Source organism: Pleurodeles waltl, chromosome 9, assembly GCF_031143425.1.
Source record: "Pleurodeles waltl isolate 20211129_DDA chromosome 9, aPleWal1.hap1.20221129, whole genome shotgun sequence".
Taxonomy (NCBI): domain Eukaryota; kingdom Metazoa; phylum Chordata; class Amphibia; order Caudata; family Salamandridae; genus Pleurodeles; species Pleurodeles waltl.
Window position 1 is genome coordinate 24114220 of NC_090448.1, and position 576716 is coordinate 24690935.

The 576716-nt window shown below is 46.4% G+C and overlaps 1 protein-coding gene across 2 annotated transcripts; it reads left to right on the forward strand.

Annotated features, from left to right (window-relative positions):
* The first annotated feature begins 217005 nt into the window (after positions 1–217005).
* Positions 217006–482174, forward strand: CIMIP7 (ciliary microtubule inner protein 7). 2 transcript variants are annotated; one of them, XM_069206169.1, is made up of 4 exons: positions 217006–217097; positions 303450–303563; positions 394898–394975; positions 479749–482174. In XM_069206169.1, exons 1-4 carry the CDS (start codon positions 217071–217073, stop codon positions 480784–480786), a joined length of 1257 nt encoding a protein of 418 aa, XP_069062270.1. In that variant the 5' UTR covers positions 217006–217070; the 3' UTR covers positions 480787–482174. The 2 variants fall into 2 exon arrangements, with proteins under 2 accessions (XP_069062270.1, XP_069062269.1); XM_069206168.1 differs by lacking the exon at positions 217006–217097 and adding an exon at positions 300769–300989.
* The last annotated feature ends 94542 nt before the right edge of the window (positions 482175–576716 follow it).

The following is a 576716-nucleotide window of genomic DNA, read 5'->3' on the forward strand; positions in this document are numbered from 1 at the left end:
AGGACAATGCATATCTACGGCATATGCTATGGTTCTGCCTCGCTCTACAAACCTACTGGCAAGGTATACATATCACATTGCACGAAGTCATCAAACTCACTTTCAGGGAAGTTTGTGCCCTAGGTATTTTTAAATGTAGGAAAAGGCACATTGTCCGCAATGCTTTGCTAGCCTGATTCTGCTAATGAGCAAGGAAATACCTACATTACATTGGACGGCCTCTACTGCTCCATCCTTGGAGGCATGGCAGGGCACAGTACGTAAATGAGGAGCTGCAGAGGGTACAGATCTCCGATATGAGGAGGCAGGTTCCATCCACAGATGCCCAATCTCCCCTGAATGGGACACGCTGTTGTCATAGTTTGTGTATCTAAGAACACCGGACGACCCTCACCCTTGACTCCACTATTCTGACATCTTGTTTTGAGACTCTACTATATATGTCATCCCCTAATCTATTTGGGTCCCTACGATCCCCTGAATGTAGTACCCTCCAGGTTCCTTTACCTTGGACCACATTATCTCACCACCCGATGGTTGTCCCATTATACCTCATCTTCGCATCTCCAATATGTTGTGTCCGACCTCCTGCCCTCCATCCCTAACCCCTCACATTTTGTGCTGCACTTGCCTCCAGCCCCAATCCACACCCTAGTTATCGATCCGTTCTTCCTACACTGTTACTGTTGCTTGTCATCTTCCATTAGCGGGAGTCAGGCTGTCGATTGTAATGATTGCAGCTCATGCCATATCTTGGAGTCTTTTCTATTGCCTGTCTCTGCATATGAGTATTTTATGCTTTAAAAAAAAAAAAAAAAGATTCTTGCGAAAAACCCACAAAAACATTTTTTTTAAATTAGCAGGAGTTAGGGTGCTTTTCCGTGGTCTTAATGAGCTGTCATATGGTCAAAGGTTATTATTGTTTTCTATGGCTGATTGATATGTTTCTAACTACTTAAAGGTACTCAACGACAAAGAACGATTCAAGCACATGAAAGATCCTATATTTAAGAGAAAATAGTAATATTACTGTATTGCATGGTAAGTACATAAGTGAACAAGGATAAGTTACTTACCTGTAAATCCTAGTTCTCTTCCAGGGGTATCCTCATCAAAGTCATAAACATTGAATATTCCCGCCCTTGTGCGGGGACCCCGGAGCATATATTAAATACACACATATAAAGTATGAAATATGCACGAAAAATATATATAGCATTTTTAGTAGACACATTTTCATACTAAACTCATAAATACATGTGTAAAACAGCAATGCAGGCTATAATCATAAACAGGCTCAAATGCTTTATTTCTATGGAGTTTTTTTTGTTTTTTGTTTTTTTATATCTTTCCAAAATTACAATAAGAGAAAAAAATATCTACCAAAGCCCCACAACAGGGCCTAGGGAAATAAGCAGTAGTAATCATCAGAGAAAAAGAGAAAAAACTACATTGAAAAACAATGGAGCATTCTTAGCCAATAGGCTGCATGCAGGTTAACACAGGAGAACCATAAAAACTTTGGCACCGTGCCTTTAAGACCCTGAGCACCTCCAGTATCCCACCATGCCTCAGGGGTGAAGGAGAGGAGACAGTTGGTTCACAGTTAGGTCAGTACTTTTTTACGGTGACAAGCTGTGTAGCCGATTCGAAAGATAGTCTGTCCTGCACTTCTAGGAGACGTGCGTCCGGGGAGGAGGGTGGGTTGTTTATGACTTTGATGAGGATACCCCTGGAAGAGAACTAGGATTTACAGGTAAGTAAATTATCCTTCTCTTCCAGGGGATCCTCATCAATAGTCATAAACATTGAATAGATTAGCAAGCCCATCCCTTGACTCTGCGGACTGTCTAATAGAAGTGCAGGAATAGATATGTATCATGCAAACAAATTTCTCAGAGAGGCTTGCCCCACTTGGGCGTCTGCTCTTGCATCTGAGTCCAAACAGTAATGTCTAGTAAATGTATGTACAGACTTCCATGTAGCAGCCTTACAAATTTCAGATATTGGAACATTGTTAAGGAGGGCAGCAGTAGCGGCTTTTCCTCTTGTGGAATGCGCTTTAGGTCTAGCAAGTAGTTGTTTGTTAGCCAACTGGTAAGCATTAACAATACAAGAAACTATCCATCTTGATATGGTTTGTTTAGATGCTGCCTCTCCTGTTCTTAAATGACCATAATTTACAAACAAGTGGTTGGAATGTCTAATCAACTTTGTTTTATCCAAATAAAATTTTAGCACTCTTTTCAGATCTAGGGAGTGCAACGCTTTCTCCGCCGGAGTCTCCGGATTGGGGAAGAAAGTTGGTAGAGAAATAGTCTGATTGATGTGGAATTCTGACACCACCTTCGGTAGGGATGATGGGTGAGTTCGCAGAACTCCTCTATTGTCGTGAAAGACTGTGTACGGTTCTTTGGAGGACAAAGCCTGAATTTCACTGGCCCTCCTTGCGGAAGTAATGGCTACCAAAAAAGCCGTCTTCCACGTAAGGTGTTGCAAAGAGGCTTTGTGTATAGGTTCGAAAGGAGGGCCCATAAGTTTTGACAGTACTATGTTCAGCTCCCATGGAGGGGAGGGTTTCCGAATGGGCGGAAATACCTTTTTCAAACCTTCTAAGAAATCCTTGACTACTGGTTTCGTAAAGAAGGATTCCTGAGAAGGTGACTTACGATAGGCTGTAATGGCAGATAAATGTACCTTAATAGATGATACCTGCAGGCTGGATTTTGCTAGATGGAGTAAGTAAGACAGTATGATCTCCTCCTGAGCCCGTATGGGATTGTGACCTTGCTGACAGCACCATATGTAGAGCCTCTTCCACTTAAACGCGTAAGAACGCCGCGTGGAAGGTCGTCTGGACTCCTTCAAGATGTTCATGCACTCCTGCGAGAGCCCCAGGTGCCCATACTGCAGGAATTCAGGAGCCATGCTGTCAAGCTCAGAGAGGTTAGGTTGTGTCATGACCACACAAACTTGCCAAGTCAAATCAAAGAAGTGCATGAGAAAAGCAAAGAGATATCCTCAGTGGAGACAGCAAAGCCCAAACTGGAAGAAGGTTTGCAGAGTAATCTTGTGCTTATTTCAAAGGAAGAATCAAGAAGAGAAGATCCAAGATGGCCGCTGTGAGTCCTGAAGGTTAGTTACAGTTCTAGTCTTGCAATCGGTTGGTTGCTAGGTTACGAGCTCTCCAGCTGGAAGCCTTGCACTTCAACTGAGGTCTGACAGGAATCAGCTGTGTGGAGAGAGAGCGTGCTTCTGAACAGAAACTCCTGTGAGGTAAAATTACATTTGAAGATTATATTACAGAAAACGGATAAATATTGTCAAGGTTTATTCGAAGAGTTTGATAGTAGACCGTTCCCGTGGAAGTCGGCAAGGCTACAGAGTTAATGTATGAATTAACCTTATGTTTACAAGGTTCTTGTTTAAGATATTGAAGTTAAAGAAAAAACGAACTTTAAAAGAGCAAGTATCTACAAATGTCAAGGTTATAAACAAAGGCCAAGTTTAAAGGAGAAACGAACTGTTAACAAATAAGCATTTACAAATTCAATGGTAATAAACCAAAATAGAGTTTAAAAGAGAAACGAACTTAAATAAATAAGCATTTACAACTACAAGTTATCGACAGATGTCGAAGTAAGGAAGGAGAAACTAACTGTAATAAACAAGCATTTACAAATACAAGTTATCAACAAATGTCGAAGTAAGAAAGGAGAAACGAACTTTAATAAGCAAGCATTTACAAATACAAGTATTGACAGAAGTCACAATAAGACAGGAGAAATTAAATAACATCAGCTGATTTGAAGAACGTATTATCACCAACTATATATATATATATATATATATATAGCAACATAAAACCAATCTCTAACAAAGGTTGAGAAGTTCTTCCAGAATCAGTAATAAGCATTTTTTTAAGAAGAGCTATCATTTATAGAGAGAAGCAAGGCTACAGAGAACTCAGGGTGAGTGAAGAAATAATAGAATTAAAGAGAATTAAGTGTTGAGAGTAGGAAGTGAAAAACTGATGTTGTATGTCCCTAGTAATTGCGACTGTGACTCTTGCAGGTGCTGTATCCAATCTTAAATGTGAAGAGGCAGACTGAGTACTGGCGTTCATCATCTCTGTGGCAGTCTCTCTACCATCCCATTCCCCTTTCCCCCTCCGGGGTACTCAGCACGAAGGATTAATATTCGTTGTGAGTAGCTCGGGTCGGGACTGAGGAGTTATCTTCTGCTTCTGAGGAAATCGAATTGAAGTATCCTGACAGGTTGGGGTGTAATACCCTGCCCTCCATCCTGCTCAGAAGATCCGGTCTGCACGGCAGCCTCCTGTGAGGTTGTTCCGGCAGGTTGAGGAGATCTGTGTACCAGAACTGACGGGGCCATTGCGGAGCTATGAGAATCATTCTGGTGCTGGATCTGTAAAGTTTGTTGATCACTGCCGGTATGAGGGGGATCGGTGGAAAAGCGTAGAGAAATATCCCTGACCAGTCGATCAACAGGGCATTCCCTCGAGATCCCGGACGGTAGAACCTGGACGCGAAGTCTTGGCATTTCCTGTTTACCTCGTCTGCGAAGAGATCCAATTGAGGCTGACCCCATTGAGCGAAGATGTCTTCGACGATTTCGCCGTGTAGGACCCAATCGTGGGCGTCCTCTAGGTGTCTGCTCAGGAAATCTGCTTCCACGTTTTGTTGACCTGGTAGGTGAACCGCTGTAAGCCACATTCCTCTGGCCAGGAGCCAATGCCAGATTGTTTGGGACTCCCGAGAAAGGGGTAGGGATCTCGTTCCCCCTTGTCTGTTTAAATAATACATTGTGGTTGTATTGTCCGTTTGTATTAGGAGAGATTTCCCCTGAATCGATGGAGCAAAAGACTTGAGAGCCAGATGGACCCCTCTGAGCTCCAGCAGATTGATGTGGTACTTCCTTTCGTTGTCGAACCACAGGCCCTGAGCTTGAAGGGGACCTAGATGAGCCCCCCATCCCTGAAGAGACGCATCCGTTACCAGAGTGTCGGATGGAATTACCTGGTGAAACGGAGCCCCTACTGACAGGTGAGGTCTGTGCATCCACCATTGCAATGACTGACGTGCTGCTATCGGCAGCCGTACTCTGTCCTCCCAGCGACCTGTCCGTTGGCTCCAGTTGTTTTCCAACGCCTCTTGGAGAGGCCTCATATGTAGCCTGGCATTCGGGACAATGAAAATGCATGATGCCATGGAGCCCAGCAGAGATGTCACCTGACGGGCCGTAGGTGCGTCGGATTTTAACAGGTCTTGACACTTTTTCTCTATTGATAATAGTCGTTCCTCCGAAGGATACACTCTTTGGAGCTCTGTGTCTAGTATTGCTCCCAGGTAGTGGAGGTTCTGCGTTGGAATCAAGTTGGACTTTTGGTAGTTGACTTGAAGTCCTAGAGACTCGAAAACCTTGAGCACAATGTCCCGATGGGTTCTCGCCTGCTCCGGAGAGGAGGCTTTCAGTAGCCAGTCGTCTAGGTATGGGTAAATGAAGATTTTTTGTTTTCGTAGATGTGCCGCTACCACTGCCACGCATTTCGAAAAAACTCGGGGGGCAGATTTCAGGCCGAACGGCAGTACCTTGAACTGATAGTGCTGTGAGGCTATCTGCAAGCGCAGGAATTTCTGATGTTTGGGAACTATCGGGATGTGAAAGTATGCATCCTGCAGGTCGATGGAGCACATCCAGTCTCCCTGATGTAGCTGAGGGAAAATCTGGTGAAGAGCCAGCATCCTGAACGTTTGCTTTTTTATGTACTTGTTCAGTAGCCGTAAGTCCAGAATTGGTCTGAAAACGCCCTCTCGGCCTTTTTTCGCCACTAGAAAATAACGGGAGTAAACCCCCTTCCCTCTGTGCATGAGTGGAACTCTCTCTATTGCCTTCTTTCGTAACAGGGCGAGAGCCTCTTTGCGCAATAGGCTGATGTGAGACGGATTGCATTTGGCTGGTGGCAAGTGCGGTGGAGGTTGCAGGAAAAGAAGAGAGTAGCCATTCTCGACAATGTTGAGCACCAGAATGAAGTCTGTGATACTTCCCCCCACCGGAGTGGTGCACAGTGTTAAGGGAAGCAAGTCCTCATTGTTTAGCCAGCGCTTTGGGTGTGGACTGTTGTGGTCTACTTGACCCTCGTTCCCTCGTGGTCTTACGAGCCTGAAAAAGCGGGCGTCCCTGCCTTTGCTGTGGCCTCTGGGACCAGTGAGGTGTTTGAACCCTGTGCTGGAAAGGGCGCCTGTCATAAGGCCTATACCTTCGCCTGAAGTCTTTTTTCCTCTCCAGGCCTACTGCCCTCATGGTGTCCACTTCTGTCTTCATGCGGGCCATTTCTTCGTCCGTATGGGTACCAAACAGCGAATCGCCGTTGAATGGAAGATTCAGGATACGCTGTTGTGCTTCCTGTTTTAATCCAGTTAGTCTCAACCAGGAAGACCTTCTGGCACAAATCCCATGTGCGTATCCATGTGCAGCTAAGTCTGCCCCATCTGCCGCTGCGCTGATGACCTGGTTGGAGACCAGACATCCCTCTTGAAGGATCTCTTGGAAGTCCTGCCTGTCCTCTCTAGGTAATTTTTCTGTGAACCTGTTCAGAGAGTCCCACAGTGAACGGTTATATCTGCCTAGGAGTGCAGACGCGCTGGAGATCTTCATCATAGATGCCGCCGTGCCGCACATTTTTCTCCCCAGAGAGTCTAGATGTCTGCTCTCTTTGTCCGGTGGAACCGTGGAGGATGATGCCACTGAGTTTTTCGGGTTGCGGCCAATATGACTGAGTCCAGCGGCGGATCTGTTCTGAGAAATAAAGGATCTTGTTCAGGCGCTTTATATTTTTTCAAAATCCTAGCCGGAGCCGATTTGAGGGTGGCTGGCGCTAAAAAGGTGTCTATGGTTGGCTGCAACAGACCAGGCACTAGCGGCAGTAGCTTTTTCGAAACCGCTATATGCTGTAGAGTCTCAAAAATGACTGATGAGGAGGTTGATGGTTCTGCAACCTCTATGTTAAGCTTCTGTGCTGCCCTGACCAGCACCTCATTAAAAGTAGTGATGTCGTCCACCGGTGAAACCCTAGTTGGTGGAGGATCTGTTAAGGTGGGGGAGTATCGTCTGACGGATGACCCTGACGATGACCAAGAGGGTGACCTTCTGTGTTTCGATCGTGACCTAGATCGTCGCTGGGAACGTGATCTGCTGCGAGACTCTGTAGCAGGGCGCCCAGGCCTCGTGGTCGGCTGGCGAGAAGCAGAACGAGCCCGTCCTGCCTGCGCTGTCGGTGATGGTGTTCTCGGGAGAGAGGCAGTAGGAAAGTACATCCTTGAATACTGCGAATCCGGGGAGGCAGTTGGTCTGCTAAGGCTCTCCAACCATCTTGGTGACAAATTGATGGGTGAGACATGCCCGACGATGCCGCTCTCGACCGTGATGAACCACTTCTTATGGAGACCACTGGAGACGGAGTGGTCTTATCTGCTGGCGGAAGCCGATGTTCTGCTCCCTACAAGACAGGTAAAACCTGTGTCGACGTCGACAGCCGTAACGACGTCGAAGGGAGCGCCGCCGGTTGTTCCTGCCTCGACGTTGAGTGCCTCGACGTTGAGTGTCTTGACGTCGAACGGCGATCTCTGGACCGCGACCTGCTCACCGTCGTGTGTCTCGACGTCGAGTGGTGGGCAGCCGACGGCGGATGTCCTCGCTCTCGCCGCTGGGGCGATTTTGACATTGCCTTTCTTGACGTCGAGGGGCGCGAGGCCTTTGGCGGCGAATGGGCACGCCGGTGATGGATCGACGTCGATCGGCGGGTTGCCGTTGACGGAGATATGCCCCTGCGGTGGCCATGTTCTCTCGACGCTGTATCCTTCGACGCCGGTCTGGTCGCCGTCGACGACGATCTATGGCGGTGAGATGGTGGCAGCGACGACGTCGACGGGGAACAAACAGGTATCTTCCTACCTGCTGACGTCGATCTAACCTGTCTCTCCTGAGATTGGCTTGTTGGCTGCCTGGGAAGCGAAGAGGATGATGTTTTCTGCCTCTCGTGAAGCTCATGAAGCCTGATCTTTTCCCTATCCTTCAGGGTCCTCTTTGACATGTTCTTGCAGTGTTTGCAAGTGTCAGTGCAGTGACTCTGAAGGCAAGCACACAATACAAAGAGTGTGTGGATCTGACTGGGCCTTCTTCTTCCCAAAGGAAGGGCATTTCACAAAAAGTGAAGGCATTTTTCTGTCAGGAAAAAACTTCCAAACTCAGACAATGATGTTAGATGTCGAGTAAAGTAGGAAAAACGCTGTTCTAAAGTATTTTTCTGAGAAAAACTCAGAAAAACTGAGAGCTCAATGCTCCAGGATCTCTCAGAAGAAGCCGGAAAAAAGAACTGACCTAACTGTGAACCAACTGTCACCTCTCCTTCACCCCTGAGGCATGGTGGGATACTGGAGGTGCTCAGGGTCTTAAAGGCACGGTGCCAAAGTTTTTATGGTTCTCCTGTGTTAACCTGCACGCAGCCTATTGGCTAAGAATGCTCCATTGTTTTTCAATGTCGTTTTTTCTCTTTTTCTCTGATGATTACTACTGCTTATTTCCCTAGGCCCAGTTGTGGGGCTTTGGTAGATTTTTTTTCTCTTATTGTAATTTTGGAAAGATATTAAAAAATAAAAATAAAAAATAAAAACTCCATAGAAATAAAGCATTTTAGCCTGTTTATGATTATAGCCTGCATTGCTGTTTTACACATGTATTTATGAGTTTAGTATGAAAATCTGTCTACTAAAAATGCTATATATATTTTTCGTGCATATTTCATACTTTATATGTGTGTATTTTATATATGCTCCGGGGTCCCCGCACAAGGGCGGGAATATTCAATGTTTATGACTATTGATGAGGATCCCCTGGAAGAGAAACATATGTTGAATACCTCAGTTAGAGACATCAGACTAAATATTGTTCTATCCATATGATAGAATGTCAAACTAAATATATGCTTAAAAACCTTCTGATCCATTTAAAAGTCAATGTAGTGGTATCATCAAGAAGGGAGTTTAGGGTAGCATTCATAATTGTGTTGCATACAATTGACATCATTCATCAGTGATTGTCTAGACTGGGATAGGTGTGACAGTGGGCAACTGAAGGTTAATCAATAACTAGCTTAATGTAATATCTCCAGTCCAAGTTGTGTGTAATGCCTGATACTTAAACAGGAATTACACAAAATTGGGACAACTAAAATCCTTATTTTACCTCTTCCGAGCATTTTTCTAGGCCTAATAATGTTCTCCCCTCAAGCAAAATGGACCAAATATAGCTTGCAAATTGGGAGCATTACTGCTGATTTCCCCAAAATAACCCATTTCATAGAGGCCCCTTGGGATAAGGAAGCAATACTTACATGTAATTCGATTTCTCTGTCATGGGAATCTTCATGGAATTACAAAAAAATTGAATTCCTTCATCCATGTAAGGGATCTTGCAGCACCTTTCATGAGAAAAATATTTTTTGATTTCATAAGAAAAGCCAATTTACTAATGTTGCATTTCAAGTGTAATAAAGAACCTTAACCCGGTGAGCTGTCAAGAAACAGAATTTACCTTTGTTATTTTGCCAGGTCAGGCTCACTTTATTTTTCCAACACCAGCAAATAAAACTGAAATATAACTTTTCCCAATAACCCTTGGGAAAACATGTAGTTTCAATAGTCCAATGACAGCAGGCCTGATATATGACTATTGGTAACCACCATCACTCCTCCTCTTCCGTCACTACTTCCTAAACAGTTAAGTACCTCCTTGTTACTCATCTGGGGTAATGTTTACATATGATAGCTAACTGAGGTTTTATTGAATCTTGGGAGTGTTTTGGTGAGCGCTTAGTTTATTTCTTCTTGTCTCAGTTCAGAATGCTGCAACACGGTGGACTGTCTGCCGCGGTGCGGTCTACCAACTGCCTGGGGAAACCAAAGACCTCCTGCATACCACTGACTGCTCCGCACTGTGACAGGCTCCTCATCCAGCCATCAGGGGATTTCTCTATCCATGCCCAGAACGCAAAACTGGCAGCAGAACCTCAGAGCAGCGGAGTGGCCTGTGCCCACACCCATAGTCTGGTAGGATAGAAGAATCACAATTGTTTAGGCATTTTGCCTTAGGGGCTGCACTGGAAGGCCGAACCCTTTACCACAGAGTTTTTTGCCCCCACAATAATCAAAATTAGTACAATTTGACCGCATTAGCAATTTTTTTCTTGGGCGAAGGCATAGATCTGGTTTGGGGTGCCAAGGGAGAATTGTGGCTCTACTGCTTGAGCCCTTGAACCGTGAGGGGCTTGTGGCAAGATGTATGCCAAGATAAAAGCCAGAAGAGAGGGCAGCGTTTTGGAAACAATGCCTTTGCTAGATTAAAAAAGGCCTTCAAGGGTTGGTCTGAGTCCGCCAAGAATGTACCAGGCTGCAAGAATTAGCCGCCAGGATGCCCTACTGGTTCCTACCACTCCTCAAGCCCCTAACATCTTCTAAGATGTGGAGACTGATGACAACTCACAAGGTGATATGGGAGAAGTCGATGGAAACAAACCAGGAAGTATACTGGCCAGGTGGTTGGCTACCAACAACATCTGATGATTCTGCGCCTAGGATCAGAGCAGCAGAGCTTCCCAGCAGAGAAAATGTGACTCTACGCCCTCCTGCTTTTTGATGTCCAACATCACAGTTGCACTGTCCGCCAGATCTGGACAGACACTCCACAAAGGGATGGCAGGAAGGACCTGATCACCAGCTATAGCACCCGTAACGTCAGTAGAACGAGATGCAACATCTGCTCCTTTGGAGACCAGAGGCCTCTCATTTCCAAATCCTCCAGCTGACCTCCCCACCCTTGAGTGGAAGCCTCTGTGATGACTATTGTCCCGGATGGGCATTACCAGTTCAGGGTCGTGCCCTTTGGCCCCAAGAATGCCCCCAACACCTTTCAGAGGCTAGTGGACCAGGTCTTTGCTGGTATGGAGGCCTTCTCAGATCCTTATCTTAATGATATCCCAGTCTTCAGTAACAGTTGGGAGGATCATCTCTTTTACCTCCAGGACTTCCTCCAGGTCCTACAGCAAGGAGGCCTCACTATCAAGGCCAGTACATGCCAGATAGGGCAAGAGTCAGTGGTCTACATGGGACACTGAGTGGGCCAGGGTAAAGTGAAACCCATTCAGGCTAAGATTGAGGCCATCCTAGTCTGGGACACCCCATGACCCAAACGGCATCAAAGCCTTTCTGGGCCTCACTGGTTACAAGTGGCAGTTGCCACTAAACAGGGGTGGCGGGGCGGGACGGATGGGTCAGAATGGGATGGGTTTAAAACAAAAAACTTAAAAAACAAAACACTTACCTTCTCCTTTGGGAGACACGGTTCGTCTCCACTCGGCTGTGCAATACAGCCGGGTAGAAAACATGCAAAGGGCGCATGTCTGTTTGGCCAGCCCAATACTGCTGGCCAAACAGACATCTGTACTTTATGGTGCGCATACCCCTCCTCCAGCCCTCTCCAGCCAGGCCCCGCCCTCTTACTTCCAGAAAAAATAAAAAGCAAGAATCCAGTGGGGTGACGCTCCTCCGCCTAAGCAGACAAGCCACCGCTGCTGGGAACTACCAGAGATTTATCAAGGGATATGGCACTTTTGTGACTCTCTTGATGGAGCGGACCTCAAAGAAGCAGTCTAGAAAGGTGATATGGACTGAGGCTTGTCAAACTCCATTTGACTCCCTCAAGCAGGCCACATGCACAGCTCCTGTGCTTCAGGCCCCCCTACTACTTGAGGAAATTCATTGTTCAGGCGGACACCTTAGAACATGGTATCAGGCAGTATTATCTCAGCTGAACGGGGAGGGCACAGACCAGCTGGTAGCCTTCCTCTCCCAGAGCTTGCTCCCCCGGGATCGGAGGTGAAGCGTGATCAAAAGAAAAGCTTTCTCGGTCGTCCGGGCCCTGAAGAACTTGAGGCCATATTTATTTGGCACTCACTTCCTGGTTCAAACGGACCACAGACCCCCCAGGTGGCTGATGTAGATGACGGGCAAGAATCCAAAACTGTTGAGGTGGTCCATTTCCTTGCTGGGGATGGACTTTAGAGTGGAGCACCTCCCATGGGTAAACCACTCCAATGCGGGCGGTCTACCTATGCCTTTCCGCCTTAGTGAGGAGGACGACCTAGAAGTTGGGTAGAACCCCACCACTTTTGGCTGGGGGAAGGGGCACGTGTTAGACCCGACATGTTAAGGTAGTTTTTCCTCAAACTTTTTTGCTTTTTCCCCCTAGGTTTTGCTGATTCTCTTTTATGACCTTAGGTCACCACACACGTTCTCACTGTCAGTACAACATGAAAGCACGCACGCCTTTCCTACATATGCAAGGGAGTGGCACTAGCCAGTGTGAGCACACTTGCACAAGGATGTTTTAATAGGTACTGAGCCTGCCACTGTAGGCCAGTGTGTGCGCATTTACCCAATGGTGGTTTAACATGTGCTGAGCCTGCCACTGAAGGAGAGAGTGTGCGCTCTTGCACAATGATGTTTTAATATTAATCTATATGGAGCCTGTCACTGCAGGCCTGTGTGGGCGCACTTGCACCTTTGAGTGTTTGTTAACTTGTGTCCAGGCTGCCCCTGCAGGCTTGTGTGTACGTCAGGGCACATGTGCCCTGGGAGTGAAGAATGCAAGTGTATTTTCATTTCCAATGAGGACTACTCTGCCCATAGGTTAACATGGGGACAGTTTTCTATTACTTCTAACTGCAATAGTGGGTTGCAGTGGAGCAGCCTCATAATGTTTCCTATCATTGAAATCGTCCTAACAAACCCCTTCCTATGGTAAAGGTGTTTTTTGTCAATAATCAGTGGCCATTTCTGTGCCTTTTTAATTCAACTCTATTCCACATTGAAGGCTGGGGAGCACATATACGCATTTCCTAGTGACAGCTGTAAACCTTGGAGGCCCAACTAGAAGGACAGAACATTTGAGGGCCTGGCTAGATATGTTAGAGGGAAAGGTTTTGACACTTGGCCTCTCAGGGCCAGATCATGGCCCCACTAAATATTACAATCTGCATTCCACAGTCCCATGGCAGACAGGACTAAAATTTAGGGAAGACAACTGTGGTTCAAGGAGAACCCTTAGAACTACCCCAAACTTCAAAGGCACACTACAGTATAACTACTGGTGCCCCACAGCAACAAACCAGCGATACACTTGCAGGGACTTGGGACCAGACCACATGGTGCACACTGCCAGAGGAATCTGTTGTGCACAGGAGTATTTAATGCTCTTGGAAGGGACCGCACACCCTTACTGCATCGTGGCTGGCGTGGGCAGATTGCTTGCTGCGGTGTGACACTCTTAAGTGTGGTCACAAAGGGCTTGTAGGTTTGCCCCCCTGTTCTCGGTGGAGGTTTCAGGGACAACAAAGATGTCCTGCGAGGGACCTACACCTTCTACCTATTTCATCTTGAGAGTGGTGCCCTCCTAAATGCCTACATCATCTGCTGGATTCCACCTGGTAGCAGTGGTGTAAGAGGGGAACTAAATACTGTGCCTAGATACCTGGTTGCCTGATGTTGAGCCTTCAAAGTACTGCCTGTTTACAAATCATTGAGTGGCTTACAGAAGTTTCACAATCACTTCCACTTAGAAAGACTACTTTTCCCCACTCCACTGTATAAAACTCCCCCTTCATCGTGGGATCACAACACGCATAAGCATCTGGTTGGCTGTGAGTGGATTCACCAGCTGCGGGACCTGGCGTGGTCTGCTTTGTCGATCGTGCCGCATTTCTCTCATGCAACAGGTCAACTGCACGCTCACTGCATGCAGTGTCTGATTTACAGGTTAGGACCCTCGGAGGTGGGGACATACCTGGAGCTATTTTGCATGCTACCTGGTGCGGCACCGCTGAACTTAAGGCTTTTAAGTGTGGCTGGAACTGTCTGGTGAGACTCAAGTCATCGTGCACTAGAGGTTGTGCCTCATTCCAGGGATGTACGTAAATTAGAATTCTTCATGCATTTTGGAAATTGTCTGGTGCAACTCAAGTCATTGTACACCAGATGTTGTGCCTCATTCCAGGGATGTACAGAAGTTGGTAACTCTTTGTGTGTTTGAAATTGTCTGGTGTGACTCAAGTCATCGTGCACCAGATGTTGTGCCTCATTCCAAGGAAGCACAGAAGTTGGTAACTCTTCGTATGCCATCCGGATTCTTTGGTTCTACTCAAGTCATCACGCCCTAGACGCTGTGCCTCATTCCCGAGAGGTACAGCATTGGTCACTTTTCGTGTGCAATCTTCTTGTGCGACTCAAACCATTGTGCACCAGATGTTGTGCCTCATTCCAGGGAGGTGCAGGTGGTAACTATCTATGTACTGGAGTGCCTGGCCTGGTTAGGCACTACTATGATCAGTGTGTGCTCTACAGTGACCCTCTCCTTGTGCTTTGCAGACCTGGTCCTGCATCGGAAGGCACTGTGTGGAGGCCTTTGAATAAACTTCCACAGTGGTGTCTAAACCTCCATTATCAACTGCTGCCTGATCAGCCTGTTATTTTTCCTTACCCCCACTTTTCCCTGGAGCCCTGAATAAGTCTGACTCCAGCCATGACTGGCCTAGTACCTGGGGAAAGGTTTCTTTCATCTCCAGCCCGTGGGGCAGGGTAGTAGGGGTTGGTCAAAGGGTGGAGGGAGGTTTGGGCCCATGGGGTCTGTCAGCACATTGACAACTGCCCTGACGGATATCCTGAATATCAGTGCACCGCATTAGGGTGCTAAAAGCGAGTGTGTACAATTGCGTACTTGTTGAGTCTGCCTGACATCCGTGGTGCTGCATAGCGTTGCGGAGTGAGTGTGGGAATGACTGCCTGTGACAGACTACATCGCACAGCCCTGTTGCCGTATACATTGTTTTCTTGCCAAAACACTATCACGAATCACAATGTTTTTTTACTTGTGTGGCCTAGGCTGCAGGGCTTTATGAAAGTGCTGCAATTATCTGTATGTACACATTACTGCTAACGCTGTGAACCAGCATGCACCCTATAACTGTGTGATACTGAACTGGGATACTTGCTGGGGTGGGCCTTGTGCTGACATTTTGCACCGCATCAGGGTGCTGGAAGGGAACGCATCACTTTTCTCAAGTGTTCATACTGCTAATACTGTTGTTAACATAGTTGGGCCTAGTACTGCCAGTGATATTTCTAAATGTGATTTATGCCCAGGTTTTTATGATGTTCATGTCATGTTAACCAATGTGTGTGTTGAATACAAACTTTTTGCACATACAACTCGTGTGAAGTCTCTTTTGTGACACTCAGTGGATTTACTGTGCAGGAGTGCTGTGCCAGTGCTTTACATATTGCCCCTGAGATAAGCCTGATTGCTCAGTGCCTTGCTACCCAAGGGGGAGCGCAGGTTATACAGTGGATGTAATCACCCACCCAACCCGGATGGGAGTAGCAGATTCTACCTGACTAGGGCCCCGCATCAGCCAACCAGAACATGCTAACTCCAACAAATTGTCCATGCTGTCAGTGGTAATGGAATCCAAGAGGAATCCTACATCTGCAGAAAACATAACTACCAAAGTCTCAGTGAGTAAACACAGCACCTCCTTGGAGTAGCAGCATTCTGTGTTTTGCCCACAAATGCTGAGCCTTACGAAAAGACTCCAGGAACTATAGCAGCCATTTCCATGTGCGATAGCTCATAAAAGGCATCTTGAAGCAACCTTAGTCGCATGGGACAACTCTGGAAATGAGCCCTCAGCGAGAACATTACTAGGTCTATGTCCATAGATAGTGCCAAATGTTGTGCAAGACACATCCAGTGTGCACTCGAAAGAGCACCAAAGACAGCAGAACACCCTTTGCACGCAGCAGAATCATAATCATTGAAAGGACAAGGAGCAGTTGTCATTTAGTTTCTCCAACAAAGATATGTCAAAGTGCTGTCCCATACGTTCACGACACAGCTCGGAGTGCAGTAGTTCCACCACCATTCGGCTTTGATATGTGATATCCCTTGCGGAACAAAAACAGAATTAGCTAAATTCTGCCAGTTAACACCAATACAAACACTCAAAAACAAGGATTGTATAAAGGATGGAATTACTCCAAAAACAGTCTGGAAAGTGCTGACAAAACCAGACCTAATTGCCTATAAAAAGTGTACAACACTGGCGGAGTCGGAAACATAAAAAATGTGACTCACAAGTTCACTGAAGAGTCTTGGAAAGTATTTAAAAGCGACTCTATCTCTGCAAATGACCTCACCACTTGCAATTAAAAGTTTTCACCAGCAGATGTAAGTGCTACATTTTTTTGAAACAATAGTGCTTTTAGTTGGCTCACCTTGTCAATGTTAACATTAAAGGTATGAATCTAAGGCCACAAACTAGCTAACCTAATCTCATGCATAGGGGGAACAGTACGTTACCACAGCAGGTCACTACTTGAGAAACACAAATCCCATAAGAGACACCTGCTTTTATTCCACAACAGCCTTGATCACTCAAAATCAAATCACTTCTGTTTGAAAGCAACTGAAACATTGCGTGAATCAAGGAGATGGGTACTTCCTTCAAGAAACATGCTAAGTTTGCCACTGACGTGTTACATATACCATGCAATGCCACCTGCTTACAAATCATTGAGTGGCTTACAGAAGTTTCATAATCACTTCCACTAAGGAAGACTTACTTTCCCCCACTCCACGCCGACCGGAAAATGTTTGAAACATGATGTGAACTGAAACGTGAACATCGGCATGGAGATAACTCCATGTACTAACCACAATGCTGATGCAGTCTCAGCGACTATGAAAGGCAACTTTTCTAACTTTTCTATGTTAAGTATTGTGTATGTTGCATCTTTCTTTGCCATTATCTGTTGTTTGCATGTTAAACTGAAGGGCAAGAATAACTTTTTCAAGTTCACTTGCGTCCAGGATATGTGGTTTTATTTTAGAACTTGTGATGTCCAACTCAACTGCATTATAGATCTAAGTTGACTCTGTCCATGTTGTAGAAAAGACATGACATTTTGTACTATATGAATTGCAGACGATGCAATGCTGTTACATGCGTAAACACAAGTGGACAATATGGGGGTCATTACGACCCTGGCGGTCAGAGACCGCCAGGGCTAAAGTGGCGTCCGTACCGCCAACAGGCTGGTGGTACGGAGACCCATATTATGACCGCGGCAGTAGCGCGGCGGTCGCACCGCCGGGGCTGGCGGTTTCCCGCAGTTTTAGCCCCGGCAGCATAGCAGACAGTGAAAAGCGCGACGGGTGCTACTGCACCCGTCGCACGGCCGCAACCCCCCCGGCTCCATTAGGTTTGCGCCCGCCGGCCCACCGGGGATGTTGTAATGGGGACCGCGGGAGTGCGGCCGCATTGGCGGTTACAATGACCCCCTAAATTCAATCTATTATCAACACCAGCCAATGCCTTATCTATGTGCCTTAAACAAGCAGCAGTTTCCAATTGGGAAATCTTCCATATTTCATTTGAAATTACATACAAGAATCTTTTGAAGCACGGTGATCTAGGACCTAACAAGAAATCCTGCAAATCCATGTCATCAGAGAGGAGAGAGAGGTGCTCTTTTACAGCTGACAAAGTGGAATGTTGTAACTATTACTGACATAACTTCCCTATGCTTTAAGTGGTGACAAATACCTGCATGTTGTGTCTCGATTTAACAAATGTCCGGTCTGCTTGCTTTAAAACCCTGCGAAGAGTTTATAAAACATGCATGACAATCATTTATGCCCACTGGCCACAATAGCCATCCATTGGGACCTGAAAGAATTGAATTAAATGTGCATTTCTGACCATACCATCAAGCTGACCTTCTGTGCCAACTGTCAAATTTTGCAACTGAGGAAACACTGGGCACATTCATGTCTTTAATTTTTGCTAGACCTTGGGAAGTTGTCTGTTAAATAGTACTATTCAGAAACATTATATGTAACAGACTCAGACATGCTTTAAATAAGGCATCTATGCCTTGCACTTGCCAATTTGTTGTTCCACAAACTGATTTTATATCAATTGTTTCTTTCCAATACTCATAGACCTTGATTGCTAGTTGGAAATGAATGAATTTGAAAAGAATTATTTAGTAGCAGTCCTCAAGATGATATGAGAAGAATAATGCACAGCTACACCAAGGGTTCCCGTGGTATCCCTCTATGCTTTGGATGCAAAGGCAGCACCTGGTCTTTGTGGAATGCACCTGCTGCATATATATTTCCAGGCACAGACTTGCAAATCTTTAATAATAGTGCGGCCATCAGCTGATCTTTGTGCCCACACCCAAAGGAATATGGAACAAGAATCTACAGGAAGTAGGATATGTATGATGCACCATCTAAACTCTAAGTGCCACAATGGCCTCGGTATACACACTGCGGAGGTTTGTTGGAAACTAAGAGAGGTGTCTGCGGTGGCTGCTTAATGGTTGAACCTTTAATTTGTTGGAAAAATGTCACAGCTAAGGACATACTGCTTTGTCTAATTGTACAGACCATGCTACAGTAATGTTTCTGTAGCAAGATAACTGTAGCCACCACACAAGCATTGGCAGAAGCAACCCCTCATATTCTGCTTGAATTAATTCTAGCCTGCGGCCTTGGTTGGGGATCACCTGATCAGCCACCCCGTGAATGGTTACATAAGGAATAGTTTGGGCATTTAAGTGGTAGGAATATTTTGCTGGATATTCTTTTGGTGAAGGTGCGCCATTAGCCAAAGTGTACACAGCAGCCAGTATTTAAAAATCCACCCTCGTATGGGGACAAGTAATCACAGCTACAGTTGCAGTAATGACTGCAGGTTTGTCTCCTTCATTAGCCAGTGAATTCCCTGCAACATGTATTCCAACACGTTGAAGACCCAATGTATGCATTATATGAGCTCATGGCAGTTTGTCTTTGGGTTATGCCACCTTTTCTCAAAGCAATTTATTCTTGAAAGTGTTTCTCTCAGAGTCTCTGAATCCATTGAGGCACCAGTAATGAAAATTTGAATTGAAAGGCTGGACACAACAGCACAGATCACACACATTAAGTGTTAGGAATTCAGGATCAGTATGCTTCACTGCCAAAATCAATGCTTTTAGTTCAACTAGCTGTGCAGTGCAGTCCCAAAGGGACTGCAAAAACATTTGTTGAGGGTGGAACTTTCCATCCTTCGTCCCTCTATAAACAGCTGCGCAAGCCATTGTGATGCTTTGTACCTACAGCAGGTTGAGCTGAACCATTAGTGTAAATAATATAGTAATACTGATAAGAGGCAAAATGTTAGTGGGCATGGGGTAATCCAGTTCATACTGGAGAAACTCTTCAGTTTGCAATACAGGGCAAAAAACATAGGGCCTGATTTATATCTTGGCAGATGGGGTTAATCTGTCACAAACGTGACAAATAGCCCATCCATCGTATTACAATCCAATAAAATCATAAGGAAATTGTAATATGGCAGATGGAATAAACATCTGTGACAGAGTAACCCGTCCCCAAGATCTAAATCACGCCTATAGTCTGCATCAGTGGCTGTAAAGGAAGTGGCCCACTGTATCCATGTAGGATGTAAGGCTTTTGAATTTGGAATGTTAGCCTTTGTGACAACCTCGTTTTACATGATCCAGTATTCTTTCCATAATGAGAGCCATCTGAACTGCAGCTAGTATTTTGTCAGTGGATGCTAAAAACATTTCAGCATTGGAATATAAATGTGATTTATATGCAATAGGCACTGTGTTAACTTCACATGTCATATGTCACATATGACATAGGTACATCCAATGGCATCCGAATTATCCAGATGGTTAAGTTTCTTTTGTTGACATGTATGTAGATGTTTTTCCTCACGCATGTCAGTCTGTTGTGATCTGTATGTTTATGCATGTTCTGGTGACCAGTGTTTACTGGAAAAATCTGGACAAATTAGATTGTGATTTTATGCGATGTGCATAATCTGGAATGTAGATTCTGCCAAAATTGAAAAATCTTAACACTTAACACTGACTAACTTTTTTAATGGTGTTTAGTGGCTGTAATTGTGCACACTTCTCAAGGAAATGTGGTGCCAGGTTGTCTCCCTCATTTGATAGCTTGTTTCCCAAGAACAGGACAGTGAGAAAGGCATTTCTTTTAATAAAAATTGAATTTGTACATATGTTCAGCAAATCCCAAAACAATGTGATCTACTCTGGCTGAGTGTGTATCGGTCAGATATATGCCATCAATGTAGGACAATGCTTCTGACTCAATGTCAAGAAATATTGATGTTGCATGGGCAGAGAACAGCTCTGAACTGTTCTTATATCTTTGGGGGAGTTAGCAAAAATGGTGCTGCGAGCCGAGCATAGAAAAAGCTGTTAGATCCTTGCTTTCAGGTGCTGCTTTGGCAGAAAAATCCATTGGAAATATCCAAAGTTATTTTGTATGATTTGCAGACAATATTTTTGAATTGCAAATGTGCACGTGTGGCTATTTAAATGTATGTATTTTAAGGCTATTCTGTAGGAGTGATCCGGCTTAGCTACTGTGAACAAGGAGTTGTTCATATGGGATACACAGGGTTCGATTACTCCCTGGTACTCGAGCTGTGAGAGAATCTCCCTCACAGGGAGTTTTGCTTTATTTTTAATGGAGTATTGTTGTGGCACTTGCGGGCTGCACCTTATGGGTATTACATGATAAGGAGAGTCCCTACCCCAACCCACATAGCTGTGGTATAGTGGAGCAAGTTTTGCAACAGCCCATTCTACAGCGTACATTTGCTTTACTTGCTGTGGAACTAGGACTGGGAAAGACGATAATCAAATCTTTTCCTTGTGAGAGTGTTCTAACAAACTCCTGCGGCAAATGTTTTTCAGCCAAGAGAATGTCATAGCTGAGTGTTAGTGTGTCCCAGAAAATTACTTTAATTGTGTACATTATGTCTCCTTCAATCTGTATGTTTAAGTTATAGACTTGGTCTAGGGGGTGACCCGCCTGTCTGGGCTTTTAATTCTATGTGGATGTTAATTGCTATCACATCCAGAAACTCTTGAGGATTCTGGCAAACTATTGTGACCTCTGTCACACTGTCTAGCAGAGTTACTGTCCACGTCCTTTCCCACAGTAATGTTATCGGTATGTGTGGAGTATTTCGCCAAAATTTCAACAACCTTCTTCTTTTTGAATTGGGGTTTTCGTTGAGGAAGTTTCTCTTCCTACTTTACTATAACGTAAGGCGAGAGTTGTGAGCCCTTTTTCAGTTTCCCATACTCATCTGTGCTGTGACCGCCACTCTCTCTGAACATTTGTCAGTTGAGTCATGAAAGGACCAAAAAGGGCACTTGTCAGTATACTAATACCTGTCAGGCTGTTCCACAATATTATAGTTATGTAAATTATAACCTTTTTCACAGTTTTCCGGTTGCTGAGATTCTCCACATGATTTTATTTTATCTTTATTTGCTTTTTGTTTGTCCCCGCATTTTTTTATAAGACTCCTGTACTTGCTTGGTATTATTTTTTCAGGATTACCTTTAAGATTTGGCTTATTTGGTCTGGCCCCCAAATTATCACGACCTATGTATGTTTAAGTCTCAGCAATTATTTTTGGTAACTTAAGCTATTAAGGGAATTTGAGCAAGACGTTGGTGAACTGCCAATGCTGCTACTTTCCCTTTTATATTTCCTAAAATAATTGAGGACACTGTGGCAAATTTGCCAATTAATTTCAGCCCCAAATCCAGGGAAGGGACAGCCTGTATTCATTTTTATCTGTTTTAACACCTCTGGTAAAACAGCACAAGATGGCGTACCATGTGTTATGGTATATATTGCAGCACAAACTCTGCCCTAACTGAAACAGTCATCAATAGAGGGTACCATCCCAAGTGGCAAGCACATTGTGAGAATTCTGTGTTTATCCTGGAGTCCCATATGGGGGAACTCCTCTAGCTGATTTGTTTTTAGAGCAATGCCACCAGTGTGATAGGTATTTTAGCATTAATGGTCATTGGGTTAATAGCAGGAGTAGCCAATTATTGTTGGACAGCTGGTGCAGCCCTTGCTGGGGCAGTGTTAAGGGTAAGCATAACAAATTGTGTTAAGCGTCTATAAAGTCTAACTAGGTTAGTATATAATGGGCGCAGATTGGCTGCTGGTAAATTGTTTTTGCTTGCATATGGTATGTATGCAGCTAAAACTGGACATGTGGCCCCATCACTACTGAGGGGAACCAATCTAATGTGTTCAACAACGTGTGGTAGGGCACCTTGGATTTTAATGTTCCTGCTATGTCAAGGAAATTTCTAAATAGAAGTATACTCTGTACTGTTGTGGATTGTTGGCTACTGTGTATGCATGAAAGGTATTTGCATTGGCTTTGACTGAAGGAAAGCTGACCCATTAGTAAGACAACAAGTTACTTACCTGTAACTACAGTTATCCAGTATTGGTATCTTTAATAAATTCACATGCTTGAATCATCCCCGTCGTCGAAGTGGGAGTCCCACAGTACATAAAATAGCAATAATTAACAAATATTTTTTTTTGCCATAGGCTATAATGGAAATACCAGTCACTTATATAGCCTATCCAGGTCCTTTTGTGAAAAGGACCCAAACTTGCCTGCTGGCCAATCAGGTACCAGCACCCTCTAGAACACTCTCCAGAGAAGCTCCTTCCCTCAGATTTTTCAGCACGAGAGTGAAAGATTATAACCTGAGAGGAAATGCGAGCGTCCAAGGGGAGGAGGGTGGCTCGCATGTGAATTTATGAAAGATACCAATTCTGGATAACTGTAGGTACAGGTAAGTAACTTGTTTTCTTATCCAGTATTGGATCTTTCATAAATTCACATGCTTGAATCTGAATAGCCAGAAGTACTGTTGATAAACATTATACTTGCAGTGGATGGAGGGTGCGAGCATGGAAATCCTTTACAACCTATATGACATAGTTAGCTCATAAATCTTGCATTATGAACTTCAAACAAATATAGATAATTCTAAGTACATATACACATATACTGAACATCCATGTATATATATATATATATATATATATAACCACATACATACTTATATAGAAGCATGTCAAAGTATATTGGATAGAAATCATGGCTATTTGCATATCAAACCGTTTCTATATAACCAAGGAAAGGTCTCTCCATAATGAAAGAGATGACGTAGAACAGCTTGTCCAACTAGAGTCAGTTCTCTGCGAGGACTCCAAACAATAGTGCTGCGTAAAGGAGTGCGCAGTTTTCCATGTTGCAGCTTGACATATCTTATCCAGGGCAATACCCTGAAACAAAGCAGCCGATGTGGAGACTGCTCTCGTGGAGTGGGCTTTCGGGCGCCTAGTCAACAGTTTTTCTGCTTTGGTGTGACAGAACTAAATTGTAGAGGAAATCCACTGGGCTATAGTGGCTTTGGTGACCCCTGTTCCTTGTCGTCCAAGAGAATAAGATACCAAGAGTTGATCTGATTTCCTGATTTGTTTGGTACTTTGAAGGTAAAATTTGAGGCATCGTTTGATGTCCAAAGAATGTAGAGTTTTTTCTGCGATTGTAGTTGGATTTGGAAAAAAGGTTTGTAGTATCACGGGCTCATTGAGATGGAATGAAGATGGCACCTTGGAAATGTATCTGGGGTTGGTCCTGAACATAACAACGTCATCAGAATAAAACAGAAAAGGTTCTTTAGTAGTAAAAGGCTGTATATCACTGACTCTCCTGGTGGAAGTGAGAGCAAGCAGGGTTGCCACTTTCCATGTGATGTACTTGAGTTCCGCCCTGTGAATAGGTTCAAAAGGAGCTTTCATGAGCTGAGACAGGACTATATTGAGGTGCCACTCTGGCGGAGGTAGCCGCACCGGAGGGAAAGTGCGGAAGTCCTTTCATAAACTGCTTAATGATTCTGGATGAGCTGATTCAGGGCATCTCAGCTGATCGCCTATAGGAGGCTATAGCTGCTAGGTGAATCTTGACTGATGCATGGCAAAGACCAGCGTTAGAGAGTGTGAGAAGGTACGAAAGAATTTGTTCAGGCTTAATTTGTAGCGGGTGGAAATTGTTCTGAGAGCACCAAACACAAAATATCTTCCACTTGAGTTTGTACGTCTTATTTGTGCTCTCTGCTCGTGCCCTAGATAATATCAGTCTGCATTCTTGATCAATGTTCATACCGTGAAACTCTGTACTCAGGAGCCAAGCATGCAATTGCAGAGAAGTTGGATCGGGATGAAAGATAAGACCCTGATTCTTCGTGAGAAGGTCGTGGTTGCAAGGAAGGCGGACTGGATTGGCCACAGACCGGTGTAGGAGCTCCGTGTACCAGTACTGTCTGAGCCATCTGGGGGCTATGAGAATGATCTTGCAGCATTCGGACTTCATTTTCTTGAGGAGCCTGGGTATCAACGGGATGGGGGGAAAAGCCTAGGCAAAGATCCTGGACCATCTCATCAAAAAAATAGCATTTCCCCACGACCCCGGGAGTGGGTATCGACTTGCGTAGAACTGGCATTTGGCGTTCAGGTTGGTGGCAAACAAGTCTAGGATCGGCTGACCACATCGTTGGAAGATGCCGTCGAGTATGTTCTGGTTGAGTTCCCACTCGTGGCAGTTGTCGTCCGTCCTGCTGAGAGAATCCGCTAGGGCGTTGTTGACGCCTGGCAGGTGCTCCACCCTGAGGCGAATATTGTGCAGTGTGAGCCAGTCCCAAAGAGACTGAGCTTCCCTTGAGAGGGAGAGGGATCTTGTTCCTCCCTGCTTGTTGATGTAAAACATACTTGTTGTGTTGTGCGTCTTGACCAACACTGAGGACCCTGCGATGCGTGGAAGAAAAGCCTTGAGCGTGAGATGGATCGCCTTCAGTTCTAGCAGGTTTATGTGCATTCCTTTCTGGAGATTGGACCATCTTCCCTGAATGCGCATGTCTTGCAAATGGCCTCCCCAGCCTTCCAAGGAAGCGTCTGTGGTGATGACAAAGTCTGTTATTGGTGTTAGAAACGTAAGACCTTGGGAGAGGTGGTTGGTCTGAGACCACCATTTCAATGCCTGCCAAATTTCTGGTGTGACAGTTATTAAGTCGTTGAAGGACCCTTGCGACTGGGTCCATTGGAGTTGTAGTTCTTCTTGTAACGGTCTAATTCTCAGCCTTGCCATTCAAACTAGGACGATGGCTGAGGAAATCATGCCCAGAAGCGACTTGAACAGTTGCACTGAAACTAACTCTTTTGTGGAAATTCTGACAGCTAAGTTGGTTAGCTTCTGCTGCCGTGCTGGAGTGAGATATGCTTTGTTCTGGATGGTGTCAAGACTCTTCTGCATGAGGGAAGTGTGACCGACTTCTGTAGATTTACTGTTAGCCCCAAACTGTGGAATAATTTCAAGCAAGCGTTTGTCGCTTTGGAGGCTAGTAGCGGAGACGGAGCTTTTATGAGCCAGTCGTCCAGGTATGGAAACACCTGGAAGCCCTTGCTGCGGAGGAAATCTGCGACTGGGGCAAGGCATTTTGTGAAGATTCTTGGAGCTGACCTCAGCCCAAATGGTAGAACTTTGAACTGATAATGGGCACCGGCTACAGTAAAGCGGAGATATTTGCGATGTTTCTGATGTATTGGTATGTGGAAATAAGCATCCTGGAGATCCAATGTTGTCATAAAATCTCCAGGATTGAGAAGGTGCAGGATATCCGACAGTGTGATAATCTGAAAAGATTGCTTCCGAAGGAACTTGTTGAGTTTCCTGAGATCTAGTATCGGACGCCATTCCCCTGACCTTTTCTTTATTAAGAAGAAACAGGAGTAGAATTCTAGACCTTGTTGCTGAACTGGAACTCTTTCTATAGCTCCCTTGGCAAGCATAATGAATACCTCTTGTTGAAGCAGACGAAGATGGATCGGTTCGCCTGTTCTTGGTGGATGATGCAGTGGTTTTTGTATGATTTACAGGGTATGACCTCTTGTCACTATATCCAGCACCCATTTGTCTGATGTTATTTTTTTCCACTCCTGGATGTAGTTGGAGATGTTTGCTCCTATTTGTTGATGGTGTGAACATTGGGGAAGCATAGCCGGTACCTGGAGAAGATCATTGCTTTCTGGGTTGATCTCTGTTTTGTGAACCCTGTCTTCTCTTTCCTCCCTGTCTGGCGTAGGAAGCCGTAGATGGTTGCCTATACTGTTGTTGATAGAACAGCCTATATTGGGGTTGCTGGTACTGCCTGTGAAAGGATCCTCGAAATGAGGTAAAGCCTCTTCCTCTAGCACCCCGAAAGGGCTGTTTCCGGTACTGTAGGGTACCTAGGGACTTGGCGGTGTCTGTGTCAGTCTTAGTGGCCTGGAGCGCGTCATCTACATGCTTGCCAAAGAGAGATTCGCCATCGTAGGGCATGTCAAGGATTCTGGACTGCACTTCCGGCCTGAAAGATGTGGCTTTGAGCCAACCTTGGAGGCGTAAGACCGCGGCACCAGCTAGCTGACGAAAGCCGGTGGAGGCTATATCTAGAGCGCAGTCGATTATCTCCTCCGACGTACGCTCACCTTCTTGGAGGATCTTCCGTGCCTCTGCTTGCTTGCTTTCAGGGATGAGATCAATGAAAGGTTGCATATCCGACCACATTTGCCGGTCATAATGACCCAGGATTGCCAATTAATTTTCTGCTCGGACAGTGATTGCTGACATGGAGGAGAATCTTTTGCCCACATTATCCAATCTCCTTCCTTCTCTGTCTGAAGGAGTAGAGATAGGTGTTGATGGGTTCTTAAAACGCCTTTGAGCTGCTTGTGAAATAACCGAGTCAGGCTTTGGATGGCCATTGAGGCATGCCGGAGAGTCTTGGGTTGCCTTGTATTTCTTGTCAAATTTTTGAGGGCACTGGTGGGACTGCTGCCGGGTTGCGCATAATCTTTGTACCCTCGCTCCATATAAAGTCAATAATGGGAATGGACCGTACAGACTTCCTTGACTGCTCCTTAAAATCATGCAGGAAACATTTGATTGTGGAAACCACCTATATACTCGGGTGGAGAATCAGAAGGGCGAGGAGGTGGTGGAGAAGGAGTGGGGGCTAAGTAGTCATCCCATTCCTCAGTGGGATGTTGCAGGGTAGAAATCTCTCCTTCTTCCTCTTCTTCCCCTGAAGTGGAACCTTCATCTCCAGGGGGTGCAGCTAAAACAGAGTGAGGTGTCATCCTAGGAGTAGCTGGAGGTGGAGGGACATTTCTTGGTGTAGCAGGAGAAGCTGGCGGTGGTGGCTGATCTTGTGCTGCAACTGGGAACCTCCTCCTATAATCCTGTAGCATTGATTGTAAGTCCTGGATTAAGGAGGAAGGAATCTGTATAGAGTCTCTTGGCTGAGGCTCTCTTGGTTGGTAATAGTGTTCTTGATGTGAATAATATGGTTGGTATTGGTCATACTCATCATCGTCGTCCTCTTCCTGGTATTTAACGTGGAGCTGTGATGGGCTGTGTGCATCTCCGAATGGACCCTCATCAGATTCCTCCCAGTCAAGTAGATGACTGGGTACTAAAGTTGACACCTTGCTTGGAGACGTGTCTGTGGGATAAATCTCTGATCTGGGCGGAGATGTGATCATGACCATAGCTCGAAGATCCGGAGACCTGGAAGAGGTAGGAGTAGCCTCTATCTGTCTGACAGGCACCATTGACGTAGTAGATGGTGTAAAAGTTGAAGATGCCGTCGACAGTACTGTGACCAGGGATGATTTTTCCATCGTCGACGGTCTCGTCGACGATGGTGTCGACGATGGTATCGTCAACGGTGGTCTCATTGACGACGGCTTCTTCGACGGTGTCCTCGTCGACGGTGAGACAGACGATGCTGCTGTCGTTGGTGATGTTATAGTCGACGGGGCTTTCGTCGACGGTGTTATCAGCGACAATGTTGTTGTCGTCGATGATGTTAACAACGCACTCCGTTCTGGAATCCTCGTAGACGGAGGTTTGATTGAGGGGATAGGAGCCCTTACCGTTGACGTCAATGTAGTCGTCGCCGACGATGGTCTCGTCGACGAGGTAGTGGAGACGGTAGCTGTAAACACCGTCGTCACGGTCGTTGACGGTGGTGTCGTCGTCGACTTAATTTTAATGGTTACCTTTCTAGAGGTAGAAGTCTCTGAGGAAGGAGAAAGATGGTAGGACTCCTTCTTTTAAAGAGGAGATGATGGCTCAGAGGAAATGTTGTAATTTCTGCCTCTTTCTAGATTTTTCTGTCTGGCCCAGGTCCTCAGATTTGGACCTTTTGTGTGTCCTCTCTGACCCACTCTCCTCACCTGAAGTACAGGATTTTGCCTGTAACCATGTCAGGAGTCTACCCTCACGGTCTCTGAGGGTTTTTGTGGAGAAAGTACAACATATCTTGCAGTCCTTCACCTGGTGTTGTGGGTAGAGGCAATACAAGCAGTCTTTATGTGGATCATCCACATGGAGCCTTTTCTTTCCACAGGTCTTGCAAGGGCAGAAAAGGCCTTTTGTAGAAGAATCCGAATTTTTTTAAGTTCTCTGAGAGAAAAAAGCTTCTGAAGAAGTAGAAAACTGAGCAGAGCTCAGGGAGACTCCCTTCACGTGCGGCAGAAAATCTGAGGGAAGAAGCTTCTCTGCAGAGTGTTCTAGAGGGTGCTGGTGCCTGATTGGGCAGCAGGCAAGTTTGGGTCCTTTTCACAAAAGGACCTGGATAGGCTATATAAGTGAATGGTATTTCCATTATAGCCTAAGGCAAAAAAAAGAAATGTGTTAATTATTGCTATTTTATGTACCGTGGGACTCCCACTTCGACGACGGGGATGATTCAAGCATGTGAATTTATGAAAGATCCAATACTGGATAAAAACATTTTAGTTCTGGACGCTTCATGTGCCTCAACCACAAACAAATTCTGCACCCCCCCCCCCCCACTGACAAGCCCATTTTGAAGTAAATGTTGTGTGACATGTCTACAATTTACTGGAATAACAACTGGATTCGCATTTTAAAAAGCAGAATTCAGACAAGGAAATACTAAGGGCCTGATTTAGATCTTGGCAGTAACGGTAGCCCCACCTGTTTTTTGTTGGAAAATCCACTTGCCACCTTGGAGGGCCGCCCGTCCCAATTTAGATGTTGCCGTCCCACAGACGTAAGACTGCCCAAGTCCCGCCGACTCAGCCAGAAATCTCCAGCTACGTCAACAGAGGGATTGGAGATAGGGGCTGGTGGCGGGACTTCAGCCACCTTTACCTCCGAGCACATTAAAATGTACCTTCCCGCCAAGCCAACTGTGGCGATGTTCCCTCCACACCTGGGTTGGCTGATTGGAGGGGAAAGAACCACAAAACATACCTTTTCCCACATATCTGCTTCCATTTTGGACTGCACCTGACTGGACATCACCTGCCGTCGCTGCTGCCACTGGACCCCAAAAACACACAACTCCACCGTCGTCAGACAGGAAGGTAGGGATTCTGCATGAACTGTGTACGTTGTGTGGTCACTGCACATGAGCTCAGGACCTTTGCAGACATAATACATGTCACAGTTATTTAAAAATACCTGTGACATGCATATGTTGGGAACACATTTGTGACAGAGATTGATGGGGGCACACTGGTACAGGGCACATATTGCACACATACACAATTGTTATTGTGGTGTCAGTGTTCATTGCCAAATCACAATAACAACGGCATCACACTTGTCACCATGTCCAAGTGTGAACACTGCATGGGAACCAGCAACTGTGATATTGTGACTGCAGTTGTGCATGTGAGTCAGTACGTTTGTGTGTGTATGACATTAGATTGGTTGGTCGAGGTGGAGTGGGTAAAGTGGTTGTATCAGTATGTGTGCCACGAGCATGTGGTTCTGATGTCTGTTGTGTACGCTGGGTTGTATACAACATTCAGGTTAGTGCTGCTGTGTGGTAGTCGTTGTCATGATGTGTGCAAATGTGCTTTTGTGTACATCTTTGTGTAGATAAGTGTGTCCTTGTGTTGGTTGTTGTGGTTGTGTTGTATGTGTGTACAGTATCAATGGTGTGTGTATGTTGTGTAATAGATGCACAACAATGTGTTTTTCTGGCATGTACATGTTGTGTTGTGGTGGAATGGCAAAGTATAATAGTGTGTATGTAGTGTGTTGTGCAGGTGGACATACATGGCTAACGTACAGTGTATATGTGCTACTTACCTCTATGCGATAGCCAATGCCATTGTACCCTGTCCAATGGCTCCTGCAATGGTCTCCCACTGTCAGAAATCCGCCACCAGAACACCATCTGCAAGACTATAACATCTAAATATCGTCGGTGGGATCCCGTCAGCCTGATGGCTAGGCAGAGCACTTGGTCGTGGAAATCAGAGGTTCAACCGCAATACATCTAAATATGGTTGGCTAAAGACTGTTGACCTTGGTGGATCACTTAGGACCACGTGGGACAGCAGTATTACCGTCAAGATTGAAATCAGGCCCTAAGTTGGGTATCCTTTGAAACGTTCAAGGTTGAACAAACTACAGACAAATCTAGGTTGTACCTATACTGCTGAGAAAGATGTTTCCTTAACACCTCAGACGTCTCCGTATAAAAGGTGAATAGGGCACCTTAGGCACACAGGAGAATACTGTTCAGGAGAGCAGTTAAATAAGTACCTGACTGTAATCCGTTAGTGGCCGCATGTTATAAGATTCCTACTTAGGTAATAGGACTGCATATTTAGGACAGCAGAACTACAGAATTTTGGAGACTGAGTCTACCCACATCATCAGTAACTATCGGCCGAATTCCTGGCTAGGTCACAGTGCCTCACCCGACTCCTAAACCTATTGGGTGGAAGGTGATTATGGCAACCTGAACATGACACCCTGACTACCAAGGGAAGTCGTGGAAACAGACCTTACCCTTTTGTGTTATTACTCATGCATGCCAGAGTGAAACACAAAGAGATGTGAGACAAGTTTTCAGTACATTTATTGAAAGAATCCAATCTGGCATATAGAGAGTGAGCAGTGATAATTAGACAGATGAAACCAAGCAATCAGTATTACATACATGGTAAAGAAGATAAAAAATACAACCATGGTGAATGTGATTCTAGATGTTTTAAAGGTTCTTACTTACCCAAAATCTATGCTGAGATCATAACATATGTACCCTTCTGCCTGGCTCGATCTAAGGGATTAGCCCCAACCTCATGCCTGAGCGCCGGTAAGCTGCATGTCGCACAGCATTCGTCCCAAGACAGTCATGGCTGAAATGCCCTCTGCCCCTTCCAGATCAGTGCACCATTTATATAATAAAGCCATACTACGGAAAGCACAGTTCTGATGTAATGCTGTGTCTAGGTCTTAGAAGATGTCTTCTGAACAGGCAACTAAGAACTATGATATCATGTACAATGTTCCTATTCTTGAACAGAAAATATGGATTGCATATCAAAGGCTAACCAAACAAGCAATTTGTACCACAGATTCCTAGAAAACTATCATGCAAGAAATGTGTGTAAATGTCATTGTGAAAAGCAGCTTTGCTAAAAAGAACAAAACACGAAAATATAAAATTAAGTTTAAAACAGGGGTGACAAACTATGGTCCAAGAGGTCCTCTACTTAGAAAGAGGCTGAGTTGTGTAGATCTATAATGGCCATCCACTCATTTGAGGTTTTTATTGTTTATAAGGAAGTACCTGGAACAAATTCAGAGATGGAAATTTACTAGGAGAAGCATGCTCTGGTCGTAAAAAAAGTCATGTATAAAGAAGCCATTGATGGTAGAATCATCAACAGTGATGTCATCAACAGAGGTGTCATCAACAGTGGTTGTACCATCGATGGGGATGTCATCAACAGATCAGTCATCAACAATCTCGTCGACAGGTTAGTCAATGGTGTTTTCTTCAGTGATGACTCCGCCCATATTTTCCTCATTGACAGTGTTGTTGACAAAGGGGGTCATTCTGACCCCGCCGGCGGCGGAAGCCGCCCGCCTGGCGGGAACCGCCAGAAAACCGTACCGCGGTCAAAAGACCGCGGCGGTCATTCTGACTTTCCCGCTGGGCTGGCGGGCGACCGCCAAAAGGCCGCCCGCCCGCCTAGCGGGAAAGCACCAGCAACGAGGAAGCCGGCTCCGAATGGAGCCGGCGGAGTTGCTGGTGTGCGACGGGTGCAGTTGCACCCGTCGCGATTTTCAGTGTCTGCTAGGCAGACACTGAAAATCAATGTGGGGCCCTGTTAGGGGGCCCCACGACACCGTTCCCGCCAGCCTGGTTCTGGCGGTGAAAACCGCCAGAACCAGGCTGGCGGGAAGGGGGTCGGAATTCCCATGGCGGCGCTGCTTGCAGCGCCGCCGTGGAGGATTCACAGGGGCAGGGGAAAACCGGCGGGAAACCGCTGGTTTCCCTTTTCTGACCGCGGCTTTACCGCCGCGGTCAGAATTGCCCTTGATGCACCGCCAGCCTGTTGGCGGTGCATCCTCCAACCCCGGCCCTGGCGGTCCATGACCGCCAGGGTCGGAATGACCCCCAAAGTCTTTTCAGGCGACAGTCTACAAGGTGCTTATCAGTTGTTTTCTCACCTTTAGTGGCCTCAACGAAGGCTCATCAACAGTCATCATGGCTAAGGTTTTCGGACGGCTTACCACCCACGGTGGGGTAGTCTTCATTTTGTTAGTCAGCGGAGACAACAGAGGCATAGATAGCAGAGAATACTTCTTTTTATGTTCCTTCCCTAGAGAATCTGTGCCTGCTGACTTCTTTAGAGCCTTTTTGTGTCTGGTTTCCTCAGGGTCACCTGAAGAAGATTCCTTAGGCCTACTTTTTCCTTTAGCTGATTCAGCTGCATCAGACTTTATTTTTTTCTATTTGTCCACCAGTTTTATTGAAGCTGGCCTCAGATTCATACACTGAAGAAGGGTGTTCAGTTGCCCTACCTTTCTAAACCCATTGTAGAAGACTCCACTCGTGATCATTGAGGGTCTTCACGGAGAATGTACCACAGATCTCAAAGTCCTTGGCTTTGTGATATAGGTAGAAAAGTAAATGCATTGTTTGCGAGGATCATCTGAGAAAATACTAATTTCCCTAAAAGAATCACAAGCTTTAAAAAAGCTTCACTTTGATTTTTCAATTGTTGCAATTTTTCAGAGGCATAGTGTCAAATGTAACCCTAAAGCTCAAAGACAGGATTTAGTTCCCTTATCTGACAAAAAACAAAGCTTTGGGACTTTTCACCACAATGTGCAGAAGAAACCGGAGGTGTGAAGGCCTCTGGGAGAGATGAAGCAAAGCACACTTTTACCTCATTGGATGATGTTTGTTTCCTTTAGAATGAAGTGGATGTGTTAATAAAGTGGGCATTATGTAAGGCCGTTTTAAGCTGTTGGGCCTTGTACCTGTATATGTTCCTGTAGGTCTGGTTATCGCCAAAAGTACAGCAGGAGGAAGATCCTTCTCCTACCTAGCAGCCCGGACATGGAATACACTTCCCCTCAAGCTCAGACAGACTGCATCACTGAAGCAGTTCAGGAAGGACCTCAAGACCTGGCTCTTCGACTGAGCAGCAAGCCTACATTCAGCGCCCCGAGACCCTATGGGTGATTAGCTGCACTTTACAAATGATTGATTGATTGATATATTTAAGTTACAGTATGACTTCCACTTCAATGGCATGGAATGATTCAAGCATGTGAATCCATGAAAGATCCAATGCAGCAGAACACAGATGCAAGGGTTGTGAATTGGTAGTGCTCTTCCCATCCATGGATTTCCACTACAATTGTATGGCACCCTTGAATAGAGATGTTCAAACAGTATTCTGATGGTGTAGGAAAGCCATCCAGTATTAGTTCTGAAGTGCGTGAAAGATCCACTAGAAAGGGACCATCTTGAATTTCTGCTTTCTAACCATTGTTGATGAATTATGGTTTTAACACGAGCCATACTTGTCTTCATTTATTTAGCACTCTGTGAAATGGTAGCACACCCCCTCTCTCAGTCAAGGAAGGTAGCTCATGGAAACTTTGTATGGTTTGTGAGAAAAAAGAGCTTGGATCTTGTTAACCCTGCGAGCTGATGTTGCTGCTATAAAGAAAGCTGATCATCATTGGTGTGGCTTTCGAATACAAAGAATGGGAAATTTAAAATCCTCTTTTGAGCCTCTGGTGTGAGTGAGATAAGGCAGAGCCAAGAATGCTTTTGGAGAGCGATCCTGTGGTATTATTCATGTCCTGCAAGGAGAGAGGAAACAGCAGCGGCATTAATGATTTGACTGGAGACAAATAACCCCTCATTGAGGATTTCCTGGAAATCTTCTTGTTTGTCTCGTGGGAGATGGTCAATAAATTGTTGCATGGAGTCTCATAAAGCCCTGTCGTGTCTGCCTAAAAGGGCTTGTCGCATTCATTGTGGTTGCAGCTGTGCTGCAAAGTTTGCAACCCACTGAGTCAATCCCCTAACTTTTCTTATCAGGAGGAACCATGAAAGTGCGAATAGTGGCATGATGTTTTTTGGCTGCCACTACAATGACAGAGTCCAGTAATGAGTCAGTTCATAGAAATGCAGGGTCCTGCTCCAGAAGGCGGTACTTCTTCTGAAGCCTGGATGGAGCTAGCTTGACAGAGGCTGGTGTTAATAGATCCAGAGCAGGTTCTAAAGGCCTGGCACTAATGGAAGCAAAGTCCTCAATGCCGATCTGTGTTGTAGGGTCTCAAATATTAGTGAAGTAGACAGTGTTGGAGTTGATATTGTGATATTAAGCTTTGCAGCTCCTCTCACCAAGAGTTCCTGAAAATGGTGATGTCAACCACAAGTGATATACGTGGCTGTGGGGAGTGTGATAGTATTGGTTAGTAACATCCAGTAGTGGAGGATGAAAGTGTTAAAGGTGTGTCTTGATCGATATCTACTAGAAAGGTGGTAATGGCGTGAGTGCCTAGTTAATGGAGATGAGCGCCTTGAGCTGTAGTGTCTGGAAAGATGGTGTGATCTAGAACAAGTTGTGGACCTTGCCAGAGGAGGAGGCGTGGCAGAGGTTGAGGTGGTGGAGGAGGCAGAGGAGGAAGCAGAAGAGGTGGTTGAGGAGATGACGTTGGCAAAAGAGAGCCAGGTTGAACTCTTGAATGGGAGTACGTTCTCGAATACTCCAAATCTGGAGAGGCATAAATGTGCCTCCGCTTTCTTCTTGCCTCATGTAGTCTTGAGGAGAGGGGGAAACTCCTCAACGTTGACCGGTTTCTATGCCCCGACGTCGACCGGCTTGTCGACAATGATAGATGTCGACGCCTCGAAGTCGGTATGGATCTCGACGTCTATTTCCTGTGGAGTCTTGATGGTGATCTTGACCTCAACAGTGACTGTCAAAGTGGCGTCGGACTCCTCGACAACAACACAGGTCTCCTAGTCGACTGCTTTCTTTTTGATGTTGACTTCCCATGCCTTGACGGTGACCGGTGGCCTTCCCTCGGACGGATAGCGAACAGGTAGAGGCTGTCAATGTCAATGATCTCGACGTCAATCTGGACCTATGTTGTTTTTCTGTTTTCTGTCTGGGATGCTCACCAGAGACAGATGAAAGGGCCCTAGTAGAGGTTTAATCCTCTCTTCACTGAGGTCCCTCCTTCAGACTGCATCTGTTGTTTTCTTCTTTCTTCTGTTCCATGGAGGCAAATTTTTCTCTGTCCTTCAGGGTGCATCTGGAAAAGGTCCTGCAGTGTTGACACAAATCCGGAATACGAGTCTCAGGAAGACAGAGAATACACATTTCCTGAGGGTCTGTCTTTGTGTTCTTCTTCCCACAGGATGGACGTATATAAAAAAGAGAGGGCATTTTCTGTGAAAATACCTCTAAATTCCTGTCAGAAAAAGGCAGAACAAGCTTGGTAATGACCAAAATTCAGTACAGAATTTTGAAGAAAAAAAACCAAATTCGGCCGAGCTTAATGCTCCAGGGTCCGGTCAGCAGGAGACGATAAAAAGAACGGAAGCAACTGCTACCTACCCAGCATGATGGAATACTGGTGGCCTCTGGCTTCTTAAAGGTACAGTCTCTAATTTCACTCTTATAATGGCAGTCTATGGGGCTATACTACCCGAGTAGACGTCATCTCTCTGCCAAAAAGGGTTTGTGAAAGACATTTATGCTGTTGTTTTTTAACCCCTTCTCTGCCAGGCTTTTCCCCCCTCAGGTGCCAAGCCTTTTTTTTGCTATTTGGGGCAGTTTGCGCTTAGGCCCTCATAACTTTTTGTCCACATAAGTTACCCAAGACAAATTTGCATCCTTTTTTCCAACATCCTAGGTATTCTAGAGACACCCCGACTTTGTGGGTTCCGCTGAAGGAGACCGAGAAATTAGCCAAAATACAGCGAAATTTAAAAAAAAGAAAAAAAGGGCTACAACAAAGGGGTTACGGTGTTAAAATCACCATCTTCCCAGCTTTCAGGAACAGGCAGACTTGAATCAGAAAACCCCATTTTTCAACACAATTTTGGCATTTTACTGGGACATACCCCATTTTTACTACTTTTTGTGCTTTCAGCCTGCTTCTAGTTAGTGACAGAAATGGGTGTGAAACCAATGCTGGGTCCCAGAAAGCTAAACATTTCTGAAAGAAAGACAAACTTCTGAGTTCAGCAAGGGGTAATTTGTGTAGATCCTACAAGTGTTTCCTACAGAAAATTACAGCTGAACTAAAAAAATATTAAAATTGAGGGGGAACAAAAAATCCATTTTTCTCCATGTTTTACTCTGTAACTTTTTCCTGCGATGTCAGATTTTTTAAAACAATATACGGTTACATCTGCTGGACTCTTCTGGTTGTGAGGATATATAGGGCTTGTAGGTTCATCAAGGAACCTAAATACCCAGAGCCAATAAATGAGCTGCATCTTGCAATGGGTTTTCATTCTATACCGGGTATACAGCAATTCATTTGCTGAAATATAAAAAGTCAAAAATAGGTATCAAGAACACCTTTGTATTTCCAAAATCGGCACAAGATAAGGTGATAAGAAGCAGTGGTTATTTGCACATCTCTGAATTCCGGGGTGCCCATACTAGCATGTGAATTACAGGCTATTTCTCAAATAAACGTCTTTTTTACACCCTGTCTTATATTTGGAAGGAAAAAATGTAGAGAAAGACAAGGGGCAATAACACTTGTTTTGCTATTCTGTGTTCCCCCAAGTCTCCCGATAAAAATTGTACCTCACTTACGTGGGTAGGCCTAATGCTTGCGACAGGAACCACAACATGGACACATCAAATTTTTACATTGAAATCTGACATGTTTTATGCAAAGTGCCTAGCTGTAGATTGTGGCCTCTAGCACAGCCGGCACCTAGGGAAACCTACCAAACCAGCACATTTTTAAAAACTAGACACCCAGGGGAATCCAAGATGGGGTGACTTGTGGGTCTCTGACCAGGTTCTGTTACCCAGAATCCTTTGTAAACTTCAGAATTGGGTAAAAAAAACACTTTTTCCTCTCATTTCGGTGACAGAAAGTTCTGGAATCTGGGAGGAACTACAAATTTCCTTCCACCCAGTATTCCCCCAAATCTCCCTATAAAAATGGTTCCTCACTTGTGTGGGTACGCCCATCGCCCGCGACAGGAAATGCCCCAAAACACAACGTGGACACATCACATTTCCCAAAGAAAAGAGAGCTGTTTTTTTGCAAAGTGCCTAGCTGTGGATTTTGGCCTCTAGCTCAGCCGGCACCTAGGGAAACTTAGCAAACCTGCGCATATTTGAAAACTAGACACCTAGGGGAATCCAAGATGCGGTGACTTGTGGGGCTCTGACCAGGCTCTGTTACTCAGAATCCTTTGCAAACCTCACAATTGGGCCAAAAAAACACTTTTTCCTCTCATTTCGGTGACAGAAAGTTCTGGAATCTGAGAGCAGCCACAAATTTCCTTCCACCCAGCGTTTCCGCAAGTCCCCCTATAAAAATGGTACCTCACTTGTGTGGGTAGGCCTACTGCCCGCAACAGGCAATGCCCCAAAACACAATGTGGACACATCACATTTTCCTAAAGAAAACAGAGGTGTTTTTTGCAAAGTGCCTAGCTGTGGATTTTGGCCTTTAGCTCAGCCGGAACCTAGGGACACCTAGCAAACTTGCGCATTTTTAAAAACTAGACACCTAGGGGAATCCAGGAAGGGGTGACTTGTGGGGCTCTGACCAGGTTCTGTTACCCAGAATCCTTTGCAAACCTCACAATTTGACTAAAAAACACTTTTTCCTCTCACTTGTGTAGGTGGGCCAAGTGCCTGTGACAGGGAAGAGCCAAAAGCATGTTGAAATTGAGTGAGAACCAAAGCGGGTCCAAAAGGGAAGTTTGAAAAAAAAACATTTTTAGGCTGACAAATGCAGCAGAATATTTATCGGTATAGCTGAGATGGGTGGTAGGAATTTTGTGGATTCCTGCAGATTCCGGAAGGTTCTATCACAAAAAATGTGGGGAGAATGTGTGATTTCCAGCAAAGCTGGAGGTTTGCAGGGCATTGTGGGTAAGAAAATGGTGCGGGGTGCATGTGAAGCACACCACCCTGGAATCAACCAGATGTTTAGTTTCCAGATGTGTCTAGGATTTTTCTACATGGCATTTATTAAATTCTATGGCATCTAGTAGACTTTCTGCTCCCGGGGTGTGGACCGGGGGTGACTGCTCCATCTGCCCACTGGTTGGCAGAACAACTTTGGCCCCATTTATTTGGGGTGGGGGTATAGCCATACCCCCACCCTCTTATTTTGAAAAACAAATCTTCCCTGGTCTCTGGTGGGCTTTCTGCCCCCCTTGGGGGCAGATGGGCCTTCCAAGAATAGGCTGATCTGCCCCCAAGGGGGGCAGATATGGCCAATAGTAATGTGCCCTCATGGGAAGTGACCCTTGCCCAAGGGGCTGCACCCCCCAAACATAACACACACATACACACACACCAATCCCTGGTGTCTAGTGGTTTCTGCCCCCATTCGGGGCAGATTGGCCTAACAAAAATAAATGTCCTAAACACAATTTACTCCCCCTGGGGAGCGACCCTTGCCTAACTGGTCGCACCCCATACATAAAAACATGAAGTAAATAAAATTATATATATATCCCTGGTGTCCAGAGGTTTCTGCCTCCCCTCACCCCCCCCCCGGAGGCAGATTGGATTATATTAGGCCGATCTGCCTCCAGCGGGGGCAGAAAAGGACTAAAAATATTTTGACCCCCACTGGGGAGCCGCCCTTGCCCAAGGGGCCACTTTCCTTATGCGTTAGTATATATATATAAAAAAAAATCCCTGGTGTCTAGTGGCTTCTGCCCCCCCCCCCGGGACAGATCGGCCTAATGGAATCAGCCCGATCTGCCCTGGGGGGGGGTTGAGGGGGGGGGGGGGGGGTGACGTCATCAGACACCAGTGGAGTGGTGGGGGGGTCGGGGTGGAAGCGGAAGCGATTCCCCTTCCAACCCTGAACTCGGCCCTCGGGGGAAGCGCTAGGCCGGTACATGGATGTAATGGCTACGTTTGTGGCGCCTAAGAGGCGCTACCACGGAGGTAACCATTACGTATGTGGCGTACACAGGGTTAACAAAACACCATCAAATTATTTACATATATAATCTCCTGGCCCATTTTTTAAAATTGAAGATGAAGAATTTGGCCATTGTAGCCTGTTCCTATAGGCTGCATAAGAATGTTCTCTGTTAAGTGATTCTGCAGGCCTCCCCAAAGAAAGGAGAGCATCTGCATTCAAGAAAATATATTGTGAAAAATTGCTCCGGGGTCCCCTATTCAGTGTTTATGACTATAAATGGAAATCCCCTAAGGGAGAACAAGCTACTTACCTTCAGTAAAGTAAATCCGTTCCTGGTGGATATTCTAACTTCGGATACCTCATCTTTTCAATCCTATCAGTCACAGACTAGAACTAGAAATTATTTCTGAAGTATGTCCCATGCGCCAGCAGATGTCCTAATCGGACATTAAGGATTTGTACCATCTCCGGAAGTGATTGCACATACCGGTGCCATCCCTGCGTGCCAACGTAAAATTACTAGACATTAACCCACACTCAGATGCAGAGTGACTGAAAAACTGCAATGTCAGAGTGTGATCTCTAAATTAGAACCTTATGATCTAACAGAATTCCCCTCAACAGAATGGGGAGCGGAACGAGTGGCGAGGAATCTGCGATTATATGCAGTGTGCACTAGAAAGAGCATTACTGAATGTAAGTAACTTCTTTTAATGAATACTTCTAAATGCAAGTTCCTCACTATTTGAATCAACAGGAAAGTAGTATCCTGCAAAGGTGGTAGGTATGAGAAGTGCTTGGGGGCAGAGTCAGTCAGAGCTCCCACCCCGTAAATGTGGACTGCAGTGCAGTTGCGCAGGCATCAGCACATTGCTCTTTGTGTTTACCTACTACCTCTTTTTAGCATGCACTTTGTCACTTTTGCACTGTGCATCTTCTCTTCTGCAGAAATTGCTGTTTTTACCTCCACTGTTAGCAGGGGTGGCTTTGCTTTGAGACGTGCTAGTGTCTGTTCGGAATGGATGTGGGCAACCAATTGTGTGGTTGGTGATGGAGTCACTCAGAGCTCCAACCCTGTAAATGTGGACTGCAGTGTGGTTGCGCTGGCACCAGCACCAGCAAATTGCTCTTTCTGCTTTCCTACCACCTCTTTTTAGCGTGCACCACGTCACTTTTGCACTCTACATCTGCTCTTCTGCAGATATTGCTGTTTTTACCTGAACTGTTAGCAGGGCTGGCTTTGCTTTGTGACTTGCTAGTCTCTGTTCTGAATAGCTGGGGGTAACCAACTGTGTGCTTGGTGGCGGAGTCATTCAGAGCTCCTACCCCGTAAATGTGAACTGCAGCGCGGTCACGCTGGTATTAACAAACTGCCCTTTGTGCTTACCTACCACCTCTCTTTAGCGTGCTCTTTGTCACTTTTACACTCTGCATCTGCTCTGTTGCAGATATTGCTGTTTTTTCCTGAATTTGTTAGCAGGGGTGGCTATGCTTTGAGACGTGCTAGTCTTTGTCCTGATTGGCTAGGGGAAATAAATTGTGTGCCTGGGGGCAGAGTCAGTCAGAGCCCTGACCCCGTAAATGTGGACTGCAGCATTTTTCGCGCAGGCCGGCACGCAGCAGACACGTCAGTGATGCACCAAAGGCACGCCTAAGGCAAACCCGTCTGCTCCCATCCGTGGCCAGCTGGGGCTGCGCCTTTTCTAGGCACCAACAACATTGGTTCACCTTTTTGTGTGAACACAACCCTGATGCCCTTGTTCTTGACAGATATCTGGTTACTCAAGGGCTCTCTTCCTGATGTGTTTGCTGCTCTCCCTGCTCCCAACTATACAATTGCTATGAGGGACAGAGCGGACATGACGGGTAGAGGGCTTGCTGTTGTTTTTAAAAAGATCTATAAATGTAAGATAGAAGAACTTCATTTGCCTGCTTGCGAGGCTTTGTTTTTTTTGATTGTCCTTATCCCCAAATTCACTATGTCTGGTGCCTTGTTTTACCGACCACTGAATTATACTGGGAAATGGTGTGCCACAATCCCAGATTTATTGGCCCCATACATTTTGAAATCAGCTAACTTCACATTGCATGGGGATTTGAATATCCAGCTGAAAGACCTGAAGTGTAGTTTTGGATCAGGGCTCATTGAGGATTTAGGAATTCTGAGTCTGGCCCTGTGTAGTTTGGCTCCAGCCCATGAGGCTGGTCATCTCTCAGACCCAATGTTTTCAAATATGAAAGAGCTGAGCACAGAATCTCCAACACCTTTAGTATAGCCAATCATTTAGTTGTTCCTTTAGCTAATTGGATTCCAGGTAGCCCTCTGACAGAGTTGAAGAAATCAGTCACCAAATCCAAGCTCTGGCCTAAATTGGTTGTCCTGGCTTTAAATTTGCAGCTTCTGCATTCTAAAACTGTTTTGACACAGAATGCTGATCTAGAGCAGGGACTTATAGATAGCTGGATTGCTAAATCTTTGGATGTTGTTCTGCCATCTTCCTCACCTCATTCACACAGATCTCTTCTGCCAGCTCCTGATTTAATGAGTCCCTTCTTCTAGAAAAAAGTGATGCAAACGCTTAGAAAGACTTTGAAGAAAGTTGTATGAAGAGGAGTCCAAAACGAATTACAGATTAGTGATAAAAAACTATCACAGACTTTGGAGAGTAGCCTGTGCATCATTCTATTCTCTTAAAATCACTAATGCCACAACTGACCTTTTTACGGTGGTTAAAGAACTTCCTGATCCTGCCAATGTGTCCCCTGCTCCCTCACTTGCTCACAGTCAATGCGAGGAGCTTGCCCAGTTTTTTTATTCAAAAGGTGGAAGAAATCCATTTGCATATGTCTAAGGATGTTCCGTGCAGCCAATTATCTAGGGACACAGTCGCTTCAAGCCACCCTCTGGATAGTGCAAGGAGATATGATGGTATTTCTGTTGTGTCATATTGGCCCTCCTTAGACGTTCCTACTTTCACCGCCATTTTACAGTCCATCAAATCAGGCTCCCCATTGGACCCACTACCACCTTCTAAGGTTTGTTTGTTGGATCTGGCACTATTACAGGTGGTTATGAATTTCTTGAGCACCTCTCTCTGCGAGGGATATGTACCATGGTGCTATAAGCATGCAATGTTTCTTCCGCTCTTAAAAAAACATAGGGGGTCATTCCGACCCCGGTGGTCAAGGACCGCCGGGGCCGGGGATGCGGGAGCACCGCCAACAGGCTGGCGGTGCCCCGCAGGGCATTCTGACCGCGGCGGTTTGGCCACGGTCAGACAAGGAAAACCGGCGGTCTCCCGTCGGTTTTCCGCCCTGGGATTCTGACACCCCATACCGCCATCCTGTTCCTGGCGGGTCGCCCGCCAGGAACAGGATGGCGGTATGGGGTGTTGTGGGGCCCCTGGCACTGCTTTGCAGACACTGAAATACGCGACGGGTGCTACTGCACCCGTCGCACACACCCACTCCGCCGGCTCCATTCGGTGCCGGCTTCCTCGTGGGGAGGGGTTTCCCGCTGGGCTGGCGGGCGGCCTTCTGGCGGTCGCCCGCCAACCCAGCGGGAAAGCCAGAATGGCCTCCGCGGTCTTTCGACCGCAGAGCGGCCATATGGCGGCTCCCTCCACGCGGGCGGCGACCGCCGCCCGCGGGGGTCAGAATGACCCCCATAATCTTGATCCATCAATCTGCTCGAATTTTTGACCAACTTCTTTGCTACCTGGGCTTTCCAAAGTTTTGGAGAAGCATGTGAATGCTCTACTTAAAGCCTATGTAGATGTTTAAGAGTTCTTCCATCCCGCACAGTCGGGTTTTAGGACCAGACACAATACTGAATCTGCCCTTCTAGGAGTCATTGAACATCTTAGACGCCTCTTGGAAGGAGGGGGTACTGCTGCGCTCATTTTACTAGATCTTAGCACAGCCTTTGAAATTGTGTCTCAAGCCATTCTGCTCAAACGGTTGTCTTCTTTGGGTCAGGGTCTTGGCCTGATTAGCATCCTTCCTAAAGGACTGCATATTTCTAGTCTTTTCAGCCAATGTTAGATCTGAAACACTGGCCTTAACCTCCAGAGTCCCGCAGGACTCTGTGTTAAGACCCCTGTTATTTAAAATCTACATCTGTCCACTGGCAGACACAGTGGAGTGTTGTGGCTTACCCTTTTTCTTATGCAGATGATGATCTTCTCTTTGTCATCTGTATGGGATCAGGGACCATCCAATCCTAACTGGGGCTTGAGTCGAGTAGCTATTTGGATCAATGCTCTCTCAAGCTCAACAGTGACAAGACGGAGGTCATGGTCCTGGGTATTCGTACTCAAACCTGGGGCCCCCAACACTGGCCAGAATCCTTAGGACCTCTTCCCAAACTGCCTCCTAAGGTTAAGAACTTAGGTTTTGCTCTCGAAGAAAAAGTGTTGATGAAAGCGCAATTGAATAAGGTTTCCTCTACCTGCTTTGCTGCACTGAAATGAGTGAAGAAAATCATCTGGAAGATCCCCCAAACAGCCCAAAGGACCATGATGTGATTCAAGTCTAATCTTATCCAGACTGGATTATGGTAACATCTTAAATTTGGGAATAGACTAGGCATTTGCAGATGGTTCAGAAAGCAGCGGCCAGACTGCTGTTCTAGCTGCCTAAGCACGCTGAAGTCTCACATCTCTTCCTTGAGCTGCACTGGCTTACGGTCACTAAACGCATTCAATTTAATGCCCTTTGTTACATGCTGAACGCCAAAGCTAAGATTGGTACACGCTATATTCAAGACCTAGTGATACCATATATCTCCACTTGCTCTTTGAGATCTTCAAACCTGGCCTTTTGTACTGTACCCAAATTTTACCTGACTCAGATGGGAGGACGCTTTTTCGCAGTGATGGATCAAAGACTGTAGAACTCCCTTCCTAAATTCCGTAGAGACTGCTTTGCTCTGCTTGCTTTTCGTAAAGGCTCAAAGACGTGGCTATATTAAGTTGCTAGTTTGTTGTCTTGCTTTGTCTAGCACTGGGAAACTCTTTTGGGTAGCAGAGTGCTTGATAAGATTATAAATAAATAAATAAATAAATAAATAAGAACGCCTCAGCTAAGGTGTATTCAGCTTTTTGCCCTGATGAAATGAGCATTAAGGCCCGGATGTTGTCAATTCTGGAGCAGCTTAACTGACCAACTACATTGCTTCCATTATAATGTCTCATTTATCAGTTGCCCAGGCCACGCAGCTGCACCAGTGAGTAAACAGTGAGTCAACATTGCCGAACAAAATCTACAGAGCCTTCCAGAAGCAAGTTAAGAGGTTAATAATGATGAATCAATGAGAAGGACTCGCAATCAGAAATACTAAAACAGTAACAAACTTTTATAACTGAATCTGCATTTTTTTCTCTTCTTTCCCTGTTGTACCGCAAACGTATCAGGATTTTCCATTTATTTTGATGGAAAGCCATTAGCTGACAATTGGACATAATTACCCATGAAAAGCACTTCAAATTCACAATGCAATTGTTTGAAGTATGACATTTTGAAAACTGACATCTGCCTTCTGCTCCAGAGAGGTCTAACAGTTTTGTCCTTAAGATACCTAAAGTTATACTAACAAATGCTTTGCTTTGTTTTAAGTAATCAGTACAATGGTAAATGAGCATTACTAATAAATTCGCGCCCATTCACACATTATGGATTACACACAAAATATTCTGTTTATCTACATATTTTGGTTATCTAACATAGTAACATCAATAGCTTGCAAATCGTCCTTACCTGTCATGCTTCTCTTTTGCTTTTTTTCTATCCTCTTCAAACTGATCCAAGATCCCTTTGGATTTTGTGGCACCAAAATGTACTGTCCCCTTATCTTTCCCATCTCCACAAAATAGATATGGCTTTGACTGATATTTGAGAAAAACGCTGGGATCACTCTGTTGTACACAAAATGTCAAGCAAATGAGCAAGAAATATTGCAGTGATACTGCTGACTGCTTATTAATTATGAGGAGTTTGCTCAGGAGACATATTGCATTTTTTCACTATGTGGATTTTTTCTCATAAAAGTCTAAAACACCTTCTGTTAAATAATTAGGTTATGACATGTAGGTATTTGATAAAAGGCACATGTGTCATCAAATTAGGAAGTTCTCCTTGTATTTGGCATCACTGTACGAAGATAATACGACAACAAGATACTTTGTCATCTTTGTTAATACTGTAGAAGGTACTCTACTATAATACTACATCTCCATCATGACTATTCTCTCTAGATCCATAAACAGTAGAATATTTCTGCTCTTGTATGGGATCCTCAGAACACAGTTTACAATGCGCTTTTCAATTTTTAAAATGTATTTTGAATAAAGAAAACAAAGCACAAATAACCATAAATTATATTTAATTAAGAACATTATGGGAGAGGAATTCATTTTTATAAACTGAAGTACAAAGTAGAAATATAGCCTCTTGTACAGGCTATAAATAGCTCAACAGCTGCCATTGCTCCTTTAAGAACCGCTTAAGCTGCAGTGTCCCATTAGCCATGCAGTTCTTTTTCAAGAAGAAGAAGAAAAAGAATCTGAAATAATAAATACCTTAATCATGCCTTTAATCTACAGAAAGGTGGATGGGTCTTTATGAATTTATGAATTTAAAGAGAATACCTATGATGTTTAATAAGGTTTGCAGGTACGTACATTTCATTTCTATAACATGGAATTTTTGTGATATGCACAGGCTACAAATCACTGCCAGGGGTGAAGGGGACTAAGAACATAGAGACTATTGTACAAATTCCAGAGTTGTCAACGGAAACAGTTTCTGTACAGTGATAGGTTTGTAATCAAGGGCTTTTTTGCATTACAGCCCATTTACTGATCTGTTACAGCACAATCTGAACTTTCAGTAGAACCTGCAAAACATGCCATCAACATTAGTCAGGACTGTGTTTGGAAATCCAACCAAAAGGGTTGGGAATGCAAAGGACAGCACAAGCCTACTAGGAACAGGAGACTTTCACCCTGCTTTCAAAATCATAAAAACACATGTTCTTTTGAAAGCAGAACCTTATAGACTCAGGCTTTAATCATCCAAATATTAGCATGATTTAAAGAGCAGTTGGGTGGGGCTTACAGTAGCCTTCTGGACCTTTGTATGCTCCCCCAATGTTCACATCCCACCTTTATAAAGCAGAAGATGTACCTCACCAAGAGTTTCCACTTTGAAATTGATACTACTCCCTTTAGGGGTTCTTATCAAATCAATGGTTTGTAATTGTAAGAAAATTAGTTACTTACCTGTAACTGCAGTTCTCCAGTATTGGTATCTTTCATAGATTCACATGCTTGAATTATCCAGTCGTCGAGGTGGGAGCCTCACGGTAAACTTAAATACATAAAGCAGTAAGTCAGTAAAAGTAAAACCAGTAGGCCCCAGTAGGCCTCATAGGGTATTGTACAGTCTATCCCCTTTGTTTTGTGAAAAAGACCCAAACTTCCGTATCAACCAATCAGGATTCAGCCCCTCCCAAACACTCCCAACAGAGGCTGAATTCCCTCAGATTTTCTAGTAGGAGTGTGAAGTTTAATATCTGTATAATAGGGGAGCCTCTGAGGGGAGGAGGGTGGGTCGCATGTGAATCTATGAAAGATACCAATACTGGAGAACTGCAGTTACAGGTAAGTAACTAATTTTCTTCTCCAGTATTGGATCTTTCATAGATTCACATGCTTGAATCGGAATAACGAGCAGTAATGTCTTCTTAATTAGTGAATTACATTGACTGTAATTTTATCGTAATTTTATAAGTGATGTGAGTCACATTAGTTCAGCTTTATACATCCACGTATATATCTATCTATATATATATTTATATATATATATATATATATATATATGTATATCCATAGATATCTCAATAGAAGAGCAATAGAAAAGATGCGTGGCAGAAAGTTTTGACACAATCTGTTTTGTCATTATTTTGAGGTCTAGGACATGTTAACACAATATAACAAGCGAATAATCTGAAGCACATCATTAGAGTAAGACACACTGTGAGATAAAATTAGATATTAACTAGAGTAAGAACCAATATTGAACATACCTTGAGTGTGGTGGTGGGATGTGTACGAGGCTCACCTTAACGAAATAGATGCCTCAGCACTGCCTGTCCCACTGCTGTATCGACGTTGTTAGTTTCCTCGAGGCAGTAATGCCTCGTAAATGTATGTTGGCTGGACCATGTTGCTGCTCTACAGATGGTATGTAGTGGTACACCTGCAAAGAGTGCAGCCGAAGTGGCTACTGATCTTGTAGAGTGGGCTCTCACCTTGGTGTGGAGCGGTTTTCCTGCTTTTGAATGGCAGAATTTAATTGCCAGGCCAATCCATCTTGCTATAGTCTGTTTGGACACCGCATGCCCCTTTCTTGTTCCGCCAAATGCTATAAATAATTGATCAGGCTGGCGGATGGCTTGAGTTTTCTGTAGATAAAATTTTAAACATCTTTTAATATCAAGGGAATGTAGCGTCTTTTCGGCTACTGTTTGCGGATTTGGAAAAAAGGTTTTTAGGATGACTGGTTCATTCAAGTGAAACATTGAGGGAACTTTCGGGATGAATTTAGGATTTGTTCGCAGGATCACACCTGAGTTTGTGAATTGGAGGAAAGGCTGTTTGACAGTGAAAGCCTGAATGTCGCTGACTCTTTTGGCTGAAGTAAGAGCTAGCAGTAACGCTGTTTTCCAGGAAATGAATTTTAGATCAGCTTTGTGGATCGGCTCAAAAGGAGCTTTCATGAGCTGCATCAACACAACATTCAGGGACCATAATGGCGGAGGTTTTCTAACTGGCGGGAAGACCCAAAAAAGGCCCTTCATGAATTGCTTGACAATTCTTGTGGAACACAATGAGACTCTGTGTGGTGATCTGCGGTATCTGGAGATTGCTGCCAATGTACCCGAATGGAGGAATATGCAAGTCCTGATTTTGCCAGGAGCAGGAGATATGGAAGTACCTGTTCTGGAGGAGAGGACAAAGGATGTATATCTTCTGCTGCACACCATATACAAAAACGTTTCCATTTAAGTTTATAGGTTTTGTTGGTAGTGTCAGCTCTAGCTTTTGCCAAGATATCTCTACACTCCGGGGAAATGTTGAGATTCAAGTATTCATTGTATTCAGGAACCAAGCCGACAAATGAAGAGACGACGGATCTGAGTGTCTGACTTGTCCCTGGTGCATCTTTAAAAGAGTCGGACTCTGTCTGAGTCGTAGATGTGGCCGTTCGGAAAGCATGAGGAGCTCCGTGTACCAGACTTGCCTGGGCCATCTGGGAGCTATGAACAGAAGGCGACACCCCTCTGACTTCAGTTTGTTGATGACTCTCGGGATGAGCGGGATCGGAGGAAAAGCGTAGGCATAAACTCTGGACCATCTCATGGAAAACGCATTCCCCCACGAATCTTTTTGGGGAAGCCAACTTGCGTAGAACTGCCATTTCTTGTTCTCGAGAGTGGCAAATAGGTCTAGGTTCGGTTTGCCCCATAATAGAAAAAGGCTGTTGAGAGTTTTTTGGTCTAGCTCCCACTCGTGATAAGGAATCACTGTCCTGCTCAGGGTGTCTGCTAAAACATTGGTTTGTCCTGGCACATGCTCCGCTTTGAGTGAAATATTGTGCTTGATGGCCCATGTCCAGATTTGATGTGCTAGCTGCGAGAGTTGTAGGGATCTCGTTCCTCCTTGCTTGTTTAGATAAAACATGCTGGTTGTGTTGTCTGTCCTGATTAAGACGCTTGATTTTTGTATTTTTGGCAAGAAAGCTTTTAGAGCTAAGTGTATTGCCTTGAGTTCTAGGTAATTGATGTGGAGCTGACCCTCTTTCGCATTCCAGGTTCCGCTGATTTGCAGGTCCTGGCAGTGTGCACCCCATCCTTCGAGAGAGGCATCCGTTGTTACTATGTAACCTGGTGTTTGAAGAAGGAATGACAGTCCGTTTGACAAATTGGTTAGAGTCGCCCACCACCTCATGGTGTTCTTCATTAGAGGCGTTATGCGAATCTTGTCTTCGAAGGAACCGTTGATCTGGGTCCATTGTATGTCCAATTGCTCTTGCAGGGGTCGCATATGGAGCCTGCAATCTGGGACTAGCGGAATGCATGATGATATCATCCCGAGCAATGATTTGTAGATGTGGACTGAAACAAACTTTTTTCTGGAGAGCCTGTCTGCCAAGGAGGTTAACTTATGTTTCCTCTCGTGAGCTGGGTACGCTTTGTTGCGGACTGTGTCTAGTATTGCTACAAAGAAACCTAATACCTGTTTGGGGTGGAGCTGAGATTTCTGGTAGTTGACTACAAACCCCAGGCTGTGTAACAATTGAAGGCAATAGGAGATATGACTTGTTACTTGCGACTTTGAGGGTGCCTTTATAAGCCAGTCGTCCAGGTAAGGGAAGACCTGGATACCTGACTGGCGGAGATGTGCTGCCACCGGAGCCAACATTTTTGTGAAGATTCTGGGGGCTGATTTGAGACCGAATGGGAGAACCCGGAATTGGAGGTGCATACTTCCCACTCTAAACCTTAGGAATTTGCGATGGCTGCGATATATGGGGATATGAAAATAAGCATCCTGGAGGTCTAGGGATGCAATCAGATCTCCAGCATTTAACAGAAGCAGGACATCCTGCAGTGTCACCATCCTGAACGACTGTTTCTTTAGAAACTTGTTTAGTGCTCTCAAGTCCAGGATGGGACGCCAGTCTCCTGAGGGTTTCTTTACAAGGAAAAAACGGGAGTAGAATCCTGTGTTCTTTTGAGATAAAGGGACTGGTTCTACTGCTCCTTTTCTCAACATTACTCTTACTTCCCTGAGGAGTTGGTTCAATCTCGGAGGCGGTGGGCCCGATGGAGGAACAATTGGTGGTGTTTGTGTGAATTCCAGAGTATGACCTCTGGCCACTACATCGAGAACCCATCTGTCCGATGTTAAAGTCTTCCACATGGGGAAATAGGAAGTGATGCGACCTCCGACCCTCAATGTTGGTTGGAGGGGACGCGCTGAGATGATCGGCGGGTCATTGTTTTCTGCCTGTATCTCTTCCTCGGGCAGCTCCTCTTCCTCTAGCCGGATGTTTGTAAGCCGCGGCCGGTGGTAATCTATAATGCTGCTGTTGCTGCTGGTACTGATGTCGTGATCCTGTGGAGGAAGACTGATATTGTGATTGGGAGTGTTTGGGAGGGGCTGAATCCTGATTGGTTGATACTGAAGTTTGGGTCTTTTCACAAAACAAAGTGGATAGACTGTAAAATACCCTATGAGGCCTACTAGGGCCTACTGGTTTTACTTTTACTGATTTACTGCTTTATATATTTAAGTTTACCGTGAGGCTCCCACCTCGACGACGGGGATGATTCAAGCATGTGATCCAATACTGGAGAATTCCAAATACACACACCTGATACACATACACACACCACTCCCACACACCCAATACAATATAAAACACACACCCACATCACCCACAAACCCCTACTACTAAAAATTCGAGACGAAGGCCAGAGAGACAGCACAGCAAAGACAACCCCACCATACAGAGGCACACAACACCATCACCCACACAACATCCACGCACAAAACACCACACACCACTACACATCACCACACACATCAACACACACACCGCCCCACACATCACACACACCACCCCATGGCACGCCAAAGACACCCCCGCTTTTCAGAGGAGGAGCTCCAGGTCATGGTGGAGGAAGTTGTCCGGGTAGAGCCACAGCTATTTGGCTCACAGGTGCAGCACACATCCATAGCCAGGAAGATGGAGCTATGGCGAAGAATAGTGGACATGGTCAACGCTGTGGGACAGCACCAAAGAAATCGGGAGGACATCAGGAAGAGGTGGAACGACCTACGGGGGAAGGTGCGTTCAACGGTCTTCAGACACAACATCGCAGTACAGCGGACTGGCGGCGGACACCCACCTACTCCCCCACAACTAACAACATGGGAGGAACAAGTCTTGACCATCATGCATCCAGAGGGCCTCGGAGGAGTCGGTGGAGGAATGGACACTGGTAAGTCAAATCTTAACTATCAGATCCCCCACCCTACCTGCATGCTATCACACACCCCCACTCTCACACCCTCCCCTATCACCCAAACTCCTCCCTAATTTCCTAATAACACAAACTACACATCCCAACACCAAGCCCTGCATGACACAACTAAGCATGGACACCCATCACCTAAGCATGCCCACTGCACATACCCATAACAACCCCCTAACCATCATCACACAAGCCCCCACACAGGAATGCTTGCACTGGGGTACACAAACACCCACCCATTGCACACCATCACACACACACATGCTATAATCATGCTCTTATGCCCCTGCAGGAACACGAAGGACCGTCACCACACCAGAGGGTCCAGACAACTCCACTCCACCCACAGAAGAGGCCCACAGTGACGATAGCAGCTCTATTGGAGTCTGATGACCAGCCAGGACCATCGTGGGCCTCGGGACTGTCGGTTACCCTTGCACAGGCACAGCTCAACACTGAACTTTCACCCTCTGGTAACACCAGCACAGCACCCACCCAGCGGGCCCATACCTCCGTACCCAGGACAGGTCAATCAGCGGTGTGTCCACCACTACAGGGAACCCAGGATAACCCACCACCCCAACAACAACAGGGACCTGGGGGCCATATACAAAAATGCTTCCACTTCAGCTTATAGGTTTTGTTAGTGGTGTCCGCTCTAGCTTTTGCCAAGATGTCTCTACACTCCTGGAAAATGTTGAGATTCAAGTATTCATTGTATTCAGGAGCCAAGCCGACAAATGAAGAGACGACGGATCCGGGTGTCTGACTTGTCCCTAGTGCATTGTTAAAAGAGTCGGACTCTGTCTGAGTCGTAGATGTGGTCGTTCGGAGAGCATGAGGAGCTCTGTATACCAGACTTGTCTGGGCCATCTGGGAGCTATGAGGAGAAGGCGACACCCCTCCACCTTCAGTTTGTTGATGACTCTCGGAATGAGCGGGATCGGAGGAAAAGCGTAGGCATAAACTCCGGACCATCTCATCGAAAACGCATTCCCCCATGAATCTTTTTAGGGAAGCCAACTTGCGTAGTACTGGCATTTCTTGTTCTCGAGAGTGGCAAATAGGTCTAGGTTCGGTCTGCCCCATAACCGAAAAAGACTGTCGAGAGTTTTTTGGTCTAGTTCCCATTCGTGATAAGGAATCACTGTCCTGCTCAGGGTGTCTGCTAGAACATTGGTTTGTCCTGGCACATGCTCCGCTTTGAGTGAAATATTGTGCTTGATGGCCCATGTCCAAATTTGCTGTGCTAGCTGCGAGAGTTGTAGGGATCTCGTGCCTCCTTGCTTATTTAGATAAAACATGCTGGTTGTGTTGTCTGTCCTGATTAAGACGCTTGAATTTTGTATTTTTGGCAAGAAAGCTTTCAGCGCTAAGTGTATCGCCTTGAGTTCTAGATAATTGATGTGGAGCTGAGTGTCTTTCACATTCCAGATTCCGCTGATTTGCAGGTCCTGGCAATGTGCCCCCCATCCTTCGAGAGAGGCATCCGTTGTTACTATGTAACTTGGTGTTTGAAGAAGAAACGAGAGTCCATTTGACAAATTGGTCAGAGTCGACCACCACCTCATGGTGTTCTTCATTTGAGGCGTTATGTGGATCTTGTCTTCGAAGGAACCATTGACCTGGGTCCATTGCACATCTAATTGCTCTTGCAGGGGTCGCATATGGAGCCTGCAATCTGGGACTAGCGGAATGCATGATGATATCATCCCGAGCAATGACTTTTAGATGCGGACTGAAAAAACATTTTTCTGGAGAGGCTGTGTGCCAAGGAGGTTAATTTTTGTTTCCTCTCGTGAGATGGGTACGCTTTGCTGCGGACTGTGTCTAGAATTGCTCCCAAGAAACTTAATACCTGTTTGGGGTAGGGCTGAGATTTCTGGTAGTTGATTACAAACCCCAGGCTGTGCAACAATTGAAGGCAATAGGAGATATGACTTGTCACTTGCGATTCTGAGGGTGCCTTTATAAGCCAGTCGTCCAGGTAAGGGAAGACCTGGATACCTGATTGACGGAGATGTGCTGCTACCGGAGCCAACATTTTTGTGAAGATTTTGGGGGCTGATTTGAGACCGAATGGGAGAAACCGGAATTGGAGGTGCATACTTCCCACTCTGAACCTTAGGAATTTGCGATGGTAGCGATATAAAGGGATATGAAAATAAGCATCCTGGAGGTCTAGGGATGCCATCCGATACCCGGTATTTAACAGACGCAGGACATCTTGCAGTGTTACCATCCTGAACGACTGTTTCTTTAGAAACTTGTTTAGTGCTCTCAAGTCCAGGATGGGACGCCAGTCTCCTGAGGGTTTCTTTACAAGGAAAAAACGGGAGTAGAATCCTCTGTTCTTTTGAGATAAAGGGACTGGTTCTATCGCTCCTTTTCTCAGCATCACTCTTACTTCCTTGAGGAGTTGGTTTATCCTCGGAGGCGGTGGGCCCGATGGAGGTACAATTGGTGGTGTTTGTGTGAATTCCAGAGTATGACCTCTGGCCACTACATCGAGTACCCATTTGTCCGATGCTATAGCCTTCCATTGGGGGAAATAGGAAGTGATGCGACCTCCGATCCTCGATGTAGGTGGGTGGGGAAGCGTTGAGATGACCGGCGGGTCATTGTTTTCTGCCCGTATCTCTTCCTCTGGCAGCTCCTCTTCCTCTAGCTGGATGTTTGTAAGCTGCGGCCGGTGGTAGTCTATAATGCTGCTGTTGCTGGTGGTACTGATGTCGTGATCCTGTGGAGGAAGACTGATATTGGGATCTGTATTGTTGGTATCCACCTCGAAAGGAGTAATTTCCTCTACCCCTTGCTCCACGAAAAGGTTGTTTTTTATATTGCAGGGTACCTAGGGATTTTGCCGTATCGGTATCCATTTTGATAGCCTGCAACATGTCGTCGACATGTTTACCAAACAAACTTTCTCCATCGAAAGGCATGTTGAGAACACGACTCTGGACTTCCGGTCTGAATGAAGTAGCCTTAAGCCATCCTTGCCGGCGCAGGACTGCTGCGCCAGCTAATTGTCTGAAGCCGGTCAGAGAAATGTCTATTGCGCTGTCTATAATCTCCGCGGAGACCCTTTCTCCCTCCTGCAAGACCTTTTTTGCTTCCACCTTGACGTCTTCTGGCAGTAGATCTAAAAAGGCAGACATGTCTGCCCACATCTGGCGATCGTACCTTCCCAGGATGGCGAGGGAGTTAGCCGCCTTAACTGTGACTGCTGCAACAGAGGAGAATTTCTTGCCGATATTGTCTAATCTCTTCCCTTCCTTGTCTGGGGGAGACGCTATAGGTGCGGAGGGGTTTTTGGAACGTCGCTGAGCCGCCTGTGATATAACAGAATCAGGTTTTGGCTGTGAGACTAGACAGGCCGGAGAATCATGTGGGGCCTTGTACTTTTTCTCCAGTCTTGGCATTTGTGAAGGCACTGTTGCCGGATTTTTCATTGCCTTCAAACCCTCCTGCCATAAGAAATCTACAATGGGTATAGCTCTTACCGATCTCTTTGATGGCTCTTTGAAGTCGTACAAAAAACATTCGGTTTCATGAGAAACAATTGCCAAGCCAAAACGTTTTGTCGCTCTCTCTATTAAATTATGGAAAGCTCCTATGTCCTCTGGGGGAGAATCTACCGGGCCTGCTGGCGGTGGAGATGGTGTGGGGACAAGATAATCATCCCATTCACTAGCCGCCGAATCTCTTAGCTCACCCTCTTCCCTTTCACCGTCTGACGAGGGGTGGGCTTCCTGAGTTTGGCTAGTTACCGGTATGCTAGCCTGTGGTGTTTCCGAAAGATTAGTAGCCTGAGTTTGCCGAGGTGTCTAGTAGCTCTCAGGTCTAGGTGGCGTGGACTGAGTTGATGGTGGAAACCTTCTAGTAGTCATTCAACATATATTGTAGATCTGCTACTAGTGTGCTAGGCATAGCGAGGGGCGATGGTTGTTCTGCCTGTGGATAGGATGTTGAGGCATAACTAGGCTGGTAATTCTGATCCTCCTCATCATCAAACTCTTGGCATTTGACATTGAGTTGGGACGGGCTACTAGCTGCCCCAAATATTCCGTCGTTTTGAGAGTATGCATCATCGTCATCGTCATCATCTAAAAGATGCTGTGGTGGGTATGGCAACACTTTACTTGGTGAGGTATGCATTGGCAGAATATTAGACGCCTTGTTCCCCATGTTAATAAGTGAAAGGGTAAGAACCAGGTAGGTGGATGGCTTATACACTGTTAGTGCTGTGGACGATATGATCATCGACGGTTCCCTCGTCGACGGGTGTCTCGTCGACGGTTCTCTCGTCGATGACTCTCTCGTCGACGGTTCCGTCATTGACGGCGTCTTCGCTGACGAGTCCTTCGTCGACGGGTCCTTCGTCGATGGTCCCTTCGTCGACGGGCCCTTTATAGACGACGGTTGTTTCGTCGACGTATCTTCTGTAGGTGCCGTCGTCGCCAGTGCCTTCTTAAACCTCATTGAGAGGTGCTTCATAGATGGAAATGCCCTGGTCGATTGGTGAACCCAGGAGGCCTCCGCCGTCGACGATGTGGTTGCCGACAAAGCTTTCTTAAAAAATGTTGCCGTAATTATCGCCGTCGACGATAACGGCGATGACGTCATAATCATCGGTGAGACCGGTGTTGTGAACGTCGACGACACTGTAGTAGATGTTACCGTCGACACCGTCGTCGACGGGGTGGTTGTCGACGGTTGTTGTTTCGCTGAATAGACTTTTTCTGGCTCTTTTTGAGGTGACAGAGACAGGAATGCCTTTTTTGAGGTGCTTTTTCGATGCAAAGGCGTAGTAGGTTCTGAATGAACCTTTTTTGGCAAATGTTTCAATGTCTCTGAGTGGGAAACATCCTTTTTTGCCTCAGTAGAGACTTGTTTTGTCTTTTTGGGCACCTTCCTTGGTGGTTCATCAGACCCTCTACTTCTCTCACCTGTTCTTTTCTGAGGGCGAGAAGCCTGTGATGACGCTTCACTGTCATCTGAGGAAGGATGTTCTATGGCTTTCTGTTTTTGCAGCCATAAGAGAAGTCTACCCTCACGGTCCTTGAGGGTTTTTTGACTAAAGGTGCGACAGATTTTGCAGTCTCTCACCTTGTGGTCTGGGTGGAGGCAGTAGATACACTTCTTGTGGGGGTCATCAACATGCAGTCTCTTCTTCCCACAATTGTCACAGTCTCTGAACAGACCCTTCTTTGTCTTTTCAGACATGGCAAAGCTGTGGAGCTAGTTTCCTGAGAGAAAACAATCTTCAGTCAGAAATAAGGAAAAGACTCCCTTCACACGACGTGCGGTAGAAAATCCTAGGGAATTCAGCCTCTGTTGGGAGTGTTTGGCAGGGGCTGAATCCTGATTGGTTGATACGGAAGTTTGGGTCCTTTTCACAAAACAAAGTGGATAGACTGTAAAATACCCTATGAAGCCTACTGGTTTTACTTTTACTGACTTACTGCTTTATGTATTTAAGTTTACCGTGAGGCTCCCACCTCGACGACGGGGAAGATTCAAGCATGTGAATCTACGAAAGATCCAATACTGGAGAACTGAAATACCAAACCACTGATGCATTTCATTGTAAATAGGTATGAATGGGGGTGTCCATTTACAACCCTAGTTAGCAAGGATTAAGGAGTAGAAAATGATCCTTACTTTTAGTCCTAGTTGTGCATCATAAGACTCTTCATTGAATTAATAAAATACATTGAGTGTCTGCATGGGACCCACAGCACGGTTACATAAATATGTTGTTCATCCAACACAACAAATGGTGTGAAGAAGCTATGTGTCCATATAATGAATGACAGCACACAGTAGCATTCTACCAGGAGAGGGAGATTTTTTTCTGAGAAAAAAATGAAAAAGCAGGAATATCTCGATAGCATTTTAGTACTACATTTCAACAATCTTAGATGGAGAGGAAGGTTAAAATGTGGGAACAATGAGGAACAAAGGTAACCTGATAGCCTTCTAATATAAAACTGAGTGAAAAAGTTGTGTTCCTTTAAGAACCCCATAATGTTCATCTGATCCAGGGCATGCTCTGCCTTAACAGGGCGAAAAGCAAACAATGTGTGGTGTGGATCATTAAAGTAATGGATTTTTTTTATTAAAGTCCCACCTGCTCCTTCCACATGAACCTCAAGTTAAGTTTGCTGTATCTTGTTTCAAACACCCACTTATTGAGGAAGGATGAACAATGGTGTGATACTATTAAGAACCGAAAGCAAAGCGTGATGATCCACAGGGTTGAGCGTTGTTTCGAGAGGACCAGAGGGTGCTCATGGGAGGGGAGTTTACCAGTGCAGGATCAAGAAACGGAGTGAATGAGCAACAATGTAGCACCAGAAAACAACAAAGGTGAGCAAGAGGATAGCTTACAGGTTTGTGTTTACAAATACCTCTGTGTGCTAACCAGCACCAGCTAACCAGCAATAGCAATAGTCTGCACTTAGTACCAGGTGCAAGACTTGCACACATAAGGGCAAAGAACAAACTACTCTCTAAAAGAGTTGGTTAGCAGATGGCGTGTGTCAATGTACATGAAGAAAATTAGTTACTTACCTGTAACTGCAGTTCTCCAGTATTTGTATCATTCATAGATTCACATGCTTGAATCATCCCCGTCATCGAGGTGGGAGCCTCACAGTAACTTCAAATACACATAGCAGTCAGCATTACACACTAGGCCCTAATGGCCCAAATAGGGTCTTTTATAGCCTATCCATGTCCTTTTATAAAAAGACCTAAACTTGAGGCACAGCCAATCAGGCGTCAACACCCTCTAGAATACTCCCAACAGAGGCCCTTTCCCTCAAATTTTCTAGTGCAAGTGTGAAGTCAAATGTTTGCTCATAAGGGGAGCCCCTGAGGGGAGGAGGGTGGGTCGCACGTGAATCTATGAAAGATACCAATACTGGAGAACTACAGTTACAGGTAAGTAACTCATTTTCTTTTCCAGTATTGGATCTTTCATAGATTCACATGCTTGAATTAGAGTAGCGAGCAGTAATATTGGTTAACCAGGTACCAGTTGTATTCTCATAACCAAAACAGCAATAATAATGATAACAATAACAAGATTAATCCTACTCCTAGTTATTATGTAACAGCACAATAGTAATGCTCACCTGAAGATAATAACTAGGCATAATAACCATAAACTTTAGCATTACGACAAGCATCAAGCTAGCTACGATACCAAGAAGTACAATAATCATTAAAAGTGGAAAGTTAAACATGACCAGATTAAGGAAACGCAGCTCGCCTACCTTGGTTGTGGAGGTGGGATGACCAGAGAGGCTCACCTTAACGAAATAAATGCCTCAGCACTGCTTGCCCCACCGCTGTGTCCATGTTATTTGTCTCTTCGAGACAGTAGTGCTTCGTGAAGGTATGTTGGCTGGACCATGTCGCCGCCCTACAAATATGCTGCAGGGGTACTCCCGCAAAAAGCGCTGCCGAAGTAGCTACCGCCCTTGAAGAATGAGCTCTCACCCTGGTGAGGAGTGGTTTGCCAGCTTGAGTATGACAGAACTGGATCGCCAGGCCAATCCATCTGGCCACAGTCTGCTTGGATACAGGAAGGCCCTTCCTTGCATTACCAAAGGCCACAAATAACTGGTCTGATTTTCGTATGTCTTGAGTTTTCTGAAGGTAAAACTTTAAACACCTTTTAATATCCAATGAATTCAACACTTTCTCTGCCACTGTCTGCAGATTAGGAAAAAAGTTTTTTAAGATGACCGGTTGTAAGGAAATGCCTTTTTGGCATGGTTACCCCCTGAATTTTTGCCTTTGCTGATGCCAAGTTATGACTTGAAAGTTTGCTGAGGCCTGCTAACCAAGCCCCAGCACCAGTGTTCTTTTCCTAAAACTGTACCTTTGTCTCCACAATTGGCACACCCTGGCATCCAGGTAAGTCCCTTGTAATTGGTACCCCTGGTACCAAGGGCCCTGATGCCAGGGAAGGTCTCTAAGGACTGCAGCATGTCTTATCCCACCCTGGGGACCCCTCACTCAGCACAGACACACTGCTTGCCAGCTTGTGTGTGCTGGTGGGGGGAAATGGTGACATGGCACTCCCCTCAGGGTGCCATGCCAACCTCACACTGCCCATGGCATAGATAAGTCACCCCTCTAGCAGGCCTTACAGCCCTAAGGCAGGGTGCACTATACCATAGGTGAGGGCATAGGTGCATGAGCACTATGCCCCTACAGTGCCTAAGCAAAACCGTAGACATTGTAAGTGCAGGGTAGCCATAAGAGTATATGGTCTGGGAGTCTGTCAAACACGAACTCCACGGCACCATAATGGCTACACTGAAAACTGGGAAGTTTGGTATCAAACTTCTCAGCACAATAAGTGCACACTGATGCCAGTGTACATTTTATTGTGAAATACACCCAGAGGCGATCTTAGAGATGCCCCCGAAAACATACCCGACTTCCAGTGTGGGCTGACTAGTTTTGCCAGCTTGCCACACACCAGACATTGGCCACATGGGGAGAGTGCCTTTGTCACTTTGTGGCCAGGAACAAAGCCTGTACAGGGTGGAGGTGCTTCTCACCTCCCCCTGCAGGAACTGTAACACCTGGCGGTGAGCCTCAAAGGCTCACCCCCTTTGTTACAGCGCCACAGGGCATCCCAGCTAGTGGAGATGCCCTCCCCCTCCGGCCACGGCCCCACTTTTGGCGGCAAGGCCGGAGGAGATAATGATAAAAACAAGGAGGAGTCACTGGCCAGTCAGGACAATCCCTAAGGTGTCCTGAGCTGAGGTGACTCTGACTTTTAGAAATTGTACATCTTGCAGATGGAGGATTTTCCCAATAGGATTAGGGATGTGCCCCCCTCCCCTCAGGAAGGAGGCACAAAGAGGGTGTAGCCACTCTCAGGGCTAGTAGCCATTGGCTATTAACCCCCCAGGCCTAAACACACCCCTAAATTGAGTATTTAGGGGCCCCCAGAACCAAGCAAGATAGATTCCTGCAACCTGAAGACGAAGAAGGACTGCTGACCTGAAGCCCTGCAGAGAAGACTGAGACACCAACTGCTTTGGCCCCAGCCCTACCGGCCTGTTTCCCCACTTCAAGAAAAACTGCAACAGTGACGCGTCCCCCAGGGTCCAGCGACCTCTGAAGCCTCAGAGGACTACCCTGCATCTAAAAGGACCAAGAACTCCCAAGGACAGCGGCCCTGTTCCACAAAGACTGCAACTTTGCAACAAAGAAGCAACTTTTAAAGACCACACGTTTCCCGCCGGAAGCGTGAGACTTTACACTCTGCACCCGACACCCCCGGCTCGACCTGCGGAAAACCAACACTACAGGGAGAAATCCCCGGCGACTGCGAGCCCATGAGTAGCCAGAGTTGACCCCCCTGAGCCCCCCCAGCGACGCCTGCAGAGGGAATCCAGAGGCTCCCCCTGACCGCGACTGCCTGCTTCAAAGAGCCCTTAGCCTGGTAAAGACACTGCACCCGCAGCCCCCAGGACCTGAAGGATCCGACCTCCAGTGCAGAAGCGACCCCCAGGTGGCCCTCGCCCTTGCCCAGGTGGTGGCTACCCCGAGGAGCCCCCCCCTTTCCCTGCCTGCATCGCTGAAGAGACCCCTGGGTCCCCCATTGAAACCTGTTGCAAACCTGACGCCTGTTTGTACTCTGCACCCGGCTGCCCCTGTGCCGCTCAGGGTGTACTTTTTGTGCTGACTTGTGTCCCCCCCAGTGCCCTACAAAACCCCCCCGGTCTGCCATCCAAAGTCGAGGGTACTTACCTGCTGGCAGACTGGAACTGGGGCACCCCGTTCTCCATTGAAGCCTAGGTGTTTTGGGCACCACTTTGACCTCTGCACCTGACCGGCCCTGTGCTGCTGGTGTGGTAACTTTGGGGTTGCCCTGAGCCCCCAACGGTGGGCTACCTTGGACCCAACTTTGAACCCTGTAAGTGCTTTACTAACCTGAAAAACTATCAAATACTTACCTACCCGGGAACTGTTGAATTTTGCAGTGTCCAATTTTAAAATAGCTTATTGCCATTTTTGCCAAAACTGTACATGATATTGTGTTAATTCAAAGTTCCTAGGATACCTGAGTGAAATACCTTTCATTTGAAGTATTACTTGTAAATCTTGAACCTGTGGTTCTTAAAATAAACTAAGAAAATATATTTTTCCATATAAAAACCTATTGGCCTGGAATTGTCTTTGAGTGTGTGTTCCTCATTTATTGCCTGTGTGTGTACAACAAATGCTTAACACTACCCTCTGATAAGCCTACTGCTCGACCACACTACCACAAAACAGAGCATTAGAATTATCTATTTTTGCCGCTATCTTACCTCTAAGGGGAACCCTTGGACTCTGTGCATGCTATTTCTTACTTTGAAATAGTACATACAGAGCCAACTTCCTACACCGGTCCATTCAAATGGAAACTTGAAGACACTTTCGGAATATACTTAGGATTCATACTAAGAATTACGCCAGTAGTGGTGAATTGGAGGAAAGGCTCTCTGATGGTGAAGGCCTGTATGTCACTTACTCTCTTAGCCGAAGTAAGAGCCAGTAATAACGCAGCTTTCCATGAGATGAACTTTAGGTCCGCTCTGTGGATTGGCTCAAAAGGGGGTTTCATGAGCTGCCCCAGGACCACATTTAGAGACCATAAGGGCGGAGGCTTCCACACCAGTGGAAAAGCTCGAAACAGGCCCCTCAGGAATTCCTTCGCAATCTTGGTGGAATATAAGGAGACAGTATATTGAGATCTGCGGTACCTAGAAATTGCAGCCACGTGCACTCGGATGGAGGAATATGAGAGCCCAGACTTTGCTAAGTGCAAGAAGTACAGCAGTACTTGTTCAGGCAGAGAAGAGAGAGGATGGATTCCTTCTGCTGCACACCACATGCAAAACTGCTTCCATTTCAACCTGTAGGTCTTATTGTAGTGTCTGCCCTAGGCCTGGCTAAAATCTCCCTACATTCCGAAGGAATGTCTAGAGGTGCCTACTCAATTAATTCAGGAGCCAGGCCGATAAGTGGTGAGATGATGGATCCGGATGTCTGACCTGGCCCTGGTGCATTGTCAACAGAGTTGGCTTCCGTCTGAGTAGCACATGTGGCTGTTCCGAGAAACATGAGGAGTTCCATGAACCACACCTGCCTGGGCCACCTGGGTGCTATCAATAGAGGGCGACAACCTTCTGTCTTCATTTTGCTGATGACTCTCGGCATCAGTGGGATCAGAGGAAAGGCGTAGGCATAGACTCCTGACCATCTCATCAAAAATGCATTCCCCCATGACCCTTTCTGGGGAAGCCAGCTTGCGTAATAATGGCATTTCTTGTTCTCGAATGTGGCAAACAGATCGAGATTTGGTCTGCCCCATAGTAGGAAGAGTTGGTCTAGAACCTCCTGGTCCAATTCCCACTCGTGGTACAGGATAATCGTTCTGCTCAGGGTATCTGCCAGAACGTTGGTCTGTCCTGGTACGTGCTCTGCCCTTAGAGAAATGTTGTGTGCTATGGCCCATTTCCAGATGTTCTGAGCATGTTGCGAGAGCTGCAGAGACCTTGTGCTACCCTGCTTGTTTAGATAAAACAAGCTGGTAGTATTGTCCGTCCTGATTAAGACACTCGAGTTTAGAAGCCTTGGTAAAAAAGTTTTTAGAGCCAAACCTATTGCCTTGAGCTCCAGCTGATTTATGTGGAGTTGACTGTCTTTTCGAGTCCAGGACCCACTGATCTGTAGATCTTGGAGGTGGGCACCCCAACCTTCGAGGGTGGCATCCGTTGTCACTATATAGCGGGGCACCTGATGAAGAAACGTGAGACCGCTGGACAAATTGGCTGGTGTTACCCACCAAGCCATGGCGGTCTGCATTACTGATGTGAAGAGAGATTTGTCCTTGCAAGAGCCGTGAACCTGAAGCCACTGAGCGTCTAACTGCTCCTGCAAGGGTCGCATGTGTAGTCTGCAATCTGGGACCAGCGGAATGCATGACGAGATCATTCCCAGTAATTATTTGTAGGTCGGAACTGAAATGCACTTTTTTACTGAGAGCTTGCGTGCTAAGGTGTTCAGCTTTTGCTTCCTTTCTTGAGACGGGTACGCTTTGCTGCGGACAGTGTCTAGTACCGCTCCTAAGAAATTTAATTTCTGTGTGGGTCGAAGCTGCGACTTCTGGTAATTGATGGTAAGTCTGAGGTCTTCGAACAACTGAAGGCAGGTGGTGGTGTGGAGTACCACCTGCGCTCTTGAAGGTGCTTTGATGAGCCAGTCGTCGAGATAGGGAAACACCTGTATGCCCGACTGGCGGAGGTGCGCTGCCAATGGAGCTAGCATCTTTGTAAAAAATCCTGGGGGCTGACTTCAAACCGAAGGGAAGGAAACAAAACTATAGATGCATACCAGCGACCTTGAACCTGAGGAATTTGCGATGGTTGCGGTGTATTGGAATATGAAAATACGCATCCTGGAGGTCTAGGGATGCCATGTGGTCTCCTGTATTTAAGAGCCACAAGATGTCCTGCAGTGTTACCATCCTGAACGACTGCTTCTTTAGGAACTTGTTTAGTGATCTTAAGTCCAGAATGGGGCGCCAGTCTCCTGAAGGTTTTTTTACCAGAAAGAAGCGTGAATAGAACCCCTGGTTCCTGTGAGGAGCAGGGGCCAATTCTATTGCCCCTTTGCGCAGCATCCATGAGGAGTTGCTTTAGTCGTGGAGATGGTGGGCTTGACAGAATGATGTTTGGTGGTCTCTGTATGAACTCCAGAGTATGTCCCCTGGCCACTATATCTAGCACCCACCTGTCAGATGTTATATCTGACCATCGAAGGAAGTGAGAAGTGATGCGACTCCCAATTTTTATGCCTCTGGTGTCGTAGGAAGCTGGTATGTCCGGTTGGTCATTGCTTTCTGCCGGTATCTCTTCCACGGCCAGTCGCTCTTCCTTTCGCTGGGTGCCTGTAAGCAGCAGTAGGTGGCAATCGATAATGATGCTGTTGCCGGCTGTATTGCTGCAGGGGTCCTGCCGAAGAGGACTGGTACTGGGGTCTATACTGGTGGAAGCCACCTCAAAAGGAGTAACTTCCTCTACCCCTTGCTCCATGAAAAGGCTGTTTCCTGTACTGCAAAATACCCAGAGATTTAGCAGTGTCCGTATCCATTTTGATGGTCTGTAACATGTCATCCACGTGCTTCCCAAATAGGCTTTCTCCATCAAACACCATGTCCAGAATCCAGCTCTGAACCTCCGGACGGAAGGAAGACGACTTCAGCCACCCCTGTCTATGCAAGACTGCTGCTCCTGCCAGTTGTCGGAATCCTGTCAAGGAAATGCGGATTGCACGGTCAATGACTTCAGCCGCAATCTGCTCACCCTCCTGCAGCACCTTCCTTGCTTCCCCCTTCGCATCCTCCGGCAAGAGGTCTAAATAAGCAGACATGTCTGCCCACATCTGGCGATCATACCTTCCCAAAATGGCCAAGGAGTTAGCCGCCTTCACTGTAATCGCCGCCACCGAGGAAAATCTCTTACCAATATTGTCCAACCTCCTTCCGTCCTTGTCTGGAGGCGATTTAATAGGTGCCGAAGGGTTCTTAGATTGACGCTGCGCCGCTTGAGATATTACCGAATCCGGTTTTGGTTGCGACACCAAGCAGGCTGGAGTGTTATCCAAGGCTTTGTACTTCTTTTCAGCCTCGGCATCTGGGAAGGTACTGTTGCTGGATTTTTCATTGCCTTCAACCCCTCCTGCCCTAGGAAATCCACTATCGGGATAGCCCTCACTGATCTCTTTGCTGGCTCTTTGAAGTCATATAAGAAACACTCCGTTTCCTGTGTAATAATGGGCAAATCGAATCTCTTTGCCGCTCTGTCCATTAAATTATGAAAGCCCCCTATGTCCTCCGGGGATGAATCAACCAGCCCTGCTGGCGGTGGTGATGGTGTGGGGATGAGGTCCTCATCCCATTCACTAGGAGCTGCCTCCATTATTTCACCTTCTTCCCTCTCGTCATCTGTAGAGTGACGATCCTCCTGTGGTTGGTAAACAAATGGAATGCTTCAGCGTGGCGTTCCCAGGTGACTGGTCATAGGAGTTTGCAGAGGCGTCCGCTGGCTGAACTACCTGGATGGTGTAACAGGCGTCGACGGTGGAACCCTTCGACAGTAGTCCTTCAACATACCCTGGAGATCTTCGACTAATGATCTAGACATGGGAAAGGAAGGTTCTGCCTCCACTGCTGGGTATGATGAATCCCCAACCCTCCAATGAAGCATCTGTTGTGATAATGAAGTCTGTCATTGGAGTGAGAAAGGTCAACCCTTGAGAAAGATGGTTGGTCCTAGACCACAATCGCAAAGTCTCTTCTATTCTTGGTGTAATATTTATTAAATCCTCGAAGGATCCTTGAGATTTGGTCCAGTGTAGCTGTAACTTCTCTTGGAATGGTCTAATTTTCAACCTTCCCAGGTGGACTAGGACGATAGATGAGGAGATCATGCCCAGAAGCGACTTGAACATTCGTACTGAAACTGACTAACTGTTGGTTCGTTTCTGCTGCTGTGCCTTTGTGAGATATGCTTTGTTCTTGATGGTGCCGAGTTCTGCACTCAAAAAGACTATCCTGCGTGTGGGACGAGTGAGTGATTTCTGGAAGTTTACTGTTAGACCTAGGTTGTGAAACAGTTCTAGGCAGACATTGGTAGCCTTGAACGCCATCTGCGATGTAGGGGCTTTTATCAGCCAGTCGTCCAGGTATGGGAAGATCCCTGTTGCGGAGAAAGCCTGCTATTGGGGGCAAGACATTTCGTGAAGATTTGTGGAGCTGATTTCAAGCCGAATGGGAGGACCATGGGCACCGGCCACTGAGAAGCAGAGATATTTATGATGCTTTACATGTATCAGTATGTGGAAATAAGCATCTTGGAGATGCATCATTGTCGTGTAATCTCCAGGGTTCAAAAGGTGCAGGGTATCCGACAGTGTGATCATACAGAAGGATTGCTTCCTTAGAAACTTGTTCAACTTCCTGGTGTCTAGGATTGGCCTCCATTCCCCTGACCGCTTCCTTATCTGAAAGAACCGGGAATAGAATCCGATCCATCTGTGTTGCACTGGATCCTCTTCTATTGCTCCCTTGGCAAGCATTAGGAAAACCCCCTGCTGAAGTAAGTGAAGATGAAGTGGTTTGGATTTTCCTGGCGGATGGTGTGGTGGTTTTTGTATAAATTCCAGCGTATGAACTCAAGCCACTATCTCCAGCACCCATTTGTCCGATGTTATGCTTTTCCAATTCTGAAGGTAACTGAAGATGTTTGCTACCTTCTGGTGGTCTTGCAAATACTGTGGAAGCGTAGCCGGTGCCAGACAAGAATCATTGCTTGCGAGGTTGATCCCGGGCTTCGGAACTCTGTTTTCTCCTCCCACCTTGTCTAACGTAGGAAGCTGTGGATGGTTGCCTATAATGCTGCTGATAGGCCGGTCTATATTGAGGCTGTTGATACTGCCTATGGTAGGAGCCCGAAATGTTGAAAAACCCCTACCTCTTGCTCCCTGAAAGGGCTGCTTTCAGTACTGCAAAGTACCCAGGGACCGAGCAGTGTCCGGGTCAGCCTTGATGGCCTGTAATGCGACATCTACATGCTTGTCGAAGAGAGACTCTCCGTTGTACGGCATATCTAGAATTCTGGACTGTACCTCTGGTCTGAAAGAGGTCACTTTCAACCAACCTTGGCGGTGTAATACAGCCGCTCCCGCCAACTGACGAAAACCCGTGGAAGCTATATCCAGGGCGCAGTCAATTATCTCCTCAGATGTACGCACTCCTTCCTGCAGGATTTTCCATGCCTCAGACTGCTTGTTCTCAGGAATGTGATCTATGAAGGCATTCATATCAGACCACATCTGGCGATCATAGAGACCCACAATCGCTAGGGAGTTGGCTGCACGAACAGTTATAGCCGACATGGACGAAAATCTCTTCCCACATCATCCAGTCGTCTGCCTTCCCTATCAGGAGGAGTAGATACAGGCGTTGACAGGTTCTTATAACGCCTTTGGGCAGCCAGGGAGATGACGGAATCTGGTTTTGGATGCCCTGTCAAACACGCTGGAGAGTCCTGTGTCACCTTATACTTCTTGTCAAGCTTCTGTGCAACTAGTGGAACAGTCGCTGGGTTCTGCATGATCTTGATACCCTCACTCCAAATGAAGTCTATAATAGGAATCACCCTCACAGATTTTCTTGCTTGTTCCTTGAAGTCATGGAGGAAGCATTCCGTCTGTGATACCGACGTTGGCAAGTGAAATCGTGTGGCCGCCCTATCCATCAAGTTGTGAAACCCACCTATATCCTCCGGTGGAGAATATGAAGGACGAGGAGGTGGTGGAGAAGGAGTAGGGGCTAAAAAATCATCCCATTCATCACTAGGATGTTGTGGTGTTGAAATCTCTCCTTCTCCTTCATCCCCAGACGTAGAAACATCATCTCTGGGGGAGTGGCTAACGTAGACTGCGGTGTCAGCCTGGAAGTTCCTGGAGGTGGAGGAATACTCCTTAGTGTAACAGGAGAGGTTGAAAGAGGCAGTTGTTCCTCCGCTGCAGTTGGGAACCTCCTCTTGTAATCCTGCAACACCTGAATCAAGGAGGCAGGCATCTGCACAGTGTCTCTTGGCTGATGTGGAGGTTCGTAATAGCATCTTTGATGAGAATAATAAGGTTGATATTGATCGTACTCATCATCATCATCATCCTCCTGATACTTAACATGCAACTGGGATGGGCTGTGTGCATCACCAAATGGGCTCCCATCTGACTCTTCCCAGTCCAGAAGGTGACTAGGAAGCAAGATTGTTACTTTACTTGGTGAAGTATCCTGTGGATATATTGTAGACCTAGACATCGCTGTAATCTTAACTGTAGCGTGAAGATCAGGGGACCCAGAGGAAATAGGAATAACATCCTGGCTTACAGTGACCATTGGCATCGTCGATGGTGTCGACGGGGATGGTCCAGTTGACGGAATTGATGTTGTGGACGATTTCTCCCTCAACGACGGTCTAGTGGACGGTCGTGTCATCGATGGTGGCCTCGTCAACAGTGGTGTCGTCGACTGTGTCCTAGTCGACGGTAATTTTGTCGGTGGTCATTTTGTCAATGGTGTTGTCGTTGATGGTACTCTTGTCGACAGTGTTGCAGTCTACAGTATTCTCGTCGACGATGTCATCAACGATGATGTTCTCGTCGACGATGGTGTTGACGTTACCTTCAGAGATGAAGGGGGTCATTACGACCCTGGTGGTTGACGGAGAAGTGGCGGTTTTACCACCAACAGGCCGGCGGTAAAACATTTGGAATTATGACCATCCGCCACTTCCCCGATCAGACCGCCAAGGCAGAGACGACCGCTGGGCTGGAGACTTGGGTCTCCAGCCCGTCGGCCATCACAAGACCGCCGGCGGTATCATGACCCGGCTTACCGCCATGGAGTGCATGGGGTTAGGAATCTCCATGAAATCCATGGCGGTAAGCACTATCAGTGCCAGGTAATTCCTTCCCTGGCACTGCTAGGGGTCTCCGCCACCCCCATCCCCTCCCCTCCCCCAAGTCCGTCCCCGACATCCCCCACCCCCCTGCCACACCCCAGAATGTGATTCGGTGGGCGGTGTTCTGTTGACGTGGCGGTGGAGGTGGAAGCTCCACTTCCCCGCTGCCCGCCAGTATGGCTGCCAGCAGTCATAATATGCCAAACGGAAAACCGCCACCACTGGCAGTCTTCAGCACGGCGGTCCCTCAGCGGTCTTGTGAAAAGACCGCTGAGGTCGAAATGACCCCCGAAGTCTTTTCTGGATGAGCCTTCGTCAACGGTGGTGTAACTGAAGGAATAGGAGCTTTTACCACAGATGTCGATGTAGTCGTAGTCGACGGCGGTCTCGTCAACAAGGCAGTGGAGACAGTAGATGTGAAAACCGTAGTCGTTTTCACTGTCGGTGGTGTCGTCGCCGTCAAATTAAGTTTGAGATATACCTTTTTAGAGGTGGAAGGCTCAGATGAAGGAGAACGGTGTGATGACTCTTTCTTTCGACGAGGAGAGGATGGCTCAGATTAAATTGACCCTTGTACGCCCTTAGCGCCTTCTTTATGGTGCGTTTTGTGACGTTTCCTGGATCTCTCAGCCTGTCCAGGTCCTCAGATCTGGACTTTTTATGCGCCCTTTCTGACTGACTCTCCTAACCTGAAGTACAGGATTTTGCCTGTAACCAGGTCAAAAGTCTACCCTCTCTGTCTCTGAGGGTCTTTGCAGAGAAAGTGCGGCATATCTTGCAGTCTTTCACCTAGTGTACTTGATATAAGCAGTATAAACAGTCTTTATGTGGATCATCCAGATGCAGCCTCTTCTTGCCACAGGTCTTACAAGGGCGGAAAAGGCCTTTCCTGGAAGAATCCGACATTTTCTGAGTTTTCTGAGTAAAAATCTTCCTGTCAGAAGAAGAAAACTGAGCAGACCTTCACATGACGTGCAGTAGAAAATCTGAGGGAAGGAGCCTCTCTGGAGAGTATTCTAGAGGGTGCTGGAGCCTGATTCGCCAGGAGCCAAGTTTGGGTCTTTTCACAAAAGGACAAGGATAGGCTATATGAGTCATTTGATTACCATATAGTCTATGGGAACTTTTTTTTTTTGCTTATTGCTTTTCATGTACCATGGGACTCACACTTTAACGACCGGGATGATTCAAGCATGTGAATTTATGAAAGATCCAATACTGGAAAATAGAAGTGCTTTCAATGCCAACCAGATCGCTCAGATCTCTAACAGGTTGATGGGAATTTCGGATTCTGCTGGAGAACAGAGTCCCCTGATCTCCTCTTCTCTCCAGTGGCTCCCCCAGCCCAGCAGTGACCTGTCTGTCGCTACAGTCAAATCTTGTTTAGAGAAGAGAGAGGAGTCTGCCTCTGACCCAATTGAGGTTTGTTAGCCACCACTGAAGATCTTTTGCAGTGCCCTCTAAGATCTGGGCCATGTTGGAGAGATTCTCCTGATGCTGGGACCACTGGAACTTCAGGTCCCACTGCAGAGCCCGTATATGCTAATGGGCATGCGTCACAAGCAGGATGCAGGAGACCATGGGGCCCAACAGCCTCAGAGTTGGCTCAAGAGGGTTGACAAAGAGGGTGTAGCCACCCACCAGGACAGTAGCCATTGGCTACTGCCCCCCAGACCTAAACACACCCCTAAATTTAGTATTTAGGGGCACCCCAGAACCCAGGAAATCTGATTCCTGCAAGCTACAACAACAAAGACTGCTGACCTGAAAGCCCTGCAGTGACGACGGAGACGACAACTGACTTGGCCCCAGCCTTACCGGCCTGTCTCCAGACTCAAAGAACCTGCACAGCGACGCATCCGACAGGGACCAGCGACCTCTGAAGCCTCAGAGGACTGCCCTGAACCCGAAGGACCAAGAAACTCCAGAGAACAGTGGCACTGTTCAAAAACAGCAACAACTTTGCAACTTGCTTGCAACTTTCAAAGACTTCACTCTTTCCGCCGGAAGCATGAGACTTCACATTCTGCACCGACGCTCCCGGCTCCAGCACCAGAGAACCAACACTGCAGGGAGGACTCCCAGGTGACTGCAACCTTGTGAGTAACCCGCCTGGACCCCCACATCGACGCATGCAGAGAGGATCCAGAGGCTCCCCCTGACCGCGACAGCCTGGAACAAAGAACCTGACGCCTGGACCAAGCACTGCATCCGCAGCCCCCAGGCCCAGAAGAAACCGAACTCCAGTGCAGGAGTGACCATTAGGCGACCCTCTGCCTAGCCCAGTCGGTGGATGGCCCGAGAAGCCCCTCTGTGCCCTGCCTGCACCGCTAGAGTAACCCCCGGGTCAATCCATTGATTCCTATTGAAAACGCGATGCCTGCTAAGCCCACGGCACCCGGCTGCCTCTGTGCCGCTGCGGGTGTGTTTTGTGTGCCTACTTGTGTCCCTCCCCAGTGCTCTACAAACCCCCCCTGGTCTGTCCTCCGAAGACGCAGGTACTTACCTGTTGGCAGACTGGAACTGGAGCACCCCTGTTCTCCATAGGCGCCTATGTGTTTTGGGCCCTCCTTTGACCTCTGCACCTGACCGGCCCTGTGTTGCTGGTGCGGTGACTTTGGGGTTGCCTTGAACTCAGAACGGTGGGCTGCCTATGCCCAGGAAACTGAACTTGTAAGTGCTTTACTTACCTCAGAAACTTAATCTTACTTACCTCCCCCAGGAACTGTTGTTTTTTGCAGTGTCCACTTTTAAAATAGCTTATTGCCATTTCAACTAAAACTGTGTATGTTACTGCTCTAATTCAAAGTTCCTTACTTACCTGTGTGGAGTACCTTGCATTTTATGTATTTACTTCAAATCTTGAATATTGTGGTTCTAAAATAAATTATGAAAAGATATTTTTCTATATATAAACTATTGGCCTGAAGTTAAGTGTGTGTTCTCATTTATTGCCAGAGTGTGTACAACAAATGCTTAACACTACCCTCTGATAAGCCTACTGCTCGACCACACTACCACAAAATAGAGCATTAGAATTATCTAATTTTGCCACTATCTTACCTCTAAGGGGAACCCTTGGACTGTGTGCACACTATCTCTCACTTTGAGATAGTATATATAGAGCCAGTTTCCTACATAGTGCAATTAGCCAAAGATTATTGGGGTTACTTGCAAGTATATCCTTCTCCCAAGCCATTCCCACATCTAATAGATTTGACAACCTGCTAGAGCCCAGTATTAGTGTAGATTCCAGCTCGTCCTTGGATGTTTCCATCCCTAAGAGTGGCTTCAAGGGCGGAATGGCTAGTTTATGTGATGCCCAATCTTTGACATAGGATTCTGAATAACGTGCTAATTTGATCGGCAAAGATGGAAGGTGGGCAGAATAAACGGTACATATTGCCGCTCTGGACTTGGTCGACCTCATTAGCAGTCATAGAGGAGATAATCCAATTAGACCTTCCTTCAGAAGTTGGGGGAAGGATTTGGTTATTAACTATGTGTTTGTAACCCCAAATTTTGTGCCCTAGTTCTCTGATGGGGATGTCATTCAGACCAAGTGTGTTATTCCAGATAAATAAGAACACTCGCTTTATTTAACCTGCTGGTATTACTCAACACTCTTCAGATGGAAGAAGGCTTATCTAGCATCTAAAGACCCCGAAGGGACTCTGGACCTTATGCTTAAGGCAATGTAAGGACTTTTTTTAATTGTTCAGAAAGTGTTAGTGGGGGTGCTATGCTCATAAAGTATGACTTTTTAACAAAGGGGATTAGAAACTTTCTCCTCAAACCCACTCGGCCCAGTGAAGGTGGCCCCCATTGGTTTGCTGCACAATGTTCTTTAGCTAATTGTAGACTGAGGAAAGCGTTGACTGCCACCCCACGGGTTGGGGATGAGGTACGGGCTGCCCGCTTGTCTTACAAGAGTGCTCTATATTGTAGAAGGAGGGCCCTGCTAAGACAAAAGTAGGAACGCTTAGAGCATGCAGTGGTGGAATCCTGCATCTCCAGATGGCTGTTGCAGGCACCTCTGTCTAGCTCAAATGTAATTATGCAGTCAGAGCTTAATCTAAAATATATCACAGATAGGGTTGGCCTGGCTCCCTTACTGTTGTGGGTTAGAGTATGGTCAAACCTGATTGCGTCACTTTGCAGGGATATATTAATGTCTGCCTTAGTTTACATAAGGGCTGCTCCATCCCTTTAAATCGACTATGTATTCAGAACCTTTTGCTCATTGGAGCTGGAGAACCAAGTTACGGCTCTGGCGACTATTAGAAGTAGCGATAAGCTGAACGTAAAGCTCTGGTTTTGTTTATTATAGATTCTTTGAAATTTGTGAGGTTGTGTTATATATGTCCCTACCGCTCACGAATTGGGAGAGGTCACTTTTTTTTTTTTTTTAGAGCAGGCACAGTGTGCTGGTTACTGTGTTTTCGGGGCAAAAGTAGCCTATTTAGAGATCCTGTCCTGTCTTGCACTTGTGATGACCAGGGGGAGCAGTCTTTGCTACATTTTATGTTCTTCTGTAGATTTTTTAAATTCTCAGTTTAGAACTTTTCTAAAGGCTTTGTTGAATAAGTTGGGGTACCATAAATGTAGAGAAGAGCTTTTTCACCTACAAATGCTGCATAGCCAGGAAATATGCCAGATATTAAGTTCCTTTCTCAACGCTGTAGTAAGATGGAAAAAGAACATGAAAGTGTAGGCTGGGGCATGGTGTTTTACTTTCACTTTATTTTGAGGATAATGGTAGGCGCCCTTATGAAGAAATAAGTTACTTACCTGTAACTGTATATATATATATATATCTTTATATATCAAACATAACATTATCTAAATGCTGATGCTATCTCATATATGGTAGAATGCTGTTCTTACAAATACAGAAAATGTGCTAGTCACTGCTTACTATTCTTATTCAAGCGTGTGAATCTATGAAAGTTCCAATACTGGAGTAAGAAATACGTTTCCTTACCTGTAAATGTAGTTCTCCAGTATTGGAAGCTTTCAGAGATTCACTTGCAGCCCACCCACCTCCTCTGAGGAGCTCACCTTTTCCTTTCTCAGTGTTTCTTAATATTACAGCACTTAACGCTCGGAAATTCTGAGGGAAGGCAGTTCCTCACAGGAGGCGTCTAGAGGGTGGTGCATCCTGATTGGTTGAGCTTTTGAGTTTGGGTCTTTTTTTACAAAAAGACTGTGATATGTTACTAAGCTAAAGGCCTAATGCATGTAACGTAGTATATATTTAGGCATATCTTATGTATTACACCGGGGACTCCCATATCAATGACGGGGAAGTATTCAAGCATGTGAATCTATGAAAGTTCCAATACTGGAGTAAATACTGGTTCCCTGCCCATTTTATTTTAATTTTTAGTTTATTATTTGGTTTTATTTATGTGTGTGTTTTGCACAGTTGCTGGATTTGGGGTGAATATGGTTGTGATGATTATTGCTGCTACTGTAATTAGCTATGAACTGTAGTTGAGGTTGTCATGAAGTTTATTATGTAATTGTGTGGCGAAATAGTTTTTTGTCGAATAAGGATTTACGATTCGATACAACATAGCTGTATAAAATGTTAAAACAAATAAATATAATTTTTTAATCAAAGAGGAACCGTAAAGAACAATTAGCATTAAATGACATACATCCTGTGAGTTTTGTTGTGACGTTTTCAGCTGTCTGGCCTGGACAGATGCCTCCAGAGATGCTGGCTGTGAAACATCTTGACAAATCTGGGACCCAAAAAGAAACTGAGAATCAGTCAGACTGGAGTAGTCACTAGGAGCACTATTACGACTAGATGACTTGCTTGTCCTGAAACAAAACAGAACAAAATTGAGTCAGGTTCACAAACATACCTTCTTGCCTGCTAAAGTACATACGGATGCCTAACAAGTAAGAAAGTAAACACGATTTACCATAGAAGTGTATATGCACCTAAATATTCAGCCCATTCAGTCCTAGACATAGAATGACCTCCCAAGTAAAAGGTACCAGTCCACTTCCACCTTATGAAGACAATGTGATATCTGATGTGACATTTTGGCCACAATGGCCCTCATTCCGACCCTGGCGGCCGCGGGCAACGGAAGCACCGCCAACAGGCTGGCGGTGCTTCATTGCCCATTCTGACAGCGGCGGTAAAGCCGCGGTCAGAAAAGGTGATCCGGTGGTTTCCCGCCGGATTTCCCCTGGCTGGGCTGAACCTCCATGGCGGCGCTGATGGGGATTCCGACCCCCTTCCCGCCAGCCTGTTTCTGGCGGTTTTTACCGCCAGGAACAGGATGGCGGGAACGGGTGTCGTGGGGCCCCCTAACAGGGCCCCAGCATGATTTTCACTGTCTGCATAGCAGACAGTGAAAATCACGACGGGTGCTACTGCACCCGTCGCACACCTGCAACACCGCCGGCTCCATTCGGAGCCGGCTTCTGTGTTGCAGGCCCTTTCCCGCTGGGCCGGCGGGCGCTCGCTTGGCGGGCGCCCGCCGGCCCAGCGGGAAAGTCAGAATGGCCCCCGCGGTCTTTTGACCGCGGGGCGGCCATTTGGTGGTTCCCGCCAGGCTGGCGGCGACTGCCGCCCACCCGGGTCAGAATGACCCTCAATGTCTTTATGCAATAAAAACATAAATAAAAGAGGACCAGAATACAACTTCTTCCCCATGGTGCAATATTGAACGTAGTCATCAAACGGGTGAAAACTTTCTAACAAGAATGCAAGCTCTAATTCTAGAAAAGGAAATAAGTTCAGTAATATTGACGTGATCTTATCACAATGCCAACTTCGGGACTTTCTGTTTAGACAAGAATATAACTGGAAAAATCAAAAGTGATCATAATCTATTTATTTCAAGGTTGAGTCATTTAAATCGAACATAAGAGCCCCAAATGTTTCTGTCCAGCAACTGCACTGGGAAATAATCAAAGATGAGTTAAATTGAACAGGGGCGGCTCCTCTGTTAGGGCGGAGGAGCGTCCAAAACCCCCGCCAGCAGCGTCAGCTGCTAAACCTTTACCAGAAAATTATAATAAACTGGTAAAGCGGTGGGGCCGCAGAGGTGACAATCAGTGAGGGGGAGTGCTAAGCCGATGTTTGGCCCACCGTCTCGGGCCGGCCGAACACACACGCGCAGCAGGGTCTCTTCAGCCCTGCAACACAGTTGCCGGGCTGGAGACAGCCTGCACAGTCTCCCAGTCTGCCTCCGAGCACCCTGGCTGGGCGCTCCCAGCCAGTCCTGTGCAGCTTCAGGATTGGCCACAAGCTGGGAGCCTGTGTCTCCATGCAGCGACGGAAGAGAGGAGCGGCACAGGAAGTTAAGTGGTTTTCTTTTTTTAATTTAATTGTTATTTAATTTAAATTAATGTTTATGCCTCCCTCCCTCCTCGCCCCCCACTGCACTGCCCAGCCCCTTCCCCACCCCGCGAGCCGCTACTGGAATTGAAGAAAGTAATCCTTTAACAATACTCAAATCAATTTATTAGTCGGGTGCAACAGTTTTTCAGAACATTATAACCACTGTGGTAGATGATTTCTCAGTGACCTTAGTTCACAGATATTTATTTGCAAAGTTAGGGAACTGTCCACTAAAGAAATAAAACTATCTGACAGGCCATTTCCTAACCAGAACCCATGGTTTGACAGCCCTTCCAGGTCAGCTAAGCCCAATCTCTTCAGTGCTAGTAAGAGCAAAGAAAAGATGTCCGTAATTAAGGATTAAAAATACAATTAAACTGACTAACGCTAAAGAGCACAAGTTTTTGGATTTTATGGCATGCTGTTGCCAGCAAACTAGTGTTTTGCATACAACCGGATGTCAGGTCACAGCACTTTGATATATTCACACCATCATTACACCCTTAGGGAAGCAGAAGCTCTGATTCCAATTGGCTGTTTTCCCAGATTACATTGGAGCAACCGGTAAACGTCTGCCATCAAGATACAATGGTGGCTACTAAGGAGCAGAAATCCAGGAATGCCCCAGGATTAAACAAACCCCTGCTGACTTTTTTCAATCAGAACTGCTTATTGTTGGTCCCTACATTTATTTACTTTCTAATGCATTTGCCTAAGGTGGTGCTATTCCAAAACTTGGCATGGTGCAGTTATCACACGAAACCAAGGGAACTACTGTCCCTTTAGTCTAAATGTGAAGAAAAAAATAGTAAGATGCTATTTGATAAGTTAAAGCTTTGAAAGACAGAACCAACTGTTATCTCCCATCTTCAAGCTGATTTCTTTAAGCAGTCGGTCATTAAGAAGGGGAAAAAGAAATATGCCAGTTATCAAAAGTTCACAATGAACCAATTAATCCGACAACCAACTGTCATGTTCTGCAATCTTTTTTTTTTAAAGATCAAGCATAAACAATCCAATGCAACCAATGCGTTTTGTTCATATGTAACTTCTTCAAGGCTAATTTGTAAAAAATGTAATATAGCAACGCATCTACCACTGACATGCTGAGAGCACAATGTTTAAAGACCTGAGGATTCAGGAGTTATATTTTCAAAATAGACAGTTGTAGACTAAGGGCCTGATTTAACGTTTGGTGGACTGGTTACTCCATCACAAACGTGATGGATATCCCATTCACCATATTATGATCTTCATAGGCTATAAAGGCAACATAATACGATTTTGGTTTTGCATGGGGTGGTTTTCACCTGATCTGAATGCTGTTGTACTGCCCTGCCAAATTTACCTTTAATGAAGAAGTCTACAAAGGTATAGTCTGACCAGGAACGATGTTCAATTAATTTGAAGTTCCAGTACATGGAGACTTTTGGGGCCGATTATGACTTTGGCAGATGGGAAGACCCGTCCGTCAAACTTACGGTGGGGAGGCAGCCAGTAAAGTGGCAACCTCCCCGCCGGCCCCAATACGACCTTCTGCTGGGCTGACAAGGCAGAAACCAAGGTTTCAGCTCGTCAGCCCAGTGGGAAAGTGGAGCCAGCATTGTCATGGCAGGGGGCTCCAGCACCCTCATAATGCGCACTGTCTGCATATTACGAGGGTACTGGGCATGGGGATCCCTGCACTCTGACCCCTGCACCTGTGCTCTGCCACCCTTTTCATGGCAGTGAAACCACCAAGAAAAGGCTGGCAGAGAATCAGGTCGTAATCAGCAGGCAGGTGCTGAGTTCAGCGCCACCCTGGCTGATTGCAACCTGCACCCGTCGTAATCGAAGATTCCAGTGGAGAAGGTGGTAGGATGGTGGGGCTGCCCGCCAACCTAGTAATGTGACACCACACTCGTAATCAAGCCCTAAGAAGTCAAGATAATGACCTCCTGCAGGGATAGGCTTATCAACCAGTTGACAGAAACTAAAGTGTTTTGTATCTTCAACAATGCCTTGACTGTACAAATTGCACAGGTGAGCTGCCCAGATGTTCATATTATGTAGGATGATGGCACAATTTGAAATACATAGTATATGCTGGGGGTTAGAACATGAAGGTGGGAGGGAAACAATGTTATACGCTTTAGGAAGATTGTAGAATAAAGGTAGGTTGTCCTATGTTCAGTATTTATTTTTTGTGGGTTACAATGATGTTTTCCCTGTGTTTATTAAGCTGCCTAACCCCCAAAATAGACACAAAACTGTTTTTCCAGTGTTTACAAAATAGTGTCTCTTTATAGTGATTGTTATAAAAAGTATACACTTAATTTAAAGGAGAAGTAATGTGGGGAATCTAGTATCTTCCAACAGGTAGTATATCCACCCCCCACCTTTCATTACATTACCTCTCACACTATCAGTACTCTCTCTGGTTTAAAGGATCATTAATGGATGAAAAAAGTAAGAGTACTATATTCAAATGTTATACTAAACAAATTCCTAGACACAGTCGGGAGGGGTCAATCACCTACTCCTAATGCATATTATGACACTGTAGTGGTCGCCAGCACTGCCAATAGCATAATACCTTGTACAAACTGTAATTTGTTTAATCACACCAGATTAATTTGTAGACTTGCACTCCAAGAAACTTGAAACGTGATGCTTTAAGCATGCTTGCCACTGCATTTCATCACTCTATTCCTGATTGCATGAAGGTAGTGCTACTTTTGTGTGCACATTCACAGCTGCCATGTGTCCGCAAAGCAAATGTCTCACTTTAGTTCAGTCCTGAAGTTTTAACACTCACCACATTGTATTCTGGGACTTTTAATTGTGCTGTTAAAACAGTAACATTAATGTTTTGTTTAAAGCCTAAGGTGTTTGAAAATTGGTCTGTTATCAATACTAACATGTTGGAAAGGCTGATGTACCATAGGGTTTTACCCATTTGGTGTCTGAGGGTAAAGGTGATATTACATACTGGCCAAGATTCTTCTACGACAGCCATTTCACCAATCAGTAAAAGAATTAAATACTGCCAAAAAAAACACATATGATTTTAAGATTCTCAAATTCTTTACAGTGTATAAAAAAGCGATACCAGACCTAAAACATTCTTCTAAACAGTGTACTTTTAGTTCAAGCAAACAAAAGGAAGGAGAAACAATTCTTCGTGACATCCCTAAATAACAAAACTTTAACCAAATTACCTTAGACAAGTCTTTCTTGCTGCCACCTCATATACCGAAGTTACACTGGTGGTCATAACAACCCTGGCGGACGGTGTTAAAGCGGCGGTAAGACCGCCAACAGGCCGGGGGTAAAAATTTAGCAATTATGACCGTGGGAGAAACCGCCAACAAAGACAGCCACTTTAACACTCCGACTGCCACGGCGGCACAAACAAACAGCGCGGCGGTCACCGCCAACAGACAAGCGGAGGACAAAGTACCGCCCACAGTATCACAACAGGCCAATCCGCCACCTTTTCCGGGGCGGATTCACCGCAGATAAAAACACGGCGGAAACAGGATTCCGAAGTGAAAATGCTCACCTCTACACACCCCACGAGGAACGAGGACACCATGGACCCGGAACTCCAAATTCTCCCTGCGATAGTCTTCCTGCTCCTCTACCAGGAGCAGGAACGAAGGCGGCAAAGACCACAGTGAGTACTGCACCTACGACACAGGGGAGGGGGAAGGGAAAAAACAGACACACACACACGCAACACCCCCACCCACTACAACACACATACACTAATACAGCATGATACATCACAGTTACACCCTCCACTCCCCCCGGAAGAATGCAAAGACAATAGAAAATTAGTGTAACCATTGTAATAAATTAAAATCAAGTAGGCAAAAATATATATATACACACCATGTACAAAATATATACCAAGCATAGTAGTCCAGGTAGTGCTCCAATTAAGTCCATGGAACACTGGGCCCACACGGTATGGGCGAGGCCCACACAAGATCCCCGACCATGACGGAGAGAACACTGCAGGGGCATCAGAGAGCAACAAAACAGCACCTCAGAGGGAGGGAAAGGGGGGGCGCCTCAGCTGCTTGAGTGCACGACGCCAAATCCACGAGAGGGCCACATGCCCACTGTTACATCCTGGGGAGTGCAAAGCCACAGTCTCTCAAGTCTCTACAGTGGTTGGTTTGCCCACTGTTCAATCCTGGGGAGTGCAAAGCCACAGTCTCTCAAGTCTCTACAGTGGTTGGTTTGCCCACTGTGCAATCCTGGGGAGTGCAAAGCCACAGTCTCTCAAGTGGATAATAGTCTCCACTGGTTCTGGAGGGGTCATGGTGCCCAGAGTGCTTCATCATGCTAAGGACAGAGGTAGTGGATGGATCTCTCCACTGATTCTGGAGGGGGCATGGTGCCCAGAGTGCTTCATCCTGCTAAGGACAGAGGTAGTGGATGGATCTCTCCACTGGTTCTGGAGGGGGCATGGTGCCCAGAGTGCTTCATTCTGCCCGTGACGGACTCAGTAGCGTCAGTGCCCTTGGCGCTCAAGGGCCAGCGTTGCTTGAGACGGCGGTGCCCTGTTCAGCGGACGGCGGTGCCCTGTTCAGCGGTGCATGAGATGGTGGTGCCCTGTTCAGCGGTGCTTGAGACGGCGGTGCCCTGTTCAGCGGTGCATGAGACGTCGGTGCCCTGTTCAGCGGTGCTTGAGGCGGGGGTGCCCTGTTCAGCGGTGCTTGAGGCGGCGGTGCCCTGTTCAGCGGAGCTTGAGGCGGCGGTGCCCTGTTCAGCGGTGCTTGAGGCGGCGGTGCCCTGTTCAGCAGTGCTTGAGGCGGCGGTGCCCTGTTCAGCGATGCTTGGAGCGGCGGTCTCCTTTGCAGTGACTCAGCTGCTGGTGGTCCTTCATGGCCCAGCGGGGCTTTTGCTGGCGGTCGTTCATGGCCCAGCGGGGCTTGTGCTGGCGGTCCTTCATGGCCCAGCGAGGCATTTGCTGGCGGTCCTTCATGGCCCAGCGAGGCTTGTGCTGGCGGTCCTTCATGGCCCAGCGTGGCTTTTGCTGGTGGTCCTTCATGGCCCAGCGGGGCTTTTGCTGGCGGTCCTTCATGGCCCAGCGGGGCTTGTGCTGGCGGTCCTCTCTGGCCCAGCGGGGCTTGTGCTGGCGGTTCTTCATGGCCCAGCGGGGCTTGTGCTGGCGGTCCTTCATGGCCCAGTGGGGCTTGTGCTGGCGGTGGCCTCCTGGGCAGCTGGGCTGGTGCTGACGGTGGCCTCCGGGGCAGCTGGGCTGGTGCTGGCCTCCTAGGCAGCTGGGCTGGTGGCCTCCTGGGCAGCGGGGATGATGGCGGTTTTCTCCGCCGTGCTGCTCTTCCCAGACTTGCTGACTTTCTTGTGTCCCTTCCACACCTTGGAAGGTGTCGCAGCTGATTCCACACTCCCACCTGTACCCATGGGAGCGGCTTTGGTGGCTGGAGTCTTCCCCCTCTCCCGCCGGGCACTGGCCAACTTCTGATGGTTCACAGGTGGGGGACTGTCTGTGCTGTGGCTCCATGCCACACTGGCTGCCCTGGTGGCCGGTGCACTCCATATTCCGGTGACTAAAGGCACCACTGGTCCCGGAGATGTTGTGGCTGAGGTGCTAGTTCGGGACCTAGGAGACGGACGGGGTGGGGGAGGTGTGGGAAAGAGGTCAAGGTTGGACAGGAAAAGTTTTTTGGAGACACTGGGACGGGTAGCTGGAAGGGGTTTGGGAGTGGAGGAAGAGGTTGTGGTTGTAGGAGGTGTTCGTTTGCTGACTTTGGGTGAAGGTGCATGCGCTGGAGGCTGTCGTGAGGTGGATGGCTGTTGGGTGGGTGTGTGCCTGCGTTTGTGTATCTTGGGAGGTGGCGTCACAGACACACTGGGAGAGGACACAGGGGACGTGTGAATGGTAGTGGGGGTGGTGACTGCACGTGAGCGGGGTGTGGTGGTGGGTGTGCTGGTGATGGTAGTAGTGGCTGTAGAGGTAGTGCATGCAGGTGTGAGTGGAGACGAGACTGGGAGGGAGGAGGGAGACGAGGAGGAGGGGGACACAGTGGAGGCAGTGGATGTTGGTGTATCTGCATGTGTGTGATGCTTGCGTGAGTGCCTGTGTGATGTGTGGTGCTTATGTTTGCCTGCGCTTCCCTTGTGTGTTGATGTGTGTGCATGCTGGTCTGTAGGTGTGCTTGGGATAGGCTGGGGTACAGGGGATTGGGTTTGGGTGGAGGAAGTTGGAGGGGGGAGGCTAGACACAGGGACAATGGCTGCCATCAGTGCTGAGGCCAGAGTCTGAAAAGCTCGCTGAAGGGCCGCCTGACCAGAATGAATGCCCACCAGGAATGCATTTGTTTGTTGCAACTGCCGTTCTACACCCTGGATGGCATTCAAAATGGTAGACTGCCCAACAGTGAGAGACCTGAGGAGGTCAATGGGCTCCTCACTGAGGGCATCAGGGGTGACTGGGGCAGGGCCTGAGGCGAAGGTGATGCCCTCCCTCCCGGGTGAGCGGGCACGGGGCGAAGGCTGAGGGGCTCTGGGAGGGCAGTGCTGGAAGGGGGGGTGGCGGCTGTACCTGTAGATGGGGGGGGCACAGATGTTGCCACCACCACAAGGGAGCTCCCATCAGAGGACGAGTCTGTGTCACTGGTGTCAGCTCCTGTCCCCGCCGTGGAGCTCCCCTCACCCTCCGTCCCACTGGTGAAGTCTGATTCCGTAGTGTGGCCCTCCATGGCCATGTGGGATGCAGCCCCCTTGTGCTCTGGTGCCACTGCTCCTCTGCCTGATGATGCTAATGCACACAAGAACAGGGATACCACAAAAAGGGGGGGGGGGGGCGACAGAAGAAAGACATGTTGAGTGCATGCATTACCGCTACGGTTGGCGGACACGACAGACACACAAGCCCCCTGCACTACGCCGCGCTCTTGGGCTCCACGGTTCAATTCCTGGGAAATGGCCTACTAGGCAATGGACGACATCTGCACACATGGATGACACAGGGGCATGACTAGGTGTACTTGGCACTCTACAGAGGTGCGGTGGGGTGCCACATGGCCTGCCTTACGGAGGGACCTTGCCTACGGAACTCGTCCTGGCCTAGGGAAGCCCACAGCCCACCTCCCCCACCCAGACACCTCTACTGCGCGCAAAATCTGCAAAATGCGAGTGTACTCACCCCCTTGTAGCTGCTGTGATGCCCTCAAGCGCCCATCCAACTCCTGGTACGCCACCGCCAGGATCCTGAATATTGGGGGGGTTATGGTGCGACAGGCACCCCTCCCACGTTGGGAGGCCATCCCCAGATGAGCCTCCGCCATCTTATTGCTCCAGCGGCGAATGTCCTCCCATCTTTTCCGGCAGTGGGTGCTCCGTCTGTGGTAGACCCCCCAGGGTCCGGACGTCCTTGGCGATGGCACAGCAAATATATTTTTTCTGGTGGGCGCTGACCTACATGATTTGTACAGGGGAAGAGAAAGTTATTACCAACTGCACCGTCAAAGTGATTGGCCCCCATCCCTACCCTTGCCATGTGGCACATGCACTCACTGTTGTTTCATGCACGCCGCACTCTCCCCCCTTCCTTCTTACATCCACCCCTCTCCACACAGGCATAGCCCATACAGCATGCTCACGGTGTACTTACCCGTTTGTCTAGAGGACTGTAGAGTAGCGTGTACTGGGGGACGACCCCATCCACGAGTTTCTCCAACTCCTCCGATGTGAAGGCAGGGGCCCTTTCCACAGACACTCGAGCCATTGTCTCTTCCTGACCGAGGTCACAGCAGCACTTGGTAGGTCCTCTCCTGTCGAAGATCAGGTATCGAGTGATTGAACAGATAGAAAATGGCAGTCACGTCTGCGGCAGTGCGTACCGTCACCGCCGGCGTACATCGTCATTGGCTCCTGGGACCCATAGGGTCCAATGTTAACCAATGCAGCATTGCGCCACGGTCTTCGACCGCCTACCGAGACGGTGTACAACGCCAGCGCAGTTACCTCACATCCCATTGTCCCACTTTACAGGTCAGGCAGCCGCCATTTCAGGGGCCCACATGCCTTCATTTTCAACTGCGTCACACATACCTAGGCCTAGACTCAACACACATACAGGCCACTTTTTGGATTATGATTCGTGTTCTGTGTAAGCTGTGGGTATGTACCTTTGAGTTGTTTCACTCTGTGCTCGCTGTTGTCCTTCATAGGCACCGTCCGCTGGGACATGTGAGGAGATGGTGGCATCCTCCGGTGTACCAACCGTTGGTGGACCTGTCGACAATGGAGGAAAGACATGTGATAATCACATACAGGCTTGACCGTGCCACAATCCAGTAACTGTGTACCCAGTTGGAGCCAGACCTGATGTCAGCTACCTGCCATCCCACAGGAATCCCCCCTCAAGTGCAGGTGCTGTCAGTGCTCCATTTCCTTGCTAGTGGGTCATTTCAAACAACAGTGGTCATAGCATCAGGGATGTCCCAGCCTATGTTTTCCAACGTGTTGTCCAGAGTGTTGTCTGCCCTGCTGAAAGACATGCGGAGCTATATCGTTTTCCCTCAGGTGGAGGATTTGCCTACAGTGAAAGGTGATTTCTATGCCCTGGGCCATATCCCCAACATCATAGGTGCCATTGATGGGACCCATGTGGCTTTGGTACCCCCCCACAGGAGTGAACAGGTGTACAGAAACCGTGAGAGTTATCATTCAATGAATGTACAGATGGTATGTTTGGCAGACCAGTACATCTCCCATGTGAATGCCATGTTCCCTGGCTCAGTGCATGACACCTACATCCTGCGGAGTAGCAGCATCCCTTATGTGATGGGTCAACTCCAGAGGCACAGTTGGTGGCTATTAGGCGATCACCTGGAAGCTAGTCAGTGGGAATGGTTGTCTGGGTCTGGGGATATCCCTCCACGTTAGTGTGTGTCTAACAGTTGTCCCTCGCCATTTGCAGGTGACTCTGGTTACCCCATCCTGTCATGGCTACTGACCCCAGTGAGGAATCCCAGGACAAGGGCAGAGGAACACTACAATGAGGCCCATTGGTGAACTAGGAGGGTGATCGAGCGGACCTTCGGCCTCCTGAAGGCCAGGTTCAGGTGCCTCCATATGACAGGTGGATCCCTATTCTACTCACCAAAGAAGGTGTGCCAGATCATTGTGACCTGCTGTATGCTTCACAACTTGGCTTTGCGACGACAGGTGCCTTTTCTGCAGGAGGATGGTCCAGATGGCGGTGTTGTGGCAGCTGTGGGGCCTGTGGACAGTGAAGACGAGGAAGCAGAGGAAGAAGACATGGACAACAGGGACTCAGTGATTCAGCAATATTTCCAGTGAAACACAGGTAAGAATACAGACCTGCCTACTACATGTACTTAAACACTACTGCCTCTCTACTGTCTGTCGTTTTCACCCAGTGTATGGTCACTGAGTTGTCACTTTCCCTTACGATTTCACAGATCTGGGTCCCACAGTGTGACATCTGCTTTGATTCCTCATGGACTAGAGCTGTGTGGCATAGGTATGTTGACATTACAAATGAAAGTGCTTTTTGCCACAGTTATTGCTAATACAGTATTCCAAAATCACAGACTGACTCCAGATTGTTTTGTGCTTTAAGGGTGTTTATTTAAGTGCTCAATATTGGAGGGGGTTGTAAAATGGTGAGGGGTCATGGCAGAGGAATGTCCATGGCAGAGTCCAGTCTATTAGTCTCCCAGGTGCATTGCCCAAATAGGCATAGGAAGTGGAGCTTGGGCAGTTTAAGGATGGACAGGGTGACAAAGTGGTACAGTAGGATGACAATCAGGTTGGTCTAATTTCTTGGCGGGGGTCTTGGCATCGTTCTCTGTCTTGTTCCTGGATCTCAGGGACCGTTTGCGAGGTGGTTCTCCCTCTGCAGGGGGTGGGGTGCTGGTGTGGTGGTCCTGTGGCGGTGCCTCCTGTCCACTAGCGATGGCGGAGGTGGTGAGCAGTTCATCGTCCAGGCTAGTGCCAGGGGCCCCTTGTAGTGCCACAGTGTCCCTCCTGGTGTTGAGTACTTCCTTCAGCACCCCTATGTTGGTGCCCAGGGTGGAATTGATGGTTCCGAGTTCCTCCCTGAAGCCCATATACTGTTCCTTCTGCAGGCGCTGGGTCTCCTGAAACTTGGCCAGTACCGTTGCCATCGTCTCCTGGGAGTGGTGATAGGCTCCCATGATGGAGGAGAGAGCCTTGTGGAGAGTGGGTTCCCTGGGCCTGTCCGCCCCTGTCGCACAGCAGCCCTCCCAGTTCCCCTGTGCTCCTGGGCCTCCGTCCCCTGGACCGTGTGCCCACTACCACTGCCCCCAGGTCCCTGTTGTTGTTGGGGTGATGGGTTAGCCTGGGTTCCCTGTAGTGGTGGACACACTGCTGATTGACGTGTCCTAGGGACGGAGGTATGGGCCCGCTGGGTGGGTGCTGTGCTGGTGTTTCCAGAGGGGGAAAGCTCTGTGGTGGCCTGTGACTGGGTGTGGGGAACCGACTGTCCCGAGGTCCCCGATGGGCCGGGCTGGTCATCTAGATCCAGTTGGACAGAAGTGCTGTCATCACTGTGGGCCTCTTCTGTTGGTGGTGTGGACATGTCCGAACCCTCCTGTCCAGTGACGTAGGGGTCCTGCAGGGGTATAAAAGGATGGTTATTACATCTGTGTGTGGCATGGTGTGCAATGGGTGGGTGACCGTGTACCCCAGTGCTTGCATTCCTGTGTGGGACCTTGTGTGATGATGGTTTAGGAGGGTGTATGGGTATGTGCAGTGGGCATGCTTTAGTGATGGGTGTCCATGCTTTGTTAGTGCATGCAGGGCTTGGGGTTAGGATGTGTGGTTTGTGATAATGGGACATTTGTGGGGAGTTGGAGTGATGGGGGTGAGGGTGAGGGTGGGGGTATGTGCTGGCGTGCAGGTAGGGTGGGGGATGTAATAGTTAAGATTTGACTTACCAGAGTCCATTCCTCCACCTACTCCTGCGAGGCCCTCAGGATGCAGAATCGCCAAGACCTGCTCCTCTCATGTTGTTAGTTGTAGGGGAGGAGGGGGGGGAGATCCGCCGCCAGTCCGCTGAACCGCCAGGTAGTGTCTTGAGACCACTGAACGCACCTTCTCCCGTAGGTCGTTCCACCTCTTGCTGATGTCCTCCCGATTTCTTGGGTGCTGTCCCACTGCGTTGACCCTGTCCACTATTCTTCGCCATAGCTCCATCTTCCTTGCAATTGAGGTGCGCTGCACCTGTGATCCGAATAGCTGTGGCTCTACCCGGACGATTTCCTCCACCATGACCCTGAGCTCCTCCTCCGAAAACCTGGGGTGTCGTTGCCATGCCATGGGGTGGTGTGGGTGATGTGTGGGGTGGTGTGTGTGGTGATAAATGTGCCGATATGTAGTGGTGTGTTGTGTGAGGTGCATGGAAGTTATGTGGGTGATGGTGTTGTGTGCTTGTGGATGCTAGTATTGTTGATGGTGGTGTCTCTCTCTGGCCTTCTCTCGGTAATTGTGGTCGTAAGGGTTTGTGGGTGATGTGGGTGTGTGTTTTATATAGTATTGGGTGTGTGGGAGTGGTGTGTGTATGTGTATCAGGTGTGTGTATTTCGAATTGTCCAATGTGGCTGTGTTTTGTAGAGGTGTGTGTATTTTGAACGCAGTGGTGTGTACCGCCAATGGAATACTGCGGTTGAAAGACCGCCGCGTGGATTCGTGTGACGTGATAGTGTGGGCGTATTTCTGTTGCCGTGATGGTGGAGGTTTTGTTTTCGCCAGTTTATCACTGACCTTTGGTGTGGCGGACTTGTGTGGGTGTCTGAATTTTGGCGGTGTGTTGCCGGTCTTCTGCACAGCGGTGCGCGGCTTTTACCGCCAATGTTGTAATGACCGCCATTGTGTTGCCCCCTTAGGAAGAAGTAAACAAATACTTAGGAAGAAGTAAACAAATACTCATTTGTAGTGATATTTGTATTTTGACCACTGACTTCGTGTCGCACCACTTTGCACTTGGCCACCGTCACATTAGCGATCATCAATTATAGGCTCCATTTTGTATGCAGCTTAGCCTTAGCTTCACTGCCACCTTAAAGGTACGAATAGTTTTACGTACAAAACAAGTTATGCAATGTGTTTTCTATTTTGCGTGTTCTTTTCTCATTTCTCACCGAAGAGATAGGACATAACGTGGAGGAGTCAGTCAGTCAGCACGATATGGATATACTAGACTGATGTTTATGGTACAGCAGGGAATGGCTTAGGCTTGGGAGAGACACCTTAGAAAACTGGCCAGTTCCAACCTGTTTCTTTCAACACTGACCTAAAATAGGCAGTATTTTTTAATACTTCTTGCGCAGTGGGAGGGTTTTTTCCAGAAAGCTCCTTCCTCATTGGTTTAAAATATATAAGAGACCCAGGTCGACAGTGGGAGGGTCAGAGACATCAATCAGGATTTTAGACGTTGAAAGCCTGAAATATTTCCCGTGAGGGTATAGTTCTCTCTTTCTCGTTGCAGTCGAACGGGGTCATCGGCTTGCTGGCAGGAGAAGGATGAAGCACCAGGCAGGCCCTACGGTGATGCATTTTTTAATTAATTTTTTGCTCTGCATTGTGTATGAATATATATACACATATCAATATAAGTGTTTGTATACTTGCATGTATATATTTGATGTTTATAGATTGAAAATTCTTTGTACATGGTCTTATATAATTATTACACATTTTAAAGGTGCACTTTTGGCTATTCACGCCTTCCTTCAGGAGCCTTGCGAAAAGCTATAATAAATGTCTTCTTCAGATTAAGAAGTGCATTCCAGAGAATCTTTTCGACTCCTTTCTGTGTGTGTAGTTTAGCTCAGTCAAAAGTATACCAAAGCACGTTGACGTAGGTCACACTTTTGGCTATTCAAGCCTTCCTTCATAAGTCTTGCGAAAAGCTATAATAAATGTCTTCTTCAGATTAAGAAATGCATTCCAGAGAATCTTTTGGACTCCTTTCAGTGTGTGAATTTTGGCTCAGTCAAAAGTAAAGCAAAACATCATTCTCTTTCACTTTCCATTCTTTGAAAGTCATTTTAGTTTGTGGTTGTGCACATGTTTATATGTTTACAGTGATGAGGGCTGTTTCACTTTTGGAGGGGTTTCACAAGTAATTATAGTTTTAAACCTAAAACAGAATACCCTAAAGCACAGAAAGATGTGGAAGGGTTGGTTGTTCATAGGTTATCAAATATGTCAAAAAATGGCCAACTAACTAGGAGAGATGGATATATGAAGGCAATTCCAGTATCTTAGTGCTGAAGATTGGGATCTCCACACCACACTTCCATTAAGTGTTTCAAGAAGATGTGTTAATAAGTACACCTCACTCTAGCACAATTCACCAACTGACATGGAGGAATATGCTCGCTTGTCAAATACATTCTGCTTTCACCATTCCAAATCAGCATTCTGTAGTTGAATCACAACGTATCCCTCTCCATACACATTGTTTTGCAATAATAGAATTGTTTGAACTACACATTAATAGCTGTAACACTGGAAGAAACTAACAAACACAAATCATGAAACTATAAGAAAAAACGCACAACAAAAGAACTACACATCATACACACACAAACTCACACACACATATATACAACACATAAAAAAGCAAACCAGGCATACCGCCAGAACCACATAATTGCTATATTAACCAAAGACACAACATGGCAAAACCCCATTAGCTTACTACTGACACCTTAATTAGCCTATGGTTGAATAGTTTTATGTCAGAATATCACTAACAAAGTCTGCCATAAATAGTAGGTCTGGGTGAAATTTACACTACATTGTAATTCACATACCTTAGGGAATTTCACTTTATGCTTGATTAGTGAAAGTCTAAAAATGACACCATTACGCCATTTTTTGCATAATTAAGCGCCACTCTTGGTAAATATTTAAAGCAAAACACGCCATTTGTGGTACAAAAAAAAATCCAGCATAAGCATAGGAACAAAAGGTGTTGTTTGAGGTATTTTGGTTTAAATGTTTCCATGCATCCGCATGTCAAAAATTGACACAATGATGATTTTTGTGCTAAATTATATAGAGCAAAATGGCAGAATTACATTTCACATAATTACGTGTAATGTTGCAGAACTGTCACATACTTACGTGGAAGCAAGTTACTCCAACTTCACACACCTCTTATAAGTGTTATGGCCTAAATGTTATTAATAAAAATATTACTCCATCAGACGTAGATTTTCCATTATTTACTCCAATGTGGGAATATTTTTCTTAATATTTAGAACACTATGGGCCTGATTTAGATATTGACGGATGATTTACTCTGTCAAGTCAAGTCAAGTCAAAATAACTTTATTCGGCGATTAGCCATAAAAGTAAACGTGCATACATAAAAATCATCGTAAAATACAGTACTTGTGACATTCATTAAAAATAAGTCTATTAAATCTAAGCTTACCACCTAAGCTTACTAAAACAGTAAGAAATAAATATTTATAAAACATATATAACAATAAGACAATATAGTAAAAGGACAATGCCTAATTTCTCTTAATAAATAGTCACATTACCAATTCATATCGATTTCTAATAGTGATAGCGGATTTAATAAAACTAAGAATAGAAATACAAATTTGTTTGGTTGAGAGGCTTTGGATGCCAATCAATCCTTCTTTGTGGGAAGAAGTGTGCAAATTGCGCAAAATGGGTAATAAAAAAGATTTCCTGGGAACTGAATAAAGTTTACAAAATAAAATAAAGTGGCAGGTACTTTGTTTTGAAAAGTTATCACAAGGGCATGGAGGTAGTGTTTTTTCCCACACACATTTTATCGGGAACGCCACTCTAAAATGGATCAAATTAAGTCTAAAAGATACGAGTAAAGAATATAAAGAAGGGGTCGGGAACCAAACAAAATAGGGTTCTAACAAGTCCGATGATAGAATTTGTATATATGAATTAAAAGAGCTCAGTTTCTCTGCCATTTGGTATCTCAGATTCATCACATACTCTTTATGTCGAGGTTTAACAATTTCTTTAGCATTAGCTGGCAGGAGCTCTGGTTTAAAATACATAAACTCCAAATCCAAGTTTCGGAAGCCATTGTGAACAAAATTTAGCCATGGAATTTTGTTACAGTTTGATAATGAGAAACAATCTTTTACACAATCATGTGTTAAAGTAGCCGCCGGATTTGACCATACTTTTATCCATAGCAGAAGTGGGGCAATATCTATCAAATCTGTAATATAGCGGATTCTTAATTCCTCATGGCATAAAATGTTCGCTATGTTCCTAGGTACCATGAGTAACCGATGAAGGAATTTATTCTCTGCAAGCTGCAAAGTGTTTGGACTGGTATATCCCCACAGGCCACCCCCATAGATCGCCGCCGAAACACATTTAGGGGGTGATTCTAACATTGGCGGGCGGCGGAGGCCGCCCGCCAATGTTCCCCCGACAAAATACCGCTCCGCGGTCACAAGACCGCTGAGGGTATTTTGAGATTTGCCCTGGGCTGGCTGGCGGCCGCCAAAAGGCCGCCCGCCAGCCCAGGGCAAATCTACCTTCCCACGAGGACGCCGGCTCCGAATGGAGCCGGCGTAGTGGGAAGGTGCGACGGGTGCAGTTGCACCCGTCGCGTATTTCAGTGTCTGCTTTGCAGACACTGAAATACTTTGCGGGGCCCTCTTATGGGGGCCCCTGCAGTGCCCATGCCATTGGCATGGGCACTGCAGGGGCCCCCAGGGGCCCCGCGGCACCCCCTACCGCCATCCTGTTCCTGGCGGGTCTCCAGGATGGCGGTAGGGGGTGTCAGAATCCCCATGGCGGCGGAGCACGCTCCGCCGCCATGGAGGATTCCCCCGAGCAGCGGAAAGTCGGCGGGAGACCGCCGACTTTCCGTTTCTGACCGCGGCTGAACCGCCGCGGTCAGAATGCTCGAGGGAGCACCGCCAGCCTGTTGGCGGTGCTCCCATGGTCGGTGACCCTGGCGGTCACCGGCCGCCAGGGTCAGAATGACCCCCTTAGAGTTGTAGAGCGTGAGGATCTGATGGACCGGTCTATGCCCTAATCTGCGAGCAAAGCGGAAGATTGCCTCAACATTTCTTACCAATTGTTGAAGCTTAAAATTCAAATGGGATTTCCAAGACAGAGTGGAACTTAAATACAGACCTAGATAGCAAAAGTCTTTTACCTTAGTCAGGGTGTTCCCCCCCATTCTAAAACATCTGGTACGAGTATTTTTTGGACCGCAGGTCATAACATGTGATTTTTTAAAATTGACTTTCAAATCCAACTCTCGTGTATGTGTTAAAAAAAGATCCAAGAGAGTCTGTAGACCATTGGCCGTGCGGGCGATTAAAACAGCATCATCGGCATATAATAAAATTGGCAATTGTCTAAAACTCATCCTTGGGAAATCCTTGCCATTTTGGACCAAACAATTATGCAAACCGTTTATGTACAGTAAAAACAAGAAAGGTGCCAGTGTACAGCCCTGTCTGACACCTCGAGTGGAAACAAGGGGATGGGACCTTTCACCGTGTTGACCATACTGAATTAGAATATGAAGGTCAGAATATAAGCGTTTGATCAAAATTTGCAAATCTTGCTCAATCCCCATTGTGTCCATTATATCCCACAATTTTGCTCTGTTCACCATATCAAATGCACTAGACAAGTCTATGAATGCTAAATGGATAGGTTCCCTTTTAGCAATTACATATTTACTGAGGATAAGATGTAGATTTAGGGCCTGGTCCACTGTACCTAATCCAGGCCTAAACCCATATTGAATTGGCGATAGAATATTTGACCTTACAACCCAATCCTCAAGCCGGGTCAGGATGACACTCCCCAGTATCTTTGCAGTGGAGTCTATTAAAGAAATGGGTCTATAGCAGAAGGGGTCAAGCCTGTTACCCTTTTTGAAAATTGGAACGATAATTGCCATTAACCATGAAGAGGGAATAGCGCTTTGAATAGCACTGTTCAGAACGTTTGTGATTAATGGAACCCACAGATCAGGTTGAGATTTAAATAGATTTACTCTGTCACAATGGTGACGGATATCCCATCCATTGAAATCTAAATTCCATAAGATATAATGGGATTTAGATTTTGGACAGGATATTCCTCACCGTTATGACGGGGTAACTTGTCTATCAATATCTAAATCAAGCCCTATATATTTGTCTGATGACATTCTGGTATTGATATTCTGGTACAATACCACATGTCCCAATAACCACGTAACTTTTTCCAACCTTCTCAGGCTTACGAGGATCCATCTATTTGGACTTCCACTTGTTACAAATCAGGTTTCAATCAATCTCACAAATTGTCTAACATTATAACTCACATTTCTTCCAACGTTCTTCCCGTCATACCAGTTCTTATTTTTTTTGCTGACCAACCGTCAACTTTTCTAATATCTTCCCTACATCAACATTCCAATTCTCATGACCCAACCAAGCAGGACACATCTTTGCTCATGCATGCCTACCCGAAACAACCTTAAATGGCATGCGTCGGGTTACTGTACGCAGTATGGTCCAATATGCCCCCAACAATTTCTACAACTATTACTTCCAAGGCAATTACATTCATATCAGTAATTTAAGCAACCCTACAAAAAGAGATCAGTCTCGAAGCTGCATGTCACTCACACCTATTCATACATAGTCTGTGAGCTAATACTAACCTGTCCTGCCAGATCTGTTCTGTTGGAAACTGAAGTCTGCACGTATTGCCTTTTGTGAAAGGGTGAAGTTTGCTTTGCTACTGCCATATTGTCCTGGCTCTGTGATGAAGACAAGCTTGCACTGCTGCTGCCCGATTTGTACCTGTCCTGTGATGGGAAAGGCTAATGCTGATGCTACCCTAGCTCAACCTGTCCTCTGAAGTTGGGAAGCTTACACTGTTTCTGTCCAATATGTGCCTGTTCTATTAAGAAGGGTATTTTCAATGCTGGTGAATGAAAGTTTAAATGCACTTGCCTAACATGCACAGACCAGTCAGATTATTTTGTTGAAACAAGAACAAAAACTATTTGATTGGCCTTGAGCCAGAGACCCTGGTTTCAATAACTTCCCAGCTTGACCAAACTGTGTGATTTCTGAGCGATTAGTTTTCCTCACTCTTCCTCCTTTTCCATGAGCATCACATTTGAGAGCACCTTGAAATAATTTAGTTCAGTATGTCTTACGTTATGTTGATTTGTATAAACCACTAATCACCCACAAGGATATCCTGGTACTTAAGCAGGTGTGTTGGTGAGTGCATCCGCTGTGTTTTCAAACAGCCAGATCTTTAGCCTCTTGGGGAACTCAAAAAGTGAGAAAAAGGCTCGAATGCGTTGAAGGAGGTTGTTCCGCGTCTTGAGGACGATGTAGAATGAGCAACTTCATGCTCTTGTTTTTTTTTATGCTGGGTTTTGTCTGCAGGTGCGAGTGAGGCACTGCATAGGTGTCTGGCAGACTAGTGAAGGTGTATGCAGCTGTTGAGGTGTACTGTTCTAGTGTTGTGTAAGGAGCTTGAATTGACTGCACATAAGAATGGGGAGGCAGTGGAGCTCTCTGAAGTGATGTGTGTACTGTATGGGAGGTTGAGTGTGTGTAGAGCCTGGGGAATAGCGTTACTGAAAGGGAGATGTGAATAAGTTGGAGTCCGAAAACATTTTATAATAACGTTCTTTTATTGATATGAGGACGTATTCTATTGCTTTACGTGTACTTAACAGTCCGCGTTCTCTTTGCTTTTGGGATTTCTTCCTCAGGTCTTTCTGTTTACCTCTTCATTCCTTTTCCTTTAATCCTTCTGTCTTTTATTTCCTTTCTTTGCTTCTTTTCTAGGGTATCTTCTGCTTCGGCTGGAGGCTCGCCGACATCAGGAGGGAACAGCAAGGATGCGCCGTCAAAGGGGGAAAATAACAAAAGGGAAGACAGGTAAGTGGTTTGTTTCAACTGTCGTGTAGTGAGGAGGGAACGTGAGAGGTGGTGGGTGACGGAACTAAACAGGGAATAATGGGTACCCAGAGTCCCACTGCTGTATTGGGGTGCTTTCTTACAGATTTAATACTTCCTTTGGTGTTTTTTATGTCCGAGCTTGTTACCGTCACAGGCTCCGCTTAGTGAGGGTTAGTAGCAACGGGAAAGTAAATAATAAAACAAACAAACACATAAAAAAATAAATTTGTGTTGTTGCCTTTCTACCTTGCCTTTCTCGTTTATGTAGAACAACAGCAATCACTGGGGTGTTGACGCCGGGTTTGTTTCACTACTCACTCCCAGCGCTCGCCCCCAAACCACCACCCTTCCTCTCCCTCCCGTACAATATGCTATTGGGCTTAGGACGCAGGTACGAACCGGGAAGTTGCCTCCAAATGCTGCTCAACCACCGGGGGACCTGTGCCTCGGTTACAGGTCGGCTCTCCGGCTTCTCGGCTTGTCCGTTCGCTCGTTGGATCCCGTCGCTCTCCTTGGCTCGCCTCTCCGTGTGTCTCTATCGTCCTCTTTTCTCCTCCTCAACGCGCCGGTAGTCCGTCCTCTAGACCTGCTTCCATCCAGATATTCGGGTTTGTGGCTGTCTGTTCCGTTCCTTGGCTCTTTTCTGTGCCCCCGGGGTACGGGTTGGTCGGTCCACGACCAACATCCGTAAACAGGGCCCCCCACAACCCTGTTACAGTGTGATTCTTCAAGCAGCGTTCTGAATAATCTGAAGTCTGTGTAGGAGTTGTTTGAAGATTCCTGCATACAGAGTGTTGTCATAATCCAGCCTCCTAATTGATGACTGCCTGAGTGACTTTTCTTCTGTTGTTCAGGGGCAGATACTTGGAGATCAAGTGCGTTGACTTGAGCTATCATGTTGAGCTTGTTGTCTAGGACGATGCCAAGAGTTCTTGCGTAGTCAGTTGGTGTCAGTCCTACCTCAGATGGCCACCAGGTGGAATACCATGGGGAGGTCTTATTTCCAAAGACCACCACTGTACCACCATCTTCGCACATATATGGTTTAATTGACAATAATGATGCTTTGTCTATAACAGCAATAAAGGCCTTTTATAGGTGACACAATACAAATGACTTGCATCTTGGGTCACTAATAAAATTATCACTGGGGCAGATGGGGGAAAGAATGCAGCTCCCATTCAAGATGGGAACTGCATAATATCTATTAAGGAAACCTGGTATTGATCCTGGCTTCCAACACTGACCAAACAGTATGACTCAAGGCAATTACTTTTTTTCCCCTGTGCCTCCCTTTCCATGATCATCGCATCTGAGATCACCTTCAAATAATTCAGCTCAGTTTGAATACTGTAAAAGACCATAATGTTGCTCCACCTATAAAAATGAAGGCTTTTATAGCAGAAACAAGACAACAGACGTGTCTCTTCAGTCATTAATAAAGCTGCAAAATTGCGGTTCACTGATTATAATAAAGGCCAATCTGTGCAGCAATACATTCTAAGATGCTAAAGTAACACAATCCAATATAAACTTTTAATGTAAAATATGCATAAAGGGTGTTGAGTTTATGCTGTAGGCCGACTGGGGTATAGTTCATAAGGACAATCTTGCCAGCGGAATATGAAAGACAGGGATCATGATATCCTCAGATTTTTGGGGAGAAAAAAAATTGTGTCTCAGAGAGTTTGCTTGGAAGATCAGAAATAAATAGGCTAAAAAGGAGGTAAGCTAAAACGCATGCATGGCGATGTCTAAAAGAATATCATTTCTGTTGAGATCCACCTAAACCCAATTGTGAGGATGCAGTTTCTAAACCATGAACAACAAGTCAAGGAAATATTATAATCGATGAACTCGTTCCACAATTTTGCAGGGTCAACCAGATTGAATGTGGCTTGGAAGTTCACAAAACAGCAGCATAATTTGACAACTGAATTTATCATCTGCCCAGCCGCCGTCCAAAGGGCTAGACAGTGGTCCACAGTGGAATAGTTTTCCCTAAAGCCTTCCTGCTATCTGGTGATAATACCAGATTACAAATGGCCACTATTCAAGATGTAATATGAGTATAACGTAGTTTACTCTCCATTAACATAGCAAACATAGGAATGGAAATCTTAAATTCAAATATACAACATACAATATATTTCAATTTAGATATTTATTATAGCTAATTAAACATTCAGTTCACACATAATATAATCAACATAGAATCAACCAAAAAAATGTAATACAACCCCCTAACCTAAATGAAACATACATATATAAAAACATAAATAACATACCAGTAGATACGCAAAAATATACAAAAAACACAGAACCAACAAAATCACAAAATAGTATACATACAAATTTACAACCGCCTCATACATGTGAGGATATTTAAACACCACAATAAAGTTACTGCTTTGATGCTACAATTATGCGTTGTAGTTTGGATTGTATAAAATTCAACATAATAACAGGCAATTCTAGGTTATAATTTCCTGATTCAAATTCTCGTGTTACAGGCCTGATGGTAGCCAATCCTGGTCAGGGCTTCAAATTTGCCAATTTCAAACACTTCATGCCAATGTTCAAGACATGCCAATTTACAAGCCGACGCGCGTTTCGGTGAGTGAAGAAAAATATAAATACACCTTCATCAGGACTTTATGATTCAGTATAATTGGCATACGTACATCTTGTAATCTGCCTATCAAAGAAACATCAAAATTATTCATTGCAGTTCTTTGCATAGGGGGAAGGCTCGAATCATGTCAGATTTGCAACCAGACCAACTCAAGTGACTTAATTAAGAAAAAACACCGATAAAGTGCCCAAGATCAAAATCTATAAAACCAATGCTTAATAAAGGTAAATAAATCTAAAGATCCAAGGAAAGCACCATTAGTGTCCAGCAAAATGCTAGATAAAGTGCAGAAATAGAATCACCTATAGCATAAACGTGTTGGATTACCACCGAGAGAATCTAGTCAAGAATAGTAAAAGACTAGTTTGTTTATATTAAAATAAGATAAAATACCTTAGATATGAAAGAACTTAGATATACCTTACAGGCTGGATTAAACACTCTCCAACTTCAAATTTGTAGTCCAAAATGAAGGACTGACACATGGATATAGCTAACTGAAGCTATGCTTTCTCACTCTAAGAGCAAACATAATGAAATCATTAGCTTGCACAGGGCAGGAAAGTCCACAGGATAGAAAAGAAAAAATCTGCTCATATGTACAATCGCTAACTGCAGACTTACCTACAAGTTCACATGGTTTAAAAAACGTAATCCACAGGGGAAACCCACAAGGATACCTAACTTGTAGGGAGCAACTTGCTAACTGCAAGGAAAAAGGGGGGATAGAAATGACACAATCCAGACGGTATAAAATAATTCAATCCACAAAGGTTCAGCAAAGCTAACCTACCAGTATCAACAGGATCCAGGACATATGACCAGCACGATGATCTCTCGAGGAGCAATAACCCGTACTTCCCCAGCTGCCTCCTATTTAAACCAAATCACTACAGGTGATGTGATGAACATAGAAACAGGCCCGTAGGGGCCCTCTAAAAAAATGGTCAAACATGCGCCATCTTAGAACCGTCAAAACAGCATGAAATATGCCAAAATATACAGAGAATAAGAGGTACAATCAAACTGTAGAGTCATAGCCATATAGTAGTGGCAAAAGGAAATAACCAAAGATAAAAAATAAAAAATAATGGCCAGTTCTAAATCAAACCAAAGGGTAGATATCACTTACCAGCACGCCCAAAACATTGGGCGCCATCTTGGAACATCAAAGTACAGGGTACTCAATGTCCCAAGGGTAGGCACAAAATGGGTTAGTGAAATACAATACGTATTGTGTATATAATACAAATCGATAACATAAGATTTTATAAGAAGGAACCGAAAACAGTTTTATCGGATAAAGTGAAGAATTCACTTCAAAGTAAGATAAAGGGCCACCACAGGAGAGCACAAAGCAGCCCTGTGGTAGGCACCTTGAAAAATATTGACCCCTCAGGCACTCCTGTACATACGTACTCAGATGGCATTGCTCCAAGGGAGATCTTCGTTCAGGCCATTCTCATATGTGTTTAAAGAAAAAATCCAAATCACTTCTTTCTTTTTCCTTTGTTTTTCAGGGTCCACATCGTTTCTTGTCAGTACTTTCTCAAGAATAATCCACCTGATATCTACCTCCTTGTGGTTTAAAGATAACCAATGAGCAACTAGGGGGGCGTTGATCTTTTGTGTCCTAATCGCAGATTTATGTTACGATAGCCTAGTTCTAAATTCTCTGGAGGTCTCACCTATATATCCCAGGTTGCAGGGGCAAATAATCAAGTAAATTACATTTTTAGATCTACAATTAGTCATGTCCATAAATGGGATAGTCTTATCATTGAATGTAAACTCTTTTGCAACAATGGCTGAGTCACAGGCGTGGCATTGGCCACATTTGTAATTGCCCGTAACTGGATTAGATCCTGTTAGTGACTTTTGGCCAAAAGTAGATACAAAATTGGTAGCTGATTTCACCAAATGGTTCCGTAGGTTTTTGTTCCTCCTGAAGGCGAACAATGGTTTCTCAAGTTTATCCGCTTCAGTATTGGAATTCAAAATGTGCCATTCTTTGTTAATAATATCCCTGATTTGATTATTCAGGGTAGAATGGTGAATCACACGGGCTAGCCGGTCACTGGTCTTGCATCGTTGTTTTGAAAACAGGGCCTCACGGTTGTAAAACTTGGCTCTTTTTAAGGAATCTTTGATGGTTCTAATCGGATAACCTCTCTGTTCAAATTTGCACATAAGATCTGCGGCATGTTTAAAAAAGTCTGCCATGCTGGTGCAATTTCTCCTGAGTCTCAGGAATTGTGAAAAAGGAATAGACTGCTTCTGGTTCCTGGGATGGAAACTATCAAAGTGAAGCAGCGTGTTCCTAGCCGTGGGTTTAGTGTATAGGGTCATAAGCAAGTGATCTATTCAAGATGTAACAACAGGAGGGCTTTCGCATCTATCTTGAAGCCATTTGCATAAAAGAAATGACCTGGTAATTTCCAGGTTTCAGTCTATTTCTTTCTTATAGATTGGGTTAATAGTGGCACCTCACCAAGAGTCCGGGATTAAATCCATAGTTGAACCCCATTATAACAATGGACTGAGTTGGTTTGCTCACCATAAAGGATTGGCCTTAAATATTAAGGCACCAGGGCAGTCAGGGTCACCTGCACTGGAAGATTTGTTTTGCCAAGACAGCATGAACCCCTACTTTTTAGGTGGAAGTTAATGGAGATGGCATCACAGTTCAATATCAGTTATGGTAGCTAGCATATGAGACACATTTTTGTATAAATTGTAAACATACACTACTCATTGGGATTCACAAACCTGGGTTCCAAGGTTATCGAGAAAAAGCAGTAGTTCCGAATGGACCACTCGCCAAAAAAAAAAAAAAAAAACTGCATTCCCCCACATAATTGCTTGATTCATCAAATGCCAATGATGGTCATAATACCTATGCTTTTTCTCCATAATTAGGAGGTGATATTTATTTTTCAACATCAATAGCTTCTGATTAATTGCATCATTACAATTTTTTCTTGATCGGGAACACACTTCATCAAGAGGCTTCCTCAACTGAAGATATCCAGAGTCAAACCAGCCCAGTGAGAACCTTTCCCTGTTTGTATTTTTCAAAGGGCAAAAAATGATCTTTAAAACTTTGCCTGCACAGTACTTAACACAATAGGTGAAGAACCTCTATCTACGAGCGCAACTCAACTCATAAAAGTCAATGTGCAAAAGCAAGCTTCATTAAAGTGCTGGTTCCTTAAAATTGCCTATATTTGTCAGGAATATTCCATCCTGCCACTGGATGTCACTCACAAGGGCCGTTTTGCGAACCTGCCTTTACATCTGTACAGGACAACATACACATCATCACTTAGCATATTTTGTTTCACTTTGCTTTTTAGTACAGGATTCTGTTCCACTTCCCTGATGCACTATGATCCTTGTAGTACTCTGTCTTCAGATGCTTCATTTATCACGTCCTGGTGGTGGTTCCCCGTTCACTAGCTTGGTTCCTGGATCCTACAGGTATTCCGGCACCTTTATATCTGCATTCTGGATGTTTCTCTTTCTTGGCTCTGACACACACTCCACCCTAGGCATTCTACTACCTGGCTTGTGTCTCCTGGCCCTGCTGCTCTTCTATTTTCCAAGTCCCAGTTCATCCTTCCGTTGGTGGTTCCCTGATTCCCTGGACCAAGTTTATTCGTTGCACCTGCCTCATTCCCATCACCTGTGCTCCTCCCCTGATCCTCCAGCTATTTCTGACCTGTGAATGCAGAGTGCAGCAGCCTGCAACTGACTTGGTTGTTGAGTCCCCTCATGCTCTGTTGCATCCTTGGTGTTGTGATTTCTGGTTTGACTTTTGATTTAGTTTTTATCTCATGTTCCTGCCTACTTGTTCTGAGATTGTCAGTGATCCTAGTGTGTTCTGGTCCTATTCTCCTTGTCTCATGTTCTGTAAATTGCAGTCCTGACCCTGTCCTTTACCCCAGTCCTGCTTTTTTGAACCAATGTCCTGTTGCTGTGTTCTTCCTGCATTAAGTCTTTGTATTGCAGTCCAGAACCTGACCTGTAATCCAGTTCTGCTCCTGACCTTGATTCCAGTCCTGTTTTTTTCCTGAGCCCAGTTTCTGTTTAGATGTTCCTTGTTCTGTTCCCTGTTGTCCTGTATTGTGGTTACATTGAAATTTTGAATGTCATAGCTGCCAATAGTGTCAGTTAGACTATAAGGCTTATATCTTTTGCACAGAGAACCATGCAGTGACTCTTCACTATATGTGCTGCTGAGTTTCTTCCTGAACTCTCTGAGATCAATCTGCTCCTTGCTTTTAAGATCTTCTCACCTCAAAGAGCAATCACTATCCAAGAAGCATACACACCATCATTTAAGATAGTTTAACTTTTGTCTCCCTTGATCCCTTTTGTTGTAGAACTTGTGTTATCTTAGTTTCCCTTTACAGATATTCAGTTTTCTGGTAAAAGCCTGTCCCTGCATACTCCAATCCTCAGCCTCTGTGTTTGTTTCTTCGCAGCCTTCAGGCACTTACTTGTATAAATGTTACCCCAGCACACTAAGGGCCAGATGTAGATAGGTCCGATTTTGCGAATCGGAAATTGCGAATCGGTGTGACTCACAATTTCCGATTCACAAAATCAGATGCAGAACGGTGTCTCAGACACCGTCTGCGATTCGCTATGGGGTCGCAAAGACCCACCTCATTAATATTAATGAGGTGGGTCGCATTTTGCGACCCCATAGCGAGTCCCTGCACTCACAGGGATGGTGGCCTGCTGAAGTCAGCAGACCTCCATGTCTGTGACTGTTTTTAAAATAAAGCAGTATTTTTTTATTTATTTTGCAGCCCGTTTTCCTTAAAGGAAAACGAGTTGTAAAATAAAAAAAATACCGAAACCATTTGGTTTCTTTTTTTCAGAGTAGACAGTGGTCCATTGGACCACTGCCTGCTCTGAAAAAAATTGTTGGGCAACATTCACAAAGGGGAAGCCCTTTTGCGAATGGGTTACCAACTGCGAATTGCTTTGGAACTGCATTCGCGGTCACAAAGCAATTTAGCATAGCGATGCGAGTCGCAAATAGGAAGGGGACACCCCTTCCTATTTGCGAGTCGCATTCACAATTTGCGAGTTGGTACCGACTCACAAATTGTGAATGTGCATCGCTATGGGCATTTTGCATGGCGCAAACTGAGATTTTCGAAGTTTGCACCATGCAAAATGCTTGCTACATCTGGCCCTAAATCACTTTTTTCCTAGAGCACACACTCCATATGCTCCAGTCTTGTCCAAAACTCACACAGCTAGGCCCTTGAAAATATATAATTCCCTAGATTATAAACTAAATATATCATAGTATTCACCAATTGATGTTAATAATATTTATCTCCTATTCTTCTCATTGTTTATATTCAGAAAGCCAGTAAAAGACAATGTGCAAAACAAAGATTGGATAGAATTAAATGCTGATGTTTTTACAAAGTTCACTATATGGTCCAAATCACGTATGTTTTATGAATATAACACGGCTCATAAACATCAGTGTGCAAGTTAAGGCTCAAATAAAGGGCTGGTATCTTAAAAACGCCTGCATCATTCCCTAGATTGACAAAATATATCATAATGTTCACCATTCAATGTTGATATTTATCTCCCAATCTTCTAATCAAATATATTCAGCAAGCCAATAAAAATGAAAGTGTGCAAAACAAAGCTTAGACTAAATAAAGTGATGATTTTTTAGAATGTGCATGTGTTGTTCCCTGAGGTAAAGCAAAATGTGTTTATGATAATGTTCTCCACCAAAAAATTGCATGTTTATAAATGAACATGTAGTTCACTATGCCCCCAGTGGGTCTCTGTTCTCATGAGTAATATTCAATTCAATTCATTTCCTTAACATGAGTTCCTATGGGGTGTTACATTAAATGCGTACCTGCATTACTTTTTAAGGGAGTGTGCTGCAGTAGCCATGACTGGCCATGTGTATACCTGACTTAAACCAAGGCTGAGCTGGAATACATTTAAAACTGTTTTGGGACCTCTTCAACTGTAGTAACTTTAGAAGTGCAGTTAGTAAATAGCTATGGGCTTACTTTTTTTGGGGTGGGTGTTTGTATTTGCATCTCTCTCCTTAAACTACTCTATGCTCCTTCCATTTAGTAGTATTCCCCATTTAGCAACCACTTCCCCAGGTTCCTCCCATATTAACTACTAAAATTATACCTGTGTGTGCGGAGACTTTCGCCACCGGCACAGATAGAAAAGATAGGAGAGGTGGAGATCTAAGAACATAGGTTTTGTGAATAGCATTTTGTAGCAAAAGGGTAGTACTTTAAGGAGCGGTTTAAGAATAGGCCTCTCAACAACAGATAAGAATAAATGTGAATCTTGCTCTTCTACAAAGACAGCTTCTTCCTTCCTCTTTGTAGCCAATCTTGCTTTTTCTATTTTTAGCAAAAGAGTAGATATAAGGCACTTTGCACTCTAGGCCTACATTCCAAAGGAGACGCAAACATGTCATATGAGATGACGTATGTGTATGAACTTTGTTTACCAAAGATTCAGTCTCTGCCCTTAGGGAGAATTCAAGCAAGCATTTGAAACGATAAAGGATTCACTGCGGGAGGACTTTTATTTTTCAGTGGGTCCAGACACCGACATTGCATGCTACTCATGAAGGCATATAATGAATAAATACATTATGAAAGATGGAGAACATGGTGACGTTGTCTCACCGGTTGATTTTAACATTTGGTCCACTGGGTGATTATTATTTTTTCACTTCAATATAAAACATTTAAGGCCCTCATAGTGTCCTGCCTGCTGAAAGCGGATGAATGAGGAAGGTTTGATATAAGCTCTAGATCAAGGGGTTCTGCACCATAACTAGCAATGCCTTGTGACAATTATGCATTTATCATTTTTTATTTATACCAGTAGAAAATGGCTCCCTTAATCTAATTCAGTAATAATCAATTACTATAAAATCAGTTGAACTGCGTGAAATAATGAGATTACTCTAATTTCCAGGGCAAACTAAATTAGATCTACAATATTAAACATGCTATCTAAATCTGTAAATTTGCAACAAAAAAAATACGCTTACCCTGTTCCCGGTGGAATACTGAACATATCTTTGATATTCCAGAGATTTAAATTCATTTTTTTCTGTTAAAAGAAGCAATATATTTTATCTTTAAGCGCTATGCTGTACCTTCAACAAAGTTAATATACCTATCATTGTTTTGGAGAAACAAAACTGTCAATTTTTTCGCAAGTCAATCTATAAGTTTTAATGCCAGGCTACTAATATACCTAGATACCAGTACAATGGTTACCTTGCTGTGTAGTAAATACACAATTGTATGATGTTTACCCATAAAGCAATGGGTCTGAACTGAAGAACCAACCCATTTAAAGTTTTACCCTCTCTTCACCCATTACAATAGCGGTTTCATCTAAACATGCAGGTATGATTATCAGGTGGTCAGAAAATCTATAGTTTTTTAGATGTTTCAGTGATGGGAAAGAGGTGCCTGGAGAAACTTGCAGTCAGCCAGTCTTATTTGTGGATAATATTGTTTGCCTAAATCATACTCAAGATGGCTGTAGTTCTGGCCTTGCTTGTATGCCAATCCCTACGTCAGTCGTACGACGGGTACCTTTTTGTTGTATGATTGCATCCCATTTGTGTTTGTGTGTCCTTGCAGGGCAAGTATGCAATAAACATACATAAAAACGTGTTTTATTTCATATGGGGTCAATTTGTCCAAAGAAGCATGGATTGCTACGTTTCCTTGTGTGCACATCTGCCTAAAGCATAAAACAACAGTTGTAAAATTTGAGTAAAAGGTAAATTCATACAAGTGGTATGTGTTGAGTACAGAGACGGTTGTCCTAACACTTTTGTAAGTGTCAGGGCACCTCCTCCAATTGCTTTTAGAACCACGTTCTGTGCTACTTGACCCAACTCTATATTTATTTTTAAATATTTTATTGATAATTTTAACCCCTTGTACGCCACAGACGTAATGGTTACGTCCGTGGCTGAGCCTCTCAGGCACCACAGACGTAACCATTACGTCCGTGTACCGGCCCTCGGGGGAAGTGCTAGCGCCCCCTCCGAGGGCCACACCCCCAAGATCATGATTGGAAGGGGAATCGCTTCCCCTTCCACCCCCGACCCACCCCGTGGCATCTGATGACATCAGCGCGCGATCACGCACGCTGACCTCATCAGAGACCTGACCCTCCGCACTGAAAGCTCAGCTTCCAGCGCGGTTTGGAAGAGAAATGTTTTTGCATTTCTCTTCCGATCACTGGAGGGGCCGAGAAAGGCATGAAAGGAGAGGAAAGGTCTTTCCTCTCCTTTCATTTCTCTCTCAGCATTTCTGCTGCCCGATCGCAACTCGATCGGGCAGCAGAAATGCCCACTAGACACCAGGGAATTCTTTGAAGTATTGTAATTGTTATGAGGGGTGCGGCCCCTTGGGCAAGGGCCGCTCCCCGGGGAGCCAAATAATTTTTAGGCCATTTCTGCCCCCCCCAGGGGGAGGGAGCAGAAAACCCCTAGACACCAGGGCTCATTTATTTATTTCTTTTATATGTGGGGAGCGACCCCTTAGGCAAGGGTCGCTCCCCGGGGGACCACATTTTTTTAGGTCATTTCTGGCCCCACTAAGGGCAGATAGGCCTAATATAATTAATATAATTAGGCCGATCTGCCCCAGGGGGGCAGAAACCACTAGACACCAGGGAATGTTTATTTTTTTTATACTTACGCATAAGGGAAGTGGCCCCTTGGGCAAGGGCCGCTCCCCAGGGGGGCAAAATATTTTTAGGACATTTCTGCCCCACCTGGAGGCAGATCGGCCTAATATAATTAGGCCGATCTGCCCTCAGGGGGAGACAGAAACCTTACGCACCAGGGATTCATATATTTTTTATTTACTTTGTGTTTTTATGTATGGGGAGCAAATTGTAATTAGGCCATTTCTGACCCCCTTGGGGGCAGATCAGCCTATTTTTGTTAGAACCATTAGACACCAGGGATTAGTGAGTATGTGTGTGTTTTGTTTTGGGGGGCAGCCCCTTGGGCAAGGGTCAGTCCCCATGGGGGCACATTACTGTTGGCCATATCGGCCCCTCTTGGGGGCAGATCAGCCTATTTTTGGAAGGCCTATCTTCCCCCAAGCGGGGTAGAAAGCCACCAAAGATCAGGGAATATTTTTTTTTCAAAATAAGACAGTGGGGGAATGGCCATACCCCAACTCCAAATAAATGGGGCCAAAGTTGTTCTGCCCACCAGTGGGTAGATTGGGCAATTACCCCCGATCCACACCCCATGGGGGCAGAAAGTGTACAAGATGCCAGGGAATTAAAAAAAAAAAAATAGTGGGGTGGTGGCTACCAACAAGTAAGGGCCTGGTTATGCCCCCACCCCAACTGAAGGGGGTAACAGTCTTTCAGCTCTCCCCCCGCACACTAAAATATCTTATCCCACGGCAAGCAAGAGGATGTTTGATTATTTTGGGTTTTGGTTTTAAATTTGGGCCATGAGAGCTTGGCTAACTCTCAGAATTGTCTCAATTGGAATGGTGAGGGCTGCACTTTTTGGACTTTGGAACGGTGCCATGTAGAAAAATCCACAAGACCTAGACATATCTGAAAACTAAACATCTGGTTGAATCTAGCATGGTGTGCTTCACATGCACCCCCTACCATTTTCTTACCCACAATGCCTTGCAAACCTCCAACTTTGCTGGAAATCAAATATTTTTCACACATTTTTGTTATGCAACCTTCCGGAATCTGCAGGAATCCACAAAATTCCTACCACCCAACATTGTCTCATCTATACCAATAAAAATTCTGCTGCACTTGTCAGCCTAAAAATGTTTTTTTCCAAACTGTCCTTTTGGACCCGCATTGGTTCCCCCTCAATTTCAACATGTTTTGGCTCTTCCCTGTCATAGGCACTTAGCCCACCTACACAAGTGAGGTATCATTTTAACCGGGAGATTGAGGGGAACGTTGGGTGGTAGGAAATTTGTCCCGGTGTGGTAATCCCACACAGAAATGTGGGAAAATGTGATTATTTCACGAAATTTGAGGTTTGCTAAGGATTCTGGGTAAGAAAACATTGGGGGAAATCGACACAAGTCACACCTCCCTGGACTCCCTCAGGTGTCTAGTTTTCAGAAATGTCTGGGTTTGGTAGGTTTCCCTAGATGGGTGCTGAGCCCCAACCAAAAACTCAGGTGCCCCCCGCAAAAACAGGTAGTTTTGTATTTGCTAATTCTGATGTGTCCAGATAGTGTTTTGGGGCATTTCCTGTCACGAGCACTAGGCCTACCCACAAAAGTGAGGCACCATTTTTATTGAGAGACTTGGGAGAAAGCTGGGTGGAAGGAAATTTGTGGCTCCTCTCAGATTCCAGAACTTTCTGTCACCGAAATGTGAGGAAAAAGTGTTTTTTTGGCCACATTTTGAGGTTTGCAAAGGATTCTGGGTAACAGAACCTGATGAGAGCCCCACAAGTCATCCCATCTTGGATTCCCCTAGGTGTCTAGTTATAAAAAATGGGCAGGTTTGGTAGGTTTCCCTAGGTGCCGGCTGAGCTAGAGGCCAAAATCTACAGCTAGGCAACTTTGTAAAAAACAAGTCAGATTTCAATGTAAAAATGTGATGTGTCCATGTTGCGTTTCCTGTCGTGAGCACTAGGCCAACCCATGCAAGTGAGGTACCATTTTTATCAGGAGAGTTGGGGGAATGCTGGGTGGAAGGAAATCTGTGGCTCCTCTCAGATTCCAGAACTGTCACTGAAATGTGAGGAAAAAGTGTTTTTGGGCCAAATTTTGAGGTTTGCAAAGGATTCTGGGTAACAGAACGTGGTGAAAGCCCGACAAGTCACCCCATCTTGGATAACACTAGGTGTCTAGTTTTCAAAAATGTGCAGGTTTTCTAGGTTTCCCTAGGTGCCAGCTGAGCTAGAGGCCAAAATCCACAGCTAGGCACTTTGCAAAAAACAGCTCTGTTTTCTTTGGGAAAATGTGATGTCCATGTTGTGTTTTGGGGCATTTCCTGTCGCGGGCGCTAGGCCTACCCACACAAGTGGGGTACCATTTTTATCTGGAGACTTGGGGGAACGCTGGGTGGAAGGAAAAATTGTGGCTCCTCTCAGATTCCAGAACTTTCTGTCACCGAAATGTGAGGAAAAAGTGTTTTTTGGCCAACTTTTGAGGTTTGCAAAGGAGTCTGGGTGACAGAACCTAGAGAGAGCCCCACAGATCATTCCATCTTGGATTCCCCTAGGTGTCTAGTTTTCAAAAATGCGTAGGTTTGGTAGGTTTCCCTAGGTGCCGGCTGAGCTACACGCCAAAATCCACAGCTAGGCACTTTGCAAAAAACAGCTGTTTTCTTTGGGAAAATGTGATGTGTCCACATTGTGTTTTGGGGTATTTCCAGTTGCGGGTGCTAGGCCTACCCACACAAGTGAGGTACCATTTTTATCAGGAGACTTGGGGGGAAGCTGGGTGGAAGGAAATTAGTGGCTCCTCCCAGATTTCAGAACTTTCTGTCACCGAAATGTGAGGAAAAAGTGTTTTTTTTGTCCAGATTTTGAGGTTTGCAAAGGATTCTGCGTAACAGAACCTGGTGAGAGCCCCACAAGTCATCCCATCTTGGATTCCCCTAGGTGTCTAGTTTTCAAAAATGTGCAGGTGTGGTAGGTTTTCTGTGTACAGGCTGAGCTAGAGGCCAAAATCCACAGCTAGGTACTTTGCAAAAAACAGCTCTGTTTTCTTTGGGAAAATGTGATGTGTCCACGTTGTGTTTTGGGGCATTTCCTGTTGAAGGTGCTAGGCCTACCCACACAAGTGAGGTACCATTTTTATCAGGAGACTTGGGGGACGCTGGGTGGAAGGAAATTTGTGGCTCCTCTCAGATTCCAGAACTTTCTGTCACCGAAATGTGAGAAAAAAGTGTTGGTTTTTTTTTTGGGCCAAATTTTGATGTTTGCAAAGGATTCTGGGTAACAGAACCTGGTGAGAGCCCCACAAATCACCCCATCTTGGATTCTCCTAGGTGTCTAGGTTTAAAAAATGCACATGTTTGGTAGGTTTCCTAAAAGTATTAGTGTGCAAAAGGTAAGTTTATTGGATAACAACAGGACAATACACTGCTGCTTACTTCTCTCCCGGCTGCCTCCAACCGTCTCCCGTGGCCCCCCACATTCTCTCGAGTCTCGTGCCCAAGATTCTTCGGTAAGCACAAGACTCAGCAGACTACAATCACATATTAGAACAGACCCAACACATCTTCCCCCTTAACAACAATAAAAATTAAAAACACACCTTAATGTTACAACAAAACAATTGACATGCTATACAAAACTCAAACTTATACAATCATTAAGGAAATAACATCGTAAACATGGAAAAACACCAGCAGATAAATAAATACAGTACATTCTGACTAATCATGCAAAAAGCACATAATCACGATATTTGCTGGGAAGAACCTTGTTCCTAGGCGATGCTCTTCGTTTCATCTCTTTTGTTTCATGCTTCACCATGGTAGTTCCATTCCTTCCTTTATCCAACAGTTCCACTTCACGCGCCAATGACAACTTCTCTTTATTCCACTAATTACCATCATTTAACTTGACTGCATTTTTGCAAATTTTGATAACCCTTCTTGGGATCAAAAACTTAGATTCGCCTTTCTGAACAATACGTGCACTCTTAACCTTCACATAATCCCCCACCTTAACACAAATCATTTTTCTCGGTTCCCTCTTATACTTATTCTGAGCAGACTTCCTTCTTTAATTTACCTTCTCAATCAAGCCTTCATTATTTGCAAACTCACCCAACCATTGTCTTGTTAACTTGATTGCAGGAACCTTATCCCTCAATAACACAAAAGGGGACACACCTATATCCACATTGGGAGTGGTACGCACTGCCAACAACAACTTCCTCAACTCCACCTTGCAATTCAAACCACTGGCCTTAGCTAGATGTAGATTTTCCTTAATCACCCTATTAAATTGTTCAACAAAGCCATTACTTCTAGGATTATACAGCAATGTTTTAACATGCTTAATACCCATGTATGCCAGGAAAATGGAAAACTGAGCCAACGTGAACTGACACCCATTATCTGTGAGTATCTCATCAGGAATACCTTCCCTGTCGAAAACAGACTCTAAGAGCTCAATGACCTTTTGAGAATTCGGCACCTTAACCAACTTAGGCTCGGGCCAACGGCTGTAAAAGTCAATCAATACTATTCCATACTCAACCAAACTTCCAGATAGGACAACGGAACCATTTATGTCAATGGCAATTTTACTCCATGCTTTATTGGGTACCTCAATTGCTTCAACAGGAGTGGGTAGAGTGACCTGAGACTTGTCACTTATTGCACACACTAAACAATCTCTCTCAAAGTGTTCTACCCCCTTATCCAAACCAGGCCACCAAAAATTCTCACAAATCCTTCTTTTCATGGCCCGCATTCCTATATGACCTTCATGACCCAATGTAAAAATTCTGTTCCTCATGCCTTCCGGCACAAGCAGAACATCAGCATGCATTAAAATGTGTTTCACGACTGACAATTTCTCAAAGACTTGTTTGTAAGCCTTACAACAATTAGATTTACATGCAGACCACCCTTGAAGAATGTCCCCCATAACTTCTTTTATATGATCATGCTTTCCACATGCTTCCTTCCACTCAACTTCAGTTACAGCACCATCCAGATGGCAATCTATGGAGCACACTAACACATCATCCTCATCTATTCCTTCACCAACATGCACATTTCCACTTGGAAGACGAGAAAGACAATCAGCAAGCAAATTTCTTGCTCCGGGCACATATTTCACATGATAATCATACATCTGCAATCTATACTGCCATTTGGCAATTCTGGGAGTAGCATGTTGCGCACCCGTGGTAGAAAACACCTGCACTAAAGGTTTATGATCCATCCTGACCGTAAAATGTACACCCCACAGATAAGATTTGAAATGCACAATTCCCCACCAACATGCAGGAGCTTCTCTTTCTATAGTTGAATATGTAGCTTCAGCACCTCTCGGACTTCGTGACTTAAAAACACTCACATCATCCTTACCAAGCCTCTGTTGCAACAATACAGTCCCCAAAACCTAGTTGGCTGGCATCAGTCATAATTATAATGTAATCCTTAGTATCAAATGCTTTCAACAGCATGTCGTGCAATGTCTTTTTTTATAACTGTAAACTCCTGCTCATATTTCGAGCACCATTCAAATTTGACTTTTTAAAAAAAAAAAATGATTCCTGATGTTATAAGTGTTACCTGCACAATTTGGAATAAACCTGGCGTAAAACTCAATCAAACCCATAACTTGATCCTTATTGCACGGTGACTGGAAATCCTCAATGGCTTTAATCAAACTCGCTTTTGGTTCAACCCCTCGTTCTGATTTCTTCTAACCTAAGTAATCAATACATGTTGTGCTGGATTTACATTTGTTTGCCTTGAGAGTGATCCCTCTATCACTTCAAATAGACAACACTTGGTTCATCCTTTCATCATGCTGCATTTGATCCTTTCCAAAAATCAAAGTATCATCCTGGAATGCAATGACTCCTTCCATATCCTTGAATAAATTATCCACAACCCTTTGGGACACTGCAGAATCCGATGCCAAACCAAATGGCATGCGTTTAAATTTAAACAACCCTTCAGGCGTAATAAAAGCCATCAAGTGTCTAGACTCAGGATGTAAATTGATTTGATCATATGCCGAGGCCATGTCCAACAGACTAAATTTACTAGCATTGCCAAGAGTAGACAACATCTCTGCAATATTAGGCAAGGGGGGGCGATCTACCCTAATTTGTGTGTTAAGATCTCGCAAGTCCACACACATACGTATCAATCCAGTAGCCTTGCGAACAATCACAATTGGAGCAACCCAATCAGAGGCTTCTACTTTTTCAATCACATCCTGTTCACACAATATGTCAAGCTCCTTCCTTAACGCTAAAGGTACCCTTCGAACTTTATGTACTTTAGGAACAGCATTGTCTACTAGCTTAATCCTGTGAGAGAAACCTTTGAACATTCTTATCTCCTCCTTGAAAACACCAGGGAAAGCATCTAACCATGTATGTTTTTCGACTGACAACACGTTTATAGTTCTTGCTTAAGATTACTTGATCAGGATTATTGGGATTCAGTAAAATTCCTAAACTCTTTCGATCATCCCAACCCAATAAACATGTATCATCCTTCGCAACATACACCATTCCTGTAGATGTGCTTCCTTGAAAACAATACTCAACTTCGCATTCACCAACACCTCAACAGGTTTTCCTCCATAACCCACTGGCTTGATGTGAGATTCCCTAAATTCAATATGGTCAAAACATTCTTTCCGTGTCCTCTCACTCAAGAGGGTGTAAGATGAGCCTGAATCAGCCACCACAACTACTTCACAGCCACTAATTAATAATTTGCAGAAGGGCCTTTTACACCTGTTGGAAAACATCCATTATTTCCTTTGTTTAATTTAGAAACATTGGTGACAGTATTTCATCCTCCTCACTAATAGTAGACTCCAATCTACAAACATTACTGTTAAGCACTTTAAGAACCTTGTCTCTTGTACCAGACACCATTTTACTCCTGGCTCTGCGCACCCTAGCAAAATGATCCATTTTAAGACATTTGGAACATTTCTTTCCCAATGTCGGACAACCACTTGCATTTCCTAAATGGGAAGAGATACCGCATCTATAACACTCAAACTTCTTGAAATTCTCCTTTTCAACAGATGTCTCAGGTCTAACATTTATATGATTTTTGTTAGACTTCTGTTTAACTAATGATACATTCTGATGCAAGTCTTTGTCAGGTAAAAAAAACTACAAGCCTTCTTCTGCAGCCCTTTTTTCGCATTATTTTTTTTTTAAATAGATTTTCGCTGTATTTTGGCTAATTTCTTGGTCTCCTTCATGGGAACCCACAAAGTATGGGTACCTCTAGAATCCCTGTAATGCTGGGGGGAAAGGACGCAAATTTGGCGTGTTTAGCTTATGTGGACAAAAAGTTATGAGTGCCTAAGCGCGAACTGCCCCAAACAGCCAAAAAAAGACTCGGCCCCTGACGGGGAAAAGGTCTGGCAGCGAAGGGGTTAAGTAATTTAATTGACATAAGTTGTATACACCCAGGATAAATGAGAAACATCATATAGTGTTCAGATCTCTTTGTTCCAGGTGTAGATCTAGACACTGCGAACCTGAGACAGAAGCACCAACTGCACCAAAAGAGTCACTCCTATCACCAGCAACACCCACAGAAGGTCCACCAAGCAGGTGCACTGAAGACCTCAGAACAGCTAAACAATACTGTAAACAAATGGAAAGCAGATGGCACAAAAGCAAGGACACAACCGACTAGAGTACCTTCAAGACAACCCTCAACCTCTACCACAGGCAGTTGAGAGAATCGAAGTAAAAGGCTTTAGCCTCACACTTCGAATCAAGCTCCAATAACAGCAAAGAACTTTTCAACATTGTCAAAAAATTCTCCAACCCATCAGCTACAACGACATTAATTACCCTCTCACAGGCACTCTGAGAAAACCTTGCAAACTCCTTCCACAGTATAATCACCAACATTACAAAAACTTCACACCCCAGCACAAGGCCACCCACCACCTTCTTAAAACACAACAACCTTGCTACCACCATAGACATCCTACTAACCGAATGGAGCCAGCTCGCGTCACAGGACACAATCTCCATCATAAACTTGGTACACCTAGGGGCCTCAACTGACCCATGCCCTCACAAATCTTCAACCTGGCGAAGCCAGAATCAGCCACATACTCACCGCCTTGTTCAACACCTCAATTGTCATGGCCCCCTTCCCAGAAGACTGGAAACACACAGAAGTCAACTCCCTACTAAAGAAACCATTGGTAGGCCCCAGCGAACTCAACTACCAACCAAAATCCCTGCTCCCGTTCCCAAAGTACTAGATAAAACCATCACCCAATATCTTTCCTCATATCTGTCATGGAACTTCCTACTTGATTCCTCCCAATTCTGATTCTGCAGCAAACACAGCACCAGATGCACCATCACCCAGGCCCTCATCTGCAGCCGACTGTACTACTGCAACGCTCTCTACAGAGGGATTGTACCGCACCTCCTTTGACAACTGCAGAGCAGACATAACTCTGTAGCCAGGCTTGCCCTGGATCTCTCTAGACAGACCCGCATTACCACCTACAATAGTGAACTCCACTGGCTCCCTTTATAGAAAAGATACCAGTTCAAGCTCATGACCCATGAAAACAAGGTCCTACACAACTGCAGACCGGCCTACTTGAACTATGCCCAGCTTCCATCAGACACCTTCATTCTGCGTCACTTTCTCTAACCCTCACCCCATGCATCCAATATAGAAGATGGAGAAGTCGCTCCTTTTCCCACCTACCTTTCATCTGCAGACTGCCCCATCTTTTCCAGAGATCCTAAAGACCCTGAAGACCTGTTGAACATAGGTCTCAAAGTGAAAAGGACACTACATACTTTAAGATAAAAAGATGCCTTAAAAAATGTTCATGTTGAAGGAAAGCAATTAGGGGCATGCAGTAGCCCACAGGGCCACTGTCAGCTCCACCCGATTCCCAAAGGGGAAGCCTTCCAAGGAGTCAGGTTCACCTTTGTGACTCAGTTTTCACCCTGGGAATTGACATTTGATCAATGGTTTGTAAACGTATTCCGAACCTACTTTAACACAGCACTTCAGGTAATAACAGATATGCGCAGCCTCTTTCAAACACATTTGGGTTTCTAAATCGGTGCTTTAAATAGGCAGGTACCTGCACCTCTTTCGATTGAAAGGAGAGTGCCAGCACTTCCAAGCACTGCTAGAATGCATTTAATGGGAGAGTACCTTCACTTTTCAGAAGCATAAAGGTACTCTAAATAGTGGGTAACCTCACGTCTATATTTCTATTTAAAGCACTGTTCCAACTCAAGATGTGATGCAAAAATTATTTTGTAAATCTCAAAGGCTTTCCCAACTCACAAAATTGCGTTGTTCATTGCTCAAGGTACGTTGAAGAGAAATCACAGGTTTTGCACTCACAGACTACCTTTCTCCACCTGCCTTATGTTCCATAAACGAGTTTTTTGTCTTTCTTATTTAAAAGTCTCTAAGGATACTAAAAGCTGCGTATCTCCCACCTACGGAGCATGTAAAAATAGCTAATGCTGATAATCTCACAATCTCTACCTCTGACCCTGGCACGAGCGTCTCTTGGGGCCTGTGCTATGTAAGAGCTTGCCTAAGGCGGGGGGCTTGCTTCCACCGCCCCATAGAGACCCCTCGAGGAGCAGCCGCGACCCTTCTATTTTATCCCTCTGCTGTGTTTAGTCCCATCTCTCGCCTCTGCTGGGGGGAAGAACTCGGTGAACTCCCGCAGCCGCTTTCACAGGACGCGAGCTTACCTCAGAGAATGGCGGCGCCGCCTTCTCCTACCCTCGCACGTGTTGACGCGCTTGGAGTGACAGCAGCGATAGCCAATGAGAGACTGCGTGTCGCGCATGTTTCTCGGCGTCGACCAATGAGCGACCGGGGAAGGCGGGCTAATCGCTTGTCTGGAAAAAGAGCGGGATTTACGAGGACCTGAGGTGCTTGGTGAGCGGCGCTCGCTGCGTCACGGGAGCCTCGACTCTCCACAGAAGAGGTGGGGGGCCCGGGACCCCCAAGCCGCTGCCTTTACCTCTCCTTCGACGAGTGCGGCGCTGTGAGGTGCGAGAAGGCGCCGCGGGGTGCATTTACGTTTCCAAGACCCACAACAAATGAGTGGATTCTTCGACTTCCACTCACAGATCCCTACATTTTGATTGCCACATGGCAAAGATTTGTAAGACGAAAGCCCTTGATAAGTGTTGTGGGGAGCCATCAGGGGACACTGGTAATTTTATGATTTTTAGAAGTAGGCATCTCGCTATGTTCTAGCAGAGTTTCAAGACAAGGGCTTATAAACTGCACAGTTAACTTATGTGTAAGTCTCGGCTTGTTCAGTAGTTGGGCTAAGCAATTAGTATCCACAGCACTAGTCCTAAAAAAAGATGTGGGGGCACTAACCAAGTTAGGCTGTGTGCAAGTGACATCATGGCACGTGACATCACGGCGCGTGACATCACACGTAGAATCACCTCTCAGGAACTGACATCACAAGAAGTGACATGAGCTCTTAAGACCACACACATGTTTATCCGATCTAACATGAGTACATTTGAGCACATTACCATATCTAACTAATTAGATTTTGCATCGTTGTGCCGAAAATAGTGAAGCAACCCCAGCGCAAAATCTGGGCCTCAACTTTTACATTTATTTATATTTTAAACTCTGCCAAAAAGAAATTGGAAACAAGGGGAAACGTAGATGCAAATATGTTCTGCTTAATTGGTTGCAAAGTGTACATTTAAAAATAACATGGGGTTGGAGTGCCTGCTGCCGAGTTCTTTGTGTGCCAACTAAATCTCAGGGGCTAACAATAATTGCAAGATAACTCTGCTGGTTAACACATTTGCTGGAAAGAGATAAATGTGTTTTGTTTAGTCCAAGTTTTGGATCAAAGTAGCATAGAGAGTTAGTATGTCTTCTATAACACACAGATAACAGATTTTTATTTTATGTAAATGTGTAAGTGGGTTACTGCTTTTAGCACTGAGATCCTTTTGTTACTTGCAGTTCATAAATTGTAAGTCAAATTGAGCTACGAAGGACATGTCACTCCTACACCTTGTATCCATCACTGTCTTATATAACACATATGATTTATTGTCAATGCATAATATTTATGTGTGATGTAAAGCGCTTTTACACCCAGCATTGGGAAGATTAGCACTAAAGTGCAATAAAAGAAATAAAATAAAATAATGGTATTTGAACCTTTATTTGTGTAAGTACTGGGAACGACTAACATATCTGATGTTCCTACAGTGCATACAGGAGCTGAACAAAGCCAAAAATATCCCTCTCAAGTACTTGTGAAAAGATAAAATGTGTTCCTTTGTTTCCCCCTCCATTGCTTTCAGGTGTGAGGCACCCAATAGGTCCCAGAGAGTATACTTCAACAAAAGTAGGCCTGATGGCCCCTTAACTTCGGCCTTTGTTGTGGGCCCAGCTGGAATCTGACAAGCCCCTTCCCCGCCTGCTTGGAACGAAAGCAGGCAATGTGCAGGCACTGCTAAATGTGTCCCGGTGTCTAAAAAAATTACACCGGGACAAGCTTAGCATATTTCTGTGGGGCCCACATTTTTTGTAGGGTAGGAGGTGTCCACCTCGTGAAAAAAGTGGGTACCCACGACTCGCGACCTGTTCATTTCCACAAGCATGCTGCTCACGTGCATACTATTTTGAACCTTTTCATTGCCAACAGCAAAGTTTGTGCTTGGCCAAGAAGTTACTATGTTGCAAAGAAGATAGATTTCTTACTTGCAGGTGTGCTGGAATGGTTAAATCATCTGCTCATTTATATTGTTTCATTTGCAGTTTGTTGAAAAGAGATGAGCTTCTGCTAACCAAATGAACGATGATGCGTTATACACTGTAATAAACTATTGCAGGAGGCCCTCAAATTGAACTCCAAAATGTAGTTTCTTTAAATTTCGTATCCATGAATTTATTAAAAAGTTTCTTATTTCATCTCTTCATCACACAATTTCTCATCTGATTTTCACAATAACCAATGTATTTCCTTCACACAAAAATGTAACCAGGAATGGTTACCTTGTACAATACAAAGAAAAAACTTTGAAAGAAAGGTTAAGCAATGATAAAATACAGTACATTTGAATTAAAAAAAAACAATTAAAAACTAAAATTTGATTGTAGCAATTTTCAATTGCAAGACAACCCAGCACTTTTCAGTGGCAAAACAGCCAAAACGTGTTCGCCAACCTCTGCCGCTTTTTCAAGGCTGTAATGAAATAACACAATATATTAAATGTCAGTAATACAATATGTGTCATCTCATTATATATTCAGACGACTCATACCACCACAACCACATTTAGTCCATATCTATAACACAGCATGAACTAATCATTCATCAAAAGCATAATTTGTTTTGTCAAATTTTCACTACATAGAAAGCAGGAGAGACAAACTCCTTATCCAGTCACAATATCATGAGTATGTTAAAATTCCACATTAACAAATTCAATTAAGAAAATCATGTCTCTATGTTTACTGAACGTTTATATCCATGCTCATGTTAATCACTGTAACAATTATTATAGAATTTGATTGCTTCACTATTTTCTTAATTCAAATCATCAACAACCAAATCTAGATCTCTACTTAGAACCCAAATGGGAACTCCCTCCTTTGCACTAACATTTTTAAAAGACTTTGAGAATAACTGTTATACACAGTCAATATATATTTCAGAATCACAATCAAATAGGCTAGTACAGCCTTTATCTTAAACCCTCTGTAGTCTTGAAATGCTATTAAGACATTTAAAAAAAGCTTTTTACAATATATACTTTTATCTCAAAGAAAATATGGAATATCATCCAATTACTTTTCTCATTAGCTCCAAAATCAATTGTGTCCATGTACTTCAGTTCTCACTGGCAACCATAAAAACTAAACATAAAACACATCCACAGTAGGTATTATGATTTCATGCATAGATGTGTGCTCCAATGTTTAACTTAAACGTGATAATTTGTAGTTCTCATTCACATTACTTTCATGTATTGCATTTATTGAATATGCATTTCACATGTAATTATGGATTTACTTATTTGTGTTCAAATTTATTTTAACATAATGTTGCAGTTGAATTCAAGTATTAAAAAGTGCACATTAACAATATTTTATTAAGTTAGTGTGAGTAGGCGGTTCATATTAACAATACATTTATTTTGCTTACTCTGCATGTTTGTCTTTGCAGGTGCACAATCTTGATTGCTTAGCTAGTGAAATAAGTATTGTGTAATAATGTTAGCGAGGCTGGAGCAAGAAGACCTTGGCATGGATTGGATGGTTTGCCTTCTGTTCATTGTCTATCTGGGAAGAAGCCACTCAAAGTCGACTTGTTTGTTAGTGTTCCGTGGGAGGGGAGAATCACTTCATGATGCCAGTGCGATCCATAAGAAAGCAAAATAATTGGGTTTCTGGTGATGTCTTCAGAAGATACGGATGCTCCTGGGAATCTTCCACATTAATTAAGTGTCCACCCTGTTTGAGTTTTGCAGAAAGTTTTTAGACCCTAAGAGATGTATGTAGGAAAGTGCCATCTTTCTGGCATAGCTTCCCCCACTTTTTGCCTGATGTCAGTGTGTATGGACTGTAGCTCACTGGGATCCTGCTAACCTAGACCCAGTGACTGTGCTCTCTCCCCTAAATGTAGTTGCTGGTAAATTATTACACCCACAGTTGACATAATAGTGCACCCATGAAAGTCCCTCGTATATGGTACCTAGGTACCCAGGGCATTGGTACACCAGGGGTCCCCCATGGGCTGCAGCATGTATTGTCCCACCCATGGGAGCCCATGCAAACTGTGTCTGCAGGCCTGCCATTGCAGCCTGCCTGAAAAGCTGCATGTACCGTTTCACTACCAAACCTGACCACTGCACTTAGACATTATGGGCCTCATTCTGACCCTGGCCGTCTGGAGACTCCCAGGGTCGTGGGTGGCGTTCCGACAGCCACATTACAACAATGTGGTAGTGCCATGGTCGGACCACCAGCACCTCCACTTTTCCTTTCCATTTTCCTCCAAAGGTGTGACGGTCCTAATATGCCAGAGCACTGCTATATGCAGTCCTGCCCTGGGGATTACGAGTTCCTTCTCCGCCGGTGGTTACATGCTGGCGCTGGCATGGGCAGTGCAGGGGTCCCCCTGGCCAGCCCTGTTGTGATTTTCAAGGCAGACAGTGAAAATTGCAATGGGTGCTGGTGCACCCTAGACACTACAGCATTGCCGCTCGCTCTATCATGAGCCAGCAGCAATGTTGTAGGCTGGTTCACGCTGGGCCAGCGGGCAGAAACTCTTAATGGGGCCCGCGTGAAGGCAGCTGCACTGGCAGCAACCTGACCACGGACTTCAGTGGATAGGCTTTTCCGTCCGCCAAAGTCGTAATCGACCCCCTATAAGTCACCCCTGTGGTAGGCCCTTCAGCCCAAGGGCAGGGTGCATGTCTCTAAGTGTGAGGATACCCCTGCATGAGAAGGGTGCCCTACAGACCCAGGCCAATTCCTGAACTCCCTTAAAGGTGGGGAAGCCATTGTAAGTTATGTAATGGACACCAGTCAACACAAGTGGTCCAACTACATAATGAATTCTCCGAACCTAGGCATGTTTAGTATCAAACATGTTGGAATCATGCAACTACACCGAGTCTAGTGTTGGTTGCATGATACTATGTACTTTGAGGATCCTGCAGTTCATCCTGTGCAGCCTTACGGGGTCCAGCTGCCAGCCCATGATGCTGCTCACCACGGGCACTGTTCTGCCCTCCTGCTAATGAGCCAGGCTCAGGCCGGAGGAGCAGAACAAAGGATTTTCTGCAAGGGAGAGATGTGACCACCTCCCCCTGTTATATGGTGTCTAAGAGCTGGGGTGGGGTGGGGTGTCCTCTGAGTGCCACCAGACTGCTTTGAAGGGCACATTTGGTGCCTTCCTTGCATAATCCAGTTTGCACCAGTTCAGGAACCCCTGGTACCCGCTGTGGTGCAAAACTACACAAAGGACAGGGGAGAGACCACTCCCTGTCTACCTCTTCCCCTAGGGAGGTGCACAGAGCGCTGCCAAGTAGTCACTTGATTTTACCATCTTGTAAACAAGATGGGTAGAGGCGCCTCGGAGCATCTGACTGGTTATGCCAGGTAGATGACGTCCCTGACCCACTCTGATAAGTGGGTCACTGCAAAGAGTGACCAACCCCCTTCTAGGGTTACTTAAGGGCTCCCTCGCAGTCCTCAGATTCATTGAACAAGACTCTACAAGGAACTCTCTGCAAGACATCTTCTGCTCCTAACCTCTGGAACTGCTGCTGGTTTTCAATCAAACCAAACAAGTCTGCTTCTGGTGGGAAGGCTCCCATTGCAACATTATTTCTCCGGATTGTGTAATAATTCTGCAACATCCAAGGCTGTGCATCCTCCAGGGTCACAAGGACTCTGCATCAGGAAGCATGAAGGAATCTCCCTTGGAGTGAATGAGTCACTCCCCTGCAAATGCAGACACCTCAATACAACGTCGACCAGCTGGTGGGGTCTGCTGTCCCACGGACATCCAACAACTCTGCAACAAAGGTGGTGAGTTTGTGGCCTCCTCCAGGTCCTGCTTGTCTTCCAACCAACTTGGGAGACTGTGGGCCCCTGCTTCTGCCACTGAACTGGAACTCTGGTGTACCGCAGCTGTTTGCCAAGGCTTGTTGACTCTTCATCTGGGAAATCTTCAGGCTCCAAGAAGCCCCAGGCTCCAGCACTCGACAATACGAAGATCAGCCCCTGTCCTGCAACTCCTGCAATGGGGGACTTCTGTTTTTTTGGGCTGGTAAGGCCTCTTTGTGACTCCCTGTGTCCAGCGCCCGTGGGTCACTTGTGGGAGCTCCATCAAATTTGTTTGGCCTTCCTGTGTCCTGAGGGCCAGCCCTAACTCCCCCTTCTGGGTAGAGTTTCCTGGACCTTGCTGGTCCCCAAAACTCTTCAAACTCTTCTGCAACTCCGGTGTGCATATGCCAGTGCTTGTTGGTGACCTGGCTGGTCACTAACCCTCCTGCAATCCGGCAACCTTCGAGGGGTAGCTCATAGGTGAGTCTTTGAATCTTCTGAAGCTCCTGGACCCTGCAGCTAGACTTCTTCTTCCACCGACTTGCAAGAACTTCACCTTTAGGAGGGTGGGCATTGCCATGTGCACCACCTGGGCATCTCCAAAGGTGCTGGACCCTGCCCTTCATTTACAAGTCCTCCACATCTGGAATCTGTCCCTGGGTTCCACCAGCCTGGTCCATGGGTCGTGACAGCAATTGGACAATCCGAGACACCCACAGTCTTCATAGAGAGTCCCTTCTCCCCTCTGCCTCTGGGTCCCTGGTGTAGGTACTCCTGTCTTCTGGGTATCGTGGGATGGGGGGATTGTCCATCCATCCTCTTTCCTGCTGGTTTCCTCAGGGTCCACTGGGAAGGGTCCAGAATTCCACAAACTCCAACCACTACTCTCTGTGTTAGTCTGGGTGGATAACTATCTTTCACCTGGTTGCTGGGGACACTTACTGTACTTACCTCTGGTGTTTCCAACTGCCCCCAGCCCCTAGCTAACTACCACAATTACCTTGGTTGGAGTCACTGTTTCATATTCCACTTTTTAGTATATAGTTTGGCCCTCCCTTCGGGCCCTGTGTATTTTGCATGCTATTTCTGATGGTTATTTTGTGTATATATTGTGTGTAGATATCTCCAAAGTGAGATATACCAATGTCAGTTTAGTAGTGGTGTTGTAATAAAGTATCCTTTATTTTGCAACACTTGTGTGGTTCTTTCTTGTAAGTGAGTTACTGTCTGACAAATGTGGTATTGCAAGTGCTTTACATTCCTCCTGCATAAGCTTTAGCTGCTCGCCTCAGCTACCCCTAGAGAGCTTCTGCTATCTGGACACCTATTCACTATCACTAAGGGTTGCCTGGACTCAGTATAGGGTATCACACCTTAGGAGTACTCCATAAACTGAGCCAGCCTCCTACAGTGCAGACCTCATACACTCCTTGTGATCACAGTGCATAGCTTCATGCCAACACTGATTGTTTATTTCTCAAAGACTTCTACTGAGGTCTTGGCAACGCTGACACCTTCCTTGCTCTGTCCCAAACCCTTTAGCTTTAGTCCTGTCTAGTCTGATACCCGGCTAGATGGCCATACTTTTATTCTTGTTGACCAGAAAGAATCTAAATTCTTTATAGTATGCCAATTCTAATTGCTTAGTTTTTGTATTGCTGTGACTATAATCTCCATATGCCTTATACGGAAGAGATCGAATTTGTTTCTGTGTTTCAGCATGCCCGTTTTGATTTTATACCTTATAACCTGATTTTACTGATTACTAATTTGTAATAACCCTTCTACACTTAAAAATTGATTCCCGGTTCTCTTTCTGGTGCCAAATGGAATTCGCAGAATTGTGAGACTAAACTTGGTGCTGACTCTTTTGTCCCCCGGCACTCCGAAAAGATTCAGAAGACTGACCACCACTTCTATGTGCACTCCCACATTTCTAGTTTTGATACCTCAAATTCACCATCTACAACTCAAGGTATAAAATACTCATGTCATTTCCAAATATTTGTAAGCATTTTTCATAATACCTTATTTGTTATGTTGGAAAAATACTCCACAGTAATGCATTTTGTAACTTTCGAATGCATTATGGGAGTTGTAGTTAAAATACATTCATAATTTCTGTGTAGAAACATGTGCATTGAGCTTTAAAATATTTCTTATTCAAAGCAGTCAATAGAGAAATACATGTAAGACAATTTTATTATTGTTTCAAATAAAAACATTTTATTATTATATTATATCTATATAATTTATATATTTTCACAGATCTGTCATAACAGACAGAATATGACAGGTGAGCAAGATGTCTCTAAAGAAATTCCTTGTTATATCGAGGAATCCACAGAAATATCTGCCACACAGACATATAAAATACCATCCAGAAGAAGTGCTACCATTTTACCTCTCCCAGATTTTGAAGATGTAGCAGATGAACCAACCACAGCCAGGAAAACCAGCCCAAAATCTTTGAGAGGCAGACATATGGGCGTTGCAGTTTTGCCATACTGCCATAGCTTCAAGTAACATTGATGTCCTTGCTATGGATAATGGTTCAAAGACACCTCACTTGTTTTAGGAGGTTGGAGGCCTCAATGCTTTATGTGCAGTACCTGCAAGCAAAACATTTAAAAAGTGTAAATCATCAATTATTTTGTATGCGGGGTTGTGGAACTCCTATCGCCTGACACATATTGTTTGGGGTCAAGGGCAACAAGTTTTCATGTTTATTTTGTCCTTGGGAGAAGTAGGCCCAACCCCCTGCAGCACATACCCTTTGGCTGGCAGTTTACAGAGAAGGGACTGGCTGCAGCTGAGGTAATATGTGTGTCAATATGTTCATGGTGTTTAAACTTCTATTTATGGTACATCATTGAGAAGCCTTCATTATTAGGGTGAGTGCCGTAAAAAACATTTTAAGGTTACACTGCACTACTGACAGTGGTTCCAGTAAAAAAAAAAAAAGTGTACACACATTTGAAAAGTTTGACAGTATAAGGCTAAGTTTAATGCGCCCAGATTGCTCTCTGATTATATGCAAATGTTTGCAGGAGCTTGTAAGAAAGGGTGATGATTCTTTGCTTTCAAAGTAAAATGTTCAGAAAAAACACACAGGTAGTAAACAAAAACCTATTGCTACTATGACATTTTAGGTGCTATTTCTTTGAAGTGTCAGTTAGTAAAATGTGTTGATACATGCTAGTATTGCCAAAAAATATTCCTAATGGAAAATCAGTGTAACATTTTCAACAAGATTATGGAAAGCATGAAAATAAACAAGCACTGGCAAAGCCAACCGATCCATCCTAACTGTCCTCCGAGCTTGTGTTCATGGCCAAGATGGTGGGCGGGAGCAGTCGCGTAGAAGCAAGCTCTGTCCTGGCACCATAATACTCCTGGCTATAACGGGGATCTGAAATCCCCCCTGCCCACTGCAAATGTTGCCTCGGACGGTGCTTCAGTTGCTGGTGCTCTAGGGAGACTTGGGCCCCCAGAGTGGGTTTGCTCCAGTTTCAGAAGAGGCGGTGTAGACTAGTGCCTGATGCATTGCAGGCTGCAACAGGTGAGGTGTGCCGCCCTGCCTCCAAGTGTCAAAGCCCAGCTCACCTGAGTTCTTGTTCAGTTCTGATGGAGGTTGAAGACAATCCGACCCCACCCTAAAACTGCTTGTTCCAGCACACTAGTTTTTAAAACAGTGCACTAAGAACAGAAGCTCAAGGGAAGGGGGGAAGTGGATAAAATAAAAAAAAGAGAGACAACACCGTTCTTGCGTTTCCACTGTTGAAGTGCTGCACAAATCTGCGGCCCTTTCTGACTTCTGTAGAAACTGGTGCCTAATGAAACATAAACAAAGAACAGATAAGTGAAACCTATTCCTAAATGGGTTCCTGACTATCCCTTTATTTATTAGAAATTCTCTTCTAAAAGTACCTCTTGGATCCTGGTCTCTAGTTTCCAGGTTTGGAATGTGTTACTGCTCTGGGATGTGTTTTCTATTACTGTAAAGCTTCTAAAACATTAAACAAATACCGTTATCAGAATTACCAATATCAAACATTCAACATAATATAACTAAAGCCTAAATTCCCAATAGCTGACTCACTATTCCCATATTTCCAGAATCTTTTATAAAACAAATACTGTACTTTTACATCAAAATACAGCATGTAATTTGTGCAAGTCCTTGATTTACTGTTTGCCTTGCTGTCAATGGTTTCCACTGTTCGATTCCCAAAAGTTCCATGAAAAAAAACAATGTCCACTTCACAAAGTTCCGCAAAATACTCCTGCAACAAAGAGCCTGAATCACAATGCTCGTGGAAGGCACTTCGCCTCAAACTGTCTATACACGAATCCAGAAATTGCCGTCAAAGCTCCCTCAGGTAATAAAAAGTTTTGCACTTACTTGTTGCTGGCAAGAGATACTGATCAGTCTAACCTTGTCTTCTTTCTCTTTTGCAGGTTACTCATAGGAGAGAGGCTGAAGCAAGGAGGAACCGGAAACCGGAAGAAGGAAGAGCCAGCAGCTGCGCCCATTGAAGGCAATGAAAGTCTGTAAAGAGCAGGAGTGCCAGCGCCGAGGGATCTGTTCTCAGGTAAGCGGGAGGTAGACGAGCACAAGCACTGGGTGAGGCTCGGGGGATGCCTTTTATAGACAGGGCTGGGTGTGGTTCGAAGAGCTGGGTGTGGTTTGAAGGGCTGGGTGTGGTCCTCACATGCTGCACATGTTCTTGGAAGGTGTGCAGAGCTGGGTGTGGTTTGAAGAGCTGGGTGTGGTCCTCACATGCTGCACATGTTCTTGAAAGGTGTGCAGAGTTTCAGTTATTATGCAAATAAGTTGGATTAACACATGGCCTAGAGAGGAGTGTTTTAAAGAAGCCTTGGTAAAAGCAAGGCCCAATGTGTAAACAAAACAGCACTTTAAACAACATACACAGAAGCCTAGGGGGGGGGAAGGTGAGATAACAAGAAAGGCTTTCAATAGTAAGTTTAAAAGGGAGCTATTACAGAACCCACTAGTGCAGTGAGAGGGGACATGCTCTTTGCTGTGTACAAACCCTAACAGTTGCCCCCCTCAAAGGCCCTCCTACAGGACGGGGTTTTCCTGGATTTTTTAAATAAAACCGTCTAATCAGCTGTGGGGCATGTACATATGATGCTGGTTCCCATGAATTCTCAGATTCATCATATCCTTTCCATTCTACTAAATAAAACAGACGTCCACTAATTCTTTTTGAGTCTTTTATGCTTTTCACTTCATATTCCAGATTTCCCTTAATTGGTATGGGTGGAGGTGGTGGTTCAGGTCGGGTTTTTGAGTTGTACGGCTTAAGCAAGGACACATGGAATGTAGTATGTACTGGATATTCTTTTGGTAAATCTAATTTTACTGTTACCGGGTTTACTATGGCAGTTATACTAAAGGGTCCAATGAAACGTGGTTGCAGCTTTCGGGATCCCTCTATGTTTAGGTTCTTTGTGGAGAGCCATACCTTGTCACCAATTTTATACATTGGGGCCTCAGACCTGTGTTTGTCTGCTTGTCTTTTCATGCTTTCCTTGTACTTTAATAAATGTTTCCTGGCTTTGTCTTGTATGTCACCTAACTTCGTTAGTCTATCCGTTACTGTAGGCAACAGGGAATCTTCTAACAAAATGGGTATAGCTCTTGGATGATACCCCTGCAAGAAATAGAATGGTGAGCAAAGTAGAGCTGAATGCTCAGTATTATTATAAACAAACTCTGCTACAGGAAGAGCTTCCAACCATTCACTAGAATAATCAGCCAATAAACAACGTAGCGTTTGAAGTAAGGTTTGGTTCAGTCGTTCAGTCTGTCCATCTGTCTCTGGGTGGAAAGCAGTGGATAAGGCCACATCTATTTTCAGTTTTTCACATAATTTTTTCCAAAATCTGGAGTTGAACTGGCTCCCTCGGTCTGACACCACTTTGCTTGGCAAACCATGTAAACGCACAATTTCCCTTATAAAAATATCAGCAAATTCTGCTGCCGTGGGTAATTTCCGTAATGGTACAAAATGTGCCATTTTAGATAAAAAATCCACTATAACCAACACTGTTGTGAAGGATTTTACAGGTGGTAAACCTACAATAAAGTCTACGCTCACAGTGTGCCAAGGTTGTTTGGGTGTTGGCATTGGTATTAACAAGCCGTCAGGAGCCTTATGAGAAGATTTATGTCTTGCACAAATTGGACAGGTAGTGACAAATTGCTTAATGTCCTTTCTTATAGTGTCCCACCAAAAGTGTTTTTGCACATTTTCCAGGGTTTTTACCCAACCAGGATGACCTGCCAACGGTGAGGCGTGATGCCAAATTATCACCTGTGTTTGTAATTCAGAGGTGGGCACTAACAGCATGTTGTCGTGATACAATAAACCTCGTTGTATTGTGTTATGGGAATCCTTTAACCAATCCTGAGGTGCTATTTGCATGTGTGCATTATATAGATCTGTGATGAAATCCTTCTGTTGTACTGGTGCCAACAACTTTTGGGGAGGAATAATGGGTTCTCCTATTTTATCTTGTTTCATGTCTGAGGTATGTCCGTATCTAGATAACACATCAGATTGAATTTGTTGTGCACCTGGTCTATAGGTTATAACAAAGTCAAATGTGCTAAAAAAATTTAACCAGCGCATCTGACGTGGTGTTAGTGCTTTAAGTGATCCAAAAAACTGTAGGTTCTTATGGTCAGAAAAGATTGTAACTGGGTACTTGGCTCCCATTAAATGGTGCCTCCATTCTGAAAAGGCTACTTTGATAGCTAGTAGTTCCCTTTCAGCCACAGTGTAATTTTGTTCAGCTGGCAATAACTTTTTGGAATAGAAGGCTATAGGATGTAACTGGCCATCTACTGCATCTCGTTGAGAGAGAACTCCTCCTAAAGCTACTTGTGAAGCATCCGCTTCAACAAAAAAGGGCAAGTCAGGATCAGGATGTTTCAGAATTGGGGCTGAAGTGAACTTTTGTTTTAGGAGTTGAAAGGCGTGTGCCGCCTCATCAGTCCAAAGAAATCGTTGCCCTTTCCGCAACAAGGTAGTTATTGGGGCCGCAATGTCTGCAAAATGTGCAATAAACCTCCTATAAAAATTGGCGAAACCCAGAAATTTCTGAATATCTTTTACAGAGGATGGTTCTGGCCAATCAGCAATAGCACTGATTTTCTTTACATCCATAGTTATTCCTTGAGGTGACAGGCAGTATCCTAAAAAGTCCACCTTGTTGACATTAAAAGTACACTTTTCTAACTTAGCAAAAAGATGATTTTCTTTTAACTTTGATAATACTGCACGAACATGTTGGGTATGTTCTTCTGAGTTCTTAGAGTAAATGAGGATGTCGTCTATGTATACTATGACACAAACGTCCAGGAATTCGTGTAGGACCTCATTTATAAAGAACTGAAAGGCCGCAGGGGCATTACATAACCCAAAGGGCATTACTGTGTACTCAAATAAACCAAACTTTGTCTTGAAAGCTGTCTTCCACTCATCCCCCTCTTTTACTCGGACCAGGTGGTAAGCTCCCCGCAGATCTAGTTTAGTGTATACAGTAGAATGTCTTAATTGATCCAACAACACAGGTATTTGAGGAAGAGGATATTTATTCTTTATTGTAGCCTTATTTAGTCCTCTATAATCGATACACGCGCGCAGGGATTTATCCGGCTTCGGGATAAAAAAGAGTGGAGATGACACCGGAGATGTGGAATGACGGATGAACCTAGACTGTAGTAGGTCATCTAGGTAGGTTCTTAAGTATTTGGTTTCTTCGTCAGTCAAAGCATATACTCTGTTATTAGGTAAAGGGGCCCCTGGGATAAGATCTATACGGCAGTCATAAGACCGATGTGGGGGCAGCACACTAGCCTTTACTGGATCAAAGACGTCTTTAAAGTCAGAATATTCAGGAGGGAGACTTGGTTCATCTTGTGTAACACTAGCACAGTGTAATACTGTGCTCTGTTCTGTACCTGCTTCTTGATAGCAATTGTTCTACAGAAAGAGGAATCCAAAGTAACAGTTCTATTCACCCAATCAATTTTTGGGTTATGAGTTGTTAACCAGGGTACCCCGAGAATCAAACCAATATTAGGAGTATCTATCAGATCAAAGCTAATTACCTCTGTGTGCCCGTTCTGACAGACCATAACAAGTGGACTTGTTTGTTTTGTGATTAATCCAGAGGTCAATTCTGACCCATCCACTGCACATACTGCTTCTGGACAAGGCTTTAGGCACATAGGAAGTCCTAAGATTTCAGCTAACTTATTATCCACAAAATTTCCTGTCGCGCCTGAGTCCAGTAGGACAGGGAGAGAATGCCTCACTTGGGTAGTAACAATTAAAACGACCTGAATTATGAAATGTCTAGGTATGTGCGGTACCCTGAAGGCTGCAGCATTAGAGGTTTGATTAAGATGTTTTCTCGAACAAGTAACCTCTCCCCTTGTCGAGCTTAATCGTTTCCCGATTCAGTTGAGGAGGTGGAGGAAACAGCACCCTTTCGTGGAGTTTTAGGCTTTACTGGACATTCTCTGGCAAAGTGACCTGCCCTGCCACAATATAAACATAATTGAAATGTTCTCCTTCTTTCTTTTTCCTCTGATGTGAGTGGACCTCTGAGTGTCCCTATTTGCATAGGCTCAGGTTCAGGGAGTTTATTATCTGTGTCTTTCTTCTCGTGTCTAATAAAAGTTAACCGTGATTCCAGTTTGTATTTATCTCCCTTTCTTTCTCCTAGTCTATGTTCTAATTTCACAACTAAATCTACAAAGTCCGAATAGTCTTTTGGCAAATCAACGATATAAGCCAGCGCGTCTTTTAACTCGTCTCTCAAACCTTTATAAAAAAGGGAGACACGCTTTTCTTCTGGCCACTGTGTCTCGGTGAGTAAACGATTAAAACTAGTGAGATAGGTCAATAAATCCTTGTTACCTTGTTTAAGATTTAAAAGCTCATTATCACTTGCCTGCATGAAAGTGTGTTTTGCAAAAAGGCTGGTCATGGTCCGTTTAAATTGATTCCAATTATGGAGGATGGGATCATCCCTATCCAAGAAAGGAATTGACCAATTGGCTGCTGTGCCACCCAAATAAGACAAGACGAATGGCACTTTCGTATCATCAGTAGGGAACTGTTGTGGCTTACAAATGAAGTGTAATTGACATTGATTGATAAAAACATGGAATTTGTTACTATCTCCATGAAAACGTTCAGGTGCTGCTAAGGGCACAACATTAGGAACATTAACAGTAACCTCAACTGGGGGAGGCAAAGTTGTATGTTTTGATGGCGCCCCTGTCTCTGAGGAGGTTTTAAACAAAGGCGTAAAAGCTGTGTTCCACTGAGATCCCCTAAATTTATACCTGCTTAAATCCTGTTTTAAAGAGGTATTCTCCATCTTTAATCTCTCTATTTCCTCTTGCATATGTTGCAAGATGCCAGACACTGATTCATTATGAGCCAAGTCCTCATTTAGGGCCTGCGCCATATCCGTGACGTCAATGCCCTCTATTTCTTCCCCGGTATTCATCGTCCACCAGAACTGACATTTTTTAAGGCTTGTGCTTCTGTCAAAGCCCAGCTCACCTGAGTTCTTGTTCAGTTCTGATGGAGGTTGAAGACAATCCGACCCCACCCTGAAACTGCTTGTTCCAGCACACTAGTTTTTAAAACAGTGCACTAAGAACAGAAGCTCAAGGGAAGGGGGGAAGTGGATAAAATAAAAAAAAGAGAGACAACACCGTTCTTGCGTTTCCACTGTTGAAGTGCTGCACAAATCTGCGGCCCTTTCTGACTTCTGTAGAAACTGGTGCCTAATGAAACATAAACAAAGAACAGATAAGTGAAACCTATTCCTAAATGGGTTCCTGACTATCCCTTTATTTATTAGAAATTCTCTTCTAAAAGTACCTCTTGGATCCTGGTCTCTAGTTTCCAGGTTTGGAATGTGTTACTGCTCTGGGATGTGTTTTCTATTACTGTAAAGCTTCTAAAACATTAAACAAATACCGTTATCAGAATTACCAATATCAAACATTCAACATAATATAACTAAAGCCTAAATTCCCAATAGCTGACTCACTTTTCCCATATTTCCAGAATCTTTTATAAAACAAATACTGTACTTTTACATCAAAATACAGCATGTAATTTGTGAAAGTCCTTGATTTACTGTTTGCCTTGCTGTCAATGGTTTCCACTGTTCGATTCCCAAAAGTTCCATGAAAAAAAACAATGTCCACTTCACAAAGTTCCGCAAAATACTCCTGCAACAAAGAGCCTGAATCACAATGCTCGTGGAAGGCACTTCGCCTCAAACTGTCTATACACGAATCCAGAAATTGCCGTCAAAGCTCCCTCAGGTAATAAAAAGTTTTGCACTTACTTGTTGCTGGCAAGAGATACTGATCAGTCTAACCTTGTCTTCTTTCTCTTTTGCAGGTTACTCATAGGAGAGAGGCTGAAGCAAGGAGGAACCGGAAACCGGAAGAAGGAAGAGCCAGCAGCTGCGCCCATTGAAGGCAATGAAAGTCTGTAAAGAGCAGGAGTGCCAGCGCCGAGGGATCTGTTCTCAGGTAAGCGGGAGGTAGACGAGCACAAGCACTGGGTGAGGCTCGGGGGATGCCTTTTATAGACAGGGCTGGGTGTGGTTCGAAGAGCTGGGTGTGGTTTGAAGGGCTGGGTGTGGTCCTCACATGCTGCACATGTTCTTGGAAGGTGTGCAGAGCTGGCTGGGTGTGGTCCTCACATGCTGCACATGTTCTTGAAAGGTGTGCAGAGTTTCAGTTATTATGCAAATGAGTTGGATTAACACATGGCCTAGAGAGGAGTGTTTTAAAGAAGCCTTGGTAAAAGCAAGGCCCAATGTGTAAACAAAACAGCACATTAAACAACATACACAGAAGCCTAGGGGGGGGGGAAGGTGAGATAACAAGAAAGGCTTTCAATAGTAAGTTTAAAAGGGAGCTATTACAGAACCCACTAGTGCAGTGAGAGGGGACATGCTCTTTGCTGTGTACAAACCCTAACACCAAGCTGCTTGGAGGCTCCTCTGCGCTGGTGTTAAAGAGCAGAGCATATTGGTGATCAGGTATGGCCCGAGACACAGGGAAGAGTACTTGAGACCCGTTGTAAGAGGAGGCAGTGGACTGGAACTGTGAGTCGCCACCCCGCCTCGCTGTGATTGCCACGGGCCATGCAGACCACATTTCTCCTGCCGCCTTGTCCCTGCAGTGAGTGTGAGCCGCCTGGCATGATTAGTAAAGATGGATCCCCCCTTTTTGTGGACTGGATAAGATCACACCTGGGGGTGATATGTGGAGTACCCCACACTTGACTGCCCCTCACCCATGGGGGTCTGCTGATGTTTGGGGTGCATAAACCGGACACGAGGCCGGCCAACACCCGCAATGGGGGGGCTTTAGCAGAGAGATGCGAGGGACTCAGCCTCTTCTTTACGCTGTTGCTGCCTTATGACGTAGGGTGTACGTACTGCTACAGTGAGCGTCCATCTGACTTCATACAAAGAGGCCTCTTCGATGATATGAGGAGCAGTTGCATCCCTGTTTACTAACACAGTGGGGGTCTGGCTTCTGGGAGTGGTGCCGGCGAGCAGTGAAGGGAGGACAAACCACTACCACCTGCAGAGTGAAGCAAACAGCCTAGTGGGATCCTTTTCTCATACTTCAACTGCCTCAGTAGGCGTCATGATGGTGCGACCAAAAAGTTCCAAATTAAGGGACAGCCAACAGACTCATTCCCTGTCTGAAGATGAAACTCCCCCAATGAAGGCTCCCTTCAAAACTGACCTTGTGTTACAAGACACTAATGCTAAGTTTACAGAACTTCTTGCTACTGTCCTTGGTCTGAAGACGACCCTGGAGACGAAATGTGACACCTTTATTATGTACAAGGGTGTCACGAGCGGTACCTTCATTTTCCAGATTTCACATGAGCAGAGTGATGCTGGTACCCAGTTCCCCTCCCAAGCTCTCAGTCTCCACTAAGATTCTTAATGTATGGAGACTAAAGGGCTCCAGGAGGGGAAAGGGTTTGTGATAAGAGAAGAGACTGCCTCGTCTTCTACGCTGCGCTCGTTTGTCACTTCATCTATTTTCTTAGGGACTCAGTGAGAATGTTGCATGAGCTGTAAAATTAATCAAAACACTAGTACACTCCTCACTAGTCTCTATCTCTCTTATTTAAACAAACATTATTTTCTAATTAAGACTATTGTTAAACCAACCCCAGTGTTAAGAGGCATTCTCTTCTCTTCTTTTCATTCAATTGTTTGTAAATTGTTCTGGTACCAAATATCATGAATTGGACATGTACTCAAAACTCCTTAGTCAAGACTGCAACATTTATGCTATTGTAATATGCTATGCTTCTTGGTGTGTGTTCTACATACTATGTTCTGTGTTCCACTGTGTTCTATATTCTGTGTTCTTTTTTCCACCTTGCATCAGGGTGCTGGCGAAGTTCCAGAACGAGGGTCAGTTGGACACTGGCTCTGGACTCGTCAGGGCTCTCCTTGCCATCGTGGATCTTTATCTTAGAATAAAGAAGTATCTTCAATTGGATGCACGGCTACGTTCTCATCTTTTTGTGTCTAGCACATTTCCCACACTACAATTTGGTACCAGGAGTGGGGCTGAGCGTTCATGATCCACCAACCGCAATTGGAGTGTGAACGGTGCGTCCTGATCGCAAGCGGAGTTTTAACTGTGCCTTTTGGTCCTTTTACAAAAAGACGTTTTCTTACCGCAATTTCCTCCTGCCAGGTAAGCCCTGGTGAAGCGTGTCTGAAGATTTCAGAGCGCTCGAGCTCTTCAGCCTTTTCTGTTAGGCGCTCGAGCGCTTAGGATTGCGTATGCTGACTCGTGCACACGTCTGTCCCTGGGCGCGCATGCACGAGCGTGCTCACTGACGCCTCGCACGCTGACCGTTGCCTAGCAGCACGCGTCTTCTGCTTCTGGTTGCATTACGTGTTAGTTGCTAGGGCAACGTGCTGACGCCAACAATATGAAAGCCGTGTCCCAAGGGAACCGTGTTCTGCTTCCTGTTTCCTCACGCTAACGCCACCGCTAATACATTTTCTTTGGTGCACAGATCATAAACAACTTAGGGGGTCATTACGACCCTGGCGGACGGCGGAGAAGACCGCCAACAGGCTGGCGGTATAAATTTTGCAATTATGACCATGGCGGTTACCGCCATGGTCATCCACCACTTCTCCGTTCCGCCCGCTGGGCTGGAGACCTGGGTCTCCAGCCCGGCAGTCGACACAAGACCGCCGGTGGTATTTTGACCCGGCTGACCACCATGGATTTCATGCAGTTTGGAACCGCCATGAAATCCATGGCGGTAAGCACTATCAGTGCCAGGGAATTCCTTCCCTGGCACTGATAGGGGTCTCCCTCACCCCCCACCCCGACTACCTCCCCTACACCCCCCACCCCTGCCACCCCCAAAGGTGGCAGGACCCCCTCCCCACCCCTACCCCCAACATCACAACACACATACACACCCGACACGCACGCAGGCACCACCAACACACATACACACACATACACCGACATACATGCCAACAGCCACACACACAGTCATACACGCACACCCACATTCAAACATACACGCACACATCCATACAGACATACCTACAGACATACACACACTCATTTCCAAACACACAACACCCCCGCAAGCATACACGCACTCACACACCCCCTCTACATACACACATGCACACCCCCATTCACCCACACAACACACAGCACCCACCCACCCCCCTCCCCTAATGGACGATCAACTTACCTGGTCCGTTGATCCTCCAGGAGGGGACGGGATCCATGGGGGCTGCTCTGCCGACACCACACCGTCAACAGAACACCGCCACGCCGAATCACAGGACGTGATTCGGTGGGCGGTGTTCTGTTGACATGGCGGTGGAGGTGGAGCAACCTCGACTTCCCCGCCGACCGCCAGTATGGCTGCTGGCGGCTCTCCGTCCAAAAAAGGACGGAGAGCTGCCATCAGTCATAATACGCCGAGCGGAAAACCGCCACCACTGGCGGTCTTCAGCATGGCGGTCCCTCGCCGGTCTTTTCAAAAGACCGCCGAGGTCAAAATGACCACCTTAATGTTCTCAACCCCCGGGGGACACAGCAATACGGATCGGTTTGAGACATTATTATGGAGTGAATTCCACATATTACAGCGGAATCAACAATAATTTTACTATTTGGTTCATCTTCATGGCTATTGTAATTCCGGATAAATAAAAAAAAAAAAAAAATGTTGAGCTTATATTTGCTGGTTGTGCATTTTAGGACAATCTCTGTTTTGTGTATTTGTTGGACTTAAACCACTTGGTTGCCATGGCGTCAAATCAACTTGTGATGCAGCCTCCTCCTTTTTTGCAAAAGGCAGGTAAGCCGGAGATAAGATGGAATAAATGGCTGAGAATTTTTTTTAATTATTTGTCGGCGATAGATGCTGTTGGTTATTCACCATCCAGGAAAATGGCACTCCTTTTTAACCACCTAGGAATAGCTGGTCAGCGTGTTTTTGACAATCTACCCGTAATTCAACCGCCGCATGGAGACAGTGCAACCTGGGATGTTTACACCGAACGAAAGGAGAGGATTAAAAAACAATATTCAGACGACTCGAACGTTTTATTAGAAAGATTCAACTTTGCCATGTGCAAGCAGTCTGCAGACGAATCTGTAGATGAATATTTGGCTAATTTGCGTGTGCTTGCATCAAAATGTGACTTTGGCAACATTGTTGATACGTACATTAGAGACCAATTTGTTTTCCATTGCTACTCCAAGAAAGTTCAAGAACACCTCTTGGCTTGTCGCAACCCTTCCTTGGATGAGGTTGTTGATTTAGCCAAGGCGATTGAGAGGTCGATTGTCACATCCAGAGTTGTGTGTCGACAAGGAGTTGCATATGGGTTAGGTGAAGAGGGGGTTCTCAATCATTTAGCCGAAGGAACAGAAGTGAGTTTTGTAAGGGAAAAATCTATTAAACAGAAGAGAGCGCAAACCCAAGCGGGCAGGGCCTATTACCGTTGTGGTTCCTACAATCACATAGGTAACAATCCAAATTGTCCTGCTGCAGGGAAAAGGTGCTTGAAATGCCGGAAGTTTGGCCACTTCCAGGTAGTTTGCAAACAAACAAACTCTGGATCCAAGGTGAGAATCAGCAATGTGAATGCTGAAGAGGTAGAGGAGTTAGCTCAATGTTCTGGTAGATTATCTAACCTAGTTCTCACTGTGGATATTGCTAATCAAAGTAAGGGCCGTTCTAAGGTTCACTTTAAGGGTCCTGTATGTGAGGTGACTGTAGACTCTAGAGGAGTAGTTGTTATGGCAGACTCTGGTGCTCCCATCACTATCTTGGCAGACAAAACTTATTATCAGCTATGGCCTGAGTCTAAAAAACTACTGGAAGCTGATGTTGCTCCAAAGGCTTTTGGAGATCAAGACATAGATCTTTTGGTTTTTTTTCTATGCTACTTTGGAAATACTAAGTAGATCTATTGTCACTAAAATGTATGTGGCTTTGAAAGGCAGGAACATAGTTGGGTGGAAGGATTTAGCACGTTTGGGTATTGTACTATGTCCAGGACAGGAGAATCCCATAAGATTAGGTGAGAGGCCACACATGGTTGACAGTGAATCGGTTTTGCATGTTGTACCCAATAATATAGTTCCTGAGCAATATACACGAAAGTTTCCTGATATCTTTGTGGATAAAGTCGGAAATGTGAAGGGGTTTGAGCACACTATCAGACTTAAAGAAGGAGCTGTCCCTGTTGCTCATAAAGTTTGGCCAGTCCCACTCTCCATCAGAGATCAGCTTAAGGTGTTGCTGGACAAATTATTAGTGGACAAAATTATCACTGCAACAAATGCATCAGAATGGGTTTCTCCGATAGTTATTACAAAAAAAAGAAATGGGGACCTTAGATTGTGTTTAGTCTTGAGATCCCTCAATAAAAATATTTTAGTTGATTGTCACCCTCTACCACACATACAGGAACTGATATCCACAGTGGGAAATTCAAAACTTTTCTCTACAGTAGACCTACACTCAGCTTATCACCAGATTCCCCTTAGCAAAAATTCTCAGGATTTAACTACTTTTGTTACACCCTATGGTGCTTTCAAATTTCTCAGACTGCCATTTGGGCATGCCTCAGCGGCAAGTGTTTTTCAGAAAATGATGGATACATTGTTTGGGCATCTTAAGGAAGTCTGCGCCTTCCAAGACTACATTCTAATTCATACAGCAACCTTAGAGGAACATGAGCAAGCGTTAGATAAAGTTTTTACCATTCTTCAAAAGTGAGGGTTACCCATTAAGACTGAGAAATGTAATTTCTTAGTTGGGAGTGTCGAATATGTCAGTCACTCCATATCTGCTGAGGGCATAGAACCCAAAGTGTGCAATCTGGAGGCTGTGAAAAAAGCTCCTGCTCTGTCTAACAAAGACGAGTTATGTTCTTTTCTAGGGCTGTGCGAGTATTATTCCAGGTTTGTTAATGGATTTGCAATGATAGTACAACCCCTCCGCTCTCTACTTAAAAAAGGAAGTACATTTGTTTGGGATAGACAAACAAATGATGCTTTTGAGCATATCAAACATGTGGTTCTATCTGCTCCTACTTTGAAATCATTTATCCCTTCAGCCAAGTCATTCAAAACAGTGGATGCCAGTCTTAAGGGGCTGGGAGCGGTGTTTGGACAGTGGCAAGAAGGGCAGGAACATACAGTCGCTTTTGCATCCAGAGCTCTTTCTAGTGCTGAGTGTAATTACAGCACTATTGAAAGGGAAGCCTTAGCTTGTGTTTGGGCTGTTCAAAAGTTTAAAACGTACATTTGGGGAACTCATTTTGAAATATTCACGGATCATAAACCCTTAGTATTTTTATTGAAAGGCAATGGTCTAGGTAAGGCGTCTGTCTGGCTGGTGCGATTCTTATCTTAACTGCAAGAATATATTCTTGAGGTCAAATATGTTAACAGAGGGAAAAATTTAAGAGCGGACTGTTTATCTAGACTACCACTGCCTTACACCACGGAAGTTGGAGATGACCAAGACACGGAATGTGTAATAAGAGTTTTAGATTTAATTTCTTCTTCAGATGGCATTTTTTCACAAAAAGAGTGGGAGTCGGCCATGGTCGATGATACCTTACTTTCACAAGTACTATATTATGTCAAGCATGGTTGGCCCAACAAAAAGTCATATTCTGGAGAGATGAATACTTTCAAACAACTTGAGATGGAGCTGTCATGCGAGAATGGCTTTTGCATGAGGGGATCTGTGTGTGTGCCTCCTAAAGACTTGAGACCTAGATTAATTGAAGTAGCACATCAGGGTCATATGGGTATCTCTGCCACATGCAAAATTTTGAAGGGAAAATATTGGTGGCCCAACATAGATAAACAGGTTACAGAATTTATCAATCAATGTCCATCGTGGGTAGTGTCTGATAAACATTGGAGAAACAGTGTGAAGCCCTTGCATACCGTTGCTTTGCCAAATAAGCCGTGGGAGAGAATTGCTTTAGATTTCTCTGGTCCTTTTGATTTGTTACCTAAAGATATGAAGTATATGATTGTTGCTATTGATTATTATTCTAAATTGATATATTATTCATTTGTAGATAGTGCAGACACTGATTCCGCAATTCGATTTTTGACAGATTTATTTGTTTTGGAAGGAGCTCCATCAGTGATTGTTTCTGATAATGGAGTACATTTCACCGCAAAGAAAAAGGCTGTTTTTTTAAAAAAGTTCAATGTTCAACATTTACAGGTTGTTGTGTACAGTCCTGCCTCGAATGGGTTGGTGGAGAGGGCCAATAGAATATTAAAGGAAGGAATTCAGACAGCTTTAGCAAGCAATTGTAATGTCAGAGATTTCCTAAGAGAGAAAATATGGGCTTATTTAAACACGCCTAATTCCACAACGGGCATTTCCCGTTTTACCCTACTAAGAGGTAGGGAATCAAGGTCCAGACTTGTACCGGCATCGTTAGCCAACTCTCTTAGGGAAAATTCAGATAGGTCTGATGTTGCCATGAGTGTGATGGGAGATTGTGTCATAGGAAAACAATTAATTCAAAAAATTAATTATGACAAAAGACACAATGTCAAGGACACAGAGTTGAATGTACACGATTGGGTGCTAATCAAGAAACCTCAAAGAGTTGCTAAAGGGGAATCAAAATACTCTCTTCCAGTTAAAGTATTTAGGGGAACCAAAGCATCTGTTTTGCTAGAGGGTAAAGGATGGTGGAATAGAAACAGCGTAGTTCCTATCACTGACAGACAGGCTCAAATATTTAAAGCTGTTTACTCTGAAAGGAATAGTGATGCTTCGGGCGGTCTATTTCATCATGATGGTTCTGCATCTTCAATTACATCATCTTATTCAAGAGGTGATGAAGATACAGTGCAAACAAATTAAACAGTTGACTTTACTGAATCTGACACTTTACCTATTTCTCATGAGATGGATGTTTCTACTAATGGTACAGGCAATGCTAGCATTTGTGATTATTCTAATGTGAAGTGTACTCGTAGCAACAGAATAGTCAAAATACCATCCAGATTTAATGATTTTGTGTTAGATGGTTTTTGATACATATACTAGGGGAAAAAAAAGTAATAGTATTATTTATTAGTTTTGTTTTAGTTTAAAGGGGGGAAATGATGTAATATGCTATGCTTCTTGGTGTGTGTTCTACATACTATGTTCTGTGTTCCACTGTGTTCTATATTCTATGTTCTTTATTCCACGTTGCATCAGGGTGCTGGTGAGGTTCCAGAACGAAGGTCAGTTGAACACTGGCTCTGGACTCGCCAGGGCTCTCCTTGCCGTCGTGGATCTTTATCTTAGAATAAAGAAGTATCTTCAGTTGGATGCACGGCTACGTTCTCATCTTTGTGTCTAGCACATTTCCCACGCTACAGCTATGTTCTTCTTACTCCTTTTGAAACAGAAAATACTTGCATAACTGGAAACGAGTATATCAGGAGATTATTCTGTAGTTTAAATTCTTGCATTACTGGAAATGAGTATATCTGTAGTTTCAGATCTCCTCAAGAGCCGGTATGTCTCCTCCGCCTTAACATCAGATATTCTTATTTCTTGAGGCCTTTTGTGGAAGCCTTGAATTTTCATCAGTTCACCATCGTCACTCAAAGCATAACCCTGAACTGCTTGACGGACAAGCATTACAAACACTATCCCTGAAACACTATTCTTATTTACCACAGCTTCAAAACGGCTACTGTCTCTGAAATTCTCGTCAGTGAAGTGCGCTACTAGAGAGGCGGCGTGCGCGCCTCACACTACTCTGTAGTTCTCGAGACTTTCTTCTGCCGCAACACTAGAGCAGATACTCAGAGTCTTAGCGCTGCTATCTTGAGAGACCGCGGCTTCCATAATTCTCTCCAGGTTCAGGTCTTCAACTCTTGCCTGGACTGTCCATTCTGAACCACCCCCAATACCTGGGGAGGGAGAGCCTGAACTTCCATTGGTTTTCTGGCAGTACCCCTCAGCAAGGATGGTCCTCCAGGTTGAGGCTTGTAGGGATATTGGTTATGAAAGGCCTTGATTAGTCTTGGAGCATGGACTTCAGCTTGTGGTTCCCAAGATCTTTCCTCTGGACCATAACCCGTCCAGTCTATTAAATAGTATGTTTTCCTTGAATTTCCTTAGAATCTAGAATTCTTTTTACTACAAATTCTTCACCCTCTTCTGTTTGTATAGACTTGGGTGGTGATTTCTCTTGGTAACCTGGCCAAGTCTTCTTTAGCAAGGAAATATGAAACACTGAATGGATTTTAAGATGAGAAGGTAGTTGAAGCTTTTATGCCACTAGATTTATCTTCTTTTCAACTACAAAAGAACATATAAACTAAGGCTGGAACTTTCGATTCCCTTTTAGTCTTAAGTGTTTCGTGCTCGGCCAAACCTTGTCTCCTGTCTGGTAATCGTTTTCTACTCTTCTTTTTCTATCAGCATATTTTTTATATTGCCTCTTCGACTGTGCCAGATTCTCAATAGCTGTCTCCTGAATTGTCTATAGATGTATACCAAATCTTTTACTGCAGGGACAGAAATGTCTTTAGTGCTAACGGTGCTATTCGGGTGTCTTCCATAGTTTAAGAAAAAACGGGGTATAACCAGTAGAAGTGTTCTTGCCATTTTTGTTTGCAAACTCGGCTGCCCAAAGGAGACCTGGCCAATCCCCTTCCTAATTTAAAAGTAAGAGTCTCAGATATTGTTCCAGTTCCTGATAAACTCTTTCTGATTGCCCATCCGACTCTGGGTGATAACTAGTGGAGTATTTAGTTTCTGTATTCAATCCTAGGGTGAAGGCTCTCCAAAAATGGGACAGGAATTGTGAATCTGTATCAGAAATTATGATCTTAGGCACCCCATGGACTCGGACTATATGGGCGCTAAACAATCGAGCCAACTCCTTAGCACTTGGTATGTGTTTTAATGCAATTAAATGGGCCATTTTAGAAAAGCCATGTACCATCACCAAGATAATATTATACCCTTGACCGGAGGGTAAGTCAGCAATTAAATCCATAGTAATGGTATGCCAAGGATGGGGCAATTAGTAATGGTTGTAATAGTCCCTGAGGAGCTTGTCTGGTCAACGTTTCCTGTGCACAAATTCCACAACTAGCCACATATTGTTTGATATCTTTTCCCATGCCTGGCCATCAACATTTTCTCTTAGTCAATTCTTCTGTCCGTTGAACTCCTATGTGACCTGCAGAGGATTATCATGACAATTGCATAGAGCTTTTTCTCTTAAGTCTGGAGTGGGTAAATACAATGCTCCATCATGGTACAGCAATTGGTTTAAAACTTCCTGTGAAGAATCCTCACCCACCCAGCTTTGCATCTCTTCTAAGGTAAGTGTCTTTTTAATGTCCTCATCCATGGGTTCTCTCACCACTGTCCCCACTATCTTGGATTCCAGAATAATCTTTTTATCTTCAATAAGCACCTTCTGTCCTTCTTTATTGATTCTTGACAAGACATCTGCTTTCCCATTTTTACTTCGAAGGTGGTAGGTTATTACAAAGTTGTAATCTGAAAAGTAGTGCGACCATCAAAGTTGTCTTTGAGTGAGAGTTCTTGCAGACTTTAAGAATTGTAAATTATTGTGGTCAGTAAATACTGTTACTGTGTGTTTAGCTCTAAGTAGTGTCTCCATTCTTTGAAGGTGTCTTTTATGGCCAATAACTCTTTCTAGATTATCGTGTAATTAACCTCAGCTGGTAATAGTTTGTGAGATCTGTAAGCCACAGGATAAAGCTGCCCGGTCTCTTTGTGTCTTTGTGATATAATTCCCCCAATTGCTCAGCTTCTTTTGACCAGATAAATGGAACTCCTTTTCTTAACAGCCGAGTGAGGGGAATAACTTTTTGTGAAAATTCCTTGATGAACCTTCTGTAGAAATTGTCAAACCCAGTAAAACTTTGGATTTCTTTCACTGATGTTGGGAACGGCCAAATAATCACTGTCTTGATTTTCTGCTCACCCATTATTCTACCTTCTGGGGATATAATGAAACCTAAGAAATTAACTTTTTGGACATTGAAGGCGCATTTCTCTAGTTTCACAAATAGGTAGTTTTCTCTTAAACGTTGTAACTCGCCTTTCACATGCTCCTGTTGCTCTTTCTTTGATGCTGAGTACATTAAAATATCATCAATGTAAACAATGGCACAATTATCTGTGAATTCACTCAACACATCATTTATGAAACCAGGGGTGTGAATTTAATAAAGTATCTACGTGTCCATGTGACAGGTGGCTTCTTATATCTACTAGTCCTGTGAAAAAATCTACTTGTCCCTTTTGGTGCCACATAGTGTGGTGACAAATTATGGAAGCAATCTCATTATGCAAGAGCTCTTATAATAGCCTCTCTGATTATGCCAGGGCTACTACTATAGTAGGGCTTGAATACTTGCAATTTCAATCCCTAGTGTAGGAATTTCCTTATTTTGCCACCTTTCCACAGATCTACATAGTGGGGCAGGAGGAAGCAGTAAGCAATTGTTCCAGGGCTGGGATGCCTTTGAGTCTGCAAACCTACTAATTTGCATGTTTTAAGGATTTCCACCAGATTTTCTCTAAACTTTTCCTATAATGAGAAAGATTGGAAATGTACTCCTGACAAATGAAGAAGTAGAAGTTCTTCCAGGGTTGGGAAAAAAGTGGTTGGAGGAAATGTGAACTTGTAAGTGAACATGATGGGCCTTTCTGTCGGCCTGTGGGCGGACTCTGCCGTCGGGGGAGGCCCTCCTCTACTGACGGTGGATGGTTTTCGGGATGCCTGTCTTTCATTTGGTTCATTATTTGGCGGTCCGGCCTCTCCTCGGTTGGTGGTTTTTACCGCCACCACCGGTGGCGCGAAACGGACCGCCGTGTTCATAATGAGGGCCAAAGTCTTTTACCTATGTGTTTTGGTATATAGTGTAGTGGATGTATGAACAGAGATGCAGCTGCAGCACTGTCTAGAGGACTAAGAATGGGGAATTACAACTGGGAACAGAGATACAGCTGCAGCACTGCCTAGACAACACTTGAATGGAGGAGTTGCTGACGGGACCAGAGAAGCAGCTGCAGCACTGTCTAGAGGACTTAGAATGATGATTTTCCACTATGACCAGAGACAGAGCTGCAGCACTTCTTAGAAGACTTAGAATGGTGGACTTACTGTTGGGACCAAAGAAGCACCTAGCAGTACTAAATAGGCGGCTAAGAATGTGGAATAACCACTGGGAACAAAGAGACTGCAGCAGCACAGCCTAGAGGATTTAAAATGGAGGAGTTACTGACTGGACCCGAGAACCAGCTAGCAGTACTGCCTAGAGGAATAAGAATGAGGAATTACCATTGTGACCTGAGACACAGCTGCAAAACTACCCAGAGGACTTAGAATGGGGGAGTTACTGACAGGACCAGAGAAGCATCTAGCAGCACTGTTTGGAGGACTTAGAATGAGGAATTACCACTGGGACTAGAGAAACAGCTAGCAGCACTGCCTAGAGGATTTAGAATGAGGAATTACTGATGGGATCAGAGAAGCAGCTAGGAGCACTATCTAGATGACTTAGAATGAGGAATTACCGACAGGACCAGAGTAGAGTGCAGGTTAGAGTGGCATAGAGGTCAGTGGCAGAGTGCAGTGTTGCAAAGTAGAGTGTCAGAGTGCAATGGTGTAGAGTGGAGTAGAGCAGTGTAGAGAGCAGTGGCATAGAGTACAGTGATGCAGAGAAAAGTGCAGTGAAATAGAGTGCAGTTGTGTAGAGTGCATTGGCGTAAAGTGCAGTGGTTAGGAGTAGCTTGGCATAGAGTGGAGTGGCGCAGAGTGTAGTAGAGTGGCATAGAGTGCATTGGCGTAGAGTAGATTGTTTCAGAGTACAGTGAAGTGTATAGTGGAGTGGTGCAGAGTAGAGTGTAGTTGCGTACAGTGGCATTGAGTGTAATGGCATTGAGTAAAGTGGTGTAAAGTGCAATGGCATAGAGTGCAGTGATGCAGAGTAGATTAGAGTGGCGTACAGCGGATTGGCGTAGATTGCAGGGGCATAGAGTTGAGTGTTACGGCGTAAAGTGCATTGGCATAGAGTGTATTGGGATAGAGTGCAGTGGTGTAGAGTGCCATGCTGTCGAGTGGTGTAAAGTACAATGGCGTAAAGTGGAGTTGTATAGAATAGATTGGTATGGCCTAGACTGGAGAGGTGTAGAGTGCAGTGGCAAAGATTGCAGTAATGTAGAGTAGAGCGACAAAGCATGCATTGGCATAGAGCAGAGTGATTCAGGGTAAAGTAGAGAGGCGTAGTGTGAAGTGGCATAGAGTACAGTGGCTGAGAATGGAGTTTTGCAGAGTACAGTGGCATGGTTCAAAAAAGTAGAGTGGCGTTGAGTGGAGTATTCATGGTGTCGTAGCACACTGGCATTACAGACAACACATTTTCAATTGAAATGACCATTACATTTGCACAGACAAACAGTTTTACTAATAAAACTATACTGTGCAGGTACAAAATTGTGTGAAAACTGCATCACCTAGTGTAATGATTCATTTTTATCTAATTAAGGTATTTGTTTCCAGAGCACTTCAGAAATAACAAAAAATGTGCTTAGTTTGTGCATTCATAATTCTGATATATTCTGAAATACTTACACAGTTCATTTAAAAGTTGCCGTGTTCTAGAAAAAAACTCTTTCCTACCCACAGTGTCCAACAAGACAGAGAAAGAAAAGTAAACAATTACACTTGAAAAATAACATCTGACATTTGACCTCAATCTTTCAATGCGCAGCAAATGTGACGATATAAGAACAAGATTTTAAGGCTTGTTAACAGTAAGCAAGTTTGTGGAAAAATACAGAAAACACGATTTAGGCAACAAGAGTGGCAAACTGTACCTGGAGAGCCTAATGCAAATGAAGACAGCAATGGAAAGCCAGAAAGTGTGAGTTACAAACCACAAAGCCAATGGTAATTAACGAGTGGAATGCATTCCTAGGTCACCTTTCCTAAAGTCCCCAAGATGTCTTTAGCTATGACCGAAAACTGACATAATTCTACGCCTCTGAGCAGATAGGCCACAGGGCCAAACTTTTTAGGGTTCAACTCCACACATGTGAAAGTAAAAGTCCACACCTCTGAAAGTATGGCTCAATTCCTCTGAAGTGACAGGTCTACTCCTGTGAGGGTACGGCTCCATGCCTCTGTGGGTACAGCTCCACTCTTCTGAAGTGATAGCTCCACATCTACACACCTGAGCTTCTGGACTCCCATGAGTACTGCGTCACTGCCACCATCTGGGGCTGGGCACTTGAAGGTCTGAAACACTGCTGCCCCACCCCAACCCTACCACCACGGAAGAGTCAAACGCCATGGTTCCATAGGGTCTACAGGGGACTGCTTCAGGCCCCTGGGCTCATTTAGATATAGAAAAGTTGTGACATAATACTGAGCCCTTCGACGTGGCTCTGCACTAGCTGTTAGTGACTAGTTCCCAGAGAGAACCATGCTATCAATGTCCCAGGGTTTGTTTTTAAATTTTAATTCGCTTTTATTTTATTTATTTATTTATTTATTTAATTTAAACATTTTCTCAAAATGTCTGCACTGCTTAACTTGATGCCCGAGTGATAAATGGATGAAGCACTTCTGGGCAATGTCTCCAATACACACTTGATTAATGTGATATACTTCCCACATTTAATGCTGCCCATAGTGACTGGGCGCAGCACTCATTCTGACCCGAGTCATGGATGGGTCTTAACTATCCATAGCTCACTGGCCCGGGGGAGGCAGAGATGCGAGGGTCCCACGCCACCATAAGTGCAGATGTTTTTCTTCCAAACCAAGGGATTGGATGCAATAACACGAACACGGAGGGAACAGTGAAGTGAAGAACTTGAAAGAAAAGGACCGAGAGCCAAATGTATCAAAGGGTTTTGCCCATTCTGTGTTTATGGGAAAATGTGTTCATACATATGGCCCCAAGAGTATCGCCACCAACCTGCAGTTTGTGGAGGAGCCTTGGAGGAGCCCAAAGGGAGATGAGGGTCGTTGCATTTGTTTCTAACTATAGCAAAGTATGCCTCTTGAGACAGAGAACGAGAGAGAGGCTGTTGTGTACCCTCTGGTGCTGAATACACTTGCATTCATTATCTTCCAATGTGAATGCACTGGGCAAAGGAAGCCTCTTTGAAAGAATATTGAAAAAGGTGGACGTCCAATGGATGTGTTTAGAGCTCCAAGGAGGGGGTGCCCTCCCCGCCAGGCGCAGTTGGAAGCTCGGCATGCCCTTCATGCATACCTGCCAGTCCCCTAAGGAAGGGTTCTCTTAGGAAAGCTTTTTGCTTCTTCCCAGGTTTCATTTAGCTTTTTCTCTCCCAGGGTGAGCACACGGGCAGATAGTTCTATTCCTGTGCAGCTAAGAGATTCATTGGAATGTGTAGAATCGAGGAAGCTGGCACATAAATGTGTTGTGTTTTTCTCTTTTATGTACCTGTATGGCTTATCGCACAGCTAAGCAACATAGAGCACTACAGAAATAGGTCAATATTGTGAAGATGCCTCGAAGGTTCGCCACCTAGCCCATGTGTGAGTGGCACCATTTCTTCAGCACTGTGCTGTTCTGTTACAAATCACTGTTTTCAGTTGTAGAAATTGTTTGTTTCAATCACAGCAAAGCAAACTACAACTCCCAGAACACATTGGCTGTCACATGAAAGCTAACGTGCAATCATTGTGTCCATGTGGCAAGCGTAACTCAACTCACCCTCATTTGGAGGGCCTCGCTCTGCTTGGACTCGTTACCGTCCAAAATATAGACACAGCTCCCACTGACTTCAGTTGAGGGTCATGAACCCCGGAACTCCTCCTCTCGCTTCGAAAATTTAAATGTTCACCCCCATTCTATTAAATAGCTTGTCCTCCAAAATCACTTGAATCCATTCTCATTGGAGAGAAAGTGGTTACAGGCGTGTCAGAAAATCCCTGCCCAATATGGCAGATTACACAAACTGGAATTGTGCCACTTTATGTCATGACATGGTGGCAGTCTCTTAGCTGCAGAGACTCTCAGAAGGATCCAAACGTTATTTACATGTATTTTAGTCGTTAGAAGTGTAATTTTCCTTTCTGAGACTCTTCCACGTACTAATTCAGTCCCATACATTTCAACGGAAATATCCTCGAGGTCCAGCCTTAGGAGGAAAATCTTATTAAAACTTTGAAAGATTGCAGCGTTTTACAAGGGTTTCTTGCACTCTATCGCAACCGGAAGAGTATTCGGTTAATTGCAGTGGCAGCCGGTAATTTTAGGAGGGAGGGGTGCGGGCGGGAGGCACACTCACACTCATACTTATTCATTCACACAGGCACGCACGCACATCCATTAACAACCCTCATCAACATTCAAACATGCACGCACGCACCGAACATTAATTTAAAAAACACACACACTTACCTTCAGCTCGGAGGTCCCAGGAGGGTTGGGACTGCTGCCTTTCCTCTCTGGCTGACCTTAGGTCAGCCAATGAGTGAAGGCAGTAGTCCCAACTTCATCACAGAGTGGGATGGGGGTCAGTGAGACTTCTGATCCCCCCCACTCTGTGACGAGGTGTCACTGATTGACACTCGCCCTGGGCACTTCAGGGCTTAAACCTGAAGCATCCAGGTCGGAGTCCATGGGTGACGCTTCCTGACCTTTGCTCAGCCTGACAGACACTCTTCCTGAGGGGCAAAAGGTGGGGGGTGGCCCCTCCGCCCTAAAGGAGGGCCGCGGCTGGTTAATTGTTTGAACTCTCGAGCTCCAGAACCCGGCAGTAAATGGAAATGTTATCACCCTGTGCTAACAGATAGCTCCGGCATATCTACCGCTCCCTGGGGACCCGGCATTCACCCCTCAAACATTGAGCGCTCATCAGCGTGGAGATGTGTATTCCTGGGCACTTCTGCCCCTATCATGTGTCTGGGGGGTGGCAGCTGCGGCGGGCGAGGTGAGGGGCCAAACAAAACACGTGCCTAAAAACAATCAGGTGCTCTCCATGTGCAACCATGGAGCCATCGCAGGAAGCAGCGTCTTTCCACAGTGTGACGTGGAAACTAGAGCAAAGTGTGAAGTCTGGGAGTGAGGCACTCCCAGACCGTCCATGGCCGGATGTGGGTGTAGAGCTGGAAGGAACGGGTGAGGGGTTCATACACAGAACCTACGGGTTTGAAAAATTGAAAAGGTGTAGATATGCTCCGAGATCATTATTTGGGCAAAATATTCACCAATTTCTCTGTGAAAGAACACATTTTTCAGTTATCTGGGAAAGTGATGGCACACACCAGCACACTCCTAGCAATTTTGAGGACTGTTAGCCGTAAACACTTTATCCGTTTGCTTTCCGTGTACAATGACAAAATCACCCCGATTTTACTTTATGCCATTGAAATTATGGATTTGAAATATTGGAACTTTCTGCATAAAATGAAGGATAAATTACTTTGTGAAATGTGTAATGTAATACCCTTGCTCCAGTTGAAGCCCTATGCTTAGTAATGGGTCTCCTGTTTTAAGCATCTATGTTAAGGGGCTGCCTAGCAAAAATAATTCTCTTAGAAGCCTACACTGCTGAGAAGCATTAGGCCAATGTAGCACCGCCAACTCCTTATTTAAGAATTTTAACCAAGCACTACAGCACTTTAATCTGAACAGATTTGAGTTTATGGCAATGCTTCGTTCTGCACTCAATCATTTTTTTAAACTTAGCATTAGTATTACCTGAAGGAATCAAGACATGCTTTCATGCAGGGAAAAAAGAAGGATGAAGATGACAGTATTTACATGCTCAGGGTCCCACCCTCACCCATATTAAAAATGGAACTCGGTTCAGAGTATTTGTCGTTTTTTGTTTTTTTTGGTACTATTTTATTTGAATATTTTACCATTAAATACTATTACAGGAGCATGGTTGGAGGTGTTCCCGGAATTTAGATTATATAATCTCTGTGGGGTTTCCAGGCAATCTTTAGAGCATGTTCTTTTTGTGCCCCTTATTGTACCAACATATCGATGTTTGTTGAAACTATTGTTTTTCAAATGTGGAGTGCGCTCATCGAAAGATGCCATGCAACTTTTAATTGCAAATGAAATTATGTGTTTTAAAAAAATTTAGCTTCTTAAAATGTTTTTTCGATATTGCTTAGGTAAATTGTATTCCATGCAAAGCCGATTTCATTATAATTTGTGTTGTATGTAAAGTGTATCTCATTGTAGATCTGTATTTTATAAAGTTGAATTGAAAATTGAGCTACAAAAAAATAGAAACACATTTTTAACTAATGACTTGAGCATTACCATTCTTCAGCACCGATATTAAATAATGTCAATCTCTGGATAAAACAGAAAGTTTCCGCATTTCCCTGAAATAAAGGCTTTTGAGAAACATGCTAACAGGTCAGCATAATTAATGGCCAGTAGATGGCACTATCTACATACCTTTTGAAAGCTTAACCCGCAAGGGATCATCAGTGAAGAAAAGCTTTAATATATAACTCATCTCAATGTTGCCTCGTAATTATGGGCTAGGAAGGACTGTAATTCAGCAAAGCAATTCCAATAGTTTCACAAGAGAGAGTATGAAAGCAAAAAAAGACAATAACAGGTATATCGAGAACAATCTAATTGAGAGAATCTCAATAGTTTTAAGGCATTCTAGAGGTGTGGGAAACAACGCGTTGGCCATCTCTTCACAGTATCTCTCTCTAACACCATCCCCATCAGCATCTTCCTACAGCTCGAGAAAACTAGTGTTAGCTGTGAAAAGGGAGGCAGGGAGGAGGTGGAGAAAGCCTTGTGCATTGTTTCCGCTGAGCGAGAAGCAACAAGTTAGTCACACTGTTTGGCAATAGAAGTTTGTTCTAAGTTATAATTTATAGTATTAGCACCAATTACCAAATCGAAACTGTTGGTGTGACAGGTGCCCAGACAGAGGATACACAAGAATTCTCCTGGCATCCTATTTAATTCCTTTCACGTGTACCAATTTGTTACACGTGACACAAACAGACCTGTGGGCATGGTTGACACTTTGATGTCAAAAGGATGTCCACAGCCCCCATCCTGAAGATTCTGCAGAGCTCAAAGGAGTCATCCTTGTCCATTCAGGTCACAACTCGTTCCCACCTCATTCAAGGCCAACCACAGGCTGGGAGGTGACAGAGGCTAATGCTAATTAGCCCTCTGGAAGCTCAGGCATATAAAGGGTAACTTTCTAAAACTTATTTTTTCCTTAATATTTATCAAAATCTGACTTCACCCTTGAATTGAATTTGTTCTGACTATGAAAAACAGGATTTTGGTTGGTTTTCAAGCTTGTCCTTTTCACAGGTTTTCAGTATAGGTATTTTAATCTACACTCTGGTTTTCTACGGAGGACAGCTAGGCCTGCCATAGTGAAAATAGCTTTTTCAGCCTCAACACACTTAGGGACATTGTCATACTGTCTACCTGTTCTGCTTTTAAATACCATGCATCAGCCTTTTGGGTTGCAAGGCCTACATAGGGGTGACTTACTAATATTTAAAAGGGATGTCTTTACGTTCAATAAATGGTTATTTTGACAGGGTGCACAGCAGACTTTACACTGTGGCGGTCAGGCTGCATAGGCCAGATGTGTAGCCATGTTTGCAAGGCTGCCGTAGTAGATAGCACAATAGGTGCTGCAATCCACAACTGACATTCAACTTCCAGGCCATGAGTGCACCTTATGCAACATATACCAGGGACATGCAGATAGGTTAAAGGTAACGATCAGGAATGAGACGGGGTAACCAAGTATGAAGAGGGGACACAGGCACCTTACTCCAGGTTAGCAGGGGTAATGTACACAGAGTTCTACAGCCAGCAAAAATTGTGCCCAGAAAAAAGTAAAAAATGTGGGGTGACCATTCAGAAAAGGCAGATTTCCACAGTGCAGAATAACCACCTCGAGCACCAGTCACTCACAATACAGGCCAAAGGGCCAGATGTATTAAGCTTTTTTACTGTCACAGATGGGCGGATTTGCAGACCACAAAAGAGCATTTTGGTATGTATCCAACCCAAACATCAATTCAGTAGCATGAGCTGCATTAAAAAAAATGTATAAGCAGCTGTATAATGGTGAACTGCTGAGCACAGCAGGCCACAATCTGTGATGGCTTTCATTCCAAATGAGTGACCCACCTCATGCTGCAAGGTAGGTCAATTTGCAACCCGCTTGGAACCGCTAAATTAAAATTAAAAGTACATACATTAGGAATAACAATTTCCTAATTGCAATTCGGAGAGAATCACAATTAGGAAATTGCTATTCTTAATTTTAGTACATCTGGCCCTAAGTGTTTTTGCTGGCAAATGCATGAAAATTTGGCTGGTATTTCAGTGCAAATTTCCACAGTGTTCCAGTAATTTTGTGCACTTTTTCACAGAAATCATTATGAATATTTGCTTAGAAAATTGGCAAACAGTTGTAAATTTTCTTTATGCCTAGTTTGTTCTCCTCACTGTAAGATGTGGAGAAATCAGTTTCGTTTTGACCAAATATGATGCACCCGTTTGTGACAACTGTTTGATAAAGGCCTTCCACTCTGTCTTTTGGTCAATAAAACTTGTTTAACTATCAAAACCTGAAATTTGTAAAAATAAAATTGCAAACTCGATGAAATACCTGCAATTAAAATTGCAAAAATATGCACGTAGTGTAAATGTTCCTCTCCAATGCAGCTTTTATTTAATTTATAACCAAGCACACCCGTGCCAACCTCATGTGATATTGAAATTAGGAATGCATAGCGAGCATCATGACTCCCCGTAAATATTCAAGTTGCTAATTGCAGTCACAGGCCCTGGCCCAGGTTTTCTGCTCATAATCGTTCTTCATAATCGAAGCTCTTAAAGGTTAATTGTTACGTCTGGCTTTTCCGATTACCCTAAAATCTATTAATGCAGCTGCATTCTCGTGTCAGGAGGAGCCATGTTCAAATGTAATTGGCGTGGAATAAATTACATCATTTATTTTATCATTTATAGCGGTATATCTCTTTTGTGCCCCGAAACGGAATTGGATAGAAGATAAATGTCCTTGCTGCCATGCTTAGAAGGACCCTTTCTCAGCGAAATAAATCAAATATTCCATTTAAACTGTTTCGGGGATTTTTTAGATAACAGATTGAGTATGGAAAGAGTTGTAAAGCACGATTAAGAAAGGTTATACACATGAAATGTCTCTCTAAGATGTGCCGGTCCCTCCGGTGCACACTTGAAGAATTCCTGGTGTTTTTTAATTAATAAGGATGGGCTACAAGCAGTTTTCACTATCGGGAAGTTTGAGGCTGAAGTTTGCCGGGCGCATAACTAACTGTTTTATGCAGGAGGTCGGATTGATTGGTTTGAGGCCTAAAAAGAAGAGGGTAAAAGTCAGGGAACTTGTGGTTTTGGTGCCTGTAAATTTAGCATTTGATGGCTTTCCTGTCTGTCATTTCTTCCTGCGGAAATACAAATACCGCGCGGTACACTTTTTTCCTCTGGACGAAATTGCCAACCCATTCAAAGTTTTTTAGCTCGGACTGAGAAATAACATATAACCTGTGGAGTCGGCACTGATGAGCTCAGGGTTTCTCTCTTTCTGGCTGGTTTTCCCTGTTTAAAGACCATCGGGTTTTTCCTGGCGAAATCTGCAGGGGGAACATTTCCAGACATGCACGGTTTCAGACCTCATGAAATGCGTATTCAGTGCTTGACGGCCTTTGCTCGGCACTTGACACACTTGTCCTTGGTTTAACAGTACGTAATGTAAGAGGCGGAGTCTGTACACCCCTCAGGTAATGGTTTTGCAGAGCACGGAGTGAGCCCCTGCCCACCATCTTCATGCAGAAGGTAAGGAGTCAACCATGGCAGCCTATCCCAGGAAGAAATGCCACGTGCAGAAGCATGCACTGAATAATTACATAGTTACATTAACAAAGAAACCGCATCTGTAAGACAGTGGTATTAATGTAGCGTCATGTTAGGTCTATTTACACTTTTGGGACCAGGTGTATCAAACATTTTTGCGATCCCGATCGCAAAAGTGCATTTTGGTTTGTAACAAGTCCAGTTTGCGATTCGGTAACTAGTTACCGAATCGCAAATTGGATTTGCGACTACATACCGATTCAGTATTAGGAAGGGGCGTGTCAAGGGCCTCCCTTCCTAATACCGAATCGCGGAGGTATGTATGATTGTTTTGTGACTGTGAATGCGGTTGCAAAACAATCACAGTTACCACCTACTTAAAGTAGGTGGTAACCCATTCGCAAAGAGGAAGGGGTCCCCAAGGGACTCCTTCACCTTTGTGAATGCATGCGAAAACGTTTTTTAAAAGCAGGCAGCGGTCCCACGGACCACTGCCTACTCTTAAAACATGAAAAGAAAACTTTTCATTTTACATTTTTAAACGAATCCGGTTTTCCTTTAAGGGAAAACAGGCTGCATTTAATAAAAAATAATGCTTTATTGAAAAACAATCACAGACATGGTGGTCTGCTGAGTCCAGCAGGCCACCATCCCTGTGATTGTAGCCATTTGCAATGGCTCGCAAATTGCGACCTACCTCATGAATATTGATGAGGTAGGTCCATTTGCGAGCCCATGCGAATTGCAGTATGAAACTCCTGGAGTTTCATACATTACAATAGCGATTACTTAATTACGATTCGCTAAAAATTGCAATTAGGTAATTGCTATTGTGAAGAATGATACATCCGGCCCTTGGTGCGGTGTGTGTCATTCATTAGATGCCCCAGCAAGGTAATTAGTAACTCCTCGAGTGTGAGGAAGAGTTCAATCTTATAATACAGAAATACAGATAGCCAACGTTGGGGGCCGCACAAGGTGGGACAGTCGGACTCTGAGTGCTTTAAAGATGGCCTGGGTGTCAGCAGCAGGTGCTGGCTGACCTGTGAGTTTTTTAAGCATACCAGGTCAGTCTGTTGGCAGATAGTCGTTGAACCGTTTTGTTTATCATTGTCAGCAGTTTGTAGAGGGCTCTCTTTTTTGAGTGCCCAGCTCTTTGGCAGAATGGGATGGTGTGTGTGCTTGGGCAGGATAAGAATGGCCCTGGTGGAAATGTGAGGACCTTATCCAACGGCGAAATGGAAAACCAAGGGAGGTCGTAAGTAGGCTGTTGCTGTAATCTAATTTACTTAGAGACGATATTGGTGTACTTTTTATAATTATTTAGAAATTAATATTGTGCAGTCTTGGCTGTCTGTAATAAATAACTCTCTCTCTCTCTCTCTCTCTCTCTCTCTCTCTTTCTCTCTCTATATATATATATATATGTATATATATATAAAAGGGTCGAATATAGCAAGGTTTCTGGCCAAGAAGAAAAACATGATGATCTCTGAAGGAAAGTGAATGAACTGGTCAGAGAGGTGGGTGTATCCGATTGAAGAATCTTAGTTTCGGTGTTCACTGTAAGCTCAGTCAGAGATGCATGATGGGAGGCAGGTGGCGGCGGAAAAAGAGCAGATGTGTCTGTCATAGGAGTAGAAGTGGTTGGATAATAAGAATGAGAGATGTGGTGTACAGGGAGACCCGAAGGGGAACCACAACGGATGGAGTGGTTAATGGTAAACTCTTATGGAGTCCATTGCAATACTGAATGGGCCATTTATACAGCTGGTGTAGTGGGTGCAAGATAGAAAAGAATGAGAATAGAAGGTAGGTGTCTGTGGTGGGCAGATTATTAACTTATTTGAAAGTAGTGCTCGTCTTCACTGGCTCTTTAACTTGAGCAATTGAATTCCATGTAAGACGAGGTGAGTATTTTTGTGTCAGCGTTTGTCTTTTCTGGAACCTGCCCAAGGGCAAGTCAAGTACCATTTTTTGTTCTCTGAGTGTTGATAGATTGGGAAGCTGAGGCAGAAGATGAAACAATACATTCTCCAGGATCACAAATTTTGGTCAAGCCAGAAGGTTTATATGACAACTCTGATGTATACATCCTCAGACAGATTCCTCACATTATGTATTATCATTTCAGGCTTCAGACTAGGCCAGAAAACTCTTCCCTAGCAATATCTCTACAGCACCACCAGGTGGCACCATTTGTTTTCAGCTGTGCATTTACCATGAGGATACGTGAGTATGTCATGAAGTTTTACACTAGCTTCTTTGGAAATGTCCAAGCTCATGCTTATGCCCTCTGAAGGTAGCTGCTCTTTAACGAGAAAGCTGATTTCTCTCTGGAACATTTAAAAACAGCAGAGCTATGACTCACTAGATGGCCCTAACAACAACCCAATGATGCAATTCTGTCTGCTGTACAGGAATTTCAAAAGCTGTTCCATGACAGTCTAACTGAGCTGAGCTAGTCCAAACACCTCAACTGCATTGCTCCTTTCAGGGTGGGTTCCATCTGGGAGATGCCACCACCAGCAGCAGATCCCATCTTTGCTATCCTTTACCAGCTTTACTGCCTCCAGATCTGTCTGACTCCCTCCCCCTATAATTGAAATGTTTTTACTTGTTGAACAGGAGTTCCACGTACTTTTTGACACTTAGGGCCTGTTTACGACTTTGGTGGTCTGACCGTTGGATCGCCAAAGCGGGGAGGAAGCCGCCTTCAAGTTGGCAGTACCCCCCCATCACATTATTTTTCCACTTGGCTGTCTGGTGGAAACGTCATATTACGACATGTCCGCCTGTCAGCCTGGTGGAAACAGTGCAGCGGCATTGGCCTCGGCTCCCTTTGGGAGACAAAGTCAATGCCGTCGCACACAGCACCCTCAGAATGTGCACTGTCTGCTGTATCAGACAGTTCACATTCCAAGTGTGCTGGCAGGGAGGCCCCTGCACTGCCCACGACATGGTCGGGGCAGTGCAGGGGCATCTCTCTGGCCCCAAGTACTGCCTTTCTGCCAGTCTTTTCATGCCGGGACCCTGCCATGAAAAGGCTGATGGAAAGCAAAGTCGTGATCAGCACGGCGGTGCTGAACTCTGCGCTGCCGTGGCTGACCATGACTTTGACTACAACCAACCCGTCGGGATCCCTGATCCAAACACCAGGATCATAATTTGGTGGTCGGTCCGCCAGGAGTGTGGTGATGCAACTGCCACTGCGGTTTTGGCGGTCTCAAGACCACCAAACTAATAATCAGGCCCTTAGGTTTTGTGAATCTGAGGATGCACATCATAAGAAATTATATAGAAACTTTAATCTGTAAATCCAAATTCTCCATAAAATGGACACAAGAATCTATTAGTGCTTGGAAGCCTTTGGGTGTGCATGCCATCAAAATTGCATCTTCGGCACAGTGAAGAACAGGGATGGGTGGAGAACCTACCTGTGTCATGTCTGCTAACCAGTGCTAAAGTGCTTCTGCTCCCTCCCTGAAACATGGTACAATTGGCTTACACTTGATTGACATATTTAATTTACCTATAGGACCCTAGTATATGGTACTACATGTACCTAGGGCCTGTAAAGGAAATGCTACTAGTGGGCCTACAACACTCATTGTGCCACCCACTTGAGTACCACTATTAAAAATGCCTTAGGCCTGCCATTGCCACGTGTTGTATAGTTTTAAAACTGCCAATTCACCCTGGCAAAATAAACCTTTTGTCAGGCCTAAAATTCCCTTTTAAAACATGTGATATTCCCAAGGAAGGCTCTAAACAGCCCACAGGACAGTAAAAAGTACAATATGTTTTTAAGTTGGGTCCCCTTATTACACTTAACAAGTGCTAACCTTTGATTGAGAACAGATAAGAATGTAAACTTGGACTCAAATTAATTGTAATTAAAAATCATCTTTAATGGTAAAGCCTGATACTACGTCACAATTTTGCCTGTGAATAGATTGGCAGTTGGCCAGACAGTAAGAAAAGGGAGAGTAGGCATTGGCAGGATGGGGCATCTTGCCAAGATGGATATAGGGGGGGCTGTTCCTTGCCCCTCTTGCATTTCAAAGAACAGCCTCCAGGACGCACAAAAAGGAACCTGACACCAGTCATTTTTCACCCCAGACATCTTGGAGTCTTGGCAGGAAGAGGGAAGAACTTTCCAAAACTGGATGTGAAGGTAGACAGATGTCACCCCCATTTCCAAGGCTGAAACCAGGTATAAATATTGGACATCCTAAGCCACTCTTCAGCAATGTGGACAGTACAGAGGTAGGACTGCCTTGTTTCCAGAAGACTTCCCTGCTGCTTGAGACATGCCTTGTTCTTCAGAGGACTGCCCTGCTGCTTGAGGCCCACCTTGAGAAAGAAGGCTGGACCTGCTCCCTTCCAAGATGTTTTCAGGGATGGGCAAAGCGGGTTTTGGCCCAGGACCCCGGTCTTTGAAGTATCCCCCCTCAGTCTTCTCAACTGTTCACCTGAGCTGTCTGTCATATTCTGACAGTCCTGCCCTAATAACCTGGATTTCTGCAAAAACATAAATGTCAATTTGGTTTTTAGTAAGAGGAAGACTGCATGATGTGGGAGTTTATTGTAGACATTTTCAGAATAATGGTTTTAGCCCGATGTAACACCCATAAAACTTTTTATTTAGAGATAAACAATGTCTCACTCCTGAGTAATGGGAGGTGACCACATAGACCATTTCTAATAACACTAGAAAGATGCGGGTGTTCCACAATATCGAAAAATCAAATGGTACTGTTATGCCCTCCTGTACATGCATTCTGAGCATTAGGGTTCAGATTCACTAACATTTTGCTCTGGTGTTGCATTACTTTGGTAACGCAAACCCAGAGCAAAGTGTGGTATTTTCTTTAAACGCAAATCAGGATTTACATTGGTAAGTTGGAGGCAAAGTAACACAAAGTAGTGTTGTGAGCTTCTTTGCTGTACTTTGTATCAAGGAGGCATACCATGGTTGTTGTATGGGTGTTCCCATACAGCTATCCCTAGGTTATGACGAAATCTCTATCTGCTAACAGTTTTAGATAGTGATTTATGCCAAAATCTCGTACCTCCTCAAGGCAGAAGTAACAGAGGAGAATTTTTTTAATTTCTACATACGGTCCAAGCTTTGCATATCTACTGCATTGCACAACATGCATACATAGTGGCAATGGTATTAAAGCATAGTTATTGTGCTAGGAGGGTTCCCTTGCCGTACAAAGTCTATGTTTGACAGAACACACACATCCATGTTCTATAGTGCTATGGTGCAAGGGTGTGTGAGCTGGCGCATGGCAACCTAAAGCTTCAGCACTGAGGTAGAGAAAACAACACCATCCTTCCTTTGGTTGCTTTTCTGTGTTGCATCACACTTACAATTGCATTTTTCAATAGACATATACACATTTGAAACTTTATGTGTGGCATGTATTTGTATTTAATCTTATTTACTTCTACTCACATACTTCATGTTTCAGCACATTTATAAAGGCATATGATGCCCTCCATCGCATCGCAAGAGCTTCTTAAACAAATGTCATTACTAGGAGCACATTTTTCAACCAGGAACCTAAAACGCATTCAGCCCTCATTCAACTTGCAAATATGATGTATGGCTGGCCGTCTCTATTTGCTTAGACTTTGTCACTTTGTATGAAGGAGGCTTGCTTGTTGTCTGCCCAAATGCAGATCTAGCACTGCCTGTGAAGGTAGCTTGCAGTGCTGTGGTCTGTGTTGCATCTCCTCTATGTGTGAGAGAGGGTTGCATTTGATGCTACCTGTTTTGTGTTGAGGATGTTTGAACTCTTGGGGAATCTTCTGTGTGTAGAGCACCATTATAGTGATGGTGCCCACATTGGAGTATTGTGCATGTGATAGGACCATGCATACTTGAGACTTGTTTTATGAAGTCTTTTGGCATTCCCAAGGGGTGAGACTTGCACAATTGTCCAATTTGCGACAGCAAAAAACCCTTATGTTGGGTACAAAAGTCAAATTTTGATTCTGTAACACGTTACCGAATCTCAGATTGGGTTTGTGGCCAAATTTGTAAACGCATCTTTATGGCATCTTTTCCAAATACCAAATCTGATCCGGTTGCAAAACACACTACACACATGTTGTGGCAAGCCATTTGTAAATGGGTATGGATCCCCAAAGGACACCTTTCCCTTTGACAATGTTGAAAAAAATATTCTTAAGAGTAGACTATGGTCCTCTGGACGAGTGATTGCCACCTGCAACCTCATAGCTTGTAGGGATTTGGAACTTCAGGCTGTGTCTATTTATCCACTTCTCCCAGTTTTCTACCTGACTGAGTTGGTCCTTCGCACTTGCCCATCATACTTACCCAAGGTAGCATCTCCTTTTAATATGGGCCAGGAAATTACGCTCACATCTTTTTTCCATCCTCCCTATTCAACCAGGGAAGAGGAACATTTGCATAAGTTGGACCCCAGGTTTGTGGTGCCCAGTTGCATCAACCGCACTAAGCAGCACATAGTGGATGATCAACTCATTGTGGGCTGTGCTGGAGCAAAGTAGGGCAATAAGGTGACAAACACACCATTTTCTGTTGGCTTTTCCTAAGTTGTAAAGAAACAAAGAAAGATCCTCTGGAGGGTATTCACACCCATTCTGCTAGGGCCATAGCTGCTTTTAATGCCCCAGTTGCTTACATCAGCTCTGCAGTACTTGGTCATCTTCCCCAGGGTTCAAGAACACAGAGACCAGACTGAGTTGCATCACTTAATCCCACACCCGGAGAGGAATGCTTTTGGACTCATTCATAAGGTTGGAAGCCTGTAGAAAGATGTATCCTTTAAAAGAAAAACTTAGGACCCGATTTAATTATTGGTGGATGGAGTAATGTCCATTGTCCTGGTGGAGGACTTTACGTCCACTAGGCCAAGACTCCTCCACCCACCGAATTTATAAATCACCACCTAGCAGACAGTCATTTATGAAGACATTGGTAGGAACCATCATCATGGCGGTTCCTGTAAATGCATTTTTTTGTTTGTTACAAGGCTGCATCAGAAGGACGCAGCCCTGTAACAAACAGTCATCTTTTTTTCCTTTTCAAAAAGAAAATCCTGAAACAGTGTTTTCTTTTTGTAAAGAAAAAAAGTAATGCTCCCCTCACCTTAGGAGGCTACTCCTTTGGTTGGGGAGCATTAAAATGATTTTACTGTTCACAGTAAAATAATGACTACATGTCTACCCATCCAAATTGGGTGGGTAGACATGTAGTCATTTCTCTGACAAGCCTTGCTTTCTAGGGCCATCGGATGAGGGTTAATCACAGCTGAGACAGAGTAGTCTATACGCCTTTGGGATGGAGTATCCTTACTGCCAAGAGTTTAATGTAGTCCTTACTTTCCTTTGATAGCAGTATTTGTAGAGGATACATAATCTACACACTGTTTCCTCTCTGCCCTTCCTCCTCCCCTGTAAATTAGTGCCAGGATTACACCCAAATATTCCAGAATGTCAAAATATGCAATGATATTATGGGCTGCATTTGTCTCTGTCATTGATACTCTCCTGGTTCCTCTCTGCACAACTTGATGAGACACAGAACAAATATGGAAAATGACACCGCATACTAGTTGGTCCCTAATATATTCCAGTTTTGTAATTTCCAATTGCAGATTTGTGAGTGAAGCCACCTACCAGCGTTCAATAAATTTTGCTGAGAAAAGTTTTCTGTACCACTATGAAGCCTGAAAGAATAATTATGAAGGTGTGGAATCCACAGAAAGAAAATATATCCACCAGGAATATAATTACAGAAGGCCTTTGGGCCACCAGAGTCAGGGACTTTCATGTTAGACTATATCTCATGTACATTAGGTCAGTATGTTTAGGTCTTTGGGCCAGATGCAGGAAACGTTTAGCGACTCGCAAACGGCAAAAATTGCCGTTTGCGAGTCGCTAAACGCGTTTCCCTATGCAGAAATGCATATTGCGAGTCGGTACCGACTCGCAATATGCATTTCAGAATCGCAAATAGGAAGGGGTGTTCCCTTCCTATTTGCGATTCAGAGTGGAATGCAATACCATTTGCGACCGCATATGTGGTCGCAAAGGGTATCGCAGTTACCATCCACTTCAAGTGGATGGTAACCCACTCGCAAATTGGAAGGGGTCCCCACGGGACCCCTTCCAGTTTGTGAATGGACCCAAAACATTTTTTTCAGGGCCGGTAGTGGTCCAAGGGACCACTGCCTGCCCTGAAAAAAAAACGAAACTAAAGGTTTCGTTTTTTTTTTTAAGTGCAGCTCGTTTTCCTTTAAGGAAAATGGGCTACACTTAAAAAAAAAAAAACTGCTTTATTGAAAGCAGTCACGAACATGGAGGTCTGCTGACGACAGCAGGCCTCCATGTTTGCGAGTGCCTAGACTCGCTATGGGGCCGCAATTAGCAACCCACCTCATTAATATTAATGAGGTGGGTCATTGCGACCCCATAGCGAGTTGCAGACGGTGTCTGAGACACCGTTCTGCATGTCAATTTGCGAGTTGCAAATTGCGAGTCGGAATGACTCGCAATTTGCAACTCGCAAATTGGATTTTTCCTACATCTGGCCCTTTGTTTCTTGGTGGCATTTTAAATATAAGACCTTTCCTGTATTCCTAAAAATGGACTATTTTTTTAGACATGATGTGAATTGTGTCTTGACTAAAAACTGAAAGCATCGCTAAGGTTTGCTTAATGTTGACAGAGTGACAGACATGTGCAACACAAAACTTAAAAGATGGGAAATTCACTAGTTAAGACAGTAAAATCAGGTTCCACAGCCACCTTGAAGTGTGAAAGATTGAATGCATATGTCAGTAAGAGAGGATGTGGGAGCGTGCCCCACCATCTTCAACGCATCTATGATCCTACTGGTCAGTGTCATCTGTGCACACATCAACATCCTTCCCTATGCCAATGACATGCAACTCATACTCTCCCTCTCGGACAAGACACCAAACATCAGAGACAAGTTCACTGCCTCCATGACCGAAATTGCTAACTGGATGAAAGCCAACTGTCTCAAGCTCAACACCGACAAGACTTAAGTAGCAATCTTCAAAAAGAGCACCTCTCCATTGGACTCTAACTGGTGGCTGGCAAAACTCAGACCAACAACCAGCACCTATGTCAGGAACCTCAGAGTAATCGTCGACAGCAAATTGGATATGGTCACACAAGTCAACAGCATCACTGCAACCTGCTTTCACACTCTGACGATGCTGGGAAAGATCTTCAAATTGCTCCTAAGCAACACTAGAAAAATAATCACTCACACCTTAGTCACCAGTAACTTGGACTATGAGAACACCCTCTTCACTGTGATCTCAGCAGCCAGACTCATTCTAAACCTCCCAAACAGAACTCACATCACACAATACATCAGGGAACTACACTGGCTCCTGATATAAAAACACTCTCAATTCAAGCTCCTCACTTACACTTTGAAGGCACTGCACATCTCAGACTCCACCTATCTGAATTGTCGCACCTCCTTCCACCAGCCACCCAGACACTGCCACTCTGCAGGATTCCCATTTGCACACATACCATGAATTCCGCAGAACCAGATCGGGAGGATGGTTGTTCACTTACACTGCTCCTAGGGCATGAAATAACTTCCCACTCAACATCAGAGTTTCTGCCTCCCTTTTTGAATTCTGCAAGAAGCTGATGTCCTAGCTTTTTAATTAGCCAACCTACCTTAGGGAGGGCGCAGCACTCCATGCCTCCTGTTTCACAGTTGTTGTTTGACTGTGGCTGATGGCCATTTGTGCATCCAGCCTGTGTGTCTTTGCCATAGACTTGCATGTGTTCTTTGTTCTCCTTGCTACTTGTTGTTTGACCATGTGGCTGGTGGCCATTTTGCGCATCCAGCCAGTGTCCCTTTGCCATAGAATCCATGTGCACTTGTAGTATAACTCATCAAACAGCATTCAGTTTCCTTGTAGTTTATTCAAATAAGAAAGCACGCCAACACCAGTGTCTGCCTGTTCTCCACCCTGGTCAACTCCAACTGCCCCTTACTCCAGTTCTACACATCCTCTCCATTCCATTCTTTCAACTACAAACATTCCACTAGCTCTACATTCTAAGTAAGAATAACATTACACAACACATCTTCCCCCTTTGGAAAATAAACAATAAGTAAAACATAAATCACAAGGAAAGGGAACGGAAGGAAAATGATACAAAGTAAACTAATTTACAATACAGATCCTAATTTACAATGTAGTCCTTTAAATGCAAAGGTTTCTTAATCATTCTACCCAATCTGCTCCTGTAGGTTACATTCCTTCCAAGATTGTCCGGATGGTCCTTGGACACTTCCACTTCCAGTGCCGGGATGTCATAATTGACCATAACATCTTCTGATGCCGAATCAGCTTCTAGGATGTTAGCAGCTCCAGAGAAAGTGTCTTCATAAACAGGGTCTAGCCACAAATAATTCTTCATAGGTACAGTAGAATTCGCCCCAACAGCATCACCCAATAACTTAGCACAACGACTCATATGCCACACACGACCGTCACTTAATTTGGCAGAGTTTTTGTATACTTCAAGAACTGTTTTAGGCTCTGAAAACTTAGTATCACCTTTTTCAACTTTACCTGGTAGTTTAACTCAAACAACATCACCTTTCTTCAGACCAACGTCTGTTGCCCCTTTTTTAAAATCTACATAGGTTTTATACAACTCCTGTGCTTTCTGAATATTCTCCTTAATTTCAGCAGGTGACCATTCTTTTACTCTAGATTTGCTTAACCAACCCTGATTATCCTTTGTAAATGGAATTCTAGCCCTCATAACTGTAAAAGGGGTATAGTCTGTTACCGTTGGGGTGTTCTGTGCATCCAGATCATTTTCTTAACACTAGTTTTCCAATCAACATTTCTAAATTTAGCTAGTTGTACAGAATCTTTAATAACTCGATTAAACCTCTCCACTTCTCCATTTCCACTAGGATGGTAAACAGAAACTAACTTGTGTTCTATGCCATTTCTCTCAAAAAATTCTTCAACCTCCTCACTCTTAAATTGCACCCCATTATCAGTTATTATCTTCCTAGGCAGCCCTTCCCTTTGAAACAGTTCATCCAGCAATATCAGAACATTCCTTGAATTAGCTTTAGAAACAATTGTTAATAATAGTTCCATTTGATCCTGCACACCCTGGCTGCAGTGCACGGCAGACAAATCAGCAGCATAATACATTTTTTAATGATTGTTGCATTTCCCCTGGACTGCCTTGCCACCCTAGGTTTATAAGGATTATTCCATGTACCCATGCATCTCTAATTACTACAGGTGTCTCCTTTAAAACAGATGAGGATAAAGCAAAGGGCTATATCTGTTTGTTGTGCTGTTTGATTTGAAATTAAATTTCATGGTGCGATTTTGTGGTTTAACTTTATAATGGTTGATGAAATTGGTATTTATTACAGAAGTAACCAACCACACTACTATTGCATTTGTCTATTGTTTCAACCTGCAACAATGCCATGTTTCATTAACTACATGTTTTTCTTGCTTGGTTGCTTTTCGGTGCACAAGAGAAGAGACGTCATATCACCCGCAGTACTTTCAAAGACAAGGCCTGTACATTTAGGCCCAGATTTAAGGGGTCCCCGCGCCATTCTAACAAAACATTAGCATTATTTTGTTCATGCTAAAGTGGCTTTAGATGGGCAAAAACTCCGTGCCATATTTACAAAGTGGTGCAGTGCATGCATTACACCACATTGTAACCCTTTGCACTACATTATGCCTGGCCTGGCATAGGCAAAGGGGCTTTCCCTCGTTAGGGGGGGGCTGAACAAATGGGGCAAAGATACTACTCCACCATCTTATCCAAGCACCACTTCCGATGACAATGATAGGGACATGGAGTGGACCCCGGCAGAGTCTGGGAGATGCCAGGAGAGGCAAGGGAAAAGAAAAGTTCCAGAAAGCCTTAGAAGCATGGAAGGGGATGATGGTGAGGAGGATGATGATGACGAGCAAGTCATTGTGGAAGTTGGCAGAGGTGTATGACATTGCTATCCAACCTGCTAAGAGGGATGTGGCACAGGCAGCACCACCAGCTCACATATATGTAAGGCCCCAGCAGAGACCTGCACCAACCCATACCTCTGTAGAAGCATGCCCTGCAGAGAGGCAATCAACACACCCACCTACCTCCAGTTCTTCTTCAGGCATTGGCCCAGAAAGAAAGTCCTTCTCCTCAGTTTGGGACTTTGTTACGATTAGCAAACAGAAGGATAACTTTGCGATATGCTGCATTTGCCACACTTCCAGTACTAGTATTCGTCGATGTAAGCCTAGCTCACATTATGGTACTGGAGGCTAGGCGATCCATATGAAAAAACATCATGCAATACATGGGAGGCGCACCTTAAAAAAATTGCTGAACATGGTTGCGGTTGTGAAGGTGAGGAGAGCCGGGAAACATCAGCTACAACTGGTCAAATCACAGCGGAAGGTGAGGAAGAAAAGGGTGACATCCTCACACAAAGCAGCCCTCTCCCCAGCAGTGCACCTGAATCACTATCCTCAGGTACCTCACAATTACACAGGAAGACTCAGAGTCAGATGGAGACACCATGGCAAAAGGTGACTGCACCACGATGCACATTGAGTCTACCACCACCACCACCTATATTTCAAAAGTTGCCTGCGTCAGTGGCCCCACAAAAGGATAAAATCATGCTACTATTACTGGCATGTTTAGGCAGGAGGGGCTGTACGACCGCAACCACCCAGTGACACGTTTGTTCAATGGGTAGCTGGCAAAAATGTTAGTGCTGGACCTCCTCCCTTTTCCTTTTGTAGAAGGAGTGGGATTCTAAGAGGTTATGGCAGCCATTTGCCCAAAATGGAAGGTTTAAAGTTGGACCTATTCTAAGAGGAGGGAATGCAATTGGGAAAGCTATGACAATGGAAGCGGACAAATGGGGCCTAGTCAAATGCCTGATACAGATGCTGCTTCCTTTTGAGGTTTTCATGTGGGAAGTTAGCAAAGAAGACAGTCCAAAGGGCCAAGCTATCCTGTTGCTGTATCTGCTAAAGGAGCAGCTAAAGAAGGTGTCTGACAAATTCACACTCGGGGGTGTGAGCAAAAACTCAGAAGCTCATTCCTTGGTTGAGGGCCTAAGCTATCGCTTGAAGCCCAAAGCAGACCCCAATGACCTCAAGAACTTCCGACCCATCTCCCTGCTCCCTTTCCCAGCAAAGATGATTGAAAAAATCGTCAACACACAACTAACCAGCCACCTCGAAGACAACGGCATCCTAGACCTCTCCCAGTCCGGCTTCAGACGAAACCACAGCACCGAAACTGCCCTTCTCGCCGCCACAGACAACATCAGATGCCAAATGGACAACTGCGAAACATCAGCCCTCATCCTCCTGGACCTATCTACCGCCTTCGACACAGTCTGCCACCGCACCCTGAAATCACGCCTCCACGAAACCGGAATTCAAGGTAAAGCCCTCGACTGGATCGTCTCATTCCTCTCCGGCAGAACCCAGAGAGTCCGCCTCCCCCCCTTCCGCTCCGAAGCCACCGACATCATCTGCGGCGTCCCCCAAGGCTATCCCTCAGCCCGACGCTGTTCAACATCTACATGGCCCCCCTCGCTCAAGTGGCCCGACAACACAACCTCAACATTCTCACCTACGCCGACGACACCCAGCTCATCCTCTCACTCCCCAAAGACCCCCACACCGCCAAAAACAACCTCCACGAAGGAATGAAATCCATCGCTGAATGGATGAGAAACAGCCGTCTGAAACTGAACTCGGACAAGACGGAGGTCCTCATCCTCGGACCCACCCCCTCCGCCTGGGACGACCCCTGGTGGCCCACCGCACTAGGAACCCCGCCGACACCGTCCGACCACGCTCGCAACCTGGGCTTTATCCTCGACTCCTCCCTCACCTTGTCTAAACAAGTCAATGCAGTTTCCTACTCCTGCTACAACACACTCTGCATGCTCTGCAGAATCTACAAGTGGATCCCGACAGAAACAAGAAGAACAGTGACACAGGCCCTCGTCAGCAGCAGGCTGGACTACGGCAATGCACTCTATACAGGCATCCCAGCAAAAGACGCCTCCAACGTATCCAAAACGCCTCCGCCCGGCTGATCCTCAACGTACCCCGCCACAGCCACATCTCCCACCACCTGAGAAACCTTCACTGGCTCCCCGTGGACAAAAGGATCACTTTCAATCTTTTTTACCTACGCTCACAAAGCGCTCCACGACACCGGACCAGCCTACCTAAACAGCAGACTCAGCTTCTACACCCCCACCCGTCAGCTCCACTCCACTGCCCTCGCCGTCGTCCCCCGCATCCGAAGAAAGACCTCCGGCGGCAGATCCTTCTCATACCTCGCTGCCAAAACCTGGAACACCCTCCCCACCAACCTGCGACAGACTCAAGACCTACTCACCTTCAGAAGACTCCTCAAGACCTGGCTCTTCGACCAGTAACACCAGCTCTCCAGCCCCCGCGCCTTGAAACCCTCACGGGTACGTAGCGCGCTTTATAAATTCAATGATTGATTGATTGATTTAATGAAAGTCTGCAAAATGAGATTATCAAGTTCAAAGAGTACATCTGTGCTACCCTACTTGATCCACGCTGCAAAACATTTCTTCCCATATTCATTCCTTTTTCTGAAGGGGATGTTTCAAAATACAAGAGGTGGATTGTTAAGCAAGCCGGAGAACTCACTCAGCCATTCTGGGGTGCTGCCTTCAACTTCCAGAGAGGGAATTCGTGTCTGACAGCAGCCAACACTAACAACAAGAACACCGGCAACTGAAGAATCAGACCCAACCTCTGCATTGGCTTGGTTTCAAGTGGCAGGTCTTATGTCCAGTGCAGAGGCAAAGGTAAAATAGGTCGAGCAAGTGGCAGCACCAATGACACTTCAGAGGAGATTCCAGAAGTATCTGGATGACCCAAAAGAAGTGTATGTGGATCAAAACCCATTGATGTATTGTATGGGATGATGCACCAATGGCCAGAGCTCAGCAGGCTGCCAATAAAGTATGTGGCTTGCCCTGCAGCCAGCATGTCTGCTGAACATGTGTTTAGTGCAGCTGACACAGTTGTTAAAATGAGAAGGAACAGTCTCTTGTCTCAAAACGTGGAGAGATTAACCAAGATCAAAATGAACCACTTGATTATACTGTTCCCAAAAACCTGTAGAAGGAGGAAGAGGATGATTGGTCAGAATGAAGTGTTTTTGCTAGCCAACTTCTGGGTGAATCACCTAAGTTTGAGGATGAACCCTACTTCGCGGACTGAGTATGCCAGTGCCACCATAGAACTTTTAAATGATTTCTCGTTGAACTTCTTTCTTTCTTTATTTCTTTGCAAAAAACAACAGCTAGTGGAACATTGTTTGTGTTGGATTTATGCTTCCCCATCATTTATAATAATCACATAAATGGCCGGATTGGAGTGGACCCGTGTGCTGTGCAGAAGCCCCCATATTCCCTTTGGGACCTTCAAGGCAATGGCTGCCTCTCTCACCTGCCATTGCCTTTCTTTTTTTTATTTTTACATCATCTAGCCGGGCTGGCCCAGAAGAACATTGATTAAAAGACTGCCAGTGCCACTGCCACATTCCAATGTGTTGCTACCATCAAAGAGGAGACAATATTTTGTATCAACCACCGTGCTTGGATTGGAAGAAGTAACTACTAACTATTGCACCAATGAGTGGTGATATATTGAGTGATGATTGATGATGTGTGTGGTGTCTGACAGTAGGGGGGAGTTCAACAAATTTATAAACTTGATTTCGATGATTTGCAATGTTTGTGGGCTGACGGGTGGTCATTTTTTCCTGAAAGTGATTGGCCTTTCAAACTTAGCGAAATGTACCTGCAGGCACTACTCCTTTTTTCTGGTTCCTCAGAGACCAGGCCAGTTACCAAACACAAATCTACACAAAACACTCCAATTATTCTCTAATTATTTTTCAAAAGCAGCGCACTACAAAGGTCTACCTCGCTCGGTTTGGGAGAGAGTTCTCAGATTCAGAAGGAGGAGGAGGATGGAAGGACTCAGGGCGGGACTACCTCAACAGCTAGAAGGGGAAAGTTATCAACTTCAAGAGGAAACCATGATGATGGCGAATACTCTGAGGCCTAGTACTCACTCAGCTCTGTGGACTGGAGAGAGGTGCGTTGATTTGGGAAATGCTGCTGAGTGTGTGTTTGCTGCATTGCTGGCTCAAACGTGAAACTCCTCTTTATGTTCTTGCTCTGCCTATGAGTCTTCCTGGTATACTCCTGACTCATCATGAAGCTTACCTTGCTTCCTTTTGTCTTTCTTTACTCTATAAGACAGTTACTGTTTTTCAATTCTCAGGCCTTCTTCTAGTCCTTCTCTCCTGCACGAACAAAACTTGGTGAAAGCTCAGCACTCCAGCTTACCTACCGGACAGGTTCAGCCAGGCACCCAAGAATTACGGACATTCCAAGAAGAATGCAGATGCACGCTCAATTTGGCAATATAGTATCATTTTCTTTTTAAAAATCATAAATTTTAGAACTGGGTGGGTTAATTTCAATACTTCATAATTTGTATTTTTCATACTTAGAAGACATAACATTTAGAGATATACTATATTTAACTGAACTGTGTCATACTTATCCCTTAGTTTCCTTCTGCAACAGATTGATGATGGTATGCTGTTCAGCGCCCCAATGATTGTTGCTGTGCTTTCTTCTGTTTAGTGTTTGTCTTTGTAACACCTTTCCGGAAATCCCCTTTCCCATGCTTTCATCGAGCCCCTAACCCTTTTCCCCCAGGCTCTGTGATTTATGGAGATATGACTGAATTGTACACCTTAAATGGATCACACTCTTGCTGGGGTGGATGTAGTGAAAGCAACACCAACTGACTGCATGACCTTTTATTACCTGAGCAATATTCCACACCACCCCCCCCCATCAACATCAACATTAAGACCTGTTGTGTTGTGTGTTGCGTAAATGCTTAACCTTGTCCAACCACTCCTCCTGACTCTTAGCCCACTTCTCCTGACTCAAGGATTTCATTTCCTAAGTTTAGTTTTTAAATACTAAGTCCCCATTGCTCAGAAGATGTTGATATGCTAGTTCTTATCATCATATTTGGTCTTCTTTGTTGTGTATCAATTACTGTCATTGTGGTAGTTTGGTCTCAGTCTTCCTAAAGTAATTATATAATGTATGACTCACTAACTCTGCTTTCTTTCAATCTAGTTGACAGTGATGGTTAACCCTTTGATTAATCCTGCAGTTGAAGTCTGAATAGGTGGGAGTGGCACCTTGTATCTTCCTCCCTGGCAGCGTACTAACCTGCCACTAGTACTACCCCCTTAAGTTAAGATAAGACGCTACCTTGGGAAAACCCTTTAGTAAGAAGAATGAGGTATCAGCCCTCACTTCATCTATTCAGGTAAGAGAAGAACTATGAATTGAAGTGAACTTGTTTAGTTAGCAATTAACTTCTACTGAAGAAGATGTTTTTGTGTGTATCTACAGTTTTGTAGGCAAAATAGGCAATGACAGTCACCCCTAGTGGCCATTATAGTTACAAAGGGCAGTAGAGCAATGGTATATCCAATGATTTAAAAAGCAGGCAACACTAAAAGACAGCAGTGCAAACAAACACCAAAATTTACATTTGAGGCATAAATGAAGTAAATAAATATCCCCTTCTTTAACAATTAGAAAACCCACCTTTTCTACCCACAACAGGCCCACCCCTCTCCACAAACAAATAGCCCCATCCCCAAAACGTCCAATGAAAGTCCAAAGTGAAACCCAGCCCCAAATTCCAATCCACCCTCAACAAGTCCCTCCCACCAAAGCAAAACATGTTTTTTGAAAAGGTTCAGAAGAGGACATTATCTGTTTGGGTCTGGAGCTGGTCAAGGCTCTGCTTGATCCTGGTGAGCCTGCTCTCCTTACGGTGCATCCACTGCAGGATACAATGGAGCAATATCCTGTCAGAGTGGGAGGGGGCGGCAGCAGGTGAAGTCAGGGTCCCTGACAGCTGGTGACAGCACCAGCGAGGTAATGGCTGGGAGGCTGGGGTTGGCGTGTTGCTGAATTGGGCCCTGGGTCAGAGGTAGCTATTTCTTCCTCTTCATCCTTCAGGACCACCAGATGCTGGTTTTTGGCGGGTATAGTCTCCAGTCTCTGCCACCTCAGACGGGCCACTATCTCCTGCCTGGTGGGGGTGCTGGTCAACCATCTGGAGTAGCTATAGCGAGAAAAACGAAAAATAAAAAGGCAAATTGTAAACAATGCTCTGAGGAAACGTTGCTTTAAGAGTAAATAGTGGAAGACACAGTAGAAGTACATTGCAGGGACATTGGAATTTGATATGATTACGATTAGGAGAGTCACAGGCCATTTGTTTACCTACTCATGCCTCACATAAAAAAGCACTAAGGGGGTCATTCCAACCCTGGCGGTCGGTGATAAAGCGGCGGCCAACCCGCCAACAGGCAGGCGGTCAAAAAAATGGTATTCTGACCCTGGCGGGAACCGCCAACACAGGCCGCCACTTTAACACTCCGACCGCCACGGCGGGACAGACAAACAGCGCGGCGGTCACCGCCAACAGGCAGGCGGCAGACAATGTACCGCCCACCCTATCACAACTCACCAATCCGCCACCTTTTCCGGGGCGGGAGCCCCGCCGATAAAAACACGGCGGAAACAGACTACGAACGGGAAAACGCTCACCTCTACACACTCCACGAGGAAGGAGGACAGCATGGAACCCGAATTAAACATCCTACCAGCTATTGTCTACCTGCTCATCTACCAGGAGTACGAACGCCGACGCAGACAACAACGGTGAGTACTGCACTTACGACACAGGGGAGGGGGGAGGGGGGAGGAGGAAAGCTTACGGGCACACACATGCGCCATACACCCACCCCCCCCACCCCAAATACCTACACCCCAATGCAGAGCAACAAGTCAGAGTGACACCCCCCAAACCCACCGGAATAATGCAAAGACACAATTAAAATGATCTATAAAATATATGTATAAATAGCTCCATTGAAGGTATGGGAAATATGCTATATGAAAGATACAAAATAAGGAATGAACATAGTCAAAAATATATACATAGGCAATAAGTCCTGCACATTCTGTCAAAGTTCCATAGTCCGTGGGCCAATGTGCACAAACACATGGGCAAAGCCCACACAGGAGACCAGATACCATTGGAGAGAACACTGCTGGGGCATCAGATGATAAAACTACAGGCACCTCAGGGGGAATGGAAGGGGGGGCACCTCAGCCACATGAGTCCACGACGCCAGATCCACGAGGGGCCTCCATGCCCACTGTCTAATCCTGGGGAGTGCAAAGCCACAGTCTCACAAGTCTCTACAGTGGGTGGCTTGCCCACTGTGCCATCCTGGGGAGTGCAAAGTCACAGTCTCTCAAGTCTCTACAGTGGGTGGTTTGCCCACTGTTCCATCCTGGGAAGTGCCAAGCCACAGTCCATCAGATGGATTACCGACTCCACTGTTAATGGAGGAGGCATGGTGCCCAGAGTGCTTCGTGAAGCCCTGCTCGACACAGAACCGGCACTGTCAATGGGCCAGCGGTGCTTGAGACGGCGTTGCCCAGCGGAGCGGTGCTTGAAAGGAAGGGCCCAGCGGAGCGGTGCTTGAGATGAAGGGCCCAGCGGAGCGGTGCTTGACAGGAAGGGCCCAGCGGAGCGGTGCTTGACAGGAAGGGCCCAGCGGAGGGGTGCTTGACAGGAAGGGCCCAGCGCAGCGGTGCATAGACGGAGGGGCCCAGCGGAGCGGTGCTTGAGATGAATGGACCAGCGGAGCGGTGCTTGAGATGAAGGGCCCAGCGGAGCGGTGCTTGAGATGAATGGCCCAGCGGAGCGGTGCAGAGACGGCGGGGCCCAGCGGAGCGGTGCTTGAGATGAATGGCCCAGCGGAGCGGGGCAGAGACGGCGGGGCCCAGCGGAGCGGTGCTTGAGATGAATGGCCCAGCGGAGCGGTGCTTGAGATGAAGGGCCCAGCGGAGCGGTGCTTGAGATGAAGGGCCCAGCGGAGCAGTGCTTGAGATGAAGGGCCCAGCGGAGCGGTGCTTGAGATGAATGGCCCAGCGGAGCGGTGCTTGAGATGAAGGGCCCAGCGGAGCGGTGCTTGAGATGAATGGCCCAGCGGAGCGGTGCTTGAGATGAAGGGCCCAGCGGAGCGGTGCTTGAGATGAATGGCCCAGCGGAGCGGTGCAGAGACGGCGGGGCCCAGCGGAGCGGTGCTTGAGATGAATGGCCCAGCGGAGCGGTGCAGAGACGGCGGGGCCCAGCGGAGCGGTGCTTGAGATGAATGGCCCAGCGGAGCGGTGCTTGAGATGAAGGGCCCAGCGGAGCGGTGCTTGAGATGAAGGGCCCAGCGGAGCGGTGCAGAGACGGCAGGGCCCAGCGGAGCGGTTCTTGAGATGAATGGCCCAGCGGAGCGGTGCAGAGACGGCGGGGCCCAGCGGAGCGGTGCTTGAGATGAATGGCCCAGCGGAGCGGTGCTTGAGATGAAGGGCCCAGCGGAGCGGTGCTTGAGATGAAGGGCCCAGCGGAGCGGTGCTTGACAGGAAGGGCCCAGCGGAGCGGTGCTTGACAGGAAGGGCCCAGCGGAGCGGTGCTTGACAGGAAGGGCCCAGCGGAGCGGTGCTTGAGATGAATGGCCCAGCAGAGCGGTGCAGAGACGGCGGGGCCCAGCGGAGCGGTGCTTGAGATGAATGGCCCAGCGGAGCGGTGCAGAGACGGCGGGGCCCAGCGGAGCGGTGCTTGAGATGAATGGCCCAGCAGAGCGGTGCTTGAGATGAAGGGCCCAGCGGAGCGGTGCTTGAGATGAAGGGCCCAGCGGAGCGGTGCTTGAGATGAAGGGCCCAGCGGAGCGGTGCTTGAGATGAATGGCCCAGCGGAGCGGTGCAGAGACGGCGGGGCCCAGCGGAGCGGTGCTTGAGATGAATGGCCCAGCGGAGCGGTGCAGAGACGGCGGGGCCCAGCAGAGTGGTGCTTGAGATGAATGGCCCAGCGGAGCGGTGCTTGAGATGAATGGCCCAGCGGAGCGGTGCTTGAGATGAAGGTCCCAGCGGAGCGGTGCTTGAGATGAATGGCACAGCGGAGCGGTGCTTGAGATGAATGGCCCAGCGGAGCGGTGCAGAGACGGAGGGGCTCAGCGGAGCGGTGCTTGAGATGAATGGCCCAGCGGAGCGGTGCTTGAGATGAAGGGCCCAGCGGAGCGGTGCTTGAGATGAAGGGCCCAGCGGAGCGGTGCAGAGACGGCAGGGCCCAGCGGAGCGGTGCTTGAGATGAATGGCCCAGCGGAGCGGTGCAGAGACAGCGGGGCCCAGCGGAGCGGTGCTTGAGATGAATGGCCCAGCGGAGCGGTGCTTGAGATGAAGGGCCCAGCGGAGCGGTGCTTGAGATGAAGGGCCCAGCGGAGCGGTGCTTGACAGGAAGGGCCCAGCGGAGCGGTGCTTGACAGGAAGGGCCCAGCGGAGCGGTGCTTGACAGGAAGGGCCCAGCGGAGCGGTGCTTGAGATGAATGGCCCAGCAGAGCGGTGCAGAGACGGCGGGGCCCAGCGGAGCGGTGCTTGAGATGAATGGCCCAGCGGAGCGGTGCAGAGACGGCGGGGCCCAGCGGAGCGGTGCTTGAGATGAATGGCCCAGCAGAGCGGTGCTTGAGATGAAGGGCCCAGCGGAGCGGTGCTTGAGATGAAGGGCCCAGCGGAGCGGTGCTTGAGATGAATGGCCCAGCGGAGCGGTGCTTGAGATGAAGGGCCCAGCGGAGCGGTGCTTGAGATGAATGGCCCAGCGGAGCGGTGCAGAGACGGCGGGGCCCAGCGGAGCGGTGCTTGAGATGAATGGCCCAGCGGAGCGGTGCAGAGACGGCGGGGCCCAGCAGAGTGGTGCTTGAGATGAATGGCCCAGCGGAGCGGTGCTTGAGATGAATGGCCCAGCGGAGCGGTGCTTGAGATGAAGGGCCCAGCGGAGCGGTGCTTGAGATGAATGGCACAGCGGAGCGGTGCTTGAGATGAATGGCCCAGCGGAGCGGTGCTTGAGATGAAGGGCCCAGCGGAGCGGTGCCTCAGATGAATGGCCCAGCGGAGCGGTGCAGAGACGGCGGGGCCCAGCGGAGCGGTGCTTGAGATGAATGGCCCAGCGGAGCGGTGCAGAGACGGCGGGGCCCAACGGAGCGGTGCTTGAGATGAATGGCCCAGCGGAGCAGTGCTTGAGATGAAGGGCCCAGCGGAGCGGTGCTTGAGATGAAGGGCCCAGCGGAGCGGTTCTTGTCACGGCGGGCCCCTGTTCAGCGGTTCTTGTCACGGCAGGCCCCTGTTCAGCGGTGCTTCTCCCGGCGGGCCCCTGTTCAGCGGTGCTTCTCCCGTTGGGGCCCTGTTCAGCGGTGCTTCTCCCGACAGGGGCCCTGTTCAGCGGTGCTTCTCCCGGCGGGGCCCTGTTCAGCGGTGCTTCTCCCGGCGGGGCCCTGTTCAGCGGTTCTTGTCACGGCGGGCCCCTGTTCAGCGGTGCTTCTCCCGGCGGGGCCCTGTTCAGCGGTTCTTGTCACGGCGGGCCCCTGTTCAGCGGTGCTTTTCCCGGCGGGGCCCTGTTCAGCGGTGCTTCTCCCGGCGGGGCCCTGTTCAGCGGTGCTTCTCCCGGCGGGGCCCTGTTCAGCGGTGCTTGTCCTGTGTTTCTAGGGAGCCAGACCTGGCCAAGACTTCCCGCTCAGTCGCCATCCGACCTTGCAGTCGCGGGGCCCTCCTGTGATGGAGTCCTGGGCCCGTGGGTGTCGTCCGTCACAACCGGAATGGGCTGGTGGGGCCCTCCTGGGCAGCTCGCCTGCTGCCTGACTTCTCCGCCCTGCTGCCCTTGCCCTCCTTCGCTGAAGCTCTGTGGCCCTTGCCTCCCTTTGATGATGTGGCAGGTGACGGGGCAAGGCTACTGTCCTTGGTGGCAGCCGTCTCAGGCTTGTCGCGCCGGCCCTTTTTTTTTTGTCCTGTTCCCAGGGGGTGGGCTGGCTGTCCCCTTGCTGCTGGCCGATGTTCCTGCCCTAGGAGCTGGTGGACTCCAATAGCCCTGCACTATGGTCACAGTAGATGCTGGGCTGGTGGTGGCTGAGGTGCTTTTTTTACTCTTACCAGATGGAGGGGGTGGGTCAGTGATTATAACGAGCTCAAGGTTGGAAAGGAAAAGGACTTGGGAAGGACAGGGACGGGTAGGTGTAGTGGGTATGGGAGTGGAGGAAGAGGATGTGGTTGTAGGAGAGTCAAGTGTGCTGTCTTTGGGTGCAGGTGCTTGTGACGGAGGCTGTCGTGAGGTGGATGGCTGTTGGGTGGGTGGCTGCCTGCGTTTGTGTGCTTTGGAAGAGGGGGTGACAGACACACTGGGAGAGGACACAGGGGACGTGTAAATGGCAGTGGGGGTGGTGACTGCACGTGTGCGGACTGTAATGGAGGGTGTGCTGGTGATGGAAGTACTGGCTGATGGTGGTGTGCATGCAGGTGTGAGTGGAGACGTCACAGGGAGGGAGGAGGGAGATGAGGAGGTGGGGGACACAGAGGTGGTAGTGACTGTTGGCATGTCTGCATCTGGATGTTGCTTGGGTGAATGCTTGTGGGATCTGTGGTGCTTATGTCTGGATGAGCTGCCCTTGGGTGTAGAGGTGTGTGCAGGCTGGTCTGATGGTGTGGATGGGATAGGCAGAGGAACAGGAGACTGGGACTGGGTGGAGGGAGTCAGAAGAGGGAGGCTGGAGACAGGGACAATGGCTGCCGTCAGTGCTGAGGCCAGAGCGTTGAACGATCGCTGATGGGCAGCCTGACCCGAATGAATGCCCTCCAGGTATGCATTGCTCCGATGCACCTCCCTTTCTACACCCTGGATGGCATTCAAAAGGGTAGACTGCCCAACAATGAGTGTCCTGAGGAGGTCAATGACCTCCTCACTGAGGGCAGCAGGGGTAACTGGGGCAGGGCCTGAGGTGCCTGGGGCGAAGGAGATGCCCGCCTTCCTGGACGAGCGGGCACGGAGCGAAGGCTGAGGGGCTGCTGGGAGGGCGGGGCTGGTGCGCTGGGTGGCGGCTGTACCTGTTGTGGCGATGGGCACGGATGTTGCCGCCACCGCTAGGGAGCTCCCTTCCGAGGATGTGTCGGTGTCGCTGACGTCTCCACGGGTCCCCGTTGTGGAGCTCCACTCTCCCTCCGTCTCACTGGTGTACTCGGAGTCTGTTGTATGGCCCTCCGGGGCCATGTGAGATGCAGCTCCCTCGTGCGCCGATGCCACTTCTCCTCCGCCTGATGATGCTAATGCACACATGAACAGGAAGACAAAGAAAATGGGGGGGGGAGAAATGAAGACAGGTTGAGTGCATGCATTGGCAACACCGTTGTCGGAGAGGACAGACACAGAAGCCCCCTGCACTAGGCCGCGCATTCGGGGTACACTACTCAGTTATTGTGACGACAAATGCACACATGGGTGAGGCCGGACCATGGATAGCTGTACTTGGCACCCTACAGAGGTGGGGGGCGGGGGCACAGGGCCGTGTCTAACGGAGGGGCCTAGCCTACAGAATGCGCCCTGGCCTAGAGATAGCCACAGCCCTCCTCCCCCACCCAGACACCTTCACTGCGCGCAAAGATAGCAGCATGTGCTGATACTCACCCCCTTGTGTCTGCTGTGATGTCCTCACGCGCCCATCCAAATCGGGGTAGGCCACCGCCAGGATCCGGGACATCAGGGGAGTCAATTGGCGGCTGGCACCCCTCCTACGTTGGGAGGCCATCCCCAGCAGAGACTCAGCGGTCTTTCTGGTCCCGCGGCGGATGTCCTCCCACCTCTTTCGGCAGTGGGTGCCCCGTCTGTTGTGGACCCCCAGGGCCCGGACGTCCTTGGCAATGGCACGCCAAATGTCGATCTTCTGATGGGCGCTGACCTATATGACATGTACAGGGTGGTAAAGGAAATCGCATCATTTTTCGGCCTGGTCAATGTGAGTGGCCCCCCCCCCAACCTTGCCATGTGGCACATGCTCTCATCTTTCGTGCGTTGCACTCCTCATTCGCTCCCCTCCCCACCATCTTACATACACCCCACTCAACACAGGCATAGCCCATTCAACGTGCACCCTGTGTACTAACCTGTTGGTCTGGAGGACCGTAGAGTAGCGCATACTGGGGGAGGACCCCATCAACAAGTTTCTCCAATTCTTCGGAAGTGAAGGCAGGGGCCCTTTCCCCAGTCGCAGCAGCCATTGTATCTCCCAGACCGAGGTCACAGCAGCAATTGCAGTATAGGTCCTCTCCTGTGGATGATCAGGTCTCGAGTGATTAAGCAGTTAGAAAATGGCGGTCACGCCCGCGGCGGTGCGTACCGCGGCGGTGCGTACCGCGACCGCCGGCGCCCATCATCATTGGCTCCTGAGACCCATAGGGTTCAATGTTAACCAATGCTGCTTTGCGCCGCGGTCTTCGACCGCCTACCGCCACGGTGTGCCACACCAGCGCAGTGACCTCACATCCCACTGTCACACTTCACAGGTCAGGCAGCCGCCATTTCAAGGGCCCACATGGCATAATTTCTACTGCGTCACACAGGCCTAGGCCTTGCATTGCCACTCATACAAGCCTTTCAATGCATAGCGATTCGTGTACTGTGCAAGCTGTGTGAACGAACCTGTGGGTTGCTTGACTCTGTGCTCCATGTTGTCCTTCCTAGGCACCGTCCGCTGGGACTTGCGAGGAGAAGGATGAATCCTCCTGTGTACCGACCGCTGGTGGACCTGTCGACAATGGAAGAACGACATATCATACTTACATACAGGCTTGACAGAGCAACTATACATGAACTATGTGCCCAGCTGGAGCCAGACCTGATGTCCCCCATCCGCCAACCCACAGGGATTCCCCCTCTGGTGCAGGTTCTGTCAGTACTCCATTTTTTGGCAAGTGGGTCTTTTCAGACAACAGTGGCCATATCATCTGGGATGTCTCAGCCTATGTTTTCTAAGGTTTTGTCCAGAGTGTTGTCTGCCCTGATGAAATACATGCGGAGCTACATTATTTTCCCTGAGGTGGGCGAATTGGCTACAGTGAAGGGTGATTTCTATGCCCTTGGACATATCCCCAACATCATTGGTGCCATTTATGGGACCCATGTGGCTTTGGTTCCCCCAAAGAAAGTGAGCAGGTGTACAGAAACAGAAAAAGTTATCATTCGATGAATGTCCAGGTGGTCTGTTTGGCTGACCAGTACATCTCCCATGTAAATGCCAAGTTCCCTGGGTCAGTGTATGACGCGTATGTCATGCGAAATAGCAGCATCCCTTATGTGATGGAACAGCTACAGAGACACCGTGTGTGGCTAATTGGTGACTCTGGTTACCCCAACCTGTCGTGGCTACTGACCCCAGTGAGGAATCCCCGTACCAGGGCAGAGGAACGGTACAATGAGGCCCATGGGCGAACTAGGAGGATCATAGAAAGGACCTTCAGGGTCCTGAAGGCCAGGTTCAGGTGCCTCCATATGACAGGTGGATCCCTAATGTACTCACCAAAGAAGGTGTGCCATATCATCGTGGCCTGCTGTATGCTTCAAAATCTTGCTTTGCGACGCCAGGTGCCTCTTCTGCAGGAGGATGGTCCAGATGGTGGTGTTGTAGCAGCTGTGGAGCCTGTGGAGAGTGAAGAGGAGGAAGACAACGGGGACGACACGGACAACAGGGATACAGTCATACAACAATATTTTCAGTAGCACACAGGTAAGAATCACCCACGCCATTTTACATTTACTTAAGGCCTCATGCGTCTTCACTGTCTGTGTTTCCCCCCAGTTCCTGTTAACTGATTTGTGACTTTCCCTTCCCTTTTCAGAGCTGTATGACCCACTGCGTGACTTCTGCTTTGTTTGCCCATGGACTAAAGCTTATTGAAATTGGTATGTTGTCATCACAAAGTAACTGGACATTATTGCACCGTTATGTGTAATACATTTGTTAAGAATACAAGCAGACTCCTGTTATTTTAAGTGCAATAAGTGATTTATTTTAAGTGCTACATATAGGTACATGATTGTAAAACAGTGATGGGTGGGGGTGGAGTAATGTCCATGGCAGAGTCCAGTTCTCAGTCGCACAGGTGCATTGTCCATATGCCTGTGGAAGGATGGAGCAGGGGCAGTTAAAGGTTGGACAGGGTGACAATGTGGGACAGTGGGATGACATCAGGGGGTATCTTAGGCTGGCGGGGGTCTTGCAATCCTACTCTGTCTTCTTGTGAGATCTCAGGTTCCGCTTGCGGGGTGGTTCTTCTTCTGCAGGAGGTGGGGTTCTGGTGGCCTGTTGTTGTGTGGGGGCCTCCTGTCCACTAGCGCCGGCGGAGGTGGTAGGCTGTTCCTGGCCTGGGCTAGTGACAGAGGCCCTTTGGGGTGCCACATGGTCCCGCAATGTTGTGACTATCTGGGTAAGGGCCACGACGATGGTCCCCATTGCGGAACCGATGTTCCTCAGTTCCTCTCTGAACCCCATGTACCGTTCCTCCTGCAGTGCCTGGATCTCCTGGAACCGGGCCAGTACCGTCGCCATCGTCTCCTGGGAGTGGTGGTAAGCTCCCATGATGGAGGAGAGGGCCTCTTGGAGAGTCGGTTCCCTGGGCCTGTCCCCCCCCTGTCGCACAGCAGCCCTCCCAGTTCCCCTGTGTTCCTGGGCCTCTGTCCCCTGGACGGTGTGCCCACTACCACTGCCCCCAGGTCCCTGTTGTTGTTGTGGTGGTTGGTCAACCTGGGTCCCCTGTAGTGGTGGACACACCGCTGATTGACGTGTCCTGGAGACAGATGCATGGGCCCGCTGGGTGGGAGCTGTGCTGGTGTTACCAGAGGGGGTTGGGTCTGGTGTAGCCTGTGGCTGTCTGTGGGGAACCGACTGTCCAGAGGTCCCTGATGGGCCGAGCTGGTCATCTGGGTCCAGGGAGACAGAGCTGCTGTCATCGCTGGGGGCCTCTTCTGGGGGTGGGATGGACATCTCTGGACCCTCCGTGGCGGTGTGGTGGCGTTCGGGTCCTGCAGGGGTATAAAGGTATGGTTATTGCTTCTGTGTGTGGCATTTCGTGTGATGGGTGAGTGTCCGTGTACCCAAGTGCAGGCATTCCCTTGTGGGGGCTTTTGTGAGGGTGGCTTGTGGGGGTGATGTGTGTGTGCAGTGGGCATGCTTTGGTGATGGGTGTCCATGCTTTGTGGTCACATGCAGGGCTTGGTGTTGGGATAGGTGGGTTGTGATGGTGAGCCTTTTGCTAGGAGTTGGTGTGATGGGGGTGGGGGTATGATTTGGCATGCAGGTGGGGTGGGGGTGGGAAGCAGTAGTGAAGATTTGACTTACCAGAGTCCATTCCTCCACCTACTCCTGCGAGGCCCTCAGGATGCAGGATGTGCAAGACTTCCTCCTCCCATGCTGTAAATTCTGGGGGAGTAGGTGGGGGTCTGCCGCCAGTCTTCTGCACCGCAATGTTGTGCCTTGATACCATGGAACGCTCCTTCCCCCGTAGGTCGTTCCAGCGCTTCCTTATGTCATCCCGATTGCGTGGATGCTGTCCCACCGCGTAGACCCTGTCCACTATCCTTTGCCATAGCTCCATCTTCCTGGCAATTGTGGTGTGCTGCACCTGTGCCCCAAAGAGCTGGGGCTCTACACGGACTATTTCCTCCACCATGACCCTGAGTTCGGCGTCAGTGAACCTGGGGTGTCTTTGGGGTGCCATGGGGTGGTGTGGATGAGGTGTGGGGTGGCGTTTGTGGTGATGAGTGTGGTGCGTGTGGTGGTGTGTGGTGTTTGGTGCGTGGATTCTGTGTGGGTGATGATGTTGTGTGCCTCTGTGTTGTGGGATTGTCTATTCTGTGCTCTCTCTCTAGCCTTCGTCAATAATTTCGGGTCGTAGGGGTTTGTGGGTGATGTGGGTGTGTGTTTTATATTGTGTTGGGTGTGTGGGAGTGGTGTTAGTATGTGTATCAGGTGTGCGTGTTTCAAACTGACCAATGTGGCTGAGTTTTCTATGTGTGTGTGTATTTTGACCGCGGCGGTGTGTACCGCCAATGGAATACCGCGTTTGAAAGACCGCCGCGTGGATTTGTGGGTCGGAATGGTATGGGCGTATTTCTGTTGGCGTGACGGTGGAGGTTTGGTCATCGCCATTTTTTCGCTGACCTTTGGTGTGGCGGACTTTTGTGGATGTCAGGTTTTTGGCGGTTTGCAGGTTGCGGGTCAGAATGACCGTGGCGGTTTACCGCGGCCGCGGCGGTGATATGGCGGCCTTCTGACCGGCGGTAAGCGCCTTTTACCGCCGAGGTCAGAATGACCCCCTAAATGTCTGGTAGAAAAGAATTAAGGCAGAATAAAACCAGATTTAAAAAATGATTAGATTTCTTTTTCTTTAAAGGCTTTTCTAGTAACTAAACAGACACTTTTAGTGCAAAAATAAAAATAAATTACCTCTCATTTACGAGTAAGGCATTATGTACTGTGGAGTAAGTTGTTGTGCCAAAGTAATGGAGGCATGCTAGCTAGCGCTTCGGGTACTTTGCTACTATCTGCGGCTGGGGCATCTGCAGTTGACAATTATCTATCTTCAATTCCTATGGCCCGCTCTTCTACAAATGCCTTTCAGTTAGTTTCTACCCTGACTCCAAAGAGGCAGATGAATGATAAATAAGATACTGCGTCACACACATCACGTATAAAATGCGGATATATTATCCTGTCTGCCATAAGCAGACGATGGGGAAAACAATGCATTGCACTATAGGGAAAGGAACAGGCTATATAGATTGTATTTGGCACATTCATCACAGAGTATCTCGTATGACAAACTTGAAATCAAATCAGGCATTTACTAGTCCCACTTTAGTCACTGGCCTCACCCACCACCACAAATTATTTCCAACAAATTCATTCACTGGGCAGTGAGGAAAGGAAACTTGACTTACTCTACTGCAGGGTAAGGCAGGGGGATTATGCGGGTAGGTAGAGCTTTTGCTATAGAATAGAGGAGTGTCACTGATCATCAATTCATCATATGCCCAAGCTTTGGCTTATTCAGTCACTGTAAAGACGAACATCTAAAGGGGAAAAATCTGAACAGGCGTATTGGCAGATTTGACCTGCTGGTATTTACCCCAAAAGTCATAATTTGGATATTGCAACATAAAGCAATTAACCTAATGAGGGCCTATATGTCTTGTGTCTCTGATTTTAATTCCCCACATTGCCAGATCTGCTTTTAGTGCAGCTACTAATGATACCTTGGCTAGGGTGAAAACGAGGGGCAACAGGAGAGCCCTGTCGCCTACTTCTCCTAAGTTCCCATCTGTCAGTTATTTCCCCACCTGTTTTCACTTTTTCTGTTAGGGTTTCATACAGCAGCTTAACTTAGGCTGTGCCTGTTGTTCCCAACCTACCATATCAAGTGCCTTTTCTATGTTCAGGGCCGCAGCCACACAAGCCTCCCATGTGTAAAGGGGGTTTTGGCTCTTTGCTAGACTCTTTAAGTTTTAGAAGTGGGAAAGCCAACAAATTGCCAGGGAGAGCAGATTCCGAGCCAATCCAAAGATCTAACTTGACTCCATGCACAAGCAGAGCCCTGAAAATAGTTGGCATATAAATCATATCAAGAAGTATCAACTAAAAAAATTATGGTCACTTCAAAATTTAAAAAGTGTATTTCTTTAACACAGGAAATGTTTCACATTAGTACCTTGGATCATATCTGTGAAGACTGTGGTGTGTTATAAGGGGTGGTTGTGGGACCTCACCATATATAATACACTCACAAAACCATCTAGAGTAGAGTCAGGCTCGTTTGTACAACCTCTTGCTCAATCATCAGTAGCTGTGGCTTCGAGCAGCAAGGCTTAATAAAAGGAACCAGTGTAACGCATTAAGACGCAGCATGTATCAGAATAAGAAAGTCACACTATGAGAAAGAAATCTGACACCAATTTATTAAAATAGATCATATTTTTATGAATCTTTAGACACCAAGATTAGCAAAATCCACCAGTGGGTTCTGGAGATAAAGAATTTTTAACTAAAACTCTAAACTGAGCTTGTTAGTCAAAAGCGCAAAAAAAGCATTGGTAACATAAAGTTTGGAAACCTTTGAAAAGTTTTAAAGACTTGTGTTTGACTACTCCGGACTATGCGACTAATTTTGACAGTTACCTGGTCAATAAAGCAGTCTCAAGTACAGTTTTACACTTTACGTTTACCATAGACTTCAACCCAGTGATCCTGATTTTGAGCATACAGGATGCTCAGGATGCTGAAAGATGTTCTGGGTGCTGTGTGGTTGATGCCCCCATCTGTGGTTACTCCTCGGTCCACGGGTGAGATGGTGTGAATTTGGCTGCAGGGGTTTGTGCTCCCCGAAGTCCTCTTTAAGCTAGCAGAAGTCCAGTCACGACTGGGCTACTGGTCTCCTATTACAGCAGGTCAGCGTTATCCTTTGGTGAAGGCTAGTGTCTGTCTTGGGTGACTAATCTGCATTCTGGTGACTCACGAGTCTGCTGCATTTGATGAAAATGGCGACCAACCAGCTAGAATGGGCTTCTTTAGCTTTTATGGCCCTGATGCCAGAAAAGAGAGTCAGCCAACTTCTACTGGAGTTCAGCTTTTCTGCCTGGGGCTCAGAAGTGGCATTTCCATGAGACAGGCACAGTCCTCTCTTTGCTTGCCCAAGGAGCTTCAGGTTCAGTCCAGAGTTTGGTACAGCCTCTCTTGCCAGGATCTGAGGTCAGTAGGGCAGTCCTTCTTTCTTCTTTGCCTTCCAGATGTGATCTGATGTTCAGGGTGCCAGAGGTGCCAAATTTATGGCCAGAAAGTGCACTGTGGGGATGAGGTGTTCACTAGCCAAAGGGCTACCAGATTTCCTCCTGCCTTATGACAACTTCAAGCTATGTGTTGCATATTAGCAATCCCAGATTACACTATACTGCACACTCTCTCAACTTGTCTGAACCCCTCACTCGATGTGGGAAACTTGAGTTGTGGCTACATGTGGCCTACACGCCCAAAGAAAAACTGGTTTGTCAACTGGTTTCCCCTCTATTCCCTCTGCAAGCCCATCTACCTGAACAAAGGGGCAGCCTCTCTCAAGTGTGGTTGCCATTTGCCCATCAAAGGTGGCGTCTCCTTTAAAGCTCGCCTTTTGGGCCAGCAAGCTCTGTGGCTTCATGTGAGGGAAAGTAAACACCTCTCTCTGCGGAAAATCTGTGTTGTCCTTCATTTTAGTGCCCTAAACTTTACCATTCTTGGTTTCTGGTTTACCAAGCCAGCCCATAACTTTTACATGTTTTCTATCTAATTCAAAACTAAATATAACAATTATCCAAATGATAATGCCAACCAAAGGGAAGGACTGTTTTGTAGCACTCTGGGTGCGCCCCCCCCCCTCAGTCGGGGAGATTTGTGACCCCAGTATCAACAATGGGTGAGCATAGGGACAGTTTGTCTCACCTCTTTGTTAGGGTTAGATGTCTTACAGTTTAGAGGTTTGTCATTATGGTGGTGACTTTGTAGCATGCTTTGTATCTGTTATTGTATGGGTTTTACTTGTCACTTGTTTGTTTTTCTCCTTGCCTACTGCTTGTCATTTCAGTTTAGGTGCAGTCTGGTGTGTCCATGCTTGGGTTTGGGAAATAGACCTCTTTCTGCTCATTGCAACTCCATCCCACCTTCCATCCAATCCCACAAACGTGATTTTCCATCGTAAATGAATCTTAGCTTGGCTTAGTACACCAGTATATATTTCACGTTTTCTTCTCTTAGTCGTCTTTTCACTACATTAGTTCTTTTCCAGAGTCATCACACTTGTATTTGCATTGAGGGACCTTCATATTGTGCCACTGTCTTGTCTCTCAAGCTCTGTAGAATTGCATCATGATCACTAAAGTTTGGAAATCAGGCTATTATTGCTCTGGAGAGAGCTCCTGTTTTTGGTGGAGCACAAGGTTCCTATGGGCTTTTTCAATGAAGAACAGTTTTGACAGCCCACCTAGACACTGTTTTTCAAGAATCCATTTCTCCAAAAAGTGCTCCAAAGCGGTACCCCACATCTTTCCAGGAATCCCAGGAATGACTGGTTGTTGCAGCAGGATCTTCCTTCAGCCTCTTCCGTCTTTGCTTCTAGTACTCAGGTGGCACTTTGAAGTTTGAGGATAGTGCCTCTCATCTCATGTACCTGGGATGTTATATTTTTCATTACCTCTTCAGTTTGCTTTCAACCTCTAAGAGGCCTTTCATAGATCCATCTGGATTAGATACATTTCTATTTTGATTGTGTGCATTTTACCTTCTAGCACTGTTCTGGATTCTTTGATTGTGGGCAGTAGTTCTCCTACTAGTGATTCCCAATGGTTCTTGGAGAGGTTTAGGACGAGTGGGGTGGCTGTCATCTTTGCTACGAAGAAGTGTATTCATTTCTCCACCAATATGTTGTTGGCCGTATCATAATCATGATGTTTGTAGTCCAGATTTTTATGATGGTTCATGGTATGATAAAGCCCCACCAATACAATTGCATATTTTGTATATACTGATTTGGGTGGCCTGATAAGATGCAGGCTTGTTTATTCTCTGCACATCCTCTGACAGGCCCATTATGCTTGAGAGGCATTTCATTCAAATGTGTATAGTCCACAAAGAGGGGCATGAGATATTTATTATATTACCTTTCATGCCAGAGGCCTGATTATATTAGCAACTCTGGGGGGCTAGTGTAAGCTAACCGGTTATGATGCACCCAAAATGGAGGAGGGTATACAGAACTCTTTTTTGATTATTCCTTTAGGTGTTTGTGAATATCATACAGTGTTTTTTATTTTGTAAATGGGGCCTGTTCCCCTTTAAACAAACAACATGTTATATTATATATGAATGTTTTGCTTGATTTCCATCCTTTAGTCTGCGAACAGTTTGATGTTCTTAGTCAAATGCAAAAGAAAAAGATGCCAATGCTTTGGAAATAAAAATAAAAATAATTCCAGCCAATCAGATTGTTTCTGTTAGAAAGCGTTAAGAATATTCAACCAATGAAACAGATTCCTTGCTTATTTATTTTTTTCCCGACACATTCATGCAGAAATATGATGTATCTACTAAGTAGGAACAATTATTTGTGATCCTCGTTCATCACCCTGGGTATTCTCTCAGATATACATAGAAATGGATCCCACTCACAAACTGCATTTTTTAGTACCTAAAGCAGTACTACTTGCTTACTACAAAATGCAGTTCACAAACCTATGAGTGTAACTCTGCACCGCCACCTCTCCTATCTTTCTGTGGGAGAGATCCTCACACATGTAAGTGTAATATTTAGTAGTAAATGTAGGAGGGACCGAAAGGAGTAGCCGGAAAAGAGGCATACTTACTTTTAAGTGGGAGGGGTTTAGGAATGATTAAGGAGGGATTGAGGAAGAGTTAGCGAGGGGATTAAGGAGCGATGTGAACCCACCCACAAAAGAGTAAGCTCTTCACTTTTCACAAATTGCACTTCTAAAGTGAAAAAACACCCATTGGGAGATTCATGCCGCTGGGTAGGAAATCTCGTTATGGTAAGTAGAGAGGACATTTAAAACATTTATTAAACTTAAAAAAAGTTAATAAAAATATTTGTATGTGAAACATCCATTTAAAATTAATTTGACATGTAAAACAAAATAAAAAAATGCTATAGCACTATTAAAGCAATTTTAAATTAAATATTAAATTCCTTTAAATATATTCAATTAAATTATTTTTTAAAGGTTCATTTCAAAAAGTCCCAACTAAAGTCAAATGTTTATATTTCTTTATAAAGTATTAGAAAGTACACAGAATTTTGTACAGAATTAAAGTCCTTTAAAAGATCTCCTATTATTTCAACAGATATTAGAGATTTAGGGCCAGATGTGTGAAGCATTGTTCAAGTCGCAAATGGTGAATCGGGCCGTTTGCGACTTGAAAAATGCTGTTTGGGTTGTACAGACCCATTTTTGCAATTTGCTAATCTATTTACCGACTCGCAAAAGGGTTTGTGAGTCGCAATTAGGAAGTAAGTGTAATACTTAGTAGTAAATGTGGGAGGGACCGAAAGAATTAGCCGCAAAAGAGGCATACTTACTTTTAAGTGGGAGGGGTTTAGGAATGGTTAAGGAGGGATTGAGGAAGAGTTAGCGAGGGGATTATGAAGCAATGTGAACCCACCCACAAAAGAGTAAGCTCATCACTTTTCACAAATTTCACTTCTACAGTCAAAAAAACACCCATAGGGAGATTTGTGCCGCTGGGTAGGAAATCTCGTTATGGTAAGTAGAGAGAACATTTAAAACGTTTATTAAACTTTAAAAAAGTTAATAAAAATATTTGTATGTGAAACATCCATTTAAAATTAATTTTACATATTTATTTTATATGTAAAACAAAATACAAAAATGCTACAGCACTATTAAAGTAATTTTAAATTAAATATTAAATTCCTTTAAATATATTAAATTACATTATTTTTTAAAGGTTAATTTCAAAAAGTCCCAACTAAAGTCAAATGTTTATATTTCTTTATAATGTATTGGAAAGTACACAGAATTATGTACAGAATTAAAGTCCTTTAAAAGATCTCCTATTATTTCCACAGATATTAGAGATTTAGGGCCAGATGTATGAAGCATTTTTCAAGTCACAAATGGCGAATCGGGCCGTTTGCGACTTGAAAAATGCTATTTGGGTTGTACAAGACCCATGGGGTTGCAAACTGCGACCTACCTCATGAAGATTCATGAGGTAGGTAATTTGCAACCTCATTGGGGATCGCAAACAGTGTCATTGACACTGTTGTACATCAGGTTTTGCGACTAGCAAATTGCGAGTTGCTATGACTCTCAATTTGCGAGTCGCAAAACCTGTATTTCGTGCACGTGGCCCTTAATGGGTTATAAACTTTGAAACGCACGTCTTGACTAACTTTGGATAGGGTCTTTTTAGGTTTATCGCCTTAAAAGAAGAGTCTGTGATCCAAATAAGAATCTAGGATTCACTGTCAGGTTACAAATTGTAATCCAGAGTTATTGGACGGGTATAGATGTTGTAGAGGCCAGTCTACTCTGACCTAAATATTGTGAAAGGATGAAAGAATTGGGAAGCAGCGAGTCAAACCTTGTGACGGAACTGATGTAAAAAATAAAACAATGTTGTGTATTACGGATTGATTAGTTGCCTTGGAGCCGTTGTTGGGTGGGAGATGAAGCTATATGCAGTATCTAGGACGGTATCAATGTGAAATTGTTGTTGTATAGAGTTACTAAGAAATTACTTTTGGATTCACATGTCACGTGGGCCACATGATGGTAGTGGGAAGGGTTATCTTTCTTTCATGTCCTTGCTTGCCTAAATATTGTTTAAATTATTTTTCTGTTTTGCTGGCCTCACTGAGTAAGAATAGAGCTTTGGTGACATCAGGGACCATTAGAGATGGCATCTTTTGAAAGTAGTGTCGCTTACGTTCACAACTTGACAGGATGGTTACTTAAGTTCTTTCTCACCTAGATCATGGAAAGGTTTGTTTCTTGGTCCACCTCCACAACTGATTTTGAGGTTTTAGCACACTCAGAACTAACTGACTGGGAAACTGAGAGTCCTGGTCTATGCAAACTTGACCATCTTTCTGGAACCAACCAGTTCCTTCAGTCACTTCCAGTGAAACAAAGGGTTTGTTCACAATCTTACGTTAAGACTGTCCCAGCCTTCTTAGCCATTCATTTGAAAATGAATACTCTAGTAGCATTCGTCAAATCATGCTCTTTGGTTGTGCTTGAACTCTACATTCCAAGAGCTCTGCCTGGTGTGACAAAGTTTTCTGACCAGTTGGGCCCATTCTCTGGGTCAGCCTTCTACTCAGACACCGCCTCACAGAATACGACTGTCAGTTCCATAGGCATTGAAGACTTGCTTGGTTTTCTCACCCAGTTGGGGCCTTTGTCCATTTCTTCCTCCCTTTCACTTCAAGCAGCGACAATGGAGCACTTTAGGAATGTTTAAGCAAATGAGAACTGGTATTGTTTACTCTGTTAAACATCAGGACTTATTACTTTTTAAGAGGTCTCCATTCGTTTTCATCTCCTCTCATAGACCTTGAGTTGTCCTAAGTGAGGTTGAATGGTTGCTTTAGCTTTGCTTTCTGGTAGTTGTAGTTTTGCTTTCCCACTTGTAGAGGAAGGTCTAGAAAACCAAAGACAACGAGACACATAATATAAAAAGTCATGTGACTTATTTAGGGTAGTAATTGAGTTCTCAAAGCATGGAAAGGTCGGTATGAAGTATCAATGACACAAAGAGCCGGTGAAATTAAATTAAGAAGGTTTCATTCCAAATAGTAGCCTGGAACAGAAAAACAGAGCCAGTAGCAACACAGCAACTCACACAGTCAGAATGCTGTGAAGGTTTCAAGAACTTCCTAGCACAGTTGTAAAATGGAACAAGTGAATACAGGTAAGGACATAAGCAACATAAGGAGACAAGGAATACAATGGCAAAAAATACACATGCCACCCAAACCACATTCTCCCTTAATGTCAAATGTAAAAGAAGCATAGAGTGAAAAGCCAGCAAAGATTAAAATAGTACAATTCAAAGTTTTGGATCTTCGCTGGAATCTTGACTAGGTGATTGCTGCGGGTCCTCATTTCCTGTGAGACACTTTCATCAGGTAGAACTAATGTTTCAGCTCAGCCACTGGACAACAAAGGAAGGTTTGAACAGACCGAAGTCTCTGAATAGGTCACATTCGTTTGCGCTTTTTTACCACTGATATTAGTAACAGGTTGTGGAATGACATGATCTCCTCTGACAGATACATCAGTATCGTAAAAAACGCCACTTTGTAACCAGTCATCCTCAGGCTTGAAATCACACACGCGCTCTTTTATGACCAGGTCAGAACATATCAATGGATCCAAAGGGTCATTCCCATCAGCGTTTTGTGCAGAACCAGAATTTCTCAAACTCTCTGCTTGTTGAAGAGTGATACACACAACACTGCTCCTGTTCAACCACCCTTCTCCCTGTCACAACGCAGAAACCTTTGAGGTTCTGATCATTTGTGTGGCAACGTGATTTTGGACTTCCCTTTCGTGACTTTATGTGGTTTCTTAACCCAGCTGAGTTCTCAATGCCCAAGTCCACATATTTAGCACTTTTCTTGGCAACGTAGTAAGCTTTCCTTTTTTCTCGTTTTTTTCTGATCACTTAAATGCATCTCAGCCACAATAACTCACGGGTCTGGTCCAGAAAAAGAATTACATTTTCACCTACTGGGGCATCAGAATGGTTTTAGACCCCTCAGAAATTTGAAAGAGAAACACCAGTCACAGAGTGTGGGGAGCTAAAACAACTCTTTCTGCCTCGGATAGTTCTCCACTTGAAGACCAGTTGCTAAAACACCTTAAGAAAGCGGGTTGACCTCTGTACCAGACCTTTGGAAGATGCGCTGAATAAAGCAAGCTGCAAATGCATGCCATTGTGTGACATAAAAAAGCATTTGGACTTCACCCGAAGTAAAATTAGTACCATCATCTCTACCAATGTATTTAGGAGACCCTCCAATGCAAAAAATGTGATTCATGAATTTGATTACACATTCTATATTAGCTGATTAAACAAATGAATAATAAAACCACTTGGAATAGTAATCAACGAAATTAATCGGGTACCTCATATTTGATGGAAATAAACGAAATAAGCCTGAGAAATCTAGTACTAGTTTCTCCCATGGGGCTTCTAAAATTGACACAGGAGAGAAAGGTTTCTCATTCTGACAACAAACACAACAGGAATCAACCATATTATGCACTTATTGACGACCACCAAAAGTATTGCCCCATTTTTCTACAGGTAGCTGAGAACCCCCCGCTGCACAAATGGCTTTCGTGGGTGAATTTAATTAAGCCAATACGCAACTACATAGGAAGTACAGAAAGGTCATGTCTCAGTACAGTGCCATGGACAAAGGTAAGTTCTGAAGCAAATTATGCAAGAGCACTTCAGTTCTCCTGCTAGATATCTGTTTCTGGGCCATCTATTCTTAATGTATGCCACAGCGTCCTGCAGCCCTGAATCCTCTTCAAATGCTTCCAGGCAGCCAGACTCAGGAACAAAACCATTGTGTGCATGAAATGCATCCACAGGTGCCAACACACACTCATGATCATCCAGCGCATCTCTTATTATGTAATCTAAAAGAGGCATCATGCACAGGGGATCTGCTCTGAGATGTGTCCCTCCTTGTACCTATTTCACTATCACAGTATGTTCTTGTAGCTTAAATAAGATCCTGACCAATCTTATTAACCTTTGCCATAACCATTGCCACTGAGAAGATAGACTAGTGGCCTGTGGTCTGTGTGAATGCCAAATGATGAACCACATCAGGTTTAGAATATTTAACCGGCCCTTACCCAGAGTAGGGGGTCCCCACTTATATTGTAGATCATTTCAGGAATTTGTAGATTTCTGGAAGCAAAAGCAACTGTGCGCTCCTTGCCTTTAACCCACTGACCCAACACCCCTCCTAGTCCACGTTTGCTAGCATCAACACTGATGACACATTTCTCTCCAGAAATGAAAGAACTTAAGGCAGGGGCTTCAACTACTTGCTTTTTTAGCCTTCATAAAAGCCTTAGTGGTCAAAGGCCGACCATCACACTTTTAGCCTTTCTTAAGTAAAATCCTAATGGTTGCACAACTGAGGCATAACATGGAACAAAACAGTTATAGTATTCATAAAGGCCAAGGAATGGGAAACACCCGGAACAAAGACTCCTAAACCACGAAGTCGTGGAAAAAGAAAGAAAAACAATGGTTTCGTTTTCCACGACTTCCTGGATTTCGAGCCTTAACCATGCATGTGTGAACCACGTACATGCGTGGTTAAGGCACAGAAGAAGGGAGTCGACGCAGTGAAGGAGGAGGTAAGTTGGGCTGGGACTGGGGCTGTTTTAGTGGGGGGTGGGGTGAGGTGGGGGGTTCGGGGTGATTAGGGTTTGGGGGAGGGATTTAGGTTTTATGGGTGGGTTGGGGTGCTTTAGGCTTTAGGGGCGGGGTGGTGGTTGTGGTAATTTTGGGGGTGGGGGTTGGGGTGGTTGTGGGGGTGGGGGTGGTCGCAGTAATTTTTAGGGGTTGGGGTATAGGTGGGGACGCATGCTGGAACCGTGCATGCTGATCACTAATGCCTTTACCAGGAATGCCTTTACAGCGAAAAATCGTTGTAAAGGCATTCGTGGTAAAGGCATTAGTGATACCAACGAGGTCGTTGTTCCAAACTCGTTGTTGAGCCATGGGTGATTGAAGCACTTGTGGTTTCAACATATAACCCCAAGGAATTATTTAAGGCATCCTTCTCCATGACTGGTGTTTCTTCCTGGATCGCTTCAACCAAACAAAATTTAGGTCTGGTCCCAGTTGAAGAAATGGTATGACCCAGATATTGTACTTTTTGGCTAGTTCTTGCACTTCTCTGGTCTGACCATCATACCCCTCTCTCTTAGTATACAAAGGTCTTGGTCCAGAACAGCAACATATTCTTCAGGACCTTCTGTAAAAAAATAAATCCCATCTTGTAATGCCTAAACACTCCTTAAACCTCCAAACAAGTAATTTATAATTTTTCAGAAAATGCTTGCTAATGAGGCAAGCCCAAAAGGAAGAAACAAATACTTGTATATCTCACACGGTAATTGGAATTTGATGATAGGCAGAATGATGGTCTATAATGGGAAAATATCTGGCAATGCCCAAGTTGGTGAACATATCATGTGTTTTAGGCAATGGGTGGCAGTCAACTAAAATGTCTTTTGTTGAGTGTGTGAAGTTTGACACACATATGCATATCCCCATACTGTTTTCTTGATTAAACCACAGGGGATACTCATTCTGAAGAAGGTGTGGAGTGTATGATGCCTTCAGAGCAAGGTTTATCTAAAACATCTTCAGATCCCACTCTTGACACTCAATGGCACTGGTCTAACTCTGTGATGGCACTGCATTGCATTTCAACTTATTGGTATGGTCAAATCTTTTTCAGTATCAATGCATTTCACAGACCCCTCAGGAAACTATGACAAACCTTTCTGCACTAGGCTTTCATTTGCCTCTACACACAACACAGATACATCACCCAGCACTGTTAGATTGGCTCAGCCTGGTTTTAATAGTAAGCCTAATATCATTAAATTTCCTGCTGAAACAATCTAATGGAATGAAAAAAACCTTAACATTTCAATATTGTGTTTCCAAATGCCTTGAGGCTAATACCCATACAAGGCAGCCTAGTTTCACTTGGGCAATTTTTGTGAAAGTTGACATCTGAGAGAATAGTAATAGGTGCTCTGGAGTCTGGCACCACAATCAGAAATACATTACCCACACATGCTTCATGAATAGGGCATTTTCACTTGTTTTTCACCTAGAAAACAGGCATCCGAATCCACAATCAACACTACACTGAATAACCTGTCGACACAGTCTTGCTTCATTACTTCCACATTACTAATTTTCCTACTGATAACTTCAGGTTTGCGAACCTCTTGGAAGTGCCCTATTTTTTTTAACAAATATTGCAGCTCTTGCCTTTTGCTGGACAGTTAGGGTTATTGCCAACATGAGTTCTAGACCATCGCCTGTAACAACTAGCTATGAATTTTCTGTTTTTGAATCTAGGTGTATGTTAGAAATGGGGTCTCTGGTTGGCAGTCTGCTTGCACTCTGTCCAAGCAGGGACCCTCACTCTAGTCAGGGTAATGGAGATACACACCTAGGATAACCCCGGCTCACCCACTTGGTAGCTTGACACAAGCAGTCAGGCTTATCTCAGAAGCAATGTGTAAAGTAGTTGTACCAACACACAGTGACACAGTGAAAACACCACAAAAGGACTCAACACCAGGGTAGAAAAATAGTCAATTTTTTTTAGTAAAACAAGACTAAAACGGCAAAAATACAACATACACAAGCAAAGTTATGAATTTTTAAAGATTAAACTTCAATATAGCACTTAGAAACACAAATGCTTCGATTTGGTGATATTACGGCATCATGATGGAGTCTTTCCCAACAATCCAACGCCAATGGCACCGGTCATGGAGTCGCATGTACCCCTAGGTACAGTACCTTGTGAAAATGAGGAAACAAGCCATTGCATGGAGTCGGGGCTCGAGGCGTCACTGGACCCGATGCAGCGTCAGTTCCAGGGCTGCAGAGCGAAGGAGCGGAGGCATTGGTGTGAGGCGTCAGGTGCTTGGTATGGAAGTGAGGCGGTGTCAGTGCGAAGCATCGGGTCCTTGCCAGTCGTGGCTCGCGGGTCTCTGAGGGGGCGGGGCACAGGGGCTGGGGGGGAGCAACACAATATAAAAAATATATTTAAAAAAACTTACATCCACTCCTGCGACGCGCCGCACCGTTCCTCTCCTCTTCCGTCTCGCTCCTGCACAAGCTCCCAACCTGCCCTGCGGCCAATCCTGACGCTGCTCAGAGCAGCATCAGGATTGGCTGGGAGCACCCAGGCAGGGCACTCCCAGGCGGACTGGGAGCCTGGGCAGGCTCTATCCCTTTTGCAAATGTGTGTTTGTCCCGCCCGAGACGGGTGGCCAAACATACATGCGCACTCCCCCTCATTGCTCGTCACCCCCGTGGCTCCGCCACTTTTCACCAAAAAGTATAATAAACATAGTTTATTACAGTTTTTGGGGGAAGGTTTTGCAGCTGTCGCTGCTGGCAGGGGGGGCGACGCACCTCCACCCTCATGGAGGAACCGCCCCTGGTCCTTGCACTTCCAGCAGAGTCGGATGTCAGTCTCCCAATAAAAATGGTACCTCACTTGTGAGGAAAGGCCTAGTGCCCGCGACAGGAAATGCCCCAAAACACAACATCGACACGTCACATTTTCCCAAAGAAAACTGACCTGTTTTTTGGCACTTTGGGGCTCACGGAGTCGTGCTCTTCAGCAAGGCTGCGGCGGCGTCGGGCTTGGAAATCGTCGCATTAAAGTGAGGACCACAGCTTCAGTTGCAGGCGGCGTCAGTCTGGAGTCGTCCTAAGTCGGTGCACTTGGTTCTTCTTGGTTTTTCACCAGCTTCTCCTTTCAAGGGCCCAGGGACTGGATTAGGCACCACTTGGCATGGTAGGAGTCTCAGCAGAGAGTCCAGGAGCTGGCCGAGGAAGTCTTTGACAGCCCTGAGACTTCAGAACCGGGGCCAATCTTAGTCCAAGCTCTTGGAGAAACTTTACATGCAGGATACACAGCAAAATCCAGTCTTTGTCCTCTCTAAGGCAGAAGCAGCAACTGCCGGCCAACCCAGCAAAGCACAAACAGCAAAGGGGCAGTACTCCTCCTTCAGGTCTTCTCCTTGGCAGAGGTGCCTCTTGGTTCCTGAAGTATTCTAAAAGTCTGAGGTTTTGGATTTCAATACTTATTCCTTTCTAGCATTGAAGTAGGCAAAGTCATTGTTGTTGAAAAGATCCTGCCTTGCCCAGGCCTGGTCCCACACTAGGGGTTGGAGACTGCATTCTGTGAGGACAGGCACAGCCCATTCAGGTGTAAGTGTCAGCTCCTCCCTCCCCACCATAGCCCAGGAGACTCATCAGGATATGTAGGCTACACCCCAGCTCCCTTTGTGTCACTGTCTAGAGGGAATTCACACCAGCCCAATTGTCAGTCTGACCCAGACGTAAAATACACAAGCAGGCACAGGCACAGGCACAGAATGGTTTAAGCAAGTGCCCACTTTCTAAAAGTAGCATTTTCAAACTGACGATCTAAAAACCAACTTTACCAAAATATGTATTTTTAAATTGTGAGGTCAGAGACCCCAAACTCCACATCTCCATCTGCTCCCAATGGGAAACTACACTTAAAGATATATAAATGCAGTCCCCATGTTAACCCATGAGAGAGAGGCCCTGCAACAGTGAACACCGAATTTGGCAGTATTTCACCGTCAGGACATGTAAAACACATTAGTACATGTCCTACCTTTAACATATACTGCACCTTGCCCATGTGGCTACCTAAGGCCTACCTTAGGGGTGCAGTATGTGTACAGAAAGGGAAGGTTTGGGCCGGGCAAGTGGGTACACTTTTCAGGTCGAACTGGCAGTCTAAAACTGCACACACAGACACTGCAGTGGCAAGTCTGAGCCATGTTTACAGTGCTGCAGGCCTACTAGTAGCATTTGATTTACAGACCCTGGGCACCTCTAGTGCACTTCACTATGGACTTACTAGTAAATCAAATATGCCAATCATGGAAAAGCTAATTACTCATACAGTTTACACAGAGAACACTTGCACTTTAGTGCTGGTCAGCAGTGGTAAAGTGCCCAGAGTACCCCAAACTCCAACAGTATACTATCCCTAAATGTTACTACACAGACAGGTACTGTCTTAAGAACACTTCACTGGAGATGAACCTTCCAGAGACACTAGAGTTTTTGAAGAATCATCAAACTATCAATACGTTTAGCATTGGCATCCACTTCTGATGAAGCTGGATTTCTACAGACTAGCATCCTTTCTTGGTTTTTTAATTAGAAATGGAAGACAAATTGGTCCCTAATATAAATGTAGACACAATTTTCAAAGTCAAAAGAAGCTGCTTATATACGCAATGCAGCCATTTACTATTTAACACTCATCACTCTTCTGTTTGTGTTTAAAGGAGTTATGTCTTTCAAAACAATGCTTTGGTCCTCTGAAAACTGCCTATTTGTCCTTTTCCTGGCATCACAAATACTTGTCCATTGCAATGAACTGACCTTGTGGAACATCCACTTAAGGCAAATTGTCAAAAAGTTGTTGAACTTTGTTACCTAAATGATTAAAATGAAAAGGAGTTTTCCTTGGAGCTTCATTTGTAGAGCATCAGTTGCAAACTGGATGTAGGAAGGTGCCACTGTTGGCATGGTTACCCCCCCACTTTTTGCCTAGTGTTTGATGCCAACTTTGATTGAAAGTTTGCTGGGATCCTACTAATCAGGCCCCAGCACCAGTTTTCTTTCCCAAAATCTGTACCTGTTTCCACAATTGACACACCCCTGGTCCACAGTTATGTCCCTTGTAAAAGGTACCCCTGGTACCAAGGGCCCTGTGGCCAGGGAAGGTCCCTAAGGGCTGCAGCACGTATTATGCCACGCTAGGGGACCCCTCACCAAGTGTGTGCTAGTGGGAAGAAAAAAGTAAAGTTGACATGGCACGCCATGCCCACAAACTACTGCCCGTGGCATAGGTAACTCACCCTTCTACCAGGCATTACAGCCGTAAGGCAGGGTGCACTATACCACAGGTGAGGGCATAGCTGCATGAGCAATATGCCCCTATAGTGTCTAAGACATTTAAGACATCTTAGACATTGTAAGTGCAATGTAGCCATATTGAGTATATGGTCTGGGAGTTTGTCATTATGAACTCCACAGTTCCATAATGGCTCCACTGAATACTGAGAAGTTTGATATCAAACATCTCAGCACAATAAACCCCCACTGATGCCAAAGTGGGATTTATTGAAAAAATGCACACAGAGGGCACCTTAGAGATGCCCCCTGTATGTTAGCCAACTTCCTAGTGTAGGACTGACCAGTCTGTGCCAGCCTGCCACTTTCAGACAAGTTTCTGACCACATGGGGTGAGAGCCTTTGTGCTCTCGGTGGTCAGAAACAAACGCTGTCCTGGGTGGAGGTGCTTCACACCTCCCCCTTGCATGAACTGTCATACCTGGTGGTGAGCCTCATGTTACAGTGCCCCAGGGCACCCCAGCTAGTGGAGATGCCCGCCCCCCTGACAAAGCCCCACTTCTGGCGACAAGTCCAGCTGGAAAATAGGGAGGAGTGACAACCCCAGCCAGGACCACCCCTAAGGTGTCCAGAGCTGATGTGGCCCCCTCCCTGCAGAATCCTCCATCTTGGTTTGAAGGACAGGTACGAATAGGTTTTGGGTTGTCCCCCTCTCCCCAAAGGTAGTGGGCACAAGGAGGGTGTAGCCACCCTCAGGGACAATAGCCATTGGCTACTGCCCTCTGACCCCTGTAACGCCCCTAAATCCAAGATTTAAGGGCCTCCCTGAACCCAGCTAACCAGATTCCTGGAGGCCTTACAAGAAAGAAAAAGGACTGCTAAGCTCAACCCCCAGCAGAGAAGAAGGAAGACGACAACTGATTTGGCCCCAGCCCTACTGGCCTGTCTCCTGCTTCAAAGAACCTGAAAAAGAACAGCAACGCATCTAGCGGGACCAGCGACCTCTGCCAAGCTCCAGAGGGTGCTCCTGCACCCAAAAGGACCAAGAACTCCTGTGGACAGTGGCCCTGTCTAAAGAAGAAACAACAACCAAGGACTCCAACCCCACTCCGAATGCATGAGTCTTGACCATTCTGCACCTGATGCCGATGGCCAGTGTCCAGGTGACCCAAACCAGCTAGAGAGGATCCCCAGGCGATTCTGAGCAAGTGCCCACCCTGGGTTGACCTCTCCACCCCTCCATGACGACACCTGCAGAGGGAATCCCGAGGACCCCCCTGACCGCGAAAGCTCCTGACAAAGCTATCTGACGCCTAAAGACACCCTGCACCCACAGCCCCTAGGCCTTGGAGAACCCAACCTCCGGTGCAGCACACTTCAGCAGGCGGCCTTCGTCCCTGTCCAGCCTGTGGTTTGCCAGAGACGACCTCCTGGACCTCGCTTGCAGCCTCTGAGTGAACCCCGGGGTCCCCTCATAGAGAATCATTGGAGACCCGACATCTTGTTTGTACCCTGCACCCAGCTGCCCCAGCGCCGCTAAGGGTGTATTGCTACATGTGGCCCCCCTCAGTGCTCCTCTAAACCCCCCAGGTCTGCCCTCCGAAGATGCGGGTACTTACCTGCCTGCAGATCTGAAACCAAGTACCCCCAGTCTCCATAGGTGCCCATGTTAATTTTGCCTACACTTTGACCTCTGCACCCGGCCAGCCCTGTGTTGCTAATGGTGGGTGTTTGGGGTTAACTTGCACCCGACCTGTGGACTTCCTAAGCCCCGGAGAATGTAAGTGTTGTACTGACCTGCAAATAGATCTAAGTTTCCTTCCCCCCAGGAACTGTTTCTGAAAATTGCACTGTCAAGTTTTAAAACAGATTAGAGCCAATATTTCAAAAAGCGTATAACCTATTGATTTCAAACAAAGTACTATTGATACATGTGTGAAATATGAATCTATTGGAGTACTTACCTGCAACTTGAATCTTGTGGTTCTGGAAATAAATTAAGGAAAGATATTTTTGCTATATAAAAACTATTGGGCTGGAGTTAAGTCATTGAGTGTGTGTGTCTTCTATTGTCTGTGTGTGTACAACAAATGCTTTGCACTACCCTCTGATAAGCCTAAATGCTCGACCACACTACCACAAAAGAGAGCATTAGTATTATCTACTTTAGACTCTGCAAAGCCTCTGGGGAACCCCTGGAATCTGTGCACACTATATCGCATTTTGATACAGTATGTACAGAGCCAGCTTCCTTATAGTAATAGTAACCATTGCTTCCCTTTATAAGCATGTTTGCCTGGATGTAGGAGGATTGAAATTGGTTGCAAAACTTGCTGAGTTGATGCCAACATGAACAAGCAAATTGAAAAAAATCTAACCCCTAAAAAATACTTATAAAATGTTATATATATAAATTGATATACCTAGAGAGAGAATCTGCAGCAACACTGTCTGAATTCAAGTGAATAGTGAACAAATCAGTCAAATTTATCTCTCATCCACAAGATAAGATGAATTCACAAAAAACGCATGTGTGGATGGGTATAAATACATACAATCAGAACAGACAGGAAGCATGTTTTTGTGTTCACTTTCCTTAATATTTCAAATTGAAACTTATATCTTACAGAAGGGGCGTTATCCCTGACCAAACCTAACATTGAAATCTGAACAGACTTAAGGCCGGATTTGATCATGGTGGTCGCACTGCCAAGCCATGTCGGCGGTGAACCCGAGAAGACTGTCAAGGCGACAGTCTTCCGCCTGCTGATTTTAGATGTTACAGCTCTGTAGGCGGTGTACTGGTGGCGATTCGCTGGACGGAGGAAGGACATCACGGGACTCAATGAACATTGTACAATGGCAGTGATTGTGAAATAGAGGTAAGTCACACACTCTACCTTTGCTATATGTGCTCCCCCTGCATCATACATGACACAACACGCCACATACACAGCCGTATCCATTGCCATACCAACACATCACATACCTGCAGCAAATACACATTGACGAACATCCATGACACAACATACACACACCATTGACACTGCACCCACACCAAACACAACCACAACAGCCAACACAACACACTCATGTACACAAACACACTCACACAACATCGCTACTACACACATTACGACAATGACCGGCACATAACATCACTCATCTGAATGTTGCATGCAGCAACACAACACAACATACACAATAACACCAATGTCATATACAAGTGACACACATACTGACACAACTACAACACCCACTCCAGCTCCCTTCACCTCAACCAACCACTTGGATCGGACACACACATACATGCACTGACTCAGTCACACAACTCGCAGCACAACATGACAGTTACAGGTCCCCTGGCAATGTGCACACCTGGACATAGTTGACAGGTGTGAATGCACCAACATGGTGCCAGCATTAATTTGCCAGTGAATACTGACACCATAATGACAACAGTGTACGTGTGAGATATATGTTGTGTACCAGTGTGTCCCCAACCTCGTGTCCTCGACAAAGGCATGTCACAGTAACTTTAAAAAATGACTGACGTCTGCAGAGTTCCCGTGCTCATGTGCAGTGACCCCCTTTGTGTGTAGCGACACGAGGGGTTGTGTTTTTTCTGAGGTTCAGTGGCAGCAGCCATGGTGGGTGTTGTACAGTTGTGTCTAGTAAAAGACAGAGGTGGAATGGGGAATAAGGTGTGTTTTCACCCCTTTTCCGCCAATGTGCTAACTCAGACTTGGAGATCAGACCGCCACTTTTTCCTTCGAGGAAGGCAGATACAAATCTGCTCGACGGTAAGTGTAGCTGGTCTCCCGCCATCAGCCACTATTGCCTATTGCACTGTCGACAGTGGATGGGATTCCTTGGCGAGGATGGCGGTTCGAATGCGAGCATTCATCTATGGGACTGCCAGCCTCTAAATATGAGAGGCAGACCTTGACTGCAGCAGATGGGTTTTCAGTCGAAGAGTCAATGGTGGAACCATTACCGCCAAGATCTAAATCAGGCCCTTTGTCATCTGAAATCTGTAGACCCTGTGGCTACAAAAATAGATAAATACTGGATTATTTATCTCAAGTCAATTGCTATGCCATCTGTGTGTGGTCCTCCTTGTTTCCTTGTGTTTATATCTAGCATTGTATGATTGCCACTTCATTCGCTAACATTGTTTTCCTTGATTAAGCAGCTACGCCATGGTGATAGCTGACAATTGGAGTATGTCTCTCACTCGTCTTGGGGAAGGGATGTTTATTTGGGTGGCGAAGTTCTGTGTCTTGTACGTTGTGCGCACCCTATTGCAGAATTGCTCCATGGCGAAAGCAGCTCTTTTACACAACTCGCCTGCATAGACCACTTACAGGAGGCCAACTGTTTGGGCACAGCCGAGCCAAGCTGCTCTCCGGTGCCTTCCAACCCTCCTCAAAGAGTGAACCGAAGCACTGCACTAAAATACACCAGTGGTGTGCACGCTGCCATAGTTCAAGATAAGTTCCTCAAAAATGGTTTGGGCAGCCAAAGTGCGCAACACACTTTGCCAGCAGCATGTGGTGGACTCGAAGAAGCTACTTTGCTGAGCGATGATGGTATACAGGGGGTCTTTGAGATGGAAATCCAGGGCTGAGCAGTGTACTCATCCCTGAGCAGGAACATTCTAGTAGTTTCGTCCTCTTTTTTTTTTTATTTCACTATCTTTTACCATCTTTGCATTTTATGAACTTGACAAAATCATCTGGCTTGCAACTTCGCACACATCTAAAAATATGTGGAAACTTCTTTTCCACACATTTGAATGTGTGCATTGATTCAGAGTTCAGAGTTTAAACTGCTGGGACACTGCAGTTTACTGTGACAATGAGGCAATAAATCCCTGAGTAGGGAGCCGGCAGGAAAGACATTTCCTCAGTGCCACTCAGGGCTAAGGGCAGCCCTGTGTGACAACGAGAATAACATTTCCCAGCAGCCAGAAGTCTTGTCCATCCTGAAATATATGTCTGGTTGGAGGAAGAGGGGTCTAGTGAGGCCCAATCTTTCTTCCCTTGAAGTCGTATCATCTCTTCACCCATCCTCGCGAAAGGTGAAGTTGTATGTCAACTTTCAATTTGTCCCACGTGGCACCCCTAATACTTTCATATTTCGCAAAAAGTTGTGAATGAGCCCCTAAGCAGAGCAGAGCAGTACAGCAGGCAAGGTCCAGCTTGATGAGTCATATAGATCAGTGGTTCCCAACCTTTTGATTTCTGCAGACCCACACTTTACCATTACTGAAACCCGGGGAACCCCACTGAATCATTATTAGAACCCTGGGACCCCTCACTGAGTCATTACTGGAAGCCAGGAACCCAGGCCTAAACATTGTCAATGATTTGAACCGCAAAAGAATACAGTAAAAATACAGAAACAAGCATTCCATCAAGCATACACAAATGATAACACTTTTTATTTAATTTGCACAAAAAAACAAAAAAAAATGTTAATTTTAATAGGAAGGTTGAACCTTTTCTAAATTCAATTGAAGCCACACATCGGCTATACTATATTCTGTTTGACACACCTGCAATGCTCTCACGAGTCAATCTGAGGATAGTAATTTAATTTTTGGTCTCCAATTTCAAATTATGTGACATTTACAGCATGTTTTAAAATTTTCAATTGCACATTTAGACACTATGGCCCTCTTTACAACATTGTTGGTAAGTACTGCTTACCCCCATGCTGACTGCCGCCATCATACCGCCACAGCGGCGGTGTACCGCTACCGTATTATGACCCACACATAGAAATCTGCCACTATACAGACACACACACAAGTCCGCCACTCCAAAGGTCAGTGATAAATTGGCAGTACCAAAACCCACACTGTTAAGCCAACAGAAATATGCAGACAGCATCATGACCCACAAATAACTGCGGCGGTCATTTAACCGCGGTAAACCATTGGCGGTACACACCGCTGCGCTCAAAATCTAAACACCAGTACAAAACAACATCACATTGGACATTTCAAGATACACACACCTGACACACATACATACACCACACCCACACACCCACACCACTATAAAACACACACACACAAACTACCCACAACCCTTTTCACGAAAAGATAAATTGACAACCGAGAGAGAGACAAGCCAGGAGCACCCACTGAATCAGAACCACAGAACGCCATCACCCAAACACCGTCCACGCACCTCACAGCACACACCCCAACACAACACCCCACAAACCCTCACACACACCACTCACACTACACCCATGGCACCACAAAGACACCCCAGATTCCCAGAGGAGGAGCTAAGGGTCATGGTGGAGGAAATCAGCAACCCAGAACAAGGGATGACATCAGGAAGAGGTGGAATGACCTACGGGGGAAGGTGCGTTCCGTGGTATCAAGACACCAGATAGCTGTACAGAGGACTGGCGGTGGATCCCCACCTCCTCCCCCACAACTAACAACAAGGGAGGAGCAAGTCTTGGCCTGAGGGCCTGGCAGGAGTAGCTGGAGGAATGGACTCTGGTAAGTCATAACTTTACTACTTTCACCCCTCCTACCTGCATGCCATCACAAACTCCTACCCCTACCCTCACCCCCATCACTCCACCACCTCACATATATCCCACCATCACAACCCACCCATCCCAATACCAAGCCCTACATGCTTGGTATTGCATGGACCCCCATCACACACCTGCATGGACGCTCATCACCATAGCATGCACACTAGTGACAGTCACTTAGCCAACCAAATCACAAATCACACAAGCCAAAGCTGCCTTGCTAATAACAACCATGGAGGGGAACAGACCCATGCACAAGATGGCACACGCAGAAACAATAACACTGCATTTACATCCCCACAGGACCCCACACAACGTCACCGGAGAGGAGGTGCCAGTTACATCTAGTCCCCCTCCAGAAGAGGCCCACAGTGATGACAGCAGCTCTGCACACCTGGATCACGATGACCAACCTGGCCCATCAGGGACCTCTGGACAGTCAGTGACCAGCCACAGTCTCAAACCACCACAGAGCTTCCCCCTTCAGGAAACACCACCACAGCACCCACCCAGCCGGCCCATCCCTCTGTCCCCAGGACACATCAATCAGCAGTGTGTCCACCACTACAGGGACCCCAGGCAACCCCACAAACACAGGATGATCAGCGACCTGGGGTCAGTGGCAGTGAGCACACGGTTCAGGGGACAGAGGCACAGGACAACAGGGAAGCTGGAAGGACTGCTGTGTGAAAGGGGGAGGACAGGCCAAGGGAACCGACTCTCCACGAGACACTCACCAACATCCTGGGAGCATAACACCATTCCCATGAGACGATGGGCCAGATACTGGACAAGTTGCAGGAGACCCAGCGGCTGCAGGAGGGACGGTACCTAGGGATCAGGGAGGACCTGAGGGACATACACACCACCCTGGTCATCATTGCAGGGGTGCTGACAGACATGGCCAACACCATGAGGGAGGCAGTGGAACACCAACGGGCCCCTGACACTAGCCACACCGAAGAACAGCCTTCCACCTCTGCCGACACTAGTGGACAGGAGGCCCCGCCACAGGGACAACAGGCCACCAGCGCCCCTCCCCCTGCAGAAGGCGAATCAACACGCAAAGGGTCCCTGCGATGCAGGCACAAGCCAGAGAACATTGCCAAGACTCCCGCCAGGAAATCAGACTCTCCTGAATGTCACCCTTGTGTCCCACTATGTCACCCTGTCCACTTTCAACTGCCATCGCTCCACTTCCTATGCCCCCTTGGACAATGCATCTGTGATACCAATAGACTGGACTCTACCCAGGACTTTCCTCCCTCATCAACCCAGCCCATTGCAATAGCCTCTCCACTTATTAGCACTTAAATTAACACACCCTTGGAAAAATTACAAGTATGGAGTCTGTCGATTGATTGAAATATGTATTTGTGTAACAAGCTGTAAACATTGCAATTCCATTGTACAGTTATATTTACATAGGCATGACCTGTAGTGGGCAGCAGTAAACACACCAGGAGCCAGAGTGGGCCACAGATATCTGAACATAGAGATGCCAAAGGGTCCAAAAAGTGGCCATAGACATAGAGAAATCAGGCTGCCATGTATAATGTCCAACACAAAACTGCAATGGAAGGTGAAGTTACAGTGTCTTACCTGTGTGTCACTGGAAGCACTGTTGAATTAGTGTAGTTCTGTTGTCCACATCCTCTTCCTCTGTCTCCTCTTCCTCACTGTCCACAGGCTTCACCGCTTCCACACAACCATCTCCAGCACCATCCACCTGCAGAAAAGGCACCTAGCGTCTCAAGGCCAGGTTGTGCAACATGCAACATGCAACGATGATCTGGCACACCTTTTTGGGTGAGTAGCACAGGGATAAGATGGTGGCACCGGAATCTGGCCTTCAGGAGGCCAAAGGTGTGCTCAATGATTCTCCTTGTACACCCATGTGCCTCATTGTAACGTTCCTCTGCCCTTGTCCTGGCATTCGTCACTGGGGTCAGTAGCCATGAGAGGTTGGGGTAACCAGAGTCACCTGTAAATATTGAGGGATACCTATTAGCCACACACTCACCCTTAGGGCTAACACCACACCCATATATCCACATCAACTGGGTGGGGACCATGGGCTCACCTATAAGCCACACCCTGTGCCTCTGGAATTGAGACATCACATATCGGATGCTGCTGTTCCTCAAGATGAAGGCATTATGTACAGAGCCAGGATACTTTGCATTGACATGGGAGATGTACTGGTCCGCCAGGCACACTATCTGCACATTCATAGAGTGAATGCTCTTTCGATTTCTGAACACCTATTCATTTCTCCGGGGTGGGACAAAGCAGGGGCGGCTGGTGTTCAAGGGCTAAGGGGCTGCGGGGGCTAGCCTTTTCTGGCCTCTCTAGTGAAGCATATATTTAATTAGATGATGAAAGTAAAACATTTTCTGCACAACATTTTCAGAGTGAAAGTTGTGCACTTTGAAAAGCCCCACTGCGCCTGCGTCAGTACGTGGCTGAAAGCTGCACAGTAGGGCTGACAGGGCTTGCCCACGCAAAGCCCTTATGTTTTCTCAGAACGCAGTGACGTCCCTGGCTTATCTCCTCCTCCACCAGAAGCCCTGATAGTAAACAGCCTGGAGCGTTTTTTGTTCAGCCCGGGTTTCTGAAAACTTCATGTCACTCAGATATTATTATCCACCCTTTCCTATTTACTCAAATGGTGGGGTTTGATCAGAAGGGTCTACGTACCAGAGGTCACATTATATTAAAAGAATGTGGCATTGCACAAAGAAAATCCCCTTTTCCTGCATTACAAGCAGTCTGTGGTAGAGAAATGGAATAAATACAATAAATAACTCCATCCAGGGCTCTCTGGGAGACAGGAGTGTGACCTGAAGACCTCAAGTCATAAATATGCTAAAGACAACCCTGCACACAAGTAAGTTGGAGCTCTATCTTTTTTACAGACAATAAGAAAAAAATCTGTTCTCTCAGCTCTGCTCTCCTTTCACTGCCTCTGTAGGTGATTTCCTCTCTCAAAGGCAGTAATGGTTCCAGTAATTTATCATGGCTAGTTATGCTCGTTTTATTTCTTCTGCAGACTAATGATGTCATATTAAACATGTAATCTGCAGCTCAAATAAACGTGTACCTTTTATCACTGAAACTTCTTCATCCCAGCCGTCTAACATTCACTGACATAGAGCCCACTCTTTCCCCCATTCCTCACGCAGTAGAAGTGGATGCAAGCATGAGTAACTTGGTGTCTTGTCTTGGGTAGTAAGTGTTATAATGCTAATCTTATGTTATCTTTATGGTACTGAGACCCCTTGCCACACTAACCTCCCCCACTGTGACGCCCCAGGCCCTGGCTGCAAATCGCTGGCTCCTTTAGAAGTGGAGGTGCTGCATTTGTTCCCTCATGAAATTGATCCAAAAGACGAGCATGGTTCTTGTTCCCTTGCAAAACTGATCCAAATATTGGATTCAAGCACCAAGAGAGAAATATGTGCTTACAGTAAAGGCATTTATCTGCTGTATGGCCTTAAAACTGTCCCTATCATCATGCCCTTAGCAATAATGCCAAAAACATGAACTGATATGCAAACAATGAATATTAAAAAGTGATTTAGTTACTCTTATTTCACATGTTTTAATTAATGTTGCCTTCACCAAGAGAGTTAGCTGTTTCATCATGATCTGTTTCTGTCTTGCCTAGTGCACACTTTGATTCGTGCCAGGTGTTTATGAGGGGCTTTCATTGAGAGTGCTGGTGCTGAGGCTGAAGGTAAAGCAAAGTGCCTGTCAGTGTTGGCGTCTTCACAAAGCACACAGAACAATGGTCACGTTTTCCAGTTACATTTGACATTTAGGGCCAGATGTATCATGAAGGCCATTTGCGATTCGGAAATAGCGATTTTTAAGAAATCGCTATTTCTGACTCGCAAAATGGCATGTATCACATTTGTGAATCGGTAATAGCGATTTCTTAAGAATCGCAAATGCTAGTACAGAATCGCAAATTGCGATCCCGGCCCTATTCACACCTATGGGCCTGTTGGCCCATATCTGCGAATTTTTTGCATTTCCAAAATTGCGATTTCTTAACCAGAAATCTCAATTTTGGAAATGCAAAACCACAGGGTGCTGGGGGCCAAATCGCATTTAGGAATGGCTTCATACATGTGCTAAGAAATCGCAAATAAGGAAACCTTATTTGCGATTTCTTATTTAGAGAGTCGCAATTTGCGACTCTCTAAACAGGGTCGCAATTGTAAGGAATCGCTATTTTAGCGATTCCTTAAAATTGCGTTCAGAATGTCTTTCTTACATTCTGAACTGACTTTTTGCATTCGCAAACGGGCATTCGCACCGTTTGCGAATGCAAAAAACCTTGATACATCTGGCCCTTAGTGTAAATGTGTGTGAAGAGGATGCACAGAGGTCATAATATTTAGAAGGCAAAAGCAAAAGGAAATAAAGTGCTTATATGTGAATGAGTGCAAAGTATGTTTGGGGTGGTAAAATGAGGGCGATGCAGGGAGTGCATTCAGGGGAGAGTGAAAAGAGGGTGCTGAAGAGGAGAGAGGAGGTTCAAAATGTGCAGATGGATGAGATGTGAAGAGAAATAGGGCAAACATATCTAACATTAAAGAACAAATAACTGAAGGCCCTACTCCTTCCGCAGGCCTCAACAATATTTAATTCATAGTCTCACAATTTCAGAATTGAAACATTTTCAATGTTAATTATTTATAACTAATCATTGTTGTTACTCATTTATCTTCCACAGCTAACAACCATTGACAAAGCCAACTGTACTGACAGGCTTTACGTGATGTCAATTGTTGTGTTATATTTCTGGATGCATTAACATCTCATTTAGCATTTTCCCTTTTAGAGAGCCCACACTTTTTTCATCGCACTTAAAGACCTGTCTGCGCATATTTCTGTATGACTGGTTGCAGCCAGCAGTTGTGTGTGCTTCCTGATGCCTGGTTAGAACATATTCTTCCAAAGTTGATGCTGCATGGAGTGCAAGACAGTGGGTAAACACACACTTTAAAGGGCCTGAAGTTGTTGCAGTGTGCAATTCGCACATTAAAGTAAAGGGTGAACGTATTAATGCAGTAAGATATGTGTTTAATATTTCAAGACTATACATTCCCACTGATTTATAAACCTTGCTTTCTCACAAAATTTATTTCCTTTCAAATGGTCCACTTGTCAATATTTTTTCTATTTTTTCTTGGGTGTAGGATCCACCCTGGACCCCACGTTTGTCCACTGAGCTTGCTCGCTACATAATAGTCGTACCCAGACTATTACACCCCACCACTTTCAAATGTCACCAGCCGCCACTGGGACAAAGGCAATATGTGTACCATCAATAGCACCAATGATGTTGGGGATATGTGCCACTGCATAGAACTCGCCTTCACTGTGGCCAAATCCTCCACCTGGGGGAATACGATGTAGCGGCGCTTGTGTTTCATCAGGGCAGACAACACTATGGTCAGCACGTTTGAGAACATAGGCTGTGACATCCCTGATGCCATGGCCACTGTCGCTTGGAAGGAACCAGGAAATGGAGCACTGAGAGGACCTGCACAAGAGGGGGGAACCCAGTGGGGTGGCGGATAGCTGAGATCATGTCTGGCTCCAATTGGGAACACAGCTCTTGGATTGTGGCCCTATCAAGTCTGTAGGTCAGTATGATGTGCCTGTCCTCCATTGTCGCCAGGTCCACCAGGGGTCTGTACACGGGGGGATGTCTCCATCTCCTATTCATCCTCAGTGGTTAAACTGTAGGATGAAAAACAGTGAGCAGAAGGTCATATTCACACATATTTCAACATTAATATGCAATTTTTGCTTTACAGAAACAGTTGATGTGCCAGTGTCTGCTGTGACGCAGTTAGGTGCCATGGCCTGTGCTCCCCTGCATGGTGGCTGCCTGACTTGTGAGGAAGGACAAGTGGAAATGAGGTAATTCCGCTGGTGTTGTGCGTCGTTGCGGTCGGCGGTCGACGACCGTCGCGCAACACCGCTTTGGTTATCATTGGGCCCTATGGGTTCCAGGAGCCAATGGCGATGTACACCAGAGGTGACGGTACGCACCGCCGTGGATGAGGCACTGGTGACAGAGGGAGCTGCATCCCACATGGGCCTGGATGCCGAATGCACCGACGGTAAGACGGAGGGCGAGGGGAGCACCACGACGGAGACAGGAGGGGACAGTACTGACAGTGACACCTCCTCCGATGGAAGCTCCCTGGTGGTGGCAGACCCCTCTGTGCCCACCCCAACTACAGGTACAGCCGCCACCCCCCCTACCAGCACCGCCCGCCCAGAAGCCCCTCTGCGTGCTTCCCGTGCCTGCTCACCCAGGAGGGTGGGCATCTCCTTTGCCCCAGGCACCTCAGGCCCTGCCCCAGTCAGCCCTGCTGCCCTCAGTGAGGATGCTATCGACCTCCTGAGATCCCTCTCTGTTGGGCAGTCAACCATTCTGAATGCCAGGGTGTCGAGAGGCATTTGCAACAAACAAATGTATACCTGGAGGGCATTCACTCTGGCGTGGCGGCCCAACAGAGAGCATTCCAGGCTCTGGCATCCGCACTGATGGCAGCCATTGTCCCTGTCTCCAGCCTCCCCCCTCCAACTTCCTCTACCCAGTCCCAATCCCCTCAACCCCAGCCTATCCCAAGCACACCTCCAGAACAGCAATCACCCAAATCAACACACAGAAGTGGCTCAGGAAAACACAAGCACCACACTTCATCTCACAGGCACCCACACAAACAACATCCAGAATCAGACATGCAAACATCCACTGCCTCCACTGTGTCCCCCTCCTCGTCGTCGTCCACCTCCCTCCCAGTAGTGTCTACACTCACACCTGCATGCACTACATCCTCATCCACTACCTCCATCACCAGCACGCTTATCACTACACACCCCTGACAGTCACCACCCCAACATCCATGCACACGTCCCCTGTGTCCTTGCCCACTGTGTCTGTGCCCCCTCCTCCCAAAGTACCCAAACACAAGTACTCAGACACCCAACAGCCATCCACCTCACAACAGCATCCAGCCAATGCACCTGCACCCAAACACAGCAGACAGACACCTCCTACAACCTCTCCCTCTTCCTCCACTCCCAAACCTTCACCCTCTTCCCGCCCCAGTGTCCCTAAGAAGCTTTTCCTCGCCATCATTGACCTATTCCCTACCCCCCGTCCTTCACTTGAGCCAGGGTAGCCAGAACCCAGCCCAGCACCTCAGCCACCCAGTCCACGGCCACTGTAGTTTCTGCAGCTACTGCAGGTGTGAGTGGCTCTAAGGTGGCACCCGTCAGAACAGCCAGTGTGCCTGCACCACCTGCCAAGGTCAAGAAGGGGCCGCTACCTAGCAAAGGCAAGAAGGGGACACCAGCCAGCAAGGGGAAGGAGGCACCACCAGCCAGCAAGGGGAAGGAGGCACCACCAGTCAGCAAGGGGAAGGGGGCACCACCAGCCAGCAAGGGCAGAAAGGGTACACCAGCTGCCAGAAGCAAAGAGGCACCACCATCTGCCAAGGGCAGGAAGGGGCACACAACACTATCCATGGCACTGCAGCCGTCCGAGGCTGCAGGGGAAGAGCTGGAGCCTCCCACCACCACTGACAGCACCGCCACCTGCACCGCGGCCAGCAGCGCCACCTGCACTGCCACAAGCACCACCACCTGCACCACTGCCAGCAGTAGCAGCCCCAGTGGGCAGCGTCCGAAGCTGCAGGGGAAGGCCTGGAGGCTACAACCACCACTGACAGCACCGTTACCTGCACCTCTGCCAGCAGCAGCAGCCCCAGTAGGCAGCCGTCCGAGGCTGCAGGTGAAGGCCTGGAGGCTACAACAACCACTGACAGCACCGCCACCTGCACCACTGCCAGCATCAGCAGTGCCAGTGGGCAGCCATCCGAGGCTGCAGGTGAAGGCCTAGAGGCTACCACCACCACCACTGACAGCACCGCCACCTGTCCCGCCGCCAGCACCGCCACCTGCCCCACCGCCAGCACCACCACCTGCACCACTGACAGCAGCAGCAGCCCCAGTGGGCAGCCGTCCAAGGCTGCAGGGGAAGGGCTGGAGCCTCCCCCCACCACTGACAGCACCGCCACCTGCAGCGCAACTACCATCCACTGAGCAGCCATCACCGCCGGTGAGCAGCGTGTAGTGGTGACTACATGGGCTGCAGTGCGTCCTGGCCCCTGCAACACCTGTCGGTGTGACACACAGGTGAGAGACGGTGACCTTGCCCCATCCAGGATGAAGCAGCCTGGGCACAAAGTCCCCTCCAGAACCAGTGGAAAAAGCTACCCACTCAGCCCCTCCTTGCCAGGATGAAGCAGACTGGGCACAAGGCCCCCTTCAGAACCAGTGGAAGAAGCCATCAACTCAGCCCCTCCTTGACAGGATGAAGCAGACTGGGCACAAGGCCCCCTCCAGAACCAGTGGAAGAAGCCATCCACATGTGAGACTGTGGCTTTGCACTCCCCAGGACCAATCAGTGGGCAAACCACCCACTTGAGAGACTGTGGCCTTGCACTCCCCAGGACCAAGCTGTGGGCAAACCACCCACTTGAGAGACTGTGGCCTTGCACTCCCTAGGACCAAGCTGTGGGCAACCCACCCACTTGAGAGGCTGTGGCCTTGCACTCCCCAGGACCAAGCAGTGGGCATGGAGCCTCCTCCAGGAGCAGTGGCGTTGTCCCATTTTCCGGCTGAGGTGCCCCCCCTTCCCTGTCCCCCTGAGGTGCCTGTGTGTTTTCGACCTGATGCCCCTGCAATGTTCTCTCCGTATTGAGGCAGGAGTCAAGTGTGGCCTTGGCCTATGTGTTATAGCCCAGTGGGCCGCGGACATTTTGGAGTGGGCATTGTCCCTCCTTTTGTATATATTGTTTATACTGTATATACAGTTTATTGTTTAAAAACGTATTTATCTGAATTTGTACAATTACACTCATTTTAATCCATTCCTTTTGTCCTTGCGTTATTCCTGAGGGTTACGGGGTTTATATGTAATGTTGTTGCATGTGTTTGTGTGTTTGGTGGTGGCGGTTTCGGTGTTGCGTGTGTGTGTCACTCTGTTTTTCCTCCCCCACTCCCTTGTGTGCTAGGTACAGTACTCACTGTGGTCGTCTTTGCTGGCGTTGGTGTTCCTGGTGTAGGAGGAGGTACACCTGCATTGGAAAAAAGTGCAGCTCGGGCTCCATGTTGTTGTGGTTCTTCCTTGAGTGTCGAGAGGTGAGTCCTTTGCCTTCTGTGTTCTGTTTCCAGCGTGCTTTTGATGGCGTGGTACCGCCCCGGAAAAGGTGGCGGAGAGGCCTCTCATAATAGGGTGGGCGGTACATTGTGTCCCACCTGGCTGTTGGCGGTTACCGCCACGGTGCTTGTTGCTACTGCCGTGGCGGTCGAAGTGTTAAAGTGGCTGTCGGTGTTGGCAGTTTCCGCCGTGGTCAAAATTCAATTTTTTTAACCTCCGGCCTGTTGGCGGTATTACTGCTGCTTTATCACCGACCGCCAGGGTTGTAATGAGGGCCTATATATATATATATATATATATGTATATATATATATATATACACTTTATTAAGCTGTTAACAGTTCATTTTCTAAGCAGTCACGGACCCCCTGAGGAGGCTTTGCGGACCCCCAGGGTCTCTGGACCACAGGTTGGGATCCACTAATATAGACCATAAAAATCAATATATCCAGGTAATGTTTGCTTGACATGAAATGGCACAATGCTATTGATATGTAAGCTTGTTTTACAAGGAGAAAACTCTTACAACCGTTGCCTCCCTGCCAAAAAACAAATAAAAAGCAACTGGAGGAAACAGGAAGAAAAATGTCAGTCTGTACTTATGAAGGTATGTAAGCAAACAATGTGTACAAACACGCCTGGTTCTTGTTACTTGGCAACCTGGAAGCAGCACTGTGACAACAATACTCCGATGGAACCGAGTTCCCTTTACAAAGTTCTGGCCATTCACTGGACAGAGGCCTGAAGAAACATCCTCCTCTGGGGTTTAAAGTCGATGGAGAGCTCCATTACTGGATCCTGGGTAAGAACTACCTGTCCAGAATCTCTGTTATTGGCCCTATCACTGGCTCCAGCTGATGATTCTCTTTCAGTGTGCCTGTTGGCTCTCCGAAATGTAGTGATGAGGCCTTTGGCGATTGTCAGCCTTTGAAACTACTGAGAGGGTACTTCAGCAATTAATCACTCGTTCCATAATGCAACTGTTTGGCTCAAAATGTTTTGGCGCGAAAGCTACAGTAGAGGGGACTATCAGCCATTTATTTTTCGCCACATGTTTGATGGGAAAAGTCCTGAAATAACCGTCGGATTACCCTCTTTGAGGGGAAAATATCAGTTGCTTGCAGCAGCGAAACATGATATTGAGTAATTTAATTATACGGTATAAAAGGACAGTGCAAGCCTCGTCTCCTCAACCATTAACGCAGCTTTACTCGTTTCTTTAAATGTGCACACACAGGAATGAGGGTGAACATGCATTGGGAAGATCGATAATGTCCTACTTTTTAAAAAGTTTCATCCTAGGGCCTAACATTCTGTGTGCCTTGTCACACCCACAGTGAGGCAGTAACATCCACATACAAATTCTGGAAGCCTGTTAGCTGGGGTATTGGAAAAGACTGACTCTACTTTGGAACCGGATTGGTACATATGGGCCTGGCAGTAAACATGGATGACTTGGACTAGGGTTCTTTTTTTCATTACAGTCACTGCTAGGAAATGTGTTGGTTCCACAGAAACAAATTGATGCTAGAATTACTCGAACATATTAGGTTATCAGATTAAAGCAGATAGTACTTTGTAATGGACAACGTATAGTTAGCTGCTAACCCTAGCCTACGTTTCAGAGATGTTAGCAAGTGTGTGCTATGGTTTGTGAACTTGTTAACAGTGTGTCATTGAGTTTCTAGGTCATCGGGTGTGAGGTGAGGGAGGAGGCAAAACACAACATTGAACATATTGAGCCACATTTTTGTGTGGGTGGGACCTTTTGCAAAACTTTATCCAATTAGATTTCATTCATTACATTATGTTTGGTATACGAGTCTCTCAACTCTAAGCGCAATACCGAGAAAAATCAATCTTCTTCAACACACAGTAAAACAAAGAAGCTAATACTGCACACAATAGTCTGTTCAACATTATTAAAACGGAGAGAGAATGCTTCATGAATGGATGGGTTTCCCGGGAAGCTCGGAGGATGTTCAGGGAGGATGCTGATGATGGGATTAGGGGAAAGAGAGAAGAGCCTTTAAATCTGGAAGGGCATGCAGAGGCACGGAGAGACCGCACACAACTGGTAAATGGAGAATAAGAGAGTGTAAAACTGTAGGAAGGATGGGGACGCGAGAATGTCAAATTGTGAACAACATCTAAAGACTAGACATAAGAAATGAAATTGGAGGCAGAAAGAAAATGAAAGCCAACGGAGAGAAACAACCCAATCGAGCAAACACCATTGTGGCATTTGGGAAGAAGGCATTGAACATAGTTGGAAATAGATTTACTGAGACAAATATGTAGTCTGACAGAGCAATGCACTGAGTAGAGTTATTTTGAAATTGGATATGATGTGTATAAAAATGAGAGTTTTGGTTCCTTGGAATGTCAGAAGTGCACTTACCTTATGAAATGAATAGATTTGAAAATGGCAAGAGGGGCTGCATGGATGGATGTACACGGTGAATGGGGTGGGGGGTATTATAGTTTGAAATAACACTAAGATTTTGGGCTGAAGGAGAAAGAGGAAGATGGCTGAGAAGTAACGGCTCGACTTTATTGACTTAGCTGCCCCTTTAATCTCCTGTTTCTCGAGGCTGTGAACTGCGAGGAACCAGACTTTACTCTACTCACACGTGGACAGGGTGAACTTCTTTGCTTAGAAAGCTTCTTCCTTGTGGGAAGAAGTGACAGCAGATGCTCTTCTCTGGACCAGCCCTTCCTGGACCACTGTTTCATGATGATAACTTCCCTCTCATGGATTTGTGGGAAAGTGACGATTGTGCAAAGATGCTGATGTTTGTACTTTCGAGATAATGCAAAAGGACAGGTAAAAGTGGTGAAACTAGTTGAGCGTGCAGAGTTTCTTGTAGATTATTTAAGGGGCAAAACAACTGATTTTAGACTCTCATTAGCTTTCGAGGATCCCCCCGATTCATTCATCTTATGCTTTCCTATGGCCTCCAGTACCTGATAGTTTTTGTTTTTGCGAACAGATACTTCATACAGCCTGTTTGATTGTATCCAGACTTTTAAAGGTCTCGATGGTCTCCAAATTGCCTGTCTTACTCCTCCCTTGCTAGACGTGAAATCGATGGGCTTTTCTCAGCTGGCCCCAAGCTGCAGCAGTTGGGGAAACACACTATTAATTGGGTCTTTTATACGAAACTTCCTATTTGTGCGGTCCTCCGACCAGCGTTATCTTCAATCACACCCTTAACCCACTGACAACATTATGTTGTTTGAACAAATAGTTACTCTCAGCCCTTGGAAACATCACACAAGTGAACTCTTTCAAGGTATAATGAAAGATGAACTCTTTCAACCCTTAATGAAAGACTACCTAGTGAAATAGTTCACCCATTCACTTGCCACTTCTTAAAAACAAAGCTGAACTCAGTGGCCACAGTTCGGGGAGTTTCGTTCCATCAGGTTAAACTTCTGAAGTCCGGGGTGGTATGCCTTGCATGCGGTGTTGGTTAAGTGTTGGTGCAATGCCAGAGCGTTGGAATATTAGGACATATTTATATACTGTTTGCGCTGGATTTGCGTCATTTTTTACGCAAATCCAGCGCAAACTTAACTCCATCTTTATATTTTGGTGCTAGACCCGTCTAGCGTCAAAGTTATGGAGTGTGCGTCATTTTTTGGACGTGGAAACCTAACTTGCGTTAATGAGATGCAACGTAGGTGTTCCCGTGCTAAAAAATGACTTTAAGGCATTTATGCCTTATTTATCCTCCCGCGCAAAAATGACGCACAGGAGGAGGCGGGCCTTAAAAAATGGCACTAAGCCTGTTTAGTGCCATTTTTTAACACCTGGGTCAGGGCAGGCGTTAGGGGACCTGTGGGCTCATTTCTATGGTCTCTGACCATGGAAGCAGTCCACAGGTGCCCTTCCCTGCACCCAGGGACACCCCCTGCAACTCTTGCCCACCCCTGGAGGACACCCATTGATGGGGGGACACATCCAAGGTAAGTCCAGGTACATATATTCATTTTTTTTTTAAAAGTGGCATGGGGGGCCCCCTTCATGCCACTTTTCATGGGGGTTGTGCATCAGAAAATGACGCTAGTCAGGTTAGAGTCAATATTTTTGACTCAAGCCTGACTTGCACCATTCTTCCACGCACAACCCCCAGTCTTCCCTACGCCTCCGCTGCCCGGTTAGCGTCATTTATTTTGACGCTAACCAGGCAACAGCGCCGGCTAGCGTCATTCCTTAAATATGATTGCAGGCTGGCGCGTTGGAATGACGGTAGCCAGCGTTAATCTTTTTGAGGCAAACCTGCGCTAGCGCATGTTTGCCTAAAAAATTACAAATATGGGCCATAGAATGTATATTTAGACAGAGATGTTTTAAGGCATAGGCAAAGGGGGCTCTTCCCCATGGCCCCAGTGTTTCATGTGTCTCCCTACCAGAGTCCTTTCGACTGTTCGCCTGAGGTAGCAGTCTTATTCTGACAGTCCTGTCCTGATAACCTGGGCTGTTTCATAAATATAAAAGTCAATTTCTTTTAATTTACGTTTTCAGAAAGGGGGAGACTGGGTGGTGTGGGAGTTTATTACAGAAATGTTTTTAGCCCCATGTAACAGTCATGAAAAGTTTTTTAGAGCTAAACAATGACTAAAGACTTTGCTTCCTAACTCTGCCCCTGAAATGGAAGGCGACATGACAAATAGATGCAAAGGTTTTGGAAAATGGATGCGTGATACCTTGAATGTAACACTTTCGGTACAAATATACAAACCACGATCAGGAGGGAAAGCTCCATGACTTTCTCCAGATCTTCTGCTCCTAAAAAGAAGAGGCTAAGCAGCGGGAAAGAGAATGGAGAAATTGGCAGTAAGAAAATATCAGTATGCCACAAGACAACGAGAGTCAATTATTTCTCAGATAAAATTGATAATGCCTCTAATACTTCAGAAGAACTACACAATAGCGTGAATAGCTTATTGAAAATGGAAAATAATAACATGGGCTCTCCTTCATCAGAGGAACACTGCAAAACATTGGGAAATTCTTCCTGGAAAAAGTTAATAACATTCACCAGACTCTGGGAAGAGATGAGGAAGAGAAATAAATCTTGCAGAAGGACGAAGGCAAATTCCCCAATTTCCCGAAGTGACGGTGGATAATACTTGAGAGATACAACATCCCATAAATCAGGATCACCTGTGGATCCAACACCTCCTGATATCATGCTCAAAGGGGGAAGACTTATAATCTCCACCTCAGCTAACAAGAACAGTACCAGCAGGATGGAAGCATGCAGTTGTACGGCCTTTACTTAAAAAAAAGCACATGCTGATTCCTTGATGGGCGAAAACTACTGTCCGATTTCTCTATTGCCAGGTCCAAGCAAGGTCCTAGAAAAGCATGTAAATAACTTTCTTGCACAACAGCTAGAAGAAAATGAGGTCCTTCACTCCTCCCAGAACCGGTTCAGAGTAGGTAATAGTACAGAAACAGCGCTTTTAGCAGCCACAGAGGAGCTTATGGTTATTCTGAACAGAGGAGACACCGCAGCCCTGATCTTGTTGGATGTAAGCGTGTATTCAAAAAAATGAGGGACTGGGAGATTAACGGTCCAGTGTATGACCTCCCAAAACTACTTGATATAAATCCAAGATACACTGGGCCATATTTATACTTTTTGATACAAAACTGCGCCAACGCAGTTTTGCGTCAAAAAAATTAGCGCCGGCTAACGCCATTCTGATGCGCCATGCGGGCGCCGTATTTATTCAATGACGTTAGTCGGCGTTAGCCGCCGGCGCTGTCTGGTGTGCGTTAAAAAAAATGACGTACACCAGGCAGCGCCGGCGTAGGGGAAAATGGAGCTTGGGCGCCAAAAAATGGGGCAAGTCAGGCTGAGGCAAAATTTGCGCCGCAACCCGATTTGCGCCATTTTTTTTTTACTCCCAACCCCCATTGACATGACTCCTGTCTTAGCAAAGACAGGAGTCATGCCCCCTTGCCCAATGGGCATGGTCATTGGGCATAGTGGCATGTAGGGGGGCACAAATCAGGCCCCCCTATGCCACAAAAAAAAAAGAAAAAAAACTTACCTGAACTTACCTTAACTTCCTGGGATGGGTCCCTCCATCCTTGGGTGTCCTCCTGGGGTGGGCAAGGGTGGCAGGGGGTGTCCCTGGGGGCATGGGAGGGCACCTCTGGGCTCCTTCTGAGCCCACAGGTCCCTTAACGCCTACCCTGACCAGGCGCTAAAAAACGGCGCAAAAGCAGCCGTACGTCATTTTTTTGGACCCGCCCACTCCCGGGCATGAATTTTGCCCGGGAGTGTAAATACGGCGCACATGCCTCGGTGTCGATTTTTTAGACGGGAACGCCTACCTTGCATATAATTAACGCAAAGTAGGTGTCCACGCTAAAAAATGACGCTAACTCCATGGACTTTGGCGCTAGATGCGTCTAACGCCAAAGTATAAATATGGAGTTAGTTTTGCGTCGGAATTGCGTAAAAAAAAACGACGCAATTCCGGCGCAAACAGAGTATAAATATGCCCCACTGTTCCTTAGAAAGAGGAAAGAGAGTATAGGGCAACCCTTAGGTTAGAAGCAAGTGTCCTCACACACCCAATTGGATGTCATGCTTCATCATCGGGCAAGCTCCTCATCAGACCGGCGCTGCAATGTCTGATGGGTACCCCTGTAAAGGGGCTCTTTGCCGGAGATCTTTTTTCAGTCACACTGTGCCGTGATGAAACGAAGGTAGAAAGAACAATGTCTACTTATGATCACTGATGCGGAAAGGAGAGAGAAGAAAAAAATATAAAATTGGCTAAAAACCTGGACAGGACACCAAATTTTAATGATCTAGAAAGGGTGGTGGGCAAGGTAATAAAAACATACACTGAAGAGTGTGGAGTGAGATAATGCTCACACACTCTCATATTACAAGTGAAAGGCAGGGATAAAGAATTATCTTACACCCCTGAAAACAGGATCAACATGTTTCATGTCTAAACGGTCCAAATGGATCCACCAACATTTCATCAGGACCAAAAAACTCAACTAAACACTTCTCCTATTGACTAAATCTCAAGACCTTAAAGTGTCCCAAAAACCGTCAGTCATAATAAACTCCAGTAACTTACTACAAAAAGGCTGTACATCAGGCTAGTCTAATGTAAGGGTCAACCTGTAAGGTGAATCTAAGAGTGGCCTTTGATACCGTATCATACACCACTTTGGTTAGAGGGCTGGCAGAGGTAGGAATAGTGGGTACAGCACTTGAGTGGCTGACCTCATTCCTCCATAAAACAATCTTTCAAGTTCATGAAGGGGACAGACAGTCGGAGGTTCTTATCTAGATTGTGGTGTACCACAAGGCTTCTCTCCGAGCCCCACCTTGTTTAACGTATATGTTCGTCCTTTGGCTGGGATCATAAACTCATATGGTTGTGTGGCTATTTCTTATGCTGATACTACGCAAATTATTCTCAGTTTCTCACAGCAAATAGAATGTACGTCCAGCCTCTTAGACAAATGTCTGACCCGTTCTTGAATGGATTACGGCCAGCAGTCTTAAATTAAATGCAAACAAAACAGAAGTGATGGTAGTAGGAAACAACCCCACTAGGTGGCCAGATCTGAGCTGGCCTATTTGTATGGAAGAGGTCAAAAGCCTCAGAATTTGGGCTGGCAGCAAATTAACTATGGGAACGCGAGTTAAGAAATTGGCTGCCACATGCTACGGCCTCCTTAGGACGCTAAGAAAAGTGCTGAGATGGCTGCCAGAGTCACCACGGAGAGTGGTGGTCCAGGTCCTAATCAGTTCCCGATTAGATCACGGAAATTCTCTATACTTAGGAAGCCCAAAGACAGTCATAAATAGACTACAGATCATACAAAATGCGGCTGTTCGAACAGTACTGAAAATTCCCAAATCTCGATCAGTGACTGCTGCCAGGATAGCCATACACTGGCTCCTGTTCACAAAATGATTCAATTCAAAGCACTTTGCTTGGCGCACAGAACTGTTCAAGACAAAGGGGGTCATTCTGACCCTGGCGGCCGGTGGCCGCCAGGGCCACCGACCACGGGAGCACCGCCAACAGGCTGGCGGTGCTCCAACGAGCATTCTGACCGCGGCGGTTCAGCCGCGGTCAGAAGCGGAAAGTCAGCGGTCTCCCGCTGACTTTCCGCTGCTCGTTTGAATCCTCCATGGCTGCGGAGCGCGCTCCGCAGCCATGAGGATTCTGACCCCCCCTACCGCCATCCTGTTCATGGCGGGAAAGCCGCCATGAACAGGATGGCGGTAGGGGGGGTCGCGGGGCCCCTGGGGGCCCCTGCCGTGCCCATGCCAATGGCATGGGCACGGCAGGGGCCCCCGTAAGAGGGCCCCGCAAAGTATTTCAGTGTCTGCCTTGCAGACACTGAAATACGCGACAGGTGCCACTGCACCCGTCGCACCTTCCCACTCCGCCGGCTCGATTACGAGCCGGCATCCTCGTGGGAAGGGAGTTTTTCCCTGGGCTGGCGGGCGGTCTTTTGGAGACCGCCCGCCAGCCCAGGGAAAAACTCATAATACCCTCCGCGGTCTTCTGACCGCGGAGCGGTATAATGGGGGCGGAATTCTGGCGGGCGGCCTCCGCCGCCCGCCAGAATCAGAATCACCCCCAAAGGGTCTAAACTTATTCAGAGGCTAGTGACTTTCTAACACCCACCAAGACCACTGCGTTCATCAGACTTCTTCCTCTTGGCAGAACCAGAGACTTTGAAAGCCAGAGCCGACAGACATTCATATACCTTTACTGCTTCCAAACCTCTGGAATGCACCTCCCCTCCAGATTAGGAGAACTGAATCAGAAGCTAACTTTAGGAAAGTGCTAAAAACGTTTCTTTTCGAATAATGGCAGCTAAAGGTGTTTGCAACCTGAGGTTTAGTGCTAGGAAGCCCACAAGCTAGCCATGCACTCTGCACTTTACAAATCTCTGAGACTAGACTAGACTAGACTAGACTAACTCACCAGTAATGTGAGGGGCCCACAGAGACTATTTGCAATAACATTAGAAAGCTGCCAGTGTTCCACAATATTGAAAACCCAAATGCTACTGTTTTGCCTGATGGCACGTGTTCTGACCACCATAGCTCAGATTTACTAACATTTTGAGCTGGTTTTGCATTTCTTATGTAGAGCAAACCCAGACCAAAGTGCTGTGGTGATATTTACTTTCAACTCAAATCAGGATTTACACTGGAAAGTTGGAGCCAAAGTAACACAAAGTAGTGCTCTGAGCTACTTTGCTCTACTCTGTGTCAAGAAGGTGTACCATGGGTGGTGCTTAGATGTTCCAATACTCCCACCAATGGGATTTGAGGCAAATCCATATCTGCTAACAATCTTAGACAATGATTTGCGCTAAAACCTTACACCTTCTCACGGCAGGAGTAATAGAGGAGAAATGTTTTAATTTCTTCATACGTTCCAGGCTTGGTATCTCTGCTGCATTGTGCAACACTCATACAGAGGAAGAATAGTATTAAAACATAGTTTTTATATGGGAGGGTTCTCTTTCAGTACAAAACCTATGCTTGAAAGAATGCACACATCCTTGCCCTGTGGTACAAGGGTTTGCAAGTTGGTGCACGGCAGCCTAAAGCACTAGCACTGAGATAGAGAAAAACTACACCACACCTTAGTACATATGATGCTTTTTTCCCACTCTCCCTTTCATGTGATGCAGGGTAACAACGTTGCTCGCTTTTCTGTGTTGCATCACACTATAATAAATTCCCCCATTGATGTAAACACATTTGAAACATGGAGTGGTGTTGGGTGCATACTTGTTTTTGTTTAATACTTCTCACATACTTCATGTTTCAGCACATTTATAAAGGCGTATGATGCCCTCAATCACAAGAGCTTCTTAAACAACAGCCTTTTCTGAGAGCACATTTTTCTACAAGGAAAGTAAAGCACATTCAGTCCTCATGGGCCTTGCAAGTGTGGAGCACGGCTTGTCTCCTCTTTTTGCTCAGACTTTGCCACTTTGGACGGTAGCTACCTTGGTGTCTGTCCAGTGCAGTGCCTGTGAGAGCAGCTTGCAGTGCTGTGGTCTTTGTTGCATCTGCTCTGAGTGAGAGAGGGATGTGCATTTGATGCTGCATGTTTTGTGTGGGGGACGTTTGAATTCTTTGTGCATCTTCTGTGTGTGAGGAACCATTATGGTACTGTTGCCCACATTGGAGTTTTGTGCATGTGATAAGAGCTTGCAAACTTGAAGCCAGATACATGAAGGCCTTTGGTTTTCTCAAAGGGTCTAATTTGCAAAACCGGGCCATCTGCAAGTGCAAAAAGTCCTTTTGTTAGATACAAAATGCAAATTACAATTTTTGTGGGGTTTGCAACCAAATACTGACATGGTATTTGGAAGAGGCGTGTTTAACCCCTTCGCTGCCAGGCCTTTTCCCCTCCTGTGCCGAGCCTATTTTTGGCTATTTGGGGCAGTTCGCGCTTAGGCCCTCATAACTTTTTGTTCACATAAGCTACCCATGCCAAATTTGCGTTCTTTTTTCCCCAATATCCTAAGGATTCTAGAGGTACCCAGACCTTGTGGGTTCCCCTGAAGGAGACCAAGATATTAGCCAAAATACAGCAACAATTTCGTTTTTTTTTTTAAAAATGGGAAAAAAGGGCTGCAGAAGAAGGCTCGTGGTTTTTTCCCTGAAAATGGCATCAACAAGGGTTTTGCGGTGGTAAAATCACCATCTTCCCAGCTTTGAGGAACAGGCAGACTTGAATTAGAAAACCCAATTTTTCAACACAATTGTGACATTTTACTGGGACATACTCCATTTTTACTATTTTTTGTGCTTTCAGCCTCGTTCCAGTCAGTGACAGAAATGGGTGAGAAACCAGTGCTGGATCCAGAAAACTAAACATTTCTGAAAAGTAGACAACATTCTGAATTCAGCAAAGGGTCATTTGTGTAGATCCTACAAGTGTTTCCTACAGAAAATAACAGCTGAAATAAAAGAATATTGAAATTGAGGTGAAAAAAAACAGCAATTTCTCTCCACGTTTTACTCTGTAACTTTTTTCTGCGATGTCAGATTTTTTAAAGCAATATACCGTTAGGCCAGCTGGACTGTTCTGGTTGCGGGATATATAGGGCTTGTAGGTTCATCAAGAACCCTACGTACCCAGAGCCATTAAATGAGCTGCACCTTGCAATGGGTTTTCATTCTATACGGGGTATTCAGCAATTCATTTGCTGAAATATAAAAAGTGAAAAATAGGTATCAAGAAAACCTTTGTATTTCCAAAATGGCCACAAGATAAAGTGTTGAGAAGCAGTGTTTATTTTCACATCTCTGAATTCCGGGGTGCCCATACTAGCATGTGAATTACAGGGCATTTCTCAAATAGACGTCTTTTTTACACACTGTCTTACATTTGGAAGGAAAAAAGGTAGAGAAAGACAAGAGGCAATAACACTTGTTTTGCTATCCTGTGTTCCCCCAAGTCTCCCGATAAAAATGGTACCTCACTTGCATGGGTAGGCCTAGTCCCTGCGACAGGAACTGCCCCAAAACACAACGTGGACACATCACGTTTTCACAAAGAAAACAGCTGATTTTTGCAAAATGCCTAGCTGTGGATTTTGGCCTCTAGCTCAGCCGGCACCTAGGGAAACCTAGCAAACCTGCACAGTTTTGAAAACTAGACACCTAGAGGAATCCAAGATGGGGTGACTAATGGGTCTCTGACCAGGTTCTGTTACCCAGAATCCTTTGCGAACCTCAAAATTTGGCCAAAAAAACACTTTTTCCTCTCATTTCGGTGACAGAAAGTTCTGGAATCAGAGAGGAGCCACAAATTTCCTTCCACCCAGCATTCCCCCAAGTCTCCCGATAAAAATGGTACCTCACTTTTGTGGGTAGGCCTACTGCCCGCGAAAGGAAATGCCCCAAAACACTATCTGGACACATCAAAATTATCAAATACAAAACTACCTGTTTTGGCGGGGGGCACCTGCGTTTTTGGTCCTGGGCTCAGCAGCCTTCTTGGGAAACCTACCAAACCCAGACATTTCTGAAAACTAGACACCCGAGGGAGTCCAGTGAGGTGTGACTTGCGTGGATCCTCCAATGTTTTCTTACCCAGAATCCTCAGCAAACCTCAAATTTAGCTACAAAATCACAGTTTTCCCACATTTCTGTGTGGGATCACCACACTGGGACAAATTTCATACCACCCAATGTTCCCCTCAGTCTCCCGGTAAAAATTATACCTCACTTGTGTAGGTGGGCCAAGTGCCTGTGAAAGGGAAGAGCCAAAAACATGTTGATATTGAGGGGGAACCAAAGAGCGTCCAAAAGGTCAGTTTGCAAAAAACAACATTTTTAGGCTGACAAGTGCAGTAGAATTTTTTTTGGTATAGATGAGACAATGCTGGGTGGTAGGAATTTTGTGGATTCCTGCAGATTCCAGAAGGTTTCATCACAAAAACGTGGGAAAAATGTGTGATTTCCTACAAGAGGTTTGCAGGGCATTGTGGGTACAAACATGGTGCGGGGTGCATGTGGAATCACCACCCTGGAATCATCCAGATGTTTAGTTTTCAGATGTGTCTAGGTCTTCTGGATTTTTCTACATGGCAGCGTCCAAAAGTCCATAAAGTGCAGCCCTCACCATTCCAAGTGGGACGATTTTGAGAGTTACCAAGCTCTCCTGACCCAAATGTAAAACTAAAACCCAAAATATTCAAATGTCCTCTTGCTTGCTGTGGGATAAGATGTTTTAGAGTGCGGGGGAGAGCTGAAAGACTGTTACCCCCTTCAGTTGGGGTGGGGGCATAACCAGGCCCATACTGGTTGGTAGCCACCACCCCCATATATATATTTTTTTAATTCCCTGACATCTAGTAGACTTTCTGCCCCCCCCCGGGTGTGGATCAGGGGTAATTGCCCCATCTGCCCACATGTTGGGCAGAACGACTTTGGCCCCATTTATTTGGGATGGGGTTATGGCCATACCACCACCCTCCTATTTTGGAAAAAAAACTTCCCTGGTCTCTGGTGGGCTTTCTGCCCCCCCTTAGGGGCAGATGAGCCTTCCAAAAATAGGCCCATCTGCCCTAAGGGGGTCAGATATGGCCAACAGTAATGTGCCCCCATGGGGAGCGACCCTTACCCAAGGGGCTGCCCCCCTAAAGAAAACACACGCATACACACACACCAATTCCTGGTGCCTAAGAGGTGTCCTGGCCTAACAAAAATCGTCCGATCTGCCCCCAAGGGGGGCAGAAACGGTCTAAATACAATTTGCCCCCCAGGGGAGTGACTCTTGCCTAAGGGGATGCTCCCCACCTCTAAAAAACAAAACAAAAAAACGTAAGAAAATGTATCCCTGTCGCCTAGAGGTTTCTGCCCCCCCTGGGGGCAGATCAGCCGAATAACAATAGGCCGATCTGACCCCCCCCCCGGGGGGGCAGAAATGGCCTAAAATAACTGTGTCCTCCCCCACCCCCAGGGAACGACCCTTGCCTACGGGGTCGCTCCCCTTGTGTAAAATTGGCGCAAAAAAAAGATCCCCGGTGCCTAGTGTTGGCCTAACAAAAATCGGCTGATCTGCCCCCAAGGGGGGCAAAAATGGTCTAAATACAATTTGCCCCCCAAGGGGAGCGACCCTTGCCTAAGGGGTCGCTCCCCACCTCTAAAAAACAAAACAAAACAAAAAAAAACTAAAAAACATGTATCCCTGGCGCCTAGATGTTTCTGCCCCCCCGGGGGCAGATCGGCCAAATAATAATAGGCCGACCTGCCCCCAGGGGGGGCAGAAATGGCCTAAATAAATTTATCCCCCCACCCAGGGAGCGACCCTTGCCTAAGGGGTCGCTCCCCTTACGTGAAATTGGCGCAAAAAAAAGATCCCCGGTGCCTAGTGGTTTCTGCCCCCCTTGGGGGCAGATTGACCTAACAAAAAGCAGAAATTGTCTAAATACAATTTCCCCCCCAGGGGAGCGACCCTTGCCTAAGGAGTCGCTCCCCACCTCTAAAAAACAAAAACAAAAAACCCTAAATTTTTTTATCCCTGGCACCTAGAGGTTTCAGCCCTCCCGGGGGCAAATCGGCCAAATAACAATAGGCTGATATGCCCCCAGGAGTGGCATAAATGGCCTAAAATAATTTTTTTCCTCACCCCCCCCCCCCCCGGGGAGCGACCCTTGCCTGAAATTGGCACCAAAAAATAGATCCCCGGTGCCTAGTGGTTTCTGCTCCCCTGGGGGCAGATAGGCCGAATAACAATAGGCCGATCTGTCCCCAGGGGGGGTAGAAATGGCCTAAAATAGATTTGCCCCCCCGGGGAGTGACCCTTGCCTAAGGGGTCGCTCCCCTTCCGTGAATTTGCCATAAAAAAAAAAAAAAAACTCCCTGCTGTCTAGTGACTAGGCCAAACAACAATAGGCCAACCTGCCCCCAGGGGGGGCAGAAATGGCCTAACATAAATTTGCCCCCACACCCGGGGAGCGACCCTTGCCTAAGGGGTCGCTCCCCTTACGTGAAATTGGCGCAAAAAAAAAAAAAATCCCCGGTGCCTAGTGGTTTCTGCCCCCTTTGGGGCAGATTGACCTAACAAAAATCGGCCGATCTGCCCCCAAGTGGGGCTGAAAAGGTCTAAATACAATTTGTCCCCAGGGGAGTGACCCTTGACTAAGGGGTCGCTTCCCACCTCTAAAAAACCAAACCCCCCCAAAAAAAAAATTATCCCTGCCACCCAGAGGTTTCTTAACAATAGGCCAATCTGCCCCCAGGGGGGGTAGAAATGGCCTAAAATAAATGTGTCCCCCCGGGGAGTGACCCTTGCCCAAGGGGTTGCTCCCCTTCCGTGAATTTGCCGTAAAAAAAAAAACTCGCTGGTGTCTAGTGGTTTTTGGCCCCCTTGGGGGCAGACTCGCCTCATAAAAATAGGCCGATCTGCCCCCAAGGGGGGCAGAAATGGCCTAAATATAATTTGCCATCTAGGGAGCGACCCTTGCCTAAGGGGTCGCTCCCCAACTCTAACAAAACAAAAAAAACTGGAGAAAAAAAAATATTATCCCTGGGGCAGATCGGCCTAACAACAATAGGCCGATCTGCCCCCAGGGGGGGGCAGAAAAGGCCTTGCAAAATATTGCCCCCCTGGGGAGTGACCCTTGCCCAATGGGTCGCTCCCTTTGTGCCAGTTTCATTTTTAGAAAATATCCCTGGTGTCTAGTGGGCATTTCAAAAGCCGGATCGCTTTACAATCCGGCTTTTGAAATGCTCTGAGAGACTTCAAAGGGAAGGAAATTCCTTTCCTTCCCTTTGAAGCCTCTCAGGCCCCCATCACATGATCGGAAGAGAAATTCTTTGCATTTCTCTTCCGATCGCGCTGGAAGCTGGAGGAAGTGGCCTCTGATGAGGTCAGCGCGCAAATGCGCGCTGACGTCATCAGATGTCACTGGGGGGGTTTGACATCGTTGCTGACCCTAGCTATCTACATCTGAAAAAGGTGTAGAATATTTGGATGTTTATGAAACTTGTACAGTTTGGGTAAAAAGTTCCTCAAAATATTACAATCTCTTAAAACAAAAAACATGTTTTTAAAACATATCCTTAACACTGATTTTTAAGGCTCTATCTGTGTTATAAAATGTAAATGGTTCAAATAGTGGTCCCCAAAATATGTTCTTAACCAAGGCCTCAATAATTCTTAAGATGGCACTGTCTGAGACCTATCCTAAAAGGGTGTGACTGAGCTGAAAATGGTTGATAAATGATCTTCTGTCCGGGGCCCCCAAAATATGTTTGGCTCAGGGCCACCAAAATACCTAAGATGTCTCTGGGTTTAGGGAGGATGTAGAATGTGGTGATGTGGTGGATGTTTGAAACATTTGCATGAGGAATTCTGATTTAGAACATCTGGCCGAGTGCAGTCTTACCAGATGGTGGTCAGATAACAAAATCATAATCAAGGTATATTTATAGTGCTTTTCCTAAAACGTTAATGCGAGGTTAGTCTGCTTAAGCCAGTTTAGTTCATTTTGCTGCCTAATTGGAATCTACATGAATCAGATCTGTTGCAATGGAAGTTACTCAGGTGCTACAATGAAGGCATCTGGATTGCACGTTTCTTTAGCATCTTTACTTCAAAGAGCTCACGTTACAGGACAAAACCCAGCTGGAGCTAGATGTGTCTCCTGATTGACTTTAGGAGGTCTTGGTGCCAGATGTACTAACCTTTTTAGGTCAAGCGTAAGCGTTCAACCTCGTGTATACTTTTAGTATACTTCTTATGGCTTAAAGCGATTTCATTTGGTGGTTGCAGTGTCGTTTAAAAATTCTTGCTTGCTAGTGGTCAGTTCTACCTTTATCTCCCTCCTTTTTCTGTTTCAGAGCAGTGACCAACTACTGTATTATTCCACTTTGGTTTCTTTATCTGTTGCTGTAACAGACTACTTTGGCATTTCTTTGGTGCTCCCTTTTCACTGTGGGTGTTTTAGGCTGGTAGCTGTCTGCTTTTTATTGCAGCATTCTGTTCTTCCCATCTCCTCCCATGTTGCTGACATTTGTTTTGGCTTTATTCCAGTGCTGTCCTCATCTCTGGCTCCTAAAATAAGCCTATTTTACAAAAGAAAAACCCGGTTGTTTAGCTCACTGATCACGAAAACCACAATATGTTTCTGGGATAATGTAACTAAACCTAAAAGCAATGGTGTGAAACTTACTTAGCGTTGCTTCTGGAATCTCTCCTCCAGGGCTCCTCCCTGCCAGCACTCTGGACATGCACACAGGGCATCTCTTATCTCCTTTATTGGGGCCATAAAACTTCTCAGTCTGTTCTGCTATTGTTAACTTCAATAGAGCTTTGTTGAAATGTGAGGCAAGAACGCTTGCAAGACTTCATTCTGTTAAAATAAAAATAAAATACTTTTCCAGCCTTATTTTCCATCATCTCTCCTCAAGGGCTTGTGATTTGTGATGTCAGTAGCCGCCAGTGACCTCCAAAACATGGCAGGAAACGACAAAATTATGAGACAGGGTTGACCAATTTATGTGTGAAGAAAAGTCCAGTTATGAACTTACAATGCCAACAGCTCTAACTCAAGAAAATGTGAGACCTATTACATTGCAAATACTTGTTTGTAGTTGTAAATGTTCTGCATCAAACTTTACCTTTTAAAAACATGGTTTTCCTTTTGTATCAATCCCATTTTAGGAGGAGTTGATACGCTCATATCAACTCCTAAAATGGATTTGCAATTGAATATGGATGTTTGGAACGGGTGTGTTTTAGGCATCCCTTCCCTGTACCTAAAGCTGTACCCTATGCATCAAAGGTCTGTGGCTGTAATTCCGGTTACAAACCATTGAAAGGTTACCTAACATCATGATAGGGTCGTATCTCATTCGCAAATGCGTTGGACGCCTTCTACGTTGTGAATTGTGGGAAAACAATCTGGGGGACTAGGCAGTCATCCAACTCTCAGAAAAAGTTTTGAAAAGAGAAAACATGTTTTTTTCTTTAGCATCCCAGTTGCTTTCATGAAAATTGGGCCACTTAAAAAAGGCTGTTTGTTTAAATTCAACCACAGGCATAGTGGTCTGCTGCCTCTTACAGGTCACCATCCATTCTTGTGACTGCAGCCAATCGAAGTGAGCCACAATTTGTGACCCACTATGATTCCGAATTTTACGGACCGACGTTGGCAAACTTCAGTACGGGTTACAATCTGCGACCAGTTTTTGCAACCAGTATGATGACAGAGGAAAAGGAACATTCACAGTCTTACATCACATACTCTATGCACCAGTTCACATATGCAGTGAATAGGGTCACACAGGACACTACAAGATCGTCTCCACAATATCTTAGCTGGGTGTTTACCTACAGCTTGGACCTAAACATTAAACACGGATTTTGCATGCTATTGACCCATACACCTTCATGGGCCACCTGTGTACTTCCAGAAAACAACTAGTGGGAGAGCCAATCCAGGTGAGAACACAGATCCCTGAACACATTTATTTGAAAGTACTCCCAGGCAGAAGCACCCAAAAAAATATTTCGGTTTGCGTTGGGAAACACGGATTGAGTTGTACATTGCATTTATATTACAGGCCACTTTATTTGAGTAAATTGATGACCTGTAAAGGAAACCAGCATGAACGGTAAAACTCAAGAGCGCAGTGAGGTTGGGGGGGTAATAGAAGGATGGTAGATGGGAGAACTGTGGAGTCATGAAATAAGACAAAATGTGCATTGATTATAGAAGCCATGACCTGTTTTATTGATTATTGGATATGTTTGTTTTTTTAAATGAGAAATGATGCTCATAAATTCCTGTACTCGCCTCTATTGGCGTAATATTACATGTGAGTAACTGTGTGATGAGTGTGGTGTTTTATGGCAAAGAGCTCTTGGAAAGTTTGCCAAGACCCACAATCTTGTAAGTTTATGAGTATTGGTTTACTTTTCCCTAGCCTGTTACTACCAGAAGTCAGTTAGAGATTTACTCCATTCCGCCATTCCAGGATAGGAGTAAATCTGTTTCCAATATGGGATGGCCTGGAAACACACCAAATTTCGTGGAAGAGTAGTTAGAATGTATTTTTTACTGTGCAAATTATTTTCCCTATGGCAAAAAAAAAAAAAAAATCAATATTCGCAAAGCCACTTTTGGTGAGCATGTACACATCCGTTAGTGTAAAGCTGCGATTGTTATAGCATCCCAGCAGTAATTCTGGATTTCTCTGAGAATTCCAAATATGTCTAAATATTCATCCATATTGTAATGATCGTGTGCCGGTCTAGTGGCACACAGTTGTTGTTTACGTGACCCGGATGTGGGTAATTACTTCCTCTGGCGAGTGCTAGCTGGGGGGGTACAAATAAATGGGGGATAGACCACACCAAACTGCGATAGTGAGTGTGTGTGTTTATACCAGAAGTGCAAGTGTGCAGTGGTGTAATACTAGTGACGAGGAGTCGTGCCCACGTGCACAAACACCTGACTGCCCTGCTGAAGGCCACCTACACCAATACATGCCGACACTGGCCTCAAGTGTGTTCGATGTGCATCACCGCAGCATGACCTGAAAGGCCAGCCTGCCTGCCAAGATCCTCACCTGAGCAGGTGATGCTCCTAAGCGGCCGGTGTGCTGTTCCAACACCAGGACTCGTCTGGATGCTCACCGAGGTCTGCCCCCCTTCGCGTGATGGTGCCTGAGCGAAGGCCTGCTCACAGCACTACCCTAGATACAACCAGAGCTCTGCAGAAGCTTGTTTCTATAGCCTGCTGCAATCCAGTGTCATCTGAGTGGGTCCATCATCTAACACCAAGCGGTATGACTGTGCCTTGTCGCATGTAATGAAATATACTGATTTAAGTTTATTCACTTTACGTGGTCCAAACTACAGGCCCTGGATGGCACATGCCCACATAGTCTGCACCCACATACCCGAAGAACTACTGCAGCTGGCTATCACTCTTCCTGCGCATCATACCACTACCACACAACCCTCCTCATCGCCACCATTGGGATCTCACTTCCACAGATATGCTGTCGCACAAACCTCACAAATCAATGGACACTGACACTGATATGTGACAGGCGGACCAAGTAAGACTAAACAGGTGGGCTTCATTGGAGGACGGTCTGCTGCGAAACTATTAGCGAACAACTCTGCACCAGCAGCTAACCCACCACAAACCCAGCAGCAACACGCTGTGGTGGGGTCATTCCCACCATTTAGCAAACTGCCTGACCCAGCGACAGCATTCCCCCGGTGGAAAATAGGGGTTGGCCAATTTGAGAACTATTTCGTGGCCACCCATTAGCGCAATGGAGCAGTCAAGCGGTCTCTTTTTCTGCACTTTGGGGAGATGAATTATGTAAACTCTTCAGACATCTCCTAAACACCGGAGCGGTTGACGACTATGACGTGGTGGTGAAAGTGCTCAATGCACACTTAAGTCCGCAACTAATCCCAGACTTCGAGCTAGTCAAACTCTGCTAGACACATCAGAGAGAAGCAGACTCCATCAACCAGTTCTATGCCAGACTCAGGGAGCTTGCAAGCACGTGCACGGAGGACGATCAACCAAAGGAGATACGTGCACAGATCATACAAGGGTATAGGAACAAAAAGGCTCAGAGGCCTCATCTTGAGGCAACCCAACATCATCCTTGAGGACATCCTAATAATGGCTAGAAAGCAAAACCTATCAGTTGCCAGAGCAGCCGAAATGGACATGGCAATCACACAAGTACCTGAGAAGGCCCCGGTGACAAAGATGGAATGAGCAGATGCCATACGGACGCATAAGGCAAGAAAACAACCCAGAGCCTACACCCCGGCCAAACCAGGAAGACAATGTGAATATTGTGGAAGAGAAGACCACACCCTGAAAGACTAACCAGCTCAGAGGAGGACATGGTCCAACTGCGTGTCTGTCTGCAGAGGAGGTTCATGAGGGAGAGGAACGAGAGGGAGACGTGCCTCCACACCGACGAAAAAACAACTGTCGCTGGATGAACCAGTCTCGAACGACACCCAACACCAACCATCACAGTACATACACGAAAACTCCTCTCCGGAAGAAGTTTTCCTGATTTCATTCACAAATGATGTGAAGCGGCACAGAAGACCCCCAGCAAACATGCGTAATTGAAGTAGCTGGGTCCAAGGTGAAAGCGCTGATTGACATTGATGCATCCGTAAATGTCATAGGCATTCAACAATATCAGCACCTTCAGCTCCGTCCGACACTCACGCAGTCAACTACCAAGATATTTACATATGGGAGCCACACTCCCCTGCCACTAAAGGGACGGATGACAGTAGACATCAAGTCAGATGATAAAGAAATCAAAACCACGTTTTACCAGGGGTGGGCGGAGCTCACAGAATTCCACTCCGTGGAATTCCGTGGAGTTGATTTAAAACTCTGTGGAATTCCGCAGAGTTCCATGGTTAGCCAGGCCCAACCCTGCTTAGTGCTTTCGAGATCAGGCGCATTCAGGACAGGGCCGTAGGCAACAAAAGCTGCAGTTTCAGGCCATTTGTGCACCGGCCTGCCCTGCTGTGTGCACACAGAAGAGAAAGGGAAGCAAGGGTCTTACTTGGGTCCTCCCAGGGTCCTCGTTACCAGCAGCCTGGCTGTCTGCCTCCCTCTGCCCCCTGCTCCCGCGCTGGTGGTGAGGCTGGAGGGAGGCCTGGATGGCTGGATCCAGAGCTGGCGCCGGCAGCACCTCCATGTCGCTGACTTCGGGCCGAGTGCGCACTGTAGTGCAGTTATGGGCCACACAGCTCAAGCGCAGACTGTTTGTGCTTCGGCTGTGTGGCCCATAACTGGGCTGTAGTGCGCTCACAGTGAGCTACGCTCTGCTGGCGGGGCTAGCAGAGTTTTTGGTCGAACTTCGCGCTCCAAGCAGAACGTGGAGTGCCACCCATAGTTTCATGTGGTAGACAGAGAAGCTGACACCCTTCTTGGCAGCCACTCAGCAGAAGACCTGAGTCTAGTATCGTTTGCAAAGAGCGTGAGGGTGTTCCAGATTGACGAACTGCTAGGGCAGTTCCTGGAACTGTTGTCTGGCTTAGGGTGCCTGAAGGCATCCCCCATCTGGCTACTCATCGACAAAGCAGTAAAGCCAGTCACCCCCTTCATCACAGGTGCGTCCCATTCTATCTTCGACCCCTGGTGGAACAAGAACTAAAAAAGTTTGAGGACCAAGGGTGTGATTGAAAAGGTGTCAGGTCCCATCCCTAGGGTATGGCCCATGGTAATTGCAGGAAAAACGAAACAGCCAGGAAACATCCGACTATGCATTGACATGCGCCTCCTTAATGTGGTGATCAAAAGAAGGAGACATAATATGCCCACCATAGATGACACCATCTCAGGCCTCAATGGATCAAAATGGTTTTCTAAGCTAGACTTACATGCAGGATACCATCAACTAAGCCTAGCAGAGGAAAGTAGGTACATGAGTACCTTATCAACATACCTGAGAGTGAGGAGGTAAAAATGCGTAAGCTTCAGCATCTCATCTGCGGCAGAAGTCTTCCAAGACCCCATGTGGAAGACCGTGTAAGTGCTATAGGATGTTATGAATTTCAGCAGTGACATCCTAATCCACTCCACCACTGCCAAGGATCACCACCAACACCTGAGGGCCACTCTCAAGCGACTATCAGAACGTGGCCTCACAGAAACATCAAATGAATTCTTTGGGTATGTTTACAACCAAATGGGCTTCAAAGCGGACCCAAGGGAGCCACATGCCATCAAACAAGCCCCAGCGCCGAAAACCATGGCTGAAGTGAGGAGTTTCCTAGGCATGATCACTTACTGTGGGAGGATCATACCTAACCTTGCTACTCTGTCTGAGCAGGTCCAAGCGCTGACGCTCCCTGGGTGTGGTGGAGCCGTGAAGAGGAGGCATTTAAAGTGCCTAAGGAGGCACTACTGTGTGAGACCACCATGGCATACATTGGTCCGATGAAGAAGATAGAGCTGGTCGTTGACACCAGTCCAGTGAGCCTGGGTGCTGTCCTCACTCAGGAAGTGGAGCTGAGCCAGTGGGCCCCACTCGCATATGTCAGCAAAGCCCTCACACCGACGTAGCAGCGCTATGCGTAGATCGAGAGACCCTAGCCATAAAATGGGCTTGTGGACACTTCCATCTATACCTTCGTGGGAGGCCATTTAGGGTAGTCACGAACCATCAACCACTGGTACCGCTGTTCGAAGGAGTGGCACCACACCCCTTCCCACAGATCGTCCGCCGCCACGGATTGAGCGGTGGGCCATCCAGCTCCTACATTACTTCATGGAGCTGATGTATTGGCCTGAAGTGAAGAACCCAGCTGATTTCCTATCTAGACACCCACCAAAGCCGGAGAAAGAATGCGCAATGGATGATGAGGCGACTGAGGCACATGTGCGAGTGCTCGTCTGTAGCAGCTGTCCCAGAGCCCTAGACACAAAAGATGCCCAAGATTTTCTCCTGCTACGCGAACATCGCCTGGTGATTCCTAAGAACCTGCAACAACGAGTGTTCCTGCTTGCGCATGTGGGACACCAAGTGTAAGGAAATGCCTCCTTGGCATGGTTACCCCCTGACTTTTTGCCTTTGCTGATGCTATGTTTTGAATTGAAAGTGTGCTGAGGCCTGCTAACCAGGCCCCAGCACCAGTGTTCTTTCCCTAACCTGTACTTTTGATTCCACAATTGGCACACCCTGGCATCCAGATAAGTCCCTTGTAACTGGTACCTCTGGTACCAAGGGCCCTGATGTCAGGGAAGGTCTCTAAGGGCTGCAGCATGTATTATGCCACCCTAGAGACCCCTCACCCAGCACAGACACACTGCTTACCAGCTTGTGTGTGCTAGTGAGAACAAAATGAGTAAGTCGACATGGCACTCCCCTCAGGGTGCCATGCCAGCCTCTCACTGCCTATGCAGTATAGGTAAGACACCCCTCTAGCAGGCCTTACAGCCCTAAGGCAGGGTGCACTATACCATAGGTGAGGGTACCAGTGCATGAGCACTGTGCCCCTACAGTGTCTAAGCAAAACCTTAGACATTGTAAGTGCAGGGTAGCCATAAGAGTATATGGTCTGGGAGTCTGTTTTACACGAACTCCACAGCACCATAATGGCTACACTGAAAACTGGGAAGTTTGGTATCAAACTTCTCAGCACAATAAATGCACACTGATGCCAGTGTACATTTTATTGTAAAATACACCACAGTCGGTTAAGTGCCCCCTGAAACTTAACCGACTATCTGTGTAGGCTGACTGGTTCCAGCAGCCTGCCACACTAGAGACATGTTGCTGGCCCCATGGGGAGAGTGCCTTTGTCACTCTGAGGCCAGTAACAAAGCCTGCACTGGGTGGAGATGCTAACACCTCCCCCAGGCAGGAGCTGTAACACCTGGCGGTGAGCCTCAAAGGCTCACCCCTTTGTCACAGCACCGCAGGACACTCCAGCTAGTGGAGTTGCCCGCCCCCTCCGGCCCCGGCCCCCACTTTTGGCGGCAAGGCCGGAGAAAATAATGAGAATAACAAGGAGGAGTCACTGGCCAGTCAGGACAGCCCCTAAGGTGTCCTGAGCTGAGGTGACTCTGACTTTTAGAAATCCTCCATCTTGCAGATGGAGGATTCCCCCAATAGGATTAGGGATGTGACCCCCTCCCCTTGGGAGGAGGCACAAAGAGGGTGTACTCACCCTCAGGGCTAGTAGCCATTGGCTACTAACCCCCCAGACCTAAACACGCCCTTAAATTTAGTATTTAAGGGCTCTCCCTGAACCTAGAAATTAGATTCCTGCAACAACAAGAAGAAGGACTGCCTAGCTGAAAACCCCTGCAGAGGAAGACCAGAAGACAACAACTGCCTTGGCTCCAGAAACTCACCGGCCTGTCTCCTGCCTTCCAAAGAACTCTGCTCCAGCGACGCCTTCCAAAGGGACCAGCGACCTCTGAATCCTCTGAGGACTGCCCTGCTTCGACGACGACAAGAAACTCCCGAGGACAGCGGACCTGCTCCAAAAAGACTGCAACTTTATCCAAAGGAGCAGCTTTAAAGAACCCTGCAATCTCCCCGCAAGAAGCGTGAGACTTGCAACACTGCACCCGGCGACCCCGACTCGGCTGGTGGAGAACCAACACCTCAGGGAGGACCCCCGGACTACTCTACGACTGTGAGTACCAAAACCTGTCCCCCCTGAGCCCCCGCAGCGCCGCCTGCAGAGGGAATCCCGAGGCTTCCCCTGACCGCGACTCTCTGAAACCTAAGTCCCGACGCCTGGAAAAGACCCTGCACCCGCAGCCCCCAGGACCTGAAGGACCGGACTTTCACTGCAGAAGTGACCCCCAGGAGTCCCTCTCCCTTGCCCAAGTGGAGGTTTCCCCGAGGAAGCCCCCCCTTGCCTGCCTGCAGCGCTGAAGAGATCCCTTGATCTCTCATTGACTTCCATTGCGAACCCGACACTTGTTCTAACACTGCACCCGGTCGCCCCCGCGCCGCTGAGGGTGAAATTTCTGTGTGGGCTTGTGTCCCCCCCGGTGCCCTACAAAACCCCCCTGGTCTGCCCCCCGAAGACGCGGGTACTTACCTGCTGGCAGACCGGAACCGGGGCACCCCCTTCTCTCCATTGAAGCCTATGCGTTTTGGGCACCACTTTGAACTCTGCACCTGACCGGCCCTGAGCTGCTGGTGTGGTAACTTTGGGGTTGCTCTGAACCCCCAACGGTGGGCTACCTTGGACCAAGAACTGAACCCTGTAAGTGTCTTACTTACCTGGTAAAACTAACAAAAACTTACCTCCCCCAGGAACTGTGAAAATTGCACAGTGTCCACTTTTAAAATAGCTATTTGTGAATAACTTGAAAAGTATACATGCAATTGAAATGATTCAAAGTTCCTAATGTACTTACCTGCAATACCTTTCAAACAAGATATTACATGTTAAATTTGAACCTGTGGTTCTTAAAATAAACTAAGAAAATATATTTTTCTATAACAAAACCTATTGGCTGGATTTGTCTCTGAGTGTGTGTACCTCATTTATTGTCTATGTGTATGTCCAACAAATGCTTAACACTACTCCTTGGATAAGCCTACTGCTCGACCACACTACCACAAAATAGAGCATTAGTATTATCTCTTTTTACCACTATTTTACCTCTAAGGGGAACCCTTGGACTCTGTGCATGCTATTCCTTACTTTGAAATAGCACATACAGAGCCAACTTCCTACATTGGTGGATCAGCGGTGGGGTACAAGACTTTGCATTTGCTGGACTACTCAGCCAATACCTGATCACACGACAAATTCCAAAATTGTCATTAGAAATTGATTTTTGCAATTTGAAAAGTTTTCTAAATTCTTTAAAGTCCTGCTAGGGCCTTGTGTTAGTCCCTGTTAGCATTTCCTTTTTAGAGTTTAAAAGTTTGGTAAAAGTTTGAATTAGATTCTAGAACTAGTTTCAGATTCTTAAAAAGTATTCCAACTTTTAGAAGCATAATGTCTAGCACAGATGTGAATGTGGTGGAACTCGACACCACACCTTACCTCCATCTCCAGATGAGAGAGCTAAGGTCACTCTGTAACATAAGAAAAATAACAATGGGCTCCAGACCTACCAAAGCACAGCTCCAGGAGCTGTTGTCAGAGTATGATAGAGCCAACCCCTCTGTGGATAACACAGAGGAGGATGATAGTGACTTGGAGGTTGATTCCCCACCACCAGTCCTATCTAGGGAGAACAGGGCCTCTCAAGCCCTGACTCCAAAAATAATAGTCAGAGATGCTGGCTCCCTCACAGGAGGGTCCAGCCTCTCTGAAATCACTGAGGATAACTCCAGTGAAGAGGACATCCAGTTAGCCAGGATGGCCAAAAGATTGGCTTTGGAAAAACAGATCCTAGCCATAGAAAGGGAAAGACAAGAGATGGGCCTAGGACCCATCAATGGTGGCAGCAACATAACTAGGGTCAGAGATTCTCCTGACATGTTGAAAATCCCCAAAGGGATTGTAACTAAATATGAAGATGGTGATGACATCACCAAATGGTTCACAGCTTTTGAGAGGGCTTGTGAAACCAGAAAAGTGAACCAATCTCACTGGGGTGCTCTCCTTTGGGAAATGTTCACAGGAAAGTGTAGAGATAGACTCCTCACACTCTCTAAAAAAAGATGCAGAATCTTATGACCTCATGAAGGGTACCCTGATTGAGGGCTTTGGATTCTCCACTGAGGAGTATAGGATTAGATTCAGGGGGGCTCAAAAATCCTCGAGCCAGACCTGGGTTGACTTTGTAGACTACTCAGTAAAAACACTAGATGGTTGGATTCAAGGAAATGGTGTAAATGATTATGATGGGCTGTACAATTTATTTGTGAAAGAACACCTATTAAGTAATTGTTTCAATGATAAACTGCATCCATCAGCATCTGGTGGACCTAGGACCAATTTCTCCCCAAGAATTGGGAAAGAAGGCGGACCATTGGGTCAAGACTAGGGTGTCCAAAACTTCCACAGGGGGTGACCAAAAGAAAGGGGTCACAAAACCTCCCCAGGGGAAAGGTGGTGAGACAGCCAAAAATAAAAATAGTAAAGAGTCTTCTACAGGCCCCCAAAAACCTGCACAGGAGGGTGGGCCCAGAGCCTCTTCACAAAACAATCCTGGGTACAAGGGTAAAAACTTTGATCCCAAAAAGGCCTGGTGTCGAAACTGTAGTGAGTCTGGACACCAAACTGGAGACAAGGCCTGTCCCAAGAAAGATACCACTTCTAACTCCCATCCAGCTAAAACTGGAATGGCCAGTCTCCAAGTGGGATCAACAGTGTGCCCAGAGCAAATCAGGTGTCACACTGAAGCTACATTAGTCTCTGAGGGTGGGGTGGATTTAGCCACACTGGCTGCCTGGCCCCCTAACATGCAAAAATACAGGCAGCAGCTCTTAATTAATGGGACAAGTGTAGAGGGCCTGAGGGATACAGGTGCCAGTGTCACCATGGTGACAGAGAAACTGGTTTCCCCTGGCCAATACCTGACTGGACAAACCTATCCAGTCACCAATGCTGACAATCAGACTAAAGTACATCCCATGGCAATGGTAACTTTAGAGTGGGGAGGGGTCAATGGCCTGAAACAGGTGGTGGTCTCCTCAAATATCCCAGTGGACTGTTTGCTTGGAAATGACCTGGAGTCCTCAGCATGGGCTGAGGTAGAACTGAAAACCCATGCAGCCATGCTGGGTATCCCTGAACTGGTGTGTGTCAAGACTAGGGCACAGTGCAAGGCACAGGGTGAAAAAGTAGAGCTGGAGTCTGGAAAAATGGCCCAGCCTATCAAGAGAAAAGGAAAGTCAGCTGGGAAACCAGCTGCAACACAACACCAAAAAGAGAACCTCTCTTCTCAGGAAGAAGTTCTGCCCTCTGAGGGAACTGAGCCTATGGAGCTGGAACCTTATCAGGTTGAGCTCTTGGGCCCAGGGGGACCCTCAAGGGAAGAGTTGTGTAAGGGACAAGAAACCTGTCCCTCTCTTGAAGGCCTTAGGCAGCAAGCTGCTGAAGAGTCCAAAGGCAAGACAAATGGAACACATAGGGTCTATTGGGAAGATGGACTCCTGTACACTGAGGCAAGAGATCCCAAACCTGGTGCCACTAGGAGAGTGGTAGTGCCTCAGGGTTTCAGAGAGTTTATTCTGACCTTAGCCCATGATATTCCCCTTGCTGGGCATTTGGGACAAACCAAGACGTGGGAGAGGTTAGTCAACCACTTCTACTGGCCCAATATGTCCCAGAAGGTTAAGGAGTTTTGCCTCTCCTGCCCCACCTGTCAATCCAGTGGTAAGACAGGTGGGCATCCAAAGGCCCCCCTCATTCCACTTCCAGTGGTGGGGGTCCCCTTTGAAAGAGTGGGTGTGGACATAGTTGGTCCACTAGAACCTCCCACAGCCTCAGGAAATATGTACATCCTAGTAGTAGTGGATCATGCTACTAGGTATCCTGAAGCTATTCCCCTTAGGTCGACTACTGCCCCTGCAGTAGCCAAGGCCCTCATTGGTATCTTTACCAGAGTGGGTTTCCCTAAGGAGGTGGTGTCTGACAGAGGTACCAACTTCATGTCAGCATACCTAAAACACATGTGGAATGAGTGTGGAGTGACTTACAAATTCACTACACCATATCATCCACAAACTAATGGCCTTGTTGAGAGATTCAACAAGACATTAAAGGGCATGATCATGGGGCTCCCAGAAAAACTCAAAAGGAGATGGGATGTCCTCCTGCCATGTCTGCTTTTCGCTTACAGAGAGGTGCCTCAGAAGGGAGTAGGATTCTCACCCTTTGAACTTCTGTTTGGCCACCCTGTAAGGGGACCACTTGCTCTTGTTAAAGAAGGCTGGGAGAGACCTCTTCATGAGCCTAAACAAGACATAGTGGACTATGTACTTGGCCTTCGCTCAAGGATGGCAGAGTACATGGAAAAGGCAAGTAAAAACCTTGAGGCCAGCCAACAACTCCAGAAGTTGTGGTATGACCAAAAGGCTGCACTGGTTGAATTTCAACCAGGGCAGAAAGTCTGGGTTCTGGAGCCTGTGGCTCCCAGGGCACTCCAGGACAAATGGAGTGGCCCTTACCCAGTACTTGAAAGGAAGAGTCAGGTCACCTACCTGGTAGACCTGGGCACAAGCAGGAGCCCCAAGAGGGTGATCCATGTGAACCGCCTTAAGCTCTTCCATGACAGGGCTGATGTAAATCTGTTGATGGTAACAGATGAGGACCAGGAAGCTGAGAGTGAACCTCTCCCTGATCTCCTCTCATCAGACCCTAAAGATGGCTCAGTAGATGGAGTGATCTACTCAGACACCCTCTCTAGCCAACAGCAGTCTGACTGCAGGAAGGTCCTGCAACAGTTTGCTGAACTCTTTTCCCTAACCCCTGGTCAGACACACCTGTGTACCCATGATGTGGACACAGGAGACAGCATGCCTGTCAAAAACAAAATATTTAGACAGTCTGACCAAGTTAAGGAAAGCATCAAGGTGGAAGTCCACAAGATGCTGGAATTGGGAGTAATTGAGTACTCTGACAGCCCCTGGGCTAGCCCAGTGGTCTTAGTCCCCAAACCTCACACCAAAGAAGGAAAGAGAGAGATGAGGTTTTGTGTGGACTACAGAGGTCTCAACTCTGTCACAAAGACAGATGCTCATCCCATTCCTAGAGCTGATGAGCTAATAGACAAATTAGGGGCTGCCAAATTCTTAAGTACCTTTGACTTAACAGCAGGGTACTGGCAAATCAAAATGGCCCCTGGAGCAAAAGAAAAGACAGCATTCTCCACACCTGATGGGCATTATCAGTTCACTGTTATGCCCTTTGGTTTAAAGAATGCCCCTGCCACCTTCCAAAGGTTGGTGAATCAAGTCCTTGCTGGGCTGGAATCCTTTAGTGCAGCTTATCTTGATGATATTGCTGACTTCAGCTCCACCTGGCAGGATCACCTGGTCCACCTGAAGAAGGTTTTGAAGGCTCTGCAATCTGCAGGCCTCTCTATCAAGGCATCCAAATGCCAGATAGGGCAGGGAACTGTGGTTTACTTGGGACACCTTGTAGGTGGAGGCCAAGTTCAGCCACTCCAGCCTAAGATCCAGACTATTCTGGACTGGGCAGCTCCAAAAACCCAGACTCAAGTCAGGGCATTCCTTGGCTTGACTGGGTACTACAGGAGGTTTGTGAAGGGATATGGATCCATTGTGACAGCCCTCACAGAACTCACCTCCAAGAAAATGCCCAAGAAAGTAAACTGGACTGTAGAATGCCAACAGGCCTTTGACACCCTGAAACAAGCTATGTGCACAGCACCAGTTCTAAAAGCTCCAGATTACTCCAAGCAGTTCATTGTGCAAACAGATGCCTCTGAACATGGGATAGGGGCAGTTTTGTCCCAAACAAATGATGATGGCCTTGACCAGCCTGTTGCTTTCATTAGCAGGAGGTTACTCCCCAGGGAGCAGCGTTGGAGTGCCATTGAGAGGGAGGCCTTTGCTGTGGTTTGGTCCCTGAAGAAGCTGAGACCATACCTCTTTGGTACTCACTTCCTAGTTCAGACTGACCACAGACCTCTCAGATGGCTGATGCAAATGAAAGGTGAAAATCCAAAACTGTTGAGGTGGTCCATCTCCCTACAGGGAATGGACTTTATAGTGGAACACAGACCTGGGACTGCCCATGCCAATGCAGATGGCCTTTCCAGGTTCTTCCACTTAGAAAATGAAGACTCTCTTGGGAAAGGTTAGTCTCATCCTCTTTCGTTTGGGGGGGGGGGGGTTGTGTAAGGCAATGCCTCCTTGGCATGGTTACCCCCTGACTTTTTGCCTTTGCTGATGCTATGTTTTGAATTGAAAGTGTGCTGAGGCCTGCTAACCAGGCCCCAGCACCAGTGTTCTTTCCCTAACCTGTACTTTTGATTCCACAATTGGCACACCCTGGCATCCAGATAAGTCCCTTGTAACTGGTACCTCTGGTACCAAGGGCCCTGATGCCAGGGAAGGTCTCTAAGGGCTGCAGCATGTATTATGCCACCCTAGAGACCCCTCACCCAGCACAGACACACTGCTTACCAGCTTGTGTGTGCTAGTGAGAACAAAATGAGTAAGTCGACATGGCACTCCCCTCAGGGTGCCATGCCAGCCTCTCACTGCCTATGCAGTATAGGTAAGACACCCCTCTAGCAGGCCTTACAGCCCTAAGGCAGGGTGCACTATACCATAGGTGAGGGTACCAGTGCATGAGCACTGTGCCCCTACAGTGTCTAAGCAAAACCTTAGACATTGTAAGTGCAGGGTAGCCATAAGAGTATATGGTCTGGGAGTCTGTTTTACACGAACTCCACAGCACCATAATGGCTACACTGAAAACTGGGAAGTTTGGTATCAAACTTCTCAGCACAATAAATGCACACTGATGCCAGTGTACATTTTATTGTAAAATACACCACAGAGGGCACCTTAGAGGTGCCCCCTGAAACTTAACCGACTATCTGTGTAGGCTGACTGGTTCCAGCAGCCTGCCACACTAAAGACATATTGCTGGCCCCATGGGGAGAGTGCCTTTGTCACTCTGAGGCCAGTAACAAAGCCTGCACTGGGTGGAGATGCTAACACCTCCCCCAGGCAGGAGCTGTAACACCTGGCGGTGAGCCTCAAAGGCTCACCCCTTTGTCACAGCACCGCAGGACACTCCAGCTAGTGGAGTTGCCCGCCCCCTCCGGCCCCGGCCCCCACTTTTGGCGGCAAGGCCGGAGAAAAAAATGAGAATAACAAGGAGGAGTCACTGGCCAGTCAGGACAGCCCCTAAGGTGTCCTGAGCTGAGGTGACTCTGACTTTTAGAAATCCTCCTTCTTGCAGATGGAGGATTCCCCCAATAGGATTAGGGATGTGACCCCCTCCCCTTGGGAGGAGGCACAAAGAGGGTGTACTCACCCTCAGGGCTAGTAGCCATTGGCTACTAACCCCCCAGACCTAAACACGCCCTTAAATTTAGTATTTAAGGGCTCTCCCTGAACCTAGAAATTAGATTCCTGCAACAACAAGAAGAAGGACTGCCTAGCTGAAAACCCCTGCAGAGGAAGACCAGAAGACAACAACTGCCTTGGCTCCAGAAACTCACCGGCCTGTCTCCTGCCTTCCAAAGAACTCTGCTCCAGCGACGCCTTCCAAAGGGACCAGTGACCTCTGAATCCTCTGAGGACTGCCCTGCTTCGACGACGACAAGAAACTCCCGAGGACAGCGGACCTGCTCCAAAAAGACTGCAACTTTATCCAAAGGAGCAGCTTTAAAGAACCCTGCAATCTTCCCGCAAGAAGCGTGAGACTTGCAACACTGCACCCGGCGACCCCGACTCGGCTGGTGGAGAACCAACACCTCAGGGAGGACCCCCGGACTACTCTACGACTGTGAGTACCAAAACCTGTCCCCCCTGACCCCCCACAGCGCTGCCTGCAGAGGGAATCCCGAGGCTTCCCCTGACCGCGACTCTCTGAAACCTAAGTCCCGACGCCTGGAAAAGACCCTGCACCCGCAGCCCCCAGGACCTGAAGGACCGGACTTTCACTGCAGAAGTGACCCCCAGGAGTCCCTCTCCCTTGCCCAAGTGGAGGTTTCCCCGAGGAAGCCCCCCCTTGCCTGCCTGCAGCGCTGAAGAGATCCCTTGATCTCTCATTGACTTCCATTGCGAACCCGACACTTGTTCTAACACTGCACCTGGCCGCCCCTGCGCCGCTGAGGGTGAAATTTCTGTGTGGGCTTGTGTCCCCCCCGGTGCCCTACAAAACCCCCCTGGTCTGCCCCCCGAAGACGCGGGTACTTACCTGCTGGCAGACCGGAACCGGGGCACCCCCTTCTCTCCATTGAAGCCTATGCGTTTTGGGCACCACTTTGAACTCTGCACCTGACCGGCCCTGAGCTGCTGGTGTGGTAACTTTGGGGTTGCTCTGAACCCCCAACGGTGGGCTACCTTGGACCAAGAACTGAACCCTGTAAGTGTCTTACTTACCTGGTAAAACTAACAAAAACTTACCTCCCCCAGGAACTGTGAAAATTGCACTGTGTCCACTTTTAAAATAGCTATTTGTGAATAACTTGAAAAGTATACATGCAATTGAAATGATTCAAAGTTCCTAATGTACTTACCTGCAATACCTTTCAAACAAGATATTACATGTTAAATTTGAACCTGTGGTTCTTAAAATAAACTAAGAAAAGATATTTTTCTATAACAAAACCTATTGGCTGGATTTGTCTCTGAGTGTGTGTACCTCATTTATTGTCTATGTGTATGTACAACAAATGCTTAACACTACTCCTTGGATAAGCCTACTGCTCGACCACACTACCACAAAATAGAGCATTAGTATTATCTCCTTTTACCACTATTTTACCTCTAAGGGGAACCCTTGGACTCTGTGCATGCTATTCCTTACTTTGAAATAGCACATACAGAGCCAACTTCCTACACCAAGGCATGGCAAAGATGAAGGCGCACATGAGAGAAAAGGTGTTGTTTCCCAAACTTGAAGAGCAAGTGGATGACTTTGTGAGACAATTCCCAGCCTGCCAATTAACAGGCACCCCTGATATACCGGTACCAGTTATGACGGAGGAGCAGTGCACCACGATGTGGTCCAAGGTCAGCCTTGATTTTGGGAGCTTCCCCGATGGCAGAATCACGCTGGTTCTAATCGATGGATAACTCCAAATATCCGATTGTTAAGGTCATTGACTCCACTGCATTCAGCAATGTTGTGCCAATACTCGAGAAGACCTTTGCCATGTTTGGGCTCCCGGAAGAGATCAAAACAGACAATAAGCCCCCATTTCAAGGGAATGAGTTTCAAGAGCTAATGAAGAACCTGGGCATACAGCATCAATGGATCACCCACCAGTGGTCTCAGGCCAACGGGGAGGTTGAGCACTCCATGCACAGGCTCAACAAAGCTCTACGAATTGCCACTTTGAAAGCCAGTGACCCTGAACTTGGCCTTCACTGTTTTCCCAGGGAATACAGGTGTTTTCTCAGGGAATACAGGGGAACACCTCACTGCACCACAAGACGAGCAACATGGTTACCACCTTACTGTCCTGGACAGAGGCAAGCCAGACAGAGGGAGGCGAACGATTGGGCAAGCAGGATGAGCAATGAGGTGACACAGGACCTATTGATCTGCGATCGGGTAATCATCAAAGACCGAAAACCCCGCTGGAAGTTCCACACGCTGTATGAGCTAGGGGTATGGTCTGTCGCTGGGGTGGCAGGCATCATGGTGACAGTACAGAAGGGAGGGGAGAAAGTGACTCGAAACATCTCTTGGTTCCGCAAAGCAATATTTATGGAGTCCCCAGACGAGACACCAATCATGACTATGGACCTACCAGACGAGACACCAGATCGTGACTTCACACTGGACCTACCAGTGGCAAGAATGAGATCGGAGTGGGAGAGATAGGAACTCAGTGGCTGAACCAAGTACATCTGGACCTCCAGTAATCACTCATCCGTTGACTCAGGAAGAAACATGCCGAACCGGCTCCCAGCGCTGCAGTCTCAGGCCCAATCCACTGCTGAGTTAGCGACTGAGGGATTTTGCATGTTAGTCATATTGTTAAGGTTTTTGAATGAAGTTGGGGACGGAGGGATGTAATGATCATGTGCCGGTTTGGTGGCACACAGTTGTTGTTTACGTGACCCGGATGCAGGGTAATTACTTCCTGTGGAGAGTGCTAGCCGGGGGGTATAAATAAGTGGGGGATAGACCACCCGAGGTCTTCTGCACCAAACTACGATAGTGAGTGTGTGTGTCTGTATCACAAGTGCAAGTGTGCGGTGGTGTAACAGATATGTAGGTATATGTGGGTGTGCAGCTTCACGTATTTTTGCGAAACAGAGCCTTGGAGCTGAGAATGATTCAACAGGAATCATTTGCATACAATTAGTGGGAAATAACGTGTGGATATTTTAAAGAATCAATATGCAATTTTCTGTGCTTCAGACAAAATTGATTTCTATTTTTATTCGATGAAGCACACTACATAATCACAGCTTTTGAAAGTGGGCACAGAGTAGACTGATGCGGGTTGAAGAATAACAAGGGACATGGGGTCGAGGGATGCCTACATTGGTAGTTGGAAGAATGTCTGCCATAGAGGGCAATAAAATGAGACTGGCAGTGGCGTAAGGAAACTTAAAGGTGCCCCTGCAAAGTACCTATGGATGGCCCCCTTCCCCTTGGACACAGTCAGGGGCTTGCTGCCTGTGCACAGTGTACTGTGCTGAGGGGCTCCCGGGGGGCCCTGCACTGTGGGGCTGCGGGGGCCTTTGTAACAGCTCTGGAGACTGGAACAATGAGATTTGCTTAATGGATCAGTGTATGCTCCGACACTTGTGCAAATAATATAGCGACACTGGAATCAAGTATATGCTGCTAAGGGGATACAGAATTCACTGGAACACAGACGTTGCGTGAGAATGCCTCTTTTGGGACTGAAAATACACTTACGCACATATTTATGGGGAGTTAGCGTAGGGCAGCACAGCAAGGTGACTTGTGACGCTGCCCTATGCCAATACCAAAGGGCAGGAATGCACTGCATTTATGAAATACGATGCATTCCTCTCCATTTCCCCTGTGCCGCCGCACAATTTGCTTTCTAGCGCCAATGCCGGCACCCTTGCACCATGGGGCACAGGTGTCTGTGTAGCATGCAGGATTGTTTTTGTGCGGGAAGAGGTGCCTTCCTACACAGAAACAATCCCCAGTGGTGTGCAGCACGCAAGGAAAGAAGGAAAAACGAGAAGAAATAAAAATATTTCTCTTTGTTACACCACCACTGGGGAGGCGTAAGGTTTTGCCACTGCACTAGGTTTACGCCATTAAGTAAATCTGGGGCATCACCAAAATCCATGAGTGTTGCCTGGGAAAGCCCACAGCAATGCCCATGAAACCCCCCCGCGCAAAGTAAAGCAACGCAGCGACTTGTGTTGCTTTTTCTTACTCCATATCTGTGAGGCCATGAAAAGCCATGGAAAGTGGCTGTGCGTGGCCTCTTAGATATGGCTGAGATGCTTGCACCACTGGAGCGTAAAAAAGTGACGCTGCAGCAGCGCAAGCCTCTCGTAAATATGCCCCTAACACTATAAGAGAGAATTCACTGACACTGATTCGTGGTTGCGCTGACAGTGAACAGGAAATGCACAGACTGTGCACAAGAATGACAAGAGTGGGTCAGGGAATTCTCTGAAAATGTACTGGTTGTACACTAATGCAGGACAGCAGAAACCAGAGGGATCCCGGGAACCATACACTGGGACAGGGAACCTGAGAGGACAGGAGGATGCTTTCTTTCTATTTATTCCTTTGGCCAGAGAAAATTATGCTGGGACAGGGAGATAGGTGCAATGGGACAGAGAGAGTAGACTTGCAAGGGAACATTAAATTCCACTGACTATGACTGATGGGAATATATTGACTGGGGAATGAGAAAACACTCATTTTGGGCCATAAAAAGGGATAACATAAAATACTGCTACTGAAGGGCGTTTAACTTTATTCTTTTGTCAGGCAAGGAGATGTGCTCCTTGAGACAGACAGACATGCACACAGGTGGAATAGACTTCCATAGAAACAGCGAGACATAAATACTGAGGTATAACCAATCCTGAAAATAAGACGTCACAGGTGGCAAGGGGAGCGGGGAGCACATACATTTTTAGAGCAGTATCAGTCCTCTGAGTCTGTGTGACTCCTACATGGGGATAGGGAATATGCAAACACTGGGGCAGTGGAGAATGTGACTGTGGAATTTAATCTTCTGACACTAGGAGAAGGAAAACACTAGAGGGCATATTTATGAGGGTGTTTGCGTCGCGTTAGCACCACGCAACATGGTACATGTGTGACACAAACTCCAAATGCTCCCCTGAGTGGCTTCATAATTTTGAAGTAAAGTGATGCAGTGCATATCGCTGCGTGGCCTTACTCTGCCCTGGGATGGCGTTCCATGGGCGCTGCGTGGGTGTTTCTATGCATCTCCTATGGATTTTGTTAAATTCTTAGATTTGCCAGAACTGGTAAACCTGGGAATGCGGAAAAATGCTACGGCATCCCAAGAGAGGCGTAACTAGGAGAAATCTGTATTTCTCCTCGTTACTTCCTCTTTCTATGTGTGCTGCAGAATGAGATAGAGGATGTGAAGGAACAAGCCTCAGAGGATTGTTTTTGTGCAGGAAGGGACCCTTTCCTGCACAAAAACAATCCTGCGTTGGTGCTAGGTAGTCAAAAGAGTGTCAACGCCGGGGAAAAGGCAGGGGTGCACCGTATTGACTTAAATAGGGCGCATTCCTGCCCTGTCACTGTCCCGCAGTGCAGTGGCTTGCTGTGCTGCACCGCATGCCCTTTTCATAAATATGCCCCTAACACTTGGCAGGGGATCAACTGACAACAGGGCAAAGAATACACACTGACACTGAGACCGTGCATTATCTACCAGTGTCTGTTTACTTTGCAGAGGCACAAACAGATGACTGGTAAATGGAAGAACTGATGTGTGCACTGGGCTGAAAACCCACTGGGAAAAGGAGCCACTGATATTTGGACAGGAAGCTAGTACATGAACAGTAGAAGAGCATGACAAAGACACACTTAATACCAGTGCTTAATTTGTAAATAAAAACATGCTGGTGTTCAAAGCCCTCCTCTTAAAATGCTGAATTAAATGTGTGAGCACGGAATACTGAGGCAGCGTAATCCTGAAACCACCTTGGACCTCTTCAATCCATTTACAGCCACTCCCTGCCCCTTCAGCTCACTCTAGCAGCTTTCTGCTTTCTCCCTTTGCGACGCTTTCTCGTTTTTTTCCCTCGGTCTTTTAAATATGTGTCTTTTGCTCGCAGTAAATGCTTGAGGCAGAAAATTAAGCGCCGGCCGGGGCACTGGAAACAAGCACAAATTAAGCACTGCTTAATACCAAGGGGAAACATTGATCTGACATGCACACTGAGGCACCCACCCACACAGCGCAACAGGGGACACTGACCTGCACACTGCAGCTGGAACCCCCAACTCACTGTCGCACTTCACCAGCTTACGCTCTTTTCAACCCACTTCCACAGAAGGTAAAGTTGTACCTCAGAGACATGCAGTGTAGGAAAATAGAGGAGTTAAGATCGGAAAACGAGAATGGAGAAAACATTTACAGAAGGACTACATGGAGGCAGGGAATGTCAAAAAGAAAAAAAAGTGCATACTAGCTGTACTGACTAGTGAGCATAAGAAGCTTCTTCCAATCTTTTATCCTGTATTCAAGTCAAACATACATTACTGTTCATTCAAGTACATAGATGCGAGCACTTATATTCCTGAACTCTGAGAGAAATTCGAGACGGGTCTTTAGGAAAGATTGTGAACAATCCAGTGTCAATTTACCGATATTATTTCTCCAAAACCAGGCCCATCAAGCAATTCAATGGGTGTAATGATACGATGTCTTTCAGAGGTACAGATGGAAATAATGTCACTGACAGAATGATGGCACTACTGTGTAATTTACTTGTGACAGTAGGTAAACAAATATTTGTGCCCCTTACAGATATAATACCAGGCCATGATTCAGACGAAAAGTTAGACAAATATGAGGAAGCCATTCCATAGCATTGTGTTAGAGATGTATCAGTTTTACAAAGAAAGGAAATGGTACGTGAGACGATCAATCAATATGTCTTACTCCTCATGAAAACTTGTTACAACTTGCGAATTTCAGTGCTTGATTGACTAATATTTGAGGCATCCGATTGTAAATGTTTGTGATTGGTTATTCTGCTGCAAAATCCAATTTTAGTGAAACTGTTACCATTGTGAAAGGAACTGAAAGATTTTTTCAAGATTCAGAATAATTGAATGAGACTGCTGCTGTAACATGGTGAAACCTTTACAAGTTAAGAGTAACAGTGGAAATATTTACATTAAGGATGTAACTATTGACTGCAAATGTAGCTCAAAAAAATAATTTAGTTTGTTCAAGAAATTGCCCAGCCAGTGACCAAGCAGTTTATAAAGTCTAAGAAAATAGTTAATTTTGCCAAAATATCTCACAGCTCAACAAAGCTATCAATGTCTATCAATATTCTATTAGAAGTTTAAGGTGCCAAAAAGCTATAGAAAAACGGATGGTGCACTAACCTACAGGTAAAATTCAAAGCTGATGCAGTGATCATAACTGTGTAACCTTTCTAAAGTTAAGGTGAGCGTAACTTCAGATTCGGGTCACTAACTAGAATTCTAGATGAAGATGTGTTTCACCGATGATGGTCAAATAGTCAATTGATTATTTCTGGCGTCATTCTATTAGCTTTAAGAAAAAAAAACATAGTGTGTTTGGCTATTTTGCACATTTTATAACATTCAAGGATAGATGCATTAACCCATAGGTCTATGTTACCAAGAGAGGGTATATTAGTTTTGTATTAAGAAAAAATTTAACATAGTAATTACTTAACTTCCAGGGGCTCGTATTTCTGTTGCATTTCTAAAAACTGAATATGAATCTCTTATTGAAATTTTACAGCAACATAAAGCTATGATGAGTACCAGTTAGTATCAAAGTGAGAGGCATTCCTTTGAGGTCAAAGGAGCAATTGAAGTACCACCTATCTATGTTCGTAAAGAATGGGGTGATCAAAACTGTAGGTTCAGCAGAGTGGGTTTCACCCATAGTTGCGCTAAACATAAAATTGGTGATTTGAATTTATGTGCAGACCTGAGATCATTAAATGAAATTATCCTTATAAACTGTGACCCGCTCCCCAAAATTCAAGAGTTTTTTATATAGTTTAAATGGAGGGAGATATTTTATTTCCATTAACATCAGATCTGCATGTCACCAGGTACTTTTAACTGAAGAGTCCAAACAAGTAACAAACTTCACCACATCATTAATTTCTTATCATTATTTTGGACTTCCACTGGTTGAGACAGTGGCTGCTTTTTATTTTTCACAAATTAATGTTCAATGTATTTGATGGTTCTAATGGTGTTTTGCCTTGTCAAGATGCCATTTAAATTAATGGAAAGTTCACAGAAGAAAGAGATTAGATAAAGTATTGTCCTTTTTGAATAATCACAACTTGACTGTTAAAAAAATAAATTTACATTCTTTACAGATTACTCTGAATATCTGCTGTATCTTGCCACAGAAGAGGGTATTAAACTTAACTAAGATTTTATAGAAGCAGTTAGAAAAGTGCCTAAACCAACTAACAAAGATCAGTTCAAGTCCTTTTTAGGTCCATGTGCAGAATATTGACGCTTTGTTCCTGAACTTGCTTTGATCACAAAGGCATTAAAAACCTTGCTAAAAAATGGGCTACATTTTTGTGGGAAGAAGATGAAGATGAAGTATAGCATTCAGGGCCTTATTAACAATGCTCCAACTTTAAATTCATATTATTCAGACCTGAAGTATGTAGCTACTGTTGATACCAGTGCATAGAGAGCATTTCTCAAAGAAGTGGGTGCTGGAAAAGAGCTCTTGGTAGGCTTTGGCTCAATGAGTGTACCAAATGCTGACGGTCACTATATCACTATAGAGACACTTGGTCAGAGGAGCATTTCAAAACATTTTCTTTGAATGGGGACATTTTGTCATGGTCACAGACCATAAATCAATAGAATATTTGCTTGGTGGCAAAAGCATACTTTAAACAAGTCCAAGTTAATTTGGCTTTTTTCAACGTTGCTAGAATTTCATTTAGAGATTTAGTATATTCTGGCAGGGGGCAGATTTTTTTTTATCTGTGTTGCCAAGATCTGGGAGTGAGGATGAAGATAAAATGAAATGTTCAATTGGTGTGTGGGATATTGTAGAAAATGTGCAGAATTCTATAATGAAGATAGAATGGGAGACTGCTAATAGAAAAGATTCAGAACAATGTGCACTGGGAAAGTTTATTAGTCAAGGGTGGACAGACTGAAAAACTTGCCTTTGGAATTGAAGGAAGGCATATACCATCATTCAGAATAAATTAAGTGTGGATGGTAGCATAGTACTTAGAGTTCACAGAATAATGTCCCTTGTGTGAGTAAGAGAAGGGTTAACAATGTTAGCCCATGAGGCATATAAGGACTTACTTCTGCTAAAAGGAAATTGAAAGTGTGCTATTGGTGGGTAGATCAGACAGGTATGTGGATGTAGTGATCGGAGCTTTGCATTGCTTGCCAGACTTGTAACAGGAATGGGTCATTTGCCTGTACTGCCAAATGAAGAAAGAGTCTTAATTATCCTCCTTTTGAAAACAGATTAGTTAGAGAATCACCTATGCAGCTACACCTCAGGCGGTTTTTGAATCTGTATCTGACATTTTTTCGCGTAAGGATTTTCCCAGCTGTGCTGTATTAGACAATCGTGTTCAATTCTTGGGTCTGGAGGTGAGTGGTTGTTTGCAGAACACTGGTATAAAAGACCTTACTGTTGCCTTGCACAGCCCTACAGGAAATGGATTAGTGGAAAAGGTAACCCATATATTTAAGGATAGCATACACTTATCCTTTACTCACAGTTTGGCATTTTCAAGACTGAAAAAGAGAGGATTTGGAGTTATCGCTTAACTCCACACAGTAGGACAGTCTTTGTTTAAACATTTGAGAAATCGAGATGCCTTTAGAAAATTGAAAGTGATATGGTTATACAATGGTTGCTCCACCCTCTTCTATAAATTTGCAAGATTAAGGCTGAATGTAATGATGAAACAAAGGCCCATATTTATGAAAAATGGCACACAACTGCGCTAATGCAGTTGTGCGTCATTTTTTTTACACAGGCTAACACCATTCCTTAAAGCCAACCGTGCGCCACATTTATGAAATGATGCCCAATGGCACTAAGGAATGGCTAGTGTCACAAAAACAACGCTAGCCGGTGGGGGATGGCTTGACGTGAAATGGTGCCAGTGGGTCAGAAATGACGTTAGGCTGGTTAGTGGCAAAACTTCTGCCGCTAATCAGCCTATGTCATTTTTTTACGCACAAGCAGCCAAAACATTACTCCTGTCTAAGTTTAGACAGGAGTCATTCCAGCACCCCAGTGCCCACCACAGGGGACCAGTGTCCCCTGGACAAGCCCTACATACCCAGGGCCAGCCAGAGGGCCCCATGTAAGGGGCCCCCAGTGGCACACCACACACATACACAAACACTTACCTGCAACTTACCTGGGATGGGCTCCTTCCTCCTGTAGTGCCCCTATGGTGTGGGTGGTGGTGTTGTTGGGGTTTGGGGTGGGCATCTTTGGCATCTGGCGTTCCCCCATGAAAATGAGCCTGCCTGCACTTTAACGCCTGGTCTGACCAGGCGTTAAATAATGGCGCTAAGAGGGTTTAGCGCCATTATTTTGTTCTGCCTCCCTCCCGTGCGTTGTTTCTGCACCGGGAGTTGAATATATTGCTGGGGGGCTAGCATCATTTTTAGGATGGGAACGCCTACCTTGCAACTCATTGATGCAAGGTGGGTTGGTGCATCCTAAAAATTACGCTAACTCCAATATTTTGACGCTAGACGCGTCTAGCGTCAAAATATAAATATGGAGTTAAGTTAGCGCCCCTTTAGCGCCAAAATAAATGGTGCTATGGCGACGCTAAGCTTCCATAAATATGAGCAAAAGTCTAAGGAGTATTATGATTCCACAAACAGGATGGAAGAGTCAGAGGTCAGTGTTGGAGACAGAGTAAGAATCATACATCTTAGTTATATTGTGAAAGGGATGTCCAGATTCTTACTTGTCGATATTACAGTTTGGGTTCTAGAAATTGGGTTTCTAGAAGATGGAAGGTGATGGAGTAAACAGAACATTGGGAAATTGGATTATGGAGTGATTTGAGTCATGGTGTTCATAGATTGCTGATTTTTGCCAATGTTGGGCAATAAGGGAGTAAGTGAGGGTGTGATTGAAAATCACTGTACACGATGTGAAAATAAGGGAACTTTCTATGATGCACAATATCAGTTGAATAATTATGTTTAAAAACAACATCTGTTGGCTTTGGACCAATCATCTTGTCAGAGTTTACATCCCGAAGTTGAGCCAAGAGGTAAGACCCGAGATTACAGTCTGGGTCCAAACCAATTTGGATTCCACAACATATGGATGATTACATTCTGTACATGTAGAAGTTATTTACTGCAAGGGAGACAGACATTTGCGGCCTAGTTGAGTTTCTGGAGGTATTAATGTAATAGGGTTGTGTTGTTATTTCTGCATGTCATATTTAAATGATGATGTGGTGTGAGGTTATTCTGCTTCAGGGCTTCCAGCCTGCTGGACAGAAGATTCACACGAGTGCCAGTTGCCAGGGGTAGGGTGATGGTGTGGTTCTGAGAAAGCTCTTGTTGTATCTGCTACTGTTTTCCCAATAAACCACTTTCTTCAGAGATTCACACTTCCTCTTGTTTCTTTCTATGGCTCCCTGCCATACACCTCATTTGTTGTGTAGGCATTTACTGAGCACAAATGGATCCAAAAGGCCTTACAACAGTGGAATATACAACATGCACAATTACAATATTGCAACACTAGCAGGCTCGACTCACAAATGACTGGCTGTCACAAGCTCACTCATCCACTCTGAGAGTGTAAGAAAATGAATCTTATTTACTTGCAGGACTGGTTCCTGATTACTCAAAGCTGTCACTAGGTTATATATATAGTATTTATTTTTATAAACCACTGTTAGCTGATCTGGCATCTCTCTGGACTTACGCCCGCTGCACATTTTCGAATGGGCAGTCCATTCCATAAACCAGGAGATTAAATCCCAATTCAACCTCTCCCTCGATTCGGGCTCGGTCGCCACTTGCTGGAAAAAGGCATCAGTGCTTCCTCTCATAAAGAAATCCAACCTTGATCCGTTATCCCTGGAAAGTACAGACCCATCCCTTTACTCCCTGTTGTAGGGAAGATGCTTGAGTCTCAGGTCAACCACCAGTTAGCCAGGTTTAGTGAGGGGACTAACTATTTACATCCCTCGCAGTCCAGGTTCTGTGCTGGTTTCAGCACTGAGGTGGCTCTCTTAGAAGTGACTGATTTCATTAAAAACAAGCGTGACCTAGGAATGAGATCTATAGTCATTGTGCTCAACCAAGCTGCTGCATTTGATACAGTGTCTCATGACATCTTACTACAGCGGCTGGAAAAAGCTGGTATTGTTGTCACCGTCTGGAAATGGTAAAATCCTTCCTCTTCAATAGAAAGCAAACAGGACCCTCACCCTCTATACCTCGAGTCAGCTATGGAGTACTGAACGGATTGGCTCTTAGCCCCATTTTATTTAATATATATGTAGAGCCCCCTTTGCTTCAGTCGTACAATCATGATGTTTCAATGTTGTGTCTTATGCAGATGACACTCAGCTGATGAATGCTTTCAACAGGAAGGTGGTGGAGTCAACAGAACATTGGGAAAGTGGATTAATGATTCCGTGGCAGCCAAATTCCAGTGCTGTCTCTGTCTGAACTCAGAAAAATTAGAGATTGTAGTATTTTGCACATCTTCTACAGTCGATGTGACCAGAATGTGGCCTACAGAACTGGGGCAACCTCCGCCCCCAACCATCGCAAAAAATCTAGGAATAAAAATTGACACTGCATTATCTTATAAGCCACATGTGAAGCCTATTGCAGGAGTCTGGGTCTCCCTACTGAAATCCTTGAGAGACTTTTAAATTTCTGCCTGAGCTCACGCAAAAGATCATCACCCATGCTCTAATCACTTCAAGACTGGATTACGCAAACATTCTGCTTCTTGGATCTCCTCAACAGTTGACCAGCAGACTACAGCAGGTACAAAAGGCAGCGTCCACACTTGTTTTGAATATTCCAAAATGCCAGTCAATTCTGAAGGGCTTGAAAGCCCTCCACTGGCTACCTATTAGCCAAAGAATAAAATTCAAAACTCTCCTGATCACATTCAGGGTAGCTCAACAGATAGACCCAGCCTACATCCGCAACAAGATTAAAAGGTACTGCCCTCTCAGAGCCCTTAGATCCACTAAACAAAATTTGTTACGCATCCCCAGCATTCATATATCAAGAACAGGAGGCTGCTCTTTCACTTTTTACCCCCTAAGATGTAGTAGTTTCATCTTGAACATCTTTGGAGAGAATTATCAGAGGCCACTTTTAAGGACCTCCTGAAGACACACCTCTTTTCTTGAACATCCTTGGAGCGTATCATCAGAGGCCACTTGTAAGGCCCTCCTGAAGACACACCTCTTTTCTTGAACATCTTTGGAGCGTATCATCAGAGGCCACTTGTAAGGCCCTCCTGAAGACACACCTCTTTTCTTGAACATCCTTGGAGCGTATCATCAGAGGCCACCTTTAAGGCCCTCCTGAAGACACACCTCTTTTCTTGAACATCCTTGGAGCGTATCATCAGAGGCCACTTGTAAGGCCCTCCTGAAGACACACCAGTTTTCTTGAACATCCTTGGAGCGTATCATCAGAGGCCACCTTTAAGGCCCTCCTGAAGACACACCTCTTTTCTTGAACATCTTTGGAGGGTATCATCAGAGGCCACTTCTAAGGCCCTCCTGAAGACACACCAGTTTTCTTGAACATCTTTGGAGCTTATCATCAGAGGCCAATTTTAAGGCCCTCCTGAAGACACATCTCTTTTCTTCAACATCGTTGGAGTGTATCATCAGAGGCCACTTTTAAGGCCTTCCTGAAGACACGCCTCTTTTCTTGAACATCTTTGGAGCGTATCATCAGAGGCCAATTTTAAGGCCCTCCTGAAGACACATCTCTTTTCTTGAACATCTTTGGAGGGTATCATCAGAGGCCACCTTTGAGGCCCTTCTGAAGACACACCTTTTGAAAAGAAATATTATCTGGCTTGATGTGTCTTCCATCAGCACAGTAGTCCAGGATGGTGCTTAGTCTCTTGCTTCTCTTGCTTCTCTTACTACAACCTAGCGCTGGGACATGCCTGCTGGGCGCAGCTGTTGTGCTGTACAAAACCAATCCATTCATTCAACTACTGGTGAGGTTTCATGCAATACTGTATTCAGTAATACAACTTACATAGTGTGTATTACATGTAGTACACACTGTGAGATTGTAGGTTTATTTATTATATTATTTGTAAAGCATGGTGGGCATCAACACATCGCTTCATGACACTATTGTTAAGTACTCCTCATTAAGGACACTGCAGTGTAATATTCTCCATGATATTACAGACTATTTTACTGTATTATAAGCATGCTCAGTTGGATGGGAAAGCCCCATATATTTTCTCTGACAAGGAACGAGTAAAGGAAGCCATCCTTCTCATCCTGCTGAAACTGTTCCCCAGTGCCCATGTACTAATAGACTCTCCAGGAAAGACTCAGGACCCCGGTCTCAAATGAGATTTGGGTGCAGTCGGCGAGCAAGTGGCCCCCAACTTGCACTGACTCAGACAAATTTTTCCCTATTGTGAATTAATTAAACAAAACCCGACAGTTCCTGAATAGGGATGGGTATGTGGTGATTAAGAACAAATCCTATGGTAAATTTGCCTTTCCTGGGATTTGCTTCTGCTTGTACATAGTGAGAAAACACTGACACTGGCAGTCCATGCCACATCTGCTATTGTTTGCAGCCAGCTCACAGCTGCATTTTAGCCTATTGTTTTGTACCCACCATACCAGTCCAACCAAAGTGTGGCCATATGCAACTCAGCCTTGGTCTTTCTTTGGTAGGAACAGTGAAGCTTGAATTGCCAGGCCATGTCCCCTCTGAATGACAATAGATGCAACCACACATCTGTTTCAGCCTCACTAATGCCCCTTGGTGAGGTACAGATTGAGTCCTGTGGCAGAGTTGGCACAGAATACGCATCTGGGTATACCAGTTGCACAAAGGGCATCGCCCTAAGGAAAACAAAACAGTGATGGGTGGAATGATTGCAAAAGTCTACACCACTGACAGTCACTCAGGGTTGCATTCTAGTTCATTGTTTTTTATTCATTGCACCTCTTCAGATAAAGACCAGCCATGTGAAAAATAAAGTCTTGTTGAACTTCTAGGCCTGGTCTCCTGTGAAAAGTATCACATTCAACCAAAGATCATTCTGGGAAACACAATGGTGCATGTTGATAGCTTGTAGAATTCTCAGCTACTGGTAATCCCTCATAGTCACTTTCCAGTCTGTCATTCTTCTCCCATTATGTCACTTCAGAAGGAGACCAGCCATTTGCAGATTAGCCTTGGTCCTACTCCAATAGTAGCAACACAAAAGGATGATGGACAGAGTGCTGAGCAATGCAACACTCACCACCAGTCACAGATCTGGGTTTAATCCATCATTCTTTTGTCACCATGCCACCCTAGTTTGGACCCAGCCATATGCAAATCAGTCTTGACCCTGTTCCTCATGGGAACAGTCCAGCCTGAACTGCCAAGCCAGGTAATCCCTGGACTGGAAACAAGCATCCTAGGACATCCTGGGACCGGTTTCAGGGTATCACCCTTCAACAGCCAGGCAAGCTTGAATCCAGTGGCACAGTGAGCAAGGGACCCACGTCTGGGCATACCCTTCCCACTTAGGGCAACTTTAGCAACACAAAAGGATGATGGCTGGAATGCTGAACAACGCAAACACTCACCCCCAGTCACAGATCTGGGTTTAATCCATTGTTCTTTTGCTTACCATGCCACCCTAGTTTGGACCTAGCCATATGCAAATCAGTCTTTCCCATGTTCCTCGTGGGAACAGTCCACCCCGAACTGCCAAGCCAGGTCTTCACTGGACCGGAAACAAGCATCCTGGGACCGGTTTCAGGGTATCACCCTTCATCAACCAGGCTAGCTTGAATCCAGTGGCACAGGGCGCAAAGGGACCCACGTCTGGGCATACCCTTCCCACTTAGGGCTACTTTAGCAACACAAAAGGATGATGGACGGAGTGCTGATGGAGTGCTGAACAATGCAAACACTCACCCCTAGTCACAGATCTGGGTTTAATCCACCTGCTCCAATACTAACAGAGCACCCCATGTGCAAGGGCAGGTCACCCCTGAACAGGAACACAAGCAACCATAGATAGTTTTTAGCACATTTATGCCTCATCAGTGAGATACAGCTTGAGTTTTGTGGCACATTGGGCATGGGGGTATTTTGCATATAGGGCATCTTACTGAGAAAAATACAAAGATTAAACACAAGGTAAAGTCTCAGCCACCGGCAATTGATCGGGCTGTATTCAGTCCTCAAGACTTGTTTCAGATGGGAAATGTGAATCACAGAAACCCACTGCCTGATTCCTGCATCTAATTAAGAGCTGTATGGCTAAGACTCTAGTGTTCATTGGCTCCCCGAGCTCCCCTCAGGTGAATTGTTGAGATGGTGCTGGTAGTATATGACCTGAGGGTGAAAGTTGTGTGCAATGCATGGGGTTTGGAGTCCGCATTACACAACCATGGAAGATTTTGAGAGTGTAAGGATGGAAGTAGCTGCTCCATTCAGATACTCACCATATATATGGTCATTTAAAAAAAAAATATTTACAATTTTCTGCAATATACAACAACGTGCGACAATCATCACATTGAATCGCTCCTTGACAGAAAGTACACAAAGTGTGGCAATACATTCCTGTTGACTGTAACCACTGTCCATTGGCTATCACACATCCAGTACCTCTCAAACCCCTCTCCTCTTTGGCGATACAACCAGTAGTAACATGCATGAGACTCTCTGGTACATCCCCAGGCGTTTGTCTTTATACATTTCAGGCAAGACTGGTCATGTAGCAAGCATTGGGGGGATATCGCTTATGTTTTAATTCATAGTACAATTGGGCTATCGCTCACCCTCTTGCTCGCCCGTCTCTTTACCAATTAAATATGTTTGACATGGTCCCCAGTAGTTTTTTGGGGGTTCATTTGTTATATGCGTCTGTATGGGTGTTGCAATATATCATATCACCATGCCATTATATTTAAGGTTATTAGAAGAGTTTATTTGTGGTGGTGTCTGCATATGCAGAAGGTTAGTGTTGCCCATGGTTGCCCTAAACAACACAAGAATCTTCCAAATATATCCAGGTTCACCCAGTTGTGCTGCGGGCCCACCCACAAGGATGTGGAAGAATGCCCAGCAGTATTTTGCGCTAAGTGACAAAGGCTTGGCAGTGCCCAGCTCCTCTGTCTGAATTGCTAGTTCTTTGGACCGAGTCATTTGGATCGATTTGTGCCAGGTACTGAACCTGAGGGGTTCTATGATCTTGGAGAAGGCCAGTCATGTTTTGAGGAACAGACAGGATTTTTATTTATTTTCTGGATTCTAGGTGGTTGCTGATTGTCCTTATTTTTTTTAGGCAAGTGGCAACACAAGAGAGCTACCGCTAATGCTTCTGGGAGCAGACATGATTATCATTGGTGGCTGTCTACTCAGTTTGCATATTTATTATGTATATGTATATATATAGCTATCTCTCTCTCTCTCTCTCTCTCTATATATATATATATGCTTTCAGCAATGATTTTTTTCGTGCTATCTGACTAGGTTTTTAAACATTCATTGGAGGGTCCTATAAGTAAGCGATAGTCATCTCTGCTCCGTTTTGCCCGGCTCTTTGGCAGGCACATCTTAAGGATTTTGGGGCCCTGGGCTAAACGCGTTTTAGGTGCCCCTGGTCAGAACAGCTTTGGGTTTATGATCCAGTTTCAGCTCACAGACACTCTGGCACAAATTCTAAGTGTATTTACATCCAATATTCAGGGATAGTGATGTATTTTCAATATTGTACCACAGCGGCAGTTAATATTACTGCAAATAATCTCAGATACAGCCGCTCATTTTTTATGTGTGAGGTACAATTGTGATCTAAAAGAAACTTTTAAACATTTTTATGGATGTTGCAAGAAACATATAGACATTTCTCTGCAAAATTTCTGTAATAGTCTCCCACACATCACTCAGATTAAAAATACATTAAAGGAAAATTATATTTGAAACAATCTGTTTCACAATTATGCAAGGACAAGCCTCTCGGTAGAACAGAGCTGGCTCTATCAGGGCCCCCTGAAAGGCTGGGGCCCTGGGCGGAGCCCACAGAGGTCTCTGCTGTTTGCTGCCTTGCGCTACCACCCATCACCGGTGGGGGCAGGCTTGGCTTTGTTTTGCCTGGAGGGTGGCTGAGAATGAATCAGGTGCACATCGGTAATTACCGGTTGCAGCGTCCATGCTGCTTCATGACACCTGAGCGAGCTGTTTGAACGGTGCAGGTACCAGCAGGGTAGGCCTCTATTTAGAGTCCAGGTGACACGCAGTGCATCTTAAATAGACTGAGACTTGTCATAGCACAAAGGGCACGACGATAATGGATCAAGCTTAACGGAAAAGACAGAGCAAGCAGAATGCGAGATTCAGAAAGTAATGGGAAGTTGGGCGAGTTAATTATCCGCTTTGTCAAAACATGACACCGTGGCTGGTGGGCGAGGAAGGGTTGTAGAAAGCTACATTTATGCTCCACGAAACATGGAGCTAATATCCGTAGTTGCAGTGCTTAATTTGTGCTTGTTGTTTCCGGTGCGTAGCACAGGCACTTATTTCTGAGAGCCTTAGTCTCAAGCATTTACTGCGAGCAAAATACATGTGGGAAAGACGGAGGAAGAGAAAAAAAAAAAGGGCCAGAAAGGGAGAAAGCAGAAAGCTGCAAGAGTGAGCTGAAGAGGCAGGGAGTGGCTGTAAATGCGAAATTTCCTAGCTATCGTGAAGGAAAGTTTCAATTCTATTAAGGACACGGAGGCGAGGATTATGCAGATCTTTCTTCACTTTTTATTAATTAGCAAGTTCAAAGTTAAACATAAAACAAACAAAAAAACTACAAGTTCCATGAAGCCGCCGCCATGGTAACTAGTATCCAATGAGGATCCTCCAATCACGTCGGTATAAATATCCCCAAATACGTCACACTTCCTCGACTTCACTGCGGAAAGAATCCTGGTAGAGTCAATTGGTTGCAGTTTCTGAACCTACAAAAGATGGTGTAATTAGCGACTACACTGGTAAGATAAAGTCAAATTCCAATGACATTACAGAATGGAAACGTATAAGTCTTAAAACTTTAATCAAAATACAAGCATAATAGCCCTGAATGCCACTTAATGTAAATTAGACATATGAGCAAAGATAATGAATAAGAGAAAAATGCAATATATATACCACCTCAATACGAAGACTAGTGATCGGGTGGGAACAGACTCGTGAGTAGAATGTGGGTGGGATAATCCTCGCCTCCGTGTCCTTAATAGAATTGAAACTTTCCTTCACGATAGCTAGGAAATTTCGCATTCTATATCAGGACCGGAGGCGAGGATTATGCAGGTTCAAAACTTACCCACCACCAGTGAGGCTGCCTCATGAATTGGTTTAAAAAACTTTTTAAAGGTCGATTCAGAAGACCAATCAGCCGCATGCATGATGTCCTCTAATCTACCCCCCACCTGTATGGCTTTTGAAGCCATGGCACCCCGAGTAGAATGGGCGCCAAACACCTGAATATTAATACCTGCTTCTGATAGAATCCATCTTACCCACCTGGCAATGGAAGGAGAAGAAACCGCCTTAAATGGTTTCTTTATGGAAATCAACAATTGATTTTCACCTGGGGGTCTATTATTCACGGTCACCTCTTCATAGACCTTGAGACATCTAACGACACATAACTTTGGGGAATCAGGAAAAGCTGGATAGGATACTGACCTGGTATTATTCTTTGTTCTCCTTGAAATAGTAAACGTGACTCCTTCTGGAGTAAAGACTCGAGATGATACATCCAGTGCTCTGATATCTGACACCCGTTTACATGAAATGAGGCACAAAAGCATGGCTAGTTTGGCTGACAACTCTTTTCTTGACAAATACTGATTATCCTGCCAAGAGGTTAAAAGATTAAGAACTATGTTAACATCCCAGAGCTCTGCGTATCTGGGTTGTGGAGGTCTGGAGAGTCTAATACCTTTGAGGAGTTTACATATCCAGGGATGCTCGCCGATAGGGTGATTGTTCAGAGGGGGGTGACCCGCGGAAATGGCCGAACGAAAAGAATTGATCGTACAGTAAGCGAGACCGGACTCCGCTAATTCTGCAAGGAAGTTGATGATGTCTGTAATGCTGGCCCCCATGGGATCAAGGTGTTTGCCCACACACCAACGAGACCATCTGCCCCAAGCGGATCTATATCGCTTGCATGTACCAGGGGCCCATGCCTGTGCGATGAATTGTTTAGCCTCTTGCGAAAGTCGGCTGTCTTGCCAACGATGCCTGAAACCTTCCAAGCCATGAGCGAAAGATGACCCTGAAGGACCAGGGGGTGAGAAAACCCCAACGGGTCCCGGAGGACCGAGGGAAAGACCGGGAGACGAAGAGGACACTCGCAAGAGAGTTCCAGTAGAGTCGGGAACCACGCCTGAGACCTCCACCAGGGGGTTATTAGAATCACTGTCGCCTCTTGACGGCGAACCTGTGCTACGACTCGCGGGATAAGAAGGAACGGTGGGAAAGCATAACCCTGAAGTGTCCCCCAGTGCTGGAGAAACGCATCTACTGCCGCCGCTCCCGGATCTGGGCGCCAGCTGAAGTATAGGGGAAGGTGAGCATTCCACCTGGACGCAAAAAGGTCCACTGAGCAAGGACCCCAACGAGCCATGATCGCCTGAAAAATTGAATGATGTAGTTGCCAATCGCTGGAATCCGTGAGAAAATGGGAATTCCAGTCCGCCCGCACATTCTGGGCTCCCGGAAGATATTCTGCTGTGACCGAGATTTGGTGTTGAAGGCAAAAATTCCAAAAATCCTTTGCTAGTTCCGCTAAGGCCCTCGATCGCGTCCCCCCTAAACGATTTATGCATTGTACCGCCGATACATTGTCCATCCGTAGAAGTACTACACATGAAACCCTGTCTCTCGTCAGAGACCTGATCGCAAACGATCCCGCAAGGAGCTCCTGACAATTGATATGCATGTTGAGCTCCCGCGGTGTCCAGGGACCCCCAAACGAGATGTCCACGCAACGAGCCCCCCATCCCTGGCGACTGGCATCCGATTCTATCACCAGGTCTGGGGCGGTTCCGAAAATGGCTCTGCCATTCCATGCCTCCATGTGGTCCAGCCACCAATGTAATTCCGTCCTTGCCTCCTGAGAAAGGGAGATGAGTTTGGAATACGTCACCCCTCGGCGAAGGTGAAAGGCCTTCAGGCGTTGCAGGGCTCTGTAATGTAGGGGACCTGGAAAAATAGCCTGAATTGAGGAGGAAAGCAGGCCGACCACTCTGGCTAATTGACGTAGCGAAATCATGTCGCGTCGCAGGACTTTCTTGAGTTCCTTCTTTATCTTGGATATCTTTGACATCGGAAGACTGAGGGAAGCCGACCGAGAATCTATGAGAAACCCGAGGAAGATTAGTGACTGGGTCGGAGTAAGTTCTGATTTCTGTTGATTGATTACGAACCCCAGATCCTGGAAAAGAGCAATAGTTGTGTTCAGATTGAATAAAAGTTGAGACCTGGATTGGTCCAGTAAAAGGATGTCGTCCAGATAAATGATGAGACGAATGCCTTGCAACCTCAGAGCTTCCACCACTGGCTTGAGGAGTTTGGTAAAGCACCATGGTGCTGAAGAAAGACCGAAAGGGAGAGTGGTGAATTCGAAGACCTGATTGTTCCAAATGAATTGCAGGAATCTGCGATGAGGGGGAAATATGGGGACTGTGAGGTAAGCGTCCTTGAGATCTAGACGCACCATCCAGTCCCCCTGTAGGAGGAGGTCGCGGAGCATATGAATACCCTCCATTTTGAAATGCCTGTAAACAACCCAATCGTTGAATGCACGAAGATTGATAACAGGCCGAAAACCCTTGTCCTTCTTCTCTACTAAGAAGATGTTGCTTACGAAACCTGTGGGGTGAAGGGATGTGAAGGATATGGCGCCTTTGAGAAGAAGATCTTGAACTTCTAAATCTATGAGTTTGGCGTCTGCTGTTGAAAACACTATTGGTGGTGGCAGAGATCCCTGAATCGGGGAACCCCAGAATTCTATCTGGAACCCTGAAACTGTCTGAAGGATCCAAGCATCGGATGTAATGCGCCTCCAACTGTTCTTGAAAAACCGCAATCTCCCTCCGAAATTTCGAGGGGAAAAAGGGATAAGACTTACCAGAGGGACCTCCTGGGGCATTAGCTGCTCCTCGTGATATCCTAGAGGCTCTGCCTTTCCCCCTTCCTCTGTTGGGGAAGAAAGTTCCCTGTCTGCCGTCACGCCAACCGTTGTTTCGGAAGGCACCGGGGCCTTGCTGGTAAGGACGGCCGGAAGAGCGACCCCTGCCTCGTCCGGCCCCGCCAAAAACCTTCTTGGGGAAGATCTTTTTGATGGATGTTTGGGCTTTATCGAGAGCCGAAAAAGTGGCCACGAATTTACCCAACTCTTTGACAAAATGGTCACCAAATAAATTGCCTTGGGCGACAGCCCCTGCCTCCGAGTTAGAAAGCTCCCCCAATTTGGGGTCAATCTTTATTAATAAAGACCTGCGCCTTTCAGCTGAAATGGCACAGTTCGCATTGCCCAAGAGACAGACTGCTCTCTGGGCCCAACCTGCGACAATGTCCGTCTGAAGAGGAGTGTTTGATTGCTTGGCGCGTTCCGCCAATTGAATTATCTGAGTGAGAGGTCCCAACACATCGAGAAGCTTATCCTGACACGCCCTCCAGGATCGGTCAATTCCCTTCCTGGGATCCTTGGTGTACTTGGCAAAAAAGGTACACATTTTTGGATCTATATCCGGGGTAAAGGCGACCTTATCTGAAAGAGACGGACGTGGGCATTCCGCCCGTAAACGGGCGCGCACCTCTTTGTCCAGAGGTTGTCTAATTTTACTGGCGACATATTCGGCCACCCTGTGGTCTGGACGCCACTCCGAGGAACGCGGATGGTAAATACCCTCCGGTTCAAACATATCAGAGTCAGAATCCCCCTGGTCAGAAGGATCTGGTAGGGAAGCACCAGGACGCCAAGGACGACCCGCGTCATCATCCAAAGATGAGGAATCCTCGTCTGAACCTCCCACGATGCCTTTGGGTGACCCAAAGTCAGGGTTCCATAGGTGGTGACTCAAATCACCTATTACTCCGGGCAACCGACCCTCCCGGGAGGGTAAACGCTTATGCGCGCGCGCACTCTTGGAGTTTGATAAGAATTCGCTATCTTCCAGGTGCCCCGCGTCGCGCTTGCGCATTTTCTTGGGAGCCGTAAGGGTAGAAGTAGTACCCCCCGCTCCCGTCATACCAAACATGCCCGTACCCTTGGATACCTGTTCCGTGAGTTTAGCGACGGTGTCTCTGAGAGGGGCCAATGCGTGTGAAATCGCTTGTGAGAACAAAGCATCCACCCCAGGGGGAAGGGTACTGTGAGAGGGACCCTCACCTGGGGACATGTTGGTAAAGGGCTCATGTTCCTGAGAGGAGTGCATGCTGAGGTTCAGACTAGAGAAATATTGCGACAGAGAATACACCCAATAAAATATTATAAAGGGTACTCCCTACCCCCTCTGTCAAGCAGTAGTCAAAGACAAACCAAGAAAAATTCTTCCCCACAGGAGTAAAGCTTACCAAAATAGGTGTCACGGGGTAGGGAAACAAAGAGTATTACCTTTGTTAGCAAAAACCTGAAAACGTTAATGAAAAAAACTGGTCCAGTTGAGGCTCGAAGTTACAGCCCCGGCATGGCTGCGAAAGTACTGCCAAAATTAAATACTGTCCGCCAGCCGAAATGCGCCCCCGAGCCCCACACCAGACCAAATTAATATTGAAGCCGAGCGCCGAGCGCCGAGCGCTGAGTGCTGAAGAAAACACTTGCGCTCAAACGCGCTTGAAATACGCTGCGCGCCCTCTGTCGGGCCCGACTTGAGAAAAGAACAGAAAAATCAATAAAACGCGCTCGAGCGGAACGCTCGTTGTGAGAGACACCCGTAGCAACGCTCGTTGCTACAACAGAAAAGTATCAAATGACAAACGCGCGAAGCAGTCAAACACTGTTATGAGAAAAAACTACCCGAAGGCAGAAAAGGCACTTATCTGACGGTTGTAGCAGTGAAGAAAGAGGAAGTGTGACGTATTTGGGGATATTTATACCGACGTGATTGGAGGATCCTCATTGGATACTAGTTACCATGGCGGCGGCTTCATGGAACTTGTCGTTTTTTTGTTTGTTTTATGTTTAACTTTGAACTTGCTAATTAATAAAAAGTGAAGAAAGATCTGCATAATCCTCGCCTCCGGTCCTGATATAGAATGGATTAACGAGGCCCGAGATGGTTTCAGGATTCCGCCGCCTCAGTATTCCGTGTTCGCACATTTAATTGAAACAGCCGCGTGTTTAAGAGGAGAGCTTGGAGCACGGGCACCTTTTTATTTACAAATTAAGCACTGCCTACTTGTATTTAGTTACTTGTAAAGTGCTGTAATGTGGTCCCCCCCCGAAGCGCCCATTGAAGGATTTTTAAAGCGTAAAACACATAGCAGTGCCTTGGGTCCTCTCTGGGTCACTGTGATCGCGAGAGTGAACACACAACCCCCTGAACAATGTCAGAAATACTCTCCTACTTTAGAGCGCTTTGCAGCTTTCCTACGGTTCACGGATGTTCACCGGGGTATGCAAGTAAACCGATAACATGGCATGTCGAGCACCCACGTGTGGCTGAGATGGGTAAAAGGAAGAGGAGGTGGCGTCACGACCACAGATGCCTACTTTGGAAGTGGGAAACCAGGGTCGAGTCTCGGCGTTGGCTCGACAGCCTGTGTGATTCTGAGCAAATCTCTCAAACTCCCCTCACCTAGACATACACGGATGTAACTGGTGTCCATGTAAAGCGCGCCAATACCTTCTGTTCGAATCCGCGCTATATAAACTGCATACATAAACATAAATGGAATACTTTGCGGCTTGCGACCTAGGAATTTAGTTGCAAAAAGGAACAACTTTACACCAAAAACCTAATGTAGGTGCGCAAATTACTTTTTGAAGCAGGCCTTTACCTCAAATAATCAATTTGTTCTGCGCAGGTCTTCACCCATTCCTTTCAGCTCCCCTGAATATTCCTGACCACCACCCCCCCATGGATTCTGATCATGAAATACCTCTATGTGCATTCTGTTATAGCATGTCTGTCATTTTTGTAAGTGGGCGTGATTTTTCAAAATACCTTTCGTACAGGGGCCCGTCCAGTCCAGGAACGCAGTGCCCTGATAGAAAACTCCAGCTATCTTTCAAGTCCAAACCAGACTTTTTCCTTTACTCACCGTAAGGATCTCAAGGCGCTAAGGGGGTTCGTCCTCTGAGCTTCAGTGGAAGAACCAGGTTTTAAGGTCTTTCCTGAATTGGGGTAGCCATGGTGACTGCCTGAGGTGCAGGGGTACCTTTACCTGCAGCTGTTGATGTTGTGGGGGAAAGTGCATTGACCCCTGTGACCCCTGTAAGCTCTTGAGTTCAGGATGCTGCAGAACTCCTTCCCCCCTATGCTTTTTCAACTGTATAATGATGTCCCTAGAAGACATTGTGCTTGCAGTCATCCCCCTTAGGGAAGGAATCCTTACTTTCAGAGATATCAAAGTACACATTGTTTTCATTTGTGCTTTTGGCTCCACAAAAAGAACACTGCATCCTTCCAGGGAGGACACTTACAAAATGTTCCCATTTATTTAGCAAATAAATGAAAAAGCTGTTTCTATTCTTAAAAAAACACATGGGCCTTATACTCTCCCTACCACAACAGTTAGGCACTTACATTTAGCTGGTACAATCTCTCTCTTCTGAACAAAGTGAAACAGTTTCTTCCAGAAAGTGACTTCAGAACTGGTGTTCAGTTTCTTGCATCTGCTTAGTTGTAAAGCCCTGCTCTCTGGCCTCCCAAACTTCACAGTGCCACCCTTAAAGGCATTCTACACTTTTTTAAGACTAACAGTAAATAGCTACAGACGCATAATGCTGTCAGAAAATCGATTGCTCGTCATATTGTGCGTACCATGGCATGATCAAGATGTGCATGATACATCAGCACGCATCGGGTCAGCAAGTCATGCTATGCGCCCACATAAAGATCGCAAAACTTACAAAACATCAGCACTTATAGGAACCATCCTAGGGGTGCCTGAACCTTTTTATATCAGCATTCACTGCACCTCATAGTGTCCTTCAAGGGGGACTTACACCTTATGTCTATTTCCAGGCATCAGGGTTCCTGTATCCAGTGGCAGATGGTGACTTTTCAAACTGGGGGGGCGTAAAAGTTAGGGGCAAGTTTGACTGCGCAAGTGAGCCTGACTCTCATAAAAGAGAATCGGGGGGAAGGGGTAGGGGATGTTCTCCCTCTGACAACATATTGAAGAAAAAAGGGACAAGCAGTGCATTTTAAGATAAAAAGCAAAAATAATCCAAACCACAGATACAGTGCTCATGACAACTGGTTTGCATCTTAATTCATTAATGGCATTATTGTGAGGGGGAGTGTGAGAAAGTAGCCACTTTCTAGCCTTGTTACCCCCACTTTTGGCCTGTTTGTGAGTATATGTCAGGGTGTTTTTACTGTCTCACTGGGATCCTGCTAGCCAGGGCCCAGTGCTCATAGTGAAAACCCTATGTTGTCAGTATGTTTGTTATGTGTCACTGGGACCCTGCTAGCCAGGACCCCAATGCTCATAAGTTTGTGGCCTATATGTGTTCCCTGTGTGGTGCCTAACTGTCTCACTGAGGCTCTGCTAACCAGAACCTCAGTGGTTATGCTCTCTCTGCTTTTCAAATTTGTCACTAACAGTCTAGTGACTAAATTTACCAATTCACATTGGCATACTGGTACACCCATATAATTCCCTTGTATATGGTACTGAGGTACCCAGGATATTGGGGTTCCAGGAGATCCCTATTGGCTGCAGCATTTCTCTTGCCACCCATAGGGAGCTTTGCCAATTCTTACACAGGCCTGCCAGTGCAGCCTGCGTGAAATAACGTCCACGTTATTTCACAGCCATTTACCACTACACTTAAGTAACTTATAAGTCACCAATATGTCTAACCTTCACGTGGTGAAGGTTGGGTGCAAAGTTACTTAGTTTGTGGGCACCCTGGCAATAGCCAAGGTGCCCCCACATCGTTCAGGGCAAATTCCCCGGACTTTGTGAGTGCTGGGACACCATTACACGTGTGCACTATACATAGGTAACTACCTATGTATAGCGTCACAATGGTAACTCAGAACATGGCCATGTAACATGTCTAAGATCATGGAATTGTCACCCCAATACCATTCTGGCATTGGGGGGACAATTCCAGGATCCCCCAAGTCTCTGGCATAGAACCCGGGTACTGCCAAACTGCCTTTTCAGGGTCTGCACTGCAGCTGCTGCTGCTGCCAACCCCTCAGACAGGTTTCTGCCCCCCTGGGGTCCAGCCAGGCCTGGCCCAGGAAGGCAGAACAAAGGATTTCCTCTGAGAGAGGGTGTTACACCCTCTCCCTTTTGAAATAGGTGTGATGGGCTGGTGAGGAGTAGCCTCCCCCAGCCTCTGGAAATGCTTTGATGGGCACATATGGTGCCCATCTCTGCATAAGCCAGTCTACACCGGTTTAGGGATCCCCCAGCCCTGCTCTGGCGCGAAACTGGACAAAGGAAAGGGAAGTGACCACTTCCCTGACCTGCACCTCCCAGGGGAGGTGCCCAGAGTTCCTCCAGTGTGTCCCAGACCTCTGCCATCTTGGAAACAGAGGTGTTTGTGGCACACTGGACTGCTCTGAGTGGCCAGTGCCAGCAGGTGACGTCAGAGGCTCCTTCTGATAGGCTCTTACCTCTCTTGGTAGCCAATCCTCCTTCCTTGGTAGCCACATCTCCTTTTCTGGCTATTTAGGGTCTCTGCTTTGGTGAATTCTTCAGATAACGAATGCAAGAGCTCATCAGAGTTCCTCTGCATCTCCCTCTTCAGCTTCTGCCAAAGGATCGACCGCTGACTGCTCAGGATGCCTGCAAAACCGCCTGTTTCCAGGTGGTGCATGCTCTGGGGGTAGCCTGCCTCCTCTCTGCACCAGGAGCTCTGAGGAAATCTCCCGTGGGTCGACGGAATCTTACCCCTGCAACCGCAGGCACCAAAAGACTGCATCACTGGTCCTCTGGGTCCCCTCTCAGCACGACAAGCGTGGTCCCTGGAACTCAGCAACTCTGTACAAGTGACTCCCACAGTCCAGTGACTCTTCAGTCCAATTTTGGTGGAGGTAAGTCCTTGCCTCCCCACGCTAGACTGCATTGCTGGGTACCGCGTGATTTGCAGCTGCTCCGGCTCCTGTGCACTCTTCCAGGATTTCCTCCGTGCACAGCCAAGCCTGGGTCCCTGACACTCCTTCCTGCAGTGCACAACCTTCTGAGTTGTCCTCCGGCATCGTGGGACTCCCTTTTGTGACTTCGGGTGGACTCCGGTTCACTTTTCTTCTACGTGCCTGTTCAGGTACTTCTGTGGATGCTGCCTGCTTCTGTGAGGGCTCCCTAAGTTGCTGGGTGCCCCCTCTGTCTCCTCCTCCAAGTGGCGACATCCTGGTCCCTCCCGGGCCACAGCAGCACCCAAAACCCTCTACCACAAACCTTACAGCTAGCAAGGCTTGTTTGCAGTCTTTCTGCGTGGGAACACCTCTGCAAGCTTCATTGCGACGTGGGACATCCATCCTCCAAAGGGGAAGTTCCTAGTCCTCTTCTTTCTTGCAAAACTCCAAGCTTCTTCCAACAGGTGGCAGCTTCCTTGCACCCTCAGCTGGCATTTCCTGGGCTCCTGCCCACTCTCGACACTGTCACGACTATTGGACTTGGTCTCCTTGTCTTACAGGTACTCAGGTCCGGAAATCCACTGTTGTTGCATTGCTGGTGTTTGTTCTTCCTGCAGAATCCCCCTATCACGACTTCTGTGCTCTCTGGGGGTAGTAGGTGCACTTTACACCTACCTTTCAGGGTCTTGGGGCGGGCTATTTTTCTAACTCTCACTGTTTTCTTACAGTCCCAGCGACCCTCTACAAGCTCACATAGGTTTGGGGTCCATTCGTGGTTCGCATTCCACTTTTGGAGTATATGGTTTGTGTTGCCCCTATACCTATGTGCTCCTATTGCAATCTACTGTAATTTTACACTGCTTGCATTACTTTTCTTGCCATTACCTGCATAATTTTGGTTTGTGTACATATATCTTGTGTATATATCTTATCCTCATACTGAGGGTACTCACTGAGATACTTTTCGGCATATTGTCATAAAAATAAAGTACCTTTATTTTTAGTACTTCTGTGTATTGTGTTTTCTTATGATATTGTGCATATGACACCAGTGGTATAGTAGGAGCTTTACATGTCTCCTAGTTCAGCCTAAGCTGCTTTGCCATAGCTATCTTCTACCAGCCTAAGCTGCTAGAAACACCTCTTCTACACTAATAAGGGATAACTGGACCTGGCACAAGGTGTAAGTACCTCTGGTGCCCACTACAAGCCAGGCCAGCCTCCTACAGGGAGGCTGAATGCTGCTAGCAAAGTACACCTGTGCCACAGTAGGCATCGCCTAGGGACACTGTGTTGGGCTAAAGTTGCCTTGTATTTTTATCTTAAACAAATATAACATAAAATAAAAACATCAGTGGACCGTGTAAGACCCAACATGAAAGCTGTACTGTGAAAATACACTTCCTTCCCTAATAAATGAGCCATACACAGTGACAGTCCTGCCTCGACATCATGGCTTTTATTGAGAAAAGTACACTAGTCTGAATACATCATCTCCCAAATACATTCGTTATATTACATAGCACATATAATTATCATCAAAGATGTGGTTTTCATCCGGGGGAAAACGTGGCAAATATGGTATCAAATAAACTACTACACAGATGTCGTACATAGCCTCAAATAAACTCGGAAATAGAATAAAGAACGTAAAACAAAACTACAATGTCCCAGATAAATCTTTTCTGGATGTAATGAGGGATTTGGAAAAATGTAAACCTGTTTGAATTCTACATAAAATAGGCTGCTGAGTGGTGTCACTGCACAAGCAGTTTTCATTTTGTAAAGAGGATGGTTCAGCCTGGAGCAAAGTTGCTTTTAATTTGCACTCGTAGGTAGAACATTAGTTTGCCAAGCCAGGCCACGGTGAATTCCTGCTGCTAAAATAGGGTAGCTGTCTGTGGTCGTGTCCCTCGTAATGACGGGTGTTAAAGGTCCAACTCCTCGTGTTCAACTAACTTTCTAGAACAGTGGTTCCCAACCGTTTGACTTCTGTGGACCCGCATTTTATGAGCACTTGCACCTGGGGACCCCCACAGAATCATTATTGGAGTCCGGGGACCCCCTACTAAGTCAATACTGAAAGCTGGGGACCTAATCTGTTAATATCAGTAAATTTTCTAAGCAGTTGCGGACCACCTAAGGAGGCTTCGCGGACCACCAGTGGTCCCCAGACCGCAGGTTGGGAACCATTGTTCTAGAACATTCTGAGTGTGAACTACATTGTTTCGAACCTATAATACCTGTGATAAGCTGTTTACAAAAAGAAAGAATATTCCTTCAACATAAAGATTTCTCCAAGTTTCCTTCTGATGCTTGGAATTTGTTGATGTCCCAGGATGCACATCAGTGTTTCGTGCACTGTTAATGTGCACCCATTCTTGTGGGCGACTCTCTAATCTTCCTCACCCGTTTGGTGCAGCTGGAGTATATCTGCAAACTCTCTTTCAGTTCATGCCAGACCATTCTGCTGTGAAGGTGCTTTTTCCTTTGATCTCCCCTTGGCCTGTGTGTGAATCCAGGTAGAGAATGTGCAAGTGGAAAAGCTGCGTGCCTCCCCACTTATGCATATTGCTTGCATGGACTAGTCCACTTTGGTGGCTGTTTTTTGGTTTTACTGATGCTGGCAAAAATGTGTTTTGTTATTTGCGAAAAGATATGGGTTTTGCACGGTTAACAGTTACGGATAAAAACATGCCCAGTGTAGGAGCACTAAACATTCGTATTAGGCTCCCTGTTTTCTGTTTTTACTGATTTTTACAGCTAAATACAGACAGAAAACAAAGGCCCATATTTATACTTTTTGGCGCACAACTGCGCCAACGCAGTTGTGCGTAAAAATTTTTACCGCCGGCTAACGCCATTCCAACGCACCATGCGGGCGCCTTATTAATGGAATGACATTAGCCGGCGCTGCGGACTGGTGTGCGTAAAAAAAAAAGACTCACACCAGGCAGCGCCGGCGTATGGGAAAATGGGGGTTGTGCGTCAAAAAATGGTGCACGTCAGGTCTGAGGCAAAATTCAGGCCTCAAACCGGATTTGCGCCATTTTTTTTGACGCCCAACCTCCATTGACATGACTCCTGTCTTAGCAAAGAGAGGAGTCATGCCCCCTTGCCCAATGGCCATGCCCAGGGGACTTATGTCCCCTGGGCATGGTCATTGGGCATAGTGGCATGTAGGGGGGCCCAAATCAGGCCCACCATGCCACAAAATAAATCGGAAAAAAATACTTACCAGAACTTACCTTTACTTCCCTGGGATGGGTCCCTCCATCCTTGGGTGTCCTCCTGGGGTGGGCAAGGGTGGCAGGGGGTGTCCCTGGGGGCAGGGGAGGGCACCTCTGGGCTCCTTCCGAGCCCACAGGTCCCTTAACGCCTGCCCTGACCCAGGCGTTAAAAAACGGCGCACATCAGGCTGTGCGCCGTTTTTTAAGGCCCACCCCCTCCTGTGCGTCAAAATGACGTCAGAGTATAAATAAGGGGCACAGGCCTTAAAGTCATTTTTTGGAAGGGAACGCCTACCTTGCATATAATTAACGCAAGGCTGGTTCCCCCTTCCAAAAAATGACGCACATGGTGGAATTTTGACGCCCGCGGGGTCGGACGTCAAAGTATAAATATGGGGTAGGGTTTGCGCCGATTGTGCGTCAAATTTTTTGACGCACATTCGGCGCAAACAGAGTATAAATATGCCCCAAAGTGTTTCATGTCTGTATTTATTTTTTAAAGTGGAAAAATACATCTGTTTCTTTTGAGTGACTTTCCATTCTGTTTTCATCAGTTCCAAGCCAACCGCTGGGCAGATAGATGGCATGGAGAGTTAAAAACAAGATGAGATTTCCTTACATTGCAACATATGTCAACATGAATTTGTAGTATAATGCTAATATTTACCTGCGGGTGGATTGTTATGTTAAATTTAGCTGCTTAATTTGCTAAAACACAACAGGCTTCAAAGTATAGGCGCACTTTTATTAGTTAAATAAATGAGGAAATATACAATATTACACCTTTATTTATACACAGAACACACAATAAATATGGATAAATACTGATAAGATGGCCAAAAAATAAATATGGATAAATACAGACGTAAATGTTAAAAAAATAAATACCATAAAACTGGGAGCACTAGTTATGATGAATGAAAACTCACCAGACAGTGGTGCTAGAGAAACAAAGTGGCGAGGGAGAGGATGTGGCATTATGGCCTGAGTGGAGAGCTGCTGACTATGGTACTGGGGAACTGGTTCGAGTCTGAGCGTCGGCGTGACATCTTGTGATTCTGAGCAAATCACTTCTCCCCGTGTAAAAAAAAAAACAAATGTGATATTGCGTAATGTAACTGGTGCTCATGTAAAGCGCTCCCTTACCTTCGGGTCCAGTTCGCGCTACATAAAACTGCAAAGCATTTTTTTTAAATGGCCCCACAGAAAGACAAATCAACTCACACTATAATTAGCAAATATTTGAATTAAATTACAAACTATTAATCACATAGCTAACTCAAAACATCCGTGTGACATTCTTACCACCTTTCAGTGATTACACAACATTTCCAAATTCCCAAGGCTCACTTTTGGCTTCTGAAAAGTTCCCTGATGCTCTAAAGGCGGGTTCTTAACTTCAGACAGGACGCATCACATCCTGTGACTTGACACTCTAAGGAGCAGGACATAGGCAATCACTGTATGGCTTAAAAATAAAGCCACACAGTGATTGGCCATGTTCTGTGTTACTCCCGCCCCTTCGCTGCCTTCTGAACATGGGAACTGCCATGAACAGAACAAATCTGTGCGTTGCTCTCATGCTTTTTTAGTAATAAACAGTACGAGAACAATCCAAGGATTTTAAAGTGTCGGTGAACCCAGCACCCCAAAGGAGAATAGGGGAGCGGTACTATACTTCCCTGGCTCCTTAACTGCGCTGGCTGGAGAGGAATACAGTGCGCATGTCTGGTTGGACACCTGAAGAAACCTGTCCAATCAGACATGTGCACTTAACCCAAAACCTGCTGCCTGCCAATAGCGCGCCCACTAGTGCAATGGGGATGGGGTCAACCACCCTTACAAACTGCACAGTCCTCTCTCCCCCACAAAGGCAACAGACTCAACTTCTTGGGTTAGGACGTAGCAAATTTTACTTCACATGAAACAAGGTGGTATAACAACCACTGCAACCAACAACATTACACAATAGAAAATATAGTAAAATACACAGCAAACATGAACACGGAATAGCACATATCCTATTTACATCCCCATTTGGGAACAGCATAACACAGGAAGAAAGACCATGTGAGATAAAGTGACACATCAAACATTTCTAACAGCTTCAGAGACCGCATAGCGCATTGGTCCCTGCCGGGGTATCCCATGACTCTTGGTCATGCCCCACATATTCTCCTGGGTACCCGAGGTAGAGCTGGAAGTGTAGTGCCCCCAGCAGGTCAGCCCCCCTTCCAACCAGCCTCACCCCTGCAAGGCTTCTCCCGAAGGAGGCAGCCAACTGGGCAACTTAGTGCCTTCAAGAATCAGTGCCGTTAGTCGGCTACAATGGGGTCTCATGTAGACGTGTTGGGGTGGTGGCAAGACTCAGTAAGCGACCTCCGTGTCACAGCACATCAGGGGACAAAGAGCGGGCCACCAAGCGCTCACCCACTTTTAAAGGATACTACTTCACCCCCACCCCTCTGTCGCATACCCCATGACCACTTCCGGTCATAACTTATCTCAGGGCCCCACCCCTCCACGATGGAGCGACTAATACTGCCCACCAGCGAATGGCGATGGGCTCTTAGCCAGGAGCTGGTTTGACCACGTCCTGCCCAGAAGTTAAATACATGGTCAACACAATGCCCCCATTCTGGGTCACCCCTTATGAATTAATTTAAAAAATCAATTGATTTTTAAATAAATAAATCGTGATGCTGGACAAAAGAAGAAACTGCCCCTCCCTGTATCTGTCTCTCTTACTGGATTGTCGTCCCACTGAGCCCCTTCTCATATACCTCCCCTTCAGCTACTGTCTGCATCATCACGGTCCACAGGAGAATGTCCTCTGCTTCTCTTCCATCCGTCCTACTATCCCGTATTCTGAACATCAACTACTGACCACTCAGTCAGATCCCGTTCCCATGGCTCAAAGTCAGTCCCCTCAGTCTGACCCAGCGTATGGCCACCCACCTCTTCTCCAGTACTAATCCTAGCATGGCAAACCTATGCTGCATTTTCATGCCTCTGAGTCTTCACATTACCTGGTGCCAGTGGAGTAGAATCATCCTTTATACATTATCATTGTGCTATTTCGCATTTATGCTTGACAGTATATTTACTGTGTGCTTTAAATACTATCAACGTGTGTGAACATTTAAACCCATTAATTAAATGTAATTATTGAGACACTGTAGCATTATAGACATCCGCACTCATCTTCATTTAAATTGTTTTCATGTATTCATTTTTCATGTTCATATTTATACTTTAAGTTGTATTTGCAGAAGTAACAAGCATTATTTTTATTCACGTTTTGCATTTATTTTGAACGGTATATGTGTGCATGTCAAATCATATATTCAAAATACATATTAAATGATTAGTTAAAGTTAGCTTGACTAAAGGCTTTAATTTTGAAATGTATTTTGCTTGGTTAGCGTGCTCTTTCTTTTGCAGGTGTGTTCTCAAGGTTGCATCAGTTCAAGGAAAGAGTACTTTTGTATGTATTAGTTTATTGGTAGCAAGGCCTGAGAAGAGAAATTTTGGCAGGTCGTGTGAGACCTAATGAGCAGATGAAGCCTCTTATGCATTGTATCAGGAACAGGAGAATGTTCAAGGTTGCAGTAAGTGTCCAGGGTTTGAGGGATGGGAATTTCAGGTGATGTTGCAAATGTGCACCACCAAAAGAGAAACGATTGGTTCCTGGTGGGGTGGGAAGAGATACCATTGTTACTGAAGGTTCTGTTTGTTTTAAATAATGCTCACACTGTTTGAAGTTAGAGAAGATTCTCTTAGACTTTGAGAGGTACAGCCCTCTCTGCTTCCTTAATTCTTGCAAGTGTGAAGCTTATGCTAAACACTTATTCCAATTCTGGAAGACTTCTACTAAAGTCTTCGCTATGCTGACATCTTCTTGCATTTCCAAAGTTCCCTAAGACGTCATTCAAACCATCCTCATTTCTTATTTAGAACTCTGATGAGATGATTTTAAAATAATTTCATGTTTAGGAGCGAGAACAAGAGTTTCGTTATGGAACACCTGTTTCTAATGCTCGGTTTCTGTATTGCATTGGCTGTGATTATTTTATATCTTATCTCACTGAGGCTGAACTTATTGCTATAATTCAGCTTGAAGCTGTAATCTTTTATCTTTTAAATATTCTTTTGCCATGCATATATACTGGACTGTTTAGTGATTGGTAATAAAATTCCTTAACTTTAATCACCAATTCTAGGAGGAAATTGAATTATTTTAATATTGCTAACTCCCTTTGCGTCTTAATCAACTTAAAAAGATCCATCAGATGAGAGATTGTAAATCACACACCTGCGCGCTCTCACCAGTAAGCATTAAACTCAGGACAGGCCCATACCACATGTACAAACATGACTTCCTGAGTCCCGCAACGGAGGCATGCAGGAGATCTCTGGGAATACATTTTATGCAGCTTGAGCAGGAATCCGACACAAGGCCCTGGACTGGCTCACCTCCTTCCTCGCCGAAAGAACCCACAAAGTTCGCCTCCCCTGCTTCTGGTCCCCAGCAACCAATATCATCTGCGGGGTCCCCCAAGGGTCCTCCCTCAGCCCTACCCTCTTCCACATTTACATGGCTTCGCTCGCCAACATCCTCCGCCCCCACAGAATCACCATCATATCCTACGCAGACGACACCCAGCTCGTCATCTCCCTCACCAGGAACCCCACCACCCCAAAGACAAACCTCCACGCCTGACTCCTCGCTACCGCCAAATGGATGACAACAAGCCACCTCAAACTCAACTCCAACAAAACCGAAATCATCATCTTCGGCCCCAACAGGACAGTATGGGACAACTCCTGGTGGCCCACCGCCCTAGGACCACCCCCAAAATCCTCCACCCACGCACGCAATCTCAGCATCATCTTAGACTCTTCTCTCTCCATGACCCAGCAAATCAACTCTACAACTTCCTCATGTTTCAACACCCTCTGCATGCTGCGTAAGACCTTCAAATGGCTCCCTATAGAAACCAGGAAAACCGTCACCCATGCACTCATCAGCAGCGGACTAGACTACAGAAACACCCTTCACACTGGTACCACAGTCAATCTTCAACAGAAACTCCAGCGGATCCAGAACGCAGCCACACGGCTCATCCTGAACATCCCACACCACGAACACATCTCTGCCCACCTCAGACTCCTTCACTGGCTACCCATCAGCAAAAGGATCTCTTTCAAATCCTCATCCACGCCCACAAATCCCTCCACAACACTGGACCAGTCTACCTCAACGAAAGAGTGAACTTCCACACACCCACTCGTCTCCTCCGATCGGCTGACCTCGCCCTCGCCAAAGTCCCCCGCATCCTTCCCACCACCTACGGAGGTAGATCCTTCTCCTACCTTGCCTCCAAGACCTGGAACTCCCTCCCCACCAACCTACGCAAGACCCAGGACCTCCTGACCTTCAGAAAACACCTAAAAACATGGCTTTTTGAACAGTAACTCGGCACCCCCTCCCTTTCCCTTCCCCCCCCCACCCCCACTGCGCCTTGAGACCCTACCGGGTGAGTAGCGCGCTTAATAAATTTGTTGATTGATTGATTGATTGATTGAGCAGGGTCATAGAGGTGCATTACAGAAATTAAAGTGTGCAGACTGAAAAGTGCATTAGTAGACACAAGTACAAAACTGTGACAAACTGTCACAGTTTTGTACTGTTGCTCCCCTAGTTTGCTGCCTAAGTAGCATTGTTTCTCAGGGGCCCTCTTTAGTTTTTTAGTTTCAGATTACAGTATTACTAGACACCTCCTTTAACATCCCACATGTCATTTTCTAGTCTGTGTCTCTTAACAGTGCCCCAGGTTTGTGCCCTACTACTATTGCACAGGGGAATCTATGGTTTATAATCTTTGTGATCAGCTTGCAACATCTCAAGTAACACATCCATCGCACCATAGTGGCTGGAGCAGCAGGAAACTCGTACCAGATTTCGCTGGCTCTTTGGGCCAGTTTAGCATATTGTAGAAAGTGTCCTGGTTGGACACCAAATTGCTCCTGCACCTCCACAAAAGTAATGAAGTGGTTGTTAGGTTATAAATTAAATCCCCTATTGTGCAGCAGCCACCTTCCATCCATCGACCTAAAGTCTTATCTCTGCCTAGACCTAAAGAAGGGAGGGCACCACATCACCCATGTTACTGCAACACCCCACTCATAAGCCACTTGCTGCACAATGGGTGGGAAAGTGTAGGAGTGTTCCCTCCTCTTATCAGATCAACTCCCAAAGTCTCCCTGTAGAGTTCCACTTATTAATAGTTTCTCCCAATTGTTGCCCTCATCACATCATGGTGCCATGTGCTGCAGCTGTGCAGCTTAAGATCATGGAGACCAAGTTCTCCACTCTCCTGATCCAATGTCTGAGTACCCAACTTAACCCTGCTCCTCTTGCCAGCAAAATTAAACTATCAAACTTTTTAAACAAAGTGCCTGGAAGCTTACACAACAAATTTTTCAGCATATATATTGACATAGACATATATATATATATATATATATATATATATATATATATATATATATATATATATATATATATATATGGAGGAACACCATCTTGGCCACCATCACCCTTCCTATTATGAACAAAGGAAGTGTGTTCCAAAACCACACCGATGCCCCCAAGCTCCTGAAACAATCAACCCATATTATATTGATATTGTTTTTTCTTTGTATGTTCTATCTGCACATTAAGGTAGCAAAATCTATCGGTCTCCCATTTTAGGCCCTTGTACGGAAGCTCTGCACTTGGGATCCTAGCAAACCCATCCATTGGCAAGAGTACAGTTTTATCTGGGTTGGTCCTCAGTCCTGATCTCCAGCCAAACATTGCAATAGTGGTCAACTGAATGGACACCGACCTTGACACCCCAAACCTTGAAACGTTTCTCTGAGCCACATTGCCAACACATCTGTTTGCAACCTTTTCATGACCATAGGTTCCCTCTGGAAAAATGAACTACTCACCACCCACATCCTCTGTGCTTCAGTTCTTCCTTTCAAAGACACCACCCCGCATAAACATTCCTTGCTACACACTTCCTGATATTGAGTCATTTCATACCTAGAGGATAGGGAAACTTAAAATAGTGGGTGTGCAGATTTCCTCCGACTGGTGGCTGTTTTGTAGCTTCTGCTGATTGTTATGTCATGGGATTTGTAGGGCGCAGCTTATCATGAGGGTATCCAGGCGCTTTGTCAGGAGCTTAGGTCTGGAGGTGCTCCTGGTTGAACATCCAGGTCTTCAGCTTCTTGCGGAAGTTGAGGAGTAGAGCGCGTTGTGATTCTACACAGTTGCTGTGAAACATTCCCATTACCAGTGGCTGAGGAGTTGTAGTAATAATCTTGGTCTTTGAAGGGTGCAGCATTACATCTGGAAAAACACCTAGTGAGACTCCAATTGCCAGTTCTCTTCCTCGCTCATGAATATCAGTCAGTGGTTGCCATGGTAGCAGCACTACCCATGTGACCTCTTTGGTACTCATGGTGGTGCCCTCGCTCAGTTTAGAGTCAATGGCCGTGCAGAGAGAGGCAGGAACAGAAAGCAAACTGGGATGAAAAGTCCATTTATTGCTATTTGAAGATTTCACACCATATATTGTGTTGTATTGTAGACTATATTAAGCACTTCATGCCTCACACAAAGCACTCTCACTGTCTTGCTCCAGAGGGGCCCTTTTGGAGTGCTTGGTTGATAGGGTGTGAGGTTGTGGTTAAATGTTGGGTGTAGTGCGTGAGGATCAGAGGCAGGCTCTTAGAAAGATGCGACCAATGTGGCGTTACACTTACGCATAAGGTGAACCTGTTGGAGGTGAGAGTAACTACTATTCTCTTACCCTTTCTTTAAATGAAAAGCAGTAATAAGTAGGCTGTTGAAGAGCTAATAGTGGGACAAGAGGTCTTCCCTTTAATTTTAGCCAGAGTCAAAGGATGTGTCACGTTGACTGCTGGTAACACCATGGTGAGTTGACTTCCCCGCCCTCGCTGCTTGCATTGCACATCCCACGATACAAGGAGACAGCACAATTATGCACGACATACTAGTTCTCAGATATTTAGGGTAAGAGGACAGTACTGCAGATCATTCCATATGATATCCCAGCTTTCAACTATTATTTCTGAGAAAAAAAGAATCAACTTCTCCTTCTCCCTCTGTATTTTATCAAATTAAGACCACCAATCCTGCCCAAGTGAGACCACTGCAAGAGTATATGTGTAGGTCTGGAAAAATCTCAACTCAACAACTGTAGGATAAAGAATCAAGCTGCAGGAATTTGTCTGCGCCTCAGGAAACTTGAACTAACCTCACCTGCTTTGAAGCATCTTCGCTGGCTCCCTGTGTGACACAGGATAAAGTTTAAAATACTCTATACTATGCACAAAGCATCATATAAAATGGGGCCGAGCTACCTTCAAAACATGCCCCTGAAGAACCCACTGAACAGCTAGTGACTGCAGCTCATTTATTCCACCCCAAAAAGGCCATCACAAGGAAGGAGGTTGTTAAAGTGCGTGGATCCTTGCTTCTGGAACAACCTTTACACAGTTTTAGGAAACCCCATTAACTACTCCTAGGTCCAAAAAGACAGTGAAGTCTTCCCTTACAGAGATGCATGCAGTATTGCTCTGAAAAATAGTTATTCAGTTCTTCCAAGGCCCTTTCAACTCTATATGCTTATTCCATCCCGTTTTCCTTCAGCTTTATACGCTTCTTTGTTGTTTGTTTCTTTATTTCTAGGGGTGGGCGAAAAATTCTGCACCGCTGGCAGAGTTCACAGTTTTGCCCACTCTGCGTTCCGCTTAGAGCTCTGGCAAAACTCTGTGTTAAGTTGGTGAGCATGAGCGAAAACTTGCATCCCCTAATGTGATTTTTGGGTGCTACAACACCTCCTCGGAGGATTTCTCAACGCGAGAGGTTGCGATAGGTTGCAGCCATTCACATTCAGAACGTTTCCGCTTGAGTAGAAAATCTACTCAAGCGGCTGAAAGAAGCTGTGCCCTCTAGCGTGGCACATGGTGCAGTTCACGCTAATTTTACAGTTCAGAAAAAGCTCCTGGCGCTAAAAATCAGCACAAGCAGTGGGACATGCCCGAATTCTGCCCGGTTGTGGAACTCCATGGAATCTCTCTGAGTTTTTTATGTAACTCCATGAGCTCTGCCCACCTTCATTCATTCCATAGTGCTCTGAAGTGGCTGCAGAGCGAGATGTAAGCACCAGATAAAACTCCCAAACAAATGAACAAATTGGTAATTCTGACATTTTAGTGGGAAATCCTGGTGAAGACAGTTCACTCTGATATCCACGGGCCACCGCTGGGTGCTCCTGTAAACTGAGATGCACCCTTCGATCTGTTGCATAACAGGTGGGGGGGCTCCCTCATTTCTGGAATGAGCAATGGCACATAGGGAGATTTAGGAAAAGTGTCGCTGCACCCAGTGTAGCGCCACTTTTCTTGCGCCCCTTAGCGCCACTATGTGTGCACCGTATCTAAGATATGGCGTACCATGGCGGTAGTTAGATAACTAGCGGAAGAATTTTTTACGCTAGTTCAGAGCTTTGCAGGAGTAGTGTAAAATATATTTACGCTAATCCTACAAAGCCCATTGAGGCCCAATTGTAAACAATGGTGTGCCTCCTTTTAATGCCTGCTCTGAGCAGGCGATAAAAGGGCAGTAAAAATGACGCAAAGAAATCTCTCAGGTTTCTTTGCGTCATGTTTTTTGCCCCCCCTAGAGTGGCAATGATTCCTTTGCATACACTATGGCCCTCATTCTGACCTTGGCGGGCGGCGGAGGCCGCCCGCCAAAGTCCCGCCGTCAGGTTACCGTTCCGCGGTCGAAAGACCGCGGCGGTAATTCTGACTTTCCCGCTGGGCTGGCGGGCGGTCTCCTTCAGACCGCCAGCCAGCCCAGCGGGAAAGAGGCTTCCACGATGAAGCCGGCTCGGAATCGAGCCGGCGGAGTGGAAGCTGTGCGACGGGTGCAGTTGCACCCGTCGCGTATTTCACTGTCTGCGCAGCAGACAGTGAAATACATTTAGGGGCCCTCTTATGGGGGCCCCTGCAATGCCCATGCCAGTGGCATGGGCACTGCAGGGGCCCCCAGGGGCCCCGTGACCCCCCCTACCGCCATCCGGATCTCGGCGGTCCGACCGCCGGGATCTGGATGGCGGTAGGGGGGGTCGGAATCCCCGCGGCGGTGCAGCAAGCTGCGCCGCCGCGGAGGATTCAATGGGGCCGCGGTACACTGGCGGGACCCCGCCAGTGGTGCCGGTCCGACCGCGGCTTTACCGCCGCGGTCGGAATCCCCATTGGAGCACCGCCGGCCTGTCGGCGGTGCTCCCGCGGTCCTCCGCCCTGGCGGTCAAAGACCGCCAGGGTCAGAATGAGGGCCTATGTCTGGTGCAGGCATAATGTAGCGCAAAGGGTTACAAAGTGACGCAATGCATGCACTGGGCCACTTTGTATATTTGGCGCAGCAATTTTGGCCTCATTGGGCCACATTAGCGTAAAACAAAATGTCACTAATGTGGCACAAGGAGGTGCTAGGGGGGCTTAAATCTGCCCCATAACCCTTCAGATTTCAACTGAGTGGTGTGCTTCGTGAACATGGGCGATTCCAATATGTAATCTTTTTTTAGTTGGCTGATTGGCAGTCGAAGCAGCTTTCAATTTATTTTGAAGCCCACACTGATTTTCTCTGCATTTTGAAAAGCGAGTAGAACATTGCTCTCCTGATTAAATGAAATCCTGTCATCTGCATTGAGCGAGGGCTGTCTGCGGAGGCAGATAATCGGTAGTCAATGACAACCTGGGATTGCAAGACGAGAAGATGTTTTCCTTGCGCCCTGCATAGATCTGTTAGAAAATATCAGGCGACCGCAGTCCATACCGAATAGTAAACCAAACCCACCCAAAGGTCATATCAGGATCAGCCACACGTCCACCTGAGCTTTTTTGCACGGAGGCATTTGGCTCAGGGACCTCTTAAGGATTTTGGGGGCCTTGGGCCAAAGTATTTTGGGGCCCCGTATTCGGAACAGTTTTGCATTTATGATCCAGTTTCAGCTCTTTCATGCCCTCTTTGGCCAGGTCACTGACAGTGCACAGACACCCTGGTCCAAATTCCAAATGTGTTTACATCTAATATTCAGGGACAGTGATGTGTGTTTTCAAATCAGTAACACAGCAGCAGCTCAATAACCTTACTGCAAATAATCTCTATGACACCCTATAATTTCTCATATCTGAGGTTCTGTTTTGATCTGAAAGAAACCTTTGACACAAAATGTCTGTGAAAGACTCTCACACATCGTCTGCATTAAAAATAAATTTAAAAAATGGGGTTTAAAACAACCTGTTTAAGAATTATTCAAGGTCATAAGGGCAAGAGTCTGTGCAGAACAGAGCTGGCTCTATCAGGTGGCCCCTGAAAAATGGGGCCCTGGGCCAGAGCCCACTTTGGCAATGCCTTAAAACGTCTCTGTATCGCTTAATGCATCACTTGCTGGGGAGCCAGATTTCACCTAAAATCGGCAGAGGTGGGAAAAGGGGAAGAAAAAAGTTCAAGAGAAAGGATCGGGAGAATAGAGCAATCCTCAGTTCGCCAACTTTGACACCAGCAGGTGCCTGAACATTCTCATCCTGTCACAGACTTCCCATGTTGCCTTTTCCCAGTTCTGTAGTTGGCTTTGGTGGAGTCTGAGTTGGTCTCTTTAACCCGGCATGCAGTCCTGCGATATAAGTCCACCCTTCTACCTCCACCTGCCAATCTCTGGAGGGTCTCTTCCTTGCTGACTTCTGGCGAGAAATCCCCCCTTGTCTGCCCCCAACCCAGTATGCCATACTCCTTCCCCATTCCCACCTCAACACTAGACCTGGGTTGCCAATCAGGCAGCCTCATGGATTGCAGAAGAGATCCCTGGGCGCACGGACGAAAGCCCTGTGCATGCCTTGGTAAAGCTGGGTTCCTCTTCCCTGGGAGGTTTTTGGATAGCCCTGTTAAGGTTTTCCTTCAGTCAGCTTGACAGTCATGAAAGTCTTCTGAGAGGCCTCCTTTTTCGTAGATGTGAGATACTAGTAAAGGGACAAAGGGGGCCTCTGATAATGAGGGGGCACCCAGAGTGTCCTCCTTTGCTTGAGAGTGTCTTCTGCCTCCATTGCCCAGGCTGAAAGAGGCCAAGAGCCTGACAGTGCAGCAGTATCAGTGTTAGGGGTACATGCAAGTCTACTCACCTTCTCCATGTAAGCTTTATGCTGTCTTTCCCATATGGGAGTTTTTACCGCCAACATGTCTGGACATATATAGAAGGCACGTGTGGCCTCAATGTTAGTTTGCACAAGACGGTTGTTATCTTTGTGTAGGACAGCCACGGGTAAATCTCAGACCTGGAAGCCTGCATGCATGCAACCTCCTCCCTCCCTCCCCGAAATCATTTGTCTCTGTTGGTCAGGAAGGGCCCACTAGCCTTTGAAGCATCCACAGATGCCTCTACCAGAGAGAAACTTCTCTGCCCCTCTTTCTTAAAGAATCTGGCCTCCTGCCTGAGGCAATTTAGCATTTCAAACTGACCCAAGCAAGCCTTCAATCATTCATGGTCCTAGAACAAGATCACTTCTGCATCTTGCACTCCTGCCCGTGCAACACTGGAAAAGCACCCCAAAGTTTGAACGCTGCAATGATCTGGATTGGAGCAAAAGGATATATACTAGGTCCTCCCCTTGCTGTATTCATTATTTACTCGTCAACCAAGAGGGTCTGCACACAACCGCAGATGAGAAAACTGAGATCTGGTAATGGACCATGTGTTGGTAACCACTTGCCTCATCTGGACAGAGACTAGTTCTGAAATATGTGTAAGCTCATTGCCTTCAAGAATCACAGAGGATTGACAGCCTTTCCCCCATCATCTCCTCCCGTGCCTCGACTAATAGCCCACTAAGGTCTTGAGATTTCCTCATCTTGACACCTTGCGTGGGACAGTTTAGTGTAGCTAGAGGAGTCCATCCTGATTCTGAAAGCCTGGAACTTTTGGTTCTAACAGAAGCAATTTCAGAGGTATTGCCACGTGAATGCCTTGCCACAACATCAGCGTATTCTTATTCTACAGCTTTGTCTAAGCACCATTGCTGTTCAAAGTCAGCTCCTTCAGACCTGTGGATGTCCCCATCATTAGAAAATCTTGACCACAACTAGAGGGTTTTCAGATATGAGCCCTAGAATTGATTTCACCTGTAAAGGAATACTTAGGATGAACTGGTACCATGACCTACCACTGCCATCAGAGGTTATCCAGTACCTACTAGGGTATAAGCCTCTAGTTGACTTACACAGGCACAAACCAAAACAAGAGCCCCACTCTGGACTCTCTATTTAGTCCACCCTCAGCTGTAAAAATATATCAGTGAGTTGAGAATCCATCACGGACATCTGTCTTAACCTTCAAGTCACATGCTTGAACCCAGGTAAGTCAGGTTAATTTCATTACCTTTCCGACTTTTAAGAGTGGTGAGAGCACAACAGGGCGTTTTGTGGTCGGAGTTACCCTCTTTTCATTCATTCGTTGTCTTAGTTACAAAGCTAATGGTCCAAACTCATGCCATTAGTTGATTTTCTTAATTGACGTTTAAAGCATACTGCATTTGCAGGTAGGGTGCGCTGACCCTCCAGCCTTCTTCCCCATTCATTCATTCATTCATTCACCCATCCATCCAGTTGACGTTGTGGGGACATTACCCAGAGGTTGTAGAGCACTTCACAACAGGACTACAGCATCAAAGGTTACACCAGTCATAAATAGACATTACAGGATGTGAATCGAGGTAGAGGGGTGATACATCAGACAGTTCCAGATTGTAGGACAAGGCTGAGAGGGTTTTGGGGAGACGAGCAATTAACTGAAATGTCTCTGAAACGGGAGGGCTTTAATGGATTCCAGGAATTGTGCCCATCCGGTGTGGGTACTTACTGCAGGGGCACAGAGTGCAGATTGTAGTCGCCCTCCCACTGAAACATGTTCCTCTGGGTCACTGTCTTCTCGTCTCATTAGCTGAACTTGACCAACAGTTTCTGCCAATGAGAAGGGTCGGTGGAGGACCAGATGGCTGTTTCTTACCCTCATTGGCCAAACCTGACAAACAGGCAGTTTCTAGCCAATGAGGAAAGGAGGCACGAGCCTTCTTAAAGATAATTAAGTTCCTGGAAACAGCACAGATTGTCTGCCAAAAGGACAGAATACCCCCACAACACCCAAGACCTTACTCTCCTTCTCTGAGCTTTGGGAGCAAATTCAAACCTCATCAAGGGGACTATTCAGCTCCTGAGTGACGTCCGTAGCAAAAAAAATAAGTTTGTCACACACACTTGTGAAAGTTGAATGAAAATGGCATGTTTGTTCTGCTACAACATGGACACTCAAAGTACCCTGTGACCTTTACATGCGGCCCTTCGAGCAACAGGAGCACTGGGTAGCTGTTTGCTCGACTCTGCACTAACGATAAAAATATGAAATACACGCACATTCATTTATTTCAAGCTCAATTGGTCTTACAGAAAGGAAGTAACTAGGAACTCCTGCACTTAACTTTAGAAACACCTTCATTTTTAAAAACATCTTGCAACACAAGTGTAAAACTAAGACAGCCTCTTCAAAATTAAAAATGTGTATTTAGTTAACATGCAGCACCTTTTCGCCTTAGTACAATTTATTTTAGCAGTAATTGAGATGTATCCATTTAAAAGTGATAGTTTTCAAACGTAAATTTGGAAACATAAATTTGGAAACATTAATTATTTCCCTAACCCTGAGAACCTCACCAATAGTAAATGAAAGAGACAAGTCACTTGGTATGTGCGCTTTATGGGTGGCCTGGGTTCCTATCATACATGAACAACATTACACTTTAATAAATCAAACATAGAAGCAGGTTTTGTGCAGCACACCATGAATCATGTATTTCGGAATCATCTGAAATGTGATAATGCAGAAAAAGGAGTGAAAGTGAGACTAAACAATTGTCTAGGATCACACAATTTGGAAAAGTGGGTAAGCCGGGATTAGTTCCAGGTTTTCTGGTTTCCCATTGTTTATTTCAGCCACTAGATGTATATAATTTGCTTCCCCTACACCTACCTTGCCACCAATCCCCCCAGCCACCCCACCCGACCGCCACTGCCCTGGCATCAATGCAGCCCCCAGGCACATCACAGACCAAACGTTTTGGCCCCTGGGAAAATGTTTGCGAGTACCTATGTGCTACAACAAACTGCACAATGGCATTAATAAGGGATGAGAGTAATATGCCACTGAAATCAATCTTGAAAAAATTGACAGCCCACTGGAGGGCAGCAATAATCTGCAGTCATTCTGTTGAACCATAAAGAGTTAAAGAAACATGCGGTCTGACAACAACACATAAAAGACATTAACAATTAACTCTGAAGCCATAATATAAGCAAAAAAAGGACATGAAAATAGGGGAACCGCAGTGCTAAGGAAACGATGATACTCATCTATGCAGCGATAACAGAGTACAGATCCCACAAGGCTGCATAACATTGACAAGGATCAGACAATGGTCGATGAAATCATAATGCCCTGAAAAATAGTAAAACTGCAAATACACAACCGGCTTTCCGATTAATTAAAGAAGAAATCTACATCCAGTGTTTTATAAATATTCACCTTCCCTGCCACTATCTCACTTTATGAACACTAAGGTATCGCTGCACTACAACTCCCAGCCAATAGGAGAGAAAGAGGATATGACGTGTATCACTGGGTGTGGACAACAAGAGTGAGATAAGACCAAACATCCCGTAATTAAAGTCCAGAAGGGCCGAATCATGTTGTGTTATTGCTGTGCGATTACATCAATAAAATCATCATTTTTCACCTAAGGAGAGCAAGCGTCCTGTTGTTTTTGGTTATATATTTTACATAGTAGCTATAGCCACAGTGTAGTTCTACGTGAGCCAGAGTTTCCAATGGAAGAACTTGGTGCCCTTAGACAAATCTTCACAAAATGTACCAAAGAAAATTTAAGGCACCTCGGCTCCTTCCTGGAAAGGTTCGGGGTGATTCCATCAAGCAGGGGCTGAGAAAAAGAGGGGGTCCCAAAACACTTTTCCCCAAGCATTTTTCATAGGAAGAATTAGACAACAGGAAAAATGACTGAACAAAATTAAACCACATTTGGCAGAACGCTAGTTCTTTACTCAGAAAGTGTGGTGTAATTCTGTTCAGCTGTTTTAGAGAAATTGAGGTTAAACATTTATACATATCTATTACTGTGGAACTGCCTGGCAAAATAAAGCGGTTTGCTTGGCCAGTCCTCAGGCCCATAGAACCAAACACTGAGAGTGGTGGCCGCAGCATGAAGAAAATTGTAGCCCTTGTGGGAGGTCCCTCCCCACCACGAGGCGGGCATGAAGAATTCAGGTTTTTTTGCGCCAATGAGGTTCTGTGGGAGTCCCAGAGGACAGGACACAGTGGAGCCCCTTGTGTTCCTTAAAAGAAATTTTGGCCAGCCGACAACCCCCCTGCTGCACGTGACTGCGCAGGCTTTGAAGCCGAACCCACCTCGCCATGCTGTGCCAAAGGCCATGTCAGGCGAGCGGTTGGCAGCAAATATATCACAATAAGATATTAGTTTACATTAAAAAACATAGAAATTCACTGGAAAAAGGTTAATGTTGGAGTGCTTGTTCAGTGATTTTCCAAGATTTTTGTTAACATGTTTGTTTTACTACCTTTTTCACATATAACTCCACTGTAACCTTTGTTGTTTCAGTTTAACACACACACACACAAAGATTGAAATATATAAAGTTTATGTATTTATGCTATGAAATATAAACAGTATATATACACATATGTATGTAGTGAAACGTACAGCGATACAAAGTATGTATAAATATGCATTCTTTAAAAAAAAATGTAGGTGTTTTAGTAAAATAATTTTAAAATAATTTAAACTTCTAAGCTTTTAAAAAAATAATTAGAAAGTATCTGCATTAATTAAATACATACCTTTTAACAAAGTTTACTAAATGTTAATTAGAAATAAAGATGATATTGATTGTGGGTACTTTTCTTTCAATTAAAGCGTACAAATATTTTAAAATAAAATGAATATATTTAAATTATTTTTCTTTAATACACCTTTAAATTGATGAGTTAAGTTGCTTTTGCATTTTATTTGATTATTGCCAGGTTAAATTTAACTATTTTAAAATTATTTTACATTTATTTTATGCAAATACATTTAAAAAAGAGAATAAACATCATTAAATTTCCCCATACTTTCCCATAAGCAGATCGCCATCAGCAGGTTAATAGTTACTAATAGGAACTTTAACTCATACATTCTGTTGTAGGAGACTCCACTCCCTCATTTTCAGATGGGTGGAGACGTGCAAGTCTACACCGGTGAGTAAATCTCCACTCGGAAATGGTGAATAGCAAATAAAAGTGGAGAGTTACACCCTGGTATCGGATTAAATATACATGTGAGTAAATATACGTATTTATGTTTACCTTTCTGGATTGCATCCCAATAATTTCAATGTCCAGCCTAGTGGTGCTCTTTTAAAAAAAGAAAGTCATTACTTAATACAGCATAATTCAGTTCAGCATACAGAGAGATAATCCTGATCATGATCCTCCTATGGGTACGACAACCGCTTATCCCCCTACCGTGCTCTCCACCACTTCAGTGACCCTGATTAGATCTGTCCTGCACCAAAGTTTGGTAGAAGCATGAATAAGGCTCAGATGCAGATCATGTTTCCCCACAAGTCAACTGCGCAATATGTTCACTCTTCCCCCATTACGGTAGAAATCAGTTTGTAATCCTTGCATTCTCAGCAGCTCAATCCTGTCTCTGGCGGAGGCCCACTGGGTCCTTGTGCAGCCTCAGCAATGGCTGCTGGAGAAGTTGTCTGCATCTCATGTCTTCTTGGAGTGCGACTGCCCTGGTTTGTCAATTGCAGCCATGTGGGACATGATCCTGGGCCATGGCCCAACCCTGCCAATGTGATGCTCGTCAGGTAGTTACAGCCCTACCCGGGCTGATGCTCACACTGAGGCAGTGGCAGCCCTCCCGTGACAGTACACTGCAGCTGCAGCCTGGTCCACGCCCCAATGAGGAGCCCTCAGTAACCAGCCCCTAGCCGCAAGGATACAGGCCACAACTCCCAAGGGACCGAGTAGGAGGGAAAAAACTACAAACATACAGAGATGCCAAACGGGTGCAAACTAGGGCAATGTGGGGAAAAGATTTTTGAATACGTGCAAACCCCTACCATTACTCTTCTTGGTGTGAGAATGTGTTCAACAATTCTGATTGACTGAGGCAGTGAAGTGTAAGACTAACTCGAGGGGTGTGCTGTGGGCTAAAAACTGAGAACTTATCAATGCACAACAAACTGACTCAATAAATCAAAGTTCAGCCAGTGTTAATGGTTGAAAAAGGGAAAGCACCTTAATGCACAGATTACTAAATACGACACATTAGATCACTGACTTATACAAAATTACAGTGGAAATCACAATTTCTAATTTCTTGTAAGAAGCACATGACACTCTCCGTTCAGCCAAGGCACTCTTCAGGGGCAAAATAATTAGCTCCAGTCAGTCAACCCCTACCCTGAATTTCATTTGTGTCTTATGCAAATATTAAAACAAATCCCAGTATGGTAAAAATTATTTTACATTTGGACTTGACATCCAGGAAAACATTTGAAAGTCTCCAACTCTGGTCCTTATAACAGGTGTCTATCCTAAGTTACAGTTTAAACACAGTTTAAACAAGTGCACAATGTGAAAACTCCACACCAGGCAGTTTACCCAAAAGGAATGGCACGCTTCCTTTCAGTACCCACTTAGATTATAACAATTTAAAATGGCCAAAGCTTCAACCTGCGAGCAGGAGTCAGGATGAGGCACACAGAACGTCCCTACTCAACCTAAATATTTACTCCCGGGACTATTAATTCTGATGTCTGATATGCCTCAGCTGAAATGAAAGGGAGGGAATCTCCTCTGCTGTGAAGCAGAGAGAGGGGAAGGACAGCTAATCAAACAAGCATTTGCAATGCAAAAGGTCTCGCATATTTCGAACAAGTTAATTGACATCTTTTGACAACAGTTTTAGTTATTTATAACAACTACAAATAGGCCCAGATTGGAAAAACCAAAATCAGTTCTGGAAATGGTTTTCAAAACAGCCGCAGAGTGCATGAGTCCACGACTAGAAATGAGACAGAGCGGCTAAGTCTAACCCAATCCTCTCTGAGGGCAGCCTACTAGGGAAATGCCAGTGTGTCAGACAGGCCTTCCTGACAGAAAATCCATCAAGATTTGATATGCCCAAAGAATGCCGTTTGGATTTACGATTTCAAAATGTTTGTCTTCTTACATTTGAAGCAGCTGTTCACTTTTATTGCATCGGTGTTCATTTAAAAACAGTTGACCTCTGCCGTGTTAGTAAAGTCAATACAGACCTTTTTCCACAAGAAATAAATAGTAGTGTTTTTAACCCAGACTACCCCTACTATGTTTAACACTGAGCCATGTATTCATCAAACGTAGCTCAGCAGCTTGCTACAAATACAGCTGGTTTGTATCTAAATATGGAGACAGCATTTAGGTGTGTTTCTGGTGTCACAGTTACAAGCTGTGTGAAATTCAAATCCGATGTTAAGCTTACTCCGGTCCAGTATCCTGGCGGACTGTGCCATGCCCCTATTTCAGCATTAAATGCTATGCAGGGTTCACCCCAGTAAGGAGTCATTCAAAATGATGCGAATAATCCTAGGCTACTGCATCAGAACGGTGACCACCATATGCCAGACTTCTGCGGCAAGAGCCTACCCTTTCAACACAGAAGCGTCATGCAAGAAGGAGAGCCGAGTGAACGAGCAGTAACAGCACCGACTGTTTGCTTGCACCACAAAAAAGTACTCAAATGTAATAACATAATTTACAATCACTACTACATACTTGTGACACTCCTGTTACCAAGCTCTGTCTGAAACAGAACAGAACTATTTGAAAATGTTAATTAGCCTACTGCAGCAAGCACTGTTCAAAAACGTATAATAACATAATGAGATGAATGGCACTGGGATCTAGTGTGCCAGGAAGATGACTCAGTGAGCAGATGGCAAATGTTCTCTTTTATGTCGTGAGTTTAAATCCCACCAAGGCAGATTCAAGCTTGGAACCTTCCGAGGTGAGCATGTCTAGCGCAGTAAATTGGGGAATGGCGACGTGTGTTATTTGTACAGTTTGCAAACGGCACATGTTGTGGTAAGCGCTATATAAAATCAAGTTAGTAGCATAAGGGCACAGACAGCGCAGCTTGGAATGGACGGGGTGGCACGCGATGGCCGCCCTCGCACTGTTCCCAGAAACAAGTTGTGCACGTCATGGGAGCGCCTGATGTGCGAGGGTTCGTGACCCCGGTCCCACGCAACCCTCCCAGGGCATTGCGGGGATCCCAGAATGACAGCTCGGCAGACAGGGCCCCTTTAGGGAGCAGCGTTTCGTAACCGAAACCCACTTCCTGTGTAATACCGGATTTGAACAAGCCTTTCACTGTTACTGTATCCAGGTGCTCTCTCCTATTCGTGGCAGATTAATAATTAACTTCCTGGGTGTCGGGGATTAATTATAGCACAGAAACCTCCCCTCGCAGCCACTCTTGCTCAATAGTGGGGCAGAGACGTCAGGTTCAAAACTGTAAACAAAGAGAAGCATTCCTCCGGCAAGGTGTGTCAGAAATCTGAAACCTGAGCTCGGAGCCAGGAGCAACCTGTACGAGGCTCCTGCCGGGAGGCAGGGGGTGTGCGAGGGGTGGGGCTGCACCTGTCCCAGACTTTGGAGAACTGGGGTGCAATAGATGAGAGAGCAGACCCAAGACGCTTGGGCTCGCGGTCGCTAGAAGAGGTGAATGAACTCCACCAGCCGGGGCGAGGGTGTGTGCCTACGGCCAGCGCTGCTGACTTTGAGACCGGGGAACCAGGTTCGAGTCTCGGCGTAAAAGTAAAAAAAAAAAAGAATAACGTGTTCTTGTGTAATGTAACTAGTGCTCAAGCACAGCGGTTCGATTCCTTCTAGTGGAGTTCACGGTATATATAAACAAGTATTTGGAATGCAATAGTCTCTGTTTGCTCATAGCGTTGTAAATTACTGACTCGACTTTTATTGCCACACAGACTGAAAACAACAAAAGGAAGAGAGCGAGGGTGAGCTGGCCCTGGAAAAGCCCCCCTCTGCTGTTGGTTTATGTTTAAAGAGGGAGCTGGTGGGGAGGAGGGGGCTGAGCAAGCACCCACACTGCTGAAGTGAAACAGACAAATGTAAAAAAAGTCCCTTACAGAAGAGATAAACAGGACATAGCGTAATTACACAGTACTTTGTGCTGCTCCCAAAGTGAAAAAAGGCAGGACAAAGAGGCAAACTGACCACTAGCAAGCAAGGATTTTTGAAGGACACTGCAACTAACGAATCAGAACGCTGGAACTCACTCTATTGTATACTTTAGTACACAGCAGGCCGAACGCTAACGCTCGACCTAAAAATAAGCCTTCTTGTAAATGTGTGCAGTGGGGTAATTTGCAAAAGGAAAGGCTTCTTGGAAGCCTGTATCTGCTATATTTAATAGAGTCACTTTATGCTTTATGATGACAAATATTTTTTTCTAAGTTTTTGAGAGATATTGGAAAGGTATTTCAGCTGAGTTGTTGATTGTGTGCTTTTAGTGTTCTTTGACAGACATTTATAAAAAAAAATGATTGTACTAGGCAAGCAGGGATCTCCTTATTACTAAAATCTATATTTTGAAAGTACTTTTTACCTTAAATCTGAATATTTGTGCACATTTTGTGGCAGCTTTTGTTATGCTATGTCTAATGCAAGTTTAAAATAATGAGTTACATATTCACAGTGCTTTCTGTGACAGGCTGGGACCTCGTGGCACTAAAAATACTCGTCACTATTTCCCACTGCACCAGCACGGACTCCGTTCTGTGGCTCTCTGTTTAGATGCACAGGCGTCTGCAATGATCGCATAAATAAACCAATTGCGATAGTATACCGTGAAACAGTGGATTTTCCACTGATTAGTTTACCTTGCATTTATTTTTCAAATAAGTGTGTGTTATTTTATATGCAGTTACCTGAAGGTGAAAGGCCAACAAAGTTGCAGAATATTTTGTTCTTTTCAGCTATGTCTGATTCCAGTGCCATGCTGACCCCGACCCCACTGCACTCAAGATCACAGTTCCCATATTTTGTTTAATGAACTTCAACCACTGGATGTAACTCATAGTCATAACTAATTTATATGGTAGCATTGCTGTGAATGAGACACCACTGGGGAGCCTCACCACATCAGAGACTCTAAACAATTGGTCCAATAGGAAAAACGTATTTTTGTCAATCGGCAGAACCTACATCAGGTACAACATTGCTACTTTCCTCCCTCTGTCTGGCACTAGCGTCTCAGCAAGTGAAGCGGGGATTGCTGACATCTAGGGCCAGATTTAAAAGGCCCTATTGCCACCGGAGCATCACTTATCGTGACGTTCCAGTGGCGCTGTGCACTGTGCTGTATTTACAAGGCAGCGTTAAGCTACTTTTTGTGTTTTAACGCCACCTTGTAAATACGGCTCCTTCACACGCAGCACTTTGCGTGGAAGAGGCGTGCAGTGGGTGTTGCAGTGGGTGTGCCATAGCAGCACCCATTGCATTTTGACGCTGCCCCAAATTTACGAGTTTTCGTAAACCCGAGGCAGCGCCAAAATCTAACATCACTTCAGGTGTGGCGTTAGCATGGCGCAACAAGGAGAAATGCTTTAATTTCTCATAATTGTTTTCTTTTTTTATGTGTGCTGCATTCTGCAGAACACTAGAAAGAGCAAATCACTATTGAAGATTGTTTTTGTGCAGGAAGGTGTTCCTTGCTGCACAAAGACATTTTCCCCCACAGCCATCTGTGCACCATGGCACAAGGGTGGGTGCGTTGGCGCTTGGCAGTAAAATTAGTGCAGATGGCAACACAGGGGTTTGCCGTATTCGATTTAATATGGCAAATTCCTGCATTTTGAAAATGACGGAGCGTGGCACTGCCAAATGTGGTGCAGCATCGCGCTTCGCCATTTTCTTTTAAATCTGGGCCCTAGTGTGACTTGCAAGTCACGTACACACAATCACCAGCAAGGCCAATTCAGGCTTTCATCCTTCAGATGTCAATAAATGGAGTACTGTATAGGTAAAAAGAAATCCTGCAATTTATGGTGCTTTGAGAGGCCAGCATCTGTTATGTTAAGCACTGTGTAGTACAAATTTATACGGTTAAATCTTTGACTAGACATTTTGTACTGTTAACAAAACACCCCTTCTGCTTGAAATAACTGGGTTCAGTTGTGCAGTTTGTAAGCTGGTGCTGGTGTAGTTACATTTGTACTCTCCCACTTTGCAGTTTGCCAGTGGCTTCCATGGAAACTTCCGGAGCAGGGCCAGGGATGACATCTTGCAGGCGTACCGGCATGAGGCCCAGCCGCAGCCTCCGCCTTTATTCCTGCAGAGACTGAAGGTAGGTTTTCAAAAGATGCACCTGAAGCAGGAATGTGAATCTCTAAAGGTCTACATTGGAAGAATGATGTTTTTTAGGTGTATACAGGTGCTCCCTGGAGAATAAGCATGTCTGTATGCACTTGGCTTGTAGCTCCAGCCATTGCACTCCACTCGTCTGCTTCACATTACCTTGTGTTATATTACATTACAAACTCATTACAGTTGAATATATTTGTCTCCCAGTTTTTTGTTTTTACTGATTTTTACAGACAGACAACAGCATGTTTCCTCTCTGCAGTTATTTTTAAATGTTGTTCTTCCTGGAATCCAAGCCAACAGCTGAGCCGCAAGACAACATGGGGAGTGAAAAATCATAGGATGAGATTTTCCTAAATACATGCATATGTTAACCTACATTTGTATATAATGCTAATAATTGCCTAATGGTGCATTGTTTTGTTATATTTGGCTGTTTAATCTGCTAACATATGACAGGCATCTCAGTATGAGAACATATTTACGAGTTAAATAAATGTGAAAATCTACCATTTTGTGACTCCCTTTATTCTCAAAATGCAAAGGAAATATGGATAAATACCAAAAAATGACCAAAAACAAAAGTATGGATAAATACAGATGGAAATGTTAAAAAAATAAATACCATAAAACCGGTAGTCTTAAATATATTATATATGCACTGCTTTACATTACAATATGTTGTATATGAATAGTATTATATTGCGTATCTATTGTTTTACATTACATTACATTACAATCAGGTCCATGAGTAGAGCGCAGATCTATGTCCAACTTTAGTGGAATCTGTAGTAGTTCAGACTGTGATGGCAAAGCAGGCGGGGGTACGGGAAGGTGTATGCTGTACTTTGATCTAAGCCCCCAACAAAGTGACCCCCCTTGTGGTTTATCTACCAGAGGGCTGGGTGCAGCATACCCTTTTTCCCCCACAAGGACCGCAGACACTAGGGGGCAGATTTAAGAGCCCCTAGCGCCTCCTTGCATCATTTTTGTTATGCTAATGCGACCCAACAAGGCCAATATCCCTATGACATATTTACAAAGTGGTGCAATACATGCATTGCGCAACTTTGTAAACCTTTGCGGTACATTTTGCCTGCTCCAGACATAATGTATGCAAGGGGGGGTGTTCCTCTATTAGGGGGGGAGGGGCATAAAAAATGGCGCAAATAAATGTTATAGATTTCTTTGTGTCATTTGTTTTCACCACTTTTAATGCCTGCTCAGAGCAGGCATTAAAAGGAGGCTCCCATTGGTTTCTATGGGCCTCTGGGTGCTTTGCATTTTAGCGTCAGAATCCTTTATGCTAATCCTGCAAAGCGCCGAACTAGCATCACAAATTCTGATGCTCATTCCCTAACTACTGCCATCATGTGGCGTATATTAAATACAGCGCACACATGGTGGCGTTAGCAGGACGCTAAGGGGCGCAAGGAAAGTGGTACTGCACTAGATGCAGCGTCATTTTTCGTAAATCTGCCCCTAGATCATTGTGCCGCTCAGGCCCACTTACAGTTCTCCAATGGTCCTTGGCACCTGTTGTTTTTCAGGTCCAGTCCAATGCATCCTCACAATGAGTCACCCTACTTGATAACATGCCAGCAGCTAAGCTAAGGCTGGACCTGTTTCTTACCATGTTAAAATACACCCCGGTTACGGGGTGCAATTAAAGGTTGTTGTGTCCTCTCCCCATGAACTTCCACATCCATCCCCAAGTTCAGGGAGTGTTGTTGCTGCACCCTACAGCCTGCACAATCCTTGTTAAATCGCCACCACCTTCTCAAAGTGCAGGAAGGGGGGTCCTAATTCTCTGAATTTAAGGTCCTCCATGGCCCAAATCCAACGGCTGAGTTGGGAGAGTCTTCCTGCCCTAGTGAGAAAACTTCTTAACCCGACTTGTGGAAGGAAGCAAATGACCACATCCGAAGAGGAGCCAACAGAGGATGCTGAGGGTCCCCTCGGAGATCCCTGCGGTTGCACTGCACAATGCAACAGAAGAGATGTGGGTGATCATAGGATGCCTGGTCCTTAAGCATTATGTCTAGACATGGAGATGCTTCAGGAGGTACATGGTGGCATTGTGCACTGCACACATCAGGGAGGGGTGGTCGGGCCAACAAATTAACAGGTAGAGCTGAGCCAAAGCTGAGCCAAGGGTCTGGTTCATCTATTAGCTCTGCATCAGCCGAGCACTGAAAATATTTGGAATGCAGATTATACAACAAACATCACAAAACTATGATAAAGTCTTCAAAATTCAAAAAGTGTATTTCTTTAGCATGTGAAAGCTTTGACATTAATAGGTCACATTCTAGCACAGAGAAGTACTTACTAAAAGTGACAGTTTTTAAACATCAACAATTAGAGGCAAGATAGTTGTCATGTAAACCTGTACGTGGCCCATTATTATAGAACATTATAGCTTATAGCTCAAACACTATAGGATTTTGTACAACTGATATTATGAACGAACATATTTGAGAGTGCTTCCATAGGACATAATGAAGAAAAAAAGTATTAGTGAAAAATAATATTTACCTAAGATCAGTCAGTTTAAGTGCGGAAGCCTTGATTTATGCAGGTTTTCTGGTTTCACTTATGCTAATATATAGGTATTTATTTACCTTCTTTTTATGTGAATGCTTTATTTTTTACCTTTTTGTGCATTTTTCTGCAGTTTTTATGTAGCACACACTTGACCCGAATGTAGGGAGCTCTTTACATGAGCACTAGTTACATTACACGAGGTCGCATTCATGTTTTTTTTAGGCATGGAGAGATTAATAGATTGAGACAGAATCACAGGATGTTGAGCTGACACTTGAACCTGGTTCCCCAGTTCCAAAGTCGGCTGCTCTGGCTGTAACGCACATTATGGGTAGAGGGAGTGTGGCAGACGTTAGCCATACGAAAGCTCGACGCGTTTTGGGCTCAACGTTCCAACAGGATCACGAGCTGTGTCAGAGCCAGGCGTCAGGCTCGAGTCTGGCCCGAGCTTTCCCACCTCTAACATCAACACGCTCTTGGGGAAACAATACGAAGAGAAGATCTTTGTTGCGCGGCACACTTGCACTGCTTTTCCCTATGGAGCGGTCCACCTGGGTGACATCACTTAATGGGAGGTGGCAATGGGCCTATCAACCTGAGGTACACAGCTGTCGCCCTCTGGTTCTCGCCACCATTGGAAGCGGTCCACGTAGAGGCCGCAAGTCCAGTACCTTTTTCGAGAGCGGGGGATTTGATTCTGCTGTAAGCCCCAAAAAACTAGAAGACCCGTTATAGCTGTGTCTGCTACCGTACTCGTGAGGATCAGAAAAATACAAAAACATAGGAAGTAAGCCCTTTGTATCGATACATTTTTCCGATGTTTGTGAGCAGAATTTAAAAAAGAGCAGCCATGTCATTGAATGAAATATTCTATAGGTAGCCACCTTCTTTCCTTTACATTTGATCAGGTGCAGGCTCACAACATGCCCCGGGGGCTGCCGTGAAAGGCCAAAGGATTTGTATATGCATTCAAACGTAAGCCATGCCAGGGCCGGTTTTAGAGCCGATATTGCCCAGTGCGACAATCTTTTTTGCCTCCTCCTCGGATTCCCTCACTATCACCTGACAAAAGTGCCCTTCATCTCTCCATAACCCCTCTCTCAAGCACTGGAATAGGCTGGCTTTACTAATCCACTCAGCTATCCACATAAAATACAGATCTGTTCTTTGCAGCAGGCATATTAACCCTCTGCGCTACTTTATGGTGAGCCAAAACTGCTACTAGACAAAGCTCTGCTCTGTCTTTCTCTCCCGCAGGAACATTAATCGCAAGAGTTATCTTTACAATTTCATTGCTGCCTGAAAGCTGGATGCACAAGGAACTCTGCAGCAGGTGCTTTTAAATAGTAAGTTATTGCTAAACTTAGCGCCCCTCCTCCGTCCCAGGTCAGTTGCCCCCTTCCAGGTCAGCGCTAAGTGCGGCCACACCATCACAACCCCATGAAACAATCCCTGTTCCATGCGCACTGTGGCCAAAGTGCACATGCATTGAATGTGATCAGTAGTGATGGAGGTACGAGGACTGGGTGCAGGGCTAGCAGCCATGTACAGTGGATTCTGGACATGGAAACAGGAACAAGAGGATGGAAAGAGACCACAATTTGTGTCCACTGTCTGCTGCCAAGAGCCAAAAGATATACTAAGTGGCTTGGCCCACCCAGAAGGACTGGGCAGAAGCCGAAAGCTCTTCATAGTCATTCCAGGGGCAAAGAAGCTGGTGGCAGGAGGTGGCCTGAGCCTAAGTCCTCTGTACACTGGTTATGGAAACACACGGACAGGTCTCGGGACATGAATGGAGGCCATGCCCTAAGCCCTTATGTCATTATGTACAGCCAAAACCCAAGGAAGGTGGCACCGGGGTCCAAGGACTGGGCATAAAATGTTACGGTATTCCAGAGCTTGCAGTGAGAACATGGTGCAAAAAAAAGGTTGTGTGCAATTCCTTCCGAGGCTGCGGGCACAAGGTGTATAGGGCCAGAGGGATGTAGTTTAATGCTGGCGATTTCCTAATAGTGAATTTTAGCGATTAGGAAATCATAAACTGCAATGTATGACGTTGTGTTTGACACTGTTAACAATTCGCAGTGCGTCTCCATTGGACCTGCCTCATCAATATTCATGAGGCAGGTTGCAATTTGCGAGCTATTGTGAATGGCTAGAATCACCGGGTCAGCAGGCCATCATTTCTGTGATTGCTTTTAAATAAAGCAATCCTTTTTTTTGTGATGCAGCCCGTTTTCCCTAAAGGAAAACAGGATGCATTGCAAAAATATTTTCTTTGAATTTTTAAGAGTGGGCAGTGGTCTGTGGAACCGCTGCCTGCTCTGAAAAAAAAATTCACCCCAATTCACAAAGGGCAAGAGGTTTGTTGTGTGTGTTGCAAATGGCATATCACCAACTTGAAGTCGGTGGTAACTGCAAATATTTTGAGACCACATTCGTGGTCACAAAGCATTCTCTCCCCCCCTTGTGACTCATGATTAGGAAGGAACACCCTTGGCATGCCCATCCTAATATCGACTTGCAAACCCTATTTTTTGAGTCGGTAATAGGTTACTGACCTGCAAAATAGAGATGGTACATGGCAAAAAAGCCTTTTACCGGTGGGCCATTTATAACTGATAAAAGAGCTTCATACACCTGGCCATTAATTTAAAAAGAAACCTTTCAAAATCAGTCAGTTTATGTTGTGCCGGAAGCTGTCAAATGATTGTCCAAACAACAATTAAATTGCAATGATGATTTGTCTAGCATGAAAAACCTAAAAGCACTTTAAATTCACCAGTTATGGTAGTTGTGCATCATTACCACGCTCACAATATTACAGATGGCCCAGTTGTGATTACCATAGACTGCTGATGTCCTCCCTGCGGTTTTGTGTTCCTTTGTCTGTTCAAATACCTGAACGTCCACAACAGCTTTGACGGTGACCCAACAAAGGTTAAACAGAATTCTTAACTGAAAAGATTAAGGGCCAGATGTACACAGCATTTTTTGCGGTCTCAAACAGCCCATCGGGTCGTTTGCAGCTGGAAAAATGCTTTTTGCCACGTACCAAAGGCAAAATGTGCCTTGGTAACCTGTTACCGAATTGCATTTTGCTTTTGCGATTCTGTGTTAGGAAGGGATGTGTTTAGGGTGTCCCTTCCTAATACTGAATCGCACTGGTATGTATGAATGTTTTGTGACCGGAATGCGGTTGTAAAGCATTCTTCTTTTACTAATCCGTCAAGGAGTTGGTAACCTATTCGTAAACTGGAAAGGGTTCCCAAGGACCTCTTCTCCTTTGTGAATGTGGGCACCAACATTTTTTAAGAGCAGGCAGTGGTCCCACGGATGACTGCCTACACTTAAAAATGAAAAGAATACTTTGCATTTGTAATTTTGAAATACATCCCCTTTTCTTTTAAGGAAAATGGGCTACATTAAAAAAAAAAATTGCCTTATTTAAAAAGTGGTCACAGACATGGTGGTCTGTTGACCCCAGCAGGCTGCCATCCCTGTGAGTGCCGGCCATTCCCAATGGATCGCAAATTGCAACCTGCCTCATGAATATTCATGAGGCAGGTCCCTTGCAACCCATCTGGGAATCACAAACAGTGTCTGAGGCAGTGTTGTACATCGCATTTTGTGATTTCCTAATTGCGAGTCCAAAAATTTACAATTAGGAACTCGCAAAATGTAGCAATAGTACATGTGGCCATTAGTACATCTGGCCCTAAATGTACTCCGAGCAAGATGGTACATTTTTCATGCACCCATCACCATTCGTGCTATTGAATTAATACCAGCCTTGAGAGGCTTCTAATTCTATTAATAAAACAGTGGTGAAGATTATGCCTAACTCTCTCTGCTTTAATTTATAACAGCAGGACCAATTCATTCAAAAAAACTTTAAAAAACTACTTTTACCATAAGAACCTCAGGATAGCAGTAGTCCACAAACTAACCAATTACAGTGAAACCGGTCCACCTTCCCCCTCTTTCTTCCTCCAACTACAGCTGTTTCATCCATGGATCCTGACATTACTCTTGCTTCTGATCCATTCCTGCACAAGAAGAAATATTATGTTTTAATAATAATTCAACAATTTTATTTCTCATCATAGCCATATCGATATTACAAAGTACATACAGTCCAGCATACAACACTTCAAAACAACAACCCATATCACATACAGAATACAAAAACTTTAAATTATTTCACTCCCTTCAATCTGCAAGAATAGGTGGGTCTCAGAATGTAAATAGTCCGTCATTCTGCCGGAAGGCATAAACTTTGCCTTGGTGTCCTTAATGGAACTGAAACTTTCCTTTTGCTAGCTAGGACATTTTTTATTCTGTGTCAGGACTGGAGGCTCATATTATGCCAGTTCAAAGTTTGCTCTCCACCAGCGATTCCCCATTCCCAACTGTCTTGAAGTAAAAATGTTTAAAGGTGAACTCAAATAACCAGTCTGCTGCCCTTGTGATGTTCTCCAAGTGAGCCCCCAAGGCAGAAGCTTTAAAAGCCACAACACCTGTGGTGGAGTGTGTTCCAAAGGTGGAAATGCCAATGCTGTTCCTTGATGGCCCACCTTACCTAACTCGCAATAGTTGGGGATGAAAAGATAACAACATGTGCTTCTTTAAAGCAAATAGGAGCGGTTGTAGCCCAGAAGGCCTAAATTCCTCAGTCATAGATTCATACACCTGGATACATTGTACCACATAGAATTTGGGTGGAAATGAGATCATTCTAGTATTACCGTCGGTACACAGAGATATGGTCGAAAGTAATCCCACAGCGTGCAAACATCCTACCTGAGATATATAATACTGGGTTATCTGAAACACGTTTGCAAGAAATCAAACACAATAACATGGCAACTTACTTGACAGTTCCCTCTTAGAAAGGAATTGATTGTCTTGCCAGGAGAGGATTAAGCTCAGTACCTGGTTAACGAATTCCCGAATACTTGCATACTGGTGGAGCAGAGTCTAACTCCCCGTCGGAGTCTACACAACAAGGGGTGTTCCCTAACCATCACTTGGCCAGTGGATATGGCTGCTCTTAAGGAATTTACTGTCCTGTAAGCTCATCCTACCAATGCCATCTCAGAGTCAGTCAGTCACCTTGGTGATCATGGGAAAAGGTGGAATGGGGTACTTTGTCTCTGTGCCCCAGTTCTGAAGAAAAGCATCTGCCCCTGCTGCTTCTAAATATGGCCTCCAGCTAAAGTAACCAGGAAGCTGATGGTCCAGGTGAGATGCAAAAAGGTCAGTGTGATATGGATCCCGGGGACATGAAAAACTCCAGCAGGAGATTCCAAGCGCTGGAATCCTGAAAACGTCTGGACTGCCAGTCCACAGTCACATTCCGGCATTCCAAGAGGTACTCCCCTGTGACTGCTACTTCATTCTCCAGGCAAAAGTGTTGAAAGTTGTTCACCTGATCGGCGAGGGCTTTTAATCTTGTTCCCCCAAGGTGGTTGATGTAGCGCACCACTGAGATGTTGTCCATCTTCAGAAGTATATAACATTTAGTACTGTTTCTTGTCCACTACTTGACTGCAAAGATCCTGGTAACACCTTCAGACAGTTGATCTCCAGTGCCAGTTCTTTGTCTGACCACCTTCCTCCTGTGGAGAATTGTGTGCACTAGGAACATCAGCCTGTCCTGCTGCCATCCATTGCTATTATCAGATCTGAGGTTGACCAAAAGATCGCTCTTTCATTCCATGCCTCCGTGTGTTGTAACCACCAAAGGATTTCTTCCCTGGCATTCGGCAAGAGATAAACCTCCTGTGAGTATGTAAGGCCCCTCCTCAAATAGGAATTCTTCAGTCTTTGGAGTGATCGATAATGTAGTTGTCCTGGGAAGATGACCTGCATTGATGACAAGAGGAGCTCAACCAGGCGAGCCATTTGTCACTGTAAGATCTTGGGGGTGTTCAACCCACATTCCTGTTGGTAAAGTTTCAAAATTTCTCGCACAGAGACCATTCGAAAGCATAAAAACGTGACAAGTTGAACTACATCTAACTTTGATTTCTGTAGGTTGATCATGGAGCTAAGAAGATATTGACATCTGGAGATCCTGTTTTAGCCTAGTGACTGACTAGTTCATGATCATGATGTCCTTGAGTAAACTGTAGGTCCTAGCCAATGTTCCCTCTAATTTTTTTCCTCTGTGTGCGGCAATGTAAAGTCTCTGTGCACTGCAGCCAAGGATACATGTGCCAAGAAATTGACCATTCACGCAAGCGCAGCACATAACTACCAAGATCTTTGGCATTTTCCTCTCCATAGCTTTGTTTTACCACTGAAGCAAAAAAGGGAAAAAAAAATTAAACATTGCTCCATGTAATAGGGCATTAAGGCAGTTTTGTGACCTAGTGGCACACCCCAAGGACATGACCTGTTAAGTACCATTTATACCCCAGTTAGAGAAAACAGAAATCAGGAGGTTGAACCATTTTGAAACTTTAATGAATAGTCTCAGGGTGCTGCAGATGGTAATGCACATCAAATAGAGCAAGTTGTACAATTAGTTAACATTTACAATTTGATGAACACACTTCTGATAAATGCCATGATGCCCCTGCCAAGAGAGGGTCTGAGAAATGTTCTTACCCAACCCACTCATGGACTGTGGAAGGAGCAGCATCAGAGTTTAGACAAGTCAGGGTCCAACATTAGATGTGTGACTTGTTTGTTTCTCTCGCCGGTCCTTGCCATTCTTCCAGTGCTGATAAACTCGGTCTAAGTCAACTTTCCCATTGAGAGGGAGGCCTTTGTCCTCATCAACATATCTAGGTGACTCTCCTCGAGTCTGTTTCTTAATTTGGACTTGATTGAATTCATGAGGCTGAATCCTCATTCACAGTCTGCACTTGAAGCCTGAAAAGTAGCACAGACATCAACAAGCTGACATACAACATTATACTGTGCAGCATTCCGCAGAGCGAAATTCACCATGTCTTGAAAGGTCCTAAACAATCCACTTTTTATATGTTCTGCCACCACATATTTATAATCTCTGTATTTCTGAACAACACCATCAGTGGTGTCACAATCACCCAGGACCAAGACCTTCTTATACTTTTCAACAAGACTTTGTACATTCTCAGTCCCAAAATCAAACTGTGATTGTTTTGTTACTGCATGGAAATCAAAGCTTGTCGATTCCTTCATTTCATCTTCTGGGAACCTTCTTTCCATATGCTCACAAAGAAGTTTAATGAAAGATAAAATCGGCTCACTGATATACTCTCTGTCTTCTCTATACAAATCCATCAGATTTCTTACTGTGCTGCTCCAAAAGTCAGTATCACCCAAGTACTGTTCCTTGATTTGGCCAATTTCTGCTGTTGCATACTGTACAGCTTCTACAGTGGTCAAAGAGTTTTTCTGAAACAACTTGAACAAAGATGGAAGTTCACCCAGAATGTCATTCAGTGCTGTAAAGGAAATATGCTAGCTAGAGTCAGATAGTTTCTTGTAGCAATACTTAGGAATTGGGTCATTCTCCTCAGCCTTTACATGTTCAAAGTATTTAAGTGCAACCTCATAATTACGGAAGAGTACACCAACTGCAAAATGCCTGGAAAGGCGACTGCTTCACATTCAGTGATCACAGCAATTTCGCCCAGCTTGTACTTCCTTACAAGAGAACGGGAGAACACAATGTAGACAGTCCTCAGTAACATCTCCATTTCCCGGATCATCTATACCTTTTTCCAGGCATCATCAAATCCCAAATCTTCTTGGTAAGCAACACAGTGCTGCTCAACTAGATGAGGAATGCATTGTTTAAGGCGGGCAGCAACACCATTGCTCCTTCCCAGCATCACTGATGCACCATCTGACGTAAACATGACCATTCTTATAAGGTCCAGTTTATTGGCACTGTACAAGCCTCTTACAGCTGTAGTGATGGCCTCCGCATTACATGTACTGAGAGTTACTATTCCCCCAAACACAGTTTTATGCTCTGTTGATGTTACAGATCGGAACTTAAAGTAGACAATGAGCATTTTTGTAACTGAAATATCTGTGCTCTCATCAATGAAGGATATTGAGCGCTGCGAAGTTCTGCCATGGTGTCAGAGGGTATCATGCTGTTGATGGCCTCCAAAAACTCAAAGGCATGGTTTTTGCTCCTCCAGCTGTCTGGTATCTTCACATACAAATCGAGGTGGTCATGGATGTCTTGAACAGACAACATTGAAGTGTTCATGTTGACCGCTAGCAACACATTGTTGATGAGAATCTTTGGGGGTCATTCTGACCCTGGCGGTCATGGACCGCCAGGGCCAACGACCGCGGAAGCACCGCCAACAGGCTGGCGGTGCTTCCGGGGGCATTCTGACCGCGGCGGTAAAGCCGCGGTCAGAAAAGGGAAGCTGGCGGTTTCCCGCCGGCTTCCCGCTGCCCCAGGGAATCCTCCACGGCGGCGCTGCAAGCAGCGCCGCCATGGGGATTCCGACCCCCTTCCCGTCAGCCTGGTTCTGGCGGTTTTCACAGCCAGAACCTGGCTGGCGGGAACGGGTGTCGTGGGGCCCCTGGGGGCCCCACATAGATTTTCAGTGTCTGCGTGGCAGACACTGAAAATCGCGACGGGTGCAACTGTCCCCGTCGCACCCCTTCCACTCCGCCGGCTCCATTCGGAGCCGGCATCCTCGTGGAAGGGGGTTTCCCGCTGGGCGGGCGGCCTTCTGGCGGTCGCCAGCCAGCCCAGCGGGAAACTCAGAATGACCGCCGCAGTCTTTTGACCGCGGTACGGTTTTCTGGCGGTTCCCGCCAGGCCGGCGGCTTCCGCCGCCGGTGGGGGTCAAAATGACCCCCTTTATCTTTTCCGGCAGGGACCTTTGCTGTTCAACCACTTCGAGTCTGTTTGCTCTGTCAGTGGCAGTTTCTGTCAGCATGGTGTGCACTCTGAAACCTAGCCTGGTAACAGCACTTTTGTTTCTTAAGTTCACCAATGCAGATTCATGAACTTTGCTCAATAGATGCCACTTCAAGTAGTCTGGCTTCCAGCCATCGCTCCATTTCTTCCCGGTAGAAAAGTCCCCTGCAATCTTTGCTTCGGCGCATACTTTACAAATCAGACCTACATCTGGGTTGTATTGAAATAGCTCTCCCAGTTGCACACGAATCTTGCTCCGTGACTTCAATGTGTCAGACTCCACAATTTATTTCATCCATTCTTCTTTGAACACAAGATAGCATTTCTTTCTTTGTGGTGAAGCGTTGTCCTCTGCAGAAGTGACAACTTTGCGCTTGAACATTTTGGTGGCAATCAGCCTGAGCCCACTATGCCGCAAAACCTGCAAAAAAGGAAGATTTGTTAAAGTTGGTTCTTATGCTCATGAATGAAGTCTGTCAGACAGTCCTGAACTACCTCATGGAAAATGTAGCAAGTAATTACCTGGACTTTTCTATTTGTTTTCAGACCTGCCTATCCAACTGCGTATGAGTACCTGCTGTAATGCCTGCAATGGAAGAAAAGATGGTTAAAACAGGTTGCTAGTTTGTATTCTACCAGATGCACTGGAAGTGAAGTCTGCCAGATAATTGCCTGGTCTGTCTGATTCACACCTGCCCTTTCAAATTTAGGTGTAACACTGTCTAAGAATTCTGCAATAGAAGAAAAGACATTGTTAAAACACATGGTTATGTTCCAATTTCATAGATGCACTACAAAGAAAAACTATCAAATAGTTACCTTGTCTTTCTGCTGGTAGTCACGTCTGCCCTTTCTAATCTACTATGAGTAGCACTGTATAAGAAGTCTGCAAAAGAAGAAAAAAATGGTTGAAGTATGGTATCATATTATACTACACAAAGTGCACCACAAGGGAAATCTACCAAACAATTACCTTGTCTTTCAGCTTCTACCCAAGTGTGCCTGTTCAAATTTATGTGTAGAACTGTTTGAGATGCCTGCAAAGAAGAAAAAATGGTTCTCAGATGCACACAAGGAAAAACTAGCAGCTAATAACAAGCTTTTTCTGCTACTACTCCCGTCTGCCTCTTTTGGTCTATGAGCTGTACTATCTGAGATGCCTGCAGCAGAAGAAAAAGTGGTTAAATGTTGGTTAAAGCATGTTGTCATATTATGATGTGCCAGGTGACCTAGAAGGGGATCTACAAAATATTTACCTGGTCCTTCCTCTACGCACGCCAGCTCATTCAAATCTATACCTTGCCCTGTCCGACCAACCTGTAAGAGAAGAAGAGGTGTGGATCATGAACTTGATTTATCAGGAGTCCCCTAATCCCACCTGGAACATCTACAGAATTACCTGGTATTCATGGGTACTCATGCCTGCCCGTTCAAATCCAAATGTTTACCCTCTGAAATTGGAAGCAATATATTTAGCATTAGTTATAGGAGTTATAAACCCAATGCGCATGCCAGTTCCAGAGGCTGCACTAGAAAAAGCAACTGAATAGTTACCTGGGTTTTCAGTTGAGATGAGTGCTCACATGGGGCCAGATGTAGCAAAGGGTTTGCGCCTCGCAAACGGCGAAAATCGCCGTTTGCGAGGCGCAAAAGCCTCTTTGCTATTCAGAAATGCATATTGCGAGTCGGTACCGACTCGCAATATGCATTTCAGAATCGCAAATAGGAAGGGGTTTTCCCTTCCTATTTGCGAGTCTGAGTGGTATGCAATACCATTTGCGACCGCGTACGCGGTCGCAAATGGTATCGCAGTTACCATCCAGTTCAAGTGGATGGTAACCCACTCGCAAATTGGAAGGGGTCCCCATGGGACCCCTTCCACTTTGTGAATGGACCCAAAAATATTTTTTCAGGGCAGGGAGTGGTCCCAGGGACCACTCCCTGCCCTGAAAAAATACCGAAACTAAAGGTTTCGTTTTTTTTTTTAAGTGCAGCTCGTTTTCCTTTAAGGAAAACGGGCTACACATAAAAAAATAAAAAATGCTTTATTGAAAGCAGTCACCAACATGGAGGTCTGCTGACGACAGCAGGCCTCCATGTTTGCGAGTGCCTATACTCGCTATGGGGCCGCAATTTGCGACCCACCTCATGAATATTCATGAGGTGGGTCATTGCGACCCCATAGCGAGTTGCAGTCGGTGTCTGAGACACCGTACTGCATACCAATTTGCAAGGTGCAAATTGCGAGTCGCATGGACTCGCACTTTGCACCTCGCAAATTGTTACGTTGCTACATCTGGCCCATGGTTCCATATTACCATCTTTTTAAACACCGGCATCATGCACTAGACCTTCTGTGATGCAGCCTTTACAGGCCTCGAGAGATCTGCTCATCCACTCTTTGCTGTAGGTTCAAAGATAGAAGTCTAATGCCTTTTTCTTCTTACAATTTGCTGCTTTTTTATCCTGGGGTTTAGTGGTTACTTTTCTCTGACTGCAAAGTTAGAGTATTTTGTAAAATGAACCTTCTGAAAAACGTGCTGTTCAGGGAGTGTGAAATGAAAAGCTGCAGGATCTTAGGGTTTTTGTCTAGCACACTGCATGTAAATATCTTGTAAATCAACTGTACAAATATTTTGAAATATATTTCAGTAGTTTCTAAAGCACATTTTTTGTAATTCTTTGTGATGTAAACAATCACTTTAATAGGATCAAAACAAGCCAGAACACTTTACTTGGTGATGTGCAAATGAGAGACCTGGAGTTTGTACTGCGTACTTTGTGCCCAAAATATACCAACTCCTTCAGGCAGACATTGACAGGGAGATATGCTTTTAATTCTCCTAACTTTGTAGGTTATTATGTTAGAATGGTAATAAAAGAATTAAGTATGACTCTGGAAATTGAAACTCTGTAAGGTCTGATATTCTAAATGGTTATGAGTGTTTCAAAAGTGTGATATATGCTTTGTTGCTGCCATTTAACCTGAAATAGTGGCTGGGATGGGAGACACTGGGGTGAGGTGCCCTGGGGTAGATTGGATTGAGGTGAGGTGCATTGGATTGGCGTGAAGTGAATTGGACTGAGTGGGGTGGACTGGATTGGAGTGGGCTGGGTCGGATTGAGTGGGATGGATTAGGGTGGTGTGGATGGAGTTGAGTGATTGGGATGGGTTGGGAGGATTGCAGTGGGGGGACTGAAGTGGATTGGGTTGGGGTGAGTGGTTTGGATTAGAGTGGGGTGGATTGGAGTACACTGCACGATTATGTGTTAAACACCACTTCAGAAATTACACATAATAAAGAAACAATGTTGCTTTGCAATACTGACAAGAATATAATCATCATCTTTTGAGAAAAGTGCCCAAGACCAAAAACAAAAGAAAACATAAGTGCAAAGTGAGAAAAGATGACTTGGCAAAAATGAAAGAAAATTAGCTCTAAAAAAATAAACCTTTGCAATATTGTTTGTCACTCACAAACTGCTTTTTTTCAAAACATTTGAAGTTAAAAAGAACAAAATAGTATCTCAATCACGTCAGGAGCAGCGGTGGGGCACAGATTAAGTTGAATCAATCAATGCTTGGTATCTGCTCCACACAGAGGAACGGAAATGATGCTTGGCTTCCAGTGACGAAATACAAGACTGTAGAGAAGAGTGCCATGCAAGCCAACAAATAGTAAGTGACAGGTAGTCTCAAAGCCCTTCACTGTACACAACAGAGTCTCCCAGGCAAGAAGCAGGCGCTAGCACATGCACTCACAGACTCGACTCTAAAAATTTAATAAACAAAATAAAAAAAGGAATTGCAGTTCTTTCTCATTTCATGCACACACCTTGTCAGAATATAGTGAGGCAGGCCCACTGGAATTATGTGGTATGGGAGGGGCTAATTATATGGCAGAGAGGAGTAAATTATGCAGCAAGAGAAGGCAAATTATGCAGCATAACGCAGCACCATTTGGGATAGCATTATAAGCAACAGAAAGGTGACAAGGACAGCCTTCCACTGTGCGTCTTTATATGGCGGTGCGTTTTAGTAACATTTGACCCGTTTGAGCTATAAAAAATGTATTTTGGTTGCAGATATTCGGTTATGTGGCAAATCTATAACCATACAAAAATGCTGCGGCCACACAATTGCTTAATTTTAGTGGCCCTGAATATAGTGCATCTTTCAAACTAAAGTCACGGCGAGGGCTCAAGAAACAGTCAGAATTAAGGCGTAGTTTGTTTAGTCCCAGGATCACTAATGCGGACAGTGACTTTAGCCCATCCACAACCCTGGGTATTCCTCACAATAACCAGCTACCTAATCCGTAACCTACAATACAGAGTACAGCATTTGACACTGTTCTCCAGTTTTGCAGCATGTTATTAAGGCTAGGCATTCTGATTATCCACAGTGTGGTTCCAAATCAGTCAATGAAAAGGACAGTATGTAAAAACAAATAACCCAGTTCAGAAAGCACTGTAGTGATAGAAGTGCAAATATCTAAAAATTCAATAGCCAAAAGCATCTTTCCATCCCAAACTGTAAGCCCCTTATGTTTTTTGCCCTTTATTTATAGTCTTTAAATCGTACAGTCCAAGTCCTGAGGGCGCCAGAGTGTTTAAGAAAGAATACAATTGCAGTGCCATCTTAACAGCTGTGCACAAGTTATTACAAGCAGAAGGGGTAAAACACAACCAGGGAAATAAAGCATGAGTGACATTGTAAGAATGCAGAGACATCATCCCCTTCTCCTTATAGTGACTTTTCCAGATTGGGATAGCGGAAGTGGGTCATACACTTACAATTTCCTCCCCCATGACCCTTAACTCCTCCTCTGTGAAACGGGGGTTCCTTTGTGGTGCCATGGATGTTGTGTGAAGTGTGTTGGGTAATGTGGTAGGGTGTGTGATGTGGAGTGCGTTAGGGGTGTATGGGTGTAAGTGGTGTGTGTGTCTAGTTTTCTCTGTGCTCTTTTTCTCAGTCTCCTGGCGGCAACTGTTGTTTGTAAGGGGTTGTGGGATTTGTAGGTGTGTGTTTCTATAGTGGTGTGGGTGAGTGGGCGTGGTGTGTGTATGGGTGTCAGGTGTGTGTTTTTGGTATTGGCCAATGTAGTGTTGTTTTGTATGTGGGTGTCCATTCTGACATGGCGGTGTGTACCGCCAGTGGTTTACCGCCCTTGAATGTCCGCCGTGTGATTCGTGGGTCATAATGTGATGGGCGTTGTTTTGTTGGTGTAACGATATGGGTTTTGGAATTGCCACTTTAGCACTGACCTTTGGTCAGGCGGATTTGTGTATGTGGCTGTATTCTGTCGGATTTGTGTGTGTGTCATAATATGGTGAACGGATATCTGCCACCGCAGCAATAAGTTGGCGAACACCAGAATGGCGGAAAGTGGGATTTACCTCCAGGGTCGTAATGAAGGCCTATGTTTTTTCGTGTGCTATTGTGGACTTGAAATTCAAATAAGATACATAACACTGAGATGTAATCTGTCGCAAAAGTAAAATGACTGTGCCATTGTTCACTTAAAGGATTAAAAGGTTGAAGGCTAGATGTAATATTGTATTAGTTGCAAAAATTGGTCACAAATTATACATCAACTTTTTGCGACCAGTACCTGATTTTGTGAACTAACCCACATACTATTAGGTTAAATTGCAAAAACACAATTTGCACAGCAGAAGAGCTGCCTAATGAATACTAAGAAGACAATCCGCAATCCGTGATCCTCAGGGACAGCAGGCCACCATCCTGATGTTTGCACTTTTAAATGCATTCCCATAAAGAAGATGGCACGGATTTAAAGAGAAACGTTTTACTTGTTTCCGGTGCAGAGCACCGGCACGTATTTTTGAGGGCTGGTGCTTATTTTTCTTACGCAAGCATTTAATGTGAGTAAAAGACACAAATGGGAAAGACAGGGGAAGAGAAAAACAAAAAAGTGTCACAATGGAAGAAAGCAGAAAGCTGCAAGAGTGAGGTTGGGGCAGGGACTGGCTTTAAATGGATTGAAGAGGCCTGAGATTGCTTCAGGATTACGCTGCCTCAGTATTCCCTGTTTGCACTTTTAATTGCAGCTGCCGCATGTTTAAGAAGAGAGCTTTGGGCACTGCACTTTTTTTTATTTACAAATTACACACTGGAGAGAACACAATGCCCTCAGTGACAAAGTAAACAGCCCGTCTGCTGATAAGCATGATTTATTGCCCTGAATGCTGCCCGGTGTCCTCCAGCCAGACAAAGCTAAACTCTGCGACCTGCTGTAACTCTGAGGCCCTGAAAAACCACAAACCTCATTCATGGTGATTTCTCCTCTGGATGGACTGATGCTGCTTGTCCTGCCCTGCTGCAAAGAGAACATATTTTTGCGCTGCTTGCTTTTTAAATGCAGCACTAACGAACAGTTTCACGCTCTTTCATGATGCAGGCAGTGACGTAGTAGGAAAGTGCGTGCTTTGTAAACGTGTCTGCACGGTGAAGCAAGGCATTGTGCTCACGTGCACCTTAAAGAGAAGATTGGTCCTAACCCCTTCGCCCTGAAAAATTTAATTCCTGGTTGTAGCAGTTTCACAAAACTGGAGAGTGCTGGGGACAGGCCAAATGGGAGGACCTTGAATTTGTATACTTATTACTTCCAGACAAATTGGAGGAATCTGCTATGTGGAAGAAAAATGGGGACCGTCAAGTAGGTGTTCTTGGGGTCTAGGCGTACCACCCAGCCCTTTGCCCGGAGAAAATCTTATGGATAGTGGATCCCATCCATTTTGAAATGCTGGAAGGTCACCACTCATTGAGCCCTTCCCTTCTTTGTCTCCAGGAAGCTATTGCTCAACAATCCTCTTCAATGGGCCCATATGCGAAGAATTGCCCTAATGGCGAGAAGTGCACTTAACCCCTGATCAGCACAGAATCTTTGTTCAGGAAGGTGATCAGCCTCTGTCCGTCATTGCCTAGGTGATCTGTAAAACCCTATTTGGAACCCCTTGGACATTTGGAGGATTTAGGCGTTGTTGGACAGTTCTGGCATTTGTGTATAAACTAAGCCAATATCCCCCTTACTTGTACCTCCAAAGAAGGGATCAGGCTTACCGTAATATCCTCCCATGGTGTTAACAGAATCTCTGAAGGACCCCCTAGTTCTGCAGCCTCTGTCGGCTCCTCGTGAAGAAAAGAAGCCACCTAATCTATCATGGTCCTGCTACTGCCTCCTTCTAGATCCTTTTCATCATTGAGGACCTTGATTATGGAAATGACTGGGTGAGCGTCCTTTTGTCCTTTCACCCCCCCCCTGAAAACTTCTGCCCAAAGATAATTTTGACTGATACCTGGGCCTTGTCCGACAATGCAAACATGGAGGCATATTTACCCAGTTTGTTGGGGGATGGGTCCCCAAACAAGCCTCCCAGGGCCACTGACCTGCCTCTGAGATAGCTAGATCCCCAAGCTTGGGATCCACTTTGATGAGCAGGAATCTGCATCTTTTGGTCAAGAGTGTGCAGTTCGTGCTTCTCTGAAGTATGAGTGCTCTCTGAGCCCTGGCAGACACCCTTTCCAACTGTATAAGCAAACCTGAGTTCTTGGCTTCTTCCACCATATCTAGTATTATTGTGATAGTCCCCCTGAGGTCCAGCAACTTGTCCTGGCAGGCCCATCAGGACCTATCGATCCCTTTCTTAAGGTCCTTCACAAATTTTTCCAGAAAGGTGGTCACTCCCCCATCTATCTCTGGAATTGCAGCCATTTTACCCTCTAATGTCAGTCTGGGATACTCAGCCTGCAGGCAGTTTCTGACCTCTTTGTAGAGTGGCTTCCTGAGGTGGCCAGCAATGTGCTATGCCACCTTATCAGCAGGTGCCCAGTCCAACAACCTGCAATGGAACATGTCCTCAGGGTCCAGCATGTACGAAGGGATCGTGTCTCCCTAGACTTGAACATTCCGCTTAGGCGCTTTAGAATGGGAGTGAGCTGCCAAGGCCTCCCTGTGTCATTGTAGACATTGGCTTCCCCGCTTTCTGAACCATTCCTGCCCAAAGCCTCATCTGTCATGGGTAGGTCAGTGGGATGCAGACCAGGTTCATTCTTGGACCCCGGTCCCTAGCCCTTAGGAACTGGGTACTCTGAGCCTCCTTTTCCATACTTTGTTCATTTGAATCACAAAGGGAAGGCTTATGATGAATACTTCTAATGTGAATTCCTCATGTAAATCCTCCCAGGCACCAGACTGGATCCAGAGATTTTTTTCCCAACAATTACCTTGTGTGGCAGCCAGTGTATGGCATCATGTGGCTCCGTGTCAGCTGAACCCCCTGCCTTGGAAGTGACGTTGGAGAAACAATTTAACCGTCACACCCGCGCATCTACGTCAAGTCCTTTCTTTCCACACCTTCTGACTTGGGCCCAGTACTCGCTCCCTCGATTTTTGTCCTGGCAACATTTTACTAAAATTTCACCAGTTTCCAAAGGGCATGTCTCCCCCTAAAACAACGGGTTTCAAACCCTGTAAGAATTGCTACAAAATATGTCAGTGATGGACCAACACAAGGTCCGTCTATTGTGTCATGGCTCCTTGCTCAACACAAAGTCGTTCGACAAATGTTCTCGGATGAATCTGATTGAAATCTTGGACCATAAATTCAAACTCTACATCGCTGACCACCATAGGAAAGATCAGTAGCCCAGCTCCTGATCATCGTTGCGGATGTAGATGCATTTTCAGTCTTGAGCTGCACCTTCACCCCCAATCCAAGTCTCCATCTTCCCACTATTCACATCCGGAGATGTTGTGTGGACGTCAGGGTACCTTAAGATTTGGGTTGCCCACTGTGGAATCGACTCCTGCATTAGTCCTGATCCAGCCTGTGTTCTAGGGTCCATCAGCAACACCACAGCAAATTCAGGCCTTCAAGGTGGTAATGCAAATTTTTGGTACCGTTCTGGATCTGACTGCCACGCCTTGGGCCCCATGGATCAGAGGAGGCCATCCATTGCCGACGCTGACTGTGCCTCTCAACCCCACTCCGGGGTCCATCCCAACTTCGAGACAAATGACTACTCCTACCCCAGCTCGACTACAATGACGGTTCCCCCTGCGTCGACACTTGCAGTGATCCGGCGAATCAGAATAGCAAACCAATAATCCTTTCGGACAAAAAAGCAAAGCAGCCACTGATTCTGAAACACTTTCTGTGCTGCATAGATTTTCAGACCCAGAGATACGGGACAATGAGGGCAATGATGAATTGTAACTATATGATGATGAGAATCTATTTAAGGACCTTCAAGAGGCCAGTCGCCTTCACACCTCTCTTGGACGTAATTCCCCACCTGGCCCCTCTACGGAGGAACCTGCTTCTTTTGTCATGGTGATTAGAAGAGCAGCCAATGTTCTTGATCTCCAGCTTCCCTCAGTGGAGATGAAAACAAATGTGCTTACTGAGGTTTTGCAGCCAGGGCAGAACTCTTCAAAACCTCTCCTCTCAAATCAAGGATCTTGCCCCCTGCCAATAGTCAAATAGCTCAACAGCACAGAGTAGCTCTGGGGAACCCACCATTTCTCCTGCAGCACTCTACACCACAGAGCCTCGTGGTTCAGCCTTCCACCAGCTAACACAACTCAAATGCCTTCCCAACCACTCCACCCGACAGAGGGCCTAAAAGTACGGAGACATTCAGAAAAAGAATGTTCTCCTGTCCTTCGATCTGTTAGCATGAGCTGCCTCTTGGGGTGTTACTCACCTCTGTTTTGGGACATGGTGAGGGAGATCTTTCCTGCTGTCCCAGACAACCATTGCACAAGCCTCCAACAAATAATTCAGGATGATCAGGATGCAGAAAATTACCTGGGGAGGTACTGCTTACGTAAAATATCCACCAGAAAGAGGTGGATGGGCCCTGAACACTGCTGACTGTCTCGGTAGGTCAGTTGTTACCAGTGTGGTGCTTCAGCTTCATAAATGGACACTGTTAGACCTGGCATCCTTGGCGTGATATCCCCTAACTTTTTGCCTCTACTTCCCAGGGTGTTGCTGTGTGTTGGACTCTGTTTTTGCTGTTTTTGTTACTCTGAGCACTTTACCATTGCTGACCAGTGCTAAAGTGCAAGTGCTCCCTATGTGAAATTGTATGTGTAATTGGCTTTTCCATAATTGGCATCTTTGATTTACTAGTAAGTCCCTAGTAAAGATCACTAGAGGTGCTCAAAACCTGTAAATCAAATGCTACTAGTGGGCCTGCAGCACTAATTGTGCCACCCACATGAGTAGCCCTGCAGGCGTGGCTCAGACCTGCCACTGCAGTGTCTGTGTGCAGTTTTTAAACTGCCAATTCGACTTGGCAAGTGTACCCACTTGCCAAGCCCAAACCTTCCCTTTGTATACATGTAAGGCACCCCTAAGGTAGGCCCTAGTTAGTCCCATGGGCAGGGTGCAGTGTATGTGAAAGGCGGGACATGTGCTGGTGTGTTTTTACATGTCCTAGGTAAAATACTACTAAGTTTGGTTTTCACTGTTGCAAGGCCTATCTCTCTCAGAGGTTAACATGGGGGCTGTCTTTAAATATCCTTAAAGTGAAGTTTCCCTTTGAGAGCAAATGTTAAATGGAGTTTGGGTCCTCGGAACTCACAATTTAAAAATACATCTTTTAGTGAAGGAGGTTTTTAGATTGTTAGTTTGAAAATGGCACTTTTAGGAAGTAGGCATTTTCTTGCTTAAACCATTCTGTGACTCTGCCTGTTTTTTTATCCCTTGTCTGGTTCAGACGGACAATTGGGCTTTTTTGTGCATCTCCACTAGACAGTGACACAACGGGTGCTGGGGTGTAACCTGCATATCCTGAAAGGCCATCTGGGCTAGGCTGGAGGAAGGAGTGGTCACTTACACCTGAAAGGGCTGTGCCTGCCCTCACACAAAGCAGTCTCCAACCCCTTGGTGTGTGTCTGGAGCCAGGCCTGGGCAAGGCAGAATCCTGTAAACAACAGAGACTTTCCTTTGAAGTTGGGCAGTACTTTGAAGTATTGTACCCCAAATCCCAGACTTTAGGTTACTTCAAGGATTCAAGAGGAAGCTCTGCCAGAAGAAGAGCTGATGAGCTGAGGAGAAGTGCTGCCCCTGCCTGTGACTGTGCTTTGTTGGGATATCCTGCAGTTGCTGCTGCTTCTGCCTGTGAAAGGGGACAAAGACTGGGCTTTGCTGTGCATTCCTGCTTGAGACGTTTCTCCAAGGGCTTGGACTCAGCTTGTCTCCTGTTTTTGAAGCTTTCACCAACCAGTCTATGAGTCTGCGTGCTGTGGACTCTAGCTTGCCAGAGGGTGCCATTCCAGTTCTTGGGCTCCTGGAAGTGAATTTCTGGGGGAAATCCTGTGCATTGCAATGGGGATCTAATGTTTCAGTGGGTTCAGCACCAAGGGGACCTTCCAGATTCCTTCCAGGTGTCAGAGGAGACTGAATAACTTCTCTAGTGGGGGTTGCCTGACTGCAATTGAACCAGGGACAGACCCCTCGTCCTGCCCCACCCACAACTGATGGTCATGACGGATGCAGTGTTACTAGGTTGAGGAGGCCATATGGGGAAAGTGGAGATCAGAGGATTCTGATCTCTGGCAGAAGCCCATCTCCACATCAGCCTGCTTGAGTAGTGGACAATTTGCTTGGCACCAAAGGCTTCCTTCTGTTCATCATGGGGGAATTAGTGCAAAGTTCTTACAGAAAACACCACTGCCATGTGGTGCTGCAACAAGCAGGACAGGGTGAGGTCATGGGTCCTGTGCCAAGAGGCTTTAAACCTCTGAAACTGGCTGAGTCATCAGGGCATGTCCCTGGTCATACAACACATGGCTGGATCTTTAAAAGCCAAGGCAAACAAACTCAGCTGATGTTTCCTAGTGGATCACAAATGGCAGCTACTCTCCAAGGTCAAACATGGCATCTTCCAGCAATGGGGAGAACCCTGTCTCGATCTTTTCACCATCACCGAGAACATGTAATGCCCAAGCTTTTGCACGTTGGAGTTCCTGAGAAAACTCTACCTCAAGGTGCCTTTCAGTTGGAATGGAGCTCCGGATTCCTGTACACATTCCCATCTCTACCCCTCCTGCTCAAAGTTCGGAAGAAGATTTTGAATAATTGGGTCCAAGCCATCCGAGTAAGTCTAGAAAAGGCCAGGAGACTTTGGTACCAGACCTTCTGGCCATGAACATCTGTCTTCCTCTTCAGGAGAATCTCCTGTTACAGCAGCAGCAGAGGGCAGGGTCCTGCACCTGAATATTTACAACTTACAGCTCCATGCTTGGAGTTTGAGCGGCAACAGTTGACAGCTTTTAACCTTTTGCACAAAGTAGTAAATGTAATTTTAGCAGCCAGGCATCCCTCCACTAAAACATGTATGTGGACACTGGGAGACGTTTGTTGTTTGGTGTTCTTATCTGCATATACAACCCTTTCATGTCCAGTTGTCTGATGTTCTTCTTTATTCCTTGTCTTTAGTCGGGCAAAGCCTTGCTATGACAATAAAGGTTATTTCTCAGCCTTAACAGGTTTTCCATGGTTTCCTGATCAGCCATCTTTGTTTTTTAAGGCACTGGTCAATATGTTTCTGCCCAAATCCTTTGTGATGCCCTATTGGGGCCTCAATCTGGTTCCTACATTCCTGATGTGCACTCCATCCCAAGCTTCAGGACGCTGGTAACAGCTCTCTGTATTGATACATCACCTGAACTCAGGATTGAGGCAGAGGAGGGGCTTTGGACACACACCCTCTGTTCCAAGGGTTGCACTGAGCACGCAATGTTTCCTGTGTGGGCCTCCTCACTTGAGACAGTATCAACCCTGTTGTTTGTGTATTGCGGGTTATGTACAAGCATTTATTCTTAAGCTTTTTTGCTTGGATGGGTTCCGCACATCTTCTTTCAAGAAAAAGAAGAGTACTGCAATGCGAGTGCCTCAGAGAGTACCTGCAACCCCATGCGGCATGGTGGGCAGCTACTCCTGTGGAAGAAAGAGGTGGGAAAGATGTGGAACTGAGAGGTTTATGGATAAGGTACACTGTGATTGGTTGATTTGTGGACTACTGTTACCCCATGATCCTGTGGAAAAAGTATTTTTTATGTTTTTTTCAATGAATTGGTGCTGGAGTTGGAGAATAAAGCAGAGACCGATAAGCATAATCTGAACCTCCAGTACTGATATTGAATGTATTACTACTCCCAGTCCTGGGACTTCTGACTGCTTGGACAGCAGGGTGGAAAGGTTTAGATGACATAACATGATGAGTATTCTTTTAAATTCAAAATTGAGAAACAGCAATCTTCACCAAATGAGATCATGGCAATTTAAAGAAAAATTGAGTGAGAAACACAAATAAATGAATTGTGAAAGCAAGATTCATTAAGTATAGACTGAAAATTGTGCAATTGGCAAAGTTCAAACTGGGATTGAAGAAAGTAAATGTGGAAACGGAATTTCTGTTTTTTTAATGAACATGTTCAAAGAAGAGTTAGAACATTCAGCTTCAGTGGCAACACCCAATAAATATATGCTGGAGGGGTACAGAATGGAGATACCTGAGATAAACTACCAAACATGGATTAACAGAATCTGTCCCAGGGCTCTCCACATGAAAGAACCAATTGAATGGGAGACATAATGGACGCGGGAACACTTCAAAAGGTAGAACCATCTGAGTGAGAGAAAGGATGGACCACTAGTGCACTCCATACAAAAGAGTCAATTGAGTGGGAGGCAGACTTCACCTGTTGGGTACTCCACACAAAGCAACCAGCTAGAGTGGAGAGAGGATCTACTCCTGGGACACTCCACACAGAAAACAATTGGGTGCAAGGCAGGATTGATCCTTGAGGAGCTCCATACAAAGCAACCATCAGGAGTTCAAGGGAGGATGAAGACCTGAGGCACTCCACAAAGCAATCAACTTTGAGGGAGACAAGATCGACTGCTGCGGTGCTGCACATGAAGGAACTGAGAGGGAGACTGAATTGACCCCTGAGGCCCTGCATACAAAAGAATGAACCTAGTGGGAGATAATGTCAACCTCTGAGGCACCCCAGATGAAACAAACATTGGCAAAGCTAATGGGTCTGTTGTTGGCCACCAACATTCCAGCTTTGCCTTCAAGGGATTTGATTGTAATAAAGTTACAATGAATAACAAAACATCAATTGACTTTATAGAGTTACAGCTAGAACTTAAATTTGTAAATGGATCTCTCCATGAAGAATCTGATATATGAATCTCAATTAAGGAGATCTTTCGGCAGTACTTGCAATGGCAGACGCCGATCCTTGTGTGAACTGAGCTCCGAGACAAGGCTTATCCAACCCACATCAACACCAAGTAACTTTTGAATGAAAGATTTGCAATTTGTACATCAGATTCTTCGTGGAGAGATCCATTAACACATATAAATTTCATCTGTAACTCTATAAAATCAGAGGAGTCTTTGTCTTAATGGGATTCTGATCTTTATGAACCTCTCTTAAAATTTTGGATATAAGTGCAGCCGAAGGGTTATTTTGTTTTCTTTAGCAACCCTGTCCTGAGAATAGTCTCATGGACGAAGATGCTTAGAGACCGAAATGTCGATGCACTATCCATCTTTCCGTGAAATTTCTTTGAAATAGTGATTCTTTGCTATGTGAATTTAACATACTACTTGTAAATTCCCAGAAAGTAGGTACTCAATGTATTGGCATATGTTGGAAAACATTGTAAATCAGACCTGACTTTTTTTCTTTCAACTCCTATGATCTCTGCACTTATTTTTGTCAAACTTTTGGTTTTCACGGGTTGAATGCTGAATTGTTTTGCAAATATAATTGGTTTGAATATTAATACCTGCAGTCCTGATTTCTTCTGTTTGATTAACAATTTTGCACATCTACTTGTGAATTCAATTCAGATGCCAGTAAATTGCATCATTGATTTTTTGAAATTCATTGAAACTTTATCACAATCGAAAACCTTATAGGCATCCGTACCTGTTTATTTTAGGTACCCAGTCCCACAGTGGTACATGGGGTTGCCCTTTTTAGCATTATTATTTCAGCGTTGGGCATTCTTGTATTCTTTTATCATGGTTTTTGCAAAACTTTATTATTAGGGAACCTAGAGGGCCCTCGTCGTTCTGACAAAAACGTTAGTCAAAGTCATATCATTTTGTTCTAAAAAAACACACATTACACTAGTAGTCCCTGGCACTGAAAGGAGCTACTTCTTTGTAGATGTGCTCCTTGTGAAAGAATAGCATGCAGTAACTCACCCATGGCTGCAGTGGACTGACTGATGCTGGGGTGGGCACCAACATTGTGAATTACACAAAAATAGACCAATGAGTGAAGTCTGGCTGAAAATATGTATAAATAACTGTGTTATACACATAATGTTAGTAAAATCAAAAGGTCTTGGCTAACACCAGACTTAAAAAAGCCAATTGGTTGACAGTCTCTGGCCTTCACTAATGTTTTTTGTAATATGTTTGTAAATCTTTTACAAATAGATAGGGTTGAAAGATAGATAAATGGAGAGGCATACAAAGACAGATAGAGAGGGTTGTATAGATAAAGTGTTGTAAGCTAAATAGATAGATAACTAGATACACTGGGTTAGCTTCGTAGCTAGGCGGTTGTATAGACAGAGATGGTTGCATAGAGAAGGTTGCATAGATAGATGGTTAAAAAGATAGAAGGAACAGGACATTGGAATAAACAGCACAGCTTCAATTAGTAATGTAATAGTTAACTGCCTACATACCCATGATATACAAGAGTACTGAAAACAAAATAAAAAGCCATATAAGCAGAATATACTGACTAAATTGGTCTACAAGTATAACTGTGACCCTCTATTAAAATGCATGCCAGCATGACTTTCAGGAGTGCAGGTATAAATTCACTCCATTGCATGCATACTCAGAAGTAGATAACTTTATAAACAACAGTTTCAAATGGTCACAGCCTGGTATGCTGTGAAATAGCAGCAGTCAGATAAACAAAGGCCATTCCCAAAGGAATTGACAACACGTTAACAGGAGACAGGAACTGATAAAGCTGGAATATGACCTGTGCTCACATCAAAAATATGGAGAGTTGTAGAAAGTGTTCAGCTGTCACATCAGGCTCGAAACACAAAGGCAACAGTAAAGTAATCATAAAGTAAAAACAAAAACACTGGCACAGAAGGGACCTACCTTGTGTGTGGATGTGCGCTTTGTGAAAGAGCAATTGAGAGAGGACGGTTCTGACTATCTGGTCCGCCCTGCTTTTTTGCTTTTAGATCACCTGGTTCTTGATCTTCTACTGTGAGGGAGCCTCATAGTTTGGGACTCACCCAGAGTAAACTTATGGTAAAATGGACTGTGTGTGTTTATTGTTGGTGCCACCTAGTTAAGCAAAGTCTGCTGTGACGCAGCCCGAATAGGAGGCCCTGGGCTGGTTAAACATGATCATGTGCACACGCGTGTGCCCCTATGTCAGGGCTGCGTGGGGAGGATTCCTGTGGTGTGCAGCCCAAGAACTGCGCTTAGGTAGCCTGGCGCGTAAGGCACTAAAAAAGAGTGGGTGATGACCTGGAGTAGGCCTTATGAGATTGGTGTACACATGTGAGAGATAAATAGTGTGCTTGCTGTCTTTTCATTGTAGAGACACTCCATTTAATGTCAATGGGAAATGATGGCCTAAGGCGCAACTTCAGTTCCCTAGGGTCCACAGACTACAGAGTCGGACCAATTTACGCTGTAACCTGCATGAAAAGAATATTGTAGTAGGTTACAAAAGCATATCTGTACAGCTTACGGGTCATCCAGGAATGTCATCTTTCTCTGACTTAGCTCAAAATAAGAGCCCAGTATTGCTCGGTCCAGCTGCCCGAGCAGGGCCTTGCATCAATCAGCCAGCTGTCATTCTTTGCCAGAAACTGGGCCTGGGAGGCCCTGGAATGATTGTCAGGGAGGAGGGGCTGAGTCTGTCAGAGCACATGTGGCACTAACTCCTGGACAACACCATTTTGAGCTATCCCAGAAGACCGTGCAGGAAGGTTGAGACAGGGGCGGAGAAGTGATTTAGTACATTTGGATAGGACAGAGGTGCAGCCCCGCAGGACACTTAAGCCACCTCTTAAAATGTCTTCCACATGGAAGGGTTCACTCTCTTGGCTGTGCTTCCCTGCAGGGCACTGAGACTGAAGACAGCAGTCATGGACAACTGGAAAGAAGAACCCCCTGACTGCCCACTGGGGCAAGGACTCTGCCCCTGAATGACTTCAGACTCAGCAAGGCACATGCCAGGGCCAGGTAAGCTGGCCCCCTTATGCCCCCTGAGGATCTGTTGGGGGAAGACTGGGAACTGGCGCAAGGAGAGTGTGCAGCCCTGAAGAAAAGAAGGCCTCCAAATGAAAGGCTGGCACAAGGAGGCAGTAGGATTGGCTCACTACTGAGATGGGCACCTTCTAGGCCAAGAGGCATAAAGGAAGTGCTCCAGGTGGCAAAGGCCTGCCACAGGAGAGAAATTACACCAAGCTCATCACAAATGGTCCCATGGGGCCCGAGATATCAAGATGATAATTTATGCGACCTTTGACTTTTCAGGAGAGTGTGGCGACGTGCATGGGCCTCTGCCGCTGCTCCGGACTGTGTCACCGGAGTGGCTGTCCCCAAAGAAACAAGGAGCCAGGGAGCGCTGTTGCGCGTCCCCGGTGAAAATGGCAGCTTGAGGGAGCACCTTCGCACTCCCTCGAAGAGGTGCAGGAAGGGCCCCGGACCCCATCACCAGGCCCTACAGGAAAGCAAAGACAGGGGACGCCGTCACACCCTCTAACCCCCCATGAAGATGGCCACCGGCTGAGGGTGGGACCAGCGGGTGAAGAAGAAGCTGGGGAGAGTGACGGCGAAGATCCTCACGCGCCCCAGACCCCATCTGGGGGCCCCACGCAGAAGCAAAGCCATGGGGCACTGTCGCGCCCCCGTGAAGATGGCTGAACGAGCCCCGGTCCTAATCCCAGGGCCCCACAAGGAAGAGCACACCAGGAAGAGCCCTCACGCTGCCGATGAAGATGCGCCAGAGGAAATGCCACCGCACTACCCCGGGGCCACCAACATCGCGTCTGCTTGCAGGAGTGGGCAGACACCAGAGGAGAGGTGGGGGAGCACTGGCACGCCTCCTCCACGCGGACTGTCCCCAGGTCAGCTCACCAGCATCTGCCTGCCAGAGTGAGCAGACCTCCAAAGAGAGGAGTGCCGGCTTCTGCGGCAGCACCACCAAATGCTGACTCTGAAGGGAGCCGGCAGGACGACTGGGGGTAAGCTCTCTGTGCCACTCCCCAACATGCCATACCTGATATGGGGTGTGTCAGGGTGGGACCGGACACCCCCAAAGATGAGGGCAGCCGGGGGTGGCTCCCCGAGCTGCTCTCCAACAAGGCAGCATCACTGGGGTGACCAGACACCCCAAGATGAAGCAGGATACAACGCGAGGGGAAATAAAATAAAAAGGAAATCAAAAGTGAAGTGTCTCTGCCCGGCTCAACGGGCGAGCCGCTATATAAATATAGACGCTCAGAGGGACTGCTCAATAATGCCTTGCAAGACACAACGTTTTTGGCCCTTACGCAACTTGTAGTGGCCCCATGAAGATGGGGTCACCACCAACAGGAAGCCAATGGACAGGAGGAGCTGCAGGAGGAGCTGCAGGAGGAGCTGCAGGAGCAGCGCAGCCTCTCCTCAAAAGAAAGTTTTGTGTCCTCACCCTTTGTTGGGTGGGACTTGAAAATGATAATCCCCCTCGGGTTCCAACATGTTTTTTCAAAGTCCCAGCTAGAACTTTTGTTCTGGATTGCTGGAAAAGATCATGTGGCCTCAGTTGTGATAACAACAGGATTGTTATAATGATGAACAATCCCTAAGGGTTAAAGGATGTAATTGCAGGTGTTTTTACAGCAATGGTGTTCTTTAGGGACTATGGTACAAATGGTAGCATGTTATGCTAAATGTGTTTTTAGAAAAATATGTGGTCACAGTGTTAAGGTCAATGGTGTGACTTGTGAAGGGTCATATGACAAAGTACCCTCTAGGGGTGAAGGATGGTATTACATGTTGTTTAACAAGAGTAGCCTGAGAGAAATCTGAGAGTAATCGTAACAGCACAAATCATTTCAACATGCGTATACATGCTTCTTGTTCATACTTATTTGAGGAATGAGACTGACAGCCACCAGTGATCACAGTAGATGTGCTTTATTGCCAGTACTAGGTGCTTTCACTCTGATTTACAGTCAAGTGTTGCATTGGGGTACAAGTAAATGTTTTCCCATGTGGGTTGTTGGATTATATCTCCCCTCAGGAGGGACAAGAGTGATTACGCAATGTCATCCAAAAGTAATTCCATCAACTTGTGCATATTTGTAAATTGTTGCGTAGTATTGAGTAATGTGTGTAATAAATGTACTTTTACTTAATCAAAAGAAAAAGCCCAGACTGGACAATCATTTTTTGAGTGTCAAATGTGTGTGCTCGTGAATGGGGATTACTAGCCCATGCCACCTCCCTTGAGTAAGCCTTGGACTGCTCTGCAACGCTACCCTATGAGAATCAAGCTCTACAGTGGGGTGTTTGGTTCCCAATGATGGTCGAGTGAGGACCCATTATTTGAGCAGGCCACACAAATAATGACCCACCAACAGCAAGGCAGTCACTCAAAGTGAAGGTATCAGTGGCTGTAGTAAGCTGACCAACTGCTCCGTTGGGTAAGCTGTAGTGGACACAGGGCTGGCAGGAAAATGTGGATGACACCATGACAGACCAATAGATGACGAAAGCCGCTTGAATTAATGATATCATACATATCATTGTAGTAAAATCAGTAGTTTTTGGATAAGGCCAGACAAAGAACCCATATGGGTTGGAGACAGGATGGAGCCACACGTGGCACTGAAAGGAGGCTGCACTGGAAAGAACCAAGCTGGACCATCTGAGTTCGACCAGACAGGAAGGGTGAAAAACTTTCTTTGAAAGACCCGACCATCCCTCACAAGTGAAGGCATACCCACAGGGGCATATTTAAGAGCCCCTAGCGTCACCGGAGACTCACTTTTAGCGATGTCCCAGTGGCGCTATGCCCTGCACCATATTACAAGGTGGCGTTAAGCTGCTTTTTGTGGGTTAGTGCCACCTTGTAAATACAGCCCCTTTGCATGGAAGGGGCATGCAGTGGGTGTTGCTCTGGGCACGCCCACGCATGATGACAGCACACAGAAGTGTCAAATCGCCATTAGTGATTGATTCCATGCAGGAAGGGACACCTTCCCACACATAAACAATCGCACCCCTCAACTCAGACATCCTTGCATGATGGTGGAGGGATGCCTGCGTTGGCGCAGACAGCTTAATTTAGCACCAGTGTAGGGGGCAACACAGGGGTGCGGCGTATTCAATTAAATACGGCGCATCCCTGCATTGTGAAATGAGTCACGCTCTGTCATTTTCTTTTAAATATGGGCCACAGTATCCACAGCACACGTGACCTTTGCACTGCATGCACACTGCTCATGGAGTATTTCTGAGGTGATATTGTGCATTCCAAGCCCCCTTGTTATGCACAGTATGCTTTGTTTATTATTACCGGATAGGAGTAATGTGACAAACCGATTAACATACAGATTTTGGTAATATACCCGCAGTATCAAGTACATTAAAGTGGGTGGTAGTAACGCTATGTTTTACAGAGCTTAAAAATGCAGCATTGTGTGAAGTACGAGAGCATATTATTATAGGTATTATCAGTATTGTGATGCCCTTCTTCTTACTGTAATTATTATACTTTCGTTGTTATTCTTGTATAGCAGTATTATTTTAATGATGGTACTAGTGGTATTATAATTAATAGCATCACTAACATGTTCATTGGAGGGCTTCAGCCGGGAAAGCAATCAGCAGCGTTTTGTTTCGCTTGTTTGCCACTTTGGTTTCAATCGCAGGGTAATGAGAGAGCGGAACTCGCGCGGGGTGCGGTGTTCTTTCATCGGAAACACAGCCGAGGACATGTTTGTTCATTAGAGCAACAAGCGCCCTGGGACGGGCTCCACTCAGGCGTTTCAGGCAGCGGCCTTCGGAGTCTCATCAGCGTCCTCCCTTCACAGGCGGGGACTGGGGAACCTGGAGGAATTCCTAGACCCCTGTAAACAAGGGTCCGCTCTCCATGCTCGTTGCTTATCATTCCTGGTGACTCTCCTGTATTTAAATGTTTTACTAATTTACTTCAATAAATATATATTTTTTTTAATTGAAATATGAATTATAACAAACTGAGTTAGAAAATCTACTTCAAGGCAGGAAGTGGTGATTGGGTGTGAAGGAAGGTGGTAGGAGACGGAAGACAAAGGGGTTAAGCCGGAAGAGACGTCATGATGGTTAATTGCAGTCATTCATCACCACAGTGCTAGGAGGGGCGTGAGCAGGGCTGTGTACCTTCCGCCCTCCCCCACTCATAGGAATGTTTGGAGGGTAGGTCAGAAGGTAGAGGGTGTTTGTTGGTCTATGTTGCCCGTTGGAGGTGTCTGGTAATTTACTCGTCACAAACCTGACGGATATCCCATCCGCAGCATTAGGATGTCTGTGGAATATAATGGAATCGTAATACGGTGGACGGGATGTCTGTCACATTTCTTATGTAGTAAACCCATTCGCCACACTCTAAATCAATCCCTTAGTCTTCTAGTGTATGGCAAATAGGACTATGGTTTTACATTTGAAAAAAACATCCACAGGGAGCCAGGTTTTTGTGTCAGAAAGTAGCCCAGACTGTTTGGGGCTTTCCACATTTTGCAGTACTTTCAGTGCTTAATTTGAGCCAGTGGTTTCCAGTGCAGAGCACCGGCACTTATTTTTGAGGGCCGGCACTTATGCTTCAATCAATCAATCAAATAATTTCTTAACAGCGCTACTCACCCGGTAGGGTCTCAAGGCGCTGGGAGGGGGGCAGTTACTGCTCGAAAAAGCCATGTTTTTAGGTGCTTTCTGAAAGTTAGGAGGTCCTGGGTCTTGCGTAGGTTGGTGGGGAGGGAGTTCCAGGTCTTGGGGGCAAGGTGCGAGAAAGATCTGCTACCGGAGGTGGTGCGTTGGATGCGGGGGACTGTAGCGAGGGCGAGGTCGGCGGACCAATGTGGAAGTTGACTTGTTCGTTGAGGTAGGCTGGTCCAGTGTCGTGGAGGGCTTTGTGAGCGTGGACAAGGATTTTGAAAATGATCCTTTTGTTGATGGGCAGCCAGTGTAGGGATATGAGGTGGATAGATATGTGTTTGTGGCGAGGGAGGTTGAGGATGAGACGTGAGGCTGCGTTCTGGATTCGCTGGAGTTTTCTTTGAAGCTTGGCTGTGGTCCCTACGTAGAGGGTGTTGCTGTAGTCCAGTCTGCTGCTTATGAGGGCGTGGGTGACTGTTCTTCTTGTTTCTAAAGGGATCCATTTGAAAGCCTTGCGTATCATGTAAAGGGTGTTGAAGCAGGAGGATGAAATGGCGTTGATTTGCTGGGTCATGGAGAGAGATGAGTCCAGTATGATGCCAAGGTTGCGTGCATGGGTGGTGGGTGTTGGGGGTGGTCCGAGGGTGGTGGGCCACCAAGAGTCATTCCATGCTGCCTTGTTGGGGCCGAAGATGATGATCTTTGTTTTGTCTGAGTTCAATTTGAGGTGGCTTGCTGTCATCCAGTTGGCGATGTTGAGGAGTCCGGCGTGCAGGTTATTCTTGGCGGTGGCTGGGTTCCTAGTGAGGGAGATGATGAGCTGGGTGTCGTCAGCGTATGAAATCGTGGTGATGCCGTGGGGGCGGAGGATGTTGGCGAGAGGAGTCATGTAGATGTTGAAGAGGGTGTGGCTGAGGGAGGATCCTTGGGGGAACCCCACAGGCGATCTTGGTGGCTGTAGACCGGAAAGGAGGGAGGCAAACTCTTTGGGTTCTTTCGGAGAGGAAGGAGGTGAGCCAGTCCAGGGCTTTGTGGTGAATTCCGGCGTCAAAAAGGCATGCGCGGAGGGTTTGGTGGCATACAGTTTCAAAGGCTGCAAAGAGGTCTAGGAGGATGAGAGCGACGGTCTCGCCCTTGTCCAATCTGGTCCTGATGTCATCTGTGCAGGCGATGAGGGCGGTCTCAGTACTGTGGTTATTGCGGAATCCAGACTGGGAGACGTCAAGTATGTTGTTGTCTTCTAGGAAGCGAGACAGTTGTACGTTTACTATGTTCTCCATCACCTTTGCGGGGAAGGGGAGAAGAGAAATGGGTCGGTAGTTTGTGAGGTCTTCAGGGTCTGCTTTGGGTTTTTTGAGAAGAGAGTTGACTTCGGTGTGCTTCCAAATATCTGGGAAGGTTGCGGTGTTTAAGGAACTGTTGATGACAGCCCCGAGCTGGGTAGCAATGACTTCTGCCTCAAGCATTTCCTGCGAGTAATAGACACATATGGAAAATACGGAGGAAGAGACAAACGAAAAAGCGTCACAAAGGGAGAAAACAGAAAGCTGCAAGAGTGAGCTGAAGGGGCAGGGAGTGGCTGTAAATGGACTAAAGAGTTCCGAGATGGCTTCAGGATTACGCTGTCTCAGTATTCCGTGCTTGCACATTTAGTTGCAGCAGTGGCTAGTTTCAGAGGAGGGCTTTGGGCACCGGCACATTTTTATTTAGAAATTAAGCACTGATACCTCTACAATGCTACACAATCCTATTCACAAACCTATGAGTGTAAATCGCCATCTCCACCTCTCCTATCTTTTCTATGGGGAGATCCTCCCACTTATACGTTTACTACTTAGCAGTAAATGTGGGCGGGACTGGCAGAGTAGCTGGTAAAAGGGGCATACTTACTACTAAAAGTAAGGTGTTCAGGGAGAAATCAGAAGGAGCTTTTAGAGGGTTAGGGAGGAGTTTAGCAAGGGACGTGCAACCCTCCACAAAACTGTAAGCCCATTGCTGTTTTCATAATTCACTTCTAAAGTTCCTGCTGCCAAAAAAGGACCCCAACTGTAGTGAATTAATTCAGCTCAGAGCTAGAGTAAGTCCAGCACCACACGCGGACAACCACTGGTACTGCAACAACAATACTCAATAATTCAACAACCTTTTTTGACTGTATACATTAAAATACATTTTAATAAAATACAACTAAATTAGTTTTGAGTGTTTACATCACTTTTAATAGTATAACACAATACATAAATATATATTTTCTTTATTTATTATAAACATAGGCAAAATAAAAATATTATCTTGATATTGAATTAAATCTTTAAATAATTTACTTATTTTAAATAAGTAGAAATTATTTTTTGAAGTTTAAATTAAAAGAATAAATATCCACCTAACATATTTTTCATTTTGCATTAGTAATTACTAAAAGTATTGTACAGAATGATTACAAATTTGTAAAATTAATTTAATTATTCTTTCATATAAAATAAAGTTATATTAATTTATAAATCCTAAAAAGTAGTTAAAATATTTTATAATCAAATAATAAATATTTTATTTCCAAATGGAATAATTATTTATATGTTTAACTATTTTAAATAATTTTATTCAATTGAACAATATTTCCTGTGGGGTTTTTATTTTAAGTCCCTGTCTCAAGTATTTTCAATGGGAGGGTGTTGTAGCTGTTTCTTTATGGCACCAGTAACTTAAACTCGTAGATTTGGCTTTACATCATCTTTTAAGGGTTGACACGTGCAAGTCTACACTTTTAAGTATTTTTACCCTCAAATTTTGTGAACAGCCAAAAGCAGCAAGATTACTCAAAAGTGTAAGATTAATTTTACATAAGTCACCAGTACTCACTGTGGTACTCACAGTTGTTAGTTACTTTTGTGAACAGCGCCGTTTATTTTGTATATGACACAGATATGAATTTCTGCTCAATAGATATACTTCTACTGCTAGTAGTAGTAAATGCTGGTTTTGTCTTAACTGGTTCCTTCAATAACTTCTTTCAAGAGTTCTTTTACAGGTTCCTCTCTAGACACAGCCTCTATGTATAGTGACGCTCGCTGGTATCAGTACCGGGCAGTCACAGGTAGTGTGGGGTTGCTCAAGCTCACCACTCAGCATACATCAGTATAATAAATGATTGTCAACCCAATTCTTGACTACCTAGAAGAAAAGCACTTTAATGTACATTAAAACTGGATGTTACACATGCAAATTTACACAATGCAATTTAGATTCCTGCCATTGGAGTAAATCTCTGCTTCTCATTGCGTATAGTCCAGTTGGATCCATCAGGTAAATGTGTGCAAGAGGAGACTGAAGTGCAAATTATCCTCCCATGCTCATGTAATTGTACTCTCTGTCTGTCTGTTGACATCACTGTTTTTCACCCAAGAAGTCCCTCAATCCATGTTCAGGTGGACATTCTAGCCTGTTGTCCTACTTCTCCTCAGCTCATCTGCTCCCTCCTTCTTTGCTGATCCGGAGTTGGAGCTTCCTCTCAGCTTCCTCAGTTCTCATGTCGGCAGTGATGCTGCTGCCCCGGGGTGTGGACAGCTGCTTTTTGTTTGCGTTGGTGATATTTTTCTTTCTTTTCTTTCGTTGACCATTTCCTGGAGTTAAGATGCTTTGGTGGATGTGTGCTCAACAATTATTATGATGGTTTTCTTATGGGTGGTCTGAGTGGTGTGTGGCACAGCCCTGCTCTGGCTGGTCGGATCCAGAACAGTGTAGCCATTCACAGGCCTGGCCAGAGCAAAAAGTGAGGCTTCACGCAGGCCTTATTAGCTGGGTGGGGACCACAGCTCTGGTCACGCTGAGCTCTCAGGTTGGGTGACTGTTCAAGTCATGCACCAACTTCACAGTTCGAGTACAGTGGCTCAGGTCCCACCTCAGCTTCTCAATGCAGGCACAGCTGCTCAGCTCATACCGCAACTTCACAATCTGGCACAGAGCCCAGGTCATGCCACAGTTTCACAAATCCCAGTTAGAATCTCAGGAGAGAGTCTGTGGCATGGTACATAGCTCACTCTCTGCCTTATTCCATTTCTGCAGACCCAACACACCTGTGTGACACTGTACCTCGCTTTTCCTCTACAGTTCTTGCTCCTAAAGGGTTGGCAGGCTCTTTCCTCCGCTCTCTCAGCAGGCAGGCAGGCTGACATCCAGGCACATCAGGACATGTGAACGGCTCTTCAGCAAGGGTACTCAGGTAATGACCCTCATCTCTGGGAAGCTGGCTGTCAAGCAGACGCCAGCTCTTGAAGCACAGCAATTGGTTCCCACTTATATACAGTCCAAGAATACACAAACCGCTGTCTGAGCTGGTTTCAGGTCGTTTTCCTTTCAAGTATCCTCTTCAGGCTGCTCTCCAGACACACCCTTTGTGTAAGGTGATCCACTTCTCAGCAGTGATTTTTCCAGCTTAGAACACTCACAACAGAGGCACAAAGAGATGTGAGCTTTCTGTATCTGTCTCTCTTCGGCCACACTGAAAGAGTTATCATGGAAAGGCAAAAGAATGACCTCACCTAGGGTGTCCCCTTTCACCTTGGACAACAGAGTCTACAGCCTCTTCAGCCCCACTGTCTACCAAATGGCTGTGGGAAGGCTAATCAGCAGCTTCTTTCTCATTAAAAGGCTAATCACATTTCTAAAAGAGCGCTGTGTCATCTTTACCAGCTTCAGTGTATAGGCCTCCTCCTTCCAGGTTCAGGAGTGTCAGCAATGCACTTGCACTGTCTGAGAAAATAAGCTCACCTACATCTTGTGCAGCAAGTCAGTCTTGTGGTAGCCAACATGGATCCTGCAGGCCTCCATTTCTCTGACTCATACGCACCATGCATGTACCGTGAGGGCCATATACACAAAGTCACACAACATACACTTGTGATGTTAGGGCTAGGACCTTAGAAAACTCATAAAAGAAAAAAATGCATGAGTGCTCCCGTACGTCTCCAGTCCAGTAACAGATAGGTACAGTTACAACCAGGATTCACAAAACATGGTACTCTAGCACTGCCCCTTCATGTGCCACACTCATGAGAGGAGCACTAGTCCACTGTCTGGCCAAAAAAAAGCATGATTGATGCACTCGTCCAGTTCACTGAACAGGTGCAGAACCGCATTCCTTTCAATGGACAGGCCTAAGCCTCTGCGCACACACTCTGGTGGTGTGAGGTAGGGCTTAAATCAAAAACCATGATACCAGATATCCTAATATATGATCATATATGGGGCACTCAGGTAGAGGGGTATGGCTGTACACCATGCAGATGACATTCGTGCCACAACAGATGCTCCCTCTGGATCAGACTAACGGGAATCTTGCTCCACCGCTGTAGAAGTGCCGTCGTCTGATCACAAAACCAGCAAGAAAGCCCATGTGAAATTCCATGATTCATTCAGGCTTTGCGCTGCACTCTGAAATCCAGACAGTGCAGTGAGGTAGATTATCTCAGCAACTTCAGATTGTCACCAATGATTGCCATCACCACTTGAGTGGTTTGTGATCTGTTTGTACCACCAACTTAGGGCCTCGTTTACTGAGGAGTGGTGCAGTGCGGCGCTGCGACAAATTTCGCAGCACCACTCTGCATCACTTCAGAAGCATAGGGATGCATTCTATGTAATAAAATATGGCGCACCCCTGGATTTTCCCTAGCACTGATGCTAAAATTAGCTGCCTAGCGCCAACACAGTCACCCTTGCACCAGGGTGCAAGAGTACCTGCGTGGCAGAGAATGATTGTTTATGTGCAGGAAGGTGTCCGTTGCTGCACAAAAACAATCAATAATGGTGATTTGCTAGTCCTATGTGTGCTGCATAATGCAGCACACATAGGAGTAGCAAACTGTCATTATTTTATGATTGTTTGACAACTGTATACCAAACCTGTGCCTTTGGCACCATGGAGAATCTTTTTGGGTTGGAGATACTTCCTCTGAACCATAGTTCTGTACACTCCTGCGTCTATCAGGGAAGAAACGTTTTACTGATACTAGTTTTCAACACAAACCCCATCAGGCTGGGTGTATTTGTAATTTTGGATTTGTAAAACGATTATCTGCCACCTCACCAGGAGTATCTTTCAATGTCAAAAATCAAAGGTGAGAAACAGAGACAGAACAGAAATCATAAAATGACTACTTCGGCACAATTCATAGTGATTTCAGTAACAGCTAGGTTTTAAGATCCATTCTAAACCTGGCAAAATTGTGCTATCTTTTTATGAAGTGATTTAAAAAATAAAATGCTTCTTCATTGCAAGCCAGTTAAGGGACTCCAGTGCATGAGAAATGTGGTCCCTGGCTGTAAGCCCCAGGAACAGTCTAGCTGTATAATTCTGAACCACTTGAAGTTTGTGGATCATATAGAGGGGGAACTATATGTATAGGTACACCATGTTGTAATAGTTTAATCCGCAGGAAACAAATGTGTTGAAAATTATCACTTTGCTAGAGAAAGAAAAAGGGAAAATGATCCTTTACAGCATTCTAAACTGAAAGAAACATGAGCTGACTACTGACTCTTTGGACTCCATCCCTTTGAGCCACTCCTTCCAATTGTGCAACACACCATTAATTCAGATTTCAAATGGGACCGTCCACTCCCTTGCTGTTTTAAACCTCTGAAGTTCCTGGTTTCCACCAAAACTGTCTGATCAGAGCTTCCTTCCTTCACTCAGAACTAATTTGCTCAGCCAAAGGCATCCTTCCAGTATGTGCCTTACCTTCTATGGGCAAGTGACTCATTAAAGTGGCGGTCTTAGACATATAATTCAAAGCCTGTTCGCTACAAGCAATTTCAAAGCTCACAAACCATTCCAAACTATCTTGACCCTCCACATAGATGTGCACAAGCACTTCTGGAACCTTGGGAGATACTTAGGTAGAGTTGGAATTGGAATCGCCTTTTCCACATGTAGCTGTCTCCCTGAAATTCTCTTTCTCAAAAGCTAATCTCTAGTTGTTTCACCATTTCACTTTTCATTTCCTTTTCCTCACTCTTCCTTTTTCTCTCCACATGGGCCTGTTCTTCCGGTCTTCCCCTCTTTCTTTACACCTGTACATGGTGAGCAAATCTCACCTACTTCCTCTCAAATTCCCCGGCCTTCTTCTCTTCCTCGGCCTTATCTTTCTGGAGAGCCAACATCATAGAGTAACTAAAGCCGAAGCACAGAATGGACTGTACTCATTTGTGCTCACTTTTGCTTTCAAAGAGATGGATCATGCTTAGTGCTCTTATCTGGGAGCCGTTTAAGGTACTGTGTATCCCCTACAAGTGTGTTAGATCTTTCACATTCTCTACACACTGTAAATCATTTCCCATGAAGAAGCATGCTAAAAAAGGGCCAGCTCCTGTGCTGAGATCTCAAGCTATCCGTATAATCAGACACCATCTTAGAGAGACAATAATAAGTAGTATTGCATCTTGTCCCTACACACCCTGTCATTTGAAAGACATTAAAGAGTTATGCAGCAACCCCAACAAAGAAGGTGCAAATGTTTAATAGAATTGGGAAAGATATCCATCCAACCCTGGTACTTTCTTTGCTCTATGGTGTGTCATAGCAGGTAGGATTCCCTCTTTGGTAATAGAACAATTTAGGCCCTCTTTGTGTTCTTGTGCTAGATGTAGTAGCCGCATATCTTGTAGACCTTTTTCACGTGAGATCCAGAAACAAGATGCTTATGTATATAGTTGGCGGATCAAGGGGACAGAACACCTTTTATTTATCTGCTGCTAATGTCTCTCTCCCACCCCCTCATCCAGAACTTCACTAATATACTCGGGGAGGCATTGGACTAACAGTTGGATAGCTAGTAAGATGCCCACTTTATTCCCTCTTTTGTTGTATTTTAAATCCTATTTTGTGGACTGCTCGGTGTTCGCAGCTCCCACTTAGCTCTCCGAATTCTTAGATCAGACACTCGCCTTATGCTAGTGAGTGCTGTGCAAAATTCCTTGGGGCAAATTGGATTGTCAGAGGGAAACTTCGATCTGTATAATGGTTTTAGCAAGAATGTATAAACTTACTCTGGGAGTGTATTTAGTTTTATTCAATGTTATTATTTTAATCACATGTATTGTATTTTTTATTTAATTCTGTGTAATTATTTATTGTTGCTGTGCTTTTGTGGCTCGTGTAGCCGAAATAAAGTTCCTTTGACTGACAAATCCCACCTGCTTAGTATGTGCTGTGCTTTCTCTAATTCAAGTAGCTTTATCTGCTTCCTTGCATGTGTTATTTTATGATTGTGACAATGTTGCTCTATGATATTCCTCTAATGTAAGGTGTTCCTGCTTTAAGGACTTCAGTTGGGCTTACCTTTCTGTACAAAGTTGGGCTGCTTCCTTTATAAAGTGACCCCTCAATACTGCTTTGAGTGCATCCCACCTAAGGGTCACCGAGATTTCTTCTGTCTTGTTAAATCAAAAATTCACCATAATGGCTTTGCTTGAATTCTTAATGAAATGTTTGTCATTCAGTAGGCGGATATTAAATGACTTCTCTGGTTTGCACCTCATTTATTCCTCATCCAAGCACTACAATATTAATAACTGTCATCCATGATCTGTTTGTGTAATCTGCCCTGACTCAGCATCAACCAGGGTGCTTAGTAATAATTTATCGACGCATAAATAATCGATTTGTGCAAATGTGTAATGTCTATGGGTGTAGTGGGAGTAATGAATGTTGAGTTAATGCCTGTGATGGCACCTAGCTACAAGACCTTTATCTTTGAAAAACCTCAGATCCTCTGACGAAGTAACTAGTGTGCTTCCATACATCAGGACAGCTCTAGCCATCTCTGAATGTAATGCCATATTAATAAACCCCATATGATAGGCGGTCCCATGGCCTTTGCTATACATTTCTGTAGTATCTCTATCAGGTAGCCTTCTTTCCCTCTATTGGTAACATATATTGTCGCTAATGAGTTTTCATCTGTGTATTCCATTGAGCATGGGCCATCTACCTGGTGGATCCTTAAGGATTATCATGTCACTTTTAATGTCTTCCAAACTAACTAGAGGTACTCTCATCACTAGTATTGTGCACTTCTCATTAGGAGATGTTTTCTGCTCTTGTTTAGGAGAGGTATGTTTGCAGGTCACTAATTAATTATAACCTGTAGTAGGGCTATTTACCCCCATGACCCTTGCTGTTCTTCTGGTCTTTTATTTTTCCTACTAGTTACTATGATGTACAGTTTACTCCAGCTGAGAGAGCAGGGTGTGTGGTGTGGCATAGTGATGTTAAAAGGGTTAAACACCGGGGTATGATGATCACAATGATCATCTCTAGGTAGGGTTACCTTAATTACTCAGTTCTTCTCCCTTCCAATTATAGAAGCCTTTATGCCAGTTGTTCCCAACCTGTGGTCCAGGGACCCTTGGGGTCCGTGAAGCCTCCTCAGGGGGTCCGCAACTGCTTAGAAAATTAAATAATATTAACAGATTAGGTCCCCAGCTTTCAGCAATGACTCAGTGTGGGAGTCCCCGGATTCCAATAATGATTCGTAGGGGTCCCTGGGTTTCAGTAATGATAAAGTGGGGGTCCACCAAAGTCAAAAGGTTGGGAACCACTGCTTTATGCCTTTCCTTGATTACCCAGTTATAACAATTAATTGTGCTTCCTAATTATAAACACAAACAATTAAGAACTATGTTCAAAATCAGGTTATGCTCACCTCGCTGCCATCCAAGAAGCTCATCTCTTGAGAATGTAATGTGGGTCCCCATGGTTTCCGCATGTCTAGCGCCTGGTGCTTCGGGGGCCCTGGTGGTGTTTCCAGGGCCTTGATGGTGCTTCCCAGGCCCAGATGTGTGCAGACGGATATAAGAATAAAATACGTTCTTCATTTCAGGAAGCACTCAAAATGCCATCTTCTCAAAATATTTTAATTGTGTTCTCAGCCTGTATCAGGATTGCAACCATTCTTTATCTCTGGCCATTGCAGGGTCTTGAGGCATCTTGCAGCTGCAGGTGCCTTTTTCAAAGAATCCTAAACATAAACCCCATGTTTACACCCAGAGGTCACTTAGCTCATATAAATCTTAAAGGCATAGGGTTGCAAATTGCCCTTTTTGCTGAATTACCCCTAACTTTTCACCTTCCTCCTCCTATTTTTCTGACCTTCTATATGTTGGCTTTAGGACTCAGAGCACTTTACCACTGCTAAACAGTGTTAATGTGCGTGTGCTCTCTCCTCTAAACATGGCATAATTGGTTTACACCTGTTTGGCATATTTGATTTATTTGCAATACCCCTGTAAATTGGTATACCATATACTCATGGCCTGTAAATTAAATGCTACTAGTGGGTCTGCAGCACTGATTGTGCCACCCACAGAAACAGCCCTTCAAACCTGTCTTAGGCCTGCCACTGCAGTGCCTGTGGGTGTAGTTTCCTGCCGCTTTGACTTGTCTTTTAAAGCTACCTGCCAAGCCTTAAACTAACCTTGTATTACACATAGGTCACCGCTAAGGTAGGCCCTGGGTACCCCTATGGGCAGGGTGCCATGTAAGGAAAAGGTAGGACATGTACTTTTATGTTTTCCATGTCTTTGTAGTGGCAAACAACCTGTTTCGTTTTCAATACTGTGAGGCCTGCTCCTCTCATAGGTTAGCATTGGGAATCCCTTACTATACTTTTAAGCTGTAATTACTGATCAGAAAGGAGAAGCTTTGTCATGTTTGATATGTTTAAAATCCGGTGAAGCTGGATTTCACATTACTATTTTAGAAATGCCACTTTTAGAAAGTGGGCACTTCTGTGTGCTTATAGCTGTTTGTGCCTGACAGCCTGCCTCCAATACATGTCTGGGTTTGGGTCACAGCTACACTTTGCCCATTCCCTCTCGGCAGCCACAAACACAGAACACTCAGCTGCATCTGCATTCATCTCCATACTGATGGGCCTTTCTGGGCAGACAGAAGGGGAGGACCTGACACCCTTACATCTGAATAGGTTGTGTCCTGCTCTCATATAACGGACTGATTTACTCCCTATTGATAGTGTCACCTGGACCCAGGGCTGGACTGAGATGGATCCTTGTGCATTTCAGAGTGCGCCTGTGAGGTTTCTCACTACATCAAAGGCATTTTGGGGTATAGGTACTGGGGTTCTGACCACCCCCTGAACATGCACTGTGTGGGACTTGTAACCAGACACTGCTGGCTCTACATCTGCACATTGCTAGGAGGACTGCTCTTTTGCCAGGAGAAACCACCATTCCTGCTAACTGCTTTGCTGTGTTGGCCTTTTGCCTGCTGATTGCTGGGCTACAGGAGGGACTGTCACTTTGCAACTTATCCGGATGAGCTAGCCTGCTGCTTGGTACCTGCTTTTGTGCACCCAAGCATTCTCCAAGGGCTTGTTGGATTCACCCCTGTTCTTTCAGAGTCCCAGGGACTCTGCTCTAGCGTTATTGCCTTGAGTCCGGCAGTGCATAACGTCAAACAACCCAGCAAGTGATCCTGAGCCAGCACAGCGCTGTTATTTTCTTCAGGACGAGGCATCCTGAATGGTGGGACTGATTCTGCAGCGCCAAAAAGTGATATCTTGCCTCCACACCCCCATGTGCTTGTGGTCAGGTCAGGTTCTAGTGACCGGACCTGGGTTTCTCAAACCGGCACCGCAGTACCAACGGCCGCCTTTTGTTTTGATCCCTGATGTGCTCGTGCCATACAGGTATTGCATCCTGACTTAGCAAGCCGCCTTCACAGAGACTCGTCACCTAGGCATCTGAAAGACCCAGGAGACGCCAGCTGAAGTCACTGCTGCCTTATCCCACCCGCATAGCGCAACCGAGTTGGTTGCTGTGGGCCCCATTCCCAAGGCCCACCAATATGTCTGTGACTGCACCATCCCCGCACCACTTGGAGGGTGCCCTGTGATCAGTGAACGGCTCGTTCCCCACATAGTGTACCATGGGTGAGTAGGGTCCAGGGGAGTTGTGCAGGCACCTATGCTTCCTTCACGGAGGCTGTGTTTTATATTTGTCCAAACGGACGCAACCTGTAGTTTTGAGGGACATTGTCTTCTTTCACGTGGTGAGGTGGAACCCCTGTGGGAGAGCCCAGTAGCAGCATGGAGCTGTTGTTGTAGACAGAACTGACTAATTAGACTCCAGTCTGTTCGGTAGCCCACATCAAAGTACTGTATAAAGTTTAGTAGGTGTGCATATGCTATGTGTCCTATGTTTTCTGAACGCAATACTTTACAATTTTCTTGCAATGTATGAAATTCTCTCTAATCCTACATTACTTGCACTAATCATGTAACTTATAAGGTTTTGGTCTTGTTATGTGCTACATAACGTAGAAATCTATTTTTAGAATCCTGTGTGGAGTCTCTTTTCTGGTGCAGCCATGGTGCTGCTGTGTAAATATGTTGCATAAATGCTTTACACATTGCCTTTATAGATAAGCCTGCCTGCTCTGCGCCAAGCTACCAGAGGGTGAGCACAGGTTATCTTTTGTGTGTATCTGACTTATCCTGACTATAGTGGTGGGATCTACCTGGCTTGGGTGCATAGCTTAGCAATCCAGAAACTCCATTTCTAACACCCACCAGAGTGTCTCTTAAAGAGGCAGTGCCATTCTACAGGGCCTAGTGCTGCAAGAAGCCAGCAATGAATGTCCAAAGTCTGACCATTTTATTCTTCCTTCCTTGCCCACTCTGTAGCCCAACACGGACTACTCTCACAGTAAGTTGATGTTCAGAGATTTTTGGACGTAGGTAAAGCGTACCTTCGTATCCAAGCAATGTACTAATGATCAGATGCTTAAGGCTTTACATGGCAAAACAGTGTTTCTCTAGTGAATAGGCATTATCTTCCCTAAGCCCTCACTTCACCTCAGGCGACAAGCCAACAGGGTATTTCTGTCTCATCAGCCTGACAGGTCGCCTCCTTACCTCCCAGGCTCTTGCAGTGATGTCAGTTGTTCTGCGTAAAGATTCGGTCTATTTTTACACACTGCATGACAGTGGTGTTTAACATATTCTAGTTGTGTCTCTTTACATGCTCGGTTCAGTGAACTCGACCTCATAAAATGGTTCAAACTATCCTGCTGTCGTATTCCCACTGTTTTTTTGGTGCTAAAGAGAGTAATTTACTAATTTCCTCCTAGGACAGGATGATACCTTTCGATCAGTTTTGTGGGGGCGATTTTCAGTGTTTGTTCTGTTCATGAAGCATCCTTACCATCACCAACGATGAAGATTCAAGGGCATATTTAAGAAAAGTGGCGCTACACCCAGTGCAGTGCCATTTTCTTTGCACCCCTTAGCGCACCCTACGGCCACCATGTGTGCGTCGTATTTAAAATACAGCGCACCATGGCGCAGGGTAGGGGGCAATAGCGTAAAAACAATTTACGCTAGTGATGTACTGTTCAGGGTTAGTGCCAATATTTTGCCGCTAACCCTGAACAGTACATAGGGGCCCATTGTAAACAATGGTGTGCCCCCTCTTAACACCTGCTCTGAGCAGGCATTAAAAATGCCGGAAAAATGACACAAAGAAAGATTTATTTGCGCTTTTTTTGCAGTCCCCCTAACAGGGGAACGTCCCCCTTGTACACATTATGCCTGGTGCAGGCATAATGTGGCACAAGGGGTTACAAAGTGGTGCAGTGCATGCATTGTGCTACTTTGTAAGTATAGCGTGGTGTTTTTGCCATCAAACGGCGCTTTAGCGTAAAAAAAATGACACTAATGTGTCGTTAGATGGTGCTAGGCCCGCTTGCATCTGGTCCTCAGTGTCTCACTCTGGCATCTCAGAGGCTGTGGGATGTTTCTATAGCTGCAGGTTTCCCTGCAGGTTAGTGCAGTCCTAGACACAATGGACATAACTACACGGGGAAACCTTTGGAGTTGCCTCACTCTGAGAAGTGTCAGTGAGGGAGCTGCTTTTAAATTCATATCTGCAGTTTGAACCCAATATGTCACGGCTTATTGATTAACAGGTAACAGCAACCAGAAGCACCTAAATAAGGTATGTGTAGTTTAACATCAAGTTTGATGTAACAGGGTTACAGAGCTGTATAAATAAAACTTGGGGCCTCATTTACAAAAATTGATCATCGCTGTGTTGCGGCAGCAGTGCGTCAAAAAATCTTGAGCTACGGCAAGTCAGGTTAAGATTCCAGGGATGAGTCATATTTACAATCTGAGACACCATGGTGTAAGGTCTCAAGGATGCGTGAGAAATTCTGACTCATCCAAGGGAACTCTGCCGCAATGCATCAGCCCCCAAAGTGTTGCATTGCAGAAATTGCCTCACAACCTAGGCAACTTCAGCAATGCGTCAAATATCACAGGCGATGCGTCAGTTCTGACTGATGCAAGTAGCCTATTGTGTGGGGACCTATGTAAAAGACTGTAAAATGGTGGAATAGCACCTTGTACACTCTTACATCGGTCCTGGATGTAGTCTTTTCAGTATGACTATGAGTCATATTACAGCAGCCATAGTCTACTTATGTGTATGTAGATACCTGAGTATGTGTGACATAGTGAGTAACAGTGTTTTCTGAGTGAATGCAAGCATATGTTATAATGTTAAGTGACAATACAAACATTACATACCATATGTGTGTACTTACCTGCTGTCCTTTGCAGTACGCTGGCCTGGACTTAGGGAACCATTCCTCCATGGAGAAGTGGACAATACTGGCCTGTCTCTTACATGGAGTACACAACGTCACAGATCCTTGCCACAGTGGATGAGGATACCATAAGTGCCATGGTCCCAGGTTGGTCAAGGGGGTTCTACATCATGATTATCATATGTGTAGACCCACTACTAGTAGAGGGGATGTGAAATACAGACATATTCCAGTGTGTAAAGTGACTTCAAATGGGCAGATTCCTGTTTCAAAGCCACTGCGTCAGTTCCCATGCCTGGGTTGAAGAGGCGTAGGAATTTTGATGCATTCCAGGTTGGAAACGCCTCATCTCAAAGATGCGCCACACATTGAAAAATTGTAAATATCACTGCATCAGTTCTACATGGGTTTTTATGAAGGAACGCCTACCCTGCATACATTATAAACTGTGTGGCGCAGCCACTTCCAGCACATGTATTTTTTTACGCAGGCCATCAGAAACTGAGCAATTAGGCCCAATGCGTTGTTTTGTAAATATGGGGCAACATGGAGCAGAGAATTCGCCACTGATGTGACAAAAATATAATGCAAGACGGCGCAAGCTCCTTCTGAATAAGCCCCTTGGTACCCATTAATGTTCTGGTGTCTAATATATAATATAAACACACTCGGTGACCCTATCCCTGACACACCAAGATTGAACCAATGAGCAGCTCAACGGTGGGTTGGCAAGCCAGGATTAACACATACACAAACACAAATAGGGGACATGCAAGGTTTTTGGACACAGGCATTCCAATCCCTCCATTCCACCAGTTCTTCTGGGAGACCTTTCCTGTCTTGACTATTTTCAGACTTTAGAAGGACTCTAAGCAAACTGTTGTGACACTGAGGTGGTTGGAACTCAAGGCAGTGGTCTCATGCTTGACATTCCATAGGGAGCTAATGCGTCTGGATAAATAAGGATTTCAAGCCCCAAGTACCCCAGTTTGGCCATAAGGAACTCTCATTGGAGTAGATGAGTCGCCTGCCAAACGTCATGCCATTTATCCAGTAACTCCATGATAGTTACTGACAGCTTTCCTGGGTACCTGATGTTGGGTCTGTGTGCTGCCAACAGCTTTGAAAGGGCAGTGTTTGAAGCAAGTGTCAACACGTGTATGATAAAAATGCACCTGTGGGCACAGAAGGTTTCACTGTAGCCTGGCAACACTGCCCTTGTCAGTAGGAAGGTGTGGAGGGACCCCACCACAACACACCCTGCTCAATTTACACATAGCAGGAGTCTCATGGTACTCTACTGCCTACTGATGATGTGCATGTGTCCTGCCCTTTTCTGCCTTTCTGCTCATGTGTCATACTCTGGGTGTTGTCCCAGGCCCAGCTCTCCCTGTGCTGCTGCATCGCTCTTGCTCTTGCTTTTTCACCCATTTTTTCTGTGTCTTCCCCTTTCTTTTCCCTCGTTTCCACTGCTTTCTCCTTGTTTCCACACCCATTTTTGTGCAGCCTCTCCAGGCAACTCGGGACCCTCACATCACTTCTGCAATTCTGAACAGCCATTAAGACCTGGGTGTTCAAATGAGCCTCCGGGATCTGCAAGCACATGGATGCCGTGTCGGGTGATTAGGTGCGCTTTACAAATCCTGATTCATTGATTGAGCTCATAATAGAGTGTGGAAGCCGGCATGTGCTGCGCATCCGGCTGCCAGGCTCTTAGGATCTCTGAGCGCCTAGAAGCAGGCTCAGTAGTGGAGAAGAGTCTAAGCTTGATGTCAGCCACAAACAGGCACTGCTATTCATCCCGGTGACTTTCCTGAGGAGGATGGACGCCCAGAAGTAAAACAAGCTCTTCCTCTCTTCCATGTCCTTGGTACCTCAGTCACAGACAATACCCTCCTTACCTGGCTGTATAGTGGGATTGTTGCTGGGCCTCAGATCAACCATAGCAGGCCGCTTATGTTAAATTTTGTATGCAAAATCATATCTGTGATAATGGATCCACTTTGTTTCAGGTAAACATAAATCTGCATTATTTCACACTCCCTTGGGACCTATGTCTACATGTAGTGTCAGATCAAACCATGAACAGCGTTTGATTATTCATTATTACAAATTAATATGAAATTCACCTACACCCGTCAGCCGGTGAGGATGTAAGAAAAGATGGCGACCCAGAGGGGAGGGAGGGATGAAGGTGTCTCTTGTGTATGTCTATAGTGGGCAGCGGTGAGACCCTGTACTGTGACACGTGCAGCTGTGGGGGTGATGAGTAGTGTCATACAGGGGTTTAATCTAGTTCCGGCCTCCTGTGGCGCTGGCAAGTGGAGATGCAATACACGTAGGTAAGTGGGGCAGGCAAGTTCCCAAAATACTTGAAATAAGTAGCATAGTCATGATTCCCACATTTTAGCAAATTGTAAAAGCGTTTGATCAATTGTTGCAGTCAGTTTTTCCATGCCTGTGAGGTCCCAAAGTTTGTGTGACCAATCTACATGTGTGGGTATTTTCGTTGTGCCCCATTTAGCCAAAAGGACTCGCTTTGCTGCACAGAGAGCTACTGTAATGGCACGCCCTTTCGCAGATTTTAGGGGGTAAGTAAGCACGTTTGAAAGGCCTAGTAATATGTAACTTGGAGTTGGGGGAGTTCCGTGTGAAAAATGTAGTCCACTGCCATCAGTATGTCTGCCCAACATTGATGAAGCTTGGGGCAGAACCACAGGAGATGGGTTAGTGTTCCGGTATGCCCACAGCCCCTCCAACAAGAGGCGTCCCCATTCCTTTATTATAGGGCGGTGCACATCGGTGCACAGTACCAGTAATGTTCTAACTTAAGGTGCGTTTGGCTGTGCTATGTGCTGATGTATTCGCCCTCTTCTGAATATCTGCCCATTCTTTGGTGGTAAAGGAATGCTCAAAGTCCCGTTCCCAGCAAAGATGTGCCTTGGAGTTGGTGAGTTTGTGTGTTTTGTGGAGGAAGGCATATATGTCAGATAGTATACGTTTGTCCATATGCCGAATGACCAGCCATTTTTCAAAGGGCAGGAGGGTGGGCGGCTGGCATGTGGACGTATGTGTGCCTGCAATGCCCACTGGCAGATTGTAGCATATTGCCAGTGTACCGAGGAGGGGAGCCAGTGGCAGCCCTTCCTTTAGGGCAGAGGGGCCATGCCCCCAGAACTTTTGCCCCTCATGAAGAGTGTCTGTCAGGCTGAACAAAGGTCAGCCTGACAGACACTCTCCATGTTCAGGTCAGGCGGCCAGGAGCAGACATGCACGATTTGCGCACACTCCTGGCTGCCTGAGCTGAACTTTGCTGGGCTGAGGAGGTCACAGCTCCTATGGGCGTGACCTCCTCGGCTCAGCAAAGTTGCCTCGAGGCCCTCCCCTGGGTGACGAGGAAAGCGTCACCATTGACACTCTCCCTGGGCGCTTCAGGTTTAAGCCCTGAAGTGCCCAGGGCTAGTGTCAATCAGTGGCACTTCGTCACAGAGTGAGGTGGGGTCAGCAGTCTCACTGACCCCATCCCACTCTGTGACGCGGCTGAGACTGCTGCTTTCCTTCATTGAGGCAGCAGTCCCAACCTTCCTGGGACCTGGAGGCTGAAGGTAAGTGTGTGTGTGTGTGTGTGTATGTGTGTGATGTTTTAAATTGAATGTTTGGTGTGCACATGCTTGTTTGAGTGTTATGAGTGTTGTTAATGGATGTGCGTACATGCTTGCCTGTGTGTGTGAAAGAATGAGTGTGTGCGATCTTTTAAAATGAATGTTTGGTGCGTGCGTGCACTTTTGAATGGTATGAGTGTTGTTAATGGATGTGCGTGTCTGTGTGTGAAAGAATGAGTGTGTGTGTGTGTCCCGCCCGCCCACCCCCCTCCCTCCTAAAGCTGCCGGCCACCACTGAGGGGAGCCATATGCCTGTTGCAATTGTGGAATGTCATGACTCCTGTGCGGTTGAAGAATCCCCAATGCGCTTAGAGTTAGCCTGTTGCCACTGTATAGAGGAGTTACCCTGCAAAGCCGGAGGAAAATCTGGGTTCCCTAATATTGGGGGTGTGCTGAGAAATAGGGTGTACAACCTTTTCATCATCTGAACCTTGTCCCAAGCTCCCATGATGGCTCCTAGTATTGGTGCAATATATACCCAAGGTGGTCTGTGGGGTTTGGGCAGCTAGGGCACTTTCCAAATATGTATGCTGGCTACGGCCTGGTCAATGAAGCACTCCACCATGTATTGAAGCTGTACCACTTGGTGATAGTATGTAAAGTGTGGAATTCCTAGTCTGCCCTCTGCTGAAAGAAGGTAGGCTTGTTTTTAGCCATCCTGGCCTTTTTGCCTGCTCGGATATAGTCGCCCAGGGTGCATTGTAGGCGGCTCAGGGCTTGTGGTGGGGGCAGCAGTGGGCCAGTTTGCATGACATACAAGATGTGTGGTAGCAGCATCATTATTACTGCCGCTCAGCATCCCAACCATGAAAGGGCATATTTCTTCCATGCCTGTATCATGGAACGAATAGCCAAAAAAAAGGCCTTATAGTTGTCCTCCGCGGTGTAAGCAATGATGGAGTTAACCTGGAGGCCCAGGTAGGGCACCACATGACCAGCCCACACAAATGGAAAGTAGTGCTTGGGAGATAGTTGGTCTGGTTTGAGGACAGTTAGGATAAGAATTTGCGATTTTTGTTGATTAACCTTAAAATCTGAGGCTTTGCTGAAAGCTGTGAGTTCATCAGCTAACACCACCATAACATCATCAGCAGAAAGAGCCAACTTATGATCCCTCCCACCCATTGTAATGCCTGTTATCGCTGGGTTCCTGCAGATACGTTCCCCAAAAGGCTCCATATAGAGAGTGAAGAGGAGTGGTAAAAGTAGCAGCCCTACAGCGTACCCCGAGTAATGTTGAACTTAGAGGATGTTAAGCCATTAACTCAGACCACTGCTTGGGGACTTGCATAATTACAGCAGGTCCAGCTTCTGCAGAATTTGCTGAGGACCCCTCTATCTAGCACTAGATGCAAATACGGCCAGTGTACCCAGTCAAATACCTTTTCGTTATCTACTGACAGAAGGATAGAGGGAATCCGGGAGCACTACGTTTTATCTATGAAATTTCAGAGGCACTTAGTATTGATGCTACATCCCTGTTCTGGTATAAACCCTGTCTCATCTGGATCAATCAATTGCTGCATGTGTGGAGCAAGACATGTCGCCAGTATGGATGTGAAGATCTTTGCGTCTACATTGAGCAACGATATTGGGCGATAAGAGAATCAGTGTCTAGGGTCTTTCCCGGATTTAGGTATGACAGTTATAATTGCCATCTTCATTGTGGCCGTAAGAGAGCCAGTAGTACTGAATGAGTTATAGAGACGGACGAGAATGGAGGCCAGTGAGGTTGCTAAAATTTGATAAAAGTCAGGCGTAAAGCCACCTTGGTCTGGAGCTTTGCCTGTTGGGAGGCAGAAGATAGCTGATAGGACCTCATCCGTCTGGATACCTTGATTCAGATAGGAGGCACCCTGTGGCGTGATCTGGTCAAGTGGGGCTTGGGGTATGTATGACCTTGCATCATTCTTGTCTAAGGACTCAGCTGAGTAAAGGGTAGCATAAAAATTCTCAAAAGCCTGCGCAATCAGAGTGTTGTGTATGAGAGTTGTACCATGGGGTTCCTCCAATTCAGGCACCCTTTGTCGTACCGCCTGTGCCTGCAGGTGGTGGGCCAGCAATCGGCCAGCTTTGCTGCCCCAAGTGTAGTACCTCTGACTGGTGCGTAAGAGAGCAAGTTCTGCTCCATTCATATCAAGTGCTCTAAGATGTTTATGCGCTATGTTGAACTGATGGTTGATCTTATATGAACCTGTCCATTTATGGGCAGTTTCCAGGTCCCTCATCTGGTCCTCAAGTGCGAGCCGGTTCTCCTGTCACTTGCGGTTAAGGTTATCACAATGGTTATAAACCGGCCCCAAATGACTGCTTTAAAAGTGTCCCAAAGATGTATCAGGTGTGTCATTGAGTGCTAAGAAATCTGTGATGGCGGTCTGTATTTCGTCACATGCTTTAAGATCGTGTGGTTGAGGCACCAGGTGCGCTGTGGTGGGGTATGATGAAGTACATGTACTGTAAGACTAATTGGAGAGTTGTCCGAGAGTGCCCTGTTTCTGTGTCTGCTGGTGTAGCTGCTGTTAAGAGGCACAGAGTTACAAGGAAGTAGTGTACCCTTGCACATGTGCGGTGGGCGGCTGAAAAAAAGTGTAATCCCTGTCAGTCAGATGACGGCATCGCCATATATCTGAAAGTCCAAAGTCCTCTAGCTGCTGGCAGTCTTGAGGTATAATGGACCCCTCTTGACCCACCCTCAGTACAGATCTAACTATATTGGTATCTGCTACTAGGTTATAGTCACCCCGGTTAAGACATCCATGTTCCCAGAGGGCATGGCCCTCCCTATCCCTTCTAAGACTAAAGATTCCAGGTGGTCATTCGGAGCGTAAGGAGGGGCAAGGGCAAAAGTATAGGTATGTAGTGCAATACAGAGAGACAGAAGCCTGCCTGGTATTTCAGCTTGTGTCTAACCCACCCTACCCGGAAAATGGGAGGCCAATAAAATGGCCACTCCTGCTTTTTTTCCCCTCAGTGGAATAAAAATACTAATGATTTAACCATCTGGATCTAAGACGTCCCCAGTCTTCTTTGTGAAGGTGCGTTTCTTGTAGCAGGCAGATGTCACAATGTGTGGCTTTCAGCATGGATAGAAGCGCCAGGCATTTAGATCTCACATTAAGACCTCTAACATTATAGCAAACTATTTTTACCATTTAATGTAGGATGGATAGGAAGGCATGTGTGCCATCCCGTTATGTAGTACCCCCCATAAACGGTAGACAGGGAGTGCTCATCGGGAAGAGTGGGAAACACCTCTAATAGTGTTGACTGTGGACAGGGGAGTGGGAAGGCAAGGGAGGTATCATTGGTAAGAGCATTCATAACAAAGATAACCACTGCACACCCTACCAGTCGGTGCGGTTGATAGTATGAGTAGGGTGCATGTCCTGGCTCCAGATATGAGTGGGTCCAGTCAGCATACATGGAGCTCCCCCACCCATATGATCGCAACTGTTCAGGTAACCGAGAATTCTCTAGTAGATAGCTGACCAAGGTGGCCTTCCAAAGGTAGTGTCCTCAGCTAGCTGGTTGGCAGGGTCAGAACGGTGCAACTCATCACGTTTCATTGTCTGGATCGGAGTGGGGTTCTCGTTGTCTAAGTCGTCTCAGGAGCACCGATCTTTCCCTGTGGCTATCCACTTCCGTGGGGCAAAGCGCCTTGTCCGGAGTTGCTTTCTTGGATCTTCTTTTATTCTCCGATGGCAAGTTGGTGGTTTGCAGGAAGGTGCCCACCATCTCCGCATCTGCAGCAGTGTCAGCCTCCAACAGGTCCAAGGCATCTTCCAGGATGCATAAGATCCGCAGTTCCTCATTTGAAGTAAAAATCAGGCAGAAGGGGTGTCCCCATCGGTAATTGATCCCTTTTTCACATAACATGAGTGTGGGTGACTTTAACTGGTGACGCCGTAGAAGGGTAATAGGAGAGAGATCTTGGTATAGCCAGATTTTACAGCCCTCAAACTCAATGGCATTTTCATCTCGTACTGCTGCCATGATTGTCTCTTTCTGCCTATACTGATGCAGGCAGGTTGGAATGTCCTGAGGTAACCCTGGGGGTCTTTGTTGGGCGACCTGCTCTGTGTGTCCGGTCCAGTATAATTTCTTGAGGACGGGCACTAGATGGTAAAAGAATCGGTGCACATATTCTGCCAGGTTCCCACTATCTGCTTGGAAAGGGACACCCTTGATGTCTTCTAGGTGATAACACAGGTCCACGTTCTGGACCCGCAGCTCCAGGAGTTTGCACCAATAGGAGTCCAATTCTTTTTCATGGATTTCCCTTGACTGCTCAGGGGCGTCCACCCTCTGGCCCAGTTCGCCAACTTCGTGCTTGACTTTTTATTTACTTCTGCTGCCATCTCTTGCCAAAAGGCAGCCTTATCTGCCCGCAATGTTCCAAAAAGGGATTCCAGGAAGTGTCTAGTGACAGGGACATCTTTTCCTGAGGGGTAAGAGGGGGTGCCCTCCATTTGTGGAACTAGTGGGTGAGATATGTCCTCCATGTGGGTCGTCTTCCTCTGAACACGCTTAGTAAAAAGGTCCTTGATGGAGTTGGCTTTTTTGTTGGGCTGCGGGGTTGCCATCTCAGCCTGACGGTTGGGAAGGGGGAAATCCACAGCACGCCAGTAGTCCTTCGTTCTAGTCTATGAGTGGGGCAGTTGAGCTGATGAGAGGACTGCTCAGTAAGCTGTGTCCATCAGGTCCAAGGTAGTGATGTCAAGTACAGCTCCCTCAGAGGTAACCTGCCAATGTCAAGAAGGTCGTGCACCCCTCACCATCGATGAGGGTCAATAGAAGTTCAGGTCAGGAATCACCAGCCGCACTGGTGTTGATGTGCTAAGTTATAAACGGTGGTCAGGCTGGAGGGCACCAGCCCAGTAGAAGATGAGCTCAGGCCCGGGCACAGCAATGGGGGTCGCAGGAGAGGTTCCATGTGCAGAGCAAGGCAACACAGGGCTCCACTGCAGAGAGGCACAGGGCGGTTCCTCTTACCCCTTTCTGTTAGGAGACTGGGATAGCTCACACCAGAAGTCAGTAGCCTATGCCTCTCAACTGCTCCCTCTGTTTCGGGTAGGTGTAGGAAGTTGCTTGTAACATGAGCCGCTCCCAGGTGATGGCTCATGTACAAGGCGGCCAGTCAGTCGCGGGCGGCTGCTGTGGGCAGGCCCACTCATGGCTCCCGACATCGGTCCTGCAGCTCACCCGAGCCCTGCACTCTCCCCAGCTGGGTCGTGTTGCAGGTGAGGACAGTGGCGTCCCCAGGTGTGTCGTTAGCACTGGCCATTCACTCCGGTGTAGTGGTGAGCAACAGTGAGGCCTACCAGGCCGCGACCACGTGGCCGTCAGACTAGTCGCTGTCTGGCCTCGCGGCACCCCTCGTGTCCTTCAGTTGTCCTATTTGGATGGGTGGGTCAGCCTCTCCTCGCGCAGTACCGCGTCCAGGCCTAACATAGGACAAGGGGACAAAGGGAAAGCGCACCTTCCTTTGTACGCAATGAATTAATAATCAGATGGTTACATTTTTTCTTCAGAACAGCTAGCCTTCTTGTCATTTGCATGGCATGACGTATATATAGATATATGTTAGTGAGCAGTGTTTCTCTAGTGAATAGGCATTATCTTTCTTAAGCCCTCACTTCACCTCAGGCGACAAGCCAACAGGGTATTTCTGTCTCATCAGCCTGACAGGTCGCCTCCTTACCTCTTACAGTGGCATCCTTTGTTCTGCGCAATGATTGGGCCTCTTTTTATACACTACACGATAATGGTACTTAACATATTTCAGTTTTGTCCATTCATATGCTCGTTCAGTGAACGAGACCTCATAAAATCGATGAAATCGTCCTGCTGTCATATCCCCAGTGTTCGTGGCGCTAAAGTTAGTAACTTACTTATCTCCTGCTAGGACAGGATGATCTCTTTTCATCAATTTTGAGGTGGCGAATTCAGTGTTTGTTCTGTTCAAGAAGCATCTTTACCATCACCAACAGTGAAGCAAATGCCACTCAGTTCCTCCCTCTGGCATCTCAGAGGCCGCGGGATGCTTCTACAGCTGAAGGTTTCCCTCCAGGTCAGTGCAGTCCCAGCACTAACCCGGGAAACCTTTGATGTGCCTCGCCCTGAGATGTGTCGGCGAGGGAGCTGCTTTTAAATTCTCATCTGCGGTTTGAACCCGATATGTCACGTCTTATCGATTAACAGATAACGGCAACCAGAAGCGTGTATCAAGGTTAAAGAGCTGCATAAATAAAACTTGGAGCCTCATCTACAAGGATTGATGCATCGCTGTATTGCGGCAGCAGTGCGTCAAAAAATCTTGCGCTGTGGCAAGACAGGTTATGATGCCATGGATGTGTTGTATTTACAATATGAGGCACCATAGTATAAGGTTCCAAGGATGCGTCCAAGGGAAGTCTGCCCCAACGCATCAGCCCCAAAAGTGGCAAATTCCTGAAGTTGGTGACACAACTTCAACCGATGCGACTTCAGCAATGCCTATTGTGTGATGACCAATGAAAAAATTATAAAATGGTGGAATAGAACCTTGTTCACTCTTTCATTGGTCCTGGATGTTATGTATGCGGTACAGCTATGTGTCACGTTACATTGGCCAAAGTCTAGTTATGTGTATATAGAGACCTGAGTATGTGAATGGCAGTGTAATCTGAGTGAGTATATGTTGTAATGTTAAGTGGTAAAATATATGTATTACCTACCTTCTGTCTGTACTTACCTGTTGTCCTTTGCGGTACACTGGCCTGGGATTGGGGACCCATTCCTCCATGGAGAAGTGACAATACTGGCCTGCCCCTTACATATAGTACACAACATCACATAGCCTTGCCACAGTGGATGATGATATCATAGGTGCCATGGTACCAGGCTGCTCAAGGGGTCCTACAACATGATTATTATATGTGTAGACCCACTACTAGTAGAAGGGAAATGAAATACAGACATATTCCAGTGTGTAAAGTGACTTCAAATGGACAGATTCCTGTTGCAAAACCACTGCATCAGTTCCTACGCCTGGGTTGAAGAGGTGTCGGAATTTTGATGCATTCCAGGCTGAGAGCGACACATCTCAAAGATGCGTCACTCATTGAAAAACTTGTAAATATCACTGCATCAGATTTAAGTGGGTTTTTATGAAGGAACACCTACCCTGCATACATTACAAACTGTGTGGCACAGTTGCTTCCAGCGCATACATTTTTTTCATGCAAGCAATCAAAAACTGAGTGATTGGGCCCAATGCATAATTTTGTAAATATGGGGCAACATGGAGCAGATAATTTGCCACCAATGTCAAAAAAGATTATAAAACAACACCGTAGGCTCCTTCTAAATAAGGCCCTTGGTACCTATTTACGCTCTGTGCATAATATATAATAATAACACACTGAGGTGGTTGGAACTCAAGGCAGGGGTCTCATGCTTCACATTCCATAGGGAACTCCTGCTTCTGGATAAATGAGGATTTCAAGGCCCTAGTACCCCAGTTTAGCCATAAGGAACTTTCATTTGAGTGGATGAGTTGTCTGCCAAACATCATTCCATTTATGTAATCAATCAATCAGAGCATTTGTAAAGCGCACTACTGACCCGTGAGGGTCTCAAGGTGCTGATGGGAGGGGGGCTGCTACTGCTCGAACAGCCATCCATGATAGTTACTGACAGCTTACCTGGGTACCCGTCGTCGGGTCCCTGTGTTCCCTCTGCTTTGAAGTGGCACTGTTTGAAGCAAGTGTCAACACGGGCAGAGAAGCCTTTACTGTAGCCTGGCTAACACTGCCCTTGTCAGCAAAAAGGTGGTGGCAGGCCATCACAACACGTCCTGCTCCATTGACACACAGCAGGAGTCTCATGGTAGCCTACTGTGTACTCATGATGTGCATGTGTCCTGCCCTCTTCTGCCTTTCTGCTCATGTGTCATAATCTGGTGCTCATAATGGTGTGTGGAAGCCGGCACATGAGGAAGCCGGCATGTCTGCCCATCTGGCTACTAGGCTCTTAGGATCTAGGAGAACACCGGGCTGGAGCAGAAGTGGAGTAGAGGCCGAGCTTGACTTTTGTCAGTCACTCAGGCACTGATGCTTATCCTGGTTCCTTCCCTGAGTAGGGTCATATATGAGTGAGTCGTCTTCCTAGTCCTGCCCATATGGTCAGAGCGAGAAACTTCATTTGATCTGGTCGCAGAGGCCACCCATAAGTAAAACAAGCTCTTCCTCTCTTCCATGTTCTTGGTAACTCAGCCACAGACAATACACTATATACTTGACTGTATTGCGGGATTGTTGGTGGGCCTCAGATCTATCTGTGTCCAGGGTCAGAACTGCCCTCCTATGACAGAACAGGCCGCTTATGTTAAGTTTTGTGTGTGAAATCATCTGTGTGATAATTGATCCGCTTTGTTTCAGGTAAACATAAATCTTCATTATATCAGACTTTCTTGGAGCCTATTTGTACACTTGGAAAAGTGTTGGATCAAATCATGAACTGTGTTTGATTATTCACTATTACAGATTAATATCAAAGGGGCTTTGTCTGAGAAGTCAGGCATTCGATGGGCACTGTTAAAGCCCTGGTATTTGGTTTCAATTTCAGAGAATCAATTCATTTGCAAGTCTGTGACTTCTTAAAGAACATATTGAAATCCATACAGCACTTGATGTGCTAGGATAGACCTATTGCATATCTGAATGGGACAGCTGCAGACTAAAAAATGCAGGAATAATTTAAATATTGGCAGAATTTCCTCACTCTAAGTCAAAGTTAAGCAAATGAAGGAAATGCACTTCTAAATGAGAATCCCACATGATCCATCTGGATGCATTATAGTGATAGCACATAAGAGGCAACAAGTAATTTAAAAAGCATTTTAGATAGAATTTTAAAAAGAGCCCAATGGTGTGTGATGAATACACGATGAGTGTCAAAGAATGGAAATGCCCTCCATTGTCAATCAAAAAACAGAGTGCGATAAAGATCAAAAGAGCCTGGTTCCAACACTCTATTCTCAAGAAAAGTGAAACCTGTTCTCACAGAAGAAGACTTCAGGATGACAACTCAACACCTCGCTCAGAGGCATCCTAGAAGCCATCCTGATTCCCCTGAAAGGCATCCTTCATGCAGCAACACAGCTCATCAAGGTGCTGAAGAAATCCCACCACATCACCTTAGCAATCAAGAATCTACACTTGCTTCCCCTGCAAACTCTGAATGATCTTCAAGAACAGCTGCATCACTAACAAGCTATTTACCCAAAGACCCCTGTCTACCTAGCTAAAAAGTTAAAATATCTGGAGGTCAGTGCTAGGCAATGAGCTCCAGCATCACCAGATTGGAGACTTATCAATAAGGGAAGGAAAAAACGGGGAAGCAAGTCTTCTCAGCCTATGCTCACGGGACCAGGAACAACATCCCCTCTGACATTAGAACAACACCAACCCTCCTACAATTCAAGAAGAAAGAAAAACCTCACCTCTTCAAAGAGCACTTCTCACACCTTTCACTAGCTCTACCTTTCCCTTGTCTGCTTCCTCATGTATCCCCACTGAGGCTTACTCCCTATAAAGCAATTTGGCCCAGATTTAAGAGCACCTAGCGCCATTCTAACAACACATCAACGTCATTTTTTTGCTCTAAAGTGGCGTTAGAAGGCCAAAACCGCCGCACCGTATTTATAAAGTGGCGCAACGCATGCATTGCGCCACTTTGTAACCCTTTGCACTACGTTATGCCAGGCATAATGTATGCAAAGGGGACGTTCCCCCTTTAGGGGGGATAAACAAATGGCACAAAGAATTTTGAGATTTCTTTGCGTAATTTCTTTCTGCGCTTTTAACACCTGCTCTGAGCAGGTGTTAAAAGGATGCTCATATTGGTTACAATGGGCCTCTGGGTGCTTTGCAGGATTAGCATCAACATTTTTTAAGCTAATTCTGCAAAGCGCTGAACTAGCGTAAAAAATTATGACGCTAGTTCCCTAACTACCGCCATGGTGTGCTGTGTATTAAATACGTTAGGAGGGGCGCTAGAAAAGTGGCGCTGCACCAGGTGCAGCACTACTTTTCATAAATATGCCCCTTTGCTGATTGTCTGCTGGGTTCACGCTTTCGATATACCAAAACAAACATAAAAATATACATATATCCATTCATGCATTCATTCGTAATAATGAAAAACAAGCAGCCAGAAGAATCAAGCGAATACGCTAGATCCACTGAGTTCTTTCTGACTTGTCAGTGATAGTCCATAAATTCAGACAATTTCATTCATAGCTTTATCACTCTGATGCAAGGCAGATTTTTCAATAGGCTGAATCATTTGTAGGGTAGGTGGCCATTTGGGCATCTCGCTCAACCTAAGGGCCTCATTACATCCGGACGGGTCTTCCCATGCACCGAACTTGAATTGAGGCCCTAATTCGCCACAATAAAAGGAAATCTTCCACCCAAGGCATGGGAGGAAGTGTGAGATGTCATTAGAAGTCTGGTGGTTGAGAAGGCATCTGGCACAATGGCTTTTATTCTTCACCCTATATGCTCTTTCGAAAGAGCTACTGCGGCTACTAATGTAAAGCTTTCAAAGTGTATAGGTGAAGGGTAACCCACCAGACACCTGATCAGAAGCCATTATAGTGCACAAAAAAGACAAGCATCCAAATAAGTGTGCCCTTCACAAACCAAAACCCTAGGTGAAAGACAACATGAAATCCAGTCAGCTGAGCAAAGTCATGCTGCAGCTAATTCATCCAGATCGGCAGGAATTTATTTCGGACTGACACATCCAATATCACATCAATGATCTTGCTTCTGCAATTGGACAGAGTGGAAATCCAGATCTCCTCTTCTTAACCTGGGGTCCATGGAACACCAATGATTCGCAACTCCTACTTGCGGGGTCCGTGACTGTCTCACAAATTACCATCAGATTAATGGAGTATATCAACAAAGGAAAATGGAACATTGAAAACGCTCTCTAAATGTGACAGAATTTAAAAGCGGAGACTAAAAATTAAGAGCCTGATTAAGATCTCGGTGGAGGAGTTACTCCGACGCAACGGTAACGGATATCCTGTCTGCCAAAATCTAAATACCATAGAAAACAATGGTATTTAGACTTCGGTGGATGGGATATATATCACTGTAATGATGGAGTAACCCCTCCACCGACATCTAAATCAGGCCCCAAGTTGGTATCTTTAGCTTGTTTAATCGGAGCAATACAAGTCCAGCACACAGAGCCTAAAATGGATGATTGGTGTCCTCGGCTGAAGTGCTGCCATGCGCCAACAAAAAGAGAGAATACTTAGTAGGAAAAAAGACAAAGGGCCTGATTACAAGTCTGGTGGTCGCAAGACTGCCAGGCTCGTGGTGGCAGTTGGACCACCGTGGCTGTGGCAGTTTGACTTCCACACTACACTACAAGTTTGGCAGATGGACCCGCCAACAGACCGCTGTCTCTGCCACAATCCGAGATCCCGAGGGGCTGACAGCGGTCCTGGTTGTAATCAGCCAGGGCGGCTCTGAGTTGAGCGCCGCCCTGCTTATTACAACCTTGTGCTCGCCCAGACTTTTCATGGTGGTTTCCCAACCATGAAAATACTGTGGAGAACAAGTGCAGGGGGCCCCCATGCCTACCACCATCAGAATGTGCACTGTCTGCTCTGCAGTACTAAATATCAATATTAAAAATATTTATATATTTAGATATTGAAGCAAAAATATCAACACATATAATATCAACAACCTTATACTTATAATTAACATAAACAAAATATTGAATTCAAAATACCATTATGTAACCTAAAATATAGTTAACCATGATATATACTTTTTTAAATTAATATTAGAAATCGCCCCCAAAAAATGTGGACTTAAAACCATAATATAGTATTAAGATATTAAATGTATTTGATTACATTGAATTTTAATCTTAATAAATTTGCATATATAAAATAAATTATAAAATTAAATTATTGTAATTCTATCAAATATTCAATTTGCATTAAAAAATACATCTAGTTAAATACACAAAATATATTACATAGAAAATATAAAAAAGTGAACAGTTTGCAAACACACATATAGATGGATAGATAGATAGATAGAAAGATAGATATACGAATTGTCTATATATAAATATATAGTCACTTTTAGTATATAGATGGTGAATTTATGTATTTAAAATATACAATTATTACAAAATAAAAAATATATAGTTTTCAACAAATTAACATGTATTTACTGGGAAAACATAATTATCTGTGGTGGAATATTCACTATAGTAGAACCTATTCCATTCTTCATTCCTTTGCTCTAAAACCTCCTTACAATCACTATAAAATACCCATCCCTTCACCCTAAAAACAAATTAGTAAACCGGTGCAACACCCACCCACGTGCCCTAAAAATTAATCAGTTACCACATTTCAAGAACCATCCCTGCAACTAGAAACTAATTACTAGACCAGTGCAATACTTACCCCTGCCCTAAAAACTAACTAATAACCTAGTGCAACACCCATTCCTACGCCATAAAAAAATCAGCAATCCAATGAAATATCCATCCCTGTGCCCTAAAAACTGATCAGTAAACCGCTGGTGCATCATCAGTAATTTGGTGCAACACCCATCCCTGGGCCTTAAAAAAATATTACTTATCTGTTGCAATACCCACCCTAACACCCTGAGAACGAATCAGTAAACCAGGGTAACGACCACCGTGGGTCCTAAAAACTAATTAGTAACCTGATCCAACACCCATTCCTGTCCCCGAAAAAATAATTGTTAAAACTGTGCACCACCGGCACCATAAACACTAATCAGAAAGCTGATGCAATACCTATTCCTGCACCCTAAAAATTAGTGAGTCAATTGGTGCAACACCCATCCCTGCACACTAAATACTAAATTAATTTTAAGTGCAATACCGCACTAAAAATGTATCTGTAACCCAGTGCAACACCCATAGATGGTGCCCTAAAAACGTATTTGTAACCCAGTGAAATCCTCATCCTTACGCCCTAAAACCTAGTCAGAAGCCTTGTAGCTTACCCATCCCCGCAACCTGAAAATGAATCAGTAAATTGGAGTGATACCCATCCCTGCACACTAAAAAGCACATAGTGACTTGCTGCAATAGCCATCCCTGCACAATAAACAAATGAATTATCAAAATAATGTAACAATCATCACTCAATGCATATGAAACCAAAAAAATAATGACAACAAAAAATAACATATACCCATTTTAAGAATTTACATTTGGTATAATGCACGTTAGTACACCAAACCCTTCTTAAACCCAGCACCTCAAGGAAATAATAACATAAGTTATGTTTATGAAATTAATAAAAACATAAATGAAATTAAATAGAAAAAAATAAAATATATTTAAAATGTAACTAAAAATGTAACTATAAATAAAGTCACTAAATTATCCTGTGCTTAACCATCTGGTAGCTTAGCACAAATGTAGTCAGGCTTAACTTGAAGACAATGGGCCTTACTATGGGTTCGGCAGACGGTTTAGTCCGTCCGCCTAACTTCCGACAGGGAGATTGCCATCATAGTGGCTACCTCTCCGCCGGGCCCATTATGAGTTTCCCGCTAGGTAAGTGGGCAGAAACCTGAGTTTTCACCCACTGGCCTAGCTGGAAACACCCGATAGTATTGTCTCCGGCTCGTAATCAAACCGGTGGCAATGCTGTGGGATGCAGGGTGCACTAGCACCCTCGCAATAACTGTCTGCAAAGGGTGCTCGGCAGGGGAACTGCCAAGTGCATGGGCAGTGCAGGAGCCCCCCTTGGGCCTCTTGCTCCCGTTCTCCACCAGCCTTTTCATGGCAGTTCTACTGCCATTAAATCGCTAGCGGAGAACGTGGTCGCAATCCCCAGGGCTGTCAGATGGACCACCACAACCGCCAGACCACTGGGATCTCTGGTCCTGGCGTTCCGACCGCAGCACGACCGCCGTGGTCATAATATGGTGCTCGGACTGCTGCATTGGCGGTGGTCTGACCGCCACCGCGTGTCTGGCGGTGTAGTGACCTCCAGACTCGTAATAAGACCCTATGGCCCTCATTCTGACCTTGGCGGGCGGCGGAGGCCGCCCGCCAAAGTCCCGCCGTCAGGTTACCGTTCCGCGGTCGAAAGACCGCGGCGGTAATTCTGACTTTCCCGCTGGGCTGGCGGGCGGTCTCCTTCAGACCGCCAGCCAGCCCAGCGGGAAAGAGGCTTCCACGATGAAGCCGGCTCGGAATCGAGCCGGCGGAGTGGAAGCTGTGCGACGGGTGCAGTTGCACCCGTCGCGTATTTCACTGTCTGCGCAGCAGACAGTGAAATACATGTAGGGGCCCTCTTACGGGGGCCCCTGCAATGCCCATGCCAGTGGCATGGGCACTGCAGGGGCCCCCAGGGGCCCCGCGACCCCCCCTACCGCCATCCGGATCTCGGCGGTCCGACCGCCGGGATCTGGATGGCGGTAGGGGGGGTCAGAATCCCCGCGGCGGTGCAGCAAGCTGCGCCGCCGCGGAGGATTCAATGGGGCCGCGGTACACTGGCGGGACCCCGCCAGTGGTGCCGGTCCGACCGCGGCTTTACCGCCGCGGTCGGAATCCCCATTGGAGCACCGCCGGCTTGTCGGCGGTGCTCCCGCGGTCCTCCGCCCTGGCGGTCAAAGACCGCCAGGGTCAGAATGAGGGCCTATGTGTTAAGTATATATGCAGCACACAAACAGTATTGACGTGAAAACACAACACAAGAAAAATCCCACACCAATGTAGAAAAATAGAGTAAAATTTACTAATAATTTGATACCAAATGAATTTAAACTAATCAGTAGAATTGGAGTTATGATTATTTGTTTTGCGAAAATCATGCCTAAAAGATCAAAGTGCCAATTAGTCATGTAAGACTGGGACAAAGTCAAAAATTATGGCTGACCGCAATGGAGTGCAGGTTGGAGATACGAGGTGAAGTGGGCCCAGTTTCGGCTTACCTTTGGACTTAGAAGAATGTTTTAAGGAAAATGTCTGAGACGGTAAAGGTCAGTGGGGCAAGGCAGCCAGCGGTGTACAAGGAGGAGGCCTCGTTGTTGGGAGGCAGCTGGACTGAGTTGCAGTGAAGATTATTATATTTGGCCTCTTTTTTGAAAATCGAAAATCACCAGCAGCACAAAGCTGCAGGCTATAGCCCGAAGAGGGCTCTACGAGGCCAGATACTCTTCCTGAGAAGAGCTGCTGAATGGTATTTGCTGCTGCAGAGAAGAACACAGTGGGAGCTACCACAAAGCCAGGCCATCTGGAGATGCACCTTGGGCAGATCAGCTAGCAGGTAGGTCCCGGTCTCCTGTCGGTTCTCAAGCTACTTTGCGGTGAAAACTTTCTGAGTCCTAAGTTTCTGTTTTTGGCTGATGGGACCACTTCCAATGGTCCAGGACTAGGTGGGCACCACTTGGAGGGCAGAACTCACTTCAGGCAGGGTCCTGGTGAACGGTAAAGCTTTTTTGCCGCTGTAGCTCAGAACAGCCAACTAGCCAGCTAGCTCTTGGAGTCACTCTGGTATTTCTGGAGACAAGCTGCAAGGCAGGCCTCAAGCAGCAGGGCAGTCCTCTGAGGGTACAGGGCAGTCCTTCTGGGGGTCTTCCACAGGCCAAGGAGTGAACTGAGAAGTTGGTCTGAGGGTCCAATAGTTATACCTGGTGGCAGCCTTTCGTGTGGGAGAAACGTATAGGCTCTTCTACAGCTGGTTTCTGGATTTTTCCCCAAACCATGGTCAGGCTCCAAGAGGGTGACAAAAGATTGGTGTGGAGTTCTTTGTGAGTGTGTTGCGATAGCTCCTTTGAAATGTAAGTCAGACAAGAAACAGCTATACCCCACACTTCCTGGCAGAATGACCCATCCTACTAACACCTAGTCCCCCTTTATCTTACTGTCTGGGAAGAATACACAAAGGCCAACTGCCATGCTAATCACAGCCAAGACATCCAGGGCACAGGCTGCAGGCACCAAATTGTTAGAAGAAGAAATTGCCAACTTTCTAAAAGTGGCAGTTTCAGAATTGTGACTTAAAATTCAACTTAGCCATTAAAAAGGGTTTTAAATTTAAATTACAATTCTTTTGAGACTAAGCGTGACATTTCTACCTGTTATCCTGCAAAAATGAGCGCTATTAAATGTAATGAGCTAGCCCAATGTTACTGTATGGGAAAGGTAGGCCTCACAATAGTGAAAATTGGGTTTAGGATTTTTTCCTGTACTAGGACATGTAAAACTTAAAAGTACATGTCAAACTTTTAAATAAGAGACACCCTGCCCTAAGGACTGTTCAGGGCCTACCTTAGGGTGACTATATTATTAAAAAAAGAGGTTCATGCCTGGTAAATGTATTTTTTGTCAGGTTGAATTGGCAATTTAAACCTGCACACACGCTGGCAGATCTGAGACGTGTGTTAAAGGACTACTTGAATGAAGGCACAATAAGTGCTGCAGGCCCACTAGTAGCATGTAATTTACAGGCCCGGGGTAAATGTTGTACTATTTTACAGGGACTTATAAGGAAATTAAATGTGCCAATCGGGTGTAAACCAATTGTACCATGTCTAGAGGTGTGAGCACAAGCAAGTTAGCACTGGTTAGCAGTGGTAAATACACAAAGTCCTAATGGGAACAACAACAAATTTCAGCAAACAGGAGGGAAGAAAGCGAAATATATGGTGGGAAGTCCACGCTAAGGGCTGTCAGGTTTAACACACTTTAAACTATTTTTGTCAGAAATCAACCTTCTCAATGACTTCTAACCTGGTTTGCGGCTCAGCACCAGCACAGAGACCGCCATCCTTCAAATTGTACCTGATGGAGTCCATGTCTTTGATTGAAGAGTCCCCTGCCTTCTTAGACTCCTGGAACTCTTTGCAGCATTTCACATGTTGAATCATTCCACGGACTTAAAGATCTGTGAAGAGAGAATGGACATTAAAAGGATGGTTCTAAGCTGCCTCTCCTCTTACCTCGATAACTGCTGCCAATCCATAAAAATGTTGAATTCCCAATTGAGCCCTTCGCCTCTCCAGCAGGGTGTACCTAATCATACCCTACCAGTTATACAGTGATGACGCACAGCTCTGCTTGAAAGTAACCTCCACTGAAGACATTGACTTCTTGGAACAGATTCTAGAAATAACTGAATGACACATTAGCACCTCAACCTAAACCTCTCAGAAACTGTTTTCAGCATCCTAGATTGGCAGTAGCTCAACATGCTTCTGAGAACAATATGCATCTTCTGGTAGTATGGCTATATCACACCGACCCTGATATTCCTGAACTGGTTCCGGTCGATGCTTGAGACACCCTGATATTATATTGCGTTACACCTAAAACTCTACACCAGTGGTACTCAACCTTTTGTGTTCTGTGGACCTCCACTTTATCATTACTAGAACCCGGGGATCCCCACTGAATTATTATTGGAATCTGGGGATACCCACGTCCCCCCTCCCTGAGTCATTACTGGAAGCCAGGGAACCAGGCCTAAACATTGTCGATGGTTTGAACCACAAAACAATAAGCAAAAAAAAAACAAGCATTGATCAACCAGAGACACAAATGAAAACACATTTTACTTAATTTGCAAACAAATATAAATAAATAAAAACAAATTATTAGGAAGGTTGGAGCTTTTCTAAATTCTATTGCAGCCACACATCGTCCATACTATATTCTGTTAGATGCACCTGCCCTGCTCCCACAAATAAATCTGAGAATACTAATTTAATTTTTAGCCTCCAATTTCAAATTCCTTGACATTCACAATACATTTAAAAATTTTCAATTGTACATTTAGCCATTTTATTTAAATACGCTTTATTAATCAGTTAATATGATATCATTTTCTAGGCAGTCGCGGACCCCCTGAATAGACTGCGCAGACTCTTAAGGGTACCCCAGACACGTTTTGCACTGTACTTATAGACTCTGAATTATCTAAAGAGTTAATGGGTTGTCTCAGGTAAACCTCACCAGCAACTGAACTCAGACAATCCTTCTTAGGGAGTTCTCCTATACTGTGGAATTCCATTCCACCTGCCTTCAGGACAGCCCCCTCCTGCAAAGTCTTCAAAGTGAAGCGGGAAGCTACTTTTCTAACAATACTTCTCTATTTGATTTCCAGTCCCAGTAAGATGGCGTCAGACTAGTTCCAATGATTGACAACTGTCCTAGGGCCTGATTTAGATTCTGGCAAAAACGTGAGGGATATCCCATCGTCCCGTCCTCCTTATTACGATCTCCCTAGGAAATCATGGGATCGTAAAAAGGCGGACAGGATATCTGCCACTTTGGTGATGGAGTATTCCCCTCCGTTGAGATCCAAATCAGGCCCTTAGATTCTCCCTCCAGCACGAGAACCACCAGGGCCTGCTTTAGCACTTGTGGCGCCCTGTGCGTCAACCTTTATTGGCGGCCCTCGTTGGATTCCCGCATTACCACTCAGCAAAAGTGCCTCTCATCTCTCCATAGCTTCTCTCTCACATACATTTTATTTGTTTTAAAGAGCTGGTAAAGGCTGGTTTTACTAATCCACCCAGCTGTCCACATAAAATATAGATCTGTTCTTTGCAGCAGGCACCTTAACCCTCTGAGCTACTTTATGGTGAGTTAAAGCTGCTACTGGACAAAATTCTATCTCTCTAGCAGGATCATTAACCACAAGATTTATCTTGACATTTTTATTGTTGTCTGACAGCTGAATGCACATGGAACTCTGCCTCAGGTGCTTTTAAATTTTAAGTTACTGCTGAACAGCTCCGCCTCCCCCTGAGGTCAGCACCCAGTGCGGCTGCACCCGTCGCACTGGCCTACAGCCGGCCCTGAGGCCCACACCTAACGGCATCTCTTTATACCCGTAATTAAGAAGCACCCCACCATGTCCGCATAGTTTGTACAATGTAATAGGTTTGTCCATAAGAATGGGCTTTTATATATGTGCCATTCATATGTACTCCCTTTTTACTCTTTCACAGTAGTACCTTTACTACATATTTACTACATATTCTTTCTCCATTGTTCCACTGTCTAGGATAAAGCTTTACAGTATGTCTGTTACGTGTTAGGCCGCCCCATGGGCCTAGTCTGCACTATAAAGTTATAACAAATACATACAAAAATAATTAAATCCATAAATAAAAGTTAGCATTTTACTTTCCATGTGTGTGGCGTTGGCACCTTTTAAACAGTTGTCTTTTCACCCTGGTGTTGTGAGAGAGACTGGACAGCTGAATAATTCACTGACAAATCAGTACAAAATTTAAAGGAACGTTTCTATGGGAAGCCGTTCACGTCAAAATTACAGAAATCCATATAGGACACCCCCTGAAATACATAGCTTGCTTCAAAATGAATATGGCACATATAAGAATGAATGTATTATGTGTCACAATGAATATGATACCTGGCGTAAAGAATCTGACTTGTACCAGAACAAATATGAAACATGGCAGAGCACTTATGCTACTTAGTGATTAATTTGAATAACACACACTCCGAATTGAATAAGAGATATACTGAAATATATATTTAAGTTATACTGAAATGAATATGACACTCACTGTAAACAATATAGCAAGCACTGAAATGAATACAATATGCATCAAAAAAAGTGGGACAGTTTTTTAAAAGACTGACATATGCCAAGAGGAATATAAATTGAAAAGACTATTACAGATTGAAATGAATGTCAGTTACAGCAGTGAATATGTTATATTTTGAAAAGAATAGATGATACACTGAAAATAAAATCACATACCTTGAAATGAACATTACACATGTTGCAATGACTATGAATTGCGGCGATGCAATGGACATTGCTGGGATTGGAATGAATATGAGATATACAGAAATGACTATGAGATGATTTAAAATGAATACGACTTGTGAAATTAATATAAGCCCCATTGAATTGAATTTGACATGCCTAAAATGAATATGACTAACATTGAGATTCCCATGACATTTGTCAAAATGAATATGGTATGCATTGAAATTAATATGATACATATTCAAATGAATGTGATGTGTGTTAAAAGGGATAAGTTGCATCTTAAAATTAATGTAACAAGTGTTAATATGAATACGACATCCATTGAAATAAATATAACATTGATTGAAAGAAATATAGAACGTTAAAATGAATATGACATGAGTTGAAATGAATACAAGCTACATTGAAAAGAATTTGATGTGTTTTATAATGAATGTGAAATATGTTAAAATGAACATGACATTTACCAAAATGAATATGGCTTGCATTGAAAGTAGTATGATACACATTGACATGATTATGATACATGTTGCAGTGGATATGATTCATGTTAAAATTAAAATGATTCATTTGAATGAGACAAATTAAAAGGAATATGACATGCTAAGATGAATATGACATGCATTCAAATGAATATAAGCCCTATTGAAATTAATTCAGCATGCTTTAAAATAAATATGAGCAATGCTGAAATTAAAATGAAACCTGTCAAAATGAATATGTTATGTTTTGAAATTAATATGATGCACATCGAAATTAATATTGCATATATTGAAATGAATATGATCTATGTCGAAATGGATAAGAGCCATCTAAAAATTGTTATGACAGGTGTTAAGGAGAATATGATATCCATTAAAATGAACATGATATTCATTGAAAGGAATAGGACACATGTTAAGATTAGTATGAACAACTTTGAAATGAATATGACACCTAGTGAAAACAATATGGCCCACATCAAAATGAATGACTGATTTTTAAATGAATATGAATCTATATGAGATAAATGTAGTATACTTTGAAATGAACAAAGCACATATTGAAATGAACACAAGCCATGTTTAACTGAATCAGACCCCTGTTTAAATGAATATGGCTTGCATTGAAATTATCTTGATTTGCTTTAAAATTATTATTGCATATTGAAATTGTTATTACATAGGGCCTTATTACGAGTTTGGCGAACGGGAAAGCCTGTCTGCCAAACTCCCGACAGGGAAGCGGCTCCCTTCGCAGCGATCACCCCGCTGGAGCTATTAAGAGTTTCCTGCAAGGTCGGCGGGTGAAAGGCCTAGCAGGAAACAGGCTACAGCATTGTCTCCGGCTCATAATCAAGACGGCGGCAATGCTGTCACCTTCAGGGTGCGCCAGCACCCTCTCAATGTTCATTGTCTTCAAAGCGGACAGTGAACATTGCGACGGTGCTGGGCAGGGGGGTCCCTTCGCTGCCCGCAGGGAGCCCCCTGCACCTGTTCGCCACCAGCCTTTTCATGGAGGTGTAACCGCCATGAAACGGCTGGCAGAGAACAAGGTTGTAATCTGGCGGGGCGGTGCTGCTTGCAGTGCTGGCCTGGCGGATTATGAGCTCCGCTACCGCTGGGACGCTGGGATCATGGATCCTGGCGGTGCTGGCGGAACCCTGACGGTCCGACCACCAGGGTCTTAACTTGGCAGTCGGACAACTGCACCAGCGGGGGTCCTGACCCCGAGTGTGGCGGTCTGAAGACCGCCACCTTCATAATGAGGCCCATAGTGTGAAAGGATATGATATGGACTAAAATAGATTGACAAAAATTAATATATCACACATTTAACAAAATATAAAACAAGGAACCAGCTTTTACCATGCACCCATTGCATGCATCCATTTACAAAGCATGTATTTCTACATTTCTTACAAAGTACTTTATCACGCAGGTAAGTATTTTTGGCCATAGAGGTAAAGGGAGGTAAGGATGATTTTAGGGCTTAAAGGTTAGTAGAGATAAGGGAGAAATAAAGACTGAAGAGTAAAAACACAAAAACACAACAACATGAAGGATAAATGAAGAGGGAAAGGAGGAATGAGGAGAAAGGGATGAGAGTTAAAGAGTAAGAAATAGTGAACGAGAGCTTAAGACAGTTGTGAAAGGTGATTAAGGGACAAGGGGTAATGAGTGAGGATGAAGAGTAAGAGTAAAAGAGGAGGATTTTAGGACAAGCAGTGAGCGAAGGGAGGTAAAGAATGAGGTGTGAGGGTTAAACGTTGGGGGATGATGACTGAGGTTTGAGGCCTAAAACCAAAGAGAGTCTGTGAAGAGTGAGGGACAAGGAATATGGCACGGGAAGTAAGGAGTGAGGCGTGAGTGATGAGGGATGAGGAAGGAAAGATGAGAGGTGAAGGATGCGGGATCAAGAATGAGAAGTGAAAAATGAAGGCTTAGGGACAGGAAGCACAGAATGAAGAACAATGAGGAAAAAAGAAAGAGAAGTGAGGAATGAGAGATGGAGAATGAGGTATGGATGTGAGAGCAGAAGAGTGTGGGATAAATAATTAGGGGGTCAGTAATTAGGATTGATACATAAGAACTGAAGGGTGATAAGTGGAGAATGAGGGTTAAGAAGAGAGGTTTGATGAATGAGGAGTCACCAGTGAATTATAAGGAAAATTAAGATGGAAATAGGGATGAGTCATAAGGGATGAGGAATAAAAACAGCAGTATGAGGGGTTAGATTATCCTAAACTAGACAGGGTTGAGTACATTTTAGGACATCATTGTTAGTTAATTTCACTCAAAACACAAAGTGAGGAGAAAGGGTGAATCACAAGATAGACAGAATGAACGATTATGGCCAAGAGGGGTGGGAAGAAGAATGAGTGCTGAGGTGCAAGAGATACAGACTTACTATTGAGGGATGAGGGATTGGAGGCAAGTGTGTTGTGAACCCCCTGCTTTAGCAGTTAAAGGGGGGTGGAGTTCTTAATTGGCCTCTTCTGTTCGCAGCTCAGCAGACAAAGGCTCAGAACGTGAAAGGGTGGGTGGGTGGGTGGATGGTTGAGTGAGTGAAATGACTAATGGATAGGTGTGGAATTGAAAGGGTGGATGGATGAGTGAAATGGTGGATGGAAGGATGAATGAATGAGTGAAAAGATGGATAAGTGAAAGGATGAATGGATGAGTGAAAGGGAGGGTGGATGGATGGATAAAAATGTACATGATGGATAAGTGAAAGATAGATAAATAGATGAATGAAAGAGGGTGGATGTATTTTTGAAAGGGCAAATAGATGGATGACTGAAGGTGGAGGGATGATGAGGAAGGGTGGATTAACGAAAGGATGGATGGATGGTTGAAGTGAAAGGGTGGATAGATGGATGGAATGAAAGGATGGATAGATGAATGAGCAAAAGGATGGATGGGTGAATGGATGGAGGGATGGATGAGTGAAAAGATGGATGCTGGGGCTTTGTGAACCCCCTCTTCCAACTTTAGAAGCTACAGCGGGTGGAGTTCTTGATAGGTCTCTTCTGTCTGCAACTGGGCAGAGAAAGTATGAGTGGATGAGTGAAAAAATAGATGAATGAGTGAAAGGGTGGATGGATGGATGGATAGATGAGTGAAAAAGATGAAGGAGTGAAAGGGAGGGTGGATGGGTTTATAAGTGTAAGGGTGATGGATGGTGAGAAAAAGGAAAGATGGATGGATGAGTGAGTGAAAGGATGGATGGCTGATTAAAAGGGAGGGTGGGTGAATTGATGGATGAGATGAGTGAAAAGGAAGATGGACAGATGGATGCAGTGAAAGGGTGGATGGATGTAATGGAAAGAAGGATGGATGAGTAAAAGGATAGAAGGATAAAAGAAAGGATAGATGAGAGAGGATGGATGAGTTAAGAATAGGTGGGTGACTGAAAGGGAGGGTGGATGGATGAATGGATTGATGGATGGTTGAATGAAAAGAGTGATGGATGGATGAGTGAAAGGAAGAGTGGATGAAAGAAAAGGTGGGTGGACAGATGACTGAAAGCATGGGCGGATGAGTAAGTGGATGGATGGATGAGTGAAGGAATCAATAGGTGGAGGAATGAGTGGTTGGGATGAAGGAAGAGAGAAAGGATGAATGATTGGATGGATAGATGAATGAGTGGAAAGGTGGATAGATGGATGGAGTGTGCAAGGGTGGATGGATGGAGTTGATGGATGGATGGGTGAGTGGCAGAAAGGATGGATCAGTGAGTGAAAAGGTGGATGGAGAGATGAGATGAATGATTGAAAGGAAGAATGGATAGATGGATAGGTTTGGAGATGGATGGATAGGTTTGGGTATGGATGGGTGGACAGACAGAATGGTGAATGACTGAATCATACATGCAAGAATAAATGGATGACAGAATGAAAACGTGAAATTGGGGATATTGCAGTTGGAAGGTGACTGGATAGATGTTTAGAAGGTAGAGACAAATGAGCTGTTCTGGAGAGGGTCATGATGACTTGCTTTATTTGTTTGGTACCATAAGAGCTTTGGTTTGAAGTGGAGGGTATTTTAAATTCATTGCTACCCCCTTGATTGGAGGTGAGAAATGAAAGATGGGCAATGAGGAATGAGAGTGTCAGATGAGGCCTGATGAGTGAGGAGTGAGGACTGACATATAAGGTTTAAGGGATGAGGGCTGAAGAATGAGAGGTGACGACTGAGGGATGATGAATGAGGATGTCCTAAAAGGGATTAGATACTGCATGTTTGAATGATGAAGAATGGGGAACGATGGATGAGAAGTGAGAAGTGAGAGATGAGAGATAGGGAATGAGAGATGAAGTGTCAAGGCTAAGGACTGAAGGTTGATTGGCAAGGCTATAGTAATTCATGGAGAATGTGGGAACAGTGGGTGATGATGAATGAGAAATAAAAGGTGAAGATTGAGGTCTGTGTCATGAGGAGAGAGGGATGAGGATATCCTAATATGGTCAGGAGGGTGGACATTTTAGAAACCATCATTCGTCCAGTTCCCTTGTCACTGCTAATGTGAGGGAGAGTGAGCAGTGATAGATGAGGGATGCTGAGTAAGAAATCAAGGGTGAAGAGTGTGGAATGATAGAAGAAGAGTGAGGAAAGTGTGTGGGATAGTGAAGGATTAGGTGAGAGGAATAAGGGAGGAGGTTTGAGTGGTGAGGATGAGGAGTGAGGGAGGAGGAGAAGGCGAGTGAGAGATGCGAGAAAGGTTGAGAGAGAGGGCTGGGGAGTGAGACAGGAGGAAGTAGCGATTAAAAGTGAGGAATTAGAGATGACAAATGAGAAATGAAGGATGAGTAGTTGGATATCAGGGCTGAACATTGTGGAATGTGGGATGATAATAAGGAATGATGGTTTATTAAAAAAGGATGAGATGCGAGGAAAGAGGAGTTAGGTCAAGAGGGTACGAGTGAGGAATGAAAACTGAGGCATGAGATGTAAGGGGGCAGCATGCCCTAAAATGGACAGTGTTGGATACATTTTAAGCTATCATCATTGCCCATTTCATTTATTTCTCAGAGGGGGAGGTATGAGCAGTGAGGGATGAGGAAAGAAGAATAGGGAGAGGTGAGGAATGAAGTGTCACAAATAAGCGATGCAGAGTGAATAGAAATGAGTGGGAGGTAAAGGGATAGAATAAGGGATGAGGGACGTGGAGGGTCAAATGACAGGTGAAGGGATGAAACTGAAAATGTAGATTGAGTGATGCACAGGGAGGAATGTGAGGTGATTATTAGAAATCAGAAGTGAGAGCTGACTTATGTCTGGGGAATAGAGGATGGCTGATGGATGGTGAAGGATGAGGAGTGAGGGTAGAGGAAGAAGAAGGCCATTTAGAGCCTCCTTTATATTTGGTGGTTGGCCTGTCCTCTGCCAGAGTGATGGAGGAAATTACCACGTTGCCCAGGAGGAGGAGCCAACCTCCAAATTACAAAATGTCTGTTGGCCCTGTTAACAGGTACCACCATTCCCTCTCCACAAAAAATGTAAAATGGGCCCTAAACGTGATAGAAGAGAAGTAAAGAATGAGGAGTAAAGAAGAAGGGAAGGGCTGAGGGATGAAAAACCACTCCCCCCTCCACTCTAGCCCAGAAGGCTCATCATGCAGAGTCACAGAATGGTTAACAAGAAACTTTCCATTTTCTAAAAAGTTTCATTTTTCAAACAGGCAATTTAAGAACCAAATTTACCAAAAGATGTATTTTTAAATTGTGAGTTCAGAGACTCCAAACTCCCTATTTCTATTTGCTCTCCAAAGGAAACTGCACGTTAGGGATATTTAAAGGCTGCCCCCATTTAAACCTATTAGAGAGACAGTGAAAAACGAATGTGGCAGTATTTCAATGTTAGCACATGTGAAACACACCAGTGCATGTCCCACCTTTAACATACACTGCACTGCACTGCAGTGGGTACACTTGGTAGGTCGAATTGGCAGTTTAAAACTGCACACACAGACACTGCAGTGGCAGGTCTGAGCCATGTTTAGAGGGCTACTCATGTGGGTTGCACAGTCAGTGCTGCAGGCCCACTAGTAGCATTTGATATACAGGCCCTGGGCACCTCTAGTGCACTTTACTAGGGACTTACTATTAAATCAAATATGCCAATCATAGATAAAGCAATCACCAATACAATTTACAAATAGAACATATGCACTTTAGCACTGGTTAGCAGTGGTAAGGTGCCCAGAGTGCTAAAGCCAACAGAAACAGGTCAGAAAAGTTAAGAGGAAGGAGGCAAAAACTTTGGGGATTACCCTGCAAAAAGGGCCAGGTCCAATACGGCCATATTAATTTCACCAGGTGTCATATTCCTTTCAATTAATGCCATATTCTTCTCAATAGGTGTCATATTCACCTTAACACCTTACATAATAATTTTAACATGGGTCATATCCATTTCACCATAAGTCATATTCATTTCAATAATGCCATCTTCATTTTGATGTGTGACATATTAATTTCAAAGCATTACATATTCATTTTGACAAGTTTCATCTTAATTTAAGCATTGGTCAGTTTCAGTTTAAAGCATGTTGAATTAATTTCAAATTAGCTCATATTAATTTCAATGCAAGTCATATTCATCTTAGCATGTGTCATATTCCAGTCGATGGATGTCTAATTCATATTAACACATCATATTAATTTTAACATGAATTATTTCCATCGCAACACATATCATAATAATGTCAGTGTGTACCATATTACTTTCAATTCAAGCCGTATTCATTTTGATAAACGGCATGTTAATTTTAACGTTGCGCATATTCATTTTAAAACATGTCAGATTTGTTTCAATGAAGCTCATATTCATTTAAACTCATGGTAAATTAATTTTAACACGTGTTATATTCCTTTCAATCACTGTTAGATTTATTTCAAATTAGGTCATATTCTCATTAGCACTTGTCATATTCATTTTAAGATGCAACTTATACATTTTAACATATATCATATTCATTTGAATATGTTCCATTTTACTTTCAAAGCATGCCATATTCAGATTGACAAATGTCATGAGAATTTCAGCTGTGGTCATACTCAATTGAAGACATGTCAAGTTAAATTCAATGGGGTTATATTAATTTAAACACAAACCATATTCATTTTAAATCATCTCCTGTTCATTTTGGTATATCTCATTCATTGCAATCTGGGTAATATTCATTTCAATGCAATTCATATTCATTGCAACATGTGTAATGGCCATGTCACTGTATGAAATATTAGTTTTAATGTGCATTATATTCTTTACAGAATCTAATATATTAATTTCAGTACCTTATATTCATTTCAATCAGTCATATTCATTTCACTGTATGCTATATTCCTCTTGGCATATGTCAGTCATTTCAAGAAATGTCCTATTCTTTTTTATGAATATTGTGTACGTTTTAGTGACTACTTTATTGTTTACAGTCATGCCATATTTATTTCAGTATGATTGATATATATTTCAGTATCTCTCTTATTCAATTTGGAGTGTGTGTTATTCATATTAGGTAGCTTATTCACTCTGCCAGGTTTCATATTTGTTTTGGTTCAAGTCAGATTCACTCTTCCAGGTATCAAATTTATTTTAACACATATTACATTTATTCTGGTGGGTGCCATATACATTTCGCAGCACGCTATGTATTTCAGGATGTATCCTATATGAGTTTCTGTAATTTTGACATGAACGGCTTCCCATACATTTCTTTGTCAGTTAGAGTTCGTCAAGATACTGAAAGAATGTCCATTGTTTTTAGTTTGTGAACATAACATCAAGGTGCCGAATTCTTCAACCTAGATCGAGGCAATGATTACCTTGTCCTTGACTAACATGTGATGCTCGGTGCTTAATTTGTAAATAAAAAAAGTGCTGGTGCCCAAAGCCCTCCTCTTAAAGACGCGGCTGCTGCAATTAAATGTGCGAACACGGAATACTGAGGCAGAGTAATCCTGAAGCAATCTCGGGCCTCTTTAATCCATTTACAGCCACTGCCTGCCCCTTCAGTTCACTCTTGCAGCTTTCTGCTTTCTCCCTTTGTGATGCTTTTTCTCTTTCTCCGTCTTTCCCATATGTGTCTTTTGCTCGCAGTAAATGTCTGAGGCAGAAAAATAAGTAAGCAATGGTGATGCTCATTTTTACTCCACCCAACAAATCCACCAGGATCCAGTGCATACAATAAACAGGTTGCGATGTCCCCATTTCATGATTACATGGAGTAATTATACATACATATATATATATATATATATATATATATATATATATATATATATATATATCACTCACACGTTCATTTCTTCTGTTGTTTTTCAAAATGTATTTTGTGCATTATTTTCCTTACTTCTGCACTGGCATGCTAAACACCTGAGCTATATAAAAATAAATTACCATTATAAAGAGTATCTCATCATGACATATTGTTAGAGTCAGACCATTTCCTCCATAGAGCTTCTCCCCACTACCACACAGGGTACTGCAGTACCCCAACACCTGATAGTTAGCACCCACTGATTACGAGTTGCGTGGAGCAGATTTACTGGGGTTTTGTTTTAAATCTGCGCTGCACAATTACAAGGTAGCGGTATAATCGCATCTGGGTGCAGTTTTACCGCCACCTTGTGATACTCGGGTGTGGTAACTAAAATCCTGTGAGATGGGGGAGTGGAATCTCGCAGTGGGCGGAAGTAGCTCCAAAAACAGGAGGCCTGAGCAGGTGGGGAATTATTCCTTTTTTAAATATAAGACTATAGTGATTAGTGTGTTTGAGAACACCACAAACAAATGTTTAAATAATAAAGTAGTTAATAATAAGGCCATTTCTCATTTTAAGAAAGTGCCTACATAGAACCTGTAAGCACATTCATCCAGGAACTCAGACACACGAGCCTCAACTGATCCATTCCACCTCACATCAGTTTACTACTTTCAGGCACATGTAGGTGCAGACAACACAGCACCTGGGCCGAAGCTCAGCCCGGGGTCACTTTCCTCTCTAGGAGTCTCATTTAATGGTTCACCAACAAAGAGCACAAACACCCAGTAGATGTAAAAGATGGACTAGGGTGTTCAGGAAGAGTCTCCGGCCCATATTTATACTCAGTTTGCGCTGAATTAGCGTCATTTTTTTATGTTAATTCAGCGCAAACCTAACTCCATATTTATACTTTGGCGCTAGACACGTCTAGCGCCAAAGTTATAGAGTTTATGTCATTTTCTGGACGTGGAAGCCTACCTTGCATCAATGAGTTGCAAGATAGGTGTTCCCGTGCAGAAAATGATGATTTTATCCTCCTATGCTAAAATCTAGCACAGGGGGATGGGGGCCTTAAATAATGGCGCTAAGCTTGCTCAGGGCAGGCATTAGAGGACCTGTGGGCCTTTTGTCCATGGTCAGGTGCCCTTACCTGACCCAAGGGACACCCTCACCCACCCACACCAGGAAGACACCTAACGATGCGGGGGACCCCATCCCAGGTAGGTAGAGGTAGGTATTTTTTTTTTTTGAAGGGCTAACTTGGGCCCAGTGGCCATGACCAGGGGACATAAGGTAGTCCTTTTTGTCTCAGCCCCTTGCAGTCCTATTCTTTTCTAAGCAGCATCATCCTTGTTCAAGTGCCCCTCCAGTACTCCTTATCAGTCGGTAGGCTTCTTCCCTCAGGACAGGTCCAACACAACTCTTCTCATGATGGATTCCAGAGCCAGTTTCCTGCCTCTCAACTTTGTGAAATGGAGTTGATCATCAGTGACACTTGCCCTGGAGCACAGTTAAGTTTCTCGGTCTCCACTCAGTTTCCTTTGGGTTATTTTTAAGATGCTATCCTCATGTTGGAGGTAATATTGATGGAGGATTTTCCACCAGCAGAATACCCTTCAATGCATAATTTACCACTTCCATCACAAATCTGAGGATTTCCCTTTACCATCAATTTCAAACAACAATATGTATTCAGATTTTATAGACATCCATCAAGGACCTGTGACAACAGCCAGGAATGGCTATATACTGTCAGGTTCAGACCACACCTCTCTGCCCAAAGTATGTAAAAAGCCGAAATAATGTTATCATCTCATACTCTTTAAAAGATAGTTCCATCCCTGCAGTGGATTTTCCAGGTACCCTCTTCCACTGCATTGGTTGCCTCATAGATGGACCTTGCAAATGATCTACTGTTTTTTGGATCCGTACATAGTCAGACTCCAACCCAAGAGAGTCTCTGATTTGTTTGGTGGACGGGGTTAACCCCATCAGGGCAATGGAGTATATTACTCCATTGCTCCGACGGAGTCCCTGCATGCCAAATTTAGAAATGACTGTGAAGCCGGCGGTCATTTCTAAAGGATTAACAGGAACCCCTGTCACGCTGGTGCCTGTCAATAGTTTTTAAAGTTTGACAAACAGCTCTGTCAACATGTTGGAGCCGTCCATCAAACTTATTTTTTTTTCTCACAGTGAGTGGGGCATTTTTAGATTTTTACTGCCTCTTACTGCCAGGGTTTACATGGCGGTGACAGAGACTAAAACACGACTATATGTCCTGCCATTTGAATTAGGTGTATATAGGGTCAGATGTACAAAAATTCCAGTTTGCGATTTCCTAATTGCGAAAAAAACTATGGTGTACTAATGTGTCTCAGAAACATTTAGCGATTCGCAGTGGGATACAAATGGACCTGCCTCATCAATATTCACGAGGCAGATGGCAATTTGCCAACCATTGTGAATGGCTACAATCACAGGGATGGTGGGCATGTCTGTGATTGCTTTTTATGTTATGCATTTTTTTGTAATGCTTCCCGTTTTCCCTAAAGAAAAACACTGATGCATTATAAAAACAAAAATGAAAAATTTTCTTTTCATTTTTTAAGAGTAGGCAGTGGTCTATGGGAACATTGCCAGCTTTTGATAAATGTTTGCACCCACATTTGCAAAGGGGAAGAGGTCCCCTGGGACCCCCTTCCAATTTGCAAATGGCTTACCACCAACTTGAAGTTGGTGGTAAACTGCAAATGTTTTGCGACCGCATTCCGTCGCAAAACATTCATACACCCCCCTGCAACTCGCTGTTAGGAAGGGACGTCCTTCAGGTGCCCCTTCCTTATACTGATTCGTGAACCTATTTTGAGATTTGGTAATAGATTACGGAATCACAAAATAGCGTTTGTACATCCCAAAATGGTTTATTATGCTCGCAAATGGCCCGATTCTGTGACTCTGACCATTTTGGACCACAAAAAAACCTTTGTACAGATGGCCCATAGTCAATTCTCCAATGGCCCTTAGCCCTGGGGCATCGGGGAGGCAGCAGAGACAGACAGTCTCCACCGTGGCCAAACTATGGTCTGCCCCCTTTTAATCGGGCGGACCACCATCGTGGTGCTATGAGTATCTTTACCGCCAAGACATTTATCAGGCCCAGAATGAGGAGGTGAACTTTAGCAAGCCTTAATGGAGACATTTTAATGAAGCTTTGAGAAGCTTTCACAAGATCCAGTCCAGAAAATGTTTTAATGCATGACATTTCCTGCAGTGCTGATATCAGTGCACAAGCCTGATTAGCAGTCCTGCAACAGAGCATGCTTGAAGGACCACACATGGCACTCACCAAGGATGGAGTGTTCTGAAACAGACAACGTCTCTGGATAGTACTACCTTCGGTCCTCTATTTAAGGCAGTCATGTCAGATTTAAATGGAATCTACACATAATATTATATGAACAACGCTGAGAATTACATTCATTTTCACAAAACCGACAGAATGAGATTTGGGGTGGCGCCAAGATGCCATCCACGGCTAATTTATATTTAGACTCGGCTTGTGTGCAGCACGGTACATCAGACATCATGCCCTAATTCTTGGGGTGTATTTTAGACTACTTTTCACTAGAAAGGTTGGGGATCACACAATAAGTTGGTCGTGGCCAACGCTGCATCCCACCCACAGTGAAGAAATACTCACCTGCTGTGGAACACGCACTTACCTCATTCATTTCACAGCGGGCGGCTCCCCGGGTAGGCGCAGCTCACGGGCTGTTTGCGGTCTTGGGTCAGGTATATTTATATGAAACGGACCATTAGCATTATTTCCACGCATACCCCCATTAGCATATCTAGGTCAGCATCGAATTTAAATATTCTTCCTATTAAGTGAGGCGCCCTGGGTATCTGCACGTGGGAACAGCATATGTCAAATTACAATCCCTTCTGTTTCTTCACTCAAAACTTATTGGCGACAGTTCAATAATGTAGCACACATCGACCATGGAGTGTTTGTTTCCTGTAAAATTCCAAAACAATCCAAAATACATATAGGTCACATTTCAGAGTGTCCCATAACATATCCTATTGCATTCCATGGCAGCAGTCCATGACAAGATGTTGCTGGATCTGCCATAAACTAGTAAAATCCAGTTTCCCATAAAAATAATATTACTACATTTTAGTACTTTGCATTGCACAGGCTATAGTTGGAAGTCATAACACAGTAAGCCAAACTAGGGATGGATGCCACATATTGGATGCCTGTGGTGAACCTAATGGAGCACTGAATGCCTGACTGCAATCACTGTCCTGTTTGTGCAGAAGTAACATGTTCCACCATTGGAGACACCCAGGATCCTCAGTGAACTCCTCAATGTGGTAATGAGTACCCCTGGTCCTGGATATCAAAGCGTGGCCTGCTACCTCATTCTTGCCTATGGGTAGAGCTCCCGATTTTATGGTATTTTTTTGTTTTTTACATTTCCACCTGTATTTATCCATATTTATATTTTGCTCATTTTATATATATTAATCTGTATTTGTTTTGTGTTTGCATTAAACTGTGATGGGTGTATTTCCCCATTTATTTAACTAATAAAATTATACCTGACGAGTTCTATAAATCTCCCATACAATGCAAGCATCTGAAAACATGTAGACAGTAGACTATTTCATAAATTTGTACACACACAGTAATTTAAACTTTAATAGGATTTTCTTTTCAAATCTCCCTACCTGTCAATCCACACTGCAACTGACCAGCCTCCTGTGGTTGACAGGCAGTGCTTAATTTGTAAATGAAAAGGTGCCAGTGCCCAAAGCTCTCTTTTGAAACACACGTCTGCCGAAATATGCAAGCCATATCGGGCCTCTTTAATCCATTTACAGCCACTCCCTGCCCCTTCACCTCACTTTTGCAGCTTTCTCCCTTTGTGACACTTTTCATTTTTATCTGTCTCCACCTTTCCCATATTAGTCTTTTGCTCGCAGTAAATGCCTGATGCAGAAAACTAAGTGCTGGCCCTCAAAAATAAGTAGGAGAATAGTAGGTTCAGAAGCGGGAGGGTCGCTTTGGTGGAAGTGTGATTACCAGCATCCTCCCACCCCCCCAGTGGATCTACGATACCGGAATCAATGATTCCCAATGCAAAATTCTGATGTCACCTTATGAGATAGTTGCAGTATACTTTATCTATAGCATGCAAGGGATGTGCATGGACACATTTCCTTGTCTTTAAGGAGTACTTTAAGGAAACAGTCAGGATTTGAGCATTTGTAGGTGCTGTTTGCAGAAGCTGATTCTTATGGAAATCAAAGTGTGGTCTAGTTTTTGGCTGCTCGACAGGAGAAAGAACGTCCACCCAGCCGGCAGCATGGAATACGGGGAATATAGATAAAATGGATGGCAGCAGAGTGGGTTGGCACGGTTGAGATGTATGCCTGAGGTAGACAGGTCCAGAATTGAGACTGGCTCTTGTGCAGAGACCTAAGCATTGGTCATTGTTTCACTGGCACTGCAGGTCTCTGAGGTAGGATGTCACAGGAGGTTCAAGATTCGGCCTGCAGCCGCATTTTCCACAAGCTGCCAGTGATGAAGGAAATAGTCTGGAATGCCTAGGTATAAGGAATTTCCTTAAGATAGCTTAGATATAATCAAAGAATGAACTACTCTTTTGTCCGAAGAGGAGGAATGGGAGGATGTTCCTTCTAAGTTAAGCAATGAAGATGCCTGTGAGTGTACTTACTTGTTTAGAAAATGTCAGTTTATGGTTGATGATGAACCACAAGAGTCAACCGGGACCAGGGTAAGACCAAGCTCTGCAGGCCACTAGGCGGTTGACCAAGGAAGGGATGGCCACACAAAGATGAGAACATCGGTTTTTCAGTTGATCATTTTTATTCTTTCAGGCTAGGACTACCTTTATCACTGACCTGGTCTGAACATACAGGCATGCAGTTTCAGTTTAGCAGACTCGGCGGGCCGACTCTAGGAAAGTGCGACCCGTGCCACGGCACCAGGCTCCGACTTAGGTGGGGTGCCGTTTTTACAGGTATATTTTGGTTTTAAATGCACCTGATGCCTGTTCCTTGCCTGTAGCAATTTTCAGGCAACAGTAAAAATGTCAAGATAACTCCGGTGATTAATGTTCTTCCTGGAGCGAGATCCGAGTTTTGTCTGGTGAAAGTTTTGACTCATGGTAAGGAAGCCCAGGGGGTTAATATGCCTGCTGCAAAGAACGTGTACCAGGCAGATCACAAAGTGCATATAATGTAAATAGGTCAGAGTGTTACTGCTTTTGTCAGAGACATCCTTTTGTTAATTGCAGTTTATAAGTTACTATCCTAATATAGAACAGTGGGATATATTACCTGTCATTAAAGAGCTGCATGCAAACTGGAAGGTATAGGGCGTTATGATGTTTCCCCCAGTCTTTCATTGTCCTCATGTTGCAAAAAACATTCATTTGGGTAGAAATCAATTCTTATTACTAAAGAGATCCCCCAACACTGGTGTCACATTTTAAATTCTGAGTTTGTGCTTCTCAAGACCAAGCACTCTTAAACCATACTGCCTAACAGTATGGATGGCATTTGACTCCTACACCTTGTAGTCCTCTGTTTTATTTCCTTTACACTGCTTTACGCACACAATTGGTTGTCTCTGTGCTCTGACACACCACACTGACATGAGTGGCACTCTGTAAATAATTAAATGCATCTGAGAGATAGTGGTTATGGAGACTTGAGGGGCTGTGTTAAAGGGTGGTGGTGAGGGAATCCGTGGCTGATGTGGTCATTGGGGGCGCCAACAAACACTGTTGCACCAGGCGCTACCAACGCTAAAGCCGGCCTTGAGACACAGTTATGTTAAACAGAATAGAGCTGCATAAAAGCCACCTAGTCGGTGGTCATTTCATTAGTCACTGCTCTTAGTGCATCATCCCCAAGTTCCTGTTCCACATATCCATTCCAAAAACAGTCCCCTGCACTTTTATTCTAACTCACTGCCAGATATGTTATCATATTTACTCCAATGAAAAATAGGGTACATTATATTGAGTCTGAGTCTGACATGATCTTTCTGCTGCATGAACCCCTGGGCTTGCAATCAGATGTGATAAATTCTGTCTATCATGAGGTTTGCTCTGAAAATGGGGAGATAATGCATATTTTGGTGCTTACTGCACCAAAATCTTCTTGTCTGGGGTGATCCATGCACCAAAAGGTGGGGTCGCAATGTTGAAGGGCACCAGTCATCAGACCTTACATGGTGATAGAAACCACATTGGGCTTTGTTAGGAGATTAGACTGGGTTCCCTGATTCACCCACAGGACCAACTCATATGCTCTCTACTGGTCTTTCCGTATGCCATGTCTACAGCTTAAAAGCTGAGAGCAAGAGGCAGTGAGTACAGATGCTTGAGGTTATCTGTTCTTAACTCAAGAAAAGCTTGTTGTCTCCTTTCCTCTTGTATGCCCAAGAGAGACCCTTGCTTGATACTTGGTTATAATTCCAATGTCCTACTTTGGAGGGGATACCCTGGGGAGCCCATACCTCCAGCTTGCTGGGGCAGCGCCACCTTCAGGGCTAACAGCCTATAGTATTACGGAGTCTTCACGCATATGTCTGTGATCTAGTGCAGCATGCTTCTTTCGTTCTTCCTCTTTCTTTCCAAAGCTGCAAAGTAGCCCGTGTCATCTTCAAAACCATCAGCCAGTCCATTGTTTCACCAACAGGACATTGCATTCTCGATCGAGATATCTTTTGTAAGCGTGGACTCAAAAATCCCTGGCTGTAAGTGTAACAAATTGCATGCGGCCACTTGTCAGCTACTGCTTGTCTCTCACTCACTAGCCATTTTGTAAATATACATTTACCTTTCCCCATCCCAGATGGAGAAATGGCTATGATGTTCTGCAAAATGCTTGTCTACCTTTATTAAATATATTTAGAATACCAGATTGTTCTATCCAAGCAGAACACCACTTCGCCAGTCCAGGAGCTTACATTTGCAGTCCTGGTGTGTTGGTCAGCATGCTCACCTAGACTTAACCAAGGGCAGAGACTTCAAGTTCTTCCATGGAAGCCCTGATTCACTGAACTGGCCATTTCTGATAGAGACTTCTAACCACTGATTCCTCACCATGTGGATTTCTACAAACTCCAGACTTGTTCTGGAGATTTTTTATAGCAATTTGGGAGTCAGAGGAGAAACTTGTGGAGCGGAACCAAGAGTGGCCCTCAAAGCCTTATGCTGGTCCCAACTGCCCTATCCAAACAGACGGGCGTATCCAGATTGTGGGACACAATTATTCCCTGCCTTTCCTGTCATATCCTATGGATATGCCATCCACACTGTCACACCTCCTGGAGGACCACTTGTTGACATCAGAGATTGGGTCTGGTTTCTAACTGTGCTATTTTGTGGTGCCAAAAAGGATGGAGGTCTCCTCCCTGTCCTCAATCTGCACCCTATTGACTTATTTTTCCAGAAGGACAAGTTCTGTCTGCCCTGGACCCAGGGGCCTGAATGGTGGTATTGGATATCCAGAATGACTATTTCCATATCCCTGCCATGAAGTCCCACAAATGCTACTTGTGCTTTCAAGCAGGGCAATAGCACTTTCAATTCTCCAGGCTTCTCTCTGGCCTTTCCAGTGCACCCCAGGTGTTCATAAAAATGATGGTAGTAGTTGTGCCCATATTGCACAGGTTCGAAAAACCAGCCTTCCCATACGTCGCTAACTAGCTACTGAATACAGACTCACCTCGAGCAATCTTAAGCCACCTCAGATGATGACTAACTAGTTGACATCATTGTGCTTTTCCAGCAATGTGCCAAAGAGGTGGCACAGGGTGTCGTCCAGTAATCGGGAAAACCCTGGCTCAAACTATTTGCCTCAGCAGAGAATGCATAATGTCAACGTGTTTCCTCTTTGGAGTTCCCAAGGTAGTATTCCCACAGAGATGCCTTCCATTTCAGTCGGGGCTCAGGACTCCTGTATGCCTCTACGCCCCTCCCTCTCCATCTCAGAGTGCTGAAAAAGATCCAGATAGATCAGATGCAAGTTGTCCTAGTGGCTCTGAACTGAGCAAGGTGAGTGTGGTACCTGGAACATCTGGCAATGAGCATTTGTCTTCCAGAAAGACTGCCCCTTCGTGAGGTTCTCATCCCAGCAGCAAGACCAGCTTCTGCATCCACGCCTGCACAATTTATATCTCCATGTGCGGTGATTGAGTGCAGACAATTGATGGGTTTTGATCTTCCTCAAAGTGGTTGGTGCCATCTTGGCAGAGAGGCATCCATTTACAAAAACTATGCACAGACACTGGGAAGAGTTTGTTGCCTGGTGTTTTCCTTGTGACATCCAACCCTTGATTGAAAAGTTGTCTGAAATCTTGTTATTTTGTCTGCCTTTAGCCCAGCAAGGGCTAGCTGTTGCAACAGTTAAGGGTTGTCTGTTGACCTTTCAGCCTTTTTTGCATTTGGCAGGTCAGCCATCAGGTTTCAAATGACCTATTGTGATGCTTTTCTAGGTGGGGTCGATCCATATTTTCCATCCTAGATCTGTTGTGCCGCAATTTGACCTTAATTTGTTCTTCACTTACCTGATGTTCACTCCCTTTAAACAGATACACAGCTGTCCTCTGTGCTTGTTGACCACCAAGACTGTCTTCCACATCACTTTTACATCTGTAAAGCAGGTGAGCTACCTACAGACATTGTCCACCCAACAGCCATACACATTGTTCTTTCCTGACAAGTTGGTCTTCCGGAAGAAAGAGGCGTTCCTGCCAGAGGTAGTTAGGTCCCTCTACATCAGGCAAATCATCACTTTGCCTGCCCTCTGAGCTTTATCTCACCCTTCTAAGGAGCAGTCCTGGTTCTAGTGAACAGACACTGTTGTGTAGATGTTTGTGGGCTTCTCTGATATGTTCTTCTACAGAATAGCCAAGAAACATGTATGCTCATTTCACCAGAGCGAAGGCGGCTAACAATCTTCTGGTGCATTGTGTGCCAGTCTTGGACATCTGCCGAGATCCTGTGTGGTCTTCCCTCCAAATGTTCACAAAACATTATTTCCCTGACAACCAGGCCCAGCAGAATGGAGATTTTGCGTATTCTGTCCTGCGGGATTTCCTGAGCCAGTGCACAAGGTGAGGGATCTCCGGTAGAAGTCTCTATCAGAGTAATAGGTTACTTACCTTCGGAAATGCCTTTTCCAGTGGAGACTATCGAACTGCAGATTCCTCACAGACCCACCCTCCCCCCATTCAGTGGAATTTGCCAGGTCTAAGGCCTTCATTACAAATTATGATCCCTGTCCAAAGAGATGCTTGTGCTGTTGTGTCATAATTATCACACACCTGTTCTTGTTGCATGCCAGATTTAAGTAGGTCAAACCACCAACATTAATTTGGGGAGTGGCCTGAAACAAGTACAAAGGGGCATATTTGCAAGCCCCTTGCGCCACCTTAGCGTGGCTTTTCTGCTGTGCCATATTCACAAAGTGGCACAATACTTGCATTGTGCCACTTTGTGACACCTTGCGCCACAATATGCCTGCGTCAGGCATAATGTATGCAAGGGGGTGTTCCAGTACAAGGAGGTCCGAAAAATGGCACAGTGAAAATGACGCACCCCTTATATTCAATGGGCATAGCTGCACTAGCATCAGCATTTTTTATGTTAGTGTATTAAAGTGCCACAATAGCATAAAACATTTGACAATATTGTGCTAACGCCGCCATGGTGAGCTGTACTGTAAATACGGTGCAACGATGGTGCCGGTAGGGGGGTGCATGAAAAGTGGCTCATCATTTATGATGTGCCACTTTCTTGTAAATATGCCCCAACATATGTTTATTTCACAGTTTTAAATACCAGTAATCCACGTTATGTCTCGTTTCTGAGTCGAAAACACTGAATAGAAGGTGTATGCCACACCCAACAGGTCCCTCACCTCTTGTGTAAAGTTTCAAAACTATTCTTTGGTGTAAAGTTGGAAAATTAAGATGGCTGTTATTTCCTTAATGTGTCCGTCTGTTTTCAGGAGGATCCAAGGAAACACTTGTTCACCAAACATGAGAATGAGCAGGCTGTTCCCAGGACCGTCAGAAACATTAACGAGGTAAGTTTACACCTGCAGCGTTTTATTTTAGGTCTTTGTAGTTTATGCTGCCCTTGCTCAAGAAAGCATAAAGTTGTGTTATGCAAGCTTCTGTCTTGAAAAATTGCTAATTAGGTGTTTTAAACAAAACGAAGGAAAAGACTAGTTCCAAAGACGTACTTGTAATTTGGATGCCTCTGTGGGAGGGAATGCCTTCTGCAAAAGAAAAAGAAAAGAACAGTGGGTGAGAGGTTTAAGTGAATTCCCAGATTACCCTAAAATATGACTCTTTTCGTGAAGTCATCATTTTAATTGCAGTTTTAATGGAATTAGACCATACTTTTGTGTGCTCTGCGGGTTTGTTTTATTCACACAGAGAACTGATTTGATTACACCTTGGAGCCCACCAGATGCTTAATTAATTTGCATTCCTTCTCGCAGACAAAATACCAGTGGAATATTTCATTTGATTGTCTTGGCAAGCAGCAGTCTCCTGGGGTGTGTGTGTGATGGCGATAGTGCCATCGGGGTTTGGAGTGATTTCTGCAAATTGGTGGGATGCCGCTTGGAATATTTGATTAGGTCTGGGGTGAATAATGCAGGTGAGAGTTGCAGCTTTGATTATTAGCGATGTTCTTGGTGAATTGCAGTGATGTGACTGTCTGCAGTTCAGCAAAAACACATCATAGTGCTGAATCGTCATATGCCTCGTTTGGGCCTGCAGAATTTACCATCATAGACCATGGACATCATTTAGGGGTCCGACCCCTGGTGATGATTTTGCGACCCCTGACCTCAGAGGTGGCAAAATCAGTGCCAGGGACACTTAGGCAGCTAGTCCTTAGTCCTTACAGCTGTCGACTGGGGCTCACTTTGTTTTCTCTTATTTGTGTGTAAAGTGTGAATGTGTGTGTATGAGTAAGCATGTGACATTGAGGTGCAAAGTGTTTGTGATGTCACTTCCGGTACCCCTGGCATTTTGGTGAATTGATGCTCATGCCATAGACCCGCTTTGCACAGCTTTTTTCCAGGAGTTGGTGTGGCTTACACCTGGAAATACAGACGTATGTCACAGCTACTCACAGAGGAATCTCAGTAAATTGGGCTTAGCAGGACTTCACATGAGTGATGTCTTGCACCATGTTATGAGGCTTCACAGAAAGTGTCCTACTGGAGTTTTATCCAATGTGAAGCCCTACATCAGATGCGTATGCCAAGACCTGGGTCTTGCTCTTGTTGAGCTAAAGGACTCAAGCTGCACCTCACTGATCCATCTCAACAACACAAAACCAGTCTGGGATTGTTTGTTTTCTTGCTCAGACCTGGTAGTTCTGGCTGATATGTTCCTGTTGGACCAGGACCAAGTCTGATTGCTGAAGGAGGGTCACTGTTTATAGTGTCATTGTGAGCACAAAATATGATGGATTGGAATGTGGCCCAAAGAACAAGTTACTTCAGTAACGCTTTTTCTAGTGGATACAATATCTACCTGTGGATTCCTCACCTTTTGAATACCCCCAATGCTCCAGCATGCAACGGAAATGTTTTCACTCTAGCTCTCCACGTCAACGAGGACATCACAATGGCATGGCTCTGCACGCGACTCCATCTGACGTCATCAGAGCCATAAGAAGTCTTTGCCGGCATGCTGAAGTCAGTTTTACCACTTTTTTCCTGTGCCTTTGAGGCGAACAGGTGAAACTAACATCACAAACACAACATGTGCAATCTCGAATCAAAGTTTTATATATGTACACTTCTGTATATGACATATCAAATACAAACATTATCTACAAACAGATTTCTTCTTCTTGGTATAGTCAGACTGGCAACGCGGAGGTGGGTGGGTCAGAGGGGAATCCATAGATAGATATCATATCCACCAGAAAAAGTGTTACAGAAGGTAAGTAACTTGTTTCTCTGATGGATACATCTACCTGTGGATTCCTCACCTTTTGAATAGACTCCCCAAGCTGTTCCACACATGGAGGTGGGTGCCTATCTGCCTATACCAAGAAATCTTGCAAAACAGAATGGGCAAAATGACCGTCCCTCTGCACTTCAGAATCCAAGCAATAGTGCTTTGCAAAAGTGTGGAGGGAAGCCCAAGTTGCCACTTTAAATATATCCACAACAGGAACACCTCTAGCCAAGGCAGAAGTAGAAGACCTAGCTCTTGTGGAATGAGCTCTAATACCTTCAGGTGGCTCTTTCTTCGCCATGGATAGCAGATCTTTATGCAGAGGATGATTCATCTGGATAATGCTCTCATGTGGACAGCTTTGCCCTTCATTGCGCCCACGCTGCCAATGAACAGCTGATCATGTGTTCTATCAATATAGAAGCTCAAAGCTCTTTACGATGCAGCCTTTCTTCCTCCTTGGAAGGATGAGGAGGAGGATAAACAGTAGGAAGGGTAATAGATTGCACTAGGTGGAAAGAAGTCACCACCTTCGGGAGGAAAGCAGCTCTCATTCTCAGAACCACCTTATTTGCATAAAAAGTAGTAAACTGGACTTTAACATTGAAAGCCTGTAACTCACTAACACATCTAGCTGACGTGATGGACACAAGAAATAAAGTTTTACGAGTAAGAAATCTTAACGGACAGCTATACAAAGGCTCAAACGGATCACCAATGAGAAACTTTAAAACGAAATTCAGGTCCCACTGGGGCTTTAACAAATGGAGTAGGGGGAATCATATTAGTGAGCCCCTTACTAAATCTCAAAACTGTAGACGACTTAATCAGGGAAGGTTGATTGGGAAGCAAATAAATGCCAACAGTGCAGACAAATAGCCTTCCACAGTTGCAAATGCACAACCCTGCTGTGCCAGGGAAAGAGCAAACTGCAAGACATTCGATAATCCAGCTTTTAAAGGGTCAACATCTTTTGCAGTGCACCATTTTACAAATTTAGACCGTCTTGGTGGAATTCCGTCTGGCCACTAAAATAACATTCATCACTTCAGGGGGGAGTGAAAAAGAACTCAGGTTGCCCGTTCAATCTCTAGGCATGTAGGTGCAAGCTCTGGAGGTGGGGGTGTAGAAACTGCCCCTGCGACTTTGAGAGGAGATCATCACTGTGAGGGAGATGGAGCGGAGGGCATAGAGAGAGTTGAAGAAAATTTGTGTACCACACCCTTCACGGCCAATCTGGGGCTATTAATATGACTTGGGCCCAGTCTTGGCGCATCTTCCTCAGAACTCAAGGGTATGGGGGGGGAAACACATAAAGTAGCTGGGCACTCCAGCTCAACTGAAACGTGTTCCCCAATGCTCCCCGCATCTGATACTGGAGGCTGCAGAACAACAGGCAGTGTGCATTCCCGTGAGTGGCAAACAGGTCTGAGGTATCCCCCATAACCTGAAGATGTGAAGTATCACCTCCGGATGGAGACGCTACTCGTGGTCGTCTGAGAAGTGCTAGCTGAGACTGTCCTCAAATACGGTCAGGACTCCGGCCAAGTGGTTTGCCACAATGCCAATCCAATGGTCCTGAGCCAAGGACTAGAGTCGCAGAGCTTCTTCGCAAAGAAGATATGACCCTACTCCTCCCTTTTTGTTGACGTACAACATTGCAGCAGTGATGTCTGTCAAGACCTGCACCACCCATATTGCCTGCAGCTCCAACAGATTGATGTGAAACAACTGTTCTTCTGGAGACCAAAGTCCCTTGATCTTCAGATCCCCCAGATGCACTCCCCACCCTAGAGTGGAAACATCCGTTATTACTGTGTTCACTGGAGGTGGAGGGCAAAAAGGTTTCCCTTACGTCAGGTTGCCGTCCCCATTCCACCATTGAAAATCCACTGCTGTGTCCTTGGAGATCCTTATTGACTCTTTGAGATCTCTGTTGTGTTGAAAGCATTGCCTGCAGAGGCACCACTGGAGGGCCGTCATGTGCCAGCATGCATGAGTGACCAACAGAATGCAGGAAGCATATAGACCGAGCAGTCATAATGCCTTTAGGACTGGAACAACAGCTCTGTCCTGAAACATCAGAATCATAGCCTTAATGTCTTGAACCTTCTGTGGAGGAGGGTAGGCACGATTCACTGTGGTGTCCAGTACCGCCCCTATGAACAGGTTGCGCTGAGAGGGCTCCAGGTGAGATTTGGGCATGTTGATTGAAAGCCTCAGATTAAAGAACAGCTGGGTTGTCAAATGCAAGAGATGCTGCACCAACTCCAGAGATTTGGCTTTGAGCAACCAATCGTCCAGGTAAGGGAATATTGGTATCCCCCTCCGCCTGAGATGTGCAGCGACCACCGCCATCACCTTTGTGAAGACTCGAGGTGCAGAGGTAAGACCAAACGGAAGGACGGCAAACTGGTAGTGTTGCGACCCTACCATGAACCGGAGATACTTCCTGTAGGAAGTTGGCTCTGTATGCACTATCTCAAAGTAAGGAATAGTATGCACAGAGTCCAAGGGTTCCCCTTAGAGGTAAGATAGTGGCAAAAAGAGATAATACTAATGCTCTATTTTGTGGTAGTGTGGTCGAGCAGTAGGCTTATCAAAGGAGTAGTGTTAAGCATTTGTTGTACACACATAGGCAATAAATGAGGAACACACACTCAAAGACAATTCCAGGCCAATAGGTTTTTGTATAGAAAAATATATTTTCTTAGTTTATTTTAAGAACCACAGGTTCAAATTTTACATGTAATACTTTAAATGAAAGGTATTGCAGGTAGGTACTTTAGGAACTTTGAATAATCAAAATAGCATACACAGTTTTCAAATAAATCACATATAGCTATTTTAAAACTAGACACTGTGCAATTTTCAACAGTTCCTGGGGGGAGTAAGAGTTAGTTAGTTTTTGCAGGTAAGTAAACCATCTACGGGGTTCAAGTTTGGGTCCAAGGTAGCCCACCGTTGGGGGTTCAGAGCAACCCCAAAGTTACCACACCAGCAGCTCAGGGCCGGTCAGGTGCAGAGGTCAAAGTGGTGCCCAAACCGCATAGGCTTCAATGGAGAAGGGGGTGCCCCGGTTCCAGTCTGCCAGCAGGTAAGTACCCGCGTCTTCGGAGGGCAGACCAGGGGGGTTTTGTAGGGCACCGGGGGGGACACAAGTCAGCACAGAAAGTGCACCCTCAGCAGCACGGGGGCGGCCGGGTGCAGTGTGCAAACAAGCGTCGGATTAGCAATAGAAATCAATGGGAGACCAAGGGGTCTCTTCAGCGATGCAGGCAGGCAAGGGGGGGGCTCCTCGGGGTAGCCACCACCTGGGCATGGGAGAGGGCCTCCTGGGGGTCACTCCTGCACTGGAGTCCGGATCCTTCAGGTCCTGGGGGCTGCGGGTGCAGAGTCTTTTCCAGGCGTTGGGATCAGAGGAACAGGCAGTCGCGGTCAGGGGGAGCCTCGGGATTACCTCTGCAGGCGTCGCTGTGGGGGCTCAGGCGGGGCAACTCTGGCTACTCACGGTCTCGCAGTTGCTGGGGAGTCCTCCCTGAAGTGTTTGTTCTCCACAAGTCGAGCCGGGGGCGTCGGGTGCAGAGTAGCAAGTCTCACGCTTCCGGCGGGAAACACAAGTTGGTTTAAAGTTGCTCCTTTGTAACAAAGTTGCAGTCTTGGGTGAACAGAGCCGCTGTCCTCGGGAGTTCTTGGTCCTTCTAGAGCAGGGCAGTCCTCTGAGGATTCAGAGGTCGCTGGTCCCTGGGGAGAGCGTAGCTGGAGCAGTGTCTTTAGAAGTGGGGAGACAGGCCGGTAGAGCTGGGGCCAAAGCAGTTGGTGTCTCCGTCTTCTCTGCAGGGTTTTTCAGCTTAGCAGTCCTCTTCTTCTTAGGTTGCAGGAATCTGAGTTCCTAGGTTCTGGGGAGCCCTTAAATACTAAATTTAAGGGCGTGTTTAGGTCTGGGGGGTTAGTAGCCAATGGATACTAGCCCTGAGGGTGGGTACACCCTCTTTGTGCCTCCTCCCAAGGGGAGGGGGTCACATTCCTATCCCTATTGGGGGAATCCTCCATCTGCAAGATGGAGGATTTCTAAAAGTCAGAGTCACCTCAGCTCAGGACACCTTAGGGGCTGTCCTGACTGGCCAGTGACTCCTCCTTGTTATTCTCAATATCTCCTCTGGCCTTGCCGCCAAAAGTGGGGCCGTGGCCGGAGGGGGCGGGCAACTCCACTAGCTGGAGTGCCCTGTGGTGCTGTAACAAAGGGGGTGAGCCTTTGAGGCTCACCGCCAGGTGTTACAGTTCCTGCAGGGGGAGGTGTGAAGCACCTCCACCCAGTACAGGCTTTGTTACTAGCCACAGAGTGACAAAGGCACTCTTCCCATGTGGCCAGCAACATGTCTCGAGAGTGGCAGGCTGCTAAAACCAGTCAGCCTACATGGGTAGTTGGTTAAGGTTTCAGGGGGCACTTCTAAGGTGCCCTCTGGGGTGTATGTTATAATAAAATGTACACTGGCATCAGTGTGCATTTATTGTGCTGAGAAGTTTGATGCCAAACTTCCCAGTTTTCAGTGTAGCCATTATGGTGCTGTGGAGTTCGTTTTTGACAGACTCCCAGACCATATACTCTTATGGCTACCCTGCAGTTACAATGTCTAAGGTTTTGCTTAGACACTGTAGGGGCACAGTGCTCATGCACTGGTGCCCTCACCTATGGTACAGTGCACCCTGCCTTAGGGCTGTAAGGCCTGCTAGAGGGGTGACTTACCTATACTGCATAGGCAGTGTGAGGTTGGCATGGCACCCTGAGGGGAGTGCCATGTTGACTTACTCGTTTTGTCCCCACCAGCACACACAAACTGGCAACCAGTGTGTCTGTGCTGAGTGAGGGGTCCCCAGGGTGGCATAAGACATGCTGCATCCCTTAGAGACCTTCCCTGGCATCAGGGCCCTTGGTACCAGGGGTACCAGTTACAAGGGACTTACCTGGATGCCAGGGTGTGCCAATTGTGAAAACAAAAGTACAGTTTAGGGAAAGAACACTGGTGCTGGGGCCTGGTTAGCAGGCCTCAGCACACTTTCAAATCAAAACTTAGCACCAGCAAAGGCAAAAAGTCAGGGGGTAACCATGCCAAGGAGGCATTTCCTTACACAACACCCCCCAAACGAAAGAGGGTGAGACTAACCTTTCCCAAGAGAGTCTTCATTTTCTAAGTGGAAGAACCTGGAAAGGCCATCTGCATTGGCATGGGCAGTCCCAGGTCTGTGTTCCACTATAAAGTCCATTCCCTGTAGGGAGATGGACCACCTCAACAGTTTTGGATTTTCACCTTTCATTTGCATCAGCCATCTGAGAGGTCTGTGGTCAGTTTGAACTACAAAGTGAGTACCAAAGAGGTATGGTCTCAGCTTCTTCAGGGACCAAACCACAGCAAAGGCCTCCCTCTCAATGGCACTCCAACGCTGCTCCCTGGGGAGTAACCTCCTGCTAATGAAAGCAACAGGCTGGTCAAGGCCATCATCATTTGTTTGGCGCAAAACTGCCCCTATCCCATTTTCAGAGGCATCTGTCTGCACAATGAACTGCTTGGAGTAATCTGGAGCTTTTAGAACTGGTGCTGTGCACATTGCTTGTTTCAGGGTGTCAAAGGCCTGTTGGCATTCTACAGTCCAGTTTACTTTCTTGGGCATTTTTTTGGACGTACGTTCTGTGAGGGCTGTCACTATGGATCCATATCCCTTCACAAACCTCCTGTAGTACCCAATCAAGCCAGGGAATGCCCTGACTTGAGTCTGGGTTTTTGGAGCTGCCCAGTCCAGAATAGTCTGGATCTTAGGCTGGAGTGGCTGAACTTGGCCTCCACCTACCAGGTGTCCCAAGTAAACCACAGTTCCCTGCCCTATCTGGCATTTGGATGCCTTGATAGAGAGGCCTGCTGATTGCAGAGCCTTCAAAACCTTCTTCAGGTGGACCAGGTGATCCTGCCAGCTGGAGCTAAAGACAGCAATATCGTCAAGATAAGCTGCATTAAAGGACTCCAAACCAGCAATGACTTGATTCACCAACCTTTGGAAGGTGGCAGGGGCATTCTTTAAACCAAAGGGCATAACAGTAAACTGATAATGCCCATCAGGTGTGGAGAATACTGTCTTTTCTTTTGCTCCTGGTGCCATTTTGATTTGCCAGTACCCTGCTGTTAAGTCAAAGGTACTTAAGAATTTTGGCGCACCTAATTTATCAATCAGTTCATCAGCCCTTGGAATGGGATGGGCATCTGTCTTGGTGACAGAATTAAGTCCTCTGTAGTCCACACAAAACCTCATCTCTCTCTTTCCATCTTTGGTGTGAGGTTTGGGGACTAAGACCACTGGCCCAGGGGCTGTCAGAGTGCTCAATGACTCCCAATTCCAGCATCTTGTGGACTTCCACTTTGATGCTTTCCTTAACTTGGTCAGACTGTCTGAATATTTTGTTTTTGACAGGAAGCTGTCTCCTGTGTCCACATCATGGGTACACAGGTGTGTCTGACCAGGGGTTAGGGAAAAGAGCTCAGCAAACTGTTGCAGGACCTTCCTGCAGTCAGATTGCTGTTGGCCTGAGAGGGTGTCTGAATAGATCACTCCATCAACTGAACCATCTTTAGGGTCTGAGGAGAGGAGATCAGGGAGAGGTTCACTCTCAGCTTCCTGGTCCTCATCTGTTACCATCAACAGATTCACATCAGCCCTGTCATGGAAGAGCTTAAGGCGGTTCACATGGATCACCCTCTTGGGGCTCCTGCTAGTGCCTAGGTCCACCAGGTAGGTGACCTGACTCTTTCTTTCTAGCACTGGGTAAGGGCCACTCCATTTGTCCTGAAGTACCCTGGGAGCCACATGCTCCAGAACCCAGACTTTCTGCCCTGGCTGAAATTCCACCATTGCAGCCTTTTGGTCATACCAAAACTTCTGGAGCTGTTGGCTGGCCTCAAGGTTTTTACTTGCCTTTTCCATGTACTCTGCCATCCTTGAACATAGGCCAAGTACATAGTCCACTATGTCTTGTTTAGGCTCATGAAGAGGTCTCTCCCAGCCTTCTTTCACAAGAGCTAGTGGTCCCCTTACAGGGTGGGCAAACAGAAGTTCAAAGGGTGAGAACCCTACTCCCTTCTGAGGCACATCTCTGTAAGCGAAAAACAGACATGGCAAGAGGACATCCCATCTCCTTTTGAGTTTTTCAGGGAGCCCCATGATCATGCCTTTTAATGTCTTGTTGAATCTCTCAACAAGGCCATTAGTTTGTGGATGGTATGGTGTAGGGAATTTATAAGTCACTCCACACTCATTCCACATGTGTTTCAGGTATGCTGACATGAAGTTGGTACCTCTGTCAGACACCACCTTCTTAGGAAAACCCACTCTGGTAAAAATACCAATGAGGGCCTTGGCTACTGCAGGGGCAGTAGTCGACCTAAGGGGAATAGCTTCAGGGTATCTAGTAGCATGATCCACTACTACTAGTATGTACATATTCCCTGAGGCTGTGGGAGGTTCAAGTGGGCCCACTATGTCCACACCCACTCTTTCAAAGGGGACCCCCACCACTGGAAGTGGAATGAGGGGGGCCTTTGGGTGTCCACCTGTCTTACCACTGGCTTGACAGGTGGTACAGGAGACACAAAACTCCTTGACCTTCTGGGACATGTTGGGCCAATAGAAGTGGTTGACTAGTCTCTCCCACGTCTTGGTTTGTCCCAAATGCCCAGCAAGAGGAAAATCATGAGCTAAGGTCAGTATGAACTCCCTAAACTCCTGAGGCACTACCACTCTCCTAGTGGCACCAGGTTTGAGATCTCTTGCCTCAGTGTAAAGGAGTCCATCTTCCCAATAGACCCTATGTGTTCCAGTTTTCTTGCCATTGGACTCTTCAGCAGCTTGCTGCCTAAGGCCTTCAAGAGAGGGACAGGTTTCTTGCCCCTTACACAACTGCTCCCTTGAGGGTCCCCCTGGGCCTAAGAGCTCAACCTGATAAGGTTCGAACTCCAGAGGCTCAGTTCCCTCAGAGGGCAGAACTTCTTCCTGGGAAGAGAGGTTCTCTTTTTGTTGTTGTGTTGCAGCTGGTTTCCCAGTTGTCTTTCCTTTTCTCTTGGTAGACTGGGCCCTTTTTCCATGCTCCAACTCTACTTTTTCACACTGAGCCTTGCTCTGTGCCCTTGTCTTGACACACGCCAGTTCAGGGATACCCAGCATGGCTGCATAGGTTTTCAATTCTACCTCAGCCCATGCTGAGGACTCCAGGTCATTTCCAAGCAAACAGTCTACTGGGATATTTGAGGAGACCACCACCTGTTTCAGGCCATTGACCCCTCCCCATTCTAAAGTTACCATAGCCATGGGATGTACTTTAGTCTGATTGTCAGCGTTGGTGACTGGATAGGTTTGTCCAGCCAGGTATTGACCAGGGGAAACCAGTTTCTCTGTCACCATGGTGACACTGGCACCTGTATCCCTCAGGCCTTCTACACTTGTCCCATTAATTAAGAGCTGCTGCCTGTATTTTTGCATGTTAGGAGGCCAGGCAGCCAGTGTGGCTAAATCCACCCCACCCTCAGAGACTAATGTAGCTTCAGTGTGACACCTGATTTGCTCTGGGCACACTGTTGATCCCACTTGGAGACTAGCCATTCCAGTGTTAGCTGGAGTGGAGTTAGAAGTGGTACTTTTCTCGGGACAGGCCTTGTCTCCAGTTTGGTGTCCAGGCTGATTACAGCTACGACACCAGGCCTTTTTGGGATCAAAGTTTTTACCCTTGTACCCCAAATTGTTTTGTGAAGAGGCTCTGGGCCCACCCTCCTGTGCAGGTTTTTGGGGGCCTGTAGAAGACTCTTTACTATTTTTGTTTTTGGATGTCTCAACACTCTTCCCCTGGGGAGGCTTTGTGACCCCTTTCTTTTGGTCACCCCCTGTGGAAGTCTTGGTCACCCTAGTCTTGACCCAATGGTCCGCCTTCTTTCCCAATTCTTGGGGAGAAATTGGTCCTAGGTATACCAGATGCTGATGCAGTTTATCATTTGAACAACTACTTAATAGGTGTTCTTTCACAATTAAATTGTACAGCCCATCATAATCATTTACACCACTGCCTTGAATCCAACCATCCAGTGTTTTCACTGAGTAGTCCACCAAATCAACCCAGGTCTGGCTCGAGGATTTTTGAGCCCCCCTGAATCTAATTCTATACTCCTCAGTGGAGAATCCAAAGCCCTCAATCAGGGTACCCTTCATGAGGTCATAAGATTCTGCATCTTTTCCAGAGAGTGTGAGGAGTCTATCCCTACACTTTCCAGTGAACATTTCCCAAAGGAGAGCACCTCAGTGAGATCTGTTTATTTTTCTGGTTGCACAAGCCCTCTCAAAAGCTGTGAACCATTTGGTGATATCATCACCATCTTCATATTTAGTTACAATCCCTTTAGGGATTTTCAACATGTCAGGAGAATCTCTGACCCTATTTATGTTGCTGCCACCATGGATGGGACCAAAACCCATCTCTTGTCTTTCCCTTTCTATGGCTAAGAGCTGTCTCTCCAAAGCCAATCTTTTGGCCATCCTGGCTAACAGGAGGTCATCTTCACTGAGGCTCTCCTCAGTGATTACAGAGGTGCTGGACCCTCCTGTGAGGGAAGCAGCATCTCTGACTATTATTTTTGGAGACAGGGCTTGAGGGGCCCTGATCTCCCTAATTAGGACTGGAAGGGGGGAATTCTCCTCCAAGTCACTAACATCATCCTCTGGGAGGTCATCCTCAGAGGGGTTGGCTTTTTCAAACTCTGCCAGCAGCTCCTGGAGCTCTTGTTTGGAGGGTCTTAAGCCAACTGGGATTTTCTTTATTTTGCAGAGAGACCTTAGCTCCCTCATCTTAAGATGGAGGTAAGGTGTGAGGTCGAGTTCCATCACATTCTCTTCTGCACCATACATTATGTTTCTAAAAGTTGGAATACTTTTTAAGAATCTAAAACTATTTCTAGAACTTAATTCAAACTTTCACAAAACTTTTAAACTCTAAAAGAAATGCTAACAGGGACTAACACAAGGCCCTAGCAGGACTTTTAAAAATGTAGAAAAATAGATCAAATTGCAAAAATCAGTTTCTAATGACAATTTTTGGAATTTGTCGTGTGATCAGGCATTGGCTGAGTAGTCCAGCAAATGCAAAGTCTAGTACCCCACCGCTGATCCACCAATGTAGGAAGTTGGCTCTGTATCCACTATCTCAAAGTAAGGAATAGTATGCACAGAGTCCAAGGGTTCCCCTTAGAGGTAAGATAGTGGCAAAAAGAGATAATACTAATGCTCTATTTTGTGGTAGTGTGGTCGAGCAGTAGGCTTATCAAAGGAGTAGTGTTAAGCATTTGTTGTACACACAGAGGCAATAAATGAGGAACACACACTCAAAGACAATTCCAGGCCAATAGGTTTTTGTATAGAAAAATATATTTTCTTAGTTTATTTTAAGAACCACAGGTTCAAATTTTACATGTAATACTTTAAATGAAAGGTATTGCAGTTAGGTACTTTAGGAACTTTGAATAATCAAAATAGCATACACAGTTTTCAAATAAATCACATATAGCTATTTTTAAACTAGACACTGCAATTTTCAACAGTTCCTGGGGGGAGTAAGAGTTAGTTAGTTTTTGCAGGTAAGTAAACCACCTACGGGGTTCAAGATTGGGTCCAAGGTAGCCCACCGTTGGGGGTTCAGAGCAACCCCAAAGTTACCACACCAGCAGCTCAGGGCCGGTCAGGTGCAGAGGTCAAAGTGGTGCCCAAACCGCATAGGCTTCAATGCAGAAGGGGGTGCCCCGGTTCCAGTCTACCAGCAAGTAAGTACCCGCGTCTTCAGAGGGCAGACCAGGGGGGTTTTGTAGGGCACCGGGGGGGACACAAGTCAGCACAGAAAGTACACCCTCAGCAGCACCGGGGCGGCTGGGTGCAGTGTGCAAACAAGCGTCGGGTTAGCAATAGAAATCAATGGGAGACCAAGGGGTCTCTTCAGCGATGCAGGCAGGCAAGGGGGGGCTCCTCGGGGTAGCCACCACCTGGGCAAGGGAGAGGGCCTCCTGGGGGTCACTCATGCACTGGAGTCCGGATCCTTCAGGTCCTGGGGGCTGCGGGTGCAGAGTCTTTTCCAGGCGTCAGGATCTGAGGAACAGGCAGTCGCAGTCAGGGGGAGCCTCGGGATTCCCTCTGCAGGCGTCGCTGTGGGGGTTCAGGGGGGGCAACTCTGGCTACTCACAATCTCGCAGTCGCTGGGGAGTCCTCCCTGAAGTGTTTGTTCTCCACAAGTCGAGCCGGGGTCGTCGGGTGCAGAGTAGCAAGTCTCACGCTTCCGGCGGGAAACACAAGTTGGTTTAAAGTTGCTCCTTTGTAACAAAGTTGCAGTCTTGGGTGAACAGAGCCGCTGTCCTCAGGAGTTCTTGGTCCTTCTAGAGCAGGGCAGTCCTCTGAGGATTCAGAGGCCGCTGGTCCCTGGGGAGAGCGTCGCTGGAGTAGTGTCTTTAGAAGTGGGGAGACAGGCCGGTAGAGCTGGGGCCAAAGCAGTTGGTGTCTCCGTCTTCTCTGCAGGGTTTTTCAGCTTAGCAGTCCTCTTCTTCTTAGGTTGCAGGAATCTGAGTTCCTAGGTTCTGGGGAGCCCTTAAATACTAAATTTAAGGGCGTGTTTAGGTCTGGGGGTTAGTAGCCAATGGCTACTAGCCCTGAGGGTGGGTACACCCTCTTTGTGCCTCCTCCCAAGTGGAGGGGGTCACATTCCTATCCCTATTGGGGGAATCCTCCATCTGCAAGATGGAGGATTTCTAAAAGTCAGAGTCACCTCAGCTCAGGACACCTTAGGGGCTGTCCTGACTGGCCAGTGACTCCTCCTTGTTATTCTCATTATCTCCTCCGGCCTTGACGCCAAAAGTGGGGCCGTGGCTGGAGGGGGCGGGCAACTCCACTAGCTGGAGTGCCCTGTGGCGCTGTACCAAAGGGGGTGAGCCTTTGAGGCTCACCGCCAGGTGTTACAGTTCCTGCAGGGGAGGTGTGAAGCACCTCCACCCAGTACAGGCTTTGTTACTAGCCACAGAGTGACAAAGGCACTCTCCCCATGTGGCCAGCAACATGTCTCGAGTGTGGCAGGCTGCTAAAACCAGTCAGCCTACACGGGTAGTTGGTTAAGGTTTCAGGGGGCACCTCTAAGGTGCCCTCTGGGGTGTATGTTACAATAAAATGTACACTGGCATCAGTGTGCATTTATTGTGCTGAGAAGTTTGATACCAAACTTCCCGGTTTTCAGTGTAGCCATTATGGTGCTGTGGAGTTCGTGTTTGACAGACTCCCAGACCATATACTCTTATGGCTACCGTGCACTTACAATGTCTAAGGTTTTGCTTAGACACTGTAGGGGCACAGTGCTCATGCACTTGTGCCCTCACCTATGGTATAGTGCACCCTGCCTTAGGGCTGTAAGGCCTGCTAGAGGGGTGACTTACCTATACTGCATAGGCAGTGTGAGGTTGGCATGGCACCCTGAGGGGAATGCCATGTCGACTTACTCGTTTTGTCCCCACTAGCACACACAAGCTGGCAAGCAGTGTGTCTGTGCTGAGTGAGGGGTCCCCAGGGTGGCATAAGACATGCTGCATCCCTTAGAGACCTTCCCTGGCATCAGGGCCCTTGGTACCAGGGGTACCAGTTACAAGGGACTTACCTGGATGCCAGGGTGTGCCAATTGTGGCAACAAAAGTACAGTTTAGGGAAAGAACACTGGTGCTGGGGCCTGGTTAGCAGGCCTCAGCACACTTTCAAATCAAAACTTAGCATCAGCAAAGGCAAAAAGTCAGGGGGTAACCATGCCAAGGAGGCATTTCCTTACACTTCCCATGCGACTGCAGAATGGGAATTTGAAAATAGGCATCCTGCAAGTCTATGGAAACCATTGAGTCTTCTTTGTCTAGCGCAAAAAGCACCTGTGCTAGGGTCAGCATTTAGAATTTTTCCAATTTGAGGAATGAATTCAAAATCCTCAGGTCTAGGATCGGCCGTAAATGACCATCCTCTTTGGGGATCAGGAAATATTTTAAATAACATCCCTGACCCCTTTCCTACCCTGGAACCAACTCCACTGCACCCATTAGAAGCATATTTTGCACCTCCTGCGGTAGTAGCAGTAGATGTTCTTTTGAACAAAAACTTTGCTGGGGAGGGAAGGGAGGGAAAAACTCTCGGAAGGGAAGGGCATACCTATTTTCTACAATCTCTAACACCTAACTGTCCATTGTTATGGACTTCAATTCTTGTAGGGAATGAGTCAACCTCCCTCCCACAGGTAAAGCACGCTCCATAAGAAGGGGGAAGTAGGGCTGCTTCTCTGAAAGGTTAGTAGAGGAGGAAAGAAAAGAGGAGGAGTAAGGCTGGTGGGCTGCACCACGTTGTTTAACTGTCCCATGACCTATGTAGGATCTGTGGAGGGGGTTGGCTTGCTGCTGCTGCTGTTGCTGGAAGTGCTGCCTCCCTCGAAAGGAGGAGCCCAGGGCCAACCCCTTAAACCTACATAGAGGTCTGTAGGTCGTGGAGAGTGACTGAAGACCCAAGGATTTTGCGGTGGCCTTGCTCTCCTTAAATCTCTCTAAGGCCGAATCTGCTTTGGCCCCAACCAACCTGGAACCATCAAAGGGTAGATCCATTAATGTGGATTGTACATCTGGGGAGAACCAGGTGTATCACCTACTGACAATCGAAGTTCTCATGGCCCTGGCAACAAATTCCACTGTATCAAGGCCTGACTTTATTACTTGTTTTTCTGCCACCTGACTATCATTCAAGAGCTCTGCAAAATGGCCCTGAACATCCTGTGGCAGCTAGGGGATGACGACCCTGGCTGAATCCATCAATGCATGGATGTATATGCCCAACATACAAGTGGCATTCACAGATTTCAATGCCATGCTTCCTGAAGAAAAATTCGTTTTTGCAGATTGCTCCATCCATTTTGATTCTCTGTCAGCTGGGGTTGTGGGAAAAAAAAATAGGGGCTGATCTAGAAGAGAAAGAATCCTGTACCACCATGCTTTCCGGCATCGGATGCTGTCTCAAAAACTGCAGGATCTCCTGGTGCCGCCCTATACCTCGATCTTGACACTGCTGGAGTAAAAAACGCTTCTGCCACACATTCAATACTGGTTTCGTCACAGCCTCATTAAATGGTAACAAAAGCTGTGAAGCAGAAGAGGAAGAATGAAGAACCTCTGTAAGAATGTTTGATTTCAACTCCATAGTGGGAAGAGGCAAGTCCAGCAGTTCCGCTGCCTTTCTTATTACAACATGATATGAGGTAACCTCCGGCGGGGGTATTGCCCCAAGGGAGAATAACTCCCACTATGGAGAAATGTCCAGACCACTCGCCACATCAATACCTTCAACTTCTTGAGATGGCACTGGAATTTCACCCTCTTCTAGCTCAGGATATTGCTGCTTCTCTAAATCTTGATTCTCCTCCGAGAGCCTCAAGGCTTCCCTTCTTGATCTTGACCTCAACTCCAGCAGCGGCGTTGGAAGAGAATATACTGGCGTTGGGGATTTCTATTGCAGTGCCTGCGAAGTCAGCGTCGGCACCAGCACCTTAGACCCGGAAACCTGTCAAGCAGGAGTAGAGTGACTCGCCGCTGGACGTGATCTCTCCGATACTGGTACCGGCGAAGAAAAATACCAAATATCAGATGGCAAAGGTGTCTTCCTCTGCAGCGTCACAGGCCAGGGATACAGAGCCGGAGGCATAAAAGGAAGGAACGGGCCTGTCTATACGGTGCTGGGAAACATCCCAGGGAGAAAGGCAATGGACCTGTCGGGCCAGCTGACTCACCAGAGGAAGTCATTGCCCTACTGAAAATGCTAATCGTAACATTAAAATTGTTGGGGCTGTTTCTGGAGTTGGGAAGGTCAGATATTTTTGCTCCTGCAGGGAAGGCTGGAGTTGACCTGCTGCCTGCTCTTCAGTCTCCTGATCCGGTGGTGTAACAGGAGAGAACTGCACTATTGGAGCCGCTGATGATGACTGGATCTCCACCAAAGATGGTGCCTGGGATTCTTCAGGTGACTTTGGAGGAAGAGGAGACAGAGTAGGACTCACTTACCAAGTTGATCGATGCCGGGGCTTCAAAGCCAGACTCAGAGGCCGAGGACTGGGTTCTCGGGATGAACAACGCTGTGAACTATCTTTGTATCTTCTTGTGCAACCTCGAAGATTGAGGAGACAATGACTCAGAAGGAGGCTGGGATCTACGACGGCCTCGCCTGTCCTTTGAAGCTTTCACCGAGAATATTTTCACTTCCCTTTCCTTCAGAGCCTTTGGATTCATGCTCGGACACGAAGTGCAGACCCATCTCTGCAAAGTGAGCCTATGTAAAATGTGTCCCTGTCCCTTATCCACCTAAATGCCTACATTGCACCCCTGACTTCCATCCTGATCCCATTTATGATGGGTATCATATGCAGGCAGATGACACCCAGCGCCACCTAAGTATTGAGGAGGATCTTAACTCTCTAACCAAGCTTGCCCAAAGTTTGTTGCAACTCTCTCGGTTATACCCAGTGCTTAATTTGAGCTTGTGGTTCTTCGCTGGGCACACAGGAACTAACTTTTGGACACCAGGACCTATTTTTCCATCATCAAACTTTGACCCAGAGCAAGAGAGGGAGAAGCAGAAAAAGTGGAAAGAATGGTGGAGAAACAGATACAAAAAGTGAAAAAGGGAGAAAGCAGGAATGAAAGAGACCCTGCAACAATGAGATGAAGGGGCAGACAGAGTCTGGCTAGATGGAAGGGGCATACATTGGAATCAAGTTTAAACAACCCTCATATTTTGCAACTAAGACATTCATATGGGCTGGTGTTGGCATCTGAGATAACCTTTCGGCATTTTCTAAATGAAGCACTGGTTATGCCTCAATGGTGACAGCTAAAGTGATGCTTTCTGATAGCTGAACCCATCCTCGGTATCCCCATGCATGGCCAACGAAGTCAGCTCTCACCCTACTCCAGTGTCCCAAGTGTGAAACCTTGGTGCGATCTTTGACTACAAACTCTCATTCTTGTCACAAATCAGCTCGGTTTGCACAACAGTGTTTTTCCACCAACAACAGCTAAAAGGGAACTTACCATTCCTGTTCTACCCCCAGGACATCTCCTTTGTTGTCCAATCCCACCCGGATACTATCTCAGGTTGTACACAGGTCTTCATAAATAAAGTAAAGAATGCAGTGCACACCCCCACAGAGAGGTCTTAAATAACATAACCAGGACTGTAAGTATGTGAATGACGAGCAATATCTAATAAACATCCCACAAAGAAAACGTTGCAAATGATTCAACACAACATGAAAAAGTAACACATAACAGCTTGAGACAGGGCAGGTGGACACTCAAAATTGGATTGGTCAGAAGCTGGAAATTACGAAGATGTGTAGTAGAGCACAATTTGTACAGTTGTAGACACAGCTGGCACGTGTTTTGTCGAATATGACTTTGTTAGGGCCCAGTTGAGTTCTCCTAAAGCTTTGCAGGGTGTTTGTAGTGAGAGAGTGTCTTCCTTGCTGATTAAAGAGCATATTTAAGAGCCCCTAGCACCATTCCAACACCACATTAGTGTCATTTTTTTACACTAATGTGGCGTTAAAAGGTCAGAAATGCTGCACCATATTTACAAAGTGGCGCAGTGCAGACATTGCGCCACTTTAGAACCCTTTGCACTACATTATGATGCGCCAGGATAATGTATGCAAAAGAGGCGTTCCCCTGTTAGGGCGCCAAAAAAATGGCGCAAGGGCATCTAAGAGATTAACTTGCGCCATTGTTTCCATCACTTTTAACACCTGCTCAGAGCAGGCGTTAAAAAGAGGCTTCCATTGCCTGTGGGTGCTTTGCAGAATTAGTGTAAAAAATGTTTACGCTAATCCTGCAAAGCATTGGACTAGCTAGTCGCTGGACGCTAGACTCCTAACTACCGCCATGGTGCGCCATATTTTAAATATGGCGCACACATGGTGGCGTTAGGGTGGGGCTAACGGGCGCAAGACAAGTGGCACTGCACTATGTGTAGCGCCACTTTTCTTAAATATGCCCCTAAACATTTTTGTCACAAAATAGACTTGGAAGTTCTTTTAGAGAGTGAGGTTGGACCTGTAGTGACATAGTCCTGACCACGGCACCGACTCCGTGGTGTAGAATCAAACACCAGTGCTCCATTCTACACCATTTCTTGGCTGTTACTCTGTTTGCATTTGGAAAGTAGTAATAGTGCAATCTGTGCTGCACCCTTTTTCTAAAAATCTGTGTCATTCACTCAGTTTTGTTCACTGTTACATTGAGCCTGCATTTTGTTCTGGGGAGTGTGGTTGGCTGATCCACTGCTGCCATTTCTACAGGTCTCCATAAACACATCTCTCGCCAACTTTCAGCAGGTACAAAACTTGGCTGTTTGACTGATTGTGGGGCTAAAAAGATACAATTACATAACTCCAGCCTTCAAATCGCTGCAGTGGCTTTCTTTGATAGAAATAACCTCCTTCAAAACCCTCAGTATTTTCCACAAAGCTTTATATAACTGATTTTCTAAATACATCTCCAACCTTTTTGCTCCATACCTACTGTTGCAAAACCACAGGTCCACCAATTGAGGTCTGCTGACTTCCCAGCGAGTCATATACAAAAGTTTCAGAGGGATCTTCACAGTGGAACGCTCTACTCACCCTCTTAACGCTTGAAAGTTACTACATCAGATTCAGGAAATCCCTTAAGGTACACCTCCTCACATTGGCATTTGGATACCCATCAGAGTCTAATTTTCTAGACCTCTATTATTCTTACTGGTCAGATGAATGTGGCCGGTATACCCTTCACACTGGGATGAAAGTACATCATATGTAAGGCTTTGTCATGAACATTGCAGTGTGAGGTCATTAGATTGCATTTCACTTTCAAATGCTCATCCACTTTTACCCTGTCTAGTGCTCTGCAATGACTAGGTTGGCTGGTTAGTAGCATAACTATAGATAAAATAAAATAAATCTATACTTTCCTTACTATGCTTATGGAAAGGGAGGTTACATGACAACTCCAAGAACATGCAGAGATTCAATCACCTTCTCCAGAACCACCATTCAGGATTGAGACATCAAGATTGTCTATATCAGCTTTAGCCAAAACCAGAGCATAGCTCCTCTTCACCAACGACGATAAAAATAGTACCATTCTTAGTTTATGACACCACTGATGAAACCATTCTACTGGAAAGGAAGGAAGAATCAGTAGGTATAACTGAACCCTCTTATCAAGTGCAGTAAAAAAACAGGATAGAATATGTTGAATCATCAACACACAATGTTGCATGTGACATATGCAAAGATCATCCCTTTTATGTGTTGTCTATATCTAAATTCAGTATGGTGACAGATGCTTGTGCTCTGAATATCGCCTTCCAAAATAGTATGTCCTCATTTTTTCACAAAAATGTCGCCCCACCCTGTTGTTAATAAAATAAAATCTACACCAAATGAAACAATATTTTTATAGGTAAAACTTAGGCCACAATATTTGTTACAATATTTTTGTTATGGATCTTCTGACACACACTTGCATACAACTACGTATGTCCTTTGCCACATCTACTATGCCAACCCCAGATGTAGGCAGGAAGTGCACAAAAACCCTTCCAGCTAGAGTTACATATGACAACTCACCTTACTTCATGTTTCACATGAATCAAGTTCTTGTCTGGTTGAAGGAGACGTTTCTATGTGTGAAGGGAACCAACACTGAGATCCTAGTCATGGGCGGAGCTGAGGATGTCTCATTACCATTCACCTGCTTCCTCAAGCCATGAAAGTCTGCATCTAGCTCCCTGAAAAAAAAAGACCAAAAGAGATATTTGTTTTTACTCAGATCTTTGCTTTACTTCTCGATCAATGCACATTGCTGCAACCAAACAAGCTTGTCACAAAGATGATTGGTAAAACCCACCCCATGGATCATGCAACGGGGAGTGTCCCCACTACTGGGGATCACATGTAGTAGCCATGGGCAAGAAGAAGGGCTGCTGGTGACACCACAGTGCACTTACAGGAGCAGGAGCCTTTCGGTTTGAATGTCTGGCTTCCTTTGGTTCCCTTGTCTGCTTTCAGAGCGATATGTGGATACAGGCAGTCAGTTACACTCGACGGCGGTGTTGGTGATGGGCTAGACCTCATACAGTCCTCGCCACCAGGGTGTGAGGGCCGATTTCTCCTGGTGGATCTTGACATGGACTCAGTCACCATTCTGTTGATTATGGCAGGCGTCAGTCAAGCTCGTGGTCAGTGCAGCATGGACCTCAGAACGGGGGTTGTTGAACCTACATCAGTTGTTTGCAGTACTCTGTAGTCACATAATCAGATAAACGCAAAGCAAGCACATTTGGACACACATGAGGGGAAGAAGGAAGAATCATCGGTCTGCCTATTAACATTTAAAGCGCACTCAAATTAGTCTACGGTTGGACCTAAGTGACCGGAGCGCTGAGGGAAGGCACCAGGCCACTTGAGCTCGACCTCTTCACATGTTTTCATTCAATTATAGTTCTCAACTTTCCTTGAGGACTCACAGTGCATGTGCTATGAACATTCCAAATCCCCAAATCTTTGAAGGGTTTCTCAGCTACAGTAGACACAAAGTGGATTCCTTTTTCACTTTCAGCCTTGAGTGGGATCCCAACTGTAGAAAACACTTGTAGCATTCTCTTGGCTACAGCAAAATGATCAGCTTGCTTACAAAATGATCAGCTTTCTTGATCCAGCAAGAAAACATGCACACTAATACAAGTGCATAAATATATAAATAACACAGAGGAATTTGGATCACATCAATCTGTACATCGACAAACGGGTCACATGGGGGTGGTGTGTACAGCTGGTGCAGTCTTGTTACCCTCACCAACATTGTAGACTTGACATACGGTACATTTATGGCAATACTGTTGAGCAATGGAATGGAAATAAGGTGCAAAACAATGTTTTTGTACATAGGTCCTGTACAAAGTGGTATGTTCCTTTACCAACCTTTTTGATAGGCAAGATGGGAGTGCTTTGTGTTCTTACATTGGGCACCAAAACCTTTTGCTTTAACAAAGTACCAATAACCAGGTAGATTCCCTCTTCCACCTCTGGATCGGAGGCTTTCGTGGTATGCATAGGTGTTTCATCATCGGGTTAAAGCTGAATTTGACTGTTTCAACTTTGAAAATATAACCTACATTGCTTGCACTGTGAGATAGTAAGGAAGATGGGAACCAAAATGTCAGGCACAGATTGTATGTGGGGGTATTCACATTATCATGAATGTCAGAAGAATGATAATATTGCATAGCTCAGCTCAAATAACATTTCTGTATTCAATAGGCACATTCAACTAGACATGATTGCTGAAATACAATACAGTACAGGTCATTTTAAACAGAGGGCCTGTAAGGAAATTGCTCCCTGTTGCAGTTACCCCCCACTTTTTGCCTGATACTGATGCTGAGTTGGCTGAGAAGTGTGCTGGGACCCTGCTAACCAGGCCCCAGCACCAGTGTTCTTTCACCTAAAATGTACCATTGTTTCCCCAATTGGCACACCCCTGGCACACAGATAAGTCCCTTGTAACTGGTACCCCTGGTACCAAGGGCCCTGTGACTAGGGAAGGTCCCTAAGGGCTGCAGCATATGTTGTGCCACCCTAAGGGACCCCTCACCTAACACATGCACACTGCCATTGCAGATTGTGTATGCTGGTGGGGAGAAAAAGGCAAAGTCGACATGGCATCCCCCTCAGGATGCCAGGCACACAAAATGCTGCCTGTGGCATAGGTAAGTCACCCCTCTAGCAGGCCTTACAGCCCTAAGGCAGGGTGCACTATACCACAGGTGAGGGCATAGCTGCATGAGCAATGTGCCCCTACAGTGTCTAAGTCTATTCTTAGACATTGTAAGTACAGTGTGGCCATATTAAGTATATGGTTTGGGAGTTTGTCAAAAACGAACTCCTCAGCTCCATAATGGCTACACTGAATACTGGGAAGTTTGGTATCAAACTTCTCAGGATAATAAACCCACACTGATACCAGTGTTGGATTTCTTAAAACATGCACACAGAGGGCATCTTAGAGATGCCCCCTGTATTTTACCCAATCCTTCAGTGCAGGACTGACTGGTCTGTGCCAGCCTGCTGCTGAGAGACAAGTTTCTGACCCCCTGGGGTGAGGGCCTTTGTGCCCTCTGAGTCCAGAAACAAAGCCTGCTCTCGGTGGTGGTGCTTCACACCTCCCGCTGCAGGAACTGTAACACCTAGCAGTGAGCCTCAAAGACTCAGGCTTCATGTTACAATGCCCCAGGGCACTCCAGCTAGTGGAGATGCCCGCCCCCTGGACACAGCCCCCACTTTTGGTGGCAAGTCCAGGGGAGATAAGGAGGAAATCAAGGAGGAGTCACCCACCAGTCAGGACAGCCCCTAGGGCAGTGGTTCCCAAACTGTGCGCTGCGGCACCCTGGTGCGCCGTTAAAAGTTGCCAGGGGCGCCACGCACATTTTGGAAACATGATATGACCATTTAAAAAAAGATTTATGCATGCAGTTTATAAATTACCTGCTTATGAAGAAGTTGAAAGTATTTTGCGGCCGAGTAACTCATTAGCATTTCATGTGGGGGAGTTACATAAGCCCCACCTGTCAAGGTCTTGCCGTCTGCAGCATGGTTTCACCAAACGTGATTACGTTCTTAAATAAAAGCCTTCCTCATTGCAAGGCGTTCGGAAATTCAGAAGAGAGCACTGGAATGTTATTGCTCGCGTGGGATCTTCATTGTAGTGCACACATCGGACGTGTTCCTTGTTGAATTTACAATAATCAGGTAATTATTATTATTATTATTATTAGGATTTCTAATCTAGGGTGAGAGACAGGGCACGGCAGGACCGGAGATCACAGGAATGTGCAAGAAATTCTCCTGACCAGCGCCGATATAGTAATTATAGTATTATTAATAACTAATGTTCTGTTTCTAAAACAGATGGATATTTCCCAGGGGCGAGCACTTCAAACGTGTAGTTGCCGGACAGGAGAAAACTGCTAACAGCTTGATTCAGCACACACACAGAAGTTGAGTTTGTTTATTTAGATTACAAGACATTATTAGAATTATTAGTTCCTTGTTGATGACAAGTCCAGGGGAAAATTGCAGCGTTTCTGCTTTGTGAAAGATTAGCCTTCTACCCTTTTCTCATTATTAAGCACACCTTTCCTTTTTTTCCCCATTTGTGTTTACTAAATGCTAGTAAATTGTTAAAAATAAATTATAGGCCCACAGTCCTCCCTCACTTGCATGCCCAAATCAGATTACTTACTGAGTCTTACTGCCAGGGAAGGCAATTTTCGTTGGGATGCCAGAAAAACGGCTATGGGAGGTACAGACCAAGTGGAACTTGGGAAGCACAGTTATCAAAAGCTGAAGCCTTTGAAATAATTTAAGGCAGCGGTGCCTCCTAAATTCTCAAGAAACTGCAGAGTGGGAGTGTGAACAGCAGTGCTTAATTTGTAAATAAAAACGTGCCAGTGCCTAAAGTCCTCCTTTTAAACATGTGGCTGCTGCAATTAAATGTGCGAAAATTGAATACTGAGGCAGCGTCATACTGAAGCCATCTCAGGCCTCTTCAATGATTTTAAAGCCACTTCCTGCCCCTTCAGCTCACTCTTGCAGCGTTCTGCTTTCTCCCATTGTGACACTATTTAGTTTTTCTCTTCCCCAGTCTTTCCCTTATGTGTCTTTTGCTTGCAGTAAATGCTTGAGGCAGAAAAATAAGTGCCGGCCCTCAAAAATAAGTGCTGGTGCTTAGCACCGGAAACAACAAGCACAAATTAAGCACTGGTGAATGATCAAGTATTGTTAAGTAGTTTTAGAGGAGAAAGTGTCCAGATTGAAGGCAGAATGAGTGCACCAAAGGTGAGTTGTGGGGTGTGTGTGTGGTCAAGGCAATGTAATGACGTTGTAAACAGAGAAGAAAATACGTGCATGGCGGACAGCAAGTGTGACACAGAGGGGAGATGTGGCTAAATTTTTTAGATTTTTAAGAATGAGAGGTTGAATTGGAGGAGATGTGGTCTAGCAGGGAGGAGGAAACATACAAAACATCCATGTTATGCTCGTTGATATAAATAAGTACTCCCGAGGCTGGGCTTACATCGCCCACCCGAAAAAAAAAAAGTAACATAATGGGGAGCCGCGGGCAATGGCAAATATAGGTGAAGGGAGCCGCGGGTCGAAAAAGTTTGGGAACCACTGCCCTAAGGTGTCCTGAGCTGAGGTGACCTCTGCCTTTAGAAATCCTCCATCTTGATTTTGGAGGATTCCCTCAATAGGAATAGGGATGTGCCCCCCTCCCCTCGGGGAGGAGGCACAAGGAGGGTGTAGCCACCCTCAAGGACAGTAGCCATTGGCTACTGCCCCCCAGACCTAAACATACCCCTAAATTCAGTATTTAGGGGCACCCCAGATCCCAGGAAATCAGATTCCTGCAACCTGAAGAAACAAGAAGGACTGCTGACCTACAAGCCTGCAGAGAAGGAGGACGACGACAACTGCTTTGGCCCCAGCCCTACCGGCCTGTCTCCAACTTCGAAAACCTGCTCCAGCGATGCATCCGACAGGGACCAGCGACCTCTGAAGCCTCAGAGGACTGCCCTGGACTAAAGGACCAAGAAACTCCTGTGAACAGCAGCCCTGTTCAAAATCTACAACTTCTTTGCAACAAAGAAGCAACTTCCAAGGACTTCACGTTTCCCGCCGGAAGCGTGAGACTCTACACTCTGCACCCGACGCCCCCGGCTCGACCTACAGAAAACCAACACCACAGGGAGGACTTCCCGGTGACTGTGAGCCCGTGAGTAGCCAGAGACGACCACCCTGGACCCCCACAGCGACGCCTGCAGAGAGAACCAAGAGGCTCCCCCTGACCGTGACTGCCTGTAACAAGGGACCTGACGCCTGGAACCTGCCTGGCACCCGCAGCCCCCAGGACCTGAAGGAACTGAACCTCAGCGCAGGAGTGAACCCCAGGCGACCCTCTGCCTAGCCCAGGTGGTGGCCGTCCCAAGAAGCCCCCCCTGTGCCTGCCTGCACCACTAGAGTGACCCCCGGGTCTCTCCATTGTTTCCTATACAAAATCCGACGCCTGCTTTGCACACTGCACCCGGCCGCCCCTGTGCCGCTGAGGGTGTGTTTTGTGTGCCTACTTGTGTCCCTCCCCAGTGCTCTACAAAAACCCCCTGGTCTGCCCCCCCCCCAGAGGACGCAAGTACTTACCTGCTGGCAGACTGGAACCGGAGCACCCCTGTTCTCCATGGGAAGCCTATGTGTTTTGGGAACCTCTTTGACCTCTGCACCTGACCGGCCCTGAGCCGCGTGTTTTCGTAACTTTGGGGTTGCTTTGAACCCCCAACGGTGGGTTGCCTATGCCCCAAACTTGAGACTTGTAAGTGTTTTACTTACCTTCAAAACTAACCTTTACTTACCTCCCCCAGGAACTGTGGATTTTTGCACTGTGTCCACTTTGAAAATAGCTTATTGCCATTTTTACAAAGACTGTATGTGATATTGCTTTCATTCAAAGTTCCTAAAGTATCTAAGTGAAGTACCTTACATTTAAAGTATTAACTGTAAATCTTGAACCTGTGGTTCTTAAAATAAACTAAGAAAATATATTTTTCAATATAAAAACCTATTTGCCTGGAGTAAGTCTTTGAGTGTGTTCCTCATTTATTACCTGTGTGTGTACAACAAATGCTTAACACTACCCTCTGATAAGCCTACTACTCGACCACACTACCACAAAATAGAGCATTAGAATTATCTACTTGTGCCACTATCTTACCTCTAAGGGGCACCCTTGGACTCTGTGCATGCTATTTCTTACTTTGAAATAGTATATACAGAGCCAACTTCCTACAGGGCCCCTCCCAAGGAAGTTCATGGGAGACATGAAATCCAGGAGAAAGCCATGTTTTTCCGTGATTGGAACTTTGGAAATGGCTACAGGATCAGTAATATAATGAGGAACAAGTCTTAGAAATAACAACTGCATCCGTTGTTTTGATTGAGAGAGGAAGAGGATGAAATTCAGAGCTTTTTAGGGCTGCTCAACAAGCACTAGTGTCAGCAAAGCATGAGATGGGCTTTTCATTAAGGACACATGAAATGCATGGCCTTTCTGATCCACAGAAATCAAAGTGTGTACAGAGGAGTCAGCACCTCTACAGCTATCCTAAGATTTTGGAAATCGATTTTGTAGGAGTAGAGGGAATCAGACTAGTTGATCATGCAAGCTTTGGGGTAGGTTTGAGCAGTCTCTTCCAGTGCTCTAGTTGACCACAGTCGAAACGGAAGGTGGAGCAAACGTCCTCTTTCTCGCCCTTGACTCCACCCAACTCTCCTGCCTCCATATCTATCCCGCCATGACTGCTCATTCTTCTTCTCATCTGTACCCAGCCCCATCCTCTAACCATTTATTGGAAGGATTGGATTTGAACACTACACAGTGATTTGCTAAAGAAAGCAATACAGAGAGATTTTTGTTTTGTTGACCAATATTTTTTTTTTTTTTTGCGGTTTTACCTAGTGTGAACTCAACCCGAAGGGATTGGAGCACTTTACATGCGCACCAGTTACATTACACAAGGACACACTCATTTTTGGTAGGCACGGAGACATTAAGGCCCTCATTATGAATAAGGCAGTCGAAACCGCCATGTTCATGCTGGTGGTCAAAACACTGACCGCCAGCGTCCCCGGATCCTCGCCGGCAGCATAAAGAACATTCCTGTGGGCCAGTCCGCAGGAATGCCTGGCCGGGACATTGACGGCGGTTCAATGCCTCTGTGCAGTGGGTGCAGCTGCACCCATCACGCAGATCTCTGCCCGAAAATTGGGCAGTGACCTGCACGATGGGACACTGCACCGCGGCCCCTGCACTGCCCATGCCAAGTGCATGGGCAGTGCAGGGGCCCACCGGTGCACCCCTGCCCTGGTGGGGAAACCTGCCAGGGAAAGGCTGGTGGCTGAGGAATCATTATCCGAGGGGCAGCACCGCTGCCCTGTCGGATAATGATTTCAACCACCGCCGGTGAGTGCCTTATGGGGTTCTTTATGTGGCGTGTGGCCCACCATGCTGGTTTTTCCCACCACCGCCGGCATGGCGGGCCACACCGCCTAGTTCATATTGACCACCTGTTGAGCCGACGCCAGGACTCAAACCTGGTTCCCCAGCTCCAAAGTCGGCAGCTCTGGCCATTACGCCACATCCTCTCTTAATTGCTGCTATACATCAGGCAAGACTCTTGAACAAAGCTGATTCTACGAAATCTTGAGCTACATCTGAAGCAGTATCAAAATAGCAATCAAAGACAGATTTCAAGCAATCAAGGACATCAGTGGGAGCTTCCCTTTTGTTGTATTATAATCAATAATCTTTGTCAAGTCAGCTTTGGAAGGAAACCTTCAATATCAGCATTCAACAAGGCATCTCAAGCAGAGATTAGAGCGGCACTATTTACAGGTAGTTGCTGTGGCCAGATGGCCTTGATTGACAGCCTGTCATTTACCTCTCCCAGGTGAGAATACCTAACACCTAGCAGTTGTTAACATCATGCCAGTTAGGATTTTAACATTCAGAAACACTTTTTAATTCTTCATTTAATTTTTATGAGATTGTGCCCTAGCTTTGGGAATTTATCGGCGATATTGATTAGTTCGGATGGGAACCAGGAGACATGATCACGACATGAACCCCATCTCTAGGGCTGCAGTATTCTCCTTAAGGGTGGGCGGAACTCGTGAAGTACCACTCCTCAGAATTCTGCGCAGTTATATTCAAAACTTGAGATTTTGCAGAGTTCTGCATGCAACAGAATGCCACTCACAACAAGAATCAGTTACAATAGTGTACCCATTATAAATCAAATGCAGTGTATTCCCTCAATATAAGTGTAAAGTACTATTTTCAAACAGCCAGCTCCAGGTAATGTGCATGTTTTACGAGTTCGGCTCTGCAAGGTATACGGAGGTTGCGAAGCAATTGGTGACTTTAGGAGAGACTCCTGCCCTCCCTCTATAATAGGGCCAAAAATACTCACGTTCCCGCAGTCGGTGTTTGCATCCAGGGTTCCTGGGCAAGAGCCTCGCACACGCCCACAGCGATTTCGCTCGTCCTCTCACTCGTCATCACTGATGCTACCTGCAGACCTTTCCTTAAAACCAACACTGAAAGAGCGACGCTCAAGCAGTGCGTCACGTGGAGCTACAGGACGCAGTTCCTGTGCCTCCTATGCCCGGTTCCAGGAATTTATATCTGGATGGGCCAACGGTGCATTTGGGGGGGCAATGTGTTCCCACTTTTTGACAATTCTGGAGGTAGCCTACAACCTGGGCTATGGTGTCACTGCACCTGCTGCATCATTGGCAGGTAAACTCGTGTCTCCTCCTCACTAACACATACCTCCCCACTGCAGCTCGCCTCAGACATGAGCTAAGCTCACCACTGGCTTGTTTTCTGTATGGGCATGCCCAGAGTTTTGTCTCAGACAGCAGAAAAATAGGGAAAGTCATCTAATGGTGGTATGTTTCTCTCTATCAGTACACAAGTGAAACAGCTATTATTAACAAATTGCACTATAAAATGTATTCTAGAGAATTCTCATTGACCCCTGACTGCTAACTAAAGTACACAAAAGTGAAACAAAAAAACACATTTGCAGACATGGATGAAGCACTTAACAGGTGCTTTATCTGTGACCTCTTTTGCTGTTACTGGCAGGGGCGTAGGAGACAATACATTTCTGGGGGGGACAGGGACAGCCTTGGGGACTTTCAATCAACCCTATACAAATCGCTCGTTGTTTACGAACTGCAGGCTCCGATAAATATACACAATCATATATATTAGAAGTGAAATAGGGGGAAAGGAAGGCATGTTTTCACAGTCTGAAAGTATCTTTTATTGTTATTTACATTCACAAAGTAATTAGCTCAAATGTGAAAATAACATGTTGATTAACCTTGCATCTTCATGCACCAAGCAAATAAAGGTAGGAGGGTAAAAAGGAAGCACATACCCTTTGTGTCCCACACCCATCATGCCCTTCGCCTCATGCCAATTGGAACTGCACTGGAGATATCAAAAGCGATCAGGTACAACAGCTGTAAACTGTGCTCGGAAACCAGAGTTCTAATAACACTTTTACTCCTGGGTGTGATCTTGGGCAGCTCAGCTGCACATCAGTCATAACTAGAAGCAGTTCAACTGAAGACATTCTTGGAGTTACAGGCTATATAAACATGGATTCTCTAATCTCGGTATAAACTGCTTTCACTAATTTCTTTAGAAACGGCTGTTTGTGATGCCCCAAGTCACTGTGTATAAAGAAAAGACATTCACTGATTATAAAGAAAATACATCAGAAAATGACTATGATAGGGTCATTACAGTCGAGTTCTGACATTACAATGCCTTCTGCCAGAGCTAGCAGCCAAGGTAAAAGGCAGATCAGGTCACAGAGCATAATTAATGCAGCTGTTTAAAGCAGAAAATGGAATGTTGCTTTTCTTTCTTCTGCTCTACTTTAATAGCTTGGAATGACAGAAGCTATGTACTAAGGTTTTAAGTGGTTTGTGGGAAAGTTGGTGGTGTGACCATGTATTATATGGGGTAAAATACCCCCTGCGTAAGGTTATGCAAATGGAATGTTTCATGCATTTATTCAATCAAAATATAAAAGATCAAATGTAGTGGGAAAACATCAACGGGGAAATCGAGAAAGACTGGTATTCGGGCATTACACAAGTTATCTGGATGACCCAATGTCACCAATTACAAGAAAAATGTAAAAAGTAACCTATAAAGTACAGTGGTTTGGAGGAGGCTGGCCTGGTTTGTAGTGGGTACCTATGGTACATACACCTTATAGCAGGTCCAGTTATCCCTTATTAGTGAAATGTAGGCAGTGTCTAGAAGCCAGGCTCTCTAGGGGTAGCTGTAGCCAAGGCTTATCTAGGAGACATGAAAAGCTCATGCAATACCACTGCAGTCACACAGTACTCACACACATGAAAGAAAATACTCAGTGTTACAAAAATAAAGGTACTTTATTTTAGTGACACAAATGCAAAAAATACCATAGAGACTATACTCCCTTAGGAGGTAAGTAATACACAAATTATATACACTTGTATGCAGAAAAATAGGCATACAAACAGTTAGAAAACATTGCAATTAGTGAAAATCACATTGGTTAGAAATGGGCCTAGGGGAAACACAAACCATATACTAAGAAAGTGGAATGTGAATGTTGGTTTCCCACCTAGGCAAGTGTAGTGTGTAGAGGGGCACTGGGAGTATTAGAAAACAGCAAAGGTAAGTAATAGAACCCACCTCAGAGCCCAGGAAAGCAGGAGTAAATCATAGTAACTTTCCTAGAACACACAAGAATACGAGAAAGAAGATAATAAAAGAACCAGAAGATACTTCAAGACACAAAGGGTGGATTCCTGGACCTAAAGACCTGTGGAAGAATGGGACTAAGTCCAAGAAGCACAGAAGAGACCAGGGAGGACAGGAGCCCCTGCTAACCCGAATCAAGGTGCAAAAGAAGAACCACTGGTGAAGAACAACAGTCAGTACTGCACCCAAGAAAATGGATGCGGGTTCCTGGTTGGTGCAGATGATATCCCACACCGGATGGATGATTGCAGTCTGGTTTGCATCGCTGGATTCTGCCAACAAGCCTTGGCACACGCAAAGCTCACAGTTAGCGTAAAATGGCACTGCCCGGGACCAGCAGGGACCTGGTGGACTCTACCCAGGAGGAGGAGTCAGACGGGGCTCTCAGCAACTCAGAGAGCCCACAGAAGACCATCCAGTGCACACATGAATCCCCCAGCACGGGGACAAAGGAGTTGCAAAAGGAGGCCCACGCAGCACAAAAACAAAGGATCCCACGCCGCCAGAGAACCACTCAGGAAGCTGTGCATTGCAGGAAGGAGTGCTGGGGGCCGGAGTTACATTGTGCACAAAGAATTTCATAGAAGGATGCCAACAAGCTTTGGCAAATGAAAAACACATGGTGCACAGGGGTACTGTCTTACGTGGGAAGGCAAGCTCTTACCTCCACCAAAGTTAGACAGTAGGACGTCAGGACTGTCGGGACCACTTCAGTCCACCACCCGTGATGCAGGATCCATGCAGCTCGTCAGGAGAGAGGAACCACGGAGATGGTCGTCGTTGTAGAGGGGTGCCTGCCGAAGCAGGGGAGTGACTCCTTCACTCCAAGGGAGATTCGTTCATTCCTCTGGTGCAGGCTGAAGACAGGCTGTCCTCTGAGGATGCACGACCGGGAAACAGTTGCATTTGCTGCCAAGAGCTGAAGATACAATGTTGCAGACGTCATTGCTGCAGTTTGTGGAGTTCCTGGAGGGTCCAGATGCAGTTTCTTCGGTGAGAAGGTGAAGTAAAGGATGCAGAGGATTCCTGCTGGAGTCTTGCAATCTGAATCTGAAGAGCCTCCCAAAGGACAGACCCTAAATAGCCCTGAAAAGGGGATTGGTCAGCTAAACAGGTAGGCACCTATCAGGGGACGGCTCTGACACCACCTGCTGGCACTGGCCACTCCGATGCTCCCAGAGTTCGCTGCCAACTTGGAATCCAAGATGGCAAAACCCAGGGACCCTCTGGAGGAGCTCTGAGCACCACACCTGGGGTGGTGATGGACAGGGGAGTGGTCACTCATCTTTCCTCTCTCCAGTTTTGTGCCAGAGCAGGGACTGGGGGAACCTGACCGGTTTAGACTGGATTATGCAAGGAGGGCACCAAATGTGCCCTTCAAACATTTCCAGTGGCCTGGGGAACAAAGCTACCCCTCCCAAGCCTGTAACACCTATTTCCAAATGGGGAGGGTGTAACACCCCTCTCCCAAAGGAAATCCTTTGTTCTGCCTTCCTGGGCTTGAGCTGCTCAAGCAACAGGAGGGCAGAAACCTGTCTGAGAGGTGGCAGCAGCTGGGGCTGCCTGGAAAACCTCAGAAGGCTGGAATGGCAATACTGGGGGTCCTCTAAAGAGCCCCCAGAGTGCATGAAATCATACAACCAATGCTTGCAAAAGCCTTGGGGTATGATTCCAACGTGTGTGATACCAAACATTCCCATGTTCGGAGTTACCATTATGTAGCTGGGAATAGGTAGTGACCTATTTCCAGTACACCTGTAAAATGGCACCCCCTCACTCAATGAAGTCTGGGAAAATGGTCCTGGAGGTCGTGGGGGCACCTCTGCTAGTGTAGGGGTGCCCTCACACACAGGTACTCTGCACCCTGCCCTCAGGCTGGAGGGCCTGCCATAGGGGTGACTTATAAGTGACCTGGTGCAGTGTAACTGGCAGTGAAAGGGTGCATACACCTTTGCTCGCAGGCTGCAATGGCAGTGCTGCAGAAGCCCTTGCATGGTCTCCCTATGTGTGGCAAAAGATACGCTGCAGCCCATAGGGATCCCTGGAACCCCAATGCCCTGGGTACCTAGGTACCATATACTAGGGACTTATAAGGGGGCTTGGTATGCCAATTATGGGTGAAATAATGGGTTACCAGTATGCAACAACCCTAATTTAAGGGAGAGAGCATAACTACTGGGGTCCTGATTAGCAGGAGCCCAGTAGACACACTCAAACACACTGGCAAACAGGCCAAATGTGGGGGTAACCAAGCTAGAAAGAGGCTACTTTCCTACAAGGTTAGCATCCACAATAATGATTTACAAGCTTTTATACACCAGCTTTTACATGAATGACTCAAATAGTGAATCAAGAAGTCATTAGCTCATAGTACCTATGCGTATGCCAACTTATGTACAATATCACAAATTCAAGTCAAGGTACTTTGGCCGACGATATTTCGATCCCCTAGACAAGTACCAGGATCATCCTAAGCCTTCGTTAAGTTTGAGTAGGGTTACAGAGTGCTGGTAACCAAAACGGCGAAGATAAATCTGACTCATGTCTCATATGAGTGAGAAGGCAATCAATGGAGATCTGAATCTCTAATCAAGTGCCAATGCCATAAAGTAGTGGTAGAGTGGAGTAGTGTTAGAGTGTAGTAGAGTGTCGTAGAGTGGAGTGGCAGAGTGTCGTAGAGTGGAGTGGCAGAGTGTCATAGAACTGAGTGGCAGAGTGTCGTAGAGTGGAGTGGCAGAGTGTTGTATAGTGGAGTGGCAGAGTGTCGTAGAGTGGAGTGGCAAAGTGTCGTAGAGTGGAAAGGCATAAAGAAGAGTGAACTGGAGTAGAGTGAAGTAAAGTAACGTGAAGTGGCAGACAGAAAGTTGGGTGGAGTTTTGTTGAGCATAGTACATTCTTGTATAGTGGAGTGGCATAGAGGGTTGTGCAGTGGCGTTGAGTAGAGTATCGTAGATTAAAGTGGCATAGAGTGAGGTGGAGTGGAATAGAGTGGAGTAAAGTGGAATGGAGTGGCGTATAGGGAGTTGTGTAGGGAGTTACAGAGTGGAGAAAGTGATAGAGTTTAATGGAATAGAGTGTCAGAGTCTAGTATCATGGAGTGTAATGTCAGAGTGAAGTGTCATGGAGTGGAGTTGGGTGGTCTAGAGTGAAGTGGCATAGAGTACAGTGGTGCAAAGTAGATTGGTGTAGAGTGCATTGATTTGAGTGAAGTGGTGTACAGTGCATTGGTGAAGAGTGCACAGATTTAGAGTACAGTGCAGTAGCGTAGAGTGGTGAAGAGTAGAGGGGAGCAGAGTGGAGTGGCAGAGCATAGATTGCAGTGGTTCAGAGTGCAGTGTCATAGAGTGATGCAGTGCATCGTAGAGTGGAGTGGTGCAAGGTAGAGTAGACTGGTATAGAGTGCAGTGGTGGAGTGCAGTGATGCAGAGTAGGGTGGCACAGAGTGTAGTGGCATTTAGTACCATTGGTGTAGAGTGCAGTAGAGTGGCATATAGTTGAGCGGTGCAGAGTAGAGTGCAGTGATGCAGAGTAGAGTGGCACAGAGTGTAGTGGCATATAGTACCATTGGTGTAGAGTGCAGTAGAGTGGCATATAGTTGAGCGGTGCAGAGTAGAGTGCAATGTTGCAGAGTAGAGTGTCATAAAAGGCAGTGGTGTAGAGTAGAGTGGCATAGAATGCATTGGTGTAGAGTGCAGTGATGTAGAGTGATGCAGAGTAGAGAAGAGTGGCTTAGAGTACAGTGGTGCAGAGTAGAATAGAGTTGCATAGAGTGCCATGGCATAGAGTAGATAGCTGCAGAGTACAGTATAGTGGTGAAGAGTAGATTGTTGCAGAGTGGAGCATAGTGGAGCATAGTGATGTAGAGTGCAGTAGCATAGAGCGGTGCAGAGCAGATGAAGTGGCGCAGGGTACATTGGAGTGGTGCAGAGTAGATTAGACTGGCATAGCATAGATTGCAGTGGCATAGAGGAGATGATTTCAAAGTAGAGTGAAGTGCCCTACAGTGGAGTGGTGTAGAGTAGATTAGAGTGGAGTGGTGCAGAAACGTGGGCAGTGGGACAGAGTACAGTGGCATTGAGTGCAGTGGTGCAGAGTACAGTGGCGTGGAGTTCAGTGGCAGAGAGTGCAATGTTGCAGATTAGAGGGTCGCAGAGTACAGTGGTGTATTGTAGAGTGGCATAGAGTGCAGTGGCATAGAGTGCTGTGGTGCAGAGTAGATTGGCATAGAGTGCATTGGTTTTGAGTAAAGTGGTGAAGAGTGCACTGGCAGAGTGCATGGGTGTAGTGTACAATGGTTAGAGTAGAATGGCATTGATTGCAGTGGCGTAGTGTAGAGTGCTGCAGAGTAGAGTGGTGTAGAGTGGAGTGGTACAGCATAGATTGCAGTGGCGTAGAGTGGCACAGAGTGGAGAAATGTGGTGTAGGGTGCAGTGGCATAGGGTAGATTGTTTCAGAGTAGAGTGAAGAAAAGATAAAGAAAAGATAATATACTTCAATATGCTTAAGTATGTAACGATAACAACAACATAAATAATAACGCTAGGCATAATGGCCCAAAATGAAATATGGCTTCTCCCTGTTAGCCACGCTGTAATCAAGCCCTTCATTACCTAGATAACAAAACATTGAACATAAATGTTAGAAAAATATACCCTTCTAATAGCTAAATTGTTGTGTGAAAAGGTAAAATCTGGGCTCAATCTCGACTTCACTGTTTCACCAACTGGTGTGATCTTAGGCAAATACAAATATTGTGTTTCACAGAGTCTCCTTTCTAGCCTGCAGGCACCAGGCTGAGTGGGACTCTGTTTCCTCTTTACATCTTCCTCATTGTCTTGCAGTTCCTCTTGAAGGCCTCCTGCAGTGCTCCTCTTCAAGGCGGCAGCAGGTGATGCAGACAGTAATCATCCAAAACTCTTTTCTCCTCCTCGTGCCCTTTGTTCTTATGAGCACCCTTAATGCCCACAGCTGTGAACAGGACAAACCAAAGGGCAGAGGGCGCAGGGGGCCTCCGGACTCACATTCATTCTGTTCCCATCAGATTGGAGGATGGTCCGTACAGGGCTATCATAAGTAGCGCTTTTGTGCACTAATGGCCCTCTGAATAATATATGTGAGAGAGGAAATTATTTTGTCCCCTTGTCCCCCCCACCTTCGTCCCCCGTGTCCCCCACCCTCCAAAATCTGGGGGGGGGTACATCCCCGCATCCCCCACACTTCCTACGCTCATGGTTACTGGGAGGGTCAAAGATCATGTTAGGGTGGGCCTGGCCCACCCACTAGAACCGGACCTGCTCCTATGACTGAATTCAGTGATTGGTAAGTGGATTGAACATGGTTTTTGTTGGGTGGTGCAACTTACAGTTGTAGCTCTGATTAAGGCAAGAACCTGATCAGCCTCCAGGGCCCTGGAAACCGGACATGACATCAGCCTGCGCGGCCCTGCCACAGCGCTGACAATACACCATTAGCTGCAGCCCCCCGGCCCCCTGACTCCTCTGGGCCTGCCTCTGTCCGCCATGGCTGCCATCTCATTTATACATCGGTCTGCACAATCCCACCACGGTTACTGCTGCAGGTCCTCCTGCAGTCTGTACATGACAGTCCTCAACAAGAGGACGGTGCAAGGGGGTGGGGCATAGGTGCTTCATTTTGGGGGAGCCCGGAGCCAGACACCTCGATGATCCCTACTCTTAGAGGGACATTTGTCTGAAGGCACACTAGCCATACCACACAGATTGTCTCGTATGGGGGAGCTCTGTCTGCACACAGACCCTACCAAGGTGGCTATGAGGTTATTTATTTCAATTATGGTTTTGTTATAGTGCAGGCTGTATCCTTTCAGGGTTCACAGCATTGTACAAGGCACAGTGATGCATATGAAAGAAGAATATGGATAAACATTTCCAGAACACAACAGGCCAACGGTAAGGAATTAGTGGAACAACTTCACAGTGGTGTATAGAGCATCTGAAACAAAAGCACATTGTCAGCATTGTCAGCATTTGGTGTAATAAATCTAGAAATGACATTCAGGATGTTCAGGGTGTTCAGGGTGTGGGTGGAGCGTCGGTAAACTCCGCCACATGGAGGCCGCAGAGTTTTTGCCAAACTCCAACCGGAGGGCGGAGTAGCAAAATGCCACAAACTCATCCGGCGGAGCGGAGTTTACTGCCCACCCCTAACTATCACGAGGGCACGAGGCTATTAGGTTGGACATGAAAAACATTACTGAACTCGTCACTGTCCTCATCAGTAGGTGAAGGGGTTCGTCTTTCAGACCAAGGCACATGCTCATGATCTTTTGCTCTTAATCCCACAGTTGGTCTCAGGCTATCCTGGGTAATAGCCGGACTGTGTGCCCGATCTCTCTGAAACAGCATTTCAGATTTGTAGGGTAAGGAATGGGTTTGTATCAAAGGTGGTATATGTACAGTCATCATAGGATGACCGATTCTTACTGTAGCGCTTGCTGCCCTACTGTCTGCCATTCTTCCGCTTGCTCTGCTGCTTGCCATGCTGTAATTTGTCACGCTTAATTCCATAATCCCTGCTTGCTTCCTGTTTGCATGCCAATAAAATGGTGCTATACTGTTTCAAGGTACGGTCGGTGATGCACCCACACATCTGTCCAGAACATCTAATATATTCTCCTCTTTTTCTGTCTGTCGCATCAGGAATATCATTGGTAATTTGGGTCGTAAGTATGGAAAAGGCAATGCAACAGGTACACAAGCTCATACACTTGCTCTCAAATGGCTCCATTAATATCTCAGTTTCTTGTGAGTGTCTTTAAGACCTTACATCTTATAGTCCAGCCAACAATTCATGGTCTCATCATAGCATTTTAGGAAAGACAAACTCAATCCTGGAATAGGTTATTTTTAGGTTATTTCACCCTTAAGGATATTGAAGTGCTCAATATCAAAGGTGCATTCCTTCAGATAGGCCTTTTTTCTGTTATCATTAGTGTACTTTATCTAATTCTCAATTTAGCTGCACAATTCCTTACCTCACCGGCGAGTTTGTGCTGTTTCTAGAACCCGGCTTTGCAACACAGCTGGGTTGGAGAAACCTAAGTGCGCATGTCAGTTTGGCCGGTCTAAGATAGCCGGCCATATTGACATGCGCACTTTTAAGTGCACTTCACTCCTCCTCCACCCCGTGACCCTATCCCACTCCCCCCTGCACACGCTGGGTTAGCCAGCAGCTGAAAAATAAAACAATAATAAAATTGCGTTTTATTTTTCAGCTGCTTGATCTGAGCCAGTGGGGCGATGCTACTCCACCATTGCGGAGGAGCCCCCACTGATAACTTGTTTTGCCAGCTACCAGTAAATGTGAAAGGAGGAGAACCAAGCCTAAACTGGATGTAAAGCTTTCTCACTTATTCAATAGCCCGTATTCCAGGGGAATTCAAATTTGAGTTGCAGAAAAGAGTGGATTACCCTTGTGCTGTGATTGGAGAAACACCGCCCGTGCAGCTTTCATCAAAAACAATAACAGATTAGAGAAAGCAGGGCAACCTTAGGTATTACTAACTGGACCCTCTCTCCTGCTTGGAGTGGTTACTAGTATGTATGTATGCGCATTAGCATGTTGCCAGTCCCCCCAAAAGGTACTGGGATACCACAAAGGGTCAAAAGTTGGAAAATCTGAGCATACTCTAAGGGTTGTTGGATGCGGGGGGATCACACCTTGTCATGCACTGATAATAACTGAGCTCATTACACAATATGGGACTTGGGGGTGTTGGTTCGATTAGAATTGTACTCCTAAAGTGTAGATGACATAACTTGGGACAATATAGGGGAGGGTCAGTAGGGACATGATACCTTCTTGTAATTGGTAAAGTTTGAGTGTAAGGCATCACTACAGTAGTGGTATAAAAAGAGATTAAAATTGTATTCCCTTCAAAATTTGATTTCACAATAAAAAATGAAATCACATTATAGAAAAAGCGTAGGCCACTTTCTGGACCAGTTGTAGCCCCGACGTCATGACGAAGCAGGAGAATGGAAATCTAATCGATTAAGGGCTCCCATCGATTGACACATCTGTGTTTCAGGCAGGCACGTCTTACAAGGCAATTTAGAAATTAACGCTGCGTGGTTGACTTCAAAGACAATACAATTCAAAATCATTCTTGGTTGCCGTGAGATTTTGAGACTTGAATCTAACAGTTTCTACACTAAGAACCAAGGCACAGGATAAGTCGCATTTGTATGTTGCTGCTTCGAATAATTTACATTTTTAAATAAAGCAGATGAAAGTGGTGACAAGTACTTTCAGTGTTCCTAGGTACGGGGCTTTAATTAGGCTCTTTCCGTTGTGTCATGCAAAAAATGAATCCATTTTAAACAATCTTTGTCATGGGGTATAAGGGATAGAAGACAACTTTAAAAGGCATAACTTGGTGCATTCGTAGGGCACGTGCATTAATGTGTATAAAGAGAGACCTTGGTGTCTGCGTCACCACAGAAATCAGCCTAAGTCAGAAGAAGTTTATGGTGGAAATGCTTAACTCCTTCCCTGAAGTATGAGTCATGCACGTCTCAGTCATTGTACTCAGTGTGCTACAGTCAGTCCATTTAACGTCAGTTAGGCGTTTGCCAAATAAGTGTTGCTTTCCATGCCAAACCTAAAATTGTAAAAGAATGGCACTGACAATAATCTGGCAAATTGAATTTCCAAAATGACGAGCGAGTATGGAAGTTCGATGGTCAAAGTAAACCCTGGAAATGGCGGAGGATTGCTTGGACACAGAAGAATCCATCTGGCTGCACGTGCCAATAAAAAGATTGGGCTGGTAATAATGAAAATGTTTGTTCACGCACCAGTTGTGGAGAAAATGTATTTCTGATTTATACTTTACACTGCAGATTCCTCAACTCTATAGTGTCCGAAAGGCCCCAGTCTGGATCCAGAAATGTTCCTAGCAGTGCTGCTGCATGCTGCCGCGTGCTGCCGCGTGCTGCCAGGGGGCCCATATGACTGCACGTTGACTTGGTGCTGCCCCAGAAGTAACAGAGCAGAGCTTCATATGAGTGCCACCCTAGTGTGCCATCAGTTCCTTTCTTTCCACGTCTTCGAATGCAGATTCAAAGCTCCAATCCCTGTTTTTTAGGTCGAACCTGCAAGCGCTTTGACCTGTTCTAAGTTCTGACAGCTTTTAACCACGCCCACCGCACGCCCATCACTTTCACTCGTTTGTGGGCTTGCCTTTCAAAAATCCTTTGTTATCATTGGTAAATGGTTTACATTTGTTCCTCCTTGAGGAGGTTTTGTTACCACCTGGGACATCGCCCCTGTTACATAGATAATTGCACAATTGCCGATATGTTTGACTGCAAGAGAACTTCTTTTTCTTTTTGTGTCTCTCCTTCGCGCTCATGCTCATGGCGGCCGTGGTGCTTTTAATCAGCTCGCTTATGTCAACTGTTTTACTTTTCATTTTCAATTTATGTGGCAAGAAAAGTCCAGTTAGAAACTTGCAATGCTAATAGCTCTAACTCGAGCAAACGCTGAAATATTGCATTGCAACTGCTTGTTGTTGGTTTGCTGACTTTTCCAAACTTAATTCATGTGTGCAAGGAAATGATACCCCCACCTAAAACTACAGGGTTCAAACGGTGATGTGACTGTCGTAAACAGATGTCAGTGACCTGCTCCCACCAGGTGTGCCTCTGCTGTTGGGCTTTGGGCACCACTCCAAGTCAAGTGAGGAGTGTGCCCTCGTGTGAGAAAGTGATTCAGGACCAACACACATAGGGGGTCATTACGACTCCCGCCGGACACGGTGACCGCGCGCCTGGCGGGAGCCGCCAAAATACCGTACCGCGGTCGCAAGACCGCGGCGGGTATTTTGAGTTTTCCCCTGGGCTGGCGGGCGGCCGCCAAAAGGCCGCCCGCCAGCCCAGGGGAAAACGACCTTCCCACGATGAAGCCGGCTCGTAATCGAGCCGGCGGAGTGGGAAGGTGCGACGGGTGCAGTAGCACCCGTCGCGTATTTCACTGTCTGCAATGCAGACAGTGAAATACTGAGCGGGGCCCTCTTACGGGGGCCCCTGCAGTGCCCATGCCTTTGGCATGGGCACTGCAGGGGCCCCCAGGGGCCCCGCGACACCCCCTACCGCCATCCTGTTCCTGGCGGGTGAACCGCCAGGAACAGGATGGCGGTAGGGGGTGTCAGAATCCCCTCAGCGGCGCAGCAACCTGCGCCGCCTTGGAGGATTCTTTTGGGCAGTGGGAAACTGGCGGGAGACCGCCAGTTTCCCTCTTCTGACCGCGGCCAAAGCGCCGCGGTCAGAATGCCCTGCGGGGCACCGCCGGGCTGTCGGCGGTGCTCCCGCCAACCGCGAGCCTGGCGGTCTATGACCGCCAGGCTCGTAATGAGGGCCATAGCTCTGCATTATAGAGTGTACAACTGTCTACCTTAAATTGTTCAGTTTCAACTTGTAAAGGCTGCTGCCTGTTGGTCAATCAATCAATCAGTTTTTATAAAGCGCAACTACTCACCCGTGAGGGTCTCAAGGCGTTTTCTGCCCTCCTTTCATTTTGCTTTTTCTTTAAAAAAAAATGGAAGAGGCTGGTTCTTTACTTGTTGCTACTAAACCTTGTTTTCTAATTTTGACTGGTTTTCTTTTCAATAAAGAAAATGAATGTTGCTGATTGACAGGTAATTTTGTCATAGAAGGGAGGTGTCTGTTTGTCAAAGTCCTGCGAGAATCTAGGCATGAGCTGAGATATTCCTATGAATTCAGTAAAGATCACCATGAAGGAGAACTAGAATTACAAGTAACCATTTCTTTGTCGTAAGTTATGATATTTTTGGGGCATGAACAGTCGTACCACCAAAACTGTAAATCGCCTTACCTAGAGATGGTTGAATTATAAGGCTCATGCGCCCAAAACGTCTAATCTGTATTTCCTAAATAGGGAACCCTAAGAAATTGCTATTTAGGAAATGCAAACTGGAATGTTCGAAAATTGCATCTTCCTAATAGCGATTCCTATGAAGTCGCAATCGATATTAGGACATCGCATTTGCATTTCCAAATTTGTGATTTCCTGGGAAATTGCAAATTTGGAAATGCAAAACCATTCGTACCTATGGACCTAAGGGCCCCCTCAAATTGAAATAAAAATAAAGTGGTGCTCGTGCAAAGCGCTCTTATGCCCTCAGGGCGAGCGCGCGCTCCATGGCACTGCACAAACTGCATTTTGGGTGCCTTTTATAAATTTGCACCTGGCTACCATCAGATTTGATTCCATGGTAATACCATTTCCTAACTGACCATTTTGCATTTAGGAAATGTTATGTACATGCAGTTTGGAAATTGCAAATAGGATTGCCTATTTTGATAATCTCAAAATGTGGGGCCAGATGTAGCAAAGTGTTTGCGCCTCGCAAACGGCGAAAATCGCCGTTTGCGAGGCGCAAAAGCCACTTTGCTATTCAGAAATGCATTTTGCGAGTCGGCTCCGACTCGCAAAATGCATTTCCGACTCGCAAATAGGAAGGGGTGTTCCCTTCCTATTTGCGACTCGCAGTGGGATGCAATTCCATTTGCGACCGCGTACGCGGTCGCAAATGGACTCGCAGTTACCATCCACTTCAAGTGGATGGTAACCCACTCGCAAATTGGAAGGGGTCCCCATGGGACCCCTTCCACTTTGTGAATGGACCCAAAAATATTTTTTCAGGGCAGGGAGTAGTCCAAGGGACCACTCCCTGCCCTGAAAAAATACCGAAACTAAAGGTTTCGGTTTTTTTTTTTAAGTGCAGCTCGTTTTCCTTTAAGGAAAACGGGCTACACTTAAAAAAAGAAAAAAACTGCTTTATTTAAAGCAGTCACGAACACGGAGGTCTGCTGACTACAGCAGGCCTCCATGTTTGCGAGTGCTTATACTCGCAATGGGGCCGCAATTTGCGACCCACCTCATGAATATTGATGAGGTGGGTCATTGCGACCCCATTGCGAGTCGCAGTCGGTGTCTGAGACACCGTACTGCATAGCAAATTGCGACTTGCAATTTGCGAGTCGGATGGACTCGCAAATTGCAAGTCGCAATTTTGCATTTTGCTACATCTGCCCTGTGATTTCTACAGGTTAGAAATCGTAATTTGCGACCCCGTTTTTAGCTTTTGAACATTGGAAAAGGCTATTTAGCAGTTCTTAATGGCTGTAAATAGCGATTCAGTCAATTAAGAAATGCTAAATAGCTTTGTACATATGTGCCTGTGTTCTATGCAGATCCTATACTTGTCCCAGATCATTTAGGTCTTGCAGGCAGACAACTATAGCTGTTGACGAAGACCTCATGTTATCAAAACAACATGCATGAAGATAATGATCCTTTGGACAGCTGTCTTCAGCCATTGGCTGTTGGGATTTTTTCATGATTTCTATCAATACGACAGGGGGACATGGAGCTGATGAATGTCCAACATACTATGCTCCAAAACATAATCAATAAACAAATAAAGGTGTTGTTCTTATAAAAGGTTTGAAGGAAAAGAAGGTTGGACACATGGGAATTTCAAGGGAGTCCCTGTACTTATGACGTGCTGCTCTTACACATCCAGTGGGTGTCATGCTTCATCATAAGGAAAGCTCCTCGTCCAGCAGGCACTGCTATGCCTCATGGGCCCCGCAAGAGGGTACTTTCTCTGAGGTCTTTTTAATATTGCCGCAATAATAGTCTACTAAGGATGTGTTCTGTGTAGGGTGGTGTCAGTGTGAGACAGATGAGTGCATTAAAACTGTCTAGGGGATACCTAGTAAATCTTTAATATTATGGTCCCCTTGGCAGGGTTAAATACAAAAACAAGGTGGTACTCACTGGGTTAATGTACCGTGGTAACTTTTAATGGAAGTTCAGTAGGGTCAACTTGTTTTGTGCCCTTTGGTCCAAACAGATCCCTGGCTCTTCTCCAGGGCTGGAAATCCTTACCCTATACCAAAAAGGGCATGTAGTAATGGGTGCTCCCTAACAAATACAAATACCTCTCTACGGTATAATCCAATAATCCAACTCTGTCGGATATATCTGTAGGGCCCCTTAGGTCGTACGCAGAGTAAAGCGCTTTGCTGCAAAGAAAGTGGTCCTGCACCCGAAGCAGAGTTGGGGAAGGTCGCTGGAGCTCACTGTCAAAATTTTAATTAGGTTGATGTAATTGGCATAATTTTGGTACATTTGCATAAGAAAATTCAAACAAAATTATTGAGATTATGCCATTACTCAGCATCATGTAATCTCAGGGAGAAATGCAAACACGCAATGTAACAGTCGGTTAATTTTTTTATGTGAGTGGCATTTCAGATAGGTTTTTTTACACCCAAGCAGAAAGTTTGGGTAATTTTTGAGTGTCAAACTGCAAATCCGAAGGTGAGCTGCAGTGTTCTGAACACAAGCAGCAGTTCCTTTAACATGGGCGGTCAACAAACCTTTCATATAGATGTTTCACCTGCGCGGACCGTTCAAATTCAAACACGAGCAGCAGGGCTTTGAAAGTGATTAACTAGAAAACAACTCGAAATTACATTTATGAGCCAAATTTTTATTTGAAACTATTGTTCAGGTTATTCTTTGAGTGCAAGATGCAGCTCACATAATTACGCTTAATTTTGCGTAATTCTGCAATAATTTTGTGTAATTCATTATATTACAGCAAATTACGAAAGTTTTGCACAGCCGTAGATATAGGCCCATATTTATACTTTTTGACGCTAAACTGCGCTAACGCAGTTTAGCGTCAAAAAATTTAGCGCCGTCTAACGCCATTCTGAAGCGCCATGCGGGCGCCGTATTTATGGAATGGCGTTAGCCGGCGCAAGCAGACCGGCGCTGCCTGGTGTGCGTGGAAAAAAACCACGTAGACCAGGCAGCGCCGGCGTAGGGGGAAAATGGCGTTAGGGCGTCTTAAAATGGGGCAAGTCAGGTTGAGGCAAAAAAATCGCCTCAACCCGATTTGCGCCATTATTTTCGACGCCCAGACGCCATTTAAATGACTCCTGTCTTAGTAAAGACAGGAGTCATGCCCCCTTGCCCAATGGCCATGCCCAGGGGACTTATGTCCCCTGGGAATGGTCATTGGGCATAGTGGCATGTAGGGGGGCACAAATAAGGCCCCCCTATGCCACACAAAAAAAATTAAAAAATATAAAAAATTATACTTACCTGAACTTACCTGAATGTCCCTGGGGTGGGTCCCTCCATCCTTGGGTGTCCTCCTGGGGTGGGCAGGGGTGGCAGGGGGAGTCCCTGGGGGCAGGGGAGGGCACCTGTGGGCTCATTTTGAGCCCACAGGCCCCTTAACGCCTACCCTGACCCAGGCGTTAAATAGTGGCGCAAATGCGGGGTTTTTTGACCCGCCACCTCCCGGGCGTGATTTTTGCCCGGGAGTATAAATACGACGCATTTGCGTCGCCGTCATTTTTTTAGACGGGAACGCCTTCCTTGCATCTCATTAACGCAAGGAAGGCGTTCACGCAAAAAAATGACGCTCTTTACTCATACTTTGGCACTAGACGCGTCTAACGCCAAAGTATAAATATGGCGTTAGTTTTGCGCCGAATTTGCGTCGAAAAAAACGACGCTAATTTGGCGCAAACGGAGTATAAATATGCCCCATAATGTCTTCTGATCACGGGCAGTGGGAGCCCACTTTTGCCAGTCTGTGTGAGGACAGGGTCTAAGCTATAGAGAATCGCCAGAGCAGGGCCAAAGCCCTATTGTGATGTCTCCTAACCCCACATAAAACAGGCCGGGACAGGAGCGAAGGAACCAGTTCAAAACTGTATTCGTATAGGAACAAATAAAGCATTGCACCCAACAATACGTGATCTGGAGTGAAAATAAAACATTTCCAGAGCTCCAAACGTTCTCCTTTTTAAGCATGAAGCAATCATCAGTAAACACCTTCATACAGTTTTATCATAAAAACAGAGTGGTATGGTATCGGGCCCGGAAAAAAATGATACTGTTTAAGTGTATTGTATGCATTTATTCAGCTGCATAATAGGGAATAATATAAAGTAGCTATCTCAGTTTCACCATTGTCTGCCTGTTCATAGTGCACTTGCCATTACTTCTTAGGTGTTAGAAAGGCATAGAAAACCCCCTCAAGACCAGATTGTCTTTGCCAGATGTTTTTCACATCCATAATGAACTCAGAGGCGCTATTCATGTGCTGGTGGTTTGTGGCTCCGTTGTGACATCCATTCTGATGGATTTGTCAAGGGTCCCCACAGAAAGAAGAGGAGAAAGCAGGCATCCCTTCTCATCCCCATCCTTATTCAAATGGGTGTTGTCAGTGAGCAGTTCACTCTGATCCTGGTTTGGCGATCGCAGTATCTGCTGATGACCCACGGGGTGAAATTGGGGTCCGGTCCCATTTGTGTCTGTGGTAGTTAAAATGCACCGGTCGAATGCCTTCTCTGCGTCAAGCTCTAATAATGATTCTGCCTTACCACAAGCCAAGTTTGTGGATTAGGAGCAATATTCTTTTGGTGTTGTCTGCACTGTTGTGTCCCAGTAGGAAGCCGTACTGCTACGGGTCTATCAGGGCATGCATATAGGTGGCCAAACGATGTGCCAAAAACCTGTGAAGACGTTTGGCGGCATTTCAAGCGACCCCTTCAGTTACATACGCTCTCTGCTGATGACGGCCGAAAGCCAGAAACACGTGTCCAGAGATACGGCACTCGCTGCACCTACCTTAGGTGAATAACTTTCTACAGCGATACGGCACTTGCTGCACCTACTTAGGGTGAATAATTATTTTTAAATTATCGCTTTTTATATTTAAATGACTGCATTTACCATGATGCCTTGGGGCTATTTTCCGCTTGAATGCAAGGCAGTGTGCTCCCTTTTTCTTTTTGGATGTCTAAATGACGGCTCCCGTGAGCCTCTTGCTGACAAGCACTGGCGATGCACCTGTGCGCCTACTGAGTGGTACAAAAACCTGTGAAGACGTTTGGCGGCATTTCAAGCGACTCCTTCAGTTACATACGCTCTCTGCTGATGACGGCCAAAAGCCAGAAACACGTCTCCAGAGATACGGCACTCGCTGCACCTACCTTAGGTGAAGAACTTTCTACAGCGATACAGCACTTGCTGCACCTACTTAGGGTGAATAATTTTTTTTTAAATTCTCGCTATTTATATTTAAATGACTGCATTTACCATGATGCCTTGGGGCTATTTTTCACTTGAATTCAAGGCAGTGTGCTCCCTTTTTCTTTTAAGATGGTATTGATATTGGGGAGGGAGATGAACATAGTTACGTGGTCTTTGCTGGGATTGGGTATGATTGTGATGGAGACCTCTTGCATTGATCACTTCACCATCCCTGTCTACCCCACCGCATTGAATAGTCGCGTGAGCGTAGGTGCTATTTCATGACAAATCGTTTTATAAAATACTGCTGTGAAGTTGTCGGGCCCGGGAGTTCTGTACTTTAAGTCTACAGATAATCAAAATGACCTCCTCCACCATTATTGGCTTCTCCAAGATATTGGTCTGGGGTTCTGTCAATTTTAGGAGAGACATTCTCGCTAACAAGGTTTCAATCACCTTTTCCCCAAATAATCCCTCTTTTTATAGTGCAGAGTAAAAGGTGTGGAATACTTGTCCAATCACCCAGTCGGTGTTATGTAGTGTATGTGTCTCTGTGCAAATGGAGTGGTTGTGGCATTTAGCCACCTGGGCTCATAGTGTGCATATTAGAATCATTCCATCTTTATTGCCTCCCTTATAATATTACTCCTTCAATCTAAGTAACAGGTATTCTGTTCTGTCCATATCCAGTGCCTTAGTTGTGTTTGTGCCACCTGTAATCTGTGCCATGTCTTTGATGCCCTCTCTAATTGATGCTCCCTTTCCAGCCCCATGTCTTTGTCCTCAGGTTTGCAGCATTTGCTTGTTCTTTCTTTATTGCTGGACGCCGCTATAGAGATGGGTGTGCACCTAATGGTGACCTTGAGCGCCTCCCAGAGTGTTTTTGGGCTTACCCCCTTCTATCATTTTACTGTAGGAATAGTGAGATGGCATCCCTTATTGATTTCCTATCCTGTTTGCTAAAAAGAAGGCTATTCTTCATCTGCCAGGTGTTGTGTTGGGTGGGCATCTCCAGAGTTTTCAGGTTGACCCAGTTCCCTGCCTGGTGAGACAACACTAGAGCCTCTATCACGGCAGCATTATCTCCCCTGGTATCCATGGCGATCCAAAAAATTATCAAGTCTATTGTAGGTTTTGTGTGCTGTGGAGTAGTATGCATAATCTTGCTCATCGGGGTGCAATGTGCGCCCTCTGTCTTTCAGCCCAAGCTCTTGGACCAGTCCCTCCCCTCTGCTCTCATTCTCCCATCAGCACCTGTTGAGCTTTTCCCAGGACCTCAAGCACAAAATAGTCACACAACTGGGAAGATTATACCCAAATATGGGGTGAGTGAGGGGGCGTTAGGCCATTTTTGCAATAGGTCAGGGGGGAGGTTTGCAGAGAGCGAGCCATCTAGGCAACACTCCCTGGCTGTGCTCTAACACATGTGCCCGTGCCCCGCATCTACATTTATTGATCGACTATGACAGTCAGCCTAACACTGTTCTAGCCTTGTGTTGAAACCTAAAAAAAAAATCAAAAGTTATTCACCTTCATAATTTCTGAATACATATAAAAATGTACCTATATTATTGGACTGTTGGCAGTTACAAACCTACGATGTGCACAAAAAAGCATTAGACAAGTAACGAATTGTGCTATTTACTTCATAGCTAGGGTTAGTGTTAGACTATGGAATTAGAGATTTAAGGTCCACATGTACAAACGTCAGGTTTTGCGACTCACAAATTACGAGATTTAGTGACTCGCAATTTGCGAGTTGCAAAACCTGATCTACAACAGTGTCTCAGACATTGTGATTCGCAAATGGGTCACAAGGGACCTGCCTCATTAATATTCTGGACAAAATTTGCAACCCATTTAGGAATGGCCGCACTCACAGGGATGGTGGCCTGCTGAGGTCAACAGACCCCCATGTCTGTGGCTGCTTCTTAAATAAAGCAGCTTTTAACAAAAATGTAGCCTGTTTTCCTTAAAGGAAAATGGGATGCATTACAAAAAATAAATGAAAAGTTTCCTTTTAATTTTTTTAGAGCAGGCAAAAATGTTGGCTCCCCCATTCACAAAGGAAAAGGGGTCCCCCCCAATTTGAAATTGGTGGTAAGTGCGATTATTTTGCAAATGCATTCCTGGTCGCAAAACAATCATACATCCCCCTGCAAGTCGCTATTAGGAAGGGATGTTTTGGGCACGCCCCCTTCTAATAGCGAGTTGCAAACCCATTTTGCAAATCGATAATAGGTAACCGAATAGCAAAATAGTGTTTTGTACATACAAAAATGCTTTTTTTTGGTAGTAAACTGCATGATTCTGTGATTTGGGCTGTTTGCGACCAAAACAAAGCTACGTACATGTGGCCCTTAATTCGATTTCCTTCATGAAAAATGAACAGAGGCCCACAGAAGATATCTGGTTGCATATATGGTGAACTGTGAGTATAACATGAAAGGACATTCACTAAGAATAAACTGCGTAAAAGAACGAGCTGATATCTTGGTGGGTCAGCCAAGAGATAACCACCATGAGTTCTCAGTAGGTAAAGAAATTGGTTCTACGTGTAATTGTTACTACAACGAGATTATATATATAGTGGCCCATATTAAGTTGTCAGCTAAAAGTTGTTGGCATCACGCAGTGCTGTTCATCTCTCACTCAGTATCATACCGCATAATGATCTCATCCCTTGTAGAATGTGAAAAGGGCCCCCTTAGTCTCCCAAATCTCATAGGAATTCATTGGCATTTGGCTGAATGGCACGCATTTGAAGGGTTGGGGTCAGCGTGGGCTCCTCCACAATGGCAGAGGAGCATCGCCCCCCTGCCAGCACCAGCAGCTGCAAAACGTTAAAAATAAAAAGATAATAAACAATGTTTTAGGGGTGGGGCCCTGGGGGATGACAGGCAGGGAGGGAGGGTGGTGTGCACTCCCCTCAGTGCGCCTGTGTGTTTGGCCTGCTGGCTCAGGATGGCCAAACACACATGCGCACTGAGTTGTCTCCAACCCAAGCCGCATTGCGGGGTTGGAGACAGAAGGCACAGGCTCCTAGTCTGCCAAGGAGCGCAAACCCAAGACGCTCAGGCCAATCCTGATGTTGCTCTCATGCTGCCAGCAGCATGAAAGCAGCGTTAATATTGGCCACAGGGCAGGATGGCAGCCTGTGCCTGCCTGCAGTAGAGACCAGAAGGTCAGCGGCGCAGCGGCGCAGCAATGCAGCGGGATCGAGATAAGTTTCTTTAAAAAAAAAGTTTTTGTTCTGTTCACCTTCCCCCTCAACCACCCTGCCACTTTGCTCCGCCGCCAGCCGCAACTGGTTGGGGTGCCCTGCAGGGAATGCATAGGCTTGCGTTACGCCCCTGCTTTCGCTGAGCATTAGAACAAGGGCATTCAATTAAGTGAAGATAGATCAAATGACTTAGAAAGGCGAAGAAAGCCTCAAGTTAGAGTTTTGTTCGATAGCCAGTATCAATTAGTAAATACTAATCAGAAAATAGGCTCAATGTAACACATTTCTGAGGATATCATGGGCGGAAAACAATGGTTTTAACTTTACTTGATGGCCCATAATAAAATTTTGGACCGCCATATTGATGGTGGCGGCCGTACCGCCAACAGGCTTTCAGAGAAGACCTACAAATTATGACCGTGGCGGTATTCACAACAGAATACAGCTAAACCACCGTCGGCACCACCACTGCGGTCAGGCCACCATGGACGACAGTAGCCACCTGCAAGATGGAGGAGACCATGTTTCCGCTGGACACATTATGATGCTGCAAACTGCTAAGGTTTCCGCTGTACCACGTAAACCCAGGCGGAAACCAACTGTATAAAAGGAGACACTCACTCTTCAGGAAGCCATACTCATCCGGAGCCACCATGGAACCAGAACTACACGTCTTCCTGCTGCTCCTGCTCACCCAACGACTTCGGAATCTGCGACGACGATAGCAACCGTGAGTACACTGTCACTGTTTTAAAATGTCAAAGTACTAATGCACACACAACATACTAATTGGGAATGGGTGGCAAGGGCAACACAAACACGTAACCTCACACTGACACGCACACTCTTAGCCACATACACACCCACACTTACAGAGTTCACACACATGTAAAAAACACACACCTATCCCCAGAAACACAGCACCTGCACAGTTACACACAATAACACACAACACCACCAAATTACACTACAACACCACAACCGCTAAACCAGCAAAGCATTGGCAAGCACCCACAATAGACACTACCCATTGACAATTCGCACATACAACACAACGTACCACCAACAGGGAACGAACACACACTATCACACAACCATACAATGCAGCATTCGACATACCTCACAAACACACATCACAATGTATCTGACATACTATTCACCACACACACTCATGCACACAGTACAAGCACACAAAGGCACACAACACTGCAACAAACACATCAACACAAACACCACTCAGTAGCATCACAACAGCATGTCCCCAACATACACATGCCCATCACACAACACAAACCCAACACTGGAGAACAAATGCACTGCACACAACCTCACATGCTGCCCAGACAAAACAGGTAAGACAACGACCACTGACACACAAATACTCTCACACAGAAACAATGTCAGCCAGGAACAAATCTGCGCTAAAAAAAGATATGCACGATAAAGATGTAACTTCAAAACCAACAACTGGTTGGTCCAAATCTGTATTAAGGGAATTAATATTCTAAAAATGTCCAAGGCCATAGGCCAGTCCAAAACAACAATGTGCAACATGCACACAATGCACATGTGTGCCCCCAACATGACTCCTGACTGCCCTGCAACCTCCACAGGTAGGGGCACCAAGGGAGCAGACAGGCACCTCAGGGATTGGGGGGGCAGAGGGAAGGATTTGGGCTTTGGATTGGGAGGGGGACCTTTGGGATTGGGCTGGGAGGGGGCGGTTTAGGTCTAGGCTTAGGGGAGGGTTGGGTACTCTTGGGAGAGGTAGACTTCTTTGCGTCGGAGGGGCATAGGTACTTGCAGGGGGGCAGGGGAGGTGGTGGAAGGGCCGGACTTGTGGAGGGACATAGAACCCTATCACATGAGTATCAAGGGGTGGGAAAGGAGTAGGAAAAAGGGCAAACGCTGAAAGGAAAGCTTTTTTACACACACAGGTACGGTCATAGCAAAAGGGTTTAGGTATGGAGGGAGAGTGAGTGGTTGTCTGGTGTTTCTGTGGATGTCTTGGGTTCATGTTTTAACGAGACATGCTTGTGGGTGTCTGTTGGGGGGGTGAGTGTGGGTGTTTATGTGTCTTTGGGGAGGGGAGTGGTGGTATTGGGAGATCCTGTGGTGGGAGGGTGAGTGTCTGTTGGGGTGGTGACTGCAGGTATGGTGGATGTGCTACATAAAGGTGTGCCTGTGGTTCTGGTGTCTGTGGATGTGGTGACGGATGGATGTGTGAGGGTCTGCTGTTGTGCTGTCTTTGGGTAAGATAGGTGTGGTAGCTGGATCTGTGAATGTTGGTGTGGTGCCTGCAGGTGTGTCTGGTGTACTGTCTGTGATGCTGGGGATGGTGGGAGTGTCAGGGCAGGTTGTGACTGTTGCTGTGTCTGCAGGTGCATGTTGCTTGTGTGCATGCCGGTGGTGTGTCTTGTGGTGCATGTGTTTGCCCAGAGCTACCCTTGGATGTTAAGGTGGATGCATGCTTGTCTGTCTGTGTGCTTTGGCTGGGTCGGGAAGGAGGGGTTTGGGATTGGGAAGAGGAAGGTGGAGGGGGGACGGAAGACAAAGGGTGACTGGCTGCCATCAGTGTGGAGACAAGAGCCTAAAAGGATCTTTGTAGGCCAGCCAGTGCACTGTGAATGCCCCCCAGGAACACATTACTCGGTTGGACTTGAGTTGCAAGTCCCTGGACGGCACTCATAATGGTCGACTGACCCACAGAGATGGACCTCAGGAGGTCAATAGCCTCCTCACTGAGGGCAGCAGGGCTGGCAGGGGCAGAGGTGCCTGCTCTTGGGTGAGCAGGCACGGCCAACTGGGTGGGGAGCTACATGGAGGGTGGTGGTAGAAAGGGGGATGGCAGACAAAGATGGTGCTGGGGTGTTCCCAAAGGGTCCACCACTGCCAAGGAGTGGCCACTGGAGGAGGATTCCGAGGATGATTAACTGGATCCTGTCTCCCCCGTGGCACTCTCCTCGCCCTCTGGGCTACTGGGTCCCTCACTGTCAGTGGTCTCAGCACTCCGTGTCCCATGGCTGGCAGCTTCCCCACTTGCCTGTGCCTCGTCTCCTTCACCTGCTGATGCTGATGCACACAAACAGAGAGAGGGAGAGAGAGAGAGAGAGGTGTGAGGTCATCACATTCTTCACACACACAAACATTACAACATGCACAACAGTAGCTATACATCTCCTGCCAGGAACGTATCAGGTAAAAACCCTTCTGAGCCTACATCATGTCACAAGAAGATACTTCCAACTTTCCCATTTGACAACAGTCTCAGACACAACATAAGCCAACCATCTGACCACTTCTTGACCATCCCATCAAATCACCTGTTACTCAAAAGCATCATGCACATAATGGATTAGCTAAAGCAAAACATTTATCCCCATACAGTTCATCACTGTCCAACATCATATCAGTCTAAGGAAATGCAGGTGACTGATAACACAATATCATGCCTACTCCGACCCCACACCTGCCTAGTCCATCACTAAAAGTCATGTTCCATGAAAGGTAAGTCATCTCACTTCACATACGACACAGCATCTTGCCTTCCAATCACATGCCTAACTGATCATTCTGTACATAACTTACACAGTGGCAAAAATCTCTGATGAATACACTACATGTGGCATTCCCATACAGAGGGCATCACAAAGTTAGATTGCATGTCTGATAATCAACTATCTAAATACTAGTAAAAGATTCATCTGGAGTTTCAGCACCCACTACTCAGATTCATTGTCACATAAACAACTACTCTATGTACTGCAATTGGGGCTACCTAGCACACAGGATGCATCCACAGACAACCATAGGGAGCATAGTTACACGAACAAAAATATGGACACCATACAATGTGCTTGAAGGGCTCATACAATTCCACCAGACATGCAGAATAGAAGCCTCTACATGACAACATAAGAACACCTAAATCACTAACAACTGTCCTAACGTGATTTTCACTACCTAAGTCCAGACTTAACACTTACACAAATGATTACCAATGTAACCAGGAATGACGCATACACCTAGAAGAAATCTAATTACCTGACAACATATCCCACAACGCCAACAGGTGCATGTGGTATGGAACATCTGCTACACCATTAAGTCAGGCAGAAATGAGCTGAGCCATAACCACAACTGTTCAAACAGCCTCAGATCAGTTAAGGTAAATCTGGGGAAAAAGGGGCTACAATATATAATCAGCCACAAAGTATCAAATGACACATGGTGTAGGCAGCAAACAGCATATGTAGCACTCATATAGGCATGGCATTGGCCTATCTAACATGGACAATACACACGGGCTATGGGTTAAGCAGCCTAGCCACCTGCCTTCTCTACAACAAACACATTGGGATACAAGTTATTCCCACACACGTCAATGTAATACCATGAAATGTGAAGGTCTAATAGACAACATGAGTTCCACATTGTAGGATGTCCACCCTTATCACACTTCACATTTCCCATTGTATGAATATGACATGACAATGGGGACACCTCCTCAAACCTCATAGGGGCAGTACTAAGTTGACCATAACAAAATCCTGATTTGGATGACAGCCTCACATGAAGTGTCCACCTATATCAGGACACATGATTACTTGGCCCAGTAACTCATCTGTCAGACCCAATGTTGCACATAGAACAGATCCAGTGAAATAAGAGTGGCCAGACACCCTAGAGCTACATTACTCACCATTTGGATGAATGGACTTGGGGGCACTAGGTGGGAAGGATGACACAGCAGGTAACAAATGTATATGGCTGAGTAGAGTCACACATATGACTCAGTCACATGTGCAGCACCACATGGCAGTCATACTATTTGCTAGACAGACACAGGTGATCAACATGTTTCCATGCACTGCATTGCATTGTAATTGTAACTGCATTGTAACAGTATTTATATAGCGCTTTCTACCCCTGACGGGGCGTCGAAGCGCTTTTCGTCGAGTAGCACGCTACTCCGGAACCCAAAAGGAATTAGTGGTGGATTAGTATAGGGAAATATGAGTCCAGTTTTAGTATTATTATGAGTTAATTTGAGTCGCGGATATGTGAGTTTGTTAGTTGGATTGACTGGAGTAATGGAGGGGTGGAGGAGGGAAGAATCCAGAAGTGTTAATTGGGAGTTTATGGTAATAGGATTTATGCTTAGGATGAGTTAAGGGGGGGGGGGTGGAGGAGGGAGGAGCCTGTGGAAAGGGTTAGGGAGATATTAGTAGTAGGGTGAGATAAATGAGGGAGAATTTAGTAGGGTTGTTTTGGAGATCATGGTGGTAAAGTGAGTTTTGGGTGAGTTAGATGTGCAAGAGGAGGGAAGAGCTTAGGCAGGGTTAGTTAGGAGATGAAAGTAGTAGAATGGATTTGGGATGAGTAAGAGTGGGAATGGAGGATAGATTGATAGAGACATGACATATGGTAATGAGTAGACAAAGTGTGATATAAAATGAGAGCTGGGATTCATAAGTATCTAGTGTAACAACTTATCTAGGAGTTATGCAATGACCTATGAACATGTTAAGCATAGAATAACATATATAATATATATATATATATATATATATATATATATATATATATATATATATATATACATACCCTCACACACACATACACACATGTGCACACACATATGTACATACATATACATATTTAAACCATGAGTAAATATGCATTAGTTAAACAGGTTTAAAGGGTATGTGTGTAGTTTATTGTTATGACATAGTAGCGATACATATTTTCTAAAGAACTGAATATAACTAGAATATACACATAATCAGGTAAAAAATATTTATCAATATAGGCATATGCAGTCCATAGCTGTATTGTGGAGTTAGAAGGCAGAAAAATGTTGGATGAAGAGAGATCCAACCGTAAAAAGGAATGTCAAGTCATTTGATGACTGTAAAAGTGTTCTCCCTAGACAAATCCGAATGCACAATTCAATGGCCACATCTGTGTGTGTATATTGGCAACTGGAGTACCGTGTATTCCCAGTAGTCCACATGCCTGTAGCACCTATAACATTGTCACAGCTGCAATACTTAGACAGCATACACTAAACTATCAGAGGAAAGTACATGGGTTCTGTTGAGACTTACCCCCTTGTGGCTGCTGTGCTGCCCTCAAACGCCCAACCACCTCAGGGTAGGCCACCGCCAAAATGTGGGCCGTTGGGGGTGGGCTCAAAGTTTGACGGGCACCCCTACCTCTTTGGGAGGATATCCCCAGCTGGGCCTCTGCGACCTTCTGGGCCCAGCGTCTCAGGTCCTTCCTCCGTTTCTTACAGTGGGTGGTCCGCTGGCTGTAGACCCACACGGTCCACACTTGCCTGGCGATGGAACGCCAAATTCCCTTCTTCTGATGGCCATTGACCTGCATGGATGACACAGACAAAATGTCCACATGCACCATACCAATAGTAGTAAACAGAACACATCAGTAACAGTAAGTATTCACACATCCCATCCTCTCAGCTCACACTCTTTCACAAAATACCATCTACATGCATCAACACCTTCACTAGTTTACATTAACTGTACACCTTCATATACCACACCTATCACATATTGGTATGACATTGGACTCACCTGCCCCTCTGGTGCACCATATAGCTATTCATACAGGGGTAGGACCTCCTCCACTAACTTCTCTAGCTCTTCAGGAGTGAAGGCAGGGGCCCTATTACCTGCGAGACGTGGCATGATAACTCCAAGAGGCAGCACACAGCAGCTGAGGTCGTTGAGATCTTGCTGGCAGCAGTGTCAGGAGTCAAGTGAGGAATACTGCAAAAGATGGCGGTCACACCTGCCACCGCTGGCTCACATCTCCATTGGCCCAAGTCCGCCAAAGGCAGTAATGTGTTCCAATGGTAAATAACAACGTGGTTGTGACCGCCTACCGGCATGACGACTTCCACCGGCAGACTTAGGTCACTTCCACATGCCCAGTACAGTAGGCCAGACGGCTGCCATTTTGAGCACATTTCATGTATGGAAGTGTTTAATAATCTGCGTCACTAACTATACCCCATATTGTGCTGTACATCTGTATGCACTGCCCTCATGTTTAGGTGACTTTTTGTGCAGCAGTGCTGTAAATGCTGTGTTGTTGGAGGACATGTGGTGATAGAAATGTACAACTACTCAGAGGTTCCTATGTGTTTCGAAAATGTCGATAGTGTTCAAAAATATGTGTGAAACATGTCTAAATGGTTGGTCATGTAAACATGTACAGTAACCGGTGAATTTTTAGGTGTAATCCCATAGTTAGTTGAGGCAATGTGCACCAAGGAGGGTGTCATTGGATGCATAGCTATGTGCTGTACTTTGTATGTCAGAGGTAGTAGCCGTCCTCGACAGCTGTTATGTGTGAGTAATTTAATTAACTGTACTTGATGTGTGCATGCTCCATGTCACATACTATGGGCCTCATTATGAACATGGCAGCCTGGCGATGGCGGAGTTACATATCCGACAGTGCAGCGCTACCCGCCAGTTAATGTTCCTGGTTCCACCAGCCTTTCCCTGGAAGTTTACCCTGCCAGAGAAAGGCTGGCGGAGTGGGTGCCTTGGGGCCCCCGTGCACAGCCCCGTCGCGCATTTCACTGCCCGATTTATGGTGCACCCGCCACACTGCTACATTGCCGCCAGCTCCATGTAGAGCTGGCATCAATGTACAGGCCCTGCATTCAGCTGGGCTGTTTGGCGGAAACACTGTTTCCGCCGTCCGGCCCAGCTGAATGTACATTATGTGGCCAGCTGGGGTCTGTCGCGATTGGTGGTCTTCTATTGAGCATCAGCGTTGAACTCTGCGGGTTTTCCCGCCGAGTTCGAAATGAGGGCCTATGTTTACATATTTTCACATAGTTACCATGCCATGAGGAGAGAAAGACGACCTCCAGTGTACCGTCCACTAGTAGACCTGCACACCATGGAGGAAAGACATTGTATTCAGACTTATTGTCTGAATCGTCGTACTATCATGGATCTTTGCAAACAGTTGGAGACAGATCTGATGCCTGGCATTCACAATCTCCATAGCATGCCTCCCATCGTTCAAGTCTTGTCAGTGCTACACTTCTTGGTCACTGGCTTCTTTCAGAATACAGTGGCTTTAACTGCGGGGATGTCTCAGCCCATGTTCAGTCTGGTTTTGAAGGGTGTACTGTGTTCATTGTTGAAACACCTGGACAACAACATAAGGTTTTCTCAAAGAGCGGATTTGGTCTATGTGAAGGCAAAGGTTTATGCTATGGGACACATGTGGTTGGAGAAATTGATAGCACCCATGTAAACTTGGTTCCCCTGTGCCAATTAACAGGTGTATAGAAACAGGAAGAACTACCACTCCATAAACATTCACGTGGTGTGTCTGGCAGACCAGTATATTTCACAAGTCACAGCAAAGTACCCAGGATCAGGCCATGATTCCTTCATTATGCGGAACAGCAGTGTCTCACTGCTAATGACACGACTCTGCACTGAAAGGGCCTGACTGGTTTGTAAGTTACAATTGAAATGTGTGTTTGCAATGTATGTCTCCTGCCATCACAATGTTGCATGTCCCACATACATATTTGTGTTGTTCAACCATTTTGTTCACAGGTGCCTCTGGCTATCCAAACCATCCTTGGCTGTTGACACCAGTGAGGTACCCGACCATGCCAGGGTACGTCTGTTACATTGAGGCCCACGGAAGGACAAGGCGTGTAGTTGAGTGGACTTTTGGGCTCCTGAAGGCAAGATTTAGGTGCTTGGACTCATCCACCGAGGTATGTCAAATAATAGTTGCCGGCTGCGTGCTTCACGATCTTGCCCTGAGATGTCAGATACCATTTATTCCAGATGAGGGGACCTGTGGGTGAAAATGCAGATATGCCAAGTGATGAAGAGCCAGAGGAAGATGAAGCAAGAGACTCTAGGGCAGATCTCATCAACCATTACTTCAACTGACTAATAGGTATGTAAAGTTGACCTATTGTTGTGATGTAATTGTGCAAGCAGATGTTGATGGCTAGCATATCACCTTCTTTCGTGCATCATCTGTGGGGGTGTAGTGAACTCCAATGCCTAGGAGTGAGTTGTGAATGCAGACTGAAAGTTTGCATTGTGTACAGGACAGAGTGGTCTACAGTATCATGTATTGTAACAGCAGATGCAAACTTACACTTCTGGACATGCCTTCTCTGATGTGAGGAATGTATTCTGCTTTGTCCTGTCCCTTATCCCTTTCACTCACAGATTGCCCTAGATCCTGTTTGTCTCAGCAACCTTGGGAAATTAAACACAGTGTCAGAAGCAGACGGTAATTGCTGCCAGACAGGAGAAGTGGACATGACTGAAACCAGGTGATATTAGTGTTGTTTAAGTGTGGTGTAACTGAGATTGTTATACTGTCAGGACACTGGGACAGAAAAATGTTTCCCATATACTTCCCCTGTTGGGTACAGGAGTTTGTCAACTGGTGTATTTTGTGTTTGGAGATGTGCCTGACTCGTGTAAATGTAGGATGATAGCCTCTCCCATCACAATGGGTTCAGTTGTTTGTAATCTACCTTGGACCTAGCTGTCATTGCATTCTTCCTTTGCAGACCAAGGTGCATGTCACTGTGGACTGACATAGGCGAGTGACAATCATACAGGTATGGGACCAATGTTAGTGAAAGGTTTCAGTACTGGGTGGCTCGGTTATCATCTTTGTATGTTCCATGCGATATGTGATCTGGAAGCTATGGTACGGGTATGTGATAAGGCTACACCAGATGATACAGAGGATCTATCAGTGTGCCTCCTGCCTTGTAGGAAGTTTACCATGACCCTGACTTCTGTATCCTGTGTTTTGCATTATTTGGCACCTTAGCATACATCCTGATGCTACTCTCAGTCATGTTCTATGTGCTGTTTGCAATTCTACCTATAAATGTGTGTAAATCTGTTGAAATGAGTCTCCTGCTGATGGAGTTCCCATTTGATGTCCATAACCAGGGGTGTACAATACAGAAGGACATAATCAGGCTAGAGTTGGCATGCATAACTATTGTACATGGATGATACAAGACACATACACAGGACCTGTGTTTCAGTGTGATTTATTGTGCATATCAAAAGAATACCTGTGACTATAAAAGGAAAGAAATTAACAAAAAAGTGATCGGTGAAGTCATGGTGGATGAAATCATCAGGGTAGCTACTACACCAGTCGGAAAAACAAGTCCAGTGTCCTTGTACCATGGAAAATGGAGTAGGTCTCAGAACTGTCAACAGGGTGTATCTGTGGCACACAAGGGGACCAATTCAGGAAAGGTTCACTTCCTGGCAGTGGGTTTGGTCTTGGCATCTGCTCCTGCTGGATGTCTGGATGGATGTCCATGTTTGCGTGGGTTGTTCTTCAGCTACAGAGGGAGCGTTGTCTGAGGCATGCCCTTCCCCTGGCAGGGCCTCCATTCCACTAGCAGCCGCAGATGTGGAATAGGCGGATGTTTCACTGCTAGTGGAAGGGGCCAGATGTTGGGTACAAAACCTAATCAGCGTGGTCTTCATGTCCCTCAGTCCCCCTGCAATGGAAGCCAGGTGGGCATTTTGTGCCTGCCACTGCACCATGACTTCCTGGCGGTGGTCCCTCTGCAGCATTTGAATTACCCACAACATGGTTCCTTGGGAACTTCGGTTCGTTGCCAAGTCTTCGGAGATGGTTTCCTGGTCAGTTGTGTGCCTTTGAGGCCCATCCACTGTCCCACAGCACCCCTCCCACACACCCTACCCCCACGTGCATGTGCCCCTAGCACAGTGTGCCCACGCCCAATGGTTGCAGGTCCATCATTGTCAGAGGTGGCAAGGTTAGACTCAGGCGCCTGTACTGTGAGGCACACAATAGATGGCACAGGCCTTGGCACACAGGTTTGGGGGTGAATGGTTGTCTTTGATGTTGATGCAACAGGGCTGGGAGGAGTTTATGAGGGCAAAGTGAGGCTGAGAGCCATTGGCTGACCAGGTGTCCCAGATGGGCCAGGTTCTTCGTCAGTGTCCACACATCCAAGGGTGTTGTCCTCACTGGGGCTTTCATCCAGAGGGAGAGTGACAGTCTCTGGTATCCTCTCCATGGTGGCAATGGCAGGGTTACCTGTAGAGGGAGTGAGACACAGAGTTCAGGTTAAAATTTGTGTATTGTTGAATTTGTGTGAGATGCAGACAGTGCCTTAACATGATTCCCAGCAATGACATTGACAGCTGCTGCACAGCATAGCTTAGTTGTACATACAACTCTGCGACTTGATTTCTATACTCCATGTAAAGAGTTGTTAGACTAGGATGGTAGTGATTGTACTGCTGATGGCATCTGATATTGTCTGATTATAGACATGACTGTTCACCTCTGTCACCTAGTGAACAGTCAGGCATGCTAGATGGCACAAATAGGAGTTGTACTAATGACCAATGGTGTCCTTGTAGGACCACAGTATGTGAGTAAGCAAGGGACATTGATCTGTATCTGGATAAACTGCATGTGCATCGCCTCAGCCATCTGACTTTCCAACCCAGGTGAGTCTATTTCTAGCTTAGGATCTTTAATCTGTGGCCATTATCAATGGGCACACGTTGTACTTGGGATGCCAGTGTGAGTGAGTCATTGCTGTCATTGCCATGTACTGTTCCACACTAAAACAATCAGGATGGTGTAGATAGCAAATTAGTTAAACATGCATGATGTGATATTTTGTGCACATTCCAAGTTCCAGGTTTTCACAATGATAGGATAGTGACAGTCATTGCTGTCATTGCTATGTACTGTTCCACACTAAAACAATCAGGATGGAGTAGATAGCAAATTAGTTAAACATGCATGATGTTATATTTTGTGCACATTCCAGGTTTTCACAATGATGGGATAGTGCATTTTGGGAGTTGTAGTGCTATGATTAGCCAGTAGTTCATGTGCCATGTCCAAGGGCTGTGAGGCCAGATGGGTTCAGTGGAGATGTGCCATGCCAGAGAGGGGTATTAGGTGATTTGGACATAGGTGTAGTGGGTGAATGTTAATTGGGGTGGATTTAGGTCGTGAGGGAGCATGGAGGACAGAATTGTGTGACATGAATGTTGTGGGTCACACTGCCAGACTCCTCTCCCCCAGGTATTCCTATCAGGCCCTCAGGATGCAGGATGTTGAAGACCTTCTCCCCACATGATGTAAAAGTAGGGGCCCTCAGGATGCTGGATGTTAAAGACCTTCTCCCCACATGATGTAAAAGTAGGGGCCCTCAGGATGCTGGATGTTAAAGACCTTCTCCCCACATGATGTGAAAGTAGGGGCCCTCAGGATGCTGGATGTTAAAGACCTTCTCCCTACATGATGTGAAAGTAGGGTGAGGATGTGGGGGTGGCCGCCCACCGCCAGTCTACAGTATGGCTAGCTGGTACCTGGATGCCATGGAACACACCTTCCCCCATAGGTCGTTCCACCTCTTCCTGATGGCCTCCCTTGTGCGTTGATGACTGCCTACGGAATGTACTCTGTCGACTATTCTTTGCCACAACTCCATTTTCCTGGCAATAGATGTTTGTTGGACTTGTGCTACAAACAGGTGTGGCTCTACCCTTACAATTTCATCCACCATGACCCTCTACTCGTCATCAGTGAAACGTGAGTGTTTTTGTGGGGACATGGTAGTGGTTGTGAAGAAGGTGTGTTGGGGTGTTGTAAGTGAAAGGGTGCAGTGTTTGATAAATGGTGAGGTGTAGGTGCTGTGATGTGAGTGGGTGACAGTTGTAGTGGATTGTGTGTGCTAGTGATGTGTGTATTGTGAATGTTGTGCTGATGTGAGGTTAGTGCTGAGTGAAATGTGTTTGTGTGCCTATAGTGTAAAAGAGCAAAATACATTTTTCTGGCTTCTAAGTGTATGTGAATGCCGTTCTGGAAGCAAAGGATTGTGAGTTATGTAGGGGTGTGTTTTATAGTGCACTGTGTAGGTATGTCAGGTGTGTGGAAGTGTGTCAGGTGTGGGGTATTCACACTATCCAATGTCGTGTTGTGTTCTGACTGAAGTGAGTTGAGACCACCGCGGTTTGTACAGCCAATGGTTTTCCGCCTTGAAAGAACCACTGTTGTGTTTTGTGGATCGTAATATGATGGGAGGATATTTGTCAAGCTGGCGGGCGCTGGTGGTGGAACCCCCTTTTTTCAGTCCTCCAGTGTCCTGGCAGTTTCTGAAATTTAGCTATTTTTTGGCAGAGTTGACAGTGTGACTCGTAATACAGTGGTAGTTTGACCGCCAACTTGGCGATCTTCTGGCGGCTGCCACCGTAGCGGTATTACCATCAGACCACCAAAGTCATAATAAGGCCGTTTATCTGAAAAAAGCAATTAAAGTAACAATATTACAGAAATTGACTATTTGGGGTTGCTTTAAAACTAAAAAGAAATCTGTGTATTAACCTTACCTTGCCATGTTGTGTTTCAAGGGCTGTAGAGTATACCAGGCCACGTGTCTATCCTGTTTGTGTAATATCCTCATATGTGGTGGCGGGGTCAGAAGAGTGTACATTGAGACAACACGTGGACTTAGCTGGATGTAATATTTCTTGTGTGTGACCCTTCAAATGTATATCATTTGGAACCGAGATTATGCCATCTGTGGAATTAAGCATCTGATGGGTAAGCCTATGCCTAGAGGCAGGATGGAAGAAATAAAGCATTTGGTCAGCGTAAAAAGAAAGCTGTGATTTATGTGTCTAAATTGAAAATTGATGATTTAGAACCCAATGTCTCAGTTCTGAATTATCGTGATTTGTACTGTGCCCGAGGTAATACTTCTTCAAAGGAATACAAAACAGAAAAATATAATGACCTACATAATTGAACCCTGGATATTGGACTTTGTATTCTTAGAGCTCCGGCAGTGTACTTTTATGTATCTCCACAATAGTGCTGAAATTTCATTCTACAGAATGGGTTTCCAAATGCTACCCTTCTTGGTTTCTACAAATCTTGGGCTAGATGTACGCGGAATTGCGATTACCTAATTGTGATCTTTTGCAAATCGCAATTAGGAAATCTCTATTACTAATGTATGAAACTCTTTTGAGTTTCAGTAGCAATTCATAGTGAGTCCCTAATAGAGCTACCTCAAGAATATTAATGAGGTAGGTCATAACCACTACGATTTCCTGCCATCAAATAGATGGTGACCTGCTGGTGCCAGTAGATCACCATGTCTGTGATTGCTTTGAAATAAAGTCTGTTTTCCTCAAAGGAAACTTGAAAGTTAAATTTTTAAGAATAGGCAGTGATCCCTTGCACCGCTGTCTTCTCTTAAAAAGTATTCTTTCAACCATTCTCAAAGGGGAAAGGGTCCCAATTTGTGAGTGGGTAACCACCAAACTTTAATTGGCGGTAAATTGCAAATGTTTTGAAACTGCATTTTGCACATACCACTCCAATTCAGCATTAGGAAGGGATGCCCCCAGCACACCCCTTCCAAATAGCCAGTAGCAAAACCCAAATTGCGATTTCAGAATCACAAATAGAGCTTTGCACATCACAAACAAATATCTATGCAGTCGCAAATGGCCTGATTCTCAGAATCGTGCCGTTTGGAAAAGCAAACATGCTTTGTATATCTAGCCCCTTGATTCCTGTCTTCAGCATTTGTTTCAAATTCATAATTTGATTTCAAACATTTTTTAGGTTAAGTGCCTAGAGACTTCCTTCCTGTGAAAACAAACTTCAGAGTTAACGTTTGACAGCTCCATTTCTTTCTGATGTTGTGGATTAGTCATGTATGCCTGGTGCATGGTCAAGACTGCCTGGTCACACTTTGTATTTGGAAGAAAGATTTCTGCTATTCTCTACTAGCTTTTTTGCCAAGGTGTTCAGCAGGTGGGGGTCCAGGCTCCTCTTATATAGCCTGCCACCTTGTTGTAGCGGACTATACCAGCCATTGAAGGCCTGCTCGGCTTGGGCCTTTAACAAATGAGAGAGACTTTAATGGCCAGTATAGCCCAGCTACGAAGGGCTATTAGGCAATTAAAACATTCTCCCACTAGATGGCAGAATGTTCCAATAAATAAAACAAAGCCCTCATGAAGTCTGAGGGGATTGAAATCCCTTCTGGCTTTGTTCACTGCGGTTGTCATGTGAAAAACATTGACATGTTGGCTCTCTGGGCTTCTACCAGCCATTAGAAGCCCGGAGCACTCCATTGCTGCAATGGAGCTCCCAACATTCACATGTTCTAATATGTCTGAGAACGTCTGGTAATGCCACTCTATATGAAATACCATATATGGTGGTGCATAGCGTTGCAAATGTGCTTCCCCCTGATTGGCATTGTTGTAGATTGGACAACATTTCCATTAGAAGACACACATTTCCTATTTGCTGAGCAGCGCCCCATTATTGCATTAATAGGGTGCAAATTAAAGGCAGGTGATTGTTTGCATGTGCTTGTGCTTTCTGTCACCCAAGTACTCCACTGTTGCAGGATGCATTTTCTTGACTGCTGGTAAATTCATATTATGTCCATTGTCATTTCTCTAGTCTCATTTTTTATCATCCTACACCTATTAGCTGGCTCATGCAGGCAGAGTTGAAGGTCCTAGACTCTGCTACATGTGGTAACATCCCCTGGAATAAAGTCATGTGTTCAGTATAGGTGAAAGGTATTTTAGTAAACCAGTCTGGATCTTAACACACTGGAATATCTATAGCATACTCACTGAATAGCCCTGCTGGGGTGTTCTACAAGCTCCATCCACCAATGCACATTGCCCCCAAAGAGTGGGAAGTCCCCTTGCCATTCAATGCACAATAACAGTGGGGCTTACATTCTCCTTTATATCCACATTTCCTATTTCTTTTGCCTCCACAGCCATTACTTGAAAAGACTCAAACATTGGTAATAATAATGTAGCACATCCTTTGTAGGTGTCAAGAGCCTAACAAACCTCATTTGGATAAGGGGGCACGTTTACTAGATCTCAGGGAGTTTTAAGGTACACCCTGAAGTGTCTGATTTGGGTTGCATGCATCACAATGTTTTGTGGGAGTAAAGGTCGCTTAATGGCTAAACCTATATTGAGCTCCATGTCATGTTCCCCCAAACGATTACAGTGACATCCAAGAAAAGGGAGCGGGTGTGGCGTAACAGCATGCACTGCCGACTTTGGAGCTGGGGAAACAGGTCCGAGCCTCGGTGTCGGCTCCTCAGCCTGTAATTCTGGGCAAATCACTTAGGCCCATATTAATACTTTTTTTGCGCCGCATTTGTGTCATTGTTTGACGCAAAAGAGGCGCAAACTTACAAAATATAATTGTATTTTGTAAATTTGTGCCACTTTTGCATCAAAAAGAGACGCAAATGCGGCGCGAAAAAAGTATAAATATGGGTCTTAATCGCCCCATGTCTACAATTCAGCACCTTGAGACCCTCATGGGTGAGTTGCTGCGCTTTACAAATCATGGACTTAGTTTTTCTTATTTCCTAAGCACTAAAAAGAAAGTATGAACTTTCCAAGAAAAGGAAAACCTGGCAGGGGCCTCTGACCCCATCCATTGTATTGTGCTTATATGGATGGAAATCCAGGGAGTAAGAGAAACCTGTCATTGTCTGGAGCCCTGTAAAATTAGTACAAACCCAAGTATTAGTATTTTAGAACAACCATATTATTTATTAAGTATGATTCTACTACATAACATGTGAGACCTACTATAATTATCTATAATCAGCCAACAAAATTGTTATTAGAGTGAACACAAAATACACACTTTGACCACTATTATCATGTGTGTATCGCCTAAAACAGAGCCTGAGCACGTTTTTTCACCTTCAGCCACAGATCCCTTGTTACTGAGTTTAAATTTAATCTTTTGTTACACATAAACAACCATTTGATATTTAAGACTGTTGATATTAGGCCTGATTGAGAGTTTGGCAGGTGGGCCTACTTCATCACAAACGTGACGGATAAACCGTCCACCCTATTACGATTCCTTTATATCCTATGAAAGTTGTAATATGGCGGATGGAATTTCCGCCATATTTATGACAGAGTAACCCATCTGACAAACTGTAAATCCAGCCCTTTGTGTGTCTAGGGACCACTGTCCTGATGTACTACAACTACCCAAGGTCCCGGGTGACTCTTGGGTTCCATTGTTTCTTAGTACTACATCTGCCTCTGTAGTCACATCGGGAGGAAAGGTCCTGCTTCCTCTTTCCCTAATATACCCAAGAGAGTGATGCTTGGGGTCTGATTTAGAGTTTGACGGACAGTTATTCCATTACAACGGTGGCAGATATCCCGTCCGCCGAAATATAAACCCCATCATATCCTACGGGATTTATATTTTGGTGGACGGGATATCCGTCTCCGTTCTGTTGGAGTAATGCCTCCGTCAAACACTAAATCAGGCCCTTTGTCTGCATATCCTCTGTCTTCTCCTCAGGTTGCTGTTCTTCAGGATGCGGCAGTGCAACAAACACTGATGCTGGCATTGTGGCAGCCTTTAGCTGCTTTATTTACAGTCCTGGCCTGTGAGTGTGTGAGATTGGTTGTTGGACTGAGCAGACACAGCTGGAGAGCTGTGTTGTGCATCGCTTGCAAATCTGCCTCCTCCTCTAGGAGTTGCAAGAGTGTGTACGCATTTCAGAAGGTGTTGTTTGTACATTTCCGTTTAGTATTTACTGATTTTGCTTCATTGTGATGTATATTGATTTACTTTTCCCTGTCAGGTATGTGGGTTTATTTGTGTTACTAAAGCATGTTTGCTGCTCTGTTTTATAAATGTTTCCATTATGTTTCTATTGTTTAAAATTCCCTAACCCTCTTGGGTGACTCTGTTGTTGTTGTGCTCCCAATTCTGGTCTTGTATACACTACATAATAAATGAAACACATAACAGAGAAGTTCTAACAGAGGCAAGGAATAAGCAAAACAAATGCATTTTCATCCTTTTGCTTCGTGCTGAGCACTTTCAAATCTGCAGAAGATCAAAAGCAAGAGACTTCAAATGCTTAGGACCCAGAACTCTAAAATCTCTTCTACCACTGAATCTTTTGCTATAAACGGGGAACGTTCAGCAAAACTGAGCTAGATCTAAGTAATTTGGAATGAGCATTGATAGAAGAGGAGATTGGTTACTAACCGTGTGTCAGTACGACCTGAAATTTCTTTTTAGGTGTAGTCTGCAACAGCTCATTCACTCCATGCGCACGCCCTTGAAAGAGATATTGTATACAAGAGGCCTGCAGCCCAGCCATTGCTTACCATTTGTTGGGTTCATTGTCACTGTTATTTGCTGCCTTCTAATTGGCCAGGGTGTGCCAGCTTCACTTCCTCGTCCTCGGCTGGAGCATGGACCAAGTACTAATTGATTAAGCTTAATTTCTGTCCTTCCATTGATTGTACTATTTTTATTTTTTCTTTGAGAAATTAGGTAGGCTTCGGAGAGAGTGCACACGTTTACCATTGACAGAATGGTCTCTGATCACAATGAAATAATAATAATTAATGTCTTCTGCTTTCTTTGGATTCATATTGCTAACTCTATTTTAGATTTAGACCATTATATAGCTGCTCACTTTCAGCCGTCCTTCCAACATCCACATTCAATCAACATCATGCATGCCAACATTTTAGAGCAGACAAGTGGGAGTTTTTAAAAAAAAGATTTGAGAGAATGTATTTTCCCCACTGACTTACATTGGAGCACAGGCAATTGGGAGCGTTGACGTGTATGCAACTCACAAATTTAAAAGTTGGTGCTTTCACCTCAATGGTCCCACGTAAATCAGGATTTAATGGTTCTTTCCTCACACGAGTTCTAATGGTTGTTTCACGGTCATGGTGATTTAGTGTATAACATTAGGGAGGTGCAAGTTCTTGCGCACGCTATTAACTTTAGAGAGTTCAGCCTGAGACATTGTTCTCACTTTTCCTTTTTTATTATCCAACTGAATTTTGTTCCCCTGAAGAAGGGCTTTCAGCCCGAAATGCATTGGGATATATGAAGCATGAACAAGTGAAATATTGACATGTATACATTTGGACATGGATGGATTATCGTCAATTTCATTGTCATCTAAAAGATCGACACAATGATTATTGAATCATGAAGAGTAATTTGGGAATAATTTCCTGTCAACATTGTTGAATTTGACTACATCCCATATTGAGGATTCAAGTGGTTCAACTAGGGGACGCTTTCCCCGATGAGGGAAGCACAACTTCATTTTATAGCCACACCCAGGATCAGAGGGGGCTACCCTAGTGCACACAATTAAATGGAGAAACAGTACTATACCTATTGAGAAACTGAGGCGTGCTTCAGTCATTTAAAAAAAAATAACACTAAAAAGGGCTATGACACATGCAATGGGTCCAGCCATGTCCAAAGCAATCTCTTCCCAAAATTCCTGGGGAGCCTCTTGACAAATTGTGGGAGGAGTTCTCACTTTCATACTCTTGTCAATCACTACACTCGCCACACTCCTTCACCACCCTCTCAATGGTTATGTCCATACCAGGCCACCAATAAGCACTCCTGAGTCTCTCCTTCATCTCTCCTTCCTCTTATATGACACCAAAGGGTAGGACCAACCTACTTCCTCTTAAAAGAAGTTTACTGACTACAGAGATTTCACCAAACATGTTTACAAGCCCAAATCTTTCATCCCCTTTCCAATCTCATTTTCAATTGTCATTCCTGCTCAGAAGAGATTGGCAAATCTGTTTCAAAATGTCATCTTTCTCCAGTTCAAGTAACAACTGACTCTCAGATACACAACCTAAAGTAACATTGTAGATCCCAATTTCACACTCTTTCCCATCACGTATCTCCCTCAACCACCTTATCATCTGAATCCACAGCTAACCTTGAAAGACAATCAGCTGCCTTGTTATCAGTGCCAGGTAAATACATAACCACAAAATTAAAGTCCTGCAGTGCCACTAACCACCTACAAATGTGAGATGAAATTCAATCTAGCCTTTTACTATCAAAAATCTCCTGCAGAGGTTTATGATCAGTCTGTACCAAAAATGTGACACACCACACAACTACCTAAACTTTTTGATCACTCATTAAACTGCTAAGGCTTACTTTTCAGTAGTGGAATACTGTACCTCAGCTCCCCTCATTTACCTTGAGGCAAATGCTATTGTGACTTTTTCTCCCTCTTGATTTTGCTTCAAAACAGCCCCAGACCCTTTTTCACTAGTGTCTGTGACAGCACAAGAAGGTAACCAAGAGTGAAACTCTTCAAGCAATGTGCTGACAACAAAGCATATTACAGGGTTTCAAATTTATTTTGACAATCATTAGTTCACACAAATTGAACTTCCTTCTTGAGAAGATTCCTAATACTAGCAGTGCAGTTTGCTAAATTAGCAACAACCCTGAAATAGCACTCAGCCATTCCAAGGAATGCCTGCACTTCTTCAATTTAGTGGGATGAGGCAAATCCAAAATACGGCTAATAAAATCCTCTTTGAGTTTTACTCCCTCTCAAGAAATTACATGTTCTAAAAATGTGATCTCAGGCTGACAAAACTTACATTTACTAATTTTAAGAGATATGCCTTTCAAGTTGAAGATTGTTAACACTTCCCTGATCATGCAGAGTATCACTAAAAATCAAAACATCTCCCTGAAAGAACTTCACCCCCTTGCCATCTTTCAATATTCCTGACATAAGTCTTTGAAACATGGATACCGCAGAACAAAGCCCAAAAGCATCCTGTTTGAAACTAAACAATCCAAAATTTGTTATAAAAAACAGTATGAACTTTCATATCCTCACTTAAGCGAACCTGATGATAGGCAGATTTCCAATCAAGGGTAGTGAAAAACCTAGCATTACCCATCAGCATTACCATCTCCATAATGTTGGAAAGAGGAAGTCTATCCTCTACTACTTCCTTGTTAAGATGCCTAAGATCCACATTTAGCCTTCTTCACCAGATTATTAGTGACCACAACAACAGGAGCAAACCACTGCGAGTCTTTGACAGCTTCAATAATGCCCTCCTCTTTAAGCTGATTCAAATAATTTTCAACTGTCCTCTGTAAGCTAAAAAGGGATATTCCTGACTTTACATGCAATGGGTTTGGCACGATTTTTCAACCTAATGTGATGTACATAACCCTTGACACATCCCACACAATTAGAAAACACTTATGGAAACTCCTGAAAAAATTATTCTGGTATGGTATCAACCTTTCTGATTTCAACATGTGGATCTGAATTTGGATCGATAAATTCCTAAAAGTTTCTGATCAGCCCAACTCAAAACTGTTTCACCCTTAACCGGAACATAGATTTTGCCCAAGGCATGATTACCATGAAATTTAATATCCACTTCAAAATAACCAGCCAACTCAATGGGTTTCCCATCATAGCTGGACAGGGGAACATCAGGATCATGAAGATCAACCTTACTTTTGCAGAAACAAGCACATTCCTATCAGAAACCAAAGATAACTTTGCACCCGAGTCCATCATCATCGAGAACTGCATTCCTTTGAGTCTTACAACATCAGTGGGTGGCTTACTCTGCACGTTTGGTACACAATTCACATAATTAACAATTTGCATAACAATAGCAGACTCTTCCGAGCACACTGACTTTCTCTTTGATTGTAGTAGATGTACTACTTTTTTATCCACTTTCCCACATACTTTACATAAAACCCTTACAGCAGGACAATCTTGACATTTTTCCATATGATGTGGCAAATTTGCTGTATGCCACATCTATAACAAGAATATTTTACATTGCACACAATGCACTGCTGTTTTTGCTGTTTTTAGATGTAACAGTAGGAAATGCTGCACCCCCCTCCCTTGACTTTTGAAGGTCACATATACATTGAATAGAGCACTTTATCGTTTAACAATGGTCACTACCTCTGAAAGACTAGGGTCATTTTTGGATCTCCACTCTTTTTTAATTGTATCACTTTTACACTTGAGTAGAAATTGATCTCTATTTCTTTCCTCTGCATCGTTTCTATAATTACAAATAGAAGTGAGTGCAGTAACCAAATCCTTTATGAATTTATCATCATTTTGTTTTCTTTTCCCAAAATAAAAAATGGTTGCAAAATTATAGGGACCTTAGATAGCAAACGAATGTTGGGTCTCTTAATTGCTGCTTTAAACTCAAAGTATCACCCTCATCATCATCATCAGAAGAATCAGGTAAGTTCTCAAATATTTCCCGGCCGTCTGTGCCCAAACAATGTATTGACAAAGAAGATTACTTTTCTGGTGACATATAGGGACCACAAATGTTCAAATAATTAATAGGGGGCGTGGCCAAGATGGCGACTGATTCAGAAGCTTAGTAATGCTTCGTATGAAGCCCCAATTAATCCCACTTAATCCGGTGTGTATTCGTGTGACCGTGAAGCGGTGGTGAGCCTGGAGGAGTAATACCCACTTTACGATAATGAGTGGGTGCCACCTAAACTTGCTATCAGACCTTAGGAGACTTGCTGCCCACAGAGAAGGCTGCGCAGTGAAGGCCCCGCTGGAGACAGCAGTAAGTGAGGTGGACGCTCGTGCCTGGAGAGGAGAAGGAGCAGGAAGGAGTGGGGGCCCTGTGGCCGAGTGGTGTGGATCGGGCTGTCCCCTGTGGCAGCCGTGTGGCAAGAGTCCCTCCCCCCCAGCAAGAGACCCCGTGGAGAGGGCGAAAGGCAACCATTGAGCACTTAAGGGACAATATCCAGACTGGCACACTGGCGCTGGGGAGTGACAGCCAGAAAGTGAAGGGACGTAGCCCTACTCCTGCATATAGAATGAACTACTGCACATAAAAGACAAGGGGGGAAGACACAAGACTACAGAGCCAGATCTCATACAGGCGAGAGGTTTGGAGTGTCCTTGTTGTGTAGCCGGTTGCCAGGATGACAAGAGAGAGGGACCAGCGACCAGCCCGGAAGGGGAAGCTGGATAAATACACCAGAGTGGTCACCCCGCCTGCAGAGGACACAACGCTGCAACCAATACAGACTGGACCCAACAATGCAATGCTACTGCAAGCAATACAGGTCTCATGAACAGACCTAGAGGGTGGACTGGGAGAGGTAAAGTCTGAGGTTACCCTACTTTGCCAGGACTTACGGAATGTGGCGAACAGCGTCAAAGCAGCTGAGGCCCAATGTTTCAGAGCCCGAAGACACAGTACAGACACTACCAAAGAAGATGCTATACATATGCTTGGTCTCCAATGACATGAGGTGGAAACTGGAAGACGCAGAAAACAGGGCAAGACGGAACAACCTACACTTCATAGGATTTCCCAGAGGGGTGAAGGGCCAAAAACATGCAATACTTCTTGGAGGAATGGCTTACACAAACGTTCCCCAAAGACAACTTTTCACCTTACTTTGTGCTGGAATGGGCTCATTGGGTGCTGAATAACAAGTTGTCTCAAGGGGCCACTCCCCGACCAGTCATAGTGAGATTTTTTAACTATCAAGATAGAGACTTGATCCTCTCTGAAGCATGGGAAATGAAAACAGTCCTTCACGAAAATACCTTAATCCAAATATTCCCTGACTACTCGCGAGCAGTCCAGCACCAAAGACGCACATTTGATGTAGTCAAAGCAAAACGAAGGGCCCTCCAACTGCAATATATGCTGTTATTCCTGGCCAAATTAAAAGTCCTACATCAAGGCAAGGCCTACTTCTTTCAAATACCTGAGGAGGCCTGGGAGTGGTGGTAAAAGCGTCCACAGAAACAGCCCACGGGGAACAAAGACATGAATGAACAACGCCCCTGAGAAATTTGCCCCAGAGGCGGAACAGCATCCATCCATGACAAGGGTCATGGATCAACCACCTGTGAGGCAGAGAGGAGGGTGGGGGGGTGCCCTCCCAGTTCCTGAGGAGACACACTCCATCCATGTTTGACTCTACCAACATAAAAAGAAGCATAGTCACTACTAAATCACTTCCATTATCTGGAGAGCACCCCAGAATCAAGCAAGAAGAAGCAGTGGATTCCCAACACCCCTTGGCAGTGGCGATAGAAAATCTAGAGGAAACCCCAATCGAAAAAGAGACTTCACTGCCAGGTCACACTATATCAGCCAAACTTGAGACATAGCTAATCACCGAAACACCACAAACAACTAAGGGGCACAGACGGAAGTAAAATCTTTACAAATTGTCTAGTACTGCCGAGTGGAAGAGTAAGTGCTCAGTACCACTGACTCACTCACACTCCTGAGTGCCAAGTTCTAGGGCACGTCTCCCACTGGTTAGTTAACGCTGAAAGTTTCAGGGACACCGAGGATGGGAGGGGGGCGACAGACCTCGCTGATCTTTCTGTTCACAGGAATATTTAAGGGGTTGGGAGGGAGGAGTTGGGATAGGAGAACATTTCAGGTTACAAGTTGAACTAAGTATGACATGGAATGGATCTCGACGCAGACACAAGGCGTAAAAGGGCACTCATATCAGCGCCAACAGCCATAGGTTAGACGGTGCACTACAACAATCGCTACAAGTACAGCAGGGGACAACTATAGCCATACAGCATTGTCCTAGAATGTAAACGGTCTTGACAATAAGGTGAAATGGGGACTGGTGGCAGCGTACATAAAGCGCAATAAACCCAAAATCATAATGCTCCAAGGACACACCTGAGGGACACAAAGTGCAGTTTCCTCAGTAGGGGGGCATACACACTGCTGGCCCATGCGGGGTTCACTTTGGGCTCCTGAGGGGTGGCAATACTGATAAGGAAACCACCACCATTTAAGATAGAGAAACTCTGGAGAGATCCCAACGGTACATACATAGCAGTCAGGGGCAGGTGCGGAAGACAGGACATAACCCTAGCAAGTGTTTATGCACAGCCCCGTCTCCAACAGCAAACATATGCAAAAATCACAGAGATGCTCTTAGAATCTGATATGACCCTCCACCTCATGTGGGGGATTTTAATGACATCATCAACCAAGTCATGGATCGCTCGGGTGCCCCACCACCCCACTAGAGAGCGACCCCTTTGGCAGAATGGGCTGAAACCCTGGGGGCGATGTGGCCATTCAGACACTAGATAATACTCATACTTCTCAGGAGCACACCGCGTTTTTTCTCGCCTTGATTATATACTAGCCCCGCCGGTGAAGTGTGGGAGATCATAGATGTGAAATACCTAGCAAGAGGGCTGTTGGACTACTCCCCCCTATGGATAGCATTACAACTCAGGCCCAGGTGGAAGAGGGAGTGCTGGAGATTGAGTGCATGGGAACTGAAAGATGACAGGGTAGCCCAGGAACTCAGGACTGAGACCAGCTATACTTTAAAGAAAATAAAGACTCTGTGACATTTACAATCACAGTTTGGGAAGCCTACAATACAGTACTTAGAGATAGAGCCCAGAATATAATTGTGCACAAAAAAGGGAGAGACAGGAAATGGAGTCTCTGGAACACCAGCTACTTGAGCTGGAAGAGAGGTTCCTGACAAACGAAGACCCCACCATCCTCTGCAGAATCTTGATCCTTTGTTAGGAATACCTGCATTAGCACAGGGGGAAGCGAGAGCCTTGGCACTGGCTACACAGCACTGCCTATACGAGGCGGGGGACAGAGCAGGCACATTACCGGCATGGCTAAGCAGCAGGGAGAGAGAGGCACGTTGGGTAGCCAAAATAAGAGGGTCGGGCACCGTAGACGAGACCACTGACCAAGGAATAGCAATGTAATTCGATCAATTCTGTGAGGACTTATACCGGCAGCGCACGCTCGGCGACATAGCCCAAATCTAAATGAAGTACGACTCCCACAGATGTCCCAAGAGGGGCAAGATCTGCTAGAAGGAGAGCTGGAGTTATCCGAAATCAGAGAAGCAATGGGGAAACTGAAATCTGGGAAAACGCCGATGGGCTTCCTGTAGTACTCTTTAAAAAAAACACAGACATCATGAGCCTGCACCTTCTCCTCATCTACAATGAGGCTTAGAAAAGGGTCTGCCTCCCCTGGGATCTGAGACGAGCAACAATAGCAGTGATCCCGAAGGATGGAACTCCGCCTCCCATGGGGTGCAGCTCATACCACACAACATCCCTCTTGAACATAGAGACAACAATTTTAGCAAAAATACTGACAACATGATTGATAACTGTTATAACCACATTGATTCATCAGGACCAGTCGGGCTCTATGCTGAGGAGGTCCACAAGGCTCAATCTCCGAAGGCTGCATAATTGGATGGCCAAAGTGAACCAGAGGCAGACACCTCACATGCTTTTATCACTAGACTCCGAGAAGGCGTTCAATGCGGTCAACTGACTATACATTAGACAGGTGATGGAGAGATTTGGGTTCAGACCCCAATTCTTGGGGTGGATAACTGCTATACACGGACCCTCTGGCGACAGTCAATGTGAACGAGGTCACGTCCACTGAATTTCACATGAAGAGAGTTGTCCCCTCTCACCTCTGTTGTCCGCCCTGGTGCTAGAACCCCTGAAATGCATTGTCCGATCCCACGCTGACATATCGGGCTTCCAAATCCAAGAAGGAAGAGGGGAGGATGAAAGAATATCACTATATGCAGACAATGTCTTACTATATATTACCAATACCAGGGAATCCCTCCCTCAGCTATTGCACACCATTGAGCGATGTGGCGAGTACTCTGGGTACAAAATTAATTGGTCCAAATCAAGCCTATACCTGGTGGCGGGGTGGGGCGGTGGTGGACATTTAGACCTCCCTAGCAACCTGAGGATGGTAAAGGAGGGATTTAGGTATCTGGGGGTCGACGTGACAGTACATCAGGACAGTCATGGCGAATGCCCACAAGGATATGGAAAGGTGGGCGAATTTACCGTCGACGCTGCTGGGCAGGGCAGCATTATACAAGATGATAATCCTGCCAAAATGACTATATACCCTACAAAATACATACGTTAGGGTCAAAGAGGATGTTTTCACCAGACTAGACTGAGAGACTCCCAAATTCCTATGGAACAGGAAGCACCCATACATTTCCCTGCAAACGCTTCAGGGAAACTCCTACAATGAGGCATCGCTCTCCCGGAAGTGAGAGTCTATCACTGGGCGGCACACCTTGCAGTGATAAATGACTAGATTTGCACCCCAGGGGATCACCACATATGTACTTATTAGAATAGAGTCAGTTTGAGAGCAGATCTTTCATTCACTACCTCTATGCAGGGAGGGGCACTCTGCGGCTACTGCTACCAACACAACTGGTAATAGAAGCCCTGAAGAAAGCTAGCACAAGAATAGGGTTGTATGCTAAGCTCACAGGAGACATGGGAATGTACACAGCTGAAGGGAAAGTTAAGGATTTTGGGTCCTGGGACGTGATTGGGATTTCCCGGTTGGGTGACATGATAGAAAATGGAGAACAGAATATTGAATGCCCAGCACACAGCACTTCAAATACATACAATTTGCACATGCCTGGAATGCAGAGAGGCTGGAGGTATCAAACATCCCCGAGTGTGCGCCACTGGAAGGGAGGCTACTGCTGGAGCAACTGGAGCTGAAAGCAATCTCCTGGACATACAGGACCATTAATAATAATATGCCGGACAAGCTGCGGGCTTGAGAGAAAGATGGGAGCGGGACCTAGAATCAATGGATGACACTGACTGGGACGCGGCCCTGGTGCACCCTGCGGACGGTGGCGATTAAATCCCATCTCAAACTGATACAGTATAACATTCTCCACAGAGCTTACTACGACAGAATACGACTACATAGATGTGGGAGGGCCGTGACGCCTGAATGTTTGAGGTGTGGAACAAAGAGAGGGATGTTTGCACACATACTTTGGTAATGTCCTACAATCGAACCCTACTGGCTCAAAATCCTAAAGGTACTGGGGACGATACTAGCGGCCACGATCCCTCCAGATCCCAAATGCATGCTCCTGGGTGTCCTAACTGATATTTATCTCCCGTGGCTTAAGCTCCTCTTTAGCAACCTGGGACTTGCAGTGGCCAAGAGGGACGTGGCATAACACTGGTGCGCAACAGAGATACCCATCATGAAAGAATGGAAGGCAGGAATGGGCATCTATATGGTAGCTGAAAAAGTCACATATAAAGCCAGAGGATGCTCGAAGAAATTCGTCACCATCTGGGGACCGTGGTGGGATTATTATGATATTGTGGATGGGCAGGACAGGAGGAGGGGAACAAGTCAGTCAGGCGGGACAGACTGGGGTGGACAGAACTCTTGGTTACCAAGGGCCAGATGTATCAAAGTCCCGGTTTGCATTTCTTAAATAGCGAATTTTAAAAAATCGCTATTTGAGAAATGCAAATTGGGATGTAAGAAAATAGCGAATCCCTAATAGCGATTTCTTAAAATTCGCAATAGCTAACAGGGAATCGCTATTAGGGAATGGGACTCCATTTATCCCTATGGGCCTGAAGGCCCATAGGTGCGAATGGTTTTGCACTTCCCAATTTGCAGATTCCTGTTCGGAATATGCAATTTAGGTAATGCAAATTCATGGGTGCTGGGGGCCTAAGGCCCCCTTTGATGCACCCCCCGTAAGAAATTGTCCACGTATAAAGCACACATATGCCCTAGAGGCATGTGTTATCTACATGGCAATTTTAAAAATGCATTTTAAATACATTTTTAAAATTGCACATGGTTACCACCAAATTGGATTTGGTGGTAAGTGCAGTTCCTAAATGCCCAGTTCGCATTTCGGAAACGCATGATACATGTGCTTTGGAAATCACAAATAGGAATTCCCTATTTGCGATTTCCTATTTAGGGAATCGCAATTTGCGATTCCCTATTCAAAGTCGCAATTTTAGGAAATCGCTAAAAATTGTGATTCCCTAAAATTGCACTGCACTGCCTTTCATACATTCTGAAAGGCGATTTAGCATTCGCAAACGGTGGAATTTACCGATTCGCACCGTTTGCGAATGCAAAATCCTTTGATACATCTGGCCCCAAAACTTTAATAATGATGTATTGTAAAGACTCAGCTGAATATGCACATTTCATTCCGAGACAATTTCATGTTTGTGCCCAAGGGGTTGTTTTGCAATGTTTGAATAAAACGTTAAATAAAAACATTTCTAAAAAAAATATTAATAAACACTTTCCTCCATTTAGACCAGGGTAAAATAGGATCACTTGGCAATGTAAGAACAAAAACAGGAGGAGTGATGTTTGGCATAGTGTTAAAAGAAATATAAACAGAAAAGGAAGAAGGTAAAGCCACAAAAATGAAAGTAAATTGATCAACCAGCAGCAAGAAAGTATAATAAAGACAGGAGAAGCACAACAGAAAGAGTAAGAGAAAAAACAACAAATAAAAAAACAATTAAATAAAACAACAAAAAATGAGGGAATAAAATACACCCACCACAACAAAAATGCTGATACATGATAATGTATCCAGTTCCATCTGTAGGAGAGTAAAGTAAAATTAAAACATATAAGTGTAGAGCAGATTTTGGCTAAAACCAGGATTAATTTGTGCTTGTTGTTTCCTCTGCAGAGCACCCGCACTTCTGTTTGAGGGCTGGCACTTATTCTTCTGCCTCAAACATTTACTGCGAGCAAAAGACACATATGGGAAAGATGGAGGAAGAGAAAAACGAAAAAGCGTTACAATGGGAGAAAGCAGAAAGCTGCAAGAGTGAGCTGAAGGGGCAGGGAGTGGCTGTTAGTGGATTAAAGAGGCCTGAGATGGCTTCAGGACATTTAATCGCAGCACCTGCGTGTTTAAGAGGACGGCTTTGGGTACCAGCACGTTTTTATTTACAAATTAAGCACTGGGTAAAACACTTCCCACAAAGGCGAAGTGAAGTCCTGTTTCTATGTTTACTAGCTCATGCCGGAACAAGGATTGCTTTCTGTTTATCAGGGACCAACACCTTCCTGTGGAAGACCCCACACGTGGCAATGGAACCCAAGTACAGGAGTCAAGTGAGCTGCGCGATGGTGCTCACTGAGACTTGCTGAGGGCGGGTGAGCTGGAGTCCTCGCTATAAAGGTAAGACGTGCAGTTGACCCACTTGCGAAGGTGCGCTGGAGCAGGAGCACTCCCAGAGCATGAAGCACCCTCACAGTCCAGCATGGAGAGCTCGGCGGTGGAGCGGGAGCATGCGCAAGAGGGCGGCCACACTCAGAGCCCACGGAAACAAGCAGGAATGAGCTGAAGATTGTGGGCTCCATACACATGGCCCCAGGTCTCGTGGCAAAATTGCAGTCAAAACAAAGCGCACTTAAAGAAAGAAGCTTCCCACGAGATCAGCGATCTCAATGACAGGTCACAGAGAGTAGACAGACTACACTACCAGGAATTTCAGTCAGGAGTCAAAGTGGTAGCACCCTGATGTACTGAAAATATCTAAAGTACAGAACCACACCTAGAAGAGGGCCACCTAAGCCCACAATGTCCAAAGTAAGAACACTTTGGATGAAGGCAGGAGCAAATCCAATATTATACACAATACAAGGATGGTTCAGGGAACCCAATAAAATATGACAAAGGTGAAGATAAAAATGTTGACGTTTTTTCAAGTACGCGTGCGGTGATGACCCACTTGGTGCCTATGCGAAGCCCAGTGGAGGAAGGAAGGTCCACCATAACTAGCTGTAAAAGAGGATACTTTATTAGGATGAAGAAACTGCAGCCACGGTCACCCAGGTCAGGTTGCCAAAACATTCCAAATAGAACATACCACAGAAGCAAAAATACAGGTGACCCTTTGGAGCAAACCATACGGGAAACCATTTGCAAAATGAAAATACAATGCATTTACAATACCACTGCGAGACCTATTGGCTTTGCCACTGCTTGTTTTATTTCCTCCTGGTATTCCCCGCCTCCAGTGCTTTTTATGTGATTCAATTCTAGTTAAAATAAGTGTACTGTGTGCCTTACTTTTGTAGGAGTGTCAAGATATTTGCATGGCTGTCCTGTGTCTTGTTTTCACTAGGCACACCATTTTGGAGGAGATATTCTCTATTTTGTATCTCTCCACCTATCCACATACACATTTACACCTTGCCAGTATGTCTTCCTGTCTGGGATATTCCACATATGTGGTGGATAGTCCTTATGGAGAGATCAGACTACTACTGTACATATGTTTTTGAATGAGGTTTGCGGATTTGATGTGCACTCCAGGCATATGTTTAGCATAGTGGTCGGTATGTGTACAAATGGCTTTGGAAATGTGGCCCCAAGTCTCAGTAATTCAGACCAATTAGGCAAGGGGCAGCTAAAGATAAACACAAGTTAGCTGCTGCACAGTTGCACCTGTATGTTATGGCCCCATCGTGACTGGGGTTTTAGTAACCAATGGGGTGGCCCTGGATCCCAGCCTCCTAGGACACCATTTCAAGAGGGATTGCCACCTTCTACTGGAGTCTGTCCTTTCACATTCTACCTAATGCACCATCAATGCTCTTCTTCAGACGTACTCAGCAGGGCTGTTCAAAGAATAGCTGCAAGTGCTTTCTGCCGACAGGAGACACCCGATGAATCATCTCAAGCGTCACGTGATTTGGCCAAAAGTCCCAATGAATACATTTGATTGGGTGCTTTGCTGTGAATTGCAAACTACCTATCTCCATTGTTGTTTGAGAAGTGACAGTAATGTCACACTCTACATGGACTGAACCGTAAGTCGAGCAGATATGAAGACATTAATAATAACATATTTTCATAATGATGTAGCGGTTGATGTACTTGATGCATACAATTATTTGTAAGTCAGTACTATCAATCTCTACACAAGGTGTCTCCAACCAGTTGATCAAGAGCTGCCAGTAGCTCCCAGACACCTCCAGAGTAGCTCGTGGCCCTGAGTTCATTTTTAAATAAGCACAGGGTCACATTTTTCTTTGAAAGTTAAGGGATGGCCATGTTTATTTTACAGCATCATCATCAAGTTGCAGATAGCAGGGCCTCATGATGAGCAGTGCTCAGTCTGATGTAGGACCCAGGCTGCAGCTGGGGTACAGAGGTGAAATATGAGGTATTTAACTCTTAAATAAACGTCCTTGTCAACTCAATATTGGGTGAGAACAAAATTATGTTTGTAAATGCTGATAAATGGGAAAAAACAAAAAATAAAAATTTACCCTAATGATTAAGTTAACTCTTCATTATAATTTTCTGTCATTTCAACGTGTCATGTTTACAAACAGCAGGCCTCTTGTTCCCAGTGGCCAGCAGACACTGTACCATATGTATAACTGAAAAATACAGTATTTGTATTTAAATGGGAGAAGTTTAATGTACAGAAAAATATTCCATATTTTTAACATTTTTGCAGAACATTTTTCTGCACTTTACATTTCTCCTGTTTAGAAAAATGGATGGATGTTTCTGTTATACATGTAACTGTGCCACGTATGTCCTGTGCCACAAGTATACACAACACAGGCGGTCAGTCACACTTGCACACATATCCCATTCATATGCACACATCTTCATACATCAACAAAAGACCACGCTCTCACTGACACACCTGGTATCCCTGTCATAGTGACTGAGTCAAACTATTTTGTTCAAACCATAGTATCTGGCTCTATGAACATAAGGCTTTAAGTCAGTGAATCTGGGTGGTGGGGTGTCTTGTCACAATGCACAAGTTGATTAGCCTTCAGTAGTTCACTATGATTTTCACTGATCAGAAGTAGCTCTCGCTACAGAAAAGGTTGGAGACCCCTGCTCTATGTAGTAGCATACAGCCACTCTTTCATTATCAATGTCTCAACACTGACTGCAGATTAGAACTTACCATGAATGAGCGATGGTGCATAACACCATGCTCTGGCCGGCCGTCTGCCAAACACTTTTGCATGGACAGCTTTATGAAGTGGTTTCCAGCCCCATCACTAAGTGTGGAGCCTCACATTGACCGGGAACCAAGAGAATATGGTGGCGGCAGGGAGTAATAATAGATTTGCCATGAAGTTAACCTTAAACTGTATGCTCGATGAAAACCACACAAAAAATGTATATATTCTTCTACCACCCATTTTTAGACAATATTTAAAAAGTCAAAGTCAAAAATGTTACAGTTTTATTCTTAAAGGAGACTTATACAATATATAGGCAAATATATATATATGTACTCTCATTTGTAATTCATAAGATAATTTAACAACTGAATGTATCAGATAGATGTACCATTTTGCACCATTTGATCAGCAGAAACTGTCAATTTATCTGTTGAAGCACGTACACAATGTATTTTTCTCTGCAGAGGACCAACATAAACACATAGGGGCCACTTGCATTGCAGAATGTTGTATGTTCTCATTTTTATTACACATCAGGGATTATTATCTGTTGCATTCAATATTGTTTAAACTATAGTCAACTTCTAATGAAGCTTGTTAATGTTAAACCCATTGCACACTTGGATATCCAACTACTGTCTGAATTGATATAATCTGAAAGTAGATTTACCTTTGCTCAAAGGTTACTTCACATTTCATACCAAAATATCACATCTGTGATTGTGACTAAATTGGAGAGTAATTCTGGAGATATTGTTGCATTATTCCGTAACCTCTGGCATTATTTTATTTTTTCAATACATTTTTAAAAGCTCATATATTATTTAATCATACAAGTCTATAAATGGTTTCAAATCTGTGTACCCTACAATTTTAATACTCAAGTATGAGTTTAGGGCTTTTGCTTCCTCTTTTCTTCCCAACCATGATCTAGTAGGAAATGGTAAAGTACTGATTTTTTTTTTACTGAGTAGAGGTGTGGCTCTTCCAACTCAGGTTCTCTTCGTAGGACCACACTACTCATTCCAAACTTCGTCATGCTCATTTGGGTATACCTTTTGCATTATAGTCTTTAATAGCAGGATATAGTGAGAACTCATTCTGGGTCTAGTAAAAATTAGGTTGTCTGTATTTTGCTTTGCTAATTTTTTTAACATGTGTGTTTCTACTTGTTTAAGGGTACTGTAACACTGAGCCTGGTTCCGAAGCCCCAACATCCATTCAACTTCCTCGAATGGGGTCCTCTGCAAGAAGAATTAAAACGTCAGCGGCCTCCTTTTACCACATATCAGCATGATTTCTGGAAACGTGGTGATTACAAAACTGACAAAAAGATACCACAACTCCTAGTTCCTCGCCTTTCCCTGGGCAGGCCCTTGATGCGTACCCCAAGTACGATTTACCAGCACTCTTACAAGAGACACCCTATCAGCGTCACAGATCATCTCAGCAGGAATGGCCAAGTGACTCCTCGGAAAGACTACGCTTGTACTATCCAACGTGAGTCTCCCCGGAAAGGCAACACCTGTGTTACTCAAGAGTCTTCTTCTACCCAAGAGTTCTCTGTGAAAGACTACACCTGCACTCCCAAACGAGAGTCTCCCGTGAAAGACTATACCTGTGTTACCCAACAAGAGTCTCCAGTGAAAGACTATTCCTGTGTTACCCAACAAGAGTCTCCCGTGAAAGACTACAGCTGTGATACCCTACAAGAGTATCCTGCAAAGGACCACACCTCCCTACCCCAGCAAGAGTTTCCTATGAAAGACTATAGCTGTGTTACAGAGCGAGAGTCTCCTGCGAAAGACCACACCTGCATCCCCCAAGAAGAGGCTCCTGTGAAAGACTATAGCTGTGATACCCAACGAGAGCCTACTGTCAATGGCTACACCTGTGCTACTCAACAAGAGCCTTCTGTGAAGGACTACAGCTGTGCTGCCCAACAAGAGCCTACTCTGAAGGACTACAGCTTTTCTACCCAGCAAGAGTGTTCACAAAAAGATACCTGTGCTACCCCACAAAAGTCGCCTCTGAAAGATTACGGCTATGCTACCCAACGAGAGCATCCAGTGAAAGACTACAGCTCTGCTACTTATACCATTCCACGCAGAAACAAGAGGATCATGTCTGCGCCGTTGCCTCGAATAACCGTATCTGACTGTCTTGTTTGGCCTAACTTAGAGTTTGAAAAACCAAGATGCCTTCCAACAAAATAGTTCCACTTGCGACCAGGATGTTTGTGTCTTAGACACAACTTACCATTGTTGTTCTATGTTAATTAATTGTATAATTGTGTGTATGTAAAGTCCTCAAAACATGGCTCTAAAAGTATATTTTTACCAATAGTTTCCTGTTATTAAATGGCAGTGTGACATGGACCATCTGTCTCTAGTTGGTGTTGCTCCTGTCCTTTAGTATGGATTCGCCACAGTACATAAATACTCCTTCCATAGGGCAAAATCACACATACGAGTATCAATGAATTAGTCAGTCATTTTCGATTAATATGCCCCAGTAGGCTTTCACACACAATAGGACTGCAGATCTGCTATTCACAGTGCCCAGTTTCCTTCCACTCTTGCTAATCACTACCATAATTGGTCTTTTGATTTACCCACGCTGCCACGGTCTATCTATAACTTGTGCCTGTGTCTTTCTGTTAGTAGTGCTTTCCTATTTTGTCACACATTCTGCTCCAGTGGCCACTTTCTTTATTGTCCCTAGCTTTACTTCCATTTCTTTTTGTAGCTCCTTCCCATCAATTTTTTGCTATTACACTCAGATTCCCTTCTGACTACTATTGCCATTTTTGCTTTCATCCTTCCCTTCAGTCCTTCCTCTCGCTTGCCTATCTTTCTTCCATCCCACCAGTGACACCTCCTCCTGCCCTCATTATTTCTTCGGTTACCGCAATTGTCCTTCTCCTGCTCTGCAGTCTGTCCTTCCAGCCACCACTTCAGTTCTTCACCTTCATGTCCTTTCCACCAGTGGCCCCTCTTCCTAAGTTGATGGCATTACGCACACAACCTTTATTCGCCACTTCCAAGCAGCCTTTAAAGATTTTGAAATGGGACACTAACAACCAAACCATGGAATAGAACTCTGATGTCCAATAAATGATCTCTGCCAGCCATATTCCTCCTCTTTTGTTTGCTGCTTCTGAGCAGATAAGTATATGTGCTTTTATCATTATATATTAGATGTTGTAATGAATTTTTGGGCAGTGGTTAAACTTTTTGAGAATGCATGAGTGTTTTAAATAATCCAATACATGGATGTTGTAGTGTTTGATTTGGTTAAAAAAAATTAACAAGTTGTATTTTGTAAGAAGCTAAAAAAGAAGAAGATATTTATATTATACAGGTTTTTTATCACACACCAGTTCTTTTGTGGGTTTATGAGTGAGGATTTGGAAGGGCTAAATTCTGTCATTCGAACTGAAAATCTTTGCCGAATTCACACAATTTTTGGTTTTTAACAGTGCACAAGAAAGATATTTCAAATGTTGGTAACTTAATGATTAGTAAAAAGTACTCAAAATACAAAGCGCATCAGTGTGAGAAATGTTCACACTGTGAGGTGAAGCGGATCGAGAGGAGAATCACGTGCAAAACACAATTGATTAAAATAAATATAATTGTGAATTAAACTTAATATTTATTGTAGCTAGCTAGGAGTTATATGAAAAAGTACATGATGTAATTTACTTTAATTTTGTGTTGGCTTTATGTCTTTTACAGTTCTTGGGCATATTTTTAAAGGAAATAGAGGTTGCACTTTGTGTTGCTAGGTAACAGTTTTACCAGTACTTAGCTTGGTGACAGTTTATTTCAGTCACCTGTCGAGGAGACATTATATTGAGGGTTCTAAGTACTTGGTTTAGAATTGTGTAAAATCAGAATTGTTTCAGGATTTTTTAGATTAAGGTTGCCTAGGAACTTCAGGTTACTATAAATTTCAAAAGTAGTTAAAAAAAAAATATTGGTTTATATCTCATTGATATTTGAATTAGTTATTACTGACAAAACATTAGAAGAGTCAAGCCAGGTGGCCAATGTTAAAAACTCAGGAGTTGAGCAAGTTAGTTCAAAAGTTAGTCAGAGTGAAGTTGCAGGAGAAAAGAAAGGATGAGTTTAATGAAGAAGATGAATATTTATAGATTTGAGAAGCACAGGACAGGAATATGGTAGACCCAGGGGGTAAATGTACAAGAAAAAGGAAACACTTAGATGTTTTATGTGAAAAGAGAGGAGTCCCTAGCGGCTCCCAAAGATTGGGTGTCCGAAGCGTCGTTTCAGATGAGCAGCTGAGCCGTGCGTATGATGGTAAGGATGTAGATGAGTACATCTTGGGTTTAGACTACAAAGATTCATTTGATAAGGAATGGGATGGAAGTAGAAAGAGTAAAGAGGCTTCAAAAAGCACTGTTATTGACCTTTTGAGTGAGAAGTTATTCGACTCGAAAGAGATTAAGCATCCTCAGGGATATGAATGGTGGTCCCTTCCTTATGTGGCAAAGTACATAAACAATGGATCAGGAAACCTTTAAAAAAGGAGGAATGTGGACTTATGAAGGCAGAATGTTCACGCCCGTTTTTTGGGGGGTGGGAGGGGTGGGAAACGCTTACAGAAAATTTGGACCCTGAGCTAATTACATACCTTTTGAAATTAGATTATGATCCTAGGAAAAAGTTAGAGCGCTCTCTGAAACAATGTGAAGATAAATTATTGGATGTCCTGGGTCCTCTGACCAGGATTTTGGATTTGATTAAGGAGGCTTACGCGAAAGGTTCTGATTTATATTTTAACCTATTAAGGGGCTGGTGTCAGCTCAGGAAACGCAAATGCTGGACTGATATTAGAAGGAAGAAAGGAAGCTGTTCTGCATATTAGGCCAAAATCAGGGGCTTTAGCTAGAAAATAACCTACAAAAAGCAAAAGGATTCCTTTTTGGAGGAGGAATGGTAAAACATTTGGGGAAATATGTTCAAACTTTTACTGCCTTAGATAAGGCACATTATTCAATTAAGAATTTTTTTTCACAAAGTCATTTATATGGCAGGCCCGGGAGGAAAGGGCAACATCTTGTAATGTCTATTAAAAGTCCCACTATGCAGGAAAAGTATCAAGTAGAGGTGCTCAGGGAACAGGCTGTGGGGGCTTCTGCCCTCAAAGCGGCACTAGAGCAAGGGCATTACGTGGGAGAGTGCAGTCGTCTTCTTCAGGAACTGGTGAGCATGAGCAGTATTACTGGTTTTATCACATAAAGGTGGGAGGAAGGTTGAAATACCATGTAGAGGAATTAAAATAGATCAGAAACAATGAATGGATTCTTTTCAAGGTCGTAGAAGATCAGGTAACATTGGATTCAACTCCTTGGCAAGCTCGAGAACCAAAAGAGCTCTGTTTCAACACAGAATTTCAGGACGTAGTAAGTTGCGAGATAGATTCATTGTTGGAGAAAGGTGTTGTGAAGAAGAAGGTTTTCTAAGCACATTATGGGGGTGATTCTAACCCTGGCGGTCGGTGTTAAAGTGGCGGCCAACCCGCCAACAGGCTGGCGGTCCAAAAAATGGATTTCTGACCCTGGCGGGAACCGCCAACACAGCCCGCCAACTTAACACTCCGACCGCCGCGGCGGTACAGACAAACAGCGCGGCGGTCACCGCCAACAGGCAGGCGGCAGACAATGTACCGCCCACACTATCATAACTCACCAATCCGCCACCTTTTCCGGGGCGGGAGCACAGCCGATAAAAACACGGCGGAAACAGACTACGAACGGGAAAACGCTCACCTCTACGCACTCCACGAGGACGGAGGACAGCATGGAACCCGAATTGAACATCATACCTGCTCTCGTCTACCTTCTCATCTACCACGAGTACGAAGTCCGGCGCAGACGACAACGGTGAGTACTGCACCTACGACACACGGGAGGGGGAGGACGAAAGGTTACGGGCACACACATATGCGCCCCCCCCCCCCAATCATGTACTCACCAATGCAGAGCACCAAGTCACAGTGACACCACCCAAACACCCCTGAAAAATGCTAGGACATAATCATATTTGGAATAAATATTTATGTACCAAAAAGCTCCAGAAAATTAGCGTACAACCATGAAAGATATCCACACCAAAACAAATGACATACACATCAGTGTATAACTGAAGTACCAAGTCCTGCACATCCTACGAATTCAGCATGTCCGTGGGCCAAAGTCTTGAGAAACAAGGGCAAAGCCCACACAGGAGACCTGAGTCCTTTGGAGAGAATACTGCAGGGGCATCAGATGTAAAAACTACAGGCACCTCAGGGGGAAGGGAAGGGGGGGGCACCACAGCCACATGAGTCCACGAGGAGCCACCATGCCCACTGTTCAATCCTGGGGAGTGCAAAGCCACAGTCTCTCAATGTCTCTACAGTGGGTGGGCTGCCCACTGGACCAACCTGGGGAGTGCAAAGCCACAGTCTCTCAATGTCTCTACAGTGGGTGGGCTGCCCACTGGACCAACCTGGGGAGTGCAAAGCCACAGTCTCTCAATGTCTCTACAGTGGGTGGGCTGCCCACTGGACCAACCTGGGGAGTGCAAAGCCACAGTCTCTCAATGTCTCTACAGTGGGTGGGCTGCCCACTGTGCCATCCTGGGGAGTGCAAAGCCACAGTCTCTCAAGTCTCTGCAGTGGGTGGATTGCCCACTGGACCATCCTGGGGAGTGCAAAGCCACAGTCCATCATGTGGATGACAGTCTCCACTGGTCAAGGAGGAGGCATGGTGGGCACAATGAACCATCAACGGTGCTTGAGACGGCGGTGCCCTGTTCAGCGGTGCTTGAGACGGCGGGGCCCAGCGGAGCGGTGCTTGAGAGGAAGGGCCCAGCGGAGCGGTGCTTGAGAGGAAGGGCCCAGCGGAGCGGTGCTTGAGACGGCGGGGCCAAGCGGAGCGGTGCTTGAGACGGCGGGGCCCAGCGGAGCGGTGCTTGAGAGGAAGGGCCCAGCGGAGCGGTGCTTGAGAGGAAGGGCCCAGCGGAGCGGTGCTTGAGACGGCGGGGCCCTGTTCAGCGGTGCTTGAGACGGCGGGGCCCAGCGGAGCGGTGCTTGAGAGGAAGGGCCCAGCGGAGCGGTGCTTGAGAGGAAGGGCCCAGCGGAGCGGTGCTTGAGACGGCGGGGCCCAGCGGAGCGGTGCTTGAGAGGATGGGCCCAGCGGAGCGGTGCTTGAGACGGCGGGGCCCAGCGGAGCGGTGCTAGAGACGGCGGGGCCCAGCGGAGCGGTGCTTGAGACGGCGGGCCCTGTTCAGCGGTGCCTATCTCCACGGCGGGGCCCTGTTCAGCGGTGCTCTTCTGCACCGCGGGCCCTGTTCAGCGGTGCCTATCTCCACGGCGGGGCCCTGTTCAGCGGTGCTCTTCTGCACCGCGGGCCCTGTTCAGCGGTGCCTATCTCCACGGCGGGGCCCTGTTCAGCGGTGCTCTTCTGCACCGCGGGCCCTGTTCAGCGGTGCCTATCTCCACGGCGGGGCCCTGTTCAGCGGTACTCTTCTGCACCGCGGGCCCTGTTCAGCGGTGCCTATCTCCACGGCGGGGCCCTGTTCAGCGGTGCTCTTCTGCACCGCGGGCCCTGTTCAGCGGTGCCTATCTCCACGGCGGGCCCCTGTTCAGCGGTGCTCGTCTGCACCGCGGGCCCTGTTCAGCGGTGCCCATCCAGCAGGTCAAGGGAGCCAGACCTGGCCTGGACTCCCTGTTCAGTCGCCCTCGGACCGTGACGTATCTGGACCCTTCGGGGACGGCCTCCTGGCCTCCTTAGTGTCCTCCTTCCCAGCTGGGATGTGGCATGTGGGGTCCACCTTCTCCGCGCTCCTGCTGCCCTTCCGCTCCTTTGATGGGGCTCTCGGGCCCTTGCCTCCCCCAGATGGTGTGGGTGGTGAAGTGCCCGCACATTGCTCCTTGGGGGCAGCCCTGTCGGTCCTCGCACGGCGGTCCTTGGTTTTGCGGGTCCTCTTGCCGGGGGGGGGCTGGACGTGTCCTTGCTGCAGCTCGATGTGTCACTGCTGGCAAAGGGTGGGCTCCAGAACCCAGGCACAACAGTGACACCCGAAGCTGGGCTGGTGGTGGCTGCGGTGCTCTTGGGACTCTTTGAAGATGGATGGGGGAGGTCATCGGGGGGAAAGAGGTTAAGGTTAGCCAGGAAAAGTTTTTTAGGGCCAAGGTAAAGGGTAGGAGAAGTGGAGATGGAAGTGGAGGTAGAGGAGGTGGTTGTAGGATAGTCAGGTGTGCTGTCATTGGGTGAAGGTGCTGGTGCTGTAGGCTGTCGTGAGGTGGATGGCTGTTGGGTGGGTGGCTGCCTGCGTTTGTGTGTCTTGGAAGAGGGGGTGACAGACACAGTGGGAGAGGACACAGGGGACGTGTACATGGCAGTGGGGGTGGTGACTGCACGAGTGTGGACTGTACTGGAGGGTGAGGTGGTGATGGAAGCACTGGCTGATGTTGGGGTGCATGCAGGTGTGAGTGTAGACGTCACAGGGAGGGAGGAGGGAGACGAGGAGGAGGGGGACACAGGGGTGGCAGTGGCTGTTGGCATGTCTGCATCTGGGTGTTGCTCGGGTGAGTGTTTGCGGGATCTGTGGTGCTTGTGTTTGGATGAGCTGCTCTTGGGTGTTGAGGTGTGTGCAGGCTGGTCTGATGGTGTGGATGGGATAGGCTGAGGAACAGGAGACAGAGACAGGCTGGAGGCAGTCAGAAGAGGGAGGCTGGAAACAGGGACAATGGCTGCCGTCAGTGCTGAGGCCAGAGCAGTGAACGCTCGTTGATGGGCAGCCTGACCCGAATGAATGCCCTCCAGGTACGCATTGCTCTGTTGCACCTCCCTTTGCACACCCTGGATGGCATTCAGAAGGGTCGTCTGCCCAACAATGAGCGTCCTTACCAGGTCAATGAGCTCCGCACTGAGGGCAGCAGGGGCAACAGGGGCACGGGCTGAGGTGCCTGGGGCGAAGGAGACGCGCGCCTTCCTGGGCGAAGCGGCACGGAGCGAAGACTGAGGGGCTGCTGGGAGGGCGGGGCTGGTGCGCTGGGTGGCGGCTGTACCTGTAGAGGCGGGGGGCACGGATGTTGCCGCCACCCCTAGGGAGCTCCCATCCGAGGACGTGTCGCTTTCGCTGCTCTCACCAGCGGTCCCCGTCGTGGTGCTCCCCTCGCCCTCCGGATCACTGGTGCCCTCGGTGTCTGTTCCTGGGCCCACCGGGGCCTTGTGTCCTGCAGCTCCCTCGTGCTCCGATGCCATATCTCCTCCGCCTGATGAGGCTAATGCACACATGCACAAGAAGATGAAGAGAAAGGGTGGGGGGAGAAAAAAGAAGACCAGGTTGAGTGCATGCAATGTCAACACCGTTGGCGGAGAGGACAGACACAGGTGCCTAATGCACTAAGCCGCGCATTCGGGGTACACTACTCAGTACTACTGACTAAGACAACAGGCCAAGAGACGTCAAATGCGCACATGGGAGATGCTGGACCTTCAATGGCTGTACTTGTCACCCTACAGAGGTGGGGGCCGGGGCACAGGGCCATGCCTAAGGGAGAGGACTACACTACAGAAAGCGCCCTGGCCTAATGTCACCCACAGCCCTCCTCCCCCACCCAGACGCCTCCACTGCGCAGAAAGATAGGAGAATGTGCTGATACTCACCCCCTTGTGTCTGCTGTGATGTCTTAAAGCGCCCATCCAATTCAGGGTAGGCCACCGCCAGGATCCGGGACATCAGGGGGGTCATGGTGCGACTGGCACCCCTCCTAGGTTGGGAGGCCATCCCCAGCAGTGTTTCTGCGGTCTTCCTTGTTCCGCGGCGGATGTCCTCCCACCTCTTGCGGCAGTGGGTGCCCCGTCTGTTGTGGACCCCCAAGGTCCGGACTTCCTTGGCGATGGCACGCCAAATATCGATCTTCTGATGGGCGCTGACCTATTAGACATGTACAGGGTGGAAAGGAGGAAATCATCAATGGCCTGCATGTTAGATGTAATTGGCCCCCCCCCACCCACTTTGCCATATGGCACATGCTCTCATCTGTCGGGCGTTGCACTCCTCATTCGCCCCCCACCCCACCCCACCAACTTACATCCACCCCAATCCACACAGGCATAGCCCATTCCATTAGCACCCGGGGTACTCACTTGTTGGTCTGGAGGACCGTAGAGTAGCGCATACTGGGGGAGGACCCCATCCACGAGCTTGTCCAATTCTTCAGACGTGAAGGCAGGGGCCCTTTCCCCAGTCACAGCAGCCATTGTATCTTCCAGACCGAGGTCACAGCAGCACTTGCAGTATAGGTCCTCTCCTGTGGATGATCAGGTCTCGAGTGATTAAGCAGATAGAAAATGGCGGTCACGTCCGCGGCGGTGCGTACCGCGGCGGTGCGTACCGCGACCGCCGGCGCACTTCGTTATTGGCTCCTGAAACCCATAGGCTTCAATGTTAACCAATGCGGCTTTGCGCCGCGGTCTTCGACCGCCTACCGCCACAGTGTGCCCCGCCAGCGCAGTGACCTCACATCCCATTGTCCCACTTCACAGGTCAGGCAGCCGCCATTTCAAGGGCCCACATGGCTTAATTTTGACTGCGACACACAGGCCTAGGCCTTGCATTGCCACACATACACGCCTTTCAACCCATTGCCATTCTTTAACTGTGCAAGCTGTCTGTACGTACCTGTGGTTTGGCTGACTCTGTGCTCCATGTTGTCCTTCCTAGGCACCGTCCGCTGGGACTTGGGATGAGAAGGAGGAATCCTCGCGTGTACCGACCGCTGGTGGACCTGTCGACAATGGAAGAACGCCATATAATCCTTCGATACCGACTTGACCGTGCCACTATCCATGAACTGTGTGCCCAGCTGGAGCCAGCCCTGATGTCCCCCATCCGCCAACCCACAGGGATTCCCCCTCTGGTGCAGGTTTTGTCAGTCCTCCATTTTTTGGCCAGTGGGTCATTCCAGACCACAGTGGCCATGTCATCTGGAATGTCTCAGCCTATGTTTTCAAAGATTTTGAGCAGAGTGTTGTCTGCCCTGATGAAACTCATGCGGAGCTACATCATTTTCCCCGAGGAGGGTGACTTGCCCACAGTGAAGAGTGATTTCTATGCCCTTGGACATATCCCCAACATCATTGGTGCCATTGATGGGACCCATGTGGCTTTGGTACCCCCAAAAGACGATGAGCAGGTGTACCGAAACAGAAAGAATTATCATTCGATGAATGTCCAGGTGGTCTGTTTGGCTGACCAGTACATCTCCCATGTAAATGCCAAGTTCCCAGGGTCAGTGCATGACGCGTATGTGATGCGAAATAGCAGCATCCCCTATGTGATGGAGCAGCTACAGAGACAACGTGTGTGGCTAATAGGTGACTCTGGTTACCCCAACCTGCCGTGGCTACTGACCCCAGTAAGGAATCCCCGGACAAGGGCAGAGGAACGCTACAATGAGGCCCATGGGCGTACAAGGAGGGTGATTGAGCGAACCTTTGGCCTCCTGAAGGCCAGGTTTAGGTGCCTGCATATGACTGGTGGATCCCTAATGTACTCACCAAAGAAGGTGTGCCATATCATCGTGGTGTGCTGTATGCTTCACAACCTGGCTTTGCGACGCCAGGTGCCTTTCCTGCAGGAGGATGGTCCAGATGGTGGTGTTGTAGAAGCCGTGGAGCCTGTGGAGAGTGAAGAGGAGGAAGACTCTGAGGACGACACAGACAATAGGGACAGAGTGATACAACAGTATTTCCAGTAACACCCAGGTAAGAATCACCCACGCCATTTCACAATTGCTTCTAGCCTCCTGCATCTATACTTTCTGTAGTTCCCCACAGATGTTTTTTATTAATTTATGCCTTTCCCTTCCCTTCTCAGTGCTGTCTGACTCAGTACCTGACTTCTGCTTGGTTCGCCCATGAAATACAGCGTATTGACATTGGTATGTTGTCATGACTAATTGACAGAACAGAAATTGAACAGTAATATGTTATCCCTTTGTTAATAATACAGCATGACTCAAAACAGGTTTGTGTGCAAAATGTGATTTATTTACAGTGCTAGATACCGGTACATGTGATTCTAAGGGTGATGGGTGGGGGTTGAGGAATATCCATGGCAGAGTCCAGTTCTCAGTCTCACAGGTGCATTGTTCTTTTGCCTGTGGAAGGATGGAGCATAGGCAGTTCATGGTTGGACAGGGTGGCAATGTGGGACAGTGGGAAGACTTGAGGGGGTATGTCCTGCTGGCGGGGGTCTTGACATCCTACTCTGTCTTTTTCTTTGGTCTCAGGCTCCTCTTACGGGGTGGTTGTTCTTCAGCAGGAGGTGGGGTTCTGGGGGGCTGTCGAGGTGTTGGGACCTCCTGTCCACTAGCGCCGGCGGAGGTGGTAGGCTGTTCCTGGTCCGGCCTAGTGACAGGGGCCCTGTGTGGTGCACCATGGTCCCGCAACGCGTCCTCTATCCTGTGGAGGGCCAGGACGATGGTCCCCATTGCGGTCCTGATGATTCTCAGCTCCTCCCTGAAGCCCATGTAGCGTTCCTCCTGCTGTGCCTGGATCTCAGTGAACCTGGCCAGTACCGTCGCCATCGTTTCTTGGGAGTGGTGGTAGGCCCCCATGAGGGTGGTGAGGGCCTCTTGGAGAGTGGGTTCCCTGGGCCTCTCCTACCCCCCCTGTCGCACAGCAGCCCTCCGAGCTGCCCGGTTTCCCCCGGCCTCTGTCCCCTGGCCGGTGTGCCCGCTCCCACTGCCCCCAGGTCCCTGTTGTTGTTGGGGTGTCGGGTTAGCCTGGGTGCCCTGTAGTGGCAGACACACCGCTGATTGAGCTGTCCTAGAGACAGAGGCATGGGCCCGCTGGGTGGGAGCTGTGCTGGTGTCGGCAGAGGGGGTCGGGTCTGGTGTGGCCTGTGTCTGGGTGAGGGGAACCAACTGCCCAGAGGTCCCCGATGGTCCGGGCTGGTCATCAGGTTCACTGTCGACAGAGCTGCTATCCTCAGTGTGGGCCTGTTCCGGTGGTGGGATGGACACTTCTGGACCCTCCTGGCTGGTGTGTTGTCGTTCGGGTCCTGCATGGGGTAAGAGAGTTTGGTTATTGTTTCTGTGTGTGCAATAGCATGCGTGTTGTGGGTGCCCTTGTCCCCCAGTGCAGGCATTCCCTGGAGGGAGGTGTTGTGAGGGTATTTAGTGGGGGGGAGGGGTTAGTGCAGTGGTCATGCTTAGGTGATGGGTGCCCATGGTTTGTGTTGGCATTCAGGAGTTGGTGTTGGGATGGGTGGGTTGTGCTGGTGAGACATTGTCAGGAAGGATGTGTGCTGGGGGGTTGGGGGTGAGGGTGGGGGTGTGGGTTGGCATGCTGGTGGGGTGTGGGGGATGTAGTAGTTGAGATGGGACTTACCAGAGTCCATTCCTCCGGCTACTCCTGCGAGGCCCTGAGGATGCAGGATGGTCAAGACCTCTTGTTCCCACGATGTAAATTCGGGAGGGGTGGGTGGGGGTCCGCCGCCAGTCTTCTGGACCGCGATGTTGTGCCTCGAGACCATCGACCGGACCTTCCCCCGTAGGTCGTTCCATCTTTTGCGGATGTCCTCCCTATTCCTGGGATGCTGTCCCACCGCGTTGACCCTGTCCACGATCCGCTGCCATAGCTCCGCCTTCCTGGCTATACTGGTGTGCTGCACCTGCGAGCCGAAGAGCTGGGGTTCCACTCTTAGGATTTCCTCCACCATGACCCGGAGTTCTTGGTCCGAAAAGCGTGGATGCCTTTGGGGTGCCATGGGGAGGTGTGGGTGAGGTGTGGGGTGGTGTATGTGATGAGGAGTGTGTTGGTGAGTGGTGCTTTGTGCTACTATGTGGTGTGTGTGATGGTGTAGTGTGCCTCAGTGTGTCTTGCTTTGGATTGTCTGCTGTGTCTCTCTCTCCTTCTCTCAGTATTTGGGGTCGCAGGGGTTTGTGGGTGTGTGTTTTATAGTTGGTTGATTGTGTGGGAGTGGTGTGTGTATGTGTATCAGGTGTGTGTTTTTCAAATTGTCCAATGTGGCTGTGTTTTGGTGATGTGTGTGTATTCTGACCGCGGCGGTGTGTACCGCCAATGGAATACCGCGTTTGAATGACCGCCGTGTGGATTCGTGGGTCGTAATGGCATGGGCGTATTTCTGTTGGCGTGACGGTGGAGGTTTGGTCATCTCCAGTTTATCGCTGCCCGCCGATGTGGCGGGCTGCAGTGGAGGACGGATTTTTGGAGGTTTGGCCGTTATGGGTCAGAATGACCGTGGCGGTTGACCGCGGCCGCGGCGGTGTTATGGCGGTCTTCTGACCGGCGGTAAGGGCATTTTACCGCCGAGGTCAGAATCACCCCCTATATGTAGCAGAGAAGAAGGACGAGAGTTGGCATCCGATGATAAACTTAAGGGAACAGCATTATTTTGTGACCTACAGGCATGACAACATGGAGGGGATCCATCTTCTCAGGGATGTGTCGTTAGAAGGAAACCGGTTAATATAAATGGATCTGAAAGATGCATCTTTCACTCTTCCAGTGCCACCGCACTGCCCAAAATTGTTGCAGTTCAGATTGAAAGGGCGTTTGTTTAAATTCTCATCCTACCGTTTAGATAGCCTCCGTCCCATGGTGCTTTACAAAGGGAATGAGGGCAGTTGCAGGTTTCTTGAGAGAAAGAGGAGTTTGTCTTATAATTTATCTAGACAATATTTTGATGATGAGTCAATGTTCAGTGGTTTTGATGTCAGAGATGTACATGATGAATGAACTTTTAATTTCTTTACGCTTTGTAATAAATAGGAAAAGTCAATTTTGTTTTTACAAATCTTTTTTTTGCGAAAGAACAACAAACAAAACGTTGCAGCAGCAAAGTCAATGAAGTTGGATAATAATTAGACAACAATACTTTTCGTGGAAGATTCCCAATATCCGCCTCCCTCACCCCATCCATAAGGAAATCAGAGAACATCCTCAACATCACTTCGTATCCGGTTTCAATCTTCTGACCTCACGGGGTCAGGTGGAGCACATAAACACCTTTATGATTATTCCACTTTCCCCAGATTTTGTTTCGTTTCATTGGGCAACCCCTACTCATGTACACCACTCTCTCCGCCAACATGCACCAGTCCAGATCAAGTTTCCAGTCCGCCAGTTCTGGCGGTTGACCTGCTTTCCAGGTGCGGGCAATATTACGCTTCGCTACTATTGATCCCAAAGTCATCCAGACTTGGTCCATATGGGTGAGATCTGTTTTATCCCAGCTATTCAACAGGCACCATTTAGGGGATAGCACAACAGTACCACCTCACACAGGTGGTCATTCTGACCCTGGCGGTCTTTGACCGCCAGGGCGGAGGACCGCGGGAGCACCGCCGACAGGCCGGCGGTGCTCCAATGGGGATTCCGACCGCGGCGGTAAAGCCGCGGTCGGACCGGCACCACTGGCGGGGTCCCGCCAGTGTACCGCGGCCCCATTGAATCCTCCGCGGCGGCGCAGCTTGCTGCACCGCCGCGGGGATTCCGACCCCCCCTACCGCCATCCAGATCCCGGCGGTCGGACCGCCGAGATCCGGATGGCGGTAGGGGGGGTCGCGGGGCCCCTGGGGGCCCCTGCAGTGCCCATGCCACTGGCATGGGCATTGCAGGGGCCCCCGTAAGAGGGCCCCTACATGTATTTCACTGTCTGCTGTGCAGACAGTGAAATACGCGACGGGTGCAACTGCACCCGTCGCACAGCTTCCACTCCGCCGGCTCGATTCCGAGCCGGCTTCATCGTGGAAGCCTCTTTCCCGCTGGGCTGGCTGGCGGTCTGAAGGCGACCGCCCGCCAGCCCAGCGGGAAAGTCAGAATTACCGCCGCGGTCTTTCGACCGCGGAACGGTAACCTGACGGCGGGACTTTGGCGGGCGGCCTCCGCCGCCCGCCAAGGTCAGAATGAGGGCCACAGTATTTAGGCAAGACACCACTGATTCCCAATAGCCTGTATGACTGGGCAGCTCCACAGCATATGATAAAAGGTCCCCATATGCCCACATTTCCGGGAAAGGGATAGGGCCACTCTGCCCATCTTTGCCAGGGTTGTGCATGTGTAATAGCGTCTATGGAGGATTTTCAACTGAACTAAACGGAACCTGGAGCAAACAGCCACCTCCTTCAGTAAAGCCAGGGCCTCCTGCCACTCATCATCATCATCCAGCTCCCCTAGATCGTGCACCCAGTGGTCCCTCAGGCTCCCTAATATATCAGGTGAGTTATTAATGAGTTTACGATATGTGAGGGAGATTGCCTTCCTGGGCATGCATTCAGTCAACTGTTGCTCTTCGAGTGGGGAGAATTGTGGGTGGTCTACTCCTTTTGGTAATGCTTTATGCATTGTGTGCCGGACTTGAAGATAGCGAAAGATCTCTGTGCGCTTGAGCTGAAATTCTGTCTGAAGATCTGTGAAGGAAAGGACTGCACCATTCACCCACAGGTCACCCACTTTTGCAATTCTTTAATATCCCATTGACGGAATCCCCGTTATGCACCCAGAGTCCTATTCCTGCAGTGTCCCATAGTGGGGTAGCTCGTCTAATTCTGTTTCTCCAAACCAGTGAGTGAAGTATTTCATGCCAAATGGCTAGAGTTACAGCTGTGGGAATGGGGAAGGTCTAGGGTTCCCCCCCATAGAGTGCCCACTGGAAGACCCCTGGTTGCATGGGCCTGCATGGGCCTGCGGTGTATTCGATAAGCTGGCTCTGAAACAGGGGGATGGACCAATGATTAATGGTTACTAGTTGCCCTGCTTGGTAGTAAGGAAGCATATCTGGCAGGGCAATGCCTCCATCAAACCAATCTCTCATTAACTTCTTACTGGCTATCCGTGCGGTCCAGTGTCACAGAGCACAGTACGTATTTTGCGGTTGATATTTTGGAAGTAGGAGGCAGGGACGGGATATGATGTATTGTGGAGGGCATAAAGGAGGCGAGGCAGCACCATCATTTTAAATAAGGCATCCCTACCTAAAAGTGACAGGGGAAGGGACCTCCATCATTCAACGTCTTTCTGGAGATGCACCAAAGGGGGCACCAGAATATGGGCATGAAAGCTGCTTGGGTCTCTGGTGACGTAATATATACCCAGATATTGGAACCCTTCTGTAGTTATGTGGGCGGTGCAGCTGATGGGTAGACATGGGGCTGCGCCACAGAGTAGGTAACTCAATGGTGTAGTCTGAATAGCAGCAGAATAGTGTGAGAATGTGCAGTATCCTAGGGGGTCTGCTACATAGAGCAAGATGTCATCTGTATATAGGGATGTTCTATCCTCCCATTCCTCCATCCATTTTAGACCTCAGATTAGGGGATCTCCACATATCCAGACCGGCAGTGGTTCTAGAACCAGGGCAAAGATTAAGGGGGAAGTGTGCATCCCTGACGGGTGCCTCACCGCAGGTAGAATGGTGCAGGAGTGCCTCTGTTGAGCCAGAGGTTCTGCATAAAGGAGGCATACCCAAGCCAAGAAACGTGGCCCAAAGCCAAATCTCTGGAGGGCCGCAAATATGAATGGCCATTCAATCGTATTGAAGGCCATCCATGCATCTAAAGAGAACACTAGGGTATCCTCTCGAATGTTAGGCATCCGACCCAGGACACCTTAAAGATGTCTCACTCTTAGGTTGAGGACAATACTTTGTCCGGGCATGAAGCCAGACTGTTCTGAGTGGATCTGAGTGGATCAAAGAGGGGATCACCCTAACCACCCGGAAGGACAAGAGTTTTGCTAGAATCTTTACCTCAGCATTGAGGAGTGGGATAGGTCTGTAAGAGGTACAGATCTATGGTGGTTTACCTTCTTTGAGTATTACCTTAATGTTGGCCAGCCTCTGATCCTGAGACAGGACACCCTTGTCACGGCTTTCTAGGAACGTTGTAAGGAGGTGGGGGGGCGATCGTGTCCCAAATGGCTTGTATTATTTCATCCTGTGTTATCTCCTGATCAAGTAGGTTTTTGTCTGACTAGGACAGAATTTGGAGATTGACATCAGACAACAATTCACAAGATTCAGTTACTGAGGCTGACGAAGCAGGAGAATATAATTGAGTATAGTAAGCCAGGAAAGTTTCAGCTCTCTGTTACCTACCCTTCACGTGGTCCCCATTGTCCGTTAAGATTTCTGGTAGCCATTGAGTTGCTCTCTCCTTGCCACCCAACCAGGCCAGTAGCTTTCCAGCCCTATCGCTCATTTCATACAAGTGCCGTTGCTTAGTAATATACAGTGCGCAGGCCGCGTCTGTTGCAACATCTCTAAACTATTTTTGCTTCAAAGCCAAGCGGTGGCGCACAGGCTCTTGGTCTGGACATGTGAGTCTAGATTCTAGGTCTTGAATCTCCCTTTCCAAAGCCTCTAGGTGCACCCTTTTTCTTTCTTGTGGCCTGCAATCAGTGAGACCCCTTGACCCTTCATTACCACCTTATAAGCCTCCCATAACGTCTGTGTTGATTCCACTGAGCTTACATTTTCCTCGAAGTAATGTTTCACTGTTATATTTAGGCTATTGTGGAAAGAGGGAACTTGGAGATACCAGGGGTTGATTATCAGACAGTGCTGTCCAGAATCGAATGGGCCACCATATGTCACCCTAATCGGGGAATGATCGGATATATCTCTCGCTAGATGTTCGATCTCCTTGTAGTGAGAGAGCAAGTGAGGGAGGGTAAGAATATAGGGGGTCATTCTGACCCTGGCGGTCGGTGACCGCCAGGGTCACCGACCACGGGAGCACCGCCAACAGGCTGGCGGTGCTCCGTCGAGCATTCTGACCGCGGCGGTTCAGCCGCGGTCAGAAACGGAAAGTCGGCGGTCTCCCGCCGACTTTCCGCTGCTCGGGAGAATCCTCCATGGCGGCGGAGCGCGCTCCGCCGCCATGGGGATTCTGACACCCCCTACCGCCATCCTGTTCCTGGCGGGTCTCCCGCCAGGAACAGGATGGCGGTAGGGGGTGCCGCGGGGCCCCTGCAGTGCCCATGCCAATGGCATGGGCACTGCAGGGACCCCCGTAAGAGGGCCCCACAAAGTATTTCAGTGTCTGCAATGAAGACACTGAAATACGCGACGGGTGCCACTGCACCCGTCGCACCCCTGCAACTCCGCCGGCTCCATTCGGAGCCGGCATCCTCGTTGCAGGGGCATTTCCGCTGGGCCGGCGGGCGCTCTTTTGGAGAGCACCCGCCGGCCCAGCGGAAATGTAAGAATGGCCGCCACGGTCTTTTGACCGCGGTGCGGTCATTTGTCGGCGGGACTTTGGCGGGCGGCCTCCGCCGCCCGCCAAAGTCAGAATCAGGCCCATAGTCTATTGTGACATGCTGCCATTGGCCCTGGAATGAAACGTGTATTGTAGCTCCATTGGGTGACGAATACGCCATGTATCAATAAGTCCCATGGCTGCCAGGAAATCCACCAGGGAGTGACGGGCGGACCAGGTTGTCTGGATGGCCAACGGTCTTTAACCTCACAATGTGCCGCACTGAAGTCCCCACCTAGCAGTAGTTCCATATCTGGGAGTTTTAATAAAAGAGCACTGAATTCAGCGAGAACAGGCTCATGTAGTTGTGGGGGATGTAGACTGAAACCATATGAAGCGTTGTGCTCTCCCACAGTCAAAAGACTGCTGTATACCTCCCGTACTGGTCCACCCAGGTGTGTTTGACCCTGAAGGGCAGAGATTTACGTATTACTATGCCTACCCCTCGGGATCCTGAAGTATATCCCGTGTGGACTATCTTTTGAAATCCCCACCGGTCTAGGGCTCAGTGTGTGTTGCCTTGTAAGTATGGCCCTCATTCTGACCTTGGCGGGCGGCGGAGGCCGCCCGCCAAAGTCCCGCCGTCAGGTTACCGTTCCGCGGTCGAAAGACCGCGGCGGTAATTCTGACTTTCCCGCTGGGCTGGCGGGCGGTCGCCTTCAGACCGCCAGCCAGCCCAGCGGGAAAGAGGCTTCCACGATGAAGCCGGCTCGGAATCGAGCCGGCGGAGTGGAAGCTGTGCGACGGGTGCAGTTGCACCCGTCGCGTATTTCACTGTCTGCGCAGCAGACAGTGAAATACATGTAGGGGCCCTCTTACGGGGGCCCCTGCAATGCCCATGCCAGTGGCATGGGCACTGCAGGGGCCCCCAGGGGCCCCGCGACCCCCCCCTACCGCCATCCGGATCTCGGCGGTCCGACCGCCGGGATCTGGATGGCGGTAGGGGGGGTCGGAATCCCCGCGGCGGTGCAGCAAGCTGCGCCGCCGCGGAGGATTCAATGGGGCCGCGGTACACTGGCGGGACCCCGCCAGTGGTGCCGGTCCGACCGCGGCTTTACCGCCGCGGTCCGAATCCCCATTGGAGCACCGCCGGCCTGTCGGCGGTGCTACCGCGGTCCTCCGCCCTGGCGGTCAAAGACCGCCAGGGTCAGAATGACCACCTATGTCTCTTGTAGGAGAACAATGTCAGGGGCATGCCTCTTACGGTACTGGAGCACCACTCCCCACTTTAATTTGTCTTCCAGACTGTTATTGTTCCAGGAGATCAGTTTAATATCTGGTGTTGCAAGATGAACCCCCAACTTGGGGCATTAAGACATAGTGGTGGAGTGGGAGACCAGACATAGTATGAGGACCCAAGGGAAGGGGCTTCATGATGGGATGATGACTGTGCTACGGATTAAGGGGCTGATATAAGAGGCCCCTAGCGCCTCCTTGTGCCACATTAGCGTAATTATTTTGTATGCTATTGTGGCCCAACGAGGCCAAAATAGCCATACCAAATTTACAAAGTGGCGCAATGCAGGCACTGCGCCACTTTGTAACCATTTGCGCTACATTATGCCTGCACCAGGCATAGTGTATGCAAAGGGGGAGTTCCCCCGTTAGGGTCACCCAAAAAATGGCGCAACAAAATCTAAAAGAATACTTTGCGTAATTTATTTCGTCACTTTTAATACCTGCTCAGAGCAGGCGTTAAAAGGAGGCATGCCATTGTTTTAAATGGGCTTTCCAGGATTAGCGTCAACATTTTTTATTGTAATCCTTCAAAGCTCCAAACTAGCATCAAAAATGTTGACGCTAATTCCCCTTACTACCGCCATGGTGCGGCGTATCTTAAGATACGTCACACACATGGTGGCGTTAGGGAGGTGCTAAGGGGCACAAGGAAAGTGACGCTGAACTGCGTGCAAGGCCACTTTTCTTAAATTCCTAAGTATAGCAACAACATTTCCAAAAACAGAATTTGAAAATACCGCAGCCGATCCCCCCTCCCTGCCTTCCTGCAAGTTGGAACTAAAACTACCCATCACCCCAACTCCGCAGAGTGCCTGTCGTCCCAACATACTAAACTAAAGGTAGCTGTTACCAACTGTTAGAAATGGGGTCTTTGGTTTTCAGTCAGGTTACCCCCGGTCCAAGCAAGGGCCCTCACTCTAGTCAGAGTAAAGGAGAATCACACTCAGTTAACCCCCGCACACCCTGTTGGTAGCTTGGCACGAGCAGGCATGCTTAACTTCAGAAGCAATGTGTAAAGTATTTGCACCACCACACAGTAACTCAGTGAAAACACTACAAAATGAGGGAATATTTATCTAAACAAAACAAGACCAAAACGACAAAAATCCAACATGCACAAGTCAAGATATGAATTTTCAAAAGAATAAGGGCCTGATTTATACTTTTTTAGCGCTGCATTTGCATCATTTTTTGACGTAAAAGCGGCGCAAACTTACAAAATATAATTGAATTTTGTATCTTTGAGCCACTTTTGCATCTAAAAATGATGCAATTGCGGTGCTAAAAAAGTATATCAGGCGCTAAGAGTCTTAGGCCCTCATTACAACCCTGGTGGTCGGTGGAGAAATGGTGGTAATACCGCCAACAGGCCGCAAAAAAAATATGGAATTACAAGCATGGCGGTGACCGCCATGCTAATCCGCCACTTCTCCACTCCAACCGCCAGGGTGGTAACAACCGCTGGGCTGGAGACTTCGGTCTCCAGACCAGCGGCTGTCACTACACCGCCAGCGGTATCACGACCCCGCATACCGCCATGGATTTCGTGGGATTCTGTACCGCCATGAAATCCATGGCGGTAGGCACCATCAGTGCCAGGGAATTCCTTCCCCGGCACTGATAGGGGTCTCCCCTACCCCCCACCCCCTAGTCCTCCCCCCACACCCCGACCCCCCTGCCACCCCCAAAGGTGGCAGGACCTCCCTCCCCACCCCCCCACATCGACACACACCCCCCCACACGCACACATACCCTACAACTACACATACCCACACACATACAGACATTCCAACAGACACACACACAGACACGGACACATACCCACAGACATACAGACAGACATGCACACATTTTCAAAACACACAACACCCCCCGCATGCATACACGCACTCACACTCCCCCTCTACACACTCACACGCACACCCCCATGCACGCACACAACACACAACACCTCCCCGCCCCCCCTCACCTAACGGACGATCACCTTACCTGGTCCAGTAATCCTCTGGGAGGGAACGGAATCCATGGGGGCTGCTCCTCCGCCAGCTCCCCGTCACCAGAACACCGCAACGCCGAATCCTGGGTTGGGATTCGGTGGGCGGTGTTCTGATGATGGGCGGTGGAGGTGGAGCAGCCTCCACTTCCCCGCCGACCGCCAGTATGGCTGCCAGCATTCATAATACGCTGTGCGGAAAACTGCCTGCACTGGCGGTCTTCAGCTTGGAGGTACCTCGGTGGTCTTGCAAAAAGACCGCTGAGGTTAAAATGAGGGCCTTAATCCTTAGAAAACAGTGAGAATGCTGTTGTTACACAAAGTACCTGGTTAGCGTAAAAAATAAGCCGCACGGGCGATTGTGTGTCGGAAAAGGGTAGTGATGCGTCAATTCCTTGCTCGGAAGTGAGGCCGTCGTCATTTCCTTCTTGGGTCGGTGATGCGTAGTTTTTCTCCCGCAAAAAAAGCAATGCGTCGATTTCAAGGCAGGGCACATCGGATCCGCGCAGAGTCGTGTCGATGCGTGGAAAATCCGGTTGCACAGTATCAAGAAACCGCGATGCGTGGGGTTTGCATCGTTATCAGTCTCCGTTAGTTGGTGTTGTGTGTCATTTCTCCAGCCGCATTGCGTCGATCTCCCAGCCTCAATGCAGATGGAGTATTGATTTCAGCCGTGAAGCCGGCGGCGAGTCGTTTATCAGCCGCGTCACGGAAGGTGCATCGAAAATGTCCCCGCACACCGGTCTGTGTGTGGATTTTCAGTCCTTGTCTGCCAACTTCAACTTTCAAGGGCCCAGGAACTGGATAGGTCCCCACCTGGCAGGGCAGGAGTCTCAGCAGAGAGTCCAAGTGCTGGGAGGGGAAGTCTTTGATGGCCCTGAGACTTCAACAACAGGAGACAAGCTCAGTTCAAGCCCTTCGAGATTCTTCTCAAGCAGGAATGCACAACAAAGTCCAGTCTTTGTCCCCTTTCACAGGTAGAAGCAGCAACTGCAGGATAGCCCAACAGAGCACAGTCACAGGCAGGGGCAGCACTTCTCCTTAGCTCTTCTCCTTGGCAGAGGTTCCTCTTGATTCCAGAAGTGATCTAATTTTCAGGAGTTTTGGGTGCCCTTCTTATACCCCTTTCTGCCTATGAAGTAGGCCTACTTCAAAGAGAAGTGTCTGTTGTTTTCAAGATCCTACCTTTCCCAGGCCAGGCCCCAGACACGCACCAGGGGATTGGAGACTGCATTGTGTGAGGGCAGGCACAGCCCTTTCAGGTTCAAGTGACCACTCCTCCCCTCCGCTCAGCCCAGATGGCTCATCAGGATATGCAGGCCATATCCAGCTCCCTTTGTGTCACTGTCTAGAGGAGAGGTGCAAACAGCCCAACTGTCAAACTGACACAGACAGGGAATCCACAAACAGGCAGAGTCACAGAATAGTTTGAGCAAGAAAATGCCTACTTTCTAAAAATGATATTTTGAAACACTCAATCTAAAAACAAACTTTACTAAAAGATGCATTTTTAAATTGTGAGTTCAGAGACCCTAAACTCCATATTTCTATCTGTTCCCAAAGGGAATGTGCAATTTAATAATATTTAAAGGCAGCCCCATGTTAACCTATGAGAAAGATAGGCCTTGCAACAGTGAAAACCAAATTTGGCAGTATTTCACTGTTAGGACATATAAAACACATAAGTACATGTCTCATCTTTTACATACACTGCACCCTGCCCATGGGGCTACCTAGGACCTACCTTAGGGGTGCCGTACATGTATAAAAAGGGAAGGTTTAGGCCTGGCAAGTGGATAAACCAATCAACAATATAATTTACACAGAGAGCATATGCACTTTAGCACTGGTTAGCAATGGTAAAGTGCCCAGAGTCCTAAAGCCAACAAAAACAGGTCAGGAAAAATAGGAGGAAGGAGGAAAAAAAAAGGGGATGACCCTGCAAAACGGGCCAAGTCCAACACCAGCATTCAGGTATCCCCTGTGTATTCCTCTCATAAAGGAAAGCTTTTACCATGCTCTCACTGCTCCATGCGGGATAACAAGACTTTTCAGTCTGGCTACTGCCCCACACACTTTAGGGGGCGGAGTGCTTCAAGACAGACAAAGGGGGCACCGATTTGCCACCGGCGAAATTGCCTCATGGAGACCCAATAACATATCAGTGGGAATCACCAAGTTCCCCACCCTTCGGGAGAGTTTAGGCCACAGTCTGTCTAGGGGAGGCTCTCAGGTCTCTCTGTCGTCCATTAGCAGTTTGGTGGTCAAGTCTTCCAACTTCCTGTCACCTTCGTCCTCGGTGTGACTTCTACAGCGGCCTTCCTTTTGTGCGCCATCCCTCAGGCCAGTCCCAAGCGTCCTGCGGTGTCTCTAAATACCATGTTTTACCTTCTGTCACTGCTTGTAGCTTCGTGGGAAAAGTCATGTAATACTTGATTTCTCTGTCTCTAAGAGCCCTCTTTATCCCCAGGAAACTGTATTGCAGTCGTTTCACATGTATCGTGAAGTCCTGGAAAAAAGGTTATAGTTGTGTTTTTCATACTGGACTGGAGGGGCACTGCGAGCTATCTGCAAAATCACATCACAATCCTGAAAGTTGAAGATTCTGGCTATGACAGGCTGAGGGGGTGTTCCTGGGCTAGGGGCCGCTCCAGGAACACGATGAGTGTGCTCCACCAAGAAGAACTGACCCCGCGGCTGCAGTTCCTTAAGGATAAGATCTTTGACAAACAAGTCGACTGCAAGTCCCTCTGCACTTTCGAGCACCCCTACAATGCTAATATTGTTTCTCCTTGATTGGCCTTTGTGGTCTTCTGACTGAGCTTGTAACTTGTTAGTAAGGGCTTGCAGCTCACCAACCTGGGTTTTTAGTGCTTTTGTGTCACCCTGTAGGGAGGCAGTAGAGTCCTCCACCTCTTTCACACGGGTACTTATATTCCACAGGTCTGTTCTCAGCAGTGACACCTCTGTTATTACCGAGTCAATCCTGGTTTCTACGGAGGTACGGGCTCCCTGTACAGCCTCCATGATATCTTGAAGTATGGGGGGTCCTGACTCAGGCTAGACCTGGTCTTGAGTCATTATGGCAGGATCCAGTGATGCTCCCACTCCAGGGGCCTTCCTCAGGAGTATGCATTTGTCTACCTTGGACTGATGCACAGTTCATCCTCCCCTGCCTCCAGTCATAGCTGGACTTCCAGTCACCTGTTTTATGTAGGTTGTTCACCCCAATCAGTGAAGGAGCAATAGGGAGTGGGTGGCGCAGCGTGCTCGCCTCCGTCAGCCCAGAGGGTTCATGAACTCCCCCAGTGGGTTGTGGGTATCCCAACAGCGCTGTTCACCACCCCCAGGTGTATGCCCGGAAGAAGGGAGGACGGATAGATGTCCCAGTGGCGCAGGTAAGTGGTGTATGCCTTTTGGAGTCATCCCATGCACTGTCTGCGAGGCCAAATAGCCAGACATAGGGTCCCGGTGGTGTGATATTGTGTGTATGAGGTCAGAACTTAAGTCTAAATCACTGTCTGTTCAGTAGTCGGAGGGGCACTAACAGTAAAAAAAATAGGGCTCTCCGGTGCAGTGAAGGCTTTTGGAGGAGTTGGCACTTACTATTAATGTCCGGTTGTCACACACACCTGTCCATATCTCAGCGATTCTCTGCGCCTCCCGGTCGTGCAGGCTGTTTCACTCTTTCATTTGGGAGCCAGGAGGGCTCTGGCAGGTTTATCCTGCCTGTGTCAGCTGTAGTCTGTCTCTCAAAGCAGGAGAGTCCAGCCGCCGTGTGTTGTGTGCTGCTACAATCGGGGCTGAGCGTCCAGCGTCATGCCAAGTATGGAGGAGGGGGAGGAGCTGCCCTGTCTATCCCAGATCCCTCTGCAAGGATTTTTTGTCATTTGGGCCTCTGCGGTTCTCCTCCACTCTGATAATTGCACCAAAGGGCAACGTTGATAGTAGTCAGGGGACACTTACTGGCTATCCAGCGCCGCCGCGGTCTATTGCAGACGCCGGACCGCCTCCTGCGAAGCAGGCCGTATTAAGTTCTCATCATGCGGGTTAGGATGCCTGAAACAACGCAGTCAGTTCCCCATGCATTTCTGGACTCAGTGGCAGCTCCTTACGCCCACGGGACGGAGGGCTTGTCGGATATTGAGAGGAATAAACTAAACAGGGGATCGGAGCCGCGCAAGGAGGCGGCCATCTTCTCTGGCTGTTGGCCATGCCCCAGGAAAAGTCCAGTTTGAAACAAGCTTAGGGTCTCATATACGAGGCCCTACTGCACACTGCACCACCTGAGCATCATTTTTTTTTTTTACGCTCAGGTAGCTCAGTGTGCCAGCCCATATTAACGCCATCTTGCATGGCTTTTCATGGCCTTACAAATATGGCCCCCTTTCACGCATAACTGCGTGAAAGTGGCTTTCTATGGGTATTGCTTGTGGTGTTCCCATGCAACACCCAAGGAACCTGAAGGAATCTGATGCATTCCCAGATTTACAAGTCTGGGAATGCGTTAGATTCGTACCCCACCTCAGGGTTGGTGTAAGAGTGACGCAAAGCACACATAGAAAGAGAAAAACACCTCTTGTGATTGTTTTTGTGCAGGAAGGTGCCCCTTCCTGCACAAAAACAATCATCCCCACAACGCAGACACTTTTGCACCATGGTGCAAGGGTGCTTGCGTTGGCGCATGGCAGCAATTTGTGCACCATCACAGGGGGACAGGACAGAAATGTGCTGTATCTGGTAGATATGGTGCATTTCTGTCCTTTCCCCGTGGCGAAGGGTAGCGCAGCGAGGCACTTGCTGTGCCAACCGGGGCCATGGGCCTTGTAAATAGGGCCCTCAGAGTCTAGGGTTTTTGGGCTTTGTAGTAGACACAGTCACGGCTAAATTACTGTTACCAAAGAAGTAAATTATGAGGGAGGTGAAAAATGGCTTTAAGGAAGGAGACACATTGAGAGACATAACCAGAGTGATAGCTGTATTATCTTTGTCAATACAAGCAGTGTTCCTAGGTCTGGTGCAGGTTTTTGCGAAGAATGAAGACAAAGGAACTTCCAAACGTGCTTCAATATGGAGATATGGTGAAGCTTTCAGTAGAAGCGAGAAAGGCGCTGGAATGGTGGTTGGAGAATTTACAGGCTTGGAATGCGAGAGCCATTTTTGGAATTAAACCAGATTTTGTTTTGGAGTCAGATGCAAGCAATCTAGGATGGATGAAATATGTTCAAATCAGGAAACAGTAGGTGTGTGGAGTTTGGAAGAAAGGAAGGAGCATACAACTTGTTTGGAGATGAAGGGAGTATTTTTCTCTGCAAAGTTTCAAGAGTCAGGTTCATGGAGCTTCTATTTTGTTAAAGATGGACAAAGTAACAACTGTCACATATATAAACAGATTAGGAGTAAGCAGGTCAAATAGATTAGCAGATCTGGCAAAGGAGATGTGGGAGTTTTGCCTAGAGTATTTTTACAATATTTAGAGATGTTTAGGTCAGTTGGAGATAGAGAGCCTCCTTATGAGTTTGGCGGTCCCACCGCAGGACCGTTAAACTCACGGGGAGGACGCCATTGCGATGATGTCCCCCCGAGAGTATTACAATATTTTCGCTGGGCTGACCGGTGGGAACATTGTAATACATGTTCCTGCCGATCAGTCCGGCAGGAACATTGCTACGATATAGGACTCAAGCACCGAGGGGGCAGACAAGCACCCTGTGGCCCCTGGCACTGGCTTTCCGTCAGCCTTTTCATAGCGAGGTCCCCACCATGAAAAGGAAGGCAGAAAGTTTAGTTGTAATCAGCCAGGTTGTGCTGAGTTCAACACCGCCCTGGCTGAGTGCAACCCCGACCTCTGTCACTTGATCGGGAACGATGTTCCTGGCAGGGTCGGTGGTCTTTAGGCGGGTCCGTCCACCAAGGTTGTAATTTGGTAGTTGGACTGCCTGGAGTGCGGTGGTCTGACCATTACCTGGAGGCTGCCGGTCCTAGGACCGTCAGCCTTGCAATGCGGCTGAGAGCTCTTTTCATTCAAAATGACTCATCAGTTGAAGAATTATTACATTCAGAGCCAGGATCTGGTTGCTTTGGCAGTAGATGCTTTTACCCAGAATTGGTGGAGAAGAGGGGTTATGCATTACCTCCATTTGCAAGGATACATAGGGTGTTAGTTCAGGTAAGAAGACAAGGTTGTCAGTTAGTTTTATTAGCTCAATTTTGCACTTCTCAGGCTTGTTTCCCAGCGATTATGGAAATGGCAGCGGTGACTCCATACTTGATGAAGTGCTGCAGAGGGTTGCTGAAAGGAGTTGAAGGAGTGGAACATCCAATGGTAGAAGCAAATTCGCCCAACCTTCTAGTTTTTAGAGTATCAGGAGATCTGAGAGGTTCTCAGATCTTTCAAGAGCAGCTTCGGAATAGCTCAATGAGTCATGGGCCGGAGGAACACATAACAGATACAGGAGTGCTTGAAAGGTCTGGTTCTGTTGGGGTGTGGCAACGTCCTTTGATATGTAGAGTCATGAAGGGTATTCCTTTAAAGAGACCTCTAATTTTAAGATATGAAACAGTTTGGGATGTGAATTTAGTTTTAAAGCTTTTTCAGGATTGGCCAGGTAATAAACATCATTCCTTAAATATGTTATCTTGGAAGTAAGCAACTTTATTATGTTTAATCTCATTAAAGAGTATTCTAGACGTCAAAGCGTTGGAGGTAAGAAGACGTTTTTAATCAACCGGAAGGAGTTCTGTTTGAAATTTGGAGAAGAACTAAAGAAATGTTGGATTCTGTTTTTTACCCTAGGTTTGATTATAATTCAAAATTATGGGGGTTATTCTGACCCCCGCGGGCGGCGGTCGCCGCCCGCGTGGAGGGAGCCGCCATATGGCCGCTCCGCGGTCGAAAGACCGCAGAGGCCATTCAGGCTTTCCCGCTGGGCTGGCGGGCGACCGCCAGGAGGCCGCCCGCCAGCCCAGCGGGAAACCCCTCCCCACGAGGAAGCCGGCTCCGAATGGAGCCGGCGGAGTGGGTATGTGCGACGGGTGCAGTTTGCACCCGTCGCGTATTTCAGTGTCTGCATTGCAGACACTGAAATACACAGTGGGGCCCTCTTACGGGGGCCCCTGCGGCACCCACTACCGCCATCCTGTTCCTGGCGGGCGAACCGCCAGGAACAGGATGGCGGTAGGGGGTGTCAGAATCCCCCATGGCGGCGCAGCAAGCTGCGCCGCCATGGGGGATTCCAAGGGCAGCGGAAAACCGGCGGGAGACCGCCGGTTTTCCGCATCTGACCGCGGCCGACCCGCCGCGGTCAGAATGCCCTGCGGGGCACCGCCGGCCTGTCGGCGGTGCTCCCGCCGACCCTGGCCCCGGCGGTCTCAGACCGCCGGGGTCAGAATGACCCCCTATGTGTCATACGTTGTTTGCAAGAGTATGAATCTAGAGTGAAAGAGAACAGAGCTTATCGATTAAATCAATTATTGATATCTTATATAAAACCATACAAAGGAATATTATTTGCTACAATAGCAAGATGGGTTAAGTCAGATATGAATGAGGCTGGAGTAAGTTTAAATCAATTTAAGGCACATTCTGTGAGAGGTGCAATGGTTAGCAAGGCATGTTTGTATGGTGGAAGATTGGAAGACATTTTAAAGGTGGCTGCTTAGAGTAATGCAGAAGTGTTCAGAAAGTTTTATTTTTAACCAATAGAGCATATTTCAAACAAAATGTTACAAAGCTTTGAACATGCTTAGTGCTAACCTCTTGTCTTGCCAAAAAATGTCGATTCTCAGAGGTTTCACAACATAGAGAATCGTGTTTTATCAAAGACAAGAAGGCTAGCATTATCCCTCCCACCCTCCCTGGCTGTGGTAGGGTTTGCTAAAACTGTCATATTATGTTTAAATAGTAGAATTTAGTATGGATTCTAAGATATTCTAAAAAAGAATAGTACATTTAAGTGATATTTTACATATGTTTTCTTTCAGAAAATTAAGTTTCACTGAAGGATTAAAGATGAAAATATGATTATGAAGGCATTAGAACAAAAGAGCAGGAATATGGCCGGCAGAGATCATTTATTGGACTTCGGAGTTCTATTCCATTGTTTGGTTGTTGTTGTCCTGTTGAAGTTCTTTAAAGGCTGCTTGGAAGTGGTGAATAAAGGTTTTGTGCATAATGCTAGCCGCTTTGGGCCATATTTACAGAGTGGCGTAATGCATGCATTGCATCACGTTGTAAACCCTTACGCCACATTATGCCTGTGCCAGACATAGGTGGTCATTCTGACCTCGGCGGTAAAAGGCGCTTACCGCCGGTCAGAAATCCTCCATAATTCCGCTGCGGTCGCGGTAATCCGCCACGGTCATTCTGACCCACAGCAGCCAAACCGCCGAAAATCCGACAGCCACAACAGACCGCCAGACCAGCGGTCGGCGGAAAAGTGGAGGTGACCAAACCTCCACCGTCACGCCAACAGAAATACGCCCATGCCATTCTGACCCACGAATCCACGCAGCGGTCTTTCAATCGCGGTTTTCCATTGGCGGTACACACCGCCGCGGTCAGAATACACACAAACGAACAAAACTCAGCAACATTGGACGATTTGAATTCCACACACCTGATACACATACACACACCACTCCCACACACACAATACAATATAAAACACACACCCACATCACCCACAAACCCCTTCGACCAAAATCCAAAAAGAAGCACTGAGAGACACAGCAGCGATCATAGAACACCATCACACAGAGGCACACTACACCATCACCCACACAATATCCACACACAAAACAACACACACCACCACACTCAACACGCTTAACTACACATACTCCACCCCACACATCATACACACCACTCCATGGCACCCCAAAGACACCCCCGCTTCTCAGACGAAGAACTCAGGGTCATGGTGGAGGAAATTGTTCGGGTAGAGCCCCAGCTCTTCGGCACACAGGTCCAATACACCAGCATTGCCCGGAGGACGGAGCTATGGCAGAGGATTGTCGACAGGGTCAACGCTGTGGGACAGCACCCCAGAAATCGGGAAGACATCAGGAAGCGATGAACGACCTACGGGGGAAGGTGCGTTCCATGGTATCCAGGCACAACATCGCCGTGCAGAAGACTGGCGGAGGACCCCCACCTCAACCCCCACAATTTACAACATGAGAGGAGGAAGTCTTGAACATCCTGCATCCTGACGGCCTCGCAGGAGTCGGCGGAGGAATGGATTCTGGTAAGTTGAAGCTTCAATACTGCTTCCCCCCCACCTGCATGCCAAATCATACCCCAACCCTCACCCCCATCCTCGAACCCCACCCTCACCCCCACCCCCATCCTCACCCCCACCCTCACCCCACCACCATCCTCACCCCCACCACCATCCTCACCTCCACCCCCAGCACACCTATTCCCTGCCAATGTCTCACCATCACAACCCACACATCCCAAAACCTAGGCCTGCATGCGTCCACTAAGCATGGACACCCATCACCAAAGCATGCCCAATGCATATACACATCCCCCCCACAAGCCACCCTCACCAAAGCCCCCACACACGAATGCCAGCACTTGGGGACACGGGAACCCACAGATACACCCATATGGCACACATTGAAACTATAACCATACCTCTATACCCCTGCAGGACCCGACCGCCAACACACCGCCACGGAGGGCCCAGAATTCTCCACACCCCCCACCCAAGAGGCCGTCAGCGATGACAGCAGCTCTGTCGACCTGGACACTGATGACCAGCCCGGACCATCGGGGACCTCTGGACAGTCGGTTCCCCTCAGACAGCCACAGGCCACTACAGACCCAAACCCCTCCGGGAACACCAGCACAGCTCCCACCCAGCGGGCCCATGCCTCTGTCTCCAGGGCGCGTCAATCAGCGGTGTGTCTACCACTACAGGGCACCCAGGATAACCCACCACCCCAACAACAACAGGGACCTGGGGGCAGTGGTAGTGGGCACACCGGCCCGGGGGCAGAGGCCCAGGGAAACAGGGGAACTGGGAGGGCAGCTGTGCGACAGGGGGGGGACGGGCCCAGGGAACCCACTCTCCACGAGGCCCTCACCACCATCATGGGAGCATACAACCGCTCCCAGGAGACGATGGCGACGGTACTGGCCAGGTTCCAGGAGATCCAGGTACTGCAGGAGGAACACTATCGGGGGTACAGGGAGGACATCAGAGCCCTCACCTCCACCCTGGTTACCATGGTAGGGCTGCTGCAGGAACTCATCAACACCAGGACGGACACTCAACAACAACAAAGGGCCCCTGCCACTAGCCTGGACCAAGAACAGCCAACCACCTCCGCCGGCGCTAGTGGACAGGAGGCCCCCGCACAACAGCAGCCCACCAGACCCCCACCTCCTGCAGGAGAAGAACCACCCCGCAAGAGGGCCCTGAGATCTCGCAAGAAGACAGAGTAGGATGTCAAGACCCCGCCAGCAAAGGATACCACCTGATGTCATCCCACTGTCCCACATTGTCACCCTGTCCATCCTTGAACTGCCCATGCTCCATCTCTCCACAGGCCTATGGACAATGCACCTGTGTGACTGTTACTCTGGACTCTGCCATGGACATTCCTTCACCATAGCCCTCACCCACTTGAAACCACCCATCCCATTTTGAGCACTGAAATAAACACCTATTTTGCACAAAACTATCTGGAGTCTGGCTGTGATTTCAAAATATTGTAATTGACCTGACAGTGCAAATATGTCCTTGTACATAGTGAAGTCAACAAACAGCTGCCACAAAGCTGTAGTCCATGGGGAAACGAAGCACAGGACTCGTAGTGGGGACCCCAGATCTGAAATAGGGAGGGAAAAGCCACAACTCAGTCATCATACACTGGGGCAAATAGACAGGCAGCAGAGATGCAGGAGAGTAGTTTACATTTACTAAATTATGTTTGAATTGTTACCTGTGTCCTATTGGAAGTACTGTGCAATGATTCTGTCCCTGTTGTCTGTTTCAGCCCCGTCGTCTTCCTCCTCGTCACTCTCCACAGGTTCCACAGCTGCCACAACACCACCGTCTCGACCATCCTCCTGCAGGAACGGCACCTGGCGGCGCAAAGCCAGGTTGTGAAGCATGCAGCAGGCCACGATGATGTGACACACCTTCTTAGGTGAGTACATTAGGGATCCACCTGTCATATGCAGGCACCGAAACCTGGCCTTTAGGAGGCCGAAGGTGCGTTCGATCACCCTCCTAGTACGCCCATGGGCCTCATTGTACCGTTCCTCTGCCCTGGTCCGGGGATTCCTTACTGGGGTCAGTAGCCACGACAGGTTGGGGTACCCAGAGTCCCCCAATAGCCATACACGGTGTCTCTCTAGCTGTTCCATCACGTAAGGGATGCTGCTATTCCTTAGGATGTAGGCGTCATGCACTGACCCAGGGAATTTGGCATTGACATGGGAGATGTACTGGTCAGCCAAACACACCACCTGGATGTTCATAGAATGGTAATTTTCCTGTTCCTGTACACCTGCTCACTTCCTTGGGGGGGAACCAAAGCCACATGGGTCCCATCAATGGCACCAATGACGTTGGGAATATGTCCAAGGGCATAGAAATCACCCTTCACTGTAGCCAATTCGCCCACCTCAGGGAAAAGGATGTAGCTCCTCATGTATTTCATCAGGGCAGACAACACTCTGGATAACACCTTCGAAAACATGGGCTGAGACATCCCAGAAGCAATTCCCACTGTTGTCTGAAATGACCCACTTGCCAAGAAATGGAGTACTGACAGGACCTGCACCAGAGGGGGAATCCCTGTGGGTTGGCGGATGGGGGACATCAGGTCGGGCTCCAGCTGGGCCCACAGTTCATGTATAGTGGCACGGTCAAGCCGGTAGGTTAGGATAATGTGGCGTGCTTCCATTGTCGACAGGTCCACCAGCGGTCTGTACACGGGAGGATTCCTCCTTCTCCTCGCCAAACCCAGCGGACGGTGCCTAGGAAGGACAACATGGAGCACACAGTCAAGCAACCCACAGGTACGTACTCACAGCTTGCACAGTAAACGATTCTCTATGCAGTGAATGGCGTGTATGAGTGGCTATGCAAGGCCTAGGCCTGTGTGACGCAGTTGAAATTGAGCCATGTGGACCCTCGAAATGGCGGCTGCCTGACCTGTGAAGTGTGACAATGGGATGTGAGGTCAATGCGCTGGCGTGGCACCCCGCGGCGGTCGGCGGTCGAAGACCGCGGCGCGAAGCCGCATTGGTTAACATTGAAGCCTATGGGTTTCAGGAGCCAATGGCGAAGGGCGCCGGCGGTGGCGGTACGCACCGCCGCGGTACGCACCGCCGCGGGCGTGACCGCCATTTTCTATCTACTTATTCACTCGCGACTTGAACTTTCACAGGAGAGGACCTATACTGCAAGTGTTGCTGTGACCTCGGTCTGGAAGGGACAATGGCTGCTGCGCCTGGGGAAAGGGCCCCTGCCTTCACTGGAGAAGAGTTGGAGAAACTTGTGGATGGGGTCCTCCCCCAGTATGCGCTACTCTACGGTCCTCCAGACCAACAAGTGAGTTTAATTCAATATGGATTTGGGGCCACTGGCTGGCTTGGGGGCCTGGCGGGGGGCCTGGCGGGGATGGGGGGCATGTTGGGCCTGGCGGGGGGCCTGGCGGGGGGCATGGCGGGGATGGGGGGCATGTTGGGCCTGGAGGGGGGCCTGGCGGGGATGGGGGGCATGTTGGGCCTGGCGGGGGGCCTGGCGGGGATGGGGGGCATGTTGGGCCTGGCGGGGGGCCTGGCGGGGGGCATGGCGGGGATGGGGGGCATGTTGGGCCTGGCGGGGGGCATGGCGGGGATGGGGGGCATGTTGGGCCTGGCGGGGGGCCTGGCGGGGGCATGGCGGGGATGGGGGGCATGTTGGGCCTGGCGGGGGGCATGGCGGGGGGCCTGGCGGGGATGGGGGGCATGTTGTGCCTGGCGGGGGGGCATGGCGGGGATGGGGGGCATGTTGGGCCTGGCGGGGTGGCATGGCAGGGGGCCTGGCGGGGATGGGGGGCATGTTGGGCCTGGCGGGGGGCCTGGCGGGGATGGGGGGCATGTTGGGCCTGGCGGGGGGCATGGCGGGGGGCCTGGCGGGGATGGGGGGCATGTTGGGCCTGGCGGGGGGCCTGGCGGTGGGCCTGGCGGGGATGGGGGGCGTTGGGCCACTGGCAACAAAAATGCAGACAAACTTGAACGTGGTATTTCTCCCTCCCTGTACGTGTCACATAGGTCCGCGCCCATGAGAAGATCGGGATTTGGCGTGCCATCGCCAAGGAAGTCCGGACCCTGGAGGTCCACCAGCGACGGGGCACCCACTGCCGCAAGAGGTGGGAGGACATCCGCCGCGGGACCAAGAAGACCGCCGAGTCTCTGCTGGGGATGGCCTCCCAACGTAGGCGGGGTGCCTGCCGTCAACTGACCCCCCTGATGTTCCGGATCCTGGCGGTGGCCTACCCTGATTTGGATGGGCGCGTGAGGGCAGCACAGCAGACACAAGGGGGTGAGTACAAGCATAATCTACTCTGTTGTCGCGCAGTGGAGGTGTCTGGGTGGGGGAGGAGGGCTGTGGGTCCCCCTAGGCCAGGGCGATATCTGTAGGCTGGGCACCCCCGTAAGCCCCTGTGTCCCCAGCCACCACCCTCAGTAGTGTGCCAGTACAGCCATCCCTGGGCCGTGTCATCCATGGGTGCAGTTGTCAACTCTAGGCGTGTAGGGCATGTTCCACGGAATGCGTAGCGGACCCCAAGTGCGCAACTTAGTGCAGGGGGCATCTGTGTCTGTCATGTCCGCTAACTGTACCGGTGATCCATGTACTCAAAATCTCTTTATTTCTCTCCCCCCCCACTTTTTGTTTGTCTTTCTGTGCTTGTGTGCATCAGCATCATCAGGCGGAGGAGAAGTGGCATCGGGGCAGGAGGGAGCTGCATCTCACATGGCCCAGGAGGGCCATGCCACAGAGTCTGACTGGACCAGTGAGACGGAGGGCGAGGGGAGCTCCACAACGGGGACGACTGGACCCTGCAGCGACACGGACACGTCCTCGGAAGGGAGCTCCCTTGCGGGGGTGGCCCCATCCGTGCCCCCCGCCATTACAGGTACAGCCGCCACCCAGCGCACCATCTCCGCCCTCCCAGCAGCCCCTCAGCGTTCGCCCCGTGCCCGCTCTGCCAGGAAGCCGGGCATCTCCTTCGCCCCAGGCACCTCAGGCCCTGCCCCTGTTACCCCCGCTGCCCTCAGTGAGGAGGTCATTGACCTCCTCCGAACGCTCATTGTTGGGCAGTCTACCCTTTTGAATGCCATCCAGGGGGTGGAGAGGGAGGTTCATCGCAGCAATGCGTACCTGGAGGGCATTCATTCGGGTCAGGCTGCCCATCAGCGATCGTTCCAGGCTCTGGCCTCAGCACTGACGGCAGCCATTGTCCCTGTCTCCTGCCTCCCTCTACTAACTCCCTCCTCCCAGTCTCCTGTTCCTCTGCCTGTCCCACCCACACCATCAGACCAGCCTGCACACACCTCAACACCCAAGAGCAGCTCATCCAAACATAAGCACCACAGATCACGCAGACATTCACACAAGCAACATTCCGATGCAGACATGCCAACAGTCACTACCACCTCTGTGACCCCCACCTCCTCGTCTCCCTCCTCCCTCCCTGTGACGTCTACACTCACACCTTCATTCACCTCACCATCAGCCAGTGTTTCCATCACCAGCACACCCTCCAGTCCAGTCCGCACACGTGCAGTCACCACCCCCACTGCCATTTACACGTCCCCTGTGTCCTCTCCCACTGTGTCTGTGACCCCCTCTTCCACACCACACAAACGCAGCCACCCACCCACCCAACAGCCATCCACCTCACGACAGCCTATCCCTCCTGCACCTGCACCCAAAGACAGCAAACGTGACTCACCTACAACCACATCCTCTCCCTCCACTCCCATTCCCACTGTACCTACCACTCTCCATTGTCCCAAGAAAATCTTTCTCGCTACTGCTAACTTCTTTCCTGACCCTGAGCCCCCCCCCTCCTTCTCGTCGGGGTAAGAAGAGCACCTCAGCCACCACCAGCCCTGCAGCCCCCTTGACAAGGGTGCAGGGGTATTGGAGCCCACCAGCCCGCATGTCTGGATCTTCGCCCAGCAGCAAGGGGACAGGCAGCCCACCCCCTGGGAAGAGGAGCAGAAGGCGGAAGGGCCGCCGCAGGAGCCCGGGTTCTATATCCCCCCAGGACACTAGCCAGCCACCGTCAACAGCCACAGCTCCAAAGGGAGGAAAGGGCCACAGACTCCCGACTAAGGAGGGCAAGGGCAGCAAGGCGGAGAAGTCAGGCAGCAGGCCTGCTGCCCATGGAGGACCCGTCACAGCTGCCCAGGAGGAGCCCACAACCCCCATAGCCGCTGCCCAGGGAGGAACCGTCACAGCTGCCCAGGAAGAGCCCACCACCCCCATAGCCGCTGCCCAGGGAGGACCTAGCCCAGCTGGCCAGGAGGGCCCCACCACCCACAGCCCAGGTGGGCATTGAAGGAGCACCATCCCCGCTGCCCAGGAGGGCACCACCAGGCAATGAGCAGTTGGCCATAGAATGGCCGCCGTCTCCAGCACCGCTCCGCTGGGGACCGCCGTCTCAAGAACCACTGAACTGGGCCCTTCAAGGCAAGAACCGCTGAACTGGGCCCTTCAAGGCAAGAACCACTGAACTGGGCCCCGCCGTCTCCAGCACCGCTCCGCTGGGGACCGCCGTCTCAAGAACCGCTGAACTGGGCCCTTCAAGGCAAGAACCGCTGAACTGGGCCCTTCAAGGCAAGAACCGCTGAACTGGGCCCTTCAAGGCAAGAACCGCTGAACTGGGCCCAGCCGTCTCCAGCACCGCTCCGCTGGGGACCGCCGTCTCAAGAACCGCTGAACTGGGCCCTTCAAGGCAAGAACCGCTGAACTGGGCCCTTCAAGGCAAGAACCGCTGAACTGGGCCCCGCCGTCTCCAGCACCGCTCCGCTGGGGACCGCCGTCTCAAGAACCGCTGAACTGGGCCCTTCAAGGCAAGAACCGCTGAACTGGGCCCTTCAAGGCAAGAACCGCTGAACTGGGCCCCGCCGTCTCCAGCACCGCTCCGCTGGGGACCGCCGTCTCAAGAACCGCTGAACTGGGCCCTTCAAGGCAAGAACCGCTGAACTGGGCCCTTCAAGGCAAGAACCGCTGAACTGGGCCCTTCAAGGCAAGAACCGCTGAACTGGGCCCTTCAAGGCAAGAACCGCTGAACTGGGCCCCGCCGTCTCCAGCACCGCTCCGCTGGGGACCGCCGTCTCAAGAACCGCTGAACTGGGCCCTTCAAGGCAAGAACCGCTGAACTGGGCCCTTCAAGGCAAGAACCGCTGAACTGGGCCCTTCAAGGCAAGAACCGCTGGCCCTTTGGCAGACGTGGCAGGGCAGGATCTGTCTCGGGCAGGGCTGCAGGATGTCCTCTGGCCAACATGCCTCCTCCAGTGGCAGTGGAGTCTGTTATGGACTGTTTGGACTGTGGCTTTGCACTCCCCAGGATGGCCCAGTGGGCAGGCCACCCACTGTATGGACTGTATGGACTGTGGCTTTGCACTCCCCAGGATGGCCCAGTGGGCAGGCCACCCACTGTATGGACTGTATGGACTGTGGCTTTGCTCTCCCCAGGATGGCCCAGTGGGCAGGCCACCCACTGTATGGACTGTATGGACTGTGGCTTTGCACTCCCCAGGATGGCCCAGTGGGCAGGCCACCCACTGTATGGACTGTATGGACTGTGGCTTTGCACTCCCCAGGATGGCCCAGTGGGCAGGCCACCCACTGTATGGACTGTATGGACTGTGGCTTTGCTCTCCCCAGGATGGCCCAGTGGGCAGGCCACCCACTGTATGGACTGTATGGACTGTGGCTTTGCTCTCCCCAGGATGGCCCTGTGGGCAGGCCACCCACTGTATGGACTGTATGGACTGTGGCTTTGCTCTCCCCAGGATGGCCCAGTGGGCAGGCCACCCACTGTATGGACTGTATGGACTGTGGCTTTGCTCTCCCCAGGATGGCCCAGTGGGCAGGCCACCCACTGTATGGACTGTATGGACTGTGGCTTTGCACTCCCCAGGATGGCCCAGTGGGCAGGCCACCCACTGTATGGACTGTATGGACTGTGGCTTTGCACTCCCCAGGATGGCCCAGTGGGCAGGCCACCCACTGTATGGACTGTATGGACTGTGGCTTTGCTCTCCCCAGGATGGCCCAGTGGGCAGGCCACCCACTGTATGGACTGTATGGACTGTGGCTTTGCACTCCCCAGGATGGCCCAGTGGGCAGGCCACCCACTGTATGGACTGTATGGACTGTGGCTTTGCACTCCCCAGGATGGCCCAGTGGGCAGGCCACCCACTGTATGGACTGTATGGACTGTGGCTTTGCTCTCCCCAGGATGGCCCAGTGGGCAGGCCACCCACTGTATGGACTGTATGGACTGTGGCTTTGCACTCCCCAGGATGGCCCAGTGGGCAGGCCACCCACTGTATGGACTGTATGGACTGTGGCTTTGCTCTCCCCAGGATGGCCCAGTGGGCAGGCCACCCACTGTATGGACTGTATGGACTGTGGCTTTGCTCTCCCCAGGATGGCCCAGTGGACAGGCCACCCACTGTATGGACTGTATGGACTGTGGCTTTGCACTCCCCAGGATGGCCCAGTGGGCAGGCCACCCACTGTATGGACTGTGGCTTTGCTCTCCCCAGGATGGGCCAGTGGTCATGGAGTCCCCTCGTGGATCTGGCGTCGTGTACTCAAGTGGCTGAGGTGCCCTCCCTTCCCTTCCCCCTGAGGTGCCTGTCCTTTTTTCTTTCTGATGCCCCTGCAGTGTTCTCTCCGTGGAGTTCTTGTCGTGGGACTGGGCCTTGCCCCTTTGCTCAGGACCCCTGTGGTCCACGGACAGTGGTTGGACTACATATAGTAGATGTATATATTTTGTACATAGTTTATTTATTTATTTGGATTACTGCTGTCCATTTTTCAATATATCTGCCCGTTTAAGATCTCTTCTTTTGGTCTTTGCATTATTTCGGAGGGGGGGGTTTGTGGGTTGTGACAGTGATCTGTGGGAATGCATTGATGTGTGTGTTGTAGTGGGTGTGGGTGGGTGGGTGTGTGCCGGTAATCTTTTCCCTCCCCTGTGTCGTAGGTGCAGTACTCACCGATGTCTTCCGCGCCGCCGGGCGTGCTCCTGGTACAGGAGCAGGTATAGGAGTGCGGGGATGACCTGTAACTCGGGTTCCATACTGCCGGAATCTCGCGTGGAGTATGTGGAGGTGAGCGTTTTCCCGTTCGTAGTCTGTTTCCGCCGTTTTTTTATCGGCGGAGCTCCCGCCCCGGAAAAGGTGGCGGATTGGTGGGTCGTTATCGGGTAGGCGGTACATTGTCTCCCGCCGGGCTGTTGGCGGTGACCGCCAGGCTGTTTGTTTGTACCGCCGTGGCGGTCGGAGTGTTGAAGCGGCGGTCTCTGTTGGCGGTAACCGCCAGGGTCAGAATTCCATTTTTTGGACCGCCAGCCTGTCGGCGGTATGGTCGCGGCTTTAACACCGACCGCCAGGGTTGGAATGAGGGCCATAATGTATGCAAAGGAGCGTTCCGGCATTAGGAGGCCCAGAAAAATGGCGCAGTGGAATCTATGAAATTCTACTGCACCATTTTTAGCATCATTTTCAAACGCCTAAGGCAGGGGTTACATTTAGCCTCGAATTGTTTCTATGGGCCTCCTTTCACTTTGCAGGATTATCGTCAAAATCGTTGGCGCTAATCCTGCAAAGCAGCAAACTAGCATCAACATTTCTGAGGCTAGTTCCCTAATGTACATCATGGTGCACCATATCATAAATACGGCGCACACATGGCACTGTTAGGTCCCGGTAGAGGGGGTGCAGAAAAAGCAGCACATCAGATTTGATGTGCCACTTTTTCATAAATATGCCCCTTTGTCTTTAATAAAATCACAATTCTCAATGCAGTGAAACCTCTGAGAATAGACATTCTCCACATCTTTCCACATTTCTTGCATTGGCCCTTGCTGTCACTCTCCCATTTCGACTCACGCATCCTGGCTTTTCCCCATTCTCTCTTCCTGATTGCCCCTGGATGGAATTTACTTCAAAAGCGTCCAACCATCAGACAAAGCCTTCCTCAAAAAAAGGTGCTAAAAAGGGAGAAAAACAATCTGTGCAGAAAATTGTGTGAAAATCCAGAGCTTCCAACATCCAATCAGACTTGCTACCCAGTCCTCGATTTTTTTTTAAAACAACATTTTATTGCATTTTTGTTTAACTAGTAGAGTTCTTATCAGTTGGGGTCGATACCATTAAACATGCAGGAATATGGCTTTCGTTGTACATTTGTATCATTTTACAGAAATTAGATGTTTGAAGCAAGGGTTTATACTGGGTAACAGCTGGATGTCAACCCACCCTTAAAAGCCTTTAAAATAACTTTCCCCCTCAAACTCGAAAACGCTTTATTGGTTATGTCGGTTGCACAGTGTCGATCACTACTTAGTCCATAGGACAAGGAGGCCTAGGCCAGGTGAGCTTATATGTGTATCTATCTAGACTTCAGTCACCCCTGAGTCATGATTAGATAATAGGGAACTGTCAGGGGATTCCGGGTTGGGTTTCTTCAGAGACTCCACTAAATTGTTCCCCAGGCTTTGTTGGGCAGCGACCTTATATTACTTCCCTAAATAGGGCTGCTCTCTCATATCCCACCCACATCAGGAGGTACTCCTTTCACCCGCCCACCTGGGGTGCCTCAGCAGCCTTGAATTGCATCCTGATTGCACATTTAGCAAGAATCAGGGTGAGGTCTACAAATTAGGGCCCTGATTTATACTTTTTGACGCAAACCTCCGTCAGCGCAGGTTTGCGTCAAAAAGTATACTGCCGGCTAGCGCCATTCCTGGACGCCAGCCGGGCATCATATATAAGCTATGACGCTAGCCAGCGGTATGGCCCAGTTAGCGTCAAAGTTATTTACGATAACCAGGTGGGGGAGGCGTAGGGGAATTGGAGGTTGTGCGTGAAAGAATGGTGCTAGTCAGGTTAGAGAAAAAAAATGACTCTAACCTGATTAGCATCATTATTTCCATGCACAACCCCCATGGACATGACTCCTGTCTAAGTAAAGACAGAAGTCCCCTGGGCATAGTGCCATGTAGGGGGACCCAAGTTAGGCCCCCCATGGCACTTTACAAAAAAATAAAAATACTTACCTGGACTTACCTGGGATGGGTCCCCTCATCCTTAGGTGTCCTCCAGGCGTGGATGCGGGTGGGTGGGGGTGTCCCTGGGGGCATGGAAGGGCACCTGTTGGCTGTTTCCATGGTCTCTGTCCATGGAAAAAGGCCCACAGGTCCCCTAACACCTGCCCTGACCCAGGCGTTAAATAATGGTGCTAAGCAGGCTTAGCGCCATTATTTCAGGCCCTCCTCCTCCTGTGTGTGATTTTTGCACGGGAGGATAAATAAGGCGCTAGGGCCTTTGAGTCATTTTTTGCCCGTGAACGCTTACCTTGCATCTCATTGATGCAAGGTAGTTTTCTGCAAGCAAAAAATGACTTTAACTCCAATATCTTGGTGCTAGACATGTCTAGCGTCAAAATATAAATATGGAGTTTGCGTTAAAAAAAAGACACAAATTCGGTCCAAACAGAGTATAAATATGCCCCTTAGTGCTCACTTTGTGTTTGATTGTCTGTGGGTACCCCCCCTAACAGACACACCAGGGGTGGGGGGGTGCGGGATCTTCTGCTCCGTAACCTCATTGACGCAGCCTGTCACCCCCTCCTAAAATTCAAGCAGTGCAGGATAGGTCCACACCATGTGGATCATCTCAGCCCTATCGTCTCCGCATCGGGGGCAAGTTGCCAGCTGTGCTCCAAAGCTTTGTTTAATTTTTCCCAGTGTAAGATAAGCTCTATGTAAGTAAAAGAAGTTTATCAGCTTAAACCTGGCTTTACCTGATGTTGTGTGTGTTCGTTGGCACGAGGGTCCAGTTGGCGTCTTCTTGTGATCTACATTGTAAGCTATTATAATAAAACATTAGTATGCAATAGAGAACTCTGTGAACCCAGAGTTTTCCAAAGTTCCGTGGATGTGAGCTTTCATGAAGGCCACCTGCTGCGGTTGGTGGCTCTGCAACAAATAACTTTTTACACTTCTATATCTGGAGTCTACTTGCAACACGAACAACAGATGCCTGAGAGGAGACAGACACTGCCACCAACTTCTCCTTCTGTCAACCCACGTTTTATTGCCTGAAGAAGATTTTTTATGTTACAAGCCTGAATGGAGGAACACACCTCTCCTTGCTGACCCTCTTTTAATCCCTGAGTCAACTGGCATGGACTTGGTTACATGCCGTTAAATGACTGAGCGGATGTGTTTATTAAAACAGTACTGTTTGGGGAGTGTGACCGTTGTACTTTGTCATATCGTATATGACTTACAAGGGAAGACTGCCGTGCACGCTAGGTTGGATGTGCGATTTATCTAGAAAGAATCCTCTGCATGTTTCACTATTGCTATTGATTTTTGGGATTTTACTATTTTCAATTGAATTGGCATGCACGCGCTTTTGTTGCTGGTGTGAGTTTACAACAGCGCAGTTTCTGCCATGCACCCTTCTTTCAGGGTACTGCCGTACGCGGTAAGCATCTCCTCTTGTGCATCGTTCTATCGCTGTGCGCGCACGTGCAAGGAATTTTCCTCGAGTTGGTGATGTAAGCGCATACCTCCTGGAACTCAAAGCTACTTCGCACTGGTAACATGAGCACGTGGCACTTATCTCTCTGGATGCACCACCATGGATGCAACGAATGTAACCGCCATCTTGGATGTAGAAGAGCAGTGAGACAAAGGAAAACCTTTGCATACACACTGAACCTTCAAAAAAAATTCTTACTACATATATATGTATATATATATATATATATATTTAGTTCTTCTTGTTCCTTCTTGGATATAGTAAAATTAGAAGAAAAAGAAAAGCAAATGCATGTTAAACAAGTCAGAAGTTTTGTGGCTCACCCTCACTAGAGTTTATTACGATAATGTCAGTTAGCAGCATGTCTGAACCACCTGCCTTTTTGTCTGAAAAAGGCGAACCAGTTTTACTGTGGAAACGCTGAAAAAACCTTTTTGACTCATATGTCATAGCCATTGAAGGAGAAAGATTTTCAGCTGCTAGGAAACAAGGTGTTCTCTTACATAATTTAGGAGTGAAAGGAAGGAATATCTATGACAGTCTGGGAACACTGCCTATTGGAGAAGCAGATGGAGATCCAAGAGATATTTATGATATGTCTGTAGCAATGTTGGCAAAACATTTTGAGTCCAGACTAAATTAAGTTTTGGAAAGACACAAGTTTTTTGCAAGGACCCAAGAAAAAACTGAGAATGTAGGGAATTTTGGAGCAGCCCTACAAATATTAACACGCATTTGTGATTTTGGGGATATCACTGATTTCCTAATTAGAGATCGGTTAGTACGATGTACCAATACCAAGCGTGTACAAAAAAAGTTACTAACAAGAAATCCTGATTTAAGAGAGGCAATTGCTATAATTGAAGGAATGGAAAGTAAAAATAGTTGGTTACAAGAAATGAATGATAATGATCCACAGAATATTTCATGTTCTGATGTTATTAAGAGTACACAAGATTATAATGGAGTATCCAAAGTGAATACTGACAACAAAACATCTGCTACCCCAAAAGATAAAGAAAACAAGGAGACCAGATCAAGGTATTACTGTTGTGGTAATCCAGGACATGCAGCAAGTAGTCCAAACTGTTATGCTAGAAATTCTGTTCGTAGGAGATGTGGAAAGAAGGGTCATTATGCAGGGGTCTGCAAGGGTGATAAACTGTTGAATGTAGAGTAAGTATCAGAACATATGAGCAAAATGGTATTTAGTATAAAACCTGATATTTATCAGGTTGGAGAGAATGTTAGAGCCATAGATGAAGGACCGAGTACTATGCCTGCATGTCCCATTAAATTAGACAATAAGATCATCAAATGTTTAGCAGACTCAGGGTCTCCCTACAGCATGATAGGTGATAATAATTGGGAAGTAATATTTGGTAAAGATAATGATCCTTTCTTGGAACCTGATATTAACCCAGGAAGTTATGGAGGAATTTAAATCGATGTATTAGTATTCAGAGTCATGAAAATTCAATTCCAAAACAAGGAAACCTTAAGTAAAGCATATGTAGCAAAATGGGGGATCATTTGTTAGGGTGGTGCCATCAACGTCACATAGGCATCAGACTAGACCCCAATTCTGCTTGTCAAGTGATGGTGGTAAGACGTTTTTGAAGAACTTCCCACAGTCTTTAGTGACACTTTAGATTGTTTGAGGAATTTGAACAGAAAATTATTCTTAAAAGGATTGCTGTTCCATGTGTATACAAAGTGAGGAGGATTCACAAATTAATGCTGGAATCGCTAAAGAAAGAACTATGCAGGTTATTGGATTTGGGAGTTATAGAAGAGATTTAATTTTCAGAATGGTTGGCTTCTATAGTATTGGCACCCAAGGAGAGTGTAAAACAAGTTTGCATGTGTGTAGACCTTAGAGATCTTAATAAGCATATATGGGTGCATCACCAACTGTTGCCCAACATTGCAGAAGAATTATTTAGCTTGGGCAGGTCCAAGTATTTCAGTATTCTTGATCTATCATCAGCTTATCACCAGATTGTATTACATCCTGTATCTAGGCACCTAACATAATTTGTGACACCACTAGGAGTGCACCAGTTTTTAGGAATACTGTTTGGTTTAGCCTCAGCAGCTGCTTGTTTCCGACACATTATGAAAAAGGTTTTAGGAGAAATACTGGCTGTTTTATTCTCCCAAGATGACATTTTGGTTCATGGGAAGATGTTGTCTGACCATGATAAAACTTTAAGCTTTAAGAAAGGTGTTGAATAAATTAGCCTCATCTGGACTAACTGTAAAGAGAGAAAAGTGCAAGTTCAGAGTCACTGCTGTAACCTACTCGGGGCATACCATTTCAAGAGAAAGCCTTGAACCCAAGTTGGAGTTGGGAGACTCTATTGTCAAGGCGCCTGACCCTAAGGATAAAGATGGAGTCAAGTCCTTTTTAGTGTTGGCTGACTATTATGCCAAATTCATTGATAACTGTTCAAGCGTAGTACAATGATTGAGGTTCCTTTTGAAGAAAGGAAGCAAATTTGTGTGGACAGGTGACTGTGCATCTGCTTTTGTCAAAAGCAGCATCAGCAAAATGCCCACTTTGGGTCATTTTGATGTATTTGCAAAAAACATATGATATACTGATGTGAGTATTAATGGCTTTGGGGCAGTTTTGTCCCAGATGGTGGGTGGAGAAGAAACAGTGATTGCTTTTGCTTGCCGATCTCTCAAGGGTGTAGAACACAACTATTCAGTTATAGAAAGGGACGCTCTAGCGTGTACAAGGGCAACCAAACACTTCAGATTCTACTTATGGGGTTTACCTTTTGTAGTAAAAATGGACCACAAACCTCTAATTCAGATTTTCTCCTCAAAGAATAGTGAAGAATTAACCCCCAGAATCAAAAGGTGGGTGGAGGGTTTGACGGAATTAAATTTTCCTGTGGAACACTTACCGGGTGAAAATAAATAGTGTGGCTGTTTTTTTGTCACAAGCTTCAATTGAAAAGAGGATGAGGTGGATGCAGGATGTGTGGTCAGTTGGGTGAGGGAAGAATCCATTTCCGAAGAAGAGTGGATAGTGGCGAAAGAACAGGACACTGTCAGGAAGATGCTTGAAGAATTTGTAGTGAGATGGTGGCCTGAGTTTAAGAAAATTTCTTGAGAGGGCTTTGGACTGTGAAGGAAGAGGTATATTTCAGTACTCATGAGTTATTCAGAGGATTGAAGGCAATAGCACCTTTGGGAGTAAGGGAGAAGACAACTTGGCCCATGAGAGTCACATGGGCAGAAACTTAACCAAATCTAGGCTAAGAGAGATGTACTGGTGGCCTGGGTTAGACCGTGAAGTTGAGGCAGGTGTGAAGGACTGTATAATGTGTGCGCAGAGTGACAAGAGCAAATCTGTGACCAAAACTCCCTTTCTCCTATTGAAGTACCTGAAAGACTGTGGAGGAAGTTAGGATTGGACTTTATGGGTCCATTTCAGTTATTATCTGCCAATGAATGTTATGTGATACTATTGGTTGATTATACATCCAAATGGGTTGTGACAAAGTGTGTGGGAACATTAGACACTTGAGTGGTGCTTGAGTTCCTTAAAGAAGAATTATTTTGTGAAGGTATACCCAATCACTTGGTAACAGATAATGGTGTACAATTCACATCCTAAGAAATGCAGAATTTCTTGAAATCTTTAGCTATTGTACATTTGAGAACAGCTCTTTATTTGCCTCAAGCCTACGGTCTTGCTGAGCGCATGAACAGAATGGTAACGTTTTGTGTTCAGAAAGCTATTGAAAATAGAATTCCTTGATGTGAAATTCTCAGAGGAGTGTGGTGGGCACACCGTTACACCCCAAATACTCTCCTTTTAAGTATTTGAGAGGTAGAGTTGGCTGTACCACAATAAACCCAACATGGATGGAGAGGATTATGTTGCAGCCAAGACAATGGGAAGAAAGATTGAACAAAGGACCTGAGCTTAGAAGGGCATATCAACAGACGTACAAATCGAGGTATGATTTCAAACATGGTGTTTCAGATGTTAAATGGGTGGTTGGTGGTATGGTGTTGGTAAAGAAACCCAGTTTTGGGTCCTTTCAGAATAAAGGAAGTGAGAAGAAATGTAGTTTTTTTAGAAAACAGTGAAGTGTGGAGTATGTCCTGTATTGTGAAATGGAGATGTCCATCTATCAGTCCAGATAATCCGGATTCATTTGTCAGGTCAGACAGCTCAGACAATGTTATTGTCCAAACACACCATTTGGCTAAACCTACAGTTAAAGTTGCCACTAAGGAAGGAAATGACACTAGAATCTGTCATAAACCTGAATGGTTGAGGGATTATGTATCCGGAATGTATTATAGTTATTCTATATTTGTTTCGTTATTGTTTTGCTTCTTCTTATGTTTTATAATAGGTGATGTGTTATGATCTACATTGTACGCTATAGTAATAGAACCTTAATATGTAATAGAGAACTCCGTGAACCCAGAGTTCTCCAAAGTTCAGTCGATGTGAGCTTTCATGAAGGCTACCTGCTGCGGTTTCTGGCTCTGCAATAAATTACTTTCTACACTTCTATATCTGGAATCTACTAGCAACATGCCGATGACCAAGTGCGCGATATCCTCTTTTCTTTTTTTCATAAGTGTAGCAGTGGGGTGATGATATCTGCCCGGTATAGAAAAGTGACTGCTTTGACCTTGTCAGTCGTGGTGCAGTGCAGAGGACCTGGCTATTGAGATGAGCTGGAGACTCCGCTGTCCTCTTCTGCCAGTGGTTCCTTATCGTCGCCACTGCTGCTCAATGTGCTAGGAACTGCCCTCTGGGTAGGCCAATCACCCTGACAGATTGTCTAAAAGCCATAAGCTCACCATCGCTGTAAAGGTCTGCTTTCCAGTTAATACTGAATGCTGACAGTCTGTTAAGCCTCTCATTGCTCCCCTCCTGTTCAGGACTTCCAACCCTTGCCGTGGAATGTCAGGAGAGCATGGCAAGTGGGTCCTAGTGCACTAGAGGCATAGCTGCCAGCAGCGACGTGCTACTTGTAGACCCATGGGTTCCCTGTGACAGGGCATCTGAGAGTTAATCAGATCTGAAGCAGCACCTGGGTTCCCCCTGAAAGCATTTCATCAGGGCCCAAACGCGAGTGGAGCCACCAGTTGAACCACTGGAGTTGGACAGACTAGGTAGTAAGCCTCCAGATCCAGGCTACCATTGCCCCGTTGGTTGTAGGTCGGTGCAGCTTGGCTATTGCCACTCTGCATCTCCCAGCTCCCCAGGTAAGCTCAACCAGTAACAAATCAATTTCTTTAAACATTCTGTGGGGAACAGAAATAGGCAGAGTGGAGAAAAAATGAAACATGCAAGGGTAGAACCACCATTTTCGCAATGGCAATTCGTCACCCCACTGATAAAGGGAGGGATTTCTAGAAATCCCCGTGGGCAATAAGTGCTCTTATGGCCGCCCCGATATTGCAGTCAAGGACATCTCAGGAGTCATGGGAGAATCTAACTCCCAGATACTTCATTCAGGTACCTTCCCAGGATAGTCTGTGCAGGTCTAGAGGTTAGGATGTTTGTGAAATAAAGGAAACAAATGTGACTTCTGCCAATTAATGCAGAGGCCTGAAGTGTCCCTGAATAGCTCCAGTAGTGATATTGCCCCTGGTAAATTGCACTCTACGTCACAGAGCAATAAAAGCATGTCATCTGCGTATAATGCAATTTGCTGAATGATTCTTTCTCTTTCCAGACCCTGATAGTGGATCGCTCTGCTAGCCAGTGGCTTGACCGCAATAGCAAACAAAAGGAGGGAAAGAGGGCATCCCTGTCTTGTTCCTCACCTTACCATGTAGAAATGAGAAATGACTCTGCCAATGCGAACATGCGTGGTGAGGTTTATGTAGAAAAGCCTAGCCCACTGGAGGAAGCCCTGCCCCAGGCCCATCCTAGCCTTCACCAAATACATATAGTCCCATCGTAGGCTGTCGAATGCCTTTTCAATGTCAATAGAGACCACCATTTTCCTGTTCTCTTCTGGGCATGACGTTTCTATGATCGAGAGGAGTCTGCAGATGTTGAATGCTGTGCTACATCCTGGGATAAACCCACTTTGATCTGTGTGAACAAGTGTGTACCTGTGTGGTAAAAGTCTAGTGGCTAATATCTGGCTCAGAATTTTATAGTGGTCTGCTGTCTTCTGTTCTTCGGCTCTTCTGTCTTCTGTTCTTCTTCTGTGGTCTTCTGTCTTCTGTCTTCTGTTCTTCCGTCTTCTGCTCCTCCTGTTCTCTTCTTTCCCTCCTGCTCCCCGCTCCTCTTCCTCTGTTAGCTCTGTTTCCCAACAGAGCTAACTGCTACCTACTCCCTGGTTCTTCCCGCTCCTGACTCGTCTCTCCCCCTCTCTGTCACCCCTATCTACCCCCATCTCTATCTACCTATCTCTCTATCTCTCTCTCTGTCTCCCTCCCTCACTCACCACCTCCTCCTATCTACCTATCTCTCTATCTTTCCCCCCCACTCGCCACCCCCTCTGTTACCACCCCTATCTTCCTATCCTTTCACTCTACCTCTCACCCTCACCCACCTCTACAACCCCCCTCCCCTATCTTACCAACCTTACTCCTATCTCTCTCCCTAAACTCCTAAACTTCCTAAAACTCACCCCCCACCACCCTTAACCCCCCCTCCCCCAGCTCTTCTCCCCTCTACCTGCCCCCCCTCCCTCCGCTTTCCCGCCGCCACCTCCTGCACGCCCCCGGCCCCCAGCTCCCATTCGCCCCCAGCTGACCCCTCCCCCCCCTCCTCCCTCTTATGGCGGCCGCTGCGCGACAGTGGTAGCGACCCTTGACCCAAGGGTAGGTCGCTCCCCCTGCCGCTGCAGCTCCTCCAGCTCCTCCAGCCCAGGTTCCTGAGACCTCCCAGCAAGCCCAGCTACCTCGCAGTAAGTACCCCCCCACCTCCCAGCCCCTCGCCCTGCCCCGCGCTACTCACCCTCTCTCCTGCTTCTTTTCTTCTTCTCTGTTCTTCCTCTGCGCTCTCCTTCTGTAGTCTTCTTCTGTACTCTTCTTTCCCTCCTGCTCCCCGTCTTCTCTCTTCATCTGTGTGCTTCTCTCTCTCTCCTTTGCACCGCGACCCGCGTGTGCCTCTTCTTCTCTGTCCCTCTTCTTGGCTCCTTCCTCTGCTGCTCGCTGCCCCTCTTCTTCTTCACCTTCATCTGTATTCTTCTGTGCTCCTCTTTCTCACCTTCATCTGTATTCTTCTGTCTTCTGCGCTCCTCTTCTTCACCTTCATCTGTACCTTTCTGTCCTCTGCGCTCCTCTTCTTCTGTAGCTTCTTCTGTGGCCTTCTGTCTTCTGTGTATTCAGCTCCTCTTCTTCTGTGGTCTTCTGTCTTCTGTTCTTCGGCTCCTCTTCTTCTGTGGTCTGCTGTCTTCTGTTCTTCGGCTCTTCTGTCTTCTGTTCTTCCGTCTTCTGCTCCTCCGGTTCTCTTCTTTCCCTCCTGCTCCCCGCTCCTCTTCCTCTGTTAGCTCTGTTTCCCAACAGAGCTAACTGCTACCTACTCCCTGGTTCTTCCCGCTCCTGACTCGTCTCTCCCCCTCTCTATCGCCCCTATCTACCCCCATCTCTATCTACCTATCTCTCTATCTCTCTCTCTGTCTCCCTCACTCACCACCTCCTCCTATCTACCTATCTCTCTATATTTCCCCCACTCGCCACCCCCTCTGTTACCACCCCTATCTTCCTATCCTTTCACTCTACCTCTCACCCTCACCCACCTCTACAACCCCCCCTCCCCTATCTTCCCAACCTTACTTCTATCTCTCTCCCTAAACTCCTAAACTCCCTAAAACTCGCCCCCCACCACCCTTAACCCCCCCTCCCCCAGCTCTTCTCCCCTCTACCTGTCCCCCCCTCCATTCGCTTTCCCGCCGCCACCTCCTGCACGCCCCCGGCCCCCGGCCCCCAGCTCCCATTCGCCCCCAGCTGACCCCTTCCCCTCCCTCCTCCCCCTTATGGTGGCCGCTGGCGCGCCAGAGGCAAGCCCGTCCGCGCCCATCCACGCCTGGCCCACGCCTAGCGCCACGACCCTTGGCCCTCAGCACTCCCAAACCCCTCTGCTGCGCTACGACCCCACCACCCTCCACGCCCTCAACCCAGGTCGCTCCAACACCTGCTTCCAAGCTAACCCAAAACGTACCCATGGACCTTTCGCCTGCCACTCCTGCAAACGTATCTTCAACCACGCAACTACCATGACCACCAGCCCACGCGCCATCAACCACCTCAAATGCATCCTGGTCAACGCTCGATCCGTCCACAAGCACGCCGTTGAACTCTGGGACCTCCTGGACTCCACAGCACCGGATGTCGCCTTCATCACGGAGACCTGGATGAACGCCTCTTCGGCCCCAGGCATCGCCATAGCCATCCCCGAAGGCTACAAGATTTCCAGGAAAGACCGCACCAACCAAGTAGGAGGAGGAATCGCCATCGTCTTCAAAGACTCCATCAGCGTCACCACCTCCACCGAAGACACCCCCCTCGCCGCAGAACACCTGCATTTCCAGATTTGCACCGACCCCAGGACCACCCTCAGAGGATCCCTCATCTACCGTCCCCCCGGACCGCGCGCCCCTTTCAGCGACTCCATCACCGACTTCGTCTCCCTGCACGCCCTCGCCTCGCCGGACTACATCCTCCTAGGCGATCTCAACTTCCATCTGGAACACAACAACGACCCCAACACCACCGCCCTGCTCGACAACTTCACCAACCTCGGCCTCAAGCAACTGGTGAACACCCCCACCCACATCGCCGGACACACGCTTGACCCCATCTTCTCCGCCAGCAAACACATCTCCTTCAGCCACGCCTCTGCTCTACACTGGACCGACCACAGCTGTGTCCACTTCACATTCCGACGCGAGACCCGCCACCTCCGCACTCAACCCATCCCTCGTCGACAGTGGAACAAAATCCCCGAAGAACAGCTCTTCTCCGCGCTCACCGTCAACCAACCTACCCTCACCACCGATGACCCCAACGACGCAGCCCTCAGCCTCACGGACTGGATCACCAACTGCGCAGACAACATTGCTCCCCTCAGACGCACGCATCGACAGGCCAACACCAAAAAACCTCTCTGGTTCACCCTTAAGGAATCGAAGAAAACCTGTCGCGCCCTCGAGAAAGCCTGGCGCAAGGACCACACCGCTGACAACATGACCGCCCTCAAGAACGCGACCCGCGAACACCACCACCTGATCCGCGCAGCCAAAAGGAATTTCTTCACCGACAGACTGGACAAAAACAGCCACAACAGCAGAGAACTCTTCAGCATCGTTAAAGAGTTCTCCAACCCCAACGCCAACGCCATCACGCCCTCACAAGACCTGTGCAACTCCCTCGCCACCTTCTTCCATCGCAAGATCACCGACCTCCACGACAGCTTCGGACACCAGACCCAGCCAAGCAACACCGAACCCACACCCCCTGCCATCACCCTCAACGCCTGGACCCACATCAACACTGAAGAGACCAAAACCACCATGAACTCTATCCACTCCGGCGCCCCCTCGGACCCCTGCCCTCACTTCATCTTCAATAAAGCCGACGACATCATCGCCCCGCACCTCCAGACCATCATCAACTCCTCTTTTTCATCTGCTACCTTCCCCGAAAGCTGTAAACACGCCGAAGTCAACGCCCTACTAAAGAAACCTACGGCTGACCCAAGCGACCTGAAGAACTTCCGCCCCATCTCGCTCCTCCCATTCCCTGCCAAGGTAATAGAGAAGACCGTCAACAAACAGCTTACCAACTTCCTGGAAGACAACAACCTTCTCGACCCTTCACAATCCGGATTCCGTACCAACCACAGCACTGAAACCGCCCTCATCTCAGTCAGAGACGACATCAGAACCCTAATGGACAACGGTGAAACAGTCGCCCTCATCCTCCTTGACCTCTCGGCTGCCTTCGACACCGTCTGTCACCGCACCCTAATAACCCGCCTCCGCTCCACCGGGATCCAAGGCCAGGCCCTGGACTGGATCGCCTCCTTCCTCTCCAACCGCTCTCAAAGAGTCTACCTCCCACCTTTTCGCTCAGACCCCACCGAGATCATCTGCGGCGTCCCTCAAGGCTCCTCGCTCAGCCCGACACTCTTCAATGTCTACATGAGCCCCCTCGCCAACATCGTACGCAAGCACAACATCATCATCACCTCCTACGCCGACGACACTCAACTTATACTTTCCCTCACCAAGGACCCCGCCAGCGCTAAGACCAACCTACAAGATGGCATGAAGGACATCGCAGATTGGATGAGGCTCAGCCGGCTAAAACTGAACTCTGACAAAACGGAAGTTCTCATCCTCGGCAACACCCCGACCGCATGGGACGACTCCTGGTGGCCCACGGCCCCGCACCAACCCCCTCAGACCACGCCCGCAACCTCGGCTTCATCTTGGACCCTCTGCTCACCATGACCAAACAAGTCAACGCTGTGTCCTCCTCCTGCTTCCTCACCCTCCGCATGCTCCGCAAGATCTTCCGCTGGATCCCCACCGACACCAGAAAAACCATGACCCACACCCGAGTCACTAGCCGCCTGGACTACGGCAACACCCTTTATGCTGGGACCACCGCAAAACTCCAAAAACGTCTGCAACGTATTCAAAACGCCTCCGCCCGCCTCATCCTCGACGTACCCCGCAACAGCCACATCTCCGCACACCTGAGACACCTGCATTGGCTCCCAGTCAGCAAAAGGATCACCTTCCGACTTCTCACCCACGCACACAAAGCCCTCCACGACAAGGGACCTGAATACCTCAACAGACGCCTCAGCTTCTCCTCCGTTCCACCGGCCTCGCGCTCGCTGCCGTCCCTCGCATCCGCCGCTCCACGGCGGGTGGGAGGTCTTTCTCCTACCTGGCAGCCAAGACCTGGAACACCCTCCCCACCAGCCTCAGGACCACCCAGGACCACTCCGCATTCCGGAGACTCCTCAAGACCTGGCTCTTCGAGCGGCAGTAACCCCCTTCCCCCTTGCGCCTTGAGACCCGCACGAGTGAGTAGCGCGCTTTATAAATGTTAATGATTTGATTTGATAGTCCATGTTGAGCATTGACAATGGGCGATATGCTCTAACGTCCCAGGGGGTCATCTTGGTTTCAGCAAGGGGATTACAAAGGCTTTGCCGGTGGTTGTTGGTAAGCATCCCACTTCACAGGTGGCAGCATAGAGGTCAACCAGCTTGGGTGCTAATTCCTCCGCATAGGTGGCATAAAATTCTACTGGCAATCCATCCGTACTGGGGACCTTGCCCTGAGCCATGGACTTTATGGCAACTCGGACTTTCTGTATCATGATGGGACCTCCCAAGTCCTCCACCTCTCCATCCACCAGACACAGCAGCTCTGCTGGTCTCAAGAAGTCAGGCAAGGCTCCCTTTGGCAATTCACGGGGGTGGCATATAATATGATATAATATTCCTCAAATCTATGGTTAAAATCTTTCTGTCCATAAACATTCTCTCCCATGGTGGATTCCACCTCCAGTATGAGCGAGCCCCTGGACGTGGGGTTGGCGAGCCACGCTAATAGCATGCCTGCTTTATCTCGCTCGTCATCGGCTCGGATCATGTACTTGGGATACTCAAAACAGTAAAGCCTCTCTTTGCTTGCTGTCAGTAGTTCCTTTGATCTCTGGATTTCTAGGGTGTGCCCTCTCCAGCCCCATCAGGGCCTCCTCCTGGGTTTTCACTTCCTGTACTGGGGTATGTTGTACCCCAACCATTTTGGCAATGCAACAGCCCTGTATTACCACTTTAAAGGCATCCCATTCAAGTAATGGAGATGCGGTTGAGTGTGCATTGTCCGTAAAGAAGTTATAATGGCTTCCCCTATGGACTGACAAAAGACAGGATCTTCAAGGTTTTCAACCTTCAGGCACCCATCAGGGATTCGTGGGCGTTCCCGATGCCAGTCCAGCGAGAGCAGGAGCAGATTGTGGTCAGAGAGTGTGCAGGATAGGTACTCTCCATTACAGACAGTCCAATGTACTCCCGGGGAACGAAGGAATGTGTCTACGCATACATGCAAATCCTGTATTCTGGAGAAAAATTAGTAATTCCAAATGCAAGGATGTAGTTGTCTCCAGGAGTCTATTAGGGCCCACCTCTGCTGCCAGGTCAAGAATGCCTTTGCCAACTGAGTGACAGGGGAATTGTCCAAACGTGGGTGGGAGCGGCCAATGGTCAGTTCAGTTATACAATTATAGTCCCCACCAAGTAATATAGTCTACGTCAGGGTGCCAAGGTGCCAAGGTTTGGGATAAGTCAGTTAGAAATCCACCCTGATCTTAGTTGGGGGCATTAATTCCCACAATTGTTAAGTCTCTGCCCGCTAGGCGGGCCACACCCAGGGCAAATCTCCTGTTGAGGTCAATTAACTTGCTAGTTTTCTGGAACTGCACCCCAGGGTGTATCCACTCCATGACCCCTCTAACAAACACTGAGTTAGTCGGTGCAAATACCTGTTCCAGCCACCACTTACCAGTACATCCCCCTCGGGGCCAGTGAGGTGGGTTTTCTGTAAAAGGGAAACATGGGCTCCTAATCTCTTTAGCTATGCATGTACGTTGTAGCATTTGGTCATGTTATTTAGGCCCCTGACATTCCAACTAATTAAATTGTACGTTATGGAGGTTACTGGGGAGAGGGTCCAGGTAATGTTCCATGTCTGTCAGAGACCTTGTCTGCATAGAAGTTGTGACCTCAGGCTACCATACAAAATGTGTCATGTTGGATACAGAGGTAGTACAAAAAATATCTCCAAGAAAACAGGTAACAATTTCCCAACTCCTCAATCCCAGGATAAGAAATAAAAACCTTTCCATCCAAACCAGTAAACTGTCATACAACAGTCGTGCATGCATCACGCGCACAACTTCAAAGCAGGGGGGTGCCTTCGAGCAGGCCCCTCCCGGTGTCACATCACACCATCCATGGCCAGCTATTTAAGCCCCTGACATTCCAACTAATGAAATTAGAATACATTTTCTTTTCCGAACGTGGCCACCCAGGCCTCTACAGAGGCCTCATTGCCTGCTCCTGAATGCTCCGCAATCAGCCAAGCTCCAGCGCTTCTCTTAAACGGTTCCCCAGGAGGAGGCCACAGCTCCCCTGCAGCAGCAGAATATGTGGTGCCCTTCCTGGTGGCTTTTTTCACCCAATTGGCCGCAAACACATCCTCTGGTGGACCAGGAGCCCCCCGGCAGCCCAGCTGGTCCCTCCAGTCCACCAGTTTCACAAAGTTCAGTGGGGGGGTCTCTCGGCTGAGCCGCACTCATGGTCATGGAAGGAGAGGCCGAAGGGCTGCAGAATGGAGCTGTATAGTTTGTCAACCCAGACACTGCTCTTCTCTGGTGGAGGTCCCAGTGGCCTTCGAGATGCCGCAGAGCTGTGTCTCTTGCTGCACCGCAGGGACTGTCCCCTTGTCCCAAATTCGCCTGCCGAGGCCAGGTCTGTTTCTCCAGGCGGCTCTCGCCCACCACAGGCTCAGCAGGGCCCAGAGCCAACCTGCAACCAACAGCACTCAGGCCACCATGTTGGGGAAGGCTGTCATGCAGTGCTCAGTAGAGGTCTCTCTGTAGTCGCTCTAACAGGGATTTTAAATGCCCTAATCTGCAGCCCTGGATGCAGTGGCTACCGCAGATCTCACCCCTGTGATTTAGGGGGTCAGGACGAGGCAATTGGGGTCAGGATGGGCTTGTATGGTGGAAATTTGGCGAGAGAACTGCAACTAGAGTCCTACTGCATCAGCATCAGGCCACGCCCCCTCTTCCTACCCAGTCCTTGATGCCAAACCTCCCCCATTCACAAGAAAGGCCCTGTCATTTATGATCACTCTGTTGACTGGCTCCTTAACAGCAAAGTCTATGATCCCACTGTCGATGAACAAAAAGCCAATATTGATGACAGTACTGTTGATAACAAAACCCTCTTTGTCACCAACACCATTGATGATCCCTTCGACCACAACATCTTTGATGTCTGCACTGTATCCACCGCCCACAGCAGTGACCACCTCATCAAAGATGACCACCTGCATGATGACAGGGTTGACAATAAGAATTATTTTTCAATTGTTAACTTCCTTACCATTTAAGATTTCTAGACCCCTCTGGTACACATCATTGATTTAAAGCTGGAAGCTTATGTAAGCAATCAGGAATAGGCTGTCGGAAACAGTTCATCACAGTTGGAGGAACCCTTTGAGGAGAACGACTGCCAGTAGGAGTATGACTCTCAGCCTCAAACCTTCGCAGGCCATCTAAGCGTTATGATCACCCTTACCCATGGCGTCTTTACAAGGTCCCAACTATGATGCAGGTCTCTGTGGCATCCTCCCAGGACAACCAGAAGAGTGCTTGATTCTCTTTCACCAGCTACACCTACCTAGCTGCCTGGGAAGCAATAACTTCAGAAGGCTCTCTCCTCCAAATGGTGTAATCTGGCCACATGGTTTATATACAAAAAACAACCTCTATTCCTCCCAGAAAGAAACATCATCTGCATTTATAGGAGCTACTGCAAGAGATTCTCCTCTTCTCCTAAACAGTGCAACAGAAAAAGGTTCCAAGTATTCTACTCCAGATACTTTTAGGCTGAGAAATCAGGGCAGTGGATGCCAATACTGGGCATACACAATATAAACACACTTAAAAAAAACAATACCTCTGAATGATAACCCTTTAAGAAATGCTTCTGATACTTCTGGAAGGGGAGTACCTCACCTCCCTGCGTATTCGGGATGCATGTTTGCACATTTCGATACGTTAAAATCACAGGCAATACCTGCAATTTTCAGAGTCCGGCCACCACTATGAAAACAGGGCACTTCTGTCTGGTCTGACTTCTGTGCCCTAGATCTTTACAAAGTGTCTAGCACCTGCAGCTACCTTCCTAGGAAGACAAGTTCACCAAGTATGCCCGTACATGTATTACCTTGTCAAAGACAAATCAAAGGAAGAGGCCTGTGCTTTCACAGCTGCCTGCATTAGCCATTTTCCAAGAACAAGAACTGACCCTGAAAATAATAAATCCTCTATCCATCCTGTGGCAGGATTACAATTTATACGGGCAATCTTGCATACTTAACTGGGGAAGGCTTTCTCCTCTGAAGAAAGGGTTACAAAATTTCAGTCCACAACATTCTTATCCAAGCGAACAGTGCCCACCAGAAAATACAAATCTCTCTCTCTCTTATGGCTGATGTTGTCATGCATCTGCCTTTCTGCAGACTCCAGATGATGCCTATTCAGCATGATCTAGCTCTCCAATGGAAACAGGCAACTAGCTCATGGAGTGGCAAAATGAAACTCACCAGATGGCTCAAGGAAGACCTACTTGCCTCCTTAATCCATAGATTGGGTGAAAAGGCTGTGTTTTAACAGCAACAAGCCTACACAAAACAGTAATAGTCTCCACAGAGATTACTTTATCATGCTTCCATCCCTCAAGCCCTTCCTATTACCAGTCTTTCTTCTGTTTCTCATGTGGCCCCTCATCCTGTCCTCCTATTGGTTCATCCATCACTCCAGTGGCTCCTCCTGCTCTCTTCACCGCGGCTTCTCTCCCTTTCATTGTTCTCTTCCCCTTCTTTCACACCTTATGCTTCCGTTCCATACCTTCCTTTCTCCTGCAAAGCCCATTTTCACCTCCCATTTCCTATTCTACCATTTTAAATAAGGAGCTCCAGATTCCCAAGAGTATTCTTCCTTTATTGGACTAATTGTAATTGTTTTTTCAGTTTTTTCTTTCCAATTACTACCCTGATGCGACATGCAGAACTGTATACAATGCCCCGTAGGTAAGCTCCATTACCTAACTCAACACTTTAGATATGGCCCCCAGACCTGGACACAGTAATCCAGATGTGACCACCCGAAAAGACACCATACTCTCCATGCTTTCCAAACCTGGAAAATAAATTCCAGATATGGGTTCTCATTACGAGACTGGCAGTCTTGAGACTGCCAACCCTGCCGTGGCATTCAGACCGCCACACTGCAGGTGGTCTGACCGCCATCTTTTCACCCTGGCTGTCAGACCTCCAGGTGAACCACCCTCACCGCTGGGAACAAGGTTCCCGACAGGCTAATGGAGGGCAGACTCATGGTCAGCTTCGGTGGTGCTGAACTCAGTGCCACAGTGTTGATGACGACTCCTGTTTCTGCCAGCCATTCCATGGCGGGGACCCTGCCTTAGAAGGGCTGGTGGAAGCACAGTGCAGGGGGCCACAGGGGGGGGGCAGCACTCCCCCATGCCCATGCCGATGGCAGAGCAGGGGCTCCCCTGCCCAGCACCCTTGGAATGAGCACTGTCTGCTTTGCAGTGCTGCTGTGCTCTCTTAAGGGAGCTGAGGCCTATACTGTAGCACTGTTCCCACTGGTCTGACTTGCAGGAACATCGCAATACGATGTTCCCACTGGTCAGCCCGGCGGGAATATCGTAATATGACCGAGGGGGAGGCAGCCAGTATAACAGCTGCCTCGTACCCTGGCTGCCAGAGTTTTCAGGTCGTCAAAGTCATAATGAGCCCCATTGTCTCTAAAATTGAACACAAGACTCAAACGGGATCTCCAGTCATGTACTCAGTACTCCACAAAGGCCTCCAGAACTGAACACAAAACTGTAAAGTGGCCTCATCATCACCTATTTCTTTTGCTGGTGACACATTTCTGTATACAGCCTTACATCCCTCTTGGTTGTGTCAAGGCCTTGTTCCACTGCTTTCCTTTTCCATTTCACCAGATAGTAGAAACTGCAATGTCTCTGCTGCTCAGTACACTCTTCCCATGATTTACATATGTCAAGAAAAAAATTGTTTCTGCCATTTACATGTGTTAACGGATAATATTTATCTAGAGACGTTTGTGTTAATCTATTATCCTGCTCAGATGTACTCTTAATATATATGTATATACAGTGGCATTCCACATAATTATTGATTTAAGAATATCACCCGACTATAATATCATGGTGAGAAGACTGAAGGTAAGTACAGTATATAGTTTTTTTATTTTTTTACTATTAAATCAAAGTTTAAAAATGTTGTTTTATATTGTTTTTCATCATGGTTTTTTATTGTAGTTTTCATGGGTTTATGTTATTTTATTTGTGTTTTTGTAGTAAAATTATTTGTTATTACAATTATTTTAATGCACGTTTTTGGGTTATTGGGTTTAATGGGGGATTTGGTGTGTAGTGTTTTTTAATGACATGAATTTATTTTATTTTTAAAAGGCTAATGAAAGTGTTAATTGTGTATTGCATTTGTACTTCAGTTTGTTGGGTTTACTGGGGGATTGGGTGGGTAGTTATATTTTATTATATGTTTATTTATGTTAATGAATTAATTTCTAAATATTTTATATTATTCAATTGCAATTTAGTTATTTAAATGTGTGATGAATGGTTTAATTATGTCTACCATTTTTATTTCAAGCTGTTGAGTTTAGTGGGGGCAGTGAGCAAGTAATTATATAATATTTTAAGTTAATTGATTGTTTTGTTTATGTCATTATATTTTTAACTTTGTTCTTTAGTTAGTTTATTAAATTTTTCATGTATCAGAGTTTTAGTTTAGTAATATTTAATTTCTCATTTGTTTGTTTAATTGTTGTATAGTTTGTTGACCTGTGTATTAAATTTTAAATTCAAGATGTTGGTTTTTGAGTGTATTGGATTTGAAGGTTTTGTTTTAAAATTGAATATTGAAAAACTGTTATTATTGGATAATGTATTAATTTTGTTAATTCCTAAATTGAGAATTAATTAATTGTATGTCTAATTCATTTTTAGATTGACATATATTGTTTTCTATATTTTTATTTTTATTTTTAATGAGTTGTACTATTTTCTTGGTTTCATTGTGTTTTTCGTATATGATATATATTTTACAATTAATGAACTCTAACTTTGTTACATTTTGATGTTAAAAGAGTTTTTGTTTTGTAGACAATTATTTTGTTATAGAAAACTTTTCAGTGCTTATATGCTTTATTGGTGAGTCTGAGGTACACTGTTTATTTTTATAATTGTTTTTTAGGATTAAATAATTTAATTAACAGTGTACATATTTAAAAAAAAAAAAAAAATTCAATCTTTAAAAATATACAATATTTTAATGAGATTTAGTTATTTTGAAGGGATAATCATATTACTTGGGTGCAGTGAATGTGACCCCCCCAAATATATGGCCCAGTGTTTGGTAGACTAGAGTTAGAAATGTAAATCTGACCGCTCCAAATGTATGCACTTCCCGAATGATCCCCCCAGTATATTCACTTTTCCCAATGTTTGATAGACTAAAATTAGAATAGTTAATTTAACCCTAGATGGATTAGTAAATCTTCGCCCAGAACATTCACTTTCCCCAATGTTTTGCAAGACTGAAATTAGAATAGTAAATGTGCCCTCTGCCAGTGTATACACTTCGTCCAATGTTTGATAGACTGGAGTTAAAATAGTAAATCTGACATCCCTTCCAGTGCATGCACTTTACCCAACGTTTGTTATATTGGAGTTAGAACAGTAAATCACCATCCAGACCCCCAGAGTACATACACCTTCCCAGCATGTGTTACACTATAGTTAAAGTTGTACCTTTTACCCTCATAATGTATGGATTTTCATTAGTGTTTTTATTAGATTGGAGGTAGAATAGTAAATCTAATTCCCCCACCCCTAGTGCATATGCTGTCCACAATGTTTATTAGACTGAAGTCCGAATAGTAAATCTGATGCCACCAACAAATGCACATCTTTCAACTTTTATTTAACTGTAGTTGCAATGATAAATCTAAATTGCTCCAGAGCATGCACTTTCCCCTATGTTTGCTAGAATGCAGTTCGAGAAGTTAATCTGACACCTTTCTAATGTAAACACTTTTCCCAATGTTTCTTGTATATTTGATCTCCCAATATATTTATTTTCCTCAATGTCTACCAGTTTGGACTTAGTATAGTAAATCCGATTCTCCTTAGGCCCGAAATGTATACATTGTTCCCAATATTTGTAGGATTGTATTCAGAGTAGTTTACTTGAATAGTTTGCAGATATTTTCATATTTTTTTTTTTTTGGATTGGAGTTTGATGGCTATTTTTAATTTCTCTTAATATATTTTTATTTTGAGGGTATATTTTTTTAAACAGACTATGCGCTTCAGTTTTTGACTAATACTAGTTTTAGGTACTTATTCATAAAATATATTTTAGTGGCTTCATAATTAGAACAAATGTTTTAAAATAAATATGTATATCTCTTTATATTGTGATTTGCTAGCTAAAATAAAGTATTAATTTTATATTTTGTTTAAAAATGCATTACCTACTTATTAGATGTATTTTAATTTATAATTTAGTTGTGGAAATATTTTTTTTAGTTATTTTAAAATGCCATGTATTTGTATGGACTACATTCTTAAAAATTATTAATGTTTCCATGACTTTACATTAAACTTATGTTAAAATACATTACATTTTAGTTCAATTACTTTTTTAAAAGTTAAAATATTGTTAAATACATGGATGTAAATATACACTTATGGAATGTCAATATTTTTGTTCACTATATTTTGTAGTTGATATTTGTGGACTTTATAATGCAATTTTGTAAAGTCGATACTTTGGTCCTCGATATTTTCTACGTGATATTAGTGTATTACCTGCTGCCAGAACCAGCAGCCAAGGTGAAAAGATTGTAATAGAGCATCAGTTTTTTTGTTTTTCTAAACTTAACAGTGATCGGCTGGAAGGAGAGATTTATGACAATGCATTTACATTTTCCCATGGTTCATTACAGCAAGGAGAGAATATCATTGCATTTTACTTCTCATTTTGAGCTACAAACCATTTTTTAAATTAAACTGATCCTAATTCACAGTTGCAATAAATTACTGCTTTTTGGAGTGGTAGGTGTGTTTAATTTTGCATTGCAGATTCTGCTTTTCTTCTTCATGTCTGCAACCATACTATCTCTTTTATGTGAAAGAGCAAGACACCAGCGGTGTAAGTGATTGTGGGAAGGGTGATAATGTAACTATGCATTACAATGGATAAAGTACCCTTTGCTGTACATAATAAGAATATTACAACCCGCTTCAGAGTTGCATGACCTTCCGCTTCGCTCTTCTACATGCAACAGAACTCCTTGATGACTTGCAATAGCCTTGTAATGTATGGCAGGAGGTACTTTATGCCCTAAATTAATCTTGTTTGTGTGCTATAAAAATGGCATACCGACCTTTAGATTCCACCTGTGGCTCTAGAAGACTGGTGCCAAGAAAGTGTTGTTCATATTCTTGAGCTGATAATATAGCTCAATGTGTTGATGTGCCAGCTGCTGACTGTAGGAAAGTACCATCTTGCCTGGCATGTTACCCCCATAATTCACTGTATATATGTTGTTTTAGTCTATGTGTCACTGGGACCCTGCCAGATAGGGCCCCAGTGCTCATAAGTATGTGCCCTGTATGTGTTCCTTCTGTGATGCCTAACTGTCTCACTGAGGCTCTGCTAACCAGAACCTCAGTGGTTATGCTCTCTCTGCTTTCCAAATTTGTCACTAACAGGCTAGTGACTACATTTACCAATTCACATTGGCATACTGGTACACCCATATAATTCCCTAGTATATGGTACTGAGGTACCCAGGGTATTGGGGTTCCAGGAGATCCCTATGGGCTGCAGCATTTCTTTTGCCACCCATAGGGAGCTCTGACAATTTTTACACAGGCCTGCCACTGCAGCCTGAGTGAAATAACGTCCACGTTATTTCACAGCCATTTACCACTGCACTTAAGTAACTTATAAGTCACCTATATGTCTAACCTTCACCTGGTGAAGGTTGGGTGCAAAGTTACTTAGTGTGTGGGCACCCTGGCACTAGACAAGGTGCTCCCACATAGTTCAGGACAAATTCCCCAGACTTTGTGAGTGCGGGGACACCATTACACGCATGCACTATACATAGGTCACTACCTATGTATAGTGTCACGATGGTAACTCCGAACCTGGCCATGTAACATGTCTAAGATCATGGCATTGTCACCCCAATACCATTCTGGTATTGGGGGGACAATTCCATGATCCCCTGGGTCTCTAGCACAGTACCCGGGTACTGCCAAACTGCCTTTTCGGGGTCTCCACTGCCGCTGCTGCTGCTGCAAACCCCTCAGACAGGTTTCTGCCCTCCTGGGGTCCAGGCAGCCCTGGCCCAGGAAGGCAGAACAAAGGATTTCCTCTGAGAGAGGGTGTTATACCCTCTCCCTTTGGAAATGAATATGTGACAGAACAACTAGGTCCTAAACAACTATAGCCTAAACCACTACTGCTAAACAACTAAAAAGTCTCTACAACTAAGTACTGAACAACTACTGTCTAAACAACAATTGTGCCTGAATAACAATTGCCTGAACAACTAATATATATATATATTCTAAACAACTAATGAACTATAAAAACCAAAAAGAAAGCCTTACCTTAAAATTAGTTGTTCCGGCAATTGTTATTCAGGCATAATTGTTGTTTAGACAGTAGTTGTTCAGTACTTAGTTGTAGACACTTTTTAGTTGTTTAGCAGTAGTGGTTCAGGCAAGTAGTGGTTTAGACCTAGTTGTTTAGGATGTTTCCCTTTGGAAATAAGTGTGAAGGATGGGGAGGAGTAGCCTCCCCCAGCCTCTGGAAATGCTCTGATGGGCTCAGATGGTGCCCATCTCTGCATAAGCCAGTCTACACCGGTTCAGGGTTCCCTCAGCCCTGCTCTGGCGCGAAACTGGACAAAGGAAAGGGGAGTGACCACTCCCCTGACCTGCACCTCCCAGGGGAGGTGCCCAGAGCTCCTCCAGTGTGTCCCAGACCTCTGCCATCTTGGAAACAGAGGTGTTGGGGGCACACTGGACTCCTCTGAGTGGTCAGTGCCATCAGGTGACGTCAGAGGCTCCTTCTGATAGGCTCTTACCTCTCTTGGTAGCCAATCCTCCTTCCTTGGTAGCCAAACCTCCTTTTCTGGCTATTTAGGATCTCTGCTTTGGGGAATTCTTCAGATAACGAATGCAAGAGCTCACCAGACTTCCTCTGCATCTCCCTCTTCACCTTCTACCAAAGGATCGACCTCTGACTGCTCAGGACGCCTGCAAAACCGCAACAAAGTAGCCAGACGACTACCAGCAACATTGTAGCGCCTCATCCTGCTGGCTTTCTCAATTGTTTCCAGGTGGTGCATGCTCTGGGGGTAACCTGCATTCACCCTGCACCAGAAGCTCCAAAGAAATCTCCTGTGGGTCGACGGAATCTTCCCCCTGCTAACGCAGGCACCAAAAGACTGCATCACTGGTCCTCTGGGTCCCCTCTCATCCTGACGAGCGTGGTCCCTGGAACTCAGCAACTCTGTCCAAGTGACTCCCACAGTCCAGTGACTTTTCAGTCCAAGTTTGGTGGAGGTAAGTCCTTGCCTCTCCATGCTAGACTGCATTGCTGGGTACCGCGTGATTTGCAGCTGCTCCGGCTCCTGTGCACTCTTCCAGGATTTCCTTTGTGCACAGCCAAGCCTGGGTACCTGGTACTCCTTCCTGCAGTGCACAACCTTCTGAGTTGTCCTCCGGCGTCGTGGGACTCCCTTTTGTGACTTTGCGTGGACTCCAGTTCACTTTCCTTCCAAGTGCCTGTTTGGTACTTTTGCGGGTGCTGCCTGCTTCTGTGAGGGCTCCCTGAGTTGCTGGGTGCCCCCTCTGTCTCCTCCTCCAAGTGGCGACATCCTGGTCTCTCCTGGGCTACAGCAGCACCCAAAAACCTCCACCGCAACCCTTGCACCTAGCAAGGCTTGTTTGCAGTCTTTCTGCGTGGGAACACCTCTGCAAGCTTCATCGCGACGTGTGACATCCATCCTCCAAAGGAGAAGTTCCTAGTCCTCTTCTTTCTTGCAGAACTCCAAGCTTCTAACAACCGGTGGCAGCTTCCTTGCACCCTCAGCTGGTATTTCCTGGGCTCTTGCCCAATCTCAACACTGTCGCAACTATTGGACTTGGTCCCCTTGTCTTACAGGTACTCAGGTCCGGAGATCCACTGTTGTTGCATTGCTGGTGTTTGTTCTTCCTAAAGAATCCCCCTATCACGACTTCTGTGCTCTCTGGGGGTAGTAGGTGCACTTTACACCTACCTTTCAGGGTCTGGGGTGGGCTATTTTTCTAACCCTCACTGTTTTCTTACAGTCCCAGCGACCCTCTACAAGCTCACATAGGTTTGGGGTCCATTCGTGGTTCACATTTCACTTTTGGAGTATATGGTTTGTGTTGCCCCTATACCTATGTGCTCCTATTGCAATCTGTTGTAATTCTACACTGTTTGCATTACTTTTCTTGCTATTGCTTACCTAATTTTGGTTTGTGTACATATATCTTGTGTATATATCTTATCCTCATACTGAGGGTACTCACTGAGATACTTTTGGCATATTGTCATTAAAATAAAGTACCTTTATTTTTAGTAACTCTGTGTATTGTGTTTTCTTATGATGTTGTGCATATGACACCAGTGGTATAGTAGGAGCTTTACATGTCTCCTAGTTCAGCCTAAGCTGCTTTGCCATTGCTACCTTCTATCAGTCTAAGCTGCTAGAAACACCTCTTCTACACTAATAAGGGATAACTGGACCTGGCACAAGGTGTAAGTACCTTTGGTACCCACTATAAGCCAGGACAGCCTCCTACACTGACTGATCTGTGAAATGAGCATGTCATGTTTTCACACACTGCCAGGGTAGACTCATGGTATCGTTATAGCAAGGTGAATGAAAGGAATACCATTGAATTGGGATAACTACAGCAGCTCCAATACTCTCTGCCTAGAAACTGTGCAGTATAAATGTTCTGTTATTGTTTATTACCGAGGATGAAGGGTGGGACAGTGTGCCTGGGATGGTTATCCAATCTACCACCCTGAAGTGCAACCATGTGTGTGGGTGGGGACTGCTGCAGGTCACCAAGGGGAATTTCACAGCAGCTGGAGGGCGGGAACACGTCAAAAGATGTGTTTATAGAAAAGGTAATCATGGGGTCTATTTTTCTGATTTCAGAATAGTTCCCTGCAAGATTTGAAATTATCCACAGCAGATGAGCAGTGAAAGAAAGCTGTCACGCGCTCCATTTCTTTCAAAGTGGAAATTGCTTCATTTCTTTTCCCAGAAATGTTTATGCGATCAACAGGTGCAGAGAGATGCTTAATATGGAGAGATGAAGCAGGCAATTCTGATGGACATTTCCAACACAGGCGTTGTAGAGGTTCAGGAGAGAAATGCGTCATTTGGGGGCATATTTATGAGAGCCTTGCATCTGCATCACGCAAAGTGGTATATGTGTGCGCAAGGCTTTAAGTCAGATTTATGAAGCCACGCAAAGACACAGTATATGGCTTTAAGCGGTTTCATGAATCTTGAGTAAGGCAAAGCGCAAGTCGCCATGCCACCTCACTCTGCGCAAGGGAGGCATTTCATTTGCATTGCGGTGCGGTATGTATTCCCACGCAACACCTATGGATTTTGACGTATTCCCAGATTTACAAGGACTCGTAAACCTGGGAATGCATCAAAGGTGACTTGCTGCACAGCCCTATGCCAAATCTCCAGAAATGAGGGGTTGGTGTGTCAGGGTAGATTGGGCCGGTAGGGAAATAGGTAGAATTGCATGAAAGCAGGAGCTTCAGGAAGGGCTGGGGCAGAGACAAGTGCTAGTTGCAGAACTCTACATTCCGGAGCTCCTCCGGAAGTGGTTCATCTCTCCCAAGCAAGTCTCACGGCTGTCTCCTCTGACTCCAGTTAAACCTCGTGAATTCTGTGGATTCCTTCCCAGACTCATGTTTTCCTCTCATTATTAAGGGTTCCCTCACATTAGATACTGTCTCTCCGAGCTTGAGATTGTCTTGCATCTTCTAAAGTCATCTTTGGCCCCTGTGTTTCTCTCCGAACCTGACCTCTTCCTTCCGTTCAGCTCTTTAAGTGACCAAGGCTTGTTTTTATGCGCCTTCGCCTGACTCATTGTCTCCTTCGACCTGACCCCAGGTCACTGCACTGACACCGCCGCCCTCTCGTTCCCAGACCCAGATAGGACAAGGAGGCAAACGCTGGGCAGTGACGATAAAAATTCAGGACAAACAGGGAACATTTAGGTCACAAATTTCAGACAAAAGGTCACAAAGTCACATAATAATATGTAGTATTAATATAAAAAGTAGGTAAGTCAAAATAGGTTTATGCTTTTGGTATCTATAACCTATGGCAGGTGTGGGCAAGCATTCATAAGTAGCTGGATTTATTTAATGCTTTAAAAATATAACACCCAGAAACCAGAAATTTGCAGCCTGAACTAAGGACATCGTCATGTATATGACAGCGCGCAGGAGCGTTATTTACTATCTCTCACCGGAGGGATCTTTTTATAGTCACGGAGACAACAAGGGAATCAACAATATCAAGCAATTTAGATTTCTGAGAAGCCGATTTGGCCACACAATAAGGATCAAGAGTTGATAATTGAAGTTAAGTAATGTATTTCCTATCAATAATCAATCAAAGATATATGCAAGTCATGAAATGTTGAAAAGGTACAAAATTACACCTGGCAAGCAGAAATATCCCAATCGGTTCAGTCTCATCAAATTAACATGCAATTGTGCAATGCAGAAACTGAGAATTAGAATTAGGTGTTGCATAAAGAAACCGCTGCTTTCTCTTCTAAACACAAAATAATTCTAAATTCATCAAATCAGAGTTCCAAGTCAGGAATGATGATGATTGGATTGGGATCTTAGGGAAAAGCACAAATTCAAGAAGGTGTCAGCATAGAGAAAGCTTCAATAGAAGTCCTCTAGAAAAAGGAATAGGCATTTAGCATGAAGCTTCACACTTGCAAGAATAAGGAAAGCAGAGAGGTCGGTACCCCTCAAAGTCTAAGGGAAGTCTGACTTAACCTCTAACAGCAGCATTAATTAAAACAAACAGAACCTTCAACATAAATGTTATCTTTCCCTCCAATCCAAGGACCAATGATCTTCAAGTCTGACGCTTCCATTACATCATCTCCTAAATTTCCCATTTTACAGTATTCAGACAGTCTCTGCAACTCTTCCTGATATGCGATGAATAGGAGACTTCAGCTGCTCATTAAATCTTCACGTCTTGTGCAAGTATTTCTCCTCTCTGGCCTTAACATCAGTGAAATTAATACATAAAAACAAACTCCTTTTGTCTAGCTAATGAGACCCTGAAACACACCTGCAAAGAAAGTGAACACACTATCCACACAAAACATATTTCAGAATTAAGGCCTTCAGTCAGTTAGCCTGCCTTTAACTAAACATTTTCAGTAGACTGCCAGACTCGCAGATGGCCGTCCGTCCGCCACGTTCCAACCCTGGCAGTCAGGCTGACAGGGAACCCCCAGCTCTGCCAGGACTGGAGATCCCGGCGGTCTGGAGGTGGCGGCGGTTCTAATCCACCAGGCCAGCGTTGCAATCACCACTGCCCTGGGGATTACAACACCCTTCTCTGCCAACGGTTTCATGGCGATACCACCGCCATGAAAATGCTGGTGGAGAATGGATGCTGGGAGACCCAGGGGGTCCTGCACTGACCATGCACTTGGCATGGGCAGTGCAGGGGGCCCCTTGGCCAGCACCATCGCAATGTTCACTGTCTGCAGACAGTGAACACTGAGATTGTGCTAGTGCACCCTGCACTCCACAGCATTGCTGCCATCTCGATTACGAGCCGGAGACAATGCTGTAGCTGTTTCCCACTAGGTAAGCGGGCAGAAACTCAGGTTTCCACCCACTGACCTAGCAGGAAACTCCTAATGGGGCCAGTGGGGAGGTAGCCAATATGGGAGCAACCTCCCTGCCAGAAGTTCAAATACATGGTTATACATACATGTGTTAACTTTCAGAATAAATGCAACTTAGGGAGTCCTTACGAGTTTGGTGGTCGGAAACATCCAACTGCCAAACTCCCAATGACGAGACCCCCCCAGATGCTGGCGGTTAGCCTGCCTTTACTAAACATTTTCAGTAGACTGCCAGACTCTCAGATGGCCGTCTGTCTGCCACCAGCCCATCACAACTTTTCCTTTGGGCTGGCAGGCAGGAACCAAAGTTCCCGCCCGTCAGCCCAGTGGGAAAGGTGTGACAGCATTGATCCCGGTTCATAACTGAGCCAGCCGCAATGCTGCTGCACGCACCCTTGAAATGTGCACTGTCTGCACAGCAGGAAAAGGCTGATTTCTGAAGAGATGACTTGATATTCCATCTAGTCATATGAATTCTGAGTACACAGGGATGATTTAATTGTAATTGCACCCCCCCCTACTGTGGGATGGTTTATGGTCTAAACCAGCAGCAGAGCTGAATCAAGATCTAATTAGATAAGGATTGTTTGTTTCTGGATTGTACTATATCTATTCTATGATTTCATTATATTAAGACTCTCTGCGTAAGGCTGGGTAAGACACGTTGTTGTACTGGTCCACAAGAACTGCAGAAAATTGATGGATATAAATGGATGCGGTCATTGTCTGAGCTCAGAGAGAATGAGAGTGCAAACGTTTAAATGAAAAAAGAATCTGTGTTTTCTTGTGTCATCTTACTGACACAACTTGGTGTTTAACCCTGTTTCTGGTAGGTCAGTAATAAGTATCATTGTTGTTTGCTGACTAGATTTTGCTTAAATGCAATACTAGGGGTGGGCAGAAGTCTGGACCTTGACTCCCCAGAAATCCTCAAAGTTTCATAAAAACCGTGGAGTTCAGTCAATGGATAGAAATAGGCATGTCATGCTGCTAGCGCTATAATTTGGTGCCCGGGAGCATGTTCTGTGCTTACAAATCAGCACAAACAGAACCACAGGGCACGCCAGAGAGTGCAACTACTCAAGTTGACTTTGCTGCCACTCAAGTAGATTTTCTACTTGAGTGGCAGCCTTCTGGCGACAAACGGTCACAACTGCTTGCAATGGAAAAATCTCACCAGATGTCCTCATAGTGACTGATTGTGCTAGTGGACGCCAAACCTCTCTGGCGCTCTCCAACTTACCGATTTGGAGTCGCATGCGAGAAAAAATTCCACCATGTGGGGATTGGCGGAATTTCACCATAACTCCGTGTTACAAGCGTAAAGTGAAGTCTGCATAATTCTACCAATTTCACTGGTGGAACAGAATATTTCACCCACCCCTATACAGTACACTCACCAGTGTGTCTCTGTGATGATTTCTTTGAAAAAATCACTTTAACATCTTTTTTGTTTTGTAGTTTTTGTCAGGGGCTGAGGATTTTTCTTTTTAATCTCTGTTCAAGGATTTAAGGGCATATTTAAGAAAATATGCTCTGCACGCAGTGCAGCACCACTTTTTTTGCTCCCATTACTGCCCCCTTAACGCCACAATGGCCCTCATTACAACCCTGGCGGTCGGTGGCAAAGCGGCAGTAAAACCGCCAACAGGCCGGCGGTCAAAATAATTGAATTATGACCGTGGCGGGAACCGCCAACATAGACAGCCACTTTAACACTCCGACCGCCATGGCAGTAGAAACAAACAGCATGGCGGTCACCGCCAACAGACAGGCGGAAGACATTGTACCGCCCACACCATTATGAGAGGCCAATCCGCCACCTTTTCCGGAGCAGATTCAACGCAAACAACAACACGGCAGAAACAGGACTTGGAAGGGAAAACTCTCACCTCTACACACCCCACAAGGAACCAGGACGCCATGGAGCTGGAACTCCAAATTCTCCCAGCGATTGTCTTTCTGCTCCTCTACCAGGAGCACGACCGACGGCGGCGACGACCACGGTGAGTACTGCACCTACAACACAGGGGAGGGGGAAGGAAAAAGAGAGAGACACACACACGCAACAGGCAATACCCCCACCCCCACCCTCACCCGCAACAACACACACACCAATACATGCTGAAACGTTACATTTCCCCCCCAAACCCCAGTGGAAGAACGCAAGGACAAAAGGAAATGATTTGAACGATTGTAATCAAGAAATGTCCATTACTCAAAAATATATATACACTATTAACAAATATGTACACCAAGAATTCAAGTCCATGTACTGCACCTAAATAGTCCATGGACCACTGGGCCCAAAATGCATGGGCAAGGCCCACACAAGATACCCAATCCAAACGGAGAGAACACTGCAGGGGCATCAGATCGAAATAAAACAAGCACCTCAGGGGGAAGGGAAGGGGGGGCACCTCAGCTGGATAAGTGCACGACGCCAGCTCCACAAGGGGGCTCCATGCCCATTGATGTATCCTGGGGAGTGCAAAGCCACAGTCTCTCCAGTGGGTGGGTTGCCCACTGCTTTATCCTGGGAAGTGCAAAGCCACAGTCTCTCAAGTCTCTCCAGTGGGTGGTTTGCCCACTGCTTTATCCTGGGGAGTGTAAAGCCACAGTCTCTCAAGTCTCTCCAGTGGGTGGTTTGCCCACTGCTTCATCCTGGGGAGTGCAAAGCCACAGTCTCTCAAGTCTCTCCAGTGGGTGGTTTGCCCACTGCTTCATCCTGGGGAGTGCAAAGCCACAGTCTCTCAAGTCTCTCCAGTGGGTGGTTTGCCCACTGCTTCATCCTGGGAGTGCAAAGCCACAGTCTCTCAAGTCTCTCCAGTGGGTGGTTTGCCCACTGCTTCATCCTGGGGAGTGCAAAGCCACAGTCTCTCAAGTGGATAACAGTCTCTACTGGTTCTGGAGGGGGCTTTGTGCCCAGAGTGCTTCATCCTGCCAAGGAGAGAGGTAGTGGATGCCTTTCTCCACTGGTTCTGGAGGGGGCTTTGTGCCCAGAGTGCTTCATCCTGCCAAGGACAGAGTAGTGGATGCCTTTCTCCACTGGTTCTGGAGGGGGCTTTGTGCCCAGAGTGCTTCATCTTGCCAAGGACTGAGGTAGTGGATGTGACACTCCACTGATGGTGGGGCAACATGGAAGCTGTCCAGGCCCTTGGAACTGACCACCAGCCTCGTACGAATGACCGCTGGGGATGGCAGCCATGTCTGCTGTTGTGCCACTAGCACAGGATGTGGCGTGGCCGCTGGCAGTGCTGATGGCGGGCTCAGTAGCGGCAGTGCTTGCGGCAGTCATTGGGAAGCAGTGCTGGTGGGGGGTTCACTGACCTCGGTGCTGGCGGCAGTGTCATGAGCGGCGGTGCTGGTGGGGGCCTCACTGACCTCAGTGCTGGTGGCGGTGTCATGAGCAGCGGGGCTGGTGGGGGGCTCACTGACCTCAGTGCTGGTGGCGGTGTCATGAGCAGCAGGGCTGGTGGGGGGCTCACTGACCCCGGTGCTGGTGGCGGTGTCATGAGCGGCGGTGCTGGTGGGGGCTCACTGACCCCGGTGCTGGCGGCGGTGTCATGAGCGGCGGTGCCCGTGGCGGTGGTGCATGTGTCGGTGCCGGTGGCGCTTTTGTCCGCCGTGCAGGTTGGAGGTGACTTGCCTTTCTTTCTCAGGCCCTTCCCCATCTTGGATGGTGGCGCAGCTGTCTTGCCACTCCCAAATGTTGTCTTGGTTGAGCCCTTGGTGGCAGGTGTTTTGGCCTTCTCCCTCTGGGATGCGGGCAACTTCTTCTGTTTTGGAGGTGGGGGAATGTCCTTGGCCTCTACCCATGGAACACTGGCAGGCCTGCTGCTTGGTGCACTCCAGAAGCCGGTTACTGCTGGCACCACTGTGCCCGGTGATGTGGTGGCTGAGGTGCTGGGTTGGGACCTGGAAAGGCGGGCCCTAGAGGACGGAAGGAGTGGGGGAGGTGAAGGGAAGAGGTCAAGGTTTGACAGGAAAAGTTTTTTAGACACACTGGGACGGGTAGATGGAGGGGGTTTGGGAGTGGAGGAAGAGGTAGTGGTTGTAGAAGGTGTTTGTTTGCTGACTTTGGGTGAAGGTGCATGGGCTGGAAGCTGTCGTGAGGTGGATGGCTGTTGGGTGGGTGTGTGACTGCGTTTGTGTACTTTGGGAGGAGGGCTCACAGACACAATGGGAGAGGACACAGGGTATGTGTGAATGGTAGTGGGGGTGGTGATTGCACGTGAGCGGTGTGTGGTGATGGGCGTGCTGGTGATGGAGGTAGTGGCTGAAGATGTAGTGCATGCAGGTGTGAGTGGAGACATGACAGGGAGGGAGGAGGGAGACGTGGAGGAGGGGGACACAGTGGAGGCAGTGGATGTTGGTATGTGTGCATGGGTATGATGCTTGTGTGAGTGCTTGTGGGATGTGTGGTGCTTATGTTTGCCAGTGCTACCCTTGTGTTTTGAGGTGTATGCATGCTGGTCTGATGGTGTGCTCGGGATAGGCTGAGGTGCAGGGGATTGGGTCTGGGTGGAGGAAGTTGGAGGGGGAGGTTGGACACATGGACAATGGCTGCCATCACTACTGAGGCCAGAGTCTGAAATGCTCTCTGTTGACCAGAATGAATGCCCTCCAGGTATGCATTTGTCTGTTGCAACTGCCTCTCTACACCCTGGATGGCATTCAGAATGGTAGACTGCCCAACAGTGAGGGATCTCAGGAGGTCAATGGCCTCCTCATTGAGGGCAGCAGGGCTGACTAGGGCAGGGGCTGAGGTGCCTGGGGCGAAGGAGATGCCCACCCTCTTGGGCGAGCGGGCACGGGGCACACGCTGAGGGGCTGCTGGGAGGGCGGTGCTGGTAGGGGGGGTGGCGGCTGTACCTGTAGATGCCGGGGGCACATAGGGGCCCGCCACCAGAAGGGAGCTCCCATCAGAGGAGGAGTTGGTGTCGCTGGTCTCTGCTCCAGTCCCCGCCGTGGAGCTCCCCTCGCCCTCCGTCCCACTGGTGAATTCTGACTCCGTAGTCTCGCCCTCCAGGGCCATGTGGGATGCAGCTCCCTCCTGCTCCGGTGGCACTGCTCCTCCGCCTGATGATGCTGATGCACACAAGAACAGGGAGACCACAAAAAGGGGGGGAAAGAAAGTGGAAAGACATGTTCAGTGCATGTAATACTGCTACCGCTGGCGGACACTACAGACACAGCAGCCCTCTGCACTACGCCATGCACTTTGAGTTCCCTAATTGATCACAGGGACATGGGGTACTTGGCCTATGCCCGATTGCAGCACACATGGAAGTCACAGGAGCCTGACTAGGTGTAGATGGCTCTTACTGCTGGTGGGGTTGGGGTGCCACTTAGCCTGCCTTACAAGGGGTCCTTGCCTACAAGGCTCGCACTAGCCAAGGGGAACCCACAGGCCACCTCCCCCACCCAGACACCTCCAATGCGCGCAGAGTCAGATGGATGTGACTGTACTCACCCCCTTGTGGCTGCTGTGATACCCTCAAGCACCCATCCAACTGCGGATACACCACCGCCAGGATCCGGAACATCAGGGGGGTCATGGTGCGACGGGCATGCCTCCCACGTTGGGAGGCCATCCCCAGCTGGGCCTCCACCGTCTTCTTGCTCCAGCAGCGAATGTCCTCCCATCTTTTACGGCAGTGGGTGCTCCGTCTGTGGTGGACCCCCCCGGACGTCCTTGGCGATGGCACACCAAATATCCTTCTTCTGGTGGGCTCTGACCTACAGGAATAGTACAGGGGAAAAGGTAAAACATTAACCTTCCGGACCATCACAGTCATTGGCCCACGTTCCCACCCTTGTCCTGACGCACATACACTCACTGTCGTCTCTTGTACGCCTCATCCCACCCCATCTGCCATCCACACCACTCCAAACAGGCATTGCCCATACAGCATGCTCACAGTTTACTCACCTGTTTGTCTGGAGGACCGTAGAGTAGCATGTACTGGGGGAGGACCCCATCCACTAGTTTCTTCAACTCCTCCGAAGTGAAGGCAGGGGCCCTTTCCCCAGACACTTGAGCCATTGTCGCTTCCAGACTGAGGTCACAGCAGCACTTGCAGTGTAGGTCCTCTCCTGTCGAAGATCAGGTATCAAGTGAGTGAACAGAGAGAAAATGGAGGTCACGTCCACGGCAGTGCGTACCGTCACCGCCGGCGTACATCGTCATTGGCTCCTGGGACCCATAGGGTTCAATGTTAACCAATGCAGGATTGCGCCGCGGTCTTCGACCGCCTACTGCGACGGTGTAGAACACCAATGCAGTTACCTCATATCCCCTTGTCCCACATTACAGGTCAGGCAGCCGCCATTTCAGGGGGCCACATGGCATTAATTTTAAATGCGTCACACATATCTAGGACTTGCATACGCACAGACAGGCACATAGCGGATTGACAAATCTGTGCAATAAAGTTGTTTTTTTTAGTACCTCAGTGTTGGCTGACCCTCTGATCGCTGTTTTCATCCATAGAGCACGTCCGCTGGGGCAGGTGAGGAGATGGCGGCATCCTCCGGTGTACAGACCGCTGGTGGACCTGTCGACAATGGAAGAGGACATGTAATAGTCACCTACAGACTTGATTGTGCCACAATCCAGGAACTGTGTGCCCAGTTGGAGTCAGACCTGATGTCAGCTATCCGCCATCCCACAGGGATACCCCCTCTAGTGCAGGTCCTGTCAGTACTCCATTTCCTGGCAAGTGGGTCTTTTCAAACTACAGTGGCCATAGCATCAGGGATGTCCCAGCCTATGTTCTCAAACGTGTTGTCCAGAGTGTTGTCTGCCTTGCTTAAACACATGCGCAGCTACATCGTTTTCCCTCAGGTGGAGCACTTGCCAACAGTGAAAGGTGACTTCTATGCCCTGGGACATATCCCCAACATCATAGGTGCCATTTATGGGACACATGTGGCCATGGTACCCCCCCGCAGGAGTGAACAGGTGTACAGAAACCGGAAGAGTTAACATTCAATGAATGTGCAAATGGTGTGTTTGGCCGACCAGTACATCTCCCATGTGAACGCCAAGTTTCCGGCTCAGTGCATTACGCTTACATTCTGAGGAGTAGCAGCATCCCTTATGTGATGGGGCAAATCCAGAGGCACTGTGTGTGGCTAATAAGTGAGGACAAGGACCCTATACCCTGTGAATAGTTGTCTGGGTCTGGGACTGTCCCTCCAGGTTAGTGTGTGTCTAACAGTTGTCCCTCGACATTTGCAGGTGACTCTGGCTACCCCAACCTGTCATGGCTACTGACCCCAGTGAGGAGTCCCAGGACAAGGGCAGAGGAACGCTACAATGAGGCACATGGGTGAACTAGGAGGGTCATAGAGAGGACCTTCGGCCTCCTGAAGGCCAAGTTCCGGTGCCTCCATATGACAGGTGGTTCCCTATACTACTCACCAAAGAAGGTATGCCAGATCATTGTGGCCTGCTGTCTGCTGCACAACTTGGCTTTGCGACGACAGGTGCCTTTTCTGCAGGAGGATGGTCCAGAAGGAGGTCTTGTAGCAGCTGTGGAGCCTGTGGACAGTGAAGAAGAGGAGGCAGAAGAAGAGGACATAGACAACAGAAACACCGTGATCCAGCAATACTTCCAGTGAGACACAGGAAAGAAGACATCACTGCCTGCTACATCTCATGAAATAGTTCTACCTCTCATCTGTCTGTCACTTTCAACCTGTGTATGGACCCTGATTTGTCACTTTCCCTTTCGATTTCACAGATGTAGGTCCCACTGTGTGACCTCTGCTATGTTACCTCATGGACTAGAGCTGTGTGACATAGGTATGTTGACAATACAATGGACATTGCCATTTCGCTCAGTTATTGCAAATACACATTAGTGAAAGCACAGACTGACTCCAGATTGTTTTGTGATTCAAGGGTATTTATTTAAGTGCTAAATAGTGGAGGTGGTTGTAAAATGGTCAGGGGTGACGGTGTAGAAATGTCCATGGCAGAGTCCAGTCTATTTGTCTCACAGGGTCATTGTCCAAAGGGGCATAGGAAGTGGAGCAATGGCAGTTTAAGGATGGACAGGGTGACAAAGTGGGACAGAAGGATGACATTCAGGGTGGTCTCATTTCTTGGCGGGGGTCTTGGCATTGTTCTCTGTCTTTGTCCTGGATCTCAGGGAACGCTTGCGGGGTGGTTCTCCATCTGTAGGGGGTGGGGTGCTGGTGTCGTGGTCCTGTGGCAGGGCCTCCTGTCCACTAGCGTCAGCGGAGGTGGTGGGCAGTTCATCATCGAGGCTAGTGTCAGGGGCCCCTTGTTGTGCCACAGTGTCCCTCCTGTTGTTCACGAGGTCCTTCAGCACCCCTACAATGGTGCCCAAGGTGGTATTGATGGATTTGAGTTCCTCCCTGAACCCCAAATACTGTTCCTCCTGCAGCCGCTGGGTCTCCTGAAACTTGGCCAGTACCGTTGCCATCGTCTCCTGGGAATGATGGTACACTCCCATGATATTGGAGAGGGCCTCGTGGAGAGTGGGTTCCCTGGGCCTGTCCTCCCCCTGTCGCACAGCAGACCTCTCAGCTCCCCGGTTTTCCTGGGCCTCTGTCCCCTGAACCATGTGCCCACTGCCACTGCCCCCAGGTCCCTGCTGTTCTTGGGGTGGTGGGTTAGCCTGGGTTCCTGTAGTGGTGGACACACTGCTGATTGACGTGTCCTGGGGACAGAGGTATGGGCCCGCTGGGTGGGTGCTGTGCTGGTGTTTCCTGAGGGTGGAGGCTCTGTGGTGGCCTGTGACTGTGTGAGGGGAACCGACTGTCCTGAGGTCCCAGATGGGCCAGGCTGGTCATCTAGATCCAGTTGGACAGAGCTGCTGTCATCACTATGGGCCTCTTCTGTGGGGGGAGTGGACATGTCTGGAACCTCCTGTCCGGTGACGGCGGGTGGGGGTATTGCATTGGTGTAAAGGCATGATTATTGCATCTGTGTGTGCCATGGTGTGCAATGGGTGGGTGACCCTGTACCCCAGTGCTTACATTCTTGTGTAGGACCTTGTGTGGTAATTGTTTAGAGGTCTGTGTGGGTTTGTGTAGTGGACATGCATTGGTGATGAGTGTCCATGCTTTGTTGTTGCATGCATGGCTTGGTGTTGGGATTTGTGGTTTGTGATAGTGGGACATTTGTGAGGAGTTGGAGTGATGGGGGTGAGGGCGAAGGTGAGGGTATGTGATAGCATGCAGGTAGGGTGGGGGATGAAGTAGTTAAAACTTTGACTTATCAGAGTCCATTCCTCCAGCTACTCCTGCAAGGCCCTCAGGATGAATTATAGCCAAGACCTGCTCCTCCCATGTTGTTAGTTGTGGGGGAGGAGGTGGGGGTCCGCCGCCAGTCCTCTGAACCGCTATGTGGTGTCTTGAGACCACGGAACGCACCTTCCCCCGTAGGTCATTCCACTGTCCCACTGCGTTCACCCTGTCCACGATTCTGCGCCATAGCTCCATCTTCCTAGCTATGGAGGTGTGCTGCACCTGTGATCCGAATAGCTGTACCCAGATGATTTCCTCCACCATGACCATGGGGTGGTGTGGGTGATGTGTGAGTTGGTGTGTGTTGTGCTGTGTGGGGTGATGTTTAGGGGTGTGTGGTGTTTTGTGCGTGGAAGGTGTATGAGTGATGGTGTTGTGTGCCTCTGTATGCTGGTGTGGTCTTTGCTTTGCTGTCTCTCTGCTTCTCAAAAGTTTTTGGTTGTAAGGGTTTGTGGGTAATATGGGTGTGTGTTTTATATTGTATTGGGTGTGTGGGAGTGGTGTGTGTATGTGTATCAGGTGTGTGTATTTGGATTTGTTCAACGTGGTTGTGTTTTGTAAATGTGTGTGTATTTTGAGCGTGGCGGTGTGTACCACCAATGGAATACCGCGGTTGAAAGACCGCCGCGTGGATTCGTGGGTCGTGATAGTGTGGGCGTATTCCTGTTGGTGTGACGGTGGAGGTTTTGTTATTGCCAGTTTATCACTGACCTTTGGTGTGGCGGACTTGTGTGGGTGTCTAGATTTTGGCGGATTCTGAGCTGTGGGTCGTAATAGCTGTGGCGGGATGCCGCGGCTGCGGCGGTGTGTTAGAGGTCTTCTGCACGGCGGTAAGCGGGATTTACCGCCAATGTTGTAATGAGGGCCAATGCGTGTGCCGTATTTAAAATACGGTGCACCATGGCGGTAGTTAGGGGACTAGTGTCAGAATTTTTTACGCCAGTCTGGCACTTTGCAGGATTTGCATAACAAATTCTGACGCTAATTCTGCAAAGCACCCAGAGGCCCATTGTAAGCAACGGAAGCATCCTGTTAATGCCTGCTCAGTGCAGAAAAAAATGGTGCAAGGGAACGCCCCCTTTGCATACATTATGTCTTGGCACAGGCATAAGGTAGCACAAAGGGTTACAAAGTGGTGTAATGCATGTGTTGCGCAACTTTGTAAACATGGCGTGGCATTTTTGGCCTTCTAACACCACATTAGCATAAAAAAATACCGCTAATGTGGCATTCGAATGGTGATAGGGGCTCTTAGATATGCCCCTCAGTCTTGTCCAATTCAGGCCGGCCTTATAGCACCTTCAGTGGTTACACTTGCACTTTCTTTCTCTGTAGCCAATCTTTTAATGCTGTCGGAAAAGGGAACGCACTTTTGAGACTCTTCGTGAAATTGATTAGCAATGAGTTTCCAAGCCTAAATTGTTAACTCTTTTATTGTAATGTATAGGTGTTTTTAATGGTGATAGATGGTTTTAAATAATTTTTTGGGTGAATGTTTACGTTTCAATTGATGTAGTGCATTTTATCAGTGTATATTTGTATCTTTTATGGAGAGATGTGTGGTTCTAATAAAGATTATGGTGATAATGATGAGGCGACAATGCTGGTAGCACGTTTTGTGACCCTTGAATCTTTGAAGGAGAGCATGATGAGTCAAAAAGCCCTTTTTGGCACTGGCTGCATTCATACCACTAGTGAGTTGATATCTGAAGATACGTGTGTGTTCTATGTATGTGTGGGCTCGCAAAACGTGGCCTCAAGAAATAAAAACTGTATCTGTTCTCCTAACCTGCTAGTCCAATGACATGGCCCCGACAGGCCTGCACCTGAAAGCGCAGCACTAGACAATCTCCCCAATGTTTTGACCAGGGGCGACTGATGTTCATGGGCACAAGGGGCCTAGCCCTGGCACCCTCGGGGGAGAGGCAAGAACAGGGAAAATTAACACAGAGCAGCTGAAAAGAAATCACTATTCCCAGACAGTGTGGAGAATCTCTTGGGTGAACTTTAGTGAACTTTGCAGATCTGATGTCATACGGCACAAGCTCCAGCTGGGTGAGGTTTTCTTTGACCTGCATGCACAAGCTACAGCAGTGACATCACAGAAGAGGTAGTGCTGAATTAGAAAGCCATAGATACGGTTGCTTTGGGGCACATAAACAGTGGCCCTGGGAAGAGTGCACCAGGCTCCATTCACTTCAATGGCTGTAGGTGGGGCAGGCCGATGAGACAGGAAGGAAGTGGGTGGCAACAATTTGTTGGTCATCACAGAGGGGCAGGCTGTAGGAAGGGTGGAGGGGCTGCTGTCCCTGTAGTAACACGTTTAGTGCTGCATTTGGTTTCACTTTATAAAAAACACATTATAGAGCTGAGCAGACAGAGTGCCCTTCAACTGTAGAGGCGAAGAGAGGGAAGGAACCAGCTGCGGACAACAACTGCATTAGTGAACTAAGAGGTAAGTGTGCAGTTAAGCGTCTGCATCGGGGCATCGTCAACCCCCACCCCTACCACCTCTAGCAGCTACACTGGGGTGGGGTTATTGACGAGTCTCTTCTTCTGCTGCTCGGCAGACAAAGGCTCATAATTAACTTGGGAGGGTGAGTGAGTGAAAGGAAGGATGGGTGGGTGGATGGATGAAATGGTGGATGGATGAAATGGTGGACGGATAGATGGACATTACACTGGAAGTGTGAAAGGCAGGGAGGGTGTATGAATGAAAGGGAGGGTGGGCGGTTGGATGGATGAGTGAAAGGATGGGTTGATGGATGATGAGAGAGAGGATGGATGTATGGTAGAATGAGTGAAAGGAGGGATGGATGGATGGGTGAAAGGGCGAATGGATGGATGAGGGAATGGATGGATGAGTGAAAGGACGGATGGATGAGCAAAAAGATGGATAAGTGAGAGGATGTATGTAAAGATGGATGAGTAAAACAATGGATAGATGAGTGAAAGGCAGGGTAAATGGATGTGTGGATGAAAGGATGGATGCCTGAGTGGAAGGGTGAGTAGATGGATGGATAAATAGATGAATAGATGGATGATTGAGTAAAAGGATAGGTGGCTGAGTGAAAGGGTAAATGGAGGGATATACGACTGGATGGAACAAAAGTGGATGGTTGGATGTAAGGATGGATGGCTGAGTGATAAGGTGAATAGATGAATGAGCCAAAGGGAGGTTGATGGATGGATGAAGTGAAAAGATGGATAGATGGAATGAAAGGGTGGATGGATGAGCGAAAGGATGGATGGATGATTGAAAGGATGGATGAATGAATGGATGGATGAAAGGGAGTGGATAAGTGAAAGGTGAAAGGATGGATGATTGAGTGAATGAATTGGTTTGATGGATGGCTGTATCTTGACCAGTGGCGGCTCTCCCTTATGGGTTCTGCAGCTACACTACACCCTCCTTGTTTTGTGGTCCATTTTTATTGTATGAAGAGTGAATAATTAATTGTTCTTGATATAACTAAAATAAAATGCAGACCTGTTTCGGGTGCAGCAACAAACTGAGGCAACTAGCGACATTGTTTATTTGCTGACACAGGTGTTCAGAGTAGGCCTGGGCGCAGTTCATAGAGTCCGATTCCGCAGAGTTAAAAAAAAACTCAGCGGAGACGGAGTTCCGTGAACTGCGGAGCCCTGAATGCGCCAGGTCTCTGAAGCGCTAAGCAGGGTTGGGCCTGGTCAGCCAGGCCCGACCCCGCTTTGGGTTTCCGAGATAGGGCGCATTCACGAGTCCGCAGTTCACGAAACTCTGCCTCCGCTGAGTTGGCAGTGAAAAGTGCAGTTTCAGGCGTCTTGTGCACCGCCCTGTCCTGTGTGCTGTGCACACAGGACAGGCTGGCGCACAAAGGACTGAAACAGCAACTTTCTTTTGCTGCCTACGGCCATGGCCTGAATTCAGGTTTCATTACAAGAATAAAAGAACGATGGATACAGGAGATAGGATGCAATTGGGAAACTACAGGAGGAAATTCACTTCTATTTTACAATGTCTTTCCACTGAAATACAGGCAAGGTTAGACGGGAGTTGGTGGGAATTGAGGCTAAACCATGGCCAGAAATACAGGCTCACATAACTTAAACGTAAACAAGAAAAAGATAAAGAACAGAGCAGGTAGAGAGAGCTACATCTTAGTTGGTGCAACAGAAGCTTAAGAAACTGAGCACAGAAGGAGCACTTGTGACAGTACCACAAGCAACTGTCGCAATACCAGTGCAAGGGCAGGCACCAGGACGGCAGATAGTAAGTGATATGGGGAGAAGAAAAGGAGGTCTGTCGGGAGAATAAAGAGCAATGCAGGGGAGAAGACAAGGAGGAAATTGAAGGGGTCAGCAATGTTATTATTGTGGCACGATGGGTCATTTTGAAAGGGAATGCAGAACTAAGAGAAATGACAAACGTATGCAGGGGTGGCCCACCTCGCAAAGACAGGCAGGGAGGCCGCTGCAAATGCAATGGGGACCACAACAATATGAAAGACAAGAGTACCCCCAAATTCCTCAAGCTCAGTGGGTGGCACCACAGGGGCCATCGCTGCAAAATGGGCCCCAAGGTGGTAGCAACACCACAGGAGGACAAGCGCAGGTGCAAGTAGGAGGAGGATTGGTGCAGGGAGCCAACCCCCTTTACGCACCACCCCAAGTATCCAGTGGCCCACTGACACCTAACTATGCCCAATGACAAAGCCCAGAGGTAACAACTATGGGGGTGATTCTGACCTCGGCGGTAAAATGCCCTTACCGCCGGTCAGAAGACCGCCATAACACCGCCGCGGCCGCGGTCAACCGCCACGGTCATTCTGACCCATAACGGCCAAACCTCCAAAAATCCGTCCTCCACTGCAGCCCGCCACATCGGCGGGCAGCGATAAACTGGAGATGACCAAACCTCCACCGTCACGCCAACAGAAATACGCCCATGCCATTACGACCCACGAATCCACACGGCGGTCATTCAAACGCGGTATTCCATTGGCGCTACACACCGCCGCGGTCAGAATACACACACATCACCAAAACACAGCCACATTGGACAATTTGAAAAACACACACCTGATACACATACACACACCACTCCCACACAATCAACCAACTATAAAACACACACCCACATCACCCACAAACCCCTGCGACCCCAAATACTGAGAGAAGGAGAGAGAGACACAGCAGACAATCCAAAGCAAGACACACTGAGGCCCACTACACCATCACACACACCACATAGTAGCACAAAGCACCACTCACCAACACACTCCTCATCACATACACCACCCCACACCTCACCCACACCACCCCATGGCACCCCAAAGGCATCCACGCTTTTCGGACCAAGAACTCCGGGTCATGGTGGAGGAAATCCTAAGAGTGGAACCCCAGCTCTTCGGCTCGCAGGTGCAGCACACCAGTATAGCCAGGAAGGCGGAGCTATGGCAGCGGATCGTGGACAGGGTCAACGCGGTGGGACAGCATCCCAGGAATAGGGAGGACATCCGCAAAAGATGGAACGACCTACGGGGGAAGGTCCGGTCGATGGTCTCGAGGCACAACATCGCGGTCCAGAAGACTGGCGGCGGACCCCCACCCACCCCTCCCGAATTTACATCGTGGGAACAAGAGGTCTTGACCATCCTGCATCCTCAGGGCCTCGCAGGAGTAGCCGGAGGAATGGACTCTGGTAAGTCCCATCTCAACTACTATATCCCCCACACCCCACCAGCATGCCAACCCACACTCCCACCCTCACCCCCAACCCCCCAGCACACATCCTTCCTGACAATGTCTCACCAGCACAACCCACCCATCCCAACACCAACTCCTGCATGCCAACACAAACCATGGGCACCCATCACCTAAGCATGACCACTGCACTAACCCCTCCCCCCCACTAAATACCCTCACAACACCTCCCTCCAAGGAATGCCTGCACTGGGGGACAAGGGCACCCACAACACGCATGCTATTGCACACACAGAAACAATAACCAAACTCTCTTACCCCATGCAGGACCCGAACGACAACACACCAGCCAGGAGGGTCCAGAAGTGTCCATCCCACCACCGGAACTGGCCCACACTGAGGATTGCAGCTGTGTCGACAGTGAACCTGATGACCAGCCCGGACCATCGGGGACCTCTGGGCAGTCGGTTCCCCTCACCCAGACACAGGCCACACCAGACCCGACCCCCTCTGCCGACACCAGCACAGCTCCCACCCAGCGGGCCCATGCCTCTGTCTCTAGGACAGCTCAATCAGCGGTGTGTCTGCCACTACAGGGCACCCAGGCTAACCCGACACCCCAACAACAACAGGGACCTGGGGGCAGTGGGAGCGGGCACACCGGCCAGGGGACAGAGGCCGGGGGAAACCGGGCAGCTCGGAGGGCTGCTGTGCGACAGGGGGGGGAGGAGAGGCCCAGGGAACCCACTCTCCAAGAGGCCCTCACCACCCTCATGGGGGCCTACCACCACTCCCAAGAAACGATGGCGACGGTACTGGCCAGGTTCACTGAGATCCAGGCACAGCAGGAGGAACGCTACATGGGCTTCAGGGAGGAGCTGAGAATCATCGGGACCGCAATGGGGACCATCGTCCTGGCCCTCCACAGGATAGAGGACGCGTTGCGGGACCATGGTGCACCACACAGGGCCCCTGTCACTAGGCCGGACCAGGAACAGCCTACCACCTCCGCCGGCGCTAGTGGACAGGAGGTCCCAACACCTCGACAGCCCCCCAGAACCCCACCTCCTGCTGAAGAACAACCACCCCGTAAGAGGAGCCTGAGACCAAAGAAAAAGACAGAGTAGGATGTCAAGACCCCCGCCAGCAGGACATACCCCCTCAAGTCTTCCCACTGTCCCACATTGCCACCCTGTCCAACCATGAACTGCCTATGCTCCATCCTTCCACAGGCAAAAGAACAATGCACCTGTGAGACTGAGAACTGGACTCTGCCATGGATATTCCTCCACCCCCACCCATCACCCTTAGAATCACATGTACCGGTATCTAGCACTGTAAATAAATCACATTTTGCACACAAACCTGTTTTGAGTCATGCTGTATTATTAACAAAGGGATAACATATTACTGTTCAATTTCTGTTCTGTCAATTAGTCATGACAACATACCAATGTCAATACGCTGTATTTCATGGGCGAACCAAGCAGAAGTCAGGTACTGAGTCAGACAGCACTGAGAAGGGAAGGGAAAGGCATAAATTAATAAAAAACATCTGTGGGGAACTACAGAAAGTATAGATGCAGGAGGCTAGAAGCAATTGTGAAATGGCGTGGGTGATTCTTACCTGGGTGTTACTGGAAATACTGTTGTATCACTCTGTCCCTATTGTCTGTGTCGTCCTCAGAGTCTTCCTCCTCTTCACTCTCCACAGGCTCCACGGCTTCTACAACACCACCATCTGGACCATCCTCCTGCAGGAAAGGCACCTGGCGTCGCAAAGCCAGGTTGTGAAGCATACAGCACACCACGATGATATGGCACACCTTCTTTGGTGAGTACATTAGGGATCCACCAGTCATATGCAGGCACCTAAACCTGGCCTTCAGGAGGCCAAAGGTTCGCTCAATCACCCTCCTTGTACGCCCATGGGCCTCATTGTAGCGTTCCTCTGCCCTTGTCCGGGGATTCCTTACTGGGGTCAGTAGCCACGGCAGGTTGGGGTAACCAGAGTCACCTATTAGCCACACACGTTGTCTCTGTAGCTGCTCCATCACATAGGGGATGCTGCTATTTCGCATCACATACGCGTCATGCACTGACCCTGGGAACTTGGCATTTACATGGGAGATGTACTGGTCAGCCAAACAGACCACCTGGACATTCATCGAATGATAATTCTTTCTGTTTCGGTACACCTGCTCATCGTCTTTTGGGGGTACCAAAGCCACATGGGTCCCATCAATGGCACCAATGATGTCGGGGATATGTCCAAGGGCATAGAAATCACCCTTCACTGTGGGCAAGTCACCCTCCTCGGGGAAAATGATGTAGCTCCGCATGAGTTTCATCAGGGCAGACAACACTCTGCTCAAAATCTTTGAAAACATAGGCTGAGACATTCCAGATGACATGGCCACTGTGGTCTGGAATGACCCACTGGCCAAAAAATGGAGGACTGACAAAACCTGCACCAGAGGGGGAATCCCTGTGGGTTGGCGGATGGGGGACATCAGGGCTGGCTCAAGCTGGGCACACAGTTCATGGATAGTGGCACGGTCAAGTCGGTATCGAAGGATTATATGGCGTTCTTCCATTGTCGACAGGTCCACCAGCGGTCGGTACACGCGAGGATTCCTCCTTCTCATCCCAAGTCCCAGCGGACGGTGCCTAGGAAGGACAACATGGAGCACAGAGTCAGCCAAACCACAGGTACGTACAGACAGCTTGCACAGTTAAAGAATGGCAATGGGTTGAAAGGCGTGTATGTGTGGCAATGCAAGGCCTAGGCCTGTGTGTCGCAGTCAAAATTAAGCCATGTGGGCCCTTGAAATGGCGGCTGCCTGACTTGTGAAGTGGGACAATGGGATGTGAGGTCACTGCGCTGGCGGGGCACACCATGGCGGTAGGCGGTCGAAGACCGCGGCGCAAAGCCGCATTGGTTAACATTGAAGCCTATGGGTTTCAGGAGCCAATAACGAAGTGCGCCGGCGGTCGCGGTACGCACCGCCGCGGTACGCACCGCCGCGGACGTGACCGCCATTTTCTATCTGCTTAATCACTCGAGACCTGATCATCCACAGGAGAGGACCTATACTGCAAGTGCTGCTGTGACCTCGGTCTGGAAGATACAATGGCTGCTGTGACTGGGGAAAGGGCCCCTGCCTTCACGTCTGAAGAATTGGACAAGCTCGTGGATGGGGTCCTCCCCCAGTATGCGCTACTCTACGGTCCTCCAGACCAACAAGTGAGTACCCCGGGTGCTAATGGAATGGGCTATGCCTGTGTGGATTGGGGTGGATGTAAGTTGGTGGGGTGGGGTGGGGGGCGAATGAGGAGTGCAACGCCCGACAGATGAGAGCATGTGCCATATGGCAAAGTGGGTGGGGGGGGGCCAATTACATCTAACATGCAGGCCATTGATGATTTCCTCCTTTCCACCCTGTACATGTCTAATAGGTCAGCGCCCATCAGAAGATCGATATTTGGCGTGCCATCGCCAAGGAAGTCCGGACCTTGGGGGTCCACAACAGACGGGGCACCCACTGCCGCAAGAGGTGGGAGGACATCCGCCGCGGAACAAGGAAGATCGCAGAAACACTGCTGGGGATGGCCTCCCAACCTAGGAGGGGTGCCAGTCGCACCATGACCCCCCTGATGTCCCGGATCCTGGCGGTGGCCTACCCTGAATTGGATGGGCGCTTTAAGACATCACAGCAGACACAAGGGGGTGAGTATCAGCACATTCTCCTATCTTTCTGCGCAGTGGAGGCGTCTGGGTGGGGGAGGAGGGCTGTGGGTGACATTAGGCCAGGGCGCTTTCTGTAGTGTAGTCCTCTCCCTTAGGCATGGCCCTGTGCCCCCGGCCCCCACCTCTGTAGGGTGACAAGTACAGCCATTGAAGGTCCAGCATCTCCCATGTGCGCGTTTGACGTCTCTTGGCCTGTTGTCTTAGTCAGTAGTACTGAGTAGTGTACCCCGAATGCGCGGCTTAGTGCATTAGGCACCTGTGTCTGTCCTCTCCGCCAACGGTGTTGACATTGCATGCACTCAACCTGGTCTTCTTTTTTCTCCCCCCACCCTTTCTCTTCATCTTCTTGTGCATGTGTGCATTAGCATCATCAGGCGGAGGAGATATGGCATCGGAGCACGAAGGAGCTGCAGGACACAAGGCCCCGGTGGGCCCAGGAACAGACACCGAGGGCACCAGTGAACCGGAGGGCGAGGGGAGCACCACGACGGGGACCGCTGGTGAGAGCAGCGAAAGCGACACGTCCTCGGATGGGAGCTCCCTAGGGGTGGCGGCAACATCTGTGCCCCCCGCCTCTACAGGTACAGCCGCCACCCAGCGCACCAGCCCCGCCCTCCCAGCAGCCCCTCAGTCTTCGCTCCGTGCCGCTTCGCCCAGGAAGGCGCGCGTCTCCTTCGCCCCAGGCACCTCAGCCCCTGCCCCTGTTGCCCCTGCTGCCCTCAGTGCGGAGCTCATTGACCTGGTAAGGACGCTCATTGTTGGGCAGACGACCCTTCTGAATGCCATCCAGGGTGTGCAAAGGGAGGTGCAACAGAGCAATGCGTACCTGGAGGGCATTCATTCGGGTCAGGCTGCCCATCAACGAGCGTTCACTGCTCTGGCCTCAGCACTGACGGCAGCCATTGTCCCTGTTTCCAGCCTCCCTCTTCTGACTGCCTCCAGCCTGTCTCTGTCTCCTGTTCCTCAGCCTATCCCATCCACACCATCAGACCAGCCTGCACACACCTCAACACCCAAGAGCAGCTCATCCAAACACAAGCACCACAGATCCCGCAAACACTCACCCGAGCAACACCCAGATGCAGACATGCCAACAGCCACTGCCACCCCTGTGTCCCCCTCCTCCTCGTCTCCCTCCTCCCTCCCTGTGACGTCTACACTCACACCTGCATGCACCCCAACATCAGCCAGTGCTTCCATCACCACCTCACCCTCCAGTACAGTCCACACTCGTGCAGTCACCACCCCCACTGCCATGTACACGTCCCCTGTGTCCTCTCCCACTGTGTCTGTCACCCCCTCTTCCAAGACACACAAACGCAGGCAGCCACCCACCCAACAGCCATCCACCTCACGACAGCCTACAGCACCAGCACCTTCACCCAATGACAGCACACCTGACTCTCCTACAACCACCTCCTCTACCTCCACTTCCATCTCCACTACTCCTACCCTTTACCTTGGCCCTAAAAAACTTTTCCTGGCTAACCTTAACCTCTTTCCCCCCGATGACCCCCCCCATCCATCTTCAAAGAGTCCCAAGAGCACGCAGCCACCACCAGCCCAGCTTCGGGTGTCACTGTTGTGCCTGGGTTCTGGAGCCCACCCTTTACCAGCAGTGACACATCGAGCTGCAGCAAGGACACGTCCAGCCCCCCCCCCGGCAAGAGGACCCGCAAAACCAAGGACCGCCGTGCGAGGACTGACAGGGCTGCCCCCAAGGAGCAATGTGCGGCCACTTCACCACCCACACCATCTGGGGGAGGCAAGGGCCCGAGAGCCCCATCAAAGGAGCGGAAGGGCAGCAGGAGCGCGGAGAAGGTGGACCCCACATGCCACATCCCAGCTGGGAAGGAGGACACTAAGGAGGCCAGGAGTCCGTCCCCGAAGGGTCCAGATACGTCACGGTCCGAGGGCGACTGAACAGGGAGTCCAGGCCAGGTCTGGCTCCCTTGACCTGCTGGATGGGCACCGCTGAACAGGGCCCGCGGTGCAGACGAGCACCGCTGAACAGGGCCCCGCCGTGGAGATAGGCACCGCTGAACAGGGCCCGCGGTGCAGAAGAGCACCGCTGAACAGGGCCCCGCCGTGGAGATAGGCACCGCTGAACAGGGCCCGCGGTGCAGAAGAGTACCGCTGAACAGGGCCCCGCCGTGGAGATAGGCACCGCTGAACAGGGCACGCGGAGCAGAAGAGCACCGCTGAACAGGGCCCCGCCGTCTCAAGCACCGCTCCGCTGGGCCCCGCCGTCTCAAGCACCGCTCCGCTGGGCCCTTCCTCTCAAGCACCGCTCCGCTGGGCCCTTCCTCTCAAGCACCGCTCCGCTGGGCCCTTCCTCTCAAGCACCGCTCCGCTGGGCCCTTCCTCTCAAGCACCGCTCCGCTGGGCCCCGCCGTCTCAAGCACCGTTGATGGTTCATTGTGCCCACCATGCCTCCTCCTTGACCAGTGGAGACTGTCATCCACATGATGGACTGTGGCTTTGCACTCCCCAGGATGGTCCAGTGGGCAATCCACCCACTGCAGAGACTTGAGAGACTGTGGCTTTGCACTCCCCAGGATGGCACAGTGGGCAGCCCACCCACTGTAGAGACATTGAGAGACTGTGGCTTTGCACTCCCCAGGTTGGTCCAGTGGGCAGCCCACCCACTGTAGAGACATTGAGAGACTGTGGCCTTGCACTCCCCAGGATTGAACAGTGGGCAGCCCACCCACTGTAGAGACATTGAGAGACTGTGGCTTTGCACTCCCCAGGTTGGTCCAGTGGGCAGCCCACCCACTGTAGAGACATTGAGAGACTGTGGCTTTGCACTCCCCAGGATTGAACAGTGGGCAGCCCACCCACTGTAGAGACATTGAGAGACTGTGGCTTTGCACTCCCCAGGTTGGTCCAGTGGGCAGCCCACCCACTGTAGAGACATTGAGAGACTGTAGCTTTGCACTCCCCAGGATTGAACGGTGGGCATGGTGGCTCCTCGTGGATCTGGCGTCATGGACTCATGTGGCTGTGGTGCCCCCCCTTCCCTTCCCCCTGAGGTGCCTGTAGTTTTTACATCTGATGCCCCTGCAGTGTTCTCTCCAAAGGACTCAGGTCTCCTGTGTGGGCTTTGCCCTTGTTTCTCAAGACTTTGGCCCACGGACATGCTGAATTGGTAGGATGTGCAGGACTTGGTACTTCAGTCATACACTGATGTGTATGTCATTTGTTTTGTTGTGGATATCTTTCATGGTTGTACGCTAATTTTCTGGAGCTTTTTGGTACATAAATATTTATTCCAAATATGATTATGTCCTAGCATTTTTCAGGGGTGTTTGGGTGGTGTCACTGTGACTTGGTGCTCTGCATTGGTGAGTACATGATTGGGGGGGGGGGGTCGCATATGTGTGTGCCCGTAACCTTTCGTCCTCCCCCTCCCGTGTGTCGTAGGTGCAGTACTCACCGTTGTCGTCTGCGCCGGACTTCGTACTCGTGGTAGATGAGAAGGTAGACGAGAGCAGGTATGATGTTCAATTCGGGTTCCATGCTGTCCTCCGTCCTCGTGGAGTGCGTAGAGGTGAGCGTTTTCCCGTTCGTAGTCTGTTTCCGCCGTGTTTTTATCGGCGGTGCTCCCGCCCCGGAAAAGGTGGCGGATTGGTGAGTTATGATAGTGTGGGCGGTACATTGTCTGCCGCCTGCCTGTTGGCGGTGACCGCCGCGCTGTTTGTCTGTACCGCCGCGGCGGTCGGAGTGTTAAGTTGGCGGGCTGTGTTGGCGGTTGCCGCCAGGGTCAGAATTCCATTTTTTGGACCGCCAGCCTGTTGGCGGGTTGGCCGCCACTTTAACACCGACCGCCAGGGTTAGAATCACCCCCTATGTGTCCAATACTATCGGTAACCCACAGATCAGAAGAGGAACCCACTGTGACGGTAGCCATAGAAGGTCTCCCCTATCAGTTTTTAATCAACACTGGGGCTACCAAATCTTGCATAAATTAAGGAACACTACCACTTTCATGCAATTCAATGGACACACAAGGGTTCTCTGGGGCTGTCAGATGGGTTCCTTTCACTAATCCAGTAAACATGACTGTGGATGACGCACACATTGACGGGCCATTGTTATATTCCCCAGAGTCACCTGTCAACCTTCTTGGGAGAGACATTATGAGTAAATTGAATATGACTATCTTGTTCCTGGAGGATGGATCACTGGTATGTTACACACCCGGTGTCACGCCAGGCAGGATATTGTCCCTCATAGCTCATGAAGAATCAAGGCAACAGGTCAGAGCAGTACCAGTGAATACAGAGGCTTTTTTGTGGGGCATATACGCCTTAATAGCGCACACACCAGCGCTGAAGGGGAAAACGGTGCAGTTACCGAAATAATTATTGTTTAGACCTTGTGGACCTATGGACTCAATGTCAGAACTAGAGATAATACTGGGTATATCAGTTCTTGAAATAAGACCAACATATGAGGTGCTTATCGCATTTGACAAGAGACAGGTAATGTGGACATTGATAGTGTTTACTGACCCCGAGGTCAAATTAAGGGATATTTCAGATGAGGAATTGTTTGGTGAACACCCTTTGATTGAAACAGTCATGTCTGAGATGGATATTTCCATTAGAATGCAGTTGCAATACAGGGCAGTGCCAAAACATACACAAGGCACTACAATGAGAGAGAGAGATTTGGCAAAAGTTCCGGACGTACTGCGGACAAAAGGACCACATGACGTGGGATTAATTAAAGTAGCTGAACCTGTGGAAATTACATTGTAACCTGGAGCCATACTGCCCAGGATACGTCAGGTTCCCTTGTCTAAAGAAGCGGAGGAAGGTATTTTACCTACAATTCAAGCGTTACTCGAGCAAGGAGTGATATATGAGAGATCGACACCATCTAATATGCCGATTTTCCCAATAAAAAAGGCCAAGGGAGGAACTTGGAGAATGATTCAAGATTTGCGCTCTCAGAACGATATAGTCATTCCAGATGGGATCACCTTCAACACTGTATGTGGAGCATGCGGTATTTGCTATTTGGCAAAGAAGTAAGAGCACTCTTACGACGCAGAGAGTACCTGGGTACGAAGTAATACTTTCATTACCATCCTTGCAGGTCGTTAGATGTCACACAGTTAATCCAGCAACATTCAATGCACACCCAGTTACTGACGACAAACAAGTACATGATTGTGCCAAATATGTACCGGAAGAAGAGAGCAAGGTGGGAGAGGATCCCATCCCTGGGAGTATATTGCTCTTTGTGGATGGATCTTCTTTCATAGACCAGGACACAGGAATTAGACGTTCAGGAGCAGCAGTTGTAAGAGACGAACAACATGGATCGTCTGATACCTTGCAGATAGTGAGTAATATACTGTTACCCTCTCATTTCTCAGCACAAGCTGCAGAATTAGTGGCTATTATTGAAGCGATGAAATATGCTGAGGGGTCAGAAGTCACTATCTATTCAGATTCAGCATATGTTACAACCACTGTACATTCAAGCACACACAAATGGGAAAGCAGAGGATTTCTCAAATCCGACGGGTCCCCTGTGATGCATAGATATTTACTGGCAAAGCTGATACATGCTCTAACTCTACCGTCCAAAGTGGCAGTAATAAAAGGTGCGGCACATGCAAACAAGCAAGATCTTGTCTCTAGAGGTAATGCTCTGGCAGACTGGGCAGCTAGAGAGGCAGCTAAAACATCTCCAAGTTATACAGAAGTAGAAGAACACCCATTAGAAATGATGGTGAACAGGCAACAGAATGATACTGAATTACCACCCCGTACACTGAGACAGCACAGTTACATCTACGTGACTTGCAGGAGCAGGCACAACCACATGAGAGAGAGTTGTGGGAACAGCGAGGATGTATACAATCACCAACAGATTTCATTTATAGGAAGGAAAGTACTGGGAAGCCTGTGATACCACAAGCCCTGTTATATCCATCGCTAAAGCAATTGCACCTCCCCGCGCACACGGCTGAAGAATATCTTCTTGCTACATTACAGACAGATTGGTTTATCCCACAACTATCTGAAATGATTAGTACGTATATTGACCCAAGTTAAAAGCTATTACATCAACAATTCCCCACCCAACAGCTCCATTTGAACATCTACATTTAGATTTTGTTGACATGATTGATATTTGTAACAGCTATAGCTATCTAATAGTTGTAGTCTGTCCTTTCTCAAGGTGAATCAAAGCAGGACCTTGTGCACATAATGATGCCAAAGCAGCAGCTAACTTTTTGATATGAGAAGTAATTCCTAGATGGAGAATTGAAGAAGAGATCCCTTCAGATAACGGGACTCATGTTGTTAATGCTGTTTTCCATCACATCTGCACCTCCCTAGGGATAAAACCTAAATTGTCATCTGTCTGTCATCCCCAAAGTAATGGTATAGTGGAGCACCTCAACAGCCTATTGGAAAACAAAATAAGCAAATTGTGTGCAACATTGCATAAGAATTGGCTCCACTGCCTTCCGTTAGCCTTGTGTGCTCTTAGAAATCAGGCAGGAAGTGATCATCACTTAACCACGCATCAAATAGTGACAGGGTGCCCTATGCCGACTCCCTTAACTATAGCAAGGCAGAAGACGGATGCTCATAAAACAGCTGAGGTTTTTGGGGGTGAGATGGGGTGTTAGGTGTCTCAATTGTTGAAGTCTGCTAAGTTCTTCTCTAAACAGTTGATGCAACAGCAGAAGTGCGCCACCGCAGCCCAGCAGATCAGTCTAATTCCTGTGGGTCAACAAGTGTATATTCGCAATTTTGTGAGGCGATGGACAGACAGCAAGTTCGAGGGGCCTTATCTGGTCATTCAGAGCACCCCCACCGCAGTGAAAGTGAAGGGCAGGAAACCATGGATACATTTGTCGGACATTCGACTGGCCCCACCTCTGTGTCAAACATCGCCATTGGTACAGGAACGTTCAGAGGAGAGCGAACAGAAGAAGAAATAACACTGCTTTCTTTTAAAGAGCGAGCAGAGTATGTTATGGGCTCTGCCAACAGACATTTAGGGATTATTGTTTTGTTTTCCAGTTTATGTTTTATCATATTTACATTGGTATTACAATGGTATTTTTATTTATGTGTAGTATCATGCTCAAATATTGCACGCTTACAAAGAGAAGCATATGAATATAAGAATGTATCTCATAATATTCATCGTAGCTTATTAGAAAATATGTGGTAGCAGCATATGACAGACGTAGGCACGCAAAGCACTAACGAATTTTGCCTAGTATGCTCTTTAATTACACATGCCTGTGATTGAAATGGATGACATTCATCTAAAGTAGTATCTCCTAATGTCACACAGTGTCTTTTACATCTGTTCTTCTGTAGAAAGAGGGCACGAATGCAACTTTTGTGAGTACAACAGGGAATATTTTTAGTGAACATCACACAGTATGAGGAAGAGATAGCTGAAATAATGAATGTTTTGACCTACCGTAAAGAAATATAAGTGAAGATAGAGGCAATGGCTAGAACAGGGGTTTTAAGGTACAAGGGGGATCGGTGGGAGACCAGAATATTAGAGCAGGGATTTTTAGGGGTATCATAACCTAGTCTTTTTTGCAAGGACTATGCAGCCACACCTAGGCCCAATGATTGTCAGGAGAGTCCATATCTCAGGGTAAATGGCTCAGTATATGCCCATGGTCAATGGCACCATGATGCAATATTTGCATGCAGAGTTATCTTATTATGGAGAGAGAGTAGAAATAACACTATTACACAACAGAACTGTCCGGCTATATGGGATGAGAACATACAAAGCCTAACATGGATAGAAACACCTTCAACCCTTCGAGTGGGCTGCACATCCATTATCTTTTCTTTATGTTTCAGAGAGAACGGAACAGTCTTGGTAGGGAACAATGTCAATTGCATCACCACAAGGTATAATGCTGATATGCATTGGGGCACCTCCAGTCTGATGGACTGCTATTGCCCGTGTGGAGAATGGCTGTATAGGCGACTTCCTGCAGGATGGAGTGGTCTCTGTTCTTTAGTCACTGTGCACACCCCCTCCTTGGTGGTTCCAGGAGTGGACATTTCGAAGTTACACGACCATCCCATGAGCCGTCCAACGACTTTATTACATCATCATCGGAAGAGAAGAGCAGCTTGAGTATTTTTGCAATGCAACTTGGGCAGAAATTCTACAGGAGTATCGGTTGTTCAA

Excerpts from the sequence above, each read along its gene's own strand:
- CIMIP7 (XM_069206168.1), top strand. The coding sequence starts at position 300,918 with ATGAACTCCACCAGCCGGGGCGAGGGTGTGTGCCTACGGCCAGCGCTG. Across the intron at positions 300,990-303,449 it reads CTTTGAGACCGGGGAACCAG|TTTGCCAGTGGCTTCCATGG; the intron begins GTTCGAGTCTCG and ends CCCACTTTGCAG. Across the intron at positions 303,564-394,897 it reads TATTCCTGCAGAGACTGAAG|GAGGATCCAAGGAAACACTT; the intron begins GTAGGTTTTCAA and ends GTCTGTTTTCAG.